Source organism: Pinus tabuliformis, chromosome 3_1 (assembly GCF_031772625.1).
Source record: "Pinus tabuliformis cultivar Carrire ecotype Pingquan chromosome 3_1, CPIR1, whole genome shotgun sequence".
Lineage (NCBI taxonomy): Eukaryota > Viridiplantae > Streptophyta > Pinopsida > Pinales > Pinaceae > Pinus > Pinus tabuliformis.
In genome coordinates, this window is record NC_142301.1 from 324419765 (window position 1) to 324996480 (window position 576716).

General features: G+C 39.5%; 1 protein-coding gene across 3 annotated transcripts; it reads right to left on the reverse strand.

Moving 5' to 3' along the window:
- Positions 1–64639: 64639 nt before the first annotated feature.
- On the reverse strand, positions 64640–355382 carry LOC149187085 (3'-5' exonuclease domain-containing protein / K homology domain-containing protein / KH domain-containing protein). 3 transcript variants are annotated; one of them, XM_089411279.1, is made up of 10 exons: positions 355001–355382; positions 244006–244181; positions 212427–212558; positions 212268–212318; positions 211585–211681; positions 149667–149713; positions 125939–126155; positions 77875–78004; positions 77725–77767; positions 64640–65094 (listed from the first exon to the last, which is right to left on the reverse strand). In XM_089411279.1, exons 1-10 carry the CDS (start codon positions 355089–355091, stop codon positions 65074–65076), a joined length of 1005 nt encoding a protein of 334 aa, XP_089267405.1. In that variant the 5' UTR covers positions 355092–355382; the 3' UTR covers positions 64640–65073. The 3 variants fall into 3 exon arrangements, with proteins under 3 accessions (XP_089267405.1, XP_089267404.1, XP_089267406.1); XM_089411278.1 differs by lacking the exon at positions 64640–65094 and adding an exon at positions 65664–66158 and having other exon boundaries at positions 355001–355374; XM_089411280.1 differs by lacking the exon at positions 64640–65094 and adding an exon at positions 65664–66158 and having other exon boundaries at positions 355101–355370.
- Between the last annotated feature and the right edge of the window lie 221334 nt (positions 355383–576716).

The following is a 576716-nucleotide window of genomic DNA, read 5'->3' on the forward strand; positions in this document are numbered from 1 at the left end:
CTGCCAACTGTCGAACCGCTCCTCTCTGATCCCTTTGCTTCTACAATACTGATCTGGATTTCTTGGCTAGAAATCCGCCTAGGTAGCGACTCCCTCTACCTTGGTTCTATCCCGTTAGTTATTGTTTTGCTTCGACAGCAACAACACCCCACCAGCTTCACAATCCAAAATCTGCCCACTTCTCCCTAGGCCTCAGCAACTAAAGAAACTGAGCCTCTTGGATCTATGCAATCTCATTAGTGGCTAAACTGTGTCACTCCTACTTGGTTGAACAGGATGACGTGGCTCTTCGTGAGCCTCTTCTGCCTCTCACTACTTCTACTCTCACCCTTTCTCTAGCTCAAAATGATGACACAGGCCCTCTGCGTCACTCCTTCTCTGTAGCTTTTTAGGAACAGATTCTGTCTCTCAGGACAGTCGTTTATGTTGTAAATTCTATGATTTCAGCGAGTGCCTTTAGCTCTCCTATGATCTACAACGCTCTGATACCATGTTGAAATTTCTAAGTCTAACCCGCTAGAAATTTTCCCTGCACTATCTGGTTTATTTCAACTACTTGTTCAATTTCTTAACAAGTTATTTAACCATATAAATACTGAGAATAAACACAGATGCAGTCTCAACCATCTATAGATCATCAACTGAAAGAAATAAAAAAACACACAAGGAACATCGTTATTTTTGGACAATCGTCCCAGGAAAAAACCCAACTTGGGAAAACCGGTGCAGCAATTCTGAGGGTTTTATTATTAAGCATATTTTCTTAAGTACAACTGGGTGCCAAACTAACTCACCCGACAGAGAAATTAATCTAGTAGTAATGCCTCTCTTCGGAAATAGATATTCAGCAAGTATGCTCCACAAAAATATATCTGATGCTTCTGTGAAGCTCTGCGTCAGCCCTCCTAGCCTCTGTGTCACTTAGAAACTCCCTACGTCAGCCTTCTGCTACTCCGTGTTGGCTATCTGGCCTTCTGCGTCACCTACGCAGGCCCTGCTAGCCTCTGCGCAGTCACTTTGGCCCTCTGCGTGGCTCCTGCTAGCTCTGTGTTTGCCTCTGCGCTGGTTCTTCGGTACTCACTGCCCCTCACTGCAAATCAAATCACTTTTTCAAATTTTCTCAGCAAACCCCGCTCCAAAAAATCAAACCGATTAGTCAATCTTGGTGTATCTCCAACTAACCCTCAATCCTCCTCTTATGCCTTTTCTGTTGAGTCTTCATCGGTCGAGATTAAATCTCTAACCAATGGCTAAGATTAGATTTGGCTTAATCCATGTCATTTAGAACTTTATTCCCCATTTTTATATTAATACCCATTAATATTTTATCCTAAGTTTAGACTTAGGAACTCCGTTAAAAATATTAATTATTTGAATATCTCTCTAACCAGGTGGAATTTCCTCAAACCATTTCTGGGTCTTGGAGATCTCATGTGCTTTAGCCTCCCCACCAATTTTCATGGCTAAAGCACATCCTCCGCTACTATTCTGCCACACACCCTCCTCCCCTAATATTTTTTCCTTCAACCATGTGCCTCCACATCATCCCCCGCCTCCACGTCATATGTTCATTTCATGGTCAGTTAAAACTATGTTTTTTCCCTATACAAAATAGTAATTTCAAACATGGTTTAAAAAAAATGAGAACAAATTTTCAAAAATTGAAAGAGATTTTTTCTTATAACATTCTCATGTACAAAAACCCCTCTCATTTTTCTAACAACTGTTATGGTTTGGGAGATACTGATGAAGCTTTGCAGGCATATTTTCCCAAATTTTCCTCTTTTTAGTCTGTGTTTTCAAATGCGGTTTCTTAGCCGGTGAAAATGAATTTTCAAAAACGGAAAGAGGTTTTGTTTCTAACATCCTCATGTACAAAAACATATCTCCATTTTCTAACAATTATTATGCTTTGGAATATACGAGGGGATCACTAGACCTTATTTTTCAGAATTTCGAGAGGAAAAAGCTCATGGACAGTTAGTGACTTGGATGCCACCTCATCAAATAAGAGTTTCAATCAAATTCCAATTTCACTTCTTTATCACTAGCAATCCTCAAGGATAGTGCCAGAACTCTTCAAATAGTTTTAGTTGACTTTATTTATGTTCTATTTTTACAATCAGTTTAAGATATTTGTAAAGAATCTTGATATTTTGTAATAATTTTTTATAAATACTTCATCATTTTAAGTAAGAGTTGTTGATTTTTTCATTCCAGAACGTTACTATACTTTTTCATTTTATGGGTTGATCAATAATAAAAAAGACATTCTTCAGAGGATTCATGTGTTGGACTATTTGGTGAAGTGCTTCTCTCATTGTCTATGTGTTTATTTCTTTGTTTCCACACTTATGTGTTCTTAAATTTGAATTATTTTACAGAAAGTTGATGAACAGAATTTGTTGAAATATACACTTTGATTCTGGCTGTAAATAATTTAAATGTTTTCTTTTGATATGATGTTAAATAAGTCTTAACTTCTCTTCAACTTCAATTAAACCTATATCTTTTCTTCTATTACACTTCATTTAAATATAAAGGATCCAGTTAGTTAAGCTACCTTGCCCTGTGAAACTCCTTTGAAAATTTGAGACAAATCCACGTTGAATTAGTAGACTCCATAGCCCAATGGAAGTTTCAAGCATTTAATCAACCAAACCAATTCATAAACCAAAACTTGAACCTAATAGTTAGCCTAATATTATTCAGAAGAACATAGCTAAATCTGACAGAGAGATCCCTCTTTGGAGTTGGAAGGGCTAGATTCCCAACTCCCAAAGTGGTTTTGTGGTTACCTCTATGTTTTCTTCAACAACCTCGGAAATTACAAAGTGATAACAGATCAGGAAAGCATAAGGGGAAGTTTCCCTTTAAATTCGTTCACTATGGAAGAGCTGGACATTTTTCATCCAAATTCCCTTATAAAGAAAGGACAGAAAAGGAAGATGATCAAATATTTAGAGGAAAATATCAAAAACATCAGAAAAAGAATCTCTCTAAGAAAAAGGGGCTCTACTCCAAAGAGGATAGCTCAACACCATAGTCACACAGCAAAAAATCCTTAGAGAATGAGTCAAATGAATGTTTACTCATGGAATTTGGAGCAGACTCTAAGAAACAAAATATTATAGACTTTGAAGAGGAGGAAGAAGAAGTAGGAGTAATGGACTATGAAGAGGAGCTCATCAGTTCTCTTGAAGAGTTAAAGAAGACCAGGAGAAAGAAAAGGAATCTAAAAGAATAGTTGCATTCTGTTGAAGAAGTTATGTACAACTCAGACAATGAGGAATTTTTTTATCAAAAATAAAAACTTGAAGAAGCCATTAAAAGTAAAGACAACTTAGCTCTTTGACTAGAAGAAAAACAAAAAACATGTGAGAAACTAAAAGAAGAGAATATGCATCTAAAGCAAGAATTGTTCAAAGTAAAGAAGGATATGATCTCAAAGACATGCAAATAAGAAATTATATCCCTAAAAGTCAAATTAGAAGAAGCTAAGAAAAAAGAAGAAGTTCTTAATGATTTGATCCATGAATGGGAAGAAAATTGTCAAAGTCTTGAGGTAGAAGTTGTCTCTCTGAGAACAAATATTGAGAGACTGGAAACTGAGAAGGGTTCAAAAGAAAATTTTGCAGAAGGAACAAGAAATCTAGATTATATTATAAACAGTCAAAGGTCTCCATAAGAAAAAATAGGATTGGGATATTCTAGACCACAGGAACCTTCTATGAGGAAGATGAACTTCAAGTCCGCAAGATTTGAGGAATCTCAGATCTATGCAAAGATGCATCAATAAATAATCAATGAAGATATAAAGATAGGAAGGAAGATAGGAGCCCATCATAGGAATGGGAATTCCAACTTCTCAAAGGATTCATACCACAAAAGAATGAATCAATCAACAAGACAATAGAGGCACCTTCATGTACAAACTCATGAACTCTCCAACTTCGGGTACTCTAATTTATTTTATGGTCCTTTCTATAAATGTCATATCTTTGGACATAAAGTTATTGATTGTAGAAGGGTCAAAGTTGAAATAGATGAAAATTTCAAATACAATAAGTATCAGAATTATAGATCTCAAAACTCCCAAAGATAGAAATCCCTTCTCCCCCTTGATGACTGATGTAAAATGCTTCAAGTTTAATCATTTTGGGCACAAGGCAAGAGAATGCATAAGCAAGTTTGAGTATTCATCTAATTTCAGAACACTTAGCAGCTAGTCTTTATAAAGGAAAAGAATAAATGGAAACACAATTATGGAAAGAACATGGAATGTTGGCTTGCTTTGTCGGCATATAATCAAGAGAACATATGATACATGGATAGTGGTTCTTCCAAGCATATGATTGGGGATAAGAGAAAATTCATGTTGCTAAAATAAAAGGATAGAGGGAACAATGTCACTTTAGACAACAATGACCCAACAAGAGTTAAACGCAAGGACATAGTCAGTCTTGATGAAAAGACTAAATCTCAAAATGTGTTGTATGTAGAGGGTCTCAAGCACAACTTGCTCAGTATAAACCAGATGTGTGATAATGCCTATAATGTGACCTTTCAATCCAAATATTATGAGATCCAACATGAAAATAAAGGAAAGATGGTGAGAAAGGTAGTCAAAATTCACAATAATCTATATGTGTTTGATGACTCTAAAGTACGTTGTTATTTGAGAAAAACATATGAAACCTATTTATGGCATAAAAGACTTGGTCATATGAATTTTGATAGTCTGATAAAATTCAGCAAAACAGGAGATGTGAGAGGGTTTCCAAGATTGTCAAAGCCTGATAATTCAATCTACAAGTCTTGTTAGTTTGGTAAGCAAACCAGTACTCATTTCAAGACAAATGAATTCTCTTTATCTAGACCACTGAAGATAATTCACATAGATATTTGTGGCCTAAGCAGAACAAAAATCCTAAGAGGAGAGAGGTATTTTATGTTTTTTATTGATGATTTTACTAGATCCACATGGATCATTCTCTTAAAAGAGAAATCAGTAGCACTTAAACATTTTAAGACATTTAAATCTCAGGTAGAAAATGAGAAGGATCTAAAGATCAAACATTTAAGATCATACAGAGGAGGAGAATACACTTCAAGTGAGTTTGAAGAATTTTTTGAAGAGCATGGAATATGGAGGTGGTATTATGTGGCCAGAAGTCCACAACAAAATGGGGTAGTTGAGAGAAAGAGCAAAACAATCCAGGAGATGGCCAGAGCTATGTTGGATGAAGTAGATGTATCTCACACCTTTCGGGGAGAAGCAACACAAGCAACAATGTACCTTTCAAACATAACACAACTCAAGCCCAATACTGATAAACTCACTACGAGTTGTCGAAGGGGAGACCCGCGTCAATTAAACACTACAAGGTGTTTGGGAGAAATTTTTTTATCAAGGAGAATGATAAAATTCCTAGAATATTTGATTCTCATGTTGGCAAGGGTATATTTATTGGGTACTCATCCCAAAGTAAATTATACAGGTACTACAATAGGAGAAAAAAAGAGAGTTGATGACTGGATTGATATAGTAGTGGATGAAATAATGCCAAAATCTAAGACTTCCAAAGGAAACATGAACTCAGATAGAGAAGAAAGTTTGAACATCAAGTCCTCAAACTATGAAGAAACAAAGTCATATAATGAACATGAAGAAACAAGCACAACTCCAAGCATCGTCCAGATATGTACAAAAACAACATCCTGAGAGTGAAATTATTGCAAATCAAAGACTGGGTGAGTCAAGCTAGGATGAAATTTGTTGTCAGTCCAAGTTATCCAAATCTTTCTCTGCTATCTCAAGTTGTGCCTAAGAGTTTCAATATTGCAAGCAAGTACGAGTCTTGGGTGAGAGCTATGAATGAAGAACTTGACCAAATTGGGAAGAATGACACTTGAGAGCTCATTCCAAGGCATAAAGAGAAGAATGTCATTGACACAAAATGGGTCTTTAAAATAATATAAATGAGCAAGGTTGTTAGCCCCCTAATTTTCTCTCTTTTTTCCATTTTCCCCTTCCTAAATCATAACCATTTACCGTTGTTTTACCTCTCTTATACACCCTCATCTTGCACTAGTCCAAGAACAGTGACATATTTCGTATGCACTTTATTTTTCATATTTTTAATTCAAATTAGCATTAATTAATTATTTATTACATGATTTCTTGCTTATAATCACTCTTTGTAACTTATCAATATCTCCAATGTTTATTTGGTAGTCAAGTACTTACCGTGACCGCTGATCCTAGTGCAGGATCGGATCTTGCACCGGTGCCAGCACAACAAATCCTTGCAGCAGATCCGAACCTCCTTGATCACCGCCTCGTTTTGAGCAACTTCGTCCATGACAACAAGATAGATATGAAGGAATCCGAGCTCCAACCATGACAGCAAGGTCGATCCAAAGGCAGCCAAGATTGAATTTATGAAGAACGAACAGTTGCAGATTGGCTACGGCCACTTTTGTTGAACTGTCTAATTTTGAAGGCCAAAAAAGATAAATTCTGCATATGGTTATGTAATCGGTTAAACAATCTTTTTGGCCTTCGGCCAAAGATCTATATAATGAAGAATGTAAATAGGACAAGATATTTTTTGGTAAAAGTTTGTACAGAACAGAGATACAGCCAGAGAGGCGGTAACAGGTTGTTGTATTTTGTTATTGCCCGAATCTGGGTTGGACTATGTATTCATGCATGTATTTGCCTCAGTGAATTAATAAGAAGGGAGCTCCGCCTCATGTTTTATAAATTTGCATTTTTGCATTTGAAGTTGATGAATTGATTAAAGTACTGAGCAACGTTTTCATTTGAAAGCGAAATGTGTTGGTTGGCTAGGGCCCAGCCAACCCAGCACATTTACCCTATTTCCTATTTCCTGTAATTTGTGTTTATGTTGTTAAGTGTGATTTAATTTCAAGCACATGCATTCATGTCTAAGTGAAAGCGGATCCGTTGTGTGAAGTAGCTAGATTTCCTTTTCCTGCACCTGATTTTGGATTGGTTTTCCCCCTGGTCCAAGCAGGAGAAATAAACCTACACCAGTGCACATTGGTGTGCTATTCCTTTTCTGTAGTTTTGTTTGATTAGTTTTCCCACCTGGTCCAAGCAGGAGAAATAAACCTGCACCAGTGCAAGTTGGTGTGCTATTCCTTTTCTGCAGTTATGTTCAATTAGTTTTCCTGCCTAGTCCAAGCAGGAGAAATAAACCTGCACCAGTGCACGTTGGTGTGCTATTCCTTTTCTGCAGTTTTGTTTGGTTGGTTTTCCTCGCCTGGTCCAAGAAGGGGAAATGAATCTGCACCAGTGCATGTTGGTGTGATGCAGCAAACCTTTCTAGTTTACTTCCCGCAATTTTCTTGCTTTCATTAAACACTTTATGACATGATAAATGTATATGGATTGTTTCTCTATTTCTGCACTCTGTCAAAATTAGAAACATTCATTTTTATGTGTGCAATTTGATTTCACAGTATAATAACACTTGCAGTAACTAAGCACTTATTTTAAGAATTAAATGCTAACTGCAAGAAGCTCTGAAGTGGTGCAAGAACTAATTTCTTGCCATGAGGATCTAAGTGCTTTGAACCTGAAAAAGTTCAAGCCCTTGCAGGAAGTAAAATGCCTTTAGTAAAGACACCATTTATACCCTCTGCATAAATCTATGTTCCTGCACTAGTGCAAGCAGACTGTGATAGTGCAAGATAGATTAGTGCAAGAAGGAAATCTCTAAGGAGCAAGTTTAAAGGGCCCATCTGATGAGACCACTACATGTCTCTGCTAAAGAAAAACACACACTCAGTAGTTAAACAATAGTTAGCTAGAGTGATTGCCCCTTTATTTCTAAATCCCTTTTGCAAATGCATTCTTCCTTGTTCTAGTCTTAGATTATTTTGATGGTTCAAGTTGCCTTTTTCTCTTTTTAATTTGATTCTGCAATCTTTCCTTTAAAGAAAGTAGGGATTTATATTAGAAATATTCATACCATCTCTAGAATTGCCTATGCTTCGTCTCTAAGTTTACGGATCCCCCAGGTTGACAATTTAAGTGTTGAGGAGTTTGCTTAAGTGTAATTCCTGCACCCAACATTTTGGCGCCGTTGCCGGGGAGACAATTTGATTTGAAGGAATTTTACTGGTGTTGATTGATTTCTGACAACATTTTTATTAGAAGTTGTTTATTATTTTTCTTTCTTTTTTGAATGAATGCCTAGAAAAGGTAAGGGTTCAAAGCCCACTAAGGGTCAAAAGAATTTTGAAAATAATTCTCATATTGGGTCTCCTTCTGTGAGCAGGAATCCCAATCCAATTCAAACCCATCATGCAAGAACAATCCACCTGGATTCTGGTGACAATAGCTCAGGTGTGGTTCAGTCTGTTGGGAGCAAAAGAGAAACAATGGCGGACCATGAAAATCATGTGGAAGGGACTGGTGAAAACCAAGTAAGTAGGGAACAATCCACTTTTGTGTTTCCAATTGTGGACACTGATACTGTGGCACAAATGAAGAATATTCCACCATCAGCTCTCCTTCATTTCCATTGTAAAGTTCAAGAAGATCCTAACTCTCTTCTATTCGAGTTTTATATTCTTTATAGAAGTTATGATTATTCAACTAATGCTCAAAAGCTAAGATTATTTCCTGTTACTCTCAAGGACTCAAGTTTACGTTGGTTTATGGGGTTAGGAGGAAACACTATAGCCTCTTGGGATTAGATGAAGAGAGTTTTTTTGTCTAAATATCAAGAATATTACAAAACTCGGGACATGCAGGATGAGATTTTTACAATCATACAAGATGATGATGAAACCCTTGAAGATTACCTAGAAAGATTTATGTATATTTTAAAAAGGTCGAAACTTAAGCTTGATTCAAGTACTATTAGAACCTTGTTCTTAAGAGGACTTACTGATAATGCTAGAAATAATCTAAATCTGCTAGGACAAGGTGATATTTCTTAGCAAACTTTTGAACAAATTTGTGAATTATGTAGGAAATTTTCAAGAAATCAGTGTAGATCTGGTAGAGGAACTTGAAATAGAAATAGAAAAACCGAATCTACTGATGCTATGATTATTGGACTAGAAAATAAAATGGAAAACATGAAAATTGATATAATGAACACTGTTACCAAACAGTTGGACTCTTTAAAATTTCAACAAAAACTCATAAAGGAACAAGAGTCATTATGTATTTCCTGTCCTATATGTAAAGACAAGCATCCTCCTAAAGAGTGTCCTCTTAATTTGAAAGAAACTAATAAGTGTGCTATTTGTGCAGAAGACCATGTCACAGAAAAATGTCCCTCTATACCAAGACTTAAAGCTGTATTTACAGGGGGACAGCCTGAAGCTGAATACTTGTATGCTATGGGAGCAAAAAGAAATTGGCCTCAGGTAGGTGTAGGTATGGCTCCTGAATTTTCTCCACACTATTTTGGTTATAATTCACATGCATATTCTTATCCTAACACTAATCAGCAGTGGTAGTATGGGAATCAATATCAGCATGGGCAACCTTCTCAACCATGGCAACAAGGTTGGAGAGGGCCAACTCATTCTCCATATTCCTACTAGCCACCCATGCAATCATATCCATCTACACATACACCTTATTCAATGCCTCAACTTCCGAGTCAGTCTACTCCACCATTACCTTTACCTCCACCTTTTCGACCTCCTCAGTTGCCTGCTCAACCTATGCCCAATCCTAACAATAATAAAGTAGTGCAAATGATCTATGTAACAAACCCACCTTTATTCAAGTACCAGTCTATTCCAGTTGGGGTTCATGATATTCAATTAAGATCGGGAAGGACTGTAACATCAGAAAATCAGAAGCAACCTAGAGTGATTGTTGAAGAGAAAGAAGAAGAGGAAACTCTTAATCATTCTCCGAAAGCTGTCACTAAGCAGCCCTTACCCTCTGAATCCTTGCCATCTTCTTCCAACCAGCCTCCCTTCCCAGAGAGGCTAGTAATGGAAAGAAGTGAGCCTATTTCTGAGACTAGCTTGGCATCAGAGCTTCAGAATCTTTTCATTAAGATACCTCTACTTCAAGCCATCAAAGAGATCCCTATTTGTACCAAGATTATTAAGGAACTCTGTCTCAAGAAACCTGGGAGGAAGAGATTGGAACCCCAAACCATTCAATTTGTTGGTAGGGCAGCAGAGTTGATGACGGGATGTGTGTCTATGGAAAAATATACTAATCCCGGAAACCCTGTTGTCTCAGTTCATATTGGTAATGTCCTTGTCTCTAATGTTCTTATAGACCTGGGGGCAGCCATTAATGTCATGACTAAGCAAACCATGGATCAATTTCGGTTATCTCATCTTCGCCCTACTCCCACTGTGCTTGAATTAGTAGATAGATCTAAAATTAAGCCAGAAGGAGTATTGGAAGATGTGATCATCTCATTGGATTCTTGGGAATATCCTATTGATTTCATTGTGCTTCAGCCAAAGAAACCAGTAGGAGGACATCCCTTGATCTTGGTTCGACCATGGCTTGCTACAGCCGATGCATATATTGGGTGTCGCTCCGGTGATATGTATATTTCACATGGAGATTTTAGGAAGAAAGTTACCTTATACCCCCCTGCCAGATCCATTTAGGACCTTTGAGATACTTTATGGTTGGATCAAAGCAGTGATGAGGAGACTCAACCCATTTCCCTTATCCATCAGTACACTGGGTCTTCACAGGAAGATGAGATTCAAGATTTCCTGAATAATCTAGACACTATGCCTAATTTTGAGCTATTGAGCCAGATTTTTAGCCTAGATTTTCAAGATAATCGTGATTCTCATTCTTCTGTACCACTGCATTTTACCACCCCTTTGAGTATTCCTGAGCCTAATACTACTCTTGTTGAGATTAGCCCCGGTAAATCCTTGTATATTAGTTCATATTTGGACTCATCTCAGCAAGAGCAGCTTGTGAATTTGTTGCAAAACCATCTTAGTGCCTTTGCATGGGGCTATGAAGATATGAAGAGTATTCCTCCTTAAACTTGTACACATAATATCTATATTCAGGAAGGAGCCCAACCTATCCAACAACCCCAAAGGCAAATGAATCCAGCTCCAAGAGATATTGTGAAGGAAGAAGTACAGAAACTCTTGGATGCTGGTTTTATCTATCCTATTTCCGACAGTCAGTGGGTCTCTCCATTAGTGCTAGTACCTAAGAAAGATGGAATATGGCGTATTTGTATTGATTATCGAGAATTAAACAAAGCCACTCTCAAAGATTATTTCCCTCTCCCTTTCATTGTCCAGGTGCTTGATACCCATGCAGGAAAGAAATTATTTTCCTTTTTGGATGGCTTCAGTGGTTATAACCAGATACAGATTGCACTCGAAGATCAGGATAAAACTACTTTTACATGTCCATGGGGTACATTTGCTTATAAAGTGCTTCCCTTTGGTTTATGTAATGCCTCGGCTACTTTTCAAAGGGCAGTCCTGGCCATTTTTGCTGATCTAGAATTTGTAGAAATTTATATGGATGGCTTTTCTGTGTTTGGTGATTCTTTTCAAGAAGCTCTCGAAAATCTGGAAAAAGTACTTCTTCATTGTTAGGAAGCCCATCTCGCCTTGAGTGACAAGAAATGTAGATTAATGTGCAAAGCAGGAGTGGTACTTGGCCATTTGATTTCTAGTAAAGGTATCCAGGTTGATCCAACAAAGATCGAAATCATTCTGCATCTCCTTGCACCCAAAACTCAAAGGGAAGTAAGGGGTTTTTTAGGACATGCTGGTTACTATAGGAGATTCATTGAAAATTTTTCTAAGATAGCTACCCCTCATTTCCAACTTCTAGCTAAGGATAGTGAATTTTCTTGGACCACAGCTTGCCAATTGTCTTTTGAAACATTGAAGGAAAAGTTAGTACATGCACCAGTTTTGAGAGGTCCTAACTAGTCCCTGCCTTTTCACATTTCCTCTGATGCTTTAGATTTGGCTATTGGCGCAACTTTAGGACAAGAGGAAAACAAAAATCCTATGCTACTTATTATATTAGTAATAATTTGTCTTCCACTTAATTAAATTATATAGTTACAGAGAAAGAGTTTTTAGCTGTAATTTTTGCAATTAATAAGTTCAGACACTATATTACAGGATATGAAGTATTTGTACATACTGATCATTCCGCAATCAAATATTTGATGAACAAGCCATTAACTAGTGGTAGAGTGACTAGGTGGTTACTATTGTTGCAGGAATTTAATATTACTATTGTTGATAGACCTGGAAAATCTAATGTTGTAGCAGATTTTCCTTCTAGATTAGATAATCCTGGTGAAGCAATTCCTATTAATGATGATTTTCCAGATGATATCTTTTTGCTATGTCAACAAATTCCCCGTGGTTTTCCGAAATTGCTAATTACTTGGTTACTAGGAAAACACCACTCCACTTGTTCGCTCGTGAAAAGCGGAGTATTGTTCATAAAAGTGCTGCATATTTCTGGATTCAAGGAGATCTCTTTTACACTAGTCCAGATCTGACTATTTGTAGGTGTGTAAAAGACGAGGAAGTGTTTGACATATTGAAATCTGCTCATGGTGAACCTTGTGGAGGCCACTTCGCTGATAAGCAGACTGCATATAAAGTATTGCATGTTGGTTACTTTTGGCCTTCCTTGTTTAAGGATGCCAAACAGTATGCCAGGCATTGTGATAGCTGTCAGTGAATGGGCCAGCCTAATCAAACCAATGAAATGCCTTTATGTCCCCAAGTTATGATTGAGCCATTTGAAAAATGGGCTATTGATTTTATAGGGCCAATAAATCCAACATCATTAAGTAAAAAGCATATCTTGGTTTGTACAGATTTTGTTACAAAATGGGTAGAAGCTAAAGTTGTTTCTTTTGCTATAGAAAAAGTTGTTGTTGATTTTATTTTTACTGAAATCTTTACTAGATTTGGTGTGCCTAGAGAAATTTTTTCTGATAATGATCCACAGTTTATTTCTAATCTGGTACAGGGTGTGATGGAGCAATATAAGATCCGGCACAGGGAATCCACACCGTATCACCCGCAAGCAAATGGCCAAGTGGAATCCACAAACAAAGTGATCGATTCCATTCTTACAAAGATAGTAAATATGCATCGGAAAGACTAGGTTGAAAGATTACCAGAAGCTTTGTGGGCATACAGAACCACTTGGAGAAATAGCACGGGACATACACCATATGAGCTGGTATATGGCAAACAGGTTCTGTTACCAATTGAATTCTAGATCAAAACTTGCAGGACTACAGTTTAGTTAGGACTAGATCTCTCTAAGGCACAACAACAGTGTCTTCTCCAATTAAATGAGAGATGAATTTCGTAGGGATGTTGTTCAGCAGAACATACTAATTCAGCAGCAACACAAAAGGTGGCATGACAATTTTATTAAGAAAAAGCAATTCCAACCAGGTGATTGGGTGCTCCTTTATGATTCTAGATTTAAAATCTTTAAAGGGAAATTCCATACACGTTGGATGGGACCTTATGAAGTGATCCGAGTATTCAAGAATGGAGCAGTAGAAGTTAAAACTATTGATGGACAAAATTCAGTATTCTTGGTAAATGGACACAGGTTAAAGAAGTATTTTCAGCCACCTACCAGGAAAGATTTTACACAACAAGTCCAACAACAATTTGGGACGGTAGTGGTGAATGGTAATACCAACCTTTTGAAAACATGAATTCTTCTTCTTCTTAAAAATAAAAATAAAAATAAGAAAAAAGTAAAGAAAAAATATTTTCCTGTAATTATGAAAATCAGTTCGCTAACATGATTGCAGAAGGATCAACCTGAAAACCAGCTTGCTAGCAGGAAGATCAAAAATTTCTAATAAAAAGAAAATGTTGCTTGATCTTTAGATATGCTAGCGACCACCAAGTAAAATCAAGTTCAGCAGAACCAACCTTTATACAGTTGGGGTAATTAGCATGGATATTTTTTACTCAAGTAACACTTAATTTTCGCTGCAGTTATTTTTTTCTTACACCAGTGTAGGCAGACCTTCCAGAAAATTTTCTACCTTTCTTCATATTCCACTTTCATAATATTCCGTCAGTTTTCTTCTGCAATCCTAGAGTGATTAACCTTCCCACATTCTTCTAAATTTACCTTGTCCGCTTCGAAAAAAATCCCACTTACCCTTGAAATTTTTTTCCCTATCACACTTCTATTTATTTCCTCTTTTGGTACTATTCCTGGAATCCTTGTAACAGAATTCCTTCCCATTCTGAAAATTCCCTTTTCCCACTTCTCTGATCCCTCATAAATTCATTGCAGGATCTCGCGCACAAAGAGCAAAAGGATATGCTCTAAAGCATCAAGAAAGGGCGAAGCAAATTTCCAGTATAAGTTGAGGAAGTTATGTGGAAGTCCAGTGTATATTTTATTTAAATTCTTTGTTTTTTTACATATTATGCTTGCACTAGTGCAAGCATGTTGTCCTATATGATAAAGCAAGCAGAATGGTACAAGAAGAATAGCATAATTTAAGCGGTGCAAGCAGACCAATGCAAGCATGCACCTTGTCAGAAACATAGTACAAGTTATTCTTTTCATGGCATACGTCATAGTAAAGTGGTCATCATGAAAATTTATATGAAGTCCTTTCACTTAGCCGACGAGTACTTGTGCTAGCATACTAACTAGGAGAAAATTATTTAAAGTACAAGGTGTTTTTAAGTTAGAAATCATGATCATTTTTTAATGAATGCTAAGTTCTTTTTTGAATTATGAAGGAATGCGGAAGTGTTTAACCATTTCTTGGACATAATTACCCCTCTCCACCATAATCCTAGATGTCCTTCACTCATAATGATTACCTCACCTATCCTTTAAAACATCGCCGCAAGTACCAATCCAGCCTGATCTCAAAGTTGTCGTGCATCTATGGTGAAGGAATAGGTGATAATATGGAAAGGATGGTGGACAGTTGAATCCCTATTTATAAGAACCGATTCTCTTGGTGTTGCATGTAAAATTCTCGACTGTTCATAGCCGTTAAGCAGCGATGCCGCCTATTCGAAACAAACCCTCGTCTCTCAACAGGGTAGAGCAGACTGCCGAGTATCACAATAGTCTTGCACTATTGTGAGACTCAGGTTTTCTTTAGTTCTTGTAGAAGTTTGACGAGCACGATAAAGAAGTGGCTTTACAATTTACCAGGAGTTTCAGAAACGACCGGTGAAAATTGGGCCTCTCAAATTTAAAGTCACAGAAGAATTTATAGCAGCAGCGACAGGCTTGGAAAACACTGGTGAGCAGTGGTTTAAAAATCAAAAACTAGAAAGGAAGTGATGGCAGCATTTTGTCGTCGACAAGAAGATAGAGGTAGACTGGAAGGTAGGAGTTCCGTGCAGTGCCCTGCTGGGACAATGGAAAGGCCTCCTTTTCATCCTACAGAAATTTTGTAACCTGTGAGGGAAGATACACCCGCACTTTGGTATATAGTTTTAGGATGTCGCAACATTTCGAAGCCAGCTGGCATGTCCGGTGGAGGATGAATTTCCCATATTTTTTGCTTAAGAGCTTGGAAAAAATGGCCAAAGGTGTGCAGGATGAACGAGAAGACTAGGCCGACACGAAGCTATATCATCATGGCCTGATAAAAATTCTAGTCCTGAAACGGCTAGAAGCTAAAGGTATGACATGGGAGGCGCTGTTAAAACAGCTGCACAAAGAGATGGCTGCTAGAAAGGAGACAGAGGACCCCACCAGCACAAGCAAGGGCTCAAGTAAAAATGAAAAAGGGAGTCCTTCTTGCACCAGTGCAAAAAGGAAATGATCGGAAAAATCAACAGAAGAAAAGGCCCCATCTTCAAATAAGAAGACAGCTAGCGCACCTGCTGAAGAGACTCCTTCTACGCCACCAGTACAGGCACAGACCCCTGAAAATGACAACCTGTCAGTCCTTGCGAACGCAGTAAAGTTTGCAGAGGTCGAAGATGATGCTCTGTTGGCCGATTTCATTAAAAAGCCCAGGAAAAAGAATAAAGTATCTAATGCAGGCAAAGAACCACAGTCCCCACAGGGCATTGAATCCCCTCCCGCACCAGTACAAGAAGAAGAACCAGTACGAGAAGAAGAGGAAGAAGAAGAAGAAGCAGGAGGAGAAGAACCAGAAGAAGATGAAGTAGTAGAAGAAGAAGAAGCAGGAGTAGAAGAAGAGGAACCCAAAGAAGAAGAGGCAGAAGAGGAAGAACCCGAAGATGAAGAGGCAGAAGACGAAGAAGCAAAAGAAGAAGAGGCAGAAGAAGAAGAAGTAGGAGGAGAAGAATCCAAAGAAGAAGAAGCAGAAGAAGAAAAAGCAGAAGAGGAAAAAGCAGAAGAAGGAGGGGCAGAAGAAGTAGAACTAGAAGAGGAAGAACCAGAAGAAGAGGGACCAGAGGAAGAAGAATTTCCTGATGTAACCATGAGGGATATTGAGGTCCCTGAGGAAGACATAGCCCCTACTGAAATAGAAAAAGAAAAAGATTTGGTAACTCCTGCTGCTCGGGTAGTTGAACTAGAGCTTCAAGTGCAGAACTTAGAACAGCTTATAGCTAAAGCACATGAGGATAAAGAACAGAGTAGAGGAGAATTGACGGTGGAGATCCAGAAAAAGAAAAGAGAAGTTAAAGTCTAGAAGTACCGAGCTGCGCAATGTTTCAAGCGACTTAAAAAGGTGACAAAGAAACTAAAGAACATTAGAAAGAAGAAGTCTGAAACATTGCAAGATGATGACAGGATACCAGAGCAGGATTGAGCTGAAATGCTCAAAGTTTTGAAGTTTTTGCAGAGGTAAAGATTTGTGTGAGGACACACAACATTTTATGGATGGGAGGATGTTAGTCCCCTAATCTGCTCTCATTTTGCTATTTTCCCCTTCCTAAATCATAACCATTTACCGTTGTTTTACCTCTCTTATACACCCTCATCTTGCACTAGTCCAAGAACGGTGACATATTCCGTATGCACTTTATTTTTCATATTTTTAATTCAACTTAGCATTAATTAATTATTTATTACATGATTTCTTGCTTATAATCACTCTTTGTAACTTATCGATATCTCCAACGTTTATTTGGTAGTCAAGTACTCACCGTGACTGCTGATCCTAGTGTAGGATCAGATCTTGCACCGGTGCCAGCACAACAAATCCTTGCAACAGATCTGAACCTCCTTGATCACCGCCTCATTTTGAGCAACTTCAGCCATGATAGCAAGATAAATCTGAAGGCAACCGAGCTCCAGCCACGACAGCAAGGTCGATCCAAAGGCAGCCAAGATCAAATTTATGAAGAACAAACATCTGGAGATTGGCTATAGCCAGTTTTGTTGAACTGTCTAATTTTGAAGGCCGAAAAAGCTAAATTCTGCATATGGTTATGTAATCGGTTAAACGATATTTTTGGCCTTCGGCCAAAGATCTATATAATGAAGAATGTAAATAGGACGAGATATTTTTTAATAGAAGTTTATACAAAATAGAGATACAGCCAGAGAGGCGGTAACAGGTTGTTGTATTTTGTTATCGCCCGAATCTGGGTTGGACTATGTATTCACGCATGTATTTGCCTCAGTGAATTAATAAGAAGGGAGCTCTGCCTCATGTTTTATAAATTGCATTTCTGTGTTTGAAGCTGATGAATTGATTAAAGTACTGAGAAGCATTTTCATTTGAAAGGGAAATGCACTGGTTGGCTAGGGCCCAGCCAACCCAACACGTTTACCCTATTTCCTGTTTCCTGTAATTTGTGTTTATGTTGTTAAGTGTGATTTAATTTCAAGCACATGCATTCATGTCTGAGTGAAAGCGGATCCGTTGTGTGAAGTAGCTAGATTTCCTTTTCTTGCACCTGATTTCGGATTGGTTTTCCCGCCTGGTCCAAGCAGGAGAAATAAACCTACACCAATGCATGTTGGTGTGCTATTCCTTTTTTGTAGTTATGTTTGATTGGTTTTCCCACCTATTCAAAGTAGGAGAAATAAACTTGCACCAGTGCACGTTAGTGTGCTATTCTTTTTCTGCAGTTCTGTTTGATTGGTTTTCCCACCTAGTCGAAGCAAGAGAAATAAACCTGCACCAATGCACGTTGGTGTGTTGTTCCTTTTCTGCAATTCTATTTGGTTGGTTTTCCCCACCTGGTCCAAGCAGGAGAAACGAACCTAAACCAGTGCACGTTGGTGTGATGCAGCAAGCCTTTCTAGTTTACTTCTCGCAATTTTCTTGCTTTCATTAAACACTTTATGATAGGATAAATGTATATGGATTGTTTCTCTATTTCTACACTCTGTCAAAATCAGAAACATTCATTTTTATGTGTGCAATTTGATTTCACAATATAATAACACTTGCAGTAACTAAGCACTTATTTTAAGAATTAAATGCTAAGAGCAAGAAGCTCTAATCTGGTGCAAGAACTAGTTTCTTGCCAGGAGGATCTGAGTGCTTTAAACATAAAAAATTTCAATCCCTTGCAGGAAGTAAAACGCATTTAGTAAAGACACCATTTATACCCTCTGCATAAATCTTTGTTCCTGCACTAGTGCAAGTAGACTGTGATAGTGTAGGACAGATTAGTGCAAGAAGGAAATCTCTAAGGAGCAGGTTTAAAGGGCCCATCTGATGAGACTGCTACGTGGCTCTGCTAAAGAAAAACACACACTCAGTAGTTAAACAGTAGTTAGCTAGAGTGATTGCCCCTTTATTTCTAAATCCATTTTGCAAATGAATTCTTCCTTCTTCCAGTCTTAGATTATTTTGATGGTTCAAGTTTCTTTTTTCTCTTTTTAGTTTGATTCTGCAATCTTTCCTTTAAAGAAAGTAGGGATTTATATTAGAAATATTCATACCATCTCTGGCATTGCCTGTGCTTCGTCTCTAGGTTTATGGATCCCCCAGGTTGACAATTTAAGTGTTGAGGAGTTTGCTTAAGTGTAATTCCCGCACCCAACAAAGGTCAAGTAATCAGGAACAAATATCGACTAGCTTGCAAAGGGTATGCCCAGATTGAGGGGATAGATTTTGAGGAAACCTTCACACCAGTAGCTAGACTAGAAGCTATCAAAATATTCCTTAATTTTTCCAATCATAAAAACATCAAGGTATATTATATGGATGTGAATTTAGCCTTTCTCAATGGATATCTGTAAGAAGAAGTATACATCAAACAACCATAAGGGTTCATACTCACAGAAAAGGGAGGTTTTGTTTGCAAACTGAAAAAGGCCTTATATAGGCTCAAACAAGCTCCTAAAGCCTAGTATGCTATATTAGATAGATATATTTAGGAATAAGGATTTAAAAGGGGCACTCCAAATAGAAATATGTATATAAAATCTAAAGATGACCACCTATTGATTGTGGTAGTGTATGTAGATGACATAATCATTGGCAGCGATTTGGAATGATTAGGAAATCAATTTGTAAACTGTATACATACAGAGTTTGAGATGTTCATGATTGGAGAACTATCATTTTTCTTAGGGCTGCAAATTTCTCAATCGAAGGATGGAATCTTCATATCCCAATCCAAGTATTTGCAAGAAACACTAAAGAAATTTGGACTAGAAGATTGCAAGCCAATTAGCACTACCATGGTTATAGGCTATAAGTTATGCAAAGAATATGAAACATCATTGGTAAATCATATTGTCTATATATCGATGTTAGGTCCCTATAATACTAGTGTATTCCCCCATTATTATTGTCATTGTATCCCTTATTGTTATTTTTGTGACCATGTCGTCCCCATATTGTTTATATTGTGCCCCATAGAATCCCACTATTGTTATTGTTGTGCCCTCACATTATTATTGTTATGTCAGCTCTGATTATATTGTGACCCCTTAGACTGCTATATATAGAAAGGAGGTTTTTTCATTTGAATCATCCAAGAATTGTTCATTTGTGTAATGTAAAGGAGGTTTCCCCTTCGAAGAGGCTGATTTTAAAGTCGTTGATCTATCTTTTATATCTTATTGTGAGCAGGTTCCATAACATTTGGTATCAGAGCTTTGGATTCTAGGGTTTCGCTGCTTCAAACAGGTTATTGTGGAATTTTTTATATAAATTTGTTTCTACAAAGCTTTAGAAGCTGAAAACAAAACTCATTTGAGATGAAATCTTCATGAACGTCATGTCTGAATTTCAAATCTTGTCTCACTATATTTTCGAAGATATTATCCAAGGAAGCTAGGGTTTTTGTAGGCTCCCGAATTCCATATCAAACAGGTGACCTTGGAAAAATCATCATAAATTTCTCTCCGAGCATCAGATTCAAATTTCATAAAAAGTGACAAAAAGAGGATAGAATGTAGTTTGTTGGGTATCGTTTTTAGGTCCAAAGGTCGAAATAGTGACACGTGAAACTTCGTACAATTTGGCTCTAATGAACTAGTCTATAATTAGGTCATTGTGGGAAATTGGACATAACTCTTTCTTGGAGATTCCAATATCGATCAAACTTGTGGGGTTGGAAAGATGACTTAAAGGGATACCCCAAAACAATTTTTAGATCTTGGTGATCCGCCATTATAGAGATACAATAGATTCAATATCGAGCTCCTACAAAGAAAAAAAGTGTGTATTTTTTTAAAAATTGCATATGTTTTGTTTGAAAAAATAATTTGAAGTGATTCAAAGGGCATAGTGAAGCATAATACTTAGTAATTGATGCCCCGAATAAAAAAAATGGAAACACCTAGTAAGCAACCCGAAATTTCTACTATGACACATGAAGAAGAAGAAAAAATGCAACATGATATATCATAATTACGAAACCAAGTGCAACAATTTTCGCTCTCACAAAGAGTAACCAAAAATGAAATGGAAGCTAAGATGCATGGTTTGAAGAATAGCTTAAAATTAGACATGGAAGAATTGAAGAACAGCTTGAAAGCTAATATGGATGACATGAAAGCTAATATGGTTGACATGAAAGATAATATGGAAGATTTTAAGAATGGTTTAAAAGAAGACATGGAAGGTTTCAAGGAAGGTTTGACAAGGTTGCTACAAGAAATTCTTCCTAATGGTGAAAAGGTATTAGATGAAACTCATTATGAGAACAAAAGAAATGTTAATCATGATTTCAATAGACTCTAACATTGGACCGAAGACCCACCATGTTCCAAAGATCGATATGAGAAATTTTGATGGTAAGGATCTCGTAACTTGGATACTACAAATGGAGCAATATTTCGATCTCCATAATGTGAAAAACACACAAAAGTTACACATTCCAACTTTATACTTGGAATCCGATAAATTTGTATGGTATCGACGACTTTTCTCTCGTAAAAAAATTGTCACTTGGTCAATTTTTACGGAGGAAATGATAACACATTATGAGGATACAAAGAGAAACACCTTCTTTAGTCAATTGATAAATGTCAAACAAAAGAGTTCAATGGTGGAGCACATTGAGGACTTCCAAAATTGAATATAAAGGTAAATGATATTCCAGAGGAGCATAGGATTGATGTGTTCATAGGGACCTTAAAGGATAACATCCAACATGAGGTTCGCCTTTGGGAACCTAATTTATTGGAAAAGGCATTCAGGTTGGCAAGAAAAATTGAAAGAAAAATTATGGCAACAAAGAAGCCTACCACTCACAACTATAAATATGGAAGTGTTGTTGCCCCTAGCCTTCCACAACCTACATGGTTGACACCACAACAATTGGAAGAAAAAGGATAAAAAAGGGATTTGTTATAGGTGTGATAGAAAATACACTAAAGGTCATAAGTGTGCTAAGAAAAAATTATTTTACACAGATTGTGAAGAGGAGGAAGAAAAAAAACAAGGAACGTCAAAAGAAGAGGATATACACCAGGAACCAACCCTAGAGAAAGAAGAAATGAATCCGACAATATATTGTAATGCATTGGCATGAATTACCATTCCTCAAACTCTCAAGATAGAAGGACATATCAAGAAGAAAAGGGTAATATTGTTGATTGATTCAGGTAGTACCCATAATTTCATTAATTATAAGATAGCCAAGGAATTGAACTGCTTCCTATATCCAGCACTAGAGTGTCAAGTGATTGTTGCAAATGGAGGAACCATAAATTGCTCTGGAAAGTGCCATAATATCAAGCTATCCATGGGATAATATTTATTGAATAGTCCAATGCTTTCCATTCCAATGGGTGGTGCTAATGTTGTACTAGGAGTCCAATGGCTACAATCTGTGGGTACAATAGCTTTTAATTTTCAAGAACCTTTTTTGAATTATTTTGGGAAAGAAAGTAAGTTGAATTAAGGGGTATTGCAGGGAAACCGGGAAAGATAATCAGCTCTAATGGCATGACAAAGCTTCTAAAGAAAGAACAAAGGGGCATAATTGCACAGTTATGTTCACTAGAGGTTCCCACATTGAAATCATCTATTTCTCCAAATCTCCAAAAAGTCTTGGACAATCATTCCAAGGTATTTGAGACTCCAAAAGGCCTCCCACATATTCGTGATCATGACCATGCTATTCATTTGATTCCAAGAAGTGTTCCTCCAAACATCAGGCCTTATAGATATCCCTATGCCCAAAAGAGTGAAATTGAACATATGGTTGCAAAAATGCTAGAGGCTGGTATAATTCAACCTATTCAAAGTTATTTCTCTGCTCCAGTAGTATTGGTGGACAATAAGAATGGATCATGATGCATGTGTCCAAATTATAGGGATCTCAACAAGCTCATTATTAAAAATAAATTTCCCATTCCAGAAATTGATGAATTATTGGATGAATTACATGCAGCAATTTACTTCACCAAGTTGGATCTTCATTCAAGATATCATCAAATCATAATGAAGAATAAAGACATTCTGAAAACAACATTCAGAACTCATGAGGGTGATTATGAATTCTTGGTCATGCCTTTTGGCCTTACCAATGCACCTTCTACATTTCAAGGTTTGATGAATTCCATTTTCAAACCCTTCCTTAGAAAATTTGTGTTAATATTTTTTGATGATATACTAATCTACTGCAAGTCTTGGAAGGATTATGTTCAACATGTTGACATGGTGCTCAAACAATTGGAGGAGAAACAATTATATGAAAAACCTCCAAATGTTTCTTTGGAGTACAATAGGTGAAATATTTGGGTCATATTGTATCTCATGAAGGTGTTGAGGTATACCCTAGAAAAATTAAAGCCATTAAGGAATGGAAAATTACTACATCCAAAAAGCATCTGTGAGGATTTCTCGGGTTGACAAGGTATTATCGTAAGTTTGTTAAGAATTATGGGAGAATAGCAGCACCTCTAACATCATTACTGAAGAAAGATGCATTTTCTTGGACTCCAAAAGCAACGATGGCCTTTGAACATCTTAAAGAGGCAATGTGCCAAGCACCAATATTTGCTACACCAGACTTCACAAAAACCTTTATTGTGGAATGTGATGCCTCGGGAAATGGAATTGATGTCATTTTAATGCAAGAAGGAAGACCCATTGCTTTTGAAAGTCGTACAATCAAAGGAAAGTATTTACACAAAGCTATTTATGAGAAAGAAATGTTGGAAATACTACATGCACTTAAGAATGGTGACCTTACCTAATGGGAAGACACTTTAAGGTAAAAACGGATCATGGTAGTCTTAAATACTTTTTAGAAAAAATATTATCTTCAGAAGAGAAACAAAAATGGGTCACAAAGATGTTGGGTTATGACTTTGAAATCATCTACAAAAAAGGGAAGCAAAATGTTGTGGCAGATGCACTCTCAAGAAAGGATGAGGATGTGGAAGCATTATTTGTGTCATTTCTATTATCCAACCAGATTGGATAAACGGAGCAATGGATGAATGGAAGAATGATGAAGAAGTGTGGGTACTCATTCAAAAGTTGCAGCAAGATCTCAATACATCTCACACATTTATCTAGAAAAATGATTCGTTATGGTACAAAGATCGCTTATACCTTTGTAAGAATTCCCAACTCAAACAAAAGATTTTTCTCGAATTGCACACCTCTCCTTTAGGAGGGCACTCAAGATTTTTAAAAACTTATCACAAGATTAAGATGGAATTCTTTTGGGATGGCCTTAAATTTGATATTCAGAAGTTTGTGGCAGAATGTTTGGTTTTCTAAAAAAATAAAGTTGAAACAATTAAGACCTCAAGTCTGTTACAACCTTCATTCATTCTAAGTCAATGTTGGGAGGAGGTTTCAATGGATTTTATCATAGGTCTACCAAAGTATGAAGGAAAGAGTGTCATCATGGTGGTAGTTGATAGACTTACCAAGTATCCACACCTTTGTGCATTATTTCATCCATTTAAAGTGAGTACATTTCCTATTGCATTTATGGAAACAATACAAAAGCTACATGGAAACCCAAATCTTATTGTAAGCGACAGAGATCCCATTTTCACTGTAAATTTTTGGACGAAATTATTTACTTGTTTGGGTACTCAGTTAGCTCATAGCTCATCTTATCATCCTCAATCTAATGGGAAAACTGAGATAGTGAACAAATGTTTGGAGGGATATCTTCGTTGCTTTGTAATTGATAAACAAACACAATGGATCAAGTGGTTGCCTCTGGCTGAATGGTGGTATAACACTTCCTTCGTACAAGGTGTTGCAAAATATTGGTACTATGGCATACAAATTGGAGCTTCTTACATCTCCCCGAGTGCGCCCAATTTTCCATGTTTCATGCTTAAAGAAGGTTATAGGTGACAAGCTCTCAGTTCAAACAATATTGCCAAAACTTGATAAGGAAGGAAAAATCATATTGGAATTTGATAGCTATGAAATCGATCAATTTCAGAGTATCTCATCAAGTGGAAGAACTTACCTGCTAAAGATTCTACATGGGAGGATGAGAATTTTATATAGAAGCATCCAAAACTACTCAAGCGTTAAGGACAACACTTTTTTTAAGGAGAGGGGCATGTTAAGTCCCTATAATATTAGTGTATTCCCCCATTATTATTGTCATTGTAGCCCTTATTGTTATTGTTGTACCCATGTTGTTCCCATATCGTTATTATTGTGCCTCATAGAAGCCCACTATTATTATTGTTGTGCCCTTACATTATTATTGTTATGTCGGCTCTGATTATATTGTGACCCCTTAGACTCCTATATATAGAAAGGAGGTTTTTTCATTTGAATCATCCAAGAATTGTTCATTTTTGTAATGTAAAGGAGGTTGCCCCATCAAAGAGGCTGATTTTGAAGTCATTGATCTATCTTTTATATCTTATTGTGAGTTGGTTGTATAACAATCGATGATAGAAAGCTCATTGTATCTCACAGCATCTAGACTAGACATTATGCAATCAATGGGTCTGGTGGCCAGATTTCAAGCCTACCCCTGTGAAATTTATGTCATTGTTGTCAAAAGGATCTTCAAATACCTCCAAGGGACAACAAGCTATGGGTTGTGGTATGCTAGAAAAAAACAGTTTAAATTGAAGGCCTATACTAATGTTGATTGGGCAGGTAGTATTGATGATAGGAAGAGCACCTCTAGTGCAATATTACTTTTAGAAAACTACTTGATAGGAAGAGCACCTCTAGTGCAATATTACTTTTAGAAAACTACTTATTGTCCTGGGTCAGCAAGAAAAAAGACTCCATTTCTTTATCAAAAGTCAAAGCAGAGTATATTGTGGCTAGCACTTGTTGCTCACAAATTCTTTGGATGAAGCATACCTTGAAGGAAATTAAGGTAGAGTTGACTAATCCAATTCCAATCATGTGTGACAACACTAGTGCCATCAACATCTCTAAAAATCATGTCATGCATTCAAAGACCAAGCACATTCCTATCAAGTTTCATTTCTTAAGAGAACAGGTTGCAACTAATGTTGTTCGACTTGAATATCTGGCCACTAAAGAACAACTTGCAAAAATATTTATCAAGCCACTTGCAAGAGGGCCCTTTGAGTATCTTCGGCAACAGATAGGAGTTGTGATGACTCCTCCGAAATGACTCAATTATAATGAGTGTTGGTAGCTACTCAGCTTGTGGCATCGATTGAAGAGTAGATTGTAGTGTTTCAGGGGGAATTTTTAGGAGAATCCTTTTCCATTTATGACAAAGGAGGAGAATATTACAAGTGATAAGGATAAGAACAACGATGAAGAAGACCATTACTAGTCTCAGGGGGGATATTAGTGTGTTGCCATCAATGCCAAAGGGGGAGATTGTTGGATAGTTGGCATTAACTAAATGGTTGAGGCACCTCGTATGTTGGCATTGATGTCAATTGGACTGGAATTAAAGACAAAGGCAGTGGTTGTTGGAATTGAGGCATATGTTGCTCAGGGGGAGTCCCATGGTTACTGCAGTGTTCTGTAGAGAATCACCATAGTAGCAGGCTTAGTGGAGAAGCCTTAAAAAGATGACTAAGTTGGTTGGGTAGAACAAAAGTTATGGCTAGTCAAAGTAAGGACCTCAAAGCGATAATAGTTGTTCCTTGAAGGATTAGAGGCCCGAATTCCTGCAGGATTATTCAAAATATACCTAGGATGGCATGAAGCAAGGGTCGCAAGAATAGTGGCTAGAAGGCCCAAAAGCCGAAAAGCTTATTCAAAATAGACTTGGGATGGCATGAAGCAGGGATCATGAGAATAAAGCCCGGAAGGTTAGAATCTCGAAAGGTCAGAACCTTATAACTCTTTGTTAAATGAATTTCTTAAAAGTGTCAAGGTTGTAGGGAGGAGGGAATCACAAAGGAAATCACTTGCAAAAAAAAGGATCGAGGGACCCTTTCTCTCTCCCTTGATAGGACAGGTGGCAGCATACTATTGGTCGAAGATGACATCAACATGACATATTGATGGACACGTGGCAAGAATTTTTTATTCTTTCATGTACCCAAGAGGCTCATATATGGGTGACACATGGGCCTCTCCCAAGTCGACACATGGTGTGGATGACATCACCCTACCAATGGGCATACCCTAGAATTTAGGACCCTCATAACCCTTTCGTTAAAATAATTTTATGGAAGCACCGAGATAGAGAGCTAAGGGCTAAAGTGAGGGCACAAGGTTATATCGACAACAGAGAAGTAGAGGTGGAAAGAGTTATAACAAAGGGATTTTAGCCCCCACAAGGCAACTGTGAGGTCTAGCGCCTAGAGGCCTAGCCATAGGTCACACCATCAGGTCCTATGAAGGAAACAAGTAGAGGAGCCAAGGGAGAGGTGCTAAGGAATAGGTGGGCTAGGATGGAAGCTGGAAAACCCGTAAGGTGAATGAAATCCATTTCACAAGATGTTACGGCCTTGTGGGGATCTGGGATTTCATCCCAGTGTCGGGCATATACTCAGAGGAGGCTTGCTTCAATTCAGGACTGATTTACAGTTTCCATTAATCAAATAGCACCAACCTCTCTTTGCACATTTACTATTGGCTGCCAACTCATACATCCTCTGTAAATTGTGCACCAGAGTTTTTGACTCATTCATGGTTGTGAGGTGGAGAGTTGTGGGTGAGTCAGAAACTCTCCACATCACAGCCATGAATGAGTTAGCAACTCTAGTGCGCAGTTTACAGAGGATGTATAAGTTGGAAGTCAATAGTGAATGTGCACAGAGAGGTTGGTGCCATTTTATTAATGGAAACTGTAAATCAATCCCAAACTGAAGCAAGCCTCCTCTAACATTAATTGAAAGACACCTAAAAATAAAATAAGAACATAGCCTCAAGGATAGTGGAATTGACCACAAAAGAACAGAGTAATGTTGGGGTACACTCTTAGCACTGGAACCAAATTGATACGCATGGAAACACCTTGTTGTAGGTTTCATTTTGACTGAGAATTTCTTCTCAGTATGGGAGACACTCAAGGAGCCATTCCTTGCATTAATTATAATGCAATTGTAGTTGTTGAAGTGTAGAAAACAATCAGATACCCATTATGTGGTTTAATATATCTGTAGTGGCTAGGAAATTCGATGTAACAACAACATGAAAGCCATGATGAGTATACTCTTGGGAAGTGTGTAATGGGAAGCAAATACAACATCATTCCTAATGCAACAAGGGAACAAAAGAGAGATTGTCAATGAGCAAGGTGGGGGAATGTAGAATTGTTGTAAGTTGAAGTGAGCAACACAGTGAGTGTGTAGACATAAGTGTGATTGGGCTAATTGTTTGACTTAGACACACTATTGTAGAGGGTCGTGACTAGAGCTTGTGTCGTGGCAAAGAGCACAATTCAAAGGGGAACTATAGAGCTGAAGGAGAGGAGTTGGTATTGCAGTAGACCAAATTTATATTTTTGTGTATATGTATTTGCCTCTATTTTCAGTTTGAAAATTGTATGAAAAGTATAAGAGTGGCTAGAGAAAGTAGGTGCAGCATTCATAAGAGGTTGGTACCTCTTGAAAAGTTGTGGCTTGCTATCTGAAGGGAGTTGGGGCCTCCTATGAGTGGGTGCTCACAAACAAATTGATGTAAATAAGTAGGTTCTTAATTTACATCATAAAAACAAACATACTTGTGGATTTATCCCTTTGTGTTTCCATGTAAAAACACTTGTGTCAATATGTGTGTGTTTCTCATTTGATATATTGTGTGTACATATGATTGGTTTATCTAGTTGTTTACTTATATTGTATTATGAAAGCACTCACAAGTAATTGGCAGTAAGAAAAGAAACAAATTTTGGTGCTTAAACCTTTAAGAACCTCACTATTACTGATTCAACCCCCCCCCCCCCCCCCCCCTCCCACCCTCTAAGTAATTCCCTATTCCAACACCATCCTATATCCAATAATCAATACATTCATCTAGAGGAGAATCATCATTATCAGGTCACATCTTGTCCTGGATCATTTCTTTCCATCTCCAGTTGTTGAACAATCTAGAATCTGAAGAACAATGATCATACATCATAGGTGAGCCTATCTCAACCCACAACAACATAGGAGAGCTAAGCTCAATCCAGAACAACATCAAGAAGACTTGAACCTAGAACCACATTGGGGAGCCCATTTCTACTACCCAGGAGCCTCATCATCGTGGAGCTAATGCTACCACCTGAAATCCAATGACAATGAGGAAGGTCCTATGGGACACTCACCTCATGTCTATGATAATGGGGAAGGTCCTATGGGACACTCTCACCCCAAGTCATCTCATATAGGGGAGCATCCGTCTACAACCCTACATCGAGCAATAGGAAAGATACCACTTACCAAGCAAGGATCACAACCATCCTATTGTGCAATCAATGGGCGAGATACCACTTTCTATACAAGGTAAGGATCACAACCATCCCATTTCTTGTTGATATTCACAACAATGATATTTAAGATTCATGTTGTAGAACACCCACATCATAATCCGAGCTTGGGTGAGATACCCGACTTACCGAAGGTAAGGATCACACACCCCCAAGCCTCAACCCATTGGCCAGAAAGGGAGGGACAATCCCAACAACCCTAACTTGTGGGTATGATGCCAACTGGGGTATACTCTACTAGACCAAGATAGGGGGAGATACATGACTTGTCAAAACAGATAAGGATCACATACACCCTATGTGTTATGGGTCATTTTGTCACATCTAAACAAATGGCCCTATTACCCACCATTTTGTGGGTGATATCCCTAGGAGAATTTTTTTTTTTCTCCAAGATGGGCCTCAGCCAGCAGCCAGTAGTTCCTTGCAGCCACCAGCTAGCTCATTATGCCATTTCTCTGCCACCTTAGCCAATCGTGTGGTCCCTCGCCTATCTGCAATGATCGTATGTTTGAAGGTAGGCCTCCCGAACCTAAAGGTATTCCTTGTCATTTGGTAATTGAGTATTGTAGTTTACTTATCATGGACACTTATGGGCATGGATTAATGGGGGATTCGATGGAAAGAATGGGTTATGTTTGTTCCCTTGTCCCCTATACCCCATTTGGATATTAACCTTGCATTCTAGTCCTGTGGGATCTCTTTTACTGGCCATTTGGCTTTAGGGATGGTACTTCATAGGAAACCCTGATTTTGGTTACGTGGTCCCGCTCCCTTATCCGCTTATCATTTACCCCTTTTCCACTAATTATTACCCCATTCATCAGTTCTCCCACCTAGGTCCACATTCCTCCACTCAATCCACATAGGGTTAGCTTTCCCCTTCCCCTTGCCCACACCTTGGGGCATGGCTTGGAATGATACCTGAAGTTTGATGCAGCGAAAAAGAAAGATAAAAGCATTTTTTCCACATTCAATAGGAAAATGTACCACAAATGCAAAAGATGGTCGGGAAAAATACATTTAGCACGTCGGCAAAATCCAATACATGAGCTCTACCCCATCATCATGGCCATCACCCTAGTTCCTACATGTTCTATGAACCTCCTTCATCATAAAGGAACCCATGATTGTCCCAATCCCTGGTAGGCAATGGACCACCCTAACTTAAAAGGGGTTATTCACTGCTATATCTTATGCATCATGCTCTTACCACTTGAGCCCCTACCACTTGAGCCCCTAGCGATTAATCAAAGGAAATCATAAAAAAGAAAAAAGCATATCGAGAAGGGTGTAAAAATCAAGGTCAGGGCACCTCATGTACCACAATTTATTGCTCCTATACATTATAAACCCAAATGTGGACTTCCCTTTTATTAGCTACCCTTGTACCCTAACATGTGGCTTAGGGGTGCTCCTTCTCATCCCCTACTTCATTCACTTATATATCACATGCCACCACCTTTTGAAGGATGTACCTTGAATATATTATACCCTTTAGAAGTAGAAACCACCTAATAGGATTCTTGGTTAACCCCATTTTGAGTTTAGGAAACATTGGCACATCCCGAAGCCCATTATGGAAGAGCAGACCATTATGAAGTCCCCACCTATGGTCCATGATTGGTAAGATTATTTACATGATTTCTCTAATGACTTGTTGTAATGGAAGGCTAGGGGATGCATTGGATCTTATGCAGGATTGCAGATGGTCTCCATCTTAGGTTTCATCTCCCTATACAGGGTCCTAATCCTCAAGAGGGATTCATTGGCACATGTAGGGTGTGAATTGAGAGCCATGGGCCTCCACAACAGTAGAAAACACTCCATGGATCCCTGAGGATGGTCAAATATGCTTGAGATACTCTCATTAGACGACGATGATGTACCTGGTTCACCTTTGCCCAATCGGCCCCAGAGATGTGCCATGCACTTGGCAGTTGACCTAGGGCTTTTAAGATGATGTGGCACCCCCTACACAATCATCATAGTCTTTGCAGACAATATATAGGCATCCTCAAATCATTTGGAGATCCATGAGGTTATTATTGTGCCCCCACACCCATTAGGAGCACCACAAGTTTATTGTTTGGAGAACAAGGGGCCAACCCCTTGTCCATCACTTTTGAGGGTCCTACTCTTCATTATGGCACTCATGGACCTCATTAGGCCTCTTAAATGGCCCTACTACATGCATGGATTATTATTTGATCTCTTGATAGGCTTATTTGTTCATTTATGAGCTAGTTTGGTGGGTTTGTCACCAAAAGTTAGATTGTTAGAGCACTATTTTATTTTTGGGGCTTATGTAGGCCAAGGAGGCTAATTCGAACTCCTCATTAGTGTATAAATACAAAAGATATGAGTTCATTATCTCATAATCACTTTGGATTGGATCTTTCCTCTCTCTTCAAAATTTCACATTTTTTCTAGAGGATGCATTAGAGCTTTATGGATGAATTTTGATGTGTGGATATTGGTCTATCTTATCTTGGAGCTTCTTTTTTGTCAATTGTGGATGGTTGGATATATTTTGTTACATGTAAGTACATACTTTTAATGTTATTCTTGTTTTACTTTGTCATATACATTGGACTGGGATTTTCACTATTTTTAGGGTTGTGTTGCATGCATTTACAACTTTAAATTGTGGAATTTTTGTCTCTATTATAACATCTCTCAATCTATGGGACATGTAATGTTATTCTTGTTTTACTTTGTCATATACATTGGACTAGGATTTTCGCTATTTTTAGGGCTGTGTTGCATGTATTTACAACTTTAAATTGTGGAATTTTGTCTCTATTATAACATCTCTCAATGTATGGGACATGTAATGTTATTCTTGTTTTACTTTGTCATATACATTGGACTGGGATTTTCGCTATTTTTAGGGCTGTGTTGCATGTATTTACAACTTTAACTTGTGGAATTTTGTCTATATTATAACATCTCTCAATGTATGGGACATGTAATGTGAACGAAATCCCATAGGGGTAATTATAACAGCGAATTGACCCTGATAAGCCATCTCCTTTGTGCATCTGAGTATAAAAGATGCAAGATTGCTTCTCTTTGACCTAGAAGGCTAGCGAAGTAGCCTTGAGGCCTCCTTAACCAAGAACCAAAGGTCGTCACTCATATTCATCATAGAATCCATTCTCCCAAGACTAAGGCACTAATCTACCAAGAGGTGGTCACCTAAAATCACATCTTTTCACCTTTTCCCATGTCTAGCCAAGTTGGGTCACCTAGGCCATCATTTTCTTGACAAACTATCCTTCCAAAAAGGTCAATCTCCTATGGTCTTCTACGTTGGTATCTACACAAGGCCTCTTTTAATTTTGAAGCCATTCTGATGGTGGAGTTGGGAGAAAAGTCGATCGCTAGCTCCAAGATCAAACTTTTCCCTAGCATCCCCAAGGCTAGTACCTTATTGGATCAATTCAACACCTTTAAGTGAAAATTATTTCTTTGATCCTTTCCCCCACTTTGTCTAGGGTAATATCATCATTGGTTGTCATACTCTTTCCCCCTACGCTAGACTGGGTCCATTTGGTCCCGTGTGGTCCCATTTCTTTGTAAGACAATTCTTCAAGAAGCATCCAGGATACCAATTTCAACAATGATTTTAGGGATTGGGAAACTCCTTCACAAGTCATATCCCATAGACCCTAACCCTCGAATCCTCCTATTCTCCTCCTAAAAGACATTGTACCTTTATTAGAAAGAAAGAAAGCTCTATTCTTCAAACTCTTTTGGAAAGGGATTATTTAGGTCACTCCATATCCACTTATTGACTTATCCTTCATTGGTGACTCCGTAATATACCGGGTCTCCTCCCATCGGTGAAAGTCCGTAAATAGAAGGGAGCCTTAGGTGAGGTGACAGTGTGCTAAGTCTCCATTTGTTTCCCTTGGTCTAGAATTTTTCCTTTAGGGAGACCCTTTAGGTCCCCTGCTAGTTTGAGCGGTAACAAGCATTGAACCCAATTCTATCATCATCCATTAACACTTTGCAATCATCCCCTACAAAGCCAAAAGCATTCACTTTCCAAAAGTTACAAGTATCCTGGATTACATTGGCTAAAAACCATAACTTTGTGGATCATCGCACATGTCTTTAAGATAGACTACGCTGACACAGGCTGCACACATGGAAATTGCGTTGATCAACGCAAGTTGCATTCACAAAAAGTGCGATCAACCCCTGGAAATGAGGAAAAATAAAAATTAATTTTGAAGTTTCTCTCTCTAGAATCTTCGAGAATGGTTTTAATTATTTATTGTTGGATCAAATATCGAACTCCTACTATTGAGGTCTTATATTTTATCTCCTAGAAATTACCTACCTCTAATGTGGATATAATCCCTAGAATGGTAAATCCAAAATGACCTCATTTACCCTATAAATTCACTTCCTCCCATAGAGTCTGGGTTGACTTTTGTAGACTCTGATTATGCCTTTATGCTTCCCTTTTGCGTCTAGAGGTCCATAATCCATTTATGTGCTTTAGGTGTGATTGAAGGAAACCTTACCATTGTGGCAAACGAAGGACAAGATAGTTTGGAGAGATTCACAAGGTCAAGACCTGCAAGGGTTGTAATCCTTTCATGTCATTATTAATACAATAATGCATTTTTTCTCCTATACAATGTCTTATTTATGCATACATAGAACATGAATCATTGGCTTCTTGTTTAGAGTTGTTTGTATATTCGATTTTATATATTTTGGTTCTCTTGCTTGTTTGGATGATTTGTAGGTTTCACTTATAGAAATGGGAGTTGGAGCTAACAAGAAAGGAGAAGGAGGAAGCTTGCATTGGATTCCAAGTAGGTATTCCTTCCATGTTTCAAACATATCTAAATAAAGCATTGCAATTTTGTCTTGGTTGTTTCTATACTAAGCCACTAGATCTAGGGAGACTGCTTATGTCTGTAAAAGGAATATATCCATAAAAAAAACTTGGTAACTCCACTAGGGAACGAGTGTTCTTTAGTGGTTTTCTTTCCTTGCCTTTTAGAACCTCTGGAATCGACTCTATTTGTCTTGTTATACTATTATTGGACTTAGCAAAACTTAATTTCAATCTTGATTAGGGTTTATCTTTCATATTTTAAGTGAATCTTCCCCATCACACTTTTTCTTTTGAGACAAAGCGACCCAGTGCATTTGTTTTAGTATGTGCGATGAATTGCACTAGTTTCCATATACTAGCTGCGACGATCTTGTAACTACAAAAAAAAAATCATTTTCCCTGCCTTGCTTTGAATTTTGTTTTGTTTGCAGTGTTTTCCTAAGTCTCAAGTATGTGTAAGGTCTCTATAAATCCAACAACTTGTTTGGAATTAAGTGTGATTTCCTTTTTTCATGAGAGTTTGCTTCTTTTTTTTTCTTCTTATTAATTAGGGTTTTAATTATTTGACTTGGTTATTGATATGTTAAAGGATTTTCATATTACAGTTTTAATATGATTCAATTCCTTTGAATAAAATAATCTTTTCGTATTTTCTTTTTTTCTTTGCTTTGAAAATTTAAAGGAAAGGAAAGAAAAAATTCATTTTCTCATGCATTACGGCTTTGAATTTTTGAATTGGAATAGTAAATTTTGGGATCTTGTTTGGAAGTTTTTCTTTTCTGCACCATTGTTTGAAACTCCTTCCCTTCCTTAGTTAGATCTTCATTGAATGAAAAGAGTTCATTTTTTTCATTCTAGTTTCATTTTAGGAGTTCAGGTGAATTTGTTTCGATCCTTGAAACCAAAACCTTAATCAAGATAAACATTAAAATTTATCAATGAACCTAAGGAGCATTCGAAATAGTAGAGACAAATCTATTTGGTCTAAGCTAGAAGGCGTTTTCCAACATCTCTGAATGTAGGATTTGTCATTAATTGTCTGCATTACACTTTGCAAGTGGTCGATATTCCATGTACTTCTGAGTATATAGGATCATTCTTCCACATACCTTCGGGTATATCAGAATGGTGCTCCACATATGAGGAGTATATAGGGGTGCTTCCCATCATACATGACACATTAGATAACATTCCTATGGACTGCACTTCCACGTACCCTCAAGGTTATACTGGAAGTCCCCATTAGGTTGCAAACCCTACATAGGTAACCGAGTCGGTCACCTTCTTATTATGATACACTGAACACATCATTTGGGGATATTTCCTGCACATACCTAACGGTATATTGGAATTCGCAGACCTGTTAATCCTTTCATACCTAGTGACCATTTTTATTGTTACTATTTCTTTGATTGACTTCTCACTTTTTACTTCTTAGTAGACCTTAGGTTGAATCTGATGGAAATAGTTACGGAGTATGCCAGTTAAGAAAACCCCTTTGATGGGAATCCTAGTCATTTTCCTTCTTTTGGAAATATTGGTGCTCCTTATATGGCTACATTGTCCCTTCCCGGATTTACCATAGGTTTAACAGTATGGTTGTTTTCAACCTCCTTGGTTTTGAATCTCCAAACTGCTCCACAACCAAGTTCTCCACCTGAACAATACCAAATTCAAGTTGACCCTTTGCCTTCTTTTCCCATTGTTTCTTCTTCCCTTTCTTCTTCTTTGCCTAGTGAAAGTATTGATGCTAGTAACCAGGAGGCTAAGAAGAAGAAGAAAAGGAAGAATAAGAAGAAGAAAAATAAGTAAGGGAGCAACCAAGCAACCATTGTTATGAATGTAACTAATGTCGAGAAATCTTCCAACAATCCCCATAAAGTTAAATTCCCTTGCAAGCTTTGTAAGGGTGACCACCTTAGAGATTTCCCTGACATTCCCCAAGTATTAGAATTGTATTCCATAGGCTCACATCAGCCCTTGTCATCATCCTTTGGAGATCGTGCTAGTGAAAAACCATCAACTTGTGATAATAAGATTCCCAGGAAGAAGAGTAGAGTTAGGCTTCCTTGTAGGTTATGTGAATGGATTTATCAAACTCACCTTTTCCCTCATATGGATGAAGCCTCAAAAGTGTTGCAAAACCTTACTATTTCTCAGCAACAACTTCCAACTAGCTATCGTAATCCTTCCCCCAATCCTTTGTTAATTGATGAAGTGATTGATCTGAATCCATATACAATCAATCCTACTCTCCCTAAATGTGAATCCCATGATTCCTTTTCCAACCAACCATTGGTTGAGAAAGTGGTCAACTCAATTCCATCTTCCATCAACCGTACTCTCCCCTTAGAGAGTGAAGTTCATACTGCTTAGATTCTTCTTGTTACTTCAAAACCCACCGAACAAGGGGACATTTCTCCCATTCTTACTGAACCCCCTCCAAGTAATCAGGGCATTTCCTTTTATTGGAATCAATTGTCAAAACCTTGTCTCCCTTCTTACATGCCCTTCTAAATCATGGTGAAGTCTTGTGATAAGAACATATATTTCACTATTATCGACAAAGGTGCTTATGTTAGAATTCTATCCTTGATTGCTTAGCAAGATTTGGGTTCTCCTCAACTTGTGTCTATTACTCATAATTTGTTGGATTTTAACAGAATAACCCATGAACCTTTACGGATCCTTCCTCAACTGCATATTACTTTAGAAAAAAAAAATTGTCTATATTGATGTTATGGTAGTGTAAGGCCCTTTGGATTTCAATTTACTCCTTGGGTGAGATTATGTTTAAGCCATGAATGTTGTAGTGTCCGCACTCTTTCGAGTGATGTATTTCCTGCATGATGGAAATATTGTGGCTATTAACCAACTTTCATTAGTTGGCCCTGATTTGACTTCCAACTATCCAACCTCGCTAAATGTTCCCAATATGCAAGTGGTATCCTCCTCGCTATAGCTTAATTATGTGACAACCTATTACATGCTTACATCTACTGATGAAGAAGAGCATATCATTGTTTGCTTGACTTCTACTCCTATTAGATCCCTTGATATGTCTTCTTCTTAGAGCATTTTTCTTCCATCTGATCAAACCCTCTTGGAATCCATGGCCTCATGGGAGCCATGATCAAGGAAAATACTACCACGAGCATATTTCTTCTATTGTGTCAAGCTCGTTAAAAATTAAAACAGGTTACTATGAGCATAATTTCGTCTATGTTTTAGGCTCGCATAAACATGAAACAACGCATGAGCATGGTTATTTTCCTGTGTCAAGCTTGTTAAAAAATGAAATAGATCCCCCTCTAATTGATTTGAGTCTTTGACTATATCTTGTAAATTTTAAGTCGAACATTTCACCTGATCTCGTAAATGAACCTTCATTTCATTTGCCTCTTAGTAACCGGAAATTTATCTGGGGCTATGAGAAGAGTTGGAGGATGAAACAAAGTTGGGGGTGGAGGGGTATGCCTCTATCGTTATGTTGGGGGCAGTGTACTTATCTCAAGCATAGTTTTTTCTATGTTTCAAGCTTGTGTAAAAATGAAACCACTATCAAGCATAGTTTTTCTTTGTTTCAAGTTTGTGTAAAAAAAGAAACATATTCTGAGTTTAGTACTTGTTCTTTCTCATGCTCGTAAATACATGAAAATATGTTACAGAGCTTAATCTTTGTTCCTTCTCATGCTCGTAAATGTTGATTTGGGATAGCATCGGATGTGCTCTAGCCATGAAAATTGGTGGAGAGACTAAAGCACATGAGATCTACAAGATCCAGAAATGGTTTGGGCAAATTCTACCCGGTTAAGTAGATATTAAAATAATTAATATTCTTAATGGAGTTCCTAAGTCTAAACTTGGGACAAATAAAATATTAATGGGTATTAATATAAAACTGAGTTAGAAGGTTATAAAGGACATGGATAAAGCCAAATTTAATCCTAGTCGTTGACTAGAGATGTAATATCGGTCGTTGAAGACTCGACATAAAAAGTATAAGAGGAGGTTTGAGGGTCAGTTGGAGATACACTAGAGTGATGAGTCATTCGATTTTCTAGAGCGGAGTTTGCTAAGAGAAATCAAATTAGTGAACAGAGTTGCAGCGAGGGGCAGTGAGTAAGAGACGGAGAGGTAGAGATAGTGTTGGAAGACCAGCACAGAGGTAGAGAGGCAGATGCAGAGCCAGAGGGAGCCACGCAGAGGCCAACAGAGACAGCGCAGAGGCCAGAAGGGCCTGCGTCATCCACGTGGAGGCTGCAAAGGTGACGTAGAGGACCAGAGAGGCTGCACAGAGCCTCAGAGGGCTGACGCAGAGGCCAAGAGGGTTGACGCAAAGCTTTATATTGTGTTGGAGAGGGTTTCGTGGGGTATAATTTCAAAATATCTGCTTCCGAAGAGAGGTATTACTGCCAGAATTTTTATCTCTGTCGGGTGAGCCAGTTTAGCACACAGTGTACTCAGAAAATGTTAAAATTAGCAACTAGGGCCAAACTCCATGTGGGTCATCTTAATAATGGTAGCTGATATTTTCCCTGGATCCCTCTCATCGAGAGGTGTAGGATTGATCTAAAGATCATCCGATTCCGATAAGTATTCATGGAGATATGAATTTATTTGTGTTGTGGAACAATTCGTCAAGGTCGTCCAACCAAATAAACCCCACTTGTGCTCAACGTTTTAGCATAAATAAAGGTTCCTTGAAAGTCATTTGGACACACATCCTATTGGCATTCTCTTCCTCTCCACTTGTCTTTGGGTTTTGGTGGGAGGAGAGATCTAAAGAGGATATGCTGCCCTAGAGGATGCCCTAGATCCTAACGTTATCATGGAGGAGATTTTAACACATTGAAGAAAGGGTTTTATGCAGCAAGTCAAGGTGCCCTAGATGCAGTTGAAGGGAGGAACACCTAGCCGCCGTTGAAGGGAGGAACACCTAGCTACAGTTGAAGGGGATCTAGCCATTCCCTAGCCGCAGCAAAAGAGGGTCTAATGCATCCCTATATTCGCAGTTGAAGGAGGCTCCTATACGTTGTATAGAGGAGGCCTATTCGAGATCTTAAGAAGCCCTAGCCACAGACAAGAGGGAGGCTCCTATACACAATAAGCCGCAGTCAAGGGGAAGCTACATACACTGTATAAAGGAGGCTCAACTGAGATCTAGAAGAAGGCCCTAATCTGCAGTTAGGAAAGGTCCTAATATGCTGTCCAAGAGATACTAATACGCAGTCATAAAGGAGCCCTAATTCACTATCAAGAGAGCCCTAAATCCGCAGTAATAAAGAAGCCTAAAGCCGCAGTCTATGGAGGCCTAATACGCAGCAAAGGAAGAAGACTTAGCAACAGATTTGAGGAGCCATAATCTGCAGCCATTGACTGACCCTAGGCCGCAGCAAAAGTGCCCTAAACGCAACAAGAATAATTCTGTTAACAACATGAAAGAAGGTTGTTCCTAGGCATGGGTTTAGGCATCATTTTGTTTGCATTTTCTTCTTCTAGGAGGGCCGAATTAGAGCAGCTCTAGATCAGGTTTGTTGGAGGAACAAGTATAATATTTTTGTTGCCTAGAAGCTACAAGAAGACTTTGTTAGGCCACAGGCCATAACACCACAGTCAAGGTTTGTTTATGAATGTTTGAGGACTTATTTATATGCCCAAATCAACAGGATATCCCAGGAGTTGTCCTAGGCTATTTTGATTACTATTGGAGGACTACTTGGTGCCCTAACCAGTCATCATGATGACAACTGCAAACTATTATTGACTGAGTCCAATTTCATGAAGTAGAGACAGCTAGTGCAGCGACACGATAATATGGTGCAGTAGCATGATGTAAAAATTTCTCATTTCCCACCCCAGTTTTCAGTTTCACCTTATTTCTCCAAAATAGTTAAATGCCCTTTCCCATATCCATACATTCAACAACTGAAAAATAAATTTTGCTGAAAACACAAATTCTAGAAATTTTACAGAATGCTGGAAAATGCAGAAATAAAAAATCAGCAGGTACAAACAACCATTTAACACATTTAAACACAGTAATTTTTTGTCAAGGTGACACTGGAAAAACCCCCTACAACTCTTGGGGAAAACCAGTTCGAGAGCTCCTTCTTATTTCTGAAAAATGCTTTTTACAGTGAGAAATATTCAGCAAAAATCAGCGAGTAAACTTTTACAACTTATCTCGTTTTCCGTGCCTCACAGCCAACTGGAAAAACTTGCAAACAACAAAATCTGAACAGCAATAAATGTTGTACGTCCTCCTCGATTTCTGTGTCAATTTTTAGCCTTAAATTCTATTGTACGGCCTGCCTAGAAAATCGTGCAAGCTACCAGAAATTCTGTTGTACGATTTCCTCGATTTTTGTGTCAAAAACTGTTGTACGACCTCCTTAAAAATCGTGCCCAAAAATCTGCCTTTCACTATATGCTAACTCAGCTGTACGGACTTGCTAGAATGCTTCCTTGGAATATGTGCCAAGCTGCTGCCTCCTTCTCCTCCTTGTCCAGAAATCTCCCTTGCTCTCTTGCTCTGCTTCTCCCAATCTGCTCATGAAAGAAATGAATGACCTTTTCCTCATTTTCCTCCTTTAATCTAACCCTAAGTGACTTTTGGATGATCCCTAAATCCAATGGCTAAAATAGATTGAGATCTAGAGCTGAAATTAAATGCTCATTTAAATCTCACTTTCTATTTTTAATTCACCCCACTTTAATAAAGACCCACTTAGTCATTTATTTCCAAAGTCACTTTTCCTTTCTAATTTTACATTGACTTTATTAAAGTCACTTTAAAATTAGACTTTAGTAACTTTATCACTTAAAGTAGTCATGCTTGCCCCGTGGTAAGGCTTTCGTAAGAATATCTGCAACCTGCTCATCAGTGGGAATATACTCAAGCTTTACAGCGCCCTTTTGAACACAGTCTCTGATCAAATGATATTTGATCCCGATATGCTTTGACCTGTCATGAAATACTGGATTCTCCGTGAGTTTAATGCAACTCTGATTATCACAGTAAATCACTGAAGGTCTCAACAGCTGACCAAATAAGCCAAACAACATCTTGCGAACCCAGATGGCCTCACAACTAGCTAGACTGACTGCCATATACTCTGCTTCCGTTGAACTCAATGCTACTGACTGCTACTTCCGGCTGAACCATGACACTACTGCTGAACCCAACCCAAAACAGTACCCTAAAGTGCTCTTCCTATTACAAACACAACCTGCCCAATCAGAATCAGTATAACCTACCAATCTCACTCCATCCCCCCGCCTGTAGTCTAGACCATAATCCATTGTCCCCTGCAAGTACTGCAAAATGTGTTTTGTAGCCACCCAGTGAACCTTCCTAGGCTCACACATAAACTGACTCATCGTGTTGACTGCAAAACAAATATCTGGTCTAGTGTAGACCAAATACATCAAGGAACCAATCAGTTGCCTGTACAATGTGGGATCCACCAACTCAGAATCCGAAGCATGAAGCTTCTTCCAATTGGTAATCATCGGTGTTGACATGGGTTTACAATCCTCCATGTGGAATCTGCCAAGGATGTCCACAATATACTTCCCCTGCCCCAGGAAGAAATTCCACTCCTCCTGCCACACCTCCAAACCCAAAAAGTAATGCATCAAGCCGATGTCCTTCATCTCAAACTCCGCCGCAAGATCTCTCTTGCAATGCTCTATGAGTCTCTCTGCACCTGTAATGACCAAGTCATCCACATACAGCACCAGAATGAGAGGCTCCTCACCTATCACAATAAAGTAAAGGTTCGGATCTGCCTCACTCTTTATGAAACCCATCCCCTGCAAGTACGTATCTATCTTGGAGTACCAAGCTCTGGGAGCTTGCTTCAGGCCATAAAGGGCCTTCTTCAGTCTGCACACATGGGACTCCTTCCCATGCACCTCAAAGCCCTGTGGTTGTTCAATGTACACCTCCTCCTGTATGAAGCCATTGAGAAATGCAGTCTTCACATCCATCTGGTGGATCTTCCCACCCATCTCTGCTGCTATCAATATAATGGAGCGGATCGAAGTATATCGAGCCACGGGAGCGAAGGTCTCCTCATAATCAACTCCCTCTACCTGGGAGAACTCTCTAGCCACAAACCTCGCTTTGAATTTCTCAATGCTGCCATCTACAGTATGCTTTACCTTGTAAAGCCCAATGTTGCACGAAGCGGAAGCATTTTTTGGAAGCGGGGACGTCGAAGCGTCATTTTCCAAAAATCTAGGAAGCGAAGCATCCACGGAAGCTTCTACTATATATATATATATATATATATATATATATATATATATATATATATTTTCATTTATACTCAAAACAAACATCCCAAATACCAAATTAATTGTAGAAGACATGGAAACATGCATATTTTGCATAAATCAAGATAGATATAACATCCATTGTACATTAATGATCTAGAATCTAGATTCTTCTCCTCTTGTCTAGCCTTTGCCTCTACCTCGATTATCTAGGGATATTAGTCAACATTGCCCAATTTTGATCAAACCACCTAATTCAAGACTTAAAATATGGTAGAAAAAGCTTAACATGTTTGATCGATGATTTTGACTTGATTGAAAGGTAATTTTTTGCTAAGGGCGTGCCACGTGACAAAGGAGTTCAACAATTAACACCACCAACACTAGGGTACATATAAGGCTTGGTGCTCTTGATTAAACGCTAATTGCATACCTTCATACTTGATATAATCTAATGAAATGCCACAATCCCATTGATCCTGAATTCCTGAAAACTGTTAAGTCTGTTGAATTTTGAATAGGATATGAAATTCTATTTTCTCCATATGAATTCCAATGAGGCTGGAACCACTCTCAAACATCCTGAGTCATTTCATGGTAATGTTAAAAATTTAAGTAAAAGGATGAAAATGAAAAATAAAGGAGAATGTCACTTTTACTTTAAGAATTTAACATTACCATGAGGGAGCATCTGCTATATTTATATTTTTTTTGCCTTCATTCGTCACCCTAACCCAAGGTGGACCCACCCCCAACAAGCAAACTCACCTAAAATTAAAAAAAAAAATTGAAAAAAAACGATTTTCTAAACGCTTTTCCAGAAGCTTTTCTGGAAGCATACGCTTCCCGTACGCTTCCTCCTTCGAAGCACCACGCTTCCGATGCCCGAAGCGGTGTACGAAGCACGCTTCGGCGCTTCCGCACAGTGCTTCCAAATTTCCAGGAAGCGGCTAAAAAAGCCAAAGCGGCACTTCCGAATTCGAAAGCACCGCTTCCGGCCAAGCTTCCTAGGCGCTTCCGTACGGGACGCGCTTTGGGGCTTGGAACCATGGGGGGGAGGCGCTTCGTGCAACACTGGTAAAGCCATCTGGAAGTAACCACGGATTTGCCCTCAGGCCTCGACACCACCTCCCAAACATCATTCTTCATGATAGAAGAATACTCCTCCTGCATGGCCTCTCTCCAAACTTGCTAGCTAGCTGCCTCCTCATAGCTAGAAGGCTCAGAGTCAAGGATGCTGGTAGCCATTGCCATATAGCTACAAAACCTCTCAGGTGGTCTACTCTCTCTGACCGGCCTCTTAGGCTTAGCAACAGATGTGGCATCTCTCAAGGTGTCTTGAAGCCACTTCGGTTTCCTCTTCCCTGAGCGCACTTCTCCCATTGGAGAATGAAACTCCTCCTCATCATCATCAGGAGCCTGAATTCCTGACTGCCTGTCTGTTGTCCTCTTTCCTGCACCTGAACCTGTAGAAGCTGAGGTACCGTGTGAACTGTCCATCAGTGGACTCCCTAGTGAACTGCTCTGCATGCTGCTCGGAGCACCATCCCTCTGGCTCGGCGAGCCACTGCTCACTGACGGACCTGACATCCTCATAGATGTACCTCCTGATCCTCCTGATCCCTGCCCACTGGATCCTTGCGATTGACTCAACTGCTGCTGAGGGTCTAGCTGATCCAGATACTCTAACTCCCGTGACCTTCTAAAGGCCCTATCCTCCTCGAACTTCACATCCCGTCTGACAACAACTTTCCTCTGTGCAGGAATGTAAATCCGAAAGGCCTTTGAGGTCTCACTGTAGCCCACAAAGATACCCTTCTATGAGGTGGGCTCTAGTTTGGTTCTCATCTCCTTGGGTATGTAGGAGTATGTAATGCATCCAAAGATACGAAGATGACCAATATCAGGATTCTTCCCAGAAAAATCCTCCTCTGGAGTCATGTGCCCCAAGGCACGATGCGGACTCCTGTTCTGCAAATAAACAACTGTGTTGCAGGCCTCTGCCCACAAGAACAATGGCAACCCCTGATCATGTAACATGGCTTTGGCAGCCCCTACGATGGATCTATTCTTCCTCTCCGCAACCCCGTTCTGCTGGGGGTTGTAAGGAACAATGAACTCCCTCCTAATGCCTGCCTCCGCACAATAGTCAACAAACTCTCCAAGGGTGTACTCTCCCCCATTGTCCGACCTCAGGGACTTTATCTTCCGACCTGTCTGTGTCTCCACAAGAGCTCTAAACTCCTGAAACCGCTTGAAGACCTCACTCTTGGTCTTCAAGAAATAAATTCAGGTCCTCCTGGAGTGATCATCAATGAATAAAACATAGTACTCATATCCACTCAAGGAAACATGAGACATCTGACCACTCACATCGGAATGAATCAAATCAAGTATCCCAGTCGCTCTGCTGTCACTGCTGGGAAAAGGGGATTTGGCAAACTTGCCCATCGCACATCCTCTGCAAGTATCAAAGTGATCAGTACTGAAATCTGACACACCTGTAGTGATCTCCCACAAGGTCCTCAAGGCTCCATGATACATATGTCCCATCCTGCGGTGCCAAATCTCACACAGCTCAGAATTGCTAGCTCTGCTGTCGGTACTACTGCTCAATACCAAAAGGGGCTGGAATGCAAACTTGTACACCTTTGCATGGCGTACACATATCACTCTCGCTGAATCAGCTGGAGTGCCCCGGGGATACATCAACACTTGTCCTCCCCTGAATAGTACCTCATATCTCTGTCCTCCAAAGCTGAGACGGATATGAGGTTTTTCCTCATCCCTGGCACATAAAGAACATCTGACACCTTCAAGGGAGGTTTGGACTCCCTCTAAAATGTCAGTGTCCCCACCCCGACTGCTCTAACAACTCTATCATCACCGAGTACTATCTCTATATCAGTGCCACTCTCTGAAAGCTCTGAGAAGTACTCACAGACTCCTATCATGTGATGTGAAGCCCCACTGTCCACATACCAAATACCCGAAGATGCTCCGCTAATCAAGGGAAAAGCATGCTCCCTCTGAACCTGTGTGGCAGTGATTCTACACTAGAGGACTTACACACAGTGAACGCAAACTCCCGATCAAAACGATCTGCAAAGTCCTAAACCTCTGCTGAAACTGCCATGCTCTGGTTCTTCCCCTTCTTCTTTTTCTCCGGACACACAACTGCATAGTGTCCCATCTTTCGACAATTCCAACACTTCACCTTGGAATAGTCATTCTGTGTGTTATCCTGTTTACCTTTGCCCTTTCCTTTGCCCCCACCATTGCTTTTGGAAGCCTGCTTCTTCCCTTTGCCTTTCTTGCCTCTGCCAACAACGCTACATCCTCATCCTGCTCAGCTGGCTTAGCTGCCCCAAGCTGACCTTTCCTGATCTCTGTCTGAAAGCAATCATCCCAAAACCTCTCCCATGTGGGAAGGGTCTCACGTGCACAAACCCCATCAGCAAAGTTCATCCATGAACGAGGGAGGCCGTTCACAGCAATCCGCACCAACTTAGTGGGTGGAATTCCCTCTCCAACTGCTGCCAACTCATCTCTCACATTAGTAATCTTTGTGAGATATCCATCCGCACTATCATTGCCCATCTTAATGGTCTTCAGCTTCTCCTTTAGGACCATTTTCTGGTTCTCATTGGTACTCTGGTAGAGATTGGACAATGTTGTCCACATCTCATGGGCATTTCTCTTTCCTCTCACATGAGGAATGCAATGGTCTTTGACTCCGTCTAGAATCAGTCTCTTCCCTTGTTGTTCTTTTTATTATACTCAGCCAACTGAGTCACATCAGTAGGCACAACAACAGGGTTCTGTGTGGTATGCACCATGATTTCCCAGACTTCTGCCTCCTCAAAGATACTCTGCACTCTCTCCTTCCAAACGCTGTAATTTGTATGCCCATCCAGCCTATCCTCCACCCTCAATCTCAATGACATCCTGATGTCCTAAAACTCAAAAATAGCACTGTTGTAGTAAGGATAAAACCGTTGTTTGTGAAAAATCAGCTTGCTGGAATTTTCTGAATGAAAAATTAGCAGGTTGTAATTTTCCTCCTTACTGACCCAAACTGCACTTTAGCACTCAAGCTCTGATACCATGTAAAAAAATTTCATTTCCCACCCCGGTTTTCAGTTTCACCTTATTTCTCCAAAATAGTTAAATGCCCTTTCCCATATCCATACATTCAACAACTGAAAAATAAATTTTGCTGAAAACACAAATTCTGGAAATTTTACAGAATGCTAGAAAATGCAGAAATAAAAAATCAACAGGTACAAATAGCCATTTAACACATTTAAACACAGTAATTTTTTGTCAAGATGACCCTAGAAAAACCCCCTACAACTCTTGGGGAAAACTAGTTCGAGAGCTCCTTATCTCTGAAAAATGCTTTTTACAGTGAGAAATATTCAGCAAAAATCAGCAAGTAAACTTCTACAACTTATCTTGTTTTCCGTGCCTCAGCCAACTGGAAAAACTTGCAAACAACAATAAATGATGTACGTCCTTCTCGATTTTTGTGCCAATTTTCAGCCTTAAATTCTGATGTACAGCCTGCCTAGAAAATCGTGCAAGCTGCCAGAAATTCTGCTATACGATTTCCTCAATTTCTGTGCCGAAAACTATTGTACAGCCTCCTAATCTGATGTACGGCCTCCTTGAAAATCGTGCCCAAAAATCTGCCTTTCATTGTATACTAACTCAGTTGTACGGACTTGCTGAAATGCTGCCTTGGAATGTGTGCCAAGTTGTTGTCTCCTTCTCCTCCTTGTCCAGAAATCTCCCTTGCTCCCTTGCTCTCCTTCTCCCAATTTGCTCATGGAAGAAATGAATGACCTTTTCCTCCTTTTCCTCCTTTAATCTAACCCTAAGTGACTTTTGGGTGATCCTTAAATCCAATGGCTAAAATAGATTGAGATCTAGGGCTGAGATTAAATGCTCATTTAAATCTCACTTTCTATTTTTTAATTCACCCCACTTTAATAAAGACCCACTTAGTTATTTATTTCCAAAGTCACTTTTCCTTTCTAATTTTACATTGACTTTATTAAAGTCACTTTAAAATTAGACTTTAGTAACTTTATCACTTAAAGTCACTTTTAAATTAGATTTGACTTTACAAAAATTATAGTCATTTTAGGAGAAAAATTAAATTCTTTTAGACGTTTTTCCCTAGGCCAAAAATCAAAGCCTTAGGGAACCACCTGTCCTCCGGTACCAAATTTCAACAAATGATGTATGCAGCATGCATTTGGATGCAGTATAGCGCAAGCTCAGCATGGTGCAACATGAGGAGTGTAGATCAGTGATGAGTGTAGCATTGAGTGCAGATCAGTGATGAGTGCAGCATTGGGTGCAAATCCGTGATGAACGGAGCTCAGTGATTGGAGCAGCACAGTGACAGGGCAGCAACATGAATTGCATAGCATGGTCATTAAGTCCAGCACTGTGATGATGAGTGCAGCATGGTGCAGCATGTGGATGAGATACAGCACAATGATAGGTGAAGGAGTCACCTTGGAGAATCAGTTGAATCAGCATGTCTTCAACTGATTCCATATAGAGATGAATCTAGAAAGTCGAAGTGTTGACTTCTGTTGTAAATGTACTATATATCTCTCTCTGTTGAACTACTGAAGAACATATAAGAAGAATTAATCAAGAGTTTCCCCACATTGGGGTTTCTCCCTGGCTAGCGCCACATCTTGTGTCCTCTTGTCTTGTCTTGTCTTCTACGATTTATGTTTATGTTCTATCTGTAGTTTATTTTAATGCCGATGTGATTGCTAATCTGGAAAAGATATTGAGCTAACTGTGAAAATTGAAATAAATTGCTCTAAGCATAGATATACCTAAACTTAACAGAAAAGCTACTTAATAATAAAACCCTCAAAACTATTGCACCAATTTTCCCAAGTTGGGTTTTTCCTGGGACGATTATCCAAAAATAACGATGCCCCTTGTGTGTTTGTTCATTTCTTTCAGTTGTTGATCTGTAGATGGTCGAGACTATATTGTGTTTATTTCAATATTTATATGGTTAAATAACTTGTTAATAATTAGACAAGTAGGTGAAATAAACCAGAGAATAAAGATAAAATTTCTAACGGGTAATACTTAAAAATTTCAACATGTTATCAGAGGGTTGCAGATCACAGGGGAGCTGAAGGCACTAGCTGAATCAGAGAATTTGCCGGAAAAACAATTGTCAAGAGTGACAGAAGTTGTTCCTAGAAGAAAGCAGCAAAGAAGGGTTGACACAGAGGGCCTGCGTCATCAGTTCAAGCCAGAGAGAGGCCATCACAGAGGATGAGGAAGGAAGAAGAGGCTCACGAAGAGCCACGCAGAGACCAAGAGGGTTGACGCAATTGGCCAAGGGAGTAAACTAGCCTTACTAGGATTGCACAAAGCCTAGAGGCTCAGTTCTTCAGTTGTTGGGGCATAGAGAGTTGTGGGCAGATCGGAGAGAGTGAAGCTGGTGGGGTGTTGTTGCTGCCGAGACAGAACAATACCTAATGGGACAAAACCAAGGTAGAGGGAGTCGCTACCTAGGCAGATTTCTAGGCAAGAAATCCATATTAGTGTTGCAGAGGCATAAAAGATCGGAGATGTGCGATTCGACTGTTGGCAAGAGGATTTCTAGGAAGGAAATTGAGACTCAGAGGGAATCTAGCAAAGAACTTCCAAGAGGGAAATAGAGACTCAGAGGAGTCGAAAAGAAGAGCAAAGAGATGACAATGAATGGACTAAGGGATCAGAACAGGCTAGATGGGGCATCCAACTTTGTCATCTGGAAAGCCAGTATCCTATCTGTTTTGGATAGACATCGCATCAAGGCCTTCGTCTTGAAATCTGTGGCTATCTCAGTTGACCCATCTGATAACGAAAGGTATGAGGATGTGATGGCCAAGGCGAAATGCATAATCCTTGATGGGGTCAAGGATCATGTAGTCCAGCATATTGCCGAGGACACAGCAAAGGAAATGTGGGATACCTTAAAGAAATTGTATCAAGGCACTTACGTGCAGAGGAAGATGTTACTGGAGAATCAGTTGTGGTTATATCAGATGCAAAAGGGGGAGCAGATAGATCATTTCCTTAGTGGATTGCAGGAAATTCAGGACCAACTAACTTCCATAGGGGCCACATCGGATCAGGAATTGATGGTGAGGACCACCGTAAACGCAGTCTCCGAGGAATGGGACATTCGTCCAAAGTATTTTGGGCAGAGCGAATCTTCCAAGATGGGAAAAACTGTGGGCATCTCTTCGCCAAGAAGAGTTCAGACGGCTGACCAAGGTGGGAAGCAACGACAAAGGAGCCTGGGTCAAGAAAGAGGAGGAAGAGGATGCAACTCTGGCATCTGCAAGGCAGCAGGGGAAGAGAAAGAAAAAAGACCTCTCCAAGATTAAGTGCTTCAACTATGGGGAGCTTGGCCATTATGCAACCCAATGTCCTAGGAAGAAGAATAAGGGAGAGGCGTTTGACTCCAAGGTAGCACCAGCGTAGGCGGAGAAGGAGGTAGAGGATGATGATGATTGTGCCATGAGTGCTCATGTACCTCTAGAGAAGAGGTGGGGAGACATCGAGCTATAGTCATGAAGACTACAGGCGATGAGGGGTAGGATCCTTGAGGTACCCAAACTCTTGGATTAGATTTGGCTACAGGAGCCCCGAAGAGACAGTGGCAGGATGGCGGATGAAGCAGTAGAGAGTGCTACGATGCAATAGGAGTTGCAGAAGTGCAAGAGGCACAAAGGAGGTTACAGCAATGCAAGAAGGCACAAACGAGTTTGCAGCGATGCAAGAGGCACATAGTTGTTGCAGCAGCGCAGAGATAGCAGAGGGAGCACGAGATAGCGGCAGAGAGAGCTTCAACATCAGTAGTGTTTCTAGCCTGACAAGGATGTCAGTAGTTGGGTAGATCAGTTACCATCGTCTCAGTCACTGAGTTGCAGTGTAGTAGTAGCAGCGGTAGTGTTATGGGTAGCACGATGCAACATGAGGAGAGAGGGTTGTCGTACAGATGCAGCAGTGGCAGTCGTAGAGCCATCAACAGCGGTACAGGATGAAGCAGTGCAGAGGATGTTGGGCAAGAAGTCCAAGCATCAGCATAGGTACCAGTGCCATATGATCAAAGTGATGTTTAATTGTGGAACATTACTAGAGCACATTCCTCACTAAGAGGGAGTGTTGATTTGGGTTAACATCGTATGTGCTCTATCCATGAAAATTGGTGGAGAAGCTAAAACACATGAGATCTCCAAGACCCAGAAATGGTTTGAGGAAATTCTACCCGGTTAAGGAGATATTAAAATAATTAATATTTTTAATGGAGTTCCTAAGTCTAAACTTAGGAAAAATAAAATATTAGTAGGTATTAATATAAAACTAAGTTAGAAAGTTCTAAAGGACATGGATCAAGCCAAATATAATCTTAGCTGTTGATTAGATATGTAATCTTAGCCATTGAAGAATCAACAGAAAAAGTATAAGAGGAGGCTTGAGGGTCAGTTGGAGATACACCAGAGTGATCAGTCATTCGATTTTCTAGAGCGGGGTTTGCTAAGAGAAATCGAATCAGTGATCAGAGTTGTAGCGAGGGGCAGTGAGTACAAAACAGAGAGGCAGAGATAGTGTCGAAAGACCAGCCTGCGCAAAGCCTCAGAGGGTTGACGTAGAGGCCAGGAGGGCTGACGCAGAGCTTTAGATTGTGCTGGAGAGGGTTTCATGGGGCAAACTTTCAGAATATCTGTTTCCTAAGAGGTATTACTACCAGATTTTTTTATCTCTGTCGGGTGAGCCAGTTTGGCATCCAATTTACTCAAAAAAGCTACTTAATAATAAAACCCTCGTTGACCTCTTCGGTTGAGAGCCCTGATGTGCTCCTCGAGGTGTGGTGCAATAAACTCATATAGTATCCCATAAATTTGTTAATTCACTATATGATTTACCCATAGGCATGGCTTCATAAACTCGTATAATATCAATTGCCCATAACATTACAAAACTAGCTAATATTCGTATTGTAAACATTGGTGTGATTGACAACATTAATTAATTTGATATGTGTGTCAAGTAATGCTAGTGAGGGTGTGTCACACTTACGCTAATTATGGTTTCACCATGTCATAACTATGTTTTTCGCAATACGTGTCACAACTAACACAGCACATCACTGGTGAGTCCAAGTTTAATAATCTAGAAAACAACCTTGCAAGCATATCTTTATAAATTCCAAGACCATGCCAACCATATATATCATATGTTGAACGTATATCATATTCACCAAATGCACCTTAGTGAAGACATCATATGCGTCATTTACATCCTAGTCAAGGGATTGTCATTGTGTATTTGTATTCATAAATATAGACATGATTGCCCCATTAAGTGAGTGTTCACTGCTTTTGCATATCAAAGACTGATCATGTAAATGAGGCAAAAGTATGGGTATAAGAATATTGTCTGAAGATCAAGACCATTAGTATAATAAAAAAAACCTTAAAATTTTATATAAAGTGCATGCATAAGTACATTATAACAATGTATGAATTCTTATAATGCCATGTGCTGAAATAAAAACCATAAAGTTGTGCAACAATGTCATGTCAATGCTCCTTATTTCTTCAGGGGAACCCACCTACTAAAACTTTGAATTTTAGTTATTTTAGGAGCATCATTTTGAAGTCTTTTTTAGGAGTCATGAAGAGGTGCCGCAACTTGCACAGTTTTTTAAATAAAAGTGGCTCCAACATTTGGCGACTTCACAGGGAGGGTTGTATATATAAGCCAGAAATCATAATTTCTAGAATCATTAGGTAGAAAAAGAACTTGGAGTAGTGAGTGATGATAGGCAAGTTGTCATACAGGGAGAATAAGCATTGGATGTGAGAAAGTGGGATATAACATCACCTGTCATGTTTTTATGCAGAAAAAATGATGAGGAAATGCCAAGTTGAGTAGCATCATATTCTTTTGAACCAATAAATAGTTATTACTCTTTCCTACTCTGTAATAGATATAGATGATAAGAAGTTATTAGCACAAAATTAAGTAGCTTTTATCAATCTTACTAGAAATGGCCCTGAGTCAAGCAGAGAACAGAACTGTACTTAATGATAAATAGTAGACAGAGGAAAGAAAAATGGAAAAAGTAAAAGAAATATGTCACCATCTGAATGTGGGCTGAGGAGTTGCACCATGGAATCAAACATCAAAGCCTAGAGTAGGTACCTTCCAAAATTAAACGCTTGCCTGTGTATGGTGGAGTGAGGCCGGGATGGGATCACATTATTTGTTTTAAGAAAGCAACAAACCCTTCATGATAGGCTGGTTTGACATAGTCACGATACGGCCAAAAAAATGTGTGGTTTGGGGCTGCAAGTGCGGGTTAGTATTGCTTATGACCTGACACGATGTATAGAGTATAACTTAAAACATGTATGAATGAGACATAATGTTGGATAGCCGGTTGGCCAGTGGGGATTGGGCCACGCTCTCTCTTCCAACCACGGCTGACGTTTGTATTCTGTTAGAGTCGGTCTAGTAGCCCTCCATCAGCGATCAAAGCTCTTTGCATTTGCATAAGTAGGTGTCTCATCAGTGTCAATTTTTGCATTCCAATAGGCATGCCATAACCCTGATGGAGGAGCTGGTGTCTTTGTCCCCCTCTTGGCATTGCTGGATCAAAGTCATTTCAGTCCTTAATCTCTTTCAAGCTTGTCTTGTCTTGTCTTGAGGTCAAATTCCTAGGTATAGGGTTCTGGTCAAGTTTGTCTTCAAGGTCATGTCTCTGAAGGTCAATAAGTGCTTAGCAAGCCAGAGGGATGATTTTCAAAGTGTTTCTTCGAAATTTTTTATCTTGTACAGTTAAATTTCACCTTGGATTTAAAAACCCTGTTTTTAAAGCCAAGGTCATTTTTCAAATTTTTGTAAAAAATGGTAAAATTTCAAAAAGCTTCCAAGGACAACATGTAACCTTGGCTCCCTTGCCAAGATCCCTCAGATGATATCCCTGCAAAAAGTATCGAGCAAAAGCATTAAATGAGTCAATTTCAGGACAAAGGAAACCAAAATGATCAATTTTATAAAGTGTCAAAGAAAAACATTATAAAGTGGGTTTGGGCATGAAATTATTTCAAATCAAAGCTATAAAGGCCCAATCTCCCTCCATCGAACCCTCATTGTGCATCCAAGTTACTTGCAAGAGTGATTGAGTGAAAGTTTGAGCGAATTTGGGAGCTGGACAGGCGCGCGACCCGACAGACTAGGCGCGCGACCCGTCAGCAGCGTTCCGACAGTGTAATTTTTCAACGGGCGCGACCCGTCAGTGGCGCGCGACCCGTCAGCGCCCTCCTTACCAAACCGACTGCAAATTTATCCAAGGACCCTCCGAAATAGCCAAGTTGCCTAAGGTAGGCTCTCCAACTTAAGAACGGTTGCTTGTTATGGTCAATGGGAATCTTAATTGCATTTTTTAAAGGATTTCCATGTGCAAGAGAGAAGCTCCATGTCGCTGCATTTTAAATTTGTAAAATATGCCTAGGGTTTTATGCTGTTTGAAAGGTATTCCCCTTGTAATCATTTTCCCCATTTCCCATGTCATTTTCCTTATCTTTCTATATAAATTTCCCTTTTAAATTTGTAAAGAAAAATCCAAACCCTACCCCTCTTCCCTAAAAAATGAAAAATTAAGCCCAAACCCTATCTCTCATTACCCATGTAAACAATGTATATAATGATGCATATGCAATGATTTTTGCAATGTTTTTCCCTTAAATCCCTGTTTTATATATTTATTCCCATTTTCCCTTTAAAAGTGTCCCTCCCCTAACATTCCCTTCATGCTCCTTGTCCCCTTTGAAACAGCATACAAATCAGCATTTTACAAAGCAGAAACAGCAGTACATTTTGGCCACTCTGCTCCTTAAACAATGTCAGAAACCGAAACCTATGAGCAGAGTGATGACCAGGCATCAGCTTCAGAGATTGAGATACAGAGGAGGCCTCATAAGGGTGGAAAGGGTGGTCATCATAGGCGAGAGGAGCCCACCTCTTTGACAGATTTACAAGCTTGTCCTATGGCAGTCTCATGTTTCCAGTACATGTCTTGCTATGAGTTTTGTGAGAGGATCTCTCGGATTCAGCACCACAGAGAGTTGGCTCGCCTGTTTGTTTTACACTTGCATGATGGACATGTCAACCTTGCCGGGGTAGACTTTACATTGACACCCGAGGTGATTTCACAGGCCACAGGGATACCTAATGTTGGAGAGGTATGGAATAAGCGCAAGGTGTTGGACAGTGTTCATTTTGAGCCTTTCATTAGACCAGCACTCATGAAACACTTGACAGGAGTGTTTCCCTTCAGATTTCTCAGGAGTGAGTATGCTCCCATGATGAGGCTCATCATGCTCTATTTTACCTGTGAGGGCAAATTTTCACAGGTATATTCATAACATATTCGCCTCTTGATGCACTTCACCCGAGTGAGGATGATGAACATCCCTGTTTTCTTCTATCAGAACATTGAGAGGATGGTCTCCATGATGCAGAGGTGGAGCCCGGCACAGCAGTACAGGAGCCTTTACCATTATGGTTTGATTCAGCTAGTAGTATTACATCAGTTGGCTCAGCAGGGCATCTCATGGGAGGAGTTCGTCTCTCGTGAGCTTTTCACAGCACCACCGCCACATCCTGAGGTTATTCACGAGGAGGGAGGACCATCACAGCAGCATGACATCCCCGTCACTAGACATGTCAGCTCTTCACCTTTGGTTACTTATCAGAGAGGCCAAAGGGCCTTATTTGCAGCAGCTCGGCGAGTACTTTCTCCACAGCATGTGGAAGGGGTCTCGCCTTCTTCATCGGCTCAGCGAGTGTTATCTCCACATCAGGTGGAAGGGGCCTCGCTTTCTTCAGCAGCACAGGTACTAGGGAGGGGCAAACAGCGCAAGATTGATGAGGGACCATCAGGTGTTCCGGATATAGAGCTTATTGATCTTGATGTCAGTTCTCCTAGCCGAGAGTCAAAGGAGATCATTCAGCACCTTAGAGCTGAAAATGATGCCTTGCAAAGGAGATTAGAGGGGGCACAATGGACAATCTCATACCTGGAGCAGCGCAACAAGCAGTTGGAGGATGAACAAGCTCTTGATGAGTTGTGGAGGATTCGTAGTGACCGCAATTTGAACCGGAGAAGACTCGGTGATCTATTGCCTTTTGAGCGAGAGTCCATGCTCATCCGGGTCAATGCATACTTGGAGAGGCTGTTGGCTAAGGCCAACCAAGAGAAGAAATTGTTGAGGAACATGAAGAACCATTATTGGGCGAGAATGCACGTGTGCAAGGCAAAGATGAAAATGTTCCAAAGGCGGTTGGCCAAGGCACAAAAAAGGAGAAAGAGGCCCGATCCCCTCCATATCTTGGCCGAGGCTTCATTGAAGGACCAAGGCACTAAATAGCCTAGCCACAGCACAAATCCCAAAAAATTTTGAGCATTTTGGGTAAATTTTGTTTTTTTTTAGGCAATTACAGGTTTTCTCCATTAACGGGTCTCACCCCCCGCGCGACCCTTCATCATGGCAACTCCATTTTGCAAAAACTCAACATTTCCAGATTTGTCATGAGAAGTTACATATGCTCATCAATGGACTTGAGATTTTATGAAGTTTTGGGCCTCCAGAAAGTCAGAAAACAAGCAAAAAATGACTTTCTGCCACATTTTTGAGACACAGAAAGCAGTCTTGGGAGATTGCAATTTTGGAGGGGCAAATGACCACCAAATTCAGAAATTCCAGTTGGGTTGGAAAGTAGACTCACAGACCTTTCCAACAAGCCTACTCTTGCTCAATTTGGACACCTGGAAGTGCCCCAGAGGCGCGCGACCCGTCAGGCAGAGGCGCGCGACCCGTCAGGCAAACTTCTCCAGATTTCAGTGTACAGCTCAGAAAAACGCAGTTTGACCTTGTTTGACTTTTTGGGGTGGATTATTAACCTATTTGATGTAATTAATGTACTTTTATGACACTTTTACTCTTATGTACCTCTTCTAGAAGATTCATTCATGTAAAAGGTGAAAATTAAATGAATGAATTGGTTTCCTAGTTTATAGAGGCAAGTTGTTTTGACTACTTAGTTTGTAGTGCTTAGTTTAGAAGTGGTTGAAACAGCTCCTAGGATAGTGAGCTCGACCCATGGAGGCAGGGAAAGAGGTTAGATGATCTATATTATGTACTTTCTTGCTCATTTTCATGGTTGGACTCTTGAGGGAGAAGCTCTTATTGTAATACTCACTATATCTCTGCAATTTTTGGCAAAGGAAGACCAGGGTTTTGCAGTCCTTTTTGGGATTCTTGTGGTTACATGTGTTGATGGTGTGTTTCTCTATGTACTTGTAAGTGTGTTATGTGAATCATTTCCTTTCTTTTCCTTCTGCACATTAAACAAACGAAGTGTTAAAGTAAGAATTCATGACTATCATGCTCTGCTTTTAAGTTTGTTTAATTTCAATGTTTTCTACTGTTTAAGGAGAATTCAAAGTTAATGTTTGCTCTCCTTAGCTCCTCACCTGTCATTCCTGACCATCCACCTCAATCAAAGGCATCAATACTGTCTCCTACCTCGCCCCAAAGAACCCCCTGCAGAAACTGTGTCCAATCCCCGCACCCAAAATTGCCATCCCCTCAATTTGCCACCAAAAACCCTAAAAACCCCAAATCAACCCTTTTGATCAGTTTACTAGCCTAAAATCAGTGTTACCCTATTGGTCATCTCATCCATTGAAGATCTCACCGAGATAGACCGGAGAGAGCCCTCTCCCGCCCCGTAGGGCTAGCTACGAGGTGAAGTGGTTTGATGTTGCCTTGAGGTTTACCTTTCTCAGCCTGAGGTGAAATTTCAAGCGCTAACATACTGGCGACCATACTAGGGAGAACAAATTGTTTGTTGATTGATGTGTTGCTTTCATAAGTCTTAGACGGAGCCTGAAGTTATGCCAGGTAGCCTTCGAAACGCTTTTGCTTTGCATTAGCGGAAGTAGATAAACGCTGCTTCAGTCAATCTCCGTGAGCTTGTGAATACAACACTTCATTTGTATTTTACCCCAGTACATGTATCAAGTTCAGATCTGATTGTTGATAGTGGACAACGATCAGACACTTGAAAGGCTGAAATCATTCACTTGGCGACTCCTTTCACTGAAGAATCCAGCGATCAGTGCTTCATGGTGACTTCACTGCAGAGAGATCAGTAGCTGTGAAATGGATCAAATCACAAGAAGATATGCTCTCTTAAGCCGAGATCACATCCCTGGTTTTCCAAATAAAATTCCGAAGGTAGATTGGTCAAGGAATTTGCCTATATTTAATGATGATGGTAAGAAGGATGCTGCTTTACATCTAGTTAGATTTCACATGCATATTCGCAAGTTGAAGGTTGTTTTTCCTGAAGATTGCTTGATGAAGATATTCTTGGCCACTCTAGAAGGTAAAGCCCAATCATGGTATGAAAGTTTGCCGCCTGCCTGTATTTACTGTTTAAAGGATTTTCATGCCTTGTTTATTGAAAGATATCAAGCATCATATCCATCATTAAATTTAGTTCAAGACTGTTGCAAGCATGCCTATAGTTTTATTGAAAGCCTTGAGAAGTTTTATGAAGATGATAATTTTATGGACGTTGAGATCATGGAGGCTCTGTATGAGAATCCATTTCAGCAGCATAAAGAAAACTTAGAGAATTCCCATCAAGATGATCAGGACATTTTGCAGCAGAATCAAGATCAGCAGGTTGAAGATAATATGGCTGAAAATGATGAAAGGGAGAATGACATTTCAGATCTGCCCACAGAAGACAACAACATGCAAGTAAGTCCAATGCTGATTGTAGATTGTGATAATGACCAGTCAGCGACTCCAGGTTCTGTTGAAATCATTTGGAATGTAGAAGACACAGTAATTCATACTGTTAGTCCATCATTAGAACACAACCTTCATGAAGAAGCAATCCAGTCAGTTCATGAACAACAGAATGAGATCTTTGTGCAAGTGATGAATCTCCTTTCAATAACTCAGTAATAAATGATAGTTTGAGTGCCCTATCATATGAAGATAATTACTGTTTAAGCAGAAGAAAACAAAAGGCATTGTCTCCTTTGTCTGAAGAGGAGATAGATCAGCTCTTGAAAGGTCTTGTTACAGCCCAAGCTACAGCAGATTTGCAGTGCACACATAGTCAGGAAAGTGTTGGGGGAAACTCTTCCTCTGTTGAAAAACATGACTGTCTTGTAGATCAACAAACAGATAATGTTTTTCTTCACAAAGATGATAAGGATGTCATGTTCGATAATCTTGAAGACTGTTTGTTGTTTAAGAATGAAATAGATCATGAAGTTGAGGAATATATGCCCGAAATCCTCATGGTCAAGGAACCTACAGCTAATGCTCAGATGGCAGATTTGTGCATTTCTATTCCTCAGAAATCAATTGTCCTTTCAGATCAGAGTGGAGTGAATACTCGTATTTTTACATTTGGATCTCCAGATAAGCCAATGCTTCAGGATTATCAAGACCCCTTCAGCATTCTTCTGCAAGCATTAGAAAGGATAAATATTGTCTGGTTTATTGTTATAAGCATTGGTTTCAGTGATTGTGTTGAGTTGCCTACAGGTTTAGCATTCTACCCGCTCGACGAGAGTAAAAGCAGAAATATGCTACGCAGCCATCTGTTGGATTGGTTGCATTGGAAGGCCCATTATACATGATTGTATATATTATATCAGTATGCAGGTGGTTGTCATCATGATTTCAAATCTTGATGGACTGCTGCCCTTCAATAAGCTTTGTAAGTTCTTGTTTTAGTTAAGTCAGTCATGAGTCATTTGTGAGTCAGTTTTCAGTCATGTAGGTTTCATAATTGTGTCGGCTTGAGTCAGGTTTCAGTCAATTGTCAAAGTCAATAAAGTTGTCCAAATTTGGGTCACATGTGTAAATATTGACTCCATTGCCCAATGATGATAAAGCACTGGTCTGCTCTCTCAGAGGTCTAAGGTTCTTGGTACCTCCAAGGAGCTACCATCCCCATTGGAGCCAATGTTAGAGTCGGTCTAGTAGCCCTCCATCAGCGATCAAAGCTCTTTGCATTTGCATAAGTAGGTGTCTCATCAGTGTCAATTTTTGCATTCCATTAGGCATGCCATAACCCTGATGGAGGAGCTGGTGTCTTTGTCCCCCTCTTGGCATTGCTGGATCAAAGTCATTTCAGTCCTTAATCTCTTTCAAGCTTGTCTTGTCTTGTCTTGAGGTCAAATTCCTAGGTATAGGGTTCTGGTCAAGTTTGTCTTCAAGGTCATGTTTTTGAAGGTCAATAAGTGCTCAGCAAGCCAGAGGGATGATTTTCAAAGTGTTTCTTCGAAAATTTCTATCTTGTACAGTTAAATTTCACCTTGGATTTAAAAACCCTGTTTTTAAAGCCAAGGTCATTTTTCAAATTTTTGTAAAAAATGGTAAAATTTCAAAAAGCTTCCAAGGACAGCATGTAACCTTGGCTCCCTTGCCAAGATCCCTCAGATGATATCCCTGCAAAAAGTATCGAGCAAAAGCATTAAATGAGTCAATTTCAGGACAAAGGAAACCAAAATGATCAATTTTATAAAGTGTCAAAGAAAAACATTATAAAGTGGGTTTGGGCATGAAATTATTTCAAATCAAAGCTATAAAGGCCCAATCTCCCTCCATCGAACCCTCATTGTGCATCCAAGTTACTTGCAAGAGTGATTGAGTGAAAGTTTGAGCGAATTTGGGAGCTGGACAGGCGCGACCCGTCAGCAGCGTTCCGGCAGTGTAATTTTTCAACGGGCGCGACCCGTCAGCGCCCTCCTTACCAAACCGACTGCAAATTTATCCAAGGACCCTCCGAAATCGCCAAGTTGCCTAAGGTAGGCTCTCCAACTTAAGAATGGTTGCTTGTTATGGTCAATGGGAATCTTAATTGCATTTTTTAAAGGATCTCCATGTGCAAAAGAGAAGCTCCATGTTGCTGCATTTTAAATTTGTAAAATATGCCTAGGGTTTTATGCTGTTTGAAAGGTATTCCCCTTGTAATCATTTTCCCCATTTCCCATGTCATTTTCCTTATCTTTCTATATAAATTTCCCTTTTAAATTTGTAAAGAAAAATCCAAACCCTACCCCTCTTCCCTAAAAAATGAAAAATTAAGCCCAAACCCTATCTCTCATTACCCATGTAAACAATGTATATAATGATGCATATGCAATGATTTTTGCAATGTTTTTCCCTTAAATCAGTGTTTTATATATTTATTCCCATTTTCCCTTTAAAAGTGTCCCTCCCCTAACATTCCCTTCATGCTCCTTGTCCCCTTTGAAATAGCATACAAATCAGCATTTTACAAAGCAGAAACAACAGTACATTTTGGCCACTCTGCTCCTTAAACAATGTCAGAAACCGAAACCTATGAGTAGAGTGATGACCAGGCATCAGCTTCAGAGATTGAGATACAGAGGAGGCCTCATAAGGGTGGAAAGTGTGGTCATCATAGGCGAGAGGAGCCCACCTCTTTGACAGATTTACAAGCTTGTCCTATGGCAGTCTCATGTTTCCAGTACATGTCTTGCTATGAGTTTTGTGAGAGGATCTCTCGGATTCAGCACCACAGAGAGTTGGCTCACCTGTTTGTTTTACACTTGCATGATGGACATGTCAACCTTGCCGGGGTAGACTTTACATTGACACCCGAGGTGATTTCACAAGCCACAGGGATACCTAATGTTGGAGAGGTATGGAATAAGCGCAAGGTGTTGGACAGTGTTCATTTTGAGCCTTTCGTTAGACCAGCACTCATGAGACACTTGACAAGAGTGTTTCCCTTCAGATTTCTCAGGAGTGAGTATGCTCCCATGATGAGGCTCATCATGCTCTATTTTACCTGTGAGGGCAGATTTTCACAGGTATATTCATACCATATTCGCCTCTTGATGCACTTCACCCGAGTGAGGATGATGAACATCCCTGTTTTCTTCTATCAGAACATTGAGAGGATGGTCTCCATGATGCAGAGGAGGAGCCCGGCACAGCAGTACAGGAGCCTTTACCATTATGGTTTGATTCAGCTAGTAGTATTACATCAGTTGGCTCAGCAGGGCATCTCATGGGAGGAGTTCATCTCTCGTGAGCTTTTCACAGCACCACCGCCACATCCTGAGGTTATTCACGAGGAGGGAGGACCATCACAGCAGCATGACATCCCCGTCACTAGACATGTCAACTCTTCACCTTTGGTTACTTATCAGAGAGGCCAGAGGGCCTTATTTGCAGCAGCTCGGCGAGTACTTTCTCCACAGCATGTGGAAGGGGTCTCGCCTTCTTCATCAGCTCAGCGAGTGTTATCTCCACATCAGGTGGAAGGGGCCTCGCTTTCTTCAGCAGCACAGGTACCAGGGAGGGGCAAACAACCCAAGATTGATGAGGGACCATCAGGTGTTCCGGATATAGAGCTTATTGATCTTGATGTCAGTTCTCCTAGCCGAGAGTCAAAGGAGATCATTCAGCACCTTAGAGCTGAAAATGATGCCTTGCAAAGGAGATTAGAGGGGGCACAATGGACAATCTCATACCTGGAGCAGCGCAACAAGCAGTTGGAGGATGAACAAGCTCTTGATGAGTTGTGGAGGATTCGTAGTGACCGCAATTTGAACCGGAGAAGACCCGGTGATCTATTGCCTTTTGAGCGAGAGTCCATGCTCATCCGGGTCAATGCACACTTGGAGAGGCTGTTGGCTAAGGCCAACCAAGAGAAAAAATTGCTGAGGAACATGAAGAACCATTATTGGGCGAGAATGCACGTGTGCAAGGCAAAGATGAAAATGTTCCAAAGGCGGTTGGCCAAGGCACAAAAAAGGAGAAAGAGGCCCGATCCCCTCCATATCTTGGCCGAGGCTTCATTGAAGAACCAAGGCACTAAATAGCCTAGCCACAGCACAAATCCCAAAAAATTTTGAGCATTTTGGGTAAATTTTGTTTTTTTTTAGGCAATTACAGGTTTTCTCCATTAACGAGTCTCACCCCCCGCGCGACCCTTCATCATGGCAACTCCATTTTGCAAAAACTCAACATTTCCAGATTTGTCATGAGAAGTTACATATGCTCATCAATGGACTTGAGATTTTATGAAGTTTTGGGCCTCCAGAAAGTCAAAAAACAAGCAAAAAATGACTTTCTGCCACATTTTTGAGACACAGAAAGCAGTCTTGGGAGATTGCAATTTTGGAGGGGCAAATGACCACCAAATTCAGAAATTCCAGTTGGGTTGGAAAGTAGACTCACAGACCTTTCCAACAAGCCTACTCTTGCTCAATTTGGACACCTGGAAGTGCCCCAAAAGTGGTCCCAAAGGCGCGCGACCCGTCAGACAGAGGCATGCGACCCGTCAGGCAAACTTCTCCAGATTTCAATGTACAGCTCAAAAAAACGCAGTTTGACCCTGTTTGACTTTTTGGGGTGGATTATTATCCTATTTGATGTAATTAATGTACTTTTATGACACTTTTACTCTTATGTACCTCTTCTAGAAGATTCATTCATGTAAAAGGTGAAAATTAAATGAATGAATTGGTTTCCTAGTTTATAGAGGCAAGTTGTTTTGACTGCTTAGTTTGTAGTGTTTAGTTTAGAAGTGGTTGAAACAGCTCCTAGGATAGTGAGCTCGACCCATGGAGGCAGGGAAAGAGGTTAGATGATCTATATTATGTACTTTCTTGCTCATTTTCATGGTTGGACTCTTGAGGGAGAAGCTCTTATTGTAATACTCACTGTATCTCTGCAATTTTTGGCAAAGGAAGACCAGGGTTTTGCAGTCCTTTTTGGGATTCTTGTGGTTACATGTGTTGATGGTGTGTTTCTCTATGTACTTGTAAGTGTGTTATGTGAATCATTTCCTTTCTTTTCCTTCTGCACATTAAACAAACAAAGTGTTAAAGTAAGAATTCATGACTGTCATGCTCTGCTTTTAAGTTTGTTTAATTTCAATGTTTTCTACTGTTTAAGGAGAATTCAAGGTTAATGTTTGCTCTCCTTAGCTCCTCACCTGTCATTCTTGACCATCCACCTCAATCAAAGGCATCAATACTGTCTCCTACCTCGCCCCAAAGAACCCCCTGCAGAAACTGTGTCCAATCCTCGCACCCAAAATTGCCATCCCCTCAATTTGCCACCAAAAACCCTAAAAACCCCAAATCAACCCTTTTGATCAGTTTACTAGCCTAAAATCAGTGTTACCCTATTGGTCATCTCATCCATTGAAGATCTCACCGAGATAGACCAGAGAGAGCCCTCTCCCGCCCCGTAGGGCTAGCTACGAGGCGAAGTGGTTTGATGTTGCCTTGAGGTTTACCTTTCTCAGCCTGAGGTGAAATTTCAAGCGCTAACATATTCTTTAATCAATGAGCAATATAATTTTTTAAATCCATATGGAATGTGATGTAAACATAACAAAATAAAGGAACCAGGATAACATAATGACTTGCAGCAAACTGATATCATTTCTTACCCTGGTTGAGGTCCAGTATGACCTGTGTCTATGGTATATGTATATAGAGCATGGGCCGCAGGCAGAGTAGGGTGCAGGCTGGTGGCAATAGAATCCACTGGCGTATTGGAGGGGGAATAAAGTGTACCAGTGAGGTTTCTACCTGCATTATGGAGTGGACAGAATCCTGCTTTGAATAGCTAGCATGCAGGAGTATGGACCCAAGCACTTATAAATTTCTGAAAGGTAGAAAAACCTTAAATTTTGACCTGGACCAAAAGAAAAAGGGTGTCTTATAAGAAAAATTGAATCATATTTCAAACTCCCTACTTTAGCTTGGTGATATTCTAAATTTCATTGACACTTCACTTTTAGATTGTTGTACAGCACTGACTAACCACTTGGTTTAAAATTCTCTATAATAGATCAATACAAATCCAATCCCTTAAGTTACAATTAGAGCACTTTCTGCAAGGATGACCCAATCTTAAATGCGAGTGGACAGGCTCCATTAAAAATAAAAGGGAAAGTATAAATTGTGTTAAGAAGTGAACTGTAACGTGGCTATGCTTAAGAGCACCATGCCCAATTTTTTTCTGGAAATAAGAGAGATTTCACTAGGATTCATGGACAAGCATACGTATACGAACAGACAAAAATACACATGCATTACCCAAGATTCAATGATGAAGGGTATGAAAACAAGGTTCCAATATGACTGAAGGATGCCTCCCAATTTTCAGGGATGGGGACAACAAAAAAATTATTAAAATATTAAAACATCAGGATTTCCGAAGTACAGATATTATGTTTGAAAGATATAAAACATTACAATGCATGGACACAAACTTCAGATAAATAGGATCTCCTGTCGGGTAACTTTTTTTAAGTGACATTTATTTAGAATAGACACAACAAAGCCCGAATGGTTTTGGAAGGCCTAAACATCCTTGGTATGCTTGGGCTGTACCTCGATCCTATTATGTACATAGACATAAATACCCAGTATTTGAGAATTTCCTTCAGTCCAATGTGACAGCATTCTCTGGCATCCCAAGTTCTCAAAACAGTCTGGAACACACATGAACGTAGACGGACACACATCTGCTATTCAAATACCAAACTACTGATCAACCTCGATTAGGTAACATCTGCAAACATACTATAATAGTTAGAACTTAGGATACCAAAGTAAAGCGTCCATGAGTCATTGATCTCTACAAGGAGGTAAGGCAAGATGGTTTGACATCTCTCCTTTCTATATAAAGGAGAGGTGAGGCACACATGTTCATAAATAAAAAGATTCGACAAAACCATCTCTAGCGTACAATCGAAAAATTCCATAGTCCATTTAGTTTGAGATACACCTATATGTATTGTGAATAAATCAATGCTTTGTTGTTTAATCCAAGAACCCTGTGGAAAACATTTTGGACTAAAACATGGTCAATTGACCAGACCATCTACAACAGTCGATTACCAGGTGCAGTAACAACAGAAAGAAACCTCTTTGTTACAACACTATTCAATATTCACCTTCCCAGGCAGGCAATGATATCCATATCATAAAAATAGCAAAGATATCCATGTCATGTAATGCTCAAAAAAACCCTGAAAGATATTATAAAAGAAATTACAAGAAATCCTGTTGCTAAACTATAAAATCACAATCGTAAAGTGCTTGACAATACACAAGTATATTCTAGGGAAAGCTTCAAAATTAATAAGACTAATTCATATATTGCTAGTTATGTTTTAAAGAAATCGGTCTAAATTAACAGTTTACATGAAATACAGAAGACCCACTTCAGACAAATAAACAGAACAAAACAACCCACTTCACATAGGCAAGGAAAAGACAGCTGTAAGGGATCGGCTGCTTCAGTTGTCCTGTCAAAACTAGATAGGCAGACAAAAGGAAGCTGTAAGAGATGGCCTGCTCCAGTTGTCCTGCCAAAACTAATGACAATAATGTACAAGCAACCGTGGATAAATGCCATGGGGCATATCCTGATAGAAGTTTGGAAGAATATGCTACAAATAGTCTTTAGGGTTGGCCTCAACGCTTTACCGTTGCAGCCATGCTTTCTACAATTACTGGCATATGTATGCTCCTAAAAAATGTACAACTGCAAGGAAGGCAATATCAAAGCATCTTTCCCCGGATGATTGCTGCTGCTTTCTGAACCTCTTTCGCAGCTCCAATAATAAATATCTATAGCCAAACCAGTCTATCAGATAAAAATTTATAGCATTTCAGAAGTCCTTAGATTCAAATAATACAATGAAAGTTCTAATGAATTAACAAGACAAAACATTATATTCACATAACTAATATCAAGTAGGTGGAAGATCAGTCATAAAACGGCTTCAGAGTATCTGAATGAATCAGGAAAAGAACAAAGAGGCAGTTAGAGATGAAAAAGGAGCCATATTCCTTGACCGTATCAAGTAGGTGGAAGATAAGTCAGATAAAATGTCATCAGGGTATCTGAATGAATCCGGAAAATAACAAAGAGGCAATTAGAGATGAAAAAGGATCGGACTTCTTTGAATTCTCAGGAGATTTATCCCAAGTCAAAGAATGACACTCAGATCCAGTAGTCTAATTTGTCGTACATTATTCAGGTGACATATACAAGATAACTGCATTTGGTTGAGTTTTAAGAGACAACTTTGCAAGTTCTCTTTTGATGCATCGTTTAACTGACCTTCGGTGTTAGTAATAATTTTCCCAAGGGTTTTTTTTTCAGTTATATCTGCTGAAGTAGGACGAGCCTTATGTCTTTAAATGAAATTAAAATTTCCAAATATTACAGTTCCATATCTAGGGATTCCTTGCAACCTGAGACATCTGAGTATTTTAGATAAAATTACCAGATTATGACTTCAAATAAAATTACTGCTCATTCATTGATTAGAAGAATACATCACCAGCATGACAAAAGCTCATAAGATCATATTATTGGCAGGCTCATGAAGTTGGATTGCAATGGTAAAGTTTAAACTTTATAAGCTTCTTTGCTTGAATTGCTTCATGACTAGTTAAACGATGACGCAAAAACTTTAAGTATCCTAAAGGAAATTTGCATACTTCAAACGGGCAACTTCCTCTAGAAGCTCTTTTTCAAACAAACAACATAATGGAGCATCCTTGAATTGGGGTTATAGCAGAGATACAAATCTTGTTTAATTCGAATTCAGGCTGAAAATTGGGATTTCAACTCCCTAACATCCATGCTTTGGGGATGAGGAGAGAAACCACAAAACACATGCAGTAGTGCATGCACATGAAGCTTTCTAGCTCAAAAGCAAGTGGGGAATGCATGCATATGACCTGAACTGCAAATTTACTAATGGAAGATTTTCTCAAAAAGAGCGTATTGACTTTAGGATCTTGGAAAATAGTACATTGTAAGGACATTTGCATTATCAAAGTTATTTCAAATATTTTGTTAGATTTACAAAAAAGGCTATATCCTTCTCAAGCCTCTTATCACGTTTTCGTGTTTTGATATAGAAGTTTCAATATTTTCACCAAAACCTTAAGACAGCTTTCGAGTTAAAGTGGTGCCTGAGTTGTGCTGTTGTAATGTATCAACTGTTGAAATTTTGTAGCTTCGGTCAGTACTTATGTCAACAAGTCAAAGAGAAAACAATTTTTTATTTTATTGTTCATGTAGGCTCCAAGATGGTCAGGTCAGCCCCACATCTTGAAGGGGTTTGGCTTGCGGTCAAAACCCACATTATAAGACACATAAATCAACATCTTGACCTTCTCATTTTTGTTGATTTTTCATAGTCTTCTTATCTGATAATTACTTCTAATGGTATTCATTTAAATTCTCTTGTACTCACATTTATCATTAAGAAATTATACAGAAGATCTTCAACAGTAGAAACTAAATGCCAGTAGGATCATAAAAAGAGTCAAACAAGAACACAAGCATTTACCCTAGGAAAACCCACATGGAGGAAAAACCCAGCAACCTTTTCCTTAGAGAAATCATTCAGTTCAACAGAGATACCTCTAACTCTTCAAGTCAAATATGAAGTCAAACTGACTAGAAACCTGACCCTAGTCACAGCTGCTCAAATTGCCTCATAGTCAAGTCAAATAGCTGCCCAAGAATTTCGGTCTGAACTGATCTGCTAGGGCCGAAATCTGGCCTGCTTTTGCACCCAAGAATCTCTGTCTTGCTGCCCTGATATGCTCAGAAATTCGTCCTTCTCTTCATCAGAAATCCATCCTTCTCTTCATCAGAATAGTGCCTTAGATAATCCAAATTCTTCCTCAGAAGTGACTGGATTGGTTGCCCAAAAGTGGAGGATGAATTGCCTTTATATATAGAAGTCTGGCTGGCCGAATGGGTGCCTCTTTGACTGGGGCCGACTTGACTAGGAGGGTCGACTTGTTTGGAGCCAAAAATTCAAATTTCAAAATTTCTCTTTTGAAAGGACATGAAGAACATGCCTTAAATTTATCATTACATATATTTCTAGGGCTAAAATATTAATTATGATGACCAACCATAGCTACAAAATTCAACACTCCCTCTTAGCTAGGGAGGTATTCATAATGACTATCTAGATGTTCTCTTGTTGACAAATTACTCTAAGCCTTAAGGTTACAACAATTCATCATCAACATCAGCATCATCCAATTACCATATTCCTGGTCAGCAAGTCTGGCTCATGGTAAATTAACATCATCACCTAGTTACCATAATTCCAGTCGTTACATCTAACTTGTGGTGCACCATAATCCTAACCGGTACTCCTTACACATGGTACATCATTAGCATCAACTAGTCACCATAATTTCGGTCCCTCTGACACATGGTATACATTCTAGTCTTGGTTCACGATCATTTGGTCAATATCTTTAACACATGGTGAATCTCCAAAGGCCACACTCTACACGAGTAATTCCGAACCTAATGCTAAATGAGCTCACTCTACCTATCTGGAGAGTTCTAAGCAGGATGAGGAGAGGCACCCACTCAACTAAGTAATTTTGGGCCTCTAGGACCATTCTTCCTAATTTCGGTCAATATAATTGACACAAAAAGTATGTATGTCCTTTGTTGGACCATTTTCCTGGTCAATCTGATCCACAGAGAATGACTATCCTTGATGTTGCAATTTCATCACTCCCTCTTGCTGAGAGATACACACTCAATCATTCCAAGCTTGTCCTTGAATTATGCAGACTTATGTTGGAATTTCTAAGTCTAATTGTTAGAAACCCTTCATGTACTTTTTTTATTTATTTCTGCCTACTTGTTCTGATTAATTAACAAGTTATTTACCATGTAAATACTAAAAATAAATGCAAGTACATGCTCAACACATTACAGATCATCAACTGAAGGAAACAAAACAAGCACACAAGTGACACCGTTGTTTTTGGACGAATGTCCCCAGAAAAACCCAATGTGGGAAAACTGGTGTAGCTATCTGAGGGTTTGTATTATTAAGCAGTTTCATAATACAATCTGGGTGCCAAAACCAGCTCACCCAATAGAGAATAATCTCAGCAGTAGTACCTCTCCTTCGAAGACAAATGTTCTAGCTGAAACCCAAGATAAACACTCTGACCGCTGCCAGCTCCAATCTGCCCCATGAAAACCCCAGCGTAAACCCTTTCTGGCCCAGCGTCACCCTAGCTCGCCCGGTGTCAGCCTTTGGAGGCACTGTGTCAGCCCTTAGAGCCTCTGCGTCACCCGCGCTGGCTCTCTGAGGCACTGCGCAGCTCCTGGCTAGCTTTGCATGAACCTTTGGCTGGCTCTGCGTCCCTCTCTCCCGAGTTCTACGCTGATCCTCTTGGTACTATCTCTGCCTCTCTGCTTCTGTATTCACTACCCCTCAGCTACAACTCTAATCACTCTTTCGACTTCCTCAACAAACCCTCCCCCAAAAAATCGAAATCTTGATCAACTCGGTGTGTTCTCCAAGTGACCCTCAAGCCTCCTCTTATACTTTTCTCGTTGACAATTCAACGGCCGAGATTAAGTCCCTAATCAATGGCTAAGATTAATTCTGGCTTAATCCATGACTTTTGGATCATTCTAACACAGTTTTATATTAATACACATTAATATTTTATTTTCCCTAAGTTTAGACTTAGGGACTCCATTAAAAATATTAATTATTTTAATATCTCTCAAACTGTTTAGAATGTGCCCAAACCATTTTTGGGTATTGGAGATCTCATGTGCTTTAGCCTCTCCACCAATTTTCGTGGCTAGAGCACATCCGATGCTACCCCAAATCAACAACTTCATTATGGGACAATCTGCTTGTCTGTATAATAATATTGGAGCCACACTGCTCCCTTTTGTACCATGTGTTGGTACTAGATCTCACTGTGCTTTGGTCAGTCATCATGGTCATCACCTACACTTCATTAAATAATCCCGAAGCCATGTTGCTTCGCAACTTGCCGATCAAGTTGCAATATACTCAGCCCCTGCAATACTGAGTGCGACAAATATCTGCTTCCTGCTCATCCAAGAAATCATAATAGAGCCCAAACTCTTTCTGTCTTTTGCACTCTCTGGCCAATCTGAAATTTTTAATTGATGCAATTGTACTTCACTTGTTTGAGACATATCTCAAACCATAATTGACCGTGCCATGACCAATTGTAACATGTTGGTACTTCAGCACATGTTGAGCCACATGCCTTGAATCAACCATAAATTGATCTACTTCCTGTTACCCACCATTTTGTTGGTGATATCCCTAGGAGATTTTTTTTCTCCAAGATGGTCCTCAACCAGCAACCACCAACTAGCTCATTGTGACATTTCTCCACCACCTGAGCCAGCCATGTCGTCCCTCGCCCATCTGCCATGATCATATGTTTGAAGCTGGGCCTCTCGAACCTAAAGGTATGCATTTTCATTTGGTAATTGAGTATTGTAGTTTGCTTTTCATGGACACTTCTGGACATGGATTAATGGGGAGATTCAGCGGAAAGAATGAGTTAGGTTTGTGCCCTTGTCCCCTATTGAATGTGTGGAGGTGTATATATAGCCACACTCGGCCTCACTTAGAGTCAAGCAACTGGACTTGCATTCAATCAAGCAGAAGTGTGAAGAAGAGGTGAGGAAGTGTGAAGCAGTGAGCGAAAGGGTTTCTTCTGGGGCAACAAAGGAAGGATTCTTCTGGATACTTGTTCTGGGTGGCTAAGATAGAGATCTAGAGACCGAGTTTCTCTAGAGGAGACCAGTGAAAGCCTAGAGATCGAGATCCTCTAGAGGAAGCCAAGAAGCAGCAGTGTAAAGAATAGAGACCAAATTTCTATAGGAGGAGCCGAAGAGAGTAGTTCGAGATCAAGAAGAAAGTCGAGGAAGGGAAGAGGCAGAGCATCAAGGTTAGTGACAAGGTTCTTGGGAGGATACTAGAGTCAAGGGTTTGTGTCATGGTCTTGGTACTCATCAATTGAAGATCTAGAAGAAGAATTTTGATTGGGTTTTCCTCTCAAGAGGTGAGAGGTTTTGGCCCTGGCTGACAAGCCTACATACTGTGTCACTTGTCTTTTATTGTGCATATTGGTAATTGTCTTGATGAAAAGAACACAATAATAACATAATGAAGAAAAGACTATAAGCTAAGAAGTAAAAGTATATCACAAGCAATTATCAAGCAGAGAAATCTTTTAACTATTCATGCCCTAAATTTCTCAATAGATTTGAGGCCTCAAATATCAATTTGCCCCTAGCAGCAATAGCAAAAAATTTATGGGTAGAGCATATAGCCAGTGAGCCTATTTCAGCGCGGAGTTTCCTTCATTCTCACCTGGGTTTTGCATGCTTGCTTTAGCAAGCCCAGGTGCACTCGTTCCACTACATTCTGTACTCATATTATCATTGGATATTCAATAAAATGGCTCAGTGCAATTTTTTCTGCTCAACAATGTTCAAAATTTGTTGTTCTTGTGGAGATTTCAGATTGCATGCTTATTTGTTTTGGTGTAGCTAGTTCATGTTTTGATATTTCATTATATTTCTCTAGTTAGAATATTACACTTGTCAAATCGATTCTGGTGGTATATGGCATGCCCAAGCAGCCTCCCGATTTGAGAGATATTCGTATTTAAAGTTGAAGACCCCAGTTGGTGAGAACCCCAAGGGGTGCTGACATGAATCTTATCATTGGTTAGTTTGCTATTAACATCAAGTTTAAGGGTTTTATCGAGATTTATGGAGGAATCACTTTGTGGAGGGCATCAAAAATGTTTTGCACCTACAAAGAGGTATCTTTCATCAATTGAAAAGCCTAATCCATTCACCAAAATCCTAGCAGCCTTCTTGCTTGGGCTACAAGGCAAATTAATTTAAAACATCAAATTGAAAAATCCTCCTCAAAATATGGACTTGGTGGTCTCCTAAAAGACCCCTCCAAGAGCTAAAAAAAGGACATTGATCTCCCTCCAAAAGGATGTACTTGAATGGACAAAAATGTGAACGATCTTGTTGTCATGCTCTGAAACTTTGACCCCTGTAACATACAGTGAAAACTTCAGAAGGAAGGGTTTGGTTTTTGGGTTTATGTTTTGTTTTTTTTGGTTCTTGGGTTTCGATTTGGATGTTTTCTCTTACAGGTCCAAGTTATCTGAGCTCTATCACTTTAGGATTTTGACTCATGAACAAAAGGATCTGCGCACTGTTTTTAGGGCATCCACTACAGGAAATCAACACAATTTATGGTGACCTTGCTCTCTGGACCAGCAAAGAGTATTTATTCCAAGAACCTGACAGCAAGAGGCCTGTTCACTGAGGAACTTCTTGAAGAGTTCAGTGAAGATAAGAAGCCCTAGTTCTGAGCTCAAGAAGATTTGTGACAGTCCATTATACCAGCATGTAATATGGGCTTGATAGATTGAAAATCTTGACATAGATTTGTGGATTAAGGAGGTCAGCGAAAGTGTATTACTATACACAAATATGCGGCTAACACACTCACCTCTGCAGCCCTAAATCTCTGAGTTGAGGTCTCAATTCTAGTTCTCGATCCTGCATAAAAATGCTCATTATCTAAAGCGGAAACAGAGTATAGGTCTGCATTTATTTTGATTACATTCGGTATCTTACTGTGTAATGAGGGTTGGAATGATTTTGGATATCGGCTTCTATAAACACTTGTTACAGTCCTCGGCCCTTACAAATATAAGCATACAAGACAGCGACATTGTCAGACATCTGGACGTTGTGAGGTTTGAAGCTTGCATATGCATATATATATATATATCACTACTGCAGCTCTAGTTCAAAGGAAATCACGCCGACAAGCAGAGATATGAAGGCTGCTTACTAAGTTCAATAGCCACAAGACAGTTAATCTTGTTCATTTGAGGATACACTGCTTGATTGACTGTGGACTGAAACAGCATGGTTTTTTCACAGACAAGGTTGAACAGAGATCAAAGTTTCATGGTCATTATAATGATATGAGAAGTACTGGAGATCTGGAAGGGTGGCTTATTAAGTATTTCTGAAATTAGTGAAATAGCACTATAATACTTCCGTGAGCAACTTCAAGGATCAAATGCACAAAGCCAATGATTGATTTCCAATTCGTTGTGTATAACAGTAATGTTTCTTAGACAGTGTATGTGACAACAATATTCTTGACAGTGATCTTGAAAGGAAACATTGATGACTATGAGGGCACAGTTGTGTGACTTGTTTTGACATGAATGCAACAGCTCTTACTTATCCTTGATAACTTTTGTTGACTGCAAGTCAATAATCTAGACATCTGCACAAGGCATGGTACTATATGGTTACAGTGGCTTTATGACAGTAAGTCAGTAGTGTTATGAGTCATGACAGTCATCTACATAAGAGAATACTTGGTGTTTGATAGTATATTTTTGTACTCGACAGTATTACTTGTACATGACAGTTACCTGAGGATATTGTGTGAATGTTGGGTTGATGATACAACAGTACTTGACACACTGATATTTGGCAGTACAGTTTATGCAGAAGCAAACTCTTGGGATTGATATGCAGATTGCGCAGTGGTTTGGTTTGGCATTGTGATTGAGCAGAGGCAGGATTGTGTTTGAGGTACGGTTGTATAGTGGTCAGGTTGAGCAGTGTTGAGCAGTGAAGTTGCCAGGACTTGATAGTGATAAACATACTGAGTAGAGCAGCACAACCTTCATTACAGTTTACTTACAGTGATTCAAAACACAGGGGAATCCAGTCTGAAAATTGTGAAATGTGGTCTGCTTGATGATCAGGGTAGCATGGTAGTGCAAGGAATGTGATTGGAGTCACCTTCAGGTTGGAGCCTGAGAACACTTCAAGGTGGCAGGGTGGTGCTAGGGCAAGTTGTAGCCTGCACAGGACATTGGAGCATCCGTCAGTTGCAGTTGGTACATGGTGTTGGAGCATCCGTCAGGTTGGAGCCTGAGATCTAGGGCGTTGGAGTGTCCTCCCAGTTGCAGTGGGTAAACAGGGTGTTGAAGCATCCTACAGGTTAGAGCCTATAAATCAGGGGGTTGGAGCCTCCTTCAGTTGGTATTGACAAATTGATGTAATTATTTTTTAAAGACAAATATTAAGAAGCGTTTGGTGGTTTTTGACTTGAAGGGGGTTTTCCACCTAAAAATCTTTGTCTACTGTCTTGATTATTGTGCATTGTTGAATGGAGTTGTTTATTGTTTATGTTGATGAAATGTTAAAGATAATTAACGCTCTGAAAGATTAAAAAATACTTATTGATAAGAAATATTAATTCACCCCCCCCGGTCAGTATTTCCAACAGTGGGAGCAAGAGGGAGTTGACAATTCCCTACAATCCTCAAAAGATAAGTACTCTTCCTTGATTATTATTGTTTTTTTTGTTAGCCTCTTGTCTTTGTTTCTTTTGCTAGGTTATAATCATTCTTCCATGGCCTCATAGTGAGGATTGCAGGTACATCATAAAAGTTGCCAAGGCTCTAGCAGCAAATGGAAGCACTTGGAAGAAGTAGAACAAAGCAAAATATGTGGCAAGAAGACTCTCCCAAGAGTCATTCGTGTTCACGAGGGAGAAATTGTATTGACATCTATAATCGTACCTGATGACCAGAAGAGTTCCTAGATTAGCAGAAGAAAGTAGGCCAACAAGTTTGAAGACTATTGTTGTGATGAGATCTATGGAGAGTCAGTAATGATGGCAACATAGAGAAGTACAAAGCAAGGATTTTCCCAAGAAGAGGGAGAGGACTATGAGGAAACGTTTGTTGTTAGAAGGACTGACGTGGTAGAGCGAGAAGCCAAGACTGCCACAACAAGATCTATTTCAGTGATAGAGGTAGCACCCAATCAAGGTGATCGGAAAATAGTTGTGGCACAACATGTGTTAATGTACTAGTAGCGTACAACTGGATATGGATTAAGATATGTCTGAAATGATGAAGTACAACTACAAGGATATATAGATTCGGTTTGGTCAAAAAGTGCAGAAGAGCAAATCAAGATGTTGATTTAGCTTGGGATCTGCTATGATGAGCAGGAAGCTAACAACACTTCTAAAGCAAAGTATATTGCAACTTGTTTGGCCAGTTGAGAAGTAGTGTGGCTTTGGAAGCTACTTACAGGATTGTTTGGTATAGTGCGGAAGAAGACCATGATGACAAGTCAAAGCACGTGGTACAAAAGGAATAGTGAGGCTCCTATACATTTCTATAATCGAACAGGTTGCTGACATTCTCACAAAGCCTATGTCTCTAGATGAAGTTTGTCTACTTCAGAGACAAGCTTGGAGTAGTTGAGAATGCTTCTCTCAGTTAGATGGAGTGTTGATGTTGTAGCATCAAGGGACAAAGATTCTCCCTCAGTCAAGGGTATTGACCAGGTCATGGGTAGTGGCCAAGAGCCATGTAATGTGTCTAGGGAGATTCGCCAAGTAAGCATCAAGGCCCTGAGTGCTCCCCCAGTCAAGGGTTACCTAACCATATTTCCAAGGGTTACTTGGCTAATGGGTTGAGTGAGTGCCTCAAAGCATCGGGCAAGTATTTTTTTCATTCAATGACAAGTGACAACATGTGGGAATGGTAAATGGGCCCATGGTTTCACCATGGGTCAAGTACCTGACATGACTCCAAGTGACGACTTGGTAGATTGGTGATCCAAAGACTAGTCTTGTGTTAGGGGGTACCTGACTAGCCAAATGGTATTTGGTTTATGGATGACTATATCCCTTGCAAAGCATATGTGACTACTAGGTAACTAGATCCTTTGCATGATGCTGATGCGGGATGCTTTCCACATATAGTGGGTGGATTCATCAACATGGTAGAGCTCATTTAACCTTTTCTTATGAGAATATTTTCTTAAGAGATACATCAAAAGAAGTCAAATGGATACCTCCCTAGCTAAGAGGGAGTGTTGAAATTCTGTAGCTGCAGTTGGTATTTATGTCAACAAGTCAAAGGGAAACAAATTTTTATTTTATTGTTCATGTAGGCCCCAAGATGGTCAGGTAGGCCCCACCTCTTGAAGGGGTTTGACTCTTGGTCAAACGCACATGATAAGACACATACAAATTAATATCTTGACCTCATTTTGGCCTTTCATCACCAATTTGGATCTGCTAAAGAAGGTTTCTGTTCACTAGTACAAAGGAGGAAGATGACATTTTGACCAGCAAAGTTTGACCTATTCTACTTTTGTTTGACGAGCGTTCACTTGGCATTTTCTGGGTTGCTTCGGCCAAATATTTGACTGGTTATTGGAGCGAATATTCTGCATCTTTGACTGGACCATTGACTGAATCTTTGGCTGAATTCTAGAAATTGACTGAACCTATTTTGACTAGGGTTTTACTGAATTTTTTGAGGTAGTTGCAGGTCCGAAATTTGTCCTCTTTGACCACAATTGACCAAGAGCAGCAGAGGCTGAAATTCAGCCTGTTGACCAGATTTGACTAGCTGAACAAAAGTGTGATTTTCTCTCTTTTGACCAAGTTTGACTTGGAAAGTGATGTGGTCAGTTTGACTTTGACTGGAATATCAGATTGTATCTCTTGTTGAATTGGAAAATTTCTCATAAGAAAAGGTTGTTGGGTTTTTCCCTGGTTAAGGGTTTTCCCAAGATAAAATTTGTCTCTTGTGCATCTTTATTTCTTTACTGTGATCTCTACTGCCCTACTACATTTGTGGTTGAAATTTTCTGAATTATAATTGCTTAATGATCTAGAATGTGCTAAATTTAAAATTGTATCATTGGAAGTAATTATCTGGAACAGAAAATTGTGCTTGTCTAAATTGCACTTGAAAAATCAACATAAATTCCACTCAAAACTGCATTCAAGAGCAGTTTAAATGTGATAGCACCATAGCATTGGAATCAAAACATTGGACGAAAGATAAATTATTTACTTTAAATTTGTGATGATTATTGCTATCATGGAAGTTAGTGTCAAAATGTTGAAGTACAATCAGTAGAATAGAGATGCAGAGACATTCTAGGATATAGAGTGATTTTGTAAGAAAGAAGGTGACAAACATATTATGGTGCCCAAGACTACATTCAAGAGAGATCTTTTGCTTGCATATAAGCTTTCCTCAATTTTAATTAAGATATGTATGTGTGCAATGCCGGTGAATGCTTGCTGGATGAGTTAAGGAAGAGCACAATTTGTTGGTGTATATTTAATTTACACAGTTCAGATAAGGTTTGCACAGGTTAGTCATGATCAGTAGCCAGCATTTGATGAACTCCTTCAAGTTCATGGAATATCCTGATTTCAATTTTCCACAAGACACTGTAGCTTACCTTGTCTGGTGGGCCTTTTTGACCTCCAAAGAAAATTTCAGCCCTGCAATTATAAAATTATGGTGCCACTTTAAACACTTGATCATAAAATATGCCCATAAACAATTATAGTATTTGAAAATAGTTCAAGGTGCAGAAGGGAGTTCATACTTGCAGGATTTTTTAATTGATAAAATTGATGATCCTTTCCTTCCTATAACTCGCCCCATATTCCCATCAGGAACATCTACAAATTGCAGAATTTCTTCTTCAAAGGTCTGACCTTCTTTTATTAGATTATCTGAAAACCAAAATGTATCACTTGTAAGAATCTTTTTTCAGTAAGCCTAAAAAGATTCGGTTACATGTCTATAACCTGAAAGAATAATAGATAAAAGATGTGTGAAGTGACTAAACTCCCAAATGTCTTACCTTATTATATGTAGGAAAGGAAAATGGTAACTTCTTTCTTTGACATTCAAAAATCAAAATAACAAAAACAGCTCTTATTACAGAGATTTACTAAAATTTATATATTCATAAAATTAATAGCATCTGGAGAACAAACTTGCATAGGAGTTGACATATTGCAAGTTTTTAAGATTAAAACCATTAGCCTTCATTTAGTAATCGGTAGGGAGGGAAGAAATAAAGAGGTTACCTGTTAGCAACAAAGTTTCATTAGAAAAGAAATGCTACATTTTAGTAACTTCTTTAATTCACTAGTGCATGCCTTACCACATTAAAAAGGCACCAGAACGTGAGAACGCTTGAAGCTCACCTGACAAGGAGGGCGAGATCAGGGTGGGAGAGACCAAGGAGGGTGAGACTAGGTCGGGACATACATGGAGCTCTACACATTGTGTGTCACTTCAGTGTGAGAGAAACCCTGGGGTTTAGCCATTGGATTAAGATTTGTCTTGTTACGGCTCAAACTAGCAGAGGTCCTAGGCAATGTTTTAAGATTCGGCCAGCTCGGAACCGACTCGGCCGAGTTGGTCTGAGTCAAGGCCTCACTAAGTCGACTCGGTGTGTGAACCGGTTCGGCCGGCCGGGTTATTACTGAGCCGGTCGAGTTGTCTAACTCGGCCGCCTCGATAATAACCTGGCCGGCTCGGCTAAGTCTGAGCCTACTCGGTCGGGTTAGATGACAGCAACCTGTGAACCAAAAAAACAACGTTTTTTTTTTGGGGGGGGGGACTCCAAACAGGTTTCTAGTTTGCCTATAGTGTATTTGGAGTCCATTCTCCTCTCCTAAACCCTATAAAACCCACCCAACCCCTCTCATTTCTTCACAGCCATCTCATGCATTTGAGTGAGAGTTTGTGAAGAGTTGTGGAGTTTGTTTTTATAGCAGCAGTAAGGAGTCTTGGGCAAGCACTGTAGCAGAAGTGAGGAGTCTTGGGCAAGCATTGTAGCAAGAGTGAGGAGCTTCTTGGGCAGCCATTTGGAGCAGCATTGAGGAGTTGGTTTCTTGGAGCAACCTTGAGGAGGAAGTTTGTGCCTAGAAGTATTTTTTTTCACTTGTAAAAATCTTTTTTTGCTTATTAATTTTTATGTGCAAATTTGGAAATTGAAAAGAGTGTTTTTTGTGAAAGAAATGAACATTGAAGCAATGCCATTTTTTTTGTTTTCATTTTCAGATTTTTTGCTTTGATTTCCAAGTCAAAAAATGGCACCTAGAGTGAGAGATGTTGCTTGGGCATATGTTGAAATGGTTGATAGTCAAATGCATTGCAAATTTTGCCATAGAAAAATTAAGGAAGGTCTTGGGGGCATTAATAGGCTGAAACAACACTTGGCGGGGATTAGACGCCAAATTACTCCATGTGAATCAGATAAAATTGAGGAGATTAGGAAGGAATTGTTAGCCAACTTTGAGAAGTTTAAAGAAGAAAAGGCTAGGCAAAAAGAGTTAGAGGCTGAAATTTGGAGGAAGAGGAATATACAAAAAATGGTGGCTACCAACCCCCATTTTGATTTTGAGGGTTCTTCCTCTATCCCTTGTACTGATGTATCCAACCCCTTCCGATATGTTCCTCCCTCTTTGGAGTCTATTCAAGAAAAGGGTAAGGGTAAAATGAAAAAGAAGGGTGATATGAATATCAAAAGTTCTTTCACTGTCACACCCTCCTCTCCATCAAATGCAAGTGGTCCTCAAGCTAGTAGAACATTGCAGCCCACTTTAGATGACCATTGGAAGAAAGAATTAAGGGAGACTGCTTGTGATTACATATATAAATGGTGGTATGATGCTGATATCCCCTTCAATGCTTCCTGTTCACCATATTATGAGCCTATGTTTGATGCCATACATGCTGCTGGAAAAGGCTTCAAAGGCCCTACTATGCATGAGATAAGGGGGTATCTTTTGCAGAAGGAAATTGCCTCCATTAATGAGTATTTGAAAGATTTCAAAAACTCATGGGCAAGAACAGGATGTACCATCATGTCAAATCGATGGACTGATCAAAGAAACCGTACCATCATAAACTTTCTTATCTTCGCCCATAGGGAACCATGTTTCTAAAATCAATTGATGCATCTGATAAGGTAAAAGATGGACAATTGTTGTTTCAGCTATTGGATGAGGTTGTTGAGGAGGTGGGGGTGGCTAATGTTGTTCAAGTCATCACAGAGAATGCCTCTAACTATGTTCTTGCTGGTAAACTGTTAGAGGAAAAACACAAAACCATATTTTGGACCCCATGTGCTGCACATTGCATAGACCTCATGCTTGAGGATATTGGCAAATTAGATTGGGTCAAAAACAGTGTAGATCATGCCAAAAGCATAACAAAATTTATCTACAATCATTCATGGATTTTGAGCCTGATGAGGAAATACACATGGGTCAGGGATATTATTAGGCCTGCCATTACTAGATTTGCTACTCATTTATTGACATTGCAATCTATGCTTTCACAACATAGAAACTTGCAAAATATTTTTTCCAGTGAAGAATGGAATCAAAGCCAGTGGTCTCACAAACAGGAAGGCAAAGAATTGAAAAAGAAAGTTAATGAAGAAATATTTTGGAGAAAGGCAGCAGAGATTGTTAAGCTTGCTAAACCATTGGTTAGGGTATTGTGGTTGGTGGATGGGGAAAGATTGGCTATGGGCTTCATTTATGAGGCTATGGATCAAGCAAAGGAGCAAATAAAGAGGGCATACAAGGATAAAGTGGCTAAGTATGGGCCCATTTGGTCAATCATTGATGAAAGATGGAACAATCAACTCCATCGCCCTATACATGCAGCTGGGTATTTTTTGAACCCACGGTATCATTATAAAGCTAAGGAGACAAGAGCTTTGAAGGGGAAGGTTAGAAATGGATTGATTGACTGCATTGATCACATGATCCCATTGGAGTGTGATCAGTTGGAGATACACTAACAAGTCACAACCTTTAGCAATGCCTCAGGTACCTTTGGGAAGAACCTAACAAAGATTGCAAGGGAAGCAGATGAGCCAGGTAAAGAAAAATTTCAATTTTCAAATTCTTAATACTTATTTTGTTAAATCGTTTATAATTTGAAAGTTGGATATAATTTGTAATTTTGTTGAGCTAACTCATTACACTCCTATGTTTTTTGTAGCAAAATGGTGGGAGGCTTTTGGTAGCCATTGTCCTGAATTGCAGAAGTTTGCAATTCGTATTCTGAGTCAAACTTGCAGTGCTACTGGGTGTGAGCGCAATTGGTCTGTCTTTGAGAGGATTCACACAAAGAAGAGAAACCGTTTGGATCAAACACAGTTAAATGATCTAGTTTATGTCCAATACAACCTCTGACTCAGACACAACCAATTGCTGAACAAAAGACCTGATTCAGATCCCATTGTGTTGGAAAACATTGATCCAACATTAGATTGGGTAGTGGAGAGTCATCCAGCAGAGTTTGCTTCTGATGAGGATATTGATTATGAATTACAGATGATAGCATCACTCGAACATAATGTTCAGTTGAATGCAGATCCTGTTCCACTTGTACCAGCCTCATCCTCAAAGCCAGCAAGTCCTCCAGTTGCAGGTGCTTCCTCTACTCAGCCACGACAAAAGCGCATATCTTGTCTATCTCAGCTTGCAGCTGCTGCACAGCCTGCTAGTGCTACCACTTCTATAGTTGCAGTTAGAGATGATGATGAGGACGAGTCATGGGGCCCCCTGTCTGAATCTGATCCAGAGGTTGATCCAGATGATCTTGGCTCCTCTAGTAATAGCCAGTAGTACCAGACCACTGGTCATAGTTTACTTTTGTTGTAGAGGCCATTTCTAGCCTCCTTGGTTATGTGTTTTTGTTTTGAACTCTATATCAGCATCATGTATGTATTGGACAGTGCACTGGGTGCCATTTTGATATAATGGATATATACATGAGCCTACTTTGATCATATGTTGTCTTCTATCTATATTCTAATGCTGTGTGTGGAAACATGAATGAAAAATCTTTAAAATTATGTTTTTTTATTTAAAAAAAAAAAATATATATATATATATATATATATATATTTATTGTATTTTTTACAACGACCGAGTCATTGAAATCGAGTCGGCCGAGTCGATACCGAGTCAGAGTTGACCCTCGGCCGAGTCGGAGTCGGAGCTCGAGTTTTAAAACATTCGTCCTAGGATGGGATCCTATAGAGCAACTACTAGGTCGAGGGCAACAACGGAGCAATAGCCCACTGTCACCTCAACTAAGGCTCCTTTCTCTTTACGGATTTTCACCAATGGGAGAAGTCTCGATATATGAAGAATATATATAGTCAATGATAAAATAAGGAAGTGATTCCTAAGCCTATTCGTAAGAGAGACTTGATTAAATGGGTTGTTTGCTTTAGAAGCAAGGTGATGGGCTCTCTAAGAAGGGCTAAAAGGGCTTTTGAGGATAGCGTTTGAGAGTATGCCTTGTTAAGGAAGCCCCTAGTTTCAAAAGGCCTTATGGATGCTTGGCTTCTAAGTGATCTTTGAGGAATTGGAGTCAACAAGTTGCGGGACCACAAAGGGCCAAGTAGACCTGAAATTAGGACAAGGATATGGAGTTGATCAAACAAGGATGTACTTGACCTAATTAGGGAAAGGAATGGGATCAAAGAAGGAATCTTCTTTTGATGATTTAATGTTATGATTGTTAGTTTTTGGTAGCATCGGAAGTGCTCTAGCCTTGAAAATTCGTGGAGAGGCTAAGGCACATGAGTTCTAATGAACCCATAAACCGTTTGGTGAAATTCCACCCGGATTGTATTTTATTAAAATAATTAATATTTTAATGGAGTTCCTAAGTCTAAACTTAGGGAAAATAAAATATTAATGGGTATTAATCAAAATATGGGTGAGAATGATCTAGAAGGCGGATCAAGTCATGTTTTAATCTTAGTTGTTGATTAGAGACTTAATCTCGGTCATTGAAGACTCAATAGGAAAAGTATAAAATGGAGGCTTGGAGTTCATTTGGAAATACACACACACACAGATTGAGGAAATCGATTTTCTGAGGTGAGAAGTTCTCAAGAGGAAAATCAATTGAGAAGATCTTGCAGCTGAGGGGCAAAGAGAATCTGGGAGGACTTTCCAGGAAATATAGAACAGAGGGGTAGAGAACTTGCAGAGAGGCAGCATAGTAGTCGGGAGAGTTGAAGCAGAAAAGCTGCCTGTGACGCAGAATCAAGAACTGTCGGAACAACCAGGAAAGCTGACACAGAGGCAATGTAGTAGCCGGGACAGCTGAGGCAAAAAAGCTACCTTTCACGTAGAATCCAGAATTGTTGTAACAACTGAAACTATTGGGAACTACCGGAACTGTTGGGAACTGCCGGAATAGCAGGGAGAGCTAAAGAAGAGGCAACGCAGTAGCCGGGAGAGATGACGAAAAAAAGTCGCCTATCACGCAGAATCCAAAACTGTCGGAACAACCGAAACTGTCAGGAACTACCGAGAGAGCTGACACAGAGGCGCAAAGGGCAGAGAAGGTGGCACAGGGCTGACTCAGAGCCAATGCAGAAATAGTCAGGGTTAGCCAGTGTTGTGTCGGATCAACCGAAATTCTGCCGAGTGAAGTGAGGTAAAACTCACTCAAATTTTCCACTAATATTTTCTCTGTTAAGGATTGCTAGATGAGCATCCTAGATTTGTATTCAAATATTCCTCCTGCATAATAATAAACCCTCAAAACTGCTGCACTGTTTTCCAACATTGGGTTTTTCCGGGGACTATTGTGTTCAAAAATAAGTGTGTCCTATGTATCTTGTTCTTTGCTCTGTTTTCTGTTTCATGAGATCAAATATTTAATTAGTGTATGCTGCAGAAGTAATTTTCTTCAGTGTTCAGGAGAATAACTTGATGTATGTAATTTAAAAATCAAGTAGTTGAAGTAGATTCAGATTTGCTACAGTAGGGGTTCCTTCAGGTCTAGGAATTTCTCACATGGTATTAGAGGAGTTGATTTTGAAATAGGAAGAGCAGATCAAGTGCTAAGCAGTGAGGCTGAAAGTTGTGCTTGGCAGCAATTCAAATCCCCTTGAAGGGATTGCGCAATCCTTGTTGGAAGCAGATCCGAGGAAATCTCTCTCTGAGTGAGACAACAGAGGTACGATTTTCAGTTCGTGTGTTTGCAGAGGCAGAGGGAGTGAAGCAGAGCCTCAGAGCAGTGCTTGAAGGGCGCAATTTCTGTCGGGGCAGAAATCCGCTGGAAAAGAACAAAGACACGTAGAAGGGAAATTTTCTCCTCAGAGGACTTCCCGCCAAGGAGTCAGAATCTTCACTCGCTAAACAACAGCGGAGAGGGGCAAATCTACAAGCTCCAACAGGGAGTGCATAAACCAGTCTAGTGCTATGCAGAGGAGAGAGGAGGTCATTTGGCATTTGTGAGATGGCAACCGCATCTCCAGGCGAGAGATGGGGTGATATTGAGCTATAGTTGAGAGGACCACATGTGGGCAAGATCCTTGAGGAGTCCACCATTTGGATCACTTCCTTGCTACGAGAACCTAAGATTCAGCAGTAGCGAGATGGACTTAGTGTCATATGATGTAGTGGATTGTTTGGAGGACAAATGCAGTAGCTAGGGACTAGAAACTGATCAGCGCAGAGCAAGGTTGGCAACAGTGCAGGAGTCAGCAGCAACACAGAAAATTCAGAGGGTCAGAATCAACAGCAGTCAGATTTCAACATTCATTGTATTATGCTGAACACAGTTAAGTTCAACTAATTTTGGATGTTTTCCAGTTGCTTCTCTCAGCAACTGAGTTGCAGTACGAATGCAGTGTTAGCAGTGGCAGTGCTAGCAGCATAGCAGATGCAGCGTTTCAAAGGGATTTGTAGTACGGATGTAGCAGTGATAGTGGCAGTGTCATGGGCAGCAATACAGTAGCAACAACAGCATAGTTTTGGTGGCAGCAACAGTGCAGAAAGGAGGTGCTTCAGAGACAGAGCAGCATGTAGGTGGACATTGTTGCTAAAGCACTTTCCTCGCTAAGAGGGAGTGTTAGTTTTTGATAGCATCGGAAGTGCTCTAGCCTTGAAAATTGGTGGAGAGGCTAAGGCACATGAGTTCTAAAGAACCTAGAAACTGTTTGGTGAAATTCCACCCGAATTGTATTTTATTAAAATAATTAATATTTTAATGGAGTTCCTAAGTCTAAACTTAGGGAAATTAAAATATTAATGGGTATTAATCAAAATATGGGTGAGAATGATCTAGAAGGCGAATCAACTCATGTTTTAATCTTAGTCGTTGATTAGACACTTAATCTCGGTCGTTGAAGACTCAACAGGAAAGGTATAAAATGGAGGCTTGGGGTTCATTTGGAAATACACACACACAGAGATTAAGGAAATCGATTTTCTGAGGTGAGAAGTTCTCAGGAGGAAAATCGATTGGGGAGATCTTGCAGCTAAGGAGCGAAGAGAATCCGGGAGAAGGACTTTCCGGAAAATAAAGAACAGAGAGGCAAAGAAAGCTTGCAGAGAGGCAGCGCAATAGCCGGGAAAGCTGATGCAGAAAAGTTGTGTGTCACACACAATCCTGAACTGCCAGAACAACTAAAACTGTTGGGGACTGTTGGAAATGCCGAGAACTGCCGAGAACTGCCGGAACAGTGGGGAAAGCTGATGCAAAGGTAAGGCAAGAGTCGGGAGAGCTGACGTAGAAAAGTTGTCTATCACGCAGAATCCAAAACTACCGGAACAACCGAAACTGTCGGGAACTGCCGGAACTGTTGAGAACTGCCGAAACTGTCGGGAACAGTCGAAGAGGCGCAGAGGGCAGACAAGGTGATGCAGGGTTAACGTAGAGCCAGCGTAGAAATAGCCAAGGTTAGTCAGTCTTGTGCCGGATCAGCTGGAATTCTGTCGGGTGAAGTGAGGTAAAACTCACTCAGATTCTCCACTGGTATTTTCTTTGTTAAGGATTGTTGGATGAGCATCCTAGATTTGTATTCAAATATTTCTCATGCATAATAATAAACCCTCAGAACTGTTGCACCGGTTTTCCCCCATTGGGTTTTTCCAGGGACTATTGTGTCCAAAAATAAGTGTCCTATGTATCTTGTTTTTTGCTCTGTTTTCTGTTTCATGAGATCAAATATTTAATTAGTGTAGGCTATAGAAGTAATTTGCTTCAGTATTCAGGGGAATAACTTGATGTATGTAATTTAAAAATCAAGTAGGTGAAGTAGATTCAGATTTGTTGCAGTAGGGGTTTCTTCGAGTCTAGGAATTTTTCACAATGATCCCAATGAGGTCACTAGCCAATGGGAAACCAAGAGCAAGAATTGGTCTTCGAGCTAGGGCTTCAAATATTGCAAGATCCTACTGTCGGGATTTCATGAAATTTAGACGGCTCCTTGAGGACACATCAATGCAGTTGTGGCCAAGAGATCGAATTCTTTTAATAGCTAAATCGTGAGAAAAGTGATACCCTAGGTGACCTATGGAGGCTAGTCCTAGAAAAAGAGGGAAGGTGAGAGAAATAAGCTTTTAATGTGATCACCTATGGAGGATTAGTGCCTTGTCCTTTGGGAGAGATGGAGTCGTGGAGAATTTATAGTTTGGAATAGATTCACCTAGTCAAGGAGGCCTTCAAAACAACTTTACATAACATTAGAGCATGAGAGAAGCAGCTTCAAGGCCTTTACACTTTGATTTGCAATATTTGATGACTTATCAAGATAAATTTTGACACAAAATATCTCTAGGAATATTCATTCATTTATACATGGCCCATGACATGATGCAACGCTATAAAAGATCAAATTTCCACAACTTCGCATTAGAAAAGCAGTAAATTTCAGGCTAGTATAGCGAAAATACCAGCAACATGCATGTGACAAAATTAAATAACAAGAATAGCATTAAAAGAGCACTTAAATGTAAGAAAGAGTGTATCCAATCATCAACATATGCCCATAGTGAAGCTCCAAGACAAAATGAAAGAGATCCAAACATCAAAACTCATCTATTCATCCAAACTCGTCCTCCAAGAAGGATAGCGAAAATCTCACAAAAGAAGATAACCCAATCCAAGTGATGATGATGAAAATGAATCATCTCACATCTATTTATACATTCTAATAAATTTGATTTAGCTAAATTGGCCTAATTGAGCCCCTAAAATAAAATAATGTGCTAATAACAATACTTTTCGTGACAAGCCCACCAAATAGCTCAATAATACAACAATAAGCCTCTCAAGAGGGTCGAATGATGAATAAAGTGGGTCCTTGGGCCTTTGGGGAGGCCCAATGAAGTCCAAGGGGTGCCATGATGTAGAAATGGACTCCAAACATAGAAGACAAGGGGTTGGCCCCTTGTTTTCCAAGCAAGAACATGTAATGCACCCAAGTGGGTGTCGGGGCATAAAGGACATCTTCATGGGTCTCCAAATGGATCGAATATGCATGTAGACCATCTGGAAGGGTTGGATTAATCATGAAAATTCCTTAAACCCGGGAATTCCTACTCCAGCACTGATGATATTTCTTCTACTTATTAGATTTACATGAACAAGTTATTTGCAAATTCCTACGGCAAACATCGAAATACATACATTGCATCCTACACCAATTAAATAATATGTCGAAACAAGAACTGAACAATAGAGAAAGATACAACACAAATGACATAGTTGTTTCTGGACAAATGTCCCTGGAAAAACCCAACGCGGGAAAACTGGTGAAATAGATCTGAGGGTTTTTATTATTAAGTTGAAGTATTTCTGAATACAACTACTAGATGCCCTCTAGGCAATCCAGTTACAGAGAAAACCACTTAGCAAAAGAAACTGGTGAGATTACCTCGCTCTACACTGCAAGTCCCGGCTGATCCAACAACTGAACTGCGAGTTCCCCGGTTACTTCTGCACTGCCCCTGCATGGGCCCTACGTCAGTCTCTAAGTCACTGCGTCAGCTCCAATGAGAATCGATCTGCCTGCAGAAGCCTTTTCCAGACCTCTCGACTCAGAAACGTCAACTCTTCAGCAAATTCGAACCTCTGCGCTGAAAGCTACTGCGCTGCTCTGTGTGGGGTCTGTGTGAGCCCTTCCTGGCTCTGCATCACCCTCTCTGCCCTCTGCATTGCCTTCTCTGTGTGTCTCTGCCTCTTTGCTGAGTATTCTTGGCTTCGGAGAAGATCCGCGAGCCAAAACTTCCTCTACCCCTCTCTGCAAAAGCTCACTATCGAAATTCTCCCGGCCGCTGCTTTGCTTCAGGAATTCGATCTTTTGAACTCTCTGTGTGTTTTCCAAATGACCCTAAAGCCTCCTTAAATAATCTCCTCGTTGACATTCAACGGCCTAAATGAGAATCTAATCAATGGCTAAGATCATTTTTGCTTGATCCTCGTCTTTTTCTAAATGTTACACCCACAGTTAGATTAATACCACTCAAGGTCCCATTAAAAATAATTAATTATTTTAATAAAATTGTTTCTGGGTGGAATTTCCCAAGACACTTTATGGGTTCTTTGGAATACATGTGCCTAAGCCTCCCTGCAAAATTTGAGACTTAAGAGCACATCTGATGCTACCAGAAATCAACACTCCCTCTTACCGAGGAATATGCTCTTGCATTGCCTCCCACTAAAGCATCACTCTAACTTCATAACATTGTCATTTGCGCTGCTGATGTCTGACATGTTGTCCATCAACCACTACACAAATGTTGCATATGTATTGTTGCTGACCCTGCCACGGTCAACAGTGCATCCGTACTGCAACTCCCTCCAAATTTCTGCATCCATGCTGCTACTGGTACCACCACTGCCAACTGCCTCTGCACTGCAAATTGTTGCTGCTACTGCATCAACAACGGAAAAAAACATCCCAAATTATTGAACTAACTGTGTTTAGTATGATACCATGTGAATGTTGGAGCCTAACTGCTGCTAGTCTCTGCGCTGACCCTCTAAATCTTATGTGTTGATGCTGACCCTGCCACGGTCAACAGTGCATCCGTACTACAACTCCCTCCAAATTTCTGCATCCATGCTGCTGCTGGTACCACCACTACCAACTGCCTCTGCACTGCAAACTGTTGCTGCTACTTCATCAACAACGGAAAAAAACATCCCAAATTACTGAACTAACTATGTTTAGTATGATACCATGTGAATGTTGGAGCCTAACTGCTGCTAGTCTCTGCGCTGACCCTCTAAATCTTATGTGCTGATGCTGACCTCTTCTTTGTGCCATCTGCATTGTTGCCAACTATGCTCTACGTTGTTCAGTCTCTGGCGCTCCTACCCACTACAACTGTCTGTCCTACACTCCTCGACACCAACTGACACTAGTCCATCCTGCTACTTTTGATTTGGGCTCTCGTAGCAAGGAATTGATCCGAGGTGGGTTCCTCAATGATCCTTCCCATCTATAGCTCTTTCGAACTACAGCTCTAAATTAGCCCACCTCCCTCCTAGAGGTATCTTGGTTTCCATGGCAAACTCCTCCTCCTCGATCTTCGCAGGTGCAGCCTTCGGATCATGCTTCTCATCCTTGTCCTTCTTCCTGAGAGGACATTGTGCTACGTAGTGACCCATGTCACCACACCTGAAGCACTTTACCTTCGAGACGTCCTTCTTACGTCTTCGCTGCTCCTGTTTCCCCTTTGAAGCAAGCACTGGATTCTGCTCCTCCTCCTTGGGCTTCGACCCACTATTGTTGCTTCTGTCAAGCTTACACTTGACTAGATCTCTCCTCAGCTCCTCTTGCTTGAGAGCTGCCCACATCTCATCCCACTTCAGCAAAGTCACCCTGCCCAGGATACTCTGGACAAAGACTTGCCACTCATCTGAGACAGAATTGAGGGCCAGTCTAACCAACTTGGAATCTTGAGGTACAGACCCCACAACGGACAACTCATCTCAGGTCTCCTAAAGCTTCGTGAGAAATGGATCCACACACTCCCCCTTCTACATCTGTGTAGATCTCAGTTTCTGCTCTAAGTACATCCTCTGTTGCTCGGAAGATCCCTGATACAGCGTAAACAACGCATCCCACATCTCCTTAGTGGTCCCTCTGTTAGCGATGTGACAGACTACATGATCCTTCACTCCGTTGAGGATAATTCTCTTTGCCTTCGCCATTTCTGCGTTATACTTCCTTAGCGCATCCTGATCTCTCAAGCCACTGGTTGCCATTTCTACCATGAAAATTGTCGAATTGCTTCTCTCTGCTTCTTACTACTGCTACTCAACCAATAAGAAAATGGACTTCTTGGCAGGAATTCTATTGAGGAAAATTTCCCTCATTGTGTTGCTCTTCACTCTTCTGACGTCTTTCTGCCCAACAAAAATGACCTACAGAAAAACTACATCCCACAAGCTCTTGCTCATGCTGAGGCTTCTGCGCTACTCCCTCTGCCACAATAAGATTTCGATTTGGAAGCCCTTCTCTTTGTCAACTCACTCGGAGACTGCCTCGAAATTCAGTCCTCCGGCTACCACTGCGCAAACCCTCTAGCATTTCGAACTGTTGCCTTCTGCAGCTTTTTTGACCTCCTTTTCTGCTCAGTGTTGGGTTCTCTGGCACTGTTCTTCTTGCTTCACCTACACTAGCTCTGATATCATGTGAAAATTCCTTAAACCTGGGAATTCCTACTGCAACACTGATGATATTTCTTCTGCTTTTTAGATTTACATGAACAAGTTATTTGCAGTTTCCTACGACAAACATCAAAATACATACACTACAGCCTACACCAATTAAATAATATGCCGAAACAAGAATTGAACAATAGAAAAAGATACAACACAAATGACACAGTTGTTTTTGGACAAATGACCCCGGAAAAACCTAATGCGGGAAAACTGGTGCAGCAGATCTGAGGGTTTTTATTATTAAGTTGAATATTTCTGAATACAACTACTGAATGCCCTCCCGGCAATCCAATTACAGAGAAAATCACTCAACAGAAGAAACTGGTGAGAATACTTCACTCTACACTGCATGTCTCAGCTGATCCGACAGCTAAATTGCGAGTTCCCCGGCTACTTCTGCACTGCCCCTACATGGGCCCTGCATTAGCCTCTAAGTCACTGTGTCAACTCAACTAAGAATCGATCTGCCTTCAGAAGCCTTTTCTAGCCCTCCCGCTCAGAAACGTCATCTCCTTCAGCGAATTCAGACCTCTGCACTGGAAGTTGTTGTGCTACTCTACGTGGGGCTTGAGCAAGCCCTTCCAGGCTCTACATTACCCTCTCTGCCCTCTGTGTGTCTCTCTGCCTCTCTAATGAGTATTCTTGGCTCCGGAGAAGATCCTCCAGCCAAAACTCCCTCTACCCCTCTATGCAAAAGCTCACTATCAAAATTCTCCTGGCAGCGGCTCCGCTTCAAAAATTGGATCTTCTAAACTCTCTGTGTGTTTTCCAAATGACCCTCAAGTGTCCTTAAATAATCTCCTCGTTGACATTCAACGGCCCAGATTAGAAGTTAATCAATGGCTAAGATCATTTATGCTTGATCCTCATCTTCTTCTAGAAGTTACACCCACAGTTAGATTAATACCCATTAATTATTTTACTTTCCTAAGTTTAGACTTAGGGTCCTATTCAAAATAATTAGTGGAATTTCCCAAAACACTTTCTGAGTTCTTTGGAATACATGTGCCTAAGCCTCCCTGCAAAATTTGAGACTTAGAACACATATGATGCTACCAAAAATCAGCAATATATAATAGAAGATTCCAAAATGCTTTGATGCCTTGCTTGATATGTAGTGATCTTCATCATACCCTTTGTCAACCTTAGCTTTGATACCATGTTGAGAAATCAAGAGGGCTATAATTAGGATGATTTCTCTTATACTTGATAGTTGCTTGTGATGTTTTTTTACTTTTTCTTGACTATTATCTTCCTCACTTATTATTATGTTTTTCTTATCACCAAACGGCTACAAAAAACATGAAGATAAATAATACACAAGAACACAAGATGTAAGTTACAAGCCAGGGCCAAAACCTCTCCTCTTAAGAGGAAAACCCACAAATCTCTTCTCTTCATATAGATTCATCAAATGACGAATTCCAAGACCTCTAGACCAAGACCAATACCCTTCCAAGACCACGCCAAACCTTCTTGATGATGTGCTTCTTCTAAGTCAAACCCAATCAAATCTCTTCCAGCTGCACAATTTCAACCCCCAACTACAAAATTTTGGCCTCCACTACAAGCCTAAAATTTTTGGCCCCTGCAATAGTTGTTGCTTCCACACGACTGAGAATAATTAGGGCTTCCAAGGCATCCTTGCTCCTTCTCTCAGGTTTCTTATCCTTCTAGGAGTAGTAGGTGACCTAAAAGTCCTTTCTTCGACCTTCTTTATGCAACTTTGACATTCTAGCTGCAAAATCCTAGCCTTATTTTCGCACATGAGGGAGAGAGAGAGAGAGAGATAGTTAACTCATAAACTTATTCCTTCTTCCTTCTATCCTTCTTCGCTTGCCTTTCTTCTACCTCTTCTTCACTTGGACGATGAGGAATGAGCGAGTGTCCATAGGAGGTCGAGTTCTCTCCTATATATAGGCTTTCAAGGAGGACGACATGCCCTAATGAGGCCAACTTCTTAGCTGCCAAGACGACTTGGTCTTGGTAGGGTATGTTGACACTTTAAAAACAAAAATAATTCTTTTGACATGTTGCAATATGCCCAATGGGGTCTTCTTCATATGACAATGACTCTATTGACTTCCTGACTCTATGATAAACCCTAGAAGCACTCAATGGGTGCTTGACCTCTAAATAAAATGACCTTAAGCATAAAACCCATGCTACAAAAAGTAACAATAGTATTTTTTCTTTCTTTTTACAATATACAAGAATCAAGAGTACATTTCATATTTATGAAAACTGAACCTAGTTACATATTTCAACATCCCAGGTTGTAGCATTGAGCTCCCCACAGGTAGATGATTCTGGGTGGTAGCAGTGGCTCCCTGATGAATAGAGGGTGGTAGCTTGGACTCCCCTCCGATGTCAAATTCTTCTTTTAAATTCTCGAGTGTTTAACATATGAGCAGAGACACGCAAGAGATAAGCAGGGATAAGCAAAGATGAGCCGAGACGAGCAATGAAGACATTTGATGACAAGATACTTGAGATAGGATATGATTTGATGACAGGATATTTGCTATGATTACATGATGCAGTTGGAATTTCTCCCTAGCAAAGAGGGAGTGTTAATTTGGCATCTCAATGACAAATTCCAATCATAAGACTAGATTCTTCATTTTGAGAGGACCAATTTTGACTTTTGAAGCAGTTGATTTGGACAAAGTAAAGTGTATTTTTTAGTTGAGGCCTACATATCCACAAAAGGGCAGGTTGGTCCAAAAGATAAATTGAACACCCTCAGATGGCTATAAATACAAGTCAAGTGACCCTCATTTGGACATCATCATGATCATTCTTCTTTCTTTGGTTTGGCTCACATAGGTCTGAGGTGGTTCGCGGAGATTGGTTCGTACAGGTCTGAAATTGCAGGGTTTGAAGCTCGCATGTGAGATCTAGGGTTTTGGTTTCCAACCGCAGGGATGACACAAGTATTTTTTAGTCGCAACCACAACCATAGGTTCATGAGTGTAGTTGGAGGGTTTCAGTCGCATGCACATACTCTCTTTGCATGCAGTTGGAAACTTGGGTTTAATTTTTCAGTTGACCACAGAATTCAACAGTAGACCGCAGATAGTGACAGTTGATCACGGGCTTTTGAATCAAGGTGTTGATTATTAGCATTGTAGAGTTCATCTCTTGGAGGTTGTTTAGTTGATTTTGTTGGATAGTTTTGTGGTTGAAGATATGGATCATTGCACTCTCTCTTTGTTGAAACATTCAATGACAATCTAATAAGAAGAAGAATTCAAAAGGGTTTTCCTCCTTTTGGGGTTTTTCCCTGTTCTATGACCAATCCCGATGTCTCTATGTGTGAGTTATTTTTTTCTATTGTTCCTTCAAGTTTCGTTGCATTGATGATGATATTGTTGTTTCTATATAATTGCATATGTTGTTGAATAAAGTTGTAAAATTGAATAACGTTATGATGTTTTGCGGCGAATTTAATATGTAAATGAAGAAATGCAACTATCTAAAGAAAAGAATAATATAGACCTGAGAAAAATTAACACGAGCGTCCTTTATATAGTAGTCTATTTAGGGTGAATGAACATGTCTCTTGGCCAGGACTGACTTGACTTCAGGGATGTTGACTTGTAACCTTTTGGTGCAAAAAATTAAATTTCAAAAATTCAAATTTACATCTTTTAAAAGTCTCAATGGGACTTTGACTTAAGCATATATAAATATGCTTTACAATGATAAATACAATTACATCAAGTGACCAAAAGTACATTATGAAAAACGACCATAGTTACAAATTCAACAATGACCACAAGAAAAGAAAAAAGAAAAAGAAAAATGCAAAAGATGGTCGAGACTTATAAATTAGCACGTGTAGGGAAAAGCCAAGCATGAGCTCTACCTTTATCATATGGCCATCACCAGGTTCTTAGGTAAATGTTGCCCTATCTCATAAAAAAAACAAGGAGCCCTTGCACGTCCCAACCCTTGATGGGGATGAACTACCCATCCTAAAGGCAGTGTTACTCATGCCGCCTACACCTACCTACGGGTTAGTGAGAAAAGCCTTCAACCCCACAAGGTGTGGTTGGGGGCAGGGAACTCAGGGAAGGAGTTGTCACACTGTTCCTGACTCTCTCCGTCTAAACTATCTCCTAAGTTAGCTAGGGGGGGTGGTCCCTAATGAAAAGTTAAGTTAGAAGTGATACGAGGTTCTATGAGAGTGTTATAATGAAAATGGATAACTTTTAATGATCTATGAGAAAAATATGATATGAGCAATAACAATGAAAATCATCAACATGAGGAAAACATAAAACTAGTGCCTTATTGTTGAACAAAATAAAAGATAGATTTGCTCAAAATAAAGTTGGAATGCTTCCAATAATGAAAGCAAAGTAACACTAAAATGCAAACAAAAGATGTTAGCACAAAATATTTGTAAGATATAAAATCAATTCATAAATCAAAACATATCTTGCCAAAACTCAACAATTAGAAAATTTACTTTGAAAAAGGTAAAATAGAAGATGCTAAATGCAAAATCAAGATGTCAATATGGAATTAGACTTGAGCATGAAATGAAAACACTTATTACCAATTTGAAGAATCACAATATTTGCTTTGAAATGTTTCTTGAAAATAAACTTTGCAATGTAACAACTCAAAACATCAAAAGACAAATAAAGTAAATGTGATGTAAAGTGTTCTTGGTTAATTTTATTAAATACCTCTACAACAAGATTGCAATTGAACTCTTCAATCTTCAGAGCTCACCATCGCCCAAAGATTTAGGTCTCACAATAAGGAGTCCATAGAAGAGTAGAGGGTCTCTAAGATGTCTACTTCAACCAACTTATGTTGCATGTAAAATTTTAGTGAGGAGGCTTGGGGCCTTTCTAAACTAAAATGCCTAGATGAAGTGCAAATTGTGTTAATTCCCCAATTAAAATAATGCTATATGCAAATGCTTCAAAGAGAAATAAAATAGTTGCAAACGTTGAGAGACTAGAATGTAAATGAGCTCATATGAGAGACTAAAATGTAAATGAGTTCATATGTGTTTGCACCATTAAATGGAAAATATGCAAGTAAAATGGAATAGATTGCTTTAAGCTACAATTGTTTCAAATAAATGATAATGCTCCAATAGTTTCCATGACATATAGAATAAATTGACCAAGTAGTGAAGCATGTACTTAAAGAAATTATGAAACAATTAAAACTTGCCAAATTATGAAGTGTTTACACATGAGATAAGATTTGCTCAAGTTTACAAGTTTGAAGTCTATGCATGTAAGATTTAAATACAAGATTAGGAAAAATTGCATGTGGAGTGAAATGTGTTAATTTTAAGCATGCACAAAATGAAACTAAGTGTTAGAAAACTAAGAAAAACTTTAAGAAAAATAGTCCACCCACAAGAATCCCTCTAAATGAGGAAGGGGGATGCCATGGAAAAAATCTCTTAGAAAACTAAGAAAAACTTGAAGAAAAATAGTCCACCCACAAGAATCCCTCTAAATGAGGAAGGGGGATGCCATGGAAAAAATCTCAAGCTCCCTAAAACAAAAAAATTATCTTTTATTAGCATTTGAAATGGGTAAAAATACCTCTAAGAAGGTTGCCCATAATATCAGAGAGATCCTTACAAAGATAAGAATTCAACAAAGCTAGACTCTCTCCCAAAAAATATAACAACAAGCTTGAAGATGGAAAAACTCCACAAAAGAGATTTACAAGGCTCAAAAGGCCCACGACTTAGATGAGTTTGTAGTTCTCCCTCAAATGCTTACAACTTCCCTAGAAATTAGTCTTTGAATTGAGTGAGGGGGTCCTGCATACACACGAGTAAGTAGTTTCGCAATGCTTCTCCTCAAGCTCCTTGTTGCCCAATGCTCAAGCCTATGGAATGCAAAACAAAATCAATTGTCAGTGTGAAACTATAAAAACGAAACCAAAACTAAACTACAATTTAATATACAAAATACTAACGCACGTAATGGGAGTGAACCCCATACTTGCTTTGGAAATGACTCTTGAATAGCAGATATAACTTTGAAAGAGCTAGAATCAAATAAGTATTTTAAATTAAAATGGATGATCAAGTAGCTATAGAGTAAGCAAACTCTCTCTTGCTCTTCGTTGGATGGAAGACTTTGAGTTAAAAAATGGTTGAGTCTTGGATTGCTTTGACTCTAGGAGTGAGTTGATCTAATTGATATTTTCCCTACTTCCAGATGGATTCATGCACACAATACAAAGGATTTTTCCTACACACTTGAACAAGTATTAGTTTGCAAAATGATTAAGGCAATATAATGAATAAGATAAACCAAACATTCCTCCTAAAATGAATTGGCAAGTTTATTCCTATAATACTACTCTAAATCAATGATATGTGCAAGATAGCTTGCATACATCAATCTAAGCAGGATGGCAAATATAAACTAATATCAATTCAATATGCAAAAGAAATAGTCCCACGCCAAGAGAATACCAGCAAAATAGTTCCAAAGTCTTGACTATATTAAGAAAAGTATGCAAGTACAAAATGACAGACTTTCTTCAAGCCCAATAGCTCATAACATGATACAATATAAGAGCCCATAGTCTCATTATATGGAGAGTTGGGAGTTCTCTCTATTTTATTTAGCCTAATTAATTATCACATTTTCCATTAAACATAGGAAAAGTGGGTTTTGAAGGTCTAGAACACATTATTAACCTCTCAAAGTGTGTCAAAGTAGAAATTTGAGGGTGAACGGTGTTATTTTTATTACTCATACCCCATACAACTTTACTAGACAACACTTATTACATTTCAATTACAATTTTTATTGCAATTTCCGAACTACGAAAAATCTAAAAAATTAAAAAATGACTACTTAGACCTAACCAAATTCCACGAAATTTTTTGTGTGATCTAGTGTGGTAATATATATCGACTCTAGATACTAAGATGCATTAGGGGCTCAACCTTCAAATCGTCACCCCGTCTTTGGGGTAAATTTGAGTGAAAAAACCTATAAAATTATTCATCGCTAAAAACGCAGGAATAATTAATCAAGTAAAAAAAACACTCCAAGGTGTACTCGCTTGTTGATCGAGTTTCCAACACCCTAGGCCTGTTACAGATTCAAAAAACATCATAATTAGCATCACTTATTACAATTCCCCGTAGGGTGTGTAATCTAGGTACAAGAAAAGATGATGAGAAATAGAAGTAGAGTTTAAAAACTCTGGTAGTTTGATGGTACAAGTGTCCCTTGGAACATCCTTGGGCTCCATGTCTTCATATAATCATCAGGTGCCACTCCAATGTCGACATATAGTGATAACTACTATATGTTGGAATTTCTAGGTTTAACCTGTTAGAAATTCTTCCTGTACTATCTGGTTTATTTCTTCCTACTTGTTTAATTACTTAACAGGTTATTTACCATGTAAATATTGAAAACAAACAAAAGTACAGTATCAACTTCTATAGATTATAAACTGAAATAAAACAAGCACACAAGTCACACCGTTATTTTTGGACCAATGTCGCTGGAAAAACCCAATGCGGGAAAACCAATGCAGCTATACAAAGGGTTTTATTATTATGCCATTTTCAAAATACAACTAGGGTACCAGAAATGGCTCACCCAATAGAGAATGCGCTCGGTAATAGCACCTCTCCCCGGAGACAGATATTCTGGTTGATTAATCACCGGATGAACAATCCCACAGCAACAATTGCATCTCCCACTGCTTTGTGTCACTCTGATAGGGACTGCATCACCCTACCTGCCTCATCAGCACCCAGTCTGTCCCAGGAAATCGTTCCAGCACTGCCTCTTGGTCCTGCGTTAGCTTCTGGAGCTTCTGCGTCAACCCCTAGACACTCTACATCTCACACGCTGGCCTCTCCCGGCTGCCTCTACATAGAACCCAACTGCCTCTACATCAACCTCTCTGAGCTCTGCGTTGTCTCTCTGGTACCAACTCTACCTCTCTGTTATGTATTCACTGTCCCTCGCTGCTGATCACAGATTCTATCTCTCTTAGCAAACCCTGCTCTAGAGAATAGAATGAGTGATCACTCTGGTGTGTTCTCCAACTGACCCTCAAGCCTCCTCTTATACTTTTTTCGTAGGTCCATCAACGACCGAGATTAAATCTCTAATCAACGGCTACAATTAAATTTGGCTTGATCCATGACTTTTGAAACCTTCTAACCCAGTTTTATATTAATACCCATTAATATTTTATTTTTCCTAATAAGTCTAGATTTAGGAACTTCATTAAAAATATTAATTATTTTAATATCTCCCAAATCGGTTAGAATCTACCCAAACCATTTCTGGGTCTTGGAGATCCAATGTGCTTTAGCCTCTCCACCAATTTTCATGGCTAGAGCACATCCGATGCTACCCCAAATCAACACTCCCTCCTAGCGAGCAATGTGCTCTAGTAATACTCCACACTAAGCATTACCCCGATCATCTAGCATCGGTCCCTGTGTTGATGCTAGGCCTCCCTGCCCAACATCCTCTGCACTGATGCACCCTGTACTGCTGCCCATGGCCCTCCCACTTCCACTGCAGCATCCGTGTTGTTGCTGGTCCATCCTACCAACACTGCATCTGCACTACATTCCTTCTCATCATGCTGCATCGTGCTGCCCATAGCACTGCCACTGCTAACAACTGCACTACAACTTAGTTACTGAGAAGTAAGTAACTGATCGACCCAATTCTAACATCCCTGTCAGGCTAGAGACACTCACGATGCTGAAGCTCCCTCTGCCACTAACAAGTGTTCCCTCCACTGACCTCTGCGGTGTTGCAACAACTCCCTGTGTCTCGCACTGTTGCACACCTCTCTGTGCCATCCTGTACTGGTGCAACACCCCTGTGCCTCTCGCACTGTTGCAGCGTGCTAGCCTCGCACTGTCCGGGGACTCCTGCACTGTAGCACTCTCTACCACTCCACTTGCATCCGTCTCTACTGACATCCGCAAGTCCTGCTACTCCTCTTCGGCGTTCCCGTAACAAGGTATAATCCAAGAGGTTGGGTACCTCAAGGATCCTACCCCTCATCGCCTGTAGTCCACCTGACTACAACTTGATGTCTCCCCACTTCTTCTCAAGTGGCACATGAGCACTCATGGCACAATCGTCATCCTCCTCAACTTCTTTCTCCACCCCTCTCCTTTGCTCTTCTTCTTAGGACACTGGTTCGCAAAATAGCCCAGTTCCCCACAATGGAAGCACTTGACCTTGGAGAGGTCCTTCTTCTTTCTCTTCTCCTGCTTCCCCGCATATGCTAGAGTCACATCCTCTTCTTCCTCCTTCTTGTTTCTGACCCCTTTGACACTATTCCCCGCCTTGGTCACCCGTCTGATTTCTTCTTAACGAAGAGCCACCCACAGTTCCTCCCAATCTGGAAGGCTCGACCTGCCAAGTATGCTTTGGATAAATACCTCCCAATCCTCTGAGACTGTGTTCAATGCGGTCCTCACCATAAATTCCTGATCCGGCATGGCCCCTATGGAAATTAGCTAGTCAGGGATCTCCTTCAATCGACCGAGGAAGACATCTATCTGCTCTCCCTTTTGCATCTAATATGACTGCAACTGATTTTCAAGTAACATCTTCCTCTGCACAGAAGTATGCTGGTACAATTTCTTTGAGGCCTCCCACATCTCATTTTTCGTATCCTTTTCGACAATATGCGGCACCAAATGATCCTTGACCCCGTCAAGGATAATGCACTTCGCCCTGGCCATTGCCTCCTCGTACTTCTCAATTTCAGCTAGGTCAACTGGGATCGCTATTGTTTTCAAGGTGAAGTCCTTGAGGTGATATCTATCTAGAATGGAAAAGATCAGGGCCTACCAGATCACGAAGTTGGATGCTCCGTCCAACCTATCTTGATCTCTCAGTCCATTCACGGCCATTATGTTGCTCTTCTTTCGACTCCTCCAAGTCTCTCTAATTCCCTCCTGGAATTCCTCTCTTTGACTCCTGCTGAGTGTCTCAACTTCCCGTCTGGAAGTTCTTGGTTCGACTCCCTCTGAGTCTCAATCTCCCTTCTGGAAATCCCTCTGCCAATGTCAAGTTGCCCCACTCCGATCGTCTGTGCAACTGCATCACTGATCCGGATTCCCTGGCTAGAAATCCGCCTTGGCAGCAACTCCCTCCACCTTGGTCTTGCCCTATTAGGTACTGTTCTGACCATGGTACCCGACCAGCTTCGCTCCGCAAATTACACACAACCTCCTATACCCCAGCAACAGAAGTATTGAGCAACTTGGCTCTGCGCATTCCCGGCACCGGCAAATCAGCTCCCACAGCCAACTGCGTCAGCCCTCCGGGCCTCTACCTGGCTCTGTGTGAGCCTGATTCTACCGCCCTTAACCTCTGTGTTTCCTTTCTCCGACCCAGAATCATGACGCAGTCCCTCTGTGTCACTCCTTACTCTATCGCCTTCTGCAAGGATCAGCTCTGTCACTTGGGAGAGTTGAATCTGCTACAAATGCTATGCTCGGCTGATGCCTTCAGTTTTCCTCTGATCTACAACCATGCTCTGATACCATGTTGCAATTTCTAAGTTTAACCCGTTAGAAATTCTTCCTGTACTATCTGGTTTATTTCTTCCTACTTGTTTAATTACTTAACAAAGTTATTTACCATGTAAACACTGAAAATAAACACAAGTACAGTACCAACATCTCCAGATCATCAACTGAAAGAAAACAAGCACACAAGTAACACCGTTATTTTTGGACCAATGTCCTCGGAAAAACCCAATGCGGGAAAATCGGTGCAGCTATTCAGAGGGTTTTACAAGTGACACCATTATTTTTGGACCAATGTCCCCGGAAAAATCCAATGCGGGAAAACCGGTGCAGCTATTCAGAAAGTTTTATTATTATGCAATTTTCAGAATACAACTAGAGTGCCAAAAATGGCTCACCCAACAGAGAATGCCCTCGGCAATTGTACCTCTCCTCGGAGACAGATATTCTGGCTGATTAATCACCGAATGAACAATCCCAGAGCAACAATTGCAGCTCCCACTACTCTGTGTCAACCTACCTAGCTCACCAGCACCCAATTTGTCCAACGAAATCCTTCCAGCGTTGCCTCTTGGCCCTGTGTCAGCTCTGCTGGCCTCTGTGTCAGCTTCTGGAGCTTCTACGTCAGCCCCTAGACCCTATGCATCTCACATGCTGGCCTCTCCTAGCTCTTTGTAGCTCCTGGCTGCCTCTGCGTAGCACCCAGCGGCCTCTGCGTCAACCTCTCCAAGCTCTGGGTTGTCTCTCTGGTACCAACTCTGCCTCTCTGCGATGTATTCACTGCCCCTCACTGTTGATCATTGATTCTATCTCTCTTAGCAAACCTTGCTCTAGAGAATAGAATGACTGATCACTCTGGTGTGTTCTCCAACTGACCCTCAAGCCTCCTCTTATACTTTTCTAGTTGGTCCATCAATGGCCGAGATTAAATCTCTAATCAACGGTTGAGATTAGGTTTGGCTTGATCCATGACTTTTGGAAGCTTCTATATTAATACCCATTAATATTTTATTTTTCCTAAGTTTAGACTTAGGAACTCCATTAAAAATATTAATTATTTTAATATCTCCCAAACCTGTTGAATCTGCCCAAACCATTTATGGGTCTCGGAGATCTTATGTGCATTAGCCTCTCCACCAATTTTCATAGCTAGAGCACATCCGATGCTACCCCAAATCAACACTCCCTCTTAACGAGGATTGTGCTCTAATAATACTCCACACTGAACATTACCTTGATCATCAACCATCGGTCCCTGCTCTGATGCTAGGCCTCCCCGCCCAACATCCTCTGCACCAGTGTTGCAGGAAGCGCCCCCCCCCCCCCCCGGATCCTAGGCCGGAATCGCGTCCCGTACGGAAGCGTTCCGGAAGCGCGATTCCAACTTTTTCGAAGCGCGATTCCTAATTTTTTATGCGCTTCCTGGTTTTTGAGAAGCGTGGGCCCCGAAGCGCGCTTCGGATGGCGCTTCGGGCCTCCGGAAGCGCCACGCTTCGGGCCCGGAAGCGTACGCTTCACGAGCGCTTCGGAGCGCTTCCGAAAAAACCGCGCGGGCTAAGGAAAGACACTTCATTTTTTTTAATTTTTTTTTAAAGTTAACTTAACTTAGCAATGAGGGGGTGGGTTAGGGTGAGTTTAGGGTGAGTTTAGGGTGAGGAATGAAAAGCATAAAGCTCCCATTCATTCCTCATTTTCTCACTTTGAGTTTATGAGAGTTGGAGAAGAGAAGAGAGGAGAGGAGAAGAGAAGAGAGGAAAGGAGAGGAGAAGAGAGGAGAGCTTGGAGGAGTGAAGAAGGAGGAGCTAGGAGAAGGAGGAGGAGCTTGGAGCAAGAGCTTGGAGGACTTCATCTACAAGAGCTAAAGAGGTAAGTTCAAACCCCAAACTCCCTTGTTTTTTTGAAAAAAAATTTGTATTTTTCTCCTCCCTCTCCTACTCTTTCCCATTGTTTCTACTTGCTCCTTTATTTACAGGTTGTCCACCACCTATATCCATATTCCAAGATGGTGTTCTTTTGGCTTCTATGTATCATTCCACTCTTGGTTTTAATGATGGCAAGGGTGAGGAATAGAAGGGAAGAGGAAGGGGATGAACTTGGTCCTAATAGTAGTGACCCAATGTATGATGAGGAGGAAGGGTTTGAAGAGGAAGGGGATGAACTTGAAGGGGACACTGAAGCACAAGATGGGAAAGGTACATCAACACCCTTGTGGAACTATGTGACCAAACTTGATGGGGGAAAGGGTGGTGGATCTTACAAATTTGTGTGCCCTCATGGTTGTCATGGAGGAAAACCATATTGTGGTTCATATACCCGTCTGAGGAGGCATCTTTGTGGGGTGCTGGACAGTGATGAAAAAAAGGGTTCTGTGGGGGTACAAATTTGCCCAAACATTTCAACTGAAGAAAGAAGAAAATACATCCAAATAGAGATGGCTGCACAACAAAAAAACAAGAAACAAAAAACTCATTCTGATTCAAGTGCAACCTCTAAATTTGGTAGTTGCCCATCTCCTCATGGTACTTCTGCAACCTCTGGAGGTAGAAGAACAATAGGGGATTTCCTTAATGTTGCTGGGAGGGATGATGTGGATGGAAAGATAGTCCGTTTTCTTTGTGCTTGCGGTGTACCATTCAATGTGCTTCGCTCTCCCTATTGGCATGACATGGTAAAGGCCATCAATGAAGCCCCAAAAGGATACAAGGCCCCCAACTATGAGAAAGCTAGAACAGTGTTATTAGAAAGAGAAAAAGCTAAGGTTCAAAGAGCTTTGACACATTTTACACATGAGTGGGTGGATTCTGGGGTATCCATTGTATCAGATGGGTGGACAAATATTAGAAACCAACATTTGATAAATGTTCTTGGTGTTTCTTCTAGTGGTGCAGTATTTATTGCATGTCATGACTCCTCCTCCATCAGTGCAACTGCACAAAACATTGCAGATCTCCTATTGAAATCAATCAAAGATGTTGGTCCGAATAATGTGGTTCAAGTGATCACAGATAATGCAGCAAATTGTAAGGCAACAGGAAAAATTATTGAGCGTACTCATCCACACATCTTTTGGTCTGGGTGCCTGGTTCACACATTGAACCTTTTGATGCATGATATTGTGAAACACAAAGATTGTGGGTGGATTGCTGAGGTTTACAGGAAAGGGAAGCAGCTCATTAAATTCATCACAGGGCATACAAGGGTAAACTACTTCTATGGCACTTACTCCAAGTTGCAATTGCTTAAAATTGCAAAGACAAGATTTGCTAGTTATTACCTCACCTTTAGGCGGCTAGTGAGGGTGAGACAAGCTTTAACTAATCTGGTGTGTGCTGAAACATGGGATGAAATTAACACTGACACAGATGGTGCTAATGCAGTCAAGGACACTGTTCTTGACAGTTACTTTTGGTCACAGGTTAAATATGTTTTGCAATTCACCAAACCAATTTATTACATGATCAAGTTTGCAGATTCAGATCGACCAGTAATTGGGGAGGTGTATGAGCAAATGGATAGCATGTTGGGGCAGATTAAAGACATTGTTGAGCCTAGAGATACCACCTTGTACAATTATATTCGTGTAGAGGTGCAAAACCGATGGGAAATGCTAAATATTCCATTGCATGCATTAGCATATGTTTTGACACCTAAATACTATCATCCATCATGGCTTTCAACACCAGCACCTGGGGGGGGAAGCAGGAAAAAACCACACCAAGATAGAGAGGTTCACGAAAAATATATGGCTGCATTGAGTAAATTAATCCCTGATGAGGAGGAGGCTGCATTGGTACGGAGACAGGTGAGCAACTATACGCTCAACACTGGTCCATTTGGAAGCATGCATGCAATTCAAGATCGAGAGACTTTTTCTGCTCTTGAGTGGTGGAACATGCATGGAGGGGGTACTCCACTTCTACAAAGTTTGGCATTGCGGGTGCTATCACAGGTGGTAAACACTTCTTCTGCAGAGAGGTGTTGGAGCTCTTATTCTTTCATCCACAGTGTTAAAAGGAACAGGTTGAATTTAGACCGGGCAGAGAGCTTGGTTTATGTTCATTACAACTTGCGATTGTTGTCCCATTACTGTGAAGATGCAAAGTCTAATAAAGACTTGTTGATTTGGGACAAGAATCCAGAGGAGCCCAATTTGGAGGATGGAGTGTTGCGACTAGAGCAATTAGAGGATGCTCTTATCCAGGTATGTCCATTGTGGTATGAATTTTCCAATTTTCCCTTATAAAGCATTTCTCTAATTCATGTTTTTAATTTTTTTGTTAACTAGTGTTTTTTTTTTTTTGCATGAATTTTTTGAGCGATTCTAGGATGATGATGACCGTGTTGATATGCCACCACCCCCACCCCCATCTGGTCCCTTGGTTCCTAGGTTCCATGGTTCAACACCAACAGCAGGGGGTTCTTCTTCATCAGTTTCAGTGCCACGACTTACACAGGGACCATCTTCTTCATTGCCACCACGTGGAGGCCCGCCATCACGTTCTATTCGTGGTGGAAGGAGGAGAGATTAGTCGATATATTCACAATCTACTACTTTTTGTCATAGATTACTCATTAGACTTGTAGACTTGTGAATTTGAATTTTGAACCTTTTTGGCTTGGCGGTGACCAAGTGACATATTTTGTAAACATTATTATTTGAATTTTGGACATGACAAATGTTGACAGTTGCTCACTTGCTAGATAAATCATAATATGCTCTATGTTTTATGTTTTATAATATGCTTAAATGTTTTATGTTTTATAATATGCTTAAAAATTTGATGTATGTTTGTAATAGCTAGAATATAGATGATTGTTGTACATACTAGTAACTACAATGGAATCATGGATGCCATATCTATCTTGATTTATGCAAAAATATGCATGTTTTCATGTCTTCTACAATTAATTTGGTATTTGGGATGTTTGTTTTGAGTATAAATGCAAAAAAATATAAAAATATATATATATAGCAGACGCTTCCGCGGACGCTTCGCTTCCTAGATTTTTGGAAAATGACGCTTCCGCGCTCCCGCTTCCGCTTCGCTCCCGCTTCGTGCAACATTGCTCTGCACTGCTGCATCCTGTACTGCTGCCCATGGCCTTGCCCCTGCCACTGTTAAATCTGTACAGCAGCTCCCTCTGCATCTGTGTTGTTGTTGGTCCATCCCACCAGCACTGCATCCCCTCTCATCATGTCGCATCGTGTTGCCCATGGCACTGCCACTGCTAACTACTGCACTGCAACTTAGTTACTGAGAAGTAAGTAACTGATCGACCCAACTCTGACATCCCTGTCAGGCTAGAGACACTCCCGATGCTGAAGCTCCTTCTGCCTCTACTGACCTCTGCAGTGCTGCAACAACTCCTTGCGTCTTGCACTGTTGCACACCTCTCTGTGCCCTCCTGCACTACTGCAACACTCTCGTGCCTCTCGCACTGTTACAGCCTACTAGCCTCGCGTTTTCTGGGAACTCCTGCACTGTAGCACACTCTGCCGCTCCATCTACATCCATCTCTACTGACATCCGCCAGTCCTGCTACTCCTCTTCGGGGCTCCCGTAGCAAGGTATAATCCAAGAGATTGGGTACCTCAAGGATCTTGCCCCTCATCGCCTGTAGTCCTCCTGACTACAGCTGGATGTCTCCCCACTTCTTCTCACATGGCACATGAGCACTCATGGCACAATCGTCATCTTCCTCAACTTCTTTCTCCACCTTCGTTGGCGCTACCTTGGTCTCAGAAGCCTCTCCTTTGCTCTTCTTCCTAGGACACTGGTTCACAAAATGACCCAGTTCCCCACAATGGAAGCACTTGACCTTGGAGAGGTCTTTCTTCTTTCTCTTCTCCTGCTTCCCCGCAGATGTTAGAGTCGCATCCTCTTCTTCCTCCTTCTTGATTCTGACCCCTTTGCCGCTACTCCCCGCCTTGGTCACCCATCTGATCTCTTCTTGACAAAGAGTTGCCCACAGTTCCTCCCAATCTGGAAGGCTCGACCTACCCAGTATGCTCTGGACAAATACCTCCCAATCTTCTGAGACTATGTTCAATGCGGTCCTCACCATCAATTCCTGATCTAGCGTGGCCCCTATGGAAGTTAGCTGGTCACATATCTCCTTCAATTGACCGAGGAAGACATCTATCTGCTCTCCCTTCTACATCTAGTATGACCGCAACTGATTTTCAAGTAACATCTTCCTCTGCACGGAAGTATGCTAGTACAATTTCTTCAAGGCCTCCCACATCTCATTTGTCATATCCTTTTCGGCAATATGCGGCACCAAATGATCCTTGACCCCGTCAAGGATGATGCACTTTGCCCTGGCCATTGCCTCCTCGTACTTCTAATTTTCAGCTGGGTCAGCTGGCATCGCTATTGTTTTCAAGGATAAGTCCTTGATGCGATATCTGTCTAGAATAAACAAGATCCTAGCCTTCCAGACCACGAAGTTGGATGCTCCGTCCACCTATCCTGATCTCTCAGTCCATTCACGGCCATTATGTTGCTCTTCTTTCGACTCCTCTGAGTCTCTCAACGTCTCGTTTGGAAGTTTTTGGTTCGACTCCCTCTGAGTCTTAATTTCCCTTCTAAAAATCCATTTGCCAACGTCAAGTTGCCCCACTCCGATCGTCTGTGCCACTGCACCACTAATCCGGATTCCTTGGTTAGAAATCCGCCTCAGTAGCAACTCCCTCCACCTTGGGCTTCACCCTATTAGGTATTGTTCTAACCACAGTACCCCAACAGCTTCGCTCCGCAAATTACCCATAGCCTCCTATACCCCAGCAATTAAAGGATTGAGCCACTTGGCTCTGCGCAATCCCGGCATCGGCAAATCAGCTCCCCCAGCGAACTGCGTCAGCCCTCCGGGCCTCTGCATGGCTCTCCGTGAGCTTGATTCTACCTCCCTTAGCCTTTGCGCTGCTTTCTCCGACCCAAAGTGATGGCACAGTGCCTCTGCGTCACTCCTTCCTCTGTCGCCTTCTGCAAGGATCAGCTCTGTCACTCGGGACAGCGGAATCTGCTACAAATGCTATGCTCGACTGATGCCTTCAGTTTTCCTGTGATCTGCAACCACGTTCTAATACCATGTTGGAATCTCTAAGTTAAACCCGTTAGAAATTCTTCCTCTACTATCTGGTTTATTTCTTCCTACTTGTTTAATTACTTAACAAGTTATTTACCATGTAAATACTGAAAATAAACACAAGTATAGTATCAAGATCTACAGATCACTAACTGAAAGAAAACAAGCACACAAGTGACACCATTATTTTTGGACCAACATCCTCGGAAAAACCCAACGCGGGAAAACCGGTGCAGCTATTCAAAGGGTTTTACAAGTGACACTCTTATTTTTGGACCAATGTCCCCAGAAAAACCCCATGCGGGAGAACCGGTGCAGCTATTCAGAGGGTTTTATTATTATGTAGTTGAAGAACACAACTAAGGTTCCAGAAATGGCTCACCCAACAGAGAATGCCCTTAGCAATAGTACCTCTCCTCGGAGACAGATATTCCGACTAATTAATCACCAAACCAACAATCCCACAACAACAATTGCATCTCCCACTAGTTTGCGTCACACTACCTAGCTCACCAGCACCCAGTCTGTCCCACGAAATCCTTCCAGTGCTGCCTCTTGGCCTTGCATCAGCTCTGCTAGCCTCTGTGTCAGCATCTAGAGCTTCTGCGTCAGCCCCTAGACCCTTTGCATCTCACATGTTGGCCTCTCTTGGCTCTGCGCAGCTCCTGGCTACCTCTGCGTAGCAATCAGCTGCCTCTGCGTCAACCTCTCCAAGCTCTGCGTTGTCTATCTGGTACCAACTCTGCCTCTCTGCTATGTATTCACTGCCCCTCGTTGATGATCACTGATTCTATCTCTCTTAGCAAACCCCGCTCTAGAGAATAGAATGACTGATGACTCTGGTGTGTTCTCCAATTGACCCTCAAGCCTCCTCTTATACTTTTCTTGTTGGTCCATCAACGACCGAGATTAAATCTCTAATCAACGACTAAGATTAGATTTGGCTTGATCCATGACTTTTGGAACCTTCTAACCCAGTTTTATATTAATACCCATTAATAATTTATTTTTCCTAAATTTAGACTTAGGAACTCCATTAAAAATATTAATTATTTTAATATCTCCCAAACCAGTTAGAAAAACCATTTTCGGGTCTTGGAGATCTCATGTGCTTTAGCCTCTCCACCAATTTTCATGACTAGAGCACATCCAATGCTACCCCAAATCAACACTCCCTCTTAGCAAGGACTGTGCTCTAGTAATACTCCACATTGAGCATTACCCTGATCATCTAGCATCGGTCCCTATGCTGATGCTAGGCCTCCCCGCCCAACATCCTCTGCACCGCTGCATCTGCCCATGGCCATGCCACTGCCACTGCTACATCTGTATGGCAGCTCCCTCTGCATCCGTGCTGTTGTTGGTCCATCCTACCAGCACTGCATCTGCATTGCATCCCCTCTCATCATGCTACCTCGTGTTGCCCATAGTATTGCCACTACTAACTACTACACTTCAACTCAGTTACTTAGAAGTATGTAACTGATCCACCCAACTCTATCATCCCTGTCAGGCTAGAGACACTCTCGATGTTGAAGCTCCCTTTGCCGCTAACAAGTGCTCCCTCTACTGACCTTTGCAGTGCTGCAACAACTCCCTGCGTCTCGCACTGTTGCACACCTCTCTTTTCCATCCTGCACTGGTGCAACACTTTCGTGCCTCTCGCATTGTTGCAACCTACTAGCCTCGCGTTGTCCGGCGACGCCTGCACTGTAGCACTCTCTGCCGCTCCATCTGCATCCATCTCTACTGACATCCGCCAGTCCTGCTACTCCTCTTCGGGGCTCCCATAGCAAGGTATAATCCAAGAGGTTGCATACCTCAAGGATCCTGCCCCTCATCACCTGTAGTCCTCCTGACTATAGCTTGGTGTCTCCCCACTTCTTCTCAAGTGGCACATGAGCAATCATGGCACAATCGTCATCCTCCTCAACTTCTTTATCTGCCCTCGCTGGCGATGCCTTGGTCTCAGAAGCCTCTCACTTGCTCTTCTTCCTAGGACATTGGTTCGCAAAATGACCCAGTTCCCCACAATGGAAGCACTTGACCTTGGAGAGGTCTTTCTTCTTTCTCTACTCCTACTTCACCGCAGATGCTAGAGCTGCATCCTCTTTTTCCTCCTTGATTTTGAACCCTTTGCCGCTACTCCCCGCCATGGTCACCTGTCTAATCTCTTCTTGACGAAGAGCCGCCGACAGTTCCTCCCAATCTGGAAGGCTCAACCTGCCCAGTATGCTCTGGACAAATACCTCCCAATCCTCTGAGACCGTGTTGAATACGGTCCTCACCATCAATCCCTGATCTAGCGTGGCCCTTATGGAAGTTAGCTGGTCATGGATCTCCTTCAATCAACCAAGGAAGACATCCATCTGCTCTCCCTTCTGCATCTAGTATGACCGCAGCTGATTTTCAAGTAACATCTTCCTCTGCACAGAAGTATGCTAGTACATTTCTTCAAGGCCTCCCACATCTCATTTTTCGTATCCTTTCCGACAATATGCAGCACCAAATGATCCTTGACCCCGTCAAGGATGATGCACTTCACCTTGGCCATTGCCTCCTCGTACTTCTCATTTTCAGCTGGGTCCACTGGGATCACTGGTCTCCCTCAGTGTGTTCTCCAAGTGACCCTCAAGCCTCCTCTTATACTTTTCCTGTTGACATCTCAACGACCGAGATTAAGTCCCAAATCAACGGCTAAGATTAGATCTGGCTTGATCCATGTCTTTTGGACCACTCTGACACAAATTCATATTAATACACATTAAAATTTTATTTTCTTTAAGTTTAGACTTAGGGACTCCATTAAAAATATTAATTATTTTAATATCTCCTGATTTGTTTAGAATCTGCCCAAACCCTTTCTGGTTATTGGAGACCTTATGTCCCCAACCTCTCCACCAAATTTCATGGCTAGAGCACATCCGATGCTACCCCAAATCAACACTCCCTCTTAGCGAGGAGTGTGCTCTAGTAATACTCCTCACTGAGTATCACCCTAATCATCCGGCATCGGTCCCTGTGCTGATGCTAGACCTTCCTGCCCAACATCCTCTGCACTGTTGCCTCCTGTACATCTGCCCATGACACTGCTACTGTCAAAGCTGCATCTGTACGACAGCTCCCTCTGCATCCGTGTTACCACTGGTCCTTTCTCCCAACACTATATTTGCACTGCAACTCCCTTTGCATCTATGCTGCTATTGGTCCTTTCTCCCAACACTGCATCCGCACTGCAACTCCCTCTTCATTCGTGCTACTAACACACTACTTCTGAAAGGAGTTCTTTACCATCCCCATCTTTTCCCTGAAGTAGTCAAATTTTGACTTTCCAAGGGCCTTTGTGAGGATATCTGCCACTTGTTCCCCTGTAGGAATGTAGCTCAACTGTACAGCTCCTCGTTGGACACAATCTCTAACAAAGTGACACCGGATATCGATATGCTTTGACCTATCATGAAATACTAAATTCTCAGAGAGTTTGATGCAACTTTGATTATCACACATGATCCTGGTCACCTCCATATTTCTTCTAAATAGGTTTGCCAGCAGTTTTTTAAGCCATATGGCCTCACACGAAGCTGTGCTTGCTTCCATATATTCTGCCTCAGATGATCTCAGAGCCACGGACTTCTGTTTCCTACTGCACCAGGAGGTTATTCCTGATCCAATGTTGAAACAGTACCCAAAGGTACTTTTCCGATCCACTTAACTTCCTGCCCAATCTGCATCAGTGAATCCACTCAACCTGATATCCTTCCCCTTGTTGTACAAGAGCCCATAATCAACTATTCCCTGTAAATATCTGAGAACGTGCTTGGCTGCTGCCCAGTGAGCCCTCTTTGGTTCCACCATGAACTGACTGAGGGTGTTGACAGCGTAGCAAATATCTGGCCTGGTATTGACAAGATACGTTAGGGACCCTATGAAATGTCGATATATGGTGGGATTGACATCCTTGTCTTCTGATGCATCAATCTTCTTCCAGTTGGTGATCATTGGTGTAGCCATAGGTCTACAGTCTCCCATCTCGAACCTTTTCAAGATTTTTGTAGCATACCTTCCTTGCCCAAGGAAGATTTTTCCTTTCTACTGCCAAACTTCCAACCCTAGGAAATAGTGCATTCGTCCCAGATCCTTCATATCTAACTCTGTGGCTAGATTCTTCTTGCAGTCTTCAATGAGTCTGGATGACCCTGTCAGGAAGCGATTATCCACATATAATACTAAGATAAGTGGCTCGCTCTCTACAACCAGATAGTAGAGATTCGGATCCGCATCACTCTTGACAAACCCCATCTTTTGCAAGTAGCCATCTATTCGACCATACCACACTCTCGGTGCCTGCCTCAACCCATACAAGGCTTTTTTTAGTCTGCATACATGAGACTTCTTCTCATGAGTTTCAAAGCCCTCTGGTTGTTCAATGTATACTTCTTCTTCTATTACTCCGTTCAGAAATGTCGTCTTGACATCCATCTAACGGATCTCCCATCTCGTCTGGGCTGCAAGAGATATCATGGTCCTAATAGATGTATACCTAGCTACCGGGGCGAAGATTTCCTCATAGTCAATCCCTTCCTTTTGAGCATACCCCTTAGCCACAAACCTGGCCTTGTATTTTTCAATACTACCGTCCGCAGCATATTTGATCTTGTAGATCCATCTTGAACCTACCACAGATCTGTCTTGAGGCCTTGACACCACCTCCCAAACATTGCTTACCATTATGGAGTTATACTCCTCCACCATCGCATCTAGCCAGACCTCACGTTGAGCTCCCTCCTTGAAGTTGGCAGACTCTCCATCCTGAGCTACTAATGCCTGATACTTGTCTGGCTATTTTCGCTCCCTTTTATCATTCCTTGGCTCTCCAATGAAGTTCTCTGCATCACGCAGAATCTGACGAAGTTCCTTGCTGGTTCTTCCTCTGCCAACAGGTGCTTCTATTCACTCCTCTTCCTCATCCTGAGAATCTTCCTGATCTGAGGAAGGATTCTTCACTTTCGTTGGTTGAAGAGGCATGACCAACAGATCCTCTTTCGACTGCTCCTTAGAAGGAATTTTGTGAGATCTTCTGAAAGCTCTTTCCTCCATGAACTTTACATCTTGTCGTACTACTACCTTCCTGCTCCCTAGAAGATAGATCCTGTATGCCTTAGCGTTCTCGCTATATCCTACCAGATACCCCCTTTCTGCAGTCTGATCCATCTTCCTCTTTTCTTTGGGTATGCGACAAGATGCCAAACTCCCAAATATCCTCAAATGACTGACTTCAGGTGTCTTCCCAATGAAGACTTTCTTTGGAGTAATCTTGCCCAATGCCCGATGAGAACTCCTATTCTGAACGTAGACAGTTGTGTTGCATGCTTCTGCCCCCAGGAATTTTGGCATATCCTGATCATACAGCATGGCCCTAGCTACTTCTACAATAGTCATGTTTTTCCTTTCTGCCACCCCATTTTGCTCCGGATTGTAAGGAGTTGTCCACTCTCTTCTAATGCCCTCCTTAGCACAATAATCAGTGAAGTCCTTATCGACATATTCTCCATCATTATCTGAGCACAAGACTTTTATTTTCTTACCTATCAGATTTTCCACTAGAGCCTTGAACTCCTTGAATCGACAGAAAACCTCATCCTTGGTTTTCAGAAAATAGATCCAAGTTTTCCTCAAGTGGTCATCAATGAAGGTAAGGAGATACTCGGCACCGTTGAGAGCTTTGACGGACATAGGTCCGCAGATATCTGAGTCTATCAACCCTAGTACACTCTTGGCCCTGTGGTTGCTCCTAGGAAATGCCGCCTTGGCATACATTCCTAGAGCGCATCCCCTGCATACATCATCTCGTTCCGTACTCAAATCCGAAACTCCTAGTACAGTGCTCCTGAGAATTCTCAGAGCTCCATGGTGCAAGTGACCGATCCTTCTGTGCCATAGTTCATTCAAGTCTTTGTACCCATGGTTGCCTATTAGTGCCATTAGAGATGCTAGTTGTAATATGTACAACCGATTACTTTTGATCCCGATCTGCACTTTCTTTTTCCAACTCGAGTGTTTGAAGTATACCTTTTCCTTGATGAAGTAGACATCATTGCCCTTGCCTTGTAGTTGTGACATAGAAAGTAAGTTCATCCCCAATCTTGGCACATGCAACACATTTGTGGCACAAAATCGCTTTCCCGATTCTGTCTGAAAAACTATGGTACCCTTTCCTACTGGAGTACACTTTGCCTTGTTCCCCATGGTGATCTGAAAGTTCATCTTCTCTTCTCGATATTTTGAGAAACACTCCCTAATTCCCATCATATGCCACGAGGCTCCACTGTCTATATACCACACTTTTGATGATGCAGCACTAGTCATGCACGCCACTTCTTCTTCTAACCCGGAAGCCAACATAGAGAAATCGAAATCTCTCTCTCTTGTGCAATCTTCTGAAAATCTGCGTGAGTCCCCTGAGGTGGATGCCTCTGCATCGTGGTCTCGACCCATAACTAATTTTCCCTTTCTGTCTCTGATTACTCACTCTGATACCATGTGAAAAATCTATCATTGCAGCAACTGATTTACTTTTCCTACTTATTTTATCATAAGTTATTCATCAAATTACTTCAACAAACATTAAAATAAATATTGCTTGCAGATATCACACCGTAATACTGAAACAAACATATGCACACATTGACACAATTATTTTGGACTAATGTCCCCGGAAAAACTCAATGTGGGAAAACCAGTGCAGCAAGGAAGGAATTTATTATTCAGCAATTTTCTTGTACAACAGGGTGCCACACTGGCTTACCCACAGATACACAAACTTCCAGCACTTTTCTAAACCCAGCGTAGGCCCTACTGACCTCTCCTAAAACCTGAAACCCTCTGCGTCAACCTACTGAGGCTCTGCGCAGTCTCTTTGGGCTTCTATGTCACTCCTGCAGCCTCTGTGTTGATGACGCAGGCCCTTCTGGCACTGCGCAGTCTCCGCTGCCTCTGCATGGCTTCCTCCAGCTCTGTGTCTGCTTCTTCTGCGTTGATCTCTCGTCTCTCTGTTTCGTACTTGCTGCCTCCTAACTGCTCTCCAGACCACTGGTTCAATTTCTCAGCAAACCCCGCTCTAGAAATTAAACTGACTGGTCTCCCTCGGTGTGTTCTCCAAGTGACCCTCAAGCCTCCTCTTATACTTTTCCTATTGACATCCCAGTGGTCGAGATTAAGTCCCTAATCAACAGCTAAGATTAGATCTGGCTTGATCCACATCTTTTGGACCACTTTAACACAGATTCATATTAATACACATTAATATTTTATTTTCCCTAAGTTTAGACTTAGGGACTCCATTAAAAATATTAGTTATATTAATATCTCCTAATTTGTTTAGAATCTGCCCAAACCCTTTCTAGGTATTGGAGATCTCATGCGCCCCAACCTCTCCACCAAATTTCATGGCTAGAGCACATCCGATGCTACCCCATATCAACACATCTCACACGTTGACCTCTCTTGGCTCTGCGCAGCTCCTGGCTACCTCTGTGTAGCACCCAATTGCCTTTGCGTCAACCTCTTCGGGCTCTGCACTGTCTCTCTGGTACCAAATCTACCTCTCTGCTATGTATTCACTTCCCCTCGCTGTTGATCACTGATTCTATCTCTCTTAGCAAACCCCACTTTAGAGAATAGAATGACTGATCACTCTAGTGTGTTCTCCAACTGACCCTCAAGTCTACTCTTATACTTTTCTCATTGGTCCATCAACAGCCGAGATAAAATCTCTAATCAACGACTGAGATTAGATTTGCCTTGATCCATGACTTTTGGAAGCTTCTAACCTAGTTTTATATTAATACCCATTAATATTTTATTTTTCCTAAGTTTAGACTTAGGAACTCCATTAAAAATATTAATTATTTTAATATCTCCCAAACCAGTTAGAATCTGCCCAAACCATTTCTGGGTCTTGGAGATCTCATGTGCTTTAGCCTCTCCACCAATTTTCATGGCTAAAGCACATCCGATGCTACCCCAAATCAACACTATACATCATACAAAGCAAGCCTGCATTCCTTGAGCTACGAGGAATAATAAAAGGAAAAATCAAGAAAAAGCAAAAGGCAATATAGACATGTGGAGGAACAAAGGCCAAGGTAACTCATGCATCCATGATTGCTCCCTCCTCACATTTATACACCCAGGATGAGATATCACATGTTAGTTGGTCGCTTTGACCATGGCAATTGGCCTTGAAGTTCTATTTTTCCCCACTCTCCATTCCATGATTATTCACTTGGCACCTACTTATTTTAGGGAGGACTGAGAACATGTCACTTCCCTTTGGGAGTTGGAACCACCTAATAAAGTTGTCTATTAGCCATTCGTACCTAGGGAGGTAACACCGTTATGTGAATAAGGCCCCAATTTTGGAAGAGAAGCCACATATGAAGTATTATTATGCCCATTTCTTTCAATCTTGGTCCACTTAGAGGCACTAATGATTAATGTACTCAATGATGAAAGTTGCAGCACTGGATATTGTGTGTTATTGGCAAGTCGTTCCAACTATAGGTTTGGGCAACTTAACTATAGTCCAAGTCCTCTAGAGGGACATATTGACACCAACAGGTGATGCATTGAGAGCCATGGGACTTCGGAGCATTTTATAGAATCATTCATAGCCATGGCATCCTCAACAACCACAACTTCTACACTTTTCCCTATATTAGTCATCGGATGATGCACCTAGACAAGCATGCCCCCAATCGATTTAGCACTTTATGAGCGTCAGGCAGTTGATCTAAGGCCCAAATGAGGTTTATCTCATACCTTGAGACATGGAAGGGCTAGCACCATCTTCAGTGCCCTCAACATTGGAGCGGAGACAGACCCATGAAACCAGTTTTGTGCCCCAAACCTAAAATTGAGGTCCATAGGATGATATGCATAGAAGTTTAGGGACCAACCCCTAAGGCTTGATTTTAGGATCCCTCTACACTAACTTTGTCACCTGAGGAGCTCAATGCATACCTTCAAGAGGCCTATGCATGCATGATGCTAGCATTTGAACCCTCTTGTGGGTTGATTATTATGCTTGCACATTGGTTACTAGGTCAGCATGTGACCTAGAGTGTTTCTCTCACATTACTTTACGATTTGGAGGGGATTTTAGGCATAATTTGATTTAGCTGGACATGTATATATTGGAGATCACTCCATTGTGATCAATCATCATCAAATTTGTGAATATAAAACCTCTTAGAGAACTTACACTTGCTTCATGTGAGTGATTTTGGAGATACTTGGATGCATTTTGATGTATGAAAGTTGATTTTGACATTCTTTGGAGCTATTTCTTGGTCTAATGGAAGGATATATCGCATGTTATCTTGTAAGTGGAATCTATTGCTGAATATCTTTTTCTTGAATGTCTAATGCATGGAACTATTGATTCTAGGTTAAAATTTTGTGCCTTAATTTGTTGAAGGTCAATTTATTGAAGAATATCTAGATGAATGTTGTATGCATTACTCATTGTAACATGTAATGAATGTTCCTAGTGGAGTACTTGTTATTCTCCATCAAAATCCATCATTCCATTAAGTGGGTAATTGTTGAAATTTTAATAGCTACAACATCAAATTTCGACCTTCTTGGAGGGAATTAGGCTTATCTTAAGCATCCTTGACTCCATATGCCCATTGGACAAGGCACTAGTCCAATCACTTGGTGATAATCTCATAATTTTGTCCATAAATGTCTCCTAAATTCGGTCCTTTTAAAGCTAGAAGGAAGACCTAGGGCTTAAAGCGAAATTCTAGGGAGGAGGCTTCTTAGAGTTTTGAGAGCCTAAACATCAAGATATAGGTCTTGGCTACATGATTTATCATTTTGGTGGGCATCCACTCAAAATTCATCCATAAAGTCTCTTGCCCTAAGTTGTTGCCCTAAGAGGGAACCCTGGTTTCTTATTTCTCAACTTGAGGACTTTCTTGAAGGTTTCATGAGCCTTGACTTTGTTGAAATCAATCATAACAAACATTTTCCCCTTGCCTTGACCTTTGGGAACTCCAACACTCGTTTGACCGATCAAACCCAAGGTCTTGTGCATTTTTCTTTAGGTCTTTTTGAAGAAAGCAAATTGCTTCCTAGTGAATCCTTGGACCTAATATTGAGTCTTTATTGAAAAGACCCTAGCTGATCACCTTGTTCTTTGTCCGTTGGATATCTTTCATAAGTGATCTTAGCCTACCGAAACTCCTCCCATTGGTGAAAGTCCATAAAGTGTAGGGGGTTTTGGCTGTGGTGACAATGGGCCATTACCCATTGTTAGCACTTGGTTTAGATTTAGCCTTGTAGGGTTCCCTCTCCAAAGCCTGCTAAATTTCGTGGTATCAAGTACATCTTTCAAATGTGGGAAAAAAGAAACCCCAAGTCTTCTTATATGCGTCGACATGGGCTTGCAAACAACAGCTAGCCATGAAAAAAAAACTTCAATGTTGGGTTCTTTCAGCTCACAAACCAATCATTTAAAAGGGACTCAGCCCTCCAACACATCCACACCTTTATCGACATTCAAAGAAGATGGCCTCGCCACCAATACTTCATAGAGGTCGGCCCTGCTATTTCTAGACTTCAAATTGTAATTCCATGCTCCTCACAGGTTGGCTCAATTCAAATTACCTTAATTTTAAAGTGGACGTACAGATCAGCTCCAAGCATTTAATTACCCAAAGCTCCCATATAAATATAACCCCTATCACTCCCCATTTAGTCTAATGAAGGGAGGTTCATGATGCTCTGAGATCCGGTCCAAAACTACGACAGAAGGAGGCTGCACCAAGTCAATGTTCAGATATACTCTATTATTTGGGTGGGAAAAGCCTATCCATAAGCAGGACTGCCCTATTCTCCAAAGACTACAAGTGAATACCTTATTCAATTCGCTGATCACTTGCTCTGCAATACACAAGTGCCATACAGGTCTGATGTGAACAATTTTCATCCTTTAATCCCTCTTCATGACCTTAGAGAGAGAGAGAGATATTACCTCTATCTTTCCTCATAGGTGGCTGCATTCCATGCTTATATCTCTCTAGGATGGATCTGAGGCATATTCATTGAACAAAATTTCACTACTCTACCTCAGGAAGTAAGTATAGCTGAAACTTCTGAACAGAAGTATTGCTTCATGGCACTTAAGGTCACATTTCAATGCCTATGCATGTTTGTCCAAGAAAAGTGTCATTGTCCTGGCTAGCTGAGACCCCTTCTATGGTTACCCAACAAATAGGTGGGTAAGAGGTCCTTTTCCATGACTTACTCCTTGTTTGACTCTGTATGCCCAGAAATTCATTGATAAGCTAAGTCATTCATCCTTTTATACCTTTTTTAAATCATTTTATACTTTTTGTAAATCATAAAAACCATTTTGCTAGGTTTCCACTCTCCAGGAAATCTTGTGGTTATAATGTTTGTGGGCATTCCCTTTAACTCTAGCCCTTATTAACCTAAGAAACCTAGCAATCCTATCTTCCACCTAAACACTAAAAAATCAGATCATTTGATTTGAGGAGTGCGAAGTAGAAGCTTCCGAGAGCTCTTGGCTTGGTGTGACTGGGCCCTCAGATCTCCAGGATCAACACGGAGAAGCCCCCTTCAGTTAGAAAAGAGCTGGCCAGAAGCAACAAAGGGGTTGATTAGGTGACAGTGGACCCTCTAAGGTGCAGAGGGTCTCAAACATGAGCTTTGTGACTTTATCTCCAGAAGTGCAAGATTTAGCTGTAAAAGTGACTAATATATTCCATTTTAGAGAAGTCAACAATTTTAGATCTTAGTTGGTTTCACATATTTCACCTAGGATTGGCATTTTCTGCAAATACATAGAATCCATTGATATCAGAGCCAATGCTGGCATGCTAATTCTCACAGACTATGTAGGGAGGGGTAATTTCTACAATTGCACGTCATCTTTGTGTTGCACCAAGTTTCAAGGGTGTGATGGGGGGGTGACGGCATGAATTTCAGAGATGGTTGGATGGTACTCCAAAATTTCGAAAGGTTGCATGGACGGAGATGGAAAAAAAAATTGAGAAATAAAATAGAACATTGAAAAAGAATAAAACTTTTAAAACAGATGACTATAATACATCTGCATAATAGTAATATTTAAACAAGAGCTTTGGATTCTGGAAGACCTTGCTTGCATGGATATTAGACTCCTGATTGAAAAAAAAACAGAATGTATGTAGGGTACAATAACATACCAAACATGGGAGTCACACTTCTTTCTACAATTATCCCCAGTACAAAACACACTCCAAGGTATTTTCAAACGCATTGCATAGATAATATTTGTCAAAGTCTAAGAGTTGAACGAGTGAGGAGAATCAGTGCCACACATGTTGAAAAACCAAGTACAAGATGTACAAGCAATATTTCTGATCTACTGATAATTATTTGTGAGCTTATTACAATTTAGACTTCTTCATCAAATAATTATACTTCAGAAATTCAACCAATAGCAGTAAAGAGCAATGTTGCACGAGTCATACTCGTATAAGACTCAGCGAGGCATCGACTCGTCTACTCATATAAGACTCAGGAACGACCCTTATAAGACTCGTATAAGACTCATCAAAATACAAAAATAACTTAAAATGTGGTAAATTTTAAGCACAAAATAGAAACTAATGACAATTCCAATCCTTATAAGTTATAAGAACCACAATATATGCAATAATTCATAACATCATCTCATATCTATAAAAGTACAACATAACATATTCAATAACATTTAGATACTGAACAAGAAAAGGACTCATGATTCCATAATTAAAATAAAAAATGTCAGCAAGTTCAAAATTCAAATACTTATGTCATAAATGATAAATGATTCTCATAACAATCTTGTGTCTCATCACTCATGGACGACTACGCCTACAATAAGCCCTCTCTGAGCTAGTGCTAACATCAGAAGGTTGTAGCAACTGTGAGGGAGGTGTATTTGGAGTCTCCATTTGAGATGGAAAACTAGAGAGATCCTCATTCTCTTCATCAAGCCAACTCAAATCAGGGGCCTCCTCCTCCACAACCCAATCAGACTCTAAATCAATAATATCCAATAAAATTGGATCTGTATCCTTTGGTTGCACTTGTTTTGTCAACATTCGAAGGTTGTAGTAGATGAAAACCAACTTCTCCAACCTCTCATGCTCCAACCTGTTTCTCTTTTTGTTGTGGATGTGCTCAAACACTGACCAATTGCGCTCACAAGAAGAAGCACTGCAAGGTTGACTCAGAACTTTGATGGCGAATTCTTGTAATTGTGGTGCCTCAATGCCACAATCTATCCACCAATGAGCTATAAAAAAATAACAACAAAGATTATTAGTTTGCAATACCAAACATATAAAAGAGAACTAGCAAAATTACAAGCTAAGTTTTAACAATTTGCACTTACAAGGCATTTTCTTTCCCTTGAGACATTGGCTTGAGCTGAATCCAAACATGCCAGATGCTTCCTTGTACATATCTCGTTGTAAATTGATTTTGTCCTGAATATCTACATCCGGGAACATCTTCTCAATGCATACATTACACCTCTCGTCACCTCGGGATCTCTTTGAATGCTAGACCCCTCATTATAGAATAAGCTCGGATTGAGATATGCTCCTGCTGCATGCAATGGTAAATGCAGTTTCCTGTCCCACCTGGAATCAATAATTTGCCATATAGGGATATATTTAGATTCATTTTCCTTATAAAAAGTCTTGATAGCCTCTTTGGCCCTGTCCATGCCCTCATAAATATATCCCATTGCAGGTTTCTCTCCATCCATCAATCTCAAGACTTTCACAAGGGGCTTCAGTGAAGCTGACAATCTCAGTCACTTTGTCCTACAAACTATCAGCAAAGACAGATGTTTTCACAGACATTGCTTCCGGTTCTGTGCTATCTTTCCAGAATACCCATTGTTGGCTACAAAACATTCTTCTCAAAGTGTGGTACTCATACAAAAGGCTTTGGAGGGAAAGAAAGTTTGTAGCAAACCGTGTGACAACTGGGCAACTAAGCTCACCCTGTGTGAATTCCCTCATAAGGTTCAACACCCAAGCATGATTATAAATATATTTGGTAATATGCTTGCATTCTTGCACAATGTCTTGCACCCACTCCAACTTCCCAATGTCCTCTAGCATCAAGTCTATGCGATGGGCAGCACATGGAGTCCAAAAAATGGTGGGATATTTGGGATAAAGCAACCTTCCAGCTGCCACATAATATGTTGCATTGTCCATGATTACTTGGACAACATTTGCAACCCCAACTTCCTCCACCACATCAGTGAACAATGAAAAAAATCAAATGTGCATCTTTTACATTTGCAGATGCATCAATGTATTTTAGGAACATGGTTCCTTTAGGGCAAGCTACAACAAAATTTATTATTGTTCTACCCCTCTGATCTGTCCACCCATCAAACATAAGTGTACAACATGTAATTTTCCATGACCTTTTAATGCTCTCCAATTGTTCCTTGACACACTCAAGCTCCTCATCTAGCTCTTTCCCCCTAAGTGCATTATAAGTTGGGGCTTTGTATCCAAGGCCAGCACATGCAATGGCATCCACCATGGGCTGATAAAAATAAGACTTTGCATACTTGAATGAAAGACTGTTATGGTACCAAAACCTCCACACTGCCATATCTGCCTCCTTCCTCTTCTTATCATTGAAATTGTCCAAGGTTGGTTGAGAATCGAGATCCTGGAGTTGTACGAGGACTGAAGAAAGAAGAGGTTATACTCTTGTTTGGCATAGCAATTGAAGAGGAGTTACCAATACCTAGACTTTGAAATTGTGTTTCACTCTGAGGTGAAGATCTACCTATCCCAACAATCTCATCCTTCATTCTTTTCCTCTTAGAACTTGCTTCTTTAATGGCTTCCAAAGCAGCTACCATTTCAGTAGTGACTTCATCAGGGCAACTTTGACAAGCACCCAAACCATGCCCAAGAATTCTAGCTAGGTGGTATTTCAGCCTGTTTATGCCAACATACATTGTGGCATTGCAATAATTGCACTTGATATTGTGGTCATTACCGGGAATGACTCGTTGACCATGTGCCCATGCCAAATCACGAGACTGTCTGAAACCCTTTGGTGGCATGGTAACAAAATCTGGAAGAAAAAAAAAAAAAAAAATTAAAAAAAAATTCGATTTAAAATTTATTTTTTTTGGTTTTGAATTTTTTTTTAATTTGCAATTTTTTTTGGTTGTGGCTGAGAAACTCAGCCACACAGGGCCACTGTGTGGCTGAGAAAATCAACCACAGGTGGCTGAGTTTCTCACCGCTGTGTGGGTGAGAAACTCGGCCACACAGGGCCGCTGTGTGGCTGCGAAAATCAGGCACAGGTGGCTGATTTTCTCAGCCACACAGCGGCCCTGTGTAGCTGAGTTTCTCACCCACAGGCATTCCCAATAAAAAAAAATTGCAAACATTAAAAAAAACCAAAACAAAACAAAAACAAAAATAAATACACGGAAAACATTCTAATTAGGTTCATGAAGCCTATCTGAAGCTTAGTCTGATTCGGTGAAAGCTCCTTTAGCCTCCTCCAACAGCTCCTTCACGCTCCTTTAGCTTCAGTCTCACTCAAACAAATTAGCCAAACACTCAAATGACAAGTGAATGAGAAATAGAAGGGAGAGAGGTGCTTATAAAGTTTTTTTTTCCCTCCAATTTCCCTTTTCCTCCACCTCATCTCTAAAAAAGAAAAAGAAAAATAAAAAAAAATCGAATTTTTGGACAGTTTAAACGTTTTGTTGCCCGAAGGGTCTTATAGGGGTCCAATAGGGGTCTTGTATTAAACCTGCGGGTCTTACAAGGGTAAGCGGGTCTAGTACTAAACCCGAGGGGTAAGGGTAAAGACTGAGGGTTTGATGAAGTTTACCCATCCACCCTTATGACCTGTTCTTACCCGTGCGTTTTATAGGGGTGGTGCTTCACTGGTAAAGAGAAAGAAGAGATCACAGTAAACAATACGAAAAGACACCAATGGTTAGGTCAAAGACTAGGGCAAAATCCCACAAAGGGGAAAACCCAACCAAGCTTTTCCTTAGAGAGACCCTTCAACAGCACACCCAGACATAGATAATACAACCGACAAGATGGCCTCCACAAGTGCTAAGTCTCCAATGTAAATGTCTGACATACAATGTCAATAAGCTGTCCAATGAGTTCACCACCGAGAGGTTGATACTCTCACCATACCACAGAAGACAAGGCTCAGATAATAGATCTCCTGAAGTTTATACCTTGAATAGAATCACAATCAGATTAGAGCTCGGATCTAGAATTAGATCACACCCTAATCTTAGTCAGGAACAGAACAGACTTCTGATAATGAGCAAATCTTGGTGACCAAAATTCAGATCACAAGTATAATAAGCAGATCTCGGTCACCAGACTTTAGAACATAAGTATAATAAAACTGACTTCAGATCATAAGTGTAATGAGCAGATCTTGAACCTCTGACTTCAGATCATAAGTATAATGAGCAGATCTCAAATCACTGATTTCAGATCATAAATGTAATGAGCAGATCTACAGATCTCGGACCACTTCACATAGGAGAGCAGATGAGTAAGGTATGTGTGTTCGAATTGCATCCCAAGGAGAGCAAATTAACCTCTCTATATAGCCATCATGTGATCCGAATGAGTGAGTTTCTAGGCAAGCTAACTAGCCATCATGTGATCCGAATGAGTAAGTTTCTAGGCAAGCTAACTAGCCATCATGTGATCCGAATGAGAGAGTTTCAAGGGAAGCCAACAAGCCATCATGTGATCCGAATAAGAGAGTTTCAAGGCAAGCCATCTAGCCATCATGTAATCTTCTAGGCAAGTCGACTTGATCATCTAGAAGAGCCAGCCTAACACTTGTGTAGCCACTTGAAATTATAAATAAAAATAATAATTTTGTTTTTCTCATATACAATGAAAATAAATAATTTTATGAAGACAGACCATAGCTACAATTTCAACAACACACACTAATTTGAAATGGGAACATCCAGATGTCCTCGAAACCATGAAAGGGTGTCCCCTACATCTACAGAATGTAAGAAAAGTCCCCCATGTCCTCCAGGATGTGTCCTTCCCCAAAGAATAGTAAAACACAGGGTGTGCATCCCAATAGGTTAGGGAGAGGTTCCCGCACAAAATTGATTTGGATCTATGTTGTACAATTTTTTATAAAATTCTTATCATTTAGTAATGAAATATACGATGCATTTTCCAAAAGTCAGAAATAAATGAGCATTTTACCAACCAATCCCTAATTGCATGTCAAAAATGCACCTCAAAGTTATTCCCTTAATTTTGTCTAGGAGATAGATTGAGAATTTATTTCTCAAAATCTATAAATCTAATAATGCAGCTGAAAGTTATTACTTTAATTTTGTTTTGAAGAAAGATGTAGAATACCCTTCTTAAATTCTATAAATTAGACAAAGGTAACCAACCTGGTATAGGAGGAAGAGGAGGCCAATCATTGCAATCATTATCATTGAGACAGAAACAGCGGCAATACAGAGATCCTCTCACAGCAAGTTGCCATAGAGAATGAAGTTCCAGTTTTTCAATCATTTTATTATAAATGTGAAGGAGAAAGCGAACATCATCTGCAGCTGTCTTTTTCATCATGAATGTTAACGGTCTGCGTTCCCAAAATTTTGGATCCTGAAAATTTGCATCAATTCAGATTATTAATATCTTACTAATACTGCTGATGTAGAGCTTCCATAAACTTCAAAATGAAAAATAATCTGGGATCAACAAAAAGCACATAATGAATGTGGCATTCCTATTGCACTTAAATTTGAGTTACAAACTTACATCACACATATGACAAATCCTCGAATACTTCTGGTAGTCCTGAAATTCTATATGATATACAAACATAATTTCCAAAACTCATGACATAAACATCCCAGAACTTTGAACTTTGTGGCAAGGTTTTATCCTTTTTCTATCCTACCATAAATCCTTTCAATGTCATACTTTGTGATTATTTTGACACATTTGAACCAATTAAATACACAAAATATAGGAAATACAGATTTTATCAAACCACTTTACAAAGAAACAAGTAAAAACTCTAGAATACCCCCATCTCTTATTGCATATATAGCAGAAAATGAAGTGACAATGGAATCTACACACGTCGAGAAACAGTGACAAAAAGCCTAAAAAGCTTGCAAATAATGAGAAAACAGCTGATGAAGGCAAGAATGTCATTTAGACTTTGGAAAAGGCTTACCATTATACATAAAGAAGTTCAAAGACACATCAATTAATGAATCAAGTACAAGCTCCCCACTCGGGTCTACTTATACAAAAATTAGTGTAACTTGTCCACAATCATTCAGACATGTTACCCAAAGAGTAATGACTTGAACTGTTTGTCAACACTCATACTCTTAAAGGTAATTATGACCATAAAATTCATGAGTTATCACATTGTATAAACTTAGAAAGATGTTATACTAGCTATGGACAATAGAAAGGAGCTAATGTTGATTTGAGGTAGCATCAGATGTTCTCTGAGCCTCAAATTTTGCAGGGAAGCTTGGGCACAAGTATTCCAAAGAACCTAGTAAGCGATTTGGGAAATTCCAACCATAAATGATTTTATTGAAATAATTAATATTTTTAATGGGGTTCCTAAGTCTAAACTTAGGAAAAATAAAATATCAATGGATATTAACCTAATCAAGGGTGAAACTTCTAGAAAAAGCCATGGATGAAGCCAAAACAATCTGAGCCTTTGATTATGTTTTAGTCTAGGTCGTTGGTTGTCCAACAGGGAGATATAAGAAGAGGCTTGAGGGTCATTTGGAAAACATATAGAGAGATAGAGAAAATCGATTTTCTGAAGTGAGAAGCTCTCAGGAGAAAAAATTGATTGAGGAAATCTCTTGCAATTGAGGGGCAAAGATAGCAGCTTCCTGTTAATTTTGGTATGTTCTATGCTAGAGCAATTTATTTAAATTTTCACAGTTAGCAATCACATCAGCATTACAATAAATTGCAGATAGAACATAAATATAATATGCAGAAGACAAGCCAAGACAAGAGGACACAAGATATGGCGTGAGCCAGGGACAAACCCCACAATGTGTGGGGAAACCCTTTGATCAAATAATTTCAAAGTTCAGCAGAGAAGGAGAGAGAGAGAGTACATTTACAACAGAAGTCAATACTTTGACTTATCTAGATCTAGCATAGATCATTTCGTATCATGATGAGATCAGTTGAAGACATTCTTCTTCAACTGATTCTCAAGGTGACTCCTTCACCTATCATCGTTATACATCTCGTCCATTTGCTGCCCCTGATTGTGTAGCACCATCATGCTGCATCATGCATTATCATGCTGCTCATGATCTCATACATCACGCTGCCCATATATCATGTATCATTGTGCTACCCATCATGTTGCTGCTCATGCTCCATGTATCATTGCGCTGCCCATCCACAATATCTCATGCATCATGCTGTTGCCCAATACTGTGTTACATATATGTGTCCAAATCACACAACGTTCTTATCTCTATGCCACCGAAGTTTATATACCTAGGCAATATCACTTTATGAACACTGTATATAATCCCTGATGGCTGTGTTCCATTATATATATGACTGTCCACATATAGCGTGTGTATATGACTGTGTACTACAGTGTATGTATATACTCATGTGTTCCATACATCATTAATGTGATTGTGTCCCATAATGAATAAGACATGTATCATGTTGCGTTCCATACAATTGTTGTCGTTCCATAATATATAAATGTGTTCTTTTATGACTGCATTTACATAATAAATATGACATATATACCTGCATTCCATTATCTGTCTACATACAACTACTGTCCAATAGCATATATATTTGCGTTCCAATATCTGTCTACATACAGCTGCGTTCATATATGATTGTGTTCCAATAGCATCATGACGGTGTTTATATAATGAATATCTTCATTCCTATATTGCGTATTTCTGAACAGCATATATATATAGCTGCAGGTTGCTATGTTGCTACATGCCATGCTGTGTTGCATTAACCGTGAATATATTTCTCATGAACAGCGTATATATATATATATATATATATATATATATATATAGCGTGTATAACATGAACAGCATTGAATGTGTGTTAATAACTTTATGACTGCGGCTGTTCTAGGCATCACGTTCACTGTCCATGAACTGCGTGTAATGATTCCATGTGACTACGGATCCAGGGTTATGGCATGATCTGCGTTCCATATATAATCCAAACTGAGGGCTTCATACCTTGGCTGTAGCATTCCATATATAACTGTGTTTCAACCTGTGGGTTCCGTATATGATTTACACTGCTAGATCCGCATACATCAAGAGTGTCAACAATTCTGCGTGCCATGTCTGCACCATACCCTGCATATGAATCTTTTATGAACAGCGTGTATGTATAGGGTTTACAACGTATCAGCGTATAGAGATTCCATCTTTTGACTGCGTTTAAGTGCTATTGGACAGTGCATAAGATTTCCTCATAAGCCTGCGGCTTACTGTGGCTAGGGTTGAGGTTTCTTCACTGCAGTTACAGCAGCTAGGGCTTCACTACGGCCACTGCAGCTAGGGCTTACTGCGTCTTCATTACCATTACTGTAGTTTCGTATGGAGAGTCTTCTCTGCAGCTGTGGATAGACCCTTCCCCTTGTTGGGAATAGAATTCTTCATGACCAATGCTCATGCGTTTTAGATCTAGGGCATCATTTGTAATGTCAGCGTATGACTTGTCTCCATGACCAGCGTAGATATGTCTGCATGACCAGCGTAGGGCATCATCTTGCAGCTGGGGCTCCTTTTAGGCCAGCGTATTCTTTTGGTTCTCTCCTTCTCCAAAAACCCAGACGTGGAGAGGAGATCACCTCAAGAATACCTGTCCAAAATGACTTCAAATCCTCACCAATTTATACTAAAATGTGGATAATGAATAGACACGTCGGTTGGGCTTCTAGAGCCTACATAAGTGCTGGTCGGCTTGATAATAATTACATAAACAAAATAAATTCATATCTCCATAAATACTTATCGGAATCGGATGATCTTTGGATCAATCCTACACCTCTCGACGAGAGGGATCCAATAAAAATATCAGCTGCCAGAAATAAGCTAACCCACATGGAGTTTGGCCCTAGTTGCCAATTTAACACTCCCTCTCAACTAGGGAGAACTCCATCCGCTGATCCATATGTACAACTGTATTATCTCTGCCATTAGTGCCTTGCACTACTCTGCCTAGCTCTGCTGGCTCTACTCAGCTCTACTGGCTTTGCTCTGCTCTGCTCAGCTCTGCTGGCTCGGCTCTGCTCTGCTCAGCGCTGCTGGCTCTGCTAGCTCTGCTCTGCTCAGCGCTGCTGGCTCTGCTCTGCTCTGCTCTACTGGCTCTGCTCTGCTCTGCTCATCTCCGCTGAACTATGAAGAAGAAGAATTGATCGAGAATGAGTCATATCATTCTCCACTGACCTGAAGTCAGTCTCAGAGTGCATACCACTAGTCCCAGACTAGTCTCAACTGACCCGAAGTCAGCTTCATAGTAAGTACCACTCCTACCACTGGTCCCAGACCAGTATCGCAGTCTCAGAGAGTGTACCACTGGTCCCAGACCAGTCTCAACTGACCCGAAGTCAGCGTCATAGTATGTACCACTCTCACTGGTCCCAGACCAGTACTGCACTGACACGAAGTCAGTCTCGGAGTATGTACCACTGGTCCCAGACCAGTCTCAACCAACCCGAAGTCAGTGTCATAGCATGTACAACTCCTACCACTGGTCCCAGACCAGTATCATTGATCCCAGATCAATGGAGGACATCCTAGCGTAGGGAGTACGGTAGATACAACGATGCGTCCATCGGTACTACTATGGTCCCTAACTTCATTTCCCTGCTCATTGATCAGATGAGAGGTACTTCCCATGAGTCCCAGACTGCATGGGTAGGATGCCTCGACAGGAGAACTTAATCAATCCTGTCCTCACAGGAGAACACATCAATCCTGCTACAGTCGCCATGGAGAACACATCAATCCAGGCCTCACAGGAGAACACATCAATCCTGCTACAATCGCCATGGAGAACACATCAATCTTGGCCTCACAGGAGAACACATCAATCCTGCTACAATCGCCATGGAGAACACATCAATCCAGGCCTCACAGGAGAACACATCAATCCTGCTACAATCGCCATGGAGAACACATCAATCCAGGCCTCATAGGAGAACTAATCATCCTGCTACACAAGAGAGCAAATCATCTTGTCCCACAAGAGAGCGAATCATCTTGTCCCACAGGAGAGCGAATCATCTTGTTTCAGTGCGCACCACCAGGGGAGGGTGAGTCACCCTGTGGTCGTATGTTGCTCCAATAGAACTGCAAGCCCCCCAAAGCTTCTAGAGCTCAACGTATGCAACATGCAGGACCCTTTTACAAAGGTCTCTCGACAACTCCAAGTCGTTCGGGAAAATCACAAATTTGATCTTTCCTCAGGGCTCTGTCCTGTACATCATCTCAGTGTGATGGAGCCTCCTTGATCATCGACTTACCATATCCCAGATAAGGCAGTAATTGATGTCTATCTGCTGGAGCAATTGTCAAATACGGGATTCCTCAATAATCGAATCCCATCTCTGGTTGTCACAGAGATTCACAGTGGTATTCATCATGTGTACAAACAGCTCATTGAAGAGCTTCAGCAACCAGACTGCCTCACAGAAGGCCATACTATCAGCAATGTATTCTGCCTTGGTGGTGCTCAGAGTCACCGACTTCTGCTTCCTGCTCATCCAAACAGCACTGAGAAGTGCTCTAGTGATCCTCCATACTTCCTGCCCACTCATCATTCGAATAATCATGTGGTTTCATATTTCCGACAGTGTATCTCAATTCATGAGAGATTGTGTCCTGAAGATATCTTAGAAGATTCTTGGCACCAATCTAGTGAGGCTCAACCAAATATGAGCTCACCATGCTAACTGCAACACAGATGTCCGAACGGAGGTTCTCCAAGAACATCAACGCGAATGAGTTTATGAAACTCAGAGGCATTTCCCAAATCTGGTCCAACATCATTACCATATAACTTCTAAAAGTTAAGATCCTCGAGGTAGTCACAGGCTTGCAGCTTATCTTCCCACATTCAGAATCCAAATCCCTCTGTCTCCTATAAATGAGAGGGTTCGCACCTGTTAGACATAGGTGACGGTATGAGAGGTTTATCATCCACAACCTTTGAGTAATGGTTTGGATCAGTTTCACTCCTAGTGAATCTCAGCTGCATTAGATAGCTATCAATCCTCTCATACTATGCCCGAGGTGTTTTTCTTCAAGCCATAGAGGGCTTTCTTCCACCTGTACACATGAGATTCCTTGATCATGATTCTCAAACTCCTCGGGTTGTTCCAAACCTGTGAACCTGCTGCATGAGGGGAATGGTCCCCTTATAATATTTTCCTTCGGTACATGTACCTTCATGCTTCTTTTTGAATTCAGGGATCCTAGTCACCATCTGACTCACAGACCTCCGGTGCTGAGTCAATGGAAATGGTCCCCAGTGGACTTCCTGCAACTTGATACAACCCTGAACTCAAAAACATCTTTAAAAAATCTATTTTCAAAACACGTACCTTTCCATCGATAAGTGCCACCCTGTAACCTTTGACTTCCATTTCCGAGATGGACATCTGGTTCGATCAGGTACATAAAAGAGATTTTGGGGTTCCTTGCTTTTGTGGAAGAGTCGACCATTTCCTTGATGACCTACATTACCAGTCATTCTTTTGATCATGGAAGATGTCCCAGGAATGATTTTTATCTTCATCAAGATATGTGTCTCTGCCATTCAGACACTCCTTCATATAACGGCCGAACTTATTTCAACAAGGCATCCGCCTTTTCTTCCACCCTTAGATCCGAACTTCCCAATGAAGTGATCTTAAGATGGACCATCAAAATCTTTCGTTGCGTCGTTCTGATAACATTCTCTGCTTTGACTTTACCCTAGGTGAATTATGAGGAACCCATTGATCCTTCTGTCTTGTCCCAACTGTCTTCGGTGATTGCTCTTTCACTCTTGCTTGGGCATCGTCTTCACCTCAGCTCTGATACCATGTTAATTTTGGTATGTTCTATGCTAGAGCAATTTATTTAAATTTTCACAGTTAGCAATCACATTAGCATTACAATAAACTGCAGATAGAACATAAATATAATATGCAGAAGACAAGCCAAGACAAGAGGACACAAGATATGGCGCGAGCCAGGGACAAACCCCACAATGTGTGGAGAAACCCTTTGATCAAATCTTCTTTTATCTTCAAAGTTCAGCAGAGAAGGAGAGAGAGAGAGAGTACATTTACAACAGAAGTCAATACTTTGACTTATCTAGATCTAGCATAGATCATTTTGTATCATGATGAGATCAGTTGAAGACATTCTTCTTCAACTGATTCTCAAGGTGACTCCTTCACCTATCATCGTTCTACATCTCGTCCATTTGCTGCCCCTGATTGTGTAGCACCATCATGCTGCATCATGCATTATCATGCTGCTCATGATCTCATACATCACGCTGCCCATATATCATGTATCATTGTGCTACCCATCATGCTGCTGCTCATGCTCCATGTATCATTGCGCTGCCCATCCACAATATCTCATGCATCATGCTGCTGCCCAATATTGTGTTACATATATGTGTCCAAATCACACAACATTCTTATCTCTATGCCACCGAAGTTTATATACCTAGGCAATATCACTTTATGAACACTGTATATAATCCCTGATGGCTGTGTTCCATTATATATATGACTGTCCACATATAGCGTGTGTATATGACTGTGTACTACAGCGTATGTATATACTCATGTGTTCCATACATCATTAATGTGACTGTGTCCCATAATGAATAAGACCTGTATCATGTTGCGTTCCATACAATTGTTGTCGTTCCATAATATATAAATGTGTTCTTTTATGACTGCATTTACATAATAAATATGACATATATACCTGCGTTCCATTATCTGTCTACATACAGCTACTGTCCAATAGCATATATATTTGCGTTCCAATATCTGTCTACATACAGCTGCGTCCATATATGATTGTGTTCCAATAGCATCATGACGGTGTTTATATAATGAATATCTTCATTCCTATATTGCGTATTTCTGAACAGCATATATATATAGCTGCAGGTTGCTATGCTGCTACATGCCATGCTGTGTTGCATTAACCGTGAATATATTTCTCATGAACAGCATATATATATATATATATAGTGTGTATAACATGAACAGCATTGAATGCGTGTTAATAACTTTATGACTGCGGCTGTTCTAGGCATCACGTTCACTGTCCATGAACTGTGTGTAATGATTCCATGTGACTACGGATCCAGGGTTATGGCATGATCTGCGTTCCATATATAATCCAAACTGAGGGCTTCATTCCTTGGCTATAGCATTCCGTATATAACTGTGTTTCAACCTGTGGGTTCCGTATATGATTTACACTGCTAGATCCGCATACATCAAGAGTGTCAACAATTCTGCGTGCCATGTCTGCACCATACCCTGCATATGAATCTTTTATGAACAGCGTGTATGTTGTATAGGGTTTACAACGTATCAGCGTATAGAGATTCCATCTTTTGACTGCGTTTAAGTGCTATTGGACAGCGTATAAGATTTCCTCATAAGCCTGTGGCTTACTGTGGCTAGGGTTGAGGTTTCTTCACTACGGTTACAGCAGCTAGGGCTTCACTACGGCCACTGCAGCTAGGGCTTACTGCGTCTTCATTACCATTACTGTAGTTTCGTATGGAGAGTCTTCTCTGCAGCTGTGGATAGACCCTTCCCCTTGTTGGGAATAGAATTCTTCATGACCAATGCTCATGCGTTTTAGATCTAGGGCATCATTTGTAATGTCAGCGTATGACTTGTCTCCATGACCAGCGTAAATATGTCTTCATGACCAGCGTAGGGCATCATCTTGCAGCTGGGGCTCCTTTTAGGCCAGCGTATTCTTTTGGTTCTCTCCTTCTCCAAAAACCCAGACGTGGAGAGGAGATCACCTCAAGAATACCTATCCAAAATGACTTCAAATCCTCACCAATTTATACTAAAATGTGGATAATGAATAGACACGTCGGTTGGGCTTCTAGAGCCTACATAAGTGCTAGTCGGCTTGATAATAATTACATAAACAAAATAAATTCATATCTCCATAAATACTTATCGGAATCGGATGATCTTTAGATCAATCCTACACCTCTCGACGAGAGGGATCCAATAAAAATATCAGCTGCCAGAAATAAGCTAACCCACATGGAGTTTGGCCCTAGTTGCCAATTTAACACTTCCAGAGAGAGAGATTCTCAGCCGGAGATACATCAGCAAAGAGAGGCAGTAAGCGATCCAGAAGCCTTGACGCAGAGGCTCACACAGGGCCAGAAGGGCCATGCAGAAGTGACACAGAGGCAGAAAGAGAAAGTCGAAGATCAGAGCAGAGGGTCAGTTTTAGCAACCAGAAGCAGGGGTGTGAGACCGAGAGGCTGAGAGCAGTGACTCTAGGCTTCTGATCGAATTCCCAACTGGGTGACGCAGTGCCTGAAAGGGTTGATGCTGTGACAGTGTAGAGGCAGCGCAGAGCTAGCGCAGTGCCTGCAAAGGGCATCTCATCCAGTAGTCGAAACAGCCGAGACTTTTCTCAGTGATTGTATGAGGTAAACTCACAAAGCTTCTGCCAATATTTCTCTCTCTAACTGAATAGCCTTGTGAGGTATTCAGTGATGTATTCACATTTTGCTACTGCATAATAAATTATAATAAAACCCTCAGAGCTGCTGCACCGGTTTTTCCGCATTGGATTTTTCCAGGGACTATTTGTCCAAAAATAATTGTGTCCTATGTGTTGTATTTTTCATTCCTGCTCAGTATTTTGTTTCCACATATATGTAAATTAAGTGAAGGATGCATATGTATTTACTTCGAAATTTACCGTAGAAGACAATAAATAACTTGTATGAATTAATCAAGTAGGAGAAGTAACATTAGTTTGCTACAGTAGGGATTCCAGGTTAGCAATTTTCACATGGTATTGGAGCTAGTGCAGGTGAGACAAGAAGAGCAAAACCAGAAACACCAGCGCTGAACAAAAGGGGAAATCGAAAAGCTATAGGAGGCAGCAAGTCGAAACGCCCAAAGGGTTTGCGCAGTTCTAGTCGGACGATTGAAAATTCGAGGTAGTCTCTCTCTCCGAGTGAGTTGACGACGAGAAAGAGCTTCCAGTTCGAATTTTGCCATGGCAGAGGGAGCAGCACTAAGCCTCAGTGTAAGGAGCAGTTAGTGGACGCAGATTTTTCAGTAGGCAGCTTTGCTCAACTGAAAAGACATCAGAGGAAAGAAGCAGCGGAGCATAGTGAGGGAATACTTCCTCAGAGATTTCTTGCTAAGGAAATCAACATTTCTCAATTGTTGAGCAACAAAGGAGTAGCAGCTTACCAACTCCATCAGGGAGTGCGTAAGGCAACCTAGGAACTACCGAGCAGGGGGGAAGAGGGAGATGTTTGACAGTTTTCGGAGGAGATGGCAACCAATGGCTTGAGGGATCAAGACAAGTTGGACGGGGCTTCCAACTATGCCATCTGGAAGGCTAGGATGACCTTCCTGCTAGATGAGCATGCCCTCAAGATGTACGTTGATAATATGGTGGCTGAACATGCAGATGCAGATTGTTGGAATTTCTAAGTCTAACTATTAGAAACCCTTCATGTACTTTTCTGATTTATTTTTGCCTACTTGTTCTAATTAATTAACAAGTTATTTACCATGTAAATACTGAAAATAAATACAAGTACATGCTCAACACATTACAGATCATCAATTGAAGGAAACAAAACAAGCACACAAGTGACACCGTTGTTTTTGGACCAATGTCCCTGAAAAACCCAATGCGGGAAAACCGGTGCAGCTATCTGAGGGTTTGTATTATTAAGCAGTTTCAGAATATAATCTGGGTGCCAAACCAGCTCACCCAATAGAGAATAATCTCGGCAGTAGTACCTCTCTACTTGGAAGTAGATATTCCGGTTGAAACCCCAAAGAAACACTCCGGCAGCTCCCAGCTCCAATCTGCCCCACGAAAATCCCAGCATCAGCCTCTAGGGACTGCATCAGCCCTTTCTAACCCAGTCGGCATGGCTTGCCCTGCGTCAGCCTCAAGAGGCACTCTGCCAGCCCTTAGAGCCTCTGGGTCACCCACGCTGGCTCTCCAAGGCACTGCGCAACTCCTGGCTGCCTCTACGTGAGCCCTAGTTGGCTCTACGTGAACCTCTGGCTAGCTCTACGTCCCTCTCTCCCAGCTTTTGCGTTGATCCTCCTGGTACTATCTCTGCCTCTCTGCTTCTGTATTCACTGTCCCTCAGCTGCAACTCTGATCACTCTTTCGACTTCCTCAGCAAACCCTGCCCTAGAAAATCAAAATCTCGATCAACTCGGTGTGTTATCGAAGTGACCCTCAAACCTCCTCTTATACTTTTCTCGTTGACAATTCAACAGCCAAAATTAAGTCCCTGATCAACGGCTAAGATTAACTCTGGCTTGATCCGTGACTTTTGGACCCTTCTAACATAGTTTTATATTAATTCACATTAATATTTTATTTTCCATAAGTTTAGACTTAGGGACTCATTAAAAATATTAATTATTTTAATATCTCCCAAACTGTTTAGAATCTGCGCAAACCATTTTTGGGTATTGGAGATCTCATGCACTTTAGCCTCTCCACCAATTTTCGTGGCTAGAGCACATCCGATGCTACTCCTCTTTGGGGCTCCCGTAGCTAGGTATAATCCAAAAGGTTGGGTACCTCAAGGATCCTGTGTCTCATCGCTTGTAGTCTGTCTGACTACAGCTCGATGTCTCCCCACTTCCGCTCAAGTGGTGTGTGAGCACTCATGGCACAGTCATCATCTGTCTCCACTTCCTTCTCGGCCCTTGCTGGCGCTGCCTTGGTCTCGGAAGCCTCTCCTTTTCTCTTCTTCCTCGAACACTGGCTCGCATAGTGACCCAGTTCCCCAGAGTTGAAGCCTTTGACCTTGGAGAGGCCCTTCTTCTTCTGTTTCTCCTGCTTTCCCTCAGATGCTGGGGCAACATCCTCCTCTTCCTCCTCCTTGATTATGATCCTCTTGCCGCTACTTCCCACCTTGCTTAGCCTTCTGATATCTTCTTGGCAAAGAGCCGCCCACATTTCCTCCCAATCTAGAAGGGTCGCCTTGCCCAATATGCTCTGGACAAACACCTCCCAGTCTTCTCAAACTATGTTCAAGGCTGTTCTCACCATCAATTCTGGATCCGACGTGGCCCCTATGGAAGTCAGTTGATCTCGAATCTCCTTCAATCGACCGAGGAAGGCGTTGATCTATTCTCCCTTTTGCATCTGGTATGACCGCAACTGATTTTCTAGTAGCATCTTCCACTACACGGAAGTATGCTGATACAACTTCTTTAGGGCCTCCCACATCTCATTTGTCGTATTCTTCTCGGCAATGTGTGGTACTACATGATCCTTGACCCTATCAAGGATGATACTCTTGGCCCTCGCCATTGCATCCTCGTACTTATCGTTATCAGCCGAGTCAACTTGGACCACTATTGTCTTTAACGCAAAGTGCTTGAGACGGTTGTTGTCTATAACAGATAAGATTATGGCCTTCCAGACTATGAAGTTTGAGGCTCTGTCCAGTCTGTCTTGGTCTCTTACCCTGTTCACTGCCATCTCGTTGCTCCTCTACTTCCCTTCTGGAAGTTCTCGATGTGACTCCCTCTGAGCCTCGATTTCCCTCCTTAAAACCCTTTTGCCAATGTCGAGATGCCCCCACTTCGATCGTTGGTGCAACGACACCACTGATCTGGATTTCTTGGCTAGAAATCCTCAGTAGCAACTCCCTCCTCCTTGGTCTTGCCCTGTTAAGTATTGTTCTGACTACAGTACCCCACCAGCTTCACTCTGCAACTTACCCACAACCTCCTAAACCCCAGCAAACTAAATGTTAGAGCTTCTAGGCTCTGCACAATCCCGGCACTAGCAAAATCCGCACCTCCTGGCCACGGGCATCAATCCTTCCTGACTGAGAAAGATGACTGGGCAGTATGTAGGTCGAGTCTGCTCCCCTCTGCCACTGCGCTGATCCTCTTCCCGGCTCAAACTTGATGACGCAGGCACTGCATCACCCCTTGCTGCTTCTCTGCTAGGAATAGCTTCTGTCACTCGGGACATCCGTTTTTTGTTGTTGTTGCTCTACTCAGCTGATGTTCTCAGTTCTCCTGTGATCTACAACCACCCTCTGATACCATGTTGGAATTTCTAAGTCTAACTGTTAGAAACCCTTCATGTACTTTTATGATTTATTTCTGCTTGCTTGTTTTCATTAATTAACAAGTTAGTTACCATGTAAATACTGAAAATAAATACAAGTACATGCTCAACACTTTACTGATCATCAACTCAAGGAAACAAAACAAGCACACAAGTGACACCATTGTTTTTGGACCAATGTCCCCAGAAAAACCCAATGTGGGAAAACTGATGCAGCGATCTGAGGGTTTGTATTATTAAGCAGTTTCATAATACAATCTGGGTGCCAAAATCAGCTCACCCAACAGAGAATAATCTCGGCAGTAGTACCTCTCTACTCGCAAGCAAATATTTCAGCTGAAACCCCGATAAAGACTCCAACAGCTCCCAGCTCCAATCTGCCCCATGAAAACCCCAGCATCAACCTCTAGGAACTACATAAGCCCTTTCTGGCCCAGTGTCACCCTCGCTTGCCCTGCATCAGCCTCAAGAGGCATTGGTCAGCCCTTAGAGCCTTTGTGTCACCCACGCTGGCTCTTTGAGGCACTGCGCAGCTCCTGGCTACTTCTATGTGAGCCTTGGCTGGCTTTGCGTGAACCTCTGGTTGGCTCTGCGTCCCTCTCTCCCAGCTTCTGCGCTGATCCTCCTAGTACTATCTCTGCCTCTCTGCTTTTGTATTCACCGCCCCTCAACTGTAGCTCTGATCACTCTTTCGACTTCCTCTGCAAACCCTGCCCCGGAAAATCGAAACCTTGATCAACTCAGTGTGTTCTCCAAGTGACCCTCAAGCCTCCTCTTATACTTTTCTTGTTGACAATTCAACAGCCGATATTAAGTCCCTAATCAACGACTAAGATTAACTCTGGCTTGATCCATGACTTTTGATCCCTTCTAACATAGTTTTATATTAATTCACATTAATATTTTATTTTCCCTAAGTTTAGACTTAGGGACTCCATTAAAAATATTAATTATTTTAATATCTCCCAAACTGTTTAGAATCTACCCAAACCATTTTTGGGTATTGGAGATCTCATGTGCTTTAGCCTCTCCACCAATTTTCGTGGCTAGAGCACATCCGATGCTACCCCAAATCAACACAGATCCGCTGAAAAAGTACAAAGCTGAGATGACTAAGGCGAAGAGGATGATCCTGGATGGAGTCAAGGATCACATGCTGTGCCACATTGCAAGCAAAGGAACCACTAAGGAGATGTGGGACGCCTTGGCCACATTGTATCAGGGATCTTCTGAACAGCGGAAAGATGTACTTAGAGCAAACGCTAAGATCTGCTCGGATGCAAAAGGGAGAATGTGTGGATCCGTTCCTCACGAAACTGAAGGAGACCTGTGATGAGCTGTAAGCTGCGGGACATACACCTTAGGATTCAGAGTTAGTGAGACTGGCTCTAAATTTCGTCTCGGATGAGTGGAAAATCTTTGTCCAGAGTATCCTGGGTAGAGCAGCATTGCCAAATTGGGACGAGATGTGGGCAGCTCTGAAACAAGAAGAGCTAAGGAGAGACCTGCTCAAGGTCAAACTTAACGGGAGCAGCAGCAGTAGTGGGTCAAAGCCCAAAGTAAAGGAGGAGGATAACACAGCCCTTGCATCGAAGGGGCAGCAGGGGTAACAGAGACGAAAGAAGGACGTCTCCAAGGTGAACTGCTTCAGATGTGGCGAGATGGGCCACTATGCATCCGAGTGTCCTTTGAAGAAAAAGGACAAGGATGAGAAGCATGATCCGAAAGTTGCAACTGTGAAAATCGACGACAAGGTGTTTGCCATGACAGCCGAGATACCTCCAGGAGAGAAGTGGGTTGATATAGAGCTGTAGTCAGGAGGACTGCTAATGGGTAGGATCCTTGAGGAGCCTGCCTCTTAGATCAACACCTTGCTAAAAGAGCCCATGATTAGGAGTAGCAGGATGGTGGAGTTTCAGTTGGTACCATGAAGTGTTGATTCGACAGACGCAGTGGTTAGGAGAGCCAGATACTAAGCAGCGCAGAACAGAGAGGCAGCAGTGCGAGGAGGCACAGTGCAAAGCTTCAACAGCAAAGTAGCTTCAGAGGCAGAGTGGGACTAGAAACAGTCAGGATTTCAACACCGAGCAGTATCCACTAGATACTTATCCAATTTTGGGTGTTTCCAGTTGCTTCTCTCAGCAACTGAGTTGCAATACAGAAGCAGTGTTAGCAGTGGCAGTGCTAGCAGCATAGCTAGATGCAACATTTGAGAGGCAGCGACAGTACAGATGTAGCATTGGCAGTGGCAGTGTCAAAGGCAGCAGTATAGTAGCCGCAGCAACACAGTGGTTGGTGGACAGTACGTCAGACATCAATAGCGCAGAGACAATGCTTCAAAGTCAGAGCAGTATGCAGAGAGGCAGTATATTGCTAGCGCACATTCCTCACTAAGAGGGAGTGTTGATTTCAAGCAGCATCAGATGTGCTCTAAGTCTCAAATTTTGCAGGGAGGCTTGGGCATAGGTATTCCAAAGAAGCCAGAAAGCCTTTTGGTAAATTCCACCCAGAAGTGATTTTATTAAAATAGTTAATATTTTTAATGGGGTTCCTAAGTCTAAACCAAGGAAAATTAAAATATTAATGGGTGTTAATCTAATCAGGGGTGAAACTTCTAGGAAAAGCCATGGATCAAGAAAAAACAATCTAAGCCTTTGATTATGTTTTAATCTAGGTCGTTAGTTGTCAACCAGGAAGATATAAGAAGGGGCTTGAGGGTCATTTGGAAAACATACAAAGAGATAGAGAAAATTGATTTTCTGAAGTGAGAAGTTCTCAGGAGGAAAAATCGATTGAAGAAATCCTTGCAGTTGAGGGGCAAGGATAGTAGCTTCGAAAGAGACAGATTCTCAACTAGAAATACATCAACAGAGAGAGGCAGTAAGTGATCCAGAAGCCTTGACTCAAAGGTTGACGCCTGGCCAGAAGGGCCACGCGTAAGTGACGTAGAGGTAGAAAGAGAGTCAAAAATCAAAGCAGAGGGCCAATTTCAGCAGAAGAAAGCCAAGGTGTGAGACCGGGAGGCTGAGAGCAGTGACTCTAGGCTTCTGATTGAATTCCCAGCTAGGTGACGCGGTGCCTGCAAGGGTTCATGCTGGGACAACGTAGAGGCAGTGCAAAGCTAGCGCAGTGCCTACCAGGGGCATCTCATCCAATAGCCAGAATAGCCGAGAGTTTTCTCAGTGATTGTGTGAGGTAAACTCACAAAGCGTCTGCCAGTATTTCTCTCTGTAACTGAATAACGTTGTGAGGTATTCAGTGATGTATTTAGATTTTGCTACTGCATAATAATAAAACCCTCAAAGTTGTTGTACCGGTTTTACCGCATTGGGTTTTTCCGATGACTATTTGTCCAAAAATCACTATCCTATGTGTTGTATTTTTCCTTCTTGCTCAGTATTTTGTTTCCACATATATGTAAATTAAGTGAAGGCTGCAGATGTATTTACTTCAAAATTTACCGTAGCAGACAGTAAATAACTTGTATGATTTAATCAAGTAAGAGAACTAACATTAGTTTGCTGCAGTAGGGATTCTAGCTTAGGAATTTTCATAGCTAATACAAAAAGTTCTTTTGATTATCAATTGAACAAGAACTATGTTACCAAGACCCTATCTTTCACAAAGCGAGCTTCAATGGGTTGAAGTTGGAAGCTAGAAAGAATTAAATATATAAAGAAAGCATAGTAACCTAAAAAAACATACAACATATGCAAAACTATGGTAATAGTAATAAAATGGTTAGGCTAATATCTTTTAGCACAACATGTGTCAAAAGAAAACTACCCTGAGATCAATCGATGCTACTGATTGTAGAATTCACAAAAATGTTGTTATTTTCAAATATTTGTGTCTTCATCTTATACAGTTAACCATTCATGCTAGAAATTTGGACAAAGTATGATAAACTCGCCTGCAATCGTTTCCTGACACTCCATCATAAGCTACTTAAACCTACAGTTGCAAGCCACAACAACAGAAATGAACTAGATGAAAAAAGTGGATACTAATTTCCTGTTAAAGCCTATATGTTCGATTCATCTTTATGGTAACTAAATACAACCACTCAATGCAAAGCATTTAGTAAACAAAGATACAGGCAATGAAAAGGTAATTACTTATCAGTATATCATATTGTAAATTCATTCCCAAAAGACAAAAGATTCTTTCAAAGTCTTCACTGCAAAAGGTTGATGCTAAGAATTGAATTCAATAATATTTAAATGTGTATATCTTAGTTCCCAACCAAAAAAACAAGCTATGAGTAGTTCTATAGGTGTACCTATTGCCTCAAAACAGAACAAGCCTTGTGAGATGTTGTAACGAACAAAGTTTGTTCTTCAAGTTAAATATTCTAGAAGATTTGGAATATAAAGACCTCCATTGAGATAGAAGAATATATATTAAAATGTATAAATAAGAATGATAATAAAATTGAGAGTGAGGGGCTTGCTTATATACCAAGCAGGTGTCCCTTTATGAACGGTCATGTCTCCTTAGACATGCCTCTTTGTTTAACTAATTATTACTTATTTACATATTATTATGTTTATTATTTATTATCTATATTTATTACTTTTACATAATTATATTCATAACATTGCCTTCCTCTTCAAAAAGCTTTGTCCTCAAAACTTGTTGATGGAAGGGCTTGATCTCTTTTTCTGCTACGAATGTCTTCTCATCTCAGGACAGTCATCTTTGTCAATACAAGTTGATATGATCCTTGGAGTGATATATAAAATTGTTGCATGGAGGAAGGATCTGACCATCCTAAATTAATCTTTTGTGAAATCTTTTGATTACTAGAAACTTGTGATGAACTGTTATCACGGGACTGAGTTGTGCGCACTTCAATATTCTTCAGAACATAAGTTTGTTGTTTATGTTCTGAGTGATACGGATTCGTAGATTGATTGAGATGTTTGTTCTTGTGATTTGGATGTAGATAAAAAGTTCTTTTGGTTTCCCTTATCATGTGTGTGGCTAGATTCTGATTTACTTCAGGTTCCATTTCGTCGAGTTGGTTACAAAATCTTCACTTGGAATTTCCTTCGTCTCAACATATGAGTGTGTTTTTTCTTTAACTGACGTGTCTTCTTCTTGAGTTTTGTTCCTTTAAGGAAGACTTGGGTTCAAGGTTACTTGGGAGCGGGAGCAGAAATAGGGAGCTGGAGCGGGAGCGACATTTTCAAAAGCTCCCGGTTTGGGAGCGATTCCAAGAGCGTTTTTTATATAATATATAATTTTTATATTTTGATGCATATATGTCAACAAAAGCATGTAGAATGATGAATTAGATATAAAAAAACATAGATTGAACCATATAACAACAATCATCTAGAAGTTATAATCTTCATCAACCACGTCCACAAGCTAGTAACATAGTAACATACAACATATTGAGTCTCATGATTCATCAATCTTAAAGTTTCAAGCTTTCAAAATTCAATATATAACATTTATCATCATTGATCACTAAAGTTGTACTTGTAAGCTAAGTGCAACCATTACAACAAATAATATCTAACATGAAATGAATGTTATAAAATGAAATGAAATGAAATAGCTTTCAACTTTCACAAAGCATCATATTCATAATTCATTACTAATGAGTTATAATTGCCAACTTCAAACTTCAAACTTAAATTGTCATATATTGTTTACAAAAAATATCATAATAAATATGAAATAGTCAATAGTTATAAAAACTACTAGAAACTAGAAAAGACAAGTAAAGCTATTATCTATTGCTAATGCTTGGGCCTCTTGTCGCCACGAGAAATGTCTAATTTTTTGTCTTGTTGCAAAATCAAGATCTTTGTCATTAATATCACCCTCTAAGTATTAACATAAGATAGAAAAAGCATAGCATGTCAAGTCAAAATTTTGTTTGAGTGATGTGTACATTTTTAGGAGGATCATGATAGAGGAGTTCGACAACCAATGTCACTAACATCAAGGTACATAGAGGGATTGATGCTCTTGATTAAATACAAGTTCCATACCCTAATACATGACAAAATCCAATGGAAACATTGCAATCCCCTCAATTCTGAAACCCTGAAAAACTGATAAGTGTGCTGGATTTTGAATGAAATCTAAAATTCTACTTTCTCCATATGAAATCCAATGAGGTCAGAACCACTCTCAAACATCTTGGGTCATTTCATGGTAATGTTAAAAGTTTACGTAAAAGGATGAAAATGAAGATTAAGGAGAATGTCACTTTTACTTTAAGAATTTAACATTACCATGAATCACATATCAATACTAGGGCCATATGCTTGATCATTAGGCTGCCCCACTCAAAACTTATTTGTTTCCTTGAAAAAAAATTGCATTTGGAATATTCCTGTAAAAAAGAATTCGCAAAAAAGACTAAACGCTCCCGAAAAACCAGGGAGCACTTTTTTTTTGTCAGGAGCGCACTCCCAACCCACTCCCGAGTTCCTCCCACCCAGAGCGCGAATTGGGAGCGGGGGCGTGAGGGGGGGCCAGAGGGGGGGAGGGGCGCTCCGCTACAACCCTACTTGGGTTTACTTAATGAAATCCAAGGATGAAGCATTTACAAAAATTCAAGAATTCAAACCTGAAGTATAGAACCTTACAGAAAGAAGAATAAAGATATTAAGATTCGATAATGGAGGAGAACATACATCCAAGGAAACCATAGCTTTCTGTAAGGAGTCTGTGTTGGAATTTCTAAGTCTAACTCGTTAGAAATTCTTCCTGCACTATCTGGTTTATTTCACCTACTTGTTCAATTTCCTAAGAAGTTAGTTAACCATATAAATACTGAAAAATAAACACAAATGCAGTCTCAACCATCTACAAATCATCAACTGAAAGAAATAGAAAAACAAACAAGGGACACTGTTATTTTTGGACAATCGTCCCTGAAAAAACCCAACTTGGGAAAACCAGTGCAGCAGTTTTGAGGGTTTTATTATTAAGCAGCTTTCTTGGAGTACAATTGGGTGCCAAACTAGCTGACCTGACAGAGAAATCAATCTAGCAATATTACCTCTCTTCAAAAGCAATTATTCGACAAGTCTGCTCCACGAAAATCTCTCCAACGCCTCTCTAAGGCTCTGCGTCAGCCCTCCTGGCCTCTGCGTCAGCCTGGAACCCTCTGCGTCAGCCTTCTGATGCTTTGCATTGGCTCTCTAGCCCCCTCTGCATCACTCATGCAGGGCCGGGTAGCCTTTGCGCAATCCCTTTGGCCCTCTGCGTGGCGGAGAGAGCTTGCAAAGCCAGAAGGGCCAGTGCAGAGCAAAAAAGTTGCTTGTCACGCAAAAATCCAAAATTGTTGGAACTGCCGAAACTATCGGGAACTGCCAAGAAATGCTGAAACTGCCGGGAACTATCGGAACAGCCGGAAGAGCTGACGCAGAGGGCAAAGAAGGTGACAAAGGGCTGACGCAGAGCCAGCGCAGAAATAGTCGGGGTTAGACAGTCTTGTGCTGGATCAACCGAAATTCTGCCAGGTGAAGTGAGGTAAAACTCACTCAGATTTTCTGCCAGTATTTTCTCTGTAAACAATTGCTAGATGAGCATCCTAGATTGTATTCAAATATTTACTGCCAATAATAAGAATCCTCAGATTTGCTACACCGTTTTTCCCACATTGGGTTTTTCCAAGGATGATTGTCCAAAACCAAGGGTCAATGTGATTGTTCATATGTTGATGTTTCTCTTGCCGTTTAATTTTTAGTTCTAGTTTGTGAAGTCTGCAACTGAATTTATTTTGGTATTTACTGAAGTATTGGTAAATAACTTATCATAAATAAGTAGCTGAAATAAATCAATTATTGCAGCAAATTTTCACATGTACTAGTCCAATGATGAGGGCTCTGACGATGGTGCTTTCCTTCCCATGTCTTAAGGGCGAGATAAACCTCTGTTGAGCCTTGGATCAACTACCATAAAATATGCTAAGCCGATCGGGGCACACTTTTCCAAGTGCATCATCTCGCGAATAATGTGGGGTAAGGAACAGTTTGTTGAGGGTGTTGAAGGTGCCCGTGGCATGAAATGATGCTCTAACACATGATGGAGTCCCATGGCTCTCAAAGCATCCCCTAGAAGTCTCAATATTATCCTCTGGTGGGATTGGGCCCCAATTAAGTTGCCCAACTCATGATGAAACCACCTGCCAATTACAAATAAGATCCAATGTGCTTCCTCACCATGAGGTACAATAATTCATTAGTGCATCTAAGTGAACCAAGCTTGTTAATCAAGGTCACATTAAGACTTCATAATGGGCTTCCCTTCCAAACTTGGGGCTTTAAGCTTGTAATAGTGTTACCTTCCTAGGTAGGAGTGGCTAATAAACAAGCCTCTTAGGTGTTCCCAGGCCCTAAGGGAAAAGACAAGTCCAAGGAACATCCTTCAATTGATATGGGTCATGTAAATAATGATGAGATGGATGGGGACACAGGGGTCTCAAAACCAAATGCCATGGGTTCAAGGATGGTAATAATGAGGGATGTCCACATATTTTGGTGTATAGATGTAGGAGGGAGCAATCATGGATAAATGAGTTACCTCGGCCCCTTGTTTTTCCACCCTTCTTCATTTCCCTTTTTACTTTTCTTGATTTTTCTTTGTATTACAGCACGGTGCTCCAGGGGATGAGAGCATGTTGTGTATGATATAAGCAGTTATTACCCCCTTTAGTTGGGGCAGTTTGTCGCCCTCCATCGGTTGGGATGCGCACGGGTTCTTTAATGATGTGCATGCACTTATGGGGCCCTAGGAACCAAGGTGATTTCCATAATGATAAGGGGTACAGCTCATGTTTGGCTTTTTCCCACATGCTATTTTAATGTCCTGGCTATATTTTGCATTTTATAATATTCTTTTCTTTTGTTTCTTGCTTGTGGCCATGATATGCTTTTAATGTTCTCTTAGCTGCATCAACATCCGAGGCAACATTTCCAAGCCCGACCCAAACATGTGGACAAGGGGATGGGGTGTACTGATGTCGTGTGAACCCAGTGGTCATGTGGACCCAAAGAGGGAAGATGATGAAATAGGGTTTGTAATGTGCAAAGGGGAGTGAAAAATGTGAAATAGGAAAACAGGACCGCGCTACCAAAATCGGGGTTTCCCAAATAGTGCCCTTCCTGAAGCTATAAGCCAATAAGAGAGATCCCACGAGACTAGGATTGAGGATTAACCCCCAATTTAAGGTGAGGGAACAAAACTACAATCAAAACCCTTCCTTCTTCCAAGTCACCCAATAATCCATGCCCAATATGCCCAAGGAAAAACAAGCATAAGCACTCAATTGCACAATGAAAAACATACCTTTAGGATTGGATTACCCACCTTCAAACATACGCTCTCGACAGATGGGCGAGGGGACATATCATTGGCTCAAGGAGCGGAGATCAAATTGCACAATATATTGACTACACTGGTGGTTGTTAGGGGCTGCTGGCTGCCGGCTGAAGACAAATTTAGGAGAAAATTTCTCCTATGGGGTCACCCACTTTTGGTGGGTAACAATTACTAAAGTCTATTCAGAAGTAGCATGCGTAGAAGTACATCTAAAATGGTTTGATAAGAAAAAAGAGAGACACTACAACTATTGTGCGTTATGCATCACCTCCACAATTTTTTATTGATACATCTAAATAAAAACAAACAAATATTTAAAAGAATTGAGACATTTATTTCTTTCTCCTTTGAAATATTTTCAAAATCCACAAAATGAGAGAGGAAGAGGAAAAAATTACGAGCCTGGGAAATTTTGGAAAATCCATTTTCACTCAAAATCACCATATGAAGCTCAAAAATGCTAACAATCTTGCCTACAAACAATGTTCAAAATAACTACAAAATAAGGTTTTAGTAGAAGCTAGGCTTTTATGACCCAAAAAAATTCTAAAAACAAACCATAAAAAAATATAAATAGAGACATCTTACAAACCACCTGCTCTAATATAGAAAATCACATTCCCAGATGTGCTATTTTGTTATATGAAGATATTTAGGTACTTGTAAATAAGCAATTCAAAAATATAGCGTCCACATGTGAACTTAGGATCTAGATTGGGAAACCCAAGGGGAAGAAAACCCAAAAATCAAAATCTCTCTCAATCTTATTGAGAAATCCAAGCGTATAGACAATCCTCACCCATATGATGCTCAAAGTTCTATCTACAATACAAGTGATTAACATACATTTAAGTCTCTCTCAAGTTTAACAACACATACTTATAGATCGTTTAAGTTGACAATTAAGGTTACATACTAACCTATTATTTGAAGTTGACAATTGATCATCACTTGAGTAACATTTATCTTGGACCATGATTGTCACTCAAGTGGCCTTTTACTCTTGACCCTTTATTTTGAGTGATGTGGACATTTAAAATCTTCCCCCTTTATTTTCATTTATTCTGCCATTTTAATCTTTTAGTGGCATAATAGGAATATTTCCTGGACAATAAACAGCATACTTCCAGACACGTTTTGTGACTTAATCAATTGGATCTAATGTGTGCTTAGATTACATAATTTTACTAATGTCTACAAATGCCCAAGAAATAGGTCAATGGGACTCAAGAATACAATTACTGGTCAGAAGAACATATTCTACCTTATCTTCTAATATACTAAAATTAAAAAACAAATAGAAGGACTTCAATGGTATTCTGAAAAGAAAAAGTAATGCATATATGTAATTCACTTATCCATATATAGCTTACATATAAACTTTAAACTTCAATCTACCAACCTCTCTAAGTAGAGTCCGCACTTCTTCCTTCTCGGCATATGAAACACCTGCAAGATTCTGCAGTCAAAACATTGAATGCACAAAACATATGGGACAGAAAAGAAAGTACGATATTTTTTTATATGCATACTTCCAGAGTGCTCATTTGTTCATGCATTGAAATAGAAAAGAAGCATCAGTTCAAATGGAATAATTCCAGTCAGGAGGCATGTGCAAGAAAAAACTTTCTTTAGCATGAACAAGATTAAGAAAGGAGAAAGCTATCATAATTCTCTCGTTACCTTCTTACATGGATGAGAAGGGATTGACTGGTTGAGAATTTAAGATCTTACAGATATTGACAGATGAAATGCCTAAGCATTCCCAGACCAAAGTAGAGAAAGTTTTCAATGGGCTTGGTAAAAGTTGGCCAGAAGTATTGTGGCATGTTTGGGATGTGCAGTACATTAATAGCACTGACAAGGTATTGAACTCTAACCTATATCTCGAATGGCTCGAGATATAAATAGCAGGACAATTATGGCAAGCTTAAGCTTATATGGGTGAGATCACATAGTTGTTGCGAGTGAAAGCAAAGGAGTGTGGAGTACCAACTTCCAAAAGACTTTGAAAGTGCAGCATTCCAGGAGAATTTTTTATAAAATATATATTTTTATATATTTTGATGCACATTTATTTAGAAGAAAGCATTCCAAATGGTGAATTAGTTGCAGAAAATATGAAATGTAGATATTTCTAGTATATTAATGATAATCATTAAAGCATCGACAGTACGCAAATAACATCAAAAATCTAGTGATCATAACTTATAGCACTTTCACCAAATGATCAACCATAATATCCATCTTCAAGTTTCAAGTTTCAACAAATAACATTCGTCATAAACACACTATAATAGGAAACATCAACCACGAAATTAAAAAGAGCACCACGACCAAAGAGTTGTAATATGCAATCAACAGTTCAAACTTCAACAGTCCTATATGTTACCAAACAGGCAATAACAAAGACAAATAATTCTAAGTTCTCGGATTTAGATTTTCAGCAGAAAAAAGACAACTAATTATACTATCTATAAGCTCTCTTAAGCCTCTTGCATGAACAATTTCTAATTTCTTCCTCCTTGGTCTGGTAGCAACAGCAATGTTTTAAAACTCCAACTCCGGTTCAGAAATGGCAGAGGGTCGGCTCTGACTCTGACTCCGACTCGGTATCGACTTGGTCAGTTTGATTTCAATGACTCGGCCGTTATAAAAAATACATTAAATGTAGTATACCTAAGGGGGGTTAGTATGGGGTACAGAAGGAGGTACCCAAGGGAATAATATAATAATGGGATGGGCCATAGTAATAAATAAAGTGGTTAACCCGTATCATGTGAGGAACCACAAGTAGTTAGCAATAATGTAATAAGCCTATGGTATTAGATAGATGGTATTGAGGGAACCATGGTAATGACCCATGGTATTGTATGTATGAGGCCTATATAGAGGCTCAAGACTCCCCATTGAGAGATGTCAAGGATTATCGTATGAACAACCATATGGCTTGTGGAGTGTTCTCCTTCCTTAAGGAGTGAATGTATCGTGTTACCCTACCTTAAGGGTTTGATATTAATAAAGTGAAGCATTTCTATATTTAGATCTTGTTATTTCTTGAGTTTATTTCTATTATTATATATTTTCAGATCAGATCTATAACAAGTGGTATCAGAGCACTTTCTTGGGCAAAGTGGAGATTTTTATTTTTATTTTTGCAGGAACTTTTTGGGGTGGCAAGTTTGCAAATCAGATCTGTACGTTCTGGAGCAAAATCTGCAGAATCTAATTGCAAATCTGAGTTGTTAGCGAAAAAATACCCAATTTCAAAAAAAATCAGCCGAATCGTAGTCTGAATAAGGGAGATATCACTGATTTAAAAATCAGCTGCGTTGCAGACATTTTTCGGGGCGGCAAGTTTGTAGATCAGATTTGTACGTTCTGGTGCAAAATCTGCAAAATCTAATTGCAGATCTGGGTTGTTGGCGAAAAAATACCCAATTCCAAAAAAAAATCAGTCGAATCAGAGTCTGCATGAGAAAGATATTATTGATTTAAAAACAACTCTTTTTTCAGAATTTTTTTGTAACAGCGGGACAAGTGCAGAGCAAATCTAAAATTCCAGTGCCTAGATCGGGATTTCTATCACATAAGAAGAAGCAGAAGGGCTGTGTTCTATTTCAAAAAATAGGTCATAATAAGGATTCTAAGCAATATTGAATAAATTGTGGCCATTTCAAATTTTCGCCAAGTAAGTGAATTTTCAAAACACTCTTCATGGCAGTTATATATTTTACAGGAAAAGATGATGGTCCCACTATTGAAGAACATATAAAAGCACAAAAATCATTATGGGAAAAACATTGGAAATTTTGGGTAGTGGCTAAATTTAAAGATGAGCCTGCCAGATGGTGGATCTCACTTTATAACAAAGAGTTGTCCGAACTTTCAGATAAAGAATTTGAAAAAATTCTGCGGTTATTTGCTACTTGTATCTCCTTATTGCAGGTTCATTGATTGATTCAGAAGGAGAAAATCATTGTGTTTATAAATCCTAGTTGCAAGCATAATTTTATCAATGTTAATTTGGCAAAAAAATTGCAAGTTCTAGCAAAACACATTGAAAACACAAAGGTTGATAATGAAGATGTTCAAGTTTATAAAGATTTTAAGCTTTCTATGGATAAGTATGTGTTGCATTGTGATTTTTATACTTCAGATATGGATAACATGGATGTTGTTTTGAGATATCCTTAGATGGAATCTGTGGGTACTGTCAATATCAATGTACAGAAGAAATTCCTAAAGCTCTGGTATAAAAAGAAGAAAATTACATCACAGGATATTTCCATCAATAAACAGGTAGAGTCCAAGGTGGCTGAAGCAGAAGATGTTCCAAGCACTGACACATCAGATGATGAGCCCTCAGTGGTTGACAACCAAACACAAACATCAAACCAGGTACCAGAAATACAGGGAGAATCCAAGAAGGTTGAAACAGAAAATATTACAGGTACTAACACATCAGATGAGGACTCAGTGGTTGAAGTAATATTGGAATATAAGAAACAACCGCCGGCACCACAACATGTACCAGCTACCAATCAGGCTCCATTAGGTGGTGAATTAAAGAAAAAGACACCGTTGGTTAAAACTTCAGCATATCACCACCCACATCACCCCGCAAGAAAACACCCAACAAGATAGCAACGAATTATCCACAATGACAACAACCCCTACCTGACAGATAGAGAGGGACGACGATCCACCTACTATACATCAACACAGAAGAGCCGCCATAGTCAACTTCCATCTCAAGCGAGCGAGGCACTAGCTAGATCGAGCGTTCATCTTTCTCTGGGATGGCTAGATGCACGTGCATGGTACTAGTGGACTACTCTTTTGAGTATATCTTATTATTTGTGTTCTTCTTATGTTTCGGGGACGAAACATGTTTAAGGGGGGTGGAATGTAGTATACCTAGGGGGGATAATATGGGGTACAAAGGGAGGTACCCAAGAGAATAATGTAATAATGGGATGGGCCATAGTAATAAATAAGGTGGTCAACCCGTATCATGTAAGGGACCACAAGTAGTTAGCAATAATGTAATAAGCCCATGGTATTAGATAAATGGTATTGAGGGAACCATGGTAATGACCCATGGTATTGTATGTATCAGGCTTATATAGAGGCTAGAGACTCCCCATTGAGAGGTGTGAAGGGTTATTGTATGAACAGGCATATGGCTTATAGAGTGTTCTCCTTCCTTAAGGAATGAATGTATGGTGTTACCCTACCTTAAGGGTTTGATATTAATAAAGTGAAGCATTTCTATATTCAAATCTTGTTATTTCTTGAATTTATTTCTATTATCATATATTTTCAGATCAGATCTATAACATTAAATATTTATTTTTTTATTAAAAAAAACATAATTTTAAAGATTTTCATTCATGTTTCCAAACACAGCTTTAGAATATAGAGAGAAAACAACATATGATCAAAGTAGGCTCATGAATATATCCATTATATCAAAATGACACCTAGTGCACTGTCCAATACATACATGAATGACAATATAGATATCAAAACAAAAACACATAACCAAGGAGGCTAGAAATGGCCTCTACAACAAAAGTAAACTGCAAAACATCACTAGTCACAGCACTACTGGCTACTGCTAGAGGAGCCAACATCATCTGGCTCAAACTCTGAATCAGAGTCAAACAGGGAAACCCATGGCTCCTCCTCATCATCATCTCCAAGTGCAACTGTAGCAGTAGAAGTGGTAGCACTAGCAGGCTGCGCAACAACTGCGCGCTGAGATAAACGAGGTATGTGCTTCCATTGTGGCTGAGTAGAGGAAGCGCCTACAACTGGAGGACTTGGGGCTGAGCTTGAGGCTGGTACAAGTGGATCTGCATTTCACTGAACATTTCCTTCAACTAATGCCTCCATTTGTAAATCCAAATCAAGATCTTCATCAGAATCAAACTCTATTCGATGAATCTCCACTACCCAATCTGATGTTGGATCAATACCTTCCAACACAATGGGATCTGAATCAGGGCTTTCGTTCAGCAATTGGTTGCATCTGAGCTCGAGGTTGTATTGGACATAAACTAGATCATTTAACCGTTTTTTATTCAAACGGTTTCTCTTCTTCGTGTGAATCCTCTCAAAGATAGACCAATTGCGCTCACACCTAGTAGCACTGCAAGTTTGACTCAAAATATGAATTGCAAACTTCTGCAATTGAGAACAATAGCTACCAAATGCCTCCCACCATTGTGTTGCTAAAAACATAGTTGTGTAATGAGTTAGCTCAACAAAATTACAAATTATATCCAACTTTGAAATTATAAACATAGAATTTGAAAATTGAAATTGTTTGTTTACCTAGCTCATCTGCTTCCCTTGCAATCCTAGCTAGGTTCTTGCCAAAGATACCTATGGCTTTGCTGAAACAAGTGATCTGTCGGTGTATCTCCAACTTATCACTCTCCATAGGGACCATGCGATCAATGCAGTCAAACAATCCATCTCTAACCTCCCCACCCAAAGCTCATGCCTCCAGAGCTTTATAATGATACTTTGAGCTCAAAAAATACCCAGCTGCATGTATAGGGCGATGGAGTTGATTGTTCCATCTTTCATCAATGATTTCCAAAATGGGCCCATACTTAGCCACTCTATCCTTGTATGATGTTTGTATTTGCTCCTTTACTTGATCCATAGCCTCATAATGAAACCCATAGCCAATCTTTCCCCATCCACCAACCGCAACACCTTAACCACTGGCTCAGCAACCTTCACAATCTTTGCTGCCTTTTTCAAAAATATTTCTTCATTAACTTTCTTTTTCAAATCTTTGCCATCATGTTTGTGAGACCAATGGCTTCCATTCCAATCATCACTGGAAAACAACTTTTGCAAGTTTCTATGTTGGGAAAGCATAGATTGCAATGTCAAAAAATGAGTTGCAAATCTAGTGATGGCAGGCCTAATAATATCCCTGCCCCCTGTGTGTTTCCTCATCAGGCTCAAAATCCATGAATGATTGTAGATACATTTTGTTATGCTTTTAGCATGCTCTACAGTGTTAGAGGAATTATCTGTGATGATTTAAACAACATTAGCCACTCCCACCTATGAAAATTCCTAGATCTAATAATCTCAGGAATCCTACTGCAACCAACTGAATCTACTTCACCTAGATTGTAAATTACATTACAAGCTTATTTCAGATTTCTTCTTGAAACATTGAAGTAAATTACTGAAGCAGCCTACACCAAATTAAATATGGTTTTGAAACATAGAAACTGAGCAAAGAAAATAAAAACACATAGAACACCGTTATTTTTGGACAAAGTCCTCGGAAAAACCCAATGCGGGAAAACCGGTGTAGTAGCTCTGAGGGTTTTATTATTATGCGGGAGAAAATCTGAGTACAATTCTAGGATGCTCAACTAGCAATACGATACAGACAAAATACTGAACAAAAGATTAGTGAAATGATCTCACCCTGTCACTGAAGAATCAGTGACTGATCCTGCTGAACTAGAGGCTTTGCATGGCCTCTGTGCAGAACTGCGCCACTTCCGGCAGTTTTTGCGTCACACCTCCTGGGTATTACGTTGCCCCTCTTCTGGTTCCTCTGCTAGCTGAGAAGATCAAACTTCTGCCTTCCAGACTCACACCCCAGCTTCCGACAACTAAAACTCGACTTCCCTAAGTAGGAAACTCGACTTCCCCTCAAGGACTGCACTGCCTCTGCATCAGCACTACGTGGGCCGACGTCAGCCCTCCTCTGGATGTCTTTTTGTTCTCTCTCTGCCTTGTACTCTCTGAAAATTCCTTCCAGATTCTCATTGCTCCTCTGCTGCAAGAAATCTCCTCAATCAATTTTTCCTCTTGAGAACTTCTTACCTCAGAAAAATCGATTTCCTTGATCTCTCAGTGTGTTTTCCAAATGACCCTCAAGCCCCTTCTTATATCTTCCTGTTGGACAACCAACGACCGAGATTAAATCTTAATCAAAGGCTTAGATCATTTTGGCTTGATCTGTGTCTTTTTCTAGAAGCTCAACCCCTGATTAGATTAATACCCATTAATATTTTAATTTTCTTAAATTTAGACTTAGGAACCCCATTAAAAATATTAATTATTTTAATAGAATCACTTTTGGGTGGAATTTCCCAAAATGCTTTCTGGGTTCTTTGGAATACATGTGCCCAAGCCTCCCTGCAAAATTTTAAGCTTAGAGCACATCCGATTCTACCCCAAATCAACACTCCCTCTTAGCGAGGAATGTGCTCTAGCAATACACTTCTACTACATACTACTCTGACTCTGAAGCATCATCTTCTGCACTGTTGATGTTTGACATGTTGTCCACCAACTACTGCGCTGTTGCTGCAACTGTACTACTGCCTTTGACACTGCCACTGCCAATGTTACATCTATATACTACAATACCCTCTCAAATGTTGCATTTGTTATGCTGCTAGCACTGCCACTACTAACATTGTATTGGTACTGCAATGTTGTTGTTGAGATAAGCAACTAAAAACACCCAGAACTGGACAAGTATCCAGTGGATACACCTCAGTGCTAAAATCTTGATTGTTGTTAGTCCCACACTGTCTTCTGAAGCCACTGTGTTGTTGAAGCTCTGCACTGTGCCTCCATGCATTATCACCTCTCCACTCTGCGCTACTCACGTTCTGGCACTACTAACTACTGCATCTATCGACTCAACACTCCATGGCGCCAACTGAAAACTCCATCCCGTTACTAATGATCATGGGCTCCTGTAGCAAGGTGATGATCCAAGAGGTGGGCTCCTCAAGAATCCTGCCCATCTGTAGCTTTATCGAACTACAGCTCTATATCGGCCCACCTCCCTCTTGGAGGTATCTTGGCTGTCATGGTGAACTCCTCCTTCGTTCAATCTTTGCGGTTGCAACCTTAGGATCATGCTTCTCATCCTTGTCCTTTTTCTTCAAAGGACACTGGGATGCATAGTGGCCCATCTCGCCACATCTGAAATATTTCACCTTGGAGACGTCCTTCTTTTGTCTTTCTTGCCCCTATTGTCTCTTTGATGCAAGGGCTGCGTTATCCTCCTCCTCTACTTTGGGCTTCGACCCACTGTTGCTACTGCGTCCGTCAAGTTTGACCTTGAGCAGGTCTCTCCTCAGCTCTTCTTGTTTTAGAGCTGCCCACATCTCGTCCCAATTTGGCAATGTTGCTCTACCCAGGATACTCTAGACAAAGACTTGTTATTCATCCGCGACAGAATTTAGAGCCAGTCTCACTAACTTTGAATCTTGAGGCGTGTGCCCCGTAGCCGACAACTCATCACAGGTCTCCTTCAGTTTCGTGAGGAATGGATCCACACGTTCTCCCTTTTGCATTTGTGCAGTCTCAACTTCTGTTCTAAGTACATCTTTCGTTGCTCGGAAGATCCCTGGTACAATGTGGCCAAGGCATCCCACATCTCCTTAGCAATCCCTTTGCTACCAATGTGGCTCACCACGTGATCCTTGACTCCATCTAGGACTATCCTTTTCGCCTTAGCCATCTCATCTCTGTAATTTTTCAGCGGATCTGCATTCGCAGGGATAGCTACCACACTATCAACATACGTCTTGAGGGCATGTTCATCTAGAAGGAAAGACATCCTAGCCTTCCAGATGACATAGTTGGAAGCCCCGTCCAACCTGTCCTGATCACTCAAGCCACTGGTTGCCATACCCTCCGAAATATGTCAAACAACTCCCTCTTTCTCCCTATTACGTAGCTTCTAGGTTGGCTTATGCACTCCCTGATGGAGCTGGTAAGTTGTTGCTCCTCTGCTGCTCAGCAAATAAGAAATATTGATTTCCTCGACAAGAAATCAATGAGGAAGTATTCCCCGACTATGTGATTGGCTTCCTCCTTCTAACAGCTTTTCTACCCAGCAATCATCTAGCAGAAAACTGCATCCCTCTATCTCTGCACTGATTCTCTGCATGGCTCCTTCTGCCTCAACAATTTCTCAATCTGGCAGTCTTACCTCTCTGTCAACTCACTCAAAGAGAGACACCCATGAAAATATAGCCCTCATGGCTAGAACTGCACAGTCCCTCAGGGGATTCGAACTGTTGCTTGTTGCAGCAAGTTGGCCCTTGCTTCAGTGCTAGATTTTCTCTTCCTGGTTCCCATCAACAGCTCTGATACCATGAGAAAATTCCTAGATCTAACAATCTCAGGAATCCTACTGCAACCAACTGAATCTACTTCACCTAGATTGTAAATTACAATACAAGCTTATTTCAGATTTCTTCTTGAAACATTGAAGTAAATTGCTGAAGCAGCCTACACCAAATTAAATATGATTCTAAAACATAGAAACTAAGCAAGGAAAATAGAAACACATAGGACACCATTATTTTTGGAAAAAATCCTCGGAAAAACCCAATGCGGGAAAACCAGTGCAGTAGCTCTGAGGGTTTTATTATTATGCAAGAGAAAATCTGAGTACAATTCTAAGATGCTCAACTAGCAACCCGATACAGAGAGAATACTAAACAAAAGACTCGTGAAATAATCTCACCCTATCACTGGACAATCAGTGACTGATCCTACTAAACTGGAGGCTCTGCGTCACCCTCTGTGGGGCCTCTGCACAGAACTGCGTCACTCCCATCAGTTCTTGCGTCACCCATCCTAGGAATTACACTGCCCTTCTTCCGGATCCTCTGCGGGCTGAGAAAATCGAACTTTTGCCTCTCGGACTCACACCCCAACTTCCGGCAACTTAAACTCGACTTCCCCTCAAGGACTGCACTGCCTCTACTGCATCATCACTGCATGGGCCAGCATTAGCCTTCCTCTGGACGTCTTTCCGTTCTCTCTCTCCCTTGTACTCTCCGGAAATTCCTTTTTCCGGATTCTCACTACCCCTCTGCTACAAGAAATCTCCTCAATCAATTTTTCCTCCTGAGAACTCACTTCAGAAAAATCAATTTCCTTGATCTCTGTGTGTTTTCCAAATGACCCTCAAGCCCCTTCTTATATCTTCCTATTGGACAATCAATGGCCTAGATTAAATCTTAATCAAAGGCTCAGATTGTTTTGACTTGATCCATGTCTTTTTCTAGAAATTTCACCCCTGATTAGATTAATACCCATTAAGATTTTAATTTTCCTAAGTTTAGACTTGGGAACCCCATTTAAAATATTAATTATTTTAATAGAATCACTTCTGAGTGGAATTTCTCAAAACGCTTTATGGGTTCTTTGGAATACATGTGCCCAAGCCTCCCTGCAAAATTTGAGGCTTAGGGCACATCTGATGCTACCCCAAATCAACACCACCTCCTCAACAACCTCATCCAACAACTAACAAAACAATTGTCCATCTTTCACCCTATCAGATGCATCAATTGATTTTAGAAACACGGTTCCCTATGGGCAAAAGATAATAAAGTTTATGATGGTACGATTCATTTGATCAATCCACCCATCGGACATGATGGTACATCCTGTTTTTTCCCATGAGCATTTGAAATCTTTCAAATATTAACCAATGGAGGAAATTTCTTTTCGCAAACGAGACCCCCTTAACTCATGCATGGTAAGGCCTTTGAAGCCATTTCCAGCAACAAATATGGCATCAAACATAGGCTCATAATATGGTGAACGGGAAGCATTGAAGGGGATATCACCATCATACCACCATCTAGCTCTGTAATCACAAGAAGTCTCCCTCAATTCTTTCTTCCAATGGTCATCTAAAGTGGGTTGCATATGACTTTTACTAGCTTGAGGACCATGTGCATCTGATGGAGAGTAGGGTGTGACAGTGAAATAAATTTTGATATTCATATCACTCTTCTTTTTCATTTTACCCTTACCCTTTTTTTCTTGCATGGACTCCAAAGAGGGAGGAACATAGCAGAAGGGGTTGGATGCATTAGTACAAGGGATAGATGAAGAGCCCTCAAAATCAAAATGGGGGTTGGTAGCCATCATTTGTTGTATACTCCTCTTCCTCCAAATTTCAGCCCCTATTTCTTTTTGCCTAGCTTTTTCTTCCTGAAACTTCTCAAAGCTATTTAACAACTCCTTCCTAATCTCCCCAATTCGTACTGATGGTGCTTCACATGTAGTGATTTGGCCTCTAATACTAGCCAAGTGTTGTTTTAGCCTATGAATGCCCCCAGGATCCTCCTTAATTTTTCTATGACAAAATTTGCAATGCATTTGATTATCAACCATTTCAGCATATGCCCAAGCGACATCTTTCTCTCTAGGAGCCATCTTTTGACTTGGAAATGAAAGGAAAAAATCTGAAAATGAAAAAAAAATAACATTGCTTCAATGTTCATTTCTTTTACAAAAGAGGCTCTTTTCAATTTCCAGATTTGCACAAAATAAATAAATAAACAAAAACAGATTTTAGAAGTGAAAAAAAAAATACCTCTAGGCACAAACCGCCTCCCCAATGTTGCTCCAACAAACCAACTCCTCATTGTTGCTCCAATGGTTGCCCAAGAAGCTCTTCACTGCTGCTCCAATGCTTGCCCAAGGCTCCTCACTGCTGCTCCAAAAACAAACTCCACAACTCTTCACAAACTCCTCACAAATACTCAGACAAATGCAATGAGATAGTTGTGATGAAATGAGAGGAGTTGGGTAGCTTTTATAGGGTTGGGAGAGGTAAATGGACCTCCAAATCACCCTAAAGAAAATTATAATTAACTGTGGGGTTCAATCCCCCCCCCCCAAAAGACCCCATTGGTCGTGCATGTAAGTGGCTGACCGAGCCGACCGAGTTATCTCGAGCTCAGCCTAGTCGGCGGGTTTGTTACCAAATCGGCCGAGTCGATGACTGGCTCGGTAACAAACTGGCCAACCGTTTTTTAAATCCACCGAGCCAACCCAGCCAGGCCTTGGCTCGGTCTGGGTCGACCGAGTCAGAGTTGGCTCGGTTAGTTCTGAAAACACTGAGCAACAGGAATTGTTCCGAGAGCATTGGAAGTCTTTTTGGGAGCATTTAGAAACATTCCAGGAATGCACTCCCCTCTGAAGTGAGCTTCAGGAGCAGGAGATTGAGGGTGGGGTGCGGGCGAGGGTAAAAGCTTCCCCTACAGCTAGGGCTAAGAGTCTGAGACTATTTAAATCCCTTACTATTTTGGATATGAATGTCTTTATATATATATATATATATATATATATATATATACATATACATATACACATACAACTCCAGCTTTTTTTTTTGAAAAAATCTGAATTCTAAGAAGCATATTAATAAGACCTTCAATTATGCAGCACTAGATATCTCTGGAGCAAATAGCCTCAAGAAATATACTCGGTTCCTGTTGCACGTCAGGCAACCCTTGTAGAGACACACTTAGTTGAAGTGATCTGTTGCTACTTGGATGATATTCTCTTATCACTCTGGACTTGTTATTCTCCATTCATCAATTACATTCCTATGCTCATTAGTCATTCACAATGGCATATCACTTCCCATGCCCCTGATCTCTAATGTGCTAGACGATATTTCATGTTGTTTCAATTAGTGGTTGGTATCATTTTGTTATCCACCAAAATGGGTAACCCCATAGGAGAAAAATTTTATCTTACATTTGACAGCCAGTCGGATATGTTGATTTCTGGTAGCATCGAATGTGCTCTAAGTCTCAAATTTTGCAGGGAGCCTTGGGCACATGTATTCCAAAGAACCCAGAAAGCGTTTTGGGAAATTCCACCCAAAAACAGTTTTATTAAAATAATTAATTAATTTTAATGGGACCATAAGTCTAAACTTAGGAAAATAAAATAATTAAAGGATATTAATATAAATTGTGCGTCTAACTTCTAGAGGAAGACGAGGATCAAGCAAAAATGATCTTAGCCATTGATTAGCTTCTAATCTGGGTCGTTGAATGTGACCGAGCAGATTAGTTAAGGAGGCTTGAGGGTCACTTGGATTTTCTGAAGCAAAGCAACTGCTGGGAGAATTTCAATAGTGAGTTGTTGCAGAGAGGGGCAGAGAGAGTTTTGGCCGGAGGATCTTCTCCAAATCCAAGAATACTCAACAAAGAGGCAGAAAGACACGCAAAGGAGGCAGCGCATAGGGCAGAGAGGGTGACACAGATCCAGGAAGGGCTCAAGCAGAGCAGCGCAGCAGCTTCCAGCGTAGAGGTCCAAATTCGCTAAAGGAGATGTTTATGAGTCGAGAACGTTGAAAAAGGCTCTTGAAGGCAGATCAATTCTCAGTTGGGCTGACACAGTGACTTAGACAATGACGCAAGGGCAGCGCAGAAGTAGTCGGGGAACTCACAATTCAGCTATCGGATCAGCCGAGATCAGTAGTGTTGAGTGAGGTTATCTCACCAGTCTTTCTTGCCAAGTGATTTTCTCTGTAACTGGATTGTCGGGAGGGCATCCAGAGTTGTATTCAGAATATTTTTGCATAATAATAAAAACCCTCAAATCTGTTGCATCGGTTTTCCCGCATTGGGTTTTTCCGAGGACATTTGTCCAAAAAATATTGTCACTTGTGTGCATCTTTCTCTATTGTTCTATTCTTGTTTTGGGCAAATTAATTAATTAAGTGAAGGCTGCAGTTGTATTAGCTTCGATATTTGTTGCAAGAAGCAATAAATAATTTGTTTCAGTAATTAACAAATAGGAGAAGTTTAATCAGTTGTTGCAGTAGTAGATTCGGGTGGGATTCTCAAATTTTCACAGGATAGCCAGCCAGCCAATAGCCATTGATAGCCACTATTTAACGACAATATGCCATGTGCCTCCACCATTTGCATTAGCCATGTGCCTCTCACCCTTTGGCATTACACTTGGATGAAGGTGGGTTGCTATTCAAAAGGTACTTTGATCATTTTACAATCGAGTGCTTATACTTGTTTTCTTTGGGAATGTAGTATAGATAAAGAGATAATCTAGAAGATTAACCGATCTTGACTGTAATTTTGCTCTATCACCTTACCTTACCGGGGGGTTAATCTTTAGCCCTAGTCCAGTGGGACCTTCCGTAAGGCCCCTTAGGGTTATAGGAGGGGCACCACTTGGGAAACTATGATTCAGATAGCATGTTCATTGTCCCCTATACCACAATTAACACTTTCCATCCTACATTACAAGCCCATATTTCACTTTCATTCTTCAAGTCTAACTTAGTTCTTTGGTATTTGGCACCATATGTTCACACTCCTTGAGTAGGGTTGGAAAACGTTTCCCTGGATGCTGATGCAGCTAAAAGAAAAGAAAAAGCATATCATGGCCACAACAAAACAAAAGATACAAAATCAACATGCAAAAGATGGTCGGGATATAAAGATTAGCACGTGAGAAAAAGCCTAACATGAGCTCCACTTTCCTCATATGGCCATCGCCTGATTCCTGAGCATATGATGCTCTATTACATCAAAAAAGGAACCCTTTCATGTCCCAACCCTGATGAGCACTAAACTGACTCATCTTAACGTGTAATAAAATTCTATATCATAAAGAGCAAGCTCTAACCCTCGAGCTATATGCGGTAATACAAGGAATAATCAAGAAGAAGTAAAAAGTGCACAAGACGGGTGGAAAAATTAGGTCAAGCGGGTAACTCATGCCTCCACGATTACTCCCTTCTTTACATTCATACACTTAGGATGTGGATGCCCCATCAATTGGTCCCTTTGACAATGGCTACCTCGCCACGAAGTCTTTTCTAGCCCTTCAGTAGGGCTAGAAAACTTTTCCTTGGATGTTGATGCAGCTAAAAGAAAAGAAAAAACATATCATGGCCACAACAAAACAAAAGATAAAAATTCAACATGCAAAAGATGGTTGGGACATAAAGATTAGCACATGAGAGAATGCCTAACATGAACTCTACCTTCCTCATATGGCCATCACTTGATTCCTGAGCATATGATGCTCTATTACATCAAAAAAGGAACCCTTGCATGTCCCAACTCTAATGAGCACTAAACTGACTCATCTTAACATGTAATAAAATCCTACATCATAAAGAGCAAGCTCTAACCCTTGAGCTATATGTTGTAATACAAGGAATAATCAAGAAGAAGTAAAAGGTGCACAAGAGGGGTGGAGAAATTAGGTCGAGCAAGTAACTCATGCCTCCACAATTGCTCCCTCATTTACATTCATACACTTATGATGTGGACACCCCATCAATTGGTACCTTTGACCATGGCTACTTGGTCACAAAGTCTTTTCCCTTGGCTACATGGGCACCTATCACTAAAACACAAGAAATAGGGCGAATAACTAAGCCATTTTATTAATGTGGAGAACTGAGTACATCATATAATACGAAAGATAGAACCTAGGCTTGCTACAGCAAGCAACGCAAGATCCCAAGTGAATATGATGGTACCCAAATGTTGGAAATGGCTCTAATACCAAATCTGCGTCCACCCAGAAAACCTATTGTTGTCACTGGAAGGAACTGCTTATTTAGCCCTCTAAACTACTCCAAAATTCTGAGAAATTAGCCACAGGCACTACTCCACCAACTCAACAAAACCCAGAAATATCTCTCAAAACCAAGTCGTGGAAATGGTCCCAGAATAAACTGCATCATCCAACAATTTTTGTTGCCGACTGTTGAATGGAACTAGGAATTTTGCACTCATGAGGGATCAGGAAATTCTGCAAAATTAATCCTAGCCTCCCCTCATAAAACCCACGAAAACCCAGAAAGCTTATGGCCAAATTCCTACCAACCCAACAGGCCCAAAAATTGTGAATTCCTTGGCTCACTGGCTCTGCGTCCCACCACAAAGATATTGCTAAGAAATGAGTTGCAACCTCCCACCAACAGTTGAAAAATGGTCAAGCAATAGCTCCTGTTGATAGGAAATTTTAGACATCGAAGGGTTTGCGCAAACACTGTGCAGAAACCTGCGCAGAAGGTCCAAGAGGACGAGTTTTCTGAAGCAAAGTTGTGTCGGGGTTGCTTGCGGAGGAGGGGAATTTCCCTTAGATAATTTTGGCCAAATTTTCTTGCTGTGAATTGCCAATTTTGAGCACCCAGATTGTACTTAGAATTTCATTGCTGCATAATAATAAAACCCTCAGTTGTTGCACCGGTTTTTCCACGTTCAGGTTTTCCGTGGACATTTGTCCAAAAATAACTGTCTTAATTTTATGTGCACGCTAGAATTTTCTCTGTTTCCAGCGCTATTTTCTTCCACAGTTTATTTGTGAAGGTTGCGATGTGATTTATTTAATATTTGTCGTAGATAAATTGTTAAATTAATTAACAATTAGAAAAATAAATTCCAATTGCTGCAATGGGATTTTTGTATTGAAATTTTCACATGGTATCAGAGTGTGATTGATCAGACAGGGAAGCTCAGAGGTGGGAGAAGAAAATTTCGTTGTTCAGAGGAAGCAGAGGGCTGAAATTTTTGGCGCTGCGTAGTGCCTAGCTAGGCAGTACGAATTATTGGGCAAGGGTTTGATTTTCCAGCTGCAGTTGCAGTTGCAATAAAATTCGATTTGTCCAAAAAAGCGATTCCAACAAGCAAAGGGAGCAGCAGCAGCTTAGTATTTTTGTTGAGCATATTTTTGTTTGGGCACAGAGGGTTTTGTAATAGTTTTCTAGAGCAGAATCCGTGTCCGGTGGAAAGAGACAGAGCACACACAGAGGGTTTTGTAGTAGTTTGCTAGAGCAGAATCAGTGTCCGCTGGAAAGAGACAAAGCACACATAGAGGGTTTTGTAGTAGTTTGCTAGAGCAGAACCCGTGTTCGGTGGAAAGAGACAGAGCACACACAGAGGGAAAATTTCTCTCAAGGGATCTCGAGTTTTAGAGATCTGATTTTTCCAATTGCAGATTGGCAGTGGTTGTGGGCAAATCCTCTCACTCCAAAAGGGAGTGCGACTAGCAGATCCAATAGCCTAGCAGAGGGGGAGAGGAAGTTTTCAACTAGATCATAGATGGTCGTATGAGATTCCTAAAGCAGTTTGTGCGAGTTAGTCATATTGCAGATCTGGACAAAAGATCGACTTCCAGTTGTTGAAGACAGGTGTCAAAGGAAGTACAAGTTGTCTAGTGTGAGTTGCAAAGCGAAGAAAGGTCCCAGTAAGGGAAAAGGCTCTGTTACCACTCAAACTAGTAGGGGACCTAAGGGGAATCCCAAAAGGGAAAATGCTACACTAAGGGCAACAAATGGAGTCTTAGCCCACTGTCACCTCAACTAAGGCTCCCTCTTATTTACAAATTTTCAATGATGGGAGGAGACCCAGTATGTATGGAGTCACTAATGTGTAACAAATCAATGGATATGAGTGACCCAAACCCTTTCCGAGAAGGTTTTTGAGAATGGGCTTGCTTGCTTTCTAAGCAAGGGGCTATGTGCTTCTAAGGAAAGGAGGAGGATTTTGGGTGGGTAGCGGGGGGGAGGGGGTTAGGTGTATGAGAATAGACTTTGAAAGGAATTTTCGCACCCTAAATCCTTGTTAAAGTTGGTATCTGGGATGATTCTTTAAGAATAGTCCTTTAAAGCAGTGGGACAACACGGGGCGAAGTGGACCCAGTCTAGGGTATGAGACAAGTATGAAATAATCAATCATTTTCTTACCCTAGACAAGGTGGCAAGGATCAAAGAAAGTATTTGACTCAATGATGTTGTTTTGACATTGGGAATTGCTAGCCTTGAGGATGGCAGGGCAAGTTTTGGTCCCGGAGCTAGGGCTTGGCTTTTCTCCCAACCCCACCGTTGGAATGTCTTCAAATCTGGAGGAGGGCTAGAAGAGAGGCCAACGTAGTAGACCCTAGGAGATTGAACTTTTTCAGTGGCTAACTTGCTGGTAAATTGATGCCCTGGAAACCCCAATGTGGCTAGACTTGGGAGAAGGTGAAAGAGTATAAGTTTTGGTGACCACCCTTGGTAGATCAGTGCCTTAGTACTTGGGAGAATGCAATATATGTTTATTATGTGTAAGATTTCATGGTTTCCAGTCAAGGAGGCCTCAAAATTGCTTCACAAACCCTCTAGGTCAAGTGAAAGCAATCTTGCATCTTTCATACTTCAAATGCACAAGAGGAATGTCTTGTCAAGGTCAAATTTTACCTCTAGGAGATTTCGCTTTACAAGGGCCAATGCATGGAGAGAACGTTATGATAGAGACAATCCCACAATATTAAGCAACAATTTGCATGCAGTAATTTGCCTTAAAACAACGAAAATCCCATCCAGCATATATGACAACGTAACAAGAATAGTGTCAACAATTTCGTACTTAAAGTGCAGTAGAGTATATCCAACCATTCACAAATGACAAGAACGAAGCTCCAAGAGAAGATAAACGAATAACCATACATCAAAATTCATCCATAAATGCTCCAATTCATCCTCAAACAAAAAGTCTAAAATTATCTAAAGAGAGAGAGATCCAATCCAAAGTGATTATGAGAAATGATCTCAACTCACTTGTATTTTATACACATCTAAGGAGTTTGAATTAGCCTCCTTGGCCTACATAAGCCCCAAAAATAAAATAATGTGCTAATAATACAACCTTTTGGTGACAAGCCCACCAAATTAGCTCACAAATGAAAAAGTAAGCCTCTCAAGAGGACAAATAATAATCCATGCATGTCGTAGGGTCCTCTAAGAGGCCTAATGAGGTCCATGGGCGCCACAATGAAGCATAGTACCCTCAAAAGTAGTTGACAAGGGGTTGGCCCCTTGTAATAACCTGTGGTGCTCCAAATGATTGTGGGGGCACACAAGTGTCCTCATGCGTCTCCAAACAAGTCGAAGATGCATGTAGGTTGCCCCCAAGGGATAGGATGATAATGTAGGAGATATAACATCATCATAGAAGTCCTGGATCATCTGCCAAGTGTATGGTATAGATCTAGGGCCAGTTGGGCATGATGGATCAGGTGCATCCTCCTCGTCCAATAAGTGAACCATGAGTAATCTCTGAATGGCTTTGGGGATCCATGAAGTGAAATCTGCTGCTGTGGAGGCCCATGGATCTCAACACACACCCTATATGTGCCACCGTATAGGGAGACCAAACCCCAAATGGAAACCATCTCGAATTTTGCAGAAGATCAAATGCGTCCCCTAGGCCTCCAGTACAACAAGTCATTAGAGAAACCAAGTAAATGAGCTTACCTAATCGTGGACCACAGGTGGGGACTTCATAATGCCCTGCCCTTCCATAATGGGCTTTGGGATATGCCATTGTCTCCTAAACTCCTAATGGTGTTAACCAGGCATCCTATTAGGTGGTCTCTACTTCTAAAGGGGGTAATATAGTCGAGGTACATCCTTCAAACGGTGGTGGCATGTGACAGATAGGTGAATGGAGTAGGGGATGACAAGGGGCAGCCCTGGGTCACATGCTGGTCTACAAGAGTAGCTAATAAGAGGGAAGCCCACACTTGGATTTATAATGTATAGGAGGGAGTAATCATGGTACATGAGGTGCCCCAGCCTTGGTTTTTCCACCCTTATTTATATGCCTTTTGCCTTTTTATGATTTTCTTTGATTAACTACTCGAGGCTCAAGGGGTTAGAGCATGATGTATAAGATATGGCAGTGCATTCTCGCTTTTAAGGTGGGGCAGTTCATTGCCCACCAGGGGTTGGAACAATCAGGCATCCAAATTGTACTCAGAATTTCACTGCTGCATAATATTAAAACCCTCCGCCGCTGCATCGGTTTTCCCAAATTGGATTTTTCTAGGGACATTTTTCCAAAAATAACTGTGTTAATTTTTATGTGTGTGTGCTAGTATTTTCTAGTTTCCAACGTTATTTTTTTCTGCAGTTTATTTGTGAGGGTTGCAATGTGATTTATTCAATATTTGTCGTAGAAAATAAATTGTTAAATTAATTAACAATTAGAAAAATAGATTCCAGTTGTTGCAAGAGGATTTCGATATTGAAATTTTCACACTATGGGGGTATGCTCTACTCTCTCCATCAAGGTGTCAACTAGTGCTATCAAAGAGGTCTCCAACAATGATGACTCGTGCGCCACACTGGGTATATCGATGTGACCTTCACCATCATTTGTGTCCTCTTGCTCAACCTCCTCCTCAAGCTCCTAACGTCTAAAGTCGGGTCTCCACCAACAGAAACGCTCCCTGGTCTAACCCTCTAACTGTCCCTATCCTGTCCACTCCCTTTGAGGGGGTCTGGTGTACTTTTAGTCGAATCTATCCACGAGCCTCCACGTGAACTCTGTGTAGGATGTGATACGTGCATGACCCAAAGGGATCAACCCTCAGTACTACCACTCCATAGCATCTCCATCCAAGTGCAAAGTGGCATATCTAATAGCATTTGCCTCCCTCATGGGGTTTAGCTGAAAATATGTGTCCAATTTTTGTACCCATTTTCTGACAAAACTCCTAGTTGAACCATCAAAGTGGGTGAGGGTCATTTCTCCCTCAATGCTACTCACTCTCGCTTGAACCATGGGTTTGTCTATGGTTCACCCATCATAGTGCATATACACTCAACTCTTCCTTGATCTTGTTGGCTATCCCACAATTGGCTAAGATCACGCTCTAATACCACTGTAATATCCCAAATTGAAATTTGCAGTAGATAATAGATGCATGAACAAGTAATGGAAAATATTTTTTCTACATAGGCACCAATCATAAAAACAGAAGAAATAGGGCAAATAATTGAGCCATTTTATTAATGTGGAGAATTGAGTACATCAGATAATAGGAAAGATAGAACCTAGACTTGTTACAACAAGCAAGGGAAGATCCCTGGTGAAGATGATGGTACCCAAATGTTGGAAATGGCTCTACTACCAAATTTGCGTCCACCCAGAAAAACTATTGCTCCCGTAGGAAAGAACTAATGGTTTATCCCTCCAAGCTACTCCAAAAATTCTGAGAAATTAGCCATAGGCACTACTCCACCAGCTCAACAAAACCTAGAAATATCTCGCGAACCCAAGTGGTAGAAATGGTCCCAGAGTAAACTGCATCCTCCTCCAACAATTTATGTTACCGACTGCTAAATGGAACTAGGAACTCTGCCTACTATCTATCAGGTTGTCTACGGTGCCTTTTCTCGATTCTATGAGCTCCAACAAACTCCTCTGCGTCCCTCAGTGTCTACCATATTTCTCTACTGGTTCTACCACTGGCGGTGGGAGGCTCAACCAACTCCTCCTCCTGATCCTGTCGTTCCATCTGCTGAGAACTATCTGCATTTCCTCCTTCTGAGGAGATACTGGTACTGGTCACTGTACTCGATCCAAGTGTTTGTCCTCCTGCCTGTCCTCCTTGCTACCCCTACTACTCTTGGACTAATGGAACATCTCCTGACTGATCTTTTGCAGGCATCTCACGAGATTTCTTGAAAGCTTTGTCCTCCATGAACTTTGCATCTCGTCTCACTACAATCTTCCTGCTGCTAGGAATGTAGATTTTGTATGACTTTGAGGTCTCGCTGTATCCTACAAGATAACCTTTTTCTGCAGTCTGATCCAATTTACTGCGCTTCTTGTCTGGAATGTGACAATAAGCCACGCTTCCGAATATCCTGAGATGACTGACTTTCGGCTTCTTCCCTGTGAAGACTCCTTCGGGCGTTTTCTTCCCCAATGCTCTATGAGGAGTTCTATTCTGGATATACACTGTTGTGTTGCAAGCTTCTGCCCATAGATACCTACTGCAGCAACTGATGATATTTCCCCTGAGTCCTATTTGTTAAATTCCTTTAAACAATTTACTTGCAGTTTCCTACGGCAAATATCGAAATACATACACCGCAGCCTTCACTTAATTAATTTATATGTGGAAACAAGAGACTAAGCAAGAAAGAAAATACAACACAATAACACTGTTATTTTTGGACAAATGTTCCCAGAAAAAAGAATGCAGGAAAACTGGTGCAGCAAATCTAAGGGTTTATTATTAAGCAGTAGCAAATTCTGAACGCATCTCTTTGAGTGACAGAGAGAAATATTGGCAAAAAGGTTTGTGAGATTACCTCACACAATCACTGAGAAAAATCCTAGCTGATCCGGACACTAGATGAGGTGCCTCTCGCAGGCCCTACACTGCCTCTGCGCGATCCTCACGTAGTCCCTGCGTCAACCCCTCTAAATACTGCATCACCCAGCTAGTTGATCGATTTGCTGCCCGGAGTCACTACTCTCAGCCTCCCGATCTCACACCCCGTCTCCCAGCTTCTGAAAATGACTCTTCCCAACAAATTTTCAGACTCTCACCCTCTGCATTGCCTCTTGGTGGCCCTTCGTGGCCCTGTGTCAGCCTTTGTGTGAGAGTTTCTCGATCACTGTCTGCCTCTCTTTGTTGATGATTCTCCGACTGTGAAAATCTCTCTCTCCGGATGCTATCCCTGCCCCTCAACTACAAGAAATCTCCTCGATTAGACTTCCTCCTGAGAACGTCACTTCAGAAATTTGATCTCTTGATCTCTTAGTGTGTCTTCCAAATGACACTCAAGCTCCCTTAAATAATCTTCTCATTGACATTCAACGACCCAGATTAAAAGCTAATTAATGGCTAAGATGATTTTAGCTTGATCTTCGTCTTCTTCTAGAAGTTACACCCACAATTAGATTAATACCATTAATATTTTTAATTTCCTAAGTTTAGACTTAGGGACCCATTAAAACATATTAATTATTTTAATAAAAATGTCTCTGGGTAGAATTTCCCAAAACGCTTTCTGGGTTATTTGGAATACATGTGCCCAAGCCTCCCTGCAAAATTTGAGGCCTAGAGCACATACGATGCTACCCAAATCAACACTCCCTCTATCGAGGAATGTGCTCTAGCAATATACGTTGTTGCATACTACTCGAACTTTGAAGCATCGTCTTTTGCGCTGCTGATGTCTGACATGTTGTCCACCAACTACTTTGTTGACACTGTAACTGTACTGTTGCTGACACTGCCATTGTCAACACTGCATTCGTACTACAGCTCCCTCTCAAGTTTTGCATCTGTGTTATTGCTAGCATTGCCACTGCCAACTGCTACTGCATTGCAAATTGTTGTTGCTACTCCATCAGCAACGAAAAACATCTAAAATTATTGAACTAACTATGTTCAGTATGATACCACGTGAATGTTGGAGCCTGACTCTTACTAGTCTCTGTGCTGACCCTCTGAATCTACTACGTTGTTGTTGACCTCTACTCTGTGCCAACTACATTGCTGCCAACTCTGCACTGCGTTATTCAGTCTCTGGCGCTCCTAGCCACTGCAACTGTCTCTCCGACACTCCTTGGCACCATCCGACACTAGTCCATCCTGCTACCACAAAACTGGCCTCCTGTAGCAAGGTAATGATCCAAGAGGTGGACTCCTCAAGGATATTGCCCATTTGTAGCTCTTTCGAACTACAACTCCAAATCAGCCCACCTCCCTCCTGGAGGTATCTCGGCTGTCATGTCGAACTCCTCTTTGATCTTCACAGGCGCAGCCTTCGAATCGTGTTTCTCATCCTTGTCCTTCTTCTTGAGAGGACACTGAGTAGCGTAGTGACCCATCTCACCACACCTGAAACACTTGATCTTCAAGACGTCTTTATTGCGTCTTCGTTGCTCCTGTTGTCCCTTCGATGCAAGGGCTGCATTATCCTCCTCCTCCTTGGGCTTCGACCCAATGTTGATGCTTCCGTCAAGTTTGACCTTGACTAAGTCTCTCCTCAGCTCCTCGTGTTTTAGAGTTGCCCACGTCTCATCCCAATTTAGCAACGTTGCTCTACCTAGGATACTCTGGACAAAGACTTGCCACTGATCTGAGACAGAATTGAGGGCCAGTCTAATCAACTCTGAATCTTGAGGTGTATGCTCCACAGCGGAAAATTCATCACAGGTCTCCTTAAGCTTCGTGAGGAATGGATCCACACACTCCTCCTTCTGCATCTGAGCAGATCTCAGCGTCTATTCCAAGTTAATCTTTCGTTGCTCGGAAGATCCTTGATATAGCATTGCCAAGGCATCACACATCTCCTTAGCAGTCCCTCAGCTAGCGACATGACACACTACGTGATCCTTTACTCCATCAAGCATCATGCTCTTGGCCTTCGCCATTTCTGATCGGTAATTCTTCAACGAATCTGCATCTGCAAGCACAACCACCACGTTGTCGACATATGTCTTGACGGCATGCTCATCTAGAAGGAATGACATTTTAGCCTTCCAGATGACATAGTTGGATGCTTCGTCCAACCTGTCCTGATCCCTCAAGCCACGGGTTGCCATTTTTGCCAAAAAATAGAAAGTCGAATGACCTCCTCTCTCCTTTGTGTTGTTGTTGGGCTGGCCTACGCACTCCCTGTTGGAGCTAGTAAAACTGCTACCCCTTGCTGTAGCTCAGCTCTAGAGAATTCGAATTCCTTGGCTAGGAATTCTCTGAGAAAGAAATTCCCTAAGTCATGCTTCTCCTCATTCTTCTGACGATTTTCTGGTCAGCGAAATACCTGCAGAAAAGTTGTGTCCCACCAGCTCTCCTCACGCTGAGGCTTTAGAGCTGCTTCCTCTGCCCCAACAAAAATTCGATCTGGAAGCCCTTCTCTCCGTCGACTCTCTCGGAAAGAGACTGCCTCGAAATTTCAGCCCTCCGGCTCCGAACTGCGCAAACCCTCTAGGGTTTCGAACTGCTGCATCCTGCAGCTTTCAATTTCCCTCTTCTGCTCAGTGTTGGATCTACCAACTCTGCTCTTCTTGCCTCCCCTGCAGCTCCGATACCATGTGAAAATTCCTAAACAGAAATCCCTATAGCAGCAACTGATGATATTTCTCCTACTTGTTAAATTCCTTTAAACAAATTACTTGCAATTTCCTACGGAAAATATTGAAATACATACACTGCAACCTTCACTTAATTAATTTATATGCAGAAACAAGAGACTGAGCAAGAAAGAAAATACAACACAATAACACCGTTATTTTTGGACAAATGTCCCCAGGAAAACCCAATGCGGGAAAACTGGTGCAGCAGATCTGAGGGTTCATTATTAAGCAGTAGAAAATTCTGAATACATCTCTGAATACCTCAAGGGTTATTGAGTTGCAAAGAGAAATACTGGCAAAAATATTTGTGAGATTACCTCACACAATCACTGTGAAAAATCCCGGCTAATTCAAACACTAGATGAGGTGCCTCTGGCAGGCCCTACGTTGCCTCTGCACAGTCCCTGTGTCAACCCCTCTAGACACTGACTCACCAAGCCAGTTGATCGATTTGCTGCCTAGAGCCACTGCTCTCAACCTCCTGGTCTCACACCCCAGCTCCCGGATTCTAAAACTAACTCTACCAAGCAAAATTTCGGACTCTCTCTCACCCCCTACGTTGCCTCTGCATGACCCTCCATCAACCTCTGCATGAGCGTTGTTGGATCACTATTTGCCTCTGTCTATTGATGATTCTTCGACTGTGAAAATCTCTCTCTCTCCGGATGCTATCCCTGCCCCACAACTACAAGAAATCTCCTCGATCAAAACTTCCTCTTGAGAACTTCTCACTTCAGAAATTCGATCTCTTGATCTCTCGGTGTGTCTTCCAAATGACTTTCAAGCTCCCCTAAAAAATCTTCTTGTTGACATTCAATGGCCCAGACTAAAAGTTAATGAATAAGTAAGATCATTTTAGCTTGATCCTCGTCTTCTTCTAGAAGTTACACCCACAATTAGATTAATATCTATTGATAATTTTAATTTCCTAAATTTAGACTTAGGGACCCATTAAAAAATCTTAATTATTTTAATAAAATTGTTTTAAGGTGGAACTTCCCAAAACGCTTTCCGAGTTCTTTGCAGAAGAAGTATTAACAACATGTGAAAGCACTTTTATTGCCAATTTTGCCAAAGGTCCCCTGCCACCATACATGTCCCACCAGTTTGAGTGAAATATTTGCCTAATTCTCCACGCAATCTAGCACACTCCTCCCTATCAGGGACTAGCTTGTCTAATGCTACCATATACCCTTTTTGTACTTTTGGATCTTAATGGGGTTTGGTCCTAACCCCATGCCTTGGTGCAAGTTTGCCCAACCAAGTTTGCTATAGGTGTTGGAGCACCTATAGCTTCATCCATAATGTGAGAAGAAACAGCCTCAATGAAAATCAGGTAGAGAGCTTGGTTTTTGTGCACTACAACTTGAGTTTGTTGACACATTATTATGGGTGGGCTCGTGCTGATACATCATATATGACTTGGGACAACAACCAAGAGGAAGATAATTTGGAGGATGGAGCTCTACATTTAGAAGACTTGAAAGCAGAACTTTTGAAAGATGATGATGGAGCAGCAGCCATGCCACCACCATCATCTGGTAACAGTGCTTGAGTTCCACAAGCTTTGATGTTGCCATCTCCATCTATAACCTCACGTGCAGGTCATTTACCTTCTGGTTCTACTTCTAGTTTTGGACATGGTCGTCCAACTATGCAGAAGGAGACACCCAATAGACCACGAGCTTCTGAGAAATTAGACATTTCTCATGGCAAGAGGCCCAAGCAGTAGATAATAGATTTGTTGATTTGGGGTAGCATCAAATGTGCTCTAGCCACGAAATTTGGTGGAGAGGTTGGGGCGCATGAGATCTCCAATACCCAGAAAGAGTTTGGGCAGATTCTAAACAAATCAGGAGATATTAAAATAATTAATATTTTTAATGGAGTCCCTAAGTCTAAACTTACGGAAAATAAAATATCAATATGCATTAATATGAATCTGTGTTAGAATGGTCCAAAAGACATGGATCAAGCCAGATCTAATCTTAGTCGTTGATTAGGGACTTAATCTCCGCCGTTGAGATGTCAACAAGAAAAGTATAAGAGGAGGTTTTAGGGTCACTTGGAGAATACACCAGAGTGATCAGTCATTCTATTCTCTAGAGCGGGGTTTGCTAAGAGAGATAGAATCAGTGATCAGGATAGCAGCTGAGCGGCATTTAGTACAGAGAGACAGAGAGGCAGAGATAGTGTCAGGATAGCAGCAGAGCAGCCAGAGAGAGAGACGCAGGAGCAGCCAGTGCTCACGCAAGGCCACGCAGAGGCAGCTAAGTGCTACGCAGAGCACCAGAGGGGCCAGCGTAGCTGACGCAGAGGCTCAGAGAGCTGACACAGGGCCTCCTGGGGCTGGCGCAGGCCAAGATAGGCTGACACAGTGCCAGCGCTAGGCTAGGAGAGGCTGATGCAGTCCAGATTGGGTAGACGTTGGGGTTTCCGAGGCAGATTGGTGCTGACTAGGTGCCGGAAGGATTATCCTGGGTTTCTATTAGTAGATTTGTCAGAAACCGAGAGGTATTACCGCTAAGGAAATTCTCTATTAGGCAGGCCAGTTTCGGCACCTAGATTGTACTCTGAAATTGCTTAATAAGAAAACCCTCAGATAGCTGCACCAGTTTTCCCGCATTAGAGTTTTCCGAGGACATTAGTCCAAAAATAATGGTGTCATATGGTGTGTTTGTTCTTGTTTCTTTTAGTTGCTGATCTATAATATGTTGAGCATGCACTAGTGTTTATTTTTAGTATTTACATTGTAAATAACTTGTTAAGGAAAAATAACAAGTAGGTAGGAATAAATCAGATAAAGTGCATGGAGGGTTTCTAACTAAGTAAACTTAGAAACTTCAACATGGTATCAAAGCATGATTGCAGATCACAAGAGGACTAAGAGACATCAGCTGAGCGGAGCAATAGCAGTAGAAAACAACTGTCCTGGGGTGACAGAAGTTGTTTCTAGCAACGCAGTAGCCAAGGAGAGTGACGTAGAGCCATCCAGAGCCACGCAGAGGCAGTCGGGAGTTGCGGAAAGCCTAAGAGAGGCCATCGTTGCTGACGCAGAGGGCTAAAGGGCTGACGCAGGGCATCCCAGGGCTGACGCAAACCCATCCAGGATGAAGCAGAGCCAACGTGAGGCAAAGAGGGGCTGACGCAATTCACAGAGAGGCAGTTGCTTGGGTCTAGAAGGCTGCAGGAATATTACAGAGTGGGGCTGGTGAGGTACTATAGTCAGAACAGTACCCGACAGAACAGGGCCAGAGGAATTGTTATCGAGGGTTTATAGCTGAGGAACCTGGATCAGCAGTGTAGTTGCACAAGACAATCAGAGTAGGGGGCATCTCAACAAGTGGCAGAAGGATTTCCAGGAGGGAAATCAGGACTCAGAGGGAGTCCAGAAGAGAACTTCCAAACAGGAAGTAGAGACTCAGAGGAGTCGAACAGAGAACTTCCAAGGGGGAAGTAGAGGAGCATCATGGCACTACACGGGGTAAGAGACCAGGATAGACCGGACAAAGCATCGAACTTCATAGTCTAGAAGGCTAAAATCTTATCAGTGCTTGACAGGAATTGTGTCAAGAACTTCGCCTTGAAGGTAATAGCTATCCCAGTCGACCCTAGTGATAATGACAGGTACGAGGAGGCGATGGCAAGGGCCAAATGCATTATCCTTAACGAGGTCAAGGATCATGTGGTAATACATATAGCTGAGAAGGAAACGGCATTTGAGATGTGGGAGTCTCTCAAGAAGATGTATCAGCGTACTTCTATGCAGAGAAGAATGTTGCTCGAGAATCAGACGAGGTCGTATCAGATGAAGAAGGGGCAATCGATTGACACCTTCCTCGGAGGACTGAATGAGATCCGAGACTAGTTGACTACTAAAGGAACGACACTGGATCAGGAGGTGATGGTGAGGACAGCCCTGAATGTTGTCTCAGAAGACTGGGAAGTGTTTGTCCAGAGTATACTGGGAAGAGGGACACTTCCACCGTGGGACGAGATGTGGGCAGCTCTTTGCCAGGAAGAAATCAGACGGCAGTCGAAGACAAGTAGCAGTAGCAAGGGGATGAAAGTCAAGCAGAAGGAAGAAGATGTGGCCCTAGCCAATGCTGCATGAAGCACCCCCCCCCACGGTTCCAAGCCCTGAAGTGCGTCCCGTACGGAAGCGCCTAGGAAGCTTGGCCGGAAGCGCGCTTCCGAATTTCGGAAGCGCCATTTCCTATTTTTTTGCCGCTTCCTGGAAATTTCGAAGCGTGGTACGGAAGCGCCGCTTCCAGGCCTCCGAAGCATGCTTCGTGCGGCGCTTCGGGCCTCCGAAGCGTGGCGCTACGGAGGAGGAAGTGTACGCTTCCAGTAGAGGCCGCGCGCAAGGCAAAAAATAATATTTTTTTAATTTATGTTAACTTAGCATAAAGGGGGTGGGTTAGGGTGAGGTTAGAGTGAGGTTAAGATGAGGAATGAAGAGAATAAAGCCCCCATTCATTCCTCATTTTCTCACTTTGAGTTTATGAGAGTTGAAGAAGAGAAGAGAGGAGAGGAGAAGAGAAGAGAGGAGAAGAGAGGAGAGCTTGGAGGAGTGAAGGAGGAGGAGCTAGGAGAAGGAGGAGCTTGGAGCAAGAGCTTGGAGGACTTCATCTACAAGAGCTAAAGAGGTAAGTTCAAACCCCAAACTCCCTTATTTTTTTGACAATTTTTTTGTATTTTTCTCCTCCCTCTCCTACTCTTTCCCATTGTTTCTACTTGCTCCTTTACTTACAGGTTGTCCACCACCTATATCCATATTCTAAGATGGTATTCTTTTGGCTTCTATGTATCATTCCACTCTTGGTTTTAATGATGGCAAAGGGGAATAGGAATAGAAGGCAAGAAACACAAGAGGACAGTGGTCCCAATATGAGTGACCCAATGTATGATGGGGAGGAAGGGTTTGAAGAGGAAGGGGATGAACCTGAAGGGGACACTGAAACACAAGATGGGAAAGCTACATCAACACCCTTGTGGAACTATGTGACCAAACTTGATGGGGGAAAGGGTGGTGGATCTTACAAATTTGTGTGCCCTCATGGTTTTCATGGAGGAAAACCATATTGTGGTTCATATACCCGTTTGAGGAGGCATCTTTGTGGGGTGCTGGACAGTGATGAAAAAAAGGGTCCTGTGGGGGGTACAAATTTGAACAAACATTTCAACTGAAGAAAGAAGAAAATACATCCAAATAGAGATGGTTGCACAACAAAAAAACAAGAAACAAAAAACTCATTCTGAATCAAGTGCAACCTCTAAATTTGGTAACTGCTCATCTCCTCATGGTACTTCTGCAAGCTCTGGAGGTAGAAGAACAATAGGGGATTTCCTTAATGTTGCTAGGAGGGATGATGTGGATGGAAAGATAGTCCGTTTTCTTTGTGCTTGCTGTGTACCATTTAATGTGCTTCGCTCTCCCTATTGGCATGAAATGGTAAAGGCCATCAATGAAGCCCCAAAAGGATACAAGGCCCCCAACTATGAGAAAGCTAGAAGAGTGTTATTAGAAAGAGAAAAAGCTAAGGTTCAAAGAGCTTTGACACGTTTTACAAATGAGTGGGTAGATTCTGGGGTATCCATTGTATTAGATGGGTGGACAAATATTAGAAACCAACATTTGATAAATGTTCTTGGTGTTTCTTCTAGTGGTGCAGTATTTATTACATGTCATGACTCCTCCTCCATCAGTGCATCTGCACAAAACATTGCAGATCTCCTATTGCAATCAATCAAAGATGTTGGTCTGAATAATGTGGTTCAAGTGATCACAGATAATGTAGCAAATTGTAAGGCAGCAGGAAAAATTATTGAGCGTACTCATCCACACATCTTTTGGTCTGGGTGCCTGGTTCACACATTGAACCTTTTGATGCATGATATTGTGAAGCACAAAGAATGTGGGTGGATTACTGAGCTTTACAGGAGAGGGAAGCAACTCATTAAATTCATCACAGGGCATACAAGGGTAAACTACTTCTATGGCACTTACTCCAAGTTGCAGTTGCTTAGAATTGCAAAGACAAGATTTGCTAGTTATTACCTCACCTTTAGGCGGCTAGTGAAGGTGAGACAAGCTTTAACTAATCTAGTGTGTGCTGAAACATGGGATGAAATTAACACTGACATAGATGGTGCTAATGCAGTCAAGGGCACTGTTCTTGACAGTTACTTTTGGGCACAGGTTAAATATGTTTTGCAATTCACCAAACCAATTTATTACATGATCAAGTTTGTAGATTCAGATCGACCAGTAATTGGGGAGGTGTATGAGCAAATGGATAGCATGTTGGGGCAAATTAAAGACATTGTTGAGCCTAGAGATACCACCTTGTACAATTATATTCGTGTAGAGGTGGAAAACCGATGAGATATGCTAAATGTTCCATTGCATGCATTAGCATATGTTTTGACACCTAAATACTATCATCCATCATGGCTTTCAACACCAGCACTTGTGGGTGGGGGGGAGGGGGGAGCAGGAGAAAACCACACCAAGATCAAGAGGTTCACAGAAAATATATGGCTGCATTGAGTAAATTAATCCCTGATGAGGAGGAGGCCGCATTGGTACGGAGACAGGTGAACAACTATACGCTTAACACTGGTCCATTTGGGAGCATGCATGCAATTAAAGATTGAGTGACTTTTTCTTCTCTTGAGTGGTGGAACATGCATGGAGGGGGTACTCCACTTCTACAGGCTTTGGCATTGTGGGAGCTATCACAGGTGGTAAACACTTCTTCTGCAGAGAGGTGTTGGAGCTCTTATTCTTTCATCCACAGTGTTAAAAGGAACAGGTTGAGTTTAGACTGGGCAGAGAGCTTGGTTTATGTTCATTACAACTTGCGATTGTTGTCCCATTACTGTGAAGATGCAAAGTCTAATAAAGACCTGTTGATTTGGGACAAGAATCCAAAGGAGCCCAATTTGGAGGATGCAGTGTTGCGATTAGAGCAATTAGAGGATGCTCTTATCCAGGTATGTCCATTGTGGTATGAATTTTCCAATTTTTCCTTATAAAGCATTTCTCTAATTCATGTTTTTTATTTTTTTGTTAACTAGTTCTTTTTTTTTGCATGAATTTTTTGAGCGATTCCAGGATGATGATGATCGTGTTGATATGCCACCCCCACCCCCATCTGGTCCCTTTGTTCCTAGGTTCCATGGTTCAACACCAACAGCAGGGGGTTCTTTTTCATCAGTTTCAGTGCCACAACTTCCACAGGCACCATCTTCTTCATTGCCACCATGTGGAGGCCCGCCGCCACATTCTCTTCGTGGTGGAAGGAGCAGAGATTAGTAGATATATTCACAATCTACTACTTTTTGTCATTGATTACTCATTAGACTTGTAGGCTTGTGAATTTGAATTTTGAACCTTTTTTGTCTTGGCAGTGACCACGTGACATATTTTGTAAACATTATTATTTGAATTTTGGACATGACAAATGTTGACAGTTGCTCACTTGCTAGATAAATCATAATATGCTCTATGTTTTATGTTTTATAATATGCTTAAATGTTTTATGTTTTATAATATGCTTAAAAATTTGATGTATGTTTGTAATAGCTAGAATATAGATGATTGTTGTACATACTAGTAACTACAATGGAATCATGGATACCATAGCTATCTTGAATTATGCAAAAATATGCATGTTTTCATGTCTTCTACAATTAATTTGCTATTTGGGATGTTTGTTTTGAGTATAAATGCAAAAAAATATAAATATATATATATATATAGCAGATGCTTCCGCGGACGCTTCGCTTCCTAGATATTTGGAAAATGACGCTTCCGCGACCCCGCTTCCAAAAAATGTCCCCGCTTCGCTCCCGCTTCGTGCAACATTGGCCCTAGCATCTGAGGGGAAGCAGGAAAAGCAAAAGAAGAAAGATCTCTCCAAGATCAAGTGCTTCCACTGTGGGAGCTGGGTCCTTATGCAGCCCAATGTCCAAGAAAGAAGAGTAACGGAGAGTCTTCCGAGACTAAGGCAGCGCCAGCACGGGCAGAGAAGGAAGTTTTGACAGACGATGACTATGCCATGAGTGCACACGCACCACTTGAGCGGAAGTGGGGAGACATCGAGCTATAGTCAGGTGGACTACAGGCGATGAGGGGCAGGATCCAAAGGTACCCAGCCTCTTGGATTAGACCTTGCAACAGGAGCCCCGTCGAGGAGTAGCAAAACTGGCTAAGTGGGTAGAGACGAATGCGGATGGAGCAGTAGAGAGAGCTACAATGCAGAGATAGTCCCGAGACAGTGCAGAGCTAGCAGGCTGCAGCAGTGCGAGAGGCACAGAGTGTTTCACCAGTGCAAGAAGGCACAGAGAGGTGTGCAACAGTGCGAGATGCAAGGAGTTGTTGCAGCAGCGCAAAGATCAGAGAGGGAGCACTTGTCAGCGGCAGAGGGAGCTTCAGCATCAAGGGTGTTTCTAGCCCAATAGGGAGGTCAGTTGGGAGATCAGTTACTTACTTCTCAGTAACTGAGTTGTAGTGCAGCAGTGGGCAGCATGATGCAACATGATGAGAGGAGGTGCAGTGTAGATGCAGTGTTGGGAGGAAGGACCAGCAGCAGCACGAATTCAGAGGGAGTTGTCGTACAGATGTAGCAGTGGCAGTGGCAGAACCATGGGCAGCAGTACAGGAGGCAGCAGTGCAGAGGATGTTGGGCAGGAAGGCCTAGCATTAGCACAGGTACCGATGCCGGATGATCAGAGTAATACTTAGTGAGGAGTATTGCTAGAGCACAGTCCTCGCTAAGAGGGAGTGTTGATTTGAGGTAGCATCGGATGTGCTCTAGCCACGAAATTTGGTGGAGAGGTTGGGGCACATGAGATCTCCAATACCCAAAAAGGGTTTGGGCAGATTCTAAATAGATCAGGAGATATTAAAATAATTTATATTTTTAATGGAGTCCCTAAGTCTAAACTTAGGGAAAATAAAATATTAATATGTATTAATATGAATCTGTGTTAGAATGGTCCCAAAGACATGGATCAAGCCAGATCTAATCTTAGTTGTTGATTAGGGACTTAATCTCGGACGTTGAGATGTCAACAGGAAAAGTATAAGAGGAGGCTTGAGAGTCACTTGGAGAATACACCAAAGTGATCAGTCATTCTATTCTCTAGAGCGGGGTTTGCTAAAAGAGATAGAATCAATGATCGGAAGAGCAGCTAAGGGGCATTGAGTACAGAGAGACAGAGAGGCAGAGATAGTGTCGGGATAGCAACAGAGCAGCCAGAGAGAGACGCAGGTGCAGCCAGTGCTCACGCAGGGCCATGTAGAGGCAGCTAAGTGCTACGCAGAGCACCAGAGGGGCCAACATAGCTAAAGAAGAGGCTCAGAGAGCTGACGCAGGGCCTCTTGGGGTTGACGCAAGCCAAGATAGGCTGACGCAGTGCAAACACTAGGCTAGGAGAGGCTGACGCAGTCCAGATTGGGCAGGCGTTGGGGTTTCTGGGGCAAATTGGTGCTTAGTAGTTGCCGGAAGGATTATCTAGGGTTTCAGCCAGTAGATTTGTCAGAAACCAAGAGGTATTACTACTAAGGAAATTCTCTGTTGGGTAGGCCAGTTTCGGCACCCAGATTGTACTATGATATTGCTTAATAAGAAAACCCTTAAATAGTTGCATTGGTTTTCTCGCATTAGGTTTTTCCGGGGACATTAGTCCAAAAATAATGGTGTCATATGGTGTGTTTGTTCTTGTTTCTTTTAATTGCTGATCTATAATATGTTGAGTATGCATTAGTGTTCATTTTCAGTATTTACATTGTAAATAACTTGTTAAGGAAAAATAACAAGTAGGTAGGAATAAATCAGATAAAGTGCATGGAGGGTTTCTAACTAAGTAAACTTAGAATCTTCAACAAGATTTGCTAGTCTTTTCTAATTTCTAGTAGTTTTTATAACTATTGACTCTTTCATATTTATTATGATATTTTTTGTAAACAACATATGACAATTTAACTTTTAAGTTTGAAGTTGGCAATTATAACCCATTGGTAATGAATCATGAATATCATGCTACGTGAAAGTTCAAAGTTGAAACATTTCATTTCATGTTAGATATTCATTGTTATAGTTTGGTTACTTGGTAATGGTAATGGTTACAAATACAACTTCATTGATCATCATTAACGACAAATGTTATATATTGAATTTTGAAAGCTTGAAACTTTAAGATTGATGAATCATGAGACTCAATATGTTGTATGTTACTAACTTGTGGACATGTGGTTGATGAAGATTATAACCACTAGTCGAATGATGTTATATGGTTTAATCCATACTTTTATGTTTTTCATCACTAATTCATCATTCTACATGCTTTTGTTGACATATATGCATCAAAATATATATATATATATAAAAAATCGCTCTTGATTCGCTGCCGACCTGGGAGCTTTTGAAAATGTCACTCCCCACTCCCGCTTTCACTCCCAAGCAACCCTGCCAAATACTGTCTCTCTTGTTCTTGGTTGTCTTACTGTTGATGAAAGATTGAATTATATTGGATAAATTGATTGCTAATTGAAGAGGAATTGGAATACATGATTGTGTTAAGCATAGAACACTGGAAAATTAACATATAGTTGCCTCTAAGGCCAACTTGTCTAGGGAGGGTCGACTTGGTCTTGTGGATGAGATTTTGACTCTTTGACTCAAAATAAAAAAAAAAAAATTTAAAAAAAAAAATTCCTTTTCTTACAAGAAGTCAAAATGGGACTTGACTGAATTACATTTCTTTTGACTCATAATAAATTCTCTTTTGACTCAATTGACCCTATAAGCATGAAGAACATGCTTTGACTAAAATAAAATAATAATGATGAATATAATAAATACATCAATGATACATTTTCTTACATTATGAAGACTAACACTAGTTACATTTCCAACACTCCCTCTTAACTAGGGAGGTATCCATAATGACACAACAGGATACCACAACAAGATACTGAAGTTGAAATATTTGTGTAAGAAAGGATCCGGATTGGTAAGCATAAATGATAATTTACATCATCATAGTCAATGTTGTCAAAAATAGCAAGGCCTTGACTAACAAACTCTATCTTCCTAATAGATCAGAGCACAATGCTGGGAGGCAAAAATTTGGACACCATCGCCTCTCAGGACATACCCCACGCAGGTGTTTCTAACGTGTGACCTCACAGGACCATTCCCTAATCCAAGGAAAAGTACGCCCTTCGAATCACTCTTCACCAAGTCCATGCATCCAACCTAGGATGTTAATCCTAGTCAATCACAATACATGACTTAAGAATGTGCGTCCCTGATGCTTATCCAATCCACCATTCTCCAAGCTAGTGCCTTTAGTAGGCTTACGACTATTGGTCATGGCCATAGTACATGACACATGGAGAATACGGTGCCCACCCTCACTCCCTCTCAACTAGGGAGGAGATCCTCACTCCCTCTCAAACAGGGAGGAATAACCAAATCCTAAGCTTTGTCAAAAATACTCATCAATGTATCGACTGCCTCTTCTTCTGTGGAGATCTATTATAGCTTCTCAACTCATGTCTACAACATTCTCTTGAATCATAAAGCACTTCGACCTTCCTGGTTCTCTAACAATCTTTGTGCAGATTTGAATCCAACATGTCATCAAGTAGTTCATCAAACACCTTATGGAGTCAAACTTCTTTATAGTTGATTGCACAAGCCTTCACATCTTCTTTCTTCGTATAGAATTATGATTCACGCTCTTCCAAGAAATCATATCAGCTCCTAATCATCAGTAGTATCTCTATCGACATTAGTATTGTCATCCCAATCAATGTGTTCCTAAATCGAACCAATCAGAGCTTCCTCTTTTTCAAAGAAGGTAGGTAAACTTATTTCCTTTTATGCTACCATATAATGGAAAATTGCTCCCTCCTCCTTAATCTTCATGCTTTTCCATGTTCTTCCAATTCTTCCATCTACCAGTCAAGCTTAGAGACTCGAGAGATCTTGTCTTGACCTACAACTTTTATTAGAAGACTATGAGAAGGGATAGCTCCCTCTTAATCTTGGACCTGTTCACCAACCTTGTTCTTACATTAGCATGATGTCATTATCACCAAGGGTTAGATCTACCTCTTATAGCATAAACGATTACATAGGGTTTTGTTCCTAAGGTTGTTCTTAATCCAAACTATGTAAGGGTTTACAAACTCTAGATGCCAAAGTCTTCAATACCTACCATTCAAAAATTGAAAATTCGACAAACATACTAGAGAGTTAGTCACAAAGCCCTAATGATATTGTTGACAAGCCTTCTATGCATGAGATTGCATTCCTTGATCATAAAACCTAGTCTACACATGCAAGGAGATACTTCAAATGCTAACATGTTAATGACCTCTACACAAATCCTTTTATGATGTATTGTTATCTTACAAGAGATCATTAGATTATTAGGTTATTATATTATATGCACTATAAATGAACAAGGTTTATACGTACCTTCTTTAGTCTTACCTTATCTTCATAGACAGGTCAGCTTCATTGAAGTAGATCATCCTTCTTTTATGTATATATCATCTTCCAATACTTGTACCACTAACTTCTTATACCTTCACAATCCTTCTTATAAAGAGTTATGACGTTGCTTCTTAAATTGATAAGCTTGCTCCTGAGTAATTTGAATTACAAAGCCTCGGCCTATAGCTTCAAAGATGATTCAATTCCTCAAGTTCCCAAGTATATTCATTTCTCAAGGCTTCGCATATAGCATGAAGAGAAATTCGCATCACAGAGACCCTTGAACCTTCTAGTATTGCATATAGTAGGAGTCTCGAAATCCTTGTTTTACCATAGAGATATAACTTTACAACTCTCACTTTTCATATATATTGTTTTGGATGGACCTTCTATCATTGAAAATATGTTGCTACAGTAGGATTCAGATGTCTTAGAACTTCGCTTGCATAAGTTGCTGGACAGACTTGATCCTTTTATAAAGATGACTCTCATAAACTCGACCTTCAACCTTGAGCAAGAGCGAGCTAGAATAGATGGTTAAAAGGCTTCAAACTTCACTAGGTACTCTTCATCTTCCTCCACAAATCACAGAGAATATTGTAAACTTGTTGTAGAAGGCTCATATATCATGTATAGTAAGTGTACTTTCTTGGTATCATCATGAATTCTTGTTGATGTAGCTCACATTACAACATTTTTGTCTTCTTGTAACTCGCATCATAATGTCTTTCTTGTGGCTTGCATCATAGTCTTCCTTGAACGATTTCTATACTTTTGAAATTTTTATATTGTTCTTGTCATGCTTCAGAGATGTATATTCAATGAATTGTTAATTGCCTCAGAAGTATGTTGTTGAGCTTCAATTCAGACCTTTGATTTCTTTCATGAGTGTACTTCTATACATATGTATCTCAAAGATACAAATTTCAAAATTTTGCATGAAACAGACTTTCAAAGGTTTGGCATTACCCAGATTAGGATATTAGAGAGTATTGCTTGATATGTCATCGTCTTGATCTCGTAATTTCATCATAAAATTTGCTTATAGAGACATATTTGCCTTTTGATAACAATAGTCTTGGATTTATCCTTTCAGTCTCGGTCTAGACTCTTTTAGGATTCAGCCTAGTTGTCATTCTCACAGACCTCTTGATGTAACTTTGAACTTTAAAGAACAGATAAAGGTTTCAGACCTCTTGGACAGATGCTTCGGACCATAGTCTCAAACTTGGATATAGACTTTAGACTGCAGACATAGAGTATAGAGGAGTACTTACTTGTAAAAGGAGGAAAAATTGTCAATAATATTGATTTGGCTTCCAAGGATGTCCTTGAGTGATGGTTGCTACAATGATGTCTTAAAAAGTGTTGATGCGAGGACAAGAGTGTTAATGAGAGAGCAAGAACTTGATGATGTTTCCAAGAGCTTTCAATAATGTCTTCAAGAGAGTGAGATTGCTTGTTGTAATGTTCCAAATTGAAAATTATAGCAAATAACAGAGACATGCTATGCAAGTTAGCAAACCCCAGGTGAAATCCCATTGATCCAACTCCTGAAATGGCTCCAAACTGATAATGTGCACTACCCAAAAAATTTGCTACAAGCCGCAAAGTGGAACTAGATGTTCTGATCAAAATAATGCTCGGAATTGCAACCACGGGCTCCTCCCCTCAAACCCAGAAATACCAAGAAAGGGTTTGGCTCAAATCCAAGCAAACACTGAACCCACAAAGTGGTGCGAACTCCCCAGCTAAACCAGCAATATGCCCTGCTATAAAAATGTAGGATTTTGACCCGAATACTGCCCGAAACATTTTGTAAAATTAGCTGGAGACTCCTCCCAATAGCCCCACAAAAACCCAAAAAGGGTTTGCGCTAAATCCAACATACCCCAGTGAACCCAAGAAATGTGAATGGCTCTAACTAGCTAGCAAAATGCACTGCAAGAGAATTTTGTTATAAAATGCCCAAATCAATCCCTGGAAAAATCTCCTCCAACACCTGCAAATCACTCCTCCAAGTCTCCTTATTTCTCCTTAGCCTGAACTCCGAACTCTCCCTACCAAAATGGTTGTGCAATAGTTGACCAGTGACCCCTACGTAGACCCTGAAATAGATACATTTAGCCCTCCAAAATCCTGCACTCTCAGCCCTGCAAGTCACCAAGGAAAAACTCATCCTCCCTATGGATAAATCTCTGTCAATTCTTCAACGAAAACTCCATTGTTTGCTAGCTTCTCACAGCCCTTTGAATTTCCTTCTGTGCCGTAAGAGAAACACGCACCAGCTAGAAATAGTCTGCAAAGTAGCTCCTAGAGAAGCCTTGAGATGGACTCCTTCTTACTCTACTAGCGTGACACTCGAAGTTTAACAAAGGTAGAGATGGAATTCCCACTCATAAATTCCCTATGCTGAATAGCATGGTTGTCTTCGCTAAGCAGCTCAAGAAAACTAATGTTGAAATTGTAAAATGACCAAAGATGCTAAAAGTGAGGTCCTCAAGCACTATTTATAATTTGTTGGCTTCTTTTCCCATTGTGGTCCCCACTCTCTCTCTCTCTCCTAATTCTCACTTCCTTCTCTTTTCTCTCTCCTCCAAGAGTGCGAGTTCCCTCCTTGGGTCAAATTTCTCTTTCTTGTGGCCCCCACATTCCATTAGAGCTGTAATTTTCCCTTTATCTCCTAAATGCAAAAGTCGGAAATGTCTCCTCTTTCCAAAATTGTCTCTAATGTGGAAAATCAAAATTGGGGATATGACATTTGCTATGAGGAAGAACTCAATGATGTGATCTTCAAGCCTTCTTTTAATAGAGTCTTCAAGCTACAATTTGTGATCTTCAAGCTGCCTTCCCTTTCACCTTATAGCTCTGAAACCAAGATGGTAGTAGATAATCATTGATTTCTCTTACTTGATAATTACTTGAGCATTTGTTGGCTTCTTATTGAATTTATATTTTCTTCATCAAGCAATTACCAAAATATTAAGATCATAAAGAGACAAAGAACACAAGAAATTAGGCTCCAAACCTAGGCAAAACCCCACAAGGGGGAAAACCCAAAAATCCTCTTCTTATAGAATCGGATCAAAGTGAGATATCCAAGATCCAAAAACCAAGACCAAGATTGTCATAGAGTTTCCAAGTCAGCCCTCCTCCAAGTCACTTCCAATCAAGTCAAAATCAACAAAGTCAACACTGGTCAAATTTCTAAAATTCTTGTTCAAACCACAGAAACTTCGCTCTTGCAATAGAGGCCAAATTTCAGCCCTGTAGCAGCCTCTCAAAACCCATAGAAAACTAGCACATGTGGACAAATTTTGGGCAAAAACAGTTTGTCTTCTCTCTCATTTGACTTTGCTCTCTATCTTTAGACTTTCGTTGATTTTTCTTCTCCTTCTTGCACAGAAATTGATGTGATGATTGATGAATGATTGGTCTTCCAAATGGTCGAGTTAACTTGTATTTATACATGTCCAAGAGGTTCGAATAGTTGTCTCTAATGCCGACTTGTCCAAGAAGGGCCGACTTGGTCTTGTGGATGACATTTTGACCCTGACTCAAAATAAAAATAATAGTCCTTTTCTTACAAGAAGTCCAAATGGAACTTGAATCGATTACATTTCTTTTGACTCATAATAAATTCTCTTTTCACTCAATTGACCCTATAAGCATGAAGAACATGCTTTGAATAAAATAAAATAATAATGATGAATATAATAAATACATCAATGATATGTTTGATTACATTATGAAGACCAACACTAGTTACATTTCCAACATTAAGAAGGTTGCCCTCTTGGCTATTTTTGGAGGTGATTTTAGCCAACTCATTATTCTATTGTTGTTGAAATTTCTCATGAGGATAGTTAGATGAAAAAATAACATTTTTATTGCAATAGGAGATGAGCTAAACCTATATAAGGGTTTGCTCTCTCCCTCATTTGCATGATTGCATTTGGGGTCCTTTCCCCTTGAGCTTAGTTGAACATCTAGAAGGTTATGCAAGATCAAAGTTTCTATCCTATGAAATATGTGTATTGGGTTTCACTTTCTAAATGTCATTGATGGAAATACTTGCAAGAAGATATACTTTGAATGGTTAATTTATGGTAAGATTGTACCTTTCTTCTTCATTTTGAGTTGTTTCAACTTACCTACTAGAAGTGTCTTACTGGTCGTTGATTTCATTTTCGATATCTTTTGATGTTTATTTGATGGAAATGTCATTGCAATGGTAAAATCTCCTAATTCAAGTTGGTTGGAATTTACCTTTTTCCATTCCGTAAACTCACGCACAAGCTATCTTTAGCAGTCATGCTTTTGTTATAACAACGTGAGTGTTAGCATGAATTTGTAATAAACAGGGTTAAAAAGCTGACAATGAGGGTTTCAGCGCATTTTTGTAAAAATGGTCAGTTTAAACTCTATTTTTCCTATAAAAGGCAGTGAATCCGGCCGCGGTCTTCAAACATCTTGAAACAAATTTTCCTCTAAAAGAGGCTTTTGTCAACAATGGAGCCATCAACAAAAACCTCTCTCAATTTTTACACAAGTGTCACGGTTTGAAAGATTCGAAGGTATCTTTAAAGCCTATTTTTCAGGATTTTGCAATCTTGGTTTAGTAACTATTTTCAAAATCAGATTCCGAACAAATGAGAATGAATGTTTCAAAACTGAAAGAGGTTTTTGTCCATAATGGACCCATTTAAAAAAATATCTCTCGGTTTTCTAACAGCTATCACAGTTTTGGAGTTTCGAAGGGATCACTGGACCTTATTTTTCAGGATTTCGTGAGGAAAAAACTCATGGACAGTTGTTGACTTGGATGCCACTTCATCAAATTCGACATGATGATCCTTATCTCTAGCAACAGCATGATATTTAGATGCAGATAGGCTTGAAAATATGTTTATGTGCATGTATTTGAGAGATACGCTTTATCTCTTTTAATTTTAGCAATTTGTAATTAAGTATGAAGGAGAAACTTGTTAGAGTTTGTAATTTTCTTATAAAGCAAGGCTATGTAATGTAACAGAGGTTGGGTTCTGAAGACTTCAAGGCCTTGTATTCTTCAGATTTTGATTAATTGAGACTGTAAGATCATAAGTACTTATTATTTGATGCAAAGATTCTTGTGCCAGCAATTTCCTGCTGTTTTTTCTTCTATGTGATTGTTTTTCCTTTCTCAGTTAATTCATTTAATGTTTCAGCTTCAGTATTTGAGTAGAGATAAATGAATCAAAATTCTTCACTGCTTTGTTTCAATAGTACTCATATATTTATCACCCTTGTCTTGTATAGCCACTTTTGGATTCATCTTGTATGTCGAACTATAGTGTATTGTTTCCTTCCTTCAACCTTCAACTACAATGATAAATTAATGTCTAAGAAATTGTTGTCTACCTTGCCTTTGCTAATCATTGACCATATAACCAGCATCTTGCAAATCTTTGTTATTTCATGTGCCTAACTCCATCACAATGGATTGTCTTTATTTCCCAACCAAACTCCTTTTTTCAAAACCCCTCACTCTACATATGATCTAGCCATCAAGCTCATCAAATAGCTAGTCAGTTTTGGCTGAGTTATAGAAGGGATCTCCCTTCGGATTGAAAGGGCTAGCTTTCAATTCAAAAGATTGGTTAGAGGTTACCTTAGAGTTTTTCCCTAACAGTCAAGGTTTTCTCTAAGTGATAACATTTTGGCATTGTTGTTAGGGAGGCGAAGTTTCATGTCAAATCATCCCTGGGAGAACGACAAAGATGCAGTTCTGATTGTTGATGGTGAACAATGGTCAGACATCAATCAAGTTGTGCATCATTCACCTGGCGACTCCATTCTCAACTGAATCTAGAGCTCAAAACTTTCATGATGACTCCACTGGCCGAAGACTCAGTTGTCTGAAGAACTGTTTGGCGACTCCACTGTCTCGAGATGGATCCACAATCTGCAAGGTATGCTCCTATGAATCGTGCTCATATTCCTGGCTTTCCAAATCGTATTCCTTGTATAGATTGGCAATTATATTTGCCAAGATTCAAAGATGAGGACAGGGATGATGTTGCTCTTCATTTGGCGAAATTTCATATGCATATACATAGGCTTGGGGTTAAATTTCATGAATACTGCCTGATGAAAATGTTTATGGCAACCTTAGAAGAAAAGGCAAGATCCTGGTATGAAAGGTTGCCACCTGCTAGTCTTTATTCTCTTAAAGATTTTCATATTGTTTTCTATAAGAATTATAAGGAATGCTCCCAATCTTCATCACTTTTTGGGAATTGTTGTGAATCTTTCGAAAGATTTATTCAATATGTGGGAATTGACATTGATAATGAAGATTTAATGGATGAAGAAATCAAAGAAGCCCTCTCTGAATTATCTTCTCATCAGGAGGAAATAGTAGACGATGGTTGCCATCATACTCAGGAAAATATTCAGCATGAAGTAGTTTCTGTTTTGGTTATAGATGAAGGAAATCAGGACCTTAATTTTCAGACTCATTTTCCTTCCCTTGTTGAAGAAAGCCAACAATATTTTCAGATTTTAAATGACCAAGATAGGAATGAAAATTTCCAATCGAATTGTTCTTCATATCATTCATTTTCTGAATGTATGTTGCAAGAAGAAACTTGTGAAAAACAGAGTTTTGAAATTGCATGCCTGGAAACTCTAGACAATGAGCCAGTTCATGACAGTTATGAATTAGAGTTTAAGGGAAACAGTGAAGAAGAAAAGGTTGTCCTAGATTCCTTTGAAAACAAAGATGTCATTTAGGAATTTGCACCTTTTGAAGTAACAAATTCAGAATTTTTTTGATAGTCAAAAGGATATTCCTATTATGAATAATGTAGTTGTTGTGTTTGAAGATTTACAAGAATGTACAATTCTTTCTCTCGAGATGGATGATAAAGAAGATAAGCAGATGGCTGCTATTTCTTTTGAAAATGATCTTGAGTTTAATGAAATGGAGCAACAAATAACAACTATAGATCACCACTAGTGTCTTCATTTCGTTGATCAACAAGAAGTATTTGTTCATGTTTCCGATGACCCTCTTGCAAACTTGTTGAAATCATCAGTTAAGGTGAATTTTGCAGATTTCATGAATTATGGGGATAAATTCATTGAGCATGTTGAGTTGTCATTTTTAAATATTTCTCTCTAATTGAAGGAGAGATGAAAACAGGTTTCAATCAAAGAATCAGCAGCTACTGGATTGGTTGCATTGGCATTTTTGTTTTATTTGATTGAGAAGTTATTTCAAAAGTTTAGTGTGGGATGAGTGTCCAATAACTTGTTGGCCAAGCATTTATTTTCAGCAATCATGTGAATTTCTAGTTTGTTATTCAGTTACAGAATAAGTGTAGGTTGCAAGTTGCAGTTGTTGAGTTGGGATCAGCCCAATGGATTAGGCCTTTGGTCTATGGGGTTCTTGCTTCCATTCATGATCGACAACATCCTCGTGAAGTCAGCTGTTATCACATTGCTTAGTCTGAAATATTTTAAAAGCACTGACAATGAAGTGTCAGCGCAAATTTGTAATAAACAGGGTTAAAGAGCTGACAACAGGAGTGTTAGTGCATTTTTGTAAAAATGGTCAATTAAAACTCAGTTTTTTCCTATAAACGGAAGTAAATTCAGGCACGGTTTTCGAATAGCTAGAAATGAATTTTCCAAATCTGAAAGAGGCTTTTGTCTGTTGAAGAATGTAACTAGGTTTGGCCTTCATATTTATATTTGAGTCAACGAATGAGAAAAAAAGTTTATTATTATTACAATGATTTATTAAAGCATGGGTTTCATGCTTGGGTCACCATTTTGTAGGTCAAAGTCCCCATTGTGGACTTCTAGGTTTTATACAGAGTCATTAGAGTCATTGTCCATTTAATGTGACCCTTCTTGGCCTTTTGTATCATGTAAAAAGATCTATTATTGAGTCAAAAATGTATTTTGTCACCTCCACACCAAATCGACCCTGTTACCACTCAAACCAGCAAGGGACCTAAAGGGGGTTCCTAAGAGGGCAATTGCTAGGTTAAGGGAAACGGTGGAGGCTTAGCCCACTATTACCACAGCTAAATCTCCCTGTGCTTTTCGGACTTTCACTGATGGGATAAGTCCCAGTAGTGTAGGGATCACTTTGTAAAGTGGATGTCAATGGATAGGTGAGAAGTGACCTTGAAAACCCTTTCCCAAGGATGGAGTGAAAAATGGAACTTGCTTGCTCTTTAAGCAAGGGACTTGGTCCACCAGGGGTAAGGGGTGAAGATTGGAGCGTTGAGGGAGAAAGAATAGGCTTATAAAGGAGTTTCTCAATCCCTATAATCCTAGGGAACTTGGATTCCCAAATGGTCTTTGACAAATAGTCTTTATTGACAAGTGGGACCACACGGGGCCAAGTGGACCTAGCCCAGGTTCGGGGATGGAATGTAGTAGCCAATGATGTTCCTATCCTGGACAAGGTAAGGGGAAAGGACCAAACAAGAATATTTACTTCAAAAGGTTGAATTGATCCTATTAGTGTCTAGCCTTCAGGATGCCTAGGCAAAATTCGGTCCTAGAGCTAAGGCTTGGGATTCCCAAAGATTACACCATTAGAATGGCCTCAAATTTGAGATTCCTCCGATATGTTGGCTCCTCCGATATTTAATGTGATATCTCTAATATGGCTCTTACTCTTGAGCATATGTGATATTTTAATAAGAACAATTTGTAACAAACTCTTACTCATGGCTTGGCTTTCCTGTGGCTTCTCCTCACTCTTTCGTTCTTACACTTTGGCTTCACGATGGCTTCTCGCTCCTGTTTCTTCACGGATCTGCTCTGCTTCTCCTTGGCTTCATATCATCATTTAGTACCTAGGATATTTCCATATTGACATCAATGACAATCTAGATCAACATATTCGTACAGTGCATATTTTCAGCTTCAAGTGGGCACGAAAATCAAGGCAAAGTGGGCAAGGTTTTCAAGGAGTTTTGGGTTGAAGAGATAAGTTGTATTTTGTTGTTTTGTTTTGTCTGCAAATGTATTTTTCCTGAACTCGAAAGATAAATAAATTTGAAGAGCTCTCTAACAGGTTTTTCCCAGAGAAGATTAAAGGGGTTTTCCCTGGGTCTAAGTTGACCAAAAATCGGTGTGTATTTTTATGTGTGTTGCTGGTCTATTTATGTCCATATTTATTTTCAGCGTGTGTTGACAGTCCCATGTGTTTTAATCTGAAAATTTCATTTCCAGAATTCTATATGTTGAATGTATGTTTATGAGCAAGGGAATTTAACTGAATGGGAGTGATAAGGTGAAATTAAAACTGGGTTGGGATTGCAGCTAACTTTTTTAAGTTATCAAATTTCAGCACGGACTTACAATCCACCATCCCAAATCTTTCAAGTATCTTCACAATGTATTTTCCTTGAGAAAGGAAAATCTCACCTACCTTTTGCCAGATCTCCAACCCTAGGAAATAATGCATCAATCCTAGGTCCTTCATCTCAAACTCGAAAGCCAACTCCTTCTTGCATTAATGAATGAGAGGGTTTGCACCTATCAAAAAGAGATCGTCCACATAGAGTACCAAGATGAGAGGTCTATCATTCTCAACCTTAAAGTAAAGGTTCGGATCAGCTTCACTTCTTGTAAATCCCAGCTTCATCAGATAGTTGTCGATCCTCTTTTACCAAGCCTAGGGAGCTTGCTTCAACCCATAGAGGGTTTTCTTCAACCTGCATACATGTGTCTTACGATCTTGGACTTCGAACCCCCCACGTTGTTCAACGTAGACTTCCTCCTTGAGTGAACCATGCAAGAAGGCAGTCTTGACATCCATTTGATGTAAATTCCATCCTTGTGAGGCAGCAAGGGCAATGATCGAACGGATGGTGGTATATCAGGCAACTGGTGCAAATATCTCATCATAGTCCACACCTTCCTTATGAGAGAAGCCTCGATCAACAAACTTGGCCTTGAACTTTTCAGCACTTCCATCAGCTCCATGCTTGATCTTGTAGAGCCATTTAAAGGTGACAACAGATTTTCCCCTGGGTCTAGAGACCACATCCCAAACATCATTTTTCATAATCGACTCATACTTTTCGTTCATAGCACCCTTCCATACTTGGTGCTTCACAGCTTCTTCGAATGTGCATGGCTCGGATTGAATGATGGTGCTCATGGCAGTTAAGTACCCTTGGTACCTATTCGGTTCTTACTTTCAAAAAAGGTCCCCCTTGGTGCAATACGTCTCTCAGCATCTTCAGGAGTTTCCCTAAGCCATGAGGGTCTCCTTTTTGAGGAGGGCTCATGAGGAGGTGGATCACTGGGATCCATTGGTTCTTCAACATTGAACATCAGCTCATCCTGCGGTTCTCCCTGGTTTCCTGTATCTATTTCTTTGTCCTTCCTTGGAAAAGGAAAGTTCCTAATCTTCCCAAGGGAAGCATCTTCATCGAACGTGACATCATGACCTATCTCCACTTCTCTTTGACCAGGTTCTTCTTTAGATCAAGTACATATAGTACTCCTTGTAGATGAATGGCGTTACCTTGATTCAACTGAAGAGTAACATTCCCAACTCGCAACACGGGATCGGTGGCATTGTCTCCAAGAATGATTTCCAAATTTGTATTCTTTTCTATCAGATTTGAAAGAGCTTCCTTATACCCAGTGAAGTGCCTTGAGGCACCACTATCAATCAACCAATTTCCCAGGGTATCTAGAGGGGAGGCAGTAGAGAGGGCAGATATAAGATAAAATTATTTTTTCTTGTTATCTACAACATTAGATTCATCATACCTAGAGTTTCTTGATCTTTTGGGAGGTCGACCATTTCCATGTTGAATAGCGGGAGCATTCCTTTTTCCTTTGTTGTTGAACCTTCCATTCCTTTGATTGTTGTTGCCCCGGAAATTGTTGTGGAAGTTGTTGTCATCATCCCAAGGTGTATCCCTTGTATCAGGACACTCCCTAGCATAGTAGTCAAGCCTGTTACAAATGAAGCATCTTCCCTTCCTTCCATCTTTGAATCCCAGTCTTCCTTGACATTGCTTCTTTGAACCTGCATTGTTCTTCTTTTTAGCATGAGCAGAGAATGCAGTGGGATCACTCCTATTTAAAGGCATGTCTCTCTCCATCATCCTTGTCTCTTCTTGAGTACATCTAGTCAACAATTCATCAAAACCTGGAATCTTGTCATTGTTGAGGATAGAAGTGTTGAACACATGTCATTCACAAGGGAGACCTCCAAGGGCAATGAGAGTGAGCTCCCAGTGAGCAATAACTTCTCCAATTGAAAGAAGATCATTTTTGATCTCGGTAATCCTCATGAAGTAGGATTCGATATCTTCACCTCTTCCCTTCTTTTTGTCCTTCAACTTGTTTTTGAGAAAGAGGACTTGGTTTGCATTGCTAACTTTGAACATGCCAACCAACCTATCATACATCTCCTTAGATGTGTTCAAATCAGAGATCTATGCAACCAAATGCTTATTAATAGAATCCCTAATGATCTTCTTAGCTTTGACTTCACCTTTCCTGTAATTTGTCTTAGTGGAAGCAGGTGCATTTGAAGGAGGTTCAGTAATCTTTCTCTACACATAGTCCATAACATCCTGCTCTTCCCAAGTCAAATCAAGAGACATCTTCCATGCATGATAATCAGACTTATCATTGAGCTTGTCATCAAGTTTGAAGTAAGATGTAGAGGCCACTGAATCTTGCCCTTGTCCAACAAATCTTAGTGATTGCTCTTTTCACTCTTGCTTGGGCTTTGTCTTCACCTCGACTCTGATACCATGTTAATTTTGATAACAATGCTATGTTATATGCTTTAAAGCAATTTACTTCAATTTTTCTTATTAGACCAAAATCAATTTCCATATTAGCAGTCACATTAACATTGATAGTAAACGCAGATAGAACATAAACAATAACCAAAAGACAAGCCAAGACAAGAGGACACAATATTTGGCAGATGCCAGGGAAAAACCCCAATGTGAGGAAAACCCTTTGATCAAATCATCTTATTATTCTTCAAAAGTTCAGCAGAGAGAGTACAATATACAAAATTCACTTGCCCAAACACAGTCAAATCTGACTAGTCAAACTGCAGTCAACAGGATGCCCTAACCAGAAAGTCAATGTTGGTCAAATCAGCAGAATTACTCCTCCAAATCAGCTCGGTCAAACCTAGTCAACTCAACCTTCAATGATAGTCCAAATCAGCCCAGAACAGTCTGGAAATTCTCGACCAAAGATGGTTAACGCAGGTCAATGTTGCAATCAAACTTTTGCAATCAACGCTGGTCAAACAGCGCAGAAAAACTCGATTTCTGGGCCCAAATATGCGGCCTGCCCAGACAGAGATATTCCCACAAAAATCACAGTCAAACGAAGTCAAATATTGACCGGTCAACGCTGGTCAAAGTTAGCTGCAACTCGGTCAACATAGAAATCAGAAAAAACCCAGTCAAACTTTCGCACGTGTGGAAAGGAATAAGTTGTCCTGAAATTCATACAACCCAATCAGATGAGGAGAGAGAGATATGTGTGAGATGATGAATGTCCAAATGAGGTAGATACTCCTTCTATTTATATGCAACGTTGAGGATGGAGAGACGTGACTTTTGGGCTTCTAAGCCTACATTAGATTGCTGACCAACCTTGACAATTTGTCCATAGAAAAAATAAAATCATAATTCCATTTATACATGTCAAAATGGGACGATCTTTAGATCAATCCTACACCTCTAGGTACGAGGAATCCAACAAAAATATCATCTCCATCATATAAGTTGTCCAAGGTGGAGTTTCGCCCTAGTTGCCAAATTTAACAAATAAAAACTGAGTATTTGAGAAGCATGCTTAGTTTGGTTGATATTATTGATTTCATTAACGAAAGATGTTTGGAAGAGACTAGAGGAGGCATCTTGTGTGATACAAAATGTCTGGGAGGACATCTGGTCGGCATATGTGTTGATGTCTAGATCCCACAGTAGGGAGGGTGGCGTTGGTCATAGAGCTTTGACCTTGTATTACACACCTAGATCCCTGGGTTAATGGTTAGCAAGTAATCCTAACAATACCTAGAGAGGTTGAAAGCTTTAGTCCATCTTAGTCCCACCCGGATAAATTGCCCTGGTCAGGAATCTAGTCTGGTAGCAACTTGTGTGCCAAAGTTCTTCATAGTTCTTGTGTTTTGAGATCTTCCTTGTACTTGTATATACATGTGTAATTTAAGAATACCTCCCTAGTTAAGAGGGAGTGTTGAAGAATGTAACTAGGTTCGGTCTTCATATTTATATTTGAGTCAAAGAATGAAAAAGACTTTTTTATTATTATTGGAATGACTTATTAAAGCATGGGTTTCATGCTTGGGTCATCTTTTTATAGGTCAAAGTCCCCATTATGGACTTCTAGGTTTTATACTAAGTCATTGGAGTGATTGTCCATTTAATGTGACCCTTCTTGGGCTTTTGTATGATGTAAAAAAAATTATTATTGAGTCAAAAATGCATTTTGTCACCTCCACACCAAGTCGGCTCTAACTTGATGAAGTCAGCCTACAAGAGGACAATTCAACCCACATAAGAGGCTATATATACAAGAGCAGTTCAATCTATTTGGACATCAACTAAAAAAGTTCAATACACATCAAAGAAGTGAAGAAAAAGTGTGAAGTTCAAGGGGAAGAAGGAAGAAGTACAAGTCCAAGTTTCTGGGCTATCTCTCTCTCTCTCATGCGAAGTTGCTAGGCTATCTCTCTCTCTTTTTTATTAGAAGTTACTAGGATATTTATTGGATTGAAGTTTTGTTGTTGCAAGGTCGAAGATTTAGATCGAAGTAGCTGGAAGGAAGGGTTGACTTGGTGATTGGAGGAGGTTTGTGTCTAGGTTGAAGAGTGTTGAATTATCTCGTCTTAATTATTGAAGGAAAAAAGTTTGATTGGGTTTTCCCCTAAATGGGGGTTTTTCCCTGGCAGAGTACCTACATCTTGTCTCTCTTGTTATTGTGATCTTCATACACACATAATTTGGTAATTGTTTGATGAAAGATAATATAATAAAGATATAAAAGCAGCCAATATAATTCACAAGTATTTATCAAGAAAGAGAAATCTAACCTTAATTCTACTAGCATTGATTTCTCAACATTGTCGACAACGAAGCCATTAACAAAAACCTCTCTCAATTTTTACACAAGTGTCACGGTTTGAAATATTCTAAGGGATCTTTGAAGGCAATTTTTCAGGATTTTGCAATCATGTTTTAGTAACTATTTTCAAAATCATATTCCCAACAAATGAAAACAAATTTTTCAAAATCGAAAGAGGTTTTTGTCTGTAATGGACCCATTTAGAAAAACCTCTCAATTTTCTAACAGCTATCACAGTTTTGGAGTTTTGAAGGGATCACTGGACCCTATTTTTAAGGAATTCGTAAGGAAATAGCTCATGGATAGTTGTTGACATGGATGCCACTTCATCAAATTCGACTTGATGATCCTTATCTCCAACCATGACTCCAGCAACACATGGTATTTAGATGCAAATAGACTTGGAAAGATGTTTATGTGCATGTATTTGAGAGATACGTTTTATCCCTTTTATTTTTAGCAATTTTGTTATTAAGATAATGCTAGAAACTTGTTTTAGCTTGTAGTCTTCTCTATAAATATTGATCTAAAGAAAGAAGAGGGTTGGAATTTTTTGGCAGAACCTTTGGTACAGTGTACACATTTTGATATTGATATATATATTATTGTGTTCAACGTTATTTGTTCAGAGTTACAAAGATTCTTGTGTGACAGGTTTCCTGTCTGTGTTCTAGTGTTGTAATCTCTTTTGTTTCATGTCTTCTACATTTTGGAAATCAAGTTTGTAAATATGAACTCTGTTTGTCAGCTCATATTTACTATTGCCAAACTGCTATATGTTTTCCACTTAAATATCTTTAACAAAATTCATTAATTGCTCTAGTTTTGGTATTTGTCTCTATCTGCTTCTGTCACAGCTAAATGATAATTTGCCTAAGAAAGTTGTTGCTACCTTGCATTTGTATTTTCTTCATATAACTTGTTAGCAGTAATTTGTTGTCAAGCAGACTCCATGCCCAATGGTTTTTCCTATCCTTTCCATACCAACGTTGCTTAAATCCAATTAGATCTAGTCAATGTGCTTAATACATAACCAATCATTTTGACTGAGTTATAGAAGGGATCCCCCTTCAGATTGAAAGGGCTAGCTTTCAATTCAAGAGATTGGTTAGAGGTTACTTTAGAGTTTTCCCCTTACAGCGAGGGTTTTCTCTAAGTGATAACACCTTCAATGGGCTCTCCAAGTATATTTTACATTTCATATTAACAACGTAAAGAAGATTGTAGTTTGTGATTTCAGCTCTTTCATGCCTTTATCATATGTAAAAACATCATACATAGTTTGATCCTTTGACTCCATGCCCAATGAATAGACACTAGGTTCAATCTACCCATTATCTTATCATTTTCCCATACAACAACACGTGTTTTGTTAAAACCACTATTCATTTCATCTTGAGCCATCATTCCCTAGGTTTTAGCAATCCCACCTTAGGGAAACCCCCTTTGATTTGGAGAAGAGCCAGCCTAATGTGTGAAGAGGGGTGGTTTAGCCTCCCTATTAGTACCCTATAGGCTGGTAACCATCTTTTGGACTTGAATCTTGTTGAAGAATGTAACTAGGTTCAGTCTTCATAGATGTATTTGAGTCATTATGTAATGTACTTATGAAAAAGAATAAAAAGAAAAAAAATATTATTATTATTATTATTATGACTTATTAAAGCACGGGTTTCATGCTTGAGTCATCATGTTTTAGGTCAAAGTCCCCATTGAGGACTTCCAGGACTTATGTTGAGTCATTAGAGTCATTGTAAATTTAATAAGACCCTTCTTGGGCTTTTGAATTATGTAAAAAGAATTATTTTTGAGTCAAAAATGAATTTTGTCACCTCCACACTAAGTTGGCCTCAAGAAGGGTAATTTGACCTCACCAGAAGCCTATATATTAAAGCAGTTCGATTCATTTGGAGGACAATCACTCACACAGCTTTGATATCCTACAAGACGTGAAAAAGTGTGAAGTTGCACTGGAAGAGGGACAATTGCAGGATCAAAGGTTTTGGGTTATCTCTCTCTCTCTCAAACATGTGATTTTTTTGTGCTATGGCATCAAGAAGTTTTGTTACGGCATCAAGGTCGAAGTACGACATCAAGGTTGAAGTACAGCATCAAGGTCGAACTACGAAATCCAGGTCGAAGCACTGCTTCAAGGTTGAAGAGCTAAGTGCTTCAAGGTCAAAGTTGTTGCATTAAGATCGAAGTTTCTAGGTCAAAGATACTACTGCATCGAAGTGTTGGTGCTACTACTGCTACATCTAAGTTGAAGACAATACTAGAAAGTGATCATCTAATGAAGAAGGAAAGGGTTGACTTGGTGTGGAGGAAGTCTATCAAGAGTCTTGGATTATCTTAGGAAAACTATTGAAGGAAGAGTTGTTGACTGGGTTTTCCCCAAGATTGGGGTTTTTCCCTGACTGTCCACCTACATCTGGTGTTCTTGATCTTTGTGCTATTGTTTTGGTAATTGCTTGATGAACTAAGATAAAAGAAGAACATAAGAAAGTTAATAAGAACACAAGAATCTCACAAGTAATTATCAAGTATAAGAAAATCTTTCTGCCTTTCCGATTTTCTAACATGGTATCAGAGCTAAGGTGAAGAAGAAAGAAAAAGGCAGGTTGAAGATCTATTGAAAGAAGACTAAGGAATCTCAAGAAGTTGAGCAAGGGATCATATAAGGAGACCTTACAAGGAAAGAAGTTTACTACCTTCAAGGGCAATGCCTAAAAGGAGGGAACAAATCAATGTTGCAAGAACCGTTCCCCCCCCCCAAGGATTTGGAGGCAGATCCACGACCCGTACGGATCCGCCACTGATCCTTCGGTGGAACTGCGGATCGGAAAATCGGATCTGCGGTTTTGCCTTTTTTTGGCGATTCTTGGAAAATTGGATCTGTGGGGACCCGATCCGTGGTTCCTATTGCCTGATCTGCGGCTCCTACTACTTGATCCGTGGATCGGGTGCAAATCTGTGGAGGTTCGGGCATGTATCCACCGCGAATCCGAGATAAGGTGGACGGTTCCACGGGGCTTTTTTTGTTTTTGTTTTTGGAAATTTCAAACTGTTATGTGAGGAACTACACTTTCCAAATATTCCCAAGGTGACCCTTGATGCTCCCTAGACGCTTCCTAGATGCTCCCTAATGGTAATGTTAAATTCTTAAGTAAAAGTGACATTTTCCTTTATCTTTCATTTCCATCCTTTTACTTAAATTTTTAACATTACCATGAAATGACTTAGGATGTCTAAGAGTGGTTCCAACCTCATCAGACTTCATATGGAGAAAATATAATTTCATATCCCATTCAAAATTCAATAGACCTAATAGTTTTTAGGATAAATGGGATTGTGGCGTTTCATTCGAATATATCATGTATGAGGGCATGTGATTGGCATTTAATCAAAAGCACCAAGCCCTACATGTACCCGAGTGTTGGTGTTATTGATTATTGAACTCCTTTGTCATGGCCTTAGTAATTATGTACCCTTCACTCAAGTCAAAATCATTGATCAAGCATGTTAAGCTTTCTCTACCATATTATAAGGCTTGGATTAAGTTGTTCAATCAAAACTAGGCAATGTTGACTAAAATCCCTATAGAATTGAAGTAGAGGCAAAGGCTAGACAAGAGAAGAGGAATCTAGATTATAGATGGTTGATGTTGGAATAATTAATCATTGATGTACAATGGATGCCATATCTATCTTGATTTATGTAAAAATATGAATGTTTTCTTGTCTTCTACAACTAATTTGGTATTTTGGATTTTTTTTAATATAAATGCAAAAAAATATAAAATATATATATATAGTAGACGCTTTCGAGATGCTTCGCTTCCTAGATTTTTGGGAAATGACGCTTCCGCGTCCCCACTTCCAAAAAACGTCCCTGCTTCGTGCAACATTGGAACAAATTAGAAGGAGAATCAAATTACAAGTCATGGAAAAAGATGATAGATCTAATCCTTGAAAAGAATAAAGTTTTGGATCTAGTCAAAGGAAAAGTAAAGAAGCCTATAGATGAATCAAGTGAAGCAAAGAAAGCAACGTTTAGAGAGACAAAGATTTTGGCCATGAGCCTAATAGTGGATGGAAATTGGAATGCATGCAGTCAAGGAGGAGTCAAAATATCTTTAGTAATCAACAAGGAGAGTGAAGAAGAGAAAACCTCGAATGATTGTTTCGCTCATCACAAGAAGAAAATAACCTTCAAGAAGTCCAAAGGGCCAATGCTACAGTTGTCACAAGATGGGTCACTATAAAAGAGATTGTCCTAAAAATCCAGGGAATAAAAGGAGGAACAAGGATCAAGCAAACTTTGTCGAAGAAGTTTCACCAAAGAAGAACAAGACGGAAGGATCCGAATTCAAAGACCTATTTGTTAGGGACTCTATCCCTTTAGGATTAAGAGGGAACTCTCGCCACTTTCCAAAGATAAGTATCTTACTCCTTGTATTATCTTTTATATTTGGTTTCCCTTACTTATCTAAGTTTGTTTATATGAAATACTAATCACATTTCTATTCATATTTTCCTTGTTTAGGAATGGCTTACTGAATAATCAAGGATTATGAAAGAAGGCCTCACAAAACAAGCATTGGGATTACAAGGTTTGTTAAGAAACAAAGGTATGCCTTAGACCATAAGCTTTGTTCTCTTCATGATAAAGGTATATTCATTCTTTTTGGTAATTTATTGCACATTACTAACATTGTTGTGTCTAGCACTCTTGAATCATAAAGATTCTTGATTGGGTGATTCATCATTAGATAAATCTACCCTCCTCATATCTTTGATTATTCTTGTGGAACGCTAAAAAGGTTCTCTGTAAAACCCTAACTTAAGGGTATGTCGATGATAACGTGTGAAACCCTATCCTACTTAGGGTTATTGATGAAGTCTAAAGAAAATGTTTGATGCTTTAATGATGTCATGTTTGGGGTTGAATGGTTATGTTTGAAATCCCAAACCTTTGAAGTATTGATAAATTAGGGTTTGCTATGTTAAGTATTAAAACCCTACATCGTTAAAGTTTGGTAAGGTGTATAAGCAAGAACCTTATAATGTCCTAGATATGAAATCCTTGGTATATGTGTATTTGTCTGATCAAACCCTAGTCTGATCAAGTTTGTTATATGTCTAACTTTAATATATTGATATTTGTGTTATTGGGTTTGACTAACACATGTTATGATATGCTTGTGCATGATGATGGAATCCTAGATATATGAGTTGACCTAATTATTGATGGTCATGAGTCCTGGGGTTTGGAACTAATCCCTAGTCGAAGTTTGATTCCCTAAGATGATAATATTTGTGAATTCTAGGGTTGTGTAACTAAACCTTAGTAGAAGCTCAATTCTCTAATATGTGATGACTAATGTAACAATTTGATATTTATAGAAGATTGTTGAAATCTGAAATTGAGTTGTGATTGGTTTTGATTGTGAAGGTTAATGGCTCTTGTTTGAAATTTAGGGTTTGCACAAAATCTATTAATTTTGGAAACTAGGGCCAAACTTCACCTTGGACAATTCATATGAGGCAGCTCATATTTTTCACTGGATTCCTCTCTCCGAGAGGTGTAGGATTGATCTAAATATCATCACATTCTGACATGTACAAATGGAATTATGAATTTATTTTGATTATGGACAAATTGTCAAGGTCGGACAGCAAACTCAAGTAGGCTCAGAAACTCAACAATCATGTCTATTCAAATTTCATCCTCAACGTTTGCATATAAATACAAAGTGCCTCCTCCTCATTTGGACACTTCATTCACTCACACATCTCTCTCTTCTTAATTGGGTACGGATTTCTGAGGCTTCTCTCTTTCCACACGTGCGAAGAAAGGACTGTACTTTTTATGTCCCTGCATTGACTAGCGTTGACCGAAAATTGCAGAAGGTTGTTTTGACCAATGTTGACCATCTTTGACTGTGCTTTTGTGTGGGGTATTTTGTTTGGACAAGCCACAATTCTGGGCACAAAATCTAAGGTTGTTTGACCTCTATTTGACCAGCGTTAACTGTGTTAGGGCTTGTTGCTGTGTTGATTTTCATTGACCAGGTTTGACTGGATATTTTCGAACTGTTTTTGGGCTGATTTGACTTGTTGTTGGAGGCCGACTTGACCGAGTTGTTTTGGAGGTCAAAATCTACCCTGTTGACCAGCGTTGACTTTCTGGTTAGGGCTTTATGTATTTGTTGTTTGACTGATCAAATTTTCATTGTGATTGGGCAAGTGAATATTCTATATTGTACTCTCTCTCTGTGCTGAACTTTTGAAGTATTATAAGAAGAATTGATCAAGGGTTTCTCCACATTGGGGTTTGTCCCTGGCTGATGCCATATTTTGTCCTCTTGTCTTGGCTTGTCTTCTACTGTTATTGTTTATGTTTTATCTGCATTTTACTATCATGATGATGTGATTGCTAAACTGGATATTGGTATTGGGCTAATAAAGAAATTGAAGTAAAATTGCTCTAAGCATAGAACATACCATTGTTATCCAAAAATTAACAAAATCCTAGTAGGATTTCTAGCATATGAATTATGAAAGTTGTTAGATGCTTTGTTGAAATTATACTTGTTTGAATTAATTCGAGGGTTTTCTATATGTTATAAAAGAGTTTTTCATATCTCTGAAAGAAATATTGAAGCCCTTGATATAATGAGATTGATAACTTGATTGAGTTGTTGATGTGATTTAGGGTTTGTAACAAAACCTGGGCAAGAAGTTGAAGTATAGAAGTAAAGTCTCTTGCTGATTATGTTTATAAAGTCTAATGCTTTCATTATTATATGATTCTGACATGGTTAACTTCATGCTTCTATAGATTTGGTTGTACTTGCTATCTAAGTTGTGCAGGTACATAATCTTCAAGATGGTGAAGATGTTCATTTGATAAGCATGATGAAGAATGTTAGATGGATGATGATGGTCATGATAACTCTGATGAGAAGGATGGAAGCCATGAAAGATTCTCTGATGTCGTAGAAAAGAAGTTGATCTCCCTAGGTTAAGAGGGAGCTTGGGTATATTCCTTGTATATGAATGATTAGATCCTCCCTGGTTAAAAGAGAGTGTTGGATATGGTTCTTTACTTCATGTGTCATGCACTAGACCAAGACTAATATCGTAAGTCTTAGTGAAGACCATAAGTGAGAGAAGGACACATCACTCTTGTCTTCACAGAAACAAGTCCTAAGTTGAGAGGGAGGGAATACTATAGTCATGATGGATCCCTTGAAGTAATTGAAGAACGCATATTAAGGTGTTGCTAACAGAAGGAAAGTTGATTTTGAAGTAGGAAAGGAAGCCAAATGATTGAGGAATCTTCTGTCAAGATTCGTTTGAAAGTCCTATTGTAATAAATTGTGAAGCAACATCTAGTTGTCTGAAAAACCCCGGAGGTTTGTGTTTACTTATGTACTTGTGAAAGTTTGTTATTGGTTAGGGTTCTGTTTGTACAGGTAAATCTCTCGGAGGTTTGATAGCATGTTTTACATGATGGTTACTGATCAGTTTGATCTGGAGAGATTTGTTATCGATCTGTTTGATCGGGAAGGATTTCCTACCAATTCAAATAGTTGGGAGTGTCGAGGCTTTGTGGGTAAGACCCATTGCCTGAGAGGACATCTGACCGGCACTTTATGTTGATGTCTGGATCCCAAAGTAGGGAGGGTGGCGTTCGTCATAGAGCTTTGACCTCGGATACGCACCTGGATCCCTGGGTTGACGGTTAGCAAGTAACCCTGATGGTACCTAGAGAGGTTGAAAGCTTTAGTCCATCTTAGTCCCACTCGAATAGATTGCCCTGGTCAGGAATCTAGTCCATGGCACTGCGAGTGCCTAAATTGTTGGAGGACCTTGGATAGATTGCCTTGGTCAGGAATCTAGTCCATGGCATTGCAGTGCCTAAACTCTTCATAGTTCATATAGTTTGAGATCTTCCTTGTACTTGTTATGAATACCTCCCTAGTTAAGAGGGAGTGTCGAAGAATGTAACTAGGTTCGGTCTTCCAAAATGTATTTTAGTCATTATGTAATGTACTTATGAAAAAGAATAAAAAGAAAAAAATTATTATTATTATTATGACTTATTAAAGCATGGGTTTCATGCTTGGGTCATCATGTTTTAGGTCAAAGTCCCCATTGAGGACTTCTAGTATTTATGCTGAGTCATTAGAGTCATTGTACATTTAATAAGACCCTTCTTGGGCTTTTGAATTATGTAAAAAAAATTATTTTTGAGTCAAAAATGAATTTTGTCACCTCCACACCAAGTCGGCCTCATTAAGATCAAGTCGGCCACAAGAAGGGTAGTTCAACGTCACCAGAAGCCTATTTATTGAAGCAATTCGATTCATTTGAAGGACAATTACTCACACAAGTTCGATCTCCTAAAGGAAGTCGTGAAAAAGTGCGAAGTTGCAGTGGAAGAAGGACAATTGCAAGATCAAAGGTTTTGGGTTATCTCTCTCTCAAACGCGTGATTTTTCTATGCTTCAACATCAAGAGGTTTTGTTACAACATCAAGAAGTTTTGTTACGGCATCAAGGTCGAAGTACAACATCAAGGTCGAAGTGTTGCTTCAAGGTCGACAAGCTAAGTGCTTCAAGGTCAAAGATGTTGCACTAAGATCGAAGTTGCTAGGTCGAAGATATTACTGCATCAAAGTGTTGTTGCTGCTACTGCTACATCTAATTTGAAGACAATACTAGAAAGTGATCATCTGCTGAAAAAGGAAAGTGATCCAAAATGGATCCTAGAACACTCTCTAAGTTTTCATGAACTCTTTAAAAATCATACCAAAGATTCAAGTCTTAAAACGATCAAGCTATCGGGAGGAATCCTCATGACAGTTGCGAATTGTGATCAGCGCGGATCAATGAGGGCCGTTGATCTAGCGCGCAGAGCGGCAGACCATGGTAATGCGCGCTAACACCAACCAGCAAATGCAGGGATAATTTTAAGCAACGGAGGTAGTTTCCGATATGCGATTAACGTATCGCAGGGCAAACCTCTCAGAGAAGGAAAGCCCCGAGCAACTGGACTCAAAATAATTATAAAACGCGGGAAATATTGTTTCGGTTCCGTCGGAGCGGGATTCCACAAAACCGGCAGAATATCGGAGGGGCTTCGAGCGGTAAGCGGTTTCAACCGAGTTCCGCTCGATGCCATACAGCGATTGCCACGCATCCCGGGAAAAAGAGAGAAAACCGCTCACATCGGACGGGTAAACATCATGCTACTCAGCCACCCGATATGAACGACAATCGTAGGATCTGGGGCCCCCAGATCAACGACAGAGACGCATTCCGATGGATGACCAGATTTGACAAGATTATAAAGCAAGGTCACATAGGATTTGAAATCCGATATGGATGATGCATTGGCAGAAGGTCGTGTTTCGCGGGCATTCTTGGAGTTAACGGAAAAAACGACCGTTTCAAATATGTCCAAGAGAACTGACACTCATCCGTTAGGAAATAGGTGGCCACCTCCTTGTGAGGCGTTATACAGTGACTGATGACACAGGACAGAGGGATTCAAACGGACAGAGGCAAGGGAATCGGAAAGCCAGGAAGCGGAAATGAACAATCAAGAAGCAGATTGGCTTTAAAGCCACAAACTGACAGAAAGCAAAAGCAAGTTAAGGGCAATAAGCGGAAAGCAAAGAGAAGAAGCTGAGCTGACCTACAGAAGAAAAGGCAGCATCGAGCCAGAGTTTAAGACAAAGACAGAGACAGTCAGAGAGTCTGTGTACTCTAGAGAAGGCTTGAGAGGTTCAAGCGCACCCCTTTGTAATGCCTGTCATGTATGAGTCTCAGATTGGGCTCATAACACTGTGACCAATAGAGGTCAAGAGTCAGTAAGGAGAGTCGGTGTACCCCAGAGACTTGGGGGATCCAAGTACAGTCTTACTAATTTATACCTGCTGAGTGGGACTCAAATTGAGCTCACTAAAAACTCTGCTTTGAAAACATAATAGAGAGGCCACCACTGAAGGCTGGACCAGGAGACGTAGCCCAGGAGTATTGGGTGAACTCCTTATTAAACTTGTTGTGTTTATATGTGTTGCTTATTATGTTTTCCTTAACTACTTCATTGCCTGTGTATTTCACAATCTTATCGATCCGTTGCATAAAATAACATAGGCACATCTATGCACATGAGTCTGTAATACCTTATTGTTTTGTCTAAATCAATTTCGGATCAGAAAGGACTGACTTTGGTGTGGAGGAAGTTTGTCAAGAATCTTGGATTATCTCAGGAAAACTATTGAAGGAAGAGTTGTTGAGTGAGTTTTCCCCAAGATTGGGGTTTTGCCCTGACTGTCTACCTACATCTAGTGTCCTTGATCTTTGTGCTATTGTTTTGGTAATTGTTTGATGAACTAAGATAAAAGAACAACATAAGAAAGTTAATAAGAAAACAAGAATCTCAAAAGTAATTATCAAGTATAAGAAAATATTTCTGCCTTTCTGATTTTCTAACAAATCTAAAGGTACTATTTAGTGAGGAAATAGGGTGCAAACCTGGACATAATTAACTTGGTGCTGGTGAACTTAGCTGAAGATGTAAAAGAAATTACACCAAAATTCTGTTTAATTAATGGGGGTTTGCACTTGCAACTGGGTGTTCAAAAAGAGTACAATGAACTTCTTCCTTGTGACATTTAAAACTGAATGAAAGACTAGACTAAGCCAGGAAACTACACTAACATAATCAATAAATCTCTTAGGGTGCAACTGAATTCATATCACCACAAATTTGTGATTGTACTCGAACTTCACATGACACGTTTACAACAATACAGTGTTGAAGGAACAATTACCTTGTAGAATTAAATGACACAATGACAGGATAGAATAAAAGAAATTTAAAGGAAGAATGAATACCACAATACCGCGGATCTGCCAGAAGGCCAACAAAAGATATGTACTCATCAGGAGCCCACTTTCTGCCTTCTTGTTCCTCAATAAGTGAATATGCAATCTAATTCACAACAAAATCCAACCAGTCAAAACAGCATTGAATGTCAACCAAAAATTGATTTTGTGCTTCTAAACATAAGGAAGGCTTCCTACAGGCAACTGGAATGGTGCAAAACAAGTGCCAGCATTTATGACTACTCAATATCAGTAAGAAAAATTCATGAACCAGAGTTTCATTTATACAGACATAATTCTGTCCTAATCACATAGTTACAATACAAATTAAAGGTAAGATGCATCTCTATGTCCAGTTATTTTGAGAGAACAAAAATAAAAGGTATTGAAAATAATCTTAAAATGAAAATTCACTAGCAAAGGAAATTAGTGGCAATATATACCAAAGGGTCACTTCTAAAATAAATCACCACAATGCCCATCCACTGTTCCATATGAACAATTTGAGAGATCTTACAAAAACAAAGACAGGCCTACTTTCTCATGTTCAATACCAAACAACTTTAAATCCAGACATAACGATGAGGGTGAATCAAAAGATGGTATATGTAAACTGGTTGGGTTCTCTTTTTGTCCAGTAATTAGATCTTGACAACCAAAAACTGAGGTTGTATTACCAGATTGAAACTCACCTGGGTGTCAACAACATTATTTAATTTAATCCCATACTGGAAATACAATGCCTGTAGAAAATTAACCAGTGTCAAGAAGAATATTAAAAACATAAAGGTACTGTGGTCCTGCAAATTTCTGTGAATCTGTTAAGACATAAGAATAGAGTATTTACATACCTCACTGTCACGTTTGCAATCATGAACAACTTTAGTCACATGAACAGATTCTAGAGCAGGCTTGCAAGCCTGCATTAGCAAGCCTCCACCCTCAACTGCATCAACTAGATACACAGCATCCTCAAAAGCAAGCTGCAAAATAACTTAAAATTGATCTAAATGCTTCAGAAGAATTGGTATTGTTTCAACCAAAAATGGCGATGAGAATCAATACTCCTTATACAAAATATAACCAAAATCCCATACGCATAACTTTATGCTATCAAGCCAATGAATTATCCATACAATGCAACATTTGAATAAGAATACAATTTGAATATTTCATTTGAAAATTCTCGTAAAAGAACAAGCCACCTTCCTTTTCCTTCTCTGTAGACCCATCCAAAGCAACCTGTAATGTTAAATCCAAACTCCAGGCAGTAATTTCAGCACTGATTCAAACTGGCTTCTGAAAAGCTACTGCTATACTTCTAAAAGCTCTATAGTTGAAAATTTCTAAATGAGATTAGGTATAACTGCAGCAGCAAAAAGCCGTTGTTGAACCTATGCTAAAAGCAGATGTGGAACTTTTTTCAACTGCTGATATAGTCAGCAAGATAGCATCTCGACTCTCATATGGAAATGGATCCCAAAATGCCACAATTGAGCAAATCACCCAATATGAAATACCACCACAAAAAAGCACTAACACAATCAGATTTCATGCCATACATATAAAAATGCACTCCCAGCAACCCCCATAATCATTTTGGATGTAGAGAATGAAATGATAGATTGCAACTACAACTCACCAAAGATGTGTGTTTGCGTGTGTGTGTGTCGGTCTGGCTGTGGTCTAGAGTCAACTTGAGGCAGTTACCATGAGGATGACCCAAGTTCAAATCCTGGCAGGAATGCTCCCAACCTGCATGGTGAGTGGGCATTTGTGGTTGGGTCCTATTATAGCAAAATCTTGCATCTTAGTGTGAAGACTCACTAGGTGACCAAGACAATGAGTAACATGGGAAAATTACCACTGCCACTTCAGCAACTTCTACCCTTGTTTCAGTGATGGGTGCAATCCAACACAAGGGAGGCTTCCCCAGTAGACCTTAAGGCTTAGGGATCAAATGGCCCAGTGAAACCAAGTTAAGAGCCCCTTAATGCTTCTACTTCTTATACCACCAACTAAGAGGATCAAACAATTAGGGTTTGCAGTGGATTTTGAAGACTTAAGTTGACCAATAAAAACACACGAAGGTTCCCAAATACACACAATCAAGAAATTAAACTTTGGCTGGAGTAAACTAGCATAAAAAAACATAAATTGCAGCAATACGCTAGTTATAACAGCAGCAAAACTAGCCCCAGAATATATGATAATAAAGTGAAAAACAAAGGGCTATGATATGAGTAAATAAGAGAATTAATTACAACAATTTTCTGTGGTCAAAAGAGCATTTAACAACATTAAAACCTTAGACATCAGCCTTAAATTATGGCTGAAAATACACCTTAAAGGGCACCTGGTTTTCCAATATATTTCAAACAAATTCTAACTCTAGGACATTGACATCCAAGTGAATAAATGCTAAAAATAAATGATTTTGCTATAATTAAACCATAGTTCACCCTAAAACAATAAAAAGAATGATTTTTAAAATATAGGTGACTGTCAAAAAAGAGAGGATTAGTGTCTTTCTCAATCTAGGGCTAATGAAGTCTAGGATCAAACAAACTTGGGAAGAAATGGAATGGATGTACGTTTAAGACTAAAGGAGACCCTGAAATAGGTCCATATTATTGAGACGCGGCTGGAGCGTTTTGGAGCGGCGGCAACCTAGGGTTTACTCGGCTCTGGTTGCTGCCTGAGCCTGCGGCGACAGGGCTATCGCTGGTGGGGATACTGGTCACCCTTCCGGCTTCCATCACCTGATATCAGTGCCGGGGCTCGCTCTGGTGGTTTCTGCAGATTCGGGGCTCGCTGCACTGGAGGTTCTGCGGACCAGTTTGCCTGCGGCGTGATTTCGGCCTCGGCTCCCCTATCTCCGGCGTCTTTCCTCGCGCAGTGATATTTCTTCATTTTCCTCAGCAAGACTCGGGCTCTGAGCTGAGCGGCGGCGGCGTTTTCTTCCACTGGTTCCTCGGGTATCTCTGCGCACCGACAGACCCTCCGGACTTGGTGGTTTTAGCGCGGGGTTTTGGCCTCTGAGTTTTGTGCTGCGTCGCAGAGCGGGGTCAAGGGTTTTAGGCCTGACTCTCTACATGGGGGCGAGGTGGCTGCCCTAGCCGCCTCTGCCCCCGGAACCGACCCGCCTCAGCTCGTTTCGGGACCTTTTGGGCTCCTTTGCTGATGCTGGGTACTTTTTTTGGTCCTCTGCTAGTTACCATTGCAGCTATGGAGAGTGTTGAGGGATCTGAGGTGTAGAGTCTGTCTCTGCATCGATTCGTGCCGCTCTTCCATGGCTGTCGCTGGTTAGTTTCATTTTCTGGCTCCTCTATATATATGGGTGGTTTTCTTTCACTTGCTTCTGTGGGTTTTCGTGGAGAGTTGAGGGGATGGGGGAGGTGTGGCCTCTCCATTTCGTGCCTCTCCCCTCTGTCTTTTTGGCTGCATTTGAATTATTTCTGCACATTCCACAGGAGCTATCGTTTATTTATTGTTTTTATTAGCTTGTTTGGGTAGGAGTATACTCCTGTTGGGGTTTACATACCCAGTTTCTGGTTGCCCTGTCTGAGGGCTTTATCTGCATACTTCTCTGAAGTATTGGTTATTGTATGTGGTTTACCCACACTACTGCATATGCGTTTCTGCATCTACAACATGTAATTTTCTGAAATTAATGGAAATTACGCGTTCTTTTCTTCGGAAAAAAAAAAAGACTAAAGGAGACCCTTAACCTAGGCATCCAACATTTTGCAAGGCTAAATAAGGGATCGAGCAACACTTTCTAAACCTAGGACACTGAAACCCAAGTGAAAAAATGCTGAAAATAAATGATTTTGCTGCGATTAAAAGTTATGTATAAAATCAAATTATGTATAAAGTTAAATTGTTATGTATTAAAGGGGCATGATCACAAGATCATGACCCCTCATGTAAAGGCTTTGAGGCTATATTTAAGCCAAGAGCCATCAATTGTAACATCATCATTCAATCAATTCATAAAATAAATATATAAATAAAACATCAGTTATTTAATGTAAATTGCATCTACCACATCTGGTATCAGAGTGGAAGTTCAACCTTCGGTGACCTCACTATAACATGGCAACCTGTCTACCACTGGTTTTGTCCGCTACCGCCCTTTCGATCCACTATCAAATGTCGCCGCACCTCAATGTTGCCATCCCTATTCCCTGCATATTCTTTCCAACAACCTATATTCCATTATCCACGTTCTGTTCGAGTGTTCCCCAGCCACCATACACTACCCCGATCAATTCGTTGCAAAACCTGGTCCGCGCCCCTATAATGTTGTCATTCCCTCATTGGAAATCGTTGTTGTTTACCACGACCATTGATACCATTGTCAGCCTATTCTCCGTTGACTGCACGCCTCATCTCCCGCCACCCCCAACCTTGCTCCTCATCCACGACCGTGGCACTGCGTCGCCCTAATCCACGATTCACTGATTCACAGACAATTCATACTCCCAACAAGCGATTCGTTTCCCCCCCACACCTTTCATAATGTTTAGTAACATTAATTATTAGTTTATATAATTATTAATAATCATTAATAATTATATATTAATTATAATTACTATATAGTATTTAATTAATTATTAATTATATTTATTTATTAATTATTAATTATTAATTATTAATTATTAATTATATTTATTTATTTATTATCATATAATTAAAATATAACTAATTAATTAGTTATTAATTATAATTATTATATAGTCATTAATTAATTATTAATTATATATATAATAAATTAATTAAATAAAAGTTAAAGAAGCAAGTTAAAGCTGGAACGTTATACACCACCATTCACTCGAAAAACAACGATATTGTGTAGACAATTTATATTAAATAACAGATGTTTTGTTTATATATTTATTGTATGAAAATTATTGAAATGAATCCTCCTACTGAACCTCCAACCCCAAAAAGTAATGCATCAATCCCATATCGATCATGTTAAACTCTGAAGCAAGGTCTTGTAGTGTTGAATGAGTCTCTCCTCTCCTATAATAAACAATTCATCCACGTACAGAACCAAAATGAGTGAATTGTCACCAACCGTGGTAAAGTATAGGTTCGGATATGCATCACTCTTCTAGAAACCCATTTGTTGCAAGTAGGCATCAATCCTCTCGTACCATGCTCTTTGCACCTGCTTCAATCCATATAAGGCTTTCTTAAGCCTACACACATGAGACTCTCTCCCATGCACCTCAAAGCCCTGTGGCTGCTCAATGTACACCTCCTCCTATATGACCCCATTGAGAAAGGCGGTCTTCACATCCATCTGGTGAAACTTCCAAACCATCTCAGCTGCTATGGAGATCACTGCTCTAATAGAGGTATAACGAGCAACCAGTGTTTTAAAAATTGGTCAGTTTGAACCAATAACCGGTCAAACCGGTTGGCTCATTAGCCGACCAAGTCAAACCAGCAGAAAAATCAGGTTCGACCCCTCACTTCGCCCAAAAACCACAAAAACTGGTGCTAACCAGCTAGTTTCGTCCTAAACTGGTCGATTCGCTGTCAAGGCCACGGAGGACCCACACAGCCCAATTTAGGAAGCTTCTAGGGTGTTTTGGAGGGAAAATAAGGGTTGTTTCCCTCCAAAAACACCCTCTCCGAGCCTTTAAAAGGAGTTCACCCCCCTCATTTGCCTCACAAATCTCATTTGGAGTTTTTGTGAGTTTGATTGGGAGCTTGGAAAGTGTTGAGTTTTTTCTAGAGTAGTGGAACAGCAGAGAGTTTGAGCTAAGTAGTAGTCATCATGTCTCCAAAAGCCAAGGATACTGTATGGGCTCATTATGATATGATTGATGGCAAAATGATCTGCAAATATTGCCAAAAAATTATTGAAGGAGGGGGTATTAACAGGTTCAAGCAACACTTGGCTGGGATAGGAGGACATGTAAAGCCATGTGGAGCACCAAATGAAATAATAGGGCATATTAGGGCAGAATACCTTCAGAAGTTTGAGATTCAAGTCACTGAACCAATAGAGAAGCTTGTGACTCAAGCAGTTGCAAAGTTTGGGAGTCGAGTCTCAACCAACTGAGTTTGATCATGATGACTCATGAGAAGTTTCAAGTGATAATGTTGATCACTATTATCATATATGTAGACTTGTAGTAGGCCAGTGGCCCCATAGTTTGTGGGCTTTGTTTTTGCACTCTAGAGGCCATTTAGAGCCTCATTGATTATATATTTCGTTGTTGATATGTATTGCACTTGGTGCCATTTTGATATATCCACCTTTACATGGTATATATATGAGCAAACTTTGCATATGTTGTGTCTATTGGTTTGGAATCACGGTTTTAAATCTTACAAATAGTTTTTTTCACTAAAAATTAATTATTTAATGTATTTTTTTAAAAACCGGTTCATTTAGACCTAACCACTTCCAGTTTGACTGGTTTCAGTTTGAAACCCAGTTTATTAGGTGGACCGGTCCGGTCACCGGTTCCGGATTTTAAAACTATGCGAGAAACTAGTGCAAAGGTATCCTCATAGTCAACTTCCTCTACTTGTGAGAACCCACGCACCACAAAACGAGCTTTGAACTTCACGCTGCCATCCACAGCATTTTCGATCTTGTAGAGCCACCTAGAAGTCACCTTTGACTTCCATTCAAGTCTCGGCACTATCTCCCACACATCACTCTTCATGATGGAGGCATACTCCTCCACCATGGCATCCCTCCAGGTCTGTTGACTAGCAGCCTCCTCGTAGCTAACTGGCTTAGTCTCCACAACATCTGCCACATAGCCACCCAACCTCTCTAGCCATCTGCTCACCTTAACTGACCACTTGGCTTTATCCACTATCTCCTGTGCTTCCTTCATGGTTTCTCGAAACCATTTAAGCTTCCTGTTCACCATAGTAGCCTCTTTAACTGGTATGGGAAAATCCTCCACTAGAGTCTCTCGTCCTAATGAGGAAGCCCCTCCTGTGTTCTATGGTGAACCTGTACTCTGAGATCATGTGCTCGATGATCCTGGACTCTATGAACCTGTCACCCAAGAACTAGGTGATCCTCCTAACCCTGGTGTACCACCTGAAGATTTTGATACCTATGGTGTGGCCCCTTGCTAAGGAGCATGTTGCTCTACCCGATCAACCTCTCGAGACCTCATCAAGGCCCTCTCCTCCTCAAATCTCACATCTTGTCTCAGGACAACTTTCCTCTGCGTAGGAATGTATATGTGGTAGGCCTTGCTGGTCTCACCGTAACCCACAAAGATACCCTTCTCTACAGTGGGTTCTAGCTTCATCCTCTTCTCCTCAAGGACGTGTGAATATGTAAGCCACCCAAAAATCAATGTGCCCAATCTCAAGCTTCTTCCCAGAAAAAGCCTCCTCAAGAGGCTTACTACCCAAGGCTCTATGTGGACTCCTGTTTTGCAAGTACACTGCAGTGTTACACGCCTCGGCCCATAAAAAGAAAGGTAGCCTCTGATCATGCAACATAGCTCTCGCTGCACCCACTATGGCCCTGTTCTTCCTGTCTACCAACCCATTCTCCTGGGAGGTTACAAGGCACTATGTACTCCCTCCTGATGCCAGCACTCCTATAGAACTCCTTCATCCCCTTGGAGGTATACTTGCCCCCATTGTTTGCTCTCAACACCTTGATCTTCTTCCCCATTTGGTTCTCCACAAGAACCTTGAACTCTTGAAACCTCTTGAAGACCTAATCCTTGGTCTTTAAAACGAAATCCAAGTCTTCCTGGAGTAGTCATTGTTAGTAAATCAGAAAGGCAGAAAGATTATCTTTATATAGATAATTGCTTGTGACTTTCTTATGTTTATGTTCTTCTTTTATCTTTCAGTTCATCAAATAATTACCTAAATAATAACACAAATATCATAGACACCAGATGTAGGCGGACTGCCAGGGAAAAACCCCTATCTAAGGAAAACCCAGTCAACAACTCTTCCTTGATAACTTCACGAGATAATCCAAGACTCTTGACCTAGGGACAGACTTCCTCTGTTGAATTTCCATGACCTTGGATCTAGGTTAGAGTCTTAAAAACACTGACACTACCAAACCAAGAATCTTAACCATAAACTACTTTGCACATCGGAAATATAAAACAATAAATCACATGTACACAAGTATACACAATTTTTAACAAATATTGTACAATAATGTACAACCCAATCTTCGTTATATTAAACCAAATCTAAATAATACAACAGTATATGGTATACAAGATACAATGACAAACTTCGTTGCAGCTTCTATGTTGTATCTTGTCCTGTCAGTCCTTCACTTCTGTACTGCTCACTAGCTACCCCTTAGTCCTTCAAAGGACAACACATCGAGACTCCAAGAGGGCTGCCACCTAACAATGTTGCATGTCACTTCTGCTGCAAGTACACGGGCTCATAAATCTATTCACTGCGTAGGACTAATTCCCGAGCTCCAACCTGCCTTCCAATAGCCTCTTTCGTCCATTAAAGAGCTACTCATAAGGCTACAAACTTCACCCAATCACGCACCAACAACGTCCTTCTTGTCTGCTGCTCTAGGGCTACTTTGGGTAGCCAACACACTGCCCTCCAATCAGATCAATGGCACCCAATCACATCACTGTCAATTCTGCTCCTAGGAAGACTCTTCACCTCCTCGGAAGATCCTCCACATGGCACCAACAGGTTGCAATGTCACGATCCAATTCTAGTCAACACTTTGACCCAACAATCCTCCACAAAAACACTATTGTCACCATTGTTTGCACTATTGCTCCTACAATTCTGGTTAGGGCATGTACAGCAACCCTTAACCCACCACACAGTCAGCAATCTAAGCCCTCAAGGGTTGTGGTCCACCTTGGAGAGGCTCCTCCTATGCTACGTTGCCCTCTTAAGGTCCTGTCCACCTTAACGCAGCCCTTAAACCACCTCCAACTGCTTGCTATGGCCTGTGCCCTAGCACAGCAGCTTGTTGTAGCTTTCGGGCTCCTCCAAAATGTGCCTAAACAATCCTCCAGCAGCTGCATATTGCCTCCTTAGGAACTCGGCCTAGCTGCCTGTTGACCACTACGTGTCAACTCCCCATAGCAAGTACACCCCCTTTTCTTCCCAAAAGGGATAGCACTTGATTGACATGTTCGTGCCATTCGACAGTCATCGTCGACTTGATCATACTATGTTGTAAACCCAGTCTGAATGTGTGAATTGTAAATAATCTTAGCAGATATGAGTCATGTATGTAAATTGCCTAGGTGGACCTAATTTTCTAGTGATAATCTACGTTCCGGAAGGTTTTTTATCTCACCGATCCATGATCGGCAGAGTTTTCCTTTAGCCTAACCCCAAAGCCGGAATGAATTTTGTCATTAGAATCTTAGAGGAATCCTAGTGTGTTAATTTGCTAAATTATAGTTGTGTCGCAGAATTGGGTGGTTTATGAGGGTCTATGTCAAATGGGTTTTCCCCCTTGAGATGTAAAGTTGTAAAAGTCATGATGTAAAGTGTCTTGAGGGTTAGAAAATGTTTTAATCCCCTCATAAGTCCTAAGTCCTAGGTCCTAGGGGATTTTTCCAAAGGCTAAGTTCGAGGATCCATTTAAAAATAAATTAAAAATTAAAAAATGAAAAATTGAAAAGATAAAAAACAATAAAAAAAGAATATATATATAAAAGATATAAATAAATAAATAATAAAATAGTAATATTTTTGAGTAAATAAATGCAGAATTTCAATTTTTAATGCATTAAAAAATTCGACGGATGAGATTAAGTGATATCTTGATCCTCATCGCGGTCAAGATCATTTTGACGTGGATCACTCGAACTAGCTGTTGGGAATTTTTCCTTTAAATAGGGTGCTAGGGGTCATTTGAGATCATTCGAGCTGTGAGTCTTGTGCTGAAGAAAGCTCTCTTGTAAACTTTTTCTGGTGCTAATAAAGAAAGACTTTGGGGTTGAAATATTGCTGGTGTTACTCTCCTAAAATGCTGTGAGCTGTTTTATTTTCTGCATATTTGCATTTTTTAGCCATTAGTAATAGCTTGATCTGAAGTATTGTTGAACACAGGTATCTTGTTCACTTACTAGGGTTTGAATGGTAGTGGCATTTCTGAAATAATGGCAGGTATCTCCATTGCATCTGGAATCTAGTACTATTTTTTCCCTCTTTATTGATGGTTGAACAAACCCTTATTGAGAAGATCAGTGGGCGTTTGGGGAAGTTCTCGGCTGAACTAGCCAACTCCCGCATGCATTCTCTTGCAGAGCCCAGCCAGTTTCAATCCTGGGTCTATCATTTAAGTTTGTTTTTCTGAATTGCATGAGAGTTTTTTCTAAAGCATTTCATAGCAAATCTTAAGTTCTGAAAATATTATTAATGATAACTGACTAATCTGGCTATTATAGAGCTATAATTCTGTAAATATTTGTAATTTTTGACCAGTTTGTAGGGTTTTAGTTTTAATATTTGCATATATTCTCCGGGTGCTTGTTTTCCCATTGCAGGTTGCAGGTCTGAGAAGAAATTTTTTGTGTGTGAAGCCAGATCTGGCCCCAGAAAATAGCTTTTGCAGGGGTGTTTATTTCAGATCTGGGGATTTTTTTTGGGGTTTTCGTCAGTTAAATCTGAAGCAGGGCAATTTAAAATTTTTATTAAAACTGCTTCAAGGGTTTCTGGGGCACCGATCTGCTTTCTTCTCTTGTCTGATGCTGTGTTGAGGTTTCTGGAAAGTTTCGAGTGTCCTTGCAGTGTTTACTATACCCCTCGCCCTCCTCACTGTACGCCACCATCAGTTGTTGTTCTTCAAACGTGCCGAATCTGCCACCAAGCCTCTGTTTTCACACGCTCTCTTCTTCCCTGTGTACCCCCCCTCCACGCAGCTTGCACGCACCTTTATCACCCCTCATCATTGTCTGCAGCCATCTCCACGTTTCTGCCTACTCAAAATCGTAGCCCCTCACGCGAATATCAAACCTCCACGATTCCTCACGCACAGCAAGACAAAAACTCAAAACACTCACAAAAAATCGATTTTTTCTTTACGACAAGACTTCTTCCTGCGTACTCCTCACGATGTTCGCTCCTTAAACCTGTACGCTGCTCCATATTTGATCGTTGTCGACTCTCCTACGCTATCCCTCTTTCCATCGCTCAGATCTTTTCTTCCGCCTCCTTGCCAGCTCCCTTTCTCCCCACACTGTTCCATCCAGCTCACTTAACCCGTGGAGCCCTGCGTCCTCCATTATCTGCTGCTCCTCACATAAGCGTAGCCTCATCCACAACACCATACCTCTCCACCCTGCGTCCTCTCATCCCTCACGTGAAGCCTACAGCCTGTCCACGAGCAGCGTTCCACGCAGCCCCTCCCGTTCCACGCAGTTTCTTTGGATCGACGGGCAACCTACAAATCGATTCCTCTTGCGCTTTTCTTCTGGGCATCACCATACTTCTCCTCCATCGTGCTCTTCATCCATTTCATGTCGTCGAGCTTATTCCCTCCGCCGTCGACCTGCACACCTGCAAAATCACAAGCATAAACAAAATTTCGATATGTATGCTATGCAGCTAAGTTTTAGATAGGCGTATGTATAAACTTTTTCTTGGGTTTCGTTTGATTCTTTTTGGGTTTAGATTTAGTTAAATTTTTTTTTAATTTTAGTTTAGGGTTGATATATTGTTATAGTTTAGTTAATGAATTTTCATTAAATTTTTTCTTTAAGGACTTGAAAATTTTCAATTCAGTTTTGTTTATATTTTTTATTTTGTTGTTTTAATTCTTCATTTTAAAAATAGAAAATTCAAAATTAAATTTTTGTTTTCATTTAGATTTTAGTTCTTTTCTATTTTGATTTTAAATTTAGAACATCAAATATATATATATATATATATATATCATTAAAAAAAAAAAATTGAACATAAAAAATTGAGCTTCACTTTTTAGTTTAGTTGTTAAGTGTTTTTTTTTATATATCCCAAAAAGCATAAAAAATAGTTTTTAGGCCCTTTTTTATTTTGTTCTATAGTTTAGATTTTAGATTTAAAGTTTCATTTATTTAGACTTTAGTTAGCCTAGTCTTGTTTTATTTGAAAACATAAAAAATATTTTGGAAATATTTTGCCAAATTCAGTCTTGGCTCAAGGATTTATTACGTTTTATCTTTTCTACCGAGGCTAAAATTTTGATGTGGGAATTAATATTTATCATTTTTTTTAAACATGCTTAAATGATCATGAATGTGATATCTGGTTAGCATTTGAAATTACGTGGTTGTTTAAAGCATCTAATTTTTTTCGAAATTTTAATTGCTGGAGCATCATTAAGGCATTGTGAATTTACTGGATATCTTGCATTGCTCGGGTTATTTGATGATAAATGTTTGTTTTACATGGTTCATATTTCTGCAACATTTAATTATGCAGTCATCAACTCTATAAGGCACTGGCCTATTTACTTAGTAAAATCATTTTAGTGCTTGTTTCCTCGTGTCTCCCAACCCAACTGTTTCACAGTTGGTGATTCATTTTCCCATAGGGTCTACCCCCCTTAGCCGCGGGAGACAGGCTTAAACGGAGAGATCGGGGATTAGAGTGACAGCCCCCGGTCTGAGCGTTGTCATGACAATCTGTGCGACAACACTGCCTACCCTCTCGACCCTTGAAACAACCTCTCAGATTCTGTCTCAGCCCTAAGACAGTCACCCAAAGCAAATCCACACTCCTCAGCTCCACGACCTCCTGTAGCATACCTCTCCCATGATGTTCAAGACCCTTTGCTGCGGCTAGATTAGACCCTTCCTTCTCTCCACCAAGTTCTTGTCCTGTAAGATATGTTTCTCTCTTGAATGCCTCAAATGAATCCAATTCACCCTTTATTTATAGCCTAAAGAGGGGCTCCAACGAATTAGTGAAGAGACCCATCTATTGGAGTAATTTACATCAAGCCTACATGACTTGAAAACCAATAATTAATTTGTCAACTTCAAAAATTCATTTCTCCACTTCTACAACTCGGAATTCGACGATTCTCGAAGCGTTGGATTCTCCTTTCCGCCCTCTATCGTCTCATGCCATCACATCTAGAAATGTGCCTGCAAAATTGCCCCAAACATGATTGGGTGCAAAACCCCATACTTGGGTTCCAAGCCCACAAGTGACCCTTGTGGCACTTTTCCCTCCAAACCTTGAACCCTAGGGCTTGGAGTACCTCCCAAGCTACATAAATCAACACTCCCTCTTAGCGAGGGAGGTACTTCCAAGACTAGGCAGTAACTTGTCATCGTCATCACTGCTCGTAACATTTGCCCAACTCTTGGCGCTCACAGTCGCAACAATCCCTATACGGTAAAATATGCCCTTCTCGGAAGTGTCATTGTCACTGCTTGAAGCACCCTGCTTCATCTTCTTATCCTATAACGTCTTCCACTCTCTCCATGATTCCTTCTTGGCAGTTGTAGGAGCACCCTTGCTCCCCACTGACCACGCGCTCTTCTTTGATTGCAGAGTCTCCCTCTGAATCTATAAGCTCCCTCTCGAACTTGACTCCCTCTAAGTCTCTGGAACCTGGACCTTCTTCTCGGGAACATGTATCTGCTCCTCTGAAGCCTGCACTTGCACCTGCTCCTGCTTCTCTGGAACCTGCACATGCTCCACTTGCTTCCTTCCATGATCCACAGGCTTGCCCGTCAACCTGTAGAGACCATGCTCTCTAACTCTAAGTACAATCCCATCGGACTTATAGCCTCTAGGCCTGAGTCTTGCTTTCTCATCCTGGAACAAGACCTCAAACCCCTTCCTCTCGCTCATCGAGACAGAAATCACACTATATATGAGTCTTGGTACAAACAGTACATCCTGGACCCGCATCACATGTACTGTCTCCATCCTAATTGGCACAACACCCGATCCTCGGATCTTCAACTGACTCTTGTCGCCCAACACCATGTGCAACTTCGAGTCCCATTCAACTAGAGTCTAAAAACCTCCTATCGCCCTGTCCACATACCATCCATCCTCATTGACAGTGCCCTGCAAGAAATGAGAAATCATAGTAAAGTCATCCTCTTCCAATCTCATGGAGAGATCATCTATCTTAGTTGTTGAAGTGGCAACACCAGTGACATGCTTTCCTTTCCTCTTCTCATCATCTCCCTTCTTCATCATCGAACATCTCAACGAATAATGACCCATCTCGCCACAGTTGAAACACTTGACTTTACTCAAGTCCTTTTGCTTACCCTTCATTCGTGCTGCAAGTGCCATGTCATCATCTGAAGCCTTCTTCTTTGGATGAAGATCCTCATCTCGCAACTCTTCTTGAATGAAGTCATCCCACAGCCTATCCCAATCTAGCAGCTTCTCCCTGGCAACAGTCCCTTTGATGAAGGGCTTCCAATCCTCGGTGAACCCTTTCAAGGCAATCCTTACCATATCTCCATCTGAGGTAGATACACTGATGGCAGCAAGCTCATCTTTGACCTAAGACAATATCGTCAGATATGAGGTCACGCTTTCACCCTTTATCATCTTGGTGGACTTCAACTTATCCTCCAATACCAGTACTCAGTTCTCGTTCTTATTCTCGAACAAAATTTGAAGAGCCATCCACATCTCATGTGCATTGTTCTTCCTAAACAAATGAGGTAATAGAGCATCCTTCATACCATCTAGGATGATCAATCTCACCCTCGCATCCAAATCTTCATATATTTCCAGCTCCTTAGGGTTTGTTGGCTTCTTGATCTCTTTCTCGGCGAACTCCCAGAGTCTGTTGACCTACAAGACCAACTTGATCCTTTCCTTCCAAGGACTATAGTTGGACAACCCCTCCAACCTATCCTCATACCGGAGACTTGCCTACAACTTTAACATTGTAGTGAGCCCTTCGATTACAATGTGACCAACTCCCTCTCACGATGTACTTCGCTACGCACAACTCTGATTCACTGACTTCCAAAGTAGCTCAGACACACTTTGATACCATGTTGAATTTCCATGACCTTGGATCTAGGTTAGTCTTAAAACCACTGACGCTACCAAACCAAGAATCTCAACCATAAACTACTTTGAAAAACGGAAATATAAAGCAGTAAATCACATGTACACAAGTATACACAATTTTTAACAAATATTGTACAATAATGTACAACCCAATCTTCGTTATATTAAACCAAATCTAAATAATACAACAGTCTACGGTATACAAGATACAATGACAAACTTTGTTGCAGCTTCTATGTCGTAACTTGTCTTGTCGGTCCTTCGCTTCTGTACTTCTTACTAACTGCTCCTTAGTCCTTCAAAGGGCAACACATTGACACTCCAGGAGGGTTTCCACCTAACAATGTTGCATGTCACTTCTGTCGCAAATACATAGGCCCATAAATCTGTTCTTTGGGTAGACTTAATTCCCGAGCTCCAATCTTCCTTCTAGTAGCCTCTTTCATCCATCAAAGAGCTACTCCTAAGGCTGCAAACTTCACCCAATCACGCACCAACAACGTCCTTCTTGTCTGTTGCTCTGGGGCTACTTTGGGTAGCCAACACATTGCCCTCCAATCAGGTCAATGGCACCCAATCATGTCACTGTCCATTCTGCTCCTAGGAAGACTCTTCACCTCCTTGGAAGATCCTCCACATAGCACCAACAAGCTGCAATGTCACGATCCAATTCTCATCGACACTTTGACCCAACAATCCTCCATAAAAACACTGTTGTCACCAATGTTTGCACTATTGCTCCTAGAATTCCGATTAGGGCATGTACAGCAACCCTTAACCCACCACATAGTCAGCAATCTAAGCCCTCAAGCGCTGCAGTCCACCTTGGAGAAGCTCCTCCTATGCTACGCTACCCTCTTAAGGTCCTGTCCACCTTAACACAGCCCTTAACCCACCCCCAACTGCTTGCTATTGTTGGAAACACTGAGAGGGGGGGTGAATCAGTATTTCTTTTTCCCACTATTGTTTCACCAGTTAAAACATATATATTCAGAATACAAGATGAACAACAAGAATAAATGCTTTTATTAATATAAACTATGCAGTAAAATAGATACAATATTTAGATAGTTACAATCAGTTGCCAAGCTCCAACTTGGACTTTGGTGAGGCTCCAACCTCCAAAGCACCAACTCTATTTCGCCAAGACACCAATCTTGGAATTAGGAGCACCAACTCCCAAGGACTTCAATCCTTCCTACTTCTGAGGCATCAACCCCAAGGACTCCAATCCTACTTACTTCTGAGGCACCAGCCCCAAGGACTCCTATCCTTCTTGCTTTTGAGGCACCAGCCCCAAGGACTCCTATCCTTCTTGCTTTTGAGGCACTAGCCCCAAGGACTCCAATCCTGTCAAGGCACTTTTGATAATAATGTTCTACTCTCAAAACTCTTCTCTGCTGAGTTCTGTCTGGTTATAGTTTCTCTGTAGTCTCCAAGCTACAGCATCAATGACAACCAGTCTTCTCTTGAAGGAGTCTTTACAACTCTTCCTACCATTCACACAGAGTCTCCAATAGCTGACCTCTGATCATATCTCCACACTGCTTTAGTGAGTCCACTACAACTGCACTAAAACTCTGCATAAGAACCTGCTTTCAGTTCAAGCATATGTTCTAATGTCACGGTGAATGTTTCAGCAAGACTGCTTCTCTGCCGGCAACTTCTACCCTTCAAATTCCTCCTGTCCTGTTGGTCCTTCAGCCCTCTTTTTGTTCTGCTAGACCCTCTTTCCGTTCTGCTGTTTTCTCCAACTTTTCAACAGTGTTCAACAGCTACAGCAGCCTTCACCAGCGTTCACCAGCAACTTCATACAACGCTTAACCATCTCTGTTGCTTCTGCTACCTCATGTTATGGTTCTTCGCAACACCAACAGCCCCCACAGTCCTCTATTTTTACAGTTTTATACATTCCCATGCCTTCGTCCATTCGTTTCCGCTTACACTGCCTCTTAGACTTCCTCAACACTCGCTGTAATTTCCTCTATGCTCGCTTGCTTCTTCAGCTTCCCAACTTTCAGTTTCCTCTGTCTATTCGTGCTCACAGGACACATTGATTCAATGGCGAGGACAGAGTCATATGCAGAGGACACATATTCAGAAAACTGTAACAGCGCTCCTGTTTTCTCATGATAGCAAGCATACATAGGGATGGCATTATTTAACGGACCTGCCACGTCCTGATCGCAATCTCCATTGACATTATTTCAGCCTCCTGAACTATCGGGAGCGTTCCGTAGTGTATTTCTGCCTCTAAACGCCACGTAAGCCAAAAAATTCATTTACACAAGAAACACAGGCAAAATGGCTAAAGGGCGGACTTCAATATTAATTCACCCGCAACTATTCCTATATCGGATCCGCAGCGTATGTCGCAATTGGCACTCAAGGCTTCCAGGGCCTATATATAGACAAGAGAAACAAAATATAGGCTATCATCCAGGGCCAAAACCTCTCACTGTTTGAGAGGAAAACCCAAACAAATTCTTCTTCTTATAGAGATTCCAATTGATGAATACCAAGACCAAGACCCTTGACCCATTAGAACTCTCTGAGACCAAGACACCAAACTTCCTATCTTGCCCTATTGAATCAACGATTGTCAACTGCCTGCTCCTTCCTTCTGCTTCAACTTCCTTTCAGATCTCAGCTTCCTTTCCTCTATTTCAGGCCTGCAACATTTTGGCCCTAACTCAAAACCCTTGCATGTGTAGATGACAGTCCTTAATTTCCTTCGCATGGGGTGGAGGATACTTCTTTGGCAACTCGACCTTTCCTATGATTTCAATCTGGTTGCTTTTGAAACCCGGCCTTACTGCAGCAGATGGTTACCTCTTTCTTCGCACATGTGACAGCTACAATACCCAAAAACAGACCCAAAACTTGAAATTTAGACCTTCACTGAACTTCCTTTTCCCTTCGTTGATCCTTAGGCTACTTCTTGATCACTTCAGACTGTGGTGACCAAAAATTTGCTCCTGAAATGATGTCGAGCACTCCTATTTATAGTTGTTGCCCAAGGTAACTAGCTGGCATGACTGTTCGAGGAGACCATTAATTCCACTTTGAAGCCGACTTGAGATTAATGCTTGTGCTTGGTCTTGGAGGGCTACTTGACATATTTATTGACTCATATACAAATATAATATGCCCAAGAAGGGTCCTTCATACATGACATTGACTCAATTTGACTTTATGACCAATCCTAAGGACTCACAATGGGAGTCAAACTAAAAATAAAATTCCTTGCTCATGAAACCCATGAGACAAGCATTACAATAATAATTTTATTTTTCTTCTTTTCATCAATTACATAAAATCACAATTACACATGTCATTATGAAGACCAAACCTAGTTACATTTTTCAACAAATCCCACATCTCATATGCAAACTTCTTCCTTGTCACATAAGGGAATAGATGGTCTTTAATAGCATCGAGAATGATTCTCCTTGCCTTTACATTCCGCTTGTTGAAGACGACCAACTAATATGAATCAATGGAAGGTTGCACTGGACTCTCCACAATGTTCCAAACCTCAACTTCCTCAAGCAGCAGCATCATTCTCTTCTTCAAAGGACCAAAAATTTTAGCACCGCTCAACCTATCTTTCACCCTCAAACCAGCTGCCATTTGACCGGTTGCCACACAATCTAGTAGGGGTCCTAGGAGGGGTACCTAAGGGACAACTACTAAACCAAATGACAACAATGGGACAAAGACCCACTGTCACCTCAGTTAATGTCCCCTACTCCTTATGGACTTTCACTAATGGGAGGAGTCTCGATATAAGGGAAATCAGCTAAATGATATGTTCAATAGCAAGGTATATTGTGATTCTCAAAGCCCATTCAAAGAAGAGGCTTAAATGATGGCTTAATTGCTTCAAAGAGAATCTAATGGTTATTCAAGAAAGGCTTATGAGGAAACAAAAGACCTAGGAGAAAGGATTATTCAATCACAAGGGATGCTCCTAGACCAAAGGCTTCCGAAGGAGGCTAGGTATTTCTTAGGGTTTTGTATGATAACAACCATATAAAGGCTTGGGACCACAAGAGAGACCTACAGGGAATCCAAACAAGGCCTAAACGTAGAAGATGATCTTGAAGGAAATATCTAGGTCAAGTAAGGATGGGAAAGGTCAACGGATGATTAACTTCCTTTGCGTTTTCAAGAGCATGCGACCTTTGGAATGCCACTAACCAAAGAAGTCTAAAGCTAGAATCAATAATGGAGCTAGGGCTTGATATTTCTCTCAAACTAGCCACGGGAATTGCTTCAAATTTTGAGGGCAAATAGAGGAAACCACAACGCAATAGCCTAACAATTCACACTCTGAGAAGGTCTCTCTAATGCAATTTGCATTAGACCCTAGTTGGCCCTCTAGGGTTAGGGCAGAAATTTGAAAAAGGTGAAGAAAGAGTTTTGATAGTTGATCACCTAGGAATGAGACCCAATGCCTTGACAAATGGGAGAAATCGAGTCTAGATTTCCTTTCATAAAAGGACTTTGATCTATCAAGGAGTCCTATGTAACCTTCACTAACCCTAAGGAGGCAACAACTCTGTTACAAGAGGAATTCTTATTTGCTGGAAGAGGATCAAAGTTGCTAGAAGGACCTAATAGGTCATCTACTAGTTCTAGACAAGGAAGCAAAGTTGTTGGGAGGCATTGGAAGGCTAATTTCACTCACGTGTGGTTGCAACAGCAATTGTTGGGGGCCGAAAATTTCAGACCTACAGCAGAGGCCGAGATTCTGAAACTGGGGGTCGAAGTTGTGTTGCTGGAAGAGATTTGACTGGGTTTAACTTGGACAAAGGAAGCACATCATTAGGAAAGGTTGGACTTGGTCTTGGAGGGTATGGGTCTTGGTCTAGAGGTCTTGGAATTCATCAATTTAATTTATAAGAAGAAAAGATTTTTGTGGGTTTTCCTCTCAAGTGGAGATGTTTTGGACATGGCTTGCACCCAGCGTTTTGTGTTCATGTGTACTATTGTTCTTCTTGTTTTGATAGTTGTTTGATGATATACAAGCATAATAATAATTGAAGAAGCTAATAAGTAAAAAGGCATCAAAAGCAGTTATCATAGAGGAGAAATCATCCTAACTATTTCCCTATAGATTTCTCAACATGGTATCAAAGCTAAGGTTGGCTAAGGGCATAATGAAGATTAATACACTGAAGAAGTTCCTAAAGAAGTGTACGAAGGTGGAAAGTCAACTCAATAAGGGCATCAAAGAAGTATGGGATCTCCTATTTTCTTCTAAGAAGAAAGTGAACAAGGCATTCAAAGGATGAAGGATTATTCTCAGCACTCACTGGCACATTTCAAGATGAGAATATTTGGGTGATCGACAATGGAGCATCAAGGCATATGATTGGTCAACATAAGCAATTGAAGACATTATCAAAAGGGAAGTCCTCTTACTCTGTAGAACTTGGTGATAATAAGGCCACCCTGTGAGAGGAATTGGATCAACTTCACTTGAGCTGGAGAATGGAGGAAAAATTCATCTCAACAATATCATATTTGTTCCAGATTTGCACAAGAATTTACTTTCCATTTCATGTATAGAAGACAAGGGTGATAGAGTTCCTTTCATTGATGGAAAATTTGTAGTATGGGGCAAAAACTCAAGCATAGAAGATGCAAGAATGATTGGGATCCGAGAAGGAAGACTCTATAGATTGTTAACTCCCCTCGCTCAAGCCTTGGTTCACATTGAAGTTAGCCCATGTGAACTTTGGCATAGAAGATTTGGTCATCTTCACTACAAAATCTTACCAACCCTAAATTCAATAGTGAATGGCATCCCTGAACTAAAAGAAGATCATGAAGGAGTATGCAAGGGATGTGCATTGGGTAAGAACACCAAGAGACCATTTGGAAGCAATGCTTCAAGGTCAAAAGAAATCTTGGATCTTATTCATTCCGATGTTTGTGGTCCTATGACTCCAAAGTCACTTGGAGGTCATCTATATTATGTCACTTTTATAGATGACCATTCAAGGAAAACTTGGGTTTACTTAATGAAATCCAAGGATGAAGTTTTTATCAAATTTCAAGAATTCAAAATTTAAGTAGAGAACCTTATGGAAAGGAGAATCAAGCTATTAAGGTTTGATAATGGAGGAGAATATACATCCAAGGAAATTATGGCCTTATGTAAGGAGTATGGGCTTAAGAGGGAGCTAATAGTGGCATATAATCTCGAGCAAAATGGAGTTGCAAAATGAAAGAATCGGTCCATTAAAGAAAGTGTAAAAGCTATGCTACATGATCAAGATTTGCCTAAATTTTTATGGGGCGGAGCAACAAAGACAGCTGTATACATACAAAATCAAAGTCCCCACAAGTCACTAGATAACTTGACTTCTGAAGAAGTATTCACTGGGAAGAAACCAAGCGTGGATCATCTCTGAATCTTTGGTTGTCCTGTCTATATTCATATACCGAAAGAGAAGAGAAAGAAGTTGGATCTATTAAGCATGAAGGGAACATTTGTTGGCTACAGTAATTCTTCTAAGGCCTGTAGGATCTACATAAAAGGAGGACATCGAATAGATGTCAGCGAGATGTGATATTTGACGAAAGTATTGCATTCAAGAAATCAAAGGATCTCCCTATGGACTCTGATGATGAAGAATTTCCAGTATTTGAAGAGGAAGTTACTAGGGAGGAAGAAGAATCAAATCATGAAGATGAAGGTCCCAATGAACCTATACAACCTGTGTTAATCCCTGAGACTAGAAAGAGACCATATTAGTTGAAATATACCTTATTAGATGCAGAGGATCATGGAGAAGCTAAAGGCACATTTAGAGAAAGCAAGAAGCCCAAAAGATATTCAGGGTATGTAGCATATATGACAAAGTTAATAGAAGTAGAGCCATCCACTTTTGAGGAAGTTGTCAATCATCAAGAATGGAAAGATGCTATGAACGAAGAATACCAATCGATAATGAAGAATGGGGTATGGGAGATCGTACCTAGGCCTGAAGACAAGTCTGTGGTAACTTCCAAGTGGATTTACAAGATTAACCATGTGGCAAACAGAAGTATTGACAAGGCAAGATTTGTGGCTAGGGGCTTCTCTCAATAAGAAGGCATCGATTATGAAGAGACATTTGCTCCAACAGCAAGGTATACAAGATTAAGCATGCAGCATATGGAAATATTGACAAGTATAAGGCGAGATTTGTGGCTAGGGACTTCTCTCAACAAGAAGGCATCAATTATGAAGAGACATTTGGTCCAACAGCAAGGTATACAAGATTAAGCATGCGGCAAATGGAAGTATTGACAAGTGTAGGACAAGATTTGTGGCTAGGGGCTTCTCTCAACAAGAAGGCATCGATTATAAAGAGACATTTGCTCCAACAGCAAGGTATACAAGATTAAGCATGCAGCAAATGGAAGTATTGACAAGTATAAGGCAAGATTTGTGGCTAGAGACTTCTCTCAACAAGAAGGCATCAATTATGAAGAGACATTTGCTCCAACAACAAGGTATACAACTATTCGATCATTGGTCTCTTTGGCAACATCGATGGGATGGAATATACACCAAATGGATGTTAAAACTACATTCCTGAATGGCACAATTGATGAGGAAGTCTATATAGAGCAACCCTTGGGATTTGAAGTCAAAGATAGAGAGGCAAATGTTTGCATGTTGAAGAAGGCATTATATGGCCTTAAGCTTACACCAAGGGCATGGTATGCCAGGATGGATGCATACCTTCAAAGATTGAGCTTCACAAAGAATTATGTTGCTCTGAATCTCTACATCAAGGTTATAAAAGGTGAGCCTGTGATTATTCTTTTGTATGTGGATGATCTTCTCTCTTGACAAGTGTAGAAGATCGAATGCAAGAATGCAAGAAGCAGCTAATAGCAAGAATTCGATATGAAGGATCTTGGGTTGATGTAGTACTATTTCGAACTAGAAGTCTAGCAAGGACCTCATGAGATCTATCTAGGTCAAGGGAAATATATGACCAAGATGTTGAAGAGGTTTGACATGATGGATTGCAAACCAATGACAACCCCGATGATCACAAACATGAGAATACTAAGGAATTCTAAATCAACACACACACACCAGATTTGTTAACAGTTGCAAATTAACTTTAATACAACCAATTAAGTGAAACACACGAATGTGCCTAACCAAAAACAAATTATGCACAATGGAACTTATAAAACCAACAATTAAATCATGCACAATAAATGTATTACACACATTCTTCCCAATCAACAGTTCTTCATTAAATTCTTCTCAAAACCTACTCGGGCTCCCTTATTGGGATAATGGCCCTTGGGGAAATTATATATACAACAATTTCCCTAAAAATGATCTAGCGGATCAAGCCATAGACCCGTCCTCGATCTGAATGATATGGATCTCCTCTACGGCTCCGTGCTCTTTCCTCAGAGCCGACGCAACTAAGTATACGGCTCCGTGCTCTTTCCTCAGAGCCGACGCAACTAAGTATCTCACTCACAGACAAACTTGCAATATTACCCATGCAGATCTCTTGCATACTAGAGAGAATCTCTCTCTAAATGTGTCATTCCCCTGGATGTCTCTCTGTTATGCTTGGCCCTCTCAACTCTCTCAACACTTTGGGCCCCACTCGGCCCTCTCAACTCTCTCAACACTCTGGGCCCCACTCGGCCCTCTCGGCCCACTCTTATGGCCCTCTCATCTCTCCACAGGCCCTCTCGCCAAGCCACAAGACCGAATCACTCGCCCTTGCACTTATACTTTTCCAAAGGGTGCAATACCATGGGTAATACCAAGGGTACATGAGTGCAAAGCCCCATCATTTAGCCCACTTGAACCACACGTGAGAATGCTCCTAATGCTACCCAAATCATCAACATTCCCTCTTAGCGAAGGATGTAATTCTCACAACACCACCTGGAAGTGGCTCTACCTTCGAACCTAGAACACATTTCCACCCTTGATCCACTACCACAGCTGCTCCATATGACATAGAAGCAATTCCTGCTATATGACAAGAACCCTTCTTCGAAGTGTTAATTTTAGGTAAGTTCTATGCTTAGCGCAATTTACTTCCATTTTTCATATTATCCAAATGACAATATTCAGATTAGAAATCACATCAACATGATAGTAAAGTGCAGATAGAACATAAACATTACATCAGAAAACAAGCCAACACACGAGGACACAAGATGTGGCACCAACCAGGGACAAAGCCCAATGTGGGGAAACCCTTGATCAATTCTTCTTATATTCTTCAATAGTTCAACAGAGAGAGAGAGTACGTATCAATGTGGAAAAAGTTGAAATCGGGATTAATTCGGCAAGGTTCCAAAAGTTGAAAAACTCGTAAAAGTCAGGAGTTTTTTGAAAAAGTTAGCAAAAAGTCGGCAAAATTAAAAAAACACAAAAATAATCATTTTTTTTTTTTTTTTTTTTTTTTAACATCTAGAGTATCCACAACATCAAATAAATGCATTTCCACATAAACATGTAAAGAAATATAATATATAATATGTATATGAAGTCTAGTGCTACATCACATATCAAAATAGTGAATCAACTCCTGAATCTTGAGTCTTGTCTGAGTCTCAACTCTCAAGACAGCAGAGTTTTTGGGTCGACTCCCAATAAAATCGGGCATATAACGAAAAAATCACGATTTTTTCGTTTCTAAAAATGTCTGCAAAAATCGGAGGATTAAATCGTTTTGTTGAAAAAATCGCAATTTTAGGATTTAATCCCGATTTTTTGTAGACTTTTTCCACAGAGGTACATATACATCAGAAGTCAACACTTTGACTTGTCAAAATAAGAGCAGAGATCCTCACCATGAAGATGACATAATGAGGTTGCAAATCTGATGACAAGGGCTACAGATCTGAACACAGGTGAAGGCATACTTCTTCAACTGATTCTCCAAGGTGATTCCATCACCATGCTACATCTAACCAGGCTGCATCCAACCATGTTGCATCCAATCATGCTGCATGCAATCATCATGTTGCATCCAATCATCATGCTACATCTAACCATGTTATTAGATAACTAAGCCCTTCAAGTGTTGTAGACCACCTAGGAGAGTCCCTCCTAATCCATGCTGCCACCTATACTCAATGCATACTGCAATACTGCCATGGAACAGCCTTAGTTGCTTGCTATGGCTTGCAGCCTAGCAAAGCAGCTCGCTGTAGCAATAGATTCTTCCAACAGGTCTCATGAATCCATAATTCATGCCCAGACATAATCTTGATACAACGATGTCTTCTACACTAATTCAAGCTGCATTTAGGGTCCTTATTGCAGTGTATAGGTTCATTGTTGATCAGCGCTCCTTTGCTGCGAATAGGGCTTCATCATAACTGCGGATTAGGGCCTCATTGAGCAAAAAATTAGAAGGTTGTGTTAGGGCTCCTTGATAGCCCTTGAGGACTGCGGCTAGGGCAACTTATATAGACCCCTATTTGTCTGTGTCTAGGGCTGGTTAAGGCCTACTCTTCCCAGCGTATTGTGAAAATTCTATCACTGCAACAACTGATTTATTTTACCTACTTATATTTTCCCAATAAGTTATTTATGAAAATCCTTCAATAAACATTAAAATAAATTCTGCTGCAGATATCACACCATAATATAGAAACAAACACATGCACAAGAATTAACACATCGACAAAGATATTTTGGACAGAAGTCCCCAGAAAAACCCAATGTGGGAAAACCACTGCAGCAAGGGAGGATTTTATTATTCAACAATTCTTCAGTACAACAGGGTGCCAAACTGGCTTACCCAACAGAGAGAAATCTTCAGCACTTCTCCCAGTCTCAGTGTCAGCCTGGCTAACCCCTGCATAGCTCCCAAACCCTTTGTGTCAGCCCCAACCTCTCTACATCAGCACTGAGCCTCTCTTCGTCAACCACGCAGGCCCTCCAGTGACTGTGCAGTCTGCTGCCTCTACGTCTGCCTCTCCAACCTTTGCGTTATTCCCCTGGTGTTGTTCCCGACTCTCTGTTTCATACTTGCTGCCTCCTGCTGCTCTCCAGACCACTAGTTCGAATTTCTCAGCTAACCTTGCTCCAGAAATTGAACTGACTAGTCTCCCTCAGTATGTTCTCCAACTGACCCTCAAGCCTCTTCTTATACTTTTCCTGTTGGTCCTTCAATGACTGAGATTAAATCTCTAATCAACGGCTAAGATTAAATTTGGCTTGATCCATGACTTTTGGAACCTTCTAACCCAGTTTTATATTAATGCCCATTAATATTTTATTTTTCCTAAGTTTAGACTTAGGAAATCCATTAAAAATATTAATTATTTTAATATCTCCCAAACCAGTTAGAATCTGCCCAAACCATTTCTGGGTCTTGGATATCTCATGTGCTTTAGCCTCTCCACCAATTTTCAAGGCTAGAGCACATCCAATGCTACCCCAAATCAACACTCCCTCTTAGTGAGCACTGTGCTCTAGTAATACTCCACACTGAGCATTACTCTGATCATACAACGTCGGTACCTGTGCTGATGCTAAACCACCCTACCCATCATCTTCTGCACTGTTGCATCTTGTACTGCTGCCCATGGCTCTATCACTGCCACTGTTACATTTGTACTGCAGCACCCTCTGCATTCACGCTATTGCTGGTCCATCTTCCCAACACTGCATCTGCACTGCAAACTCCCTCTCATCATGTTGCATCGTGCTACTGCTGATTGCTACTGCACTGCAACATCATACCCATTTCTGCTACTGAAATGGATTCTTTATCATCCCCATCTTCTCCTTGAAATAATCAAACTTGGTTCTTCCAAGGGCCTTGGTAAGGATGTTTGCCACCTGTTCTCCTGTAGGAGTGTAGCTCAACTGTACAGCTCCTCATTGGACACAGTCTCTGACAAAGTGACACCGGATATCAATATGCTTTGACTGATCGTGAAACATTGGATTCTCAGAGAGCTTGATGCAACTTTGATTATCACACATGATCATGGTCGCCTCCATCTTTCTTTTGAATAGGTTCACAAGCAGTTTTCTAAGCCATATGGCCTCGCATAAAGCTGTGCTTACGGCCATATATTTTGCCTCAGCTGAGCTCAGAGCCACGGACTTCTGTTTCCTACCGCACCAGGAGGTCATTCCTAATCCAATGTTGAAACAATACCCAAAGGTACTTTTCCGATCCACTGAACTTCCTGCCCAATCAGCATCAATAAACCCACTCAATCTGATATCCTTACCCTTGGTGTACAAGAGTCCATAATCGACTGTTCCCTGTAAATACATGAGAACATGTTTGGTTGCTGCCCAATGCGGCATCTTCAGCTCCACCATGAACTGACTGAGGGTGTTGACAACGTAGCAAATGTTCGGTCTGGGATTGACCAGATACATCAGGGACCCTATGAGCTGCCTGTATAAGGTGGGATCAACATCTTTGTCTTCTGATGCATCAATCTTCTTCAAGTTGGTTATCATTAGAGTAGCCATGTGTCTATAGTCCTCCATCTTGAATCTCTTCAGGATTTCTGTAGCATATCTCCCTTGCCCAAGGAAGATCTCACCCTTTCACTGCCAAACTTCCAACACCAGGAAATAATGCATTCGTCCCAAATCCTTCATGTCGAATTCCGTGGCTAGATTCTTCTTGTAGTCCCCTATGAGCTTGGATGATCCTATCAGGAAGAGATCATCCACATATAATACTAAGATTAGAGGCTCATTTTCTACAACCAGATAGTAGAGATTTGGATCTGCGTCACTCTCGACAAATCCCATTTTCTGCAAGTAGCCATCGATTCGCTCATACCATGCTCTAGGTGCCTGTTTTAGCCCATACAAGGCTTTCTTCAATCTGCATACACGAGACTTCTTCTCATGTGTCTCAAAGCCCTCTGGTTATTCAATGTATACCTCTTCTTCTATCACAGCGTTCAAAAATGCAATTTTGACATCCATCTAATGAATCTCCAACCCCATCTGTGCTGCAAGAGATATCACGGCTCTAATAGATGTATACCTGGCTACCAAGGCGAAGGTCTCTTCATAGTCAATTCCTTCCTTCTGAGCATACCCCTTAACCACAAACCTGGCTTTGTATTTCTCAATATTGTCGTCTGCAGCGTATTTAATCTTGTAGATCCATCTCGAACCTACCATTGATCTGTCTTGAGGCCTTGGCACTACCTCCCTGACATCGTTCACCATTATGGAGTTGTACTCCTCTACCATCGCATCTAACCAAACCTGATTTTGAGCTGCCTGCTGAAAACTGGCAGGCTCCCCATCCTAAGCTACTAATGCCTGATATCTATATCGCTGTTTTTTCTCCCTCCTATTGTTCCTTGGCGCACCGATGAAGTCCTCTGCATCTCGCAGAATCTGACGAAGTTCCCTGCTCGTTCTTCCTCTACCAGCAGGTGCTTCTGTTAGCTCCTCATCCTGAGATTCTTCCTGATCCGAGAAACAATTCTTTACTTCTGATGGTTGAAGAGGTTTGACCAACGGCTCCTCTTTTGAATGCTTTTCGGAAGGCATTTCTCAAGATTTCCTGAAAGCCCTGTCCTCCATGAACTTCACATCTCATCGAACTACTACCTTCTTGCTCCCTGGAAGATAGATTCTGTATGCCTTAGCATTCTCGCTATATCCCACTAGATATCCTTTCTCTGCAATTTGATCCAGCTTCTTCCTCTTTTCCCGGGGTACACGACAATATGCTAAGCTCCCAAATATTGACTTCAGGTGTCTTCCCCGTGAAAACTCTCTGCATCTACCTCTCGAACCTCTGCATTGTTCCCCAAAGTTGTTCCCGACTCTTTGTTCTGTACTTGCTGCCTCCTGCTGTTATAGCACCATTTACCACTCTTGGTATATGTGATGCTTTATTTATGGCCTAGGGCAACCCCTCCTTCCAGACTTGGTCCAAATATAAAAAAAACAATGTTTTATTCTTTGTACGCTACTTTTCCCTGAGCTAAAAGCGTGTACACGCGGGTCAGTCAATACCCAACCCGCGTATATGTATTAAAACACTTAAAAAAATAAATTTCCTTAATTATGGGCCAAGTTCACGGGTTTTACCTATTGATTACCTCCTATTGCCCGCGGCCCAACTGTTTCCCAACTAAAAAACTAATTGGGAGGGGTATAAATACACCTTTATGGGAAGGCCTTAGGGGGAAGAAGAGATAGAGTTATTATACTGAGATTATCCCTGACTGAGTCTGACGAATCCCTGTGCCTCATGCACTTCCCCAAGCTTCAGGAAACCCTTGTTTCCTTAATTATAGATATCCTTCCTTTTGCTTGAAGATATCATGGTGTTGGTGATGGAAGAAGATTGTTGAAGGCTGGGATAGGACGAACCCGGAGGACGGTTCCGCTTGGAGCCATAAGAAGACTTAGGTGAATTCTCTCCATGTTATTTATAGCATACTGCAATAAATTAAATGTTGTCTTCTTTCCGAAATTAACTATGTTTATGCATCAAATTATGTTTTAATTCATATATGAATGTCGTTTTGATGTATGATCAATCATTTATTAATATAAAGTCAATTTCGTGAATATGCTTTACTTCTATACTGCTATGTATGTTCGAATTGAATGATTTTCAGGTTTGAAGAACATCGGGAGTTGCAAAGGGTCTGAACCCTATGGGACCTACTCGAACGAAGGAAATCCGGGTACGGTCACTCTTACGTAGTTTGTTAATATAAGCATCTTGCCTGCACTATATGAGTATTTCTTGTTGTAGTTTGCTTCTACTCTGTTGGGATTCTAATCCAAAGCCCTAGGGTGCTTCCATCCGAAACACCTGCTTGTCTCCAGACCACTAGTTCGAATTTCTCAGCTAACCCCGCTCCAGAAATCAAACTAACTGGTCTCCCTCAATATGTTCTCCAACTAACCCTCAAGCCTCTTCTTATACTTTTCCTGTTGGTCCTTCAACGGCCGAGATTAAATCTCTAATGAACAGCTAAGATTAGATTTGGCTTGATCCATGACTTTTGGAACCTTCTAACCCAGTTTTATATTAATACCCATTAATATTTTATTTTTCCTAAGTTTAGACTTAGGAACTCCATTAAAAATATTAATTATTTTAATATCTCCCACCCCAGTTAGAAACTGCCCAAACCATTTCTGGGTCTTGGAGATCTCATGTGCTTTAGCCTCTCCACCAATTTTCAAGGCTAGAGCACATCCGATGCTACCCCAAATCAACACGTATAAGGATCCTTCTTCTTGCTGCATAGAACCCTCATTTGAATGCAGATTATGACATCTCCTAGCTGCATAGTCACGTCTCCTTTTGTTGCATATAGACCAACGTTTAAGGCCTGTCTTCCATAGCTTATTAGACCTTCTTTATACAGTCATTCAACAGCATGTATAGGGCTACATCAGTCCCTCTATTCTCTGCAGCTAGGGCATAACATGACCCTCCTTTCTCTGCATCTAGATGTCTTCACCTAGGACAATGTTTGACTTCCCATTACTGCGTCTAGGGCACTCTAGAACAATGGCATTAGACCTGCATTTAGGTCACTTCCTTGTTGTGTTATGAAAGCCTTCTTCCCTGACTGTGTTAGGGCTTCTTCCATGACTGTGTTAGAGTCTAGGGCATCCTTCCATGATAGCGTTAGCCTTCATGACTGCATATTAGATTAGGGCATCATTAGGCCAGCGTATTAGACTCTTTCATGGCTGCTTGTAAGACTCCTCCAAGACTACATTAAGGCTTCTTTATTGACTGCGTTAGGGCTTCTTCATTAGGGCAGCGTAGAGCCTAGGGCACTCCCTCTAGATCTCTCCTTCATCTAAACCCAAAACAGAATGAAGAGAGAGATCACAAGAGTGTGTGTCAAAATGACTTGAAGGCCACCTCTATTTATAGTAAAACGTGGAGGACAAGTGGGGGTAATTTGGTTGTTGGCCGACCTTGACGAATTGTCACATAACACAAATAAATTCATATGTCCATGAATACATGTCAGAATCGGATGATCTTTAGATCAATCCTACACCTCTCACTGAGAGGAATCCAAGAAAAATATCAACTGCCATGAATAAGAAGACGCACATGGAGTTTGGCCCTAGTTGCCAATTTTAACATGAAGACACCCTGCTCCAAGAAGCCTCCCGCTCCTAGGCTTCCTACATGGCCATCTTGTACCATAAATTCTTAAACTTGAAGGTTGTCTTCATCTGAGCTACTGCCTCCTCTAAGTCTCTTGTTTCCCTCTGAAGACTAACTCCCTCATGAGCCTACGCACTCCCCTCTGAAGTCTGACTCCTTTTGACTCAAGATCGAAGGCCTTCTTGGCCCTCAAGGTCTCTACTTGACCTTCACTCCAAGTTTCTCACTTGGATCTCCAATGGCTATCTCAACCCTCTGACCATCTTGGTCTTGCGTTCTTGGCCCTTCTGCTATCACAGGAACACCTAGACCTACGCAAAAGTATCTGCCTGAGCTACAAACTCTAACATTGGCATCATGTAACTGAAGGAGGTTCAACAAGTTCTAAGAAAATATGACAAGGAATTGGAGTCATCATCTAGGTTGCATCTAGGATTTTTAATTTCACATATGGAATACCTACAAATTTTGGGGCAGGAACTCCTAGGATTTTGTGAAATTATGTATGTTAGTTACATTGAATTAACATTTATTTTCGAAAAATGTAAAATCTAATCATTTCCTTGTAATGAAACTTGTAGGAGTAAGGTCATAGCAAGGTTTTTTGATAAACTACGAATATTCATAATTTTATAAAAAGGAATAATTGATTTTTTGCTCCTTATCTTATTGTTATTGATATATTCCAAGGAATGTAATGGATGAAACAATAGAATCACTATGAGAGAAACAAGAGTTAACAATGGTAGTGATGGGCGAACTAAAATGAATGGGTTAGTGCAATGAAGCATAACCAAGTTATAATTAAAAGAAAAAAATATGCAATACCTCTTGTAATGAACCATATATAATTAGTAATTACTAACACAATAAATGACAATAATCCTAACAAATAATGTGCTTATACTTATGTTGTTTATCACTAAGACATTAGACGATTTGTTCAAACTTCAAGAACCATACACCTACACACTATGTAAATATGTCCATGATTAGGTTCATTAAAAAACCTTCATTACAAGGAGCTTTAATAATGGAATTAAGCTTTAACATCATACAAAAACATACACAATTAGAAATTTCCAGTTGGTAAACATACTATCCACTATCTAACTATTTGCAATGTAAGATCAAAGATCAAAATTGAATATTAAACTCAAATACATCTTTGTCCTAGCTACACAAACAAAGATTTATTTTGCTCCCAAATAAATAATACCCCCAAATTACTGAACAAATAAAGCCATCATCTTCAAATGAGATCTTATGTCACCTGCATGATACAAAGACGACCATATCGGGCTAGGTCAACACCCTCACAATCAAAGCCGATCACAAGTTGCCTTTCAGGAGAAGGTTCAAGAAATGCACATGGAAGTTGTGATGCTTCTGTGACAACATGTATAGGTACCAGTGGCAAATGAACCTTCAATTCTTCCATATCATGCTCTGTGATTACAATACCTTTTATGTCATTCACTTGAATGTCACAACTATCCTAATCAAGTAAAAGAAACTTATTCTCATATATTAGAAAAGCACACAATCTTTTAAATGATGACTTGAACATGAAATCATCTGCAAATCAAGGTATTCAAATGCAACATTTGAAAAAGACAGCATAACAAGCATAGCATTTACCATTAGTAGGTAGCAAAATCTATATAACATGGCCAAATTAGAGAAGGCATTTTAAAATATTTATAGAATGCAAAGGATATCCTTTTAGTACATTAAAGTGTATTTAGCACCATGAGGAGCTCAATGGAATATTCAAAAATTCTTTAGTCATTTCATTTAAACATCCTGAACAATTTCTATGAACTAAAGAAACATAAAAATTAATTGTCCATGGGAGAAATAATTTTACAAGTAGGAGAAAAATTACAAGTCATCAAAAACAACATGACACTTTGGAATAAAATAAAATATGATCCCTCACTAAAAAATGGTAGCGTCTCTTTCTGATTTTTTTACTAAAAAGCTGATAATGCATTTGATAAAAAATATTTTTTGTAAATTCATCCAAGCTTGGCAGAATCTACTATATACATTAGCATTTAATATTTGTTTTATGATATTCCCATAACATAAAACGCAAGTTAATCAAGCAATAATGTGTTTTTGCATAGTTTTGCATGGTCAATTTTAGTCACATATATTTGACAAACTCGACAAGTATGATATTGCTAATTTTAAAGCCCTTAACAACTATGACGGTCTTTTAACACAGCTAATTATATCCAAGGCCATATAAAACATCATTTCATTCTACTACTATTTGAATCTGCAATTTTTCACTCCCATCTTTAGCTTGCGGATCTCCAAGATTCTAGAGTATATTGAATTGAAGTACATGTTCTGTTATTCCAGAAGGATGATGCAACTCGAGAATGTTATTGAGGGAGGTTGTTGAGCTAGCTAAAACAATTCCATTTGCAATATCTGATTAGCAGGAATTAAAAAAGTGAAGCACAAAGCTTATAGTAGACCTCTCTACTTTAGAAAAGATCGAGATACAACAAGTTACATGTAGAAGGAGAAGGACAGACAATTAGGCCTAATTTACAAAATTTTCTACATTCTATATCCATAAGGTATTTATTTACTCCTTATAAGTGATGCTTCATCATTACCTAGGAAGAATCATGCTACAATCCACTTTTCGACTTGACTATCTAGAAAAGCTCAAACTTGTTTTTAGCAAAGCTACTACAACAATGTAACTATTCTATCAAAGTCTCCCAAGACTTCACGTAGATCCAAACACACCATCTAGAGTGGGGGGCCTATTAGCACCTACGATTGCATGCTTTAGAATCTCAGCGCCACCTTCGACATCAGCACTTGCATTCATCAATTGGCAGTGGCAATGACTACTCAGATAATTTTGTGATAAATCAGTTCAAGGTACATTTCTATGGACGAAGTTCATCAATGCATCAACAACTTCGCATGGAGTATCAATTTGGCTACTTCCATGCCATTTTCCAATATTGTTATTTTTAGACAAATGCATGCATCCCTTCCAACCAAAATTTTATACTTCAATTATGAATTTTGGTCCATGCAAAATTGCCAACAAGACTTTGAGTTGCATATGAAAATTCCTATCTACATGCATGAAATTTCTAGGGACTACTAATTTTAACAAATGGAGACAGTATTCGCATGTTGAATTTGATGGCATATTCTTGCTCCTTAGTGTCATACAAATCTAATAATCTTATTTCAGAGATATTCAGGATGGTTTTCACGGTTGCATGTTAGTTTCCATTAGATGCAAGCTCATCTCATGATGGTGTGTGGAGTGACGAGATGATGTCTTGATTGCAAATGAATTTCAATGCATAATTGTCTATTTGTAATATTCTCTATTTGTAGCAGTGCCTATTTTTAGCTGTTACTAGTTTTAGTAAGTGTTGCCATGGAATATATTTTGGTACTTGAGCTCATTTGATGAATTTTCTATATTTACCAGTGTTTGTATCAGACAACCTTACGTATAACAAAGTATTGTACATGTATCTAATTTTGAGTAACAGAGCTTCATTTTCAATTTTCCTTTTTTCTAGGAAAGCATTGCTATTTTAGCAACTACTATTTTTAATAGGTTCATACATGTCAAGTACTGATACTAAATCTAAGGTTTCAATTGTTCTACATTCGGATGATATTTTTGCAATTTTTTGACATCATTGCTAATTTTACCAAGTGCAAGGTTCCCTGTGGCATCAGGTTTCCATGTATGATTCACGGTTGTGTTTTCCTTTTCTTTGAACATAAGTTAAATTGTTTTCAAGACATTTATTATTTCGGCAGGGAAAGCATCAACCCACTTAAGAAGATATTCTCAGATTAAAACATCTTATCTTTTGTCTATCCATAATGCTTTTTTTGAAAATTATCTTATTTATTCTTCATGTAGAGTTGAGCGCTCCCTTCCGAAGATATATTCTGCATAAAAAGATTCCTCTTATCCATGCAAGTTGAACACTTCACTTAAAACATGTCTTTGTTAAACGTGCCTTATCCAGTTTGCCTTTTTGAGACTTTATGTTGAGCTTTGTAGCTCGGAAGGTACTTTTAGTCTTGTGTCTTGACTAGAAGGACCTTGATTTGCCTTTTTAGGAGCTTGCATCGACATGCAGAGTGTGAAAGTGAGTTGCGCACATGTTGATGTGTTACATGTGACATGCATGAGATGTGCATGTAAGGCAAGCTAAATTTATGACTTGTACTTCAGTTAAAGTAGAGAGACCTAAAGATAGGATAGTTAACTAAAGTAATGTCACTTATCTTCAGTTAACTTGATGAGCTAATTTTGGCCATCAATCTTAGCTTAGGAAAGTTATAACTTGAGCCTAATGTGAGATGCTAAGAAACATAACAACAGTAGCCCAACATTGAAAGAGGCTTCTCAGTGAGCTTGCTAGTTCCGAGAGAGTGCATTGAGGCTGGTGCTTAGTATTGTATTTTCTCAGTAGGGCCATTATCCCTGGTACAAGAGCCAAAGTAAGTTTTGTGATTAATTTATTAATTAAGAACTGGTAATTAGGCAGAAATTTGTTCGTGTGTGATTCAAATCGAGTAATTTTGCTTCCGCTATATTTTTATGAGGTAGGAATTTGGCCATGCATTCAGTCTGCTTATTAATTGTCGGGAACTGAATACTAGGTGTTGGGTTCTGAAAGTCTAACATGGTATCAAAGCCGAAACTCTAAATTGATATGGGAATCGCAAGAAGTCAAGTTCATATGAGATCGGTAGAGCCAAGTTGGCTCGGATCATACGAACAAACAAACAAACAAAAAATTTCAGGCCGCGAGAGCATTTTTTTTAAAAGTGTCGAGGCAATTATATTTTTTCGTGCTAAGAGAAAAAGATACGTAAAAAAAGGAGGGCCAATTTAAAAATAAATAAATTAAATTAAATTAAAAATTAAAAAAAAAACAACAACAACAACAATATAAAATAAAAACTAGTTTGGTGGTCGACAACCCACCAGCCGTCAGTAGCAGTCGCATGGGACAGCCACCACCAGGCAGCCAGCAAGCCGCCACAGCCACTGGCTAACCAACACCACCAATCAACGTAGGCAGAGAACAACAACAAACTGGGTCACTAACAAGCCGACTACGGGAGATCGAGGTGGATCGAGTTGCGGAGATCGAGTAGGATCAGACAACATCGGGAAAGTTACTGCACAGAATTAGCGTGGCTACGAACGCCAGCAATTGGAACAAGTAACCAAGGAAGCAAAGACTGATACCAAGCCAGAGGCATGAGAAACCAAGCCAATAGTGAACCAAGTTGGCAAGGGTCCAGGGTCTGGTCATTGAGTAGATACTAGGAGTGAGCAGCCAAAAAGGTATGCACGAGCCAACGGTTGTGGAGAATGTGAGCCGCTAGAAGCGACCAACCGACAAATAACAATTGCGTTAGCGGAGGGCCGATTGGCAAAGCAGTCACCAAAACAAATATAGCAAGGGCGTAGAATAAACAGTCGTTGTTAGTCCAGCCATGAGCAGGGAAGTGCGGGGAATGGGGTCAAAGCTGTCGAGTTAGCCACCACCATCTACAGGTGTCATCATGGTGTAAAACTGCAGCAGGGAGTTGCAGTGAGTAGAGGAAGGGAACAATGCGGCAGCAAACGAAGTTGGATTGGACAAAGGGTTGGGGCTGTAGTGGACAGTCGACTCACCAATTCAACAATAAAGACAAAGTGTGTTCATTGGTGGTGGCAGCAAAGGGCCACAATTAAAATTAAAAAAAATATATACTATACTTATGCAGCAGGTTTGAGCAGCATGCAACAAGTCTGTGCAGCGTGCAGAAAGTGAAAAGTTAGTTGTTGGTCAGTTTGACAAAGATGGCTACTGGGCTACGTTATCATGACAGGTTGGACAGTGCATGAAATTTTAGCCCATGGAAGGAGCAAATTGTTATGTTATTTGAGGAGGAGGAGTTGTGGGACATCGTGGAGAAGGTTGTCCCAATTCTTGTCACCTGCAGATCCTACTTAGTTGGCCAAGTTTAATAAGAAGAACATGAAGGCCAAGAGAATAATCCTGGATACTCATGTCACGAGGAAGAAGTATGCCTATGAGATGTTGGCATCCTTAACCAAGTTGTACCATGGTACAAAGCAAAACAAGAAGATGGTGTTAAAAGAGAAACTAAGAAATGCCAAGATGTATGAAACTGACACAATTTCATCATATCTAACCAAGATCACTCAAATCAGGGATGATTTGGCAACAGTGGGGAAACTATATATAGTGAAGAGTTGGTCAGATCAGCCATGAGTGGCTTTCCTCCGAAGTGGGATGCCTTCGTGGATGGGATTGTTGCATAGGAGAATCTGTCCAGTTCGAATAGATTGTGAGATGACTTCATACAAGAGGAGACAAGGAGACGTTCCAAAACTGCAAGCCAACATGATGGAAAGGATAAGGAGGAGAATTTCGCTCTTGCTGGTGTTAGCTCTCTGTAATTTTCCCTAGCTTGAGGAGAGAAATTCAGAGGTAACCACAAACCGCTTAGAAGTTGGAATCTAGCCCTTCCAGCTTCAAAGAGGGCTCTCTCTTCAAATCTTCAATCAATTAGATCGTAAGCTAGGTATGGTGCTCAGAGGGGAATAAATTTTAAAGGTTTGCTGGCAGGAAGGAAGACAGATCCATTGGGCACAGAGTCATGTCAAGTTGATTATTTTTTCCAGTAATAGGATGAAGAGATGAGGGGTCTTCTACAAGGGCAAGGTAAGCAGTCTTGCTAGCGTGAACAAATTAATTCATTGTAAGAAGGTGAGTGGAAGAATGGGGAAAACAACGTATAGAGCATCAAAGTATGGGATGAATTCTAAATGTTGATTTGAGAAGAAAACATAGACTATTTGGTAAACTAATGCAGAGCATTATTAAAATGAATTCTGAGACAAATCTTGGTTTAAGCCAAACTTGAAGACATACATTCAAGATGTGGAAATAACATGAAACAAACTTACAAAATAAGAAAGCACATCACCATCAAGAGTTGACACAGAAATTCCTTCAAAGTCACGCCTCTGTCTTGTTCATTCACTGGAAAAATATTCAAAAAATATGATGCACGCAAAGTCTCTTCTTCTCAAACTTGTCCAACCCTTAGCTTGATCTCAATTACATCATAAATAGGCTAAAACAAATATGTTCCCACCTCTAGGCGTTGAATTCCTCATTATGATTTTTTGTTTCTACCTAATGCAATGAGAATAACACTGCTTTCTAAAAAAAAGGATTGTTTAACTAATCCTTTCCAAGCATATTTACATTAAATTCTCAGTCCAAATCGAGCCTATGAGTCCTAGGATGCCTCATAATATTTACCATAATCATAAAAACAAATTACAAGAGGTTTTGACTTGAATAACTCGGACAAGATGATCACTGTGTGGAAGCGCAGCAACGACATTGCACAACCTCCTAGTTTAGCAAAAACACAGAATAGAAGTGCAGCGACTGATATTTTTTGCTCCTAAACAGTAAGCCGGATTGAGCTGATTTTTTGACAGAAAGTTAATATCATTATAACCCTTCTCCACACCAATTTTGAGCCAACACTGACTCACAGATCTCAAGAAAATCCAAAAATGGTTGTAGATTACGGTGGCTTGTTTCTCGAAAATCGTGAAGCATTTTGACCTGAAATTAAGTGAGCTTATTCATCTCACCCCCATGCATCTACTGTAAAAGTTTCATGGCAAATAGGTACAGGGTTTAAGAGATATGGTGAAAATACGGTGACCGTGTGAAAGCACAGTGCAGAAGCGTAGCGCTCCAAGCTTATACTATCTCTGGCCATCATCTGACACGCTGAGGGTACTAGAATGGCATGGGATCGTCCATACAATGTTTCAAACCCATAAGAAAACTTCTAGGCCGAACACAAACCTTCAAACCCCAAACTTTCTTCTTGCAACAAAAGCGCAGCGCACTTCCATCTTCATGACTTAACCAAACACTGATCTTCCGACTAAGCAAAATGATTTGGAGTTGATCCCGATATTCACAAAAACCTCCTACTTGGACAAAAGTGGCAAAAATCCTGATTCCTCATCAGAATTTGATGCCTTAGTAAAAGCGCAACAGAGAAGCACAGCGAATCCATGGTTGATGTAGCTCCGGTCACTCCCTGAGTTTATTGATTACTATTACACGTGTGAAATGGCCTATACATCATCAACTTCCTCCTTAGAAAGCTCTTTTCATTAAGCAAACCTTCCATCTCTCAAACCTCCACCTACAACCAAAAGTGTAGCGCCTACCCTACCTCTTTTGCACAGCGACCTCCAATCACCATATAGCAAACTTCCGATGGAAAAAATGAAGGCTCTGTGGAATTTCTTGAGGTTAACCATGCATTTGAACTCCCAAGGTGGCTAAATGTGGGCTTCAAGGGTGATGATTGCAACTTTGAACTTGAATGATGAATGCGCAACACTTGGCAAAAGCGCAACGCTATCCTCCAAATTGTTGTACCAATGTGATGTCATGACTAATTGCAATTTGACACTCTAACTGACTTTGTGCCAATGATGATAAGACATAACAACATGACCTCACTCATGATCTTTTGATGAAACTTGACCCTAGACCCACTTAACTCAACCTCTCAAGACATCAATGACTATTTTCATGACTTTTCACACACTTTGACATAATTACATTGAATAATGAAAATTTTATTCTAAACTAAGACCCATAGCTTGATCTTCTACAATATCATAGCAAACCTTTCCACATTTTCCAAATAAACTTGAAAGATAAAACTTGTTTTCTGACTACTATGACTATAGGAAACTAACAGCTGGAAAGGGAAAAGGTAAAGTAAAGGAAAATGGGGGATCTGCTTCCATGAAGGACATGAGCAAAGTGAAGTGCTTTGTGTGTCAAAAGACTAGTCACTATGTGAGCCAGTGTCCACACAAGGAGGAGGATCAGGGGGTTGCATCAACATCAACTGAGGTTGATGACTTTATGGAGAAATTCGAGAAGGAATTTTCTCGACTTACCTGTGTTTCTGACAATAGTACTATTGTGTGTGAGGGCAGCAGGTTATGGCTAGTGGACAGTAGAGTGTCTAGTCACATGACGAGGATGAGGCCAGTGTTCCACAGTCTTTTAGAGACAAGCTCAAACTGCAATGTGAGTTGCGAAGCTAGCACCACGCATGCAATGAAGCGACATGGATGTGTTAAATTCCAACTTGAGTCAGGAGGATTTCTAGAGGTGACAGGGATGTTGTTTATTCCAGGGTTGATGGTACACATGCTCTCAGTATCAGCCTTGGAGGATGTTGGATATAGAGTTTTGTTCTGAGATGGATAGGTGCTTCTATATTCAGAGGGAGGGACCTTGGATGCAGTTGTGATGCTTGGCATCAGACAGGGGCAGTCATACAAATTGTTGGGACAACCTGTGGGTATATCTGAGAGGATCTTGGATACAGGATCAGTGTCAATTGCCAAGAGGGAGCAGGTGGCAAGGAAGAGTGATTCTTCAGATACTGTCAGGAACCTCAGCTAGTATGATACGACATTGATGGATGCTCAAAAGTAAAATCCTTGAAGCATGGTTGGATGTGACAGGTTCTCAGATCAGGTTTCAGGTCAAGTAGCAAGACAGGCTTCAGGTTAGAGGGTTTGAAGACAAATTCAGGTGGAGGAGATTCTTCCAGAAGTACATCCCTCACTAAGAGGGAGTGTTGGGTTTTGTACCTCGAAAAATACTTCTTGTCTTGTGTCTTGACTAGAAGGACCTTGATTTGCCTCGTTAGGAGCTTACATTCGACATGCAAAGTGTGCAGGTGAGTTGCACACATGTTGATGTCTTGTATGACATGCATGAAATATGCATGTAAGGAAAGCTAAATTTATGACTTGTACTTAAGTTAAAGTAGAGAAAGCTAAAGATAGGATAGTTAACTAAAGTAATGTCACTTATCTTCAGTTAACTTGACGAGCTAATTTTGGCCGTCAATCTTAACTTAGGAAAGTTATAAATTGAGCCTAATGTTAGGTGCTAAGACATATAACAACAATAGCACAAGATTGAGAGAGGCTTCTGAGTGAGCGTGTGCTAGGTCAAAGAGAGTGCAATGACACTGGTGATTAGTATTATATGTTCTCAGTTGGGCCATTATCCCTAGTACGGGAGCCCAAGTAAGTTCTTTGATTAATTTGTTAAAGAAGAACTGGTGATTGGGCAGAAATTTGTTTATGTGCGTGATTTAGATCGAGTAATTTTGCTTCCGCTATATTTTTATGAGTTAGGAATCTGGTCGTGTATTCATTCCACTTATTAATTGCTAAAAACCAAATAATTACTTATTAATTGCGAAGAACTGGCATATTGATGCAAGGACATCAGTTGATTCAGGGGCAACAAAAACTAGTCTGAGTATTAGCTCAAGGATAGTAACAATTCACTCAGCTAATGGCTCAACTCATAGGAAATCCAAACATTGTTGGCAACAACAAAACCACCACTCAAGGAAGCGGTAGCCATAACCCCGGTCGTACTGTACACACTAACACTAGGGCAACCAGCAAAAGAAGTTACAGATCGTTACTTTCTCAATTTACAAATAATCAAGCCACGACAACCGAAGAAGTAGTTGAGCCGAATAGACTCTTTGACAAATACTTTCGGGAATATGCAGCACTAGAAGAGAACACTCGAGCAGCCATGACTTTCCAAAAATACAATAACATCATATACAAAAAAAGACCTATGGGGGCTTTTACTGAATCTGTTTTGCATCAAGGTGTTTTTGTAGCTCTCTGCGGCTCGAATCTGAAACGATGGCTAGGGTTTTCGGAAAGATCTGCGCCGCCATCGCACCACAGAACAGAGAAGGGGGCACCAGTGAAACAATGCGCAGTCCCCTTAGGAGATCGATAGCTAGGCTCATCGAATCAGGCGCACGGTCAAGGATTTGGTACTGCATCCAACCAAACAAAAATTACCCTACGGTAAATCTATCCTTGCTCAGGTATTGTTTTGTTGTTCTTGATAATTCCCAATTGTTTTGGCCCGGATCTTCCATCGGGCAGGAATACAATGAATCGAAGCAGACACAACAGAGCCTAGAGATATCCCTTCCTTTCTCGGCCCAGGACATTTCGCTCAGGACGGATTTGGGATATATCTTACTCTGCTTTCGATGTTTCGATGCAGCCATGGTGAAGGCAGAGGTTGGGGGCGCGAAAGCAGCTGTCCCGCATAGGAAATCGAATGAAGGACTGCCGAAATCAACTGCGCAGAGATGGAGTCGGCTTCGCGGCGGGCCAAAGAACAAATCCTTCATGGCAGATCGGCACCTGAAGTTAGATCGACCTCCTTACAGGGGTTTCAACTCGCCTCCAATCAGATCTACACAAGACAAAACACCCAGATTGGGAACGGCTACTACAACAAATGCCATACAGATCGACACGCCCCCCAACCGACCAGATCTCGCAAAGACAGGGTTCCATAGGAGCGATCCACCGCGCAGGGGTACAGATCTGGCTCAACAAAGGCTCCACAGCACCGATCTAAACCATACAGATGCAGATCTGATACAGATCTTCATCAAATTGATTGAAGGAAAACACTATTGCATGCGGCTCAGGAAGGCAACAAGCATCCATGAGTTAAAAAAGGAAATACAGGGCCGCCATGGAATCCCAGAACGATTACAAAACCTCATCTACTCAGGGTACAGTTTGCAAGACAACAAAACCCTGCAGCATTATGGCATAGCTAATGATTCAACCATTAATCTAACCCTCCGACTGCGTGGCGGAAGTTCTGGAATCAGCTCTAAAAATACAGGTTCCTTTCGAGATGCAGTAAAAGGAAAGGGAGAAAAAATGGGAAACAAAGCAGCACCAACAACAGAATTGCCAGGACCCTACATCGTCGAACAAAAGCCAGAATCACCAACTCTTCAAGTATCTATGCCAGAGGTAATTAACCTATACACTGATTTATCAAATACTGCAGTCATATGTAGATTCAATGGCTTCTGGCCAAAAACAGATGCCCTGCATCAATGGATTCACTCAACATGGACACCTAACTGTGAAATTTACCTCTGCCCTAAAGGGTTTTTCATAGTTAGATTTGATACAGAACAGGAAAGAGACAGTATTATCAAACAAGGACCTTGGTTCTGGGGCAGTGCTGGCCTCTTCACAACCCCCTGGTTCTCGGATTTTGATGCTACTACAATGATAGTCTCAACCATGCCTGTATGGGTGAGGCTACACGAGCTCCCACTGCATTTCTGGCATCATAAAGTATTAATCGCCATTGGGAATTCTCTAGGGAAATTCCTAAAAATGGATGAGGACAGAGCAATCAGGGGAATCTTTACATTCGCCAGAATATGCGTAGAAGTGGATTTGAGTCAGGGGCTACCTGACCACATCACGCTAAACTTCAACAATACCCAATGGATACAGCAGCTTGACTACGAAAACACAGCATTCCGATGCAGGAACTGTATGCAGACAGGGCATCTTCAATATGATTGCCCATCAGCTCGAAAGGACCCTAGGAAAACTATAGAAACAACAAAAAAAGCCCAAAGGCTGGCAACACACAAAACCATTGGAAGAAGACGACATCAAGGAGGAACCTACAGAGAACCAGATGGAACCAGAACCTCAAATGGGACGGAAACAAACTCAGGAAGCGAATAACATTTCTACTCATACGGGGCTGATCATTACAGATCTACATCAAGAGTTGCAAATGGAAGTAAGTGGCATAAAGAGAACCCATAGCTCAAAGGGCTCAGAATCAGACAAAGAACACCAAATGAACACCATGGGTGTAACAACCCATTAATAAAATTTTAGACCTTAAACTTTATAAATATATATCTATGTATTAAATTTTATAAAGTATATGGTTAGACCTTATAATATGAATTTATAAAATATATTAATTAACTTTATATCATATATAATTTAAATGTTATGAAATATATTAATTAACTTTATATCATATATAATTTAAATGTTATGAAATATATTACTTAACTTTATATCATATATAATTTAAAGGTTATAAAGTATATCACATAAAACTTTATAGCATTATAGTGAAAACGTTATAAAAAGTATCAGTTATAAAAATGTTATAACATATACAGGAAATGTTATGATCGTAAATATCAACTACCCTAAAAAGAATCTATATATGTATACCAGTTCATTAATAAAGTGCGTGGAACCAGCTAAATATTTATTACAGAGCGCCGAGGACAGTAAGAAAGATCAGGGAGCCATCAATGCGTGGGAGGCGGTGGCTGCAAGTGGGAGGGCGGCCACCGCCAGGCCAGGGAATAAATAGTGGAGGCCTGAACCTGAAGAGGGGGGGAAAAAAACCAGAGAAGTATAGATTCATCAGCAGGAAACCAGGAGAAGGGACTTATCAGTGGAAGAGCTTTAAGTGATCTGAGTTCTGGGCACGGAGGGACAGAGAGCCTCTGTGGAGAGCTTTTCTGGATTGAGCAACCAGGTTGCTCTGTCTGGTTGGGTGGTATTGGCCATCTCGAAATTGGGACAAAACAGCCACGGCATCACCAGCAGCGGGATCGCCAGTTCAGTAGCAGAATCGGAAATCAGTTAGCAGTTCAGGTAGGTGCAGATTACAGTTTTATGCATTATTGTTTTCAAATTTTATGAGTATTCATATGTTTGCTGTAATTCGAAACAAGGGCATTACACATGGTATCAGAGCCCTGTTCAAACCTTCGGGACCTCCCAACCCTACGCTCCTGTACGCTGTAATTTAATTCTGCTGCTGATTCCGCCTTCTAGTCGCTCAAGAATCCCCTTCTAACTCTGCCTCAAGGCCTGCGACTATCTCAAGAGGTTCGGTCTACCTCAATAAACAATCAGAGAACCTTCAAGCAATTACCCTGAGATCGAAAGCCAGGCCGGCAAGTAAATAACGAGACCGAACCTGACCGGGTCTCTAGGGTCTCTTTTCCAATCACATTTAAATCCAGGAACACCTCCGCGATGAGACGTAGAGGATTTTGGTGAAATTTTGCACTTGGTTATTGAAAGACAATGAAAATCCAAATTTTAAAAATAGGGATAGACCAATTTAAATGAACGATAATGCATTTCATCCTCTACGTGGATAAAAGCCGCAGGGGATTTACGCGCAGCGGAAGCCAGAGATTTCCGATGGTGGCGGAGTCCCCACGGAAACACCTTGCTCCGTCTTATATGCCTAGTGCACATCCTATTTAGGCGGCTCGCAACATATACATACAGTTGAAATAAATCTGGGAGCATCTCACCCAATAAAGAGAGTCAAATCCATACCGATAATACGTCATTTCCTCCATTCATTTTCGGGAAAACCAAGGGCCACCGCATTCTGGATCTCATTTTCTTTCAGAACCTCTGGCCTGAGCATGTGCGTTTGCGGAGTTACGGCTTATGATTACAGTCATATTGGCCATGCTCGAGTTTATGTTACATTCGATATCCTTGCTGTGGCCGCATATTTACTTCGAGTGGGTCGATTTTACTAAATCAGAGTGAATATCCCGGTCCCCTAAAGTAGAAGCCTAAAATGAGATTCAAATTCAAAAAAAAAAATATTTCCAGTCAGTGTTTTGAGTCTCGACTTGTGCTTTGATAGGACATCATCTGCAGTTAAATATTTGGCCATGAATATTCTCGTTTCTCGGAGCATTGGCTTGTTATTCGTTATATGGTCTTTATTTCTTTCACTTTCTTTCTTGTCTTTCATTTCTGTCCTCATTGCCGATTGAATTTCTTCTATCTGTTTCCATTTTCTCTCGGTAATCCCAGCTTCTTTGATGATTTGACTTCTCCTTCTTGGTAGCTTTACAATATTGCATTGATATATGATTCTTTTTTAATATGTTTCTAGCTTTGTTTCTTTTGCACGCAGTGTTCAGACATCTTAGTTCTCCCTAAATATTATACATGACATATTTGACATTCTCATTAATAGCTTTTGTTTCTGATGGATTGTGCAACCGCAAGCAAAATACCCCCCTTTTCTCTGCCGGGATTTTCTTAAAATCTCAACAGAATGACCATGCACTTGCTTTTACTTGTGCTGATTGCTTGGGCTCTGCACTTATGGTTTTATAAGTTATCAGTTCGAAGCATTTTTGAAGGATACGGTGGATATTCATTTCTGCTGGAGGTGCCGTTTTGCTAGTCAGTTTTATAGGACTGATGCCTTTTGGCAATTCTCTGCACGCCTATAGTGATTTTTTCCTGTATTATATTTACTCTACACTGGCAATGTGTATATACTATATATGGAACATACATATGGAAATAAGTTGAAACTTAACAGAAAATTCAGACCCAAATCGTATGGATAGATATGATTTTCTTTAACTTGGGATTTTACAAATTTAAAGCAGCTTAAAGCTTTAACATTTCTGCATCATAACCTAGACTCCGTTTAGTAGTAGTTTCTACTATATAGTTTTGTCACTACCATCATTTTAATAAATCTCAGTCAGCTAATAAGCATACAAAAGCATCATTTCAGGCATCTTTACCTTTAAAAATCTCTCAGTACTTCAGAGGTTTTTCGTTGTCAATTGAATCTACTAGTATTGACAGGAAACCTTCATATTGCAGAATGTTTACATTCCAACTATCTTTATTGTTTTCTTTTGAAAGGGGTATTTTAAAAAGGCCATTTTACCGTTTTAGTATGCTGTACTGAGGCTCAATGTTGGGGTGCCCAACAAAATTATAGGGGAAATCACAGTAGACAACAGCAAACACGATATTGGAAGCCTCGCCCAAATATATTAAATAGCAAATATGTAGTAATATTAAATCACAGTTAAACAATAACTGCTATTACATGAAGATAGAAAAGTCAGATTGAAAACAAAAAAAAAAAAATTGTTAGTAATATTAATTGCAAGAGGGGTCGAGATATCCCTGATTAGCAAGGGAGGCAACGATAAGAATAAAGACAATAACAACGGTAAAATAAATACTAATGGTATTCAGCATTTCATTTGATAGCTGGTTCTAAAGCACCAACAGCAGATTTCTCCAGTGGTATTTGTAAAAATATACAGTACATTAAGATTCAAGACTGAGATTTTTCAATGTGTGGATGCCAACTCAGGCCGATTTTGGCCAAAATAGTCTTTGAAAAACTAAATTTCATCTCTAAGCCTGCTTTTAGCCAATTTAAATTTAGAGGAATCTTAAAATAGACGGTTATCATTCTGGATGAATGCCATATACTTAAATAAATTAAGTTTAGCAATTAAATTGAGTATGCATAATGGTAGCCATTAATGTAAGCATGCATCAGTACATTTTATTCTCAGAAAAGATAAAAACTATATGTTATAATAGTGGTTCATGTTTTAATCCGTGGCCAGCTCATATCACACATTAGGTGTTCAATATTAATATATCAAACTGTTGTGAAATAATATATATTTTAATGTGCTATAAAAGTGCCTCAAATTCCTCTGCCCAGAGCAACTGTAGTGTTGATCTGTGCAAGCATTAAAATCAGTGCTCACCTGTATAAGGGTGTGACATTCTGCCCTTAGGTTTTTGTCATGGCAGGAAACCAATAAGTTAGCACACTTCCATCACCTGAAGGGAGAACTACTTCTGAGTTGATTACTTCTGACTTTTGGAATTTCAAATTTGCTAATACATGCTCCAATCAGTGGAGGCACCAACATGTTAGAACCAATAGCAAACTGCTTGCAATTTATTGCCAAAGTTGTCAATGCTGGTAATCATTCAAGCTAAAGATTTAATCCATATCCTTGTAATTTATTCGGGGTATGGATACAGATGACCCCCTTAAATGTTATAGTCAGGTTGAGGTATGACAGTTATGTTACCGATGTACATTGTAAACGAAAAGCTAACATTTTCGTTTTGGGGATGTTATTAGGTAAATAAACTTTGGATGTCTTACCTTAGGGGCTAATAACCATACACTTCTGCATTATTCATTTTTAGAAAACCCTGCATTAGGACAAGGAGGTCGCGTGACCACCCTCCTTGACCTCGGTACCAGTAAGATCCGCCTAGCGGGTAAAAAATAGCAAAACTATACCCGTTTTTAAATGTGAAGTTGCAAAGAAATTGGTGTGTTAAAATTCGATTATCCGCCTCAAATTTTTTTTTTATTATATATACATTTTATTTGTGTTCAGGGACCATTACTATGGTAAAGACGTATGAGCGACGACGACGTGACCAGGCAGCATCATCACCATTAATGCCGCCACCGTCGCCATCGCCATCCCCCTCACCCTCGTCACCGCCAAGGCAACCGTCAACATCAAATGCTCCAATGCCAGAGTTGACTGTGATAATGAACTCTTTGGAGGCCTTATTGGAGACATTAAAGGAATCAGCTAAGGCTAAAAACAAAGAGGAATTTCAGCATGTAGCCACCAGTTCAGCGGAACCACATAATTTGGAGCCCAGAGGATCGAGAGAAGACATCTCTAGAGAGCTTCAGAAAATTAGACTCCCAGAATTTTCGGGAGGTCGAGCTGGTGAACGCGCTGAGGCATGGTTGGAAGGGATGAACCGGTGCTTTAGGTTAAGAGAATATTCGCCTTCAGCAAAAACAAAAATTGCCGTGTTTCAACTAAAGGAAAGTGCCCTGATTTGGTGGGGAAACCTGGAAAAGCAGCTACACCTTACATCAGACAACGTTCCTTGGGATCTGTTTGAGGAAAGGTTCCGCGCGAAGTATTTACCTCCATACTTTCAACAGCAGCAAGCCAGAGCCTTTCATACACTAATTCAGGGAAGTAAAACGGTGGAAGAGTACGAAATAAGGTTTATGGAGCTAGTAAAATACATTCCCTACTTAGACTCTGATGAACGTCAAGCTGAACGCTTCATATTTGGGTTAAACCCTCGCATCAGAGCCTTGGTAAGTATGTGGAAACCATCATCGGTAGCCGAGGCAGTCGAATGTAGCCGTTATGCAGAAGAACACCTTGGAATCAAAAAGGATATAGGGCCAGCAGGGCCTTTACAATCAGGACTTCCAGGGAAGGCTTCTCGGAACTTTTTCAGAGGAGGTAGCTCGAGGCCACCTTACGGTAACAGGTTTACCCCAAGTATGGGGACAAGAGTTCCCATGGCTGTAAACACTATAGCTGCGGAATCGTCCAACACCAGACCATGGGCATCGCGAGGGACTACCGGTAGAGGAAGGGGTGCGAGAGGAACCAGCATGGGAGGACGCGGCTCGTTCTCTAGAAACTCACACCTCAATTCAAGAGGATCAGCGCAGCTCAATTGTTGGGGATGTGGGGGGCCGCATTTCCAGCGTAACTGCCCAGAAGCGTCATCGGACATATTGCAAAGCACTGGGAGGGAGCCGGTATCAGCCAAGCGAAGTAATCATAGAATTCATGCAGTAGTCAACCACGACCAAGCAGCCCATCAATCCACTGTAGTGGAATCTTCAGGTATTATCAATGGTGTGAAACTCAAAATCTTATTTGATACTGGTGCCACAGATAGTTTCATTTCGTCATATGCATTAAACAAATGTGGGTTGGCAGCTCGTAGACAAAATGATTTCCACCAAGTGGAAATGGCCTCAGGAGAACTCCAAACCGTGGGCTTGAGTGTGGATCAATGCAAAATTGACCTAGGGGTCTGTTCGACTAAACTAAAAGTCTATGTCACAGCCCTAGGGACGTATGATCTTATCATAGGTATGGACTGGCTGGAAGCTCACCAAGCGTGGGTAGATTGTTATGGAAAAAGGATTTTGGGCCTAAATGATGAGGGAGAAGTAATCCAAATTCAAGGAATCAAGAGAGAAATTTCTTTGCGCTACATTTCGGCAATGCAGGTGAAGCGTTGTTTAAGAAAGGGTTGTCAGGCTTATGCAATTCATGAAGTAAGCCAGGAAAAGGGACCATCCTTAGAACAATATCCGGTGTTAGCCGAGTTCCCGGATGTATTTCCAAAGGAACTACCTGGATTACCCCCGGTAAGAGAATTGGATCTCACTATTGAATTAAAGCCAGGTACCCAACCGATCTCTAAAACGCCTTATAGAATGACAGCTCCAGAACTTTAGGAATTGCAAATCCAGTTGAAGGAACTACTCGATATAGGGCTTATTCGGCCCAGTACCTCACCTTGGGGCGCTCCTGTAATTTTTGTGAAGAAGAAAGATGGATCCTTAAGATTATGCATAGACTATCGGGACTTGAATCGAGCTACAGTAAAGAATCAATACCCTATGCCGCGGATCGATGATCTTTTCGATCAAATGAAAGGAGCTTCAGTCTTTTCAAAAATTGATCTTCGATCAGGGTATCATCAGCTAAGGATTTCTGAAAATGATATCTCTAAGACAGCATTCCGGACACGTTTTGGGCACTATGAATTTATTGTGGTACCATTTGGGTTAACAAATGCGCCAGCCGTATTCATGAATCTTATGAACAGTGTTTTCCGTCAGTATCTTGATAAATTTGTACAAGTCTTTTTAGATGATATTCTCATCTATTCCAAGAATGAAGAAGAGCATAAAGAGCATTTGCGGTTAGTATTGTCCTGCCTTAGAGAACGTCAGTTATATGGAAAACTGTCCTAGTGTTCCTTCTTTCAGGAAAAGATTCATTATTTGGGTCACATCATATCAGGTGAAGGGATTTCAGTAGATCCTGAGAAGGTAAAAGCGATCATGGAATGGCCAATACCGAAAAATGCACATGAGATACGAAGCTTTATGGGCTTAGCAGGTTATTACTGAAGATTTGTGGAGGGATTCTCCAAAATCGCGAAGCCAATCACAACCCTTCAGCGTAAAGGTGTTAAGTATGAGTGGACCGAGGAATGTAATAAAGCATTCTCTGAACTTAAAAGACTACTCACCAGTGCACCAATCCTAAGAGTCCCTGATATGGGCAAGGACTTTACAGTATGTACTGATGCATCCAAGCAAGGGCTGGGTGCAGTATTGATGCAGGATAAGGGAGTGATAGCTTATGCTTCCTGAAAGCTAAAACCTCATGAAGAACTCTATGCTACTCACGATTTAGAATTGGCCGCTGTAATGCTAGCTTTAAAGATCTGGAGACACTATCTGGTGGGACGAAATTTTACACTTAAAAGCGACCATCAAAGTCTACAATATTTGTTCACCCAAAGAGACTTAAATGCCAGGCAAAGGCGATGGAGTGAATTCCTAAGTGAATATGACTTCGGAATATCATATATTAAGGGAAAAGAAAATGTAGTAGCCGATGCCTTAAGCAGGAGACCCCGGATATTTTCTCTCATACCCATTAAAGTGGACTTAAGACAACGAGTACTGGATCGTCTTATAAAAGACAACTGGTATTTAAAGGTGAGGGCAAGTCTCGAGGGAATTAAAGCAAAAGAATCTAAGTTTGAGGGTTATGAATTAGAAAGCGATGGGATCTTACGATTCCATGGAAGGATGTACATTCCTGATGATAAAGATCTCCGAGATACCATCCTTAAGGAAGCTCACAAAGCAGTATATTGTGCTCATCCTGGAGTAGGGAAAATGTATGCGGATACCAAGAAACTCTTCTTTTGGGCAGACATGAAGCGTGATATCGCTCAATTTGTTGCAAAATGTATGGAATGTCAGCAAGTGAAGGCAGATCATTGTCACCCAGCGGGCCTCTTACAACCCCACGACATTCCTATGTCTAAATGGGAGACCATTTCTATGGATTTCATCACTGGACTACCTCTTACTTCTCAAAGACACAATACCATTCTGGTAGTGGTGGATAAATTAACAAAAAGCGCCTTTTTATTCCGGTAAGAGATACTTATGATGTTGCTGACGTGGCTCGAGTATTCATAAACGAAATTATCAGATTTCATGGAGTACCTAAGAAGATTATATCCGATAGAGATTCGCGATTCACTTCCAGATTCTAGACGTGCATGCAGACAGCCTTAGGTACTCAGCTAAATTTAAGCACGGCTTACCATCCTGAGACTGATGGGCAAACTGAAAGAGTAAATCAAGTACTTGAAGACATGTTGCGAATGTATGTAATGGATCAGCAATCCCACTGGGAAAAGTATTTACCCTTGGTTGAATTCGCATACAACAACAGTTACCACAGTTCGATTGGGATGCCTCCATTTGAAGCTTTATATGGCAGACCGTGCAGAACACCGTTAAGTTGGGACAGGTTAGAAGATCGAGTGATAATAGGACCAGAATTAATCCATGAAATGGAAGCGCAGGTCAGACAGATTAGACAGCGATTAAAGGAAGCACAGGATAGACAAAAGAGTTATGCTGATGCTCACCGATCTGATAGGAGGTATGAAGTGGGGGACCAGGTCTTCGTCCGCATCAAGCCAAATAAAAGTACTATTCGATTCGGAAAAGGGACAAAGTTGTCACCCTGATTTATAGGACCGTTTAAAGTCGTGGAAAGAGTTGGACCTGTGGCCTATCGTCTTGCCCTGCCACCTCACCTGCATAGAATTCATAATGTATTTCATGTTTCTGTATTAAGACATTATGTAGCTGATCTATCTCATAACATCCAGTTGAAAGAATTGCAGGTATCGGACAAGGGAGTCGTAACGGTCGAACCGTTACGTATACTGGAACGTAGAGTTCGACAGCTGAGGAACCGCCTGGTGGACCAAGTTAAGGTCCAGTGGGACAAGTATAGTCCTGGATCAGCAACTTGGGAGAATACAGAAGACATATGTCAGAGATACCCTAGTTTATGTCCATTTTGAAGAACTTTACACTATGTTTAGTATATTTACTTCACCACTGTCAGAGACCCAAAAACATTTGAATGATTAGTGATAAACATGAAACTTTGTGGCATAATATATGTTTAAATTCCTGCTGGTACGTGGATACCAAAATGATATGTGTTTAAATTCCTGCTGGTACATGGATACCAAAACAATATATGTGATTATTTTACTAAAATTATAAATGTTGAAGTAAAGTTAAGGCCGTTAAATGATTTTACTTCTGGTAGAAATTGAAAACAATATAAATCTGTTTTATTTATGCATGTCAAAGATGAGCAACTGAAATGGAAGATATGAAGTGAATACATCCTAAAGAAAAGTCAGAATACATGCATAGAAAATGACAAAATTATGTTATGTTGTAGTATCATATGTAAATAATACATAAGTTATTTCGAATATACTGATGCACATTTTACAAATACATGGGAAAGTGTAAGATTGCAGATAAACTATGATTGCAGATAATTGATCCAATTTTCGAGATGGCCACGTGATGACAGAACCTCAGATCAGTTAAAGCTCAAAGTGATTCTATGGTAGGGTAGTAGCCCTAATTTTACTGGAGGGGTGGAGGTGTTACCCACCGTTTATCCTCCGAACCCTGGAGTCATGGGAGGACTGTGCGAGTCACGCTCCCCTAGACGTGTGATGATGACTGCCGGATGCCTACTGGGAATCAGGTCGGTATAGCCGACGCTGTTACCTTCGTGTTATGAATGGTTAGGTCAGTAAGATTGACGCCATGGCATACTCTAGTAGAGGACGGATAGGATGGGAGCAGAAGAGATTAGGGAGGATAGGATGAGTTTGAATAGCTTGGGGACCTGGATAGAAAAGGTCGTGTCCATTAAATCCTTGAACCTAAAAGCTCTAACTTCGGGACGAAGTTTTCAGAAGGGGGAATGTATGTAACAACCCATTAATAAAATTTTAGACCTTAAACTTTATAAATATATATCTATGTATTAAATTTTATAAAGTATATGGTTAGACCTTATAATATGAATTTATAAAATATATTAATTAACTTTATATCATATATAATTTAAATGTTATGAAATATATTAATTAACTTTATATCATATATAATTTAAATGTTATGAAATATATTACTTAACTTTATATCATATATAATTTAAAGGTTATAAAGTATATCACATAAAACTTTATAGCATTATAGTGAAAACGTTATAAAAAGTATCAGTTATAAAAATGTTATAACATATACAGGAAATGTTATGATCGTAAATATCAACTACCCTAAAAAGAATCTATATATGTATACCAGTTCATTAATAAAGTGGGTGGAACCAGCTAAATATTTATTACAGAGCGCCGAGGACAGTAAGAAAGATCAGGGAGCCATCAATGCGTGGGAGGCGGTGGCTGCAAGTGGGAGGGCGACCACCGCCAGGCCAGGGAATAAATAGTGGAGGCCTGAACCTGAAGAGGGGGGGAAAAAACCAGAGAAGTATAGATTCATCAGCAGGAAACCAGGAGAAGGGACTTATCAGTGGAAGAGCTTTAAGTGATCTGAGTTCTGGGCACGGAGGGACAGAGAGCCTCTGTGGAGAGCTTTTCTGGATTGAGCAACCAGGTTGCTCTGTCTGGTTGGGTGGTATTGGCCATCTCGAAATTGGGACAAAACAGCCACGGCATCACCAGCAGCGGGATCGCCAGTTCAGTAGCAGAATCGGAAATCAGTTAGCAGTTCAGGTAGGTGCAGATTACAGTTTTATGCATTATTGTTTTCAAATTTTATGAGTATTCATATGTTTGCTGTAATTCGAAACAAGGGCATTACAATGGGAAACCAGCTAGCTACAATTACACCCACAGTTGACTCGGGAGGATGGCGTCGGGTGGAGAAGAAGAAGGGAAGAAAAGAATAGGCTTGCTGGAACATTTATTATTTACTTTTTCCGTTACTCTGTTGGATCCTGTCCTTACAGGAATTATTCATTTGCTATTCAGTGTTTTTTTACTTGTTCTGTTGCCTGTTATTACAGGATCAACCATCTGCATATGCCTATGGCATCTACAAAATGTAATTTTATCAATTATGAATAAAATTACGATTTTTTCCTAGGGGAAAAAAAAAAAAAAGACCTATGGGACAACCTAAATCTGATCTAATACGCAAGGTAACTAAACTTTCCCTCCCCTCATTTGATGGATCATCTAAATGTTCAGCAAAAGCTTGGGTGCAAAAATTGGACACCTACTTCAAGCTCAACCCTATGTTGGAAGCAGACATTACCCAATTCGCCACACTACATCTAGAAGGAGAAGTGAGTGATTAGTGGTACCATGGTTTGGTTACGTTGAGGCATGCAAACATCACTTCCTATGTAGACTTTACAGAAATATTGATAGATAGATTTGATCGAAAGAACCCAACAAACAGACAGGGTTGCATGAATAATACATCTCAAAATTTGAATGAATGTTGTCATGGTAACAGACATATTGTAATGCTCCAAATATAAATTTAGCAGGAAATTACTTCAAAAACTTTAGTTGTCAACTCCATAAACAATGTACACAAATTCATGGAAAAACTGGAAATATAATCTGGAACTGAAAAATAAACAGGATAAACATGCAGAGAATCTCAGCTTTATTTTATTAATATAAATATGTCGATACAAGAAACTGGAAATGGCTGAGGTGATGGCCTTAAAAGGATCTACAATAGTGTTGTAGTTGGCCTCAAAATAAATTGATCTAATCATTGCACCTATGGATTCTAAGTGAATTCACCAAGTGGAGAGATGGGTTCTTGCCCACTCTCACTGAATCACCCAAGGGTTTTCGTCCTAGGGCTACTAAAGTAAAGAACTAAATTCTCAAATCCACACCAAAGACAAATACTCAAAACCAAGATGTTCCAAACGATCTCCTCCTCCTTTTAAAGACTCCATCGATAGATCTCCAAACTTCTAGAAGTATTTTATTTATTATTTTATTATTATTTTAGAAGCTCCTCCTTGAATTTGTCTTAAGTGACTTTTAGATTATTTAAGTCAATTTTGGCCCTTTACCCATAATTAATGTTTTCCCTTTTTAATTAAATGACTAATTAAAGTCATTTTTAAGCTGGGAAAATGGTAAATCGCCCACCATACTCTCTCCTGCAACTGGAAATCAATTCTCAGCATCTCATCCTATAGATCTTCGTGTTTCGGTTCCAACGAGTTATTACACTAAGTTGTTCCGTCAAATATTCCTCTTGGAATGCCACCTTCAGCGTAATTAATTAAGTTATAACTTATGCCCAATAATAACTAACCTAGTTTTACGGGAATTATCAGAAAGCCACAAAACCATAAATAAAATGTGTGGTAATGGATATGCTAAGCAAATGTCATTGAATCCCATAAAAACTCCTCAAAACTTCCCCGGGACCCCTACTAACATAATCCTGCTCCCATGACCTGGTATCTCTCTGCCTCTCTGTTACTGATCCTGGGTTCTGGAGAAGATACTCCAACCCAACTATCCCTGCCCCTCACTGCAAAAGCTCACTATCAAAAATCCCCTGACAGTTGCTCTGCTTTAGAAATTTGATCTTTTGAACTCTCTTGATGTGTTTTCCAAATGACCCTCAAGCTCCCTTAAATAATCTTCTCGTCAACATTCAACGGCCCAGATTAAAATCTAATCAATTGTTAAGATCATTTTAGCTTGATCCCTGTCTTCTTCTAGAAGTTACACCCACAATTAGAATAATACTCATTAATATTTTTAATTTCGTAAGTTAGACTCAAGGTCCCATTAAAAAATATTAATTATTTTAATACAATTGTCTCTGGGTGGAATTTCCCAAAACGCTTTTTGGATTCTTTGGAATACATGTGCCCAAGCCTCCCTGCAAAATTTGAGGCCTAGAGCACATCCGATGCCACCCCAAATCAACAGCATCTGGATGAAATTTTGAGCATAATGCAACAACAATCACTCTATGCCAAGGCATCAAAATGCAAATTTGGAATGACAGAGATTCTTTATTTGGGACACATAATTATTGCAAAAGGAATGTAGGTACATCAAGAGAAGATTCAAGTAATATTGAACTGGCCACCACCAAAAGAATCTAACCGAATTATGAGGATTTTTTAAAATTTGCAGCTATTACCAAAGATTTTTCAAGGGTTTCTCTCAACTAAGCGCACCCTTAATAGATTTGACAAAGAAGGGAGCATTCAAGTGGACGGAGGTATCAAACGACATTCAATAAGCTCAAGAAAGTAATGAGCTCATGTCCAGTACTAGCACTACCTAACTTCAGTCAACCCTTTGTATTAGAATGCTATGCATCAAGAGATAAAATAGGAGCAATGTTAATGCAAAAGGGTCGTCCAACTGCATTCGAAAGTCTAAAACTCCAGGACAGAGAGACTTTACTCCATATATGACAAGGAAATGTTGGCTATTATGAATGCCTTGGCAAAGTTTAGGAAATATTTGGTGGGAAACGGGTTCATAGTGAAGACAGAACACAACTTGCACCATTTCTTAGAACAAAAATACCTGAACGAACGACAGCAAAAATGAGTAAGCAAGGTCCGAGCTTATGATTTTGATAATGAAAATGTAAAAGGAAGAAAGAATATAGTGGCAGATGCACTCTCCAAAAAACCAACAGCTTGTTCTCTCATGGGACTCACAAAAGACTGGAAGGCTCACCTCTCAATGGAATATTCCAAGAACAAATTTGCCTGTGCTCTGACAGATAAACTCATTCAAGATGACAAGTACAAGATAGCTAATGATATTATTTACTATAAAGAAAGGATATATTTGGTTCCTGAATCTACACTTAAGGAGAAAATCTTTAAGGCTGCACATGACATACCATCAATTGGACACTAGGGATTCTTCAAAACTTACTGACAAATCAAGGAACATTTTTCATGGAAAGGTCTGAAAGATGACATATTAAAATACATTAAGGAATGCATGACATGCCAATAGAATAAGATCGTGCACATGTATCTTGCAAGTTTACTCCAACCTTTACCAATTCCAGAACAAAAATGGGAAAGCATCTCAATGGACTTCATTACAGGACTACCCAAAGAACAATGCAAAGACTGCATCTATACAGAGTGTTAAAGAATGACAACAATCAATGTTAACAATGTAATTATCTGAGTAAATTTAGTTTTACGGTTCAGTGAATTTTGTAACTATAGGAAGTTACATAACAAAATTGTTCATATTAAAATGGTGACTGCCTGAGAGGTTTGATGTAACTTGGAGAGTGATTTTTTAACTAGAACAATAAGAATTCCAATCCCTTGCCTAGTGGAGGTTTCCTTGTGTTAAAATTGGCAACTAGGGCAAGACTTCATGTGGGTCATCTTATTCATGGCTAATAATATTTTTATTAGATTCCTCTCGTCGAGAGGTGTAGGATTGATATAAAGATCATCCGATTCCGATAAGTATTCATAGAGATATGAATTTATTTTGATTATGGAATTATTATCAAGCCGACCTACAACTCATGTAGGCTCAGAAGCCCAACAGTCGCATCTATTCAAACACCAACATTGTGTATAAATACAGGAGGACATTTCCTCATTTGGACTCACTCATCTCATCACATCTCTCTCTCTCTACAGCGCAGGAAAGAGTCTCTTCTCTACTGCGCAGAAAAGGGTCTCTCCCTCACACGTGAAGCCGGAAACTGCTGAAACTGAAGTTGCAACTGCAGAAGTAAAGATTGACCTGCGTGGACTAGAAGATCTCCTCATTTGAACTGCGTTATAGGTTCATCTGAACCTCCTCTGAAAGCCACAACTTTTGGCGGTGGAATCAAGTCAATCCGACGGACGGTTTGCAAGATATCAACTGCCCTAGTTTGAAGGAAGCTACTAAAACTAACGCTGCAACTGCAGAAGTAAAGATTGACCTGCATGGACTAGAAGATATCCTCATTTGAACTGCGCTATAGGTTCATCTGAACCTCCTCTGAAAGCCACAACTTTTGGTGGTGGAATCAAGTCAATCTGACGGACGGTTTGCAAGATATCGACTACCCTAGTTTGAAGGAAGATGTTGAAACTGAAGCTGCAACTGCAGAAGTGAAGTTTGACCTGCGTGGACTAGAAGATCTCCTCATCTGAACTGCACTGTAGGTTCATCTGAACCTCCTCTGAAATCCGCAACTTTTGGTGGTGGAATCAAGCCGATCCGACAATCGGTTTGTGAGATATCGTCTGCCCTAGTTTGATGATGAAGCCGCTAATGCTGACGCTGCTGATCTAGGGTTTTCTACTGCTGATATGAATCAGAATTATTGTACTATTTCTCTCTGCTGAATTATTATTTTTTTTATTTATTTTTTTTAACACTAGGACAATCGGTAACTGGTGAGAGTTATCCTGGGCAGGCCCAGGATCAAATCCAACTGGCTGCCACTATAAACCTAGGCTAGGTGCAGCAACCTGCAAGCCACACATAGCAAGAACTTATGCCTCAACAAGAGCCGAGACGTCCACTCTGGGGTCGCCTACTCTTCTAGCCAAGACACAACAGGCCATGTACTCAACGAGATTTGAACCTCCATCTCGTGGGTTTCACCCAACGAAACTTACCGTTAAACACCTCTACTGAATTATTGAAGATAAAAGAAGATTTGATCAAAGGGTTTCCCCGCACATTGTGGGGTTTGTCCCTAGCTAGCCGCCACATCTTGTGTCTCTTGTCTTGGCTTCTTTTCTGTCGATCGTTTAATGTTCTATCTGCACTTTACTTTATGTACATGTGATTGCTAATCTATGGAATATAATAAGTAAAAGAAGTAAAATGTTATAAGCATAGAACATACCATATCTTAACATGGTATCGGAGCTGAGGTGAAGACAAAGCCCGAGCAAGAGGATGAGCAATCATCGAAGAGAAGATTGGCAAGGCTATCATAAAGAACGATGGGGTCCTCAACACTCTTTCCTGCCGAAGACAAGCTCTGTGAGAAAGCTGACTATCACGGATGGAAGATGTCTATCGATCTAACCCTAGAAGATCAAGGAGTGCTGGACCATGTGAGAGGCAATATTGTTGAGCCCCCATCAAATGCATCCACTACTGCTAGGAACAAATGGAAAACCGGAGAAGTCAAAACAAAGAAGATCATCCGAGACTCTATCGACAAGCACTTGGTGGCCTACATCTCTGAACTGGACACCTCCAAGGAAATCTACGATAGACTGGTGAGTTTATTTAAAGTAAATGATGCAAATCAAGTTTTGTTTCTTAGAAATAAGCTGAGGGAAATCAAGAACGATAAAGATGAGAGTATGCAAGCATACTTCTTAAGAATCACCGACATCAAGAACGATCTCCTATCTATTGGGGAGACTATTACTGACAAAGAAATCGCACTCACAACTCTTGGAGGATTACCATCCGAATGGTACATGTTCAAGACTACTCTTCTGAACAATAATGTAATTCCTGGTTTCAAGGAATTAATGGCTAGATGCATTCAAGAAGAAACAAGGGTAGAAAAGCAAGAAATACCCTTGCCTAAAGGTCCTCCTGCTGCTTTTTCTTCTCATGCTAAGAAAATAAATAATTCCGGGACTAAATCAAAAGGAAAGGCTGGACCTAAGGATGGAAGAAAAGGACAATGTTACATCTGCGATAAAGCAGGTCACTATGCAAGGGAGTGCCCTGATAGAAAAGACTCACACCGGGACGATGATCAAAATCCCTCTGATGGAAATCAAAGGAATGACAAATTCAATAGCAAAGGTAAGAGGAGAGCTGGGAATCAAGGAAGAGGACAACCATTCAAGAAGGCTAGAAATTCCAAGATGTATTAAATGCACCTGACCTCCGAAAGAACTTGGTGTCCATCTCGGCAATGGAAGACAAAGCCTACAAGGTAACCCTCAGTGATGGCAAGGTACATGTATCGAGAAATAATGTTAAAGATGCCTTTACTCTTGGGTTTCATGTTATCAGGTCGATGAAAGTCAGGTAGGTGTCATGTCTTATGACACATCTCTTTAGTCCGAACTTTGGCATTGGAGGTTTGCCTACCTTCATTACAAAGATCTACTCGATGTAAGACATATGGTAACAGGGATGCCCGAATTCCGAGTAGAAAAAGAAGGTGTATGTTCAGGATGTGCCGAAGGAAAGCTCAAAAGGGGACCATTCCCCTCAAGCCTAAGCAAGACCTCCGATATATTACAGTTGGTTCACTCAGGCATACCTGAGGTTGGCATTAAGAGGGAGACTACTACACCACATACTCTAGAGCAGAATGGTGTGGCACCGTACGATTGTGGAAGCTATCTCTATGATGATGTAACAATGCCTGATGTGGAAGAACCAATGGATCCTATTTATCCACCTGAGCCTTCCTCTTCCAGGAAGAGGCCTTCATGGCTTAGGGGGATACTTGATGACGCTGAAAGACATGCTGCACCCCGAGGAACTTTCCGTGAAAGTAAGAAAACGAACAGGTATCAGGGATACCTGACCAATATGAGCACAATCAGACAAAATGAGTCTTCATCATTCTCAGATGCCATCAAGCATCAAATATGGAAGGATGCTATGACCATTATGGAGAATGATGTCTGGGAAGTAGTTCCTAGACCCCAGGACAAGACAATTGTTACTTCAAAATGGCTTTACAAGATAAAGCTGCAGTAGATGGAAGTACAGAATAGTATAAGGTTCGTTTTGTTGCTCGTGGTTTCTCCCGGAAGGAAGGTATAGACTATGATGTGATATTTGCACCTATTGCCAGATATACGACCATCCGCTTGATCATAGCCCTTGTGGCTTCACAAGGATGGAACCTACATCAGATGGATGTCAAGACCGTGTTCTTGCACGGTTCGATCAAAGAAGAGGTCTATGTGGAGCAACCCAAAGGATTTGAGATTTAGGATTGAAAATCTCATGTATGTAGGTTGAAGAAGGCTCTCTATGGGCTGAAGCAAGCACCCCGAGCATGGTATGAGAGGATCGATAGCTACTTGATGAAACTGGAATTCACTAGGAGTGAAGCTAATCCTAGCCTTTACCTTAAGGTTGAAGATGACAAGCCTCTCATACTGGTGTTGTATGTGGATGACCTCTTTCTAACAGGTGCAGACCCTCTCATTCACAAATGTAAGAGGGAGTTGGCTTCTGAATTTGAAATGAAGGACCTAGGACCGATGCACTATTTCCTAGGACTTGAAGTGTGGCAGAAGCCAAGGGAAATTTTCCTATCTCAAGGAAAATATGTGGTGAAGATTCTGAAAATATTTGGTATGATGGACTACAAGTCTGTGACTACCTCAAGGATCTTAACTTTCAGAAGTTATATGGTAGTGATGTCGGACCAGATTTGGGAAATGCCTATGAGTTTCCTGAGATGTCTTCAGGACACAATCTCTCATGGATTGAGATACACTACCGGAAATATGAAACTGCACGACTATTTGAATGCTGATTAGGCAGGTAGTGTGGAGGATCACTAGAGCACTTTTAGTGTTGTTTCTCTTTGGATTCTGCTTCGATATAATGGATGAGCAGGAAGTAGAAGTCGGTTGCCATAAGCACCGCCGAGACCAGATACATATCTACAAGTATGATCTCGTATAAAGCTACCTGGTTGGGGAATCTTTAGTGAGTTGTTTGAACATATACCACTGTGATTCTCTGTAACAACCAGAGGTGGGATTCGATTATTGAGGAATCCCATATTCGTCGATTGCTCCAAAAGATAGACATCATCTGGGATATGGTAAGTCGATGAGCAAGGAGGCTCCATCACATTAAAATAATGTATAGGTCGATACACCTTGTCAAAGTCCCGAGGGAAGATCTAATCTGTGATTTTCCCAAACGACTTGAAGTCGTCAAGAAACCCTTGTACAAGGGTCCTGCATGTTGCATACATTGAGCTCTGGGAGCTCTGAGGGCTTGCGGTTCTTACTGGAGCAACATATGACCACAGGGTGACTCACCCTCCCGTGGTGGTGCACACTAGAACAAGATGATTTGCTCTCTTGTGGGACAAGATGATTCGCTCTCTTGTGGAACAGGATGATTCGTTGTCCTGTGTAGCAGGATGATTAGTTCTCCTGTGAGGCCTAGATGATGTGTTCTCCATGGCGACTGTAGCAGGATTGATGTGTTCTCCTGTGAGGCCTGGATTGATGTGTTCTCCATGGCAACTGTAGCAGGATTGATGTGTTCTCCTGTGAGGCCTGGATTGATGTGTTCTCCATGGCGACTGTAGCAGGATTGATGTGTTCTCCTGTGAGGGCTGGATTGATATGTTCTCCATGGCGGCCAGGATTGATGTGTTCTCCATGGCGATTGTAGCAGGATTGATGTGTCTCCTGTGAGGACGAGATTGATTAAGTTCTCCTGTCGAGGCATCCTACCCATGCAGCCTGGACTCATGGGAAGTACCTCTCATCTGATCAATGAGCAGGGAAATGAAGTTAGGGACCACAGTAGTACTAATAGACGCATCGTTGTATCTACCGTACTCCCTACGCTAGTTTGACCTCCATTGATCTGGGATCAATGATACTGGTCTGGGACCAATGGTAGGAGTTGTACAATACTATGACACTGACTTCGGGTCGGTTGAGACTGGTATGGGACCAGTGATACATACTCTGAGACTGACTTCATGTCAGTGCAGTACTGGTCTGGGACCAGTGAGAGTGGTACATACTATGACGCTGACTTCGGGTCGGTTGAGACTGGTCTGGGACCAGTGGTACATTCTTTGAGACTGCGATATTGGTCTGGGACCAGTGGTAGGAGTGGTACTTACTATGAAGTTGACTTCGGGTCGGTTGAGACTGGTCTGGGACCAGTGGTACACACTCTGAGACTGACTTTGAGTCAGTGGAGGATGATACTGGTCTGGGACCAGTGGAGTTGTACTTACTATGACACTAACTTCAGGTCGGTTGAGACTGGTCTGGGACCAATGGTACATACTCTGACTCTGACTTCGTGTCAGTGCAGTACTGGTCTGGGACCAGTGAGAGTGGTACATACTATGACGCTGACTTCGAGTCAGTTGAGACTGGTCTGGGACCAGTGGTACACTCTCTGAGACTGCGATACTGGTCTGGGACCAGTGGTAGGAGTGGTACGCACTCTGAGACTAACTTTGAGTCAGTGGAGGATGATACTGGTCTGGGACCAGTGGAGTTGTATTCACTATGACGCTGACTTCGGGTTGGTTGAGACCGGTCTGAGACTAGTGGTACATACTCTGAGACTGACTTTGAGTCAACGATCATTTCTTCTTCTTCATAATTCGGACAAAAGCAGAGCAGAACAGAACAATGCAAGAGCAGAGCAAAACAGCGCAGAACAATACAGATCAGTACAAGGCAGAACAAGACAAAGCAGAAGAAGCAGAATAGAGCAGAGTAGGGCAAGGGACAGGCTGTATAGGGCAGTGTATTTGATGGATGAATAGTAACGACCGATAGACAGATTGAAGATGAAGTTCTCCCTAGTTGAGAGGGAGTGTTAAAATTGGCAACTAGGGAAAAACTTCATGTGAGTCATCTTATCCATGGTTGATAATATTTTTATTAGATTCCTCTCATCGAGAGGTGTAGGATTGATATAAAGATCATCCGATTCCGATAAGTATTCATGGAGATATGAATTTATTTTGATTATGGAATTATTATCAAGCCGACCTACAACTCATGTAGGCTCAGAAGCCCAACAGTCGCATCTATTCAAACACCAACATTGTGTATAAATACAGGAGGACTTTTCCTCATTTGGACTCACTCATCTCATCACATCTCTCTCTCTCTACAGTGCAGAAAAGAGTCTCTTCTCTACTGCGCAGAAAAGGGTCTCTCCCTCACACATGTGAAGCCAGAAGCTGTTGAAACTAAAGTTGCAACTGCAGAAGTAAAGACTGACCTGCGTGGACTAGAAGATCTCCTCATCTGAATTATTGAAGATAAAAGAAGATTTGATCAAAGGGTTTCCCCACACATTGTGGGGTTTGTCCCTAGCTAGCCACCACATCTTGTGTCTCTTGTCTTGGCTTGTTTTTTGTCGATCGTTTAATGTTCTATCTACACTTTACTTTATGTACATGTGATTGCTAATCTGTGGAATATAATAAGTAAAAGAAATAAACTGTTATAAGAATAGAACATACCATATCTTAACACCTTGACACACTGTCAGGGTTTTACCACGTAATTCCTGTGTTAATTCATGTGATTCAGTTTCTGTTCTTTATGCATTTCATTCTAAATTTTCTAAATTATGTGTAAATGGGCTAAAACACCAACAAGACATATATTAGTCAACATTGCCCAATTTTGATCAAACGACCTAATCCAAGCCTTATAATATGGTAGAGAAAGCTTAACATGCCTGATCAACGATTTTGACTTGAGTGAAGGGTACATTTTTGCTAAAGTCGTGACAAAGGAGTTCAACAATCAACAACACCAACACCGGGGTACAATAGGGCCCAATGCGCTTGATTAAATGCCAATCACATGCCCTCATATATGATATAATCCAATGAAACGCCACAATCCCATTGATCCTGAAAACTGTTAAGTCTATTGAATTTTGAATGGGATATGAAATTCTATTTTCTCCATATGAAGTCTGATGAGGTTGGAACCACTCTCAAACATCCTGAGTCATTTCATGGTAATGTTAAAAATTTAAGTAAAAGGATGAAAATGAAAGATAAAGGAGAATGTCACTTTTACTTTAAGAATTTAACATTACCATTAGGAAGCATCTAGGAAGCGTCTACAGAGCATCAAGGGGCACCTTGGGAGTATTCGGAAAGCATAGTTCCTCACATAACAATTCGAAATTTCCAAAAAAAAACAAAAAAAGCCCCGCGAAACCGTGTGAACCATCCACCTTCTCTCAGATCCACTCGCAATCCGCAGCGGATACACGCCCGAACCTTAATCCTTTCCGGATCCGCGGATCAAGCCCCCGCGGATCCTATTTCCCAATGATCGCCAAAAAGTGGCGGATCTGTACAGGACGCGATTCTACCTCCTGATCCTTGGGAGGAGATGGTTCCTGCAACTATGATCAAGACTACATCAAGCTCTCATCAAAGGAAGTCTTGAGAGGAAGACTACAAGAATGGTTGCCTCTTGAGAGAAGGAGATCTATTTAAGGCTAATTGAAAAGCATCTTTGAAGGAAGCAACAAAAGGATTTTGGTATCATTCATCACTCTTGAAAGCTATTGTTGGAAGAATCTTTAGGAAACATATTTCAAGGACATTATTGAAGTTTCTTCAAAGGTCTTGAGGGCATCAAGAAAGATCGAAGCCATCATCAAAGAAGAGGAGAATCTTGGTTATCAAGTAAGTATCATATAATTAGTCTATGTCTGAATCAAATTACCTTGCATGGAAGAAAAGGATTGACCTAGCACTTATAGAGCATGAGGTAATGGAATATGTAAATGGGGAAATTACTGAACCTAGCAAGGATAAGACTCAGATTCTAGCAAAGTACAAGAAAGGTGAAGTAAGGGCACAAAGGATCATAGTTGAATCCTTTAAAGATCCTCTTGTTCCATTTGTTGCAAATCTGAAAACTTCCAAGGCCATGTATGACAAGCTAGTGAACTTGTACTCTGTAAGTACATCGAAACAAAAGACGTCTTTGCAAAATAAACTGTACAAGATGAATAAATCAAAGGGTGAGGACATGGCATCCTTTCTTATACAGATCTCTCAATTAAGAGATCATTTGTAGGGACTTGGAGAGACAATTTCTGATTCGAAAATGACCATTTGTGTATTAAATGGATTGCCACCTGAATGAAGCAACGTTGCAACAAGCATCTACTCTAAGAAAGATTCAACTTCTTTTGATGAGTTGTGGGCTCAATGCATTTTGGAAGAATCAAGGATCAAGGTAAAAGATGACATTGGATCAAATGAGCAGTCTCAAGCCTTTCTAGCTCGAGTCAAGAAGCTGAAGAAAGGAAAGTTCGGGAAGTCCAAGAAGAAAGATATGTCCAAGTTTCAATGCTTTAAGTGCAATGAATATGGACACTATAAGAGGGGCTGTCCAAGCCAACAGAACAACAAGAGAAGGGAAAGAAGCGAGATTCACATATTTGAGGAAGTAGGAGAACCTGAGAAGAAGTCGAAGAAAAAAGAAGTGAAAGATCTTTACTATTAAAGAAGGCATCTTGTTCGTCAGGTTCTTGGTAAAATTGGTCTTTCCCTTAGGATAGCATGCATTGTTGTTTACTTTAAAAGAGTACTGATTTTGCATAACATCATAGAGAGAAGCATGTGATAGTAGCATATGTAGAGTCTACTTGGTTAAGTTGCTTTGTAGGAATCATCTAGTCTTTAATAAGATAGATAGACCATTTTGCATATTGTTCATCCGAGCATTATCTAACATTATGTTAGAGGTAGTCATCTTGCTAAAATGGATCATCATGATCTTGGAAGAACCATCATTGTGAAAGGTTCTTGGGAGAAGCACTATGTGGAAACAATATTGGTAAAGGGATGAAGGAATGCAATGGGTCAGGATGCAAGGTCATTATGAGACATATAGCTAGATGATGGAATAAGAGGCATAAGGATGCACATTGGAAGTGACTCTTGGTTAAGATTCATGTGTGTAGAATCTTGTAACATGCTTAGTATGATTGTATGATGTTTAAAAGGAAGAATTTGACTTACTTAAGGATGTATAAAAGATTAAGACTTTCTCTAGAATATGTAAAATAATGATTAACATCTAGTATAATTATTGAATTGAGGCTTCTATGATCCATATCCAATTTTTGAGAGAGGTTTTCGGCGATAATCACATCAAAATTCATTTGTCGAAGTGTTTCAAACCAACAAGTGTGATTCATTGTCAGGACAAGATGATCCCCAGAAGAAAAAGTTGTAACTTGGTAATCAAGTTCGATCCTTGGGCACTCTGATGCATGAAGGAAGATTCATATGGAGATGGACCATGAGGATGTTGATGGAACGAGAAGGTCATCATGATGAGGTAAGTTTGATTTTCATTATTGTTGGTTATCTGGTTAACATATTATTTTTCTACCTAGAAGAATGTTGCAGGAATACATAATGACAATTGAGGCAAGTTCAACCGTATGAATGGAAATGTGTGAAGAATGTTGAGGGAAACTCAATATCTGGTACTTGGCAATTGTGAAGTCAAGATGTGTCCATCTTGGGATTGAAAGGTAGCAGTGTGAGAAGATAACCTGAAGGTCAAAGGAGATCACTTTCATGAGGAAGCTATGATCAGCTTGAAGTTTGAAAAGGCGCAATGTAATGCCTTCATCAAGAGGAAGGTGATGAACAAGAGAGATGGCCTAGATCCTGTCACAAGATCAAAGAGAGAAGATGGCTCCATGATACCTCAATAGGAACAGGCTCGATACAATGAGATGCAAAGGAAAGAGGGAGCCAGGGAGTTGTGAAGAACAAGTAGCTGATACTCACATGAAGACAAGTTATAAGGCTTGTGGTGTTGACTTCTAAATTATAAAGGAAGTCAGGAATCTCCTTTAGATTTGAGAGGGGATAAAGGAGTCTCCTTGAATAGGAGCAAGGATCTATTCTCTGAGAAAGACGGAATATGGATATCCTCTCTAGTTGAGAGATAGTGATGTTCAACATCACATGTGCACTCTCTTCTTCAGGTGATAGAAAGAGAATTTTGGAGGATTGGATAAGCATCTGCAGTTTCCTTGAGGATATAGAATCCAAGAAAGGAAAAGTATCGAAACTCTTTGAGGGTAGGACAAGTATCCAAGAGAAGAGTGGTTGAAGAGGACTGATATTCTTTGAGGGCTCAGAATTGGAGATCCAAGATAAGAATAGTCCTAAAAAGACATTCCTTGTAGACATCCGGATGGGGTTTCTGCCTTGTAGACGCAGTGTGGTATCACACATAAAGCCTCCCAGCATAATGCTCTTGAATAAAGTTGAGCTTGTCAAGTTAGGCCTCAGTGATAGTGTTGGTAATAATGATGATGCTTACAGTTTGGCTTATCAATCTGACTCTTCTTATGAGAACTCTTCAGTTTGAGAATGATGTTGTACTGGTTGTACAATTATGAATACCTCCCTAGTTAAGAGGGAGTGTTGAAAATGTAACTAGTTTTGGTCTTCATAATTGTTTGTTGTACTCATTTCAATATGTATCATATGTAACAAGCAAAAGAGGAAAAGAGAAAGTTATTATTATTAAAGCATGGGTTTCATGCTTCTTATTGATGGTCTTCTAGGTAAAAGCATGTTCTTCATGCTTCTAGGGTTTGTTAGTCTTAGGATTTATTGTTATGAGTCAAAGGAGTCAACATCATGTTTATAAGACCCTTTCGAGCAAAATGTAAATGGAAAAAAGAATTTAGTTTGAGTCTAGAAAGTCTTGGAAACTCCAAAATTACAAGTCGCCCTAAAGGAGGGAATTCAACCCCTTGGAAATGCTATATAAAGGAGTAGTTTGACCTCATTTAGCACTCATTCACCAAGAAGTTCGATCTCAAGAGGAAAAGTTCGATCTAGGGCAAGAAGAGACAAGGAAGAAGGAGCAAAGGCATAAAAGACGAGAGGAAAATAAGAAGATAAGGAAAAAATTGTTTTTGGGCTCTCTCTCTCTCACGTGCGAAAACTTGAGCTTCTATAGCTACAAAAGAGGCCGAAATTGTAGATATGAGTTACAATAGGGTGAAGTGCAATCTCTTGTTGTTGAAAGGAATTACCCTATAGTGACTATTATCACTCCAGGAAACTCTCCTAGGTTGCAGATCGGAGATGCCTGGTAACATATAATCTTCAATATTGTTCTCTGAACTATTGGAATGAATGATGGTTTGGATCAAGCCAAATAACCGTTTCAACTATGTTTTCACTGCAGACATGCATGAACACCCTCAGCTTGACAAGGCTTTAGACCACTAATGCTCAATAGTTTGTAGATTCAATGGATGGATGGAGAATACTGACCATACCAACAGATGCATATATATAAACACATATGAATGGCTAGCTACGGGCAGTAAATGAAGAATACCGACTGTACCAGCAGATGCATATATAAAACACATATGAATGGCTAGCTATAGGCAGTAAAAGAAGCTTGCAAATCTAATTTATCAACGCAGAGATAAGATGACAGTTATCTGGCAATAGACACAAAAAAAACCTGAACAACCTGTTCAAGTGCAAGCTTAAAACAGAAGAGAAAATGAACATTGAACATATAACAGCAAAAGAAGCTTGTATTACTAGAATGAAGATGAGAAGCTGCAAGGAACATAGTGTCAACAGTCTCCAAAAGTTGAACCCATATTACATCTTACTTTCAGCTATTTATAGCTCTTTACAATGCTCCTGAGCTCTTAGAGGCTCAGAGTGTCTTTATCTATCCTTCCTGTCTTTTCAACAACCTGATGCCATGACTAGGCATGCATGGGCTCAGGGGGTTTCTTCTTCTCACAAAAGAATAACCACATTCAGATATTTTCGGTAGTTTGTTGCACTGTCTGGGAGCTCTCTCGTGCCAGAGATGCCCCACAATCATTCTGTTTGTTCTGTCTATGTCGTGTTGTGGCTCCATGATCGCTTCAGGTTGATTCGGCTGTGTTGCGTTGTCGATGCTCCCTGATCGCTTTCTAGCCTCTGCTCTGTGGTGGAATGGCTCTTCGGGCCTATGAAATCCCTTTAAAATGCGGACAGTGACTATTTTCTGTTTAATACAGAAAAATGATGCAATACTGTAAAAACCCGCCCATTTATGTTTCCTTCGGACTTCAACAATCCTCAAATATGGTTTATTCATCCATCGGGTCTGCCCTTGGGGTCGCTATCGCAAATCGCAAGTGACCTGACCCTATGCATTTGCTTTGTATTCTAAAAATACAAAAATTGTCGAAAATAAGTTAAAAAAGGCTTTTGCGGACTTGAAACTATTATATATTTTTGTTCCCAAACCCTTTTAGGTATGGGACCTATAGCATCGGCGCTGCCCAAGGCTCCCTTTGTATTTCACTAAATAACGAAATACGTGAAAAATGCACTGGAAATTGCTTTTTGGCGAACCTCAAATATTACAAAATAATATCTAGAATGTCGTCGGGTCCGGCTAATCGGGTCGCACCCATATGTGTGTAAACGCCCCGCCCCTTAAGGTCTCTCCGATAGCGATCGGTGACGCGATGTGGGTCGTCGATCTGCGGTCCACATTGCATCGTTGATCGCAATCACCAATTTCATACTGTCTGCGTCGATTTGCCTCCGGTTTCCTCCGCCGATTGCGACCCGCCGATCTGATCATCGGAGATCACTGATCGGCGGTGCCTTCCACCCAACCTGAAGTCCTCTTTGTTTGCCGATTTGTGATTTGCCGCTTAGCGCTGGGCCGTTGATCGGCCAGATCTAACGGCTGTTGTGCGTTGGCCTGCTTAAGCCTTGATACATGGTTTTTCATGGTTTTTGAGTGTTTTAGCCTCCTGATAGTGCATTTCTGCCCTTCCAAGGGCTCTTGGCATGCGATGGTTTTAATCCTTGGCATGATTTTAAGCAAATTTGGAGACTTTGGGGCATATTTGGATCCATTTTTGGGCCATTTGCCAACAAGGCTAACAATGACCTCATTGACCTTGGTGAGAGTTGTCTTGCTCAAGGAAGGTCTCAAGAGGAGGTTGGATTGTTGAAGAAAGTGTAACTAGGTTCGGTCTTCATAATAACATGATCTTTGTAAATGATGTAATAAATTATTTTTGTATATCTTGCTACATGGGTTTCATGAACAAGTAGTGTCATTAGGTCAAAGACTTCTTCTTGATGTCTTTAGGATTCTATTTATTTGTCAAAGAGTCATGTCATGTAATGAAAGCTCTTCTTGAGCCTATGTAAATGTAGACAAGTCCTCAAAGTTGTGTATCAGCCCTCCAAGACCAAGAAAAATCCTCCAACAGCAAGCACACCGAAATCTGCAAGCAAAACAATGAAGAGATCTTAATATTGGCTCCAAAAATGAATTAAAAGGAAATTATTGAATAAATGGAAATCATGTCGGCTTGGGTAATAGTCACAATTGTCCATACGCTCATGTCGGCTCAAAATAGGAGCACTCACTACTTTAAATACCCATCTAGGGTATCCGCAAATGCAAGTGACAGATCTCGGGTTCTTCTCTCTGAAATTTCGCATTTGAATAGGGGAACAGATCCTGTAATATTCCTAAGTAGCCATGGCTAATTGGGATATTCGATTTTGCTCAATTTTGCCTTCTATAGTTATTTACAAATAAAAAGGTGAGGAAAAGGGGGACATAACTCACCTTTAGAATAAATTCACTTTCTAGTAGCACAAGTTGTGACTTGAAGGGGAGCCAAGGGGGCCAAAGGACCACACAAAGATGGGGCCCACGCAGACACTTGGAGGGACTACGCAAATGGAAAGGAACACATGGCAAGAAAGGGACTGCGTTGGAGGAGGTGGGCCTTGGGATTGAGAGAGGCCAACGCTAAGAAGAAAAGGGAAGCCTCCTCATTTTGTCATTCGATTATGTGCATTTGAGCTAGTCACTTCGACTTAGAGCACGTTGGATGTTTAGTTTGTCTGCAGCACTGTTTAGTGCAACGAGTGTCTCCGTTTGGAGATCTCACCCTTAGCCCCGGGGACTTTGAGTGCCTGCTTGGACAAGGTAGTTTTCAGCAGTCTTTTGCAGGAGGATTGATCTTTGGAGTGAGGAGGAACTGAGCATTTTGGATAACTACGCAGTCTTGAGAAAGGGACGCAGTTCTTTTGGTGGGAGTTTCGGATTGAGGGTTTTGCAGAGAATTTGAGCTGGGAGATTGAGCAAGGGATCAGCCCTTGCATATTGGAGGATTTTGGCAGAGTTTTGGGCGGAGTTTTGGAGGGTTCCATTCTGTGGCAACGCAAAGCCTTGAGGGATTGCGTAGATCCTCAAGGGGACGATTTTCGGGGGTCAGCCATTTTGGAAAAGCTTTCTGGAATTTTTTGGGTTTATTGAGTAGAGGCAGATCCCAGAGTTTCAGCGTTTTCTGAGGAGGGGAACAGCCCCAAATCTTCATTTGGTTCCAGCAGCAGCACAACAGTTCTCCGGTAGCTTGGACGCAGTTCAGAGAGAAGCCATTTCCTTGCTATTCTGAGTATATTTCTTCACTTGCCTAGAGCAAGTCGAGGTGCCATCTTTCTGATCACCTCCTGTACTCATTCCATTGCTCAGTATAATAAAATGGCTTAGCATTTCTCTCTGCATTTCTTGAGTATCTGCTTGTATTCCGTGTTTATATTATTATATGTTGCATCACTATTATTTTCTTTTCCGGGTTACTGTATCATTTGCACGTATTGGGTTGGAGTTTGCTTGGGTTTGAGGGATATCCCTAAAACGGGATATTACAGTGGTATCAGAGCATAGATCTGGCTCAGCTTGTGGAGCTAGAAATCTATGACACCGGGGGAAAAGCCCTACATCTGTTACAGAGGTAGGAGATACAGAGACACTGGGTGTAGGTTGGAGAACACCTACGGAGAGGGAGACTGTGTTCGGGTGGTGGACACAGAACAGGAGGAGCCTGCAGTGGATGCAAAGCAGGAGGAACCGATGGCAGATGATGACAGGAAGAAATTTGCGGACATGCTCCTCAAATCAGTGCAGGATCTGTTGAGGCAGATCGAGGTGATGGGGCAGAGATTCACAGCAATGGAGGCTAGACAGCGTGAGAGCCCACGAGTTTTCAAGGTTGGAGAGGGATCGGGTGCATCTCACCATTTGCCAGAGCAAGGTGCTACTCAACGTGATACTACTCAACAAGTGGCCTCACATGCCCCTATACGCTCTACCATGCCCACTTTCCTAGGAGCAGATACAAGGGCCAGAGCATAGCAGGAGGCAGAGCCCGGTCATATGGGCGATTATTTTGTGGAGTACCAAGCCTATGGGCAGGAGTTCAGGGATGCTCTCTCATTCAGAGACTTTTTTCAGCTCCAGCGGGATAGTAGACCCCGCGACCACCATAGAGGATACCAACATTATCATGATGGAGACACCCACCGCACAGCTAGTAGATTTCATTTGCCTACATTTGATGGCTCATCAAACAGTTTGGCAAAGTCTTGGGTGGAGAAGCTGGACATCTATTTCCAACTTAACTAGACATCGGAGACGGAGACCATCAAGGTGGCGACATTACATTTGGATGGTGAGGCCTAGGACTAGTGGTCCCATGGGTTGGTTACACTCGGACACTCCACAGTGACGACATATGCCGAGTTCACCAGGACACTGATAGAGAGGTTCGACCGCAGGGATCCGGAACAGCATTTTGTTGAGCTGACGAGGCTCAAACAAACCGGAAACCCGGAGACCTACATTGCAGACTTCTTAAGGGTTCCAGTGATGGTGCCCGATCTATCCACGGCACGAAGGATCTACATGTATGTTGAGGGGTTAGTAGAGCCACTTCAGGATCTAGTCAAGTCCACTAGACCAGCCATACTCCAGGATGCTATTAGCAGGACCATGCCTTACCCAGGACCCGGACACCTTACCCCCAGAGACAGGCTTTCCAGCCTAAGGGGAAGGATGTGACGATTCCGCCTCCAAAGGGGAATCCAGGACAAGCAAAGATTGATGATGATGCCAGGAGGGAGTTGAAGAAGAAGCGATTGTGCTTTACCTGTCAAGAGTCGTGGGCACCGGGACATAGATGTGCTGCTTGCAAGGCACATTTTATTGAGGTCTTCTCCGAGGGCAGCGAGGAAGAGGATGAGGAGGATGATGTGGAGGCAGGAGGTAGTCATGCCGCGCAGGATCGCTTGCCACCTCCACCACCACCAGCAGGTGGTGCAGCTTTTGCACCTACTAGAGGGGCCCTTGCAGCATTGCGAGGAGTCCCCAAGTATTTGACGTTGCGCGTATGGGGGACAGTACGTGGCCAACAGGTATCAGTTTTGGCTGACAGTGGGGCAACCCACAACTTCATTGATGCACAGATGGTTGAGCGGAGAGGTATACAGACAAACAGCTTCGATGGCTTTTCAGTTTTGGTCCCAGGAGACCAGATCATGGTGTGTGCTCGTTATGTTCCAGATTTATCAGTGACAATGGGCACCTACACACTGACTGACCACTTTTTTGTGGTCGATATTCTGGACACCAACATGATATTGGGTGTTCAGTGGCTTATCACTCTAGGGAAGGTCACGACAAATTGAAAGACCCTAGAGATGGAGTGGGATGATGAGAAGACAGGGAAGCATGAGAAGATACGGGGACAGCACACATATCCACCTCAGACTGTTTCAGCTCATTGGATGGAGGCAGTCTTCCGGAAGGGGGACGTAGAGTGGGCAGTGGAGCTGCGTGCATCAAAGACAGGTACTACAGGGCAGACAGTGCACCCAGAGATACAGTCCATCCTTGACCAGTATGCCACAGTATTTGGGGAGATTCCGCCAGGACAGCCACCGGACCAGGGGTTTGAGCACACCATTGAGCTTGACCAGGGCACACAGGCAGTGATTACTACCCCCTATAGGCATCCCAAGGCCTATCAGGATGAGACTGAGCGGGACATTCAGGAGTTGTTGGCTCTTGGGCACATTCGGCCAAGCACGAGTCCTTTTGCTTTTTCCGTGGTGTTGGTGAAGAAGAAGGACGGCACATTGAGGATGTGCATTGACTACAAGGCCCTGAACAAGAAGACCCTGAAGAACAGGTACCCCATACCCAGGATCGATGAGTTGATGGATGAGTTGAGAGGAGCCCAGTTCTTCTCAAAGATTGATTTGAGATCTGGGTACCAACAGATTCGCGTGAGGGAACAAAACATTCCCAAGACCGCCTTCAGGTGTCACTATGGGCACTTTGAGTTTTTGGTGATGCCCTCCGGGCTAACCAACACCCCAGCTACATTCCAGTCTTGCATGAATCACATCTTACGCAGTCACTTGAGGAAGTTTGTGTTGGTATTCTTTGATGACATACTCATTTACAGCAGGACTTGGGAGGAGCATCTCCAGCACATTGAAACAGTGTTGCGCATCTTGGAGGAGCAGCAGTTCTATGCCAAGCTCTCCAAGTGTGAGTTTGGATTGACAGAGATGTTGTACTTGGGACACATCATAGGTGTGGACGGAGTGAGAGTCCACGAGGAGAAGATTAGGGCCATCAAAGATTGGTCGGAGCCGAGGAACATGATGGAACTTCGGGGATTCATTGGTATTTGTACTTACTACCGGAAGTTCGTCAAGAGTTTCTCACAGCCTGCTGCACCCCTGACAGATTTGACGAGGAAGGGGGCATTCAGTTGGTCGGATATAGCGCAACGAGCCTTTAACAAGCTCAAGGAGGTGATGAGAAGCTGCCCAGTGCTTGTATTGCCAGATTTTTATCAGCCATTTGTTTTGGAGTGTGACACGTCGGGAGAGGGGATCGACGCAGTATTGATGCAGGGAGGTCACCCTATAGCCTTTGAGAGCCGGAAGCTCCTTCCGCACAAGAGGTTGTATTCTATATACGACAAGGAGATGCTGGCCATCATGCATGCATTGGCCAAGTTCCGGCAGTCTTTAGTGGGTAACAGGTTCAGGGTGAGGACTGATCACAACAACCTCACGTTCTTTTTGGAGCAGAAGCAGCTACAGGAGAGGCAGCAGAAGTGGATCAGTAAGATCCAAGCATATGACTTTGACATTGAGTATGTCGAGGGTAAGAACAACGTGGTAGCAGATGCCCTTTCATGTAGACCAGCCACGTTGTCTCTTATGAGCTTGGACACAGACTGGAGGGCTCGACTCTTAGTAGAGTACTCCAAGGACAGATTTGCATGTCAGGTTCTGGATAGGCAGGTGGCGGATGACAGGTACAGGGTGATCGATGAGATCATTTACTCTAGGGACCGGATCTTCTTGACTGAGGGATCTCAGCTCAAGAAGAAGATACTCCAGGCATCACATGATTCACCTTTAGCCGGCCATCAGGGGTTTACCAAAACCTACAAGGCCATTAGAGAGAGTTTCTCATGGAAGGGCCTCAAGGAGGACGTACTCCAGCATATTCGGGAGTGCGAAGTTTGCCAGAGGAACAAGGGGGAGATGAGCCATCCCGCAGGATTATTGTAGCCTCTTCCCATTCCGAAGGGGAAACGGGAGTCTATTTCGATGGACTTCATCATAGGTTGCCCATGGTACAGGGCAAGGATTGCATCTTTGTCGTCGTTGATCAACTAACGAAGTACTCGCACTTTTTTGCCATATCCGCACACTACATAGCAGCACAGGCGGCCGAGTTGTTCTTCAGAGAGATCTTCAGGTTACATGGTCTTCCCAAGACCATCACCAATGACAGGGGCAGTCGTTTCATGGGCGGATTTTGGCAAGAGCTTTTCCGGTTGGTGGGGACGGAGTTGACACCAAGTACCACTTATCACCCACAAACGAACGGGCAAACAAAAATAGTTAACAAGTGGCTGGAGGACTACTTGCGTAACTATGTCAGTGGGCAGTAGCGAGTATGGCTGAAGTGGCTGCATCTGGGGTCTGGGGGAGTACTGCTACAACACTACACATCACATGTCCATTGGTATTTCACCATTCTATGCTTTATATGGATATCATCCCTTATCTTTTGCTGACGTTTGGTGCTAGAAAGGCTCCGAGAGCCAAGATTTGGATCCAAGAGAGTCAGGATATGCTCTGAGCTCTCAAGGATAATATGTCTACAGCACAGAACCAGCAAAAGTTGTATGCCGACAAGGGTCGGGTGGAGAGACAGTTTGAGGTAGGGGACCTGGTCTACCTACGGTTATAGCCATACCAACAGTCGTCACTGAAGTAGAAGGGGGCTGAAAAGCTCAAGCCCCGCTTTTATGGGCCATACAGGGTGATACGCAGGATTGGACAGGTTGCGTACGAGTTGGAGTTGCCCCAAGGCAGCAAGATTCATAACGTCTTTCATGTATCATGCCTGAAGAAGGCATTGGGACAGCATGTGACAGTGACCGATGAGCTACTGCCCACGGATGATGAGGGGCATTTGGTGTTGCAACCAGAGGCTATTATTGATACCAGGGAGAGGCAGCTACGGAGCACGACGGTCTGGGAATTCTTAGTGAGGTGGAAGAATTTACCGGATGAGGATGCCACATGGGAGAGTGAGAAAATTTTGTAGCATCCATCACTTCAGTTGCTTGAGGACAAGCAACATTTTGCTGGGGGAGACTGTAATATTCCTAATTGGCCATGGCTAATTGGGATATTTGATTTTGCTCAATTTTGTCTTCTATAGTTATTTATAAATAAAAAGGTGAGGAAAAGGGGGGCATAACTCACCTTTAGAATAAAGTCACTTCCTAGTAGCACAACGTTGTGACTTAAAGGGGAGCCAAGGGGGCCAAAGGACCACGCAGAGATGGGGCCCACGTAGACACTTGGAGGGACTGCACAGATGGAAAGGAACACGTGGCAAGAAAGGGACTGCGTTGGAGGAGGTGGGCCTTGGGATTGAGAAAGGCCAACACTATAAAGGAGAGGGAAGCCTCCACATTTTGTCATTTGATTATGTGCATTTGAGCTAGTGACTTATGTGCATTATGTGCATTTGAGCCTGTCTGCAGCACTGTTTAGTGCAATGAGTGTCTCCGTTCGGAGATCTCACCCTTAGCCCCGGGGGACTTTGAGTGCCTGCTCAGGCAAGGTAGTTTTCAGCAGTCTTTTGCAGGAGGATTGATCTTTGGAGTGAGGAGGAACTGAGCATTTTGGATAACTGCGCAGTCTTGAGAAAGGGACGCAGTTCTTTTGGTGGGAGTTCCAGATTGAGGGTTTTGCAGAGGATTTGAGCTAGGAGATTGAGCAAGGGATCAGCCCTTGCATATTGGAGGATTTCAGCAAAGTTTCGGGCGGAGTTTTGGAGGGTTCCATTATGTGGCAGCGCAGAGCCTTGAGGGATTGCGTAGGTCCTCAAGGGGACAATTTTCGGGGGTCAGCCATTTTGGAAAAAATTTCTGGGTTTTTCTGGGTTTATTGAGTAGAGGCGGATTCCAGAGTTTCAGCGTTTTCTGAGGAGGGGAACAACCCCAAATCTTCATTTGGTTCCAACAGCAGCACAGCAGTTCTCCGACAGCTTGGACGCAGTTCAGAGAGAAGCCATTTCCTTGCTATTCTGAGTATATTTCTTCACTTGCCTAGAGCAAGTCGAGGTGCCATCTTTCTGATCACCTCCTGTACTCATTCCATCGCTCAGTATAATAAAATGGCTTAGCATTTCTCTCTGCATTTCTTGAGTATCTGCTTGTATTCCGTGTTTATATTATTATATGTTGCATCACTATTATTTTCTTTTCCCGGTTACTGTATCATTTGCACGTATTGGGTTGGAGTTTGCTTGGGTTTGAGGGATATCCCTGAAACGGGATATTACAAATCCGCACTACAGGCAGGCATACGAAGAAGGGCTTGACTGCACCTCGGATAGGTTTAAGGTGCAGGCAAGCTATGAATAGAGGAGCAGACAGAACTTCAACATACCTATGATTAAAAGGTACAGTCAAGACCAAATCTCGGATGAATGAGAGGACTTTGAATGGATGGATAGTCTCACTGTCTCGGATAATACCACAGTCTTGATGAGCCACGGTATCAATAAGGATAATCAAATCTCGGATTTAGGACAGAGAAAGAGTATGACAATCTTGGCATGATTGTGACTCGGATCTAGCACCTCGGATGATCCAAGTAAGATCTCTGTTGCAATCTCAATGTACAACAGTAGTGAGGGTTTCAAGAAGTGAGTCTTCGTTCTCAGCATAACCATAAATGTCTCAGTTTAAAATAGAAGATCACAATGATTTGCGTTCTCAGCATACCCTTAGTAATGATATTCAAGAAACACAACAGATGATAATCTCTGTAGTAGATATATCACATTCCCAACAGATTAACGATGAAGAAGGATCTTTGCATTTCTAGTATGGATCGAATATGGATCATGAGCATGATGTCTCAGTGGCTTCATTGTGTTAATGATACTGATGTGAGTATACATCCTACACGAAAAGAACAGAGAGTGAAGATGCGGCAAGAGTGTGATGGTAAGTAGAGATGATGATGATCTCAATGAAGACGAGAGATCTCTGTGAAATGATGAAGAGGCTATAATGGAGATCTCAGTGACGCAACAATAATGGCTTTAGCAATGACGATCTCAACAGTGTTCGAGGAAAAGGATTAATGTCTTGGTCTTAGAGAGGCAGATTGTATCAAGGGTCATGATCTTGGTATTTGTCAAGTGAATCTCCATAAGAAGAATTTTGCGTGGGTTTTCCTCTCCAAGAGGAAGAGGTTTTGGCCCTGGCAGAAAGCCAAATATTTGTGTTCTTGTCTCTTTTGGTTTTTGATAGCAGTTTGATGAAGCTAACATATACACACCAATAATGAAGGAAACATTAAGCTAAGATAAATTGTATAAATACCTCATGAATTGTTATCATGTAACGAAGAATCAACTTAATTTCTGAATGCCCTAGATTCTTCAACATGGTATCAAAGCGAGGTTCAGCAATCAAAGAAAGGGCAAAAAAGAGACATACAAGAATCAAGATTCTAGCAAGCTCAAGGATGGCAAATCAAACCCTAGTCATGATCAAACCCTAGATCAGAGATCAGTCTACAATAACAAGGGTTTAGATGTCAACAGTCTTCAAATCTCAGGGTATGTGACAACAGCTTTGACAAGTTTCATCTACAACATCTCAATCTCTCAGAATTGAATACTTCTCTTAAGATATCAGATCTCAGGGGAACTTGATTCAAAGGCATATATAGGAGTGCATATGGACAGTACTCAAATCAGAAGTTGTACTATCTAATGGATCGCTATGCATCATGGCAAGCAACTTCAATTCGATATGTATCAGCAGTTTGTTGGAAGGCAATCTTCCTATCAAGGATCTCAGTCAATGGAAGCATCAAAACATCTGCTCCAACTACTGCCAACATGATCAAGGTGAAGACTTCATCTTCACAATCAAGTAAGTACCTTTTCATTTTATAATCAAATTTGGTTTTATGACTTCATGATTGCAAGAAGACCTATATTGGATGGGTCATCAAGGGTCTTGCATGGAATGAGAAGGATTGTCATTATCCTTATAGAAGTCAGTACATCAAGGTCTCCTTTAAAGTCATGAGAACTCTTAAGGTTCTATAAAGTAAGGAAGGAGACATAAGAAGGATACATGAAATGCTAGAGGGTATACTATCTGAAATGCAGTAAAGAAGAATGAAGATATATCTTCATGAGATCTCAGTTACAAGATCTAGGAAAAATGATGAGAAAATAATCATCATTGATATTGATATTGATAAGCAAGATAACAAATGTCCATGAATAAGAAGGTTACCTCGATCAACAGTTTGTGGTCTCTATGTTGAATAGAGAAAGACAAAACACTCAAATATGTGCAAAGGAAAGGTTGACAAGATAGTACTATGGAAAGATTACCTGAAGGATGGAGGAAGCTGAAGAAAGGATCAGGGAAAGAGGGAGTAATAGATCTCCATTATGAATGAGATGGTGTCCCTCTCAAAAGGATCCTATTAGAAGTCCTTGCAGATATGATCATGGTAAGAAGATGCATCATGGCATCATGGAAACAAGAGCTCGTATGAATCATGAAGAACATAGCTCTTGGGAATCTCATTGAATATCAAAGGAAAGGAAGAAGTCATCCAGGACAAAGGGAACATTTGCCAGATAGGGATATACTAGATCCTGAAGAGTCTCTGATAGAAACCTCAGCAGAGGATACCTTAGTCTAGGAAGGCAGCAAGAGCTTCATCAGGAATTCCAACTTATGGAAATCATGAGATGAAGGATTGATGACATGATGAAGCAGATCAAGGGATTGAAGATCCGTTTAATCAAGAAAGTCGTTGAAAGAAGCCTGAAGGAATAATGAGGTATATATGCTTGTATTTGATTAATATTGTAACGTCATGTCATATGGTAGCAAGTAACATGGATCGAGCATGATCAAAAGGGAAAAGATCTCCTCCTCTGAAAGGATGTTGAAAGACTTAAGTCACACTAGATGAAATCAACATAATATGTCCTCATATAAAGTATGAGGTAGTTGATCACAATTGAAGAACTCTGATTGAAAGCTCCTAGGAATGAAAAGATGTGATGGAAGAGATCGTGAATTATGCAACCATGATGAAGGCAATCAACATCCAGAGGATCAGGAAGACTTGACCAGGAAATCTCCCGGAATGATGTGAAGACTCTAATGGAAGTCTGAAAAGATGAAGACCCTTGACAATAGAGATCATTGGGAGATGTGTCAACATGTATACAGGATGTTGATACCTACAAGGAGATGTCACTAGAAAAAGGCCATCACCAAAAGGTAACATGTGATTTGTTTTTGGTGTCTGGCCTCTTGGAAAATTTTGGGTATGTGTGCAGGGCCAAGGTAAGGAGAGTTGTGAAGGATGTCACAACTATGTACCTTGTGAATCACCATTGAAGAAAAAGGTGAAGATAGATGGCCCTACGAGGGAAGTCCCAGATGTAAAGCCAAGGAGGATACTTTTCGGGATGACATGACAGAGGAAAGTAATGGATGGTTGAACCCTACATGTGGAGAAAATTGATGACATCGAAGTCTTGGATCATCAGTCAACTAGAAGACCCTATAAAGCACTGATGATAGAGTCCCTGGGTAAGAGGGAGCTCTGGGAGGTTCCTATGAGTAAAGGAACTCGAGCAAGTTTCTGAGTGAAGAGAAACTTGGAACTCGTCCCTGGTTAAGAGGGAGAGTTAGAGACAACATTCTTGTCTTCGGTTTGGAAGAAAGAATGGAGGATTGTGTAATCATCTGCCATCCGACACTCTTTGAGGATGTGGTAGGGCATCCAAGACAAGAGTGGGCAAGAGGACCCATATTCTTGAGGGTTGGGAACCCAAGATGAGAATAATCCTAGTAGGGCATACTCGGAGAACACCCGGGTGGGTATGACCCTAAGAGAGACAATGATGATGCGTGTCTATCAATCATTAGTCTCTCCAACATTGTGCTCTGATCTAAGTGAGAGATGGAGATGTTAGTCAAGGCCTTGCTAAATGGAAACAATGTTGGTTGAAATGATGCTATAACAGATGGATTGCAAATCTGATTCTTCATATGAGAAATTCTTCAAATTGAGAATGACCAAGTACCGTTATGAATACCTCCCTAGTTAAGAGGGAGTGTTGAAGAAAGTGTAACTAGGTTCGGTCTTCATAATGACATGATCTTTGTAAATGATGTAATAAATTATTTTTGTATATCTTGCTACATGGGCTTCATGAGCAAGTAGTGTCATTAGGTCAAAGACTTCTTCTTGATGTCTTTAGGATTCTATTTATTTGTTTAAGAGTCATGTCATGTAATGAAAGCTCTTCTTGAGCCTATGTAAATGTAGACGAGTCCTCAAAGTTGTGTATCAGCCCTCCAAGACCAAGAAAAATCCTCCAAGAGCAAGCACACCAAAATCTGCAAGCAAAACAATGAAGAGATCTTAATGTCGACTCCAAAAACGAATTAAAAGGAAATTATTGAATAAATGGAAGTCATGTCGGCTTGGGTTATAGTCACAACTGTCCATACGCTCACGTCGGCTCAAAATAGGAGCACTCCTACTATAAATACCCATCTAGGGTATCCGCAAATGCAAGTGACAGATCTCGGGTTCTTCTCTTTGAAATTTTGCATTTGAATAGAGGAATAGATCCGCACTACAGGCAGGCATACGAAGAAGGGCTTGACTGCACCTCGGATGGGTTTAAGGTGCATGCAAGCTATGAATAGAGGAGCAGACAAGACTTCGACATACCTATGATTGAAAGGTACAATCAAGACTAGATCTCGGATGAATGAGAGGACTTTGAATGGATGGATAGTCTCACTATCTCGGATAGTACCACAGTCTTGATGAGCCGCAGTATCAATAAGGATAATCAAGTCTCGGATTCAGGACAGAGAAAGAGTATGACAATCTCGGCATGATTGTGACTCGGATCTAGCACCTCGGATGATCCAAGTAAGATCTTTGTTGCAATCTCAATGTACAGCAGTAATGAGGGTTTCAAGAAGTAAGTCTTCGTTCTCAGCATAACCATAATTGTCTCAGTTTTAAAATAGAAGATCACAATGATTTGCATTCTCGACATACCCTTAGTAATGATATTCAAGAAATGCAACACATGATAATATCTTTGTAGTAGATATATCATAGTCCTAACAGATTAACGATGAAGAAGGATCTTTGCATTTCTAGTATGGATCGAATATGGATCATGAGCCTAATATCTCAATGGCTTCATTGTATTAATGATACTAATGTGAGTATACATCCTACATGAAAAGTACAGCAGAAGAAGATGCAGCAGGAGTGTGATGGTAAGTAGAGATGATAATGATCTCAATGAAGACGAGATCTTTGTGAAATGATGAAGAGGCTATAATGAAGATCTCAGTGATGCAACAGTAATGGCTTCAGCAGTGCAATTATCATGACGATCTCAGCAGTGTTCGAGGAAAAGGAATGATGTCTTGGTCTTGGCGAAGCCGACTGTATCAAGGGTCGTGGTCTTGGTATTTGTCAAGTGAATCTCCATAAGAAGAATTTTGCATGGGTTTTCCTCTCCAAGAGGGAGAGGTTTTGGCCCTAGCAGAAACCCAAATATTTATGTTCTTGTCTCTTTTGGTTTTTGATAGCAGTTTGATGAAGCTAACATATACACACTAATAATGAAGGAAACATTAAGCTAAGATAAATTGTATAAATACTTCACAAACCGTTATCATGTAACAAAGAATCAACTTAATTTCTGAATGCCCTAGATTCTTCAACATGGATTAACGTTTTTGTAGCAGTTTCAAGGGTCAAAGAAGCAGTGTTGAAGCTGGGAGGTCGAAGTTGTAGTTTGAAGCAGGTTGGTGGCTAAATCAAGGAAAGACTTGTCGGAAGGGTTAACTTGGTACTTAGAGAAGGACTTCGTATAGGATTGGGTCTTTGTGTCTCATTTGAAGCAGATTTTATAAGAACATAAGAGTTTCTCGGGTTTTCCCCTTGGAGTGGTTTTTCCCTGGTTGAGAGCCTAATTTTTGTGTCCTCTAATGTTGTTGTTTCTTTTCTTAATATTTGTTTGATGAAAAGATCTAAATAAAGAACCTAAGAAAGAATAATAAAGTTCACAAGCAAGTATTAAGGTTAAGGAAAATTGGAATTAATAGCTTCCATATGCATTTTCCAACAAAATCGGCCTAGAAGACGCCCAATTCAACCACATGGATGGCTAATAAAAGGAAGAGACTTCATCCTCATTTGCACACTCACACTCAAAAGTTTGATCTCTAAACAAGAAGAAGAAAAAAAGGTAGCGAAAGTTAAAGAAGAAAGAGCAAGAGGTCAAAGGAGAGAGAGAAAGCTGAAATTTCTTGTTCCTGCCCACGCGTGCAAGACGTTTGGGGTAATTCTACGAGCTACAGGTCTGAAGTTGCAGGTCCAAACTGCAGATCCGAGTTGCAAGGCCGAAATTATGAGTTTGACGAGTTTTGTTGAAGTTGGACCAACATTGACTTTGAGTTGTTTAAGGAAGATTCTAAAGGAGGGCCAACTTGAGACTTGTGGAGGTCTTGATCTTGGTCTTTGGGTCTTGGATGTCTCACTTTGATCTGATTCTATAAGAAGAGAAGTTGTTTCATTTTTCCCCATGTAGGGATTTGCCTTGGTTTAGAGCCTATATCCTGTGTTCTTTGTGTTCTTGTGATCTTCATGCACTTTATGTTTTGGTAATTGCTTGATGAAGAAGATATAATATTGTAATAAAATCCAACAAACTCTCACAAGTAATTATCAAGTAAGAGGAATCAACCCCAATCTACAAGTATATTGATTTCTAAACATGGAATCAAAGCTAAGGTGAAGGAAGGACAGCTAGAGGATCACTTTTGTTGGCATTCTCATTGGTAAACATTTTTGAAGCAGTTATATATTCTCTCTCTCACTCTTCAATGGTAAGATATATGAAGAAATGCCTCAAGACTCGTAGGAGTCTCTTTGAAACTATGAAAGGTTGCATCATCGAGTTCATCTCCAAGCTATCTAAAGAAGTCATGGATGGGAGTCTCGTTTTTGAAACTATGAAAGCTTGCATCATCGAGTTCATCTCCAAGCTATCTAAAGAAGTCATGGATGGGAGTCTCGTTTCCGCTCTCACAGGTACTTTTGAAGATGATAGTATATGGGTAATCGATAGTGGAGCCTCAAGACATATGACAGGGGAATGTGGTCAACTCCAAACCTTATCAAAAGGAATCTCTTCTCGTTCAATTGAACTTCAAGACAAGAGCTACTCAATCAAAGAAATTGGATCTACTTCTTTGGAGCTGGAAACTGGTGGAAACATTCATCCCAACAATATACTCTATGTTCCAAGTTTGAAAAAGCACTTGCTCTCTATTTCTTGCCTAGAAGATAAAGGTGATAGGGTTGAATTTGTTGATGGAAAAGTTATTGTATGGGGTAAGGGATCTAGTATTGAAGATGCTAAGACTATCGGGATTCGTGAGGGGAGGTTATATAGGCTTCTAACACCTCTTCCTCAAGCTCTAGTGCATTTAGATATCAACCCTTGTGAACTATGGCATAGAAGGTATGGTCACCTTCATTATAAGATATTTCCATCATTGAATCATATGGTTACTAGTACCCCCGAACTGAAAGAAGAGCACGAAGGAGTCTATAAGGGATGTGTTCTTGGCAAGAATGTGAAGAAACCTTTTGCAAGTAGTGATGCAAGATCCAAGGAAATTTTGGATCTCAAACACTCCAATATTTGTGGACCTACGGCAAAAAAGTCTCTTGGAGGTCATCAATACTATGTAACATTCATTGATGATCACTCTAGAAAAACTTGGATATACCTCCTCAAGTCTAAGGATGAAGTGTTTGAGAAATTTCAAAAGTTCAAGGCAGAAGTAGAAACTTTGACAGAAAGGAAGATCAAAACCCTCAGATCAGATAATGATGGAGAATACACTTCCAGAGAACTTATGGCTTTTTGCAAGTAAGCAAGAATTAAGAGGGAGCTAATAGTTCCCTACAATCCTCAACAAAATGGTGTGGTTGAAAGGAAGAATTGATCAACTAAAGAATGTGTTAGAGCCATGCTACATGACCAAGGCCTACCCAAGTTCTTATGCGGAGAAGCAATTGTAACAACTATATATATATACAAAATCGAAGCCCTCATAAAATTCTCAATGACATGACCCCAAAGGAAGCATTCACGAGAAAGAAGCCAAGTGTTGATTGTCTTTGAATATTTGGATGTCTCGTATACATTCACATTCCTAAAGACAAAAGGAAGAAATTGGACCCTGCAGGTATAAAAGGCATCTTTCTTGGTTATAGTACATCATCTAAAGCTTATAGAGTCTACATCAAAAAAGATCATCGTATTGAAGTTAGCATAGATGTCATCTTTGATGAAAATATTGCATATAAAAAGTCCAAGGACATTCCTATTGATTCTGATGAGGAAGAAGAACCTGTCTTTGAAGAAGTCTCAAGGCATGACAATACTCAAGAACCTACAACCAATTATGAAGAAATTGAAGGACCAAGTGAACCCATGCAGCAAGTCATCATTCCAGAAACTTGAAAGAGGCCAACTTGGTTAAGGTCAACTTTGCAAGAAGTCAAAGGACATGCAGCAGCTAAAGGAACTTTTAGAGAAAGCAAGAAACATAAAAGGTATTTAGGCTATGCAGCATACATGACTAAGCTTATTGAAGTATAACCTACCACTTATGAGAAGACAACTGAACATGAAGAATGGACGAATGCAATGCAGGAAGAAAACCAATCTATAATGAAGAATGATCACTGGGAAATTGTTCCTAGACCTATAGACAAATTTGTTGTCACTTCCTATGGGTATACAAGATCAAATATGCAGTTGATGGAAGCACTGATAAGTATAAGGCAAGGTTTGTGGCAACAAGATTTTCTCAAAAGGAAGAAATCGACTATGAAGAAAATTTTGCTCCAACAGCTAGGTATACAAACATTAGATTACTTATCTCTCTGGCTATTATTATGGGATGGAAAATTCATCAAATGAATGTTAAAATAGCCTTTCTAAATGGGACAATTGATGAAAATATTTACATTGAGCAACCTCAGGGATTTGAGGTCCATGATAAGGAGACACATGTTTGCAAGTTGAAGAAGGCTCTATATGGTTTGAAGCAAGCCCTAGAGCATGGTATGCAAGGATGGATGCATATCTTCTAAGACTTGGTTTCGTCAAGAGTTCTGCAAATCCTAATCTCTACATCAAGGTGGTTAAGAATGAGCCTGTGATCATACTACTATATGTGGATGACTTTTTAGTTACAGGTGTAGAGTGTCGTAGTTGAATTTGACATGAAGGATCTTGGGCTTATGCACTACTACTTGGGATTAGAAGTATGACAGAAACCTAGTGAGATCTATCTTGATCAAGGGAAATATGTGATCAAGATATTGCAGAAGTTTGGTATGATGGATAGTAAACCGATGACAACTCCAATGATCACTAATTTAAAAAAGATAAAAACTTCAGAATCAAGCCTTGTTGATCCTACATGCTACCGACAATTGATTGGCTCCTTGATATACCTTGTGAACTCCCGGCCTGGCATATGCTATGTAATAAATGTTCTTAGTCAAATCCAAATGGAGCCAAGGCATGATCAGTGTGTTGTCGCACAGATTGTCTGGGCAGCGCGACAACGCTCAGTCCGAGGGCTGTCACCCTGATCCCCGATCTCTCCATTTAAGCAGTCTCCCGAGGCTAAGGGGGGTAGACCCTATGGGATAAAAGAAGACCAACTGTGGACCAGTTGGGTTGGGAGACACAGCAAGGCAACTTATTGATTTTAGAAATTAATATACCAGTGCCTTATGGAGTTAATGATTAAATGATTATTTATTAGATGTTGCAGAAATATGAACTTTGTAAAACAATAATTTATCATCAAATAACCCAAGCGATGCAAGATGTTCAATAAATGCACAATGCTTTAACAATGTTCCAACAATTAAACTTCAAGAAAAATCAAATGCTTTAAATGATCATAAAATTTAAATGCTGACCAGTTACCACTTTCATATAGCTAACTTTAAATAAACATTTAAGTGCATTTAACTATAGAGAAGTGGAACATAGATACCACAAAAATCACCAAAAATGAATTTTCAATTTTTAGTTAAGCTTTTCATAAAAAAAAAAATATTTTTTTCATATTTTTTATATTTTTAAATAAAACAAAACTAAACTAAACTAAATGAAATTTAAAACTAAATCCTAAAAGAACTTTTTTATTTTTTAAATTCTAAAATTAAAAATCAAAATAAAGCTAAAATCTATTCTAAACTAAGATCCCAAAAAAAAGAAAAGGAACCTTTTTATTTCTTAACCATTTTTTTTTAATTAAATGAAAAACTAAACAAAATAACTCAAAATCCTAAATATTAATCTAATCTAAATCTAAACCAAAGTTAAATCTAAAATCTAAAAAAGAACTTTTAGATGCCTTTTTTATATTTTTATATTTTTTTTTTTTAATTAAATGAAAAACTAAACAAAATAACTCAAAATCCTAAATATTAATCTAATCTAAATCTAAACCAAAGTTAAATCTAAAATCTAAAAAAGAGCTTTTAGATGCCTTTTTTATATTTTTTAATTTTTTATTATGATATAAAGTTCTAAACTTCAAATCAACATAGAACGAAACTAAAATTAAAAATTAATCTAAACTAAAACTTAACATGCCTAATCTATATACATAAAATGAAACGATATAAAATCTAAATTCTAAATAAAACTTAAATCTAAGACCTGAAAAAGAAACCTTTTTATGATTTTATTATTTTTTTAATTTTTATGATTTTAAAATTTTAAATTGAAGAACTAAAAGCTAAGTAAAATCTAATTTAAAACAAATGAAAATCAATTTTTATATTTTTTATAAAGATCAAAATTTAAAATAAAAATAAAACTAAAATCTAAAACTAACAATAATCTAATTCTAGAAATTAAAATCTAAATAAAAAAAAGCCTAACCTAAAACTAACCAACGCATATAAACAATAGAACAAAGAAGAACTTACGCATATCGAATTTTTCTGTTTTCGTTGTTGTTATATGCAGGTTTACGTGTGTCCGACGGGCAAACAAAGAGTAGTGAGGAGAGGGCTTGAGGTTGTGCGTATGCAGGTGTCAGGTCGCAGCAGCAAGGAGCTACAGGTGAACGAGGGTTAGGATTTGGACAGCGTGAGGAGCTGCGGGAATGATGGCTGGAAAGTGGATGCAAAATACCTGAGCGATGGCTTCTGGAAGAGCTGCGTAATGGTTCTGGCAGCGTAGAGATGGGGTTGCGGGTGAACTAAGGGCTGTGAAATGCAGCAATGGGTGAAGCAAAGGAGCAGTCTAGGATTGGATCGAATATCAGGCGAATTGATGGATGCGTAGAAGAGCAGATGGAAGATTTTGGACACAGGTTCTAGCAGCAAAGAAAACAGTGCCTGCGTGATGGCAATAGGTGTATGGTAGTGTGAAAGCTTGCGTGCAGAGGAAGGGTAGTAGAGGACGCCAAAAAAAAAAAATTGAAAAAATTTTCTCGCAGAAATGAAACCCCAGCATACAGATAGCTTGGAGAGTCTCGAATTTCTTCAGAAAAAACCTACAAGAACTGATCCTGAGGCCAAATATTACCCTCCAAGGCCTAGATCTGGCTTCAAACAAAAATTTCTCCTCAGACCTGTAACCTGCAATGGCAAAACAAAATACCCAGAAATAATATGTGCAAGAAACAAAACTAAAAACGCTAAAACCTGCTAAATAATCACAATATTTGCAGCTCAGAGGCTCTAAATAGCCAGATTTGTCGGTATGCCATAGAAATATTTTCAGAATTTTAAATTTAATGTGAGGTGCTTCAGAAAACCCTTCATGCATCTGCAAAAAATTCTAATGATAAGCCCGGGATTAAAACTCGCTGGGCTCTTTCAGAAAACACAATCCGGGAGTTGGTTGGTTCAGCCGAGAACTTCCCCTAACACCCCGTAAACTCAAAATTAAAGATATCATGCACAGCTTAAATCAACCATTAACATAGAAGGAGAAAACAGTAGTGAAATTCAGATCAAATGGAGATATCTGCCATTATATTTCAAAAATTAAACTATCATTCAAACCCCAGAGATCAGACAAGATACCTGTGCCTAAATCAATCTTCATCAAGCTATCATCAATGGCTGAAAATAAAATTATGCAGAAAAATAAAACATCTTACAGCATTTCCAGAAGAGTAACACCAGCAAGATTTCAACTCCAAAGTCTTTCTTTATTGCACAAAAAAAAATGACTACAAGAGAGCTTTCTTTAGCACACGACTCTCAGATCGAATGATCTCAAATGACCCCTAACACCCTATTTAAAGGAAAATTTCCCAACAGCTAGTTCGAGTGATCCATGTCAAACTAATCTCGACCGTCGATGAGGATCAAAATCCCTTTTAATCTCATCCGTCGAAATTTTAAATGCATTTTAATATATTAAAAAATTAAAACTTTGCATTTATTTTCTCAAAGCTTTGACATTATTATTTTATTATTTTATTTTATTTTTTCAAATTTTTTATTTATTTTTTTAATTTATTTTTAGATTTTATTTTATTTTAATATTATTTTTTTTAATTATTTTTTTATTTTTTTATTTTTTTGTTATTTATATATTTTTTATTTTTGGATCCTCGAACTTAGCCTTTGGAAAAATCACCTAGGACCTAGGACTTATGAGGGGATAAAACATTTTCTAACCCTCAAGACACTTTACATCATGACTTTTACAATTTTACATCTTAAGGGGGAAAACCCTTTTGACATAGACCCTCATAGACCACCCAGTTCAGCGACACAACTATAATCTAGCAGATCAAGCAATTTGTAATAACCTAACCAAATAGTTAAAATTATTTCCAAAATACTTTTACATAGACTCGAAACACACTAGGATTCCTCTAAGATTCTAATGACAAAATTCATTCCGGCTTTGGGGTTAGGCTGAAGGAAAACTCTGCCGATCATGGATCAGTAAGACAAAAAACCTTTCGGAACGTAGATTATCACTAGAAAATTAGGTTTGCCTAGGCAGTTTACATGCATGACTCAGATCTACTAAGATTATTTACAATTTACACATGCAGACTAGGTTTACAACATAACATGATCGGGCTGATGATGACATTCGAATGGCACGGACATGTCGATCCAGTGCTGTCCCTTTTTGCGAAGAGGGGGTGTACTGCTATGGGTAGTTGACGCGTAGTGGTCAACACAGTGGATAGTAGCTAAACATATTTTTGAGATATCTTGGTGGCACTGTACATCACTACCTGATATATGCTGGTAACGAGATACAGTTATTGGGCTATACAAATTCAAATTGGGGAGGCAGTGAGACAGATGGAAGAAGCACTATTGGTGGATGTTTTAGCTTGGGATCTGTTGTACCTTAGGAGACAGTTCCTAGTTGAGGGGGAACCAATGCCCGAGACATTTTGAGATTAATTAAAAACAATTAAATTCAATGGTTGGAAGTACAGGCCATGAGGGCTTGCAAGCAAAGATTCTAATTCTGAAACCCTAGCCTTCCAAAGCAGAATGGCCAAAGAGGCTATGAGAGTTGTAGGGTGGAGGTGTAAAGCAGAAAATGGAGAAGACATAGTTTTGGCATAGGCAATTAAGAATATGTGCTTTAACTTTGTAGAAAGAATGATGTAAGACTGAGAAAATATGAATGAGGTTCCTGGATGTGGAGCGCCCATTAAGGGCTTTAGGATTAATTTTAATGAGTACAATTACGTAAATTCATCAAAAACTAAACCAAAGCACCAGCTGCATCTTACACTATCCAAGAGAGGAAAATACATAAATATGAATGTTGAAACTCAAGAAAAAGACAGTCACTGCAACTTCCCAATGCTGGAATCAAACTGCAATTTCATCTTCAGATTTCAAAGAGTATGTTTTGTTTACATTGCCAATCATGGATGACTGTGGCCTGCCGCCTTCCAAACCCCCAAAAAAAATGTCATTCTTGGGTTTTATTTATGCCTCCTAACCTGACTATTCTAACTGAATCTTGAAACAGTTTCGGAAACTGTTTCTTTCTCCTTATAAAAAAGGTTTTTGAAATAATTACAAAAAGGTAGCTTTAATATTATATACATATAATATTAAAGAAAAACCTTTTTACAATAAACCCCACCTCCTTTTGAAATTTTACAATATGAATACATATATGTCGGGCCTTTAATTCTGGGTAAGAATTACAACATGATGATGTAATAAAAATTGATGTGGGTCCAACTTGGCTAACATACAGAAATGAAGAGAATGCAATTAAAGTTGACAACATGCGGATCCCAGTTGTTTTTATGTGTCATTATTAATCCAAATCATAAAACTACTTACGAGGGCAGCTTTGGTGGTTTCCGAAACAAAAGATAAATGGTGTCATAACAACTGTAGACTGTTGATTTCTTCGATGAGCAGTTTATCAAATCCACTTACGGGGGCATGCTTTGTCATAAACTCTGTGCAATTTGTGCCACCGGGGTGCCATTGGATCTAGAGCAAAGTGATGTGAACCATCGATCTGCAAAATTGAACCCTGCTTGCATCACCATCTTTATATTTCTCTCTAGTCTCTAAATCTTCAAAATCTCAATAGACAGAGTCATCATCTTCTTCATGCCCCTTCATTTGTTCACCTCGGAAAACAACCTTTAACCAATCTCCAATAACCAAGCGGTCATGAACGCTTTCAATAGTATCTTCATTCAACCAGTCAGTTAACTATGAGCATTCCACTTGTGATTTGGTGCAGTCATCGGCATTAGGTTCTTCAATATCAACTTGTCCATCAGGTTTTTTTTTTCTTCTCAAAATTTCTCTTCAACTTAAAAACTTCCTCTTCATCAGTATTGTCACAATCAGAATCAGAATCATTGTCTTCATCGTTTATTCTTCCTGTATCAACTTCACCTGGAGAGCTATGAAAATAAGAATCTAAATCAACTCTGTTCATTGAAATAGTATGATTCGGGATACTCTGATCATCTTCAATGGGCTTGTTTTTGCCATCTGCAATGGTGGAAACATTGTTTTTTTACTTCTTCATCATTAATCTCTTCTTTATTTCTATATCTTTCTTCATGTTAAATGAAATCAGTATCGCTTCTCACTTTTTTGGCTATTAGTAGTAGACTTTCCTTTTAAGATCTGGATAAAGCTCTGCTCCATTTTTATTAACCGAATGCCTTGTATTCTGAAGTGTTTTCGTAAGGAATTCACCCACATCATGATGCTTTTCTTTTCTTTTTTGCATGTGCGGCTTCTCCAGGCTTGATTTCTCTCTAGAAAACCTAACATGATAGTTTCTCATCATAAGGCTCCCTATCTATCAACCCAAACAGCCAGCATGTTCGTTGCTTGACCCAAATTCAAGGATTTGTCATCATACAAGAATTTCAACAGGGAAGAGTTATGCCCAATTTGCAGGACGTTTCTGCAAAAACTGGCCTTGAAAGAATTAATGAAATCTCTTGAACCAATCCAAATTTTTGGAAACTGCCCATATTGAAGTCAATTAGGGATATTCTACAAAAAACCCAGATCACAGATTTTTAAAATTCAACACCATTTGCCCGAAAATTGATCCCGAAATTCACTGCCTGGAGATGCCTGCGTAATTTGTGTATGAGTTCGAACAGGTAGGAGTTATTCCTCAACGAACCTTTAAATGATGTGTGAGAATATTGGTTGGAAAATATAAATCACAATCAAAATGGCATTGTATACACTCCTTAACAAGTGACGTGAGGAATTTCCTTTAGCTATTATTGTAGTTGGTTGTATACCTCACATTTCAAATTTGGTACCACAGTTACAATAATTTTTTATAGTTTGTTGAGCTTTGACAACTCACATTGTCATCTCAAAGTTAGCTTTCGACGCCACTAGCACATGCTTTTTCACATAAATCTTTGAGGCCCATAACTTGTATCTACATGTAATGCAAAAGTAATAGCCCCTATGGGCTCCTCCCTTGACTTGGTACCTTGTGACTTTCAAACATAAGTTTTGTTGTTCTCTCGCTTTGTTGTTGTGAATTGGAGGATCGTTCAGCTAACAATATAGGATACTCCTTCGGATCAATTAGCAAGCGCTTCCGAAAAGCATGGCCCCATATGCTATCCACAACATTCCAATCAGCAACAATACCATCCTTCAGAGCTGGAATCACCTCCATAAAATCATGTCGGTAGCAAAGAGCTTGAGAACCAACATACAAGTTCCGCTTGGATTTGGACTTCTCAGAGTCTAGCTTGACATTCATTTTGGCATCTGAAGATTCTAAATCTCCTTCAACTTTGACTACATCAGCCATGCCCATTTGCTCAATAGATCCCACAACAGAAGGAAAAACTGACGTTGGGGAATCTTCGCCCGCATAGCCAGCTCCACAGATATGAGACCCAGATCAAGAACTATAGCTGCAACTTCTCAACTTCCTTTTAAACATAGCATTAGGTCCATCTTGTTTTGGCAGCTTAAAATTTAAATCCTTTTCATGATTTTCAGCATTATCACATGACCTGTGCCTTTCAACTGCTTTTGTTTATAGCCAGATTCATCACTAGACGGATCAGATATGCATTCTTAAACTAAGAGATAACAGAGAGCACTTCTACAAAATGTCTCTATAACATCCAGGCAGTGTCAAGCAGCTCTTGCACAATGTCTAGCAATTTTACATGCTCCCTTATTGCTTTTAATAGTGTCTTCTTACTTTGCCAATATGATCCTGTGCTAGAGCTTTTCTTCTAAGATCTTTGACCTTTTAGTTGGGCTAGATTGTGCTACAACAAGATCTTCTATGATCTCTTGGATGAGCAGGAAACTAGATTCAGTTACATTAAGTAGCGTCAAAGTTGAATATATTGCAGCAAGTGAAGTTGGTAGAGAAGTTGTTTGGCTTAGAAAGTTGCTATCAGATTTGTTTGAAGGACCGTTGGACCCTACCATTATACAGTGTGACAACTAGAGTTGTATAAGGTTGACAGAGGACCCAAATTTTCATGCTAGGACAAAGCATATTAATAATAAGCATCACTATATACAAAGTTTGGTGCAAGATGGGGTTGTGAAGCTACAGTACATCTCCACAGACGAACAAGTTGCTGACATATTGACGAAGTCTCTTCCGAATAAGAAGCTTGAGTACATCAAAAGCAATCTTGGACTTGTAGATATCTCCTCCCTCTTTGAGAGGGAGCGATGAGGGACATTGTATTCTCCATGTGTCATGCACTAGACCAGGACTAATCGTTGTAAGTCTAGTGAAGGCACTAGTAGGGAGAATGGAGGATTGGATAAGCATCTGAGACCGATACTTGAGGATTGGGAATCCCGGATAGAAGTAGTCTCATGAAGCGATACTCTTTGAGGATGAGGTAAGGCATCCAAGATAAGAGTAGTCGAAGAGGACTAATATTCTTTGAAGATTGGGAATCCAAAATAAGAATAGTCCTGTATGGACATACCTAGTGAACATCCTATGGGGTATGTGCCTTGACAGGTGATCCAAAATGGATTCTGGATAAACTCCTGAGTCTAAGTGTTCCTCACTGAGGAAAATGAAAGTCCAAGGGAGTTCTTGGAACTAGCCCCATTGCAGAGATCGTCTCATTCTAAATCTACTACAACTTGAATGGACAAAAAAAAACTGACTTAGGATGCAAAAGTTATAACAAAATGAAGCTGCCCTTTTTCCTTGGGAAAAAGAGGCAAATCCCCTAAGAATGGGTCCTAAAAACCCTCTAAGTCTTCAAAGTCTTCTAAAAATCCAAACAAACAAAAAACCCATCACAAAAGGAGAAATTTTGGAAATATCGGATTACACTATTGAAGGCAAAAACACAAAGAAACGACCAAAAACAAGCCGATAGGTGGTCAACAAAGCAATGAACAGGAGCCGTCGGATCTGGCCGATCAACGATCCAGATCCGATCGGCAAATTGCAATCGGTGGTGGCAGGCGGAGGATATCGGAACAGGTTATATGATTATTGCAATCGGCGATTACAACGGAGCGATATCGCAATCAGCGATTACAACGGAGTGCACATTAAACGATCGGGGTATGTGCGATATGCGATTGCGACAAGTCGCATCACAATATCGCATCGGAGCTACGCAACGGCGCAGGGCTATATATATATGTATATATGTGATGCGATAGCCGGACCCGACGGGGCTATAAGCGGTAATTGATATATTTTGAAGTCCGTCAAAAGGCAGTTTTATGTGTATTTTCGCATATTTCATTTAATAAACGAAAAGCGAAGGGAAGCGCCGATGCGATGAAACCAGACCCGAAAGGGTTTCCAAATGCAAATGAATAATATTTCAAATCCACCATAAGGCCATTTTGCGGGATTTTCAGCGTTTTAATGTATTTTTGAAATACAAAGGGGAAGCCATGGAATGGGCATTGCGACTTGCGATAAGCGATTTCAGGCGGACCCGATAGTGTTATAAAGCGGAATTAAGGACTTTTGAAGTCCGATGAACAATGATTTGGCGGATTTTTCTCGTGTTTTACAACGTTCTCTGTGTAAACAGGGAATGACTGTTTCTGGGGGATTTCAAGCGCCGATGCACTCTTCCGTTACAGCACAGGTGGCCACCATCCCTGAGGGCGTTTAGCAATGATTGCTAATGCTCAGAGAGGGGATTTGAGCGGACCAAGGCCGGAAGACAAAGACCCTGAAAGGGAGAACAAACAGACAGCACCGATTGGCTTAAAAAGCCATGAATGTCAGAGACAGAAAGGGTTGTTGAGGTTGTTGAAGGTTGTTGGGGGTTGTTGCTGAAAGAAGCCAAAGCAAGAAGCTAGGGCGAAAAAGAGCAAAAAGAGGCAGTGCAGAAGCAAAAAGAGCAGCCAAAGAAGTCACTTGGAAGCCAAGTGAAAAGCCAAGAGAGCTGTAAACTGATAGAAGAGCCAGAGCCAGAACCAGAGCCGAAAAGCCAAAGTCAGAGCCAAGAGACAGAACCAAGAGCCAAGAGCTAGAGGCAAGATCCAAAGCTTCAAGAGCCAGGGAATAACATGGTGTCTGAACCCACTATTTCTGTGTAAAACAATAGGAGTTGAGCCAAGAGCTTGTAAAAAGGACTTATACCATAATCCCAGAGAGCCTAGTTGAGTTGACTAGAGCTCACGGAGACATAGCCCAAGAGTTGTGGGTGAACTCCTAATTAAATTGTTCTCTTTGTGTGATTGTTTATTGCTGCATTGTTTACTATTATATGCGTGTATATATCAATTTAAGCACATCAAATTACAGCATAGAGAATAGATTTTAAAGCATATAATCAGTTAAAAACAAATACAATCATACACCCATATTTTCAAGCACATATTTAATTCCGCATTGGTTAATCATTAAGACTTGGGAAAATTTAAAGCTTTGGAAGTGGGAGAGGCTCTTGTAAGTTAGACAAGAAGCCTAAGAGCCCCATTTTCAGATCAGGTGATACGTGGTATCAGAGCCTAAGTTTGGTTAACCACACCTTTAAGAAGGTTAAATTAGAATGTTTGATTGACAAAGCAAAGACTGCTCGTTTGAAAGGTGTTTGAACAGCAAGATGTTGATTGCATGCTTGTTTTGTAGACTGACTATTTTCTGAGTTTGCAGAGGTAAAGGAAAAGCTACTGATAACTCAGTCTGGGAAGGACAAGTAGGAAGAAGGGTTGAAGTCATTCTTCTATCCCAAGAACCTCAAGGCAGTCCTTAAAGCGCAAGAGGTTTGTTGCAAAAGGTTGCTGAAATAAGCTCTTTGTTAATCTTGTTTGAAGTTCTTTGTTCATTGGCATAATGACAACTTCTACAAGTGTATCCTCGAATTCCCCTTGCATCACAAGACTCTTTGATGAGGACATAAAGCAATACTTGTTCATTATGATGGGCAAGGTGAGAGAAATGTATGAGGATGGATGGAAGAGCAGCATACTTAGGGAGCAGTTGAATTCCGTGGAGGAAGAGAAGCAAATGCTTTCTGACAAATTGAAGGAAATGGAGAGGCAACTTCATATTGCAAATATGAACCTGAAGAGGATCCATGAGTTGGAATCCCAGCTCTTTGTTGCCAAAGAAGCCTTAATCAAGCATCAGCTTGAAGAAGAGGTAAACCATTCCAATTTGTCTTCAAATTCTTCTAAGAATGCTTATATTGGTTCTTTTGAAAAACATACTAGAGGCATAGGTTCCAATCTAATGTCCAATATGGGCTATGAAGGAAAGGGCTTGGGAAAGCATGCACAAGGTATTGTTGAGCCAATAATGGTTGAGGAAAGGCCTAAGTATTTGGGTCTTGGCTATGGACAGTCTTGTGGAGAGAGTTTCAAAGCTGCCATGAAGGCCATTGAAACAGCTCCAAGAAAGGGTTGCATTGCAGAGTGTGAAGGTTGTATTCAAGAGGAAAGCAATGGCTTGAGACATCATTTGCAGGATGCAGGTGTTCAGAAGCACACACTTGAACCAGAGAGTTGTGGAAACTCTAACAGCGATGAAGAGATTGATGGTGTTCCAAAGGGAGTCACTTCTTCATTTGCTTCACCTCCTCATGAAGGCAATAAAGGTGAAAGAGGCAGGTATAAATCTAGTTCAAAGTATCTTCCTTTTAATTTTGCAAAGCATGGTAAATTTCCACATAAGCATGGGAAAATAATTGCATGTTCCTTTTGTGGTTTGGATAACCATCATGTTTTTAGATGATGGAAGAGAATGGCCACATACAGGAAACTTTTGAAGGAAAAGAAGCAAAGAGCCAAAGGTCCATTGGACAAGGCAAATCATGCTGTCAAGAGGATGCACATGTGTTGCACTTACTGCCATAAGCAAGGACATCTTGCTAAAAGGTGTTGGACTCTGAATCCAGCAACGCTTCCACCAAAGCTGAAGAAAGTGGAAAGAGAAGATGGCAAAAATGGAAATGAAGTTTCCATGGATGATGTGCTTCAAAATGATTCACATGTTGATGCTGATGTGCAAACAAAGGAAATACCTTTGAATTGGATTGGTATGAAATGGCTAGAGTTCTTTTCCAATTAAGGATTGCATGTCTATTGATGCATCTATTTGCATTTCTTTGTTAATGAGATGCAAGTTGCAGGTTTCTACCAAGATGGTGAATGGAAAAAGGTTGAGTAGGAGACTCACTTTGTTGATGCAACATTATATTTCATTTCAGCTTCAAAAGTACAGTGTGCTTAAGTGAAAGTTGAAGGATGAAATGCATGCATAAGCTTGATCTCCTTGTTTTTGAACATGTATGTGTAATTAACTTGCAGGGTTGATTGCTTTGACATGCATGTGATGCAATGTTGACTTGGGAGAAGTTAACTTGGTCTCCAAGATGGAGATAGTGATGAAGTGTTTCATCTTTTGAAAAAGAGTCCTAATGGTCTTTTTCTACATGCTTGACTTGAAGGGTCATTTGTTTTAAAGGCATGTTTTGTGGGGTTGTTATCTAATCCATCATTTGTATGCAAATGTAAGACATGGAGGTGTTCACAAAATGTGAAATCTATTTCTTTTGTTGAAGCAGGAGTTCAGGCCATCCAGTTATTGTCTGTATTTTTGTTGTTGTTAACAGTTGTTGTTGACAGCTTGTCAAACAGGTACAAATGAAACTTTTGTGGAGCAGATGTACTTCACATTTGTTTGAGCCACCTTGAATCAATGATCAAGGCAGAGAAGCTCAAAACTACCTTCTATAACCATTTCAACAGGAGTTCTGCAAGAAGGCAAGGAGAAAGATAGTTCTTCCTGGGAAGACCAGCCCATCTAAGAAGGGAAGTGATCAGAAACTTTGGTTCAGAGGCACTATGCAAAGGCAAGTGTAGGGAGGCTGAAAGAAGAGGGTGAGTCACTCTCATTTACAGTTCAGATCAATATATCAGTCTTTTCGAGACCAAAAGTTCTTTTAGTGGGAAGGCGTGATCCAAAATGGACTTTGGATAGACTCCTGAGTCTAAGTGTTCCTCACTGAGGAAAATGAAAGTCTAAAGAAGTTCCTGGAACTAGCCCCATTGCAGAGATCGTCTCATTTTGAATCTACTGCAACTTGCATGGGCAAAAAAAAAACCTGGCTCAGGATGTAGAAGTTATAACAAAATGAAGCTTCCCTTTTTCCTTAGGAAAAAGAGGCAAATCCCCTAAGAATGGGTCCTAAAAACCCTCTAAGTCTTCAAAGTCTTCTAAAAATCCAAAAAAAAACCCATCGCAAAAGGAGAAGTTTTGGAAATATTGGATTACACTATCGAAGGCAAAAACACAAAGAAACGACCAAAAACAAGCCTATCGGCGGTCAACAGAGCAATGAATAGGAGTTGTCGGATCTGGCCGATCAACGGTCCAAATCCAATCGGCAAATCGCAATCGGCGGTGGCAGGCGGAGGATATCGGAATAGGTTATATGATTATTCCGATCGCGATATCGCAATCGGCGATTACAATGGAGCGATATCGCAATCGGCGATTATAGTGGAGCACACATTAAATGGTCGGGGTATGTGCGATATGCGATTGCGACAAGTCGCATCGCAATATCGCATCGAAGCTACGCAATAGCGCGGGGCTATATATATATATATATATATGCGATGCGATAGCTGAACCCGACGAGGCTATAGGCGGTAATTGATATATTTTAAAGTCCGTCAAAAGGCAGATTTATGTGTATTTTCACATATTTCGTTTAATAAACGAAAAGCGAAGGGAAGCGCTGATGCAATGAAACCGGACTCGAAAGCGTTTCCAAATGCAAATGAATAATATTTCAAATCCACCATAAGGCCATTTTGTGGGATTTTCAACGTTTTAATGTATTTTTGAAATACAAAGGGTAAGCCATGGAATGGGCATTGCGACTTGCGATAAGCGATTTCAAGCGGACCCGATAGTGTTATAAAGCGGAATTAAGGACTTTTGAAGTCCGATGAACAATGATTTGGTGAATTTTTCCCGTGTTTTACAACGTTCTCTGTGTAAACAGGGAACGACTGTTTCTGGGGGATTTCAAGCGCCGATGCACTCTCCCGTTACAGCACAGGTGACCACCATCCCTGAGGGCGTTTAGCAATGATTGCTAATGCTCAGAGAGGGGATTTGAGCGGACCAAGGCCAGAAGACAGAGAGCCCGAAAGGGAAAACAAACAGACATCATCAATTGGCTTAAAAAGCCATGAATGTCAGAGACAGAAAGGGTTGCTGAGGTTGTTGAAGGTTGTTGGGGGTTGTTGCTTAAAGTGAAGCCAAAGCAGGAAGCTAGGGCGAAAAAGAGCAGAAAGAGGCAGTGTAGAAGCAAAAAGAGCAGCCAAGGGAGTCACTTGGAAGCCAAGAGAGTTGTAAGCTGATAGAAGGACCAGAGCCAAAGCCAGAGCCGAAGAGCCAGAGTCAGACCCAAGAGCCAGAAGCAAGAGCCAAGAGCCAAGAGCCAGAGCTTCAAGAGCCAGGACATAACATGGTGTCTGAACCCACTGTTTCTGTGTAAAACAGTAGGAGTTGAGCCAAGAGCTTGTAAAAAGGACTTATACCATAATCCCAAAGAGCCTAGTTGAGTTGACTAGAGCTCACAGAGACGTAGCCCAAGAGTTGTGGGCGAACTCCTAATTAAATTGTTGTTTCTATGTGATAGTTTGTTGTTGCACTGTTTACTGCTATATGCATTTATATATCAATTTAAGCACATCAACTTACAGCACAGACAATAGATTTTAAAGCATATAATTAGTTAAAAACAAATACAATCATACACCCATATTTTCATGCACATATTTAATTCCGCATTGGTTAATCATTAAGACTTGAGAAAATTTAAAGCTTTGGAAGTGGGAGAGGCTCTTGTAAGTTAGACAAGAAGTCTAAGAGCCCCATTTTCAGATCAACAGGTTGTGGTGATGGTGTCCATATGTATGCCTCCTAGCATTGTGCTCTAATCTAGTGGAGAGCTAGAGCTTGTCAGTCAAGGCTTTACTATTTTTGAGATTGACAATGTTGGCTATGATGTTGATGCTTGAAGATGGCTTATCAATCTGACTCTTCTTATGATAATATTTCAATTTGAGTATCCTTGTACCCGGTTGTGGAATTATGAATACCTCCCTATTTAAGAGGGAGTGTTGGAAAATGTAACTAGGTTTGGTCTTCATAATTATATTTGTACTTTTATTAATATATATTTTTGTAAAAATCAAAAAGAAGAAAAAGAAAATTATTATTATTATTATTTTCTAGTCAAGCATGTTCTTCATGCTTCTAGGGCTTATTGAGTCAAGAAGAAAATTTATCATGTGCCAAAGTCCCATTTGGACTATTTTGTATCAAAAGAAAATATTATTTTTTAGTTTAAAAGAGTCGTTTTGACCCCCAAGACCAAGTCGGCCCTGTCAGAAGAAGTCAGCCTAGAAGAGGCCTAATTCGACCACATGGATGGCTATAAAAGGAAGAGACTTTGTCCTCATTTGCACTCACACTCAAAAGTTCGATCTCTAGACAAGAAGAAGGAAAAAAAGTAGTGAAAGTCAAAGAAGAAAGAGCAAGAAGTCAAAGGAGAGAGAGAAAGCTGAAATTTCTCGTTTTATGCCCAACCGTGCAAGAGTTCTGGGGTAATTTTGCGAGCTGCGAGTCCAAAGTTACAAGTCTGAACTGCAAATCCGAGTTGCAGGGCTGAAATTATGAGTTTGACTAGTTTTGTTGAAGTTGGACTAGCATTGACTCTGTTGACCTTGACTTGTTGTAAAGGAGGGATGACTTGGGACTTATGGAGGTCTTGGTCTTGGTATTTGGGTCTTGGATGTCTCACTTTGATCTGATTCTATAAGAAGAGAAGTTGTTTCGGTTTTCCCCCTTGTGGGGTTTTTCCCTAGCTTGGAGCCTATATCTTGTGTTCATTGTGTTCTTGTGATCTTCATGCACTTTATGTTTTGGTAATTTCTTTATGAAGAAGATATAATAAAGTAATAAAAGCCAACAAACTCTCACAAGTAATTATCAAATAAGAGGACTAAACCCTAATCTACAAGTACATTGATTTCACAACACCTACCAAAGTTCACTGGGTTACTGCGAAGCATGCTTTGAGATATCTCATAGGCACGACAGATTATGGATTATGGTACAGACAGGTTGATGGAGTGAGGCTTGAGGGCTTCACAGATGTAGATTGGGTAGGGATCTCCACAAATCGGAAGAGTACTTCAGGTTGCATCTTCAGCAATGGGTCAACAATTGTTTCCTAGTTCAGCGAGAAGCAGAGATCAATTGCACTCAGTTCAGCAGAGGCCAAATACATGGCTGCCAGCTCAACAGCATGTTAAGTTATCTGGATGAGGAAGTTGCTAGTAGGTCTCTTCAGGAAGGGAATGGAGCCCACTGTGATACACTGCAACAAACAGAGTTTCATTAAGCTCTCTCAGAATCCAATGTTTCATGATCTTTCCAAGCACATCGGGATCAGGTACCATCATCTTAGAGATTGTGTGCAAAAAGGGATAGTAAAGCTACCATACATTCCAAAAGATGAGCAGGTTGCGGATATCCTGACGAAGGCCTTAGTCAAACGCAAGTTCATGTTTTTCAGAGATAAGTTGGGAGTTGTACAGAATCCCTTCCTCGCTAAGAGGGAGTGTTGAAAATGTAGCAATGCAAGGTATTTTTCCTTGGGCCTTAGTGAGTGAAGACCACGAATTAGTCTTTCTCTCACATGAGTGTGAATTCAGGAGATAGAGTTCAGTGACAATGAGTTGATTTCCAATTTACTGGAATGTTCATCAAGTTTGCATGCGTAGTGTTGGAGCTTCAATTAGTTGGAGTCCTCTTCAGTTAGACTATAGGATGAGGGGGCAATGACAAGTTGAGAGGGAACGAGTTAATACTTCAGTGTTGATTGGAGAGAGAACGAGTTTAGTTCCCAGTTAACTCACAATCACAACTAAAGGAAACTCATGACACTAGTGTGAACTACAAATCGAACTTGGCCTCTTTGTATGCATCGATTTCTATCTATAAAGAGAAGGACGAAGGCACAAGATCATAGATCATTCTTTGTGTGGAATGCACATCAATTGAGGATCAATAGTGCGCATAGATTTAGGAGCCTAAGTGCGCGACGATTTAGTAGCCTAAGTGCGCAACGATTTAAGAGCCCTAAGTGCGCAACGATTTAGGAGCTAGAAGTACACAACGATTTAGGAGCCAAAAGTGCACAAGGATTTGGAAGCTAGAGTGCGCAAGGATTGTGGGGCAAGGGATCAGGATTCATAGAGTAGGTCGAGACTATCTTTAGCAAATATCAATTGTGCAAGGCCGAGATCAAGAGCAGGGCAAAGAACAATTGTAGAGTTGAGATTAGAGAGGAGAAGCCTAGCGCTTTCTCAAAGACAAATTGTTGGTTGCGGTAGCAAGGTGAATTGTAATAGATCCATTTGGTCAAAGAATAATCAATAAAAGACCACAACAAAGAAAGCAGGTTTTCCCTTTTGGGTTTCCTAGGTAAAACAAGCGTGTCAATTTTGTGCACGTGTATTTATCTCGATTATTTTCCGCTGCATGTTGAAGTTAAGAAACTTTATATCTTGGTGAAAATAAATTTGGTTTTAGTTTTCAGTTGCCCTGTTTTTAGTAATTTATCTGAGTAGTGCGCAGAGTTTCAAGAAAATTGATAATGTTGATGACGAGGACGAGGTTGATAAATTTGGAAAATGGATACAAGAAGGCTAAGATCAAGAGGGAGTTGGCATTTCCCTATAATCTTCAAATGATAAGTAACCTATATCTCTCTTCTTTAATTATTGTCGTTATTGTTTTACTATTAGCATCTTGTCTTTATATCCTTACTTGGTTATAATTGTTCTTCCATGGCCTCTTAGTGAGGATTGCAGGTACATAAAGAAGGTTGACAAGGCTCTAGAAACATATGAAAGTAGAGGAAGAACAAAGCAAAGCTTGTCACAAGAGGACTCTCCCAAAATCGGTGATTTTTGTAGAGAGATATTGTATAGATGAGATCTGAGCTCAAAGGGAGCATGCAGATTAGCAAATTTAAAGTATACCTTGATTGTGCCAAAGGGAAGTCAGTGGTGACTTCTAAATGGATCTACAAGATCTAGCGTGCAGTAGATGGCAGCATAGACAAGTACAAAGCGAGACTTAAGACTAGAAGGTTCTCCCAGAAAGAGGGAGAGGATCATGAAAAGACATTTGCTCTAATTGCTAGGTACACTTCTATTAGAATTATTGTTGCTTTTATTATGGAATTACATCAGATGGATGTAGAGGTTGTTTTTCTCCATGAAAAAATTAAGGAATAAGTGTACATGGAACCACCTCAAGGATTTGAGGGTTATGAAGGAGTGTCCTGCTTCCAAATAGAAGATTGTACCTCAAACTTGGATTGATGGATCAAAGGTTGATTTTGTATGATTTATTTCTAACAGAAGCAGGACGCATATGTCAGAGGGAGCAGTTGTGGAAAAAAGATTTGCTTCCATAACAGAGGGAGCAGTCAAGGAGCCTTGTTTTAGCTTCAGAGGGAGTTGACCTCTGAGTTCGATATGAAGGACCTAGATTTGATGCATTACCTCCTTGAAGCATATTATTGAGATCCCTCAGAGATTTTTGGTATGATGGACCCTCATTAAGATTTTCAGGCTAGTTAGCTAATATGCTACAGTAACTAGAAAGCAGTAGTGGCAAAGAGAGAAGCCAAGATTGCCAGTTAGGGTAACCAGAAAGTAGCCAATCAGCTTATGGTTGAGCCAAGGCATGTGGCTCAACATGTGTTAAAGTACCAAGCATGGTACAATTGGTTATGGCACAACCAGTTATGGTTTGAGATATGTCTCAAACAGTGAAGTACAGTTGCAAGGACACACAAATTCAGATTGGGCAAAGTGCAGAAGACAAGAGGAGTTCATCAGCATATTGCTTCAGTTTGGGCTCAGTCATGATTTCTTGGATGAGCAAGAAGCAGACATCTATTGCACTATGTACTGCGGAGGACGAGTATATTGCAGCTTGGTTGGCAAGTTGAGAAGTAATATGGCTTCATAAACTACTTGTAGGATTGTTTGATCAAGTGCAGGTGACAACCATGATGACAGGTCAAAGCACAATGAGATCTAGTACCAAGACATGGTACAGAAGGAAGCAGTGTGGCTCCAGTACTATTCTATAGTCAAGCAGATTGTTGACAAAGCCTCTGTCCCAGGATGAAGTCTGTATACTTCGGGGACAAGCTTAGACTTATTGAGAATGCTTTCCTCAGTGAAAGGGATTGTTGATGTGATAGCATTAGGGACAAACATTCTCCCTATGTCGAGTGTATTGACCGGAATTAGGGAGAATGGTACAGCAAAGGAATGTTGTTCTTTTTGTGTCAAGTATGTTGACCAGATTAAGGAAGAATGGTCCTAGAGGCCCAAAACCACTAAGTTGAGTGGACGCCTTTCAACATCAAGCTTAGACTCTCTAGATAGGTTGAGTGAGCACATTTAGCATCAGGCCCAAAATTACTCATGAATAGTGAGGCCTTTGGAGATTCACCATGAGTCAAAGATATTGAACAAAATGATGGTGAACGAAAACTAATCTATATACCATGTGTTAGGAGTACCAACTAGGATTACGGTGCACCATAGGTCAGATGTACCAGTTAGAAAATGTAAAGTGGCAGCTTATTACTCTTATTTTCTTTAACCTTGATACTTGCTTGCAAATCTTAGTTATCTTCTTTATGTTCCTTTATTTAGATTTTTTCATCAAACAATATCAAGAAGCAAGGACAACAAAGAAGACAGATGTAGGCTCTCAGCCAGGGCAAAACCCATCCTAGGGGAAAACCCGGAAACTCTTCTCTTCTTAGAATCTGCTTCATATTGCTACACACCACAACTTCGATCTGCTAGCTACAGCAATGCTACTTGACTTGCAACTTCGGCCCTACAACTCCTAAAGAAACTCTAATTTGACCTCCCTCTAGGACCTTCCAAGAGCAAGACAAATCTTCCTAAGGTCAGCAAGGTCTAGACAGAGTTTCCTTCCTTCCAGTTACCAGTTTCTGCATTTCGTCCTATTGCAACTCAACCCTACAACTTCAGCCTCTTCCTGCAACCCAAAAACCCTAGAATTTCGTACATGTGAGAGAGATAGAGCCCAAAAACCAAAAAATTTTGTCCTTCTTCCTTCTTCTTGACCTTCGCTCTTCTTCTTGTAGTTACCCAGCTATAGATCGAACTCTTTCTTGTAGATCAAACTTTTGAGTGAGTGTGTCCTCAAATGAAGTCGAATTACTCTTTATATAGCCTTCTCAAGGGGTTGAATTCCCTCCTTTAGGCCGACTTGAGGATCCCAGGGCCGACTTGTACTCTTGGAGATTCCAAGACTTTCTAGACTCAAAAATAATTATTTTTACAATTACAAATTGCCCGGAAGGGTCTTATAAACATGATGTTGACTCCTTTGACTCATGACAATAAATCCTAAGACCTAACAAACCCTAGAAGCACAAAGAACATGCTTTTACCTAAAAGACCATCAATAATGAGCATGAAACCCATGCTTTAATAATAATATTTTTCTTTTTCTTTTTCTTGTTTGTTACATAGGATACATATTGAAATGAGTACAACAATTATGAAGACTGAAACTAGTTACATTTCTCAACAATACCGACCGGAATTATGGTAACTAGTTGATGTTGTTGATTTACCATGGGTTAGAGTTGTTGACTAGGACTATGGTAATTGAATAATGTTGACACTGATAATGAATTGTTATAACCTTTTCTTAGATAAATTTGTCAACAAGAGAACATTTGGATAGTCATTATGAATACTTCACTGGCCAAGAGGGAGTGTTGAATTTTGTAGCTATGGTCGGTCTTCATAATTAATATTTTAGCCCTTGAAATATATGGAATGAAAATATAAGACATGTTCTTGTCGGTTTCAAAAGAAAGATTTTTTTTTTGAATTTCTAGAATTTAAAATGTTTACCCTCCTAAAGATCAAGTCAGCCTACCCCTATAGACGCACCTATTCGGGTTCATCCAATCACTATATATACCCATTCAACCTCATCACCCAAGAGTGCAATTCGATCATCTTTTGTACAAGCAATTTGGATCTTTTGAGGTAGAGAATATGGCATATTTGAGGCAGATAATAGGGTGGATCTGACGCAGATAATAGGGCGGATCTGAGGCAGAGAATAGGGTAGATCTTGTTGAAAAATGTGTAACTAGGTTCGGTCTTCATAAATATGAAAAGCACTTTTGGTTTTTGTATATTGTAAAATGAAAGAAAAATTATTATTATTATTTTTGGAGCATGGGTTTCATGCTCAAGGTCTTTTATTTTAGAGGTCAAGCACAAAGTGCTTTTAGGATTTGTCCTAGGTCAAGAAGTCAAAAGAGTCATTGTCCTAAATTGGAGACCCCATCGGGCACATTGTAACTTGTAAAGAAAAATATTTTTGTCATTAAAGTGTCAAAATACCCTTGAGGACCAAGTCGGCCTGGCAGCTGGGAAGTCGACCTATTTTAAGGAGCCACGTCCACCTTTAGAAGCCTATATAATAAAGGAGTGAACTCGACCTCCTCGGTAGACATTCATTCACTCTCTCATCCAAGTGAAGAAGAAGAGCAAGAAGACAACGAAGAAGGAAGAGTACGAAGAAGACTTGTTTCTGGGCTATTTCTCTCTCACACGTGTGAAGGAAGGCTAGGGTTTCTGTTGCTGGTCTAGGGTTTTTTGTTGCTGGCTTGCTCTTGAAGCAAGAAGAAAAAGAAGATCAGGGAAGGTCACATTAGGTCATCCTCAAGCACTAGAAGAAGGAGAAAGCCAAGCAAAGGTCTGAAGAAGCCTTGGGAGTCCAGAATGTTAGAAAATGTAACTATGATCGGTCTTCAATAATGTACTTGTCAAAAGAATAGATGAAAAGAATTTTTATTATTGTAACAATGATTTATTAAAGCATGGGTTTCACGCTTGGATCATCATTATATTAGTCAAAGTCCCCATTGTGGGCTTCTAGAATTAATATTGAGTTTAGTCATTGTACATTCGTAGAGACCCTTCTTGGGCTTTCGAATCATGTAAAAAGTTTTTGTATCAAGTCAAATATGAATTATGTACCCTCCACATCATGTCGACCTAAGGACCCCCATTCAACCCATGAGAAGCCTATATATTGAAGGAGGTCGAAGTCATTTGGAGCACTCACTCTCTCAAGCAAGTTCGATATCTCAAGAAGAGTTGGAGAAGTGCGAAGTTTGTTACTGGAAGGACGAAACAAGTGTGAGTTTGGGGGAGTCTCTAGAGAAGAAGAAAATCGAACTTTTGGTGCCTCTATCTCTCTGTTTCGTGGTCTAGGTTGGGAGATCGAAGTCTCCTAAGATTTTGTTGTTGTCGGAAGTTACATGTTGCCAGAACTTGCTGCCTAGTCGAAGTTGCAGGAAGGGATCAAAGATCTGAGAGGCTAACATGGTGTGAAGGGAAAGTCTACTCTTGGTCTAGGGTAAAGAGTCTCAAAGGATACTATTGAAAGGAAGAATTATCTTGAATGGGTTTTCCCCTCGAGGGGGGGTTTTCCCTGGCATCTGCCTATATTTTGTGTCTCTTGTTTTGTGATCTTCATACATGTATAATTGCTTGACGAAAACATACGATAATAAAGAAGTAAAAGAAGCCAACACATTCACGAGTAATTATCAAGCAAGGGGAATCAACCCTAATATAGTATCTTTGATTTTCCAACATGGTATCAAAACTAAGGTCAAGATAAGTCAAAGATCACTTCGTTGGCATGGATTCTCCCTCTATGGTGAACTACATAAGGTTGGGTTACAACACTGCTAGAAGATGGATCAAGAACATCATCTATTACTTATTCAACAAAGTCAAGAGTCAAGGATTCTTGATTGTCCTTACAGGTTCTCTTACCAATGACAATGCATGGATCATTGATAGTGGAGCATCGAGACACATGACAAGTGAAAGCAAGCAACTTCACACACTATCAAAGGAGTCATCCTCTCATGCAATGGAATTGGGTGACAATAAAAGCTATGCTATTAGAGACCTCAGATCTACATCATTGAAGCTTAATAATGGATCGAAGTTGCATCTCAACAACATTCCCTATGTTCCAGGTTTGAAAAAGAGTTTACTTTCTATTTCTTATTTAGAAGATAAAGGGGAAAGGATTGCTTTTGTTGATGGAAAAGTATTGGTTTGGGGAAAGAAATCTAGAATTGACAAGGCTAGGGTTATTGGAGTTCGTGAAGGAAGCCTTTACTGGGTTATCACTCCATCTCCTCAAGCTTTGGTTCATATGGAAATAAGTCCCATTGAACTATGACATCGAAGGTATGGTCATCTTCATTATAGGGTCATCCCTACTCTTAGTCAACTGGTTCATGGTATTCCTAATATGAAATTAGATCATGAAGGTGTGTGCAAGGGATGCTCTCTAGGGAAAAACACTAGAAAGCCATTTCATAATAGTGAAACTAGGTCTAAAGAAATATTAGACCTCATCCATTCCAATGTATGCGGGCCCATGTCTGACAAATCACTTGGAGCCTAGAGGTCATCTATACTTTGTAACATTCATTGATGATCATTTGAGGAAGACATGGCTCTACCTACTCAAAAATAAAGATGAAATACTTGATAAGTTCAAGGAGTTCAGGGATGAAATGGAAACCCTAACCAAAAGAAAGATAAAGACTCTAAGGTTTGACAATGGTGGGGAATACACTTCTAAGGAGTTAATTGCATATTATAAGGATGCAGATATTAAGAGGGAGCTCATTGTTCCCTACACTACCGAACAAAATGGATTCGTCGAAAGAAAGAATAGGTCAATTGAAGAAGGCATTCAAACGATCCTCCTTGATCAAGATCTACCAAAGTTGGGTGAAGCAGCGATGACTGTCATGTACATTCAAAATAGAAGTCCTCATAAGAGTCTTGATAATACTACACCCGAAGAAGTATTCACAGGGAAGAAGCCGAGTGTGGATCATCTCCGTATATTTGGAAGTCCAACATATATCCATGTTCTGAAAGACAAGCAAAAGAAGTTGGACTCAACAAGCATCAAGGGAATATTCGTTGGTTATAGTCTTTCCTCAAAAGAATATAGAATTTACATAAAGGAAGGAAGACACATTGAAGTAAGCAGGGATGTCATATTTGATGAGAATCAAGCTTACAAGAAATCAAAGGATATTCCTATTGATTTTGATGACGAAGAAGTTCCCGTATTTGAAGAAGAAGAAGTTCATCATGAGAACTCTACTACAAATGTTGAAGAAAAAGGACAAAGTGAGCATATTCAATCGGTGGTTCCACAGGGTAATTTCCAATGTGGGAATTTACAGGGTAAGTTCCACAGAAAGAATACCAAAAGGACACCGCTCACAACCAGATCTCAAATCAATACACCAGTATTTTTGACGTGGTTAAAACCCTCAGAGTGCAAGGAGGGAAACAGTCCACGGCCTGTCCCAACGTGGGTACTACAGGCAATTTATTAATCAAAGAATGAAAATTTACATAAGCTTCTCTCATGCACGGATTACCCGAACAATGACCCTCCATGCGCTTTAAATAGAACTCATGGACCAATCGGGTGTCAAGCCACGGATCAAGTGTCGGTAATACCGAAGTGAGAGTGAACCGTCTGATCACTACATATCGTGACCGTCGGATTGTAAGTTACAAAATGTACAACGGTAAAGAAACACCCTTTACCTAACTCTAACCTACCTCTATACTAGACCAAGTTGAACTTAACTATATCCTATGTGTCGGAATATCCTAACATCCCCCCTTAAGAACAACTTGGGATAGGATTGAAGGATTTACAAATATGACACAATAGGAGAAGGAAGGAGGCACTAGAGCCTATCCCCCCTTAGTGACAACTTCCTGAACTCCAAGCATATATCGAAGTTTAGTGAACTTCGCCTCTGTGAGAGCCTTTGTGAAGATGTCTGCAACCTGATCATCTGTTGGACAATATTGCACTTCAAGAACATGGTCATGAATGAGCTTTCTAATGAAGTGCATGTGTAGTTCAATGTGTTTGCTGCGCTGATGCTGGACTTTTGCATAGCTGAATGGCACTTTGATTATCACACCAAAGTGTGGTTGGATGCTGCTGCTGAAAGCCAAACTTTGATAGGATCTGACGAAGCCACAAGGCTTCCTTACTAGCTTCCACGGCACCACGATACTCTGCTTCTGCTGACGAAAGAGAGATGGCGGCCTGTTTCTTACAAGCCCATGTAATAGGTCCTGAACCAAGAGTGAAGACATAACCGGCAGTAGACTTCCGATCATCAGGGTCACCAGCCCAATCAGAATCAGTGAAACCAACTAACAGAGGAGCTGCTTTGGCACTGTAATGAATCCCAAACTGTACTGTACCTCGAACATAACGAAGTATTCTTTTAGCTGCTTTCCAATGACTTTCACGGGGGTTTTGCATAAAACGAGCAACAAGGCCAACAGCAAAGGAAAGATCAGGACGAGTATGGGTTAAATACAAGAGTTTTCCGACAAGTTGACGGTATAAGGTAGCATCAACTTCAGGAGAAGTACAAGAGACTGAAAGTTTGACTCCAGACTGAAAGGGAGAAGGGGCTGGCTTACAGTCTTCCATGTGAAAATGACGAAGAATATCACAAGCATACTTGGACTGGGAAAGGGAAATACCCTCCTTGGATTGCAAGACTTGAAGACCGAGAAAATAGTGTAAGTGTCCTAAGTCTGTCATTTCAAATTTCCTTTTAAGGATAGACTTCACATGGTTTATAAGATTGGGATCACTACCAGTAAGGATAAGATCATCAACATAAAGAACAAGGATGATAAGAGAGTTGCCCACTTTCTTGGTGTAGACAGTATTGTCAGAATGACACCTAGAAAAGCCAGATTCTAGAAGAAAGCTATCCATTTTGGCATACCAAGCCCGAGGAGCTTGCTTGAGAGCATAAAGGGATTTCTTAAGTCGACACACAAGGCTGGAGTCTGTTTGTATGAAGCCAACGGGTTGTTCCATATAGATTTCTTCCTGCAAGTCCCCATGCAAGAAGGCAGATTTAACATCCATTTGATGGACTTCCCATTTTAAAGAGGCAGCAAGGGAAAGAACAAGGCGGATAGAGTTCATTTTGGCAACAAGGGCGAAGGTTTCAGTGTAGTCAATGCCTTCAACCTGTGAAAAGCCCTTAGCAACAAGACGAGCTTTATGTTTATCAACTTTGCCATCTGGTCCATACTTGGTTCTGTAAACCCATTTACATCTTACAAGTTTTCGTCCCTTTGGTAGAGGAACAAGATCCCATGTATCATTTGTCATCAATGAATGATATTCTTCATTCATAGCTGCTTCCCAATGTGGATGGCCTGAAGCTTCTGCAAAAGTGTCAGGATCATGATTTACTGGAGCTTGAGCCAGTAAAGAAGAGGCTCTTTCAAACTGAGAACGTGTACGTCGTTGATCTGTAGGATCACCGGCAAGATCACCTGCTGCATCCCGAGTAGCACGGACCCATCTTGGAAGTTGAGGATCCTGAGAAGGTGGGGGAGGATTATCATCCTCGCTTTCATCATCTAAAGAAGAAATGTTTTCAAAAGTAGAAGAGATAGGAAGAGGTGGCACATCCGCCGGACTAGGCTCGCAGGCCGATTTATTTTCATCAAATTTTACATCTCTTCTAATGATAACATTTTTGGACTTAAATGGAATAAGTCTATAACCTTTTACATCTTCAGAATATCCAACAAAAGTACATTTCTCACTCTTAGGTTCTAAAGCTTTATGCTTTTCATCTGGAATATGGGCCCATGCTTCACTTCCAAACACACGAAAGTGACTTACATCTGGTTTAATGGAACTCCAAGCTTCTTCTGGAGTGATATTCTCTAGAACCTTAGTAGGAGTGCGATTGATTATATAATTTGCACAATTAATTGCTTCGGCCCAAAAACTAAGACTGAGTCCTTTAGATTGCAGCATACAATTAGCCATTTCCTTTAAGGTGCGATTTTTCCTTTCAGCTACACCATTTTGTTGTGGAGTGTATGGAACAGTATGTTGCATTTGAATTCCATTTTCGGTGCAAAAGTTGATGAATGTGTTTTTAACATATTCTCCACCATTATCAGTTCTTAGCTTAAGAATTTGATGTCCAGATTGTTTTTCAACAAAGAATTTGAAGGCCAAAAATGTGTTAAATACTTCGCTCTTGAGTTTTAAGAAGTATACCCAAGTGCGTCTGGAGAAATCATCAATGAAAGTTAAGAAGTACTTGCAGCCAGAGAATGAAGCAACAGGAAGAGGACCACATAAATCACTGTGCACAAGCTGTAAAGGGGCTGAGGCGTGCCAAGAGGCACGTTTGTCAAAACTGTCCCGATGATGTTTTCCGAGTACACATCCGGAACAAACACCATCTCTGCAAGATACCATAGGAAGACCTGTCACCATATTTTCTTTACATAGATGCTGAAGGGAGCGATAGTTTAAGTGACCAAATCGCTCATGCCAAAGTTTGCTCACTTCATCATTATGAGCAACAAATACTGAGGGAAGATGTGATGACCCAAAGTTGTGAAACTTATACAACCTTGTGGAATCATCAGCAAGACCAGTAGCTAGAATCTGTTTAGGATCTTTTAGATCCTTGATTACAACATCATGAGGTGAAAATTCAACAATTTTACCTTCACCTGAATGAGTTATCTGATAGACAGATAGAAGGTTGCAGGATAAGGTTGGAACACATAATACATCATTAAACTGACCATTGTCTAGATGAACAGTTCCAGTCCCTACAACATTAAGAGATCTATCATCACCAACATATATATTTTTGGTGTTACAATCATTTAAAGAAGAAAACATGGCTTGGTTTTTGGCCATGTGATAAGAGGCTCCAGAATCAATGAGCCACTCATGAGAATGAGAAGAAGAAGAAGATACATTTAATGCATAACCAGACTGAGATGATTGACAACGACATGCAGAAAGTGCCATTCCGGAAGTTGAAGTTGAAGTAGGCTCCACATGGATGTTATGTTTCTTCATTGCGGCTTCCAAGGCTTCCATCTTCTTAAAGCATTTAGATTCTAAGTGGCCATCTCGATTACAAAAGTTACAATGTCTATCAGTCTTCTTCCATTTGTTTTTATTGGTCTTATCATTTTGCTGAAATGATCTTTCATTTTGAGGCTGAGATGGTTTAGGACCATTCTTTTGAGGATATGACTTCTTAGGATTCTTTGAATTTGGTTGCTGCTGGGCGGCTAACGCTTTCGTGGAAGAGTTTCCAAGATTAAGAAGACCAAGGTGTAAGAGTTTTTCTTGTTCTCTTATTAAGGAATCACAAAAGGAGTCAAAGGAAGGGGCCTTGTAGTCTTGTCCTTGACAAATGAAAGCTTCCCTTGTAGAATGGAAAGTGGAAACAAATACAGAGTAGGCTGGTCCCAACTTAGTAAGGATGGAATAAATAAGGTTACCATCTTCTTTCTTAACTTTAACACCTTCCAAGAGATATCTAAGGGTCTTGAATTTGGACAAGAAATCTTCAATGCAAGAAAAATTATTAGGATCCAAAGTAAGCAGCTCATTTTCAAGTTGATGGGCTCTAATTTCATTTTTAATCCCAAAAACTTTAGCAAGTTTTTCTAATGCTTCATGAGGAGTCTCAAGTCCTGCAATGTGGAATCTAAGATCAGGAGAAATAGACATCCCTATCAAACCACGTGCTTGATCTTGTCTATTTTCCCATTTTGCCGCCTTGTCTTCATCTTTTGGTTTCTTCTCTTGGTCTGTGGCTATTCTGAAGAGACCTTTACTTCTAAGTAAATCTTCCATGTAGTCTACCCATTGGAAGTAGTTAGTGCTGTCAAGAATGACTTGGCATGGACTTTCCATTTTTAAAATAAAACTGAAGCTGAAGATGCTGAAAGTAAGTGTTCCAACGGATAGATCTCGAAAAAATAGGCGGTTTTAAAAAAAACGGCTCTGAAAAAAGCTTCCGAATGAAGAAATTATGGCTTTTTGAAAAAAAATTGTTGACGTTGCCGGCAAAGTGCGCGAATGTGCGGGAATGAAAAAAATCTGCCCCCACAAAATGGAGACTTGAACCCAAGACCTCTACTCTCTTAAAATAGCTTTGAACCAATTGATCTATACAAAAAATTTGAGAGAGAGAGAGAGAGAGAGGGGGGGGGGGGGGGGGGCCTTGGTTTGCGTGCTTGCCTTGAGAAAGCTCTTTTTCCCTACAAAACACAAAACACAAAACCCAACACGAATATGCAAAGAAAAAACGAACCTTGCGGCTCGAAGTTAGCTTTAGCCAAAAAACTAGAAATTTTGAAAAAAAAATCTCAAAGTTAGCTTTAGCCGAAAAACTAAATATTTTTCTCAATGTTTCTGATTTTCCGAGATCACACTAAGGTGCAGGGAAAAGAGCATACGCATGAGAAAAATCCTTCCTTTCTGTTTCTGATTTGCCCAGATCGCACAGAGTCGCAGGGCAAAGAGCATACGCAGAAATGAAAGGTATAGATCCGGTTAAAAAAAAAGGCTAAATAAACTGAGACCGAAATAAGCAGAGAGAAAATAACAGTAAACTGCAAAAAAAAACACTGTATACCTCCCGATCTAAAAAATGACGCAACTAGGGCTACCGGAAACCTTTTCGCGTGAAACGAAAGGGGTTCCTCACTGGAACAGATGCTCCGAACGCAACAGAGCAGTCCTCTCGGCCCGAAAGCAGTCAGAAACAGCAGATCTAGGAAACGACAGCCGCATGCAGTTCTACCGGCTTCAGATTTGGATCACCAACGGACGCGGCCCTCAAATAGCTCTGATACCATGTGGGAATTTACAGGGTAAGTTCCACAGAAAGAATACCAAAAGGACACCGCTCACAACCAGATCTCAAATCAATACACCAGTATTTTTGACGTGGTTAAAACCCTCAGAGTGCAAGGAGGGAAACAGTCCACGGCCTGTCCCAACGTGGGTACTACAGGCAATTTATTAATCAAAGAATGAAAATTTACATAAGCTTCTCTCATGCACGGATTACCCGAACAATGACCCTCCATGCGCTTTAAATAGAACTCATGGACCAATCGGGTGTCAAGCCACGGATCAAGTGTCGGTAATACCGAGGTGAAAGTGAACCGTCGGATCACTACATATCGTGACCGTCGGATTGTAAGTTACAAAATGTACAACGGTAAAGAAACACACTTTACCTAACTCTAACCTAACTCTATACTAGACCAAGTTGAACTTAACTATATCCTATGTGTCGGAATATCCTAACAATCCCAACCACAAAGGAAAGGTCAAATTGGTTGAAAGCTACATTAGAAGATGCTGAAGGACATGAAGTTGTGAAAGGGTCCTCCATGGAAAGTAAGAAACCGAACAGGTATTCTGGTTATGCAGCATATATGACAAAGTTGACTGAAGTCGAACCATCTACATTCAAGGAAGCTGAGCATGAAGAGGTTTGGAAGAAAGCTATACAAGAAGAATATCAATCCATCATGAATAATGGGGTTTGGGAAATCGTTCCTAGACCTAGTTACAAATCAGTTGTCACATCGAAGTGGATCTATAAGATCAAACGTGTTAATGGAAGTACAGACAAGTACAAAGCAAAGGTTCGTCGCAAGGGGTTTCTCTCAAAAGGAAGGCATTGACTATGAAGAAACATTTGCACCTACAGCAAGGTACACTAGTTCGTTTCATCGGCTGCTACAATGGGGTGGAATATCCATCAAATGGATGTTAAGACCACATTTCTAAATGGGACCATTGATGAGGAAGTGTACAACGAACAACCTGAAGAATTTGAAGTGAATAGTATGGACTCTCATGTTTGCAGACTCAAGAAGGCCCTATATAGCTTGAAGCAAGCACTGAGGGCATGGTATGCAAGAATGGAAGCATATCTTCTCAAAATTAGGTTCATAAATAGTATTGTTGATCTGAATCTATATATCAAGGTCGTGAATAATGAGCCCGTCATTATTCTGTTGTATGTGGATGATCTATTCATCACTGGTGTAGAACGAAGAATTCAAGAATGCAAAAAGATGTTGCCAGTTGAATTTGAGATGAAGGATCTAGGACTCATGCATTACTACCTAGGTCTAGAAGTATGACAGAAACCTGGGGAGATATATTTAGGGCAAGGAAAGTACATCATCAAGTTATTGCAGAAATTTGGGATGATGGACTCCAAGCCGATGGTTACTCCTATGATCACCAACCTCAAGAAGTTGAGGAGCTCCAACTCTAGTCTCGTGGATCCTACCTCATATCAACAGTTGGTGGGTTCCCTGATGTATCTAGTAAATACTAGGCCAAATATATGCTTTGTAGTAAACATTCTTAGTCAGTTTCAGTTGGAGTGTTGTCATGATCACTGGATAGTTGTCAAACATATATTGAGGTATCTTCGTGGCACTATACATCACTGCCTAAAGTATGATAGTAAGAAAGTCAAGCTAATTGGCTTCACAGACTCTGACTGGGGTGGCAGTGAGACCGATGGAAGGAGCACTACCGGAGGATGCTTTAGTCTGGGAGTTGCTATGATCTCATGGATGAGCAAGAAGCAAGATCCCATTGCATTGAGTAGTGTCGAGGCAGAATATGTGGCTGCATGTGAAGTAGGAAAAGAGGTTGTTTGGTTAAGGAAGCTTCTGACAAATTTGTTCGAGAAGTCTCTGGGTCCTACTGTGATTAATTGTGACAATCAAATTTGTATCAAGATGTTTGGAGATCCCGTGTTTCATTCGAGGACGAAACATATCAATAATAAGTTCCACTTTATTAGGAACTTGGTGCAGGATGGGATCGTGAAGTTAGAGTATGTCCCGACAGATGAACAGGTAGCAAACATACTGACAAAGGCTCTTCCTAATAAGAAGTTTGAATATCTAAGGAACCTGTTGGGTTTGGTAGATATTGGTGATTGTATTGATGATAAGGAAATGGAAGAGATTTGTTGAGGCTTTGCAAGTGAAGCATTGCCTAGGGAGACATCAGGCCGGCACTATGTGTTGATGTCTGGATCCCGAAATTGAAAAGGTGGTGTTGTTTATTGAGCTCTGTTTTGGATACACACCTGTATGTTTGGGTTGGTGGTTAGCAAGTAAGCCTAATGGTACCTAGAGGGGCTGAAAGCTTGAGTCCACCTTAGTCCCACTTGGATAGATTCCCTGGTCAGGAATCTAGTCCATGGCATTGTGGTGCCTAAATTGTTGAGTGACTGGTTGGATAGATTGCCCTGGTCAGGAATCTAGTCCATGGCATTGCGGTGCCTAAAAGTTCTTCATGTTTTCATATAGTTTGAGATCTTCCATTGTATATGTACATTATGAATACCTCCCTAGTTAAGAGGGAGTGTTAGAAAATGTAACTATGTTCAGTCTTCAATAATGTACTTGAGTCATTATGTAATGTACTTGTCAAAAGAATAAAGAAAAGAATTTTTATTATTGTAACAATGACTTATTAAAGCATGGGTTTCATGCTTGGGCCATCATTATATTAGTCAAAGTCCCCATTGTGGACACATGACAAACAGTTATCAAGAAAAGAGAAACCATCCTATCTATTGCCCTATAGATTTTTCAACATGGTATCAGAGCTAAGGTTGGCTAAGGGCATAATGAAGATCTCTACTACACTGAAGAAGTTCCTAAAGAAGTGTACGAAGGTGGCAAGTCAACTCAAGAAGGGCATCAAAGAAGTATGTGATCTCCTATTTTCTTCTAAGAAGGAAGTGACCAAGACATCCACAAAGGATGAAGGATTATTCTCATCACTCACTAGCACATTTCAAGATGAGAATATTTGGGTAATCGACAGTGGAGCATCAAGGCATAGGACTGGTCAACATAAGCAACTGAAGACATTATCAAAAGGGAAGTCCTTTTACTCCATCGAACTTGGTGATAATAAAAGCTACCTTGTAAGAGGAATTGGATCAACTTCAATTGAGCTAGAAAATGGAGTAAACGTTCTTCTCAATAATATCTTATTTGTTCCAGGTCTGCACAAGAATTTACTTTCCATTTCATGCTTAGAAGACAAGGGTGATCGAGTTGAATTCATTGATGGAAAGGTTGTAGTATGCGGTAAAAACTCAAGAATAGAAGATGCTAGAATGATTGAGATTCGTGAAGGAAGTCTCTATAGATTGATAACTCCCCTCAATCAAGCTTTGGTTCACATTGAAGTTAGACCATGTGAACTTTGGCATAGAAGATTTGGTCATCTTCACTACAAAATCTTACCAACCCTAAATATCATAGTAAATGGCATCCTCGAACTGAAAGAAGATCATGAAGGAGGTTGCAAGGGATGTGCATTGGGTAAGAACACCAAGAGACCATTTGGAAACAGTGTTTCAAGGTCAAAAGAAATCTTGGATCTTACTCATTCCGATGTTTGTAGTCCTATGACTCCAAAGTCACTTGGAGGTCATCTATACTATGTCACATTCATAGATGACCATTCAAGGAAAACTTGGGTTTACTTAATGAAATCCAAGGATGAAGTCTTTACAAAATTTCAAGAATTCAAAGCTGAAGTAGAGAACCTTACAGAAAGGAGAATCAAGATATTAAGATCTGATAATGGGGGAGAATATACTTCCAAAGAACTTATAGCCTTTTGTAAGGAGTCTGGGATTAAGAGGGAGTTGATAGTCCCATATAATCTCGAGAAAAATGGAGTTGCAAAATGAAAGAATCGGTCCATTGAAGAAAGTGTGAAAGCAATGCTACATGATCAAGATTTGCCGAAATTCCTGTGGGGTGAAGCAACAAAGATAGTTGTGTACATACAAAATCGAAGTCCCCATAGGTCACTAGATAACTTGACTCCTAAAGAAGTATTCACTAGGAAGAAACCAAGTGTAGATCATCTCTGAATTTTTGGTTGTCCTGTTTATATTCATATACCGAAGGACAAGAGAAAGAAGTTGGATCCATCAGGCATGAAGGGAACATTTGTTGGCTACAGTAATTCTTCAAAGGCCTATAGGATCTACATAAAAGGACACCAAATAGAAGTTAGTCAAGATGTGATATTTGACGAAAGTATTCAATTTAATAAATAAAAAGATCTCCCTATGGACTTTAATGATGAAGAACTTCCGGTATTTGAAGAGGAAATTGCTAGGGAGGAAGAAGAATCAAATCATGAAGATGAAGGTCCCAGTGAACCTATACAGCATGTGGTAATCCTCGAGACATGAAAGAAACCTAATTGGTTGAAATCCACCCTATTAGATGCAGAGGGTCATGGAGCAGCTAAAGGAACATTTACAGAAAGCAAGAAGCCCAAAAGATATTAAGGTGTTGTAGCGGCTACAACCATCCTCCAAAATTTTTCCTTAGCTTCGTTTTGGAGCCTCCCTACCAACCATCCTTAGCAGCGTGTCTTGCACTGCCCAGGTACATATGCTTCAGTTGAGTTTCTTGGCTTATTAACTTGTGTTTGCTAGCTTGTTTGCCTTTCACCTGCATGCAGACATCCCGTGACTTGGTCATCAAGTGGCTCTTGTTGTAATAACCCTTCCAAACCTTATATTAAAAACTGATTTGATAAACTTTATACTAAAAATAATTATGAATAAAACTTTGTTATAAATATAAAGTTTAAACTTATAAATATATATATATAAATATTAAACCTCATGAAATTAAAGTTTATATTAAAAAGGGGATATAAAATATCAAACCTTACGTAAAGAGGTAACGCAAACATGAAATATGAGTAAAGCACAATATCTGATACTGAAATGCATGCGGAGGCGTGTCAGGAGGAAGAAGAGCGGTGGCCGTAAGCAGGAGGGTGGCCACCGCCAAGCCTGCCATTATAAAATCACTAATCTGAACCGATCACCGGGGGGGGAAAAAACTGAGAATGGAGGGCAGGAGCTGAAATTAGGAGTTCAGACCAGAGGACTAAGAATTACCAGTGGAAGAGCTTTAACCGGCCTGAGGTTCTGGGCACGGGGGCAGTAAGCTTCTGCGAGTAGCTTACTGGGTTGAGCAGCCATCTGCTCAGTCTGGCTAGGAGGAATTGGTTTCCCGGAAATTGGATCAAATTAGCCACAACATCAGCAACGACACCAGTTCAGTAGCAGAATCAACCACAGTTAAGGTAAGTACCAATTTAAAATCTTTAGTTTTCCTGTAATTCAGTTCTGGTTATTGTAAATGGTCATTACAGATGGTATCAGAGGCCTTGTTCAAACCCTTTCGACCTTACCGGCCCTACGCATTATGTAACTCTGCTGAATTTTATCTGTCAAATTTTCTGTTGGAATTTTCTGTTGGAATGTTTAGGTTCAACCGATATCCTTTGATAGGTAATCCTTCCTAAAATGACCCCCTGTGCTATTCTTGATCCTCAGAACTTGTTTACTTATGCCTCCCCTCTTTTCAATGTACCCAACCATGATCATAGATAGATCTCTAGCATGGTGTTTCTTTACTGATCACACGGAACTTACAATTTTAAAGTCCAGTAAAGAAAAAGACATTGAGATCCGAAATCATAGCTCCACAGGCATATTGCTAGCAACAGACAATGCTGATCTTTTCAGCGATTACATTTAGAGAAAGAGCGTCTTTGCTCTCTTTTCTTAGCCTTACTTTCATTATTTTCGTTTTGTTCTTGTAAGTTATCCAGCATGGGATCTTCAATGTTCAAAAGTTTGGTTGTACCCATCAAATTATCTGCTCATTTTCAGCCCATGGTCAGATGCGCTACCATTGCGCCTCAGATTTCTGGCTTACCTACCTGACAAGGCAACCGAGCCTGATCAGTTTTTAAAAAAAAAAAAAAAAAACCCTGTATCAATTGACGGCCACTGTCGAAACGGAATTTTGTCAGCAGGCCAGGTCGTGCGTACAGTGTGCGGTTCCAGTGCCAAACCCTTGGGGGAAATTAGATTGTAGGGTGCTGTGTATAAATTGAAGAATGACATAGGAACTCGATGTCCAGCGAATTATGGTCCAGCGAATTATTTTAATGCAACTGTCTCAGCGTCGGTGTCGAACTGAATTCTGAGGTAACTTGAAACCTCAATTTCCTGCTATATCTCATCACCGTCCGTATACTGTCAATGGGGATTTACTAGACTCAAGTATGCGTGGAGCATCAAATTCTTCGTCACCGCCTCAGCGTTTCATCAAGATAACTAGGGTCATGATTCTAGTGACCCGTGAAAGGAAGCCGAGACATACGTCAAGTTTCTTTCTTCCTTGTCTGGCCCGTGGATAAATATTCGTTGACGTGTTGACGTATAGCAGTAATGAGATGTGCAATATATATATGTATATAACTTATATACTACGCGGCTACGTTAAATGGTAGATAAGGTGGACCCTATACTCCAGTATTCGAATGGGGTTTAACCTTGGTTTAAAACTTAATTTCTAAACACCACGACGCTGGCATTCTAACTATATATATATTACCTTTGTGAATAACATATGTTAAAAATATTTTATATACTATATTACCTTTGTGAATAACATATGTTAAAAAAAAAAAAAAAACCCTTGTTTCTGTATTTAGTGGCGACGAACTCGCATGTCCAGCATGTTGGCTGTAAGATTCCGACCTCTGATTTCTTCAAACTCCTTCGTAGCCGCAGAAGCCATAGCTTTGAAGACTAATACCGCTGATCGTGCTTGCTGTGTTCAAATTTGAGGTTATGGTTGGAGAAGGTAAGCGGTCTCGATGATCTGTTCTAACGAGATAAAAATACATAATGGTAGTACCAACTGTCATTTTATATACTATATTACCTTTGTGAATAACATATGTTAAAAATATTTTATATTTTAAGTATATGTTGACAGATAATGTGGCAAGTATATAGTTAAAATATAAAATAATATAAATAATAATGTACAATAATAGGTTATATAATCATATTAAACAAGTAAATACAAGTAAGAGTAAGAAATGGGATAAAATATACAGAGTTATAAGAAGTAAATAATAAATACAATACATAAAGACATATAAGATAATGTAATAAATAAAATAAAAGGATGATTAAAAAAAAAAAAAAATTGTAATATAGTAATGTCTTAATTACTTGTTGGGCAAGCTTAAATTTAATTATTTTCAAATTAATGTAAATAGTTTAATGGAGGATTGGTTCGTTTAATTAGTATAATTTTCAGTAATCTATTTTTTTATAAAAGTATAGTTATGCTTAGTATGCCATATATGATTAATATACCATATACGTTTAAAAATACCATATAGTTTTTTGCTATGTTTAAAAAGTTATTTGGTATAACATAACATATTCAACATTATAACTATGTATCTCTGTCTGTAGAGGTAATAGTTTGAGACATGATAGGTGTGTTGACGATGTTCATTATAACGAGATAATTCATATTTAAAAAAGTTAATTTGTAAATGTACTTAATAATTAATTTTGGATGATCTACCCTAGGCATTAATAAACCATACACTTCTGCATTATTTAATATTAGGATAGAATACCCTGCATTAGGCCAAGGAGGTCGCGAGACCACCCTCCTTGACCTCGGTACCAGTAAGATCCGCCTAGCGGATAAAAATAGCAAAACTATACCCGTTTACGAATGTGAAATTGCAAAAGGAAATTGTGTGTTAAAAATCGATTATCCACCTCAAAATTTTTACGGGATTTTATTATGTGTTCAGGAACCATCACAATGGTAAAGACGTATGAGCGACGACGACGTGATCAGGCAGCATCACCACCATTAATGCCGCCACCGTCGCCATCATCATCCCCATCACCATCGTCACCGCCAAGACCATCATCAGCACCAATCGCCCCAGCGCCAGAGTTGACTATGATAATGAACTCTTTGGAAGCCTTATTGGAAACATTAAAAGAATCAACTAAGGCTAAAACCAAAGAGGAATTTCAGCATGTAACCACCAGTTCAGCGGAACCAAATAATTTTGAGCCCAGAAGATCGAGAGAAGACATTTCTAGGGAACTTCAGAAAATTAGACTCCCAGAATTCTCAGGAGGTTGAGCAGGTGAACGCGCTGAAGCATGGTTGGAAGGAATGAACCGATGCCTTAGGTTAAGAGAATATTCGCCTTCAGCAAAAACAAAAATTGCCGTGTTTCAACTAAAGGAAAGTGCCTTGATTTGGTGGGGAAATCTGGAAAAGCAGCTGCACCTTACATCGGATAATGTCCCTTGGGAACTATTTGAGGAAAGGTTCCGCGCAAAGTATTTGCCTCCATACTTTCAACAACAGCAAGCCAGAGCCTTCCATACATTAATACATTAATTTATGGAACTTGTAAAATACATTCACTACTTAGATTCTGATGAACGTCAAGCTGAACGCTTCATATTTGGGTTAAATCCTCGCATAAGAGCCTTGGTAAGCATGTGGAAACCCTCATCAGTAGCCGAGGCAGTCGAATGTGGGCGTTATGCAGAAGAGCACCTTGGAATCAAAAAAGATATGGGGCCAGCAGGGCCTTTACAACCAGGATTTCCAGGGAAGGCTCCCCGAGACTTTTTTAGAGGAGGTAGCTCGAGGCCACCTTACGGTAACAGGTTTACCCCAAGTGTGGGGACAAGAGTTCCCATGGCAGTAAACACTATAGCCGCAGAATCGTCCAACACCAGACCATGGGCATCGCGAGGGACTGCCGGTAGAGGAAGGAGTGCGAGAGGAATCAACATGGGAGGACGCGGCTCGTTCTCTAGAAATTCGCACCTTGATTCAAGAGGATCAGCGCAGCTCAATTGTTGGGGATGTGGGGGACCGCATTTCCAGCGTGACTGCCCAGAAGCTTCATCGAATATATTGCATAGGACTGGGAAGGAGCCGATATCAGCCAATCGAAGTAATCATAGAATTCATGCAGTAGTCAACCACGACCAAGCAGCCCATCAATCCACTGTAGTGGAATCTTCAGGTATTATCAATGGCGTAAAACTCAAAATCTTATTTGATACTGGTGCCACAGATAGTTTCATTTCGTCATATGCATTAAACAAATGTGGGTTGGCAGCTCGTAGACAAAATGATTTCCACCAAGTGGAAATGGCCTCAGGAGAACTCCAAACCGTGGGCTTGAGTGTGGATCAATGCAAAATTGACCTAGGGGTCTGTTCGACTAAACTAAAAGTCTATGTCACAGCCTTAGGAACGTATGATCTTATCATAGGTATGGATTGGCTGGAAGCTCACCAAGCTTGGGTGGACTGTTATGGAAAAAGGATTCTGGGCATAAATGATGAGGGAGAAGTAATCCAAATTCAAGGAATCAAGAGGGAAGTTTCGTTACGCTACATTTCGGCAATGCAGGTGAAGCGTTGTTTAAGAAAGGGTTGTCAGGCTTATGCAATTCACGAAGTAAGCCAAGAAAAAGGGCCATCCTTAGAACAATATCCGGTGTTAGCCGAGTTCCCGGATGTATTTCCAAAGGAACTACCTGGATTACCCTCGGTAAGAGAATTGGATCTCACTATTGAATTAAAGCCAGGTACCCAACCGATCTCTAAAACGCCTTATAGAATGACAGCTCCAGAACTTCAGGAATTGCAAATCCAGTTGAAGGAACTACTCGATATAGAGCATATTCGGCCCAGTACCTCACCTTGGGGCGCTCCTGTAATTTTTGTGAAGAAGAAAGATGGATCCTTAAGATTATGCATAGACTATCGAGACTTGAATCGAGCTACAGTAAAGAATCAATACCCTATGCTGCGAATCGATGATCTTTTCGATCAAATGAAAGGAGCTACTGTCTTTTCAAAAATTGATCTTCGATCAGGGTATCATCAGCTAAGGATTTCTGAAAATGATATCTCTAAGACTGCATTCCGGACACGTTTTGGACATTATGAATCTACTATGGTACCATTTGGGTTAACAAATGCGCCAGCCGTATTCATGAATCTTATGAACAGTGTTTTCCGTCAATATCTTGATAAATTTGTACAAGTCTTTTTAGATGATATTCTCATCTATTCCAAGAATGAAGAAGAGCATGAAGATCATTTGCGGATAGTATTGTCCTGCCTTAGAGAACGTCAGTTATATGGAAAACTGTCCAAGTGTTCTTTTTTTCAGGAAAAGATTCATTATTTAGGTCACATCATATCAGGTGAAGGGATTTCAGTAGATCCTGAGAAGGTAAAAGCGATCATGGAATGGCCAATACCGAAAAATGCTCATGAGATTCGAAGCTTTATGGGTTTAGCCGGTTATTACCGGAGATTTGTGGAGGGATTCTCCAAAATCGCAAAGCCAATCACAACCCTTCAGCGTAAAGGTGTTAAGTATGAGTGGACCGAGGAATGTAATAAAGCATTCTCTGAACTCAAAAGACTACTCACTAGTGCACCAATCCTAAGAGTCCTTGATATGGGCAAAGACTTTACGGTATGTACTGATGCATCCAAGCAAGTGTTGGGTGCAGTATTGATGCAGGATAAGGGAGTGATAGCTTATGCTTCCAGAAAGCTAAAAACTCATGAAGAACTCTATGCTACTCACGATTTAGAATTGGCCGCTGTAATGCTAGCTTTAAAGATTTGGAGACACTATCTGGTGGGACGAAATTTTACACTTAAAAGCGACCATCAAAGTCTACAATATTTGTTCACCCAAAGAGACTTAAATGCCAGGCAAAGACGATGGAGTGAATTCCTAAGTGAATATGACTTCGGAATATCATATATTAAGGGAAAAGAAAATGTAGTAGCCGATGCTTTAAGCAGGAGACCTCGGATATTTTCTCTCATACCCATTAAAGTGGACTTAAGACAACGAGTACTGGGTGTCTTATAAAAGACAGCTGGTATTTAAAGGTGAGAGCAAGTCTTGAGGGAATTAAGGCAAAAGAATCTAAATTTGAGGGTTATGAATTAGAAAACGATGGGATCTTACGATTCCATGGAAGGATGTACATTCCTGATGATAAAGATCTTCGAGATACCATCCTTGGGGAAGCCCACAAAGCAGTATATTGTGCTCATCCTGGAGTAGGGAAAATGTATGTGGATACCAAGAAACTCTTCTTTTGGGCAGGCATGAAGCGTGATATCACTCGATTTGTTGCAAAATGTTTGGAATGTCAGCGAGTAAAGGCAGATCATTGTCACCCAGCGGGCCTCTTACAACCCCACGACATTCCTATGTCTAAATGGGAGACCATTTCTATGGATTTTATCACTGGGCTACCTCTTACTTCTCAAAGACACAATGCCATTCTGGTAGTGGTGGATAAATTAACAAAAAGCGCCCATTTCATTCCGGTAAGAAATACTTATGATGTTGCTGACGTAGCTCGAGTATTCATAAATGAAATTATCAGATTTCATGGAGTACCTAAGAAGATTATATCCGATAGAGATTCGCGATTCACTTCCAGATTCTGGACTTGCATGCAGACAGCCTTAGGTACTCAGCTAAATTTAAGCACTGCCTACCATCCTGAGACTGATGGGCAAACTGAAAGAGTAAATCAAGTACTTGAAGACATGTTGCGAATGTATGTAATGGATCAGCAATCACACTGGGAAAAGTATTTACCCTTAGTCGAATTCGCATACAACAAGAGTTACCACAGTTCGATTGGGATGCCTCCATTTGAAGCTTTATATGGCAGACCTTGCAGAACACCGTTAAGTTGGGACAGGTTAGAAGATCGAGTGATAATAGGACCAGAATTAATCCATGAAATGGAAGCGCAGGTCAGACAAATTAGACAGCGATTAAAGGAAGCCCAAGATAGACAGAAGAGTTATGCTGATGCCCATAGGACGGACAGGAACTATGAAGTAGGGGATCAGGTTTTCATCCGCATCAAGCCAAATAAAAGTACTATTCGATTTGGAAAAGGGACAAAGTTATCACCCCGATTTATTGGGCCATTTAAAGTCGTGGAAAGAGTGGGATCTGTTGCCTATCGTCTTGCCCTGCCACCTCACCTGCATAGAATTCATAATGTATTTCATGTTTCTGTATTAAGACATTATATAGCTGATCTATCCCATAACCTCCAGTGGAAAGAATTGCAGGTATCGGACGAGGGAGTCATAACGGTCGAACCGTTACGTATACTGGAACGTAGAATTCGACAGTTGAGGAATCGTCTGGTGGACCAAGTTAAGGTCCAATGGGACAAGTATAGTCTTGGATCAGCAACTTGGGAAAATACAGAGGACATATGTCAGAGATACCCTAATTTATGTCCATTTTGAAGAACTTTACACTATGTTTAGTATATATTTACTTCACTACAATCAGAGACTCAGAAACATTTTGAATGATTATGGATAAACATGAAACTTTATGGCATAATATATGTTTAAATTTCTGCTGGTACATGGATACCAAAATGATATATGTGGTTCGTTTTACTAAATTATAGTTGTCAAAGTAAGGTTAAAGGCCGTTAAATGATTTTACTTCTGATAGAAATTGAAACAATATAAATCTGTTTTATTTATGCATGTCAAAGATGAGCAACTGGAATGGAAGACAGGAAGTGAATACATCCTAAATAAAAGTCAAAATACATGCATAGAATATGACAAAATATGTTATGCTGTAGTATCATATGTAAATAATACATAAGTTATTTTGAATATGCTGATGCACATTTTACAAATGCATGGGTAAGTGTATGATTGCAGATAAACTATGATTGCAGATAAATGATCCAATTTCCGGGATGACCACGTGATGACAGAACCTCAGAACAGTTAAAGCTCAAAGTGATTCTATGATAAGGTATTAGCCCAAATTTTACTGGGAGGGGTGGAGGTGTTACCCACCGTTTATCCTTCGAACCCTGGAGTCATGGGAGGACTGTGCGAGTCACGCTCCCCTAGACGTGTGATGATGACTGCCGGATGCCTACTGAGAATCAGGTCGGTATAACCGACGCTGTCACCTTAGAGTTATGAATGGTTAGATCAGTAAAACTGACGCCACGGCATACTCCAGTAGAGGACGGATAGGATGGGAGCGGAAGAGATTAGGAAGGATAGGATGATTTTAGAATAGCTTGGGAACCTGAGTAAGAATTATCCATTTAAAATCATAAACCTAAAACGCTAATTTTATAATCTCCTGACATTAAAACAAAATTTTGAAATCTAACTTCGGGACGAAGTTTTTGAAGGGGGAGTGTATGTAATAACCCTTCCAAACCTTATATTAAAAACTGATTTGATAAACTTTATACTAAAAATAATTATGAATAAAACTTTGTTATAAATATAAAGTTTAAACTTATAAATATATATATATATATATATATATATATATATATATAAACCTCATAAAATTAAAGTTTATATTAAAAGGGGATATAAAATATCAAACCTTACGTAAAGAGGTAACGCAAACATGAAATATGAGTAAAGCACAATATCTGATACTGAAATGCATGCGGAGGCGTGTCAGGAGGAAGAAGAGCGGTGGCCGTAAGCAGGAGGGTGGCCACCGCCAAGCCTGCCATTATAAAATCACTAATCTGAACCGATCACAGGGGGAAAAAAACTGAGAATGGAGGGCAGGAGCTGAAATTAGGAGTTCAGACCAGAGGACTAAGAATTACCAGTGGAAGAGCTTTAACCGGCCTGAGGTTCTGGGCACGGGGGCAGTAAGCTTCTGCGAGTAGCTTACTGGGTTGAGCAGCCATCTGCTCAGTCTGGCTGGGAGGAATTGGTTTCCCGGAAATTGGATCAAATTAGCCACAACATCAGCAACGACACCAGTTCAGTAGCAGAATCAACCGCAGTTAAGGTAAGTACAAATTTAAAATCTTTAGTTTTCCTGTAATTCAGTTCTGGTTATTGTAAATGGTCATTACACTTGTGCTCACTTGGAAAATTGCGTAGAACTGGAGGGAAACCAGCCTTGCTCTCCAGAATTGCGTAGAGCATCAAGGTAGACTGCTGCTCTCCATAAATGTGCAGAGCAAGCATACTGTCTTCCCCTTGGAAATTGCACAGAGCAGCCCATCACTGGGCTTGCTCTCAGAATTTACGCAGATCTCGCTGACAGCCTTGGCTTCAGTCCCGAAATTGCGCAAAGTTTGAGGGGCAGCCAAAGCCACTCGGCCCAGAAACTGCGCAAAAGTCATCCAGAGGCTTGCAGTCTGTTGCATGTGCCACTAAGTTGATCGATTCCCTCCAGGACTAAGCAATCTTGCTTTGCATGCATGGGCTACTTTTTCCCAAAAAAGCAAAAAACATCCCTAAATTTTAGGGATCTATTTTTAGCAGCTAGACGTTACATGCAAAAGTCATTTTAGAAACCTCCCGCCAAGTGTCGCTTTTTCCTAGATTTGTGGCATGCACGTCATAAGCCTCAATCTTATCAAAACTATTTATTCGACGTTTTAGAGCATATTCTTCACTTCGATCTTGGAGATCTAGCATTCCCCATCGCATCTAGGAACCTAAGGCACACTCAGCTCATCTTTTTCCGGGTAAATCCGCTTTTCTTGTCTTTTGCTGCTTTTCTGTCGCTTTTTATATGTCGGTTTGTGTGAGTGTTGTTTGCTTGGTTTCATTGAACGCTTGTTGTCGTTTTAATGCATGTTAGCTTGTAGAAGCATTGTTTCAATTTTTCCATTGCATCTCCTCGCTGTCGCATGCATGACACTGTTTCTGCACTGACAGTCATTGTTGCAGCGACTCGCTTCACACGCTTAGTTGTTTTTCTCGTTTTACTGAATCCTGCACTCACTAATTGCATGCATGTTCATTCACTCATGTCTGCACCCACTTTCGCACATGCATTCAGTCCATACTGTTTTCAGTCGCCCTTCGGCGGGTCTAAGCTACCTTGGCCCGGACCTTGCCTTGCGCAACTTGCATTGTGCATTTCTGGGATGGAAGGCCTTGCCTTGCTCCCAGAAATTGCACAGAGCTTGCCTCACACTGGCCTCCCAGGCTTGCTCTGTGCAATTCTGAGAGGTAGTGCCTTAGTTGACCCCCGAAATGTGCAATGCAATTTTACTGGGTTACAGTCATGCTAACTAAAACTGTGCATTGCGCAGTTTCAGAGCAGGCCAAGTTGGACTGTGCTCTGCATAGTTTCAGCAGTCAGTCAGCCCGCTGATAGTCCAGACTGTGTTCTGGCAGTCAGCCTCCCAGTGAAAATTGCGCAAATCTTCCAGTCAATCACCCGGGTCTGTTACATGTCAGTCCTCAAGTTGCTTTTGGTTTTCAACTGACAGTTTGTTTTCCATGAGTGTTGCTTTGTCTCCAGGTATCACAGGTGTTCGTCCATCTCTCAGCAGTACAGGTACAATGGCTTCCAAGAGAGCAGGGTCAAAAGACACCGTTGAGAGTGAAACTGGAGATGTGATCGAGCAAGTGTCTATGAGCTTGCCCATCTATGAAGACACTAAGTTGTTCATAGACAAGGAGATCAAGATGAAATGGCAGGACAACAACGACTTCTTTTCAAGCACCTTCGAGGAGAATCTTGAGGATCGCAGAGTCTATGTCAACATACACAAGTCTGGCTTGTACCGGATTGCATGCAAGTATCCTGCGTTTCCATGCGCAGACATGATCCACCGAATTGTCTTGCATAGTGATCCAGAGACAATGGTGTTGAGCAGTGTCAGTGGAACAAAATTTGCTACCTTTAGGGCAAAGGACTTTCAGGATATGTAGCGTTTGCCGCAGCCGGTAGTCACAATGGATGCACCCTTCACCAGGCCCAACAGCAGTGCAAACTCAAGAGACATCTTGAAGAGCTAGGTGAAAGAGCCATCTAAGTTCAGGACAACACCCAACCAAGTGTACAAGACAAGGATACTGTGGAAGGCTTATCAGCTCTTGGTCATCTTCGCATGCCGCTTATACAGCCAAGAGAGTACATAAACCTTCCCGCATAGTTGGGTGATTGTGTTGGATCAGCTGGGGAACGAAGGAAGACCTTTCAATTGGTTCGACATGTTGGCTCTCCAGCTGAAGGGACAAGTAACAGAAGCCCGGCATTCGCCCAAGGGTTAGCAAGCAAAGCTTTTCATGTCCACTTACATACTTGATGCAATCTGTGCCCGTCAGCAGTTCCCAAGCTTGGGTTGGGCATGGACACCTTTAGAAACCTTTGTGCACACTTATTGTAGGTTGTTCTCCAAGTGCAGCTTTTGTGGAGTTATAATACAGCTATCAGACCACTTCGTCACCCTGGTGTATAGGATGATCTTTGAGCAGGATCTGCCTTGCATGTCGCAGACAGCGATGGAGGCATTGGTTGACATAGCAGATTGGTATGCCTCACCCCTTGGCACCTTCATCCGGATGTACAACGCAGAGAAGGCTCCGCATGTTTTACCAAAGTTTGCCATGGACAAGCTGGTCATGCAAGAAGTTGCATACCACATCTCCACAGGGTTGTTAGCAAGACTGCATAGGAAGAAGAAGGCACCTTGGCTCGCTCTTCCTTTGCAGATCGGGTTGTATGAGATCCAGAATCTCAAGCATGTTGAGGCTGAGACGGAGGAATTCAAGAGATTCACCTTCAGCACCAAAAGTTTGAATCCATATGACCTACATCGCTTAGTAGAAGACCACTGTGTGAGAGTGTATCATCCTTGGATCCACAGGGCGTGTTATTGGCCTGAAGAAGACCCATGGAGATATTGCTATAACTTCTCAAGGCTGAATGAACTAGACAGAATGGTTGTAGAGTGGTTAGCAGCATAGAAGGCAACAACATCAACAGCAGCAAAGGGCAGCAGACCTGCGCATGAAAAAGGAAAGAGGAAGGTTGTTGACAGCACAGAGGCGGAGCAAAGCTGCAACTTTGTAGCAGAACCACTTGTGTTAAGAGCAGCTTTGGAGATTGAGGCAAAGAGGCGACAACGCGACAGAAGGATCGCGCAAAGGCAGAGGGAAAAGCAGAAGTTGGAGGAGGCAAAAAAGGAGTTGCAGGAGTTGAAGCAACAACTCAGGGAAGAACAAGAGTTGCGCAGAAGAGAAAACAAAGCGCAGCAGGAACAGGAACAACAGGAGGCGCAGCATGCACACATTGATGAAACTGCGTCCATACAGGTTATTGATTCATCCGAGCAGCTAGCACATAGCAGACAAGGTGAGCAGTCGCAGGAGCAAGACTTTGCTTAGGAGATTGAACAAACATTGGAAAAGATGGACACACATGTAGTTCAGCCAGAGTTAGATCAGGACATTGACCTCATGCCTAATAACCAAGAGTGGACCTATCCAAGATTGAATGTTACAACTGTCACAAAATGGGTCACTACAAAAGCCATTGTCCAGAGAATCCAAGAAATAAGAAGAGAAAGAGGGAACATGTGAATATTGTTGATGAAGCTCCCCTAAGAAAAACAAGACTGAAGAATCCGAGATCAAAGACTTATTTGCTAGAGACTCCTAGGGACACTATCCCTTACATATCCTTCTACTTTAACTTTTGCAATGTTCTTCTTTATGTTTTGATTTCTATAATTTGTAGGTCTAACATGTCGTGTTAAGAATAGTTTTGAATTATTTTGATAAGTTGTAGGTATCCCTCAAGGTTGGATTAAGAAGGAGCCTCCACAAATCTACCAAAAGATAAGTATTTTGTTCTTTGTTGTTCATAGTTTCATGTTTTGGTTTCCTTCTCACATTAAGATTTTGTTTGTATTATGTGCTACTGACCTTTATATTTTCCTTGGTTAGGAAAGCCTGCTAAATACTCTAAGGTTATGGAGGAGACTTCAAAAGATAGACTTTTGGTTGCAAAGGAAGCCCTTCAAGAATTAATGTTCTACAAGGTTTGTAAAGAACAACTCGAGGTATGTCTTAGACTATAAACTTCGTTATAAAGTTCTCTTGAAAAAAGGTATGTTCATTCTATTTTAAAATTGCTTTACATTACTGACATCATTATGTCTAGGATTTTGAATCACAAAGATTCTTGTTAGGGTGATTAATCATTAGATTGAATCTACCCTCATTATATTATCATTCTTGTGGAACCCTAAAAAGGTTCATTGTAAAACCCTAACCTAAGGGTATGTCAATGCTAATATTGAAACCCTAGTATACTTAGGGTTGTTGATGAAATCTAGAATTACTATTCTTTTGATGTTTTGGAATTGTTATAAAAATCCTAGCCCTTTAGGGTTTTCTATTGATATCTAAGTCATATATTGAAACCCTAGATCTTTAAAGTTTGGTAATTTAGGGTTTATGAACTAAACATGTATAATATCTATATCAAGGTCCTATGAATGAATCCCTAGGTAGTTGTACATCTAAACTCTAGCCTGATCAAAATTGTTATGCATCTAACTCTGATGTATTGATGTTTGTGTAGATATTGGTGTGAATTGCTAATGCATGAAATCCCATATATGTATTTGCAAGTATGATGACCTAATTATTGATGCTCATAAATTATCAATTGTTTTCCAATATGATTTAGTTTTGATGATAAAATCTAGGGTTTGCAACAAACCTTAGTAGTGTCTAACATTGTTGAAACCTTAGATGGATCTGGAATCTAGGGTTTGCAGCAAATCGTAGTAGAGTCTAACATATCTCTAAGAGTAATATTGAGGTCCTAGATAAATTTCTTGATTGAGTTACTTTATATAGTAGTCAAAGGGTTTATGACAATAACCCTAGCAAGAAGTATGTGTTTCTTGCTAATCATGAACCTAACTAGGTGTTTAATGTCTAATGTCTAATTGCTTGCAATATATTGACATGATTCTGATATAGTTAACTTCATGCTTTTGTATTTGGTTGTACTTTGCCATTAAAGTTTTGCAGGTACATAATCTTCAAGATGATGAAGATGTTCGATAAAAGAAGTTATATGAATGATGATAATCAAGATGAAATTTCTCCAATACTAAGAAGTTGTTGATCTCCCTAAGTTAAGAGGGAGACTGGATAGAAGAAAGGGTCTATCTCCCCCGTTGAGAGGGAGCGCACATTATGACAATGAATACTTTGAATTAAGCAAAAAGAACTACAGATGAATGTTCGTGTAAAAGACTTGAGAATTGCTGAGGATGTATTTGGTACTATTGAAGAAATAAAAGAAGAAGAAGAAAGCTTCCGGCAAAATTATGTATGGATAACTTGATGATACAAGCAGCATCTGAATGAATGAGGACCTCGAAGGTTTGAGTTTAATTCTATATGTATATTTGAAAGTTTATTGTTGATTGGGGTTTGTGTTTGAACAGGTAAATATCTCCATGAAGGATGAACACTTGGGACGCATGCTTGGACAAATGGATATATCTAGTTTATTAGGGAGAGATGAAGCATCTAATGGCGGATGCTTGGGAAGACATTTGGCCAGCCTATGTGTGTTTGATGTCTAGATCCCGAAGTGGGAGGGTGGAATTGGACTTGGAGCTCTGACCTTGGATACACACCTAGATCCCTAGGTTGATGATTAGTTAGTAAGCTTGATAGTACCTAGACTGGCTGAAAGCTTTAGTCCATCTTAGTCCCACCCGGATAGATAACCCTAGTCAGGTATCTAGTCTGAGGCACTGACTCTGCCATAACTCTTTGTAGTTCATTTTTTAGATCTTCCATGTACCTTTATAAATATAGGTAATTATGAATACCTCCCTAGTTAAGAGGGAGTGTTGAAGAATGTAACTAGTGTCGGCCTTCATAATTATATTTAAAATGTATTTATCAAGAGAAAGAAAGAAAAAATTATTATAAATAAATTGACTTATTAAAGCATGGGTTTCATGCTTGGGTCAATTGTTTTTAGGTCATAGCCTCCATTGCAGGGTTCTAGGGTTTATGTCAAGTGTCCTTGTCCATGTCATATTGTAAAAAACCCTTCTTGGGATTTATTTGTCAAAGAAGAAATTTATTTTATTGTATTTTAGGTCTTCTAGGCCTCCTCCACCAAATTGGCCTCATGGAAAGACAAGTCGGCCTCAACAGGGGAATTCAACCTCACAAGAAGCCTATATATTGGAGCAACTCGACCTCATTTGTCACTCACTTACAACAAGTTTGAATTGCAGTAACTGGGAGCAGAAAAAGTGTGAAGTTCAAGAAGGAAGCTGGAATCGAAGTTTTTGGGTCTCTCTCTCTCTCTCTCTCTCTCTCTCTTGTACAACGAAATTCTAAAGCTAGATCGAAGTTGGGAAACCGCATCAAAGCTATGAAGTTGCATTGATGATGTGAAGTTGCATCAAGGTCGAAGTTGCGACGCTGCTAGGCTGAAGCTACTGAAGTTGTTAAGATCGAAACTGCAGTCCTAAAGTTGGGTTGAAGTTCTGAAGCTAGGGGTCGAAATTCTGGGTTGAAGCTGAATTTGAGAAGTTGGCACTTGGTAACTTTGGAAGAGATCATCTATCAGAAGGAAGAGCTGACTTGGTGGAGAAGGAAGGTCTTTTGGTCTAGGGTCTTGGTCCATCTCAATTTGAATCTATTGAAGGAAGAGTTTTGACCAGGTTTTTTTCCCTATAAAGGGGTTTTAGCCCTAGCTGAGTGCCTGCATCTGGTGTCCATTGATCTTCGTGTTTTGCTTTTGGTAATTGCTTGATGAAACAAAGATAAAGGAAGAACATAAAGAAGCTAATAAGAACGTAATAATATCACAAGTAGTTATCAACATAAGAAAATATTTCTGCCTTTTTTATTTTCTAACACATTCTTTGTTCTTGTGTACTATTGTTTTTCTTGTTGTGGTAACTATTTGATGAGACACAAACATAATAATAAGTGAAGAAGCTAATAAGTAAGAAAAAGTAAAAAGACATCACAAACAGTTATCAAGAAAAGAGAAATCATCCTATCTATTGCCCTATAGATTTTTCAACAGATCTAAGGCAGAGAATAGGGCGAACCTTAGGCAAAGCATAGGACGAATATGAGGCAAAGAAAAGGTCAAATCTTGGTTAGATATCTGAGGCAGAGTTTTTGGGCATACCAGAGCAGCAGGATCGAGATTCTTCGAAACAGTAGGAGGCCGAAATTCAGCCCTAGCATATCAAACCAGGCCAAATTCATTGGGCGATAGTTTGAGTTATCTAAAGGGTAGTTTAACCAGGTGTGACCAGGGCTATGTTTCTAGCCAGCTTGACTTTATGTTTGACTTGATATATCTATGTTGAACTTAATGTTTTCTCTAAGAAAAAGGTTGTTGGGTTTTTCCCCCATGTGGGTGTTCCCAAGGTGAATTCTTGTGTCTCTTGTTTGGTTGTTTCTTTATGATCCTACTTGCATTTTGTTTCTACTATTGAGATCTTTTATGTAATTTCTTTATGATAAATTTGAATGCAAGAAAAGATTAATGTAAGAAATCATAAGAAGTAATTATCAGTTAGAAGATCCTAAGAAAAATCAACACTTCTTAATGCGAGTTGGTGGATCCCACACTGTATAGGCAACTGATGGGTTCGTTGATGTATCTAGTCAACACCAAGTCAAATATTTGTTTTGTTGTGAATATACTTAGCCAAATCATGGTGGAGCCGAGACATGTTCATTGGGTGGCAGTGAAGCATGTGTTGAGAATAGAGATACCTACGAGGTACAGTGGATTTTGAACTCGAATATGTTGATGTTGCTAAAGTGAAGCTACAAGGGTACACAGATTCTGATTACGCTGGGAGTGTTGTGGACAAAAAATCCACGTCTGCATGTTGTTTCATCTTAGGATCAACCATGATCTCATGGTAGAAAAGGAAGCAACAATCAATGGCACTTAGTTCAACAGAGACAGAGTACATGGCAACGAGTATGGCAAGTTGTGAGGCAATATGGCTTCGCAAGATGCTTGCAAGATTATTTGATTTGGAGATGGGGCCAACGATGATTCACTGTGACAATCAGAGTTGCATTAAGCTCTCTGAGAATCATGTGTTTCATGATTGGTCCAAGCACATTGAGCTTCATAGAGGTGTTGTGAGATTGCAGTACATTTCCACAAAGGAGCACGTCGCAGATATTCTCACTAAGCCTCTAATGAAAGGGAAGCTTGTGAAGTATAGAGAAAAGTTGGAGGTAGTGGGCAATCCCTTCCTTGCTAGGAAGGGGTGTTGAAGCTTGTGGTAGCTTCAAAAGGTATTCTACATGAGCTTGGTGTCTTGGCATGTAGAAGATGATTTATTGCCTCTTTAGGTACTTGCTTGGTGGAGTAAGTGATTTATGTCTTCTTTATTGAGTCTAACTCAGGAAAATTACATAATTAAAATCAATTAATTATTGTGGACTATTAAGTCAATTTCTAAGGACAAATAATTTAAATATTTAAGTGACTTAGAAATTATTTCAACCGTTGATCTCCTAGATCTTCTAGAAGGGAGATTAGGGTTAGGGATTTGGGCTTAATGAAGATTATAAAATAAGCCTAAGGGAGAGGTAAAGACACAATATTGGAGAAATCAATTTTCTCTAGAGCGAGAGGCTCAACAAATTGTAACAACAAAGGAGAAAGAGTGCAAGTTAATTCGAGAGATTTCCAGGAGGCCAAATTGCTTGAAATTGCAGGGCCGAATTGCTAAAGCGAAAAGGAAGTCGATTTATCGAAGAGGCCAATTTGCTAGCACCAAATTTCTTATAACAACAAAGGTTGTGCGAGGGGAAGGTGCAGAGCCGAGTTGTTGGTGAAGAGATGGGCCGAATTCTCCAGACTGAATTTCTTCAAAGGCTGATTTCTAGTGTGTCGAATTTCTTAGGCCGGATTCATCCAATGGGGCTGAGTTACAGGGTCCAGTCAAAGCATATTTCCTTGTAATTTCTCTGTGGATCGAAACCTAATTAATGAAGGAAAATAGTTGTGGGTGTTTATCTATTGTAATGTGTGATTGATCTCTCTCTGATTTTATTTCCGCTGCATATAAATTTCTGGAAGTTAAAATACTACTGAATTTATTTTTCAACAATTCAAAATTTATTTGGTTAATAAATAAAATTGTTGGGAATAAAAATTGTTGTGAGAAAATAAATTTGAGCTGGTATTAGAATATTTAACATCAACACTCCAATTGCCATCCATAGACGGAGTTTGAATTATAGCTGGGTAGATATTTTGTCATTTATTCTCCAATGACATGTGGTGATGGAAGTCTTATTATTATAGGGATGATGTACTTTGTTAATGAAGTGGGTTGTAAGTCAACTCAGAAAGTCATTATGAAGACATCAATATGAAGTCTGAGTTCAGAAGTCTTGAATATATGGGCAAACAATTATGTTCCCTAACTGCCGTGTATAAAGAGACCCCTTATCTTGAATTGATTGGGAAGTTATAGATATTTGAGCAAACAATTATCTCCCCCAACTGTTGTATGCATGATTCTCTATGCGTATCAAGAGGCCCATTATATTTATTTGAATTATCATCCGAAGTAGAGCCATTCTAATTATATATTGTGTACATTTGTATCCAAGTTGAATAAGAGCTTCAGTATTTAGTTGATTCAGTGTAATTGCAAACTATTAAATTGGTATCAGTAGCACCATTGATAGATTTGGAATTGGCAATTGAGTAATCCTTCATATGAAAACTTGATAGATGATAAGGGAGGATCTCAGCATGGTTGATGACAACAAATACGTTGAGTGCTACAGTACATTGTCTATGAGCATAGTGACCAAAAAAAGCACTTTTGCTCGATGGCACCTTTTCTTCCCGCTTCTTTTGTCTGACCATCTATGGGAACGAAAAACAGCCAAGACAATCAACAGTTCTGCTGAATACCTATTCAACATTATGCTCTATGAGGTTGTAAAGTTGTAAACATATGCCTGTATGAGAAAATTTAAAACCAGGTGTGTAATTATTATAAATTTTTCTTAATATGTCTGATTTAGTCCCTTTTTCTGTATCGATCTCATATGTTAGGAAGTTGTGACTATGGCTATAAGTCTCTTCCTCTTCCACAAAACCTGCCCCTGTCAAACAGAAGACTCCACCGTCAAGGTGCCTAATCCAGAAGAATCCCCCGATCTATATCTTGTTTCATTCTTGTCACATTTATGGAATATTTAAGGACAGAGTATCTGGAAAAATCCTATTTGTTTCATCCAGGTTGCAAAGGGCTCAAAACAACAACGGTGGCACATTCTACAAAGCAAATCCTAATTTAGAGATTAATTCCAAAAACCTATATGAAAGTGGAATAGAGTAATTACTAATATGGAATGAAATCCCATAACATAATTATGTTATTAAGACAAGGAGAGCCCACAAGGCATGACATCAGAACTGCCAGCTATGTTAGTACTGGAATAAGGGAGGATGCTACGACATCAACCAGGAAACTTACACCCCAAAGCCGGCTTCCCACTTGACAAAGTTTTGGTGCAGCCAATGTTTCCTAAACACTGTTAGTGATCTTTCCCGGTCGAAACTTTCGGCCCGTACATCGTAAACATGCTTAGTATAACCAGCAGCCAAATAGGCATCGCAATGAAAACATGTTTCCACGTAGACGATGAACCCACGCACATAAAGTCATTTCATGATTGAAGTAAATACACAAGAGTTCCAATATACAGAAACAATCCGCGGCTAAAGAAGGCATTTAACGATAAAGATCCGACATGGCCTTAAAGCTAAGTATAGTTTATTCAATCATTTAATGTATCTCGATAAAATAAAACCTAATTTGAACATCAGGGGGACCGGGTTCCATAGTTGCTTATTATGTTTAATCATGAAATTAAATAATAATGAAAAAGCTACCTCAACTGCCATAATATACAGAGATTTAAACTAACGTAACTAACCCTGAGAGATCATTGTAACGCAATGAATTGTATTACAGAGGGAAACAGCCAATCATGTTCAGTAAATTAAAGCATTTGCTTGCCGCTTTAAATTGATTGCTGGATACCGAAGTATAGTTTGTAGTTCATTTAATCATTTGATATATGTCGTTGAATAAAACCTAATTTGAACATCTGGGGGCAGGTTTCCATAATTGGTTACTATATTTAGTCAAAAAATTAAATTACAATGCAAAAACAACCTCGGCTGCCATACTAGGCAAAATTTTGAACTAACAAAACTAACCCTGCGAAAGCACTCTAACACAGCAAATTGTGTTACAGAATAGTATCTGACCATGCTGAATAAATTCATACAATCTGATTGCCGCTTTGCGTTCATCGCTAACGACAGAAGACGAAAGGCAAAAGAAGATCAAGAAAGTCATTCAGGGTACCTGGCACTGATGGACCGGGCCGGTGCTGCTCTGTTCCTGCCACTATGGAGCTCAAATAGCCATAACACTACATATGTAACCCATCAACTAACGGGAAGATGAAAGGCTGAAGGGGCTTGTATTAGACTATTGTTGAAAACTAAATAGCATTTTTTGCGTTTAATTTATCGCGAGAGTATTTGTTCCAATTTAAATTAATTTCATACCGTCGACGGAAATTCAAAAAAAGTACGAAAAGAAAGCATTGTTTACAGGGATTTAAAACTAAGCTTTCGTAGAAGGCGATTAAACCTGAGAATGGGGAAAACTACAAGACCTCGCTCAATGAAATCAAATATGGAAAGATTGATCAGTTGAGAATCTCAAAAGCAAGCTGCAGTTTAGGGGAATTTTCAAATTTAACAATTGACAGATAGAATTCTTTTAAATCCTTTTAAGTTATAATATATAATGAGAAGGTGATTAACTTTTATCACATTAATCATGTGATATTGTATAATTGTTATTTCTTCTTAATTATTAAAAAAATCATTGTTTTTTTTGCCAAAAAATTATAATATATATATATAATTGAATAGGACAATAATATATATATATAATTGAATAGGTTTGAAATGAAATGAAATATCAAAATTATTGTGACTTTGTAAGTTGAGAAATGATGAAAACAAAAATTATAAAAAGTCTGGATTCATTTTAATTTTAGAGTTATCAAGTTTTAGATCTCTTTTCTTTTTGCATTTTAAGATATCTAATCTTGTTTGGTAAATAGTTTAGGATAAATTCAAGTTGGTTCAATTATTAATTATAATTATAATTATTATTATTTATTTTATTTTTAATTTTAGTTTTGTTTTTAGTTATATGAAATTTTACAAAGTCAAAAATGTTTTATTGATAATTATAATTATTTATTTTTTTTATTTTTATTGTTTTTATTTATTTTTACGGAGTCAAAATGTTAAACAAGACATTATGACATATCTACTATACTAGGTTGGAAAGCATCTATCAGAGCAATCACATTTATTGTTGATTATACCAACTTAGATCCATTTTATGAGAGATTCTTCAGCGTAAATCACATAGAATATCATTTGTCAAGAATAGACAAATGATATTCTATGTGATTTACGCTAAAGAATCTCTCATAAATTGATATGGATCACAGAAGCCTCAATTCGACAACTTAGATCCATTTTAACTCTGGATCTACCACAAGGTGAGAGGGATCAAATCTCTTTTCACTCTAAAAAAGGTTTGCATCTCAAGAGATTTGACCCCTCTAGGTACTTAGTATATCTAGAGATAAGATGGATGTAGGCTTATTTAATTATTAATTATAATTATAATTATTAATTATTTTTGTTATTTATTTAATTTGACCAAGTCTCTACCATATTGGCATGGAGAGTGCCTCTCAGTGCAATTTTTTTATATTAACAAAATCAATTTTATAAAAATATACAATTTTGTATTATTTGTAATATTATTTTTTATATTTTTAGGGAGGCGCGAAGGGTTATTTTTTGCCCTGATGAAGCAAAAGAGATTCAATATGCTTGGGGTTTGGGGATCTCATCTAATAACCAGGTCAAATTATTTGCCTTGTGGCAAGGATTAGACTTGGCAATAGCACATAAAAATTGGCAAAATTAATGGTCTTTGGAAATTCGATGATAGTTTTTCAACAACTATGTAAGCTCAAAGAGAATACTGCACAAATTCAATCCATTCTACATAAAATAAGCTTGCAAATTGCAAAGTTTGAGAATGTAGAATTATTTCACATTAAAAGGCATATAAACTCGATGGCAGACTCATTGGCAAACTGGAGTGTCTCCCTAGAACAAGGAGTATGGTTCAGAATGAAAGCAACATAGTCATAAAAAACACATCATGATAATCCCAATTTCAATTCAAATCATCGGGGTATTAAATAGAATTAATGAAATATTGGAAGGGTGGGTTGTCCATCGTCCTAATGTCAAACTTCGTCTTGGATTGACGATTATGTTAGTTATTTCTTTCATGCTTTGGCAAACCCTCCACTCAGCTGAAGGCTTGAAATGCGACAACGCTTGTATTCTCCTTGCTATCGTTGTCATGGAATTGAACAGGTGGATGTTGGTTCAATCCGTTAATAAATTTGGGTGGCCTCAGAGTGATGATATTCTCATACTCGAGATGCAACATACACGCTTGTGTAACTTAGCTTTAATGGAGTTGATTGCAAGTTACAGAGGTATTAAATTAGTGATGGAACGCTCTGTCTGATGATTGCAGGGGAATGATTATCATTTGGGTTGGGGGGGTTCGCTTGCATGGTTATAAGATGAGGTCATGCGGCATTTCTTCTCCCGGAATACAAGTATGGGTTATTTCTTATCCTGGAGCTAGGAAGGTCAGAGGTGTAGATGTTCAAATAGAGCGTCATTCCAGTGTCAAGAAAAGTGAAATTGAAAATCCTTTTTCAGATAAATTACATTGATGATTTTCAAGTCTATAGATTTTGAACCACAAAATGTGGTTCATCATCAAGACTAAGATGGAAAGTTTGATCTAAGAATGTAAATAAATAATGCAGAGATGCAACGGTTAAATTCTAATAGATATAAAACAAATAATTTAATAATATTTCCACTTAAAATTAAAATCATTTTTAATCAAAGAAATGTCAAAGAATATACAAAATATTAAAGATATTAAAAAATAAAGAATTAATTAAGAGATGGTATTAAAAGCAAAAATAAAAATAAAAAATTGAATTTAAGGAAAAAGAACCAAAAGTAAATAAATTAACCTGTATATATATATAGAGAGAGAGGAAAAGATGGATTCGGGGGTTTCGGTATGGGATCCGTCGCGGTTTAGGGTTTTCTGCATGTCCCTAAAGCACATTTACAACTAGCATTACGGTACCTTGCCGCTCTTACCTACCCATATGCCTCTGTTTTTACCTTTCTGCGTTGCCGACAAACGGTCGCAGTTAACACCTCCTCTCAGTCGTTTCAGCCTCCCCTACCCCTCACTGTTTCATTATTATTCCGGGTTATTTAGCGACGAGCTCCCCAACACTTTGAAGGCAACTGGCGCGGTTTTTTAGTGACAGTTATGGAGGACATAGTTGATTATTCAGCGGACCCTTTGGAGGGAATCTTTATTTGGACACATCCTCATTCATCCCCGGCAGGCGTCTTCTCCTTTGACTGTGAACTCTTTGAGGTCGTCGAAGCGCTGCCATCAATCTCGGGATCCAAGAGTTCAGTTATTACCCTCCAGGAGATCAGCCCCACCCTGCCTGACCTCACGGATCAGCCTTTGTCACCCGCTACTCTCCAGTTTGTGGATCATCCTCTGAACCCTAGCAATGAAACCCTACTAGCGAGCCTCACCCCTTTCCCTCCCTCGGCTAGCTCTTGTGCCCCCTCAAATGCTCAATCCCACAATCCTATGACTCAAGGTGCTGCCTATCAACTCTCGTTGCCTTTTCCTGCTCCCTCGTCCGGCAACCTCACAGGAATTCCTCCTTTATCTAGAGTCTTCACCGCGGCGCCTAACCCTGACTCTACTATCCCTGGGACTCCCCCCCCCCCTTCGACTGACTCTCAGCAACCCTCATCTGATGATTGGATCAAGCCATGAAAAAAAAAGAAGAAGAAGAAGAAGAGGTGTTTGAAACCTAAGGCCTGTGAGGTTTTCCTTAAGCTAACCGAGGACACTCAATTGTGCAATTCCATGGACACAACAGATAGGGTTTTGGTGGGCCGTGTCAGGGGACGCAACTATACTGTGGCAAGACTGAAGCAATGGGCATCTGAGGTATGGGGTCATCACCTGGCTGAACCTCCATTCGTCCAAACTTTTGTCAAGGGATGGTTTTCCCTACGCTTTGCCAGGGTCAAACACACAAATTGGGTGCTCTCAACCGTCTGGCACATAGAACAGGCGTCGGTGCTCCTTCACAGATGGACTCCCCTGTTTGATCCTGAACAAGAGCGGCTTGAAGCTGGCCCCCTCTGGGTCCATCTTCCCGGGTTACCATTACAGTTCTGGTCTGAGGATGTCTTCAGACGTATTGGGAATGCACTTGGCACTTATTTAGAACATGACAAATCCTACCTCACTACAGGGAAGATGGCCTACACCAGGGTCCTTGTACATTTGGATACCACTGACGGATTACAGGAGTTCATCACTATTCAATGGAGGAATTTCTCTCGATGACAGACATTGGATTATGAAGGAGTTCCCTTCAGATGCAGAAGATGCCATAAGGTAGGGCACCTATTTTGGGATTGCCCTCCTAATGGCAAGGCTCGCACAGGGGATTCTGGAAGGGCGATCCCACCAAAGTCACCACTGAAGCCGGGGGAACAGCCCCCTGGAGCAGACTCAGAGGTACAAAAAGAGTCGACTTCTGTAAAGAAGACCCCCACGCAAGCGACCCAAAGAAGCAAGGTAGACCACCTCTTCGGCCACCCTCTCCTCCTCTCACAAGGGCTAGGGCGGCTGCCGGGACTACGGATGCTTCGAGTAAGAACTCTCCCTCCGCAATTTTTTCTCATCTGCTCTCTAATGCAAATGGTAATGTTTCTTCTACTTCTGGCATTATTCATGGCTTGGTAGGACTCTCTCTACCCCCTACCTCTTTGGCCTGCTCCCTTGATCCCCCCTCATCTACTTTCTCTACCATTCCCCCTTCGCTCCCGGATCCCCCTCCCCTAATCTCTCTTGCACCCGAGTCGGGGCCTCCCTCCCCGCGATATCAGACCCGATCCAAGGCAAAAAGACAGGCCCTAGACCACATTGGATTAGATCTGATTACTTCCCCCTTCCCCCCTAAACTTCCTCGTGGTCGACCCTCGTCTCTCTCCAAAGCACAGAGCCTGGCTGGAGATGAGATTGCTTCTGGAAAACAAGCAACCATTCATGGGGCACTTAGAGCATGGACCCCCCTGAAGGATCCCCCCCCATGAAGATAGTCTCCTTCAATTGCAGAGGGCTCGCTAGGCCCGATAAAAAACTAGCACTTCGAAGAATGATAGCTGCAGAACCGGTAGATGTCATTTTTTTACAGGAAACTCTAGGAACAACTGAAGCCATCTCTCACCTACTAGAATCGATGCTCCCCGGATGGAAATTTCTTGGCCTTGATGCCAATGGAAGATCTGGTGGAATCGCCTTAGGCTTCAATCCGCGCACCATTATTCTCCACAACTGTTGGGGTGGATCTGGGCATATTGGGGTGGATTTATTCATAACTGACCTGGGATTGGAGATTCGATTTTACAATGTTTATGGGCCTTGCCACCATCGGCCTGAATTATGGGATCATCTCTTGAGCTCTGAGCTTCTTCAAAAGGAATACCTTATCATGGGAGGTGATTTAAATTTCTCCTTAGGCCATTCTGAATCATGGGGACACCGAGCACAGAGAGACCCCCTATCTGATTATTTTTAGAATGCTTTGGATTCACACAACTTGATAGATATCCCCTCTGCAAAGCTGCAACCCACCTGGAGGAATAATAGGATTGGGGATGACAGTCTAGCTTGCAGACTTGATCGATTCCTGATCAAGGAAAGACTGCTTGACCATGGCCTTAATCATAGACAATGGGTGGGATCGGGAGGCATCTCTGATCATTTCCCTATATATATGGAAATCTGTGGTGGGCAGGGGAAGCCTAAGGGTCCATTTAAATTCTACTCTGCATGGTTAAAAGATGCTTCCTATATACGCATGGTCACAAATTTTTGGAAGGGAAATCCCCCAGATGCTGGAGGAAACATAGTTAAAGGTTTTGCTCACAATCTCACCGAGCTGAAGAGGCTTTCTAAAATATGGGCACACAACAAGAGGGTCAAGGATGATCAAACCCTGAGGAAGGCAGAAAGTGAAATAGCAGAATTTGAAAATGATCAAGGGGGGATATATAGCTCCATCGAACACAAGGAAAGAATCACATCTTGCTATGCAGCTAGAGGGAAAATCTTAAAGGACCAAGAAGAAGCTTGGAGATTGAGGAGTAGGGCGATCTGGCTACAAGAGGGTGACGATAACACTAAATTTTATCACAAATATGCAAATGGGAGGAAAGCAATAAATTCCATCTGGCAGCTCTCGGATGAACGAGGCCAAACTGTAAACACTTTCCCCCAGCTGGCTTCATTGGCATCCTCTCATTTCAAAAAGATTTACAGAGCCCCCCCTGATGTCAACCTTGCTGAAATAATTCAAGTGGCTCAGCTTTTTCCATGCTTTGTGGAATAGGAGGATGCCAGGGATCTGACTATGGAAGTCTCTCTAGGGGAACTGGAAGCCACTCTCAAATGCTTTAAGAAAGATAAGAGCCCTGGGCCAGATGGTTGGTCGATAGAGTTCTATCTAGCTTTCTTTGAGATTCTCAGCGCAGACCTCCTCAAAGTCATTGAGGACTCCAGACTTAACAGCAGAATGCATGCTCCTTTCACCTCAACCTTCATTGCGCTCATCCCCAAGACCGATAAGTTGACCACCTTTGATGACTATAGACCGATTTCATTGTGCAACTGCATTTATAAGATCATGGCCAAAATTATAGCCAACGGACTGAGACCTATCTTATCCAAACACATATCTCCGAAGCAATTTGCCTTCCTACAAGATCGCCAGATTCATGAAGCCGTGGGAACAACTCAGGAGGTTTTGCACTCTTTGCATGTCAAGAAAATCAAAGGTATGATTCTTAAGGTAGATCTCTTTAAGGCTTTTGACAGGGTTTGTTGGTTGTACTTAAGAATGTTGTTAACCCACCTGGGGTTTCCTTTTGCTTTCATTAAATGGATTATGAGTTGTATCACTAACATACCATTCAGTGTTCTGGTTAACGGAAGCGCATCTCCCTTCTTTCATTCTGAAAGAGGCCTATGCCAAGGATGCCCTCTGTCACCATTACTTTTTCTCCTCATTATGGAAGGGCTCAACAGAATAGTCAAAGAAGAATTCAGAAGGGGTAGATTGCAAGGCATAAAAATCACAGATGACTGCATCTTGACTCATCTGTTATTTGTGGACGATGTCTTGATATTTCTCAATGGAGGCATTGGGGACCTGACAAATATGAAGAATACCTTCTCTCTATTCAAATCAGCCACTGGAATGACTATTAACTGCACCAAGTCTACTCTAACAGCGGCAGGATGCTCCCAGCACGAAATCCATTATGCTCTTCAAAGATTTCAGTTCTCCCATCTGGGTCTGGAGGAGGGTCTCAAATATTTGGGATACAAGCTGAAGCCCCTGGGTTACAAAATAGCAGACTGGACCTGGCTTATTGCAAAGTTGGAAAAGCGACTCAACATCTAGTATCATAAATATCTATCTAGGGCAGGCAGGCTTATTCTTATTAAAAGTGTACTGGAGGCCACCCCGGTCTATTGGATGACCCTGGCATGGATTCCCAGGGGAATTCTCTCTAGGATACAAGCCTTATGCTACAGATTCCTTTGGAAGGGTAGTCAAATGGGGAAAATCTTTGCATGGGTCAAGTGGGATGCTCTAAACCTGCCAAAATAATGGGGTGACTGGGGCATCAAGAAACTGAAGAATTTCTTCTTAGCACTGGCAGCAAAACTTGGTTGGCAACTCATTACAACTAACAGTCTTTGGACAAAGGTGGTTGTCTCCAAATATATTGCCCCACTACAAGTGATGGACTGGCTAAGACTGCCTCAAAGGCTCTCCACAGGGATCTCAATAATATGGAAGGTTGTCATCAAGTCTATGGACTCCATCAAAGCAGGTATTACTTGGAAAATACTATATGGATCGGTCGTGAGGATTGGGCTGGATCCATGGATTGGTTGTGGCAATGCTCACAGGCTGCCAATAGAACTCACAAGCCACCTCAATGCAGCGAATATCACTCACATTAGTCACATTGCAAACTCTGAGTATACCACTTTATTTCAACAAGCATGGAAATTGGCTCACTGTCTGAATATCCCACATCAGTGGAATCAGACCTGGAATGATTATATCGAGGCCCTTATAGAAGCACACATCCAAATAAGTGAGGGTGAAGATGAGGTAATCTGGGCTCTTTCGAAGACCGGGAGATACTCACCAAAGGAAGGCTACCTTGTTTTGGCTGAATCTCGCAGACCTCTAGACATTGAGTCATGGTGGAAGAATCTTTGGAAACTAAAAGCACCTCCCAGATGTAGACTCCTTATGTGGACAATTTTAAAAAACAAAATCCCCACAAGAGACAACCTCCTCAAGCGTTCTCAATATGGTCCATATTGGTGTTGTCTCTGTAAATGCTGCAATGAATTGGTCCCTCATCTTTTTATAGAGTGCATAACTGCACAAGAACTATGGCAATCTATTTTAATATTGGTGGCACCACAATGCAGGTGGACGAGAGCATCTATCACAGTAATAGAATTTTTACACCAACGTTTCGAATCCCAAATGGGATCCATCATCATCTTTCTCTTTCCCTGATGATGGATCCCATTTGGGATTCGAAAGGTTGGTGTAAAAATTCTATTACTGTGGATTCTCCAGACAAAAATTCAAAAATTCAAAAAGCTCAAACCACAGATCTCTGAAATCCAGCATCTATCACATAAGCATGGTCTGATTGGTGGACTAACATTATCCTGACCAAGCTTAGGAACCTACCACTCCTCGCTTGTTGGGCTCTCTGGATCGCAAGGAACAGACTCATTTTTCAAAACATCGCCCCACACTGGCCCTCCATTGCTGCTCATGTTTTGTCTGATTTTGCCCTCCTTCTGGATGACACCGAACTCCCCAAATCCTGTATTATTGCACCAGAGACTATTAATCATCGGATTCCTTGGGCCTATTTTGACGGCTCCGCCTAGGAGGGAGGATGTGGCGGGGGCGCCATTCTTCATATATCTGTTTCCCACCAATACAACATTCAAATGGGATTAGGGCGGGGAACAAATAACTTTGCTAAATTAACCACCGCAAAATTTATTGTTCAATTGGCTTGGATAAACACTACAGAGATCTACAATTATTTGGGGACTCTAAAGTTGTATGTGACTGGTTAAACAAAACTACTAGATGCTCCGCTTTTTCATTGAGACATATTTTGGATGAGACTCAGGGACTTATCTCTTTTTTTTACTCTTTTACACGCCATCATATCTACAGGGAACAGAACACAGCTGCTGACAGACTATCCAAAGAGGCTGTGGACAGGCCTCCCGACACTTGGTTAATTGAAGAACAGAGGGAAGGCGCTCATTACCAATACTTCCATCGGCCGTATATGGACATAGCTATATAGCACCAGCTCAATGGCAGCCATGACATTTTCATAGGTTTTTTTTGTCGTCAATCATTACTCCATCTGTAAATATACATGTTTTCTCTTTAAATGCTCAGCACTATCCAGGTGCTGGACTACTTATCTGGTAAATTATTATGCAGTATATTACATGACATTGATGCCTCCCTACGTGGACATAAGGTATCAATTTTTTGAACAGTTACATACCTGAACTTTATTTTTGGACAGGCAGCACCTCTCTTATAGCATATGCATCATGCATTTACAACATGTAATTTTCCTTACTTAATGAAAATTACGATTTTTCCAAGGGGAAAATAAATAAATATATATATATATATATGTGTGTGTGTGTGTGTGTGTGTGTGTGTAAAGGAATAAAAAATTGATTAAAAAATACCAAAATAACAAAAAAAAAAGTTTTTTAATCAATATATTAATAAATATAAGAATTATGTACCAATAGTAAGTAAAAATATATTTAAGGATGAATGCATTAATAAATATAAATATATGAATTAAATAGGAGTAAAAACAAGGATTATAGGAATGTGTGTATATATATATATATATAAAGGCATAGTCTAATTTATAGACGAAATCACATTTTTCACGACATTTTTTCTCGTTAATTTTAACCAAAATCTAGCAGAGATTTAAAACAAGTGAGTTTATGTTGTTTACTCTATAGAATTTGAGTGCCCCAAGGAGTTTTTTAGAGTGTTGAATCCATTTATGCATTCAAAAAAGCATTTTAAACAACAAAAAATCACATTCTCTCTTGAAATTGTTTTGTCACATTCTAGTGAAAAAATCGTCTATAAGTTAGACTACGCTATATATATATATATATATAGATCCATTAGAATTTAACTGTTGCATCTTTGCATTATTTATTTACATTCTTATATCAAGTTTTCCATCTTAGTCTTGATGATGAACCACATTTTGTGGTTCAAAATGCGTTGACCTAAAAATCATCAATGCAATTTATCAGGGAAAAAAAAACAAAAAAAACAAACAAAAACCATTAACAATATGAATCACAGAAGCTTACACTCGGGAAAAAGTGAAATTACTAATCAATTGGCTCAAATGACCGCATCCATGGATTTCATTATGACCCTGCTCTCCGAGCAAGGGGAAATGGTGTTGGCAAAGTCCCAAGCTCATTTTATGCTTATGAACCAGAGAATTGATCTGTTGCAGACCAAAATGTAAATATTGCAAGTATTAGTTGAAAGATTAAATCTCAAGCTAGAAATAATCGCATCCTTGTTTGATTCAACGACAATTAGGGTGAACATGGAAGTGCTTGAAGAATTCGATGGGCAGCAGGGTATGGCATCAGATCAGCAGGAGATGGTAGCTAAGGAGGTAAAAATGGAATTGGCTTCTTGCCCTTCTCAGCCAGGAATTGAAAACAATGGAATTGAAGGCAATCTTGTTCTTGGGGTGAATATTGAAGGATAGTTTCTTTTCCAGTTTTAACATATTCTATGCAAATATATAGTTATCTTGGGAGTGTTTTGAAGGCTATATAAGTTAAGCCATATTATAAGAGTTGTATATAGCCAAAAAGTTAAAAGATCTTGTCTTTTTTAGACATTTATGAACTTAGAAGATGAAGATTTTGTTGTAAAGGTTATGGCTTTCAAATCATATTGGATTAATAGAAAAGCCATAACCAGTTTATACTTTAATTTTTTTTAAGTTTTTAATGGGTATCTAAACAATAATATAAAACTTCTAAGAATACAAAAATTAATATTATATGTGATATTAATTTGATTTGCTTATATTTTAATAATTAAATCAATTTTAAATTAGTTCATATATTATTGAAATTACATGATTTTTGGTTTGGGATGAAAGAGTCGCGAATTTTTTTTAGTTTATTCTACAATCATTCATAATCAACTCCACAAGAGGGGTCTATGCCCCCTCCTTTAGTCAGATTGTTTTGGGAACTCATAAAGTTTTTGGATTTACTGGTATTTCCTTTCAATCTCCTAATTTTCGATATCATTTTCATAAAGCAGTTGGATGAAGTGACGCTTTTGGTTTCTCAAAGAAACCTTCGTTGGGTGCATCTTAGCAAGCTAGAAATCTAAGGCATTGTCTTCCAAAAGTGGTGCAAGATCCAAAATCGAAGGTTGAATCCAACAAGATCAAAGAATATATCCAATATATGCAGGATCATGCTATGATCTCAAGTTCATCAAATTATGGCCCTCTTAAAAAAATTTGGTTGGGTGGATCCAAAATAAATAGAACCTCTAGGGTCAAATAGAACTGGAGCTAGGGTAAAAACCATTCTTCACAGTGTTTTTCTTCAGCTTGGAAGATAAGTCAAGAGTTTTTGAAGGAAGGCCATATTTTTTTAATAATACAAGGCACTTCATGCAATTTTGGAAGGAGCGATATAATTTGGAGAAGGAAGATTTCCTTGTTGCCCCAATATGGGTTTGACTCTTTTCTTCCAAAGGAATATTGGGAGGAGGAAACCCTTGAAGGCATAGGCAATGCAGCTCTGTCAAGGTATCAGAGGCTACTAAGAGAGGGAGGTATACAGGATATGCTCATATTTGGGTTTATATAAATATCTCCCAACCTTTTCTAACTTCAATATGTTGAGAAATGGAAACAAGAAATTCCAATTTATTTTTTCCTTGAATTAAACTGTGAATTAAAATCAAATTCTATTCTCATAGCAACTTGTATATAGTTAATTAAGTTTAATTGACTTAATTATCTTAGGAATTTCGAGTTGGAAGTCTTTCTATAGTCACGTATATGTTCTCCCTAAATTTTAGGGGTCCAGGATGAGTTTATTTGAGTTGTAATTAGATAACTCAGTTTGACTGAGTTATAGAAAGTTAAACTAGTTCTAACAGCTTGTGGAACTAGTAGAGGTCTAGTAGTGAGTTGGTGCATTGGTGCATCCTCGGTGCTACTCCCAAAAACTAAAGATTACCTCATGAAAAACTCATGCATGTCAATTCAGAGAAAGACCTAGTTGAGACTAGAGTGCAGGGATAGTGTGCTATCAATTGTAGAATGATCTGAGTTGTACAGATCATGCATGCAATCAAAAGAGGAGCTAGATTTGGATTACGCAATTATGGAAGAAGGAATTCCCAATTAAATATGGGTTATTCCTCTCAGGAATTGCGCAAGGAAATAGGGGCTCAACAAGCAGTAGAAATTGGCTAAGTGTTGGTCAGTGCAGGCATGTGAGGTGGAGATTTGATATACTTGTGCAGGAATTGTTCTTGTGAGAGCAAGCTTTGTATTGTCACTCAGATTTTTTATTAATGCAATAAATAGTCGGGGTTTTGAATAGTGTCTCTCCGCAGAGAAACAATTGTGTTATGTGTCTTTGATTATCTTCCTCTTGTCAATTATTGTTTTCATCGATCATTGGTTTCCGTTGTTTAAAAGAGTAGAGTAGACTCTTGTCTTGTGTTTTAGTACCTTACATGAGATGTGAATCTACAGGAAAATCTACATGGTATCAGAGCTAAAGACATTATACTAGAGGAAATTTCGAAGTTTCGAGTTTTGGGTTACAGGTGAAATTTGAATTTGCAATACATACTTAAAGATCGGAAAATGGCTTTCTACGGTTTGAGGCTCGAGTATGCCTTGGAAGGCAGATCGAATTATATAGCCTAGAAGGATAGGATGGAGGTTGTGTTGGAGGATAATGGCCTCAAGGAATTCGTTGATCAAGACACTCCTAAGCCAACAACATAATACGCATGAAATCTGGCTGAATGGAAGAAGTGTGTGGCGAAGGTGAGGTGAATAATATGTGAGGGAGTTTGATACCACATTGTCTTGAGTCTCCATGGGAAGGAAACTCTGTATGCTATGTGGAAAGCATTGATGGACCTATTCCAGAACAACAGTGACCATAAGAAGTTGGAATTGAAAGACAAACTTCGAAAAATCAAGATGGAGAAAGGCGAGACCATTCCAAAATACTTGACCAAGTGCACTCACTGTCGTGATGAGCTTGAAAGTGTTGGAATAACCATTTCTTAGGATGATATGGTAAGCCTAGCTCTTTTAGGCATTCCCAAGCGTTGGAATAGCTATCAAGACTCTGTCAATGGGAGGGAGAAGCTACCATATTGGTAACAATTGTGATCATATTTTGTGCAGGAGGAGATCAAAAGGAACACCAGAGATGGTTTCTCATCAAAGACTGATGATGAGGAAAATTGTGCCTTAGCAAGTAAGGCAAGGAAAGGGAAAGGGAAGGCGTCCCATTCCAAATCAAATTCTTGCCATGGAGGTAAGAAGAAAGACATGAAGAAAGTTAAGTGCTTTCATTGTCACGAGCTGGGCCATTTTTCTACAAATTGTTCGCTCAAGAAGTCTAAGAAGAAGTCCTCAAGAGGAGCGGTGGGTGAGGCTTTGGCCTCTCAATTTGAATTGGACTTTACTCTCATTGTATGCACGGTGTCATCAATGATGGGTAGTGTATGGTATCTTAACAGTGGAGCTTCATTCCACATGACTAGTGACAAGGAGTTGTTCAGTGACATGGAGGAGAAGGATCTCCAGATGCATATCGAGATGGGTGACACTGGGAGGTATAATGCTACTAGATTGGGCACGATTACTTTTCGAAGGGAGCAAGTTGCTCCTCTCACCTTAAGAGATGTTATGTATGTGCTCGGGTTGAAGAAGAACTTAGTATCAGTTGCCATGCTTGAGGATAGAGGCTATGATGTGATCTTCTCGAAAGGAAAGGCGTTCCTTCGACACATAGCCACGGGTCAAGTAAAGAAGATAGGATTCAAGTTAAGAATCTTTATAAGTTGGAGGTAGAGGATTGGGTTGCTTTGAGCATGAAAGTACAGAAGGTGCAGAGTCGAGACGTTGGCGAGTTGTGGAATAGGCGATTGGGCCACTTGCATCATGAGGCTTTGAAAATCATGTAGCATATCTCTACTAGTCTTCCCAAAGGTACGCTAGAGCGAGTTGATACACACAAGGGGTGTACTTTGAGAAAATACACCAAGGATTCATTTCACGATAGAGACAGTCGAGCAGAGGCGATTCTAGAGCAAGTCCATTCAGATGTGTGTGGATGATTCTTGATAGCATCCAAGGCAAAACATAGGTATTATGTTATATTTGTTGACATCTTTTATCATAAATGTTGGATATTTTTATGCAGAAGAAGGATCAAATTTTCACAAAGTTTTGTGAACTTAAAGCATTGGTCAAGAAAGTGTCTGGCAAGAATGTTAAAGCTCTGAGGAGTGATAATGTTGGTGATTATGTCTCAAATGTGTTTAAGAACTTATGTGCAGCAGAAGGGATTAAACGGGAGTTGACAACACCCCATAACCCACAACATAATGGGGTGGCCGAGAGGAAGAACAGAAGCATTGTAGGGGCAGCACGGGCGATGTTGCATGATCAGGGCCTACCACTACACTTGTGGGCTGAGGCATGAAACACAACGATTTATTTGCAGAACCCTAGCTCACATTAGATACTTGGGATGAAGACACCAAAGGAGGCTTATTCCAGTAAGAGACCAGATGTTGGTCACTTCAGGATTTTTGGGTCATCGATATATTGCCATGTGACTAGAGATGCACAGAAGAAGCTTGAGCCGATAGCAGAGTTGGGGATATTTGTGGGGTACACTGATACACCTCACAACTATCGGGTGTACTTGTCAACCAGTAGGATGACAGTGGTTTGCGAGGATGTCAGAATCGATGAGGAGAAGGCCATGCGAGTTTCCCTTTAGAGGGAGTTTGAGCTACATGCAGTTAAGGATATTTTAGCTCCTAAGGTTGAGGAACCTCAAATTGATGTGGAGCAGCCACATGCAGAGGATCCGAGATAGGAGACATCCACTTAGAGTCTTCTAGAGATGGGAGAAAGCACACCAGAAATGTTGATAGGTTATTGCATGATGCACAGGAGAATGTGGTAGCACCCACATCTCAGTGTAGGCAAAGGAGGTCACCTGAGAGGTACATTGGATACATGGCTCTTATGAGCAGATGTGTTGAGACAGAGCCATCTTCCTTTGAGGAAGCAATGCAATAGCCGGTTTGGGTTGATGCCATGGTGGAGGAGTATGACTCCATAGTTCGTAACAGTGTTTGGGATGTGGTCCCAAGACTGAAGGACAAGTCAGTGGTGAGCTCTTGATGAATTTACAAGGTAAATCAAGCTGCAGATGGTAGTGTGGAGAAGCATAAGGCTAGGTTTGTGGCCTGTGGCTTTTCATAGGTAGAGGAGATTGACTATGATGAGACCTTTGCTCCTATTGCAAGGTACTCATCGATCATATCTATATTGTCACTATCAGCGCAGATGGGTTGGAAGATACATTAGATGGATGTAAAGACAACCTTCCTTAATGGCACGATTGAGGAAGAGGTGTACATAGAGCAGCCTGAAGGTTTTGAGACCTTCGACCGTGAGTCACGTGTGTGTTGGCTCAAGAGGGCGTTAAATGGGCTGAAGCATGCACCTCATGCTTGGCACACCAGGATCAATAGCTACTTCACCGGGTTTGGCTTCACTAAGAGTGAAGCGGATGCGAACCTGTACCACATAGTGGTGGAAGGTAAATTGTTGATCATTGTGTTATATGTCGACGATTTGATTTTGACAGGTGATGATCAACTGATCAAGTCTTGCAAGGAGGATCTTGCAAGAGAGTTTGAGATGAAGGACATGGGGCTCATGCATTACTTTCTGGGCATGGAAGTATGGCAGGGTGATGGGGAATTGTTTGTGTCTTAGGGAAAGTATGCCAATGAGATACTCAGGAGGTTCCGCATGGAGAGCAACAAACCCATGGAGACTCCTCTAGCAGGTAATTGGAGGAAGGAGGATGCTACTTCAGGGGAAGTAGTGGAAGCTACTATTTACAAGCAGCTTGTGGGTTCACTCATGTATTTGGTGAACACATGACCAGATATGTGCTATGCAGTTAACCAACTTAGTCAAGTGATGGTTAGGCCTACCAAGTTGTATTGGAAGGTGGAAAAGCATGTGTTGAGATACCTCAAGGGCACTACTCAGTATGGATTGTGGTACAGACGGACAGAGGGAGTGAAGCTTCAAGGCTTCACCGATGCAGATTGGGTAGGGAGTCCATTTGACAGGAAGAACACATTAAGAGGGATCTTCAGTATTGGGTTAGTAGCACTTTTTTGGTACAATAGGAAACAAAGATCGATTGCACTCAGTTCGACAGAGGCAGAGTACATGGCTGCAAGTCAGGCAACATGTGAGGCCATCTGGATGAGGAAGATTATGGTTGGTTTGTTTGGTCAGCAGATGGATCCAACTGTGATTTACTGCGATAATCAAATTTGTATCAAACTCTATGAAAATCTAGTTTTTCATGATCGGTCCAAGCATATTGATATCCGATATCATCATCTTCAAGATTGTGTATTGAGGCAGATTATGTTGTTGGAGTACATTCCCACGGAGGAGCAAGATGCTGACATTTTGACAAAGCCACTGTTAAATTCGAGTTTCACATAGATAGGAGTTGAATTAGATTGTGAATTAAAATTGAATTCTATTCTCATAGCAAATTGTAAACAATTAATTAAGTTTAATTGACTTAATTAGCTTAGGAATTTCGAGTTGGAAGTCTTTATGTAGTCATGTATATGTTCTCCCTAAATTTTAGGGGTCCAGGATGAGTTTATTTGAGTTGTAATTATATAACTCAATTTGACTGAGTTATAGACAGTTAAACTAGTTTTAATTGTTTGTGGAACTAATAGATGTCTAGTAGTGATTTGGTGCACTGGTGCATCCTCAGTGTTACTCCCACAAACTGAGGATTCCCTCATTAGAAACTCATGCATGCCAATTCAGAGAAAGACGCAGTTGAGGCTAGAGTGCAGGGACAGTGTATTATCAGTTGTAGAATGATCTGAGTTGTACAGATCATGCATGCAATCAAAAGAGGACCTAGATTTGGATTGCACAATTATGAAAGAAGGAATTCCCAATTAAATATGGTCTATTCCTCTTAGGAATTGCACAAGGAAATAGGGGCTCAACAGGCAGCAAAAATTGGCTGAGTGTTGGTCAGTGTGGGCTTGTGAGGTAGAGAGTTGATATGCTCGTGCATGAATTGTTCTTGTGAGAACAAGCTTTGTATTATCACTCATATTTTTGATTAATGCAATAGGTAGTCAGGGTTTTGAGCAATGGCTTTCCCCAGAGAAACAATTGTGTTATGTACCTTTGATTATCTTCCTCTTATCAATTATTGTTTTCATCGATCATTGGTTTCTGTTGTTTAAAAGAGTAGAGTAGATTATTGTCTTGTGTTTTAGTACATTACATGAGCTATGAATCTACAGGAAAATATACACAATAGATATTTATTATCAGAATAATATTTGGAAGCAATGTCTAGATTAAGAACATGTCCCCTTTAGATGCAAATATTGTCATGAATACGAGCATCTTATTAGGGAATTTTCCGACGAATGAAAATTAATCACCCAAAGAACACACATCTCAAAACGACCAAGATTATTTGGGAAAATCCCCCAAAGAAGAAGAAATTTGAGTCCTCATGTTGCCTCAAATTCTAGCCATATCCCTAGATCTGGAAATATGTTCAAGTCTTTCTCCTCTCACCAGGAGTCTCCTGAGCAAGATAATATTCAGTCAAGCCTGCAACCAACAAAAGAAAAAACCCATAAGACCTAATTGAATCATCTAGCGCCCGTGCAAAAGTTTCTAGAGGAGTACCAACAAAATCTAATACTACATAAATGATTTTCTCCCTATCAAAAGAAGCTAAGGCACAAGGCCTACTAGGAGATATGGATCTGGATGATCCAAGACTGCCTACCATTCCAAAATAATGGTGTGGAAAATATCTGAAGGATATGACAACTCATCATGTTAGGATTCTTTACAAGGCTTATATATAGTGCAAGGAAGAAGATTGGTCGAGCTGGTCGAGTTTGAGTTCTTCAAAGTCTTGTCTTGGGGTTCACATGATGGATTTCAAGGTGGTCTCCATGCAAAACAAGGAAGCCAAAAAATGAGGCCACAAAAGCAATAAGGCATTGATCCATGCAGACAGTGAACAATTAATCGACTCAAGGAAAATCATGCCAAAGTCAAAAGCATTTCCTCCCTTGAATTCTTGAACCTTCAAGGAGTTTTCTATGTAGTAATCATTGTCATAGTTAGTTTATGATTGTTTGTTATTGTTACATATCTTAACAATCTCAATCAAGCTTGATATGAAGAATATCCTAGATTTTGGTCCTCTTTTGGAAATTCAAGCTAAATGTAATTATTTTTATTTTTTTAATGAAAGGATCCAATAGCTTTATAAAAAAAAATTATTTTTTTGTAAATTGTACCATTTGATATTACTTAAAAGAGAGAATAGATGATGATTACATCCATATCTGGAGAGTTTTGAGATCTAAAATCAAAAGGGAGAGGACCATAGGTTTCCTTTGGACAACAAGAGAATTGGGCTAATTATAACAAACATAGACTAATAGTTGTACTCCTACGAGTTGAAACAAGTGAAAACACAACAACTTAAATTGAATGCCATGCATTCGTGGACTAGAGTCAGCTGATAGAACAACAGTTACAAGAGGTCGATAACCACATGTAATGAAAAAAATCAGCCATAAAGCGACACAAATAAAACATAGTTAAAATATTGCAAGTTGCACTAGCCGCAAACAACATGTTCCACATGACAGGAGGTCAAACACTATTTCCAGTTAATGAAGCCGATAGGGAAATTCCATCAATCGCTAATAAAACACATTGAACTAATGGTCCAAACCAATTGTGCCAAACTTTGAGTAGCTAAAACATCAAGAGTGATATACTAGAAGTCCCTGCTCATACAAAAACAAGTACAAAACCAACAAGGCCACAAATATGACCCAATATCTCCACATGTCCCTCTGAATTCGCTATCTAGGAGGGGTGAAGTCAAATATATAACCACCAATTCGAATACAGACCCAAGCTCAGTGGCATGCAAATAAAGAATGAAAATCATCGACCTATTGTAGCGGCTACAACCACCCTCCAAAAATTTTCCTTAGCTTCATTTTGGAGCCTCCCTACCAACCATCTTTAGCAACATGTATTGCACTGAGTAAGTACGTAGACTTCGACTGAGTTTTAGTGGCCTACCAACTTGTGCATGTCAACTTGTTTGTATTCCACTGTAGGCTGTCATTTTGGACTTAGTCAATTTTCTCGCTGAGATGCTCACTCAGAAAATTGTGGAATTCTGGAGGGGAACCAACCTTCCCTCCAAAAATTGCGCAATCCTGCTGGGCTCCAGAAATGCGCAATCCAGCCAGGCAACCTTCCCTTTGAAAACTGTGCAATCCAGCCCAACACTGGACTTTAGCTCAAAAATTGTGCAATTTTGATTGACAACCAGGGCTTCAGTCCATAAATTATGCAATGCAGAAGGACAACTAGTCGTGCTCAACCCAGAAACTGCACAAATTTCATCCCGAGGCTTGTAGACTGTTGCATGTGCGTTCAGGTTGACCAGTTCCCCCTAGGACTGAGCAATCCTGATTTACATGCATGGTTTGCTTTTTCCGAAAAAATCAAAAAAAGAAAAAGAAAAAAGCAAAATCATTCCTTGATTTTAGGGACCCATTTTTAGCAGTTAGAGGCTACATGCAAAATCTTTTTTAGAAACCTCCCGCCAAGTGTCGCTTTTCCTAGATTTATGGCATGCGCGTCATAAGCCTCATCCTTATCAAAACTTGGTTATTCGACGATGCAGATCTCATTCCTCACATCGATCTTGGAGCTCTGGCATTCCATATTGCATCTAGGAGTCTTCGACACATTCAGCTCAACTTTTCCAGGGTAAGTATGCTTTTCATGTCTTTTGCTACTTTTCAGTCGCTTTTTGTATTTTGCTTTGTGTAAGTGTTGTTTGCTTGGTTTCAATGAACGCTTGTTGTCGTTTTGATGCATGTTAGCTTATAGAAGCATTGTTTCAGTTTTTCATTGCATCTCACTGCTGTCGCATACATGACATTGTTTCTGCACAAAACAATCGTCGTTGCGGTGACTCACTTCACACACATGCTTGTTTTCTTATTTTTGGAATCCTGCACTCATTTTTGCATGCATGATCATTCACTCTTGTTCACACCTAGCTTCATCATGCTTTCAGAACTTTTCATGTTTTCAGTTGCCCCTCGGTAGGTCTGGGCTGCCTTGGCCCACACCTTGCCTTACCCAGCTAACAATGCACATTTCTGAGAGTGAAGGCTCTGCCTTCCCTCCAGAAAATGTGAAAATCTAGCCCAACATTGGCCTCCAGGCTTGCTTTGTGCAATTCTGGGAGGCAGTGTCTTGCTGGCCCCATAAATTGCGCAATTCAATTTGTGGGTTTGCATGGCATTACTGATTGAAACTGCGCATTTCAGTCCTCAGCAGGTCAGGCTGGACTATGCATTGCATAGTTCCAGCAGGAAGTCATATTCCTGACAGCTCGGACCGTGCCTTGCACAGTTTTGGCAGTCAGTCTCCCAACCTCCCAATTAAAATTGCGCAATCTTCACAGTCAGTCACACAGGTATGTTGCATGTCAGTCCTCGTATTTGTTTTGTCTTTCAACTGACATATTGATTTCCATGAGTGTTTCTATGTCTCCAGGTATCATAGGTGTTCATCTGCCTCTCAGCAATACAGGTACAATGGCCTCCAAGAGAGCAGGGTCAAAGGAGGTCGTTCATAGTGCAACTGGAGATGCAGTTGAGCAAGTGTCTATGAGCTTGCCTATCTATGAAGACACCAGGTTGTTCATAGACAAGGATATCAAGATGAAATGGAAATGGCATCGCAGTGAGCAACACAATCAACAACAACAGAGGGTAGCAAATTTGTGCGTGACAAAGGCAAGAGGAAGGTTGTTGACATCGCAGAGGCAGAGCAATGCTGTAAGTTCAAAGCAGATCCACTCGTGATGAAAGCAGCTTTGGAGATTGAGGCTAAGAAGCAACAACAAGATAGGAGGATTGCACAAAGGCAAAGAGAGAAACAAAAGATGGAGGAAATAGAGGAGTTACAAGAGTTGAAGCAACAACTCCAGGAAGAACAGGCATTGCGCAGAAGAGAGAAGGAAGCGCAACGAGAACAAGTATAGCAGGAGGCATAGTATGCACAGATTGATGAAACTGTGCCCATACAGGTTGTAGATTCATCCGATCAATTGGCACAGAGCAGACACGGTGAGCAGTCGCAGGAGCAGGACTTAGCTCAAAAGATTGAACAGATGATAGAGTATATGGACATGGATATGGTTCAGCTAAAGTCAAATTAGGATATTGACCTCATGCCTCAGAACCAAGAGGTCACCTCACCGACTTCACCAGATCCAAAAGTAGAACAAGTCCCAAGCAATCAAGGAGACACAGAGATACTTGAAGGCAATTTAAAAGGGGAGATGCATAACATATATTTCGATGAGTCACAACCCAGAGTTTTGCAGTCATGCAGAGTGCTTACTCGGGATGTCCACATATCTCTTGCGCATTTTGAAGAACGAGTGATCATATCCGATGTGCACAAGCATCCAACAACATTGGCCGATGCTACCAAAACATATGTTGAAGCCACCAACTCGAGTGTTCGATTCTTGATAGCAGAGAATAAGGGCATGGCTAAGGAGTTACAAGTGGCTGAGCAGGGAGAACAGGCTACATCATCCTCCAGATCAGAGTTGAAGAGAGTGATACTAGATGAAGTATTGTCTCTCAATACAGTCATGCAGATGTTGTATTCCAGATTCGACACCATGCATTAGTCAGTTTTCCATCTCAACGGATGGCAACAACACTGTGCTAGGAGAGAACACATTTTGTCAAATATGCACATTGTTGTCGACCGCATGTAAACATGGATAATGAGGTACAAAGGAGCTCCATTGCATTTGCCAAAGATGATGAAGCCTAAGGTGGTAGAGTTGAAGGCACGCATCCAAAGTCAGATCCAGAACTATGAGGAAATCTCGCAACTCGTCACCAATTTGTAGGCTTCACATGCACGGATGTTCAAAAGCATGGATGTCATTGTGCACATGCACACGATCCCATCTATTGGCACACTCATCGACACGAAATCAAAGAACCAAGTCCGACTAGAGTTGGACATGTACTTTGATAAGTTGATGCGCATAGCCACCAACGCAGACTTGGAGATCAGCACAAACATTATGCATCAGTATGTTGTTGGTTCGACTGCACTCAAGACTATGATGTGTATGTTATCAAACGAGTTGGACAAAGGTTCCAAATCAATGTACCTAGATGCAACAGAGGAGAGAGTTCGCTTTCAGCAGGATGTCACCATTGAGCACGCGGACACCATCATGGACTACCAAGCTTGGCATCAATTCGCCACTGTCGATCATCACGAGGATGTCGAAGAGTTGGTCTTCCCACAACTGTTTAAGTCTTAGTGATGTCTTGCATGGCTTTCTCAAGCCTATTTTGTCTCACATGGGTACATGTGTAGATTGTAATGTAACATCTTGTAAAAGTGAAAGACCAAGTGTCGATAGTAGAATGTAACAGTCATGTAGTAGTTGAAGAGTCATGAGGGTAGGTGAAGAGTCACAAAGGGGAATGTCAAGGGTCACCCCACCCTTTGCTATTTATAGAACCTCATAACTCATTGTACAAGCTTTTGGGATCTAAGCTTCCTATAGGTGTAACTTAGAGAAATCTTGGAGTATATTGTAACGAGCCTTGGCTTCTCCACAATGCAGAGCTAGTATATCTCTTTGGAGGAGCAGGCAGTAGTGACTCTAACGTTCTGCTGTCAGGACTAGTGGTTTTTCATAGTTGTATGTATGATTGGATCTTTCACTTTCTTAATATAACAGAGCCAACACATTTCATGCATGTGTTGTTATTGTATTTCAGCTAGCTTGGTTACTCTATTGATATATGTAGTTGTTGTCTACGCATGTATGTATGGACTTTTCTATATATGTTTGTATGAATCTTATTGAGATGTGCCGTTGGTTTAACCATCACTTTGGATAGTTGGCTAACCTTCTTTCCAGCTTGTGATGTATCTCTCTCGTGTGTTCTCTTTCAAGCCATGTGTTGTCACAGGTTTCCAAGGGGCGCACTCATACCCCCGTTATGTGTGTTAGACCCATTCATGCACCTTCCTTGACTTACTACGCATGTCACGCCCTTGCTACCAATAGGGACATCTTACTCACCTTTGTGTGCAACCACGGTCAAGGTGATACCGTACTACCCCACTGCTGGGACTCCTACACCAAACGGTCTGAGGTCTAGTTGGGACTTCTTACTGGGGAGATCCCCTTGACATGTTCGCAGGTCTAGCACCGTCAAGATGAACCCACACTCTAATCGACATGGACAAAATCGTCAATAGATCTATCTCCTCACAAATAGACCCCGACTCTTCAATGTGCAAGCAAAGGATTAAAAATCTCACTATCGACTGAAACTAGGTGTAGGAGGTTGAGGAATGAACCTCACCTTCATTCCCTTACAAAGAAAGTATAGAAAACCCTTATAATGAAAATACTAGAAGTCAAAAGATTGGAAACCACAGGGAAGATCATCCTTCATCCTAGAGGATAACATGAAACAAATTTCACTTGGGTCTAAGGAAGTCCACAAATAATGAAGTTGAGATGTATGCTTTGTTTATGGTATTTTTCTAGCGAATGAAATCAAAACAAAGTTTTAATTGTTATAGATGACTGTTTAGTCAATTTAGTGTTCCTAAATTGATGTCATTAATTGTCAACCTGGGGCTCGTAAGCTGATGAAGTGAAGGTGTACTATATGTACTTAAGCAACCTCTTAGAGCTTTTTGTCGTTTGGGGTGTTGTTTGTGGTTAATTTATCTTCCTAAGATGGAGTGGTGATTTATAAACAGATGAGTGATAGTGTGTGTAAGGTGAGTTCTAGATGAGTGAGAGTGTGTGATTAGTGGTTTCTAACTACTTGCTGAAAAGGAAAAGCTTGAAAGAAATAAATAACTTGAAATGACTTGAAAGCAAAGAACCACTTTCTAATGGCACTAGACACCATTCATGCTGCTGCAAATAAAAGGTAAGAAAATCACTTTAAAACCAATGATAATGTTTATCTCTTCCTAACTCTCTGTTTCTAACACATAGTACTGTGTAAAACACGATTAGGAAGTAGCTAAAGATGAGTTAGAAAAGTGATCAAAAATGAGAAAAATCTACTTTAAAGACTAGTTATAATGTTCAGCTCTTTCTAACTCTCTGCTTCTAACACATAGTACTGTGTAAAGCACGATTAGAAAGTAGTTAAAGATTAGTCTAAAAAGTACTCAAAGCCAGCTGTAATTTATCAGTATTCTGATCTCTAAAAGATAAACAATTTGTGATAAAGAGACCATTCATATGTTAGCAGACAACTTCGAGAAATTAAACTAAAAATCAGCTATGAAAATAAAGTAAAGGCAGCAACTTTGAATCTGTCAACTGAAAATACCATCAGTTATAAAGCAAATACATAAACACAAAAACAATCCCGGGTTAAAAACCTGCAAAAGAACAATACTGATCAGCTTAAAATAAAGGCTGGAAATGAAATAACATGAAAGTGAATCAAGCTGTACATGTTTCAAAGAAAAGAAATGCTGAATGGAAAATAAGGAAATGCTGAACATAAAATACTATACAAGGGCTAACATGAACAGGGGCCCTCCATTCATATAACCCAAAGAAGACTCAAGGATTTGAAAACTTCAGAACAGCGCTGTCTTCTATTACTCCATATGCAGAAAATTACAGTCAAGAGTGCTAGAACAGCACTATCAAAACAGAGTCTTGGAATGCACTAAAATTATAACAAGTTCATAAAACACAGTGTTGGGTCCCTATAATACTAGTGATTACCCCATTACTATTGTAGTTATACCCCTTATTTATATTGATGTACCCATGTAGTGCCCATATTGTTACTATTGTGCCACATAGAAGCCCACTATTGTTATTGTTGTGCCCTACAATATTATTGTTATGTAGGCTTTGATTGTATTGGGACCACTTAGACTCCTATATATAGAAAGGAGGTATTTTCATTTGTATCATCCAAGAATTGTTCATTTATGTAATGTAAAGGAGGTTGCCCCCTCGAAGAGGCTGAATTCTAAGGCGTGGATCTCTCTTTTCTATCTTTTTGTGAGCTGGTTTCATAACATTTGGTATCAGAGCTTTGGATTCTAGGGTTTCGCTGCTCCAAACAGGTCTTCGTGGAATTTTCGCTATAACTTTTTTTCTGTGACGTTTCAGAAGTCGCAAAAAAAACCCATTTGAGAAGACATCGCGCTGAACCTTGGGTCCGAATTTCAGAGCTTTTCGCGCGATATTTTCGGAGATATGATTTTAGGAAGTTGGTCTTTTTGATGACTCCTGAATTACACTCAAAACAGGTGACCTGGGGAAAATCGTCATAACTTTCTTTCTGAGCATCGGATTGAAGTTTTGTAAGAAGGTACAGAAAGAGGACGGACTGTAGTTTCTTGTGGGTGTTTTTCAGATCCAAAGATCGAAACAGTGACTCGTGGCACGTCGTACAACTTCGCTCTACTGAACCAGTCTAAAAGCAAGTCACCGTGAGAGATTTCACATAACTCTTCCTTGGAGAATCCAATTTGGCTCAGACTTGTGGCATTTGAAAGAGGACGCAGAAGGCTACTACAGGTAGCAATTTCAGAATTGGATGATCTGAAATTACAGAGATACATCAGATTCAATATCAGGCTTCTATAAAGTGAAAAAAGGTGTGTAGTTTTTATTTTTATTTTTGTGTAAGCTTGGTTTAACGAAATTCAAAGGGCATAGTAAAGCATTATTATCGGTAACTGATGCCCCGAGGAAAGAAAATGCAAACACCTAGTAAGGAACCTGAAAGCTCTAGCATGACTCATGAAGAAGAGGAAGAAATGCTACATGATATATCAAAATTACAAGAACAAGTGCAACAAATGTCACGCTCACAAAAGCTAACAGAAGCTAAGATAAGTGGCGTGGAATCTAAGGTAAATGGTGTGGAATCTAAGATAAAGGGCATGGAAGCTAAGATGGAGGATTCGATGGCAAATTTGAAGATAGATTTGAATACAAACATGGAAGAATTGAAGAAGTTGCTACAAGAAAGGGTCACTAATGGTGAAAAGGTAGTAAAGGAAACTCATGATGAGCACAAAAGAAATGTTAATCATGATTCCATAGACTCTAATGTTGGATCAAAGACTCACCATGTTCCAAAAATCGATATGAGGAAGTTTGATGGCAAGGATCCCGCCACATGGATATTACAGATGGAGCAATTCTTCGATCTCAATAATGTGCAAAACACACAAAAGGTACGTATGGCAACTTTATATTTGGAACCAAATCAGTTTGTATGGTATCAATGGCTTTGTTCTCGTAAACCATTTATCACTTGGGCAATTTTTACGGAAGAATTGATAGCACATTATGAGGATACAAAAAGCAACACTTTTTTTAGCCAATTGATAAGTCTCAAACAAAAGGGTTCAATAATGGAGCACATTGAGGAGTTCCAAAAATTGAACATAAGGGTAAAAGATATTCCAGAAGAGCATAGGATTGATGTGTTCATAGGGTCTTTAAAGGATAATATCCAACATGATGTGCGCCTTTGGGAACCTGATTCATTAGAGAAGGCATTCAGGTTAGCAAGAAAAATGGAAAGCAAAATTATGGCAACTAGGAAGCATACCATTCACAACTATAAAGAAGGAAGTGTTGTTGCCCATAGTCTTCCACAACCTACAAGGTTGACACCACAACAATTGGAAGAAAAAAGAGCAAAAGGGCTTTGTTACAATTGTGATAGCAAATACACAAAAGGTCATAAGTGTGCTGAGAAGAAATTATTCTACATAGATTGTGAAGAGGAAGAAGAAAAGGAGCAAGAAAGGTCAAAAGAAGAGGATATATTCCAGGAACAAAGCCTAGATGAAGAACAAATAAATCCAACCATATCTTGTAATGCATTGGCGGGAATTACCACTCCTCAAACCATCAAGATAGAAGGACAAATCAAGAAGAAAAAGGTAATAGTGTTGATTGATTCAGGAAGCACCCACAATTTTATTCATTGTAGGGTAGCAAAAGAATTGAATTGCTTCCTATATCCAGCACCAGAGTGTCAAGTGATGATTGCAAATGGAGGAACAATAAATTGTTCTGGAAAGTGCCATAATATCAAGCTATCCATGGGAGAATATGTATTGACTAGCCCAATGCTTTCCATTCCAATGGGAGGTGCTGATGTTGTACTAGGAGTCCAATGGCTACAATCCTTGGGTACAATAGCTTTTAATTTTCAAGAACTTTTCATGAAATTTTCTGTGGAAGGAAAGGAAGTTGAATTAAGGGGTATTGCAGGGAAACCAGGAAAGATAATCAGCTCTAATGGAATGACAAAGCTTCTAAAAAAGGAGCAAAGAGGTGTAATTGCACAATTATGTTCACTAGATGTTTCCACATTGGAATCATCTATTTCTCCAGATCTCCAAAAAGTCCTGGACAATCATTCCAAGGTATTTGAGACTCCCAAAGGTCTCCCACCTATGCGTGATCATGATCATGCTATTCATCTGATTCCAGGAAGTGTTCCTCCAAACATCAGGCCGTACAGATATCCATATGTCCAAAAAAGTGAAATTGAACGTATGGTTGCAGAAATGCTAGAGGCTGGTATAATTCAACCGAGTCAAAGTTCTTTCTCAGCTCCAGTAGTATTGGTGCACAAGAAGGATGGATCATGGCGCATGTGTCCAGATTATAGGGAGCTCAACAAGCTCACTATTAAAGATAAGTTCCCCATTCCTGTTATTGATGAATTACTGGATGAATTGCATGGATCAATTTACTTCACCAAGTTGGATCTTCGTTCGGGATATCATCAAATTAGAATGAAGGTTGAAGACATTCCGAAAACAGCATTTAGAACTCATGAGGGTCATTATGAATTTTTGGTCATGCCTTTTGGCCTTACCAATGCACCTTCAACATTTCAAGGTTTGATGAATTCAATTTTCAAACCATTCCTTAGAAAATTTGTGTTAGTATTTTTTGATGATATACTAATCTACAGCAAGTCTTGGAAGGATCATGTTGAACATGTTGACAGGGTGTTACAACTATTGGAGGAGAAACAATTATATGCAAAAAGATCCAAATGTTTCTTTGGAGTCCAGGAGGTGGAATATTTGGGTCATATTGTATCTCATGAAGGAGTTAAGGTAGACCCTAGCAAAATTAAAGCCATTAAGGAATGGAAAATCCCCACATCCATAAAGCATCTGCGAGGATTTCTTGGGTTGACAGGGTATTATCGCAAGTTTGTTAAGAATTATGGGAGAATAGCAGCACCTCTAACAACATTATTGAAGAAAGATTCATTTTCATGGACTTCGGAAGCAACAAAGGCCTTTGAACATCTTAAAGAGGCAATGTGCCAAGCACCGGTCTTAGCTACACCGGACTTCACAAAAACCTTTATTGTGGAATGTGATGCTTCAGGAAATGGAATTGGTGCTGTTCTAATGCAAGATGAAAGACCCATTGCTTTTGAAAGTCGTCCAATCAAGGGAAAGTTTTTAAGAAAAGCTATTTATGAGAAGGAAATGTTGGCAATACTCCATGCACTTAAGAAATGGCGACCCTACCTAATGGGAAGACACTTCAAGGTAAAAACGGATCATGATAGCCTTAAATACTTTTTAGAACAAAGATTATCCTCTGAAGAGCAACAAAAGTGGGTCACAAAGATGTTGGGTTATGACTTTGAAATCATCTACAAAAAAGGGAAGCAAAATGTGGTGGCAGATGCACTCTCAAGAAAGGATGAGGATGTGGAAGCATTGTTGTGTGCCATTTCTATTATCCAACCAGATTGGATAAACGAAGCAAGGAAGGAATGGAAGAATGACGAAGAAGTGTGGGCACTTATTCAAAAGCTACAACAAGATTCCAGTACTTCTGATACATTTAGCTGGAAAAATGATTCGTTATGGTACAAAGATCGCTTATACCTCTGTAAGAATTCCCAGCTAAAACAAAAGATTCTTATGGAATTGCACACTTCTCCCTTAGGAGGGCACTCAGGATTTTTAAAAACTTACCACAGGGTTAAGAAGGAATTTTTTTGGGATGGCCTTAAATCAGATATTCAAAAGTTTGTGGCGGAATGTTTGGTTTGCCAACAAAATAAAGTTGAAACAATTAAGACACCAGGTCTATTACAACCTTTATCCATTCCAAGCCAACGTTGGGAGGAGGTTTCAATGGATTTTATCACAGGTTTACCCAAGTCTGAGGGAAAGAGTGTCATCATGGTGGTAGTTGACAGACTTACCAAGTATGCACACTTTTGTGCATTATCACATCCATTTAAAGCCAGTACAGTTTCTACTGCATTTATGGAAACAGTTCAAAAGCTACATGGAAACCCAAAGATTATTGTAAGTGACAGAGATCCCATTTTCACTGGAAATTTTTGGACAGAATTATTTTCTTGTCTTGGTACTCAGTTAGCTCATAGCTCATCTTATCATCCTCAATCTGATGGGCAAACTGAGATAGTAAACAAATGTTTGGAAGGATATCTTCGTTGCTTTGTATCTGATAAACAGACACAATGGGTCAAATGGTTGCCTCTGGCTGAATGGTGGTATAACACTTCCTTTCATACAGCAACAAAAATGACCCCATTTATGGCACTTTATGGGTATCAACCACCATCCATCACATCATATTTAAGAGAAAATTCTAAGGTTCAGGCAGTGGAACATCACATCGAACATCAACAACAAGTCCTCCAACTCTTAAAGGATAACCTTGTGTTGGCACAGAATAGAATGAAACAACAGGCAGATCAACATCGCAGTGAAAGAAGTTTTGATGTAGGTGATTGGGTATTCCTACGGCTACAACCATATAAGCAAATGTCCCTCAAGCAAGCTAAGAAGGATAATAAATTATCACCAAAGTATTATGGTCCGTACAAGGTGTTGCAAAAGATTGGTACTATGGCATACAAATTGGAGCTTCCTGCAGCTTCTCGATTGCACCCAGTTTTCCATGTTTCATGCTTAAAGAAGGTTATAGGCGACAAGCTCCCAGTTCAAACAATATTGCCAGAACTTGACGAAGAAGGAAAAATTATATTGGAACCGGAAGCAGTTATAGAAACAAGAACTCGACAGCTACGAAATCGATCAATTTCAGAGTACCTTATCAAGTGGAAGAACTTATCCGCTGAAGATTCCACATGGGAGGACGAGAATTTTATGCAGAAGTATCCTGAACTACTCAAGCGTTGAGGACAACACTTTTTTGAAGGAGAGGGGCATGTTGGGTCCCTATAATACTAGTGATTACCCCATTACTATTGTAGTTATACCCCTTATTTATATTGATGTACCCATGTAGTGCCCATATTGTTACTATTGTGCCACATAGAAGCCCACTATTGTTATTGTTGTGCCCTACAATATTATTGTTATGTAGGCTTTGATTGTATTGGGACCACTTAGACTCCTATATATAGAAAGGAGGTATTTTCATTTGTATCATCCAAGAATTGTTCATTTATGTAATGTAAAGGAGGTTGCCCCCTCGAAGAGGCTGAATTCTAAGGCGTGGATCTCTCTTTTCTATCTTTTTGTGAGCTGGTTTCATAACACACAGCAACTAAAAAGTAACATTAAGCGTATGCAAACGCTAGTTTTTATAGGCATCTAAACGATTGCCTAATGCGTAAAGCTAGAAACTGGAAATTAACTAATCTGTCATGCGTAATAAAGGTTCAGCAACACGTCATAAGCCTCGTGGATGAGCTGGAGGTTCTGGTCGTTATGGGAATTGAATCCAGAGTTGGATTATGTCTTCCACAACCTGCGTAACACGGACAAATCACCAGTTGTATTGACGTGACCCAACAGCTTACGTATCACCGTTTAAGCTGCCTTTGTTGACCGTGGCTTGACCCTCGTTGACCGGAGGTGTAGATGATGTGGCTGACCGAACTAACAGCACAGGAACCTCGAGCACCTTTATCCCTACATGCCCATGTGGCTCGTTTTGCAAAATGACACGTGGAACCTTGAGATTAACAAAAAGGCTGCGGAATCATCAGATGGCTGCGGAATCGCTGAATGGCTGCGGAATTGCCAGACAGCTGCGGAATCTCTGAAAATATGTCAAAATCTAAACAAAACAGTCACACATTAGCAAAGTTCACTTAATCATGCTTAAAGACATTAAATGTAATGATCTGGGTTGGTTTGCAAGGAAAATGAGGCAAAAGAGAGAGATGAATGAGGGAAAACTGTAGGTAATGATGGATAATCAAGTGCAAAGTAGAGGCTCTACAATGACTCAAACATAATCATCAAATTGATTATCTCAAAATCAACCTCGTTTAAAAGCAAACTAACATCTACACTAAATTGAAATCAAATGGAGGTCCACAAATTACAAAAGTATCATTCTACCAAGTTTTAAGAGAGCATTGTCACGTCGACTCTCTACGCAACAAGACCATCATGTTCAAAATAAGGCTTCTTCAAAAAAGAGGGACTTGGCATTGTCGATAAATACCTTAATTATTTTAGATTTATGGATATGGAGGCACAATACATCACAATAAATAACCATATGTCACAATACCTCGATCAACCAATCTCAATCAAGGTTCCTAGACACAAAAGGACCTCCCTTCCGATAAGAAGTAAGTAAGCAAGACAAGACAAGCAAAGTGGTGGAAAAGGCTTAAAGTCATTATCTTACTCATTGTGTTGAACTCAAGATATGAATTTATACTACATCAATTGGATCATTCTAGATCTAGATCTCACTAACAACTCATTAGTGGACCATGACAACATCTCATCAAGGATAAGGTTTACAACTAATGTCTATGTGGTCTCAAACTTTGTGATTTTTTAGGACTCACAATATAACATTCTCCCCCTCAATCACATGTATGCATAAATTTTGCCATCTTCAATCTGAAACTGCTGAATTGAGCTTGGATAAGATATGCCTAAAAATTGCTATTATATGGAAGTGAACAATTGCTATGTCTACACATTCCTCTTGAATAACAAAAATATTTGTTGAGGAGACTAGTTGTTATGCTGGATTCCCAATGTTGTTTGAAGTTTGACCAAATAATTAGACTTCAAATCTATAAGTTTGATATCTGATATCCCCCCCTATTAGGTGCAAGTTGATAAGTTTTTTAATAGTTAATTTTGGAAAGGATCCATGTTGAGGCTTTGGATTCTTTAGGTGGTGGTTTTGTTGGTTGAACACTAACTATATTCCATGGAAATTGTTGATTTATGGTTTACCACTAACCAATATGCTTTGAATAATGTGGTGATTTTTTTGGATGAAGACGAACCATTTTCACTTGAACAATGTGGTAGTTTTGGATGACCACTAACCAATTTTATTACATCAATTTATTCCCTCCTCTTAAAGGTATAAGAGAGTTTCTTTTATCATTATGCTTACCCCCTTGAGGTGTGGAGAGTACCATATTTGACTTCAAAAAGCATATAGAATTAGATCTAAGACAAGCCCAAAATCATATGGAAAAATTTCCTGATAGCTTGTTTCTTTTGCCTTTACCTCAGTTTTTATGTGCCTTTACCTCAGTTTTAATTAGGAGGTAAGACAAATGTAGTTGCTTCACCTATAGATACCATCTCCAAGAATTTTTCCATCCATAATTAACTATCTTTTTTAGCATGTTTATTTGTTCGATATTTTTTAGATAAGGATTTTTCTTCCCAAAATGAAGATAAGGATGGAGATCAAAAGATTGACTCTCCATGTGACCAACTCTTTGATAATGCTGGCCTTTGTCTTCATGATTCTAGACATCTTCAAGAAATATTGTGCTCACAAACTTAATTGGTTTGGACTAATTAGAAATATGCAGGTTGTTTCCTTTGTCATATCTCAAGTCATGTCATTTTTTGTTGAATGATATCTCTTCCCAAGGTCTGACAAACATCTTGGAAATACCATTTGGTTGTTCCTTCTATTGCACATTTGTTGTTGCTGTATTTTTTGTTATTCAATGATTTTTCTTGTGACTCATCTTCATTTATTTTTTCCTTCATTAATCATTATATGATTCAACTAGGTCTTCCTTATCACAACAAGCATAAGCCATTTGCAAGATTCTACATGTTTCACATGTTGCATAAAACTTTTGGAAAATATCCTTTGTATCATTTGTTGCATCAATCTTCTCTAATGGTTCTTTTGTGTCACAAATTGCATCAACATTCTGGATGAGTTCGTATGCATCACAAATTGCATCAACTTTTTATATGAGGTATTTTATGTCACCAATTGCATCTATCTTAGCTCTACATGTAGCATCAAGCATATCATCAAGTTGATCTTGCTTTTCTCTTAATTTGATCTGACATGCATCAATCAAGTTATCTTTCATATCTAGATCGCTTTGAGAATTATTTGTTGATTGTAGTGTATCAACTATGTGATCATTGATGTTTTTTTCTCTTGTAAGTCCCACTCAAGTGCTTTAATTCGATTTTGAAATTCATGGTTGTACTCTTGCAAATTCTTGATTTCTTTAATTGCATTTTGTAAATTCTTTCCTCCTTTACGCATTTTTCTCACGCTCCCTTGTCACACTTGCTTGTACTTGCTCACTTTTATATGCTTATGTGTCATGGTCATTTTATTTTAGGGTGTCGAGTACCATCAATCATACACCCTAAAGTGAATTTTACAATTATTTAATGATAAAAATGACTTGGTTTTTGACATCCTTATTCAATTTCAAGCAGGTCATAATTGTTTTTTACTTAAAAAGCTCTTTATTGCCTTGAAAGGGTTGACAACTTTACCCTCAAATTCAATATTTATCTTTCATTTTTTACAATGTAATGATGAATTTAATGCTCCCAAAGACTAGAAGAACACATAGCAATTTGTTCTCTCTAGTTACATACTTTTAATTCTCAATCGTGCAATCCACTATTATCCTTCATGAACATTTAGTTTTGTGTGTTTCTTTTGTTTACCAAAACAACATAGGAACCCAAATAATTATGCACAACCGCACATCAATGCAAACATCTTTAGATCCCCTTATCCAATTATCATGGTAATCTTCTTGTAAGAATATTACAAAGTGAGGCCTTTACTTTCAAAACAATTCTCCAAGCTCATTTGACAAATCTTTCAATGGAAGGCTACAAGATTTTGGATTTTGGTAGTACTAAACTCATCTACAAACAAACTTATTTCAAGATACACATAAAACTTAAATTGATCCAACCAAAGGAATCAAGAATAAATACAAAACTTGAACACACAAAAAATATCAAAGGCGGGCACATATTACTAGTCCTGCCAAAATAAGTAGAAATTTACATCAAAAATTCATGTGCATCCTCTCTTCCAATCTGAAAAGGTCCAAATTCTACTATGCGCTATAGTCTAACTCTTTTATTTACACCAGCCACATAGAATGCACATTATAGAGGAGAGAAAAAATCATGCAAAGTTAACGCTTGATTATTTTATGGCACCCTTTAGAGAATGATGCAATGCAAGATGTCCATAAGATTTAAACCTATATCTCTTCCCAGTGAGTGCCCACTACATACCAACGTAACACAAGCCTGAGATCTTTTTTGAAAAAAATCTTGCAGGATATTGGTGGCATTAACAAGCAACCATGGAAGGAAATGGATAGCTGAAATTTATAGTGCCCTTGCTTGATAAAAATAGTTGAAATTTACACTATTTATTCCATATAAAATGCAATAATTATGGCTAGTTATCTCTTCTAACTCCAAATTTGAGTTGATAATCATAAATACTAGTCTTGAATTTTCTTTAAAACCATCAAAACGAAGGGCTAATATTTATCTTTAATATTTCTCGGACAATTCTTTACAACAATTCAAGGGTAAATTAGAGGTAATAAGGGAGCATCGAATGATCCTTCTGTCCCACAATTCACTATGTAAGACATTTATCTATCGATGATCTATCCACATTGGCTTGAATATTTAGAAAATGTGTTACCTCTTTCCAAATGGATACCGCGAATGGACATGAGAGGAAAAGATGGACTATCTCTTCCCTTGCCCCACCACACAAGGAGAATAAGCCTAGCCCCAAAAAACCCCTTTTGGTGACGTTTTCACATGTAAGGATCAGGTCGTGTGATATCAACCACATGAACCATTTCAATTTTAGAGGGATCTTCCACCACCATCTTTGTGTCATGCATGCAGTGTGCTTGGGATATCATGTCTTTGTGTTATATATAATTATATCCCCTTGACAGGAATTTGTCCAACAATCTCTTGAACCCCCCACGCTAGATTGTCCTCCTTATCCAACAAGATGATTCCCACGTGACATATCCTTTCTCTATATCAATCTCATTTGTCCACATGAACCTCTAGGAGATGAAGATCTCTAGAGGATGGCCAACCAAAAGAATTGTGCGTAGAAAAACTATGGTTGGCTAGCTTGTTAAGCATTAGAATACCCAAATCATTAATTGAATGTATGATAGTAGCAGAGAAAAATGACATCCCAACACGTGCAAATCATATATTTAAACTTAGATCATATTCTCTTGTCATTCTTCTCGATCATGGCTTCTGAAATCTCGAAGTTATTATAGGTGGAATATCGATTGACAAAAGTAACCAAATAACCATTTTTGCTAAATGTTGAGGCAAAGGGCCATAACATTTTTGCATCGTTGTCAAGGAGGGGTCAAGGTATAAACTATGTATTTCTTTATTTTGTCTTCTGCATAAAGACAAATTAAAAACAAACTTTAGCATTCTTTCAGAAAATATAAAAACATAATTCTTCTTCTTCTTTCCAAAAATTTTCTTATATGCCTCGTAGACTTAGGGACAAGTCATGTAATTTTTACCGAAAACCCCACTTCTACTAGCAACCAACCCTTTTCAGCTGATTGTGAGTTTCTTTCCCTATCCACAAGAACATTTGAGGACTCTTTGAGTGAGAAAGCAAGGATCCTTGAGGATCTTGTTGAGTGAGAAAATTCTTCAGTTGTAACTAAGACTATGGTTGGAGAATGATAGCATGAAGTGTTTGTATTCCCTATTAAAAAGGAATCCAGAGAAGCAAAAATGAAAAATATTAACCCATCTACACTTGCACACTTCTATGGCTTAGTCAAAGAGGATCCTAACACCTTTATGTTCAAGTTTGTTGATATGTGTAGAACTTATTACTACACCACAAATGAGCAAAAGCTCAAGATTTTTCCTTCCACCTTGAAGGATGCAGCTCTCCGGTGATTCATGAGTCTTGAAGGTAATAATATCACCACTTGGGACCAAATGCAAGAATATTTTAACAATAAATGTCGATATTATTATAGAGAAAGGGACACCAAAGATGAAATTTTTAAAATGACTCAAAGAGAAAATGAGTCCGTAGAGGACTATGACGAAAGGTTCCAACTAAGTTACAAAAGGGAAAACAATTGTACCTTAGGGCCATACTCCTTAAAACTTGTACTACTAAGAGGAGTCAAAGAAGGTCTCATGGAAACTCTCAACTTATTGGCTAATCTACCAACTCACCTATGATGAGATTAAGCAAGTTTTTAAAAATCATTCTAGAGCCACTAGGAAAAAAGGTAGAATGGGAAAGAGTTTGGTAAGTCCTTTTTCTTCTGTTATGCTTATTAAAAGTGAAATATGAAGAATATTATAAGAAATGAAAACATAAATATTTCTCACACTTTCCATGTAGATGGATAGTTTGCAAATAAGGAAAAAGCAAGAAGAAGTAAAAAAAATGTTGGTTGTGTTTTTCCCCTAGTGTACAAAGAGGCACTCTAGGAATGAATGTCTTTAGAATGTTATATAATTTGTTCATTATGTGAAGAAAATAATTCTACTAACAAATTTCTATCTCTGCCAAGTTTGAAGGCCATTTACCAAGGAACAAAATGGAGCATGGAGCAATTATGCTTCATCAATCAAAAGAAGCCACAAGCCCCAAGACAATTTTAACAAGGTATAAATTTCCCTTATCATTTAAATCATAATTACAATGCTCAATATCAGCCTTGGTACCCTCCTAATCCTTCACCTTGATCCATTTCCACTCCTTGGTCATATTCTCCTCAACTTGTTGTTGCTCCCTTCTAGCCATATTCCAATTTGTTGGGTATGTTTTATATTCTTTACATGACTAGTCCCACATGTGATTCGTTGCGTAGTGGGGGGTGGGTTGGGGGGGGGTCATAGGGGGGTAGTAGCCCCCTTGCATGGGGTTTGGGTTAGCACCCTGATTTTTTTTTTTTGGGTGAACCCACCCATGGTTTTTCACATGGTTTTACCCATAGTTTTGTAAATCAGGTCAAAAGAACTATTGTTGTGTTCTAATCCAGGGTTAATGGATTGGGGGTTTTATGAATGCTTTGGCATGTCTATAATGTATTGTAACATTGAAAAGAATATAACAAAAAATCAACATCGTTTTCCTGGTTTTGGGTTTCAAGAGAAAAAACTTTTCTCGCCATTGTATATTTTCTATTTTTTAATAATTCGTTTGTAGGTATTATTTGCATAGGGTTAAAACCTTCACAACTAACCTCCTCAATGGTGTAATCCATGACGAGGATGGAGGCCTTAGGTTTCCCAACCACCTGCTCTAATGCCTCCTCTTTAGCAACAACACGTACCCTAGAGTGTTCCTCCAAAGTAACCCCAAATACCTGCTCAACTAAATCCCAATCCTAATAACAAGCAGAATCAACATGTTTGCAGTGGAGAGACTACTTATTGGACCTCTTCTGTAGAGATCCATGAGATTAACCTTAGGTCAGGGAAGGTTCTTCCAAATGTCTATCCACCTTCTCCCAATGAATACCTAGAGAGAGAGAGAAGGAGGAACTTGTGCCTTAGATCGTTCACAAAAAAACCTCCTCATCTAAAAGGATGGCAACTCAAAAGATAGAAACTCCATAAGAAGTTAAACTTCTGGGAGAACTGAAAAACACTTGCGTAAAAATACTTCTCCTCCAAGCCATCAATGATGTTCCCATTTAAAATAAATTCATCAAAGAAGAATTTCTTTGAAGTCCTAGAAGGAAGAGAAGGGATGCCCCTACCATAAATGTTATTAGGCAACTAACTAATCCTATACTTGGCAAGTAATTGTCCTTAAGTATTTAGATCCTAGTAGCCCAATGGTAGATGTGCATATAAACAATACTGCAATTCCAAACAGTCTCATTGATCTAGGAGCTGCAATCAATGTCATGACTAGGGAAACTATGCTCAAACTTAACCTCCAAGAGTCCTCGTGAAAGACCACTACTGTGATGTAGCTAGCTATCAGATTCACAATAGAGCCAGAAGGAATAATTGAAGATGTAATGGTCTCCATAGAATCATGGGAATGTCCCACATATTTCCTTTTCCTCTAACCTAAGACCAAGTTCAATGGTTATCCGCTGATTCTAGGGAGACCTTGCTTAGCTACCATTGATACATATATCATCTATAGGGCTGGAAACATGACAATTATTAATGGGCAGTCCTAAAAACAACTTCTACTATATCCCCAGCTCAACCTCTCAATGAAACTTATTTCCTATATGGGTAGCAAAAGAAGAAGAAGAGGATTTTGACCTCTCATCAACTTATCTTTTGTGTACCATAGAAATAGCCCTCAATAGCAAGCAGGCTGATGAAGATGACTTAATTGACAATTTTATGCAAAATCCATATCCTTATGCTATGAAAATCAATTCCCTAGGATGACCTATATATTCTAAGGACAACATGTGGGAAGAAATATTGAATGTTGATTCTTATTAGAACATAAAAATGGTGGAAATCAACCCCTCGAAACTGTTAAAAATCAGCTCCTCACTTTCTACTGATCAAGAGGATCAATTGTAAAAGAATACATTTATCTATATGCACCCATCACATATACGTAAAAGAATATCATAAGCCCATTTGCCAACCTCAAAGGTCAATGAATCCTACTTCAAAGGGCATTGTTAAAGAAGAATTGTAGAAATTACTTTATGCTTGATTCATCTATCCAATTTTAGATAGTGAATGGGTATCTCCTTTGGTTATGGTTCCCAAAAAGAATGGCAAATGGAGAATTTGTGTTGATTACAGGGAACTTAATAAAGTCATAAGGAAATATCATTTTCCGTTGCGCTTCATTAACCAAGTCCTTGATGTACTTGCCAAGATTTTTTATTTTTTTCCTTCTTGGTTGGGTTTAGTGGGTATAATCACATCCAAATCAGTCCTAAATATTATCATAAGGCCGGTTTCACATGTCCTTGGGGGACTTTTGCTTATAAGGTTCTTCACTTGGGTTTTGTAATCCCCCCTGCCACTTTCCAAAGCATTGTCCTTAGCATCTTTTCCAATCATGTACATGATTTAGTAGAAATTCATATGGATCACTTCACACCCATTGAGAATGACTTTCAAGAAGTTATCTCCAATATTAACAAGGTCATTGCAAAGATGTGGGGAGATGAACCCCTCCTTAAGCCATGAAAAATGATTGTTCCTAATGAATGAGGGAGTTGTTATAGGAAATTTTCTCTCTTCAAAAGGGAGTGAAGTGGATCCTAGTAAGGTGGAAATCATCAACCACCTTTTTGTACCTAAAAACAAAGACATGTCAGAAGTTTCTTAGGCCTTGTAGGATAATATAGGAAATTTATAAAGTATTTCAATAAAATTGCCTCTCCTTTATTTTCCTCGCTGACCAAAGATGTTGAGTCTTGTTAGATAGATCCATGCCAAGCATTTGAGAGCATAAATGAAAAGTTAATGACAACACCTATTTTTAGAGGTCCTAGTTGGAACTTTCCCTTTCACATTCACACAAATGCATCAAACAGGGCAATTGGAGCAACTTTAAGTCAATTTGAGGGTAAAATTCTTTATGCAATCTAATTCATTAGTAAGAATATGCAAATGGATGAATTGAATTACATTGTAACTAAAAAATAATTCATTGCTGTTGTACATTCTTTGAATAAGTTTAGACACTATATTATTGGTTACCAAGTCTTTGTACAAACTTGCCATCCAAAAATTAAATATTTGATGAATAAACCAAATGTAAATGCTAGGATAATCAGGTGGTTATTGCTTTTACAACAATTTGATTTAACCACTATTCATAAACCATGAAATGTTGTTGTTGAGTTCCTGTAAATATTAACCTTTTCTGTAGATGAAGGGTTGGTTGATGACCAACTTCTAGATGAGCATTTTTTTTCCATCTCACTTCTTTCTCCATGGTTTGCTAACATTGCCAACTATCTAGCCACTAGCCAACTCCCTCATCACTTGTCTTCAAGGGATAAATGCAAGATCATTAGACAAAGTGACTCCCATACTTGGATTGGTGGATGCCTCTTCAAGTTGGGACATGATCAGGTTTTAAGAATATGTGTGAGGGAGGATGATGTCTATGCTATCCTCTCAAATTGTCATGATGGACCTTGTTGATCCGAACTTAAACAAGAACGCAAGAAATTACAAATATAATCATAAATACGGAGATGCAACAGAAAAACACTTCATTTCATTAATATAAAAATATTGAACTATACTTACAAGCAGAATGGAAATAAGATAGCTCAGGCGATGGTAGCTTATCTTTGAGAAGAGATGTGGCGGCTACATGCCTCTGAACTATGTTAAAATGAGGTTCAAGGGCCTATTTATTTTTGGAAAACATGAGAAAACCCTAAACAACAAAAACCCTATCCCCAGGAGATGTAACATCAAGAGTTTGTGGGCCCCGTTGGGGTTAGTTGGGCAACCAACTTCTCGGGGTCGTAACTTGGTCATATTATCTCTATTTGGCATGTACGATACCTTGTTGGAAAGGTCTCTCTGAGTACTATAGGTTTTTCTGCAAGCCCCTACATATGTCTATGGGCCTGTTGCGGACCCTAAAAAATGTGGTTTAGGGGGTCAAAATTGCTTTGGAAGTTCAGGACCTGAAAAACTACAAAAAATAGTAAATGTTGTAATGAACAAGGAAACATATGAAACTGACTTGGGGGTCTAGGTGGAATAGGCGGGTGGCCACCAATATCCACCTACATCACTTGTGGAGGTCATTTTGTTGCAAGGAGGACAACCAACAAGATCCCGCAAGTATGATACTTTTAGTTTATTCTCCATAAGGATGCCCGTATATGCACTGCATAATGTGATAAGTGCCAGAAAATGGGGAAGCCTACAAGGAAGGATGAAATTCCCCTTCAACCTCAAGTGTCTTTTGAGTCGTTTAGGAAGTGGGGTATGGAATTCATTGGTTCTATTGATCTCCCATCTAAAAAATAATGGTATATCATTGTATGCATTGGTTACTTAACTAAAATGGGCTGATGTAAAAGTAGTAAAGGTAGCCACAGAGCAAAAGGTAGTTGAGTTCTTAAGGGAGAACATTTTCTATAAGTTTGACTTTCCAAGAGAGCTAGTGACATATCAAGGCACTGATTTACTTTCAACCTAATTGAGGGGATAATGAAGCAACATTACATTTTCTTTAAGTCAATTTGAGGGTAAAATTCTTTATGCAATCTAACTCATTAGTAAGAATATGCAAACGGATGAATTGAATTACATTGTAACTAAAAAATAATTCATTGTTGTTGTACATTCTTTGAATAAGTTTAGACACTATATTATTGGTTACCAAGTCTTTGTACAAACTTACCATCCAACAATTAAATATTTGATGAATAAACCAAATGTAAATGCTAGGATAATCAGGTGGTTATTGCTTTTACAACAATTTGATTTAACCACTATTCATAAACCATGAAATGTTGTTGTTGAGTTCTTGTAAATATTAACCTTTTCTGTAGATGAAGGGTTGGTTGATGACCAACTTCTAGATGAGCATTTTTTTCCATCTCACTTCTTTCTCCATGGTTTGCTAACATTGCCAACTATCTAGCCACTAGCCAACTCCCTCATCACTTGTCTTCAAGGGATAAATGCAAGATCATTAGACAAAGTGACTCCCATACTTGGATTGGTGGATGCCTCTTCAAGTTGGGACATGATCAGGTTTTAAGAATATGCGTGAGGGAGGATGAGGTCTATGCTATCCTCTCAAATTGTCATGATGGACCTTGTTGATCCAAACTTAAACAAGAACACAAGAACTTACAAATATAATCATAAATATGGAGATGCAATAGAAAAACATTTCATTTCATTAATAGAAAAATACTGAACTATACTTACAAGCAGAATGGAAATAAGATAGCTCAGGCGATGGTAGCTTATCTTTGAGAAGAGATGTGGCGGCTACATGCCTTTGAATTATGTTAAAATGAGGCTCAAGGGCCTATTTATTTTTGGAAAACATGAGAAAATCCTAAACAACCAAAACCCTATCCCCAGGAGATGTAACATCAAGAGTTTGTGGGCCCCGTTGGGGTTAGTTGGGCAGCCAAATTCTCGGGGTCGTAACTTGGTCATATTATCTCTGTTTGGCATGTACGATACCTTGTTGGAAAGGTCTCTCTGAGTACTATAGGTTTTGCTGCAAGCCCCTACATATGGCTATGGGCCTGTTGCGGACCTTAAAAAACGTCGTTTAGGGGGTCAAAATTGCTTTGGAAGTTCAGGACATGAAAAACTACAAAAAATAGTAAATGCTGAAATGAACAAGGAAACATATGAAACTGACTTGGGGGTCTAGGTGGAATAGGCGGGTGGCCACCAATATCCACCTGCATCACTTGTGGAGGTCATTTTGTTGCAAGGAGGACAACCAACAAGATCTTGCAAGTATGATACTTTTAGTTAATTCTCCATAAGGATGCCCATATATACACTGCATAATGTGATAAGTGCCAGAAAATGGGGAAGCCTACAAGGAAGGATGAAATTCCCCTTCAACCTCAAGTGTCTTTTGAGTCGTTTGGGAAGTGGGGTATGGAATTCATTGGTTCTATTGATATCCCATCTAAAAAATAATGGTATATCATTGTATGCACTGGTTACTTAACTAAAATGGGCTAATGTAAAAGTAGTAAAGGTAGCCACAGAGCAAAAGGTAGTTGAGTTCTTAAGGGAGAACATTTTCTATAAGTTTGACTTTCCAAGAGAGCTAGTGACATATCAAGGCACTGATTTACTTTCAACCGGATTGAGGGTATAATGAAGCAACATTACATTTTCCATTAGAATTCCACTCCTTACTACCTGTTGAAACCTTAAAATTCGCTGCAACAACATTGGGGGATGACCACCCGGTCCGGACCTTAAAGCAACTCCTTTTCTGTTTGGAATGGTGGTTTTGACTGGTTCAACTAGGTCCAATTACCTTCTCTCAATCTCCAAAATGGCTTACAATATGACTTTCATCCACTAATGGAGAAGAGACATCAGATCAACCCTCTTGCTGATCAGGCAAGAAAGTGATCCTTAAGCTGATCTGGGGCTCAACCAAGCCACAACTAAAGTTTTCCTCTTTGGGAAGAGGACTTATAAGAATGTAAAATTAAATCTAAATGCAAAATTATTCTATAATGCAAGCAAAAGGAAGTAAATCCTAATCCTATCTCAATTAAGCAGATATAGATCTAACCCAACTGAGAGCAAGAGATTTAAACGATTGGGATTTAAATATGTATGGCTTATAATGAATATCAAGCTAACGAAGTAGTTCAATTAATTGATATTATGTATACCACAACATACTCTATTCAGAGACCTCTTAACTGAAATAATAAACCAACAACATTTAGGAAGAAGTTCACAAAATGATATTGATTGTTTAATCAGTAATTCGAATAATTAAACAATAATATGAGAAAGTAGTTCACACCATATCACTATTTTTCAAACTAGTATTAAAAGACAGATTTCTGAGTAAATAGTTACTCAGAAATCAGAATTCAACCCATAAGAGCAGAGATAAATAATAACATATGATTGAGACAAATTACTCATACCAACAATAGTGCACAAATATGAATAAAATGACACATTCCTGCCATCATAAAATGAAACTAGTATTTAAAACAATAGTATTAGAAATACCAATTTATTGAATCCATTTCTCTGACTTTGGTCTCCAACAGTCCTTTACATTGCTTAAACTTCTACTTTTAAAACAAGAGTTGCAATAGTGCAAACTATGCCCATCATACATAATTCAGAATGCAAAAGAAAAATCCTCAATAATCTTCAGATCTAAGATTTTCTCTCCTCTCACCTACAACTCTAAATCCTTATCACAGAAGTTCTTTTAGAATTCCGAAATTGCATAGGAGAGGAGCCCTTATTATATTCTACAATCTGCGATTTATAATAATTTCAAAAGAATTCTTAACAAGAAAGTTTGATGAAGAAGAAATCTGTTTAATCAATTTTCACTGGCTCAAAATTCCATTCTTCTATTTCTGGAGCCTTCTCATTGATTGAGATTTTTTTCTCTTCATCTCTTCAACTGTTTTCTTGCAAACAAATCAAAAGAAAATTAAAATACAAAAATAAATTCAAAATGCTAAATTTGAAATTAAAAAAAATCCAATCAAATTCAATTAAATAAATAATTGAAAAGGAAATTTGAGCTTTCTATTGATGCATGTGAAGATTTAATTGGTCAAGGAGATCATTGACGAATGGATCTTCACCCAAAAGAAGTTGTGGGCAAATGATAATGCAAAAAATTAAACTCATAAATTAGTTTCGTTAAAAAAATCGGAGCTTGATCTTCTGTTGGATTTTAGACCCAATAAATGATCAAGTCTAGTAATTAAACCACTTCAGAAATGTTCTCTGTGATTTTATCTTTCCAATGGGCCATCATGGGCCTCATTTGGCGAAGTAAAACTCCAATTATGAGCTTCCAAAGTTGGTGTATTAAAATTCTCAGAATTCTGGAATTTTTGTTGCCTCGGCTAAAAATCAGAATTTTTAGATTAAATTCTAGTCCTAAATTAGATTACAGTTATTATTTAATTAATGCTAATTAATTATTTACATAAATTAATTAATATGGAAATGATTTAACAGAAATTAATTAAAATAAATAATATTATATTAATATTATAATTTAATAATATTACAAACCATTATAATCAATCCTTAACAATTAAACAAATCAAAATGTAACAAGTCACGTGAGGTGTGAGGGAAAAGTGGAGTTATAAGGGAGGTGAGTTATGGAGGGATAATGAGTGAGTGGAGAGTGAGGTGGAGGGATAAGGTGGAGGGTGAGGTGAGGACGAGATTATGACGTCGGGAGGTATAAGGAGGTGACTCAAAAACTTTATATTAAAACTTTTTACCTTATCGCATAAAAATCAAATCGCAAATCGTAAGATTTTAATTGAGGTGTTTGAGCTTCTTGAGATATGCGATATCGCAATATCGCATCACACTTTTCATCTGGGCGATTTTAAATTTCGGGATTTTGGAAGGGAAGGTGAAGTGGGGCCACGCTAATTAAGCATCCTACAAATTAGACTTCAACGATTTTTCAATTTTGAGAATCCAATCTTGGAAACTTGTTTTAAAATAATAAATTGGAGTAAATTACTAGGATTCCGAAACAAGTTTTCATCCGTTGTATGATTTAGCTGAGTCATTTTGTAGGACCATTAGTGAATAAAAATGAAAGAATATCAATAAAAACTAAATAAGAGTTTAATATTTACAATGAATGACCATTGAACTTAACTAGCTACAAAAAATAAAAATATTATATATTTATTTACATTTTTAGTCCAGGCGAGAAAACAATCAAACTTCAAAGGAGTGCCATTTATAAACCGTTTGACTAAATGAGTCGAAACAAGTATCGATGGAAAGCTAGTGAAAAGTCAGATTCAATGAAACAATTAAAATAGAAATCCGATGAAAATGAAAAAATGGCAAAATTGTAAGACAATTAACTCAAATGAAAATCATAAAAGATGCTTAGCCAAAAATTAATGGAAAGGGTGTGGTTGGGTTTTCCCTAAAACAATGGCGACACACAGGGAAGAACAAGTTATCTTTGGTTAAAGCTAATGAACTTTAATTTATCCATAGGTTAAAAATAATGGAGTTTACGAAATCATCTAACAGTAAAATATTTCCATAGGTCCCGCATAAAATAGATTAAGCAATACGAGTCTGTAAAGGTAAGTACTCAAAGAAGATTGGAGTAAAAGTCATGAATCCAAATTTGGGAAAATTTGTTTTTTAAAACTACCTCATATAATAATAGAAGAAGGTAGAGATAGGAGTTTTTGATAAAGCATATATCCATTTTATGATTGTCTTTGACATCGCTTTGCTGCCAGCAAGACTGAATAGTACCCTGACGAAGTTGTCTTTTATGCCATACAAGCCTAGTCCCGCTGCCAGCGAGCGTTCATAGCCCCGACGAGTTTACTTGTATTTCCCATGCCTCCTCTTTAATCACCCTTTTGATAAGTGCATTTGAAAGCTTGTAGTTTATGATGTATTGAGTGAAATAGGTGGGATGATAATAGATATTTATGTTAAATGGACTTAATACTATCATAATGTTTGCTCCAAATTCTTTCCCGGCAACTATCAATCAAAGGCTTTTATGTGGAGGGGTGGGAAGGATTCTTTGTGTTAAACTCAAATCATTTCTTTCCTTGAAAAAGTAAACTCAATCACCTAGAAAGGATGTGTGTTCCTCTATGAAAAAGATTTAAAGTAAGAGGAATTATGGTTCCTGAAGGATATGCCTTTGATAAATGAAATTCATTGATATAGGCAGAGTTAAGATTTCCCATTGTATGTCAACCGTTGTTGAACAAGAAAGTTCCTTTCACATATATCATGGCAGAGTCACCAAAATCAAAACAAAACTGAAAAGAAAAAGAAAAAGGATTCCTAAGCTAAAGTAAGAAAATAAATCAGCAATCAAAAATTAACATGAAGAAGGTGAAAGGTGAAAGAGAAATCCAAATTTTGAAAAGATGAACTCCAACAAGACAATTTATACCAATGTCTCAACGAGACGAAGTAAAAGAAAATAATCATGTGAATGTTCCTTCTTTTGTTGAGATTTAGATAAATTTTATCTTGTAGAGTTATAAGTGTTTTGGCTTCTGATAACAGTGATGATAAAATTCAACGACAACGAAAAATTTCTGTCTGGTGTCAATTGTTTTGTTTCAAAGCATCATCTTAACCATTTTCTAACAAAAGAAATGCTTAAAGAAATAAACTAAAGGTTAAAAAACTCCCTAGTGTAGCTGATTCAATGAGGATCATTACTGAACAAAAGAGAGTGAATTCCAAATTTGATCTGGTGGAAGCGTGAGAAGTTTTATGAGGAGCTACAAAACAGAGTTTTATATCAGCAAAAATTAAAAACAAAACTGAAACCAAAAGTAAATAAATGAAAGTGGGCACATGGAACTTACCATTTGGAGAATTGAATTCGATCTTACCTGAGAGGTATCATTTTCTCCAACAATAGATAACTTATTCCTTTAATTAGAATTAAAAGCATGAAGAAGTTGAATTGATTGAAATCTTATTGACCCACAATCATCACTTATTAAATCTAAACCAAAACAAGCAACAAACTAGAAGAAAACAATGTTTCATGTTCCAGGAATTTGAAGTGAACTAGATTTTTAAGAGATGAGAACGTAAATATGCTCTTTAATAAATCAGAGTGATAAATGTTCTCTTTCATTTCTTTATTTTGAATTTGTATTAGCCCCATTATATTGAAGTTGATTCGAAATCCCAATATATTAATTATATATATGAAGATGATTTGAATCTTTAAATGATAAGTATGGGGTGAATATCAAAATTTGAAAATAAAAGAGAATTCCAAATGACTTAATCATGATCTATTACTTTTACATGTTCCAAATTTGCCACAAATTGCTACATTACCATAGTGGATGCTCAAGAGTGCCTTTGTAGTAAATGAAAACACTTTCTAAAAGATGGTTGATATAATAAAATGTGCATCCAATAACGAATCAAAGACAAAGATTTAAATGAACCACAGGCGATGAAATATTTCATTAGCCAAGCAGATTGCCAAGAAGAGTAAAAGAGGTCCATGTGCGTATGTCATGAAGAATATATATCCCTTTAGTCAGAAAATCATCCCTATGATTGAATTCTTGGATTTCACAAAGTTATGATTGAAACACATCCAAGTTTTGAGTCATCATGATAACATGAAAGTAGCATACAAATTCAAAGATAATGGAACAAGACTTCATGTCATCATAGTGAATTTTTCCTTTGATAGATGTCATGGATATGATAGTGGTGAAAGGAAATGTGAGGCTCAAAGAAGTAAATCCTGGAATTTGTTTTTAAATATTTATGATATAATACAAATCCAAGAGTCTATGAGTTTGAAATACTGAGAAAAGGTCTAGAAAAATGTTAAGTAGTAGATTAGGATTTCAAATTTCATCAGTTAGAGGCTCTGAGTCCCTTGGAAGAAATGAATATGAATAAAAGAAAACAATTTGGTAATTGTGATGCAATGGCTCAACTTTATCTTCGCAATTTGAATATTTGGAACACGCATATATAAAAGCATAGATAAGATCATTTGTTGTAAGCGTTTTGTGCAAAAAATTCTTCCATTTGTAGCAAATCCGAGTTTTATAATGAGCATAAGCATTTGATTCCAGCTGTACCGATTAGAGACAAAATATGATCATTTACCCATACCATAAATTTCTGAGTTTCTGCACATATGAGTGTTATTAGAGAAAAGTATCGGCGAAATATTATAGCTGTATTTTTTGAAACATGTGATATTATGAACTTCCGATAGGCCTTGATTAAAGATACGAGAAAAAATGTATATCGTAGGTCTTTTATCGAAGTTTCAATATCGGGTGTACAAAAGGAGAACAACTAATTGAATTTCGCGATATGGAAAACAGGAAGTTATATCAGGGTCTTGTATCGCAGGTTACCTAGCAGGAATGTTTATGATCAAATGCTATGAGATGGATGATGCGATATGGAGGATGCAATATCGTGAAAATATTTATCAAAGATCAGAGGCGATGGGGATATCGCATGATCAAATATATTTGGTGCAATCTTATTTGAAAACCTCTTATATGCGATTTGTGATATGTGACGTGGCATTTGTGTGGGACCGACTTTGGATTTGATAAGAGATCAGTGATCGGATGATTTAAAATGTGATATAACATCGTTAATAAGCCTATGTGCGATGAAGAACGAACACGATAGTTTTATTAAATGGATTCAATCTCTTATCAGATCCGGGATATCATAACTTTTAAATGTATGCCCCAATTGAAATTGCGATTTTATGAGCAAATGCGATATATTTTAAAACTGAATTTAAATGTCATATCGGGTCCAAGACATCGAAACTTTTAAAACATGCGCTTGAACTACAATTGCGATTTTATAAACGGATGCGATACCTTTCAAAACTAGAATTAAATGTGGTATCGGGTCCAGAATTGGGTGGATATCACAATACTTCAATTGATGTTTTATATGAAATATCCCGACATTAGGATGCTCTGATAATGCTATACGATAATATAACGAGATTGGGATGTTTTAAAGTATTCAAAATAAAAGTGCCCAACTCAAATTTTCCTTTCTATAAAAACTCCATTCAATAATTTGATTAACCATCGAATTATTCGATTGGAGGAAGATGTTATTGCAACTTTCTTATGAGGAGAGTTGCAATATTATAATGATCCAACATGAATTTCCCGATAGTGTATTTAAAAGTCTAAACGGAATTTTAATGGAATATATAAGAAAAATTAATGAATCCTCAAATTCTGACAAAACAACTAATACTCCCCTGAGCATGCTGCCGATTTAAAATATTTTCCTGCTTGTTTCAAGTCTCCAAAATCAAAGCAATGAAGACCTGGAAAAATCTTGATTATGAGTTTTACCTCGTGAATCTTCAATTTCTCCCATGTATCTTTCAAAATTCCCATATGTTCAAGATTGTCTATTTATTTAATCTAAAATGCTAAGTAATGAACTTTGATATTACGTCCACCTCAAATTTATATCAAATGAGAAGAGTGTTGGCAATGAGTTTTGCAGAAATACTCATGAATCAAGGATTGTCAAGTCATGAAATTTCTTTGGATTTCTTCATGTATGATCATCATGATGATTTTTTTGCAAAATAAGACAATCAAGTGCTTTTCACAATGATCCACGTTCGGGCGTGAAGAAGGACCCTTCCAAGACCTTTTACTTTCATGATGTGTTAAAATTGCATTTTAAAAGAACATTAATGAATACATTTGCATGCGGAAAAGAAGAGGAACATAAGAATCATCAGCACACGAAAACATAAGCGTTGATAACGGAGTTCGTCTAGGAGGGACTACGTCTCCGGGCCTCGGTGTCAAGATGGTGTAGGCCGCTGCATTAAGTGTTGTCAATAATGGTGATGTACACAAGAGATGATGTCGCGATCATATAAGGAAAAATGGCCTCACCCAGGAGTGGCTCTAAGAGATAATCCACTACTGGAATTCTCAGTCAAAAGACTCCTATCAGTATCACACAAAAACATGGATGGTGAGAATCCCGCCAACATGGCACAAAAGGGATCTCAATGTAAAACACATGCATGATGACAACAAGAGTATCCCAACAACATACAACAAGGGATCTCAAAACATAACATGATGAGTTATGACAACAAGTACATCACATAAAAGATTCTGCATCAAATCAAGCAAGGAATCATGACAACATGTAATAAACAAGATCCTGCATCAACATCAATCAAGGATCTGTGCAACATAATGCAGAAAGAAGAAGTACATGAACACATCATATACCTCACAACCAAGGGCCATCTGAAGAAGTGGATGTCACACTGTTGAAGCTGCTCGGACCATCGATCTCAAGGCATCGATCGTATGAAGATGGCTGCTTGCACAAGAATGTGGACATCTGCACTGGCACTTAGAAAAGTGACTAGAAGAATAAATGAGAGAATAATAAATCTAAAGACACCATTAGATTTGTGGCATCGAGTAGTGCTGAATCGACTGTCCAAAATCCAAATTCTGAGAAGTTGAGAATTTTGGGCTCAAGGAATCTTTTAGATTCCCCGAGATTCCTCAAAGATTCCGCTCCATGGATGGAATGAAAATCTGCAACTCAGATGGCGAATCTGATCTCGCCATTGCAATCCTTGTGGAAAACTATGAAAAACAAGTATAAACTTGACTATATTCTAAAATGTCAAAATTTTACCTCCTTGGGAAAATTTCATGGCTCATGGTTCCGCTCCCTGTTTTTACTAAAATCATGGTTCCATGTGCATTCTAGAAATGACTGAAAAAATGCAGAACTCTGATGAAGAAATGAACAAAACCATTGTGTTCGTGGCGACGAAAGGTGTAAAAACCATATAAAATTTGTTAGATTTTGACAAAGTGAAAATTTTGCCCTCCTGCAAAATTCATGGTTCCTGCATTAAAATATTAATTAACTGCCTCGAAATCTGTGCCTGCATTATGCCTCGAAATATGTGCCTGCAGTCTCTCTCCTCTGTCTCGAACTGCATGCAAAAGCAAAAAATGACTGTTTAAATTAATTTCCTTGGCGGATTAACCAATGTGATTCGATTAACGCATTGGTAAAATGGGAAAATGGTTAAGGAGAGGTCGGGGGATAAAATCCAGTCCCTCTGTATATATTTTAATAACCACAATAATATATTAATGGGGGTCGGGTCCACATTGGGCGGCCCGCCCCTAAAACCCCGCACTAACACTTTAACACCTCTTAACTACTGTCGGCGTAGTAAATATCGGCGCTTTTCCAAAATCGGCGATCGACATATGTTATCGGCGATTAACATGGGCGCTGGCAGCGTTTATCGGCGCGATTTATGGGATTTCACCCATTGGCGTTGATTAAATTGGCGATCGGCGCACGCTTTGTTGGCGCATTGCAATCGGCGCTTTGAATCGGCATACATATAAGGGTCGAGGCGATAGGGTGTGGGCCGGGTCCACCGCCGATGGCCCGCCCACCCTTATATATATATATATATATATATATATATATATATATATATATATGCGACATATATAGTTTGGAAGGTTTGGCGGGGGTTGTGGCTGCCGATCCTAAACATATATGTTGTTTGCGATTGCAATAACGCCGGCGGGGGTTATGGCCGTCGGCCTTAAAATATATATGCGATGGTTTTAAAGGGTTCGGTGAGGGTTATGGCTGTCAATCCTGAAACCATATATCTTTTGTTTTTATATAGTTATTAAGAACTATATATTAAAATGAATTTGTTACATGGTTATTTAATAACCATTTTCCATATTTAAAAATGATTTTTGTCTCTTATGCAGGTTTTGGAGACCAATGAAAGATCGCCAAGTGTTAATGCTTGTTGCACTGCCATGTGGGTCCCACCTGCTTACTGGGATGCCATGTGGCACACTGTGGGCCCCTCTTTTTCCCTATCATGTCAAACTTTGAAGAGCTCTATCTTTCACATACGAGCTCAGTTTGACGAACCATTCACACCTCTGTGATCAGGACGACGAGATCTACGATCTGGTCCTGGGTCGAAGTCATTCTGAGCACTTTGATTTTTGAGCCCTCTTTGTCCTGTGTGTCTCTCTGGAGCCACCTAGATCAATCCTCCCAATTGAGGAGCTTTTGGTCCTCCAAAAGCATGAAAAATAATCTACAACTTTCTCTGTACCCTATCTACATCACAAGCATCCTAAAAAGGTCATGCTTCCATCTCCTTCACCTTTGTTCTTCGGAGCCTTAAGCGACGAGCTGACACTTGCTACTTGTAGTACATTGTTTTGCAAATTACATGCTTTAAATGACATGACCAACTAAGACCCAAACGTCCCATACTTGCCACGAGTTTATAACACATGCTCAGTGGTCAAGTTTACAACAAGATGGACGTAATACTCTAGCTATGAAACCAAGGCCAACATATCATTGTTGCTTCAAAAAGTGATGGAAAACACATCATCACTGCAACACATGATTTACATACATAAGGCCAAACACTATTGTTTTGACAAGTGATGGAAACATAACATCACTTTCAGAGTTTTAACATGCAACTCAAAATACGACTCAAAACATGACCATACATCATTATTGCTGACCAAGTGATGGAAACACATCATCAATTTTACACTTTAAAATGCAACAAATGACTTACAAAAGAATGACCATGAAATGACATCATGTCAAAAAAACCATTTTTCACTTATCAATGTGAATGGGTCACCTCCTTGAGGTGGTTTTGCTTGTCCAACAACTGTTTCACCTGCTTCATGCACCAACGCTTTGTCTTTAAGGCGCTGCTCTGGATGGAGCTTCTAGCAAGTGGCTCTTTGATGGCCATTTCTGTCGCAATGACTGTAGTAGGCTTTCTTCCTCCATATCTACTTAACCTGTTTCTTTTCATGTTGTTGAGAGGGTCTTTCACGCCTCATGAGTGCTGCCATTCTTTTCCAACACTTAGAAAAGGTATGGTTAGGTAAACCGCAAATGGTACATGTTTTTCGATGCGTTGATCTTCCTTCATTATTAACAACATGATCATAATCAAAATGAACATTCGAAGATCGAAAATGGTTATGCCTTCCTTTGCTGTTTTTGATGTCAGTATGGCGATGAGAGCTTGCCTCAACTCTCTCCCTGCAATGGGCACTGCCATGGGATGATGGAGATGTTTTCCCATCATTCTATTTCCTTGACGATGTCTTAGACGAATCTAACACCTTCGAGCACTCTCCTTTAGTGTATCTCGAGCCTGCAAATGGATGTTCGTGCACAACCTCCAAAGGTTGAGTCATGCCTTGGTTATTAACACCAAGTTCTTCTTTCTCCTCGTGCCTCATCCTTGTAAGGAGCCTCATGTTTGTCCCTGTAATCGGGGTCTCCAAATCTCCAATAGACATCATACTATGAGAAGATGAAATTGAAAGGAAATCAACATCTTTTACCTTCTCTTTCGATTTGGAAAGCACTGATGAGGGCTGCTCACCATCCGTTGTTGGTGGTTCACTAACTGTCTCAGCGCATTCCCCAACTTCTTTCCTGACATACCCAAGTCCTACTTGACGGGGTAATTCCTCTACTTTGATGGGGTTGACAATGCCTTGGCCATTAACACCCAAGCCTTTTCCTTCATATCCCATTCTCTTCAATAGATTGGAGCCAATTCCTGTGGTGTGATTTTCAAAAACAGCGAAATCATCATCAAGAAACATACATGAAGATGGAGAACTACTTTTTACCTTGAATGGGTCATGCTGCAGCTTTTCCAAGGCCTCGTCCTTTGCTTGCAGCTGTCATAGCAAACTTTGTTTTTCCTCTTTCTCTTCATGTAGACGCATCTTCAATTCGTCATTCTCTATTTGAATATTATGTTTGTTTTGCTTCAGTTCCTCCATGGCCTCTTCCGTGGCTTGCAACTGAAGCTGTAATTGCTCCTTTTCCTTTGTCTCTTTCTGTAGAGTTTCATACACAATTTCCACTTTCTTGAAAATGTTGAGCATGGTTTCGTACATTACCCTTTCATCCTCTGTCATTGTTCACACTGCAATTCACATCAACGCAAAGACCGCTCTGATACCACTTGATCCAGGTTCGGGCGTGAAGAAGGAGCCTTCCAAGACCTTTTACTTTCATGATGTGTTAAAATTGTATTTTAAAAGAACATTAACGAATACATCTGTATGCAAAAAAGAATAGGAACATAGGAATCATCAGCACATGAAAACATAAGCATTGATAACGGAGTTCGTCTAGGAGGGACTACGTCTCTGGGCCCCAGTGTCAAGATGGTGTAGGCCACTGCATTAAGTGCTGTCAATAATGGTGATGTACAAAAGAGATGATGTCATGATCATACAAGGAAAAATGCCCTCATGCAAGAGTGGCTTTAAGAGATATTCCACTACTGGAATTCTCAGTCAAAAGACTCCTATCAGTATCACACAAAAACATGCATGGTGAGAATCCCGCCAACATGGCACAAAAGGGATCTCAATGTAAAACACATGCATGATGACAATAAGAGTATCCCAACAACATACAACAAGGGATCTCAAAGCATAACATGATGAGTTATGAAAACAAGTACATCACATAAAAGATTCCGCATCAAATCAAGCAAGGAATCATGACAACATGTAATGAACAAGATCCTGCATCAACATCAATTAAGGATCTGTGCAACATAATGCAGAAAGAAGAAGTACATGAACACATCATATACCTCACAACCAAGGGCCATATGAAGAAGTGGATGTCACACTGCTGAAGCTGCTTGGACCATCAATCTCAAGGCATCGATCGTACGAAGATGGTTGCTTGCACAAGAATGTGGACATCTGCACTAGCACTTAGAAAAGTGACTAGAAGAAGAAATGAGAGAATAAGAAATCTGAAGACACCATCAGATTTTTGGCGTTGAGTAGTGCTGAATCGATTGTCCAAAATCCGAATTTTGAGAAGTTGAGAATTCTGGGCTCAAGGAATCTTTTAGATTCCCCTGGGATTCCTCAAAGATTCTGCTTCATGGATGGATTGAAAATATGCAACTCAGATGGCGAATCTGATTTCGCCATTACGATCCCTGTGGAAAACCATGAAAATCAAGTATAAACTTGACTATATTCTGAAATGTCAAAATTTTTACCTCCTTGGGAAAATTTCATGGCTCATGGTTTCGCTTCCTGTTTTCATTGAAATCATGGTTCCACGTGCATTATGGAAATGAATGAAAAATGTAGAACTCTGATGAAGAAACAAACAACACCATTGTGTTCGTGGCGACGAGAGGTGTAAAAGCCATATAAAATTTGTCAAATTCTGACAAAGTGAAAATTTTGCCCTCTTGCAAAATTCATGGTCCCTACATTAAAATATTAATTAACTACCTCGAAATCCATGCCTGCATTCTGCCTCGAAATATGTGCCTACAGTCTCTCTCCCATGTCTCGAACTACGTGCAAAGGCAAAAATGACTGTTTAAATTAATTTCCTTGGCGGATTAACCAATGTGATTCGGTTAGCACATTGGTAAAATGGGCAAATGGTTAAGGAGAGATCGGGGGGATCAAATCCCATCCCTCTATATATATATTTTAATAACCATAATAATGTATTAATGGGGGTCGGGTTTGCATTGGGCGGCTCGCCCCTAAAACCCCGCACTAACACTTTAACACCTCTTATCTGCTGTCGGCGCAGTAAATATCAGTGCTTTTCCAAAGTCAGTGATCGGTGTATGGTATCAGCGATTAACATGGGCGCTGGCAGCATTTATCGGCACAATTTATGGGATTTCGCCGATATATCGGCGATCGGTGCTGATTAAATCAGCGATCGGCCGGTGATCAGCGTGCACTCTGTCGGCGCATCGCAATCGGCGCTTTGAATCAGCATACATATAAGGGTCGGGGTGATAGGGTCTCGGTTGGGTCCACCGCTAATGGCCCGCCCACCCCGATATATATATATATATATATATATATATATATATATATATATATATATATATATATATATATATATATATATATATATATATATATATATATGATATATATATAGGGGCATATATAGTTTCCAAGGTTCAGCGGGGGTTGTGGCTGAAAATCCTAAACATATATGTTGTTTGTGATTGCGATAAGGCCGGCGGGGTTATGGCCGTCGACCTTAAAATATATATGCAATGGTTTTAAAGGGTTCGGCAGGGGTTATGGCCCCCGATCCCGAAACCATATATCTTTTGTTTTTATATAGATATTAATAATTATATATTAAAATGAATTTGTTACATGGTTATTTAATAACCATTTTCCATATTTAAAAATGAATTTTGTCTCTTATGTAGGTTTAGGAGACTAATGAAAGAACGCCAAGTGTTAATGCTTGTTGGGCTACCATGTGGGTCCCACCTGCTTATTGGGATGCCATGTGGCACACTGTGGGCCCCACTTTTTCCTTGTCATGTCAAACTTTGAAGAGCTCTATCTTTCACATACGAGCTCAGTTTGACGAACCGTTCACACCTCCATGATCGAGATGACGAGATCTACGATCTGGTCCTAGGTCGAAGTCATTCTGAGCACTTTGATTTTTGAGCCCTCTTTGTCCTGTGTGTCTCTCGGGAGCCACTTGGATCACACAAATGTGTATGATCTAAGAGCTTCTAAAATATTCTAAGCCGATTTTCTGAAAATGAAAGGGAATGCCCATGATAAGTCAGATTCATTACTTGCTTTATTGAAATATGAAATAATGAAATAGGTGCTAACATAAAAGAAATCTAATCTAAATTAATCTATTCCTACTTCTGACTTAATTAAGGAAACATGACTAGGTATACTCATACTTCCAATGTAACCATTCTCTCATTTTAATTCCTGCATGTATGTATATATCAGTCATTAGTAACAAAAATACAAATAAAATTAAACTAAGGAAAATAAATTTGAAAGTAGAATGTATAGTTATTGTTAGCAACTTATTTACAATTACCTTCTCTTGAAATATCCTTTCCAACTGAATTTCAATTGGATCATAGAAATCTGGATGGATTTCCACTATTGATTGGGAGATGTTCAAAAGAGAAGATGACAGTCCAAATCATGAGAATGAGCTTTTAGATACAATGGCCTGCATAAATTTGTTAGTGTTATGTACAAGTGTTAAACTATTAACAATCTTCTGTGAAGGAAAGCTTTCCAAATATTTTTCGAAGGGGTCTATGAAAAATGGATGAAAATCTGTTAGATATAGTGGAAGATTATTAATTGAATTATATTGCTAGTCATATTGTGAAAATACACTCTCTTGTTGACATTGCCTTTGAGAAGGTAGAAGTAATCGATAAGAAATGAACATCGGTTATTTTTAGAAGAGAAAGAGCTCTTGATGTTGACGATTAGAATCTGAAACTTCATTTTCCCATTTAGACAACGCATCAATTGAGTGTTCAATACTGAGCTGCTCAATATGCCATCACAAATTATCTAAAAATTGAAAACTGAAAACAAAAAATAAATCTGAAGTTAAACAAAATAAGTGAAGGAAAAATAATAAAATCAAATCATAGTTTACACTAGTGTTACAATTATTGTAACAACACAATTGGGATTGATTTAAAACAATTTCCTTTTCACAAGACTTGGTTAGAATAATAGAATTCAAATGATTTCTAATACCAACTTGTGAATTAGAAAGAGAATCATGACTATGAATACGAATGAGATCTTGATCGTCATATAAATCATAGATTGGATTGTTTTCTCGAACGCTGAAATCATGAGTATGATTAATTATTTGAAAATGAGAACTACTTGAAATAATTTCTGAATTAGAGTGTTCTTCATTTTCACATTTGGTTAGACTTTGATCATGAGGATTCAATAGTGAAGTAGACAAATCAATGTCCTCAATGTCAAAATAACTATTATAAACGACCTCACAACATTCATTAGAATTCCTTTCGATCTCATCCAATGTATTAAAACAAAAAAGAATATAAATCAAATATTCATTAATGCCAAAAGAATGATCAATAATTAATTCTCTATCTTGATAAAAACTAATTGGAAATTCATTAAGATCAGCCTCTTTGTTTTATGAAATATCATTAATGTTAATAGGGGATAAATTGCTATCAGCAAAAATCTCAAGATAAAGGGAAAAATGAGAATCAAAAGCAATAGTTATAAAAATGTCTCTTTTTAGGAACTCTTGTGCATTTTGCTCATTACAAATTTCAGATTTGAGATCATTCATTTGTGTACTTGTGCTTTCTTGAAGAATTTTGATTTGTTGTCCTGAATTTGGCATTTGCTCATTGTAAAAGAATTCAGAAATTTATACAGCAGGCTGCGTGTTATTGGAAACTTTGATTACTGCTTGTACTTGATGATTTATGTTCTGATTTTTTGAATTTAACGCATATGGATTTTCAGATTTCAAAGCGATATTTTCTTCATGATTATTGCTAGTCTCTTCTTGCATTTGAATAGTAAAATTTTCCAAGCTTTGTGATTGAGATTCACTGACATGTGAAGGTGCATCCTAATCACTATTTTTTTCCCCTGGAAAAATCAGTATATTTCATTGATAATCAGTTTTACATGAGAGTCAGTTTTGACATGATGTTCAGTTCCTTCTTATATTGCACTACCACGCAGGGTATGCTGTCAGTGTACTATCAGTGAGTTTTTGTCATCAAAAATTTCAAAATAATTACAAAAAATTGCAGTCTATGTCTGTATTGCTGTCTACTAAATATAAAATATCAGCTAAGATGCTGCACGCTGATCCAGAGTTGGTTACTCTGGGTCTATATAAGGCCGGTGGTAAAAAATCTGCTCCTGTAGATTGTTGATTTCCTTGATTTCCCATGTGCCTCTGTCCATCAACGCTGCCTCCTTGGAAAGCTTGTCGGCACTCCTATTATGCTCCCTGTAGATGTGAGAGATGGATATATGGTTAAATGCAGATTTAAGATCAAGTGCATCATGTAAGATAGTGCTGAGTGAGTGCATGTGACAAATTGCAGTGCCATTTATCCAACTAATGATGAGCTGTGAGTCCCCATAAATGTTGATATTAGCGCAATGGTGTCTCAGGGCGAAATGGAGAAGGTGGCGTAGGGTGATGAGCTCGGCGAAGTTGTTTGTCCCAGCTCCTAGCCCGGCTTTGATACTGAACTGATGATGTTCGTTTATGTGGAGGATAAATCCTCCACCACAGCTGTTTGTGTTGGCAGCGCCATCAAAAAATGCCCAAGGCATTGTGGAGTCAATGGGTGGAGGCGGTCCAGGCACGCGAGTTCGATTAGGAGGAGGATCAGGCAGTTCTGTAATCGCAGCAATGATGTGTGCCTCCACCAAGGGCCAGAGAATGGGCTTGTTTTCAAAAATGCAGTTGTTTCGAGATTTCCATATTGCCCAATTAACAATGATGGGCAGGTTTATCAATTTCGTCCCACAGTTGTTCTTAGCCCATTCCGTCCATGCCTTTATCACATCCGGACCAGTCCATTCGCCAGCATATTGTATGTGTGTCTTAATGTTGCTCCAAACGGTTCTAGTTGCCCGACACTGTAAAAATAAATGGACAATAGTTTCCGAATCGGCTTTACACAATACGCACCAACTAGGTCCATGAAGCCCCCGTTTCATGAGCTGGTCACCTGTGGGGACTTTATTCCGCAATATGCACCAGCTGAACAATCTAGATCGAGGAGATGCGGATAATTTCCAAATGTTCTGCCACCAGCTAGCACAGTCGGTTGGTTTTTTGCCCTCAATTAGGTGTATGTATCCTTCCTTGGGTGTATAAACACCGTGTTCTGCTTTGTGCCATATAAGCTCATCTGTGCCATCTGTGATATGAATATGCGCTTCCAATAATGCCTCTCTGTAATTGCCCCAAGTCTCATGCCATCTCTGAGGGATATTCAATTGTATCGCAGATTTCCATGCCTGTTGGAACATATCCGAACGATCCGGATCCGCGATCTGTGATAAGACCTTAATGTTGTGGGCTGAGAGGAAGTCGATGAGATCTTGAGGGAGCAAGTGTCGACCACCACATCCGGACCAGGGATCGAGCCCAATTCTGACTTTGTTACCTGCTTTGATTCGCCATACCAAGTTATCTCTGATGAGGGGAAGTGAGTGTAGAAGAGCCTTCCAAACCGAGGATATGCCTGTTTTATTCCAATTCGGAAGTCTAGCCCAGTCAAGTATGGAAAGAGGCCAAATGTATTTGTGGTATGAGATCGAGGACCATAGACTTTGAGAGGTCAGTAGCGCCCATCCCATCTTTCCAGCTAGTGCCTTTGCAAATGACGGGAGCTCCTTTAATCCCCAGCCGCCCCATTTTTTTGGTATAGCAATCTTGTGCCACCCAATCCAAGCAAAAGTGCGTTTGTCTTGGCTCCCAGCCCATAGATATCTGTTACAGAGCTGCTGCAATTTAGCTAGAATGTTACGAGGGATCCATGCCATAGCCATCCAAAATACAGGGGTAGCTTCGAGAACAGATTTTATGAGAATTAATCTTCCCGCCCTGGAGAGGTATCTGTGGCTCCAGCATGACAGCCTCTTCTCGATCTTAGATACTAACCAAACCCAATCCGCTATTTTTTGACAGGTCGGCTTAAGCCAATATCCCAAGTATTTGAGCCCCCGATCCAGTGGCTGTGTGCTGTAAGGGAAAGCCGTGCTAGCGATGTGTGATTCATTTACAGAAGTGCCTGTCATAGTGATAGAGGATTTTGCAGCGTTTACTACCATACCCGTAGCCTTGGAGAAGAGAGATAGGATGTGTGAGAAAGCAGTAGAATCATGTATGCTGCCATCCAGCAATATAAGGACATCATCTACAAATAGGAGATGGGTGAGGTAGCAGATATCTGATATTTTAAGACCCCTGATGGATCCTTCCCTTCTGGCCGTGATGAGAAGTCTGCTGAGTGCTTCAATGACCAAGAGGAAAAGTAAAGGCGAGAGAGGGCATCCCTGACGAAGCCCTCGTTCAGAGTGGAAGAAATGAGAGGCGGATCCATTAATCAAGATGCTGAAGGTGGGGGAGGTTATGCAGGCCATGATCCAATTGATGATAGGGATAGGGAAGCCAGTATGGATGAGGATCATTTTGATGTACAGCCAGCTTACCCGGTCAAAAGCTTTGGATAGGTCGATTTTCAGCAGAATACAACGGAGGCGTTTGGTCCAGATGGAGTGAATAGCCTCTTGAGCCGAGCCAATGGCTTCATGGATTTGCCGGTTTTCTAAGAAAGCAAATTGTTGGGGAGATATATGCCGAGATAGTATGGGCTTAATCCGATTTGCAATAATCTTAGAAATGATCTTGTAGAGCACATTACAGAGGGAAATGGGGCGAAATTCATCAAATGAGGAAGGATGATCAGTTTTGGGAATAAGGGCAATGAAGGTGGTGTTGATGGCATGGTATATGCTTCCAGTAGTTCGGCTTTCTTCTACCACCTTAAGAATGTCCTCACCAAGAAGATCAAAAAAAGATGCATAGAACTCGATCGTCCAGCCGTCAGGGCCTGGGCTCTTCTCCTTTTTGAACCATTTAATCGTGCTTTCTAGCTCAGCCATCGTGACAGGAGCTTCTAGGTCATCTGCATCATCCTCCTCAATAAACCGGGGGAAGTGACCTGCCACATTGATAATTTCTGCAAGATTTGTGCCTGCCGGATTTTTGTAAAGATTTCTGAAGTGAGAGGTCCCCAGGTTCGAAAGTTTATTGAAAGTGTCTGCCATGCCTCCCTCAGGCAGAGGAAGATTCCAAATGGTGTTTGCCACCTTCCTCCCCTTTGCGAAATTGTGAAAGAATCTTGAGTTTTCATCTCCCGCTTTCAACCAAATGGCTCTACTGCGGAGCCTGAGAGATTCTTCCCTCCCTTTAAGGATGATATTCTTTTGGTTCTCCAGATCCACAAGCTTGTTCTTGTCCTCCTGGGATATGAATCCTAAATTTCTTTCATCCAGTAGATTTTCCAGGTCCATTTCGATCTTAGAGAGGCGCTCGTCTTCCACTTTCTTTTTCTCCTTTGCCCAGTTGATCACTAGGTGTTTTAATTCAGTGAGGTTCTTGACAAAACCCCTGGCAAAAGAGGGTTCTCTGTCGATGGGGTGTGCTTTCCAATATGAAGTGATCAATCCAGAGAAACTAGGGTCTTGAAGCCACTGATGGTTGAATTTGAAAGGGGCCTTGGGCTTCTGATGAGGCCCAAGGATTTCCATGGCAATAGGGTGATGATCTGATATGCCCCCAGTGCAGACCCATTGTTTAAAAGATTGCAGCCGATGGATCAGGGGTCCTTTCATCAGAAATCGATCCAACCTTCTGGCTAGAGCAGCATCCCCTGTTCTTCTGTTTCTCCATGTGGGCTGCTTCTTCTGAACAGGTATGTCTATGAAGTCATGCTGCTCAAGTAATCCACTGATGTAATCTGTGATGGGATCTCTCTGAGCTGCCGCTCCCCATGATTCGGAGAATCCTATGGAAAAATTCAGATCACCTCCTATAATGGTGTATTCAGAGGCTAGGAGGTTTCTACTGAGAAGGTTTCTCCAAAAGGGTTCCCTATGGTGACAGGGCCCGTAGATATTAATGATCCTCAGTGGGCAGCCAAGGTCACTGCAGAAGATATCAGCACCAAGAAACCCCTGTCCACCCCAAGAAGATTCCATTTTGATAGTTATGGGGTTGTAACCAAATGCCAGACCTCCAGACCTGCCCATAGCATCCGAGGCAATATAATTCCATTTTGTTCCGACTGTGGATAGTGCACGAACACAGTCTTCTGTGGAGCCAAGCGTTTCTTGTAGGAGGATGATGTCCGGGTTCTCGACTTCAAAAAGTCGTTTGAGGGCTAACTTTTTTGGGGTGCTAGCCAGTCCCCTACAGTTGAAAGAGATAACTTTCATGGGGGACCAGATTTAGGGGGGTAATCAGCTCTAAGGACCCCAGTAATGGTAGCTTGACGCCCAGCAGCAACTTCTGCGCTAGCATTTTTGATGGCTTTTGATAGGTTTGATTTGCGGCCACGGGAAGATGAGAATCCAGGATCTAGTGGAACAATGCCCAGACCCGCAGATGGGGGAGGATCCGGTCGATTCGTTCGGGGGCGGAGCGAGTAAGGATGAGTAGAATTAGATTTAGAAGAGGGAGGCGAGGAGGGCGGAGAAGGGAATGGAAGCGAGGGCGGACCAGATGAAATTGAAGGAGGCGGGAGGGGGATATCACATTGTATCATAGTGCATGCAGTGGATGTATAATGCGCATATGATAAATCAGATGTGATAGGGAAAGAGATAGGATGAGTATCCGGTGCACTTGCGGCCGCTGCAGCTGCCCGTGCTCTGGTCATCGGTGGCGACGACGCGTTCCTTTGATGCATAAGCTCTGGTGATGGCGGAATAGGAGCAGTATTTTGAAAAGACGATCGCGATCCATTAGAGCGTCCCGAGGTCCTTGGAGGAATTGGTGCAGGTGCAGGGTCCCCTCCGGCTGATGGTCGGGACTGTTTTGGCAGCCCTTCCTGGCAGGTAATCAGAGGGCAATCCTTGTACACATGCCCTATTTGTCGGCATTTGTTACATCTGAAGGGTACCCCTTCGTAGTCCAGAAGCTGCGCATTACAGAACTTCCCCCATCTCAGAGTCATCTTGCCCTCCAATCCCTCCCTAGTATCCAGATAGACCAGTATCCTCGCCATGATCTTTTTATTTGTATCCATGTAGGATCGATCATGATCCAAATAGGTCCCCAAGGCATTCCCAATTTTGATAAATGCTTCCTCAGACCAATATTGAATCGGAAGACCCGGCAAGCGGACCCAAATAGGACCCGCGCCTATCTGCTCTCGCTCAGGGTCGAAAAGGGGGCTCCATCGCTTCAGGAGTACAGGAGCTGATTCAATATGCCAATATTGCGCCAGGACGGTATTGGTGTGCTCCTCTTCTGCAAAATGAATAGAAAACCATCCCCTCGGTAGTTCAATAACCTCTGGCATGACTGAGAACATACCTCCCCAGATTTCATTTGCCCAAGCCTTTAATCTTTCAGCCGAGAAAGATCGCCCGCGAACGTGCCCAACCAAGGTCGTGCGGGCCAACGCCATGGATTCTTCAAAATTTGTTGGATCGCCGAATTGTACCGAGATATCCTTTGCCGTTTCCCTGACACACTTCGTTTTCTTTGATCTCGGGGCGGTAGGGTGTTCAGCGAGGGGGTTTGAGCCAGAATCCCTGGGAGAGCGGTTTAAAGCTTGAGGGATTAGGGCCGGCGTACTGAAGCTGCCCGATGTTTTAATGACCGGCGGAATGGGAGGGGTTTGTCTCAGATCCGAGGCACCCGCAGAGGGGACCGGGGGGATCGAGGCAGGGGAGGTTCCTACAGAGGCGGAGGGGTGAAGTGCATGAGGTATATTCAGGTCAGGGGGACCATTCCTGCGAGGAGGTGAAGGAAAATCAATGGTGAAATCTTCAGGCGAAAATGATGAAAGCAGAGCAGCGGAACCCGGGGATAAAGGCGGAGCTTCAGGCGAAAACGGAGGGTAGGGTGAAGATAAGGGAACCCTAGGTGCAGCAGTAATGTCGGTAGTGCACCCGGTAACGGCATGAGAAGCATAACCAAAAATATCAAAACCCTCCAAAGGGTCGACAGAATAGTCGACCATCTCGGTCTCCTCGCTATTCTCCATCCTAGCCAACTGTAAAGAGTATCTGTCGTTGTCAGGACCGAAACCGCCGAATAACCAAAACCCTTACTGCGCTGTCCGAACCCCGATTTTGCCCTAAATTCCTGCGATCCTGCGGCTATGATTTAGCCGAAACCCTTACGGCGAGTGCGCGAGACTTCCATCGCTCCCTCTCAGGTGACTATCTCTTTCATCACCATTATAATCTCTTAATCACTATTAATATTGTAGGAAGTGTGCACTAAATGAAGAAATTGATCGTACATAATAGAGACCACTTCATCATCATTTGTTTGCATCTTCATATTGGAATTCTCAATTGTGTTAATGTAATTGGAAGGAGTTTGAGCAAAGCTTGAAATAATTTCACATGGATTATAAATGGGAGGAAGAGAGCAAATATGTTCATAGCAATCTAATAATTCATCGTCTGTAGTTTTTTCTTCAATTTTAAATTTCAAACAATTTAAGTGAAACCTGATGGTAAAATCAATCAAAGACTCATTTTCAAACCTTCGTAAATCTTCAAAATCGTCACATACATGTTCGTAGTTATAGTGATCAATTTACAAAGGAACATTGTAACAAATTGATCCCAGCTGTGAATTGAGGCAATTGGAAGCGATTGACACCAACTTCTGGTTTTTGCCAAGAATGTAAGAGTAAAAATCTTGCATAAAATACCTTCATCAATTCCTTGAAAAGTAGAATTTGAATTTTTTTGAATGAATTGTAAAGCATGATTAAATGCAGAAGTATTCCCCTTACCATTAAACTTTACCTGAGACAAGATTCTTACCACTTCAGGTGGAGTATTAGAAGATGCATGTCCATGGATACAACTCCAAATTGGAAGTTTAAGAGGAGCCATCGTGATAAATAAATGTTAGAATACAAAGATTCCAATAGACAACAAGTTTCATGCCCTCCATCTAGCACCAAAAATGTTGAAGCTTCGAAATTCGCTGCAACAACATTGGGTGATGACCACCCAGTCTGGACCTTAAAGCAACTCCTTTTCCGTTTGGAATGGTGGTTCCGACTGGTTCAACTAGGTCTAGTTACCTTCTTTCAATCTCCAAAATGGCTTACAATATGACTTTCATCCACCAATGGAGAAGAGACATCAGATCAACCCTCTTGCTGATTAGGCAAAAAAGGGATCCTTAAGCTGATGTCGGGCTCAACCAAGCAACAACTAAAGTTTGCTTCTTTGGGAAGAGGACTTATAAGAATGTAAAATTAAATCTAAATGCAAACTTATTCTATAATGAAAGCAAAAAGAACTAAATCCTAATCCTATCTCAATTAAGCATATATAGATCTAACCCAACCGAGAGCAAGATATTTAAATGATTGAGATTTAAATATGTCTGGCTTATAATGAATATCAAGCTAACGAAGTAGTTCAATTAACTGAGATTATGTATACCAAAACATACTCTATTCAGAGACCTCTTAACTAAAATAATAAACCAACAACATTTAGGAAGTTCACAAAATGATATTGATTGTTTAATCAATATTTCAAATAATTAAACAATAATATGAGGAAATAGTTCACACCATATCACTATTTGTCAAGCCAGTATTAAAAGACAGATTTTCGAGTAAATAGTTACTCAGAAATCAAAATTCAACCCATAAGAGCAAAGATAAATAATAACATGATTGAGCCAAATTACTCATACCGACAATAGTGCACAAATATGAATAAAATGACACATTCCTGCCATCATAAAATGAAACTAGTATTTAAAACAATAGTATTAGAAATATCAATTTATTGAATCCATTTCTCTAGCTCTAGTTTCCAACAGAGTTTTACATTGCTTAAACTTCTACTTTTAAAACAAAAGCTGCAATAGTGCAAACTCTGTCCACCATACATAATTCAGAATGCAAAAGAAAAATCCTCAATAATCTCCAGATCTGAGATTTTCTCTCCTCTCACCTACAACTCTAAATCCCTATTACAGAAGTGCTTTTAGAATTCCAGAATTGCAAAGGAGAGAAACCCTTATTACATTCTACAATCTGCTATTTATAATAGTTTCAAAAGAATTCTTAACAAGAAAGTTTGTTGAAGAAGAAATCTGTTTAATCAATTTTCATTGGCTCAAAATTCCATTATTCTATTGCTGGAGCCTTCTCATTGATTGAGATTCTTTTCTTTTCATCTTTGCAACTGTTTTTCTGTAAAAAAAAATACAAAAAAAATCAAAATGCTAAATATGGAATTAAAAGAAATTCAATCAAATTCAATTAAATAAATAATTGAAAAGGAAATATGAGATTTCTATTGGTGCATGTAAAGATTTAATTGGTCAAGGAGATCATCGACGAATGGATGTGCACCCAGAAGATGCTGTGGGCAAATGATAATGCATAAAATTAAACTCATAAATTAGTTTCATTAAAAAAATATTCTGTTAGATTTTAGACCCAATAAATGATCAAATCTGGTAATGAGACCACTTCAAAAATGTTCTCCATGATTTTAGCTTTCCAATGAGCCATCCTGGGCCTCATTTGGCCAAGTAAAACTCCATTTATGAGCTTCCAAAGTTGGTGGATTAAAATTCCCAGAATTCTGGAATTTCTATTCCGTGGGCTAAAAATCATAATTTTTAAATTAAATTTTAATCCTAAATTATATTACAATTATTATTTAATTAATACTAATTAATTGTGATTACAAATTAAATTAACTATTTACATAAATTAATTAATATGGAAATGATTTAACATAAATTAATTAAAATAAACAATAATTTAATAATATTATAAACCATTAGAATCAATCAAAATATTATAATTTAATAATATTAAAAACCATTATAATCAATCCTTAACAATAAAACAAATCAAAATGTAACAATTCTCACGTGAGGTGTGAGGGAATAGTGGATTTATACGGGAGGTGAGTTATGGAGGGATAAGGACTGAGTGGAGAGTGAGGTGGAGGGATAAGGTGGAGGGTGAGGTGAGGATGAGATGACAGCGTCAGGTGGTATAAGGAGGTGACTCAAAATTTTTATATTAAAACTTTTTACCCCATTGCATAAAAATAAAATCACAAATCACAATTTTTAATTGAGGTGCTTGCGATATGCGATATCACGATATCGCATCGCACTTTTTATCTGGGCGATTTTAAATTTCAGGATTTTGGAAGGCAAGGTGAAGTGGGGCCCACGTTAATTAACCATCCTACAAATTAGACTTTAGCCATTTTGCAATTTTGAGATTCTGGTCTTGGCAACTTCTTTTAAAGTAATAAATTGGAGTAAATTACCAAGATTCTGAAACACGTTTGTATCCCTTGTATGATTCAGCTGGGTCATTTTGTAGGACCGTTAGTGAAAAATAAAAGAATATCATTAAAAACTAAATAAGTGTTTAATATTTACAATGAATGACCATTGAATTTAATTAGCTACAAAAAATTGAAATATTATATATTTATTTACATTTTTAGTCTAGGCGAGAAAACGATCAAACTTCAAAGGAGTGTCATTTATAAACCGTGTGACTAAATGAGTCGAAACAAGTATCAATGGAAAGCTAGTGAAAAGTCGGATTCAATGAAATAATCAAAATAGAAATTCGATGAAGATGAAAAAATGATAAAATTGTAAGACAATTAATTCAAATCAAAATCATAAAATATGCTTAGCCAAAAATTAATGGAAAAGGTCCCCATTACTTGAAGTAATGGGGGGTGTTGGGTTTTCCCTACAACACTACCCCAAGAAAATGGGTAGGTAGAGGTCACCAAGAAAGCCTTAAAGAACACTTTTACTAAGGTAATTAGTAGCACCAAGAAATATTTGGAAGAAGGGCTTGTTGAGGCCATTGATTTCAATCCCTATGAGCTAGTTTATGGAAAGAAGGCTTGGTTACCTATTTAGTTTGAATACAACACCTTGAGGATGAAATCTATGCTAGATATGGATTTGACCAAGGCAAAAATTGAAAGGATACAACAACTAAAGCTCTTCGATGAGTATAGGATCCAAGCCTTGTTCCATATTTAGGTAGTCCAACTATAAAGGAAAATTTGAGATGATAGACACATTAGAATTAGAGCCTTCCAAGAGGGTGATTGTTATGATCCTCTTGCCGTAAAAATTATAAGAAACAAATATAATTATAGTCCACTTCGAGGGTGAAACCTCCTTATACAATAAATACAATGAAGAAGACAATATTTGATGATCCTAAGACTAAGTCTTGTTAGTGTGTGTGTCTGTGTGTGTATAAGACAAAGTATGCAATTATAATAAAATGGGACCATGAGGGGTTTTAGCCTACATAAAAATATAACAATAGAAATGTAATCACTCAATATCTAGGGCTTAATAAGGGGTTTTTGGGTTAACACGGGGCTTGTATAGTGCTTAACATGCCCCTCCCTTTCAAAGAAATCTCATTCTCAACACTTGACTATATGTGGGTGTTTTTGCACGAAAACACTCAACTTCCCATGTCGCTTCTTCCACTGGTAGGTTCTTCTATTTGATGAGGTACTTAATACTTGCTCAATTCTCAGGTGCCTTGTCCTTGTTTCCAAAATTGTTTATGGTTCTAGTATTATTTTACCTTCTTCATTAATCTATGTTAGAAGTGTTTGGATTGGGATGTTATCATAGTTGACCTTCTTTAAGCAAGAAACATGAAATACTTGATGTACACGTGAAGATGGAGGAAATTCCAATTTGTAGGCCATACTTCCAATCCTCAGCAACACCATATATGTGCCATAATACCCGAGAGCTAATTTATTTTCCTTGTTTTGTTGTTTGATGGACATTTGTTTATATGGTTGTAGTCTCACAAATACACAATCCCCCACTTCAAATTCCCTTTCACTGTGATGTTGATATGCTTGTTGTTTCATCCTATTTTGTGCCATAACCAATTTTTCCTTCAATAGTTTGAGAACCTCTTGTTGGTGTTGGATGTGGTCCTCTACTGCTTGAGCCTTTATAGTCCCTTTCAAGGGTGATGTGATGGATGGAGGATGATATCCATAAAGTGCCATAAATGGTGACATTTTTTATGAAGTATGGAAGGATGTGTTGTACCACCATTTTGCCAAGGGAAACCATTTGACCTATTTTGTCTGTGTATCAGACGCAATGCAACACATATATCCTTCTAAATATTTTATTCACATTCTTAGTTTTCCCGTCAAATTGAGGATGGTAAGATGCATTGTGAGCCAATTTAGCACCCAAACAAGAAAGTAATTCGGTCCAAAATGTTTCCAGTGAAAATTTGATCTCTATCACTTACAATAATCTTTGGTATTCCATGTAGCTTTTGGATTGTTTCCATGAATTCTTTTGCCACAATACTTGCTTTAAGAGGATGATAAAGAAAGAAAAAGTGAGCATACTTTGTCATTTGATCTACCACTGCCATAATGACACTCTTTCCTTCAGATTTGGTTAAACTTGTAATAAAAATCCATTGAAACTTCTTCCCAACATTGGCTTGGTATGGCTAATGGTTGAAGGAGTCTTGGAGCCTTGATAGTTTCTCCTTTATTTTGTTAGCATACCACACATTCCGCCACAATTTTTTGCACATTTGCTTTAAGACCTTCCAAAAAAAAAAAAAACTTTCTTGATCCTATGGTATGTCTTCAAGAACCCTGAATTTCCTGTTATAGGAGAAGTGTGTAATTCCAATAGGACCTTCTGTTTAAGTTGAGAATTATTACATAAGTATAAGCAATATTTATACCATAACAAATCATTTTTCCATGTAAATTTTTGTACTGCATCAGGGTCCTTATGTAGTTTTTGATTGATCTTACATATCTTCTCATCTTGTTTCCATTCTATCCTTGCTTCTTCCACCCAATTAGATTGTGGAATGGAAATAACACATATTAAACCATTGTGTCTTCCTCTTTCCTTGAGAGTGCATCTACCACAATATTTTGTTTTCCCTTTTTGTAGATAATTTCAAAGTCATAATCCAACATCTTTCTGACCCATTTTTGTTTCTCTTATGAAGATAGTCTTTTCTCCAAGAAGTACTTCAGACTATCATGATTTTTTTTTACTTTGAAGTGTCTTCCTATTAGGTATGAACATCATTTCTTAATTACATGTAGTATGGCCAACATTTCTTTTTCATATATGGGTCTGAGTAAGTTCTTTCCTTTAATTTTGCTCATTTCAAAATCAAGGGTCTTCCTTCATACATCAAAACTACACCAATGCCATGGCTTGAGGAATCACACTCCACAATAAATATTTTTGTGAAGTTAGGTGTCGCCAAGACGAGAGTTGTACACATAACCTCTTTAAGTTCTTCAAACGCTTGTTTGTTTCTTTAGTCCAAGAAAATGCTTCCTTCTTCAATAATTTTGTTAGAGGTTTTGTTGTTTGACCATAATTCTTGACAATTTTTCGGTATTATCCCGTCAATCCTAAGATTCCTATGAGATTTTTCAAAGTATTTGGGATTTGCCATTTCCTCATAGTTTTGATTTTGTTAGGATCCACCTTGAAACCATTATGTGATACAATATGACCCAAATATTCCACTTCTTGAACCCCAAAGGCACACTCAGAAGGCTTTGTATATAGTTTTTTTCTTCCAATAGTGTCAAGATCTTGTCAACATGTTGTACATGCTCTTCCCAAGATTTACTATAAATTAGTATGTCATAAAAAATACCAGCACAAATTTTCTAAGGAAGGGTTTGAAAATAGAATTCATCAAGTTTTGAAATGTTGAAGGCACATTTGTATGTCAAAATGACATAACCTTAAATGCAAATGACCTTGATGTGTTCTAAAGGTTCTTTTGGCAATGTCTTCTTGCCTCATTTTGATTTTATGATATCAAGAACGAAGTTCCAACTTTGTAAAGAAAATTGAACCATGTCATTCATCTAACAATTCATCAATGACAAGAATATTAAACTTATCTTTTATTATCATTTTGTTGAGATCTCTGTAGTTTGGACACACACAAACCATCCTTTCTGGTAACCATCACCATTGGTGAAGATAAAGCACTCTGACTTGGTTGTATGATGCCCACCTCTAACATTTCTTGAACCACCACTCTTTTGTGCATGCATATGTTTGTAAGGCCTAATGTTAAGTGGTACACTTCCAAGTTGCAAAGGAATAACATGGTCATGCTCTTGGATAGGTGGAAGAACCTTAGGCATTTCTTCAAACACCTTGGCATGATTGTTGATAACTTTTTGAAGATCTATTGGAGCAGAGGGTAGAGATGTTTCAACATCTAAAGAACACAATTGTGCAAACACACCTTGGTCTCCCTTTTTTAGCAAGTTTTTCATGTTATTAAAGCTTATCACTTTACTAGTTTTCCCTTGGATACCTCTAAGCTCAATTTCCTTTCCTTCTAAGAAAAATATTATGAAAAGACCTTGAAAGCTAAGGGCCATTGTTCCCAATGATTATAACTATTAGACCCTTAATACAACATCAACACCGCCCATTTGGATTTCAATCACGAGACTAACCAATAAATATTCCCCCATATTTATCTTAATATTATTGCACTTCCCTAAACAATTTATCTTACCTCCATCTACAATCATCACTTGAAATTATGGTGTTGGATATACAAAGCAATTAAGAAGTATTACCAATTTGCAATTAATGAAGTTATGGGTACTACCTGAATCAATTAATATTATTACTCTTTTCCTTTTGATATATCCTTCTATCTTGAGGGTTTATCAAGTACTGATAAGAGTCAATGCATGATCAAAGATTGTTGGAGTAGTTTCTTCTAACTCTAGATCTTGTGAAGTTTCCACTTATTGATATTCTTGATCTTCATAGCCTATGCATAATGATTTGTTCTCATTGCATTTATGCCCTTTAAAATAATTTCTATCACAATTGAAACATAGTCCATTTGCTCTTCTTTCATCCATTTGCAAAGGAGTCAACCCAGTTGATTTAGGAAAGGGAGCTTGATTTTCTCTATAGTTATTAGTGACCAATTTTTAGGGGCCATATTTTTTACTTTCGACTTTCCTTGCCAAACTGAAAGCATGCTCTAGAGATTTAGGTTCAAAGAGACACACCTCATGTTGGATGCTTTACTTTAAAGTATCCATAAATAGGTCTAACAAGTTATCCTATGAAATATTCTTGATTTTGAAACTCAACTTTTAAAATTGTTGAATGTGCTCTGTAATAGGACCTTTTTGTTAAATATTTACTAATTGACTAAAGAATGTGTTTCTCTTAATATCCACATAATGTTCTATCAATTCCTCTATAAAAATGGACCAATATATAATGTAATCCAGTTTTCTTTCACAAAGCCATTGGTACCATACATGTTGGTCCTTTTCTAAAAACGTGGATGCAATATTTACCTTTTGTAAGGATGCCACTCGGTGTAGATCAAAGTATTGATCCATCTGAAATATCCATGTTATAGGATCAATACCATCAAATTTCTTCATATCATTCTTCAAAATGTTGTATTTCCTTATTGTTGACTTGAAGCTTCGATGATGTGGATCTTGGATTGAAAATTCTTGAGTATGGTTGAGTGATTCAACATTTGTGTTGTCCAATTGTGATAACATACTCCCCATATGAGATTGGTTCTCAACAACATGCTTATGCTTATTTTCATGATTTCCTTGGATCTCCACATTTAATTTAGGAAGCCTTTCCAAGATAGAAATCATGGATTTTTGTATTTCTTCCTTATTTTCATTCATTTTCATTTGTATTCCTTCTATCTTATTTTCTAGTCTTTCCTTATTTTCATTCATCTTCATTTCTATTCCTTTTTTTTGGATACCTAATCCATAAGGGTTAGCATGTAAGAACTCCAATTGTAATGCCCCACCCCAGATTTACCTGCTTTTACAAGCTCTCCAGGGTAAACATGAGCTGAGTGCTACTATGACATGACCTGACCTCCAAGTTCCAATGATGGTAGTGGGGCCTACAAACTGACAACCTACTCGCATCCCCTAGGGACTACATATCACTCAGGGGACTAAGAACCACCCCAGATGATCAATCCCTGAGTTGGAACTCTTTTTCATTGACCTCACTCCACAACCGCACCCTTGACACTTAATGCATGTGGTTATGAGGCTATAACCACACCCACAAGGATGTCTGCAAGCGATTATGACCCAAATCCCCTGTTTTGTGCATGCGACCGTGAGATCTTCACCACTTTTTTCAGGAAAACCTCCAGACGACTACCCAGAACTACCTGTAACTTTCCATAATCATAAATAAGGTGATGACAATGCTAACCATTCAAAAATTGAACAAGATCTTGACTAGAACATCCCTAATACATGATAGACATTTTGTCAAACATATGGTAAACATGACATCTATAGGTCATGAATGCATATATGATCATAAATTTATGAACTTCATTTGAGAATCACTAAGAAGGCTAAATGCCCTCCCAAGCTAGCTGCAACAACACTTGTTAGCCCATGCATTCATAAATAATTCAATAAACTATTAAATCATGAACAAAATCCATAACTAGAGCACATCATAGAACCATGCTTATAAACAACATATAACGAGAATAGAAACCATGACCAATCAACCATAAAATCCACATAATAACAAGTACATGTTTTCATTAATTACATTATAATATTAGCTCATATTAACTTATGTAAAAGCCAACAAAGTCAAGGACTTCCATGTACCACCCGACCATAGATTGGGCTGAACCAAATCTTTATTTCAACCAATAACCACCGTGCCATATTCCAAGCATGCTATGGGATCTCATGGGATAAACCAAGACATAATAAACCAAGGAATCCATAGGTTAAACCACCTCCACCCTAAAGCTATCATGATCTCACCTAAACTGACCCTTAGATCACAAAACCAAACCAAGCTTGAATGCCTCAAAATTTCTTCACCATACCTTGAGGATTTTTCTTGTCTCCACCCACCTATCTATTGATTCTCAGTGAAAACCATCTCCACCCCCAACCCTTGGGATTTTCTCGAGACCACCTCTCGAGACCACCTCACCTGGTTCCAAGACCTTCCGACAATCCAAAGCTCAACCAAGAATGAATCCCATCTATTAGATCCCTATAATACTACTGTATCCCCCTTATTGTTATTGTTGTGCCCATGTAGCCCCCATATTGTTATTGTTGTGCCCCATAGAAGCCTACTATTGTTATTATTGTGCCCTTGAATTATTATTGTTATGTAGGCTCTGATTATATTGTGACCTCTTAGACTCCTATATATACAAATGAGGACTTGTCATTTGTATCATCCAAGAATTGTTCATTTACATGATGTAAGGAGGTTTCCCCCTCGAAGAGGCTATTTCTCAAGTCCTTGATCTATATTTTCTTCTATTTTATGAGTTGGTTGCATAACATTTGGTATCAAAGCTTTGGATTCTAGGGTTTGGCTTCTTCAAACAGGTCATCTTGGAATTTTGTTATATATATATATATATATATATATATATATATATATATATATATATATATATATATATATATATATATATCTACGAGGCTTCAAAATCTAAAATTTTGACCACGTGGAGCTAAAAGCTTAGTGAACTTCGTGTACAAATTTCAGATCTTGGTTCACTATATTTTTTGGGATATGATCCCGGGAAGTTAGGGTTTTTGTCGGCTCCAGAATTCAGTCTCAAACATGTGACCTAGGGAAAATCATTATAACTTTCGTTTCAGGAATCAGATTTCAATTCTGTAAAAAGTGACTGAAAGTGCATGGACTGTAGTATTTTTTATAGCTATTTCATGGTCGAAAGTTGAAACATTGTCATGTGGAATCTCATACAACTTTGCTATACTAAACCAATCCATAATCAGGTCATCGTGGGAGATTTGGAATAGCTCTATTTGAAAAATCCAATATTGGTTTGACTTGTGGCATTGGAAGGAATATTCAGAGGGATTCCATAGGACCTAATTTCAGACTTTGGAGATCCAAAATTATAGAGTTACAATTGTTTCAAGATTGAACTCCTAAAAACAAGAAAAAGGTGCGTATTTTTTAAAAAATTGCATAACTTTTGTTTGAAAAATTAGTTTGAAGTGATTCCAAGGGAATATTGAAGCATAGATATCAGTAGTGGGTTCTAAAATGCCTCCCAAACAAAATAATTCCACACCCATTAAGCCCCTAGAAAGCTCTACTATGATGAATGAAGAGGAAGAACTGCAGCATGATATATCAAAATTACGGGACTAAGTGCAATAAATTTCGATATCACAAAGAGCAACCAAAGATGAAATAAAAGGGGACATGGATGGTTTAAAAGTAGAAATAAAAGATAACATGGATGGTTTAAAATGTGACATGGATGGTTTAAAGGGTGACATGAATGGTTTAAAACCAGACATGGAAGGTTTGAAGGAATGTTTGACAAAGTTGTTACAAGAAATGCTTCCTAATGGTGAAAAGGTATTCCATGAAACTCACGATGAGAACAAAAAGAATGTTAATCATGATTTTAGAGACTCCAATGTTGGGTTTAAGACCCACCACATTACAAAGATTGATATGAGGTAGTTTGATGGCAATGATCCATTAACATGGATACTACAGATGGAGCAATACTACAGATGGAGCAATATTTTCATGTCCATGATGTGCAACACACACAAAAGGTACACATTAAATCTTCATATTTAGAACCCAATTAGTTTGTATGGTATGAATGCCTTTGTTCTCGTAAACTACTTGTCACTTGGTCAATTTTTATGGAGGAAATGATAGCACATTATGAGCATACAAAGAGAAACGCCTTCTTTAGCCAATTTATAATCTCAAATAGATGTGTTCAATGGAGGAGCATATTGAGGACTTACAAAAATTGAATATCAGAGTAACGGATATTCAAGAGGAGCATAGGATTGATGTCTTCATAGGGACTTTAAAGGGTAACATCCAACATGAGGTTCACCTTTGGGACTCCATAAGAAACTAAAGCCTTTGAACATCTTAAAGAGGCAATGTGCTAAGCATTGGTCTTAGCTATGTCAGACTTCACAAAAACCTTTTTTCTTTATGGAATGTGATGCCTTAGGAAATGGAATTGGTTTTAATGCAAGAAGGAAGACCCATTGCTTTTGAAAGTTTCCCAATCAAAGGAATGTATTTACAAAAACCTAATTATGAGAAGGAAATGTTGGCAATATTACATGCAATAAGAAATGACGTCCTTACCTAATGGGAAGACACTTCAAGGTAAAAACAGATAATGATAGTCTTAAATACATTTTGGAACAAATATTATCTTCATAATAGAAGCAAAAATGGGTCACAAAGATGTTGGGTTATGACTTTGAAATCATCTACAGAAAGGGAAGCAAAATGTTATTGTAGATGCACTCTCAAGAAATAATGAGGACATGGAAGCACTGCTTTGTGTCATTCCTGCTATCCAACTTGAGTCGAAAAATGAAGCAAGGGATGAATGGAAGAATGATGAAGAGGTGTGGACACTCATTCAAAATTTGCAGCAAGATCCTACTACATCTGATACATTTAGCTAGAAAAATGATTCATTATGGTACAAAGATTGCTTATATCTTTGTAAGAATTCCCAACTCAAACAAAAGATTCTTTTGGAATTACACACCTCTCCCTTAGGAGGGCACTCAGGATTTTTAAGAACTTACCACAGGGTTAAGAAGGATTATTTTTTGGATGGCCTTAAATATGATATTAATAAGTTTGTGGCAGAATGTTTGGTTTGCCAATAAAACAAAATTGAGACAATTAAGACCCCGGGTTTGTTGAAACCTTTAGCCCATTCCAAGTCAGCATTGGGAGGAGGTCTTAATGGATTTTATCACAAGTTTACCCAAGTCTGAAGGAAATAATGTCATCATGGTGGTAGTTGATAGACTTACCAAGTATGCACACTTGTGTGTATTATCTCATCCTTTTAAAGTCAATACAAATTCTACAACATTTATGGAAACAATTTGAAAGCTTAATGTAAACCCAAAGATTATAGTAAGTGACAAAGATCCCATTTTCACTGGAAATTTTTGGACGAAATTATTTTCTTGTCTCGGTACTCAATTAGCTCATAGATCATCTTATCATGCTCAACATGATGGGCAAATTGAGATAGTGAACAAGTGTTTGGAAGGATATCTTCGTTGCTTTGTATATGACAGAAAAACACAATGGGTCAAGTGGTTACCTCTAGTTGGATGGTGGTATAACAACTCCTTCCATACTACAGCAAAAATGATCCCATTTATGGCACTTTATGGATATCATCCACCATCCATCACATCAACTTAAGAGAAAATTCCAAGGTTCAAGCAATGGAAGATCACATTGAGCATCAACAAGTTCTCCAACTCATGAAGGATAACCTCACTCGCGCAGAATCGAATGAAATAACAGGCAAATCAGCATCACAGTGAAAGAATTTTTTATGTAGGTAATTGGGTATATTTACGACTACAACCATACAAACAATTGTCCCTCAAGCAAGCTAAGAAGGATGATAAATTATCACCCAAGTACTATGATACTTACAAGGTGTTGCAAAAGATTGGTACAATGGCATACAAATTGGAGCTACCTGCACCTTCCCAAGTACACCCAATTTTCCATGTTTCATGCTTAAAGAAGGTTATCTGTGACAAAATTCCAGTTCAAACAGTGTTGTCAGAACTTGACGAAGAAGCAAAAATCATATTTGATCCTGAAGCAGTCACGGAAACAAGAACCTGACAACTACGTAATCGATCAATTTTAGAATATCTCATTAAGTGGAAGAACTTACTCGCTGAAGATTCCACATGGGAGGATGAAAATTTTATACATAAGCATCCATAACTACTCAAGCATTGAGGACAACATTTTTTTGAAGGAGAGGGGCATGTTAGGTCCCTATAATACTAATCTAGCCCCCTTATTGTTATTGTTGTGTCCATGTAGCCCCCACACTATTATTGTTGTGCCCCATAGAAGCCCACTATTGTTATTGTTATGCGCTTATGTCATTATTGTTATGTAGGATCTAGTTATATTATGACCCTTAGACTCCTATATATACAAAGGAGGTCTTGTCATTTGTATCATCCAAGTATTGTTCATTTATGTGATGTAAAGGAGGTTACCCCCTCGAAGAGGCTATTTCTCAAGTCGTTGATCTATCTTTTCTTCTATTTTATGAGCTGGTTGCATAAGACCATCACACCATGACTATCCAGGAAATGGCAAGGCAAGGCTAAAACCACTGTAAATCCAGGCAAGACCCATGGCAATGACAACAAATGAACCAAATAATCAAATGTATGTACCACGCATTCACATCCTAGCAAGGAAATCACACATGCAACCCGTTACTTGCAAAATCTTCCTGCTAAAGTTGTTGATCCAATTTTCTTCTTCCACTCCTTTACTTTCCTTTGACTGTCCTTTCCTTCCTTCTCCAAATCCAAGTGAATGCTAGAGTGCTCCTAGAATGCCATAAGTGTGTAAGAGTGTATGAGGGAGAGAGAGTGAAAGGAGAGAGCCAAAACTGAACTCACAAAATTTGTGAATTGTTCTATGATTCCTTTTTATCATTTATCTCCCTTTTTTGTTCATTTTCCTTCTAATTTCTCTTGCATGCAAATTTGTGTTTCTTCACCTTCCTTTTCTCCTATTTTCCTTTATTTCTCATTATTAAATGCCAATTATTGCCTCTTTGTATTTGCCTATTTCAATAGCCATTAATAAACCGCAAGTGTTGCCCACCAAAGTGTTTTCCCAACATTCAACTTCGAATACATGTCCCGTGACCTTGGTCTTATTTTGCCTTTAGTATCCTTTATTACAAGAAACTTTAACCCAGTCTTGATACAAACCCATTCCCCTTGGTAGAACACCACCCTCGGTGTTCTATGACACCTATGACCAACAAACCACTGAAAATGAAACATACTGCCTATGGAACTTTATAACATAGCTCGATGGAGTATTTACAATGACATCCTGCTAAAAAACAAAACAAACATACTATTTATTTGAAGATTTATAACACAACTCATTGTGATATTTGCAATAATAAGAATATATATATATATATATATATATATATATATATATATATATATATATATATATATATATGAATGATACAAAGCCTGCATCCGATTAGCCATCTCCCATGTAGCTTCATCAGGGCCAAAGTGCTTCCATTGAACTTTAACTTGTTCTATTACTCGGTTCCAGAGAATGATTTGTTTTCGTTGCAAAATGCATTGTGGCTTTAGCTGGAATTGTCCCTTTGGTTCCACCTGCAATACAAACTAATCAATCACATGATCAACATCCTGGACATATCTATTAAGCAATGAAACATGGAAAACATCATGGACTTTCACTATTGGCGACAGTGCAAGTTTGCAGTCCACTGGTCCAATCCTCTCAAGGATCTCAAAAGGCCCGCAATACCAAGGTGCCATCTTGGCACATGATCCAATCCTCAAGGAGCTCCTCTTGAGCTTGATGCGTAAGTGCACATGCTCCCCAACCTTGAACTCCTTGAATTATCTATGTTGATCCACATGAATATTATGCCTGTCATGTGTTGCCTTCAAAATATTTTTGATAACCTACATCTCCTACTCCGTCTCAGCCAACATGTCTAGTCCAATTAACAACATGTTCACTGGATCACTCCAGTTGATAGGAGTATTACAACTCCGCCCATAAAAAGCCTCAAATAGACTCATCCACAAGGATTCCAGATACCCATTATTATAAGCAAAATATACCAATGGAAGATACTCCTCCCACTTCCTTTGTTGATGCATGACATACATCCTCAACATGTCCCCAAGAATCCCGTTAACCCTCTCTATCTGTCCATCTGTCTGTAGATGATAAGTTGTGTTGATGGATAACTCTATCCCTAATACTATAAACAACTCCTTCCAAAACTTGGAAGTGAACTTGGCATCCCTGTCTGATATTATCTTCTTGGGAACACCATGTAATCTCACTATCTCCCCGATGAAGATATGAGCTACCACACTAGATGAATTCGTAGACTTCATTGCAATGAACTGAGCTACCTTACTCAACCTATCAACCACAACCATGATGGAATCATGCTGTCTCGGTGTCTTTGAAAAACCTCTAATGAAGTCCATGGAAATGACTTCCCATTTCCATTCTAGAATTGGAATAGGTTGTAGTAGACCAGCTGAGTGCTTATACTCAACTTTCTGTTGTTGATAGTCCAAACATCTATCAACAAACTCACCCACTTCCTTCTTCATGTTTGGCCAATGGTAGAAATTCTTAAAAGCTGTCAAGGTCTTCTGATATCCTGGGTGGCCTAAATATGGCTTGACATGAAACTCCCTCAAGATAAGCTTCTTGAGCTCACTCCTATTTGGCACATAAATTCTGTTCTTGAATCTCACCAAGCCATATGCTGTGAGGTCATACTCCTCATCCCTATCACCTTCAACCTGCTATTGCACTCTCCTACTGAGAGCATCTGCAACCCAATTCTCCTTGCCCTTGATGTATCTAATACCAAAGTCAAAATCACATAGGGTAGCGTACCATCTAGCTTGTCTGGCATTCATATTAGGTTGGTCAAACAAATGCCTCAGTCCATTGTGATCACTTATCAAAACAAAACTCCTACTAAGAAGATAATGTCTCCACATATTCAATGGATGAATGATAGCTGCCAACTCAAGATCATGAGTCACATAGTTCTACTTGTGCTCATTCAGCTTCCTTGACTCATAGCATACCACCTATCCTTCCCGCATTAGGAATCCACCAAGTCCTTTCTTGCAAGCATTTGTATAGACTACAAACTCCTTATCAGGATCTACAATCTTCAAGACTAAAGCATTTGTAAGCAACTTCTTCAATTGATCAAAACTAGTTGCAAACTCCTTGGTCCATTCAAACTTCTTTCCCTTTCTCTGCAAAGATGTGATAGGATAGGAAATCCTTGAGAAGTTCCTTATGAACCACCTATAATAACTTGCTAGTACCATGAATTATCTTACCTCATCCACATTCCTAGGAGTTGGCCACTCCATGATAGCTCTAATCTTTTCTGGATCCACAACTATGCCTTTCTTGGAAACAACATGTCCAAATTAATGAATCCGAGTCTAAAATAAACTGCACTTGTTGAGCTTGGCATACAATTCATGCCCTCTCAACAATCTCAACACTGTTGCCAAGTGCTTTGCACATTCCTCCTCATTCTTAGAGTATATCAATATATCATCAATGAATACTATCACAAACTTGTCCAAATAAGGACACAACACATTGTTCATCAAACTCATAAAGGTGGTTGTCGCATTAATAAGACCAAAAGGAACCACCACAAACTCATAATGCCCAACCTCATATGAAATGTGGTCTTGTATATATCTTCTTCTTTGATGCACACTTGATGGTATCCCTATCTCAAATCAAAATCAATCTTTGAGAATATTGTTGATCCCTGCAGCTGATCAAATAAGTCATCAATCTGAGGTAAAAGATACATGTTCTTGATCGTCACCTTGTTAATTTTCATGTAATCAATGCACAATCTAAGAGTACCATCCTTCTGCTTTATAAACAACATTGGTGCACCCCAAGGCGACACACTTGGCCTTATGTACCCCTTATCAATAATTTATTTAAGCTGCAACTTCAATTCCACCAACTCTAGAGTGCTCATCCTGTAAGGTTTCTTTGATGTTGGCGCTTCTCCTGGTACTGACTTGATAGAGAAGTCCACTTCCCTATAAGGTGGTAACTATGAAATCTATGCAGGAAACACATCCTGAAACTGCTGCAAAACAGGGTACCTCTTTAATACTTCCTCATCCTCCGCATCCTTCCCTTTGTCACTGAAAATATGCACTGCAAACAATACACACCCTTTCCTGCAATTGTGCTTAGCTTGCATGGTTGTAACCATTCTTACTTATGTAGGCTTCTTCTTTCCCTGCAAGATTCTCTTTTCTCCATCGTCGTTCAGGCACTCAATGGCCTTCTCATAACAATCTACCTTCGTCTTCTGAGTAAACAATCAATCCATGCCCAAAATCATGTTATATGAACCCAAAGGAAGCACATTTAGATGTGTTGATGTATGTAAACCATTCAGCTCAAATAAACAAGATCTCACTCAATGATGAACTATTCTCTTGGTCCCTATAGCCAACTGCACCAACAAGGATTTTGCATGCACTTCTTTACTCAAGCCATACTTATCCACTAGGCCAAGACTAACATCTTGGAAACAACTTGATCACAAAGCTTACCTTCCATCTAAATAATTGATGCCTGGTGATAAGCTTGTATGTTCTCAAGTGTTGCATAAATCCGAGGAATGCTCTAACCAATATCCCCAACTGCCTTCTCCTCCTGAGCATTGTAGATCTGAGGTCTACCACCCTAATACAATGGAAAATCCTTCTTTCAATGATCCTTGCTAGAAATCCAACACTAAAATGGTTCTATTCCACTACCTTTATTCTGTTGCTCTCCAAGCTGAGATCCATGTCCTTTCTCAGTTGTATTAAACTTCTTGTAAGGAGCCACATTCTCTTTCTCACCTGCATCTTGAGGTCTTCCTCGCTTCTAAGGCCATTTTCCATTAGCCTTCTCATTCCCTTTCCAATCACGCTCAGGCTCAAACTTCTACTTTGACTGCTCATAACAATGCTTCAATTTCCTGATGGCTTCCTCCAACGACCGAGGCTCATCAAACTCAATCTGGTCTCTGAATGCTACTAGCAACCTACTGATGAACCTTTGAATCTTCACTTTCTCATCCTTGAGGTAAAACACATACCTCAACAACTCTAGGAACATACTAGTGTAATCATCATTTATCATAGAACCCATCTTTAGCTCATAAAACTCCTTAGCCCTATCATCATAGTATCTTTTGGATAGGTATTTCTCCTTGAAAAATCTCTCAAACTCATCCCAAATCACCTCCTCTTCTCTAATGCGTCTGATATTCTTCACATCTTCCCACCATATATCTACTTCCCCCTTGATATTGAAAGTGGCTATCTTGGCTTTCATGTTCTCTGAATAGTCATGCAATCTGAAGAACTTCCTCATCCCAAGCAGTCATGCTTCTCCATCTTCTTATTTCTTCATATCTCCATCAAATGTAGGAGGCTTGACTTTCTTAAACTCCTTGGGAAAGTACTCACTCCTGTTGGCAATGATAATGATGATGTCTCATAGAATAAGAACTAGAATAAAACCCATACATACCAGTCCTCCTATCAGGTGTATCCAAGAATCTACTACTCTTAACTGTATCCTCCCTATCCAAATTTTGTCTCCTCTGAGACCTGCTACCACTTGCCCCATTAGTCTTCTCCTCCTGCCTATCTCCATGACTGACCCCCATTTGTCCCTGCTTCTGCAAATATGAAAGACTCTGTAGAATCACTGCATTAACTTCTGTCTAATTTTCCTAAGCTTTGGCAAGCCTTTCTTATCCCTCAATCAACCTGTTATTGTCTGGCTTGCAAATTCTTATCTATGCCCTCAAAATCTTCAATGTATATGCTATATCAGGAGAATTCTCTTCTCCTTACTGCTCAAATGACCTTTCCCATTCCATAGAATTCACTTCAAGCCGGTAAGGGGAATCATGTGAACTGTAATCCACCATTTTGATCTTCATATTTTACCTTCTCTTTCCTGCAAACATGCCATGTTAGATAAAACAAATAGAAATCATAATCATAATCATACCTTAATGAAGTTCAGGGGAGACTATCTCTTCTGCACAAATCAGTCCAGATTAACATGATATACATGTATATATATAATGACATCAACATATCAACATATCAACATATCAACAATATGCATGATAACACAAACTGTAACACTGACTATATACATGACAACCATAGCCACTGCAATGCATGCATAGTAGACATACATATGAATGACATGCATGCATAATAGACATACATACAACTAACATGCATGCATAGCAATCACATCAAGCCCATCGAGTCCAAGTGTTTGAACCTCGAAGCTTCGATACTAATATATAATGCCCCACCCCACATTTACCCTATTTTACAAGCTCTCTAGGGTAAACATGAGTTGAGTGCTACTATGACATCACCTGACCTCCAAGTTCCAGTGATGGTAGTGGGGCCTACAAACCGACAACCTACTGGCATCCCCCAGGGACTACAGATCACTCACAGGCCTAAGAACCACTCGACAAGATCAATCCCTAAGTTGGAACTCTTTTTCACTGACCTCACTCCACAACCACACCCTTGAGACTTCATGCATGCAGTTATGAGGCTATAAACGCACCCACAAGCCTGTTTACCAACGATTATGACCCAAATCCCTTGTTCTGTGCATACGGTTGCGAGATCTTTGCCACTTTTTCAGGAAAGCCTTCAGACCACTACCCATAACTACCTGTAACTTTCCACAATCATAAATAAGGTGATAACAATGCTAACCATTCAAAACTTGAACAAGATCTTGACTAGAACATGCCTGGTACATGATAGACATTTTGTCAGACATATGGTAAACATGAAATCTACAAGTCATGAATGCATATCTGATCATAAACTTCTGAACTTCATCTAAGAATCACCAATAAGGCTTAAATCCCTCTCACACTATCTACAACAACACTTATTAGCTCATGCATTCATCAAACATTCAGTATAATATCAAATCATGAACAAGAGCCATAATTAGAGCACATCATAGAACCGTGCTTATAAACAACATATAACCAATTAGCCATAACATCCACATAATAACAAGTACATGTGGTCATTAATTACATTAGAAGAGTGTCTCATATTAACTTATGCAAAAGCCAACCAAGTCAAGGACTTTCACATACCACCCAACCATAGATTAGGTTGAACCAAATATTTCTTTCATCCAATCATCCCCGTGCCATATTCTAGGCATGCATGTGGGGTCTCATGGGATAAACCAAGACATAATCAACCAGGGACTCCATAGTTTAAACCACCTCCACCCTCAAGCTACCGTGATCTCACCTAAACTGGCCCTGAGATCACAAAACCAAACCAAGCTTGGATGCCTCAAAATTTCTGCACCATACCTTGAGGAATTTTCCTGTCTTCACCCACCTGTCAAGGACTTCCCATAGGAAACTATTTCCACTCCCAACCTTCATGATTTTCCTGAGAACACATCACCTGGTTCCAAAACCTTCAGGCAATCCAAATCTCAATCAAGAATGAATCCCATCACACCATGGCTATCCAGGAAATGGCAAGAATGAAACGATTATTAGTCCAGAAAACACCCTTGCGAATGACAAAAAATGAACCAAATAATCAAATGCATGTATCATGCATTCACATCCCAGCATGGAAATCACACATGCAACCTATTACCTGTAAAATCTTCCTGCTGAAGTTGCCGATCCAAATTTCTCCTTGCCCTACATTGCTTTCTTTTGATTGTCCTTTCTTTCCTTCTATAAATCCAAGTGAATGCTAGAGTGCTCCTAGAATGCTCTAAGTATGCAAGAGTGTATGAGAGAGAGTGAAAGGAGAGAGCCAAAACTGAACTCACAAAAAATGTGAATTGTTTCTCTGATGCCTTTTTATCATTGATATCCCTTCTTTTTTCATTTCCTTCTTTTTTCTCCTAATTTCCCTTGCATGCAAATTTGTGACTCTTCACCTTTGTTTTCTCCTATTTTCCATTATTCCTCATAATTAAATGCCAATTATTGCCTCTTTGCCTTTGCCAATTTCCGTAGGCATTAATAAACCACAAGTGATTCCCACTAAAGTGTTCGCCCAACATTCAACTGGGAATACATGTCCCGTGACCTTGTTCTTATTTTGCCTTTATTATCCTTTATTACATGAAACTTTAACCCGGGGTTGTTGCATCAACAGTCACAAAAGTCCAAGAGACCTCTTGGATTATGAAACAAAGGATCACACAATGTATTTATATAATCATTCTTATGAATAATAAAGCAACACATGTTTATCTTTTATTCTAGTTGCACATTCCAATAATGGTATTAAAGTAGGTTTTGCTCGTAAACCTATCAAATCCAGCTCTCTAAATTTGTCAGATTTACCACTCTAAGTAGTCCTGAAACCTTTTTCCATTTCTATGCGTTGCTCTAACACGGTGGCCATTTCTGCATATTCTTTGCAGTTTTCAGAACCTTTGTTTGAGCAGTAATAACGCCTCTCTGCGCCCCAAATACAGTACCGATCACACTCTCTGCTCCATTTTACTCGTCAAGTTGACCTCAACAAGAAGCTGATGATGAATAATATGTGAGGAGAAGTATCCATACCGTGAATCCTTTGGCTCCGTGAAAGTGAACTGAAGTTGTTATGCATGGATGAAGAAAGAAGAAAGAAATTATTTTAACGTCCACGAGGCTAAAGATAGCCTATGGGACAGATTTCTTCTTCATCTGCTTGATGTATTCGGTCTTTTTTCTGTGAAGCTTCAAAATAAATGCTCCCAGCTTCTCGAAAAACCCCTCGCCAAATAGATTATCCCAAGAGCTAGCTAAACATATCTGCATAACCTTCCCCATTGTCTTCGAAGGCCTTACATTCTAAAATGAAATGTTTTTCTGTTTCCACTTTTCCGGAAGAACAAAAATGCATACTCTTTCCTCCCACACTTCCTTTTGCCTTTTCCAGTGCCTTGTTTCACAACGGAGTTGATGAGAATTAGTCCTTAACTGAGCAATAATAATTTTGGCTCTCCGAGAGATATTAGCCTCTAAGTATGCTTTTGGTTGATTACTATGAGTGGGATTAAACACTTCAATATAGTAATTTTTCTTTCTTCCTAGCTCCTTATCCCAAGTACGCTTGTGGAACTTTTCCATAACAAAAACATTTACCTCTTTTCTGTTTATGGGACACGCATTCAAGCAAATACCCCATTTACTAAACCATTTGTTATTTTGTTGCATCCAAGTTTTTTTGCTTTTGCACAATCTATCATTAAAGACAACCTTAGGCCATCTACCCTCTTCCATTTGCTCAATTTTTTTAAATACCTTATGACTCGCACCATAGCAATTGCTTCAATAGGAGCAGCCCCTATTTCACTTAACAAGGTATCATAAGGAATTGCACTTTTAATCTTAAATTTGTTTGTAATCAAACACTTCTGAATTTTCTCAATTTGTCTCCACTGCATGTTGGATGTACTACTGGCCCATAGTTCACAACCATGGAGAATCACCAGAATCACTAGAAGACCAAAAAGAGTTAGAGTGGTTTTCCAGTCCCATAACTCTGCCTCTCCACACTTATTTTGAAAAACATAAAATGCTTTCCAACCCCCCAAAGTTCTTTTCTTTCTACAACCATTCCAACTTAGATTTTTGTTGAAGTCAATTTCGAGGTATTTGTAATTGGCAACTTCTTCCAGAATGTTGCCTTCAAAGTCGAACTTATGTTGGTTATGTTTTCTTTTCTTAGAGAAGACCACTACTTTAGTTTTGTTGATATTGACTTGCATCCCCACACTTCTACAAAAATGCTCAAGGGATAGTAAGTGCTCTTGCAAACCAAGATTCGATTAAGCAATCATAATAAGGTCATCTGCATACAAAAGAAGCCTTATAACAAACTTGCCCAAATAGATACCATCACCCCCTTGCGAATTTAACCACTCCTCAATCTTGTCGATATATAAACCAAAAAGAGTAGGAGACAATGGGCAACCTTGCTTGACCCCGATATCGCTTCTAAAACTTTCAGAAATGCCTGCTGAAGTTCTAATTTTGACTTTCACCTCTTCATACAGCTTATGCACAACTACTCTCAAATGTTTAGGAACCCCAAGTTCCTCCATTCTGTGCCAAATCTTATCCCTAGGAACCGAGTCAAACACTTTTCTGAAATCAACAAAGCAACAAAAGACTTCTTCCTTTTTCTCCCAAACTTTTTCAATGATGTGCCTTAAAGTTATACAATGATCAACTGTGGAATGTTTAGGTCTAAAACCTGCTTGCCCTTTAGCACACTTATCTCTTTCTTTTTCCCACTTGCTAATTTTGTTTTCTAACATGCTTCCAAATAGCTTTGCAAACTGTAAGGACCAACCCTATACCATATTTTTTTTTTTCAAAATAAAATACAACCAGAAGAGAAAACATTGGGAATTCAAATTTATTAAGCACTATCTAACACATCCCTGAAATTCATTTCACTGAACCTATCATAAACTTTACATATATTTAACTAAATCCATAAAGAAATCATACAAAAGAATATTGTAACACATAGGTACCGTTCACTAGAAGACGAGATTCCACTTGATTTGTCGTTACTTGTCTTCGTTTGTTGTCGGTCACCTCTAAGTGTGAATGACGACGTACTTGATCCGAATGCAATGACCCACCGGTTGACCTCCCAGCCTACTCCTTGGGTACTCTTCTTCCCCGCGGACCCCCGAGTTGCAATGGGGTTGTACAATGGAGGAATGTAATAGTTGGTAGAGGAGAGCACTCATTCGCTCAAGAATCCCCTCTCTAAAGTCCTCTACCTCACCAAACTCACTATAGTTCGTAGTCACTACTCTGACATAGTCTCATCCATCCAACAATAGGGTCCCCAAAAGTCCCTTCTCCCATGGCTTGCCCCTTCTTTTATAGGAGTCCTCATAGGTGACACTTGGCATGTCATGCATAATTAATTATTTTTGATAATTCAATTGTTTGATTATTCACCCACCCATGTGTCACTCTCTCATCAAGGGTCTCCAAAATTATTTACTTAAATTTTAATTTAAAACTAATATTTTCCTTACCTCAACAAGATTCCTATTTCTTCTCCTAGTTGCCTCTTGATCCCCCTTTTTACTCCTTAATTTGTGTTCATTACTAAAGTCAATTGATAAGTCAAGATTTGATCCCCTATCTACTCCCTAATTTAACTCAAGTTATCTCTTAGATGAATATTCTTATGTTGGTTGTTGCCACATGGAGGTTCTCTAAATTTCTCTAAAATTTAATTTATTAATCTTATTTTAATTCACCATCCTCTTCCCTTAATTAGGTTTAACTATTTTAAGATTACTAATTATCCTTACATTTATGTCCCTCTTTCCCCTTTTTACCTAATTGAACTACATTATCTACCTAATATTTTCCAACATGGGGAGGGTAGAGTTTTTAAGGTAAAATATTTTATTTCTTCCTACGATCCTCTTAACCCAAGTTTTATTCTTGATTTAATTACCTTGATTTCTAACATCATTTGCTCTTGATGTGAATTTACCTGGTTTTCATATCTTGATTATATTTATTAATTTATTTATTTTTAATGATTCCAAGGGTACCAAGTTTGGTCGTGCCCTTCAAGAACTTCCCTTGAAGTTCCAAGGGTGTCACGCCTAACAGTTTATTTGTGATGCCAAGGGTGCCACACCACTTGCCCTTCAAGCATTCAGTGATTACGAGGGGAAAGTATAGGTGCAACGACAGATACCACTATCATCTCTTATGTTGCTTTCTATAGTGAGACTAATGGTGTCGGGGATCAAGGAATTCGCCTTGATGTGCACCCCCGGTAAAATCCTCATGAGCGACCCAACTTTGGGACCTGCCCTCATGACATCGTGATCTCCAAGGTGAAGGTGTTTCACCCTTTCTAGCCCAAGTCACGGTGGGAGTGCTAGTGGGTGAGATCAGGGACACTACCCCACCCCTCCCATGTAGTTCCATCCAATTGTACAACCCCATCACCAATATGTGAGTCATTCAGCCAAGCAACTAATATGTGCCTGCAATCACTAATATATCATAAGAATATAGATAAACATATATAGTAGGTTTCAAAATAGACTTAGAATTTCAAAGATAAAATAATATAAATTTTCATCAAACCAGGTGTCATCAATTTGTCATATGCGAGTGCCTCTGATGGTTTCTTGCCATACTCAATGATCATCAGTAACAAGGTTTCTCAGTGTTAGTCATTGTTATAATAGCATCATTAACATCACCTAGTCATTCGCATCATTGCTCATTGTGAACCAGAACTAATGCAAGTAGGTAACATGGGGGGCACATCCATCATGGCTATCATCATCATAACATCAATGGAAACATACCTATCCATCAAAGCTATCATCATCATGATATCAGTAGAGAGCATACATATCCTTTACTGCTAGCATCATCATAGTATCAATAGAGACCAAACATAACCATTTATGCTACAATCATCATAGTATCAATAGAGAACATGCATAACCATTAATGCTACAATCATCATAATACCAATAGAGAACATGCATAACCATTAATGCTACAATCATCATAATACCAATAGATACATACATAACCATTAATGCTATCTTCATCATAATATCAATGGAGAACATACATAAACATCACAACCACTAATAATAGAGTCATATGTCTGGATCCTCAACCTGAGGTCCTTAAAGAATAAAGTGTGGGCCTTAGGGCTAAATAAATGTTAATGACATATCATTGTCAGTCAACTAGAGCGGGGCACTACATACACCCCCTCTTAATAATGGACTTTGTCTCGAAGTCCTTGGAATAGGTAAGGAAAATGGTGATGCATCTCCTCGGTGTCCTCCAAAGTAGCTCAACTGGGACTATAGTTGTCCCACTAGACCTTAACCTGGTCCACTAACAGTCGTCTAAGCTGCAAAGTTCATTGGTCTAGTATGTGAACTGGTTTGGCCATCACTGTTCCCTCGTCCGAAACCTAAAATGACCAAAGTCAATAACATGCGAAGGATCTGAAATATAATGACGCAAAACAGAAACATGAAACACATCATGCATATGCACTAAAGATGGAGGTAAGGCAAGCCTATATGCCACCGTCCCTTTCTTTTCTAAGATTTCAAAAGGTCCCACAAACCGTGGAGACAATTTTTCTCCCTTTCCAAATCTTATAGAGCTTTTTTTGGGGCCTTACTCTCAGGAATACCCTATCTCCCACTTCATAACTTCGATCTACCCGATGAGCATCAACATAGCTCTTTTGTCGATCTTGTGCTTATTTTAGCCTTCCTCTAATCATAGTCATTTTTTCTTCCATCTCTTGCACTACTTCTGGTCCTATTAATACTCGGTCCTCTAGTCGGTCCCAACTGAGAGGTGTTTTGCAAGGTCTTCCATATAAGAACTCAAATGGCGCCATCTTGATGGAACTTTGATAACTATTATTGTAAGCAAATTCCACAAGGGGAAAAAACTTATTGGTCCATCACATACATCCAAAGCATGTCTTCGAGGATTTGATTAGTCCTCTCTGTCTGCCCATCTGTCTCAGGGTGATAAGCAGTGCTGAAGTTCAATTGGGTTCCCAAAGCTTCTTGGAAATTGGTCTAAAACCTTCCTGTAAACACTGCTCCCTTATCAAATATGATCTTCCTAGGCACTCCATGCAATCTCATAATTTCACTAATAAAAACTCTGGCTATTTCTGGTGCCTTGTATGTAGTCTTAACTAGTATGAAATGGGCACTCTTGGTCAACGTGTCCACCACTACAAATATGGAATCATGTCTTCTTGAGGTCATTGGTAGTCCCACAATGAAGTCCATTGATGTAACTTCCCATTTAGATTTTGGTATCTCATGGGGTTGCAATAATCCTGCTGGATGTCTGTGTTCAGCTTTTACTCGTTGACACTCTAAGCATCTTGCTACCAAGTTTACGATGTCCTTCTTCATCCCTTTCCAAAAGAAGAGTGGTTTCAAGTCTGCACTCATCTTCTTAACACTAGGGTGTGCCATGTATACTGCACGATGTGCTTCATTCAAGATTAACTGGCGTATATTTTCATTCGGTGGCACATATATCCTTCCTCGAAATCGTAGTAGCCCATCATTATCAAGGGAGTATTATTCATATTTTGGGACCCCCATTTCATCCTCCCTCAAACTTTTGCTAACCTCTTGATACCAGGTGTCTTTAAATTGTAAATCAAGCAGTTTCTCTCTCAAATTTGTCTTTAAGGGAATCACTGAAAATATCTTAGGCCTCCTACTTAAAGCATCAACCACCCTATTTACTGTTCCTTTTATGTAAGTGATATCAAAATCATATTCACTAATTAGCTCAGACCATCGTCTTTGTCTTTCATTTAAGTGGTCTTGTGTGAATATGTGTTGTAGCCCACAATGGTGAGTCCTAAGATCAAACTTCCTTCCTAGAAGATAGTGTCTCCACATCTTTAGTGCATAAACAATTGCTGCCATTTTAGATCATGGGTTGCGTAGTTTTCCTCGTAGGTTCTAAGTTTCCTTGATGCATAAGCTATTACTCTTCCTTGTTGCATCAACACACAACCCAACCCTTCCTTGGAGGCATTAGTGCAAACCAAAAATTTCTTGTTCCATATCCGACACCTTCAAAATTGGTGCTGTCGTTACCTTTAATGTTTAGAATGCCTCTTCACATTTTTCAGTCCAAATGAATTTCTTGTTCTTTCTTTGGAGCTTAGAAATGGGGCTTGCTATCTTCGAAAGCCCTTCGAAAAATCTACGATAATACCCTGCCATGCCCATGAAACTTCGTATTTCATGAACATTGGTTGGTGTTGGCCATTCCATGATGGCCTTGATCTTTACCGGGTCTACTGCGATACCATCCCCAGAGATAATATGCCCAAGATAATGAATCTTGGTTTGGTAAAAGGAACACTTTGACAACTTCCCGAATAATTGGTTTTCTCTAAGACATTGTAGAACTATCCTCAAGTGTTCGTCATGCTCTTCTGGGGTTTTTGAGTAGATCAAAATGTCATCGATAAAGAATTGTACAAACTTGTCTAAGTAATCTCTAAATATTTCATTCATCAAACTCATGAAAACGCCCGGGGCATTTGTCAGTCCAAAGGGTAAAACTACAAATTCATAACTCCCAAATCTTGTCTTAAAGGTTGTCTTCGAGATATCTTCTTCTTTGATTCTCAACTGATGATATCCCGACCTCAAATCTATCTTTGAATACACAGTTTCCCCCCTCATTTGATCAAACAAGTCATCTATCCTTGGCAGAGGGTATTGGTTTTTTTTGTTGTCACTTTGTTCAACTGGTGGTAGTCAATGCACAGTTTCCAAGACCCATCCTTATTCTTAACAAAAATCACAGGGGCTCCCCACGGAGATATGCTAGGTCGTATGAACCCCAAGTCCAACAGTTTCTTTAATTGGATCTGCATTTCCTTTAGCTCTGGAGCTAACATACGATAGGGTGCCTTTGCAATAGGCTCAGTGCCTGGTTTAAAGTCGATGGTGAAATCAATTTCCATTTTTGGGGGTAGCCCGAGTAGTTCTTTGGGAAATACATCCTTAAATTCAACAAGAAATGGATGTTTATCAAGGTTTTCAGAATCACCCTTATCGTTTAGAGCTAACACTGAGAACATTTGACATCCCTTTCGCCTATATTTCATTAGTTGCATGGAGGAGATGAACCTCAGGGACACCCCTCGGTTCTTTCCCCTTAATGATTTTCTTTGGCCTTCATCATGTGTGAAATGTAGAATCTTGTCTAAGAATGTAATGATTCTGATAATGTTAAACTAGCACAACGATGAAGGGTAAATGACTAGAATAGTGAAAGAGTTATTTGAGATGTTATTTACATTCAGTTAAAAAAAAACATAGAATGTAATGATTCTGATAATGTTAAACTAGCACAACCATGAAGGGTAAATGACTAGAATAGTGCAAGAGTTATTTGAGATGTTATTTACATTCAGGTAAAAAAAAACATATCTACCAAGAGTTGTTGCCCACCATTATTTATGCAAGTTATTTTTGTTTTTATTTTTAAGCATAATTTAACTTAAGAATGTCAATATGTGGATTTACCATGGTTAATGCCCACCAAAATTTATGCAAGTTGTTGAGCAAATTTAGGTAAGAAATCTATTAATGTTGTATTTAAAAGAATCCAACTATATGACCAAATTGTACATTAGTGTAAAATATTTTTATAACTTACGAACACTATTACCATATTGTAGCACTATTACCATATTGTAATATCTAAACTCCAATATATTGTAATTTGTAAATGACCATAATGAACAATTTTAGTAAAAATAGATTCCTTGAAAACCTTAGGCTCAACTTTATTTTGCAACAACTTTAAACACTAATCACAAGTAAGTTAAAATATGAATATATGATCTCATTTAAACTCAAACAAAAATCAACAAAATATGTCAAAAGAACCAGAAAAATTATTACCATTTAATTATGTTCTAATACAATTTTAAAATACAATACTGTCAAAAATACCCCAAAGGAAAAATATTAAACTTTTACTATATTTTCAAGTAATAATAGAAAAATGTAAAAAGTAAAACGTAGTAATTATATAATTTTAAAATAAGAAACAAAATTTCATGGACTTTAAAATAAGAAACAAAATTTCATAAATCAGGAATTCCATGAATACTTGGTAAGGCCAACACAAACAATGTATGGCTGCCCTGAAATGTAGAGACTTGTGGATCACTATGAACCAGAAATCCTAATTTTAAGATTTTACCTTTAATGTTTGGAATGCCTCTTCACATTTTTCAGTCCAAATGAATTTCTTGTTCTTTATTTGGAGCTCAGAAATGGGGCTTGCTATCTTCGAAAACCTTTCGACAAATCTACGATAATACCTTGCCATGCCCATGAAACTTCGTATTTCATGAACATTGGTTGGTATTGGCCATTCCATGATGGCCTCGATCTTTACCGGGTCTATTGCGATACCATCCCCAACATAATGAATCTTGGTTTGGTAAAAGGAACAATTTGACAACTTCCCGAATAATTGGTTTTCTCTAAGACATTGTAGAACTATCCTCAAGTGTTCGTCATGCTCTTTTGGGGTCTTTGAGCAGATCAAAATGCCATCGATAAAGAATTGTACAAACTTGTCTAAGTAATCTCTAAATATTTCGTTCATCAAACTCATGAAAACGCCCCGGGCATTTGTCAATCCAAAGGGTAAAACTACAAATTCATAATTCCCAAATCTTGTCTTAAAGATTGTCTTTGAGATATCTTCATGATATCCCGACCTTAGATCTATCTTTGAATACATAGTTGCCCCCCACATTTGATCAAACAAGTCATCTATCCTTGGCAGAGGGTATTGGTTTTTTTATCGTCACTTTGTTCAACTGGTGGTAGTCAATGCACAGTTTCCAAGACCCATCCTTATTCTTAACAAAAATCACAGGGGCTCCCCACGGAGATATGCTAGGTCGTATGAACCCCAAGTCCAACAGTTCCTTTAATTGGATCTGCATTTCCTTTAGCTCTAGAGCTAACATACGATAGGGTGCCTTTGCAATAGGCTCAGTGCCTGGTTTAAGGTCGATGGTGAAATCAATTTCCATTTTTGGGGGTAGCCCGAGTAGTTCTTCGGGAAATACATCCTTAAATTCAACAAGAAATGGATGTTTATCAAGATTTTCAGAATCACCCTTATCGTTTAGATCTAACACCGAGAACATTTGACATCCCTTTAGCCTATATTCCATTAGTTGCATGGAGGAGATGAACCTCAGGGACACCCCTTGGTTCTTTCCCCTTAATGATTTTCTTTGGCCATCATCGTCTGTGAAATGTAGAATCTTGTCTAAGAATGTAATGATTCTGATAATGTTAAACTAGCACAACGATGAAGGGTAAATGACTAGAATAGTGAAGAGTTATTTGAGATGTTATTTACATTCACGTAAAAAAAACATATCTACTAAGAGTTGTTGCCCACCATTGTTTATGCAAATTATTTTTGTTTTTATTTTTAAGCATAATTTAACTTAAAAATGTCAATATGTGGATTTACCATGGTTAATGCCCACCAAAATTCATGCAAGTTGTTGAGCAAATTTAGGTAAGAAATCTATTAATGTTGTATCTAAAAGAATCCAAATATATGACCAAATTGTACCTTAGTGTAAAATATTTTTATAACTTACCAACACTATTACCATATTGTAATATCTTAACTCCAATATATTGTAATTTGTAAATGACCATAATGAACAATTTAGTAAAAATAGATTCCTTGAAAACCTTAGGCTCAGCCTTATTTTGCAACAACTTTAAACACTAATTACAAGTAAGTTAAAATATGAATATATGATCTACTTTAAACTCAAACAAAATCAACAAAATATGTCAAAAGAATCCGAAAAATTATTACCATTTAATTATGTTCTAATACAATTTTAAAATACAATACTGTCAAAAATACCCCAAAGGAAAAATATTAAACTTTTACTATATTTTCAAGTAATAATAGAAAAATGTAAAAAGTAAAACGTAGTAATTATATAATTTTAAAATAAGAAACAAAATTTCATAAATTAGGAATTCCATGAATACTTGGTAAGGCCAACACAAACAATGTATGGGTGCCCTAAAATGTAGAGACTTGTGAATCACTACGAACCAGAAATCTTAATTTTAAGATTTTACACTGATATGTAACATCCAACATAGTTACCAAATTCGAATTTGAATTCGATAGATAAAAATTCGGATGAAAAATTTCAATTCAGAAAAATTTGACAGTATACATCTTATATATATATATATATATATATATATATATATATATATACTTCATTGATTTTGAAATTTAAATAAATTTTAGTAATTTTAATCAATATAAACAATTTTAAAACTATAATTTACTAACAAAAACCACAACCACACTTATATATTTTCTTTAACCTCTCTATTTTTTCAAAACGCTAAAACTAAATCCATGAAATTTTATTTAAAAATCTTTTTGTAATTAATATATATTTAAAACTTAAATATTCAAAACTCAGAACTACATTTGCCCTGAAATCTTATCTTATATATATATAACTAATAACCATTAGTTTCAAAAAAATTAGATATATATATATATATATATATATATATATATATATTAAAACTAATAACCATTAGTTTAAAAAAATTAATATTCAAAACTAGTATATATATAAACATAAATACATATAAAAACTCAACTCAACTTCAAAATTTATTTCCTTGTTCTGTGAGATTTTAAACCATAAAAACCAGTGAAATTCAAAATTAGCCGCCATTTACCTTTATTTTGTGTTTACAGGTCACTGCGTTTTACCATTCCAGCCATGCAAATCCGTGTCATAAACTCTAAACCATGAATTTATACCAACTCTAATCGTTGTATTTAGTGGCTAATGGCTACTTATTACCGGTGCCTATTATAGATTTTTTATAGCTCTCCTAATTTAATTAAGGACAAAGAGTTCTGTAAGATTTAAACTTAAATACGCAATTCGGCAATATCTCAGTAATTCAGTAGACAATATCGTTTGCATTGATTGAAGATATATCGTTTGCATTGATTGAAGATTTTATTGTTTTCAAGTAACCCTTCTCAAAGCTTTAGCGGGGAGACACTTGTTTTCCCTGAAATGGAAAGTTGAAAAATGGAAAAGGGCGAAATGGAGAAGCGAAGTCTATCGCCGTGTGACAGAGAAGATCGGAAGAAATGGTTGAAGAAGCACAAAGGAGATCGTTACAAGTGTCAACAATAAATCAATGCTTTTAAATACGCATGCTTCATTAAGAAACCTTCTCATCCATCTGAGTCAGATCCCAAGCCAAGCTATTAGCTATTTTTGGTAGAGATCGTTATTTCAGAAAATGATTACTATTTTGTTTCTATATGTAACACGAGATTTGATTTAAATCTCCTTTGAGCTCAACTTGTTTTAATATTTCTCTTTTTAGTTGATGTGATTTCATGTTATGAGATCTATTTCTTCCGTGGAAACTGAAAAACTCGTTGAAGATACACTGTGTTGTGGGCATGAGTACTCAGGGCTGACCATTATATATAGTACCTGCACAAAACCGCCGCAATAATTTCCAGGAATTATGGTTTCAGTGCTATGTCGACTGCAGATTTGGCGTTAGGGTTTACTTAATTTTTTTTTAAAAATGTTGTGGAGATTTTTTTTTTGGGTGAGTTCAGCGATTTAATAGCCAGCAGCAGCAGGAGCACTACCCAACATTTATTTACGGATATTTATTTAGGCGAGTATTTGGGGAATTTGGCCAAATTTTTGTGTGAGTAGTTTTTTAATATATATATTTATTTTTTTTTAACCAAAATTTGCCACATCGAGTTAATTCAAACTTATACACATTCAAAATTAACATTAGCATAGGTTTCATTTCATCGTAGTCCTAAAATAGAGTTGTGTTCTTCTCACAAGATGGCCATGGAAACTATGAGAACCAACGCTAGTACTATAAACAATGGATTGTTAAACTCATAGAAGAAACATGGAACCTTTTTGAAGCGAAGTTTATTTCTTTATGGAATGCAAACACAGAACATTGTGGAGATGCTTATCGCTACATATAATAATATTGATGGTAGATTGCTCGTGTAGTAAAAGTATATAAAGGATCTATTTCATGTCAGTCCTTGGATTTGGTGCTGCAAAAATGATCACGAGAATTTTTGGGTAGCTCATGTAGAAGATATTTTAACAAAACTAGTCATGCATGCATGGGCCCATAGGTCTCAAGGGTTCAACATGGCTCTAATACCAAGTGTAAGGACCAATCTTATACTATATATATATATATTTTTTTCAAAAGAAAATACAACCAGAAGAAAAAAATTGGGAATTCAAATTTATTAAGCACTATCTAACACATCTATGAAATTCATTTCACTGAACATATCATAAAATTTACATATATTTAACTAAAGCCATAAAGAAATCATACAAAAGAATATTGTAACACATAGGTACCGTTCACCAGAAGACGAGATTCCACTCGATTTGTCGTTACTTGTCTTCCTTTTTTGTCGGTCACCTTCGATTGTGAATGACGACGTACTTGATCCGAATGCAATGGCCCACCGGTTGACCTCCCAGCCTACTCCTTGGGTACTCTTCTTCCTCGTGGACCCTCGAGCTGCAATGGGGTTGTACAATGGAGGAATGTAATAGCTGGTAGATGAGAGCACTCCTTCGCTCAAGAGTCCCCTCTCTAAAGTCTTCTACCTCACCAAACTCACTATAGTTCGTAGTCACTACTTTGACATAGTCTCGTCCATCCAATAATAGGGTCCCCAAAAGTCCCTTCTCCCATGGCTTTCCCCTTCTTTTATAGGAGTCCTCATAGGTGACACTTAGCATGTCATGCATAATTAATTATTTTTGATAATTCAGTTGTTTGATTATTCACCCACCCATGTGTCACTCTCTCATCAAGGGTCTCCAAAATTATTTACTTAAATTTTAATTTAAAACTAATATTTTCCTCACCTCAACAAGATTCTTATTTCTTCTCCTAGCTGCCTCTTGATCCCCCTTTTTACTGCTTAATTTGTGTTCATTACTAAAGTCAATTGATAAGTCAAGATTTGATCCCCTATCTACTCCCTAATTTAATTCAAGTTATCTCTTAGATGAATAGTCTTATGTTGGTTGTTTCCACATGGAGGTTCTTTAAATTTCTCTAAAATTTAATTTATTAATCTTATTTTAATTCACCATTCTCTTCCCTTAATTAGGTTTATCTATTTTAGGATTACTAATTATCCTTACATTTATGTCCCTCTTTTCCCTTTTTACCTAATTGAACTACATTATCTACCTAATATTTTCCAACATGGGGAGGGTAGAGTTTTTGAGGTAAAATATTTTATTTCTTCCTACGATCCTCTTAACCCAAGTTTTATTCTTGATTTAATTACCTCGGTTTCTAACATTATTTGCTCTTGATGTGAATTTACCTAGTTTTCATATCTTGATTATATTTATTAATTAATTTATTTTTAATGATTCCAAGGGTACCAATTTTGGTCATGCCCTTCAAGAACTTCCCTTGAAGTTCCAAGGGTGTCAAGCCTAACAGTTTATTTGTGATGCCAAGGGTGTCAAGTTGGTCGTGCCCTTCAAGAAATTCCCTTGAAGTTCCAAGGGTGCCATGCCTAACATTTTATTTGTGATGCCAAGGGTGCCAAGTTGGTCGTGCCCTTCAAGAAATTCCCTTGAAGTTCCAAGGGTGCCACTCCACTTGCCCTTCAAGCATTCAGTGACTACGAGGGGAAAGTATAGGTGCAATGACAGAGACCATTATCATCTCTTATGTTGCCTACTATAGTGAGACTAATGGTGTCGGGGATTAAGGAATTCGCCTTGATGTGCGCCCCCCGGTAAAATTCTCATGAGCGACCCAACTTTGGGACTTGCCCTCATGACATCGTGATCTCCAAGGTGAAGGTGTTTCACCCTTTCTAGCCCAAGTCACGGTGGGAGTGCTAGTGGGTGAGATCAGGGACACTGCCCCACCCCTCCCATGTAGTTCCATCCAATTGTACAACCCCATCACCCATATGTGAGTCATTCAGCCAAACAACTAATATGTGCCTGCAATCACTAACATATCATCAAAATATAGATAAACATATATAGCAGGTTTCAAAATAGACTTAGAATTTCAAAGATAAAATAGTATAAATTTTCATCAAACCAGGTGTCATCAACTTGCATATGCGAGTGCCTCTGATGGTTTCCTACCATACTCAATAATCATCAGTAACAAGGTTTCTCAGTGTTATTCATTGTCATAATAGCATCATTAACATCACCTAGTCATTCGCATCATTGCTCATTGTGAACCAGAACTAATGCAAGTAGGTAACATGGGGGGCACATCCATCATGGCTATCATCATCATAACATCAATGGAAACATACCTATCCATCAAAGCTATCATCATCGTGATATCAGTCGAGAGCATACATATCCTTTACTGCTAGCATCATCACAGTATCAATAGAGACTAAACATAACCATTTATGCTATAATCATCATAGTATCAATAGAGAACATGCATAACCATTAATACTACAATCATCATAATACCAATAGAGAACATGCATAACCATTAATGCTACAATCATCATAATACCAATAGATACATACATAAACATTAATGTTATCTTCATCATAATATCAATGGAGAACATACATAAACATCACAACCACTAATAATAGAGTCATATGTCCGGATCCTCAACCTGAGGTCCTCAAAGAATAAAGTGTGGGCCTTAGGGCTAAATAAATGTTAATGACATACATTGTCAATCAACTAGAGCGGGGCACTACACAAACAAAGGGTTTATCATGAAGGTCCTATAATTGGAGGGATTATTGACATCACCATTCTTGAAAAGAGCTATTGCCAGACTAGTTGTCCAATTTGTGAGGAGCCCTTGTTGTATTATGTTGTTGAATATTTTTGTAATGTGATGTGCAAGAATATTTGAGCCCCATTTTAGATATTCTGCTTGGAGTTCAGCTAAGTCTTTTTCTTTTCCAACACCCAACTTCTTGATACCCATCTCTACCTCTTGTACCATGTAGAGTTCAGTGTCAGTGTTGACCAATGGGGGAGGGTCAACCTTGGGAACCTGCTCATAGAGTTGTCTTGCATAGTCAAACCATTTAGAAGCTGTAATATTATTTCCAATTTGTACCTTTTTCGGTTGGAGCTCCTTCCAAAATAATTTGGGATTATTTTTCCCAAGGAAGATTAGTTATTCCCTCCTTGAAACCATGAAATCGACCTTTTTCTTGCTTAATAACTGCTTGTAAGCTTTGAGCTTTATGCTATCCTTGTTTGACTCTTTCCACATTCTCTTTGCCTTTTTGCATTCCCCGTCAAACCAAGCATTAACGGAAAGCAATTTTTTTCAGACTTCTTAAATTTTTCTCTTTTGCACTTTACAAGTGCGTATTGAATTAAATGTGTTAATTCATGACTATGAAGGTTGTGAATTGTAATTTTCTCCTTCTCGAAGAGCCTCTCTAGCGTCATTTGGAAGGTATTACAATTTTCTGGGGTCAAAAGAATTCTGCCCAGTGGGGGATTTTGTTGGGCATGTTGAAATTTTGACTCTAATTGTTTCTTTCCAATCCAAGAGAAACATAAATGCATTGGCTTGTGATCTGACTTCAAGTCCCACAACTGATCTCCAATCAAAACTTCCTCCATTTTCTCACACAAACCATGTGATCAAATTACATAATCTACCACACTTGCTCCATTGTAAGTATTGCAAGTGAAATTACCGGACTTTGCCCATCTAGTCAAGCCATTACAAATGACTAAATCAAAGGCCCCACATAGAGTAAGCAATTATTCACCAAAGAGATTGCAGCCCTTGTCCTCTGAAATTCTTTCCCACTGATGATTACTCTCTTCTGTAAGCCAAATAGGGTCACAAGCATCTTTACAACAAAGAATGCTAGCTTGCTCACTTGCAGTCCTAGCATTGAAATCACCCACTATAAAGACTTCACCTCGCTGCAAATATGTTGCAATATCCACTTTTAAGGCTGGAAATGGATCTTTGTGGTCAAGCTCTCTACCTTTGTAGCTTTTTGAAACCTACGACACAAAATAACATGCTGCAATTCTGATGTGGTTTCCATTTTCTGATATTTTAAACCAAATGAATTGATTATTTGAGTCTTATTTTTCTAACTGAATGAGACGACCTTATTTCTCCCTTACTAAAACCATGATACCCCCATGCCCTTTGCCATTCCCTGCTACCTTGTTCCACACTGCCATCTTCCAGTATCCTTCAAATAGAGGTGTCTTGCACCCTTCATGCTCATGTGTTTCTATGAGGAAAATTATGTCTCTATATTCCGCAATAGGCCCTAACCCAGTTCCTCGTCTCCATGGGTAACCTCTGCAGTTCCAACAAACTAATATTAAGGAACCCTGGGTATGACTTGATTGCTATTTATTTTGACATGCAAGACTCACATTTGAGTTTTCATCCCTACTTTCCCATATTGAACTTGCTTTCTGATTTCTTGTTGAAGAGTTCGTTGCCTCTTCTTTATTACCATCTTGCTACTCTGTTTTGGAAGGAGGTCCAAATCAAGCTATCACATATTTGCCTTTATAAATCCATGCTCTTTTGCCTTCATCTCTTGTTGCCCTAACCTTTAAAATTTCCTCCCTTATTTCTTCCTGTTGTTTTACAGTTAAATCTTCTTCTAGGAAAAAACGAGAACCCCTCAAGAGATGTTTCTTGCTTAGAATGATATATTTATCAAGCAAGCTAGGCATAATGACTTTTATGGGTCTGGCCCTCTCCCCGTTAAAATTACCCACCCTCCATGCTTGGCATATTTGTCCTTGCCATAGAAACTTGTCTTTCAAGAAGTCTCTTGCAAGGTCAAGAGTACATTCATTTTTCCCATAGTCTTTCACCCCTTTAATAATTATGTTTGCTGCCCTATTTTGTCTTTCCTTACCTTCACTATATTGCATGTTGTCAACCTGAATATTTGTTTCTCCTTCCTTATTAGCATAATTGCTAATAACTTGAGCCCAAGTTTTGGTAACTTTGGTGGAATCCCCTTTCGTTTCTTCTCTTACGTTCTCTTCATGGTTGTTTATTTGTGCAATCATTTTCCCTTTATCCCGGAATGATTTCACATTCACGACCTTTGTACTTTCCACTACAGATTTCTTTATGTTTTGCACATCTGCCTTCATGCATTGCCATTTTGTCTTCCCTATCAGGAGAGCTTCCTGTAGCAATGCCACTTGTTCTTTTAAAACTTTATTGCTTTCTGCTAAAGCCTTGTTCTCAACTGTTATTATATGAATTTTATGCTCTTTCCTGCCCTTTAGCTTCTAAAATCTCCAACTTTTGTTTTTCATTTAACAATTCTTTCACATAAATATTAGATGATCAGGTGAGAGGTGTGGATGTGGACTATATAAAGCAGAATCATCAATGAATTTTCCTCTTCCTCTGGACTTCTTGTTGCCATGTGCTTGTAGAGGAGACTTGTTTGATTGTTTTTTGCGAAGGGCTCGAGTACTTTTCTTTTTAGACCGTTTCTTCCTTGTTTGCTCCCATTTTAGGCGGGCTATTTTTCGTTTTAAAATGCCCGATATTGTTTGGCATTGTCTCAAATCCAATTCCCAGCTTTGGTGAATGAGGCGATTTTCACTTGTCCTAAATCATTTGTCTCCACATGTTCTGAAATTTCTTGTTCCTTTGTCATGTTTAAATGCATTTGTCGTCCAACCTGTTTTGAGAAATATGTAGGTCTATAAAATGCCAAGATTACTTCGCACTGCTCCCTGCTGTTTAGGTTATCGCTGCTCCTTGCTCGCTGCTCAATACTTCTGTTGCATAAAAGCTCCCTGCTCTCACACTGCTCACTGTTCACTGCTCACTACTCTCAATGCTGATCACACTGCTCACACTGGTCTGCTCACACAACCTATGTATCTTGAAAACAAAACTATGATGATCCAAGGATAGCAATGAAGGATTATTCAAAGGAGTATTAAGAGCCTTCACAAAATGTGTTGTGCGATGTGGTGGGGTCTTCCCCAAGCTTGCAATGATTTTTATCTCGGAACTGATTTGGACATTACTATGGTGTTTGTTTGTCCAAAGAGCTTAAGATCGTTTGTGAGATGGTTGTGTACCTAGGAGCAAAAGATTAATGGCAGAAGAATAAACTCTAATTTTGTTGTGTCAAAAATTTGATGGCAGAGCAACAAATATTGCTTTGGGTTCACCAACGACCCTGGCGGATGAACTTGAACAGTCACACTTCCACAATATGACTTGGACAAGCTCATTATCTCTCTTCACTATATTTGTGACTAGTTGCAAAATCGCATTTTAGAGTTTTAGAGATGTCACGGAAAATGCGGCCTAGCCAAAATACCATATTTGCGACTAGTCACAAAATCGAATTTTAGAGTCTTATAGATGTCATCAGAAAATGCGGCCTAGCCAAAAAATGCGACTATGAGACCTTCACAAGTCGCAGTTCCTTTCTACATTTCCTCAAGTCGTAATCTCTCCCACAAGTCACAAAATTGTAACAAAGAGCTTTAGATGTGCACACAGAAGATGTGACACACAATGATGCCGCTCACTCCTATGATTTGTGATAGTAACTGACAACCGATTAAACTAATACATTGATGTATATATCCTAATTATCCTCTACCATTTTCAAATGTTCAACAACTACAAAACATGCAGCACATACCTTAACACAAAGACATACAAAAGCCTTAAACTTCAACTTAATGAAAGTGTTTGATAGCCTTTTTGATGCATGCTTCTTTGTTCTTGACCTGAGTCTGTCTGCCTTACCTGTTTCACCTGATTCGATGAGGACACAGACGATGGCGTTCTCGCGAAATGTGCATAAACTTACACTTCGTTCTCTTCACAACTAGGAATGAGCTGAGCTGCTCAACTAACGGGAAGATGAAAGCATGGCAAATTAATGTTCTTGGATTTTTTTGTCTTTTTGCTTCTTGAATGGAGAAGGCTTAGAGACAAAGTGAAGTTGGTATGTAACTGATACATAACAAGAGACATAACATAACACAACCACTTAAATGACTTTTTGTTTGGTTTACCTTTTGTTTCAAGAGCTCATTCCCATTGTACCATTGATCCATCTACTTGTTGAGATAGGCCATGCTTCCATTTGCGTGCTATTTTCATGTGATAGGAACTGCCCTGCTAGCTGAGACTCTTGAGTGCGGGACCTACTAAGTGGCCACCAATCAAAGAATTGACCAACTAGTCCCTCATTTTCCTACATTGGCATCTATAAATAGTTAGGTCACTATAGTTCATAAAAATTGTAATGGATGCTATTTCATTGAAATTCGTGAGTGAAAGCACTTGTTATTGCATATGGATCTCATGGCTCTGTAATCAGTAGGTATAGATGGAGCAAAGCTAGGATGTGAAGAGAGGATGCACTACTGAATTTGATTTTTTATTTTTGTAAACCAAGTGTGTGACATTGGCCTCGTAAGCACACTTTCACAATATGTCTCAGAAGGAATTGAGTTGGAAACCCTAGACCGGTTGTAAGCAATATTTTCTTACGAAGACACATCAGTGTCATGGGTGTGGTGAGGAGGCTGGTGATATTACCGCCACATTGGAAGCCATTATTTGTTGTCTTTTTGCTTTTCTACATTTGGCTACTCTAGCCTTTATGAAGTTTCCTGTAGATTTGTTCAACACTGCATCAAACATACCTTACTTCAATGTGGACACATATGTTATGGTCGAAAGAATTATTGGTTCACTTTATCCACACAAAGGAGACTTCATTGAAAATATTTCCCATAATCTTGATATGTATGGACCTGTCTTGATTTCCACAACTCTCGTCTTTTTGCCAATTATTCTTGGAAATTTTGTGGCTTATTTATCTTTTGAACCAAGTAGCACTGTTACTTAGTGGGTTTAAGATATCAACTATATGAAGTAGGCTGCAACCAAATTCTATGCGTATATATCTCTGGTACCGCTTGAATGTTACTTCTTACTTTGGTACCTGGGCATTTTTGAGCTTCATTCCTCAAATAATGTGTATATATGGCTATTCTTTGTTCACATATGTTCCAGCTTCATTCCTCTTAATAATACCAACAATGATAACAATGGTCAACACCATTGATCTATGGAAGAGCTTCCTTGGTGGCATTATGGGTCTCAAAATCCTTCGTTGATGCAATTGACTTTGTTCCTTTGCTTCTGAATGTTATGGAGTTCATAGAATTTGGCTACGCAGTTTGGTTTTTCCACTGCTATCTAGATTTTAAAGGGACCAGAGAGGTACTAACAACTGCCATTGAGGAGCTTAAACTAAAAAATAAATAAATTAAGAGCATAGCTTCAAAGTTTGCATCTTTTTGTGACTTTTTTCAGAGTTTTAGTGGTATAGGGTCCAAATAATTGAGTCCCTTATTCATGAAAGCAATTTGCTAAAGTAAAATTTCCAAAAGAAAACAAGGGAGCCACTGTCGTAGCGGTAGTCCCTGCCGGGGTTGAGAAACTCGTGTAATTGCCCATACACCCAATTGTATTCGTTAATCTACAATATGTAATTATGGGCTACCATTATTCTTAGAATGCCATCCGCTTTAAAAGGAAAAATAATTTCATATGTAGTCTCTTCTACATTGTCAGCGCCGCTTATGGGTTTTATGGTCCTGAATATAATCAAGCTTGAAAATCCTCATCACTAATGCTGACGACCATTGCAAGGGTTTGAAGACAAGGCCAAGGCTACGTGCAGAGGGGTAATCAGGGCATCCAGTAGGCCGTCTGATTGGACAATCCAACAGTGGCCTTCGGTCATGGTGCATACAAATAGAGATCACAGCCATCGGTTGCGGATTCTGATATGAAAACTGTATTGAATTGAATGCAGTGAATTTCTTTTACTATTTATCTTCAATGCTATGATGAAGAATGCTTTTTTAACTGTGCAATGTTGCCATCTGTTTCGTTGTTAGCTTGTTTGCAAGCTTCAATCGTCAAATAAATATTCAAAGAATGGTTCAGATCGATCCCCACACTATTGCATGTTTGGTGCACACAAGACTATGCACTGAATTAATTCATTGCGACATTTAATTAAATTTTTTAATTTATTGCCACATTTAATTAATTTTTTTTTTTTTTTTACTTATGCAAAATTAAGCAATCACTTTATTTAAACGACAACTATTTTTTCAAAAAATTATTATGGATAGTTGGGTGTTGGTAATGTGAGCAATCTATTTTAACCACCCCTCCTTGCCACATGACTACCAACTTTAAAATTTCTTTCGCTGTCTCTGTGCATTTTTTCCGCCTCCAAGAATTCTTTGTGCCTGGAGGAAAGCGAATGAGCCCATCCAGGTGTCAGGGCATCCAGTAGGCCGTCTGATTAGACAATCCAATGGTGGCCTTCGGTCGTGGTGCATACAAATAGAGATAATAGCCATCCGTTGCGGATTTTGATATGAAAATTGTATTGAATTGAACGTAGTGAATTTCTTTTACTATTTACCTTCAATGCTATGATTACTAGTGCTTTTTTAACTGTGCACTGTTGCTATCTGTTTCATTGTTAGCTTGTTAGAAAACTTCAACCGTCAGATAAATATTGCCCTGTTCTATTTGTGGCTTTTATCCCTGTTCTATTTTATTTGCGGCTTTTGTCCCTGTTCTGCAATTTCATGTAAGAATAGTATTTCAAGCACCAAACCCTATGTGTTAACCAGCAATGCAACCAGATTTCAAACAGGGAAAAAGGAAAACAACAAAATGAGCATGTTGCCCATATGTGTAGATGGGCTAACTTGTGCCGAGGAAATAAAAACCTGTCCCCCAGTTATCTCCGAGAAGCTCAAAGAATGGATGAGAGATTCAGTAATCGAGGTACGCTAGTAACCATAAATCAAAATCTAATATTTTGTGCTTTTGGATTCAAAATTCACGTGACAACAATGGAGTAATATTTATTGTGTTATTCAAAACAAAATCTAGAAATATACAGCTGTAATACATGCAGAGATCGTGGGATAATAAAATTTGGCAGTTGAATGAAATATAAATCACCACTTGTCCCTCTTTTTCCATAACTCGGCACCCAAGTGACCACTCGATCCAACCCTGCCTTCCGCACTTCATTTGCACTGTATGTTTCGGTAAGATTCCTCTCTGAGTATACTCTCGGTGATGGAGCGCTTGTAACCCTTCCAATATTCACCATTGTTGGCTATTGTCGAATGTCGAGCTGCTACTTCGGCTTTGCACTTTTCCAAGGGATTTTCAACAGGGATTTTCAACACCAGGAGACCATCCCTCAGGTGAGTGGTGGCACATTTTATGTCTATTGTGTTATTATTGCTCTGATTTGCTTCCCATTTTTGTATAAGGTTGCTTGACGCAGGTTACTCAGAGAATCTTTCACGATACCTAGTGTACAAAAGAAACAACTACCTCACCTGGCCCAGAGTGTAACAGTGAAGCATGAGCAAGGTTCAAGCTGGAATAGTCGCATCTGGACAAACAACAAAGTTTTTTATTTTTAAGAATTAGCTATTATTAAATGAAATGAATGAATTCATAATCAACTCGCATTTGGACAAACAACAAACTTTTTTATTTTTAAGAATTAGCCATTATTAAATTAAATGAATGAATTCATAATCAACTCACCAAGGCTCATTCAAAATTGGAAAATAATATTAATAAAAAATAAAGTAAGAAATATAATAAATGGAAAACCATGTGGGGCAGTGCATGCAACTCCAGCTGTCTGCATTATGAAGAGTCCATTTGGGAGGGAGTGTCGGGAATCTTCGTTTTCTATTTTGTTTTGAAGCTCCAGCACATGTTGGGTTTGATAGGCACCCACATTAGCGAGTATATTGTATCAAGTTACACTAGCGGTTCAGACTCCGTTGTTGCTGCGTTTCGATTCCTTCGAGGTCAAGAGCTCGAGTCTCTGAGTCGATTATTGTATAATATATAGTTATGGCTCCTGTTCCCAAAGGCCTAACGGTGAAGCAAACTGCGTTGAAGTACTCAGGGATGTATGCGATCGAGGTTTAGCGAAGAAATTTCATCGAAGGGGCTATGGAGTTTAATGTTCGTTCCATTTTGGTTCCTGTTAGTCGCCTTGTGTTTTTTCTGTGAAGAGCTCTCATCTTGTTCTATTCTTAGTAGTTAGTTATTTAGTTTTGTCGCGAGGAGTAGATACTTAGTGGATGTCGACCATGTCTATTTTGACGGGCTCGCGCAACAAATCGAAGGTTTACAGCAGTTTCAAGTGGGAGTTGGGTGAAATAAAAGAAATAGTGGAGGAAGTGGGTGAGGCCGGTTTTTTAGAAGATGATCACAGTGATGAAAAGATGTTGATATAGTTCGGTGAGCCTTTGCATTATGAGACAGATGAAGAAGAGAAGTACGATGCTAAAGTTGGAGAATATTTTCTCCTAGGATCGTGTCTTCCCCATAAGGAATAGCTCGGACCGCTTTTGCTCCTCGAGAAACAGCTCGAGAAAGACCAGGTATAATAATTTTCTTTTCTCCTTTTTTCCCAACATTGCGACAATGAAAATTGTTCTGAGATTGTGGATTTTTATTATTTAATATCTGAAAATTGTTCAGAGATTGTGGATTTTTGAATGTTAGGATTTTCGAAAAAAAATTAGTGAATTTTTTTTAAAATATTGTAGATTTTTGTTTTGAAAATACATAAATAAATTCAATCGTCCTCGAAAATTTATAAAACGCTCCAATTATCCCAATTGTACATTTTAACATTCTAGAAAACCCTTACTGAACTTATGATTACACTCTGCATCCCAAAATGTTGTTTCATGTGTTCTTTTCTTTAGCATTTGAAATTACAAATAAATCTTAACCAACAAAAAACTGATATGATATGACTTGTTAGGAGGATGAGAGCTTGCGAAGATGGAAAGAGCAACTCCTGGTCAGGTCAATCTAAAAGTCTGGTATAGGACTCTTATCCAAATTATGTATATTGATAGAGATTCTAGCTTATTCACTGAAACAAGAAATGTTGTATCAAATAATTTTCATATTTGTACTGGTTCTCGTGTTGCTTACCTTTCTTCTGTGGTGCAGGCATAGATGAAAGGAGTCTCCATTTCTGCCACTCCTCCATTGTTGCCACTCGTGCCATTGCAGACTTCGGCTGACAACGAAAACATTTATTGGCTCTGAAGAGAATAGAAAAGACCGCAGTTTACCTCAACTCACCGAGAACATGTGGCATCAAAGAGTTGTGATAGAATTCAAGGCAACAAGGACAAGTGGCATCCAAGAAAATGGTAGTGGCAGCATACAAGAAGCGAAAGTTACTTTGGATATCACAAAATCACAAAATATACCAAGAAGAAATGCAATCCGAACTTTGGATAAAAACGCTTTGTACATCTAAAGTTGCCTCATGTGTACAAAAGTTGCCTCGGGAAACATGAAGTTTCCAATAAGAAGTCGATTTTAAAACTTTGCTTAAAATTTTGGTGCAGTGAAATTTCCAGCAAAAACTTTGGTTAAATATTTGTATGCAAGCGAAATGTTTGGTCAAAGAAGTGTTTAATTGTCAGTCAACGCCGTATCGAACGCTATAGTCCCTGCTATGCCGGAGGCAGGGACTAATAAAGGTGGTGGTTGTTTTTCAAGCATTATGAGAGTACATGTGCATGATTGGCCATCCTTATTTTACTTTTTTCACAATATCTGTATTTTTTTGTCGTTTCATCACCGTTGCCTTTTATATTTATATTGTGAAGATTTGCATGATTTGCTAGGGGGACATTGCACTCACAAGTTTGTGTTTCAACATCTTTCTTTCAGTTTTAGAAGCACTATACTTCTTCGACAATCAAATAAAAAAAAATGGTAACTTGTAAATAATGTCTATGTTAATTTTTCAAGTGAAATTGCATTGTAAATGGGTGAATTTTCAGTAGAAACCAACACCCTTTTTGGGTTTCCTGAATGGAGGATCGTGGTTTTTGATCTTCATCCATGTGTCCTAATTTGACAGCTCAGGGAAAAATTCCTTCCTTTGGATAGTCTTCCTCATCAATAAAGACCCCTTCTATCCCTTGGAAGAATTTAATTTGGATAAGGAAAATATAATTTTAATTTTGGAAACCCACATGTGCACAAAGGGGTAGGTTAGCTATAAGAAGAATCTAGACACCCTTAGAAGCCTATAAATACAAGTCAAGTGACCTTCATTTAGAGATCATTAGTCATTCTACTTTCTTTGATTTGGCTCGCACATGTCTGGAGTGGTTTGTAGAGATTAGCTTGTATAGGTCTGAATTTGCGGGGCCAAAGCTCACACATGTGATCTAGGTTTTTGATTTATAACCATAGGGTTGCCACAAGGAATTTTCGGTTGCAACCACAGGCATGTAGACTTATCCATGCAGTTGGAGGGTTTCAATTGCACAAATGTACACTCTCTCTGTGCGTCTGGAAACAAGGGTTCCATTTTTACAGTTAACTGTAGGCTGGAAAGTTATCTTTGATCAGTGTTGTTTCTGGGCTCATATTTCTGAACATTGTTGGGTTGTTTTGCTAGATAATTTTTGTGATTGGAGATCTGAATCAATATACTCTCTCTTTGTTGAATCATTCAAAGACAATTTAATAAGAAGAAGAATTTGAAAGGTTTTTCCCCTATGTGGGGTTTTGCCCTGGTCTCTAACCAATCTTGGTGTCTCCATGTGTGAATGTTTTTCTTCTATTGTTCCTTTATGTTCCGCTGCATTGATGATGATATTATCATTTATATATAATTGCATATGTTGCTGAATAATGTTATGTTGTTCTGGGGTGAATTCAATGTGTAAATAATGAAATGCAATTATCTAAAGCAAAGAACAATATAGCCCTAAGAAAATTACCATGGTATCAGAGGTGGGCTGAAGAAAAGTCATCGAGATCACCCCTATTAAGGCACCATTGATGAGAGCAAGATAATATGGAGGAGATATAAAAGAATACTAGGGTTTGAAGGAAACCCTAGGCAATTTGGTTATTAGTGTTTAATGGACATCATGAGGTTAGGGTTTGGAAGAAACCCTGGGATAAGATAAAGGCTTGAGTTTTGCAGTTTTGAAACCCTAACATGATCAATAAGAAGTTGCTCTAGCACTTGTGACAAATTTAAGCATAACCCTAGATGGGATAGCCTCATCTAGGCCTGGTTGTTGGCGAGGTGATGGAAACATTGAAGGCAACATTGTTACATGGATAATGGAAAATACTAACTCTTGAAGGTTGGTTCAAAAGGGAGACGATCACTTCTCGTCAAAGATAAGTACTTTTTAGATTTATGTCTTCATGCCACTATTCTTGTTTAGATTTATGTTTGTGATACTAGACTTATTGTTTTGATTGTTGCTTATACTTCCTGCATGAATATTTGTGTATTTGAATACTTCTAACCTCTAGATGAGATGCGATAAGTAGATCCTTCTTGAGGATAATCTAAGTTGTAGGAAAAAAGAGCCAGTGAAGAGTTGGTGCTGGAAAAGGAGAGAATTACTTGAAGAAAGTCTTTAAAATTTTTCAAATTAGCATCTGGAAATTATGATGTGCAAGTACTACATCTGCCAATGACAAATAAGAGCTATAAGTTGCATAGGTATCTAAATTCCACAAGGAATGTACGGTATATTGTTTTAGTTATAAGATTGGAAGGAAATATAAGCCCTAAGATATAAAGAGAATATCACCTTCATAAATGACTCATGCATGCATATGAAAGTAAGTATGATCTCTAGTACATGTGATATATTGGTGCATTGTAGACATGATGAATTACTTAGATGTATTTATTTTGATAACTCGATATTAATATTAATGCTTGTGATAAGTATGTTAACCTTGATGATAAAAATGTGAATAAGATTGATACTCTTGTTGATCTTGGTTAGGTTTTGTTAAACTTAGTAAATCTGAATGGATGCCCTAATGTGATAAAGAAGTGATTATGATCCTTGAAGTATGATGATACACTTGTCAACTATCCTAATTATATGCCACTAAAGCTTGATGAAAGTTCGATGTCATGTTCATATGTGATGATGAAGTAGTCGATGCTAATATGTTATGACTATGATGCATATATGTCTAAGAATCTAATATAGTTTGATTTCATCATCTAATAGTTATGTTGATGCATGACAGTATTATGATAGACTGGTTTATGTCTTGATTAATGTTGATTGAAGTGGCTTCCCATTCAGAGGGAGAAACTTTCCATAATATCCCAACACCTATTGTTTGCAGAAAATGAATAGAAGACACTTGATTGTTGAAGGAAAGATTCTAGACATGAATAAACATCTAATGTTGTGGAAAAAGGTTTTAGCAAGTTCTGAACTAAGCAAAGAAGGTTTCTCTGAGTCCAAGCCTTAACCACTGGAAGAAAGGCTTAAGGGTGTGGTTATAAGCCTCCCAATTGCTTGGAAGAAGGCCTATGGTTGTGGTTATAAGCCTCCCAATCACGCAGAAGAAGGCCTATGGGTATAGTTGAGCCTATAGGATGCAAAATTAAAACCTTATGCACACAAAAAACCATGAGAGCACCAGGAGTATGACAAACCTATAGACATGGAGCAAATGTTGAAGAGTTCCATAATGTTTGACTTATTATAGATAATGTGAATGTATTGAATAATCTTGTGTTTGCAGGGGACTGTAACATGCATATCAGTATGCTAACATTGGAACTAGTATATAACAATATTTCATAACATATCAGTATCTTCTCTCATATTGATTTTTATACAGGAACAATTTCCCTTGCAATATAAGAAAAAACAAAAATCAGGTCAACCAAAATGAACATACTGCAAAAGTTAGAAACAATGGGGACAATTTGGCACTTGTTTCAAGTCATCAACACATATTGTGTCAAGCATTCCTGAAGTGATATATGAAAGTCCAAAACTACTACAAGAGAAACTTGTCTATGAAAATAATTGTAGATCCAATTTCTTATTATTATCTTGTCAAAAGGAGAGCATTAAGAGGGTCCTAATAATTGCCCTTTCCATGTCCTGGCTCCACAAATGTTCTCCTCTCACTCCGTTAGCCCTATTTCACACTATAGCAACTTATTTCCTTCACTTCTTCATCGCATAAAACTTAAGACATTCTCCATCCACATTTATTCATCCTTTTGAATTATCAAGTTACCAACATCAACTGAGAAGATTTTTCATTGAGCTTGAAAGGCCTCTCAGCTTGCTACAAGAAGCTACACAATCTTATAGCAATCTGCAAAGGCCTTGTAGACCCAACTTTTTCTAGCATATAAGGAGATCTATGAGGGAACCATATTTTTCAACAACTCAATAGCTCCAAAAGCCACCTCCAATATTTATGAAAAAGTCCTAAGTAGTTATAGGATACCTTGCAGACTATTACCAGATGAACTATACACAACAAACAACATCAAACCAATTTATGAATCATCGACAACCATGGAATTGAAAGAATAACTTCGGCGTAAATCACATGTAGACAGACATTTGTCGACGCGTTTCGAACCAACTAGTGTGGTTCATCGTCAGGACAAGTTGAAGAAACAGATCCAGCTTAGCAAGATAAATAGTCTGAGCAGAGTCTCCAACGGCTAAATCTCGGTGGAGGACATTATTTGTGACGTGGAATATGGGATTAGAGATCTTCCGGATAATATCAAGAACACTATTAGACAGGATTGTGCTGTCGTCCTTAGGAAGGCTAAGCCCCCTCGGAGGAACCTCAGCAAAGAGGAAGCCTCCGCCCTAAAATCCTTAAATCAGAATGAAGATATTGTCGTTCTGAAGGCAGACAAAGGAGGAGCTACGGTCATCCTTAACAAGGATGATTACCGGAGGAAGATGCTAGATCATCTCCACAATAGTGGTAGTTATAAAAAACTGTCCAAGAACCCTCTGAAGAAGATTTCTAGGATAGTGGCTCTCGCCATTAAATCTAATAATTCAGTGAGTTCCCTGTGCCACAAGCTCATTGAAAGTAGTCCCATTGCTCCTAGGATCTATGGGCTACCGAAGATTCACAGGGAAGGGGCCCCTCTGAGGCCTATCGTCAACACCATTGGCGGTCCGACCTATCTTCTGGCTAAGTTCCTTGCCCTTAAACTTAAGCCCCTGGTTGGCCGCACTGAGTCCTTCGTGAAAGACTCTGCATCCTTCATTAAGGAGCTTAAGGATATTAAGTTTAGCCCGGAGGACATTCTCGTCAGCTTTGATGTGGTCTCCCTTTATACTTGCATACCTATAAAGGAGGCCTTGGAAGTGATCTATCGCCTAACAAATCCTGATACCGCGCATCTGGTAGAGATCTGTCTCACTTCCACATTCTTCTGTTTCGAGGGTGAATTCTTTGAGTAGACTTGTGGTGTTGCCATGGGTTCCCCTCTTTCCCCTATTGTTGCGAATCTTTTTATGGAAGATTTCAAAGCCAAAGCTTTATCCTCATCTTGTCTTCTTCCTAAGCTTTGGAAAAGGTATGTGGATGACACTAATGTCATCTGGCCCCATGGCCCGGAGGAGTTGGATCGTTTCTTTAATCACCTCAACAGTCGGTCCTCTGCCATTAAGTTCACCATGGAAAAATAGGTCAATGGTTGCCTCCCTTTCCTGGATATTCTTATATTTCCGAATAAAGATGGCTTTCTCTCCCACTCTTTGTTCCGAAAGAAAACGCATACTGAGCAGTATCTTCATGCTGATTCCCATCATTTCCCTGCTCAAAAGTTTGGTGTTCTTAACACCCTCGCTACTCGTGCCCTTAGGATCTCTGATGGTGAGAGCTTTGATAAGGAGAGATCCCATCTCCTTAATGTCTTTGTGGAGAATGGATATAGTAGACGCTTGGGTCAGAAGGCTTTCCATAAAGCCTCTAAAAACGCGTTAATTAAGAAAGAGCCTAAAGAGCGTCGTCCAGGTGTCCATCTTCCCTATGTTCAAGGAACCACAGACAAGATTGCTCGGATCCTTAAAAGGTATGATATTCCCTCAACCTTTAGGCCCCTCAACACCATTCGCAAATCCCTCCGATCGGTGAAAGATCCCGTTAACCCTAACGACATGAAGGGTGTCTACTTGATCCCTTGTTCTTGTGGGACCCCCTATATTGGGGAAACAGGGCGCTCCATCCGTCAAAGGATCTACGAACATGCGGCCGACCTAAGACATGGGAGATCCAAGTCTTCAGTATTAGCTGAGCATGTGGAAAAGACCAAGCATCAGGTGTGTATTGAGGAGGCTAAGGTTGTTGCCAAAGTTGCTCAGTTCCACCATCGTAAATTGAGGGAAGCTATTGAGATTGAAAAGAAGCCGAGCAATCTCAATAGAGATGATGGCTGGAAAATCAGTAGGTGCTGGATTCCAGCACTCTCTTCTTAGTCGGTTTTTCTGCCCCCTCCTTCTTCTTTTTTTTAAAGAATATATATGTATATATGCAACATTAACAATATTTAATAAATAATTTAATTAAATAAATAAATTACCTTTTTAAACTAACCTTTGAATTATTCTATTTATTTATATAGTATTTTATCCTAACTTTATAATTTTTATTATAATATATATAAAGTATATATATATTTGATTATTAATAAATAAACTATTAAATTACTTTTTTAAACTAACCATTATAAATTATTATTAAATTAATAAATGAAAAGTCTCAACCTATTATTATGATTTTAATATATATATATATATAATAATTATTAAATAATTTAAGTAAATAAATAAATTATCTTTTTAATCTAACTATTAAAATTATTTTATTAATCCTAACTTTGATCTTAATAACCCAATATTATAACTTTAATTAGAAAATATATATATTTATATAATAAATAATTTAAATAAAATAAATTACTTCTTTAACCAACCATTAAAATTATTTTATATATTTTTAACTAATTTCCATAAATAATAATAATTAAAAATAAACTAACCATTATAATACTCATCACTTAACAACCTAATATTATGATTTTAATATATATATATATATATATATATATATTATGAATTAATCTAAATAAATAAATAAATTATTATTATTTTTTATTATTTTTTATTTATTTTTTTTTATTTTTTTTAAACTAACCATTGAAATTATTTTACTTATTAATCCTAACTTTTATCTTATTAACCTAATATTATAACTTTAATTAATATATATATATATATATATATATATATATATATATATATATATATATAATTAATTTAAATAAATAATTAAATTTCTTTTTAAACCAACCATTAATATTAATTCATTTATGTATTTTTACCTAATTTAATAAATAATATCAAGATAAATAATAATAATAATAATAATAATATTAAATTAATAAATATTAATTAGACCTGGGTCCTAAGGTCAAAATTAGCCGTTGGAGACTCTGCTCAGACTATTTATCTTGCTAAGCTGGATCTGTTTCTTCAACTTGTCCTGACGATGAACCACACTAGTTGGTTCGAAACAGGTTGACAAATGTCTGTCTACATGTGATTTACACCGAAGTTATTCTTTCAACTATTATGGATCACAGAAGCCTCAATTCAACCATGGAATTCATCGACACTTGGATTCTGAAAGGTAAACACAAGGTATGGAGCCCTAAACTCTCTCTTAATTCATCTCAAACATAGTGAAAATTGCCTTGTTGTGCACAAATTGGGGTTCAAATATGCCAGTAATCGAAAACTAAACAATAGTTCCAACACCCATTTTTCTTAAATTTTTCCTCCCATGTGTGGTAGTCAAGTAAGACAAATGAGTTATCACCTCCATTCACTACAAAATAGGCAATTTGCGCCACATTTATCACTAGATTTTAGTGAATTTTTTTCTATTGGGATGAGCAACCTAGCGCTAAATCTGGCTGTATTGTACAATTTTTAAAGCATCATTTTTTGCGCCAAATTTTGCATCTTTTTTTACACAATTTTGCATAATTTTTTCATCATATTTTGCACCAAGATTTGCATTTGGTTTTACAATAGGTTTTGCTTCTAGTTTTGTGCCATTTTTTGCATCATTTTTTTCTTCCTGTTTTGTGCCATTCTTTGCTTCTAGTTTTGTGTCATAATTTGCATCAAGTTTTACACCATCTTTTGCATCTGATTTAGTTCCTTTTTTTGCATCCAGTTTGTGCCATTTTTTGCATCCAGTCTTATGCCATTTTTTGCTTCTAATTTTGTACTTATTTTTACATTTATTTTTGCGCCAAATTTTCTTCCTTTTTTACACCATTTTTGCATCGAATTTTGTAACATATGTTGAATCTGATTTAGTGCCAAATTTTGCATCCATTTTTGTGCCATTTTTTGCATCCACTTTTGCGTTTTATTTGTCTCCATTTTTTGCATCTAATTTTGCATCATTTGTTGCATCCACTTTAGCATTATTTTTAACACCATTTCTTGCATCCAATTTTGCATCCTTTTGAGCATCTAAATTTGAATCCTATGTTGAAGCATGTGTTGCGTCCACCTTTGCAACCCATTTCGTGTCTAATGTTACGTTCAATTTGAGCCATTTTTTTTTCTACTTTTGCATTTGTTTTTGCACCAAGTTTTGAATCATTTGTTGCACCTCACTTTGCATCCAATGTTGCATCTCAATTTGCATCCAAATTTGAGCCATTTTTATGCCCATTTTTGCACCATTTTTTCTACTTTTGTGTCCAATTTTGCATCCTTTTTGGTGTTTAATTTTGCAGCCTTTTTGGCATCCAAATTTGCATCATTTTTTCTGCCACATTTTGTGTCCACATTTGCATCTCATTTTTCACCTAGATTTTAGTTTGAATTTTCATCTAGTTATGCATCATTTTTGGCATCTTTGGTTTCACGCTTTTTTAGTCACATTTTGCATCTTGTTTTTTGTCTTTTCTTACATCCTTTTTTCACCTAATTTTGCATCTTAATTTTACACCATTTTTTGCATCCTCATTTTGGTGTCCATTTTTGCATCATTGTTTGCGCCCAATTTGGTATCCTTTTGTATGCCCTATTTTGTTCCTTTCTTTGTGTCTAGTGTTGCACCCTTTTTTAATTCTACTTTAAAACCCTTTTTGTGTCATTATTTGCATCTTGTTTTGATGGATAGTTTAACATCCAATTCTACTCCCAATTTTGCATCCATGGTTACATCCACTTTTGGCTTCTTGTTTAGAGTTTTACTTTTATTTCCATTTATGACCCCCTTTATGGGTTCATTTTACTAATTTCAATTACATAGTGAAATATATTACAGTTTCTAAATATCATTTTGTTGTAGGATTTAATGCACAGTTAGATGAACATAAAACCCTCTCAGTTTATCCCAGAAACCTAGGACAGACCGATTAAGAGAAAGGTTGTTCTAAGGCTCAAGATTCTTAGTAGATCAAGATGTAGAGTATAGATTAAGAAAAAGAGAAGGAATTCCTATGAGTCCTTGCATGCAGGTCTTGTTGGAGTTTTTAGTGTAGTTGGGAAGCGCTCCTAGCTAGCTCCAAAGCTTAGTCATACACATAAGAGAGAGAACAAGGAAACCTCCACAACATAATATCTTGATAATCAAAATATCAGAAACATATAAATATTACTGAATAAATAAATATAAACCAAAATCCCATACATTCATCAGTTAAATAGAATAATTAAAGAATGAATAGTAGCATATGGAATGAAGAACAACTGATCTATATTAATAAAGGAGTTGGAGATGCAGTTGCAACAACGCCTCCCCCAACTCCTAGCTCCAAAAATCTCCCTCTCAAGATAGATCTCAGGCGTGACAATACAATAATTCCTATCCTTTTATCAATGGCCAAACCTCCAATATATAGGAAATTGAAGGCTATGAAGATTTCCCAAATTCTTCATCAGTTAAATTTGGGCAAAAACGTTTGGGTGAATAATGTTTCCTCATATTAAAATGGCCTTTTCCACTTTTTAAATGCTTTTGTGCTTAGAAAAAAGCTTCCCCATGCGTTATGGCTCTTTCCCGCTTTTGTATGCTTTTTTTTTTAGGAAAACGCTAAGGATGAGGATAAAGAGATCACATTCCACCATATGAGTTTCCGAAAGTCAACAAGAGTGTCAAATTATAGTTAACTCGAGATTTTTTCCTTGTGACCGAGTGAGAATTTTGGTAACAAAAGTTAGATGAAGGGGAAAACTTTTTATAGACTAGGATAACGTGGTCCTCATGGTACATAACTTGTATTATAGTCTTATATAGTCTAGGAGAAAGGGTTATTTCAAACAACAACATAGTATTCTCCTCCAAGATGATGAGGAGCTATTATCATGTATAACACATTTAAGAAGATATCACAATTCAAATTGATAACTTAATATTTGTAAACAAATTTAAGGGAGATTAACAACATTCATAAAAAAAGATAGCAATATCCTCATATATAACAATTCTCCATCAAAAAATCATTGACAATTTTCAATATAAATATATGACTACTAAATCAACACTTATCACATATATCATTATTCCAAGGTAAATTGACAATATTACATCCAAAATAGTAATATCATCATACATAATGATTCTCCATCAAAAGGCATTGACAGTTTCCAGCACATATATAAAGTAACAAGATAATACTAATAATATCCTCATCATCTTTAATCAAATCAAATAAGATTCAAATGTGTGATTATCAGATGAAAATATTTTGTGAGCGCCATTATTCTAAGGTAAATTCACCACATCCATCAAAAGATAGTAATATCATCATACATAATAATTCTCCATCAAAATAATGTTGATAATTTTCGATATATACCTAAAATAACAAGATAAAAATGATAATATCATCATCATATTTAATTAAATCAACTAATAGTCAATGTATCATTACCAAATAAAAATGTTTCATAGATATCATTATTCTAAGGTAAATTCACAACATCCATAAAAAAATAGGAATCTCATCATACACAATAATTCTTCATAAAAAAAATGTAAAATATTTTCAACATATTCATAAGGTAACAAGATAGTACCGATAGTATCATCATCATTATTCAAATTAACTAAAATTCATATGTATGATTACCATATTAAGACATCCCAACTAAATATAAAAAATAATGCATGGCTAGCTAGCACCACGAAAATCATAGTCAAGGTCATCCTCATGATCATTTCCATGATCATCATCCTGACCATCCTGATAATATCATCCACATAATCATCACCAACGCCATCACCATCACCATCCTCATCCTCATCATCTATGATATATGACGTAATCTAAACATAGTATGTATCATCATCTTTGTGGTCATTACATGTAGCGCTCTGGAAAAAAATTAATATTACATGTTAGTACTAATTCTATAGCATAATGCATATTTTTATTACAATGCTAACCATAAAATGAGGTAGGACATAATAAAATTTAATAGTACTAAAAAATAAAGTGAAAATATGGTTTAAGATATATCGGAGATCCAACTAAGATTACACTTGTAATTCACATTAAGTAGTAGAAGAATTTCTTAATGCATATGAAGTAGGTACCCATTTGTTATTTCATATTATATTGTGAATGTTTCTTATGATGTCCATGCAAGATTGATAAATTAAGAGTTGCTTGAAGCTTTATTTCAAATTACAATTGTAACTCAAATTAGAAATAGAAGAACTTTTAACCAAAAAAGAATGTCACATGAAAAAGTAAATTGTTTTTAATGAAAAATAAGTCGCATACAATATGAATGTCACATGAAATATTGAGTTTTTTTTAATGCATGTACTTTTCTCTATGATAAAATGCATCCTAATGTTCGTTCAAGAACAAATGCTCACAAATAATTACTTCATTTTATCCATTATCACACTTAATCCATTATACCTAGTGACTACAATGATTCCATTCAAATTGCTTTGAACTCCCTAAATATAATGTAAAAGAGAAAATTCCATGACCACGACCATGACCAAAACCCCCTCTCTTGCCTCGTCCACCATCAGAGACAATGAACTTGGAGTTATGACCATGATGGAAACCCCTCCCTTGACTCATGTCCATCATCAGAGGCGTTGATTTTGGAATTAAGAGTACTCATGTTTTCTTTGCTCTAATTAATCTGTAAGGAATCAAAACTTGATCAATATATAAAGGAATCCATCAAGGAATAGATATGTCACAGACAAAGCTCGATAGGCTTTGCCAAAAGAGTGTGAAATAGCACTTATCTTTGTTCTATGAAATAACTCGAGTGAGTGGAATGAATGGTGGGAAACACTTACCACGGAAAGGAAGATTTTTGGCCCGTCCTTATTTCTATTATTATTTTGCTTCTTAGAATGGAGGGAAGTGTTTAAAAAAATTCTAAAATTTATTTTAAATTAAAAAAAAAATTGCTTATGTTTTAGTTTTTATTTATTTATTTTTTTAACATATATTTAGTTTTAGTATTTTTTATTTTCTATATATATATATATTTTATAACAAAATTTATATTTTATTTTTATAAAAATTGATTTTAAACATTCCATCCATGCTAAATTTGTGATTTTATGATAGAAGTTTAAATTATATATAAAATAGAAACTTAATGCCATGTGTTGTGTCGCTGAGATGGGTATTATACATCTCTTCCTTGCTAAGTTATAGAATGTGCTTGGGTTTTATTAATGCAATAAAATTAATTCTGCTCTTCATTATATCTTGAGATGTTCAACTTGCACCTAATAAAACAATAAAATGATTTTTCTTTGTCCCATGTAGATCTTTGTCCCCATTAATCCTGGTCTTAATAGATTAATTGCCTTATGGTGGCCTTGAGTGGTCACTCTCATTAGTTGCATGCTTTTTAGTTTTCTGTTAGTGACATTTATTAGGCTTGATATCATGTTATTTAATTTATGAAAATGTGTTATTGTCCATATTATTGTTAAATATTAATATTAAATATGTTGGTTTTGAGCATGGATTAGCAAAAAGTTCCCAAAAGGTTTATAGATTGTATTTTATAATGTAATGATTCTGATATGGATTTAAACAGGAATGCAACAAATTACAAAGTAACCATAAATATAGAGATACAACAAAAATAATACTTCATTTCATTAATGTAAACTACTGAAATATGCTTACAAACAGAAATAGAAATAAACTAGCTCTGGCGATGGTAGCTTATCTATGAGGAGAGATGTGGTGGCTACATGCCTCTAAACTATCTTACAATGAGGCTCGAAGGCCTATTTATTGTTAAGAAACAATGGAAAACCCTAAACATCCTAAACCCTAACCCTAGTAGATGAAGCGCCAAACTATGGGCCTCGTTTTGGGTAAATTGGTACATCAACTTCCCGGGGTTGTAACTTTGGCATACGATCTTTGTTCGACACGAAAAATACCTCGCTAGAAAGATCTATCCGAGGACTACAACTTTGGGATGAGAAACATCAGTCCATGGACTCATGTTGCTCCTAGTTTTCCCAAAAACGTTGTTTAGGGCCTCAAAATGGCTCTGGAAGTTCAGAACCCGAAAAACTGCCAAAAATAGAAATTGTGCTACAAATAAGGAAACTGAAAATCTGAAAGAAACAATGGTGGGGGTCCAAGTGGAATTTGTGGGTGGCCACCAATATCCACCTGGATCATTCCTCCCCCCTTAGGAAGTAATGGGCTCCATTGCGTTGAGTTCCTCCATGAGATGAGGAAACTTCTGCTGAACTTGGTTCCTAGTGAGCCACTTGCCCTGGTGAAGGAGTTGGCCTGCTTTGACAACTCGATATAGTTGGATCTTCTACTGGTGAGTGTGCTTGATCTGTGTGTCCATGATCCGATCAATTGCAGTTTGTTCCATGCAATCTGGATTTAACTCTGATTTAACTTTGTTGGTGTGAGCTGTTCTGAAATGTCAAATGTGTCTAGTAATGGTGGAAAGTATGGCCGAAGACGGTCCACATTGAACACTGGGTGTAGGCCAAGGAATGGGAGAATGCTGAGCTCAAATGCATTGTCTCCCACAACCTTGGTAATGGTGTAAGGACCATATCAAAGTGGTCTGAGTTTCCGATAGGCTCCGGTAAGGCGTTCCTTTTGCAAATGCAACCAGAATTTGTCGCCCACCTGAAACTTTTGTGGCACTTGATGTTGATCATGTCGCTGCTTGTACTTGGCATTTGATTTCTCGAGATTGTCGTGGACCTACTGGCGGATATGTTGGATGTGCTTAATGAAGCTGTTTGCCTTATTTGTTTCAGATTGGACATGAGCTGAATCTACCTGAGTAGTTGCAAATAGCATGGCCACATCAATGGGACATAGTGAATGGAATCCCAAGCCCACCTAAAAAGGGCTGTGGCCAATCGAGCTGTGGAGAGCCTAGTTATAGCTGTGCTAAACATAGGGGAGGATCTCATCCCATGTGTGGATGCTTTGAGTTGTACATGCGTAAAATGTGTACGATCATCCTATTAACAACCTTTGTCTACCCATCAGTTTGGGGATGGAAGGCTGTGGACTTAGTGAGTTTGGTGTCCAGCATCGACCAGAGACTGGACCAAAATTTCTGAGGAAATTTCTGTCCTGATCTAAGATGATAGACTGTGGGATCCAAAAATGTGTCCACACTCATTCAAAGAAGAGTTTAGCAGTGGCTTCTGCTGTGATATTCTTCTTGTAGGCTGCCATAATGGTCATCTTTGAGAACCTGTCGACGACCACAAAAACACAGTCATTTCCATGCTTAGTAGAAGGAAGGCTCAACATGTAATCCATGGAGGTGGATTTCTAAGGTCGACTAGGGGTAGGAAGCGGAGTATAGAGGCCTTGCTTCTTGATGGTTGGTTTGGCAATGGCGCAAGTAGTGCAGGATCTGATGTGCTTCCCGACATCCTGTTGAATATTCGGCTAATAGAAATACTTTTGCAGTATTGCCACCATTTTCTCGACCCCGAAATGCCCAACATCCCGACTGTAGTGTGCTTCCCAAATCATCTTGGCACGTTCGCTTGAAGGGACACAAAGGTGACCTAGGTGGCATAACAAGGCATCCTGGACGTGAAAATCTAGAACATGCTAACCCTCCAAGAGTGTTTGGTATGTGTGGCCAAATTCTCGGTCGCTTTTGTAGAGAAGTGGCCAATCAAAAGTCTTGTGCCCACAAGAGTTGAGCATGACGGTTAACACCATGATCGATGGTCAACTAAGGCAATCTGCAACATTATTGGTGCTGCCCTTCTTATACTTGATATTCAAATGGAATTGTTACAGGTATGTGGACCACTTCTGATGGCGATCATTATGCAACTTCCATTGCGTCTGTATGAATTGTAGGGGCTGGTGGTTTGTGTGGATGACCGTCTCCTTCCCCAAAATGTAATACTTCCATTGTCGGTAGGCCTGCACAATGGAATACATCTCTTTATCGTAAGTGGGATACTTCTGGACTGTGTCTAAAAGTGTCTCATTGTGATATGCCATTGGATGCTCGTGTTGAGTAAGGACTGCCCCAATAGCATAGTCAGAGGCATTTGTCTCGATCTCAAATGGTTGTTTCAAGTCTGGTAATGTGAGCACTGGTGTTGAGGAGAGGCGATGTTTCAACTCTGTGAATGCCTTCTGTTTGTTGGGTTGTGTTATATTCTTTCCACGTAGTTAATAGGGGGTTTGAAGGGCACCCGTAACCCCACTTTATGGGGTCCGGGGCAGCGCCCCGGAAAATTTTGGTTTTGGACCATATGTTAGGTCGGGCGGACCCACCTATGGTTTTGTGCATGATTTTCGCACATGTTTTTTGGACGCGATGGTTTTTGGTCCATGGTATTGGACGCGATGGTTTTCGGTCCATGGTATTGGATGCTTCGGCATGTATAAATATGTATTGTAACATTGAAAGGAACATAATGAAAAATCAAGCTGGTAGTCCCAGTTTTGGGATCTAGGGAAAAATCTCTGTGCATATGTGTTTTATGGGTTATGCTCTCGCATTGTTTATTTTATTTGTTTAAGAATTCGTATGCAGGTAATTTTTGTACAGGGTTAAAACCTACATTTGGTATCAGAGCTGTTTTGGCTTCAAGGGGACGCCTTTGTTGCTGAGGGGTTTCGCTCGGGCCTGTGGTAGACCCTGTTCAGTGGGAGATCTGCGAGATCGATTCTGGTGGTGAAAGAAGATGGCGAGCAGTGGAAAGATAGAGATTGAGAAGTTCAATGGTCAGAATTTTGAGTTGTGGAAACTCAAGATGGAGGATCTGTTGGTGGATAAAGATCAGTGGATCGCGGTAGATCCGGGTACTAAACCATCAGGAGTGACCGATGAAGAATGGAAGAATTTGGATCGGAAGGCAAAGAGCACAATACGATTGTGTGTCTCGGATTCAGTATTGCTGAATGTATCAGGGGAAGCTACGGCAAAGGCTTTGTGGGTCAAATTAGGGACTTTGTACCACTCTAAGTCTCTGGTGAATAAACTGTTCCTGCGGAAAAAGCTGTATAACCTGAGGATGAAAGATGGAGACTCGGTGACAGAGCATCTGAATGCGTTTAATACTGTGGTAAGTCAGTTATTATCTGTTGATATTAAAATTTCAGATGAAGATAAGTGCATCAGTCTGTTGTGTTCTCTACCAGATTCGTGGGATAGTCTGGTTATTGCAATAGGTAGCAATGCAACTGCTTTGTAGTTTGATGAAATAGTCTCAGCCTTGCTGACGGAGGAGATGAGACGGAAAAATATGGACAACCAGAATGGTGATGCCTTGTCTGTACGAGGACGGTCCCATAATAGAAACAAAAATAAGTCATCGAGTGGGAGATCTAAATCTAGAGGGAGATCTAAATCTCCAGGAAAACCTACAAAGGTGGTGTGCTGGAAATGCGGAAAGGAAGGGCACTTCAGAAGGGATTGTAAATCTAAAGCTCCTGATAAAGGAAAGGGATCTGATGATGCTCCTTCTGCAGAGGCGAAAACCACCTCAAATGAAGGTGGGGATGTGTACCTGGCTTCTTCAAGTACACATGTAGATCATGAGGCATGGTTGATTAACTCAGGTGCATCCTTTCACTTCACTCCCCATAGAAAGTGGTTCTGCGAGTATGAGAAATACGATGGTGGTGATGTCTTCTTAGGAGATGATAGGAAGGCTAGAATCATTGGTCAGGGAAAAGTAAAGTTGAAGTTGCAAGGTGGAAGGGTTAGAACACTTCAGGGTGTTCTACATATTCCTGCATTGGCCAGAAATCTGATTTCTGTAAGCAAGTTGGATGATGCAGGTGTAAAGACGGTGTTCGAGAAAGATACCTGCAAGATGGTTCGAGGAGCACTGATATTAATGCGGGGAGTTCGGATTGGAACTCTGTACAAGCTGCAAGGTAGCACTGTTGTTGATGGGTGCAATAGTTCTATGGTTCCTGAAAATGGAGTAGAGAATCTAGTGGTCTCTGGAGAGAAGACCATGTTGTGGCATCAAAGGCTTGGACATATTGGAGAGAAGGGCCTTCGAATACTTCATGGTAAAGGTATGGTAGAAGGTATGAATAATAGCTCTCTGGATTTTGATTTCTGTGAAAATTGTGTCTATGGGAAGCAGAATCGGGTGAGTTTCCCCTCTGGTGGTAAGAGGACGAAACAGATATTAGAGCTTGTGCACAGTGATGTGTTTGGACCTGTGAAGGTTCCATCACTGGGTAAGTCTGTGTACTATGTATCATTCATAGATGACTTCTCAAGGAATACATGGATATATTTTCTTAAGAAGAAATCTGAAGTCTTTGACAGGTTTAGAGAATTTAACGCTCTGGTGGAAAATCAGACAGAGAAGAAGATAAAGGTGCTGAGGACAGATAATGGTGGAGAATTTTGCAGCAAGGAATTTGAAGAATTTTGTAAGAAGTGTGGTATAGCACGACAGAAGACTACTCCATATACACCTCAGCAAAATGGAGTCGCAGAAAGAATGAACAAGACGTTGATGGAAAGGGCAAGAAGCATGCTCAGTGGTGCCGGGTTAGGACAAGAATTCTGGGCAGAGGCGGTGGATACTGCATGTTACCTGATCAACAGACCACCTTCATCAGCGTTGGAGGATAAGACTCCACAAGAAGTATGGACTGGTAAGAAACCCTCTCTTTCACATCTAAGGGTATTTGGATGTGATGCATATGTACATGTTCCAAAGGAGAAACGAACCAAGTTGGATAGTAAATCTGAAAAGTGCATCTTTATTGGGTATAAGGATGGTTTAAAGGGTTATAAGCTTTGGAACCCAGTCACACGGAAGGTTGTGTACAACCAAGATGTGTTGTTCAGAGAGGTAAAATATGTTATTCAACATGAAGTCCAACCAGAGGAACCTGAGAAGATAGAGTTTGAGCCAAAGGAGGAAGAATTAGACTCTACAGCAGAGGAGGAATCAGAAGATGAAGAGCCACAAACTCCGGCTGTGAGAAGATCAGTTCGAGAAAGAAGGCAGCCAGAAAGGTATAGTCCATCTGCTTTCAGTTCAAATTTTGCTTTGTCTGTTACTGATAATGATCCCAGAACTGTGAAGGAAGCAGTGGATTCAGAGGATGGAAAACTCTGGAAAGAGGCCATGGTCGATGAAATGGCATCTTTGCACAAAAATGAGGCTTGGGATCTGGTGGAGTTGCTGGCTGGAAGGAAACCCATTGGAAGCAAATGGGTGTTCAAGAAGAAGACAAATGCAGAAGGAAAGGTGGAGAAATACAAAGCTCGGTTGGTAGCAAAAGGTTATTCCCAGGTGCCGGGAATTGATTTTGGTGATATTTTTTCTCCTGTTGCCAAGGTTACTTCTATTAGATTACTTTTATCTGTTGCTGCTGCTTTTGATTTTGAGGTAGAACAGATGGATGTGAAGACAACATTTCTTCACGGGGATTTGGAAGAGGAAATCTACATGAAGCAACCTGAAGGCTTTGCGGTGAAGGGTAAGAAAGAACTGGTATGCAAGTTAAAGAAGTCTCTGTATGGGTTAAAACAGTCACCAAGGATGTGGTATCAGAAATTTGATACATTTATACGGGGACTTGGCTTCACCAGAAGCAAAGCAGATCATTGTGTGTATTTTAAATTAATTGGTGACCGTATTATTTATCTGGTCTTGTATGTGGATTATATGTTGCTGGTTGGAAATGACAAAGAAATTATCCAGGATTTGAAGACCCAATTGTCCTCCAAATTCGACATGAAAGATCTTGGTGCTACAAACTATATTTTGGGCATGGAAATTAAAAGAGATCGATCAAAGAGGAAGCTCTGGTTAAACCAGAGGAAGTATGTCGAGACAACACTCCAGAGGTTTAATATGCAGGATAGTAAACCGGTGAAGGTTCCTATTCCTGTAGGTGTGAGGTTATCTACTGAACAGTGTCCCAAGACACAAGAAGAGGAAGAGGACATGTCCCGTGTTCCATATGCAAGTGCAGTGGGTAGCCTGATGTATGCAATGGTCTGTACTAGACCAGACATTGCACATGCAGTGGGAGTATTGAGCAGGTTTATGTCAAAACCTGGGAAGGAGCACTGGACAGCAGTGAAGCGGGTTTTCAGGTATTTGCGTGGCACTAGTGATTATGGTTTGTGCTACCAAGGAAGACCAGGATTGGACAGAGTGTTGGATATTCATGGCTTTGTTGATGCAGACTGGGCTGGAGATCTGGAACAGAGAAGATCTACAAGTGGGTATGTGTTTAACCTATTTGGAGGTGCAGTCAGTTGGATGAGTAAGAAACAATCTGTAGTGGCACTATCAACTACAGAGACAGAATACATGGCAGCCACTCATGCAAGCAAGGAAGCAGTTTGGTTGCAGAGATTGTGTTCAAGTATGGGGTTAGTACAGGGAGCTATAAGAATAGACTGTGACAGCCAAAGTGCAATTTTCTTGGCAAAGAACCCTGCTTATCATTCAAAGACAAAGCACATTGATGTTCAGTATCACTTTGTGAGGGATATGATAGAAGACAGAAAGGTGTTGCTGGTAAAGGTGGACACTTTGAAGAATACTGCAGATGCATTGACAAAATCTGTGAGCTCTGAGAAGTTCTCTTGGTGTAGAGAAGCAATGGGAATCTCAGGGCTGAAAATTGACTAAGCTCTCCTGTGGCCCCCTGTGGAAAGAAAACAACAAGTGGGAGATTGTTGGGTTGTGTTATATTCTTTCCACGTAGTTAATAGGGGGTTTGAAGGGCACCCGTAACCCCACTTTATGGGGTTCGGGTCAGCGCCCCGGAAAATTTTGGTTTTGGACCATATGTTAGGTTGGGCGGACCCACCTATGGTTTTGTGCATGATTTTCGCACATGTTTTTTGGACGCGATGGTTTTCGGTCCATGGTATTGGATGCTTCGGCATGTATAAATGTGTATTGTAACATTGAAAGGAACATAATGAAAAATCAAGCTGGTAGTCCCGGTTTTGGGATCCAGGGAAAAATCTCTGTGCATATGTGTTTTATGGGTTATGCTCTCGCATTGTTTATTTTCTTTGTTTAAGAATTCGTATGCAGGTAATTTCTGTACAGGGTTAAAACCTACACTGTTGAGATTCAAACCAAAAGAAGTTTACTTTCACTCCTCCCTTGGTGACTTGACTCAAGGGCCAAGTGATATGAGAATATCCCAACATGAACCTACGGTAGAAGCTGGCAAGACCCAGAAAGCTACGGAGCTCTGTTAGAGTGGTTGGAGATGGCTAATCCCAAATGACATGGATCTTGGCTGGATCCACATGCACCCCCTGTTCATCAATAATGTATCCCAGATATTGAACTTGGGTCATGCCAAAAGTGCATTTCTCGAAATTGGCACATAAATTGTGTTGCCACAGAGTTTGGAGAACCTGTTGAATGTGGTGGGGGTGCTCTTCCCAACTCTGGCTAAAGATCAAGATGTCATCCAAGCATACCACTACAAATGAGTTGGTGAATGGCCGCAAGATGTCATCCATTAGCCTCATGAAGGTTGCATGAGCATTTGTCAACCTGAAAGGCATAACCAACCAGTCGAAAAGGCCCTCCTTGGATTTGAAGGCAGTCTTCCACACATTGAAGGGTTCGATTGGTACCTGGTGATATCTTGACTTCAAATTGATCTTGCTTAAATATTTTTCCCCCTTCAGTTGGTCTAGACGGTCATCAATCCATGGGATTGGGTACCTATTCCAGACAGTGATCTTCGTGGTGGCAACGGTGGCGTTGGGCTCCGCATCAATAATCTGCTTCCCTTTGTCATTACCCTTATCGAGTTCTGACTCATAATCTGAACATGCATCTGAATCCGAAGACTTTAGCTCCGCCACTAGTGATTGCTTGGCCCGACACTCACTTGTGTTGTGAGTGGATCTCCTATGGAACTCACACCACTTTCCTGTGTCCTTCTTTGGCTTCACGGTGTTGTTCTTTGCTTGAGGCTTTGGCGGGTTGTCCTAGGCCACCCCATCTTGGCTTTGTCCTTTGTTCAAGGGTTTGGGGGTGCCTTTCCCTTGCTTCGGATTTGTAGATCCAAAGTCTCGCCTCTTTTGCTTAAACTTTTGCTCGATCTTGAGAGCATATTGGTATGTCATGCTGAGTGAGGAGATGTCAAGGAACTACATTTCGTCCTGGATGTACCTGTGTAGGCAACCGCGATATTTGAGTACCAAATGCAGCTCAGAATCCTTGATACCCAACTTTGTGCGAAGGGTATGAAAAATATTGGTAAACTCCGGCACATCTTGGTCCCTTCCTTACCGTATCGTGGTCCACTTTATGTATTTATCCTCATAGCTTTTGACAGGGTAGTACTACTCCTTGATGGAATTCTGGAATGAATTCCAAGTGGGTGCAACTGAAAACAGTGAGGCCGTACTTTCATTCTTCTACTCGCAGTAGGTTTCCAACTAATCCTTGACGTGGGGGGTGACTTTGAGAAGAGCGAAAGTAATATTTTCCCGGCTGGAAAAATCGTGAACAAAAAAATACCCTTCTTGCAGATTTAAATGTTTATCTACAGCATCTGCATTTATTTGACCCTCAAATATGGGAATGTCAAAGTTAACTTATACCTTAAAGGGTGTGGCGCTTCCAGAGTAGTTGTTGGAAGTAGATGTGTCGCCCCTAGGTAGCCGCTGAAGGATCTGGGCAAAGTTGTCCATCATCACATTCCTTTGTCGTCCGAGGGCCTCTTTGAGCAAGATTTTGATAGGATCTCTGACCCCCTCGTCTTTCTTTTCATCCGCCATGCGAGGCCGTCGGGATTTGCGAGGCTAGTCTTGCAAAGGTTTGACCAGTTCAAGCCCTAACTCCTTATATCCCGACCTCGTTGGGGACATGCAAAGAAAAACAAAGAAAGAGCAGACCGCTCTGATACCACTGATCTAGATTTAAATAGGAACACAACAAACTATAGAGATACCCATAAATACAAAGATACAACAGAAATACTACTTCATTTCATTAATGTAAAATACTGAAATATGCTTACAAACAGAAATGGAAATAAACTAGCTTAGGTGATGGTAGCTTATCTCTGAGGAGAGATGTGGCGGCTACATGCCTCAGAAATGTCTTACAATGAGGCTCGAAGGCCTATTTATTGTTGAGAAACAATGGGAAACCCCAAACATCCAAAACCCTAACCCTAGGAGATGAAGCGCCAAACTATGGGCCCCGTTTTGGGTAAATTGGTACATCAATTTCCCGGGGTTGTAACTTTGGCATAGGATCTCTATTTGACATGCACAATACCTCGTTAGAAAGATCTATAAGGACTACAACTTTGGGATGAGAAACATAGGTCCTGCTGCTCCCAGTTTTCCCAAAAAACGTCGTTTAGGGCCTCAAAACAGCTCTGGAATTTCAAGACCCGAAAAACTACCAAATAGAAAATTGTGCTACAAATAAGGAAATTGAAAATCTGAAAGAAACAATGGTGGGGTTCCAAGTGGAATTGGCAAGTGGCCACCAATATCCACCTAGATCAGATTCATTGCTTGATGAAATTGTTTTGGATATATTTTTTTAATGATTCATTGATTAATGAAATTGTTATGGTTTTTAGTATATTAACTTGTATGTGATAAAGTCAAAAGTCTCCTCTTTTTGAGATTTTCATTGGTCAATTTCCCTTAAAGCCATCAAGTTCATAATTCGGTCCCAGGTTAAGGAAATACATGAGTCATGAAGTGGCATTGTCCAAGCACTTAAATCTTGAACCATGTTTTTTTTAGTCACATTATACTTCCTTTCTGTGTAAATTCTTCATTAAAATAGTCTCATGGAACATGAGGGCCCTCAATAGTAAAGGAAAAGAAAGAATCCTAAAAGAAAATTGGTACACAAAGCACCCATCAATAATGTTGATATAAGAAACAAAAATATTAAGTGAGGTTCTACCTCATATAATTAGCAAATGGGGGAGGAATTGCCAAGTAGTAGTGATTCATGCTTAGAGATACTTGGGTGGAATGATCATTACTTAGAATGATCAGGACATCAAGGTTACCAACACGTTTACCTCTTTTCGCATTATAACAATACAATTTTAGTTAATTGACATCGAGGACTACTACCATGTATCCAATGTCTATGACTCCAATATCACAAATGGAAAACCTCTATTTCTCAATTCTATATCCAGCACAAGTAATTTATACTTCCCATCTCCATGGATTATTGGGAGTGACTTCAATATTATCAAGTGTCTCGAGGAAAAGAAAGGATGAATCACAATGTTTACCAAGAGATTGTGTAAGCTATACCATAAAAGACCTAAAGTAGTCTCCATTAAATTTCTCAAGCAATGAGTCTCCAACCAACACATGTGGATCAATGAGATGTAATTCATGTGTGTGTGGTGACTAACTTAATACACTGTTCTAATAACTCCACAAACTTAAGTATTTCACTATGTCACATAAATTGACCGTAGTGTGACATAATAAACCAAGAGTAGACATGAAACCCTTAGGCAACAAACATTCCCTAGATCCTCAATTAGGTTCTTAAATGATGAAGTGAAAATGCATGGGGAAAAAAGGACTTCATGATTTAACCATCAGAAACATGTGATCAAGTGTGACTAGGAGTCTATATATTCATATGTTTTCCAAAGAGGGAGTGAATACATGAGTTACCATTCATTGGGCCTTATTTTTCTTTCTTTTGCTTTTTATTATATATAGGACTCAGGGAATAGGGTTTTCATAAGTTTGGCACAACTCATAGATATAACATTTACATGATTTTTCACTTCAACCTTAGAGTTTATACTTAGATAAATCATTATAGTGTAAATTTAATGATTTTGTCTTTCACTTTTTGATTTTCTTTCATCACATATGACAAAAGGTGAAATATTTTTCCACAAATCTATGAATTCTTAATCATAAAGGCGTCGTGCGATGAAAACAAATTAATGATGTTATTCTCTATGAAAATGATGGGTATTCTTGAGAAAATATTATGCTTGTGGATGTCTCCTCCCTGGTTGAGAGGGAGTGAGGGTGGACACCATATTATCCATGTGTCATGTATTATGGCCAAGGCTAATAGTTGTAAGATTAGTAAAGACACTAGTAGGGAGAATGGTGGCTTGGATAAACATCTTGGACCAATATTCTTTGAGAATTTGTAGTTTGATTGGCATTAACTGCCATAAGTCAAGTACATTAATCCAAGATAAGAATAGTCATGAGGATTGACATTTCCTGGTGTCAAATATTATGACAGTGGATTAGGAAATGATCATGTGAGGACATACCTGGTGAAAATCTTGGTGGGGTAAGTGCCCAGGGAGGCAGTGGTGTCTAAATTTATGCTTCCCAACCTTGTGCTCTGATCTGATGGAGAGATAGAACTTGTTAGTCAAGGCCTCGCGATTTTGACAATGTTGGCTATGATGATGTAAATCATCATTGATGCTTATCAATCCAGATCCCTTCTTATATGAATATTTCAACTTGAGAGTACTTTTTTGTCTCATTATGAGTACCTCCCTAGTTTAGAGGGAGTGTCATCATCTTCATTATCATCATCATCACCACCATCATCGTCATCATTATTGTCATCATTGCATTATCGTCATAATCACCATTCATGTTGTTATCATCATCATCATCATCATGATTATGGAAATTTTCATCAATTGTTCATAATTATAGGTGTCGTAAGAAATATCATCAACCCAAAAAATGTTACGAGTGCTCAAAAAGGGTTGTTAGGACACATGATATATGTAAGAGAAATAACAACTTTATTTTTGAGAGATGATCGATGATCATCATCATCACTACCATTATCATTTCCATTATAATTTTCATCATCCCCATCATCATAATTAATGTAATTTCTATCATCATTGTTGTCATCTTCGCCATGAACATCATAATCATCATTCATGCCATTATTGTTGTTGATGATGACCAAGATGAAAATAATGATAATGATGATCAGATGATGATGAATTGGAAGATGACGCCAAAGATAATTATTATGATTATGACCATGACAACATTTAAAAACTAGGAAGATTGGCCAAGGTCATTAGCATCGTCATCATCATCATCATTTTCATTGTAACCCCCATCGTCTTTATCATCATTGTAATTATCATAATAATCCCAATTCATGTCATCATCATCATCTTCATTATCATCATCATCATAATTATTGATATTGTCATTAGTTGTTCATAATTATCAATGTCCATAAGAAATAACATCAATGCAAACACTATGATGAGTGTTGGAAAAGGGATGCAAAAGTGAACCAAAAAAATGGGGGAAACAATAGACGGAAAATTGGATGAAGAGTGGACACAACATAAGTAGATGAAAAACAAGACAGAAAATTGACACAAATGTGTTTGAAAAAGTAGATGCAATAGTTGATGCAAACTTGGACACAAAATAGGATGCAAACATGGATGAAAAAGTGGAAGAAAACATGGGTGCAATATTAGGCATAAAAATTAGCATGAATTGTGGTGAAACAAATGTGGATACAACAATGAACACAAAAAAGGACACAAACTTGGATGCAAAAAGGAGGCAAACTTGGATGAAAAAAAGGGATGTAAACATGGTTCAAACATGGGTGCAATAGTGGACACAAAATTAGATGCAAAATTGGACGCATCAAAAGTGGATGTAAAAGTAGATGCAAAATGGGATGCAAAAACATAAATAATATTTGATGCAAACTTGGATACAAAAGAGGATGCAAATGTGTAGAAAATCTGATGTAGGTTAACTCGATAATGCAATATAAATCAAAGCAGAATACTATAACCTACTTCTACTATCAATTTTCGGAAGCTTAAAGATCAAGTTGAACAATATAACTAGAAGAAGAAGAATCAATGCATAGTACACATGAAAATACTTTGGGAAAGCCTCAGCTAAAAACCCCACTATCTGTATTATCATACAAGGTGGAAATACATAGAGATTCTACAAAGCCTTAGCTCTCACAGCTATCTAGCTCTCAATACAATCCTCACAGATGCTCACAGGCAATCCCGGCTTCTCTCAAGACTTCCTCTCTTCCCTCCAAGCTCCTATTTCCTTGCGCTATTCCTAGTGGATGATATTCACCTCACCAAGTGGATGACCTCTCTCACACACTGTCAGAACTACACAATCCTCAAGGAATGATTCCTTCTGCATGCATGAGTTTTCTTTATAAGAAAACACATGCAACTGATAGTACATTGTCCTTGACTTTAATCTCAAATGGGTCTTTCTTAGAATAGACATGCATGAGTTTCTGATGAGAGAATCTTTAGTTAACTAGAGTACACTAGTTGAGTGCATGCATGCATCCACTGACTGTTAACTCTCTATTAGTTCCTCAAATAGTTTGGAACTAATTTAACTGGACTTAACTCAGTAAACTGAGTTAACTACTTACAACTCAAAATATAACTCAATCTTATCTCCTTAATTTAAGGCTTATCTCCTTAATTTAAGGGATAACTCTTGCATGACTTCATAAAGACTTTTAACTTGAATTTCTCCAACTAATTAAGTCAAAATAACTTAATTAATTATTTCCAAGTGGCTGTTAAGACTAAATTTGGTTTTAATTCACAATTTTAATTCAAGGACAAATTGAAATTGGAATATTCTTGTTGCCACATTTCAACACTCCCTCTCAACAAGAAAGGGATTATACTGCAGCAACATGATCCTCCCATCATCAACAACTTGCTTTACCTTGTAAAGCCAACGGGAACTCACAACTGACTTGTTCTCCGGTCTCGGAACCACGTCCCAAACACTGTCACAAACTATGGAGTCATACTCCTCCACCTTAGAATCAACCCAAATCCGCTGCTGCACTGCTTCCTCAAAGGAAGATGGCTCGGTCTCAACACATTCCCTAGCAAGGGCCATGTATTCAGTGTACCTCTTAGGTGACCTCCTCTATCTGCACTGAGAAGATGGTGCTCCCACATTCTCTCTCGCATCCTCCAACAATCTGTCAGCTTCTCTTGTGTGCTTCCGTCCATCTCTGGAAGACTCTACTTGAGTGGATGTCTGCATTCCTGGAACCTCTACATGCGGTTGCTCCACATCAGGCTGAGGCTCCTCCTCCTTAGGAACCAACAGTTCCTCCACAGCCTATAGTTGGAGCTCCCTCTCAAGGGAAACTCACATGGCCTTCTGCTCATCAAACTTGAGATCTTTGCGAACCATTGTCCTCCGACTGGTAGGAAAGTATACCCGATAGTTGTGAGGTGTATCAATGTACCACACAAGTATCCCCAACTCTGTTGTCAGCTCAAGCTTCTTCCATGCATCCTTTGTTCCACGACAATATACCAATGGGCCAAAGATCCTGAAGTGACCCACATTTGGTCTCTTACCGGAGAAAGCTTCCTCTGGTGTCTTCATCCCAAGTATGCAATGCGGGCTTCTATTCTGCAAATAGGCCTCTGTGTTGCATACCTCAACCCACAAGTGAAGTGGTAGGCCTTGGTCATGCAGCATTGCCCGTGCTGCCCCTACAATAGTTCTGTTCTTCCTCTTGGCCACCCCATTCTGCTCTGGGTTATGAGGTGCCGTTAACTCCTGTTTAACTCCTTCCACTGCACAGAAGTCCTTAAACTCTTGAGAGACATATTCTCCACCGTTTTCACTTCTCAAGGCCTTGATCTTCTTCCTTGACTCTTTCTCGACCAAAGATTTGAACTCACAAAACTTTGTGAAAGTTTGATCTTCTTCTACATGAAATAAATCCAACATTTATGAGAATAGTCATTAATGAAAATCACATAATACCTTTGCTTTACTGTGGATGCCATCGAGAATGGTCCACACACATTAGTATGAACTCACTCTAAGATAGCCTTTGCTCGATTGTCTCGATCATGAAAGGAAGACTTGGTGTACTTTCCCAAAGTACAACCTTTGCATGTGTAAACTTGCTCAAGTTTACCTTTGGGAAGTCTTGTAGATATCTGCTGCATTATCTTCAAAGCCCCATGATGTAAATGGCCCAACCACCTGTGCCACAACTCGTCAATGTCTTGGCTTTGCACCAATTCTGCTTTCGTACTTAATGCTGCACAATCATCTACCTCTAGTTTATAGAGATTCTTCACCCGAATCCCTATCCTCTTGTTTTGACCCATGACTATGTGTCTTAGGAACGCCTTTCCTTTACTGAAGACAACATCGTAGCCTTGTCCTCCAACATCGTGACCGATACCAAGTTCTTCTTCAGTCCATGCACATACTTCACATCTGTCAAGGTGAGAGGAGCTCCATGCTTCCTTTGAAAAGCAACCATGCCCACTCCTGAAACACTATACCTTCCGTCGTCACCCATCTCTATGCGCATCTTGAGGTCTTTCTCCTCCAAGGTATTGAATAAACTTTTATCACCGGTCATGTGGAATGAGGCTCCATTGTCAAGATACTAGACACAACCCATCATCGATGACACCATGCATGCGATGATGGTAAAGTCCATTTTGAACTAAGAGGCTAATGCCTCACCTTCCGATCCTTCTGAGGATCATTTCTTGGACTTCTTCAATGGGCATTTAGTCACATAATGTCCCATCTCGTGACAATTAAAGCATCTTACTTTACACATGTCACCCTTCTTCCCTTTATGACAAGAATTCGATTTGGAATGCGACATCTTCTCCTTCCCTTTCCTTGCCTTACTTGCAAAGGCCAGATTTTCTTCATCATCATCCTTGGATGAAGAACCATCTTATGTGCTCCTTCTGATCTCCTCCTGCATCAGATCTGACCACAATCGTTCCCAATCCGACAGTTTCTCCCTTCCATTCACAGAGTCCTGGTAGCTATTCCAACTCTTTGGAAGGCCAAGGAGAGTGAGGCTCACCATATCGCCATCGGCAGTAGTTATTCCCACACTGCCAAGCTCATCTCTGTAGGTGGTGAGCTTGTTCAGATATGTGGAAATAGTATCAACCTTCTCCATCTTGATTCTTCGAAGCTTATCCTTGAGCGCCAATTTCCTCTAGTCATTACTGTTTTGGTAGAGGCCCTTCAATGTCTTCCACATTGAAGATGGAGTATCCTTTCCATGGAGACTCAAGACAATATGGTATCAAACTCCCTCAAGGATGATCCATCTCGCCTTCGCCACACACTTCTTCCACTCAGCCAACTCTTGTGCATCAGTTGAAGCTGGCTTTTGGATTTCTTGATCAATGAATTCCTTCAAGCCATTGTCTTCTAATATAGGCTCCATTCTATCTTTCCATGCTATGTAATTCGAGCTACCTTCCAAGGCATACTCGAGTCTCAAGCCATAGAAAACCATTGGCCAACCTTGAAGTATGATAAGAATTTTATTTGCACATGCAACCACGAACTTCAAACTTTGAATTCTCTTCTCAGTATACTGTTCACAGCTCCAATAAACATTGTTCCGATACCATGTAGAAAATCTGATGTAGGTTAACCCGATAATGCAATATAAATCAAAGCAGAATACTATAGCCTACTTCTACTGTCAATTTGCGGAAGCTTAAAGATCGAGTTGAACAATATAACCAGAAGAAGAAGAATCAATGCACAATACACATGAAAATACTTTGGGGAAAGCCTCAGCTAAAAACTCCACTATCTGTATTATCATACAAGGTGGAAATACATAGAGATTATACAAAGCCTTAGCTCTCACAGCTATCCAACTCTCAGTACAATCCTCACAGATGCTCACAGGCAATCCTGGCTTCTCTCAAGCCTTCCTCTCTACCCTCCAAGCTCCTATTTCCTTGCATTGTTCCTAGTGGATGATCTTCACCTCACCAAGTGGATGACCTCTCTCACACACTATCAGAACTGCACAATCCTCAAGGAATGATTCCTTTTGCATGCATGAGTTTTCTTTATAAGAAAACACATGCAACTGATAATACACTGTCCTTGACTTTAATCTCAACTAGGTCTTTCTCAGAATAGACATGCATGAGTTTCTGATTAGAGAATCTTCAGTTAACTGGAGTACACTAGTTGAGTGCATGCATGCATCAACTGACTATTAACTCTCTATTAGTTCCTCAAACAATTTGGAAATACTTTAACTAAACTTAACTCAGTAAACTAAGTTAACTAATTACAACTCAAAATATAACTCAATCTTATCTCCTTAATTTAAGGGATAACTCTTGCATGACTTCAAAAAGACTTCTAACTTGAATGTCTCCAACTAATTAAGTCAAAATAACTTAATTAATTATTTCGAAGTAGCTGTTAAGACTAAATTCAATTTTAATTCAAGGACAAATTAAAATTGGAAGATTCTTGTTGCCACATTTCAACAAAATGTGGTTGCAAAAGTGGAAGAAAATGTGGGTTGCAATGATAGGCACAATATATGGCACAACAAAAGTGGATGTAATAACAGAAACAAAAAAAGATGCAAACTTATATGCAAGACAAGATGCAATAAGGGATGTAAAAGTGGATGCAAACATGGGTGCAATAGGAGAAACAAAATTGCATGCAAAATATGGATGCAATGGAAGTAAATGAAAAAGAAGATTCAAAATGAGACGCAAAACCCAATACAAAAGTGGATGAAAAAATAGATGCAATATTTGATGCAAAAGAGGATGCGAAGATGGATGCAAACGTGGATACAACAGTGAGTACAAAACATGGCACAAAATATGTCACAACAAAAGTGGATGTAATGATAGATGCAAAAAAAGAAGCAAATGAAGATGCAAAATAGGATGCAAAAGTGGACGTAAACATGGGTGCAACAATGGATGCATAATAGGATGAAAAAGTTGATGCAACAAAATTCGATGAAAAAGTAGATGCAATATGAGACACAAAACCTAATGAAAATCTTGTCGCAAAAGTGGATACAAAAAGGGATGCAAAAATAGATGTAAAAGTCGATGAAAACCTAGATGTATACGAGGATGCAATTATGGATGCAAATTTGGAATAAAAAATGGGTGCAAAGAGTGGTGCGAAACTAGGTGCAAATGATGGCACAAGAAAATTGGATGCAATAGTGGACACAATAATAGATGAGAAAGAGGATGTATAGATGGATGCAAAACAAGATGTAAAAGTGGATGCAACAAAAATAGATGCAAAATTAGATGAAAAACCAGACACAAACCTTCATGCAAAACTTGGCGCAAAGGGTATGCAAAAAATGATGCAAAAATGGATGCAAACAATGATTTAAAAAATGATGCAAAATTGGATGAAAGAGATGATGCAAAAGTTGATGCAAGTGTAGGCGCAAAAAGTGGATGCAAAAGTTTTTGAAACAAAATTAGGTGCCAAACTTGATGCAAAACATGGTGCAAAGGATAGCACAAAACTTGGTGTAAAATATGGTGCAAAACCTATTACAATACCTGGTGCTAAACTTGGTGTAAGACTTGGTGCAAAACTCAGTGCAAAATTTGCATCAAGTTTTGCACAATATTTGATAAATCGACACAAATAGCACCAAAAATGGGTTTAGACGCAAAAAAGGGAGCAAAAAGGGACGCTAATCACACGGTTTTGTTGTAGTGATTTTAAAAGAACTATGGTTTAATATTTCCTTTGAAAGTCCACATGCTATAGTGAAGAGTTATAGGTGAATCACACACAACTATAGGTTCGCTACAGTTTCCCTTTGACTGCAGGATGCTACAGGATGACAACAGGGTTTGCTACAAGAATATGTAAAACACTACACTATTTCCCTTGGAAAGAAATCGAACCCTTTGCATGTGTTGAGAGGTTGGTGCCAAAAATATCTTGAATTTTCTATCAGTCATATTCCAAAAGAATTATACACTTTACATAAAAAATTGCTCTGTGTCAAATTGGGTATTTTATCTGAGTTATACTGGCTAAACAATGAGTGGTAGGAAGAGGAGGTTTATCATTTATTTTATATTTAATGCCAAATTTGTGTAGGTTTTAACCCCGTACATAAATTACTTGCATACGAATTCTAAAAACAGAAAATAAACAAAGCGAGAGCATAACACATAAAACACATATACACAAAGATTTTCCCCTGGATCCCAAAACCGAGACTACCGAATTGATTTTTCATTATGTTCCTTTCAATGTTACAATACATATTCATACATGCTGAAGCATCCAATACCATGGACCGAAAACCATCGCGTCCAAAACCATGTGCGAAAACCATGCACAAAACCATAGATAGGTCCGCCCAACCTAATATAGGGTCCAAAAAAAAATTCCCTGGGGCGCTGCCTTGGACCCCGTAGAGGGGGGCCTACCCGCCCCCCTCAAACTCCCTATGACCCCCCCGCTATGCAATCAGCGCAACGAAGGGGGGGCTCCGCGCCCCTCTCTAACCCCTTGATTAACTAGGGGAGCTAGTCATGGAGAGAATATAACACAACCCCAACATTCTCCCACTTGTTTTTTCCTTTCCACAGGGGGCCACAGGAGAGCTTAGTCATTTATCTAGCCCTACAACGCCATTGTTTCTCTACACCAAGAGAGCTTCTCAAAGCTCACAGATTTTATCAATGCATCTGCAGTATTCTTCAAAGTGTCCACCTTTACAAGCAACACCCTTTTGTCTTCTATCATATCCCTCACAAAGTGATACTAAACATCAATGTGCTTTGTATTTGAATGGTAAGCAGGGTTCTTTGCCAAGAAAATTTCACTTTGGCTATCACAGTCTATCCTTATAGCTTTTTGTACTAACCCCATACTTGAACACAATCTCTGCAACCAGACTGCTTCCTTGCTTGCATGAGTGGCTGCCATGTATTCTGCCTCTGTAGTTGATAGTGCCACTACAGATTGTTTCTTACTCATCCAACTGACTGCACCTCCAAATAGGTTAAACACATACCCACTTGTAGATCTTCTCTGATCCAGATCTCTGGCCCAGTCTGCATCAACAAAGCCACGAATATCCGAAACTCTGTCCAATCCTGGTCTTCCTTGGTAGCACAAACCATAATCACTAGTGCCACGCAAATACCTGAAAACCCACTTCACTGTTGTCCAAAGCTACTTCCTTGGTTTTGACATAAATCTGCTCAATACTCCCACTGCATGTTCAATGTTTGGGCTAGTACAGACCATCGCATACATTAGGCTACTGACTGCACTTGAATATGGAACACGGGACATGTCCTCTTCCTCTTCTCATGTCTTGGGACATTGTTCAACAGATAACTTTACACCTATAGGAATAGGAAACTTCACCGATTTATTATCCTGCATATTAAACCTCTGCAATATTGTCTCGACATACTTCCTCTGGTTTAACCAGAGCTCCCTCTTTGCCCGATCTCTTTTAATTTCCATGCCCAAAATATAGTTTGCAGTACCAAGATCTTTCATGTCGAATTTGGAGGACAATTAGGTCTTCAAATCATGGATAATTTCTTTGTTATTTCCAACTCAAAACATGTCATCCACATACAAAACCAGATAAATAACATGGTCACCAATTAATTTAAAATACACACAGTGGTCTTCTTTGCTTATGGTGAAGCCAAGTCCCCGTATAAATGTATCAAATTTCTGATACCACATCCTTGGTGACTGTTTTAGCCCATACATAGACTTCTTTAACTTGCATACCTGTTCTTTCTTACCCTTCACCGCAAAGCCTTTAGGTTGCTTCATGTAGATCTCCTCTTCCAGATCCCCGTGGAGAAACGTTGTCTTCACATCCATCTGTTCTACCTCAAAATCAAAAGCAGCAGCAAGAGATAAAAGTAATATAATAGAAGCTATCTTGGAAACAGGAGAAAAAATATCACCAAAATCAATTCCCGGCACCTGGGAATAACCTTTTGCTACCAATCGAGCTTTGTATTTCTCCACCTTTCCTTCTGCATTTGTCTGCATCTTGAACACCCATTTGTTGTCAATGGGTTTCCTTCCAACCGACAACTCCACTAGATCCCAAGCCTCATTTTTGTGCAAAGATGCCATTTCATCAACCATGGCCTCTTTCCATAGTTTTCCATCCTATGAATCTATTGCTTCCTTCACAGGTCTGGGATCATCATCAGTAGTAGATAAAGCAAAATTTGAATAGAAAGCAGATGGACTATACCTTTCAAGCTGCCTTCTTTATCAAATTGATCTTCTCACACCCGGAGTTTTTGGCTCTTCATCTTCTGATTCCTCTTCTGCTGTAGAGTTTATTTATTTCTCCTTAAGCTGAAACTCTATCTTCTCAGGTTCCTTTGGTTGGACTTCATGTTTAATAACATCTTTCACCTCTCTGAACACCACATCTCAGCTTTACACAACCTTCCTTGTTACTAGGTTCCAAAGCTTATAACCCTTTAAACCATCCTTATACCCAATCAAGATGCACTTTTCAGATTTACTATCCAACTTGGTTATTTTCTCCTTTGGAACATGTACATATGCATCACATCTAAATACCCTTAGATGTGAAAGAGAGGGCTTCTTACGAGTCCATACTTCTTCTGGAGTCTTATCCTCCAACGCTGATGAAGGTGATCTGTTGAGCAGGTAACATGCTGTCTCCACTAACTCTGCCCAGAATTCCTGTCCTAACCCGACACCACTGAGCATGCTTCTTTCCCTTCCCATCAAAGTCTTGTTCATTCTTTCTGCAACTCCATTTTGCTGAGATTTATATGGAGTAGTCTTATGCCGTGCTATACCACACTTCTTACATAATTCTTCAAATTCCTTGTTGCAAAATTCTCCACCGTTATCTTCCCTCAACACCTTTATCTTTTTCTCTGTCTGGTTTTCCACCAGAGCCTTAAATTCTTTAAACCTGTCAAAGACTTCAGATTTCTTCTTAAGGAAATATATCCATGTATTCCTTGAGAATTCATCTATGAATGATACATAGTACACAAACTTACCCAGTGATGGAACCTTCACAGTTCCAAACACATCACTGTGCACAAGCTCTAATATCTGTTTCACCCTCTTACCACCAGAAGGGAAACTCACCCGATTTTATTTCCCATATACACAATTTTCATAGAAATCAAAATCGAGAGAGCTATTACTCATACCTTCTACCATACCCTTACCATGAAGTATTCGAAGGCCTTTGTCTCCATTATGTCCAAGCCTTTGATGCCATAGCTTGGTCTTCTCTCCAGAGACCACTATATTTTCTGCTCCACTTTCAGGAACCAAAGAACTGTTGCACCCATCAACAACAGTGCTACCTTGTAGCTTGTATAGAGTTCCAATCCGAACTCCCCGCATCAATACCAGTGCTCCCAGAATCATCTTGTAGGTATCTTTCCCGAACACTATTTTTACACCTACATCATCCAAATTGCTTAAAGAAATAAGATTTATGGCCAATGCAGGAATATGAAGAACACCTGGAGGTGTTCTAACCCTTCCACCTTGCAACTTCAACTTTACTTTTCCATGACCAACAATTCTGACCTTCTTATCATCCCCTAAGAAGACATCACTACCATCATATTTATCATATTCGCAGAACCACTCTCTATGGGGAGTGAAGTGAAAGGATGCACCTGAGTCAATCAACCATGCCTCATGATCTACATGTGTACTTGAAGAAGCCAAGTACTCATCCCCACCTTCATTTGAGGTGGTTTTCGCCTATGCTGAAGGAGCATCATCAGATCCCTTTCCTTTGTCAGGAGCTTTAGATTTACAGTCCCTTTTGTAGTGCCCTTCATTTCCGCATTTCCAGCACACCACCTTTACAGGTTTTCCTAGAGATTTAGATCCCCCTCTAGATTTAGATCTCCTACTCGATCACTTATTTTTGTTTCTTTTTTGGGACCGTCCTCGTACAGACAAGGCATCACTATTCTGGCTCTCCATATTTTTCCATCTCATTTCCTCCGTCAGCAAGGATGAGACTATTTCATCAAACTGCAAGGCAATTGCATTGCTACCTATTGCAATAACCAGACTATCCCATGAATTTGGTAGAGAACACAACAAACTGATGCACTTATCTTCATCTAAAATTGTTATGAAACCAGCTCAAGAAAAGATAGAAAAGATAGATCAACGCCTTAGAATTCAGCCTCTTCGAGGGGGCAACCTCCTTTACATTACATAAATGAACAATTCTTGGATGATACAAATGACAAAACCTCCTTTCTATATATAGGAGTCTAAGGAGTCACAATATAATCTAGCTGACCTAACAATAATAATATAAATCCACAAAAATAACAATAGAGGGATTCTATGGGGCACAGAAATAACAATATGGGGGTAATAGGGGCACAACAATATAAATAAGGGGTATAACTACAATAGTAATGGGGTAATCACTAGTATTATAGGGACCCAACATGCCCCTCTCCTTCAAAAAAGTGTTGTCCTCAACGCTTGAGTAGTTCTGGATACTTCTGCATAAAATTCTCATCCTCCCATGTGGAATCTTCAGCGGATAAGTTCTTCCACTTGATAAGATACTCTGAAATTGATCGATTTCGTAGCTGTCGAGTTCTTGTTTCTGTGACTGCTTCCGGTTCCAATATAATTTTTCCTTCCTCGTCAAGTTCTGGCAATATTGTTTGAATTGGGAGCTTGTCACCTATAACCTTCTTTAAACATGAAACATGGAAAACTGGGTGCAATCGAGAAGCTGCAGGAAGCTCCAATTTGTATGCCATAGTACCAATCTTTTGCAACACCTTGTACGGACCATAATACTTTGGTGATAATTTATTATCCTTCTTAGCTTGCTTTAGGGACATTTGCTTATATGGTTGTAGCCGTAGGAATACCCAATCACCTACATCAAAACTTCTTTCACTGCGATGTTGATCTGCCTGTTGTTTCATTCTATTTTGTGCCAACACGAGGTTATCCTTTAAGAGTTGGAGGACTTGTTGTTGATGTTCGATGTGATGTTCCACTGCCTGAACCTTAGAATTTTCTCTTAAATATGATGTGATGGATGGTGGTTGATACCCATAAAGTGCCATAAATGGGGTCATTTTTGTTGCTGTATGGAAGGAAGTGTTATACCACCATTCAGCCAGAGGCAACCATTTGACCCATTGTGTCTGTTTATCAGATACAAAGCAACGAAGATATCCTTCCAAACATTTGTTTACTATCTCAGTTTGCCCATCAGATTGAGGATGATAAGATGAGCTATGAGCTAACTGAGTACCAAGACAAGAAAATAATTCTGTCCAAAAATTTCCAGTGAAAATGGGATCTCTGTCACTTACAATAATCTTTGGGTTTCCATGTAGCTTTTGAACTGTTTCCATAAATGCAGTAGAAACTGTACTGGCTTTAAATGGATGTGATAATGCACAAAAGTGTGCATACTTGGTAAGTCTGTCAACTACCACCATGATGACACTCTTTCCCTCAGACTTGGGTAAACCTGTGATAAAATCCATTGAAACCTCCTCCCAACGTTGGCTTGGAATGGATAAAGGTTGTAATAGACCCGGTGTCTTAATTGTTTCAACTTTATTTTGCTGGCAAACCAAACATTCCGCCACAAACTTTTGAATATCTGATTTAAGGCCATCCCAAAAAAATTCCTTCTTAACCCTGTGGTAAGTTTTTAAAAATCCTGAGTGCCCTCCTAAGGGAGAAGTGTGCAATTCCATAAGAATCTTTTGTTTTAGCTGGGAATTCTTACAGAGGTATAAGCGATCTTTGTACCATAACGAATCATTTTGCCAGCTAAATGTATCAGAAGTACTGGAATCTTGTTGTAGCTTTCGAATAAGTGCCCACACTTCTTCGTCATTCTTCCATTCCTCCCTTGCTTCGTTTATCCAATCTGGTTGGATAATAGAAATGGCACACAACAATGCTTCCACATCCTCATCCTTTCTTGAGAGTGCATCTGCCACCACATTTTGCTTCCCTTTTTTGTAGATGATTTCAAAGTCATAACCCAACATCTTTGTGACCCACTTTTGTTGCTCTTCAGAGGATAATCTTTGTTCTAAAAAGTATTTAAGGCTATCATGATTCGTTTTTACCTTGAAGTGTCTTCCCATTAGGTAGGGTCGCCATTTCTTAAGTGCATGGAGTATTGCCAACATTTCCTTCTCATAAATAGCTTTGCTTAAAAACTTTCCCTTGATTGGACGACTTTCAAAAGCAATGGGTCTTTCATCTTGCATTAGAACAGCACCAATTCCATTTCCTGAAGCATCACATTCCACAATAAAGGTTTTTGTGAAGTCCGGTGTAGCTAAGACCGGTGCTTGGCACATTGCCTCTTTAAGATGTTCAAAGGCCTTTGTTGCTTCCGGAGTCCATGAAAATGAATCTTTCTTCAATAATGTTGTTAGAGGTGCTGCTATTCTCCCATAATTCTTAACAAACTTGCGATAATACCCTGTCAACCCAAGAAATCCTCGCAGATGCTTTATGGATGTGGGGATTTTCCATTCCTTAATGGCTTTAATTTTGCTAGGGTCTACCTTAACTCCTTCATGAGATACAATATGACCCAAATATTCCACCTCCTGGACTCCAAAGAAACATTTGGATCTTTTTGCATATAATTGTTTCTCCTCCAATAGTTGTAGCACCCTGTCAACATGTTCAACATGATCCTTCCAAGACTTGCTGTAGATTAGTATATCATCAAAAAATACTAACACAAATTTTCTAAGGAATGGTTTGAAAATTGAATTCATCAAACCTTGAAATGTTGAAGGTGCATTGGTAAGGCCAAAAGGCATGACCAAAAATTCATAATGACCCTCATGAGTTCTAAATGCCGTTTTCGGAATGTCTTCAATCTTCATTCTGATTTGATGATATCCCGAACGAAGATCCAACTTGGTGAAGTAAATTGATCCATGCAATTCATCCAGTAATTCATCAATAACAGGAATGGGGAACTTATCTTTAATAGTGAGCTTGTTGAGCTCCCTATAATCCGGACACATGCGCCATGATCCATCCTTCTTGTGCACCAATACTACTGGAGTTGAGAAAGAACTTTGACTTGGTTGAATTATACCAGCCTCTAGCATTTCTGCAACCATACGTTCAATTTCACTTTTTTGGACATAGGGATATCTGTACGGCCTGATGTTTGGAGGAACACTTCCTGGAATCAGATGAATAGCATGATCATGATCACGCATAGGTGGGAGACCCTTGGGAGTCTCAAATACCTTGGAATGATTGTCCAGGACTTTTTGGAGATCTGGAGAAATAGATGATTCCAATGTGGAAACATCTAGCGAGCATAATTGTGCAATTACACCTCTTTGCTCCTTTTTTAGAAGCTTTGTCATACCATGAGAGCTGATTATCTTTCCTGGTTTCCCTGCAATACCCCTTAATTCAACTTCCTTTCCTTCCGTAGAAAATTTGATGAAAATTTCTTGAAAATTAAAAGCTATTGTACCCAAGGATTGTAGCCATTGGACTCCTAGTACAACATCCGCACCTCCCATTGGAATGGAAAGCATTGGGCTAGTCAATACATATTCTCCCATGGATAGCTTGATATTATGGCACTTTCCAGAGCAATTTATTGTTCCTCCATTTGCAATCATCACTTGACACTCTGGTGCTGGATATAAGAAGCAATTCAATTCTTTTGCTACCCTACAATGAATAAAATTGTGGGTGCTTCCTGAATCAATCAACACTATTACCTTTTTCTTCTTGATTTGTCCTTCTATCTTGATGGTTTGAGGAGTGGTAATTCCTGCCAATGCATTACAAGATATGGTCGGATTTATTTGTTCTTCATCTAGGCTTTGTTCCTGGAGTATATCTTCTTCTTTTGACCTTTCTTGCTCCTTTTCTTCTTCCTCTTCACAATCTATGTAAAATAATTTCTTCTCAGCACACTTATGACCTTTAGTGTATTTGCTATCACAATTGTAACAAAGCCCTTTTGCTTTTTTTTCTTCCAATTGTTGTGGTGTCAACCTTATAGGTTGTGGAAGACTAGGGGCAGCAACACTTCCGTCTTTATAGTTGTGAGTGGTATGCTTCCTGGTTGCCATAATTTGCTTTCCATTTTTCTTGCTAACCTGAATGCCTTCTCTAATGAATCAGGTTCCCAAAGGCGAACATCATGTTGGATATTATCCTTTAAAGACCCTATGAACACATCAATCCTATGCTCCTCTGGAATATCTTTTACCCTTATGTTCAATTTTTGGAACTCCTCAATGTGCTCCATTACTGAACCCTTTTGTTTGAGACTTATCAATTGGCTAAAAAAAGTGTTTCTTTTTGTATCTTCATAATGTGCTATCAATTCTTCCGTAAAAATTGCCCAAGTGATAAATTGTTTACGAGAACAAAGCCATTGATACCATACAAACTGATTTGGTTCCAAATATACAGTTGCCATACGTACCTTTTGTGCGTTTTGCACATTATTGAGATCGAAGAATTGCTCCATCTGTAATATCCATGTGGCGGGATCCTTGCCATCAAACTTCCTCATATCGATTTTTGGAATATGGTGATTCTTCGATCCAAAATTAGCGTCTATGGAATCATGATTAACATTTCTTTTGTTCTCATCATGAGTTTCCTTTACTACCTTGTCACCATTAGTGAACCTTTCTTGTAGCAACTTCTTCAATTCTTCCATGTCTGTCTTCAAATCTATCTTCAAATCTGCCATGTCTCTCTTCAAATCTGTCTTCGACTCATCCATCTTAGCTTCCATGCCCTTTATCTTAGATTCCACGCCATTTACCTTAGATTCCATGCCACTTATCTTAGCTTCCACACCATTTATCTTAGCATCTGTTAACTTTTGTGAGCGTGACATTTGTTGCACTTGTTCTTGTAATTTTGATATATCATGTAGCATTTCTTCCTCTTCTTCATGAGTCATGCTAGAGCTTTCAGGTTCCTTACTAGGTGTTTGCATTTTCTTTCCTCGGGGCATCAGTTACCGATAATAATGTTTTACTATGCCCTTTGAATTCCGTTAAACCAAGCTTACACAAAAATTAAAAAAAAAAAAACTACACACCTTTTTTCACTTTATAGAAGCCTGATATTGAATCTGATGTATCTCTATAATTTCGGATCATCTAGTTCTGAAATTTCTACCTGTAGTAGCCTTCTGCGTCCTCTTTCCAATGCCACAATTCTGAGCCAAATTGGATTCTCCAAGGAAGAGTTATGTGAAATCTCCCACAGTGACTTGCTTTTAGACTGGTTCAGTAGAGCGAACTTGTACGACGTGCCACGAGTCACTGTTTCAACCTTTGAATCTGAAACACACACACAAGAAGCTACAGTCCATCCTCTTTCTTTAACTTCTTACGAAATTTCAATCCGATCCCCAGAGAGAAAGTTATGACGATTTTCCCCAGGTCACCGGTTTTGAATGTAATTCAGGAGTCTGCAAAAAGACCAACTTCCTCAGATCATATCTCCGCAAATATCGCGCGAAAATCTTTGAAATTTGGATCCAAGGTTCAGCGCGATTTCTTCTCAAATGGGTTTTTTTTGCGACTTCTGAAACGTTACAGAAAAAAAAGTTATAGCGAAAATGCCACGATGACCTGTTTGGAGCAGTGAAACCCTAGAATCCAAAGCTCTGATACCAAATGTTATGAAACCAGCTCAAGAAAAGATAGAAAAGATAGATCAACGCCTTAGAATTCAGCCTCTTCGAGGGGGCAACCTCCTTTACATTACATAAATGAACAATTCTTGGATGATACAAATGACAAAACCTCCTTTCTATATATAGGAGTCTAAGGAGTCACAATATAATCCAGCCGACCTAACAATAATAATATAAAGCCACAAAAATAACAATAGAGGGATTCTATGGGGCACAGAAATAACAATATGGGGGTAATAGGGGCACAACAATATAAATAAGGGGTATAAATATAATAGTAATGGGGTAATCACTAGTATTATAGGGACCCAACAAAAATTTTAATATCAACAGATAATAACTTACTTACCACAATATTAAATGCGTTCAGATGCTGTGTCACCGAGTCTCCATCTTTCATCCTTAGGTTACACAGCTTTTTTCGAAGGAACAATCTATTAACCAGAGACATAGATTGGTACAAAATCCCTAACTTGTCCCACAAAGCCTTCGCCGTAACTTCCCCTGATACATTCAGAAATACTGAATCTGAGACACATAATCATATTGTGCTCTTTGCCTTTCTATCCAACTTCTTCCATTCTTCATCAGACACTCTCATTGGTTTAGTACCTGGATCTACCACGATCCACTGATCTTTATCCACCAACAGATCCTTCATCTTGAGTTTCCATAACTCAAAACTCTGACCATTAAATTTCTCGATCCCTATCTTTCCACTACTTGCCATCTTCTTTCACCACCAAAATCAATCCCGCAGATCTCCCACTGAACAGGGTCTACCACAGGCTCGAGCGAAAGCCCTCAGCAACAAAGGCGTCCCCTTGAAGCCAAAATAGCTCTGATACCAAATGTAGGTTTTATTCCCGTACAAAAATTACTTGCATACGAATTCTAAAAACAGAAAATAAAGAAAGCGATAGCATAACACATAAAACACATATACACAGAGATTTTGTCAGGCCAGGGTAACTCCAGAATGGGCAGAAGAAAACTGATTGATTATTTCATTAGATAACTATCATTTATATACAAAAATGGGACGGATCAGTTCATCTTCTTGATGACTGTTCACGTTCCAGTTTACCCAACCGTTGAAGATTAGGTGTGAACATTCCCCCCCTTAATTTGAAGGGATGTTGGTGAGTCCAAGCATCGTTCTGAATCTTTCAAGTTTTTCTCTTCCAAGCGCTTTGGTGAAGATGTCTGCAATTTTCTCATTTGTGGAACAATGACGGAGATGGATTGTTTTGGCCTCAACATGATGTCGGATCAGATGATATTTAGTATTGATGTGCTTAGTACGATCATGGAACTTTGGGTTCTTGGCCAACTTTATTGCAGAGGTGTTATCAATCATGAGTGGAGTTGATTGTACTTGTTTTACCTGCAAATCTTCAAGAATTTTCCTGAGCCACACAATTTCTTTCGTTGCTTCAGCTGCTGCCACGTATTCTGCTTCTGTTGTGGAATCTGCTGGAACTGATTGTTTGCGTGATCTCCAGGAGATAGCTCCTAATCCAAGACTCATAGCATATCCTGAAGTAGATACCCCAGTTTCTTTGTCTCCATCGAAGTCTGAATCAAAGTATCCAATCAAGCTGAAGTCGTCCACCTGTGTATACTTGATTCCAAGGTCTTGAGTTCCCTTCAAGTACCTTAGAACTCTTTTTGCAGCAGACCAATGTCCCTCACAAGGCTTTTGCATAAACCTGGAGAGGATTCCAACAACAAATGAAATGTCTGGTCTGGTAGTAGTGAGGTAGATGAGACTTCCTACAAGCTGTCTATACTTTGTTGCATCCTCAAATTCCTTTCCTTCAATAGATGTGAGCTTCAAGTTTTGTTCCATTGGAGTAGAAATAGGATTGCACTCTGTCATGCCAAATCTGTTTAACAAATCTCCAATGTATTTCTTTTGAGAAAGAAATATGGATTTTGGATGTTGGGTTACTTCAATGCCAAGATAGTAATGAACATAGCCCAAATCAGTCATTTCAAAACTTTTTTCTAATTCTTTCTTTATGGATGCAATATAGCTTTCATTGTTCCCTGTCATTAAAAGATCATCTACATATACCACAAGATATACAACTGTTTTGCCAACTTTCTTGACAAATAAAGTTGCATCATCAAGATCAAAATGATTGAAGTTGAGTTTCAGAAGATGCTCAGTTAGTTTTTCATACCAGGCTCGTGGTGCTTGTTTGAGGCCATACAAGGACTTCACAAGTTTTCATACTTTGTGTTCATGTCCTTTCACAACAAATCCTTCAGGCTGGGACATAAAAACATTCTCTTTTAGATCTCCATTCAAGAATGCAGTTTTTACATCCATTTGATGGACTTTCCAACCGTTCTGAGCAACTAGTGCAAAGAGTGTCCGGATGGTGGCCCATTTTGCTATGGGGGCAAAAGTTTCCTCATAATCGACCCCTTCCTTTTGTGCAAAACCTTTTGCCACAAGCCTAGCTTTGTGCTTGTCAAGTGAGCCATCAGCTTTGTACTTGTTCTTGTAGACCCACTTGCAGCCAATTGGTTTGGTTCCAAATGGAGGATCGACCAGCTTCCAAGTGCCATTCTTTATGAGGGCATCATACTCCTTCTGCATCGCTTCTTTCCATTCATCATGAGAAGCAACTTCTTTGAAGGAAGTTGGTTCAAAATCTGTAGACAAGTTCAATTCACAATCATAAGTAACATCCATATCAACAGGTGAATTAGAGTTATCTACATCACCTCCATCTTGTCGGTTTGTATTTCTGGTTCCTGTTTTTCCAATTTCATCAGGATGAACACTTTCAAGTGTCTTTGTCAGCCACTTTGGGGGACCTTTCTGAGATGGTCCAGGCTGCTCTGTTGATTGAGTTGGGACTGAATCAAGATTGAGTCTCCCAATTCTATCAATTACATCACTTAAAGGATCATCCGGTGTTGGAGTTTCATGCAAGGGAGATTTTTCTTCAGAAGAAGATTCCACATGTTGATCTAGTATAGGAATCCCCCCTTCAAGATTTGGAATCTGATTATCAAACTCTTGAAATGATTTCGTTTTTGTGAATCTATCCAAGCGATCAAGTTGCCGCTCAACAACACTGTCAGATTTGGATGATTCAAGAAAAATGACATCTCTAGATACAACAAACTTTTTATTTACTTCATCATAGAGACGGTATGCTTTAGAGGTGTTTGAATACCCCAGGAAGATACACTTACGACTTCTAGCACCAAGTTTGTTTCTATGTACCTTTGGTATTAAAGCATAACAGGTGGAACCAAAAATCCTGAGATGTTTTACCGAAGGAACATGTCCATACCACAATTCATAAGGAGTCTTGTTTCTTATAGCACTAGATGGACATCTATTCTTTATATATGCAGCACATAGAACAGCATCAGCCCAAAACATTATCTTTACATTTTTGAAGAAAAGCATGGATCGTACCATATTCAAGATTGTTCTATTCATTCTTTCTGCTACACCATTCTGTTGGGGATTATAAGGTACAGTTGTTTGATGTTTGATCCCATGTTGGCGAAGATAGTTTTCAAATTCATTTGATGTATATTCTTTTCCATTATCAGTGCAAATAGACCCAATATGAGATTGTGCATCATTTTCAATCCACTTATGAAAATTCTTGAATGTTTGAAAAGCATCAGATTTGTTCTTCAATAAATAAACCCAACACATTTTGGTGTAATCATCAATAAATGTCATGATATATTTATTTCCATTTGCAGAAGGAACAGGCATTGGACCACATAAATCTGAATGAATGAGTTCAAGCTTCCTATGTGCTCTTGAATGTGAATCATGAAAAGACTGTTTGCTATGCTTTCCTAGAATGCAAGCATCACATTGCTTATGTTTTCTAGGAATTGTAGGCAAACCAGCAACACCATTTTTCTTTAATAAGCGAAGACTGTCATAGTTTAAATGTCCAAATCTAGCATGCCATAATAAACTTGATGGAAGTGTACCTTCTTCATGATGAGAAATATATGAGAAATGTTGTGCATGAGCAGAGGTTCCTTGCAGTTTAAGAAGTCTTTCTTCTTCTATTCCCCTCATGACCAGTGAGTGGTCAGATGCCTTTCTTACCTCAAGCTTTCCATCAAACATATGAACGGAGTGACCTTGCTGGCGGATCTGGACCAAGGACAACAAGTTTCTCTTGAGCTGTGGGAGATATAGAACATGATCCAGAAGAAAGTCTGGAAGACCAGGCAGTTTAAGCCTGATTGTGCCAAGCCCTGATGGCTTGATTTTTGACTGATCTGCAAAGTATACTGCTCCATCAACATTGTCAGTGAAATCTTCAAAAAAATCTTTCGTATGAGTCATATGACAGGTTGCTCCTGAATCAAGCAACCAATCATTTTTCGAAGAAGCAAGTGAAGCATTAAACAAATCTTCATTTACTCCAATGTTACATTGTGCCTCAATATAGTGAGCGGATTCAGGTGCTTTACCTTTGTCTGTGTCATTAGTTTTACCTTTCTGCTGGTTTCTTCTCTGCTCAATTTTGTCCCATGGTAGCTTGCATGTAGAAGCATCATGTGATCCATTTCGTTTGCAGCGAATGCAATGCAGATCTGCCTTTTCTCCTTGAGAATGTCTGCCCCCCCTGCCTCTGAAGTATCTTCCTCTTCCTCTTCGTCCACCTCTTCCTCTTGTAGAATCTTGAGCAGGATGCTTTTCTTTATGAGCAAGGCAAACAGTCTCTTCAGAAGATTCAGGGACTGTCTTCTTTCCAAAGGCTTTCTCTCTTTCAGCAAACTTTTTCACAAGAGAGTCAAAGGTTATATCTTTAAGATTTCCATTTGCTTGTAATGACTCAAGATAATTGGAGTAGGTAGGATAGAGTGCTTTGAGAAAGGCAATAAGAGAGATATCCAGCTCAACCTTAGTGGATTTAATATCATGCATTATAGACTTTATTTCAGATGCAAGAGCAAGAGGATCATTATTTTTCAGTTCAAGAGTGAAGAGTTTAATCATGAGCTGAACAACTTCAAGTGCAGAATGTGAATCATAGAGTTCTTTCAGCTTTTGTAAAGCTTCAAAGGCAGTGGAATAGGATGAAATATGACGACTTACTTCTTCATTTACAGATGCTGCGATCAATGCATAGGCTTTGCTGTTCTTGTTTTCCCAAATGACAATTTCTTTATCTGATGTAGGCTGCACAGGGTCTTTGTCTTCTTCTCCGACACACACTCCTTTCCACAACTCATTGTAGATGAGGGTGTGTTTTACCATCCGAGACCATTCAGAATAGTTCTCCTTGCCAGTGAGAACTATTCCTACCATAGAGATGATTGAATGCATTCTGTAAAAAATTACTTCTGCTAAAAAAATCCTTACGTTACAGCCTTCAAATCCCTCTAATATTTGCTAAAAGCATCAGCATTTCATTGTACATATTACTGCAATACTACTATGTTTTGAAAAAATGCGCAAGGGATCACTTCAATATATCACTTCATTGTATTAATATATCACTTCAATATATCAATATATCATGAAATACTACAAATGCTTTGGTATATAAAACATTCTGGAAACACCGCAATATTTTGAATGATATACAAACGCTTTGAATTATTTAAACTGTGTAATATCATGAATTCAACAAACTGCTCAACGCTATACCAAAACCGCCATCATAAATATACACTGAAGTTAAAAATCAACTGCATAATACTCAACACTTTTAACTATCCCAGCAGCTTCGTGTCCAAGAATGCGTGGAAAAAGACCGTCTGGATCCTTTCCGCTTCAAGTATAGAGCCACATGCAATATCTTATGCGGACCTCCCCAGCCTGAGGTGTGGCGACTTGGACATATTCAATATACATGCGTTAGCTGTATCCATTCATTTGATCTCTGTTTCTGTGTATATAACCCTCGGCGATGTCGACACAGGGTCAGGTCATCACATGCAAAGCTGTTGTTGCATGTTGGTGAGGGTGTTACTGCGGTTCAACCATAGAGAGAGGAGCCGAGGCGCAGAGCGGACTTGCGAAAAGATTTGAATCGAAAATGGCCAGTTCGATCCTTCCCAAAATTTAAAGTTCATTTCCTATTGACTGTCACGGTAATAAGACTCACAGTTTCAAAAGGGATACATTAAGCTTTCAGACATCTCGCATTAATAAAACTTGACATTAACAGGCCAATATCCTTCACCGGGTCCAATTCTATAACCTGCAACTGAGAACAACGAGCTGCAAGTCGGCGTTTCTTCGCCCTTCGTAGACAAAACTCCAAAGAAACAGCAGCTAGCGAACCGTCTACCTCCTCGGACGAAGACTGGTAGGCTATGGCGGAAGACTATTGTGCCTCAATGAGCGTTGGGTCCAACGCATCTCTGGGCAGTGACAGAGGTAGTGCAGTGCACCATCATTTCTGGGCAGGCAAACGTTCAGGCAGAGGCGCCAGGCAAACGTTCAGGCAGAGGCGTTATGGCCAGAGGAGTTACAAGGAATCTGGGACCTGCGCTCTGATACCATGTCAGGCCAGGGTAACTCCAGAATGGGCAGAAGAAAACTGATTGATTATTTCATTAGATAACTATCATTTATATACAAAAATGGGACGGATCAGTTCATCTTCTTGATGACTCATTCCAGTTTACCCAACCGTTGAAGATTAGGTGTGAACAGATTTTCCCCTGGATCCCAAAACCAAGACTACAGATTGATTTTTCATTTTGTTACCTTCAATGTTACAATACATATTTATACATGTCGAAGCATCTAATACCATGGATCGAAAACCATCGCATCCAAAACCATGTGTGAAAACCATGCACAAAACCATAGGTAGATATGCGCAACCTAATATAGGGTAAAAAAAAATTCCCTGGGGCGTTGCCCCGGACCCCGTAGAAGGGGGGCTACCCGCCCCCCTCAAACCCCTTGGACAGTGGGGGTTGCCACCCCCTCACTACGCAATCGATGCAATGAAGCAAGGCTTTGTCCCCCCTCTAACCCCTTGGTTAACTAGGGGAGCTAGTCGTGGAAAGAATATAACACAACCCAACAATTTGTTGAATATATATGGTTGAAAGACACTTTAATCAAAACCTTGCTGCTACACATTGGAGTTTTGTCCATTAAAAGAACAAAAAGGTGTTGCAACCAAAAATCCTTATTGAAGAAAGTAACTAGTTTCAGTCTTCTTAATTGTTCTTATACTCATTTCAATATGTAGCCTATTTAATAAACAAGAGAAGAAAATAAGAAGTTATTATTATTAAAGCATGAGTTTCATGCTCTTTATTGATGGTCTTCTTGGTAAAAGCACATTTTTCTTCGTGCTTCTATGGCTTGTTAGGTCTTAGGATTTATTGTCATGAGTCAAAGGACTCAACATCATGATTATAAGACCCTTTTGGGAAAAATATAATTGTAAAAGGAATTTATTTTGAGTCTAGAAAGTCCTAGAAACTCCAAAAGTACAAGTCAACCCTGGCAGTTAAAATTGGGCTTAATGGAGAGAATTCAAGCTCATATAGCACTCAAGAAGCTGTTTGACCTCATTTAGCACTCACTCTCTTCACAAGTTTGATCTATCAAGAAAGAAGTTCGATCTGAAGTTGAGAGAAGCTAAAAAGAGGAGCAATGGTCTAGGAGAAGGAAGAAGGACGAAATATCTTGTTTTTGGGCTCTATCTTTCTCACATGTGTGAAGTTATAGGGTTTCTGGTGCTGCAAAAGGAGGCCAAAGTTGCAGGAGGACGAAGTGCATAATCTTGTAGCTTGAAGAGAGAAAACCCTACCTTGACCTCGTTGACCTTGGGAAGAGTTTCCTTGCTCTAGGAATGATCCAGGTGGATCTTCAGATACAATGGCATGGAAAACCTCAAAAATCAAAGTGCTCAAAATGAAGTTGATCTAGGACCAGAGTGTAGATCTCGTCATCCTGATTCCAACGGCGTGAACAGCACTTCAATATGAGTCCAGATGATGAAGTTATCGCGAAAAGAAGGTTGCTTTGTTCCCTAGGAAAATGAGGCATTTGTAGGTTTTAACCCCATACAGAAATTAACTGCATAGGAATTCTAAAACACAGAAAATAAAAAATGTGAGAGAATAACACATAAAACACATATACACAAATATTTTCCCCTAGATCCCAAAACAGGGACTACCAGCTTGATTCTTCATTATGTTCCTTTCAATGTTACAATACATATTTATACATGCTGAAGCATCCAATACCATGGACCGAAAACTATCGCGTCCAAAACCATGGACTGAAAACCATTGCGTCCAAAACCATGGACCTAATATAGGGTCCAAAAAAAAACTTCCCGAGGCGCTGCCTCGGACCCCGTGGAGGGGGGCTACCTGCCCCCCTCAAACCCCTCAGACAGGGGGGGCTGCCGCCTCCCGTGTGACCTCCCAGCTATGCAATCAGTGCAATGAAGGGGGGAATCTACCCCCCCTCTAACCCCTCGGTTCACTACGTAGGTTAGTCATGGAAAGAATATAACACAGCCCAACATTCTCCCACTTGTTGTTTTCTTTCCACAAGGGGCCACATGAGAGCTTAGCCATTTTTCTAGCCCTGAAATGACCATTGTTTCTCTACACCAGGAGAACTTCTCAGAGCTCACAAATTTTGTCAATGCATCTGTAGTATTCTTCAAAGTGTCCACCTTTACCAACAACACCTTTTTGTCTTCTATCGTATCCCTCACAAAATGATACTGAACATCAATGTGCTTTGTCTTTGAATGATAAGCAGGGTTCTTTGCCAAGAAAATTTCACTTTGGCTGTCACAGTCTATCCTTATAGCTCCTTGTACTAACCTTATACTTGAACACAATCTCTGCAACCAAACTACTTCTTTTCTTGCATGAATGGTTGGCATGTATTCTGCCTCTGTAGTTGATAGTGCCACTACAGATTGTTTCTTACTCATCCAACTGACTGCACCTCCAAATAGGTTAAACACATACCCACTTGTAGATCTTATTTGATCCAGATCTCTAGCCCAGTCTGCATCAACAAAGCCATGAATATCCAACACTCTGTCCAATCCTGGTCTTCCTTGGTAGCACAAACCATAATCACTAGTGCCACGCAAATACCTAAAAACCTGCTTCACTGTTGTCCAGTGCTCATTCCCTGATTTTGCATAAACCTACTCAATACTCCCACTGCATGTGCAATGTCTGGTCTAGTACAGACCATCATATACATCAGGCGACCAACTGCACTTGCATATGGAATACGGGACATGTCCTCTTCCTCTTCTTGTGTCTTGGGACACTGTTCAACAGATAAATTTACACCTACAGGAATAGGAACTTTCACTGGTTTACTATCCTGCATATTAAACCTCTGCAGTATTGTCTCGACATACTTCCTCTGGTTTAACCAGAGCTTCCTCTTTACCCGATCTCTTTTAATTTCCATGCCCAAAATATAGTTTGCTGCACCAAGATCTTTCATGTCGAATTTGGTGGACAATTGGGTCTTCAAATCCTGGATAATTTCTTTGTGATTTTCGACCAACAACATATCATCCACATACAAGACCAGATAAATAACATGGTCACCAATTAACTTAAAATACATACAATGATCTGTGTTGCTTCTGGTGAAGCCAAGTCCCCGTATAAATGTATCAAATTTCTGATACCACATCCTTGGTGATTGTTTTAACCCATACAGAGAGTTCTTTAACTTGCATACCAGTTCTTTCTTACCCTTCACCACAAAGCCTTCAGGTTGCTTCATGTAGATCTCCTCTTCCAGATCCCCGTGAAGAAATGTTGTCTTCACATCCATCTATTCTACCTCAAAATCAAAAGCGGCAACAACAGATAAAAGTAATCCAATAGAAGTTACCTTGGCAACAGGAGAAAAAATACCACCAAAATCATTTCCCGACACCTGGGAATAACCTTTTGCTACCAACCGAGCTTTGTATGTCTCCACCTTTCCTTCTGCATTTGTCTTCTTCTTGAACACCCATTTTCTGCCAATGGGTTTCCTTTCAGCCGGCAACTCCACCAGATCCCAAGCCTCATTTTTGTGCAAAGATTCCATTTCATCAACCATGGCCTCTTTCCAGAGTTTTCAATCCTCTGAATCTACTGTTTCCTTCACAGTTCTGGGATCATCATCAGTAATAGATAAAGCAAAATTTGAACAGAAAGTAGATGGACTATACCTTTCTGGCTGCCTTCTTTCTTGAACTGATCTTCTTACACCCGGAGTTTGTGGTTCTTCATCTTCTGATTCCTCCTCTGCTGTAGAGTCTGATTCTTACTCCTTTAGTTCAAACTCTATCTTCTCAGGTTCCTTTGGTTGGACTTCATGTTTAATAACATCTTTCACCTCTATGAACATCACATCTTGGCCATACACAACCTTCCTTGTTGCTGGGTTCCAAAGCTTATAACCCTTTAAACCATCCTTATACCCAATAAAGATGCACTTTTCATATTTACTGTCCAACTTGGTTTGTTTCTCCTTCGGAATATGTACATATGCATCACATCCAAATACCCTCAGATGTGAAAGAGAGGGTTTCTTACCAGTCCATACCTCTTATGGAGTCTTATCCTCCAATGCTGATGAAGGTGATCTATTGACCAGGTAACATGTTGTCTCCACCGCCTCTGCCCAGAATTCCTGTCCTAACCCGACACCATTGAGCATGCTTCTTGCCCTTTCCATCAACGTCTTGTTCATTCTTTCTGCAACTCCATTTTGCTGAGGTGTATATGGAGTAGTCTTATGCCGTGCTATACCACACTTCTTACAGAATTCTTCAAATTACTTACTGCAAAAATCTCCTTCGTTATCGGTCCTCAGCTCCTTTATCTTCTTCTCTGTTTGGTTTTCCACCAGAGCCTTAAATTCTTTAAACCCGTAAAAGACTTCAGATTTCTTCTTAGGGAAATATATCCATGTATTCCTTGAGAATTCATCTATAAATGATACATAGTACACAAACTTACCCAATGATGGAACCTTCATAGGTCCAAACACATCACTGTGCACAAGCTCTAAAATCTGTTTCGCCCTCTTACCACCAGAGAGGAAACTCACACGATTCTGCTTCCCATATACACAATTTTCACAAAAATCAAAATCGAGAGAGCTAGTACTCATACCTTCTACCATACCTTTACCATGAAGTATTCAAAGGCCCTTCTCTCCAATATGTCCAAGCCTTTGATGCCACAACATGGTCTTCTCTCCAGAGACCACTAGATTTTCTGCTCCACTTTCAGGAACCATAGAACTATTGCACCCATGAACAACAGTGCTACCTTGCAGCTTGTACAGAGTTCCAATCCGAACTCCCCGCATCAATACCATTTCTCCTAGAGCCATCTTGCAGGTATCCTTCTCGAACACTGTTTTTACTCTTGCATCATCCAGCTTGCTTATAGAAATCAGATTTCTGGCTAATGCAGGAATATGCAAAACACCCGGAAGTGTCTAACCCTTCCATCTTGCAACTTCAACTTTACTTTTCCGCGACCAACGATTCTAGCCTTCCTATCATCACCTAAGAAGACATCACCACCATCGTATTTTTCATACTCTCAGAATCACTCTCTATGGGGAGTGAAGTGAAAGGATGCACCTGAGTCAATCAACCATGCCTCATGATCTACATGTGTACTTGAAGAAGCCAAGTACACATCCCCACCTTCATCTGAGGTGGTTTTCACCTCTGCAGAAGCATCATCAGATTCCCTTCCTTTGTTCGGAGCTTTAGATTTACAGTCCCTTTTGTAGTGCCCTTCCTTTTCACATTTCCAGCACACCACCTTTACATGTTTTCCTAGAGATTTAGATGTCCCTCTAGATTTAGATCTCCCACTCGATGACTTATTTTTGTTTCTTTTCTGGGACCGTCCTCGTACAAACAAGGCATCACCATTCTGTCTCTCCATATTTTTCCATCTCATCTCCTCCGTCAGCAAGGATGAGACTATTTCATCAAACTGCAAGGCAATTGTATTGCTACCTATTGCAATAACCAGATTATCCCATGAATTTGGTAGAGAACACAACAAACTGATGCACTTATCTTCATCTAAAATTTTAATATCAACAGATAATAACTGACTTACCACAATATTAAATGCGTTTAGATGCTCTGTCACCGAGTCTCCATCTTTCATCCTTAGGTTATACAGCTTTTTCCGTAGGAACAATTTATTAACTAGAGACTTAGATTGGTACAAAGTCCCTAGCTTGTCCCACAAAGCATTCGTCGTAGCTTCCCTTGATACATTCAGAAATATTGAATCTGAGACACACAATCGTATTGTGCTTTTCGCCTTGCAATCCAACTTCTTCCATTCTTCATCGGACACTCTCGTTGGTTTAGTACCTGGATCTACCACGATCCACTGATCTTTATCCACCAACAGATCCTCCATCTTGAGTTTCCATAACTCAAAACTCTGACCATTAAATTTCTCGATCCTAATCTTTCCACTACTTGCCATCTTCTTTCACCACCAGAATCGATCCCGCAAATCTCCCACTGAACAGGGTCTACCATAGGCCCGAGCGAAACCCCTCAGCAACAAAGGTGTCCCCTTGAAGCCAAAATAGCTCTGATCCCAAAAGTAGGTTTTAACCCCGTACAGAATTTACCTGCATATGAATTCTAAAACACAAAAAATAAACAATGCGAGAGCATAACACATAAAACACATATACACAGAAATTTTTCCCTGGATCCCAAAATCGGGACTACCAGCTTGATTTTTCATTATGTTCCTTTCAATATTACAATACATATTTATACAAGTCGAAGCATCCAGTACCATGGACCGAAAAATATCGTGTCCAAAACCATGGACCTAATATAGGGTCCATTTTTTTTTCCCGGGGTGCTGTCCCGGACCCCGTAGAGGGGGGCTACCCGCCCCCCTCAAACCCCCAGATAGGAGGGGCTATCGCCCCCCCTGTGACCCCCCCCATTGTGCAATCGATGCAACGAAGGGGGGGCTCCCCCCCCCTCTAACCCCCCAGTTCACTACGTAGGTTAGTCATGGAAAGAATATAACACAACCCAACAACATTTTCCTTTAAAAATGGACTTTTAAGCCTTAAAAGGGAATCGCATTGGAAATTGTGCAGAAGGCGGACCTTAAGACCCCCGATTAGCGATAGTCGAAATATCGGGTCAGAGGAAGGCAATATATATCACCGATATCGGAACCACGTAGGGGCCACCTTGCGATTGCGATCAATGATATAAAGCGATTGGATCGGCGGGATCGTTATCGGCAATCGACATACTAGAACCCCGGGCTGTTGTATGAGCGAGATGCCGATGCAATCGACCGACATCGATATCGACAATCGACAGTCAACAATCCCCATTAACGGGACGAGTGACAGAGCGATGTGCCGATTGCGATATCGGGCTCAGACCCGATAAGTATATATGCCTGATTTAATAAATATGAGGTTCGGGTCTTAAGGATTCGGTCATATTTTTAGTGTATTACGGGGGTTTTTGTGTATTATGCTTGGAACGATAAAAGCTATCTTTGGGCTTTGTTTCACTCGCCGACCCTTCCATTCAAACGGCCTCTATCTTATGCCAAAATAACCCCGATTTAAGAGGGATTTGTCCTAACAGAGACATTATAAAAGCCTGATAGATGGAAAAAAAAATGGAGGGGAGCATATTTTCAGCACGCTGTTCAAGGCAGGAGAGATTTCAGGTGGCCGATAGTGCATTTTGTCTGTTTTGGACAAGTTTTAGATGTTTTTAGCCCCTCTCAATGCCATAGACACATTGGTGCTGCCCACTTCTCCATCCAAGTTCTCCTTTTCTCAGCCATCTTTCAAAATGGAGGTATAAGCCTCTTTTGATGTATCAGATGATTGCATTCTCTTATTTTTATGCCATTTAATATAAGGGCCTCCCCATTGACAGAGCAAGGCCCGGAGACATAGTCCGAGTTGGAAGAACTCCGTTATCAAGTCTTTCTGTCTTCCTTCATGTTTTTTATGCGTTTCTTCTTCTTTTCTTGTGTGCACATTATGATTCTGTGTTAAGCTGCAATTTTTACATGTGATTCTTTTCATACATCTATAAGTGAAAGTATCCTGGATCAAGTGGTATCAGAGTAGGTCTTTTTAGATGTGAATTGCATGTTTGTATGCTAACAAGAGACAGAATCTGAAGAGGCGAAGGGGAATTAGAGCCTTTCGATCCCGAAGCAGCATGCACATCGAAGGAGAAACATGGCAAAAGATGAAGCTCATCTTGAAGAGGAGCACAATTTCTGCAAGACTTTCTATTCAATGGTAGAGAATATCAGTCAGTTGGTTTTAAGGTTGGAGAAAGCAGAGGAGAGAAACCCAGAAGGACAAGGTTCAACACATGGGAATGGTGGAGAAGAACCCCCTCCTTCTCCTTCCGGGAGTGAAGGTTCTCCTTCCTCTCACCACCATAATCATAGAAATTCAAAGGATGCATCTAAGAAGCCTTTCTTTAAATTAGATGTTAAATTTGATCTTCCCATGTTTAATGGTGAAAGCAATGCAAAAAAGCTTAATAATTGGATTAGGCAGATTGAGGTCTACTGCAAGATTCAACAAATCGTGGAGGATGAGGCAAAGATTCAGCTAGCCTCTCTATGGTTGAGCAGCACCGCTCTCGTTTGGTGGGGGAGAAGATTACAGAGTAGTAAGAATGTGGGTAAACTCTTTTCCTCATGGCCTGATTTTATTTTTGCGTTAAAGGAACAATTTTATCCCTTATGATACAAGAAAAAAGCTTTGATGAATTGGCAGTATTTAAGGCAAGGAAAAGGTCAGGATGTTCAGAGTTTTACAGAGGAGTTTAGAAAGAAAGCACTGAATTTGGGTATTTCACTTGATACACCTGAAGTTGTAACTAAGTATATTGGCTCATTGCATAGCTATATTAGGCATTCATTGTTGTTGTTTGAACCAACCACTATTGAATCAACCAGCGTAAAGGCAATTCATATTGAGAGCAGGGCAAAAACAAAAAGGATGATCAGTCCATAAAGCCATTGTTCAAACCTCCCAATGGTAAATCAAAAGCGAGATGGAAAGGAAAGGAGAAGAAAACAACAACAACCAAAGAGGGAGAATGGACGTATTGCAATCATTGAAAAAAGGAAGGCCACGATGACGATCCCTGTTGGAAACAACACTCAGAAAAGCGTCCAAAGAAGTATGGAGGAAAAGGGAAGCAGAAGACAGTGGCAACGACGTAGCAAGACTTTGGATTGGATTCTGGAGATGAAGCATTGGTCACAGTAGCAGGAGAAAAAGGTACTCTTACACCTCATGTTAATTCTGAATCACATGAAGGCACCAGTTTTGTAAATGAGTCCCTTCCTAATGATCAAGAGAGAATTGAACTCTTTCATATCAGAGTTGTTGTAAATCACACCAAAGTTGAAACTCTGTTTGATACCGGGTCCCAAGCAAACTTAATTGCGGAATCCCTGGTAAAGAAACTTGGTTTAGAAACAAAATTGTTGGAAATAATACTAAGAGGGGGGCTGAATCAGTATTATTAAATCAATTATTTTTCATTTCACAATGAGATTTGTATACGCTACTTCAGCTATGAGAAACTGCGTATATATGCTACTGTGTCTAAGGAAACTAGCGTATATCAAAAAACTTAAGATTCATTAATTGTTGATCTTTAATCAGTGCATCAAGACTTCATTACTCATAAGAACAGTAAATAGGAGCAGTAAAACAGAACAGATCATCACACACATGGACACAAAGATATAAGGTGGAAACTCAATGTGGGTGAAAACCACCTGCTACAATTCGTGTCTATCTTCTTTTAATTAGAAACTTATTTTTACAATGATTTTATATTGGTGCAATCTTATACCAGTACGCAGGTTGCTAGATGCCGAAGGTTACAACCTTCTCTCGTTCTCCAGCTTCTCCTGGAAGGGAGCTACAACCCCCTTAGCTCTTGTACTAGCTGAGGTACTAGTCGTAGGTGCTAACCTACAGAAGGCTACAACCCCCTTAGCTCTTGTACTAGCTGAGGTACTAGTCGTAGGTGCTAACCTACAGAAGGCTACAACCTTCTCTTTTCTTCCAGGGACCACGTTTCATAAATTTTTAGACTGGATCCATGAATAACATCAATCAAACATCAAGTATACCTGCATCAACCAATCTCCTTTGCACCAAACAAACTGAATCAAATAGTCACTTCTCTTAATGTTGTACCCAAAAAATAGTAACAGTAACTAGACACCAATTCTGAACCCAGAACACTGCAGCAATAAACAAAAGTAGCTAAAACATATTTCAAGAGACGTAGCTACTTCAATATGCAGAAACTTGTGTGCATACACTTCTATATTAAGGCCAACCAGCGTATACGCTATTTTGATTTACTAAACCAGCGTGTATATGTGCCTCTGATGTGTCGAACCTGCGTACAGATCTATAAAAGATAATTCATTGTTTCAAATATTCAGACATCAGTTATACCCAGATTATCAGATTTATAGATCAAGTCATGCGCCAAATATAACAGATCAAAATCACACAAAGATACTACTATTCAAGACTTGAGTTTTGACCCATCAATAGAACTTATCCATCTTCTTGCGCTCAGGTTCCTCCTTGATTCAGATTCAGCTATGCACCATAAACCAATCACCAGTATTCCAGATCTTGCTCTTCATAAGATATTCAATGCTTGAGTCCATACCTTTTCCAAATGATCTCCTCCTTTTTATAGTCTAAGGCCTTACTCAAACCATGGTCCAAAACCATAGAGAACCAATACTAGGAACCCAATACCTAGGTTCAATACTTCGGACGCAATACCAAGGTCCAAAACCATAGGTCCAAATACCATGGACCCAAAAATAAGCTTTCCCACATGTACACGCTTTTTCGTGCATGAAAGTGCGTGCATACGCATACGCAACTTTTGATCATCAATCCCGCGGGTATACGCGCTCTGGTTAAGAGGAACCTGCGTATATGTATTTTTCTTCCATTCTGAGAGCTTGAACTGAGATCTGTCATCTGAGTGAGTTGCCATCAAGGACAACACCTGTGCCATAGTGCCAAACATGTGTCATAATGCCAACAATCTCCCCCTTTGGACTTGATGGCAACCCCAAATCATTCAAAGTCATTCTCCCCCTTTGACATCAAGGGCAAAGGGTTATGCTCCCCCTGAGTACATGCTGAAATCTCTGCTCTGTTGTGCTGTCCATGCTCCCCCTGAATGTAGGCAAGGTCTGCAGAAAAATGATCTATAAGAAAGAACATGACTCTATACATCATCACCAAAGACTCATACATACATACATCTCCCGACCAAGTGGGGATACACCAAAAGTTTACACAAGATAAAACAAGAACATTACATCAATCATCCCAGGCATAGTGAGGATATCAAAGAAGGCCGTTACATGACCTTGATAAGAAAAGAAATACATGACATAGAGACGAAATGTCTACAACCAGACTATGATAGTTATCAACAACTATCATCAGTAGCATCTATCAATCATCATTCAGACTAGCAACCATGTTCTCCTTCTACACTTGTTCCCCTTGAAACCAAAACACTGTGATCTTGAACCAAGATCTTCTAGGATAATGCCAACAATGCATTGTTAGAAGAATATATATGCTCTCCCTGAACCTGTGCCAGATGGTCTCTGTCAGACCCATATCAGACTCCTTTCATCCTGAGCTTGGCCCACTGTTTGTCTTCAAACCAACATATACGCGACTGTAACCACATAAACCGGCATATGTACAATGATTCTCCTTATTAAACTCACGTACAACCACTTTTCTCTGAAACAAACAAGTTTCAACAACAAGATGATGCATCAACTACTCCCAGCTTCTGTCTGAGGTATTCAAATGTCTCCCTGGGTAGTGGTTTGGTGAGTATATCAGCAACCTGTTCCTTGGAGGGAACATACTCCAATTTTACCTTTTGTTCAAGCACTTGTTCTCGGAGAAAATGAGATTTGATAGGTATGTGCTTGGTCTTTGAATGCATGACTGGATTTTTTGAAATGCTGATTTCACTTGTATTATCACATAAAATAGAGATAGGTGGAGTACAAGTGATTTGAAAATCTTGCAAAATTTGCATCATCTAAAGGAGTTGTTTGCAGCAAGATGCAGCAGTCACGTATTCCGCTTCAGATGTAGATAAAGCAATTGAACTTTGCTTCTTGCTGAACCAAGAGACTAATTTGGAACCCATAAAGAATGCACCACCACTAGTGCTTTTTCTGTCATCCACGCTTCCTGCCCAATCTGCATCTGTATATGCATGAAGTGTGAGATCTGTATCTCTAGGATACCATAAGCCACAATTTTTTGTCCCTTGAAGATATTTGAAGATTCCTTTAACTGCCTGAAGGTGTGCTTCTTTCGGATTTGCCTAGAATATTCCAACTATTCCCACTGCATGCATGATGTCTGGTCAGATACCTGTCAGATAGAGCAGACTACCAATCATGGATCTATAGGTTGGTTGATGTACTGCTGCTAAATCAGCATTGGCGCTGAGGCTGCATCCTGTTACCATAGGGGTACATACTGGTTTTGAATCTTCCATGCCATATTTCTTCAAGATCTCCTTGAGGTACTTGGTTTGTGACAAAAAGATACCGTCTTTATTTTGTTGGACTTGTAAACCAAGAAAATATATCAGCTCACCAAGCAAGGACATTTCAAACTCTTTCTGCATCAGCAAAGAAAATTTTTGACTCAAGGCTTCTTCATTACTGCCAAATATGATATCCTCAACATACACAACAAGTATTAGCAATTTATCATTATCAATTTTTACATATAGATTTCTATCTGCTGATCCTTTTGAAAAACCTTGTTGATGGAGGTATTTGTCTAGACAATAATACCAAGCCCTTGGAGCCTGTTTAAGACCATAGAGTGCCTTCTTAAGTCTGCATACAAGTTTTGGATCATTTCCAAGAAAGAATCCATCTGGTTGCCCAATATACACTTCTTCTTCCAAGTCTCCATTTAAAAAGGCATATTTCACATCCATTTGAAAAACTTTGAACTTCTGAAAGCTAGAAAGAGCAAGGAACATTCTTATGGCCTCAAGTCTAGCAACTGGTGCAAAATTTTCTTCAAAGTCTATACCTTCTTGTTGAGCATACCCTTTACAAACAAGTCTGGCCTTGTTTCTAATAACTTCCCCATTTTCATTCAACTTGTTTTTGAATATCCACTTTGTCCCTATGACATTCTTATCTTTTGGTCTAGGAACCAACTCCTAAGTGTTGTTCTTTTCAATCTGCTCAAGTTCTTCATCCATGGCCTTGACCCAACATTCATCTTTGCATGCTTCTCTTACATTTTGTGGTTCAGTGGAGAAGAGCAATGCTAGATAGCTTGAAGCTTCAGAAATACTTCTTCTTGTTTGTACACCTACCTCTTTCTGCCCCAAAATTTGAGTCTCTAGATGATTCTTCTGGACGTACCTGGATGGGGTCTTTTCTTCCACCCTTATCTATTCTTCTAGTGCCTCATAGGTTTCTTCTTCTTCATCATAAGTCTGATTTGATGTTGAAGGATAGTCCTCATCATCTTCGAAATCTTCAGATTTTACCTGCCTTGAAATGTTTCCTTCTTCATCAATCACTACATCAATACTTTCAACAATTTTTCCAAGTCTTTTATTGTAGCATTTATATCCTTTGCTATGGGGAGAGTAACCAAGGAGAATGCCTTCATCTGCTCTTGGTTCAAAATTGCTAGGGTTTTCATCAGTCCTTTTGATGTAACATTTGCTTCCAAAAATTTTGAAGTATCTTACTGTAGGAATCTTACCATACCAAAGTTCATGAGGAGTTTGAGTGTTGTTCACCCAGACATTTATCTTGTTGAGAATAGTGACGGCAGAAAATGCAGCTTCACCCCAGAAGGTTGCAGGAGTTCCAGACTCATCAAGCATAGCTCGAGCCATTTGTTGAACTGTTATGTTCATCCTTTCTACTACTCCATTCTGCTGAGGAGTCCTAGCAGTAGAGAATTCCCTTCTTATTCCATGTTCTTCACAAAAATAAAAAAATTCATTCGAGATAAATTCCCCACCTCTATCAGACCTGAGGCATTTGATTCTGCAATCTGATTCATTTTCAACCAAGGCTTTGAATGCTTTGAACTTTTCAAAAGCTTCATCCTTATGCTTCATAAGTCCTATCCAACACATGCTGGAGAATTCGTCAATGAACAATATAAAGTATTCTTCTCCTCGAGGTGACCTTTTCCTAGATGGACCACATACATCAGTATGGACAAGTTCAAGTGGCCTACTAGCTGATCCTTCCTTCTCAGGGAAATTAGTTCTGGTTTGCTTCCCAAATTGACATGATTTGCATATTGTATTGTCTGGAATTCTAATGTCAAGGAGATCACGAACCGCCTGATATTTGCATGCTTTCCTTATCTGAGAGAAGCTTAGATGCCCCAATCTTCTGTGCCATAGCCAGTGTTCATCATTCTTGCTTAGATAGCATTGTGGTTGTCCTCCCTTGAGTATGTATAAATTATTTGGTGTTCTTATGCCTTTGATCACTGTTTCTCCTGTATCAATCTCACGAACAATACATCCATTTGATCGAAATATTACCTCATTTCCTTGATCACACATTTGACTCACACTTAATACATTATGCTTTAAACCATCAACATACATAACATTCCCAGCTTTGACCTTTTCTTTCAAAAGAACAGAACCTTTACCTTTTATGAATGCAGGGGTGTCATTTCCAAATGAGACCTTCTTTTCCTTTTCTAAGGCACTATATGATTGAAGTTTTTCTTTATCACTTGTCATATGTTTCGAGCATCCATTGTCGATGTACCACTGGTTTTCCTGCCCTTCCGCATATAAGGCTATACCACATCTTTCTGGTTGCGGTTCTTTCTTCCTCCATGTTTTGGGGCTCAATGAAGCTTTCTCCTTCTGAGTTGTTTGCCGAAACCTACTCCTGCATTCAAAATCTTTATGACCAAAGTTGTTACAAATAGAACATTCTATTTCATTTTCAAGAGCAGAAAAGTTATTGTAGGTTCTTTTCATGATTCCAGTCACACTCCTTTGATTTCGTGCTTCTCTGGTCATGATGGTCTTGTAGGCAACACATTGAGCTGCTTTATGTCCAAAGTTATGACAAGAGAAACATTGGCCATTAAAGAAATTCCTGTGATCATCAAACCTTTCGTTTAGGCGATTGTAATAGCCATTCGTTCTTGAGGCAAATTGAGAATGATTTACCTGCAGTTGGTTGTAGCTTCTGTTCATCCTTGAAGTAGATTGCCCTCGATTTACTTGGTGATCTCTGTTCATTCTTGAAGTAAATTGTCCCTGATTTACCTGATGATCTTCATTGTGCCTTTGTTGTCGATTGTCAACCTGTTCACTTCTCCTTGCTGCTTCAAGATAACTTTTGGAGGTAGATGGCTTCTGTGCTTGAGATGTTTCTTCAGTATACCCAAGACCAGTATTGATTAGAGGAGAACGCTGCACTTTGATAATCTCATCTAAAGTTTCAGATCCTTTAGCAAATCTAAGATTAAGAGCTTTCGTTTTCTCAATGTCTTTTCTAATTCCCACAATTTCACATTCTAACTTTTCATTGTGTTTTTCCCTTTCATCAAGTTGGAATGTCAGAGTATCTATAATCATATTATTTTCTTCTAAACAAATTTTGAGTTTAGAAATTTCTTCATAAAGACCTTCTTCATCTATAGCATCCAAGAAATCATCATCTTCAAAAGCCATCAAAAGTCTATAATCATTACCTTGTTCATCTTCATCACTATTTGAAAATCCATCACTGTCTTCATGTGTGTAATAGCTCTTCTTACTTACATTCTGTTTTCTGTTCCATCTAACTGGTTCCTTACCTTTGTCAAGCTTATCTTTATGAGGACACTTGGTAGCATAGTGACTGACTCTTCCACAAGCAAAACATTTGAAAGGTAGCTTACCTCTGAATCTTCCAGAACCCCGTTGAAGGTTCTTGACAAAATTTGATTCTTCCTCTTCTTCTGACATATGTCCTGAGTCATTGTAATCTCCTTTTCCTGAGGCTTTGAATGCGGCTTCTCTCTTTTCTTATGGTCCCCCTTTTCTTATTTCGTAAGCGGTTAGGATTCCATGTAGCTGTGACATGGTAATGCTCTGTAGATTCTATTTTTCTTCTATGGCAGAAACTTTTGATTCAAACTTAGAAGACAAAGATCTTAAAACCTTTTCAACCAAAACAACTTCTTTTATTTCTTCACCCAAGTTTTTCATACAATTAACAATCTCTTCTATACATAGGAAATAGTTAGCCACACTTTCATCATTGTGCATTCTGAGATTTTCATATTGAATTTTGAGAGTTTGTAGTTTTGCTCGTTTTACCTGATCATCTCCTTCATAGCTCAGAACGATCTTGTCCCATATTTCTTTTGCGGCTTTGAGCTGCATAACCTTGACGAATTCTGATTGAGATAGACTCCCTAATAGAGTATTGATGGCCTTTGCATTTGTTTCATACTGCTTCTTACCATCTGTATCTGTAGGAGTTGCTGATGGAAATGTGTATCCTATTTCCATGATATCCCAGACTTCTGTACCAAGAGATTGAAGATAGGTTGTGATTCTTACCTTCCAATAGACGAAGTTGCTCCCATCAAAAATTGGTGGCCTGATCGATGCTTCTTTCTCGTAGTTGCTCATGATGATAGATCTTCCTTCAAGCGATCAAGCTTCTTTTGAAGGACCTGCTCTGATACCAATTGTTGGAAATAATACTAAGAGGGGGAGTGAATCAATATTATTAAATCAATTATTTTTCATTTCACAATTAGATTTGTATACACTACTTCAGCTATGGGAAATTGCGTATATACGCTATTGTGTCTAAGGAAACCAACGTATATCAGAAAACTTAAGATTCATTAATTGTTGATCTTTAATCAGTGCATCAGGACTTCATTACTCATAAGAACAGTAAATAGGAGCAGTAAAACAGAACAGATCATCACACACATGGACACAAAGATATAAGGTGGAAACCCAATGTGGCTGAAAACCACCTGTTGCAATTCATCTCTATCTTCTTTTAATTAGAAACTTCTTTTTACAATGATTTTGTACTGGTGCAATCTTATACCAATACGCAGGCTGCTAGCTACCGAAGGCTACAACCTTCTCTCGTTCTCCAGCTTCTCCTGGAAGGGAGCTACAACCCCCTTAGCTCTTGTACTAGCTGAGGTACTAGTATGTAGGTGCTAACCTACAGAAGGCTACAACCTTCTCTTTTCTTCCAGGGACCACGTTTCATAAATTTTAAGACTGGATCCATGAATAACATCAATCAAACATCAAGTATATCTGCATCAACCAATCTCCTTTACACCAAACAAACTAAATCAAATAGTCACTTCTCTAAATGTTGTACCCATAAAATAGTAACAGTAACTAGACACCAATTCTGAACCCAGAACACTGCAACAATAAACAAAAGTAGCTAAAACATATTTCAAGAGACGTATGCTACTTCAATATGCAGAAAATTACGTGCATACGCTTCTGTATTAAGGCCAAGCAGCGTATACACTGTTTTGATTTACTGAACCAGCTTGTATACGCGCCTCTGATGTGTCGAACCTGCGTACAAATCTATAAAAGATAATTCATTCTTTCAAATATTCAGACATTAGTGACACCCAGATTATCAGATTTATAGATCAAGTCATGAGCCAAATATAACAGATCAAAATCACACAAAGGTACTACTATTCAAGACTTGAGTTTTGACCCATCAATAGAACTTATCCATCTTCTTGCGCTCAGGTTCCTCCTTGATTCAGATTCAGCTATGCACCATAAACCAATCACCAGTATTCTAGATCTTTCTCTTCATAAGATGTTCAATGCTTGAGTCCATACCTTTGCCAAATGATCTCCTCCTTTTTATAGTCTAACGCCTTACTCAAACCATGGTCAAAAACCATAGAGAACCAACACTAGGAACCCAATAACTGGGTTCAATACTTCGGACGCAATACGAAGGTCCAAAACCATAGGTCCAAATACCATGGACCCAAAAATAAGCTTTCCCACATGTACGCCTTTTCCGTGCATGAAAGTGCGTGCATACGCATACACAACTTTTGATCATCAATCCCACGGGTATACGTGCTCTGGTTAAGAGGAACCTGCGTATATGTATTTTTCTTCCATTCTGAGAGCTTGAATTGAGATCTGTCATTTGAGTGAGTTTCCATCAAGGACAACACCTGTGCCATAGTGCCAAACCTGTGTCATAATGCCAACAAAAACCACACCCGAAGCCTTATCCGCTTGGATGGATACATGATAAAGCAAAACTGAATGGAACCAAACAGTGGAAGGTAAAATTTGTAATTGCTTTTAAGCTAGTAGATGAAGTAGAACTGGATGTAATACCACTAGATATCTATGGCATGGTGTTAGGGAGCCCATACCTGTATGATAGAAAGGCAATCTTCTTTTGTCATGAAAACAAATTCCAAATCATAAAAGATGGGGTAGAATATATAGTAAGGGCTCATCAAAATAAAATCAATGCCAGCCTTGTAAGCGTTGGACAAATGAAAATACTTGTGAATTCTAGTAAGGGTTACATGCTTATGGTTGTAAGGGAAAAAGAGGCAGAATTTGCTGATGCTTTCTAGGGCTGTGATCAGGAACATAAACATGAATTATTTGAATTAATTTCTAATTATGATGAGCTGTTTTAGGAACCGAAGGGATTACCTCCAAAGAGGGAAATCCAACATGAAATCCATTTGCAGCATGACGCTCCTTTGCCAAATATTGGCATGTACAGGATGTCGACTATTGAGATGGAGGAAATCAAGAAACAAGTGCAGGAATTGCTGGACCAAGGGGTCATCAGGCCGAGCACCTCTCCGTGTGGCTCACTGATTGTTTTAGTGCCAAAGAAAGATGGCACATGGAGGATGTGCGTGGATTACCGCGTGCTAAACAAAATTACGGTGAAAAATCGCTACCCCCTTCCATGCATAGATGATTTATTAGATCAATTAAAAAATGTTGTTTATTTCACCAAGTTGGATTTGCACAGTGGTTATCACCAGGTCCAAATCGCGGAACAGGATGTGTGGAAAATCGCCTTCAAGAACAAATAGGTGCTGTTTGAATGGATGGTGATTCCATTCGGACTTTGCAATGCTCTAGCCACTTTTATGAGGGTCATGAATGATCTCTTTCGGCCTTTCATTGATGAATTTTTTCTTGTATATTTAGATGATATACTTGTCTTTAGTAAGAGCTGGGCTGAGCATGTGTGTCATGTAAAGAAAGTGCTTGATGTATTGAAAAAAGAAAAACTCTTTGTAAAATTGTCAAAGTGTGAGTTCGGGAAAACCTCTTTGGGTTACCTAGGTCATATTATTGGTCATGGTCAGTTAAAAATTGATCCCTCTAAAGTTGAAGCAATTGTAAATTGGCCTAAGCCTACTAGTGTAATCGAGGTCCGTAGCTTTTTAGGTGTAGTCCAGTATTGGAGGAGATTTATTGCTAATTTCTCTGTTATTGCAGCACCTTTCAACACATTGACAAGTGTGAAATAGGGCTTCCAATGGGGAGGAAGACAGCAAAAGTCCTTCGAAAGATTGAAGGAAAAGATCAGCACCGCGCCAGTCTTAGCTTTACCCGATCTCCAATAGACATTCGAGATCAAAACCGATGCCAGCAGTTATGCCATGGGAGCTGTACTGATGCAACAAAAGAAGCCGATTTGTTACCATTATGAGAAGTTTTATCAAGTTGTGATAAACTATCCCACTTATGACAAGGAGCTTTATGCCTTGGTGCAGAGTGTGAAAAAGTGGAAACACTACCTGATCAGCAAGGAGACCATCATCCATACGGATCATCAGCCCTTGCAATACCTTCAGCCACAAACCAAGTTACAACAATCTCCTCATTTCAGATGGATGGGTTTTCTTCAACAGTTTCATCTGGTAATAAAGTACAAGAAGGGCACTAGCAATAAAGTGGCCGATATGCTATCCCGCCCTCCTATTTCTGCTTCTATTATTTTGCATAATGCTTCGTTGTCTTTTGAGAGTTATGCTGAACAATATGCTAACGATGATGAATTTAAGGAGATTTATGCAAAATTAACCCATGGTTCATAGGTGGACAACTATCACTTGCAGGGGAAACTATTGTATCACCTTGGTAAATTGTGTATTCCCACAAGGGAAAGAGTACATGTAATTCGAGAGGCCCACACCTCTCTTGTGTCTAGACACTTTGGTGTCAAAAAGACTTTATGTCATGTACAAAGATTTTGTTTTTGGCCTCATATGAAAAAAATTGTGACTCGCTATGTAAAGGGGTGTGTGATGTGTTCTGTTTCAAAGCCCTCTAATAGAAAACTTGGGCTCTACACACCACTCCCTATTCCAAGTTGTCCATGAGAAAGTGTGTCAATGGACTTTGTAGGAGGTTTATCTTTGTCTAAAAAGAGTCATGACTATTTATATGTTGTCGTTGACCGTTTTAGCAAGATGTGTATTCTTATGCCTTGTAAAACGCATATTACTGCAGAGTAGATTGCTTCTCTTTTCTTTCAGCATGTTTGGGTCCATTTTGGATTACCCACATCTATTGCGTCAGATCGGGACTCTCGCTTTCTCAGAGAGTTTTGGACTAGTTTGTGGAAGAGGATGGACACCAAATTGAAAAGAAGCACGACATTTCATCCGCAGACTGACGGATAAATAGAGGTTGTAAACCGTACCATGGTACACTTGTTATGAGGCTATTGTGGGAAACATCCCAAGTTGTGGGATGAACATCTCCCATATGTACAACATTCCTACAACCAAGCAGTGCATTCATCTACGCAAAGTTCATCGTTTGAGACATGCTTTGGTTACCTGCGAAAAGACCCTTTTGATATGGTCTTTGGAAGGGAAGATGGCTCCAATGGACGTAATGATAGGGACAAAGCTCAGCAGTTCATTCAACGAATCCAATTGATTCACCAAGCAGTACAAGAGCAGTTGGAGAAAAGTCAAGCCCATTACAAGGCTCGACATGACAAACACCGAGTCAACCACCAATTCCAAGTGGGCGACAAAGTGTGGTTCCACATCAACAAGGACAGGATGAAGGGAGAAGGGAAGAAGTTGCGACCCATCCGTTATGGTCCATTCACCATATTGGAGAAGATTGGAAACAATGCCTTTCGTCTTGATTTGCCGACGTATATGCAGATGTACTCGGTAGTGAATGTAGAGAACATAAAGTTGTATGAACCACCATTGATCATGGACACAGATGAGGTGGGCATAGTTCCTACAGTCGATGATTTTGCACCAGAATATCTCGATGAGTTACCGAAGGACATCATCCTTGACAAAAGGACCAAGACTTCATAACGAGGAGATGTCGAATACCTTCGAGTGGGTTTTAAGGGAATGCACCCCAGCAAGGCCAAATGGTTGGAGAAGGAAAAGGTGAGGGAACAATTCCCTCACTTGCCAATTGACTAGTGAAAGCTTTTGGCGGTCCAAAAGCTCCTCAATGGGGAGGATTGATCCAGGTGGATCTTCAGATACAATGGCATGGAAAACCTCAAAAATCAAAGTGCTCAGAATGAAGTCGACCCAGGACCAGAGCGTATATCTCATTGTCTTGATTCCAACGGCGCGAACGACACTTCAATCCGAGTCTGGATGATGAAGTTATCGCGAAAAGAAGGTTGCTTTGTTCCCTAGGAAAATGAGGCATTTTCCTTTAAAAATGGACTTTTAAGCCTTAAAAGGGAATCACATTGGAAATCATGCAGAGGGCGGACCTTAAGACCCCCAATCAGCGATTGCCGAAATATCAGGTTGGAGGAAGGCAATATATATCGGCGATATCGGAACCAGGCAGGGGCCGACTTGCGATTGTGATCAACGATATAAAGCGATCTGATTGGCGAGATCGTTATCAATGATCGATAGACCAGAACCCTAGGCCATTGTATGAACGGGATGCTGATGCGATCGGCTGACGTCGATATCGGCGATCGGTAATCAGCAGTCGGCAATCCCCATTAATGGGACTAGTGACAGAGCGATGTGCCGATTGCGATATTGGGCCCGGACCCGATAAGTATATATGCCTGATTTAATAAATTTGAGGTCCGGGTCTTAAGGATTTGGTCGGATTTTTAGTGTATTACGGGGGTTTTCGTGTATTATTGCTTGGAACGATAAAAGCTATCTTTGGGCTTTGTTGCACCTGCCGACCCTTCCATTCAAATGACCTCTATCTTATGCCAAAACAACCCCAATTTAAGAGGGATTTGTCCTAAAAGAGACATTATAAAAGCCCGATAGATGGAAAAAAACGGGGAGGAGAGGATTTTCAGCACGCAGTTCAAGGTAGGGGAGTTTTCAGGTGGCTGATAGTGCATTTTGTCTATTTTGGACAAGTTTTAGATGTTTTCAACCCCTCTCAATGCCACATACGTATTGGTGCTGCCCACTTCTCCATTTGAGTTCTCCTTTTCTCAGCCATCTTTCAGAATGGAGGTATAAGCCTCTTTTGATGTATCAGATGATTGCATTCTCTTCTTTTATGCCATTTAATATAAAGGCCTCCCCATTGACAGAGTAGGGCCCGGAGACGTAGTCTGAGTTGGACAAACTCTGTTATCAAGTCTTTGTGTCTTCCTTCATGCTTTTTATGTGTTTCATCTTCTTTTCTTGTGTGCACATTATGATTTTGTGTTAAGCTGCAATTTTTACATGTGATTCTTTTCATACATCTATAAGTGAAAGTATCCCGGATCAAGGAACATCTCAAGAGGAGGAAAAGTTAGGGTTTCCATATAAGTTGCAAGGCTAAAATTGCAGGGTTGAAATTATAGGACAAGTTGCAGTATTGAAGCTGGCAGGTCGAAGTTGCAGTTTGAAGCTAGTTGACGCAGAATCAGGAAAATACTTGTTCGAGGTTTGACTTGGTACTTGGAGAAGGACTTGGTCTAGGGTTTGGGTCTTTGTGTCTAATTTTGAAGTAGATTCTATAAGAAGAGAAGCTTTTTTTGGGTTTTCCCCTTGGAGGGGTTTTGCGCTGGCTGAGAACCTAATTTTTGTGTCTTGTGTTGTTACTATTTATTTCTTGATTTTTTTTTATGTAATTATCTAACTAAAGAACACAATACAATTAACTAAGATTCATAAGCAAGTATCAAGGTTAAGGAAAATAAGAATTAATAGCTGCCATTTTGCATTTTCCAACATGGTTTCAGAGCTAACGTGAACTCTTAAACTCTTAAGGAAAGCATGAGGAAGAAGACTTCAAGAAGTATTGTCTCTTAAAGGACTCATTGGTAGACCTCTTTGAAGAAAGCATCTAAAGCTCTTGGAAGTTGTTGTTGGAGGAATCCTAGGGAACATCTTTCAAGGAAGTCTCTTAATATCTTGAAGGCATCAAGAAGACATCATCAAGGAGAATCTTGGTTATCAAATAAGTATTATATTATTACATCATGTCTGAATCTATAATTCATATGGGTTGTTTCTGTAAGGAGAGTAATAAGCACGTTGGATCATCAAATAATCTAGCATGGAAGAAAAGGGTTGACCCGATACTCATAGAACAAGAAGTAATGTAGTATTTTACTAGGGAAATTACTGAACCTAACAAAGACAAGACATAAGAAATAGCGAAGTACAAGAAAAGGGAAGTAAGGGCTCCAAGGATCATAGTTGAATCTATTAAAGATTCTCTTGTTCCATCTGTTGCAAACTTGAAAACTTCCAAGGCTATGTATGGCAAGCTAGTGAACTTTTACTCTGTAAGTACATCAGGACAAAAGACGTCCTTGCGAATAAGTTTTATAGAATGAAGAAATATAAGGATGAGGATATGGCATCATTTCTTATGAAAGTCTCTTAGCTAAGAGACCACATGCAAGGACTCGACGAAACAATTTCTGATTTAGAAGTAACCATTTGTGTACTAAATTGATTGCCACTGGAATGGAACAAATTTACAACACGCATCTACTCCAAGAAAGATTCAACTCCTTTTTATGAGTTGCGGGCTCAATGCATTATGGAAGAATCTATGATCAAGGTAAAATATGACATTAGATTAGATGAGCAGTCTTAAGCCTTTCTAGCTTGAGTCAAGAAGCTGAATAAAGGAAAGTTTGGAAAGTCAAAGAAGAAAGACATGTCCAAGGTTCAATTATTTATGTGCAATGTGTTTGAACACTTTAAGAGGGGTTGTCCAAGCCAAAAAAACAACAAGAGAAAGGAAAGGAGTGAAGCTCATGTAGCTGAGAAAATGGGAGAACCTGAGAAGAAGCTGAAGAAGGAAGAAGTGAAGGATATTTAAAAATAGAAAATGAATCTTGCTTGGTTCTTGGTAAAATTTGGCCTTTCCTTTAATATACCATGCATTGTTTGGAAAAGTTTTGAGTTTGCATAACGTCATAGAGAGAAGCATGTGATAGTTACATAAGTAGAGTCTACTTGGTTAAGTTGCTTTGCAGAAGTCATATAGTCTTTAAAGATAGATATATAGACCATATTTGCATATATTTCATCCGATAACTATCTAACATTATGTTAGAGGTAGTCATCTTGCTTTAATGGATCAATATGATCTTGGAAGAACCATCATTTTTGAAGGTTATTGGGAAAAGCACTATGACAAAGTTACTATACATTCCATGTAATATGGAAATAATATTGGTAAAGGGATGAAGGGATATAATGGGTCAAGATGCAGGTTCATTACGAGACATATAGCTAGATGATGGAACAAGAAGCATAGGAAAGCACATTGAAAGAAACTCTTGGTTAAGATTCATATGTATAGATCCTGGTAACATGCTTATATGATAGTGTGATGTTTAAAAGGAAGAATGTGACTTAAGAGTGAATAAATAATTATGAATTTCTCTAGAATATACAACATTTATTAAAATCTAATATAATCTCTGGAAGATAAGTTCTAACTTGGCAATTTATGAGCACCAATATTGCAGTAAGAATGTTGCAACTCCTGGGGCTACCAACTTTACTTCATCAACCTGGGGTTCATACAAACTTAGAGGTGACAGTGTTGTATCGATAGTAGATGCATTGGTCTACTCTTGTCACTTTTCAACTGGGCGATGGATCGCTAAGGTTTTTCAAACCAGTCTTCTATTGACTAGAAGGAGTTTGACAACCAAATGGAAAAGGGAAAATTGTACTTCATGCAAAAAGGGAATGCTTCCCACTCTAGGAAATGAAAGACTAAATTGGAAGGTTCTATAAACTGACATGAAATCATCTAGCTAAACATCTACACATTCTGCTTGCAAAAGAAATCTAACTTAACCTTGTTTATAACATTTAGTGACCTGGACTAACTAAGCATGGAATTCGATCTAAGAACTATTATGATCGCTACATGCATGTGCTAACTTAGAAATTGCAGAAAAACCCTTTTTGATGTTTAGTTTTATGAATGTAAATGCTAATTTCCATCTTGTTTTTTGGCAGGGGAGACAAGTATGGAGGAGAAGGTCTTGACTAGTTTCAAGGGTATGGAAGCCACATGGAGGCCTAACTTAAGCTCATATGACCATTTCTGCTCAATTCACGCTTAAAACAGGCTGTTACAGGGTTTCCTATAGTACTACAGGATGTCCTAGTTCTACTATAGGATGCCCTGTTTTACTACAGGAAACAGGCCGAAGGCTTATAAGGAGGTAGGAAAGATGGAATGAAGTGTGGGAAAGGTGTTTGATGGGGATATAAGGCATAGAGGAGGTGCACACTTCCCAAGGCTCAGTCAAATGCTTCAAGATGGTTGAATTTTCTTAATGGAAGTGACTGCTTTGCTTACAAAACAAGAATTTGGATTAGGGTTTGGTGGACCTTGGCAGCATAGGTGGAGAAGACTTGGATGAAGTGAATGAGATGAGGTCTCCCTGCAACTTAGAAGTTCCTACAACAACATACACTCTTTTCTTCATTTATGCACAAATTCATTTATACAGGGAAAGGATGAGTTGAATGGAGGAAAACAAAGTTATTAATAGCTAATGGATAAGTTTATGAATGGAAGTGCTTCTAAACCATGGAAAACCGAAGAGATCAAAATGACAATTGCAGATACTTCTAAGAAATTTAGAGGGAGTGATGTTGATCCAAGTGGCTCCAGACACATGCAAAAGTCCAAGAGGACTGAAAAAGGGTCAAAAATCAAAGTGATCATAGTGTTGTGGAACCAGGACCAGAGCGTAGATCTCGTTGTCCTTATCGCAACGGTGTGAATGGTTCGTCAAATTGAGCTTGTATGTGAAAAATAGAGCTCTTCAAAGTTGACATGAAAAGGGAAAAAACGGGGCCCACAGTGTGCCACATGGCATCCCAGTAAACATGTGAGACCCACATGGCAGCCAATCAACCATTGACACATGGCACCCTTTCATTGGATTCTTATCCCTACAAAAGGACAAAAAAAAATAATATTAAAATACCCTCATAAAAACAAAATCCCATATAAAAACAAAAAAAATCATTTTTTTAAAAACATAAAAAAAAATGGTTATAACCATATGAAATATCATGGTTATTAAATGGGCATCATAAAACAAAAAAAGGGGATATTAAAATGTTGTTGTTACCATTAAACCAACAGAATACTTAAATGTTATATTATAACCACCCAGCCTTAAGATATTACGACTATGGTTGTATTAATAATCTTAAGTCTTTTGTGTGTGGTTGTTATAACCATATTATCAAACGCCCCCACCAAACAACATACGTTAATACAAACGTTTCCATCGCGTTTTATGTGGAGCCGGCGGGGATTGAACCCACGTGGGCCGGCCCCATATGGCACACGCTAAACCACAACACGGTTGCGTAACCAACCCAAAACACAACATCACATCAATGTGAACCGTATTTAATACAAATGTAACGGTTGGGATTCGTATTTCCATGCCATGTCAAAACAAAACAACACAACACACCATAACTGGGCCATAACCGTTACAAATTTTGGCTTGCACCTGTGTTAAAAGTAAGCGTGAGCGAGGTTGGAACCCGGAACCACGACCTCACAATAGCGCCGAACATAGCCACCAGGCCAATGGCCTTTTCATCGCTGCTTCCGCCTGAGAAATTCATATAAACTCATCATTTGGTTAGGGCGCCCAACATGAGGAGTGTGCACGTGGACCGAGATATATTATTTTTTTATTTACAGGTGGAACCATGACCCTGGGAAAAACACAGGGGGAACCATGACCTTGGGAAAAACCTAGGCGGAACCATGATTGAGCCAAATTTTCAAGAGGGCAAAATTTTGTCAGTGTCCAAATTGGACAAATTTTATGTCGATCTTACACTTCGCAGTGACACGAACCTGATGGCGTAGTCAGAATTTTGATCTGAGCAGTAGATCTCAGATGACCTAGAGGAGGGAATCTTTGAAGAATCTAGAGGGAATCTAAAAGATTCCTTAATCCCAAGATTTTCACTTTCTCAGAATTTAGAAATTTGACAGTCGATTTTGCACTATTCGACGCCATGAATCTGATGGTGCAATTAGATTTTCCATTTGATTATTCCATTTTCGGCCACTTTTCAAAGTGGAGTGCAGGTGTCAGTGTTCAACGTGCGAGCAGTCATTCCATGAGATTCGACGCCGCGAGATTGATGGTACGACCAGCTTCAGCTGTTTGACATCCTTTTCTTCCGATGGCCCCAGGATGTGAGGTATATGCAGTGTGTTCATGTACTTCTTTTTCTATGAGATGCATTGTACTGCATAGATTCCTATTTGATGTTTGATGTGGGATCTTGTTTTCTTACTTGTTTCATGATTTCGACTTCATGTGACACGGAATCATTTGTGGGATGTACTTGTTGTCATGATTCGTTATGTTTTGTTTGAAATCCCTTTGTCGTAATGTTGATGGGATACTCATGTTGTCACCATGTATGTCTGAATTGAGATCGCTTTGATGCCATGTTGGCAGGATGCTCATTATTGTCATATGTGAAATTATGTCATACTGATAGGAGTCCTTTTTGAATGAGAGTTCCTATAGTGAAACGTCTCTTGGAGCCACTCTTGCGTGAGGGAATATTCCTTGTATAATAGAGAAAACACATGCATGTACATCATCACTCTTTCCAGCACTTAATGTAGCGGCCTACACCATCTTGACACCGGGGCCCGGAGACGTAGTCCCGCCTGGACGAACTCCGTTATCAACGTCTTGTGTATTATGTCGCTGATTTTTGTCATGTTCATTCTTCTTTACTACATGCATTTATGTTCCTTTATGCTATTTTAATTGCACTTCTAATCACATCATGAAAGCAAAAGATCTTGGTTAAATCCGGGAGTTGAGGCAACTCAGATCAGATCTATTCAACAAGAAACCTTAGGTTATGCAGTAATCAAACAATAAATCTGTTTTTTTTGGGTTGTGTGAATGGAACCCTCAAATCATGATCCCATAAGGGAGATGAGGTGAAAACCACTATCACAAGATTTTCTGAAGTGTTTACTGTCACTATGATACCACTGATCTATCTATCCACAAATGGAAGCAAACTAATTAATCATCCAAATACTTGCAGATTAACAAAACCAAAATCACTTTAGCAACTAACTATGAATGTAATATAAGCATACATGTACAAAAATAGGAACCTCTACTGCTATGGTTGGGCACTAACCCAAGAGCTTCAGCTCTCTGAGTCAATTGAGTGCTAGATCAAGGGAATGCTTCTCATTTTCATTAAAATATAAAAAATACATAAGGATTATCAGCCACAATGTCTTAGATTGAAAATGCCTCTTGGCTACAAAAAAAAGGTCCAATCCTAATGAGGATCTAGGCCTTCTTATTTATACAACTGAAGCTACTAACAAATCCCTTAAATTTAGGGAGGTTTGGCTCCCAACTCGAGATCAACTTGTGTTCAATTATCACTGGCTTGGCTGCCAATGACCTCAGTGGCTTGGCTGCTTGTAACTCCGAGTTGATGACATCTGTTGGAGGAATATTTGAGTGAGTGAGGAGTTAAGGAGGGAGATCCAATCTCCTACAATCCCTCTTGCTTTTCTACTTCGAGTCCCTGCACTTTAAGTAACCAAAATTTCTCAAAATCCCGCAATTAATGCATGTTAGGCCATAAGACATAACATCTCATCTTTACCGTTCTCACTAAACAAAATATAACAAAACATGTAAAGAAATGTGAGAAAAGTTGATTTTAATAAGCTAGAGAGTGGCCTTAAGGTCCATATAATTTACCCATTGATGAGCCTCGTCATCACCGCCCTACTGAAAGTGTTTCTCATCCTCTGAGCAACTCAATATATGTCCATGTCTTTCATTGCTCTGATGGCCTCTCTGACATTCCAAGCTTCTGTTGTTGTATCCTCCTCTTGTGGATAAAATCCTGCATGCTTCTCTATTTCCTCCCACTATTTTCTTTCTTCTTCTTCCTTTCTTCCTTCTAACATACCCAAGAGCAATGGTGGATTGAGTTTCAAGCCAATCCAGTTGATTTTGAGTCTCTGTAGTGCCTTCTTATACAATGGGGTCCTCTCTAGTGCATCCCTCATTCTTTCAGGGGAATGATACTCCCTGATCTTTAGGCTGTATGGTAAGGTGCCCCATCTCCTTTGGCATGCTTGTTGGCTTTCATCCCCTAGAAATCTCAAAGTGTCCTCAAAATGAGTGATTGCTTTCTCTTGTGTAGCTAGGTATCTTGGTGCAAGCTGGGGATCATTGGTGATGAGGTTGTGGGTGCTAATGACAACCATGGAATTGATCTGTTCTGCTCTGATGTAAAGGGGCTCTGTTTCTTCTCTTTCCAACACTCTTTTTACTTCCTTAGCCCTAGCCTCCTCATGACTCATCCATGATGCCAAGGCCATTAGTTGTAAGTCCCCTAGCTTTGGATTGGGGTCCCACACATTCAAGTATGTTAAGGCCAAGTTATGTAAGTAGAATTAAGATATCTTGGCCCTGTCCTTGAGGGTGCTTTGGTCATAGAGATCAATGAACTTCCTATAGTCTTGAAAAGGTATAGTCCCTCATTATGCTAGGGTGTTTAACTGAAAATACAACCATTGTTCTTTTAGGTACAAGGCATATGATTTTGCTGGCATCCTGCACTGGAGTGCCTCCATAGAGAGACTTTCCATAGTGACCAATTGGCTCTCTTTTTCTTGTACCTTCCTCCTCAACCATGTGTTCTTAGCCTCTAGTTGAGATTTCATCACTCTTTCCTTGTCTCTTATCTCACTCAACTCTCTGCCCATATCTAGCAGCTTCTCTTCCATATGGCCCACATCCTCTACATTCTTTGATTTGGTAATTTGCATCCTAAGATGTGTCCTCTCTCTCTCCTTTTCAAGCTCAAAGAATAGAGGGATGGCAAATTTTTGTGGTATTACTTTGCCTCCCTCAATGAATCTATAATAGGAGCTGAGATTGGGCTGTGGGCTAGGTTCCTACAACTCTTGGGATTCTCCCTTTACTATATTTGGAGTATCTATCTCCCATGTACTTGTGTTGCTGCTTCCTTTCCTTTCCTTTGTCCCTACTGTCCTTCCTGCTCCTTTTTCTGTGTTTCCTGTAGTGCTGACAGAGTTTCCTGTAGGATTGTCTGTGTTTCCTGTAGGAGGCTTTTCCCTTTTTGAAATGGGGTCAAAGGTTCTTTAATTTTCTTTGTTGAGGTTGACCTGGTGACATGCCTCCTAACATAGGTGATTGGTGACCTTGGGGAAGCCTATTTTGATGTGCCCTCTTCACCTTTCATTCTTAGGGATATTATATTTTCTTGGCCTGTTGGTGAGTCTTCAATGATTATAGGAGTCTTGGTAGGTGTTTGTGATCTCCCTTGTTTTATCTTGGTGCTCCTCCTTGTTTTGAAGTATAGGGGAGTCTACCTCTGCCTTTTTCCTGTGGACTTTATGGGTGTGCTTAGGGAAGTCAAGGCAACAACTGCCTCCTTCTTTGTGGGTTCAGGAGACACTCTTTGGGATTCCTCCCCTTCCTTGCTATGTATTTCAGGGTTTGTCTCATCTTTTTGTGCTTCTTCCCCACTATCCTTCTCTTCCTTCGTTTCATTTATATCTGCCTACTCTTCTTCCTCTTCTTCAGGCTCTTCTTCCTTTTCTTCTTATGGTTCTTCTTCTTCTGGTTCTTCTTCCTCTTCCTCACCACTAGAGGTTGGGTCTTTTTCATACTCAATTTCTCGAATTACATCTTCTCTACCCATGTCTGCAAATGTGGACCACAGAACGAGGATTCTTAATTGGCTTAGGGCATCTTCTAGTATGAGCTTGATTAGTCCATGATGTGCCAACTGTTGATGCTTTCCTTCCTATACCTTAATGATCATGTCTATTATTGATTGCAAAATAAAGTAGGGCACACTAAGTCTTCTATTAGGAGGCAACTCTTCTTAAAATCTTAGCTCATGGGGGAGTCTAAACTGGTAACCATAGACTATACTGAGGGTTCCCTCACAAGAAATATACTTGAGAATGTGATAGTTTACTTCATCCCAAGGATATGGAATGCTCTCCCTTCTAATCCCATTTTTGTCCTCAATTGGTTCCTCATCTTCCAAGAAAAAGTTCTTTTTGGCATAAGTGTTGCTATCTTTATCCTCTTTTCTCCATTGTAAACCTAGAGGAAGTGTAGTGATTCTGCTGATGCTTTCAAGGGTAATTGTTACTGACAATCCTCTCACTACAACAGTGACGCTGACTCTAGCTTGAGGTGTGATTGACATTGCAAATTCCCGAGCTACATCATCATCATATCCTCTAAATAGCTCGAATAATCCCAACCATTGATGCCTTCTAAATATCTCTACCACAGGAGGATGGAGATGTATTCTAGTTGTTCTGGTGGGCTCCCTTCTGTTGAAACCTCTGTAGAAATTTTGAATAATTTAACACATATTCAATGGAGATTATCCTGATCATGTACTATTGCGGAAAACATACACAATACATAAGCTCCTCTATGTTGATCATCAATATAGCAGCATCAATAACAATAAAACATCAAGAGCATTCACACATTAACACAGTATGTATCCCGGGGAAAGCATCTCGCTAAAAACCCCAACTATCTGTATATTAATGATTGAGTCATGTAACATTACATAGCATAATACTTCTCACAAGTATCTCCACCTCTGTTACACACAATACAGCTCAGATCTGATCTCCAAATCTCTTCCACTGCTTGCCTGCCTCCACTGCTCAATACCTGCTCAAGAACTGATGAGAATGGCTTACCAAACTCATTTTTCACCTGCAAAATAGTCACTCACACTTTGTTGGACGTGAGCACAAGCTATAATGTGGGCAAATACGTGAGCAAACTCATTGGCATACTCAATCCTTTGATTGTGCAAGATCTGGTGCACAACTATAGTCACAACTGATAGCAATCTGATTCTCTACCACCTGTCCCTGTTGAACTGAACATGCACTGACATGCAACTGAGTTAACTGATGTATTCATTAGTTGTATTATGAGTTAATAACTTGTGAATTAATTAATAACTAATTCACCTAACTCATCTCTAGTCTATTTGCCAGTTAGACTAAATACAACCAGTTTAACAAAGCTAAACTGAACACAACTCCATCAACTCCACAATCAACTCCACCAAACTCAACTGATTGAGTTCTAACTGAAGTCATGCGTGCAACAACTCATCTGACTCATAAGAAAAGCGTATTTCCTTCTGACAGCTGCATGTGCCACCTCTGTAGCTCAAACTGAAGTGCTCCAAGAGAATAAGATTAAGTTTATAGTCCAAATATTATTGTGAGATAATAATATTTGACTTTTCTATTTTTGACAGCCAGTCTAAAAATAGACTTTGATCACTCACACTGTGATCACTCACACTTTCATCAAAAATAGAAGTCCATCTATTTTTTCCAACTTGATCAATCATCCATAAACAGCAACCTGCAATCCATAGACATGATCCATATGTCTAAAAATAGACATAGTCTAAAAATAGACTTGCGCCAAAAATAGCCTGCGGGCCCACTTAGTGAAGGCGACTCTTTTCACTAAGCTCCATCATCTTGTCGCAATCTCAACACTCCCTCTCGACAAGATATGGATTATCAGCAACCCCTATCCTGCCTCGGTGGTACTCGAATTTGCTCTTGGTGAGAGCCTTCGTCAGAATATCAGCATCCTGATCCTCCGTTGGAATGTACGAAAGTAACATGATCCTCCGCTGCACACAATCTCTGATATGATGGTACCTGATGTCAATATGTTTAGATCTATCATGAAATACAGGATTAGCCGAGAGTTTAATGCAACTCTGGTTATCACAGTAAATCACAGTAGGATCCAAATGAGAACCGAACAAACCAACTAGGATCTTCCTCATCCATATAGCCTCGCATGCAGCCAAACTTGCTGCCATATACTCGGCCTCCGCTGAACTGAGTGCCACGGATCTCTATTTCCTGCTGTACCAAGAAACTGCTGTCGATCCAATACTGAAGACCCCTCCTGATGTGCTCTTTCTGTCTGTTGGGCTCCCTGCCCAATCTGCATCCGTGAAGCCACATAGCTTCACCTCATCCTCCTGTCTGTACCACAAACCATATCCCGATGTGCCTCTCAAGTAGCGCAATACATGCTTGCCCGCCTTCCAGAAGAGCTTGGTAGGCTTAACCATAGCTTGTGAAAGCTGGTTAACTGCATAGCATATATCAGGTCGTGTATTGACCAAATACATCAGCAACCCCACCAACTGTCAATAAACAGTGGCATCCACTTCTTCTCCCGAAGTGGCATCCTCCTTCCTCCAACCTCCAGGAAGAGGAGTATCAACAGGCTTGCAGCCATGCATGTTGAACTTCTCCAGTATCTCCCGAGCATACTTGCCCTAAGAAACAAACAGTCCACCACTGCGCTGCCATATTTCCAATCCTAGGAAATAGTGAAGGAGGCCCAAATCCTTCATCTCAAACTCTGTAGCAAGATCCTTCTTGCATGACAGTATCAACAGCTCATCACCCGTTAGAATCAAATCATCAACATACAGTACAATGATAAGCAACTTACCCTCCACCACAATCTGGTATAGGTTCGGATCCGCCTCGCTCTTGGAGAATCCAAGTCCTGTGAAATAGCTGTCTATCAGTGTGTACCAAGCACGTGGTGCTTGCTTCAACCCATACAGCGCTCTCTTGAGCCTGCACACATGCGACTCGCTGCTGAAGACTTCAAAGCCTTCGGGTTGCTCAATGTACACCTCCTCCTCAATGACTTCGTTGAGGAACACAGTCTTCACATCCATCTGATGAATGTGCCATCCCATCTGCGCTGAGAGAGCAAGAATCGTCCGTATGGAAGAATACCTTGCGACAGGTGCAAAGGTCTCCTCATAATCGATCCCCTCTATCTGTGAAAAGCCTCAGGCAACAAATCTTACCTTGTACTTCTCCACACTCTCGTCAGCTGCCTGCTTAACTTTGAAGATCCATCTCGAACCCACCACTGATTTCCCTTCCGGTCTAGGAACAATCTCCCATGCACTGTTTTTGACAATAGAATCATACTCTTCCACCATGGCGTCTACCCATGCGGGATCCTCCACAACTTCCTCGAAAGAGGATGGCTCAGTCACAACACACTTGCTCATAAGAGCCATGTATCCAGTGTACCGATCAGGTGACTGTCTCTGCCTGCGTTGGGCTGTAGGTGGTCCTACAACTTTCTCTGCATCTTGAGCCAGTCGCTCAGCTTCTGTCAAGCGCTTTCGCCCTCTGATGGTTGGCGCTGCATGAGTGGTCTCTTCCACTCCATGAACCTCGTCCTGTGGCTGATCCACGTCCTGAAGCTCATCCTTAGGAACTAATGGCTCCTCATCTGCATGCAAGTGTAGCTCCCTCTCAAGCGAACACTTCATGGCTTTCTCCTCCTGAAATTTTATATCCCGTCGCACAACAGTTTTACCACTGTCTGGCAAATACACACGATAGTTGTGGGGCGTATCAGTGTACCCCACAAATATCCCAACCTCTGCGGTCGGCTCCAACTTCTTTCTGGCATCCTTCGTCACATGCATGTAAACGTTAGCACCAAAAATCCTCAAATGAGAAAGATGAGGCTTCTTACCAGAATAAGCCTCCTCGGGTGTACTCATGCCAAGTATCCTATGAGGACAACGGTTCTGCACATAAACTGCTGTATTGCATGCTTCCGCCCACAAGTGAAGGGGCAGGCCCTGATCATGCAACATTGCCCGTGCAGCACCCACAATCGTTATGTTCTTCCGCTTAGCTACCCCGTTCTGCTGTGGGTTATGGGGAGCTATGAGCTCTCTACGAATCCCTTCTGTCTTGCAGAAATCCTTGAACTCGTCCGAGATGTATTCACCACCATTATCGCTCCTAAGAGCCTTCACCTTCTTCCCCAACTCCTTCTCGACCAGTGCTTTGAATTCACAGAACTTTGAATATGTCTCGCTCTTCTTCTGCATGAAGAAGATCCAGCACTTACGAGAGAAATCATCAACAAAAATCACATAATACCTGTGTTTTGCTGTCGAAGCAACTGAGAAAGGTCCACACACGTCTGTGTGAATTCTCTCAAGGATCGTCGTGGCGCGACTATCCTTCTCGTGAAAGGTGGCTTTCACAAACTTCCCCAAAGTACACCCCTTGCACTGATCTGACTGCGCAAGTGTGCCTTTAGGAAGCCCTGTAGTGATCTGCTGCAGTATCTTCAAGGCTCCATGGTGAAGGTGACCCAATCTCCTGTGCCACAACTCGCCATCATCCCGGCTCACCAATCCTTCTGCCTTGCCTGCCATTGCTGCGCATCCATCTACATGCAACTGATAAAGGTTCCTCACTCGAACCCCTATCTTCCGGGTCTCACCAGTTGTCTTGCTGCGCAGGAAGGCCTTTCCCTCGCTGAAAACAACATCATACCCCTTGTCTTCTAACATCGCCACTGAGTTCTTCTTCAATCCTGGAACATGCATGACTTCCTTCAATACAAAGGGTTTACCAGACTCCCTCTCAAAGGAAATGGTACCGATACCGGTCGCACTGTATCTACCATCATCACCCATCTCGATGTGCACTCCAAGATCCTTGTCCTCTAGATCAGAGAACAAATCTCTATCTCCCGTCATGTGAAAAGACGCACCATTGTCCAAGAACCACACTGATCCCATCACACTTGAAACCAAGCATGCGATCAATGAAAAATCAAGCTCAAACTGAGAAGCTAAGGCCTCTCCCCCTGCAGATCCAGCAGCTTGCTTGTTCTTCTTCTTCTGCGGACAATTTGTGGCATAGTGTCCGTGCTGGTGACAGTGAAAACACTTCACCTTGGACATATCCTGCTTCTTGCCTTTCGCACCAGACTGAGAAGCTTTCTTGCTCTTCCCTTTCTTTGCTTTGGCAGCCAAAGCACAATTCTCTTCATCAGCTCCCTTTGACGAAGATCCGTCCTTGGTACTCCGCCTGATCTCCTCCTGCACAAGATCTGACCATAGTCTTTCCCATCCTGGCAACTTCTCCCGACCATTGACAAAGTCCTGATAGGAATGCCAACTCTTCGGAAGACCAAGGAGAGCCAAGCTCACCAAGTCTTCATCATCGACAGTAACCCCCACACTTCCCAGCTCATCTCGACACTGAGTGAACTTCGTGAGATACTTGGGAATACTGTCACCCTTCTCGCATTTGATGTTTCTGAGTTTATCTTTGAGCGCCAGCTTCCTCTGATCGCTCTTGCTTTGGAATAATTCTGTTAATGATTTCCACATCAAATATGGAGTAGCCTTTCCATAGAGGCTGGACACAATGTGATCCTTCACGCCCTCCAACAGAATCCTTCGACATTTTGCGGTCTTCTTTTGCCAAACTTCCGCCTCAGCAGCATCAGTAGGCTTTGGGATATCCGTATCTATGAACTCCTTCAGCCCGTTATCATCCAATCTTGCCTCCATCCTATCCTTCCATGCAATATAGTTTGAGCTGCCCTCAAGAGTATACTCCAATCGCAATCCGTTGAAAGACATTACTGCGTTGTCACCAAGAAAACACTGCTGCAAATTCGAATTCCACCACCAACCAACTCAACCGCCTCGGATCTAAGATTCATGAGAACACAATATTTCTCATACAGAGATTGACTGTATGGGCATTCACCGGATATCTCACCTTCCAAAGGAAGGATGAATCCAGAGGCTACCTGGCCCGATTACAGACTCTGCCTGAAGAAATAGAATGTAGACACTTCCTGAATAGTAGATCTGATGATCAACAGCTCTGATACCATGTAGAAACTTTTTCTACAATTATCTAGCTCGCTCTGATACTATGTAGAAATTTTGAATAATTTAACACATATTCAATGGAGATTATCCTGATCATGTACTATTGCGGAAAACATACAGAATACACAAGCTCCTCTACGTTGATCATCAATATAGCAGCATCAATAACAATAAAACATCAAGAGCATTCACACATTAACACAGTATGTATCCCGGGGAAAGCATCTCGCTAAAAACCCCAACTATCTGTATATTAATGATTGAGTCATGTAACATTACACAGCATAATACTTCTCACAAGTATCTCCACCTCTGTTACACACAATACAGCTCAGATCTGATCTCCAAATCTCTTCCACTGCTTGCCTGCCTCCACTGCTCAATACCTGCTCAAGAACTGATGAGAATGGCTTACCAAACTCGTTTTTCACCTGCAAAATAGTCACTCACACTTTGTTGGACGTGAGCACAAGCTATAATGTGGGCAAATACGTGAGCAAACTCATTGGCATACTCAATCCTTTGATTGTGCAAGATCTGGTGCACAACTATAGTCACAACTGATAGCAATCTGATTCTCTACCACCTGTCCCTGTTGAACTGAACATGCACTGACATGCAACTGAGTTAACTGATGTATTCATTAGTTGTATTATGAATTAATAACTTGTGAATTAATTAATAACTAATTCACCCAACTCATCTCTAGTCTATTTTCCAGTTAGACTAAATACAACCAGTTTAACAAAGCTAAACTGAACACAACTCCATCAACTCCACAATCAACTCCACCAAACTCAACTGATTGAGTTCTAACTGAAGTCATGCATGCAACAACTCAACTGACTCATAAGAAAAGCGTATTTCCTTCTGACAGCTGCATGTGCCACCTCTGTAGCTCAAACTGAAGTGCTCCAAGAGAATAAGATTAAGTTTATGGTCCAAATATTATTGTGAGATAATAATATTTGACTTTTCTATTTTTGACAGCCAGTCTAAAAATAGACTTTGATCACTCACACTGTGATCACTCACACTTTCATCAAAAATAGAAGTCCATCTATTTTTTCCAACTTGATCAATCATCCATAAACAGCAACCTGCAATCCATAGAAATGATCCATATGTCTAAAAATAGACTTGCGCCAAAAATAGCCTGCGGGCCCACTTAGTGAAGGCGACTCTTTTCACTAAGCTCCATCATCTTGTTGCAATCTCAACAACCTCCTGTCATATTCTCTCTTTGTCAATTTGATTGTATGAAGTTTGGTGGCTATAACTTAAGAGCTTTCCCAGGTGACTGAGGGTTTAGAGTTTAGGAGGGTGATGACTACAATTCTCCCTTTATCTCCACATAATTCCTCCACACAATTTTGTCTATCTTTATGCACACTGTAATTACTAGAAAGAAATGAAAACTTCTTTTACTTTCCTCTTTAAAAATGAAAATACAGAGGATATGGGCCACCTACCTTTCACTGTAATTCCTTGGTTGAGGATAATTCTTGAATAGCTGGGCCATATGCACCCCTCGTAGAATTTTTTGACAATTCTCACTCTTTCCTGTAGTTTTCCTGCATTTCCTGTAGGTGCTCACTGTAGGATGGCCGAGACTAGCTTTCTCCTTCAATGGCTCCTCCAGGTGGTCCCAGCTCTCAAAATCTCGAAATGAACGATGTATTGCATGAAAGTTAGGGAATATTTCTATTTATGGTTGATTCCTTTGAGCGATGTGCTGGCTGGATGGGTACGTAATTTCTCCTTTTGGACCGTTGGCCCACTATTAGTTATCATGCAACCCTTTCTTGTAATCATCACCCACTCCTGTACAACGTAACTCGACCACCTTTCTGATTTATTTCCTTTGATGTGACCTTGCCACGTGTTCAGCTGACTAGAACTTAACTTTTTGTTTTCGGGCTGAGGGTGGCCAAGTTAACTGGCCACCTTTAGCTTATAAAACCAACTTTTTCATATTCCTATAGTTTTTATCATATTCGTACTTAGGAGAGAGTGTGGATGAGGTTCCATACCTATGGATTTCTTTTATTTGTTGATGCATGATGGAGGGTGGCTCTGCTGTGATGCTTCTAGTCATCTTCTCTTTTACTCTTGTTTTGTTGATCTTATTCTGCTGATAGGTTGTCTTCTTGTTGTGATGTCCAGGTTTTGGCCTCTTCTGTTGCTACCGAGCTTTGGATAGGTGCCATAGTTCCTATAGATTTTCTGCTACTCTTCCTCTGCATGGGTGCTGAAGGAGGAGCCTAGAGACTGCTTCCATTACAATATAGGTTTCTACATGGTTTCTTGTAGTACTAAAGGAAATCCTGTAGTTGCCTCTTTCTGAGTTTTTTTCTTTTTTTCTTTTTCTTTTTCTTTTGCTTGGAGGAGGAATAGGCGTTGAATTAGGAGTGGAAATGTTCGCAATGGGGAGATGGAGTGGTAGCTAAGGTAGGATACTGATGGTATGGTCTTTTGACTTTTTTTAATTATATATATATTTCCTTTTTCTCAGTGGATTTCTTGATGGACATAGAGGGTGACATGGTCATGAAATGGCTTTGGTTGAGATGTGGTGAGGTCAATTGCCTCCTCCTTCAACCTAAAATAGGCTCGCATTATGATTTCTCAATCAGGATTTCATTCCTGTAGATTTTCAAGACTTCTTGTAGTACTACAAGAAACTCCTGTAGTAATTACAGGAAATCTTGTAGAAGTCACAAAATTCCCTAAAAATTGGATTTTTGATGGTTGGAGAAGAGTATGGATGAATGAGACATGGTAGTCATGGAATATATGAAATGAATGAAGGAAGAATGGGGTTTTTCATGGCTTGCTGCCCTCTGAACTTGGTGTCCATTATTTTCTTGAAAACCTGAAAAAACCAGAAACTGTTATGAGTGGGCTAGTTTGAGGTCCTTGCCATTATATCTTTTGTGTGTGTGTGTGTTTTTTTGAAAGGCAACTAGGTCACCTCAAAGAAGGTTTTCAACCTGTTTTCCTACCCTAGGCACCTCAAGGGAGGTTTTCATTTTTTATTTTTTTCACTCTTAGGCTGCCTCAAGGAGGTTTTCACCTAGGTCTCTTATTGTTGTTGTTGTTTTTTTTTCAACAATTCAAAAGTCTTCAAGAATTTGGTGAGGTGGAAGTCGATACTCCTTCAATCACCATTACTGTCTTATTGATACCACTGACAAACTCTTCCTTTAACAAAGGCCTTTTGTAGGCTTTCAATCTATACCCATTGACAAGCAAAGGGATACCTTCTTCATCAATGGTTCTTATTTGAACAACCCCATTGTCATGGAATTTTTCTATCACATATGGGCCCAAACATCTGGTCATCAACTTGCCTTTGAAATCCTTGAATCCAGAGTCATACAACAGAGCCCAATCACCTTCTTGAAACAATTTGTCTTTGATATTTTTTTCATTCCAGACCTTTCTTTGTACTTGAGTCACCTCTGTGTGTAGGAGGGCCTGCATCTTGAATTCATCTAACCCATTGAGTTGGAGCAACCTCTCTTGTTGTGCCCTTGTAACATCCAAATCCAACTGTGCTGCCATTCTTAAAGTGTTGTACTCAAACTCAATGGAGAGTAGAGCCTTCTTCCCATAGACCAAATCATAAGGGGTGAAACCAGTGGTTGTCTTCCAAGTTGTATTGTAGGCCCAAGTGGCCTCCACTAGTCTGTCAGCCCAATCCTTCTTGCTGTTTCTCACCACCTTTGTGAGAATTCTTTCCAATGCTCTGTTGGTAACTTCTACTTGTCCATTGGCCTGAGGGTGGTAAGGAGTTGATTTCATGTGCTTGATCTTATGCTGGCTTAACAGATTCTCAATCATGTGTGAGGTGAATTGAGTGCCCTGATCAGTGACTAGCTCTCTAGGGTATCCAAACTTGTAAAACACATTATCCCTCAAGAACTCAACCACTTTCTCTTTTGTGGCTACCTTGACAGCCTTGGTTTCAACCCACTTTGTCAAGTAGTTAGTGCACACAATTATGTACTTTTTTTGTCCTGATGGTGGATCAATGGGCCCAATGAAATCCATGCCCCACTTGTCAAATGGATCAAAAGTCACTTGAGGTTGCAAAGGAATTTCATCCCTAGGAGTAGGTTTCCCCATTCTTTGGCACCAGTCACATTGGCTGGTATATCTTCTTGCATCTTGGTGGAGAGTGGGCCAATAGTAGCTATCTTGTAGTACCTTGAAGGTTGTCCTTTTGGCTACAAAGTGACCTCCACAAGGCCCATCATGACAGGCCAGAAGGATGTCAAAAACTTCCTCCTCCCTGACACATCTTCTCAGAATTTGATCTGGGCCTAACTTGAAGAGATTTCCCCCAATCCAAGTGAATGGGGTGATTTTCCTTATAATTCTTCTCTTTTCCTTGGAGGACAAATTTGGAGGGAACTGTGCAGCTACTAAGTAGTTGGCTATGTCAGCAAACCACGGAGAGAGAACTGAAATAGCGAATAAATTCTCATATGGCAGCTGGTCATCAACCATTCCTTCCTCACCTACAAGCAAATCCAATCTGGACAAAAAATCTGCAACTACATTTTCTCTACCAGGCTTATCAATGATAGTTAGATCAAACTGTTGTAACAAAAGCAACCACCTAATAATTTGGGCATTCACATCAGGCTTGTTCATCAAATATTTAATAGTAGCATGGTCAATATATACAAAGGTCTGGTAACCAATGATGTAATGTCTAAATTTATTTAAGGAATGGACAACAACTAGGAGCTCTTTTTCAGTCTCAACATAGTTTAATTCAACCTTGGATAGATGTTTGCTGATGAAGTAATTGGCATAAGGTAACTTGTCATCTATCTGGCCCACAGCTACTCCTATAGCTTTGTCAGAGGCATCAACATGGACGTGGAAAGGAAAAGCCAAATTTGGGCCTCAGAGTATAGGTGCAGTAGTCAACTTATCCTTTAGGGTTTCTAGGGCGTCTTGGCAACTTTCTGACCATAAAAATTCGGAGTCCTTGGCCAATAGTCCAAGAAAGGTGAGGCTACCTTGTTGAAGTATTTTATGAATCTCCTATAGTATCCAGCTAAACCTAAGAAAATTTTGACATCCCTCTGCTTTTGAGGTGTAGGGACCCTCTTTATGATAGCTATGTTATTTGGGTCCACTTGCAGTCCTTCTTGGGATATTGAGTGACCTAGGACAGTCCTTGCAGTCATCAAGAACTCACACTTCTTAGGACTGAGGGATAAGTTCATTTCACTGCCATTTTTTAATACTTTTCTGAGGTTAGATAGAGCCTCTAGGAAATCACACCCATAGGGGGGTGATATCATCCATATAAATTTCCACATATTCATGGACTAGCTCTGCAAAGATGCTTAGGAATGTCCTATAAAAAGTGGCAGGAGCATTGCATAATCCAAAAGGAATAACTCTATAAGAAAAGGTACCCCAGGGACAGGTGAAGGTGGTTTTATCCTGGTCCTCTGGACTGATTTGGATCTGGTTGTAACCACTGAATCCATCCAGGAAAGAGAAGAATTTCTTTCCTGCTAGACCATCTAATACTTGGTCAATGAAAGGTAGAGGGAAATGGTCATTTTTGGTGGCTTTGTTTAGCTCTCTGTAGTCCACATAGATCCTCCACTTCCCATGTTTCTTTGAAACTAGAACTAGAGGAGATACACACTCACTATTTGAGATGGGGTAAATGAACATTGCATCTAAAAACTTCTGTAGTTCTTCTTTAAAGATATCCTTGATGGCTGGGTTCATTCTCCTCTAAGGTTGGTGCACTAGCTTGTAGCCTTCCTTGATGTAAATGTTATGAGTACACACCGAAGGGTGCACTCCCTTCATTTCCTTGTAAATCCAGGCAAAGGCATCTAGATGCTTTCTTAGCATGTCACATAACTCCTCTTCTTGATGTGCAGAGAGAGGGGTTGATTTTAAATGTTCTTTCTAGACCTAATTCTATCATCTTGACTGAGTAGGAATTCAGTAGGCTAGGCACAAATTAGTCCAAGGGTTATCTTCAACTTTCTTCACTAACTCCTCCAGAGACATGGTGTTGGGGGGCTGATTCTGGAGGATTTTCTCAATCCTGTCGTCTTCATCAGGTTGCCCCACTCCTATAGTAGCATCTAGGGTACAAATTGGGGAAGAGTAGACTTCATATTCCTCCTCCTCTTCTAACCATAAAGGTAAGTCATGCTCCAGAGATGGTTGAGAAAGAGGGTACAAGACCAATTGTTTGGACAAATGCCCATTTTTAATGGTCATATTCCCAGCCCTGCAACTTATGTAAGCATCAGTAGTGGCTAACCATGGCCTTCCAAGGATGAGAGGATAACCATTGAACTTGGTCTTAGGTTGGAGAACTAATAAGTTAGTAGGGTATTCCCAAGAATCAATGGAGACCATCACATCCTCAACAACTCCCTCAGGAGCTACTGTGGACCTGTCTGCAAGCTGCAAGACTGTTGTGGTCTTTCTTAATGATCCTTGAAGATTCAACTTAAGCATAGTATCCTTAGTCATCATATTGATGGCAACCCCAATATTGATCAAGTTATGGGGGACAATGATACCATCAATGTGCACATCTACCACAAGGCTTCCAGGATATAGATACTTTGTGCAAATCACCCGCCCTAAAATTAAGTCGGACAGTTGTCCAATGACACTAATGGTAGGGGCGTCTTTCTTTCACCCCCAAGGATGTTAGAAACATTTCTCCTTGATTAACTTGTTATAGGTGGGAACATCCTTGATAGCTTGGACTCCCCTCTGATGTCAAATGATTCTTCTTTTAGATTCAAGAGTGTTCAACATATGAGCAAGAGATAAAGAGCAAAGCAACATGAGCAGGCATCAGTAAATAAGCAAAAGTCAGCAGAGATGAACAAATATGAGCCAAGATATGTAGTGACTATATTTGTTGATGACGAGATAATGTAGTTAGTATTTTCTCCCTAGCTGAGAGGGAGTGTTAATTTGGCAGTTCAGGGATAAATTCCCTCCTTTGGATAATCTTTCTCATCAAGAAAGACCCCTCCTAACCCTTTGAAGAATTTAATTTGGGTAAAGAAAATATAATTTTAATTTTGGAAATGCACAAGCGCATAAAAGGATAGGTTGGCCCTAAGAAGAATCTGGACACCCTTGGAAACCTATAAATACAAGTCAAGTGACCCTCATTTAAAGATCATCAATAATTATTCTTTCTTTGATTTGGCTCACACAAGTCTAAGTGGTTCATGGAGATTGGTTCATATAGGTTAGAAATTGCAGGGTCTGAAACTCGCACGTGTGATCTAGGGTTTTGATTTACAGGTTCATGGTTGCCACAAGGAATTTTTGGTTGCAACCGCAGACACACAAGATTGTCCATGAAGTTAGAGGGTTTCAACTACACGCACGTACACTCTCTCCATGCGACTAGAATCTAGGGTTTCATTTTTACAGTTGACCATAGGCTGGAAAGTTATATCTGATCAATGTTATTTCTAGGCTCATATTTCTGAACATTGTTGGGTTATTTTGATAGATAATTTTTGTGATTGAAGATCTGAATCATTGTGCTCTTGCTTTGTTGAATCATTCAATGACAATCTAATAAGAAGAAGAATTTGAAAGGGTTTTCCCCCTTGTGGTGTTTTGCCCTAGTCTCTAACCAATCCCGATGTCTCTATGTGTGAATGATTTTCTTCCATTGTTCCTTTATGTTCTGTTGCATTGATGATGATAATGTTCTTTCTATATAATTGCATATGTTGCTAAATGATTTTATGATGTTGTGGGGTTAATTCAATGTGTAAATAATGAAATGAAATTATCTAAAGCAAAGAAAAATATAGCCCTAAGAAAATTAACATTGTGAACACCCTAGAAACATATTCATCCTCTCATTTTGTATGGGATAAGTGGGGATTGACAGTAAGGATTCTAGTTTTGAAGCCCTATTAATCAAGCATGTACAAGTGAGTGTGAGAAACAGTTGTATCATATTCTCACTTTGTATCTGATAAGGGGGAATTAATGATCAACTACGATTTTCGAAGATCCTAAGCAACAAATAAAACTAGAGCCTCAAGCCTGAACTAAAATCAAAGATGCAACCATAATCAAAGTTATGAGTGTGATTCAATTGTGGTCATCTTCAAAACAATATCAGGGAGCACTTCCATTAGCATAAAACTTCAAATTCTAGCCAAATTTTGAATTGTTCTAGCAATTGCACCAAGCATTCCAGAGTTGATGGTTAGCCTTAAACCACCATCAGTTGAGAGCTCAACAATCTCCTACCTTTTCAATGAATTAGGGAGCACTTCAACTTCTAGCCAGATTTGGAACTATTCCAAGAATTACATAAAGTGTTCTAGAGTTGGTGGTCAACCTTAAAACACCACCAGTTAAGACCTTGAGTTCTTCCACCTAATTGGGTTTGTGGTCTTCCTTAAAAGCCACCTTTCCAAATATCATATCCAACCAATTTCTACCATGAATTTTTACGTTTTTGTATTTTAGCTCTCTTCATGGACTTATATACACTCGTTCAAATTAAGTGTGGGAATGTTGGACACCTAATCCACAAGGGTTGATCTGTAAGAACTCCAATAGTCATGAAAGTCCAATAGACCTCTTAGACTATGAAACCAAAGGTCACACAATGTATTTATATGATCATTCTTGTGTTCAATAATAAAGCAATTCATGCTTATCTTTTATTCTAGTTGCACATTGAAAATTCCAACACTTCCTTATTTTCATTCATCTTCTTTTCCATTTCTCCTCTAAGATTTTCTTGAGAACTTGAGAAATCCACCCTTTTCAACATACTACCATCCATTTCATTAAATTTCTTCTCGAATTGAGATAACCTAAATTCTAGATCTTCACTTTCTTCATGGGTTAAGGATGGGCCTTTAGTGGATTTCATTGGTGTAGTGGCTTTTTTTAGAGGCATGTTGAATAATAATAATAGGCTCTTCTAATGAATAGTTCGGACACTAGTAATTTACGTATATTAATTTGGAGAATATCATAATGGTTGAATATTGTTTTGATATATCTCTCAGATTTGAGTCCTTCTAGATCTGAAAATATGTTCTGCAACACTGTGATATGTAGATTCTACAATTCCACAGGTCTGAATTGAATCTGATGTGCTAATTAAAGGCTATAGTTACTTTCCCAAAAATTGTTGATTATTTGAGCAACTTGTATAGTGTGCCACGTGTCCAATTCTTAAAAATATAATTTTGGAACCTGTACATGAGGTACTTCTATTTGTCTCCTGAAATTCTTGAAGATTTCACAATCTAGAAAATTCAAAAGAAGAAGACAAAGAAAAAGTATGAAGCTAACTTGTTGAAAATTTATTTAATGACTATTCACAAACCCTAACTTCCATAGGGTATAACTGTAAAAGTATAGTGAAACAAATTATAAAAATGTTACCAAATATTCCTCAATATTTCTACTTCATATGGTCCAAGTTTTACTTTGTGAATCCTTTCATAAAAATAGGTTATAGTAGAAATTCCAAACTGACCTATTTGAGACTGAATTCTAGGGCATATATAAACCCTAATTTCCATGGGTCATATATCCTAGCATATAGAGAACCAAGATCTATAACTTGGACCATATGTTGACCATTATTTCCCCTCAATGTGGTTGAAGTTTAATGGTCTAACGCCTCACATAAAAAAACTTATAGCGTAAATGTTGACCTGACCTGTTTGAGACATGATTTAGGATCCTTCAGAAACCCTAACTTCATTGGACCATATCTCGAAAAAATTAGCGAACTAGGATTTGAACTTGAACAAAGATTTCTTGGGATGTCTTCAAAATCTTCTCCAGGTTTCACCATTTAAAACAACACTAGAAAACATTTATAGCAAAAATGCCACGATGACCTGTTTGAAGTAGTAAAACCTTAGGATCAAGAGTTTTGATAGAAAATATTATGATCCTTGCGCCTTAAAAATGATAAGAAACCAATAATTATAGTCAATTTTGAGGGGGGAACCTCCTTATACAATAAATATAATGAATAAGACAATATTTGATGATCCTATGACTAGGTCTCCTTAGTATATATGTATGTGTGTGTGTGTATATGTGTATATATATATATCTGTATATATGTGTATATGTGTGTGTGTGTGTGTGTGTGTGTGTGTGTGTTTGTAGGATGCAAATGATACAATTATAATAAAATGGTACCATGAAATGTTCTAGCCTACATAGCGATATAACAATAGAAATGTAATCACTCAATATCGTGGGCTTAATAAGGGGTTTTTGGGTTAACACGGGACTTATATAGGGATAAACAATGATTGGGCTCTCTTATATGAATTTAGTTTGAAGGAATTTAAAGGAAAGCTAATGACTATATGGTTGGGACGTTACTTGGTGGAAAAATTCTATGACAATAGCGTTGTCAGGATCAAAACCTAGATGAGGAGCAGATCCCACTGTGAGTGAATTGTTACAAACTAAAAGTTTATAGGAAGCCCCTTTCCAACGATGAATTTATAGTTTCAATAAGTAAGGCACTGAATGTGATTAAGAGAACCAGTTCTCTCAACCCATCCAACTACTGAATAACATAAAAAAATAAAGAAAAATAATACTTTTTGTATTCAAGCTTCTATGATCCATGCCTCTTCATCTGGTCCTAATGATGAACCACACTTGTTGGTTGGAAATGCGTCGGCCAAAAAATTCTCTCATGTGATTTCTACGGAAAGACTTTGTTTAAAAAATAATACTCTCAAGTGAAAACCTTCTTTGAGGTGCTTGAGACAGGACCATTAGTTGAAAACCTCCATGAGGTAGTCATTGAGTTTGAAAAAAAGAAGAAAAAAGACAGAAAAAGAATAAATCTCTAGGTGAAAAACTCTTCTAAGGTTCATGAAGCAAGTTATTTGGCTGAAAACCTCCATGAAGTAACCATTGAGCCCATAAAAAAAAGGAAAAAAAAAACATATTAACTTTTTATCATCTCTCATATTCATTTTTATGCAGGAACAATTTCCCATACAACATAAGAAGAAACAAAAATCAAGTCAACCAAAATGAACATACTACAAAAGTTAGAAACAATGGGGAAAATTTGGCACCTTTTTCAAGTCATCAACACATATTACCTCAAGCATTCCTGAAGTGATATATGAAAGTCAAAACTACTACAAGAGAAACTTGTCTATGAAAATAACTACAGATCCAAGTTTTTATTATTATCTTGTTTAAAGGGGATTGCCAAGAGGGTCCTAATAATTACCCTTTCCATGTCCTAGCTCCACAAATGTTCCCCTTTCACTCCGTTAGCACTATTTCACACCGTAGAAACTTATTTCCTTCACTTCTTCATCACATAAAACTTAAAACATTCTCCATCCACATTTGATTCATCATTTTGAATTATCAAGTTACCAACATCATCTGAGAAGATTTTTCACTGAGCTTGAAAGGCCTCTCAACTTGCTACAGGAAACTACACAGTCTTGTGGCAAGCTGCAAAGGCCTTGTAGACCCAACTTTTTCTAGAATATAAGGATATCTAAGAGGGAACCATATTTTTCAACAACTCAATAGCTCTAATATTTATGAAGAAGTCCTAAGTAGTTATAGGATCCACTACACACTATTACTAGATGAACTATACACAATAAACAACATCAAACCAGTTTATGAATCACTGACAACCATGGAATTCATCAACACCAAGATTCTGAAAGGTAAACACAAGGTATGGAGCCCTGAACTCTCTCTTAATTCATCTCAAACATAGTGAAAATTTCCTTTTTGTGCACAAATTGGGGTTCAAATAAGCTAGTAATTGAAAACTAAACAATAGTTCCAACACCCACCTTTCTTAAAATTTTCCTCCCATGTGTCGTATTCAAGTAAGACAAACGAGTTATCTCCTTGTCACATTTGAAAAAGGTGGATTTTATTTTAATGATGTAATGACCAAAGGAGGATGAGGTGGTGAGTATGTCATATAATCACATTGAAAGTGGAGTGGTAGATGGGACAACCAACACTACGTGTTGAGTCCCATCCTTAACACCCCATAACCACGTTACACCCTAGTAATCACCTCCATCTTAAAATAACTATTGTTTAATATTTCCTTTGAAAAGCCACATGCCATAGTGAAGAGTTATAGGTGAATCACACAAAACTATAGGTTCGCTACAGGTTTCCCATTGACTGTAGGATGTTATAGGACCGAAACAAGGTTTGTTACAAGAATATGTAAAACAATACAATATTTCCCTTGGCAAGCAATCAAACCCTTTCCATGTGTTGAATGGTTGGTGCCAAAAATCTCTTGAACTTTCTATCAGTCATCTTCCAAACGAATTATACACTTGGCATAAAAAATTGCTTTGTGTCAAATTGGGTATTTTATCTGAGTTATAATCGTTAAGCAATGAGTGGTAGGAAGAGGAGGTTTATCATTTATTTTATATTTAATGCCAAATTTGTTGAATATATATTGTTGAAAGACCCTCGAATCAAAACCTTGCTGCTACACATTGGATTTTTGTCCATTAAAAGAACACATAGGTGTTGGAACCGAAAATCCCTGTTGAAGAAAGTAACTAGTTTCAGTCTTCTTAATTGTTGTTATACTCATTTCAATATGTAGCTTATCTAATAAACAAGAGAATAAAATAAGAATTTATTATTATTAAATCATGGGTTTCATTCTCTTTATTAATGGTCTTCTAGGTAAAAGCACGTTTTTCGTGCCTCTATGGTTTGTTAGGTCTTATGATTTATTGTCATGAGTCAAAGGACTCAACGTCATGATTATAAGATCCTTTTGGGCAAAATATGATTGTAAAAGGAATTTATTTTGAGTCTAGAAAGTCCTAGAAACTACAAAAGTACAAGTCAACCCTGGCAGTTACAATTTGGCTTAATGGAGGGAATTCGACCCCTTGGAAAGGCTATATAAGGAAGCAATTCGACCTCATTTAGCACTCACTCTCTCCACAAGTTTGATCTGAAGCTAGGAGAAGATGAAAATAAGAGCGATGGTCTAGGAGAAGGAAGAAGGACGAAATATCTTGTTTTTGCGCTCTATCTTTCTCACATGTGTGAAGTTCTAAGATTTCTGGTGTTGCAGAAGTTGGCCAAAGTTGCAGATCTGAGTTGCAGGAGGACGAAGTGCAAAATCTTGTAGCTTGATGAGAGAAAACCCTACCTTGACCTTGTTGAACTTGGGAAGAGTTTCCTTGCTCTAGGAACATCTCAAGACGAGGAAAAGTTAGGGTTTCCATAGAAGCTGCAAGGCTAAAATTGCAGGGTTGAAATTACCGGACAAGTTGCAGTATTGAAGCTAGTGGGTCGAAGTTGCAGTTTGAAGTTGGTTGATGCAGAATCAGGAAAATAATTGTTCAAGGGTTGAATTGGTACTTGGAGAAGGACTTGGTATATGGTTTGGGTCTTTGTGTCTAATTTTGAAGCAAATTCTATAAGAAGAGAAGAGTTTTCTGAGTTTTACCCTTGGAGGGGTTTTGCACTGGTTGAGAGCCTAATTTTTGTGTCCTATGTTTTTTTTTTTTGTTAAGCTTGGTAGGACCTTCTTTTTCTATTTATAAAAGACAAGTTTACACCACATATGTGAGATAGGTGGCCTCAACTTGCCTAGTGGGAAACCAAGTCTGTTGGCCACCTATCCTCGTTATAAGCCATCCAAAAATAATATAGTTTCATTCGATCTACCCAAGCTATATATGCATCAATATCATGATAAAAGTCTATGTGTTTATTTATCATAAGCATGCATCAATAAAAGTAAATGCTACCCACAAGAAACCAAAAAAAAAAACATCCTGGAACTTGACTAATCCTGTTGATCTTCTGAGGTAGAATCCACCGGAGCCGGGTCTTGGCAGAGTCTCTAGGTATGTCAGCCAGCTCGATAATACAAGGGATGTGCCTTTCGATACGATCTAGGTGGATGTCCTGTTTACACAACTGGAATTGAATGGTTTGCAAGTATTTCTTGTAATTGGGCATGTCCTGGAGGGTCATAGCCATCCCCACTGACATTTTCTCCACGACCTTCCCCATAAGGCTCTTCATGAGCCAGTACATATATAGTGTCTACTTAAACTGGGTGAGTCTACCCCTAGTGTTCCCAGGATCCAGGATTACCTCCCGCCAATTCTCCATTTCCTCTTCGAACTCCTCCTCCTGCTTTATCCTCTCCTCTCATTCCTATAAAATCTTACGGATGCCTGCATCTTTTCCTTCCCTGTACGTTGCTACCGCTTTGCTGATGAGTCGTTCTACTGACTTCCTCCTATGCCTAGGTTCCGTGGTGCTCGGGTCTGCTTCTCTAGGTAGCTACCTCCCCCTTCTACCTCGTCCTCTTCCACGTGCTGGTCTAGCCATTGCTTCTCTTTTCCAAGCCTATTCACACACAATATGCGTTAGTTCATGGGGCGTAGTTTCTTGCCTTTCCGAATTGATGTTGGTTCCCCTCCCCTCACATTTCCAACCAAAATTGCCTCTGCCCAGGTGCCCCTCTACCCCAAGATGCGGTGCCTCTCCTTTGCCTGAAGCATATGTGCCCCTCTTCTGCCTCTCATTATCCTTGCTCGCCTGCCTTGCGGTAGCCTCTCCACCTCTCTGATTATGGCATATCTCTCACCTACTCCCAAGGGTAATGTCCTGGTGCTAGACCCGAATTATGCTTATAGCGCTCACTGCTAGCCCATCGAGCCAGGTTACCATCACTCCCACTCGCATAGCCTTCCCTCGCCCCTCTGCCTAGTGCTGCTGTCTCACATCTCTGCCGAGACAAGTTGCCTTCCCTCGCGCATGCTTAGCCACAATCTCCCCTCCCTCCCTGGTAACCCAACTATCTTGATTATTCGTAGGTGGTTTCTCAAGGTCCCAGACCTGATTTTCTCTCCCGGCACCAGCCTCTAGCTCAAACCCAATCACCTTCCCCTAGCTTACACTGGTCTCCCCAGCCTTTACCCCAATTACCCTCCCCGGTCTTCTCCCTCACCCCCCAGCCATGGAATAGCACAGTAAACATAGCAATGGGCGTGTAAGGTCAGTGAACATACCTAGAAACGGTTCACAAAGGTCTTTGTTGATCGCTTCCCTATCTTGTGCCTTCGCTCCTCCTTCCTCCCGTATCGACTATACTCTTCCCTCCATCCTGACTTCCTTCATAATCCCCTTCCACCTTCCTCTATCCCATCACCTGTCCTGGCTTAGCCTTCCCACCTCCTTCACTACCCTGGCCCTGACTGCCACTTCTCCCCTGTCTTCTGTCAGTTACCATGTGGGAGGCCACGGCACCCATCGCCATGAGCATGTTGGGGGTGGTGGGTAGTACCCTTCCCTTATGTAACCTGACTACCATACCTGGTCGACGTACTTGGGCACACACCTCGATCAGGGGTTTTGTGTCTTATGTTGTTACTATTTCTTTCTTGATTTTTTTGATGTAATTATCTAACTAAAGAACACAAGACAATTAACTAAGATTCATAAGAAAGTATTAAGGTTAAGGAAAATAAGAATTAATAGTTGCCATTTTGCATTTTCCAACATGGTTTCAGAGCTAACGTGAACAAGGAAGGCAGCTGGAAGGACACTAGAAGGAATTACTTGTCAACGACAAGGAAAAATTAAACTCTTAAGGAAATGGAAAACTAGAAGGAGTCTGACTACCAAATGGAAAAGGGAAAATTATCCTTAATGCAAAAAAGGGAATGCTTCCTACTACAGGAAATAAAAGTCCGAATTGGAAGGCGCTATAAAGTGACATGAAATCATCTAGCTAAACATCTACACATTCTTCTTGCAAAAGAAACCTAACTTAACCTTACTTATAACATTTAGTGACCTGGACTAACTGAGCATGAAATTTGATCTAAGAACTATTTTGAATGCTGCATGCATGTGCTAACTTAGAAATTGCAAAAAAAAGCCTTTTTGATGTTTATTTTTATGAATGAAAATTCTAATTTCCAACTTGTTCTTTGGAAGGGGAGACAGGTATGGAGGAGAAGGTATGGACTAGTTTCAAGGGTATGGAAACCACGTGGAGGCATAACCTAAGCTCAGATGACCATTTATACTCAATTAGGGCTTAAAACAGGCTGCTACAAGGTTCCTGTAGTACTACAGGATGTCCTAGTTCTACTACAGGATGCCCTGTTTTACTACAGGAAACAGGCCAAAATCTTATAAGGGGGTAGGAAAGGTGTAATGAAGTGTGGGAAGGTGTCTGATGGGGAAATAAGGCATAAATGAGGTGCACACTTCCCAAGGCTCATTCAAATGCTTTAATATGGTTGGATTTGCTCAATGGAAGTGACCACTTTGCTTACAAAACAATAATTCAGATTAGGTTTGGTGGACCTTGGCAGCATAGGTGGAGAAGACTTGGATGAAGTGAATGAGATGAAGTCTACCTACAGATTAGAAGCTCCTGCAACAACATACACTCTTTTCTTCATTTATGCACAAATTCATTTATACAAGGAAAAGATGAGTTGAATGGAGGAAAACAGAGTTATTAATAGATAATGGCTAAGTTTATGAATGGAAGTGCTTCTAAACCATAGCAAACTCAAGATATCAAAATGACAATTGCAGATACCTCTAAGAAATTTAGAGGGAGTGATCTATTCAACAAGAAACCATAGGTTCTGTAGTAATCAAACAATAAATCTATTTTTTTTGGGCTGTGTGAATGGAACCCTCAAATCATGATCCCAGAAGGGAGATGAGGTGAAAGCCACTATCATAAGCTTTTTTGAAGTGTTTACTGTCACAATGATACCACTGATCTATCTATCCACAAATGGAAGCAACCTAATTAATCATCCAAATACTTGCAGATTAACAAAACCAAAATCACTTCCGCAACTAACTATGAATGCAATCTAAGCATACATGTATAGAAAGAGGAACCTTTGCTGCTAAGGTTGGGCCCTAAGTCAAGAGCTTCAGCTCTCTGATTCAACTTAGTGCTAGATCAAGGGAAAGCTTCTCATTTTCATTAAAATGAGAAAATACATAAGAGTTATTAGTCACAATGTCTTAGCTCGAAAATGCCTATTGCCTACAAAAAAAAAGTCCAATCTTAATGAGGTTCTAGGCCTTCTTATTTATAAAAAAGAATCTACCAATAACTTCCTTAAATTTAGGGAGTCTTGGCTTCCAACTTGAGATCAAATTGTCTTCAACTATCACTGGCTTGGCTGCCAATGACCTCAGTGTCTTGGCTACTTGTAACTCGGGGCTGATGAGATTTGGTGGAGGAATGTTCGAGTGAGTGAGGAGTTAAGGAGGGAGATCCAATCTCCTACAATCCCTGTTGCTTGTCTACTTCAAGTTCCTCCGCTTTAATTAGCCAAAATTTCTCCAAATCCTGCAATTAATGCACATTAGGCCACAAGACATAACATCTCATCTTTACCCTTCTCACTTAGCAAAATATAACAAAACATGTAAAGAAATGTGAGAAAAGGTGATTTTAATAAGCTAGAGTGTGGCCTTAAGGTCCATATAATTTACCCATGATAAGCCTCATTGCTAATCAAGTTCGATCCTTAGGCACTATGATGCATGAAGAAAGTTTCAAGTGGAGATGGCCGATAAGGATGTTGATGGTACGAGAAGGTTATAATGATGAGGTAAGTCTGATTTTCATTATTGTTGGCTATCTAGTTAACATATTATTTTGTTACCTGGAATAATTTTGCAGGAAAACATGATGACAATTGAGGCAAGCTCAACTGTATGGATGGAAGTGTATGAAGAATGTTGGGAGAAGTTCAACATATGATACTTGGAAACTTTGAAGTAAAGATGTGTCCATCTTGGGATTAAAAGGTAGTTGTACGAGAAGATAACCTAAAGGTCAAATAAGATCACTGTAATGAGGAAGTTATGATCTTGATGTTTGGAAAGGCTCAATATAATTCCTTCATCTATGATGGCGAAGATGGAAGTGATGAGCAAGAAAAATGACCTGGAACCTATCACAAGATTGAAGAGTGAAGATGGCTCCATGATACCTTAAAATAAAGCAGGCTTGATACGATGAGATGCAAAGAAAAGAGGGAGCCAAATCTATGAAGAACTAGTAGTTGGTACTCTTATGAAGACAAGCTATAAGGATTGTGATGATTGAATTCCAAAATAGAAAGGAAGTTTGGATCTTCTCTAATTTTGAAAGGGAGTAAAAGAAGTCTCCTTGAATAGGAGCAGGGATCTGTTCTCTTGTAAAAGGGAGAATAGGGATTTCCTCTCTAACTGAGAGGGAGTGATATTGGACATCACATGTGCATTATCTTCTTCAGGTGATGAAGAGAGAATAGTAAAGGATTGGATAAGCATATGTGGTTTCCTCGAGGATATAACATCCAAGAAAGGAAAGGTACTGACACTCTTTGAGGATGGGATAGGTATCCAATAGAAGAGTGGTCAAAGAGGACCGATATTCTTTGAGGACTAAGGATTGGAGATCCAAGATAAGAATGTTTCTAAAAGGAGCATACCTTGTAGACATCTGGATGGGGTATGTACCTTGTAGAGGTAGTGCAATACCACACGTAAAACCTCCCAACATAATGCTCTTGATTAAAGTAAAGCTTGTTTAGTTAGGCCTTAGAGACAATGGTGGTAATAATGATTATGCTTATAGTATGGCTTATCAATCTAACTCTTATTATGAGAACTCTTCAATTTGAGAATGATGTTTTATTGGTTCTACAATTATGAATACCTCCCCAGTTAAGACAGAGTGTTGAAGAATGTAACTAGTTTTAGTCTTCATAATTGTTGTTGTACTCATTTCAATACGTATCCTATATAAAAAATAGGAGAAGAAAATAAAAAGTTATTATTATTAAAGCATTGGTTTCATGCTATTTATTGATGGTATTCTAAGTAAAAGTGTGTTCTTCGTGCTTTTAGGGTTTGTTAGGTCTTAGGATTTATTGTCATGAGTCAAAGGACTCAACATCATGATTATAAGACCCTTCTGATAAAAATATAATTGTAAAATGAATTTATTTGAGTTAGAAAGTCCAAGAAACTCCAAAAGTACAAGTCAGCCCTGATAGTTACAAGACTACCTAAAGGAGGGAATTCAACCCCTTGGAAAGTTTATATAAAGAAGCAATTCGACCTCATTCGACACTCACTCTCTCCACAAGTTTGATTTATCAAGATAGAAGGCCAATATGAAGCTGGGAGAAGTCAAAAAGAGGAGCAAAGGTCTAAGACAAGGAAGAAGGATGAAATATCTTGTTTTTTGGCTCTATTTCTCTCACACGTGTGAAATTCTAGGGTTTTTGGTACTGCAAAAGGAGGCCAAAGTTGCAGGTCCGAGTTGTAGGAGGATGAATTGCAAAATCTTGTAGTTGGAAGAGAGAAAACCCTACCTTAACCTCGTTGTCCTTGGGAAGAGTTTCCTTTCTCTAGGAAGGTCTCAAGAGGAGGAAAAATTAAGGTTTCCATATAAGCTGCAAGGCCGAAATTGTAGGGCTGAAGTTACAAGATAAGTTGTTGTATTGAAGCTAGCAAGTTGAAATTGCAGTTTGAAGTTGGTTGGTGCAAAATTGGGAAAAGACTTGTTGGAGGGCTGACTTGGTACTTGGAGAAGGACTTGGTCTAGGGTTTGGGTATTTATGTCTCATTTTGAAGCAGATTCTCTAAGAAGAGAATAGTTTACTAGGTTTTGCCCTAGCTGAGAGCCTAATTCTGTGTCCTTTGTTGTTGATGTTTCTTTCTTGATATTTGTTTGATGAAAAGATCTAACTAAAGAACATAAGAAGATTAACTAAAATTCACAAGCAAGTATCAAGGTTAAGTAAAATAAGAATTAATAGTTTCCATTTTGCATTTTCCAACAACCTTGTTTCCTATAGTAGCACAATGACAACTTGCTCTCTTAGAATTGTTATAAGCACAAAGAAATGGACCATTTGATGAAGTTCAATTGAGCTTATAAGAGTTATAAGAAGAAAAATATTTGAGTGTGGTTTGGAAATTAGCCTCCAAAACTTGACTGAGGGAACCCTGTAATAGGACAACTCTATTTCTCCTCTTCCTACAGAATGAGGGGTAGTTTTAACAGAAGGGAACATGTTGACACCAAAAGGATTCACCAACACCCTAGACTTGTTTCCATCTTTGAAAATTACCATTAGTTATGGTTCTTTGAAAATCTTAGGGGCTTTGATGATGAAGTGGCAATGGAGTTTGCCATGAATTTACAAAACCTTGAGGAGCATGAGTTTATCACTATAGTTGGGGGTTGGAGATTTACTTCAATGAAGGATCTATGAGCAAAATTACAACCCTTCCCAAAGGAATTCATTGGAATAAGCAAGAGAGGCATGAGGTCATCATTGCCAAGAATGTTTATTTCCTAAAATATGAGAAGCTCGATGAGGACATAATTTGAGTAAGGAGGGAAAGCTTTCCTTACCCCTGGGGTGAGTATCCTACCACATCCTCAAGTACATATCTTGTCAGGGACGACTGATCATAGTCCATGCTTACCAATTCAAGCTACTATATCAACAAAGATTCCAATCCCACCTCCCAACCTCTAATTTAATGATCATACCATTTTTTTTCCTACAATATCTGAAGGAGACGAGCACTAAAGTGAGGGAAGGAAAGCACAAGTATTTCACCCTTCATGTCTTGATTAAACTATTGTAACTGATGCACTGGAAGGATTACATTATCCCATTTCTTGGACCAATTTTATGGACATGGATATATAGTAATTTATGGAAGCACAAGAAGAAATACGTAAGCCTAAAAAGATGACATTTAAAAAGAGGAAGGGGAAGGCAGTAGCCAACCCATAAAAAAGGAAGAAGAAAGCTATCGTGGGGGAGGAATAAAAGGAGATACAAACCACCTTGGTAGGATAGAGTACCCCTATCAAACCCAAAGTAAGAAAGTTTGTCAAACTAATTGAATATGCAAGAAGAAAAAGCACTAGATATATATCTACTGGAAATCCTCAACCTCATTTTTCCACTCCTATTGAAATTAAGGAAACACCTAGCCCCAAAGAGAAAGTGCATCAGGAAGAAGAAGTATAGGGCCTACCAGAGGTTTGGGAAATATGAACAAAGGTGCAAAAAGGAAAAACAATAGTTTTTCTAGAGGAAATAGAGCAACTATAGGAACAATATACCTAGCTACATGAACAACACACAAAGTTACAAAGGGTAGAAAAAGTGACAAAGCAACCTGCACCAAGGAATCCACCTTCCTTCTTTTCTTGGCCATTAAGGGATGATCCTCCTATCGTAGGAATATCAAGCATACTGATGCCTTCACATCTAGTACCCCGCCTAATAATTGAAGTGGGGAAAGCCAAGGTAGAAGCCCATAGGTGGAAAATAATTTCCCAAGATAAAAGGGTGGCAGATCTTGCTGGAATGTAGGATGAATTCAACAAAGTAAGGGGGAAAATGGCCTTCTTGAAAATTAAAGAAACCAACCTAAAAGAACACCTTGAGAAAGAAAATAAATACCTAAGCGGTCAATTGTAGCAAACACAAAAGGTGCCTAGATTGCATCATTGAAAACATCACTAGGTACTATGGCACATCTTTCCTTTAAGACTACCAATTATAGGTAGTCATGCAAAGATACTCACATTTTGTAAAGGAGAAACGAAGCAGATTCCAAATCAATCAGATGGCTCAAAGAGGCACCATGCAATTGCAAGAGACTAAGAATGTTATATACTTTTGCTAGGAGTGTAACATGGAGGACAACACAAAACTAGCTAAATTTTATAGGCATAACCTTGTCCTCTCTGATATGTCTGTTTGAGATCCCAATCCTTACTTGGGGGATGCATAGTATTTGGCATTGGCCTCTTGGTTGAGGCATGAAGAGACTAGAAGAAAAGAAGTGAAAAACACATTGGAGGAAGCATTAAAAGAGCCATTGTGGATTAGACCAGAACACCCATGTCCTTAATTGCTTGCTCAAGCCCATACTATTCTTGCACAAGACCTTGAGATAGAGTATATTTGGAAACCATCCTAAACTTTGAGGACACTTTTAGGATTTTGGGAGAAGATAGTTCACAAGATTTCTAGAGGAGATGGTAATGCTTATATTACATCATGAAAATGAGGGAGTATCACTCTCCTGATAGAATCCAAGCAACATTAGAAAAAACTCCTCTTTATAAGAGGATAATCTAGAGGCTTGAGGTTAAATTGATTGGAAGCAGATTCAACACACCTTTGCTGCTAGGAATAAAGGACTGTCAAATTCAAGAAGAGGAAGCTTAAGTATGGAAATACATAAAGGATAATTCGGGGTGCTATCCAACATGGACAGTCATAACTAGTTCATCTAGGGATATTAAAAAAATAATCATAGAACTACATGAAGATAAGTGGAGAAGAGAGGGAGATCAAATTGCTCAAGGATGAGCAAGGGTTCCAGTAGGGGGGTATGATGGGCCTCCAAAATAGGTAAATCATAAGGCCCATCAGTCCACTATTAGGCACATAAAACAATGTTTTGACCCCACATTTTGCACTTAATGGTATATTTTCCTAGCTTAATGAGTTCCTAGAGGATTCAATGTGGTTTTCATTTTTTATGTGCCTTAATATGTTTATTGTGTAGGATTTATAAATATTTTGAGCATATTATGAAGAATCCAACATTGAAGAGAATTTAGGGACTTTCTCCCTATTGTATGAAGACTCAAACTTGGTTGGCTCAGGAAATTTAATTCCTTCTGCTATTATTGTGAGTTAGATCTTGGGCAAGGTCCCTTATTTTTAGGATTTTTGGGTGGGAATGCAACCCTCCTATCAAGGAAGCTACTCCCTCACCTAATGTATAAATAGGATATTTGAGTTTTCCCTTAGAAGGAAGAAAGGAAAGAACATATTAGAAAGAAGCTTAGGCTTGAATATTTCTAAGCAAGTTTTGCATCATTGTATTTGTTGATGTAAGATAGATTCTAAGTTAATGGAACCAATTTCTCATTTTAGTTTCTAGCTTGGTTCCTCCTTAAGGACTTTGAGCATCCTTGGGCTAGGTCCATCCCAAGAGATTTAGAGTCCTCTTATGTTTCAATTACTATCATTTTCATGCTTTGCATTTGCTTTGTTTAACTAAAGAATCAACATTTTTGGAATCTATAGTTTGATAGCCTTATGCTTGGTTAAGTAGTTAGTTTTATGAGTTGAATTTATTTGTAGGCTATTTATACAACCTATCAACATGTTGGATCACTCATATTTCTTATCATTGCATTTTCAAGTCTCTTTCCATTTCATTTCATTTGTTGTTACAATTTCTGCAATTTCCCATTTTATTGTGTAATGAAGATTATGATTATAGACAGTGACCAAACCTTGGTTTCATAGTGTTTAAGCTTAGAATTAGTTTTTCTATGCATTTAATAGCTAAATAATATCATTTCACATCATTCCTAACTCCTCTCTCATCTTAGATTTTCTTATTAGCAGATTTTTCTGGCTTGCTGGTTTTTCCTGTAGCAATAAAAGGAATCCTGTAGCAGCCAAAAAACAACCCATTTTCTTCATTCAGCTCAGCAATAAACTCTTGATTTAGTTCCGTTATCATATTAGAACATGTTTGGGATGTTGAGGATGGAGTTTGTAAGAGTATAGATCTCAGTTTCCTTTAGGTGCATTTTCTATATGCTTTATGAGTGCTATTTTTAGCTTTTGCAACATAGATTTCAAGTTTACTTTCCAACTCTTTTATTTCCAAGAAAAGTGTGTTTTCCATTTCCTACAATCAACATAGGTGTGTGCCAT

Coding starts and splice junctions, on each gene's coding strand:
- LOC149187085 (XM_089411278.1), bottom strand. CDS start 355,091: ATGACTTTCTTGATCTTCTTTTGCCTTTCGTCTTCTGTCGTTAGCGAT. Junction 149,714..211,584: donor GGCAGATCCGCGGTATTGTG/GTATTCATTCTT, acceptor AGAATCTTGCAG/GTGTTTCATATGCCGAGAAG. Junction 66,159..77,724: donor AAAAAGGCCCACCAGACAAG/GTAAGCTACAGT, acceptor GTTTGGCTATAG/ATATTTATTATTGGAGCTGC.